The 545,630-nt window shown below is 44.8% G+C and overlaps 7 protein-coding genes, 1 long non-coding RNA gene and 4 other non-coding genes across 18 annotated transcripts; 4 read left to right on the top strand and 8 right to left on the bottom strand.

Annotated features, from left to right (window-relative positions):
- Positions 1–88,497: 88,497 nt before the first annotated feature.
- On the bottom strand, positions 88,498–104,938 carry YBX1 (Y-box binding protein 1). The gene is given in 10 exon segments (XM_068240555.1): positions 88,498–88,859; positions 89,148–89,413; positions 94,527–94,609; positions 95,606–95,656; positions 95,658–95,912; positions 98,904–98,993; positions 99,314–99,347; positions 102,285–102,320; positions 102,322–102,340; positions 104,603–104,938. Coding segments are annotated over 9 exon segments (906 nt in total). The 5' UTR covers positions 104,706–104,938; the 3' UTR covers positions 88,498–88,859; positions 89,148–89,178.
- A 51,177-nt stretch (positions 104,939–156,115) lies between these two features.
- PPIH (peptidylprolyl isomerase H) lies at positions 156,116–199,158 on the bottom strand. Its single transcript, XM_068242748.1, has 10 exons — positions 199,050–199,158; positions 194,766–194,830; positions 188,703–188,726; positions 182,708–182,752; positions 181,710–181,752; positions 180,205–180,297; positions 173,453–173,540; positions 170,779–170,819; positions 159,578–159,652; positions 156,116–156,371 (listed from the first exon to the last, which is right to left on the bottom strand). Exons 1-9 carry the CDS (start codon positions 199,113–199,115, stop codon positions 159,584–159,586), a joined length of 534 nt encoding a protein of 177 aa, XP_068098849.1. The 5' UTR covers positions 199,116–199,158; the 3' UTR covers positions 156,116–156,371; positions 159,578–159,583.
- A 93-nt stretch (positions 199,159–199,251) lies between these two features.
- Positions 199,252–211,447, top strand: LOC137522682 (uncharacterized). The gene is made up of 3 exons (XR_011022402.1): positions 199,252–199,338; positions 206,336–206,380; positions 211,171–211,447. It is a non-coding gene; the product is annotated as an uncharacterized lncRNA (long non-coding RNA).
- Positions 205,960–206,032, bottom strand: TRNAF-GAA (transfer RNA phenylalanine (anticodon GAA)). Its single transcript has one exon. It is a non-coding gene; the product is annotated as a tRNA-Phe (tRNA).
- On the bottom strand, positions 207,447–207,519 carry TRNAF-GAA (transfer RNA phenylalanine (anticodon GAA)). The gene has a single exon. It is a non-coding gene; the product is annotated as a tRNA-Phe (tRNA).
- TRNAL-UAG (transfer RNA leucine (anticodon UAG)) lies at positions 209,862–209,943 on the top strand. Its single transcript has one exon. It is a non-coding gene; the product is annotated as a tRNA-Leu (tRNA).
- TRNAF-GAA (transfer RNA phenylalanine (anticodon GAA)) lies at positions 210,674–210,746 on the bottom strand. The gene has a single exon. It is a non-coding gene; the product is annotated as a tRNA-Phe (tRNA).
- Positions 211,448–218,945: 7,498 nt separating the features above from the next.
- Positions 218,946–332,876, bottom strand: CCDC30 (coiled-coil domain containing 30). Of its 6 annotated transcripts, none has more exons than XM_068240551.1 (26): positions 332,695–332,876; positions 330,905–331,121; positions 309,966–310,148; positions 307,306–307,426; positions 304,901–305,085; positions 303,143–303,232; positions 301,459–301,524; positions 299,205–299,358; positions 297,799–297,870; positions 294,487–294,602; positions 282,674–282,744; positions 279,728–279,920; positions 276,874–276,990; positions 273,543–273,671; positions 271,563–271,690; positions 255,043–255,283; positions 250,524–250,700; positions 247,593–247,802; positions 242,699–242,856; positions 239,098–239,263; positions 238,585–238,706; positions 234,202–234,343; positions 232,400–232,536; positions 229,509–229,623; positions 223,910–223,980; positions 218,946–220,500 (listed from the first exon to the last, which is right to left on the bottom strand). In XM_068240551.1, the coding sequence occupies exons 2-26, from the start codon at positions 330,911–330,913 to the stop codon at positions 220,293–220,295; spliced, it is 3,381 nt and encodes a 1,126-aa protein (XP_068096652.1). In that variant the 5' UTR covers positions 330,914–331,121; positions 332,695–332,876; the 3' UTR covers positions 218,946–220,292. The 6 variants fall into 6 exon arrangements, 5 of the variants coding, with proteins under 5 accessions (XP_068096652.1, XP_068096650.1, XP_068096649.1 ...); XM_068240549.1 differs by lacking the exon at positions 332,695–332,876 and adding an exon at positions 331,862–332,541; XM_068240548.1 differs by lacking the exon at positions 332,695–332,876 and adding an exon at positions 331,896–332,541.
- Positions 332,559–379,615, top strand: UTP3 (UTP3 small subunit processome component). Of its 2 annotated transcripts, none has more exons than XM_068240554.1 (16): positions 332,559–332,660; positions 337,555–337,639; positions 337,731–337,787; positions 341,134–341,190; positions 344,133–344,247; positions 347,340–347,417; positions 349,607–349,731; positions 350,411–350,557; positions 353,363–353,434; positions 353,676–353,716; positions 353,806–353,902; positions 354,931–355,071; positions 355,172–355,287; positions 362,153–362,207; positions 377,915–378,022; positions 379,463–379,615. In XM_068240554.1, the coding sequence occupies exons 4-16, from the start codon at positions 341,140–341,142 to the stop codon at positions 379,550–379,552; spliced, it is 1,236 nt and encodes a 411-aa protein (XP_068096655.1). In that variant the 5' UTR covers positions 332,559–332,660; positions 337,555–337,639; positions 337,731–337,787; positions 341,134–341,139; the 3' UTR covers positions 379,553–379,615. The 2 variants fall into 2 exon arrangements, with proteins under 2 accessions (XP_068096655.1, XP_068096654.1); XM_068240553.1 differs by lacking the exon at positions 332,559–332,660 and adding an exon at positions 332,670–333,031.
- Positions 379,616–385,787: 6,172 nt separating this feature from the next.
- On the bottom strand, positions 385,788–390,914 carry PPCS (phosphopantothenoylcysteine synthetase). Its single transcript, XM_068240547.1, has 3 exons — positions 390,253–390,914; positions 387,963–388,066; positions 385,788–386,610 (listed from the first exon to the last, which is right to left on the bottom strand). The coding sequence occupies exons 1-3, from the start codon at positions 390,764–390,766 to the stop codon at positions 386,281–386,283; spliced, it is 948 nt and encodes a 315-aa protein (XP_068096648.1). The 5' UTR covers positions 390,767–390,914; the 3' UTR covers positions 385,788–386,280.
- ZMYND12 (zinc finger MYND-type containing 12) lies at positions 390,401–415,860 on the top strand. The gene is made up of 8 exons (XM_068240546.1): positions 390,401–391,180; positions 394,603–394,744; positions 400,674–400,845; positions 401,680–401,849; positions 406,160–406,282; positions 406,852–406,960; positions 410,256–410,401; positions 413,932–415,860. Exons 1-8 carry the CDS (start codon positions 391,071–391,073, stop codon positions 414,061–414,063), a joined length of 1,104 nt encoding a protein of 367 aa, XP_068096647.1. The 5' UTR covers positions 390,401–391,070; the 3' UTR covers positions 414,064–415,860.
- A 14,583-nt stretch (positions 415,861–430,443) lies between these two features.
- Positions 430,444–525,113, bottom strand: RIMKLA (ribosomal modification protein rimK like family member A). Its single transcript, XM_068242747.1, has 5 exons — positions 524,292–525,113; positions 456,821–457,051; positions 444,637–444,723; positions 439,389–439,592; positions 430,444–433,688 (listed from the first exon to the last, which is right to left on the bottom strand). Exons 1-5 carry the CDS (start codon positions 524,452–524,454, stop codon positions 433,246–433,248), a joined length of 1,128 nt encoding a protein of 375 aa, XP_068098848.1. The 5' UTR covers positions 524,455–525,113; the 3' UTR covers positions 430,444–433,245.
- Between the last annotated feature and the right edge of the window lie 20,517 nt (positions 525,114–545,630).

Genomic DNA, 545,630 nt, shown 5'->3' with positions numbered 1-545,630 from the left:
AAGAACACTATCAGTTTCTGTGCCTCCCATTTGGCATATGTACGGCCCCGAGGACCTTTACGAAAGTTCTGGTAGAGGTTATTGCCATCCTACGTCTGCAAGGGATTCGCACGTTCCACTATCTGGACGACATACTGTTACTGGGACAGTCAAGACCTCAAATTCTGCTGCACAGACGGATCCTTATCCAAACACTTCAGAAGTTCGGGTGGCTAATAAACTTTCACAAAAGTCAATTAGAACCCACGAAGGACCTAATTTATTTGGGGGCAAGATTTCGAACAGAAATGAACGAAGTGTGTCTCCCGGGGGAAAAGATTCCTATAATACAACACAGGATTGGTCATGTAGCTCTATCCCATCGAATACAGGCGAGAGAATGTCTAAGGGTCTTGGGGATAATGTCCGCAACGATACCCATGGTCCCCTGGTCACACTGGTACCTGAGACATCTGCAAATAGGTTTTCTGAGGCAGTGGGACGGATTCACGTTGAATCAGCCGATTCTAGTGACTCAGCTAATGAAGAAAGATCTGGAATGGTGGCTATCAGAGAGCAACCTCAAGAAGTCGCTTCCGTTAAGACCAGTACACCCGATATTATTCTCGACAGATGCCAGTACAGCAGGGTGGGGGGCGACCTGTGGGAATCAGATTGCTCAGGGTCGATGGCCTCGCTACATGAGAACCTGGTCAGCGAACAGGCTGGAGCTAAGAGCAGCTTACTGCGCTCTCTCTCATTTTCTACATCTAGTGAAGAAGGCTTCAGTGATAATCAGGATGGACAATACGACGGCTGTCGCCTACATATGCAATCAGGGAGGAACACGCAGTTTTTCTTTACTAATGGAAGCGGAAAGTATTTTCAAACTTGCAGAAACAAATCTCCAGGCTCTTACAGCAGTACATATTCCTGGAGTTCAAAATGTAGTACCGGACTTTCTCAGCCGTTCCCTGATATCGAACAACGAGTGGTCATTGAGCCAGAAAGCGTTCAACATGATCTGTTCACACTGGGGGACACCAGAAATAGACCTCATGGCGACACACTCCAACAGGAAATGTATGAGATACATCAGTCGTTACCGGGAGCAGGAGGCGGAGAATGTAGATGCCCTAACAGCAGACTGGAATTTTCACCTGGCTTATGTTTATCCACCAGCCCCGTTAATTTTGAAACTACTGCGGAGACTCAGGATAAAGGATGTCACACTGGTGGCAATACTTCCATCTTGGCCCAAAAGGCCCTGGTACCCTATAGTACGTCAGATGATGACTTGTCAGCCGATAATGTTACCAGTCACCAGAAATCTCCTTACCCAGGGCCCAGTGTGTCACCCCAACCCAGCACGGTTGAGACTAATGGCTTGGAGATTGAGAGGAGGAAGTTAGAAAGTTTAGGTTGTGATACAGCAGTTATAAATACCCTCCTTAAGTCCAGGAAAACCTCCACGAACCTCTCTTATCAAAGAATCTGGAAAGTCTTCACTACCTATGCAAAGGATCATGACTTCGATCCTTCATACCCTCTAATACACCAACTACTAGCCTTCCTACAGACAGGTGTAGATAAGCAACTCTCAAGCTACTCAATTAAAGTACAAGTGTCCGCAATTTCAGCATTGACAGGACACAGATGGGCATTACATCCACTGGTGAAACAGTTTGTCGCGGCAGTTATGAAGATAAGACCGCCGTTAAAACCAATCTTTGCCCAATGGGATTTACCATTGGTTCTTAATGTTTTGTCAAAATCTCCCTTCTATCCGGTAGAAGAATGCTCCATAGACAATCTAACGCTGAGAACGATTTTCCTAGTAGCCATTGCCTCTGCCCGCAGAGTCTCTGAAATTCAAGCCCTTAGTTGCAGAGAGCCATATTTGCAGTTCTTCCAGGATAAGGTGGTATTACGCCCAGTCCAGAGCTTCCTCCCTAAAGTATCGTCAGCATATCATCTTAACCAAGAATGGTTCTTACCATTTTTTAAACAACAGGATAACCTAGACCTACATCCTCTAGATCTGGGGTGCCCACACTTTTTCGGCTCGCGAGCTACTTTGAAAATTATCGAGCCACGGAGATCTACCAACATATTTCCTCCCGCCTTCCCCCTCAATCGCAGCATAATTGGGCAGCTGTAGAATTCCCCTCTCCCCCAATCCTGATTTCTAAAGTTAGCAAGCATCAAGTGTACATAGGATTGAAACTGTACTTATATGTCCAATAATTCAAATCAAATCAATACAGACAAAGGATCAATGTACATGCTAGCTGGCATGCTGTATTAGCATTCCTTTGAACTTGTTTACAATACGTTATCCGAGATCCTTATCAAATAGGATCCATTATTATCTCTTCACACATCAAAGCAGTCCTACAAACAGCACATTTGTGCAAACATCTCAGTGTGCTGCTGGCTTGTAAACTAATTACAGTGAGATCAGCCAGTAGCTGCAGACCTGTATCAACCAGGGTGAGACTTCGGTGTGTGGATTCTCTCACCCTCCAATGCAGGCAGCTCTCACCTCTCGGCTTCTTCTAAAAGCCTGCCTAGTCTCCCTTCATCCCCTTCTGGAGTCCCGTGCACACGCTGTCTCTAGCATTTAATCTTCCCCGCTGATTCCTCTCGCTGTCGCTGTGCATCCTGGAGGGGTCAGACTCTCACTGGCTGTTCCTCTCCCTTCTTCTCCTCCTCTGGCTGTCACGTGCTGCTCTGCATAGCGTAGCAGAGCAGCACAATTAGATAGTAGCCCAGCGCACTATTTTAAAATACCCAGCCGCGATCTACCCAGCAGTCCTTCGCGATCTACCGGTAGATCGCGATCGACGCATTGGGCACCCCTGCTCTAGATGTAGCTACCTCCCTGAAATTATATGTACAAGCAACGGAGACGTTCAGAAAGTCGGACAGGCTTTTTGTCATCCACACGGGTTATAGGAAAGGCCAACCGGCCTCGTCCAGAACCATATCTGCCTGGTTAGTTCGCACTATCCAAAAAGCCTATATAGCCACGGGCAGAGTACCCCCTAAAGAAATTAAAGCACACTCAACCAGGAGTGTGGCAGCCTCATGGGCAGCTCAAGCGAAAGTGGCCCCAGACAAGGTCTGTCAAGCAGCTAACTGGACTAAGATAAACACTTTTATTTCACATTATCGTGTAGATACACATTCAGCTACTGCTGTAGAATTTGGGAAAGCGGTACTGTCTTCTGCTTTCAGAACTGATTAATGTAAAGAATAAAATAAAAAGTTTAATTTGTTTGACGCACCTGCAACAGTCTCCCTCCCATCTTTTTTGTGGTCTAGTTAATTCCCGTAGTGCTGCCATGGAGGCTTGGGGAAAGCAGAAAATTGTATACTTACCTGACGGTAATTTTCCTTTCCGAAATCATCCATGGCAGCATAGGGTTCCCACCCTGTTTCGGTGAGTTACTAGTTACAAAGACACATGTAGGGGGGACGGTCAAACATTTATACATAACATGTCCTATGGGGTATAGGGGGCGTGGCCAATACCCGTAGTGCTGCCATGGATGATTGGGGAAAGGAAAATTACCGTCAGGTAAGTATACAATTTTCTGCTATAGTGTATCATCACTTCTTTTTTCCTCCACTTTTCCTCTCTTTCCTTCCCACTATTCTCACGCGCACACATAGGTACACCATAGACACTTTCCCATCCCTCCCCACGTTTTGGCCCTCTCATCCTCTTTCTCCAACCCATGGCTGTACGGTCCTGAAGCTAATAAGCTTTTGTGTGTGAGAATGCTCCCACACTATACCATAACAGCCTACATTTGTCCCATGCCTGGCGCCTGCCTGGGGTGGGACATTGCAGGTTGCCTTGGTTACTATTATGATACTGCTGCCCTCTACAGCGTACCCAATTCAGTGCAGCTTAAAGCGTATATGCACAGCCATTGGTCACGTTGCTGCGGCGTCATCTATGACGCGCACATGCGACCTTTTTCCATGACTGTGCACTCCACCGCTCACTTCCTTTTGAAGAAAGTCGCTGGGCCAATCAGATGGGGAGGGTGGGTCTAGTACAGCGGACTGGAAGTGTGTCCAAGATGCACATTTATCCCCGCTGCTGATTGCTACACTTTATGCACTCCTCGGAAGAAGCTTAGCGTTTGCCCTGCAAAACGGCGTAAGGCCGTGATCCTATTGGCGCCCACACCTGCTGCCTCCCCCACACCCAGGTATAGCCACGACTGTTTTGCTGTCATTATACCATTTTGACATTTTGCATCAAGCACAATCTTTTTGCTATGCATATTTTTAAGCTGCATCCTGCAATCACTTGTTCACTTTTTGCTACGATTAAAACTATAGTGCCAGACATCTTCTGCCTCTCTGTGACTTTTGTTTAGACTTTGTCTATGGTCCTGAGCACATAGTTTTCCTGGGTGTCATAAGCCAGCCTGCAACAGCATACCTGAGTGCCTGCCAGCAGTGGTGCTCATCCGGATTCCGGATATCCGGGTAACCCAGATATCCGAACATTTTTACGCTATCCGGATCGGATTCTTTAGAAATCCGGATAGCTATCTGCGGATATTTGGCCGCATAAACCGGATATCCGCGGAGATTGTGGATATCCAGATCCGAAATACTGTAACTAAGGAGATGACATCCTGGAGCCAATCAGAGGGCTCCCAGCAGAAGCCCTAGCAACCTATTACAGAGGGGAACCCTGGCCTCATTGCGCCAATCAGATGGCTCCCAGCCTAAACCCTGGCACCCAATCACAGAAAGGAACACTGGCCAACCCCCCTGTATAATAAGGAGGGCTGCCATGATGGGACATATCGTCTTAGCTTGCTGAATGCTCACTGAGAGACATGCTCCAGTGCTAGTTACCTAGCAAGGGGGCTGTACACAGTTATAAACCTAAAGCTGTTCAGTGATTAACCCCTCCACTACTATCACTACACTATTGTTAAATTGTTAATTAGCTTGATCTATGTCATAGTGTGACAGTCAGATTGTGTGCTCCAGTGCTGCTGGGCCAAGGGCTGTACACAGTGATAAGCTGTTCAGTGATTAACCCCTTCACTATCACTACACTATTATTAAATCGTTAATTAGCTTGATTGATGTCATAGTGTGACAGTCAGAGTGTGTGCTCTAGTGCTGCTGGGCCAAGGGCTGTACACAGTGATAAGCTGTTCAGTGATTAACACCTTTACTATGACTACACTATTGTTAAATTGTTCATTAGCTTGATTGATGTCATTATATGACAGTCAGTGTGTGCTGCAGCAGGCAGCTGCTATGTGTCTGTGTGTGTCCTGTGCACAGACCAGGCCAGCTGCTGCCTGCTGGCCAGCTATTAGCCTTAGGTATAGGTTAGGTTAGGGATTAGGCGATAGGAGGATTACTGTGTTATTGTGTAGTTAGTACTGTAGTACTGCAGTCAGTGTGCTAGTAGTTGTTAGAGTAGCAGTACTACTGTGTTAGCTTTCTACAGAACTGCTGTGCTGTGAGCAGTGCCAGTGTGACAGTTAGTGTGCTCTAGTGTCTCCTCTGCTGTCTGACTGTCACTCGGCACTTGCCACATGTCACGTGGCACTTGCCACGTGTCACGTGGTACTTGCCAAGTGTCACGTGGCACTTGCCACGTGTCACATGCCACAAGTGCCGACCGTGTTAGGCGTGACGCGGTCGGCAGGAGGTTAAAGGGCACTTCCGGTTTTTCTATCCGGATGTCCGAATCTGCCCGGACAGCCCGGATAATGCGTTCGGATATCCGCATGAACGCGGATATCTGAACGTTCAGATTCGGATATCTGATCTGGATATCTGGGTATCAGGATCTGGCTCAATTCGGATTTTAAAAAGTGGTATCCGAGCACCCCTGCCTGCCAGCTCTCCCACAAGTATTACTGTAAATTACACCATCCAAGAACGCATTGTGGCCCACGGGTCAAAAAGTTTTGACAATATAATAAGTATAAAGAAAAAATGCATACCGTAGTTTACACAGGTAAAGGAAGTGAAACAAACCCACATGGAACAGAGCCACTACAGACAGAACAAGCCAATTTTAGCACTCCTTAAAGAGAACCCGAGGTGGGTTTGAAGAATATTATCTGCATACAGAGGCTGGATCTGCCTATACAGTCCAGCCTCTGTTGCTATCCCAAACCCCCCTAAGGTCCCCCTGCACTCTGCAATCCCTCATAAATCACAGCCACGCTGCTGACAAACAGCTTGTCAGAGCTGGCTGTGTTTATCTCTATAGTGTCAGTCTGCTGCTCTCCCCGCCTCCTGCAGAACTCCAGTCCCCGCCTGCATCCCTTCCCTCCCTGCTGATTGGAGGGAAGGGACGGGGCAGGGACCGGAGCTATGCAGGAGGCGGGGGAGCAGCTGAGACTGGCACTACAGATGTAAACACAGCCTCACAGCACGGCTGTGATTTATGAGGGATTGCAGAGTGCAGGGGGACCTTAGTGGGGTTTGGGATAGCAACAGAGGCTGGGCTGTATAGGCAGATCCGGCCTCTGTATGCAGATAACATTCTTTAAACACACCTCGGGTTCTCTTTAAGAGAAAATTACAAGCGAGGAAAACTACTTGCCCTTACAGCAGTAATTCCAATAAGAATTCACCTTTAAAAGTGCTGTTTACAGTCTGCACCAAACTGTGTTCAGATTATGGCTCTGTTGGATAACTGACATTTATATTGCACTTAACAGTGAAATCATTTCTAACGATGAATGTTACACTTAAATTCAAGCTGTGCAAAACCAGATGCCACAGAAAAGTAGAAGTTCAGTCACATACTGTTACTGTATTATTAGATGTTAACATCTGTTTAGGTTATTTAGTGAAAAGGAGCATCAGTCGAAGTGGAGGTACCCATAGTAACTACTCATCTTTATTTGATGCTCTGACTCTAAAATGAAAACAGATTGGTTACAGAGATTTAATTATATCCATAGCAGCAGTGGCGTAGCAATAGGGGTTGCAGAGGTAGGGACCGCGTCGGGGCCCTTGGGCCAGAGGGGCCCCGAAGGGCCCTCCCTCAACTGCATTATTAGCTCTCAATTTGTCCTGTGCTCATAATAATCACGTCGATAGATACTTTGAATAGTGGTAATCATTAACAAACTGCTCCCCATCCCCTTCTTGCACCCCTAACACTGTCGTTACCATTGGCAGGTTTTGGTGCGCTGTATAAATTGTTATGTATAGAGTGCATGGGGGCCCCATTGTAATACTTGCATTGGGGCCCACAGCTCCTTAGCTATGCCACTGCATAGCAGCCAGGGCAGTAGTTGTGGGTCCAGGTTTTCACCAAAAGAGCATGGACTCCGAACTTAAAGGGAACCTGAAATGCAAGCGATATGGAGACTGACATACTTATTCAATTTTAAACAATACCAGTTGCCTGGCTATCCTGTGGATCATTTGCTTGTAATACTTTTAGCCATAGACCCTGACCATAGACCCTGAACAAGCATGCAAACTCAGAGGTTTCTGGGGAAAATCTGATTACATTAGCCACATGCTTGTTTCAGGTGTGTGATTCAGACACTACTGCAGCCAAAGAGATTAGCAGGATGCCAGCCAATTGGTGTTGTTTAAAGAGAATCTGAAGCGATTTTCGATCACTTTAAAAATACATTTTTCAATTGTGCTTTTTATGTAAATGTAGATGTCTCCCTTACCATGACCCCTGTATCACTTCCAGGACACAGCCATTCACTCTATTCGTCCCTCTGTGCGGCCTCGCTTGTGCGCGCGCCGCACATCATATTGCGCAATCCTACTTCTATGCTGGTATGTGCACGGAGCTAGGGAGGGTTGCACATACAGGCACCCACTGTGCCTGGCACACGCTGCAGTTGCCAGCTGTTGGTTTCACAAAATTACACACACAAAAACCACAGCCATCTAAAGCTAGCAGTGTGTCCAGGTAGGATAAGAAAAAAATTGCAATATTATTATGTATAAGAAAAAAAAAATCAATAACATTATGTATATGGTCATTGAAAGGGGGCAGATAGGGGGAGGGGAGGCGGAGATCAGAGGTGATTGACTGGAGAGGAGGAAGAGCTACTGTACACAGCTCTGCCTCTTCCTGGAAGCAATGGGAGTTGGGAAGTTATTTAGGGCATTTACGGGGGACTAAATACTCGTTTTCAAGCAGGGATGCGGCAAATCAATCAGTATTTTACTGATAATGATAACTGCAGCATAAAATGAGTTAAAAAAAAACACTTCAGTGTCTCTTTAAAAGGAAATAAACATGGCAGCCTCCATATACCTCTCTCTCGCTTCAGGTTCCCTTTAACCCTAATAAGTCTTCAAACAAGTTCAACCTTTATACTAAAATTACTAATATACAACTTTTTATTTTTTGTTGAAAATGATAGTGTAAGGTTTTTTTAGTGAAAGGTGCTAAAGTTAGAGTTTTGGTTATTTGAGGATAATAAGTTATATGTATTGAAGCTTGGGTGTGAGAAAAAAGATGGAGCAAGTAAGCCCATGCCTCCCATCTTTTTGGGATAAAAAACAGGGAAACTGGAAGACACACCCCTTCCACACCTCTAATTACACCTCTGCCACACCTCTGGTCACGTATACCACATCTGCAATACACCCAATTTTAAAATTCATACTACTTTGGTCCTTTCTATCACCATTAGTTTTCCTTCATTTTAACATTTGAAAATAAGAAATATATCAATTTAAATAATGGGAGTAAGGTTTAGAGTAAACACATTTTACAGCAAAGAACTACATCAATTTATACATAACTATACATCAGTTCTGAAAATAAATGAAGAACAATGAGGAATTTGGTTCCCAAAAAGGGTCTGTCCCTTCAACAAAAAAAAAATCTCTCCCCCAATTTAAGGGCAACTGCATAAATGTACATAATCAATGGTGTTGTTTATATTGTCACTTTAATGAAAATTTTAAACAAAGCAATAAAGTGTAAAAACAGATTACTTTCAAGGCAGAGTATCTAAAATTCTCAAAGGCTTCCTATACAAGGTACATAGGTTTCTTACCCTCCAGCAGTCCATTGTGCTACAGAGAATGAAAGACACAAAGGAGAGGATCCCAAGGACAAGACTAAGGACCTCCACCGAAGTGCTGCCCATCCTACATCCGTCACCAACTGGTCACCTCAGCAGAACCTTCTGGGGAGTAACGGTGAAGACTGGAATGTGCAGAGGATCCATGCTGTGCCTGGCTGCAATCATTACAACTACAGAGAAAACTATTTTATAGCTTGGAAAAATACTGACATTTCTTTTGGCATGCCCTGGTCTAGCACGGATGCTCATTTGTAAGCTACAAGTAACATTGGGTGCTGACTTTATTCTTACTGTAACATGGATGACATCTTCATCAGAACTGTCAATGGCAAAGATCCACCTACTTTGGAACCAGATCGCCCTATTTATAACTGAACAGTCTCTCTTCCTAAACTTTTGTGCGAGCCTGGACATAAGGTGTAATCACAACATCTAAAACAAAATGAATAAAACAAAGTTCTGACCAAAATCAGCCCACACCACTAGTACAGAAACTTGGAGTGTTTGAATAAGGCCCGGTTCACATTAGCGGTCGCCGTCCGGAATCGCCGTGCCGGAGCCGGACCGCATGCAGAACGGACGGAACGGACGCACGGCATAGCAATGAAAGCCTATGCGTCCGTTCACATGCGTCCGTTTCGTCCGGACCGGACCTGGACCGGATCCGGACTCCGGCATAAGACCCAACATGCGCTATTTTTTGGTCCGGCTCCTCCGGCAGCCGTATCCGGAGCGGAGCCGGACTGCACCATCCGGCCAATACAAACCAATGAGAACCGGAGAGCGCACAACACACTGGCTAAAAATCCGGATGTTCTACCCCACTTCCTATGCGTATTGTAGCGGCGATTTTGGATGGGGACACATGGGCAAGCATTTTGGAGTGGAGCAGCAGTGATTTTAAACGTGCTGGAGATGTTGGCAGTATGTCGGAGGTGGAGGTGAGTGCTAAACAGCGGAGGGCCTGATTCCACAGGTCCACCTTCTGCTGACCTCCCAGACCCCAACATTTTTATTCGGTTTCTACTATCTTTTGCCAAACGGATCCGGATCGCATCCTGATGAACACCTGATGCAACCTGACCGGATCCGGATCGGATCCGGATCAGAACCGTACGGTTCCGATCCGGATCCGGTCCGGATCCGGTCAGGTCATCCGGTCCATTTGGCAGGGAACCGCAGGTGTGAACCGGCCCTTACTAGTTAACTTTCACTCCACTATAAATAAATAGGGGGTTCTGAACCCTTATTTTCCATTAAAGGCGGCTCCCATATTTCATCATAAACCTCCCTCCCCTCGCCCCCTAGGCTACCCTCACCTCTCCTGGCATGAGGTAGCCATGTGGTGCCTAACCATATCCTCCTTGGTGGTGCCTAGCCTTAACCCCCCCCCCCAGTTGCGCCTATTCTTAACCCCCCTGATGGTGCCTAACCTTAAAGGGAACCTGAGACGGGGCCCCCACAATAAAATATACATTCGTGGGGCTTTCTCCGGCCTGATCGCTCCCACAGCGTCCTCTTCTCCCTCTCGGTTTGCCCACAATTGGCCCCTGAAAGTCCTCCGGTCCGGGCCCAACTGTGCAGCCCAGCCGAGTTCACATCACCTGGAGAATTCTGCATCTGCACAATACTACTGTTTTCATTCTCAGACAGCACACTTGTCTTGCTTTGTTAGCCGTGCCCGGTCTAGCCCGTTTGGCTAGCACCGACTTGGTAAAGTCCAGAAAAAGAGTGATCACTCTTTTTCTGCACAGTACTACTGCAGGATGCTCCCAGCGATGGGGGCAAAACAGAGAAGCGTGCCTGGCCCAACTGGGCATGCGCCGACTGGCCCCGATTGACATATTTTCCGGTGCCAGTAACGGGCAGGTAAGAGGATGGCGTGGGGGCGATCAGGCCAGAGGAGAAGGTATGTATATTTTATTGCCGGACCCCCATCTCAGGTACACTTTAAGTAGCCCCCTTGCTTAATCCTAAACCTCCCTCCTGCCTAAACCTATCTGCCTGTGGCTCTGGCGCCCTTTTTTTAATGATAATAGCTGCCATCGGAAGCACAGGCAGTAGTTACTGCAGACCTTGCTGAAAAAGTACATGTAAAAAGGCTCCTAGTAAAAGGGTGCCAGATACAGTATACAGTAGCTAGAATATCAGTAAAATTACCAAAATTCTACTAGTAAGTAGTTGATTGCCATGTGTGTTCTTATAATGGAAACAGGGATGAGCATAATTCAGATAACTACAGCCCTACTATTAACACAGACACTACACAGTATGTAACCCCCGCACATGCATAGAACTGAAGCAGCTCAACAATAATGTATTTTTCTACCAGCCACATACCTTAATGGACATTAGCAGAGTGGAATAATAATGCAATTCTTCACATTCCTAAGAGCGTCAGCAAACACTGATATCCCCCATTCTACCCAGCATTCACTGGTACATTATGATTAGTGGCATAATATCTACATGGGTATGTACAAATGTGATTGTGAATAGTGTAAAGTAAGGTACACACACTTCAAGCACTGATCCAATAAGCAGGCAAGATCTGGGACCTCCAGGGGTAGTGCAGTGGGTAAACAGAGGGACACTAATTAAAGGAAACCTGAAGCATATTTTTCGAACTATAAGACTTTCCGGACCATAAGACGCACCTAGGTTTACAGTGCAAAACCAGGGAAAAAAATACTAAACCTGGTGCAGCCATGGTCCAGGAGCGTCTTGTAGATGTTCTCTCCCAAATTACTGTGTCCTCCTCCTTTTGTCCCCCTTGGTGTCCTCCTCTTGTCCCCCAGTGTCCTCCTCCTGTTCCCCAGTGTCCTCCTCCTGTTCCCCAGTATCCTCCTCCTGTTCCCCAGTGTCCTCCTCCTCTATGACCCCCCTTTCAGTTCTCCTCCGTGTCATTGTACTGACACTTGGGGGAAGGAGTGAGCGAGAGAGGAGCCGCTGTTCGCCGTGGGCACCCTCAGGTCAGGTGAGTGATGCAGCTGCAGCTACTTACATCACCTACAGGGAGTAGACACCAGAGAGTGCAGTGAGGAGAAACAGCGGATCGCCGCGGGCACCCTCGGTTCAGATGAGTGATGCATGCTGGCTGCTGTTGATTCCACAGCAGGAGTGAAGAAGGATGCCAGAGATTGCAGGGAGGCCCCTGACATTGTGGCGGGGTCAGCGGTTCTCATCGGTAGGCGATCGTATGTCCGGGACTCCCTGTATTTGGACTATAAGACACAGGAACTTTTTCTCCCCACTTTTGGGGGAGAAAAAGTGCATCTTATAGTCTGAAAAACATGGTATATGGAGGCTGCCATATTTTATTTCTTTTTAAACAATACCACTTGCCTGGCAACCCTACTGGTCTATTTGGCTGCAGTAGTGTCTGAATCACATCAGAAATAAATATGCAGCTAATCTTGTCAGAAATTAATATAGTCTTATTCGTTAAAATCTGCCCAATGTGCTGATATAAAATTCATTTGTCCAGTTATTGGTGTATGACCCTCCTTGGGGACCTGTCAGCCTAACGCACTCATGCAAGATGTCATATTAATCGGTATTTTCTGACAATTATGAATCTGCTTTCCACCTAAATATGACAGGAATAGTTTATGAGTTACAGTATTTTACAATTTAAGCTCAAAATCCTCCTAGGAGGAGGTGGACTGTCATTGGTGGGTAATTCAGAGGGGGCAGGCATTGCCACACCCCCAAACCAGCTTCATCAAAAGCACATTGCCAGCAGGCGGACTTCATCCCTACATTTTAACATCATCTGGATTACAGCTCGACCTGCTGCTGGGCAGAGGACCCCCAGCAGCCATCTTGGAACGGTAACATTTGCTTGGATTACAAACTATACCTAAAGGCCTATGATTCTGAAAAGGAGTTTGTATTTATTTTCCCAGAAGGAAATATCCCCACACAGACTGCATTTCAGCTAAGTAAACTTTTCACAATTATTCCCTTTTATTTTATGCTTTGTGTGTATATGTTAATTAGTATATGTAAATGTGTGTAATGCATTTTTGTTATTAAACGTTTAAAAATCGTTTACTGGTTATGACCTGTTCCTGAACATACACAATCGTACTTACTCCTCTGAAAACGTTACCTTGTGTTCTAGAGTATCTTGTATTTATAACCCGTATGCTTGAATCGGGCACAGATAGACAGATCTGGTGCCGATTCCTGCATACAGCTAAGGGTTAACTTACAGTGTTCGCAGTGTGCTAAATGTCAGGAAAATGGCAGCTAGTTAAGATATTGGGATAATACAGAAGCATATTTTCCATTTTTCTGACTGTATCATTTGTGATGTCGGCTACAGCCATTCTGGCTTTGGGGAAAGCTGTGTTTGTTTGTATGGCAGAATGAAGTACTTTGAGCTTTTGCATTTAGTTCCTCTGGAAGTTGGTTGCTGCTAATTGAATCTCCTGTAGTACATTTGAGGGGGAACAATAGCAGTCAGGTCTTCACCTTGGATCGGCTGTCTCAGATGTGATTGTCTGTGTCTGTTTACAGGTAATTACATGCAAACTGCTACCTGTAACCAAAATACAATCTTTTGATGTATGGACTAGACTATAGTTACCTGTGGAAATTGGATTTTATGGAAGTGTTTTGAAATCTCTGAAAGATTCAAAACTAACACAGGAACGCTTTGAAGTTTGCATCTGAAGGTGACCCATGGTGAATAGGAGCAGGAACTGCTAATTGGTTAACTAGCCTCTGGCCAGGAAATGGCTTATTATGCCAAGAACAGTCAAGTCCCCACCTTTAATCTGCTGTGAAATACACTTTTACATGTGGAAGTTAGATCTCTGGGAATTAAATTATGTCTGAAAAGTTAATTAAAACCCGTTCCTCCCCTTCCCAAGGAGGTTGCAGCCTCCAGGCGTATCTCCCAGCATAAAAAGCAGGGCCAGATGCCTAAAAATTATCTTCTCCCGAGAGTAGCTCATCGCTAGAGATGATCCCGAGGAAATCGGAAAATCCGTGTCTCTCCACGGTTGGACATTTGCGCTGGTAAAAGTTCAATTAGCGTTTATCCCATTTTTATTTTTTATGCAAATTTGTCTTGCTGTGTGTCCTTGTAAACTTTTATTTTGTAACTTTTTTTGACTTTGTTTTTGTAAATCTTTTGTATATATTATTTTCTGCATTGTTCCACTTTTTTCCTGGAATATTAAATCGTTATTTAATAAGTTTGACTTCTGCTGTACTAAACTAACACTCATAGCCTAGAAGAGACTGAAGTGTAACTGTGTATAAGTCCATGCCTGATTGTATGACTGAGCAACACTACCGTATAAGATTGTAATTGCATTGTGTGTATGGGGCACTTCTGCGCTCGACAGCAGAGTGGGAAGTCTCGGAGTGGCTAACAGTATCGTTCGGAACGACTGTTAGTGGTTTTGCTTCACTACAGTGTAAGATTGCACTGTGTGTGTGTGTGGGTGGCGTTCTCGTATTCGGCCTAAAGCGCAAAGCTGACCCGAGTATGAAAATGCGGATTGCGTGCTGAGCACTCGACAGCAGAGTGGACGTGTCTAGCAACAGCTAGTGGTGGCAGTGAGAAGTGTTTGAGGGGTCCCAGCCTTGTTTTTAGCTTGAAGAAGGCTGCTCCCCGCTTGATCTGGTCAAACCCGCAGTCGGGAACCGTATACGCAGGCGTGCCGCGGGCCGGTTCTTGACACTAAAATATTTACAGTCCTGTGCTGACTCACAGGTGGTGGCAAACTTTTGAATTGTACGTGTGTTGTGAATCCTTTGGAGTCAGGACGCTCCTCTCGGCTAGTCGGTTCATAGACTGAGAATCCACATATGGGCATCTATGCGCAAAGCGACAGCGAGACAGAGTTTCTCTGAGTGATTAACCCGATCAACGACCGGCCCGTGCGGTCTATGACAGTAGCTACATCCCCAGCCAGTGCAACGCATGCCAGGAGATGTAGCCCTTCAATGTGAAAATATCTCCCAGCCAGAAGATGTACCTGAAGTACTGCTTTTCCTTGGCATCCATTACAATGGCAAAAGATGCAGCTAGTGCCATGGGCAGTTGAGCTGCGGCACTGGACGGAGGAGATGACAGAACACATGCAGGGGGGGGGGGGGGGGCTGGTGAGCAGTCCCACAAAGGTAAGTAATTCCTGCCAACCTCCCTAAAGCTCACACCATTTAATTGTGGAGACAAAAGAGCACAGGAACACCCAGGAGCCCAATCTGGTGTATTATCATAGGATTTCAGGAGTATAGAGAATATAAGTGAGTAAATATACTCACAAACCTGGGTTACTATGGCAGCAACAACTCATACGAGCATGTGGGGAAGGACCGTCCCCACCCGGCCTTGTGGAACAAATGTGGTGGTCACAGCTCCAAAAAAAAGTTCACTCTCAGAGAATGATTCCCCCATTCATGGGTAACTTGGAGGCAGTTAAAGTATTGCTGGAGGCACCCAAGAGAAATTATATGGATATATAGGAACAGTGTATAGAAAATGGTGGTAAGGAGATCCTACTTTCAATAAGTAGTATTTACATTTAAATATTAAGAAAAATCTTTTTTTTTAATTGTGCACTTATGGACAGTGTGTTTCACAACTTATACTGCTTCCTCAGGTCAAAAAACAAACAGTACCCTCAGGACTAACGTAAAATTACTAAAATATCAAATAGAATAAAACATTAAATGTTTACAGATGAGGAAACTAGCAAAGATGACAACATTTGCCTTGGTGACAGCTCTGCTTGAAACCATGGGTGTAGCCCCAAAGATCAGTGGCTCGTGCACCGGATCTATTCTGGTCATCACTCTTTTTCTGCACAGTACTACTGCACAGGATGCTCCCAGCGATGGGGGCGAAACAGAGAAGCGTGCCTGGCCCAACTGGGCATGCGCCGACTGGCCCCGATTGACATATTTTCCGGGGCCAGTAACGGGCAGGTAAGAGGATGGCGTGGGGGTGATCAGGACAGAGAAGAAGGTATGTATATTTTATTGCCAGACCCCCATCTCAGGTACACTTTAAGTAGCCCCCTTGCTTAATCCTAAACCTTCCCCCTGCCTAAACCTATCTGCCTGTGGCTCTGGCGCCCTTTTTTAATGATAATAGCTGCCATCGGAAGCACAGGCAGTAGTTACTGCAGACCTTGCTGAAAAAGTACATGTAAAAAGGCTCCCAGTAAAAGGGTGCCAGATACAGTATACAGTAGCTAGAATATCAGTAAAATTACCAAAATTCTACTGGTAAGTAGTTGATTGCCATGTGTGTTCTTATAATGGAGACAGGGATGAGCATAATTCAGATAACTACAGCCCTACACAGACACTACACAGTATGTAACCCCCGCACATGCATAGAACTGAAGCAGCTCAACAATAATGTATTTTTCTACCAGCCACATAACTTAATGGACATTAGCAGAGTGGAATAATAATGCAATTCTTCACATTCCTAAGAGCGTCAGCAAACACTGATATCCCCCATTCTACCCAGCATTCACTGGTACATTATGATTAGTGGCATAATATCTACATGGGTATGTACAAATGTGATTGTGAATAGTGTAAAGTAAGGTACACACACTTCAAGCACTGATCCAATAAGCAGGCAAGATCTGGGACCTCCAGTGGTAGTGCAGTGGGTAAACAGAGGGACACTAATTAAAGGAAACCTGAAGCATATTTTTCAAACTATAAGACTTTCCGGACTATAAGACGCACCTAGGTTTACAGTGCAAAACCAGGGAAAAAATACTAAACCTGGTGCAGCTATGGTCCAGGAGCGTCTTGTAGATGTTCTCTCCCCAATTACTGTGTCCTCCTCCTCCTGTCCCCCTTGGTGTTCTCCTCCAGTCCCCCAGTGTCCTCCTCCTGTTCCCCAGTGTCCTCCTCCTGTTCCCCAGTGTCCTCCTCCTCTATGACCCCCCTTTGAGTCCTCCTCCGTGTCATTGTACTGACACTTGGGGGAAGGAGTGAGCGAGAGAGGAGCCGCTGTTCGCCGTGGGCACCCTCAGGTCAGTTGAGTGATGCAGCTGCAGCTACTTACATCACCTACAGGGAGTGGTCACCAGAGAGTGCAGTGAGGAGAAACAGCGGGTCGCCGCGGGCACCCTCGGGTCAGAGGAGTGATGCACGCTGGCTGCTGTTGATTCCACAGCAGGAGTGAAGAAGGATGCCAGAGATTGCAGGGAGGCCTCTGACATTGTGGCGGGGTCAGCGGTTCTCATCGGTGGGCGATCGTATGTCAGGGACTCCCTGTATTTGGACTATAAGACACAGGAACTTTTTCTCCCCACTTTCGGGGGAGAAAAAGTGCATCTTATAGTCTGAAAAACATGGTATATGGAGGCTGCCATATTTTATTTCCTTTTAAACAATACCACTTGCCTGGCAACCCTACTGGTCTATTTGGCTGCAGTAGTGTCTGAATCACACCAGAAATAAATATGCAGCTAATCTTGTCAGAAATTAATATAGTCTTATTTGTTAAAATCTGCCCAATGTGCTGATATAAAATTCATTTGTCCAGTTATTGGTGTACGACCCTCCTTGGGGACTTGTCAGCCTAACGCACTCATGCAAGATGTCATATTAATCGGTATTTTCTGACAATTATGAATCTGCTATCCATCTAAATATGATATGAATAGTTTATGAGTTACAGTATTTTACAATTTAAGCTCAAGATCCTCCTAGGAGGAGGTGGGCTGTCATTGGTGGGTAATTCAGAGGGGGCAGGCATTGCCACACCCCCAAACCAGCTTCATCAAAAGCACATTGCCAGCAGGCGGACTTCAGTCCTCCATTTTAACATCATCTGGATTACAGCTCGACCTGCTGCTGGGCAGAGGACCCCCAGCAGCCATCTTGGAACGGTAACATTTGCTTGGATTACAAACTATACCTAAAGGCCGATGATTCTAAAAAGGACTTTGTATTTATTTTCCCAGAAGGAAATATCCCCACACAGACTGCATTTCAGCTAAGTAAACTTTTCACAATTATTCCCTTTTATTTTAAGCTTTGTGTGTATATGTTAATTAGTGTATGTAAATGTGTGTAATGCATTTTTGTTATTAAACGTTTAAAAATCGTTTAGTGGTTATGACCTGTTCCTGAACATACACAATCGTACTTACTCCTCTGAAAACGTTACCTTGTGTTCTAGAGTATCTTGTATTTATAACCCGTATGCTTGAATCGGGCACAGATAGACAGATCTGGTGCCGATTCCTGCATACAGCTAAGGGTTAACTTACAGTGTTCGCAGTGTGCTAAATGTCAGGAATATGGCAGCTAGTTATGATATCGGGATAATACAGGAGCATACTTTTCATTTTTCTGACTGTATCATTTGTGATGTCGGCTACAGCCATTCTGGCTTTGGGGAAAGCTTTGTTTGTTTGTATGGCAGAATGAAGTACTTTGAGCTTTTGCATTTAGTTCCTCTGGAAGTTGTATGCTGCTAATTGAATCTCCTGTAGTACATTTGCATTTGAGGGGGAACAATAGCAGTCAGGTCGGCTTGGATCGGCTGTCTCAGATGTGATTGTCTGTGTCTGTTTACAGGTAATTACATGCAAACTGCTACCTGTAACCAAAATACAATCTTTTGATGTATGGACTAGACTATAGTTACCTGTGGAAATTGGATTTTATGGAAGTGTTTTGAAATCTCTGAAAGATTCAAAACTAACACAGGAACGCTTTGAAGTTTGCATCTGAAGGTGACCGATGGTAAATAGGAGCAGGAACTGCTAATTGGCTAACTAGCCTCTGGCCAGGAAATGGCTTATTATGCCAAGAGCAGTCAAGTCCCCACCTTTAATCTGCTGTGAAATACACTTTTACATGTGGAAGTTAGATCTCAGGGAATTAAATTATGTCTGAAAAGTTAAATAAAACCCGTCCCTCCCCTTCCCAAGGAAGTTGCAGCCTCCAGGCGTATCTCCCAGTATAAAAAGCAGGGCCAGATGCCTAAAAATTATCTTCTCCCGAGAGTAGCTCATCGCTAGAGATGATCCCGCGGAAATCGGAAAATCCGTGTCTCTCCACGGTTGGACATTTACGCTGGTAAAAGTTCAATTAGCGTTTATCCCATTTTTATTTTTATGCAAATTTGTCTTGCTGTGTATCTTTGTAAACTTTTATTTTGTAACTTTTTTTACTTTGTTTTTGTAAATCTTTTGTATATATTATTTTCTGCATTGTTCCACTTTTTTCCTGGAATATTAAATCGTTATTTAATAAGTTTGACTTCTGCTGTACTAAACTAACACTCATAGCCTAGAAGAGACTGAAGTGTAACTGTGTATAAGTCCATGCCTGATTGTATGACTGAGCAACACTACCGTATAAGATTGTAATTGCATTGTGTGTATGGGGCACTTCTGTGCTCGACAGCAGAGTGGGAAGTCTCGGAGTGGCTAACAGTATCATTCGGAACGACTGTTAGTGGTTTTGCTTCACTACAGTGTAAGATTGCAACTGTGTGTGTGCGTGGCGTTCTCGTATTCGGCCTAAAGCGCAAAGCTGTCCCGAGTATGAAAATGCGGATTGCGGGCTGAGCATTCGACAGCAGAGTGGACGTGTCTAGCAACAGCTAGTGGTGGCAGTGAGAAGTGTTTGAGGGGTCCCAGCCTCGTTTTTAGCTTGAAGAAGGCTGCTCCCCGCTTGATCTGGTCAAACCCGCAGTCGGGAACCGTATACGCAGGCGTGCCGCGGGCCGGTTCTTGACACTAAAATATTTACAGTCCTGTGCTGACTCACAGGTGGTGGCAAACTTTTGAATTGTACGTGTGTTGTGAATCCTTTGGAGTCAGGACGCTCCTCTCGGCTAGTCGGTTCATAGACTGAGAATCCACATATGGGCATCTATGCGCAAAGCGACAGCGAGACAGAGTTTCTCTGAGTGATTGACCCAATCAACGACCGGCCCAAGCGGTCTATGACAGTAGCTACATCCCCAGCCAGTGCAACGCATGCCAGGAGATGTAGTCCTTCAATGTGAAAATATCTCCCAGCCAGAAGATGTATCTGAAGTACTGCTTCTCCTAGGCATCCATTACAATGGTAGAAGATGCAGCTAGTGCCATGGGTAGTTGAGCTGCGGCACTGGATGGAGAAGATGACAGAACACATGCAGAGGCGGGGGGGGGGGGGGCTGGTGAGCAGTCCCACAATGGTAAGTAATTCCTGCCAACCTTCCTAAAGCCCACACCATTTAATTGTGGAGACAAAAGAACACAGGAAGAGGGGGCGGAGCCGGACATGGCGCTGTAAGGACGTGTTTCTGCAGAGCTCCGAGCCGCATGATAGCACTACGCTAAAATGGACCAAAATCCCCAGCCAAATCCTGCTATTGACTCTACAGCAGTAAAGACCTCTAAGAGAGGATTGCGGCAGAATCAACCAGTGACATCGGGAGCACCCACAAACACGGTTGCCAAATACTTTACCGGCCCGTTGACTTGCAACGCCACAGATAAGATGGCGGACCGCCAGGCCTCTGCACCACCACCAGAAGAGTCCACGTCGGAAACCACTTCGGCGAAAAGCCTAGAAGACATATGGGACTTTCTGAGAGGCCTACCAACAAAGGCAGACATGTCGAGCCAGACAGACACAATACTTGCCACCACGAGGCAGGAAATCTCGGCGCTAAAGGAGGACATCATAGGCCTTGGGCATCGCGTTCAATCGACGGAAGCAGCTGTGACAGACCTCCAAAAAGATCTTCAGGATCTCAAAGCTGCAAAAGACCGACAGGCCTCACTGAACGCTGTGTTCCGGTCACATATAGAAGACCTTCAAAATCGCAGCCGCCGCAACAATGTGCGTATCCGCGGCCTACCAGAGGCCACGCGCCAAGAAGACCTCCGAGAGACGGTAAGGGCTATTTTTGATAAACTATTGCACAAAACACAAGGCCCTCCAATCCGCATAGACAGAGTACACCGGGCTCTCCGGCCACTACCGAAAGGGAACGCCCCACCTAGGGACGTGATCTGCCGAGTGCACTATTTCGAAATCAAAGACGCCATCATGGCCGCAGCCAGGCAAGAAGGCTCTGTGGACTTCGATGGCGCGGAGATCACCCTGTACCAGGACCTCGCACCGCATACACTGGTACAACGTAGAGCTCTGCGCCCTCTCCTACAGAAGCTCCGAGACGCCGGGATCGTGTATAAGTGGGGCTTCCCGTTCCATCTACAGGCTAAAAAAGGCACACAAATGGCCATGCTCTGGAACCCTGAAGATCTTGCCGATTTTTGCAAAAAGCTGAATATTACTACAATTGATCTCCCTGAGTGGGACCCGGACTTAATGCTTATCAAAGGCCCACAGCGCCCACGTCGAGATGACCTACCCAAGACAACTGATACGTGAGTACTTCTATACCATCGGTGGTCCGGCAGATCCTGGGAAGCTATGAAGAGCTCTCCCTTCGTCTTCGCTTTGGGTCATATACTATTGCCTATTACTGACTTTTTGTTCGAGCATGATTGGCGCTTACATTTTGAACCTAACTGATTTTTTACCCCATAGACTATCTATCCATAAAAGAAGGGCGATTTAAATCGCAATACTAGTCTAAGCTGTTATTGGGGCTAAAAACTCTTCTACCTGCCTCACATTTGTCAGGGTGCTAACCCAACACGCTTTCACCTGCGTAAAATTTTTCTGAGGGCAATAACCATGTTTAACTGTTATGTTTGATTTCATTCATGCTATGATGTTTAGTTAACCCTATCCCTTTAAGCATGCGTAACACCCTAGCCTCAATGTTATGTAAACCCAGTTTGCTTTGTCCCGTGATCTGAATATAGCAGGTCACCAAGTTTCTATTCTATAACCCCATTTTGTGTTTAAAATAGCAGTCCAAGACTCGCTAGGCTCGTGAGCTCTGCATGCAGTGCCGGTACGACTTTGTTCCCCAGTTATTATGGCCCCCCGGGCTAGAAATAATACCTTAAATGTTTATTTTTGTCATATGATGTTTATATGCCTTATATTATGGTTGCCGAGGAGCAGGCAACAATACATATACTCCTCTTCCGAATTACTCTCTTTTTCTCACTTTCCTACTGATCTATACCTTTTTGGGACATCCCTGCCAGTCCTCCTCCATCCGAACATCAGCTGGTACTATCTAGATCACATTCCTTAAAGTACAATCACTGAACACCAAGGGTCTCAATATTCCTGAAAAACGCAGGGCTCTGCTTAGGCAGCTCCACAAAGATGGGGTTCAAATTGCATTCCTGCAGGAGACACATTTTAAAGGAAACACACATCCCAAACTGACCAACAAACACTTTCCGCAAGTGTTTTATAGCAATAACCCTGACTCCAAATCTAAAGGAGTAGCTATTCTTGTGTCAAAAGATGTCTCACTCACCCTCCTGCAGGAATGCAAAGACTCTACGGGCCGCTTCCTTTTCATAAAAGGGGAATACCTCTCCAGAAAGCTTACATTAGGCACTTTTTACGCCCCCAATGGCGGGCAACCTGCCTTCCTGGTCAGGGCCCTTGAAGCCTTAGATTCTTTTGCTGAAGGTAGCCTGATTTTAGGAGGCGACTTAAATGCAGTACTAGACCCCTCTTGGGACAATTCCACTGGTAAGAGCTCCCTGACCAGCAAGGCAATAAATACTTGCCGAACTGCACTCGCCAAAAGGCAGCTACTAGATATATGGCGAATTCAAAATCCCACTGCCAGGGACTACACTTTTTTTTCTCCTCTTCATAATTCATACACTCGCATTGATTTCATATTCATATCACAAAATCTACTCTCAGAACAGATTCTCACAGACATTGGAGCGGCCTGTCTTTCAGATCACTCATCTGTGACACTGGAGATTGGTATCCGCCCTAAGCAGTGTCTTCCCAGGCAGTGGTGACTGAATAGCTCATTACTACAAAATCCAGAATTCAAAAATAAGATTCACAAAACCATCAGCAATTACTTCAGGGAAAATGATACAACAGAGATAACCCCTCTCACTCTATGGGCAGCTCATAAATGTGTTGTCAGGGGCACTCTCATTCAAGAGACCAGCTTGATTCATAAGCAAAAGATGAAAGAAATGGCTGATTGCCTCTCATTAATAAGGCAACTCGAATCTAAACATAAGAGCACCTTGGCCCAGGCTGATTTGGACATACTGACCCGGGAAAGGGATAAACTGAGGAAACTCCTTTTTCAGAAAGAGAAACACATAGCAATTAAATGCAGAAGAAGTTTTTATGAATATAGCAACAAATGTAGTAGACTTTTAGCAAGAGCACTACGAGAACAACAAGTCCTCACACATGTCACCTGTGTCCAAGATACCAGAGGCAATAAAAAAAAGAGGCACGAATCAATCGCCAGAGTCTTTAGAGACTATTACCACTCCCTATATAATCTTCCTTCTCCTGATACGGGCGCCTCCGGTCTAGGTAGAACTCAGGCAATTAATCAATACCTTTCCAACTCAGGCCTACCCACTCTCTCAGCTGAAGTCCTAGAAGATCTCGAGAAGCCCATCCTAGAAGACGAGATCAGATTAGCAATCAAAGACTCCCCCGCAGGTAAAGCCCCTGGCCCTGATGGCCTCCCTATAGAATACTATAGATCATTTAAAAACGAACTTTCCCCCTTCTTAACAAAAGCCCTTAATAGCTTAGCCCCAGAAGATATAGCACCAGCACAAATGCCCATGGACATGTTGATGGCACAGATCACTGTTATCCCTAAGGTGGGGAAGGACGCCACCTTGTGCTCCAACTATAGGCCCATCTCTTTATTAAACATTGATTTAAAGCTATTTGCCAAAATTCTCGCTAATAGAATATCCCCCTTTATGTGCAATTTAGTTGACCCTGACCAGGCAGGCTTTATACCAGGAAGAGAGGCCAGAGACAATGTCATTCGAGCAATCGATCTTATGGACTGGGCCCACACTGCACACACCCCCACTCTGCTTCTGTCAACAGACGCTGAAAAAGCTTTCGATAGAGTAGACTGGGGGTTCCTCATATGCACTCTTAAACATATTGGATTAGGACCGCATATGCTGCAGTGGATTTTGTCTCTGTACTCCAGACCTACAGCCTGTGTCAGGGTCAATGGATTAGTCTCAGATTCTCTACCTATTGGTAATGGCACTAGACAGGGGTGCCCCCTATCCCCTCTTATTTTTGCACTGACCCTGGAACCCTGCTTACGCACCATTCGTAAAAACCAGGATATCAAAGGGCTACAAGTTAAATCTTCAGAGCACAAGGTGGCGGCCTACGCCGATGATTTACTCTTTTTTCTTACAACTCCCCATATTTCCTTACCGAACCTAATGAAAGAGCTGGGGATTTATCAATCTTTAGCTAACTATAAAATCAACCCTGATAAGTGTCAAGCTATGGGTATAGCGCTACCAGCAACTCTCACTGCCACCATTCAATCCAACTTCCCTTTTAAATGGGCATCTCGTGCCATTACATACTTAGGGACCCAACTTCCTTCTACCACTTCAGCTTTATGCAAAGTAAATTTCCCTCCCTTAATACATACCATTAAACAAGATCTTCAAAGATGGGACCAGCCACATTTCTCTTGGATAGGTCGAATTAACATTATTAAGATGAATGTATTACCCAGGTTATTATATCTATATCAAGCCTTACCCATCACACCACCAATAGAACATTTCAAAGACCTTAAAAAACTTTTTACACAATTTATTTGGCACAAAAAAAAACCTCGTATAAGATATAGTGCACTAACCTTATCTAAACCCCAGGGTGGTTTGGCTGTCCCTGACCTCAAAAAATATCACAGTGCAGCTTCTCTAGTCAGCCTGATTGATTGGCACAGACACGCTGATCACAAACGCTGGGTCCAACTGGAGTCTGACATGATGGGATCCAATCTACTGGCCCTCCCTTGGTCCACACCCAAAGCCTCTGTAAGCTTTATATCCATACAATCTACCCTTCTAGCACTTTCTAAAACTCGTGCTAGTCCAGATATTTCCCCTTGGCCGACTCCACTGGTCCCTCTTTTAAATAATCCTTTGTTTCCTCCAGGGTGCAACCATAGAGGATATCGACACTGGAGAGTGGGCCCTCCTCTGCGAGCCCAAGATCTTATAGCACACTCAAACTGGACACCTTTAACTAACTTATGTTTAGTGAGGAAAACCCCACTCTTAGATCTATGGAGCCTCTTGCAATTCCAACACTTTTTACAATCACTAGGCACAAGGGCTCAGCTGTCTCGGGAACTCACGCCTTTTGAATTAATCTGCCTGGGAAAGAGCGGAGCAGAAAGGTCTCTCTCACAAATCTACCAATTACTGGGTTCCGATGAATCCTGGGCCCTACAATTAAAGAACAAATGGGAGATTGACTTGGGCTACACGTTTTCTGACGCACAATGGCAAAAGATATTATTACTAAACCAGAAATCCTCTATTTCTGCAAAAATCCAGGAATCAAATTACAAAATATTGAGTAGATGGTATATGACCCCAGTAAAGCTTCAGGCAAGATTTCCGACAGCAGACCCATTGTGCTGGAGATGTGGATTAGAACATGGCACGCTCTTACATATTTTTTGGAAATGCTCACTCATAACCCCTTTTTGGGAAGCTGTACAAAAATACATCAAAATACTCACAGACGGAGATCCAAACCCAGACCCTGCCTATTACCTCTTACACCACACCCCAAACTCTTTGAAAAAATTTAAAAGATCCCTCACTAAACACCTTATTCAAGCTGCACGTATACTCATAGCCAGGCACTGGAAAACCACCCTCCCACCCACAATCCCAGAGTGGCTCAATGAGATTCAGCTAATCAGCCAAATGGAAAGCATGACACACGCTATACATGGCAGAGAAGAGGCCCACAATAAGACCTGGGTACACTGGCACATATTTACAGAAACCCAAGAATATAGGGACGCAATACTACTTACCTGAGTCTTTAACCCCTGGATGTTCACTTCTACTGCAATTTTGATAGTTACATAGTCTGATCAGTAAGATGGAGGTATGGCTCTGGCAGGGCGCCCCAAACTCTTCCCTTTCTTTCTCTTCCTCACTATACCCCTCGACTTTTTCCTTTCTTCTCACCCCATCCCCCTTCTCTAGCTTTCTTTTCTTAAATCTTGATCTACAAGCATCAGGATTCCCTAATGATAGCCTTTATATTGTATTAACTAATGGCCCCAGGTTCTGGAGTGATACGGAGGACCCCCCCCCCTGAAATAAACACAACTCCCTCTCCATAAGGAATATTTAAAATTTTTATATGGTCCCTAGCAGAATGATCCCTCTGGGCTCTAGGGACCACTGCCCCCATACTTTCTCTTCCTTTCACTAAGCTCAGAACTTTGAGAAGGTAGCAAAATTGCCCTATCTGGAATTTTGTCCCATAACATTGGGCGCGGGGGGCCCCTCCCTATTACACTCCACACCATGCTGTTATATAATGACCATACCTTATACATGGTGGCGCTGGTTTGCTACCAGGTATTGCACAACTACCTGATTCTATAAGCATCATATATATATATATAGATAATACTAGACTCTTAAACTACTGTTTCCCTTTATACTAATGTAGCACCTAGAACATAGTGTTCATATAAATGCTTGTACGACTTTCTTGTTCAAAAATTTGAAAAATAAAGAATCTTTAAAAAAAAAAAAGAACACAGGAACACCCGGGAGCCCAATCTGGTGTATTATCGTAGGATTTCAGGAGTATAGAGAATATAAGTAAGTAAATATACTCACAAACCTGGGTTACTATGGCAGCAACAACTCATACGAGCATGTGGGGAAGGACCGTCCCCACCCGGCCTTGTGGAACAAATGTGGTGGTCACAGCTCCAAAAAAAAGTTCACTCTCAGGGAATGATTCCGTCATTCATGGGTAACTTGGAGGCAGTTAAAGTATTGCTGGAGGCACCCAAGAGAAATGATATGGATATATAGGAACAGTGTATAGAAAATGGTGGTAAGTAGTATTTACATTTAAATATTAAAAACAATCTTTTTTTTGAATTGTGCACTTATGGACAGTGTGTTTCACAACTTATACTGCTTCCTCAGGTCAAAAAACAAACAGTACCCTCAGGACTAACGTAAAATTACTAAAATATCAAATAGAATAAAACATTTATGTTTACAGATGAGGAAACTAGCAAAGATGACAACATTTGCCCTGGTGACAGCTCTGCTTGAAACCATGGGTGTAGCCCCAAAGATCAGTGGCTCGTGCCCCGGATCTATTCTGGGGTGCCCAAACCATCCCCCAGGCAGAGTCAGCTGTGGTGCCTCAATGGCGGGCACGCTGGGAGCTGTGGTGCATCAATCGGGGGTATGCTGTGTGCTAGGTTATAGTATAGTATAGGCTAGATAGGTAACTTCCTCCAGGGAGGCGGGAGTAAGGAGGCGGTGAGCTGGGCAGAGCGGCGGGGGGGAGCGGGCAGTTACAAAACTCACCTCCGATCGCCGCAGACACAGCCTCCAGCTCCTTCCGACTTCCTCCTCTGGCGTAGCTTGCATTGGAAACAGCGGCCCTTGTGCGTCATCACAGGGGGGCGCTGTAACCAAGGCAATGGACGCCGGATGAGGAAATCGGAAGGAGCTGGAGGCTGTGTCTGCGGCGTTCGGAGGTGAGTTTGTAACTGCCCGCTAACCCCCGCCTGGCCGCAGACACAGTGCTCCCTCCTGCCACTGAATCGATCCAGGGCACCATGGCAACAGGTTCCAGGCCATGGGGGTTGTAAAATTGGTAAATAACTGGCCAATTATAATTGAAAGTATGTGTCAGGCTTTACCCTTCTTCAGTTTGGGGCTTAATTGAAAAGGGGTATAAAGAAGATAGCACAAGAGAGCGTGTGAGTATGAAGCGCTGATTGCATGGGAGGGATTGAGCAGTAACATTTGAGTACTGTTATTGCTGAACACTGATTTGTGCTTGCTTTTTTCTACCTATATTTTCCTCAGCTGCTAGCCTGCCATATTAATGATCTGATCTGTGTCTATATTCCAGCTGTGTGCCTTCCATCTGGATATGTAAACCACTAATCATCGGCAGACTTATCCAGGAATAGCAGTGGGATGTCTAGAAGTCACATGTGTTTACATTACACTTTGCATCTGGTAGTGGAGAAACAATGCCACCTTGAGGCTCCCCTGGGAGACACAAATCCATCCAGTTTTGTCGCTGTCACTCAATGCTTAGCAGCAATCACATCTCTGTTTTATACCTGTATTCTTGTATTTTAGAATTAAAATACTTTTAGTTTCTCTACATTTGGGGCAGATTTATCAAAACCAGTGCAGGGAAAATTGAAGCTAAATTGCTATATAAGTGAGACATCCAAAGGAAGGACTTCCTTCCACAATCCATTCTGCTTTCAGGGCTCTCTCACATTACATAACAGGAGCTGATTTCCTGCAAGCGTTATGATCTGTGACGTGGACGTCGGGATGGTGTGGTGTGACGCCGATCAGCGGCAGTAGTTCTAATTCACTTGATGGGAAAACGCAGGCGCCGGACGATTAAAAGCTCCTGGCTGCATTGTATCGCAACGCGCCAAAATGCAGCGTTGGATGTGAAAGGTAAAATTAATGTATGTGGACTTTCATTTTACCTTGGTTAATGCAAACTATTGAATTTGCGTCAAAACGCAGGAAATCAGCGCAGATGTGAAAGAGCTCTCACCATCCACATCCACTAACAGTAATATACCTTTAAGGCATACATATTTAAAAAGCTGAGTCCCTAAGGTAACAATCTATGCATTCTATTTTAAATTCGGTCACTTTGTTTTCTTTTTAAAGGTTTTTTATTTTGGTACAGAATACAGTGAAGTCCTGATTATCCGGAACTCAGCAAAATGGCAGCCTCAACCGACCAGCACAAATCGCCGGCACTACGCACAGTGGTGAAGACCGAATTCTTAGGCTGTTTGAAATCTGATCAGGAGCAAGCAGGACAAGGTGGAATTTCGACTACTGCTCATGCCCATTTCTAGGGCCGTGTGACCCGTGCGGCCGACCTGAGCGCTGAAGGAGTGGGGGCGCTGTAATGGATGGGGGAGTCAGCCACGGGGAGGGCAGCCCGACCTCTCCCTCCCTTCCTCTCCGCAGACCGCCCTCCGTGCTCCCCCCTCCGAGTCTGACTGCAGAGTGAGTGCAGGGAAGCGCTGTGTACAGAGGGCAACTCACCTCCCTAGTTCCAATCGTCGCTCACTCGCCACTGGTCACCTCCTCTATCTAGCCGCTGATACACACACTGCTTCCTGTTTAGCCGGAAGTAGCGTGTGTATCAGCGGCTGGGCAGAGGAAGAGACCAGCGGCGAGTGAGCGGCGTTTAGAACCAGGGAGATGAGTTGCCCTCTGTACACAGTGCTTCCCTGCGCTTACTCTGCAGTCAGACTCGGGGGGGGGGGAGCACGGAGGGCGGCCCGCGGAGAAAAAGGGAGGGAGAGGTAGGGCTGCCCTCCCTGCGGCTGACTCCCCCCTCCATTATGGGGGGGAGGGGGTGGGTACCTAACTATTCTGGGGGGCACCTACCTACCTAATCTAACCACACTGGGGGGAAGCTACCTATCTAACCTGTACTGGGAGGCAGCTACCAAATCTAACCTACACTGGTGGACAGCTACCTAATCTAACCTATACTGGGGGGCACCTACTTAATCTAACCTATACTGGGGGGCAGCTACCTATCTAACCTATACTGGGGGGCACCTACCTAATCTAACCTATACTGGGGGGCAGCTACCTATCTAACCTATACTGGGAGGCAGCTACCTATCTAACCTATACTTGGGGGGACCTACCTAATCTAACCTATACTGGGGGGCATCTACCTATCTAACCTCTACTGGGGGCACCTACTTATCTAACCTGTATTGGGGGCACCTACCTACCTAGCCTATACTGGTGGCAATTATACTGGCTACCTATATTGGAGGCACCTACCTAACTAACCTAAACTGGGGGCACTTACCTATCTAACCTATGCTGTGGGCTACTAATATAGGGAGTCAGCTCCCTATATTAGAGGCACCCACCTAGCTAACCTGTACTGGGGGCACCTGCCTATCTAACCTATACTGGGGGCAACTATACCAGCTACCTATACTGGAGGCACCTACCTGGCTAACCTATAATGGGGGCAACTATACTAGGGGGACCAATAGCCGGGCACCTATACTGGGGCACCTATGCCTGGCTACCTATACTGGGGGGACCTATAGCTGGCTACTTATACTGAGTGCAACTAGACCTGGCTAACCTATACTGCGGGCACGTATACCTCCACGAGGGGGGGCACAATTTTTACACCCTTGCCCTGGGTGCATTTTGGCCTAGAAACTGCACTGCGTACTGCTTATGGCAACAAAAGACCCATATATTTCTAGCTTTAGAGAGCCTAGAGAGCCTGGAAAAGCAAAATACTTTTGTATTATCTTCATCAAATGATGTCGAAAATAATAGTTTTTGGTTACAATTTTGCCAAAAACATTGAATCCGCATGCTGGAAAGATCTCGCATGCGTGATAGTATCGGCCTTCGATTTTTCCCGACAACTGACAACCCCCTGACCGTTCTCCCCCCATGTCATGTGTACCCCCTTGGCTGTGAAGAGTGTTGCAAGCTCACCTGTCATGCTGAAATTTATGGGAAATCTGTGTGCAGTGTAGGCAGGTAACAGATCCCTCTCTGATCGAATCTATGGCCATCAGGTAATGTATGGCAACCTTAAACTGGACTTGAATTGACCGAAGGAAAACGGAGAAAAATCCACTCTGCATGAATTTAGAGAGTTTAATGTCTAATTCCCCCACATCTGTGACTAATCACAACTGTAATTTGATCTCTCAGCTGTGTCAGCTCAGGAATCTCAGCAGTCATCGGTAGAGAAGCTAATTTGTAAACACAGGATGTGAACCCTATGTCTGCTTGACTGCTTCCATGAAAGAAGGAAGCAGACACACTGCAGATTTATTGCGGGATTTCTATCAACTTTTGTTTATCTTTTAGAACAGAGAAGAAGTTCTGAGTTCAGGTACGCTTTAAGCCTTATTTCCATTCTTTGCAAATGGGAAGGTCATCAAGGGGTTAATCTGATAATGTGAAGCATAAACTCTCACCTTGAACAGAGCCCTAACATATCTTTCACCTGCTAGATGAGATTGCTGGGATGCTTGTCCCACGCACTGCCCTTTTAGTGAATGGTAAGAGCGGTTATACCCTTGGGTGTTCCTGTGTGAATATAGGGAAAGTAGCTTCTGCTCTATGACCACACATTACATGAGCAGTGGAGACGGTGGTAACAGAAGCAATATAGCCTCACTCTAGGATTTCTCCCATATGCTAATGCTGACCACACATGCAACAATCTGATTGCTGGAATGAAAAAAGAGAACTGGAAGGCTGAAACAAATAACCGCCTTAAGGGCTGGTTCGCAGGAGCAACTGGCAGGGCAGCTCATTTAGCCCTTGCTAAAGGGTTTTCTGCTATCGTGCAGAAAAGCCGTCAACATCGGTTCCCATTGTTCCGCCATCTCACCTTGCTTTGAGCCCCCAGGGGGACACGAAGCCATGCAAATGCAACCATCTTGGTTGCTACATACGACAGGATCTACCGCAAAGGCAACTGCTGTCATGTTTGTTTAAAAAACACTTCCATTTATTTGAATAAATTAGTATTGATTTAAAAGATCTAAATCTAACAAAAATCTATTCAAAAAAGTTCTCCCCAATTGAAACTTGACTGAGAAAGACCATTCTTCAGGAGACAAGTCAGACTTGAGCGTGCGATTTATTCACTCGTTCGATCACCAATCCTATTTTAGGGGACAATGAGAAGTAAATTAATGATAATTCACTCTAGATGTTCTTCGAAGCTTACTTGAACTGGCGTGTGCCATAGGGCCGGATGCACAACAGCATAGAAAAGTTGCTGTGTGGGAGCGCACAGCAATTTTATGATAACTAACACTGGGGGAGCACCGCACATTAACCCTTTAGCGCCACAGGCCATAGCAATGTGGCGCTTAAAGAGAATCTGTATTGTTAAAATCGCACAAAAGTAAACATACCAGTGCGTTAGGGGACATCTCCTATTACCCTTTGTCACAATTTCGCTGCTCCTCGCCGCATTAAAAGTGGTTAAAAACAGTTTTAAAAAGTTTGTTTATAAACAAACAAAATGGCCACCAAAACAGGAAGTAGATTGATGTACAGTATGTCCACACATAGAAAATACATTCATACACAAGCAGGCTGTATACACCCTTTCTTTTGAATCTCAAGAGATCATTTGTGTGTTTCTTTCCCCCTGCAGCTATCTTCCACTGAAGTGTCAGGCTGTTTCTTCCTGCAGAGTGCAGACAGCTCTGCCTGTATGTAATTCCTCAGTATGTGAAAGCCCAGCCAGCTCAGAGGAGGATTTATCCAGCTTGTAAAAGATAAGAGAGAAGAGAGAAGCTGCCCTAATCTAAATAATACACAGGCAGTGTGCAGAGAGGGGCCTGGAGGGGGGAGATGCATCACAGAACCACAACACTGAAGAACTTGGCAGCCTTCCAGACACATGCTGGCAAGTCTGACAAGAGAGAGATAAGTTGATTTATTACAGAGATGGTGATAGTAGAACGTGCTGCAGTAAGCCAGAACACATTAGAATAGCTTTTGGAACTTGTAGGATGATAAAAAACAGGATGCAATTTTTGTTACGGAGTCTCTTTAAAGAAACACTATCGATTAACATGTTTTTTTCAATTGAAATAGGAAATGTTTGGGAAGTGCTGCTAAGTACTGGTGTATACATTTGAATTCTTATCTCTTTGTTCACTGTTATCTAATTCCTTTCACACTTTTCTGATGGCATTTCTGACGGCAGACTGAGCTATGAGGGAAGGGGGAACGTCCGAGCCGCGCACGCTGCTCATAGGGCTGGAGGAAGCCCCGGGTAAGTATAGATTAAACCTAGTGTACCCAGGGGCGTATCTGGGTAATATCTGCCTATGGCAAAAACTGAAATTGCGCCCCATATCTATTTGCACCCCATATCTATACTGGAGGTGTCCCTACAGCATGGATATCCAGAGATGTCCACCCCAGTAGAGGTAGCCAGAGGTGCCCCCAGTAAATGTAGTGAGAATTAGCCTCCCCAGTATTATTGATCAGAGGTATCCCCCAGCATAGGTCACCAGAGTCAGCCACCCAGTATAAGAAGCCAGAGGTCCCCCCCTAGTATAGGTAGCCAGAAGTAGCCCTCCCAGTATAGGTAGTCAACCAGTTTAGGGTGCCCTCCCAACATAGGTAATTAGACAATTTCTTCCTCCCCGTATAAGTAGCCCCTCCCCAGTATAGGTTGTTAGAGTTAGCCCCCCCCCCCCCCAAGTATAAGTAACAAGCAGTATCCCTCAGTATGGTGGTGGAGCACAAGGCAGGAGGGGGCAGACATGGTGTCCATGGTGCTGTGGCGCCTATGGCATGATCCATGCCTGCACCCCTCTAGATACGCCTCTGAGTGTACCATCTCTGATACACTTAAAGGAAAAGGAAGCATTTCATGGTGCAGTGCAGACATAGATTGTGCTATATATACCATTACATTCCTGCTTTTACCTATTAGGGATGGTCAGAATGCCAATTTACAATTCCGACAGATTTCCACAGAATTCTGCAAAGATCAGAATTTCTATTTTCCAATGAAATGTTAATTTTTCAATTTTTTGGGCAAAAAAAGTTAGTTAATTGTAAAAATGTATAAATAAATTAGCGAAATCCACTCATTTTTGCTTTTGTACACAATTATGCAGAACCCACATTTCTGATCGGCAACCGCGGTAAACTTCTGCATTTTCTGATTGGCCTAATAACGTATTTTCCGCCGTATAAGACGCTACGGAATATAAGATACACTTAGGTTTAGAGGGCAAAAAATATATATTAAACCTGGTGCGTCCATATTCCAGGAGAGTTTTGTACATGTTATCCCCCAAATGGTGTCCTCCTGTGTGCCCCATGTGTCCTCCATGTCTCCTCCTGTGTGCCCCATGTATCCTCCTGTGTGCCCCATGTCTCCTCCCGTGTGCCCCATGTCTCCTCATGTGTGTCCCATGTCTCCTTCCGTGTGCCCCATGTCTCCTCTTGTGTGCCCCATGTGTCCTCCTGTGTGCCCCATGTCTCCTCCTGTGTGCCCCATGTCTCCTCCTGTGTGCCCCATGTCTCCTCATGTGTGCCCCATGTCTCCTCCTGTGTGCCCCATGTCTCCTCATGTGTGTCCCATGTCTCCTTCTGTGTGCCCCATGTCTCCTCCTGTGTGCCCCATGTCTCCTCCTGTGTGCCCCATGTCTCCTCATGTGTGTCCCATGTCTCCTTCCGTGTGCCCCATGTCTCCTCCTGTGTGCCCCATGTCTCCTCCTGTGTGCCCCATGTCTCCTCATGTGTGTCCCATGTCTCCTTCCGTGTGCCCCATGTCTCCTCCTGTGTGCCCCATGTGTCCTCCTGTGTCACCGATGTGTCCTCCTTTGTGCCCCATGTCTCTTCCTGTGTGCCCCATGTGTGCTCCTGTGTGCCCCATGTCTTCTCCTGTGTGCCCTATGTGTGCTCCTGTGTGCCCCATGTCTTCTCCTGTGTGCCCTATGTGTGCTCCTGTGTGCCCCATGTCTTCTCCTGTGTGCCCCATGTGTCCTCCTGTGTGCCCCATGTCTCCTCATGTGTGTCCCATGTCTCCTTCCGTGTGCCCCATGTCTCCTCCTGTGTGCCCCATGTGTCCTCCTGTGTGCCCCATGTCTCCTCATGTGTTTCCCATGTCTCCTTCCGTGTGCCCCATGTCTCCTCCTGTGTGCCCCATGTGTCCTCCTGTGTCACCCATATGTCCTCCTTTGTGCCCCATGTCTCTTCCTGTGTGCCCCATGTGTGCTCCTGTGTGCCTCATGTCTTCTCCTGTGTGCCCTATGTGTGCTCCTGTGTGCCCCATGTCTTCTCCTGTGTGCCCTATGTGTCCTCCTGTGTGCCCCATGTGTCCTCCTGTGTGCCCCATGTCTCCTTCTATGTGCCCAGTCTCCCCATGTGTCCTTATGTGTGCCCCGTCTCCCCATGTCTCATCCGGTTAGTTAATTGTAAAAATGTATAAATAAATTAGCAAAATCCACTAATTTTTGCTTTTGTACACAAATATGCACAACCCACATTTCCGATCGGCAACCGCGGTAAACTTCTGCATTTTCTGATTGGCCTAATAACGTATTTTCCGCCGTATAAGACGCTACGGAATATAAGATACACCTAGGTTTAGAGGGCAAAAAATATATATTAACCACTTCCCAACTGAGGGGTTTTACCCCCTGACTAGTGTTGGGCGAACATCTAGATGTTCGGGTTCGGGCCGAACAGGCCGAACATGGCCGCGATGTTCGGGTGTTCGACCCGAACTCCGAACATAATGGAAGTCAATGGGGACCCGAACTTTTGTGGTTTGTAAAGCCTCCTTACATGCTACATACCCCAAATTTACAGGGTATGTGCACCTTGGGAGTGGGTACAAGAGGAAAAAAAAATTTAGCAAAAAGAGCTTATAGTTTTTGAGAAAATCGATTTTAAAGTTTCAAAGGGAAAACTGTCTTTTAAATGCGGGAAATGTCTGTTTTCTTTGCACAGGTAACATGCTTTTTGTCGGCATGCAGTCATAAATGTAATACATATAAGAGGTTCCAGGAAAAGGGACCGGTAATGCTAACCCAGCAGCAGCACACGTGATGGAACAGGAGGAGGGTGGCGCAGGAGGAGAAGGCCACGCTTTGAGACACAACAACCCAGGCCTTGCATGAGGACAAGAAGCGTGCGGATAGCATGCTTTGTACCACCATGCAGTCATAAATGTAATAAAGATAAGTGGTTCAATAAACAGGGACCACGCGGCAACGCTAACCCAGCAGCAGCACACGTGATGGAACAGGAGGAGGCGCAGGAGGAGAAGGCCACGCTTTGTGAGACACAACAACCCAGGCCTTGCATGAGGACAAAAAGCGTGCGGATAGCATGCTTTGTACCGCCATGTAGTCATAAATGTAATAAAGATAAGAGGTTCAATAAACAGGGACCACGCGGCAACGCTAACCCAGCAGCAGCAGCAGCAGCAGCACACGTGATGGAACAGGAGGAGGCGCAGGAGGAGAAGGCCACGCTTTGTGAGACACAACAACCCAGGCCTTGCATGAGGACAAAAAGCGTGCGGATAGCATGCTTTGTACCGCCATGTAGTCATAAATGTAATAAAGATAAGAGGTTCCATAAACAGGGACCGGCAACGGTAACCCAGCAGCAGCAGCAGCAGCAGCAGCACACGTGATGGAACAGGAGGAGGCGCAGGAGGAGAAGGCCACGCTTTGTGAGACACAACAACCCAGGCCTTGCATGAGGACAAAAAGCGTGCGGATAGCATGCTTTGTACCGCCATGTAGTCATAAATGTAATAAAGATAAGAGGTTCCATAAACAGGGACCGGCAACGGTAACCCAGCAGCAGCAGCAGCAGCAGCAGCAGCACACGTGATGGAACAGGAGGAGGCGCAGGAGGAGAAGGCCACGCTTTGTGAGACACAACAACCCAGGCCTTGCATGAGGACAAAAAGCGTGCGGATATAGCAGCAATGCTTTTTGCCGCCATGCAGTCATAAATGTAATACAGATGAGAGGTTCAATAAACAGGGACCGGAAACGCTAAACCATCCCAGATGTTCATCGGTCATGTTACTTGGTTGGGGTCCAGGAGTGTTGCGTAGTCGTTTCCAATCCAGGATTGATTCATTTTAATTTGAGTCAGACGGTCTGCATTTTCTGTGGAGAGGCGGATACGCCGATCTGTGATGATGCCTCCGGCAGCACTGAAACAGCGTTCCGACATAACGCTGGCTGCCGGGCAAGCCAGCACCTCTATTGCGTACATTGCCAGTTCGTGCCAGGTGTCTAGCTTCATGCCCGGTTTCAGGTCCAGCGGTGCCAGCCACAAATCCGTCTGTTCCTTTATTCCCCTCCAAATTTCCTCCCCTGTGTGCTGCTTATCCCCAAGTCAGATCAGCTTCAGCAACGCTTGCTGACGCATGCCAACAGCTGTGCTGCACTGCTTCCACGATCCTACTGCTGCTGGTGCTGGGTTAGCATTTCCGGATGAGGTACAGCTTTGAGATGCGTTGGAGGAGAAGGAGTCAGAGAGGTAGGTGCTGCTGTTGTTATCCAGCTGTTTGCGGCGTGGGCAACACCCGCGCCGTAGCAGGTGAGGAATCGCTGCCAGGCTCCACAAGGTTCACCCAGTGCGCGGTAAGGGAGATGTATCGACCCTGGCCGAACGCACTCGTCCAGGTGTCAGTGGTGAGGTGAACCTTGCAGGCAACGGCATTCTTCAAGCTTCGGGTTATTTAGCTGACCACGTGCTCATGCAACTCAGGCACTGCAGAGCGCGCAAAGTGGTAGCGGCTGGGAACCACGTAACGTGGGATGGCCACTGACATCATGCCCTTGAAGCTGTTTGTCTCCACCACTCGATATGGCAGCATTTCGCAGGCCAGAAGCTTGGCTATGCTGGCTGGCTGTTACTGCCACGGCCCGGGGGTCATTTGCTGGCAATTTCCTCTTGTGCTCAAACATCTCAGAGACAGACAACTCAACCGTAGCGCTGCACACCGAAGGGCTGTTGGTTGTTGTGTTTGATGAACACTGGGAGACCTCAAGAGCACTAGTCCGGAAAGTGACAGTGTCAGCATCGTCTGATGTTTGTGAATGTTGTGAACCACGCAATGGCTGGGCTACTGCTGCTGCTGAGGCGGGTCTGGTGGTGAGTCTGGTGAACCCAAGGGAGGCAGTGTTGCTGGTGGTACCCTGTCCTGCCGCGTTTGCCCACAGAGTGGGATGTTTGGATAGAATGTGGCGGCTCATGCTGGTGGTGGAGAGGTTGTTAATACTTTTCCCCCTGCTCAGGCGGGTCTTGCACACCTTGCAAATCGCCATGGTAACATCCTCAGTGCAGTCTTCAAAGAAAGCCCAGACTTTAACTGGCTGAGGACTCGGACCTCGTGCGTGATGTGCTGGTGCTGCTTAACCCACTGCTGGACGCTTGAGAGGTCATCCAAGTAATTATCTGGTCCTGTTCTTTTGGATCTGTGAGGGTTGTTGTCCTGGACAACATGGGCAGTATTGAGTGGGTTTTCTTGGGTGCCCCCCTGTGGCCTGTACGTGAACCGTCAGGGGAAACACCTCTTCCCTTGCCCCTCCCTCTTTCACCGGATTTCTTCCTCATTTCACTTATCCTTAAAGTACACGCTGACTGGCAACAGTACAGTGGCAGTACAGAAATGCTATACAGTGGTGGGTGAGCGGTGTACCACTATTGTCAGCAGTGACACAGAGCACAATGCTATACAGTGGCGGGTGAGCGGTGTACTACTGTTCCCAGCAGACACAGAGTGGAAGTAAACACAATGCTATATAGTGTGGCTGAGCCGTGTACACAGAGTGGCATTAAACACAATGCTATATAGTCTGCTATATAGTCACCCCGAACAGGGTGATGTTCTGCAGAACCCGAACAGTGGCAAACACTGTTCGCCCAACACTACTGGGAGGGAACGCAGATTTTAGTACCTAAACACACGATACAACATGTTTTCCGGGGTCGGACTCTGAGGCACATACAGATGGTCCCGATCATCATCCTCATCATACAACTCTTCTCCTGAGTCTGACCCACCCACCACCTCTGCCACCCCAACATCCCCAGACACAGACCCCTCATCGTCCTCAACATTAACTTGGGATGCTGGCCTGAGCCAGACCTCCTCCTCCACATCAGGCCCCATCATCTCCTCAATGGCAGCCCTCATTAATCGCTCTGGCGACGGACTGATGGACACAACGTTCTCCTCCGGGGAGGGCTGCTGCTGACCACTGGCTGCTGGGGTGGATGTTATAGCTTGCGTGGGGCGTTGGCTGTTGCTGTTGTTGGGAGTGCTGCTCACAGCGGAGGTCTCTGGGGAACTCATGTTGAGCTCATATAGTGGTTGACGGTGAGTGGAGTATTACTGATCCCAGCAATATACACACTGACTGGCAGAGTACGCAATGCTATATAGTGTGGCTGAGCGGTGTACACAGAGTGGCAGTAAACACAATGCTATATAGTCTGGCTGAGCGAGCGGTGTACTACTGTTCCCAGCAGAATCAGAGTGGCAGTAAACAATGGTATATAGTCTGGCTGAGCGGTGTACACAGAGTGTCAGTAAACAATGGTATATAGTCTGGCTGAGCGAGCGGTGTACTACTGTTCCCAGCAGAATCAGAGTGGCAGTAAACAATGGTATATAGTCTGGCTGAGCGGTGTACACAGAGTGTCAGTAAACAATGGTATATAGTCTGGCTGAGCGGTGTACACACAATGCTATATAGTCTGCTATATAGTGTCAGTAAACAATGGTATATAGTCTGGCTGAGCGAGCGGTGTACTACTGTTCCCAGCAGAATCAGAGTGGCAGTAAACAATGGTATATAGTCTGGCTGAGCGGTGTACACAGAGTGTCAGTAAACAATGGTATATAGTCTGGCTGAGCGAGCGGTGTACTACTGTTCCCAGCAGAATCAGAGTGGCAGTAAACAATGGTATATAGTCTGGCTGAGCGGTGTACACAGAGTGTCAGTAAACAATGGTATATAGTCTGGCTGAGCGGTGTACACACAATGCTATATAGTCTGCTATATAGTGTCAGTAAACAATGGTATATAGTCTGGCTGAGCGAGCGGTGTACTACTGTTCCCAGCAGAATCAGAGTGGCAGTAAACAATGGTATATAGTCTGGCTGAGCGGTGTACACAGAGTTTCAGTAAACAATGGTATATAGTCTGGCTGAGCGGTGTACACAGAGTGTCAGTAAACAATGGTATATAGTCTGGCTGAGCGGTGTACACAGAGTGGCAGTAAACACAATGCTATATAGTCTGGCTGAGCGAGCGGTGTACTACTGTTCCCAGCAGAATCAGAGTGGCAGTAAACAATGGTATATAGTCTGGCTGAGCGGTGTACACAGAGTGTCAGTAAACAATGGTATATAGTCTGGCTGAGCGGTGTACACAGAGTGTCAGTAAACAATGGTATATAGTCTGGCTGAGCGGTGTACACAGAGTGGCAGTAAACACAATGCTATATACTCTGGCTGAGCGAGCGGTGTACTACTGTTCCCAGCAGACACAGAACAGTAAACAGAATGCTATATAGTGTGGCTGAGCGAGCGGTGTACCACTATTCCCAGCAGACACAGAACAGTGAACAGAATGCTATATAGTGTGGCTGAGCGAGCGGTGTACCACTATTCCCAGCAGACACAGAACAGTGAACAGAATGCTATATAGTGTGGCTGAGCGAGCGGTGTACCACTATTCCCAGCAGACACAGAACAGTGAACAGAATGCTATATAGTGTGGATGAGCGAGCGGTGTACCACTATTCCCAGCAGACACAGAACAGTAAACAGAATGCTATATAGTGTGGCTGAGCGAGCGGTGTACCACTATTCCCAGCAGACACAGAACAGTGAACAGAATGCTATATAGTGTGGCTGAGCGAGCGGTGTACCACTATTCCCAGCAGACACAGAACAGTGAACAGAATGCTATATAGTGTGGCTGAGCGAGCGGTGTACCACTATTCCCAGCAGACACAGAACAGTAAACAGAATGCTATATAGTGTGGCTGAGCGAGCGGTGTACCACTATTCCCAGCAGACACAGAACAGTAAACAGAATGCTATATAGTGTGGCTGAGCGAGCGGTGTACCACTATTCCAAGCAGACACAGAACAGTGAACAGAATGCTATATAGTGTGGCTGAGCGAGCGGTGTACCACTATTCCCAGCAGACACAGAGTGGCAGTAAACAGAATGCTATATAGTGTGGCTGAGCGAGGTACACAGAGTGGCAGTAAACAGAATGCTATATAGTGTGGCTGAGCAAGCGGTGTACTACTATTCCCAGCAGACACAGAGTGGCAGTAAACAGAATGCTATATAGTGTGGCTGAGCGAGGTACACAGAGTGGCAGTAAACAGAATGCTATATAGTGTGGCTGAGCAAGCGGTGTACTACTGTTCCCAGCAGTGACACAATGACAGGGGGGACCCTGGCTAGCGTGGCTGGAGCGCGAACTACCCTGCCTGCCTACCCAAAGCTAAACCCACAGACAAATGGCGGAGATATGACGTGGTTCGGGTATTTATTTACCCGAACCACGTGACCGTTCGGCCAATCAGAGCGCGTTCGGGTCCGAACCACGTGACCCGTTCGGCCAATCACAGCGCTAGCCGAACGTTCGGGGAACGTTCGGCCATGCGCTCTTAGTTCGGCCATATGGCCGAACGGTTTGGCCGAGCACCGTCAGGTGTTCGGCCGAACTCGAACATCACCCGAACAGGGTGATGTTCTGCAGAACCCGAACAGTGGCGAACACTGTTCGCCCAACACTACCCCTGACCACCAGAGCAATTTTTACCTTTCAGCGCTCCTTCCATTCATTCATCTATAATTTTATCATTACTTATCGCAATGAAATGAACTATATCTTGTTTTTTTCGCCACCAATTAGGCTTTTTTTAGGTGGGACATTATGCCAAGAATAATTTTATTCTAAATGTGTTTTAATGGGAAAATAGAAAAAAATGTGGGAAAAAATGTATTATTTTTCAGTTTTCGGCCTTTATAGTTTTTAAATAATGCATGCTACTGTAATTACAACCCATTAAATGTATATGCCTATTTATCCCGGTTATAAAACCATTTAAATTATGTCCCTATCACAATGTTTGCCGCCAATATTTTAATTGGAAATAAAGGTGCATTTTTTTCAGTTTTGCGTCCATCCCTAATTACAAGCCCATAGTTTATACAATACAATACAATACAATAACATTTCTATAGCGCTTTTCTCCCATAGGACTCAAAGCGCTTAGGCTCTCTCAGATTCAGTAATTAGTAGGATGAAGTATTCACACAACAAAAGTTATATTTCTGCAAATGCCAGATTGAACGGGTGGGTTTTCAGTCTGGATTTAAACACGTCCAGGGATGGGGCTGTCCTGATCTGTTGAGGTAAGGAGTTCCAAAACGTAGGGGCAGCATGACAGAAGGCTCTGGGACCAAAAGTTTCCAGGTGGACTCTGGGTATGACTAGATTATTAGAACCTGTGGATCTGAGAATGCAGGGATTGCTACGCAGCTGTAACATATCTTTCATGTATCCAGGGCCTAGATTATTCAGGGATTTAAATGTCAGTAGGCCGATTTTGAATAGGACCCTCCCTTCTATAGGTAGCCAGTGAAGGGAATGCAGGACTGGCGTTATGTGGCAGTGACGGGGTTGGTTGGTTAGCAGTCTGGCAGCAGTATTCTGTATCAGCTGTAGGCGGTACAAGACCTTTTTTGGAAGGCCAGTGTAGAGAGCATTGCAGTAGTCCAGTTGGGATGTGATGAAGGCATGGACTAAGGTTGGCAGATCTTCTGGGGGTATGAGGTGCTTGATTTTTGCAATGTTCTTCAGGTGAAAATAGGATGATTTCACCACAGCAGAGATTTGAGTTCTGAAGTTTAAATCCCCATCAATTAGAACTCCCAGGCTACGCACATGATCAGAGCTGCGTAGATCCGTGCCTCCTATTCCCAGTGGTGAAGACTGCAAGTTAAGTTGTTTTGTTATCATGCTCTGCCCTCCAATCAGAAGGACTTCAGTTTTGTCCGCATTTAGTTTCAGCCAGTTGTCATTCATCCATTGCTGTAGTTCACGTAAGCAGGCGTTTATAGTTAGGGTTGGGTCTGTCACACCAGGCTTGAAGGAAAGATATAGTTGGGTGTCGTCTGCATAGCAGTGGTATGTCAGGCCATGTTTTTGGATTAGTTTTCCCAATGGTAGCATGTAAATCGTGAAAAGCAGGGGAGAGAGGATTGAGCCCTGGGGCACCCCATACTTAAGTGTTACAGGGGTGGACAGGAAGGGCCCCATAGACACTTTGTGGGTTCTGCCACTCAAGAAGGATTGGAACCACTGAAGTACTATGCCAGTAGTTTATAAAGTAACAGTGTTATACCCTCTTGACATAAATATTTAAAAGTTCAGTCCCTAAGGTAACTATTTATGTATTTTTTTTTTCAAATCGTAAATTATTATTTTTTTTTAATTACAAAAAAAAAAAATTGGGGAGTGTGGGAGGTAAGGAGTTAATTTTTTGTGTAAAACTAGTTTATTTGTGTGTAAAAAATGCTTAGGGTGTAGTTTTACTATTTGGCCACAAGATGGCAACAGTAACTTTTTGTTTCATGCGACCTGCAAGCGTCCTTCCGGACGCTTGCAGGAAGTAGAAAGAGGCTGGGAGTTTGTTATTGCTCACAATGATCGCGCTGCTCAGCCGAGCGGCAGCGGATCATTGCGGGGCTTAGATCAACGAACGGGAATGGATTTTCCTGTTCGTTGATCTCTGGGCGAGCTGGCGGCAGCGTGTTTACGAGCGGGAGCGCGGGCAGCGGCGGGAGTGCGCAAAGTACGGATTTCTCCGTCCCTGGGGGTTAAAGGATGGAAAAAGGGACGGAGAAATCCGTACGGGCGGGGGTAAAGTGGTTAAACCTGGTGCGTCCATATTCCAGGAGAGTTTTGTACATGTTATCCCCCAAATGGTGTCCTCCTGTGTGCCCCATGTGTCCTCCATGTCTCCTCCTGTGTGCCCCATGTATCCTCCTGTGTGCCCCATGTCTCCTCCCGTGTGCCCCGTGTCTCCTCATGTTTGTCCTATGTCTCCTTCTGTGTGCCCCATGTCTCCTCCTGTGTGCTCCATGTGTCCTCCTGTGTGCCCCGTGTGTCCTCCTGTGTGCCCCATGTGTCCTTCTGTGTGCCCCATGTGTCCTCCTGTGTGCCCCATGTGTCCTCCTTTGTGCCCCATGTGTGCTCCTGTGTGCCCCATGTCTCCTTCTGTGTGCCCAGTCTCCCCATGTGTCCTTATGTGTGCCCCGTCTCCCCATGTCTCATCCGGTGCACCCCACCCCCCGCATGCCTCTGCTCCCTGCGCATGCTTCCGCCATCCTCCGTGTATATTTGTATATGCTGGAGCCCCTCCTTGTATGTTGCAGCAGTGGCCTCCCCAATACAAAGCACATGCTGGGAATCCTCGACGTGGCGGCAGGTCACGGTTCATATCGGCAGGCGTTCGTAAGTCTGGGATTCTCTGCCTTTGCCATATACCCCCCCCCCCCCACCCACCCCCAATTTGGGGGAGAAAAAGTGCATCATATACGGCAGGAAATACTGTACTTCTGAATTCTTCTAATTGGTCTAAAAGTTCAGCTGAAAAATTCTGCAATCGTTGATTGGCCTAAAATGTACATGGTATTCCAATTACTGTAGAGAAATTCTGCATTCTCTGATTGGCCTAATTCTTTAGAGTCTCCTGATTGGCATAAAATTTCAGAGTTTCAGAAATGTGGTATTTCTGGGGATTTACGATTAACGATTAGAAATGCAAAAAAAATCAGAATTCCGTGGAATTCGTTAGCTCATCCCTAAATCTTATTAATACATGTGTGACCAAAAGGTTACATCCTAGGCCAAGACAGTGTCCAATGTAGAGGAATAAATTATGTATAAGATTTTTACTTGCAGAACCTCAAGCAATCGAGTAACTTTTGGCTGCTTTGCTTACAGTGTGGATGTTTAGATTTGTGGCTGGAGTTCACAGAGGTGTGTGGTGTCTCCAGTGGTTATAACATAAGATGAAGCCTAGCTCCACCAGTGCTGATTGTGTTGTAAATTTTAACAGATGGCACAATGTCTGGAAAGCAGACATTGACGTACTGTATAATCTCCCTTAACGTTTCAGAAGGCAGATATCCCTATCCTGACTTCCAGCTTAGAAACTCAGGATCTCACAAACCCTATGTGATGTGAGCTTATTGGTCAGAGACGCTCAGAACACCGCAAAGCTGGAGGCTGCCATTCATGACTGTACAAACCTTACTTCAGGGATCCTGGGGTACTCACAATAAACCTGTTACGTTTACAGCGACACATTGTGGTGCATAGTCTGAAATAACAGGATCACAGCACAAAGAAAATGTTGCGTCACACATTGGGCTTGATTCACTAAACCGTTATAACTGATATCACGGTCAAGCCAGCGTTTTGCGTGGATTATAATGTGCATAATGTTTTTTCGTGCAAAACGCTAGCGCTACTGTTATATCAGTTATCACGGTTTAGTGGATCAAGCCCCTTATGTGTATGGTGTGGAGCATGCAGTACACATAAAGTATGCATCACTGCAACTGTGTGTTCACATCCGAAATTGAAATCGCTAACGCCAGTGATTTTTGATTTTTTGCACAATTCCCCCCCCCCCCCCCCCCCCCCCCCTCCCGGCGCTTACTTGCATGTTGCTATTTCGTGTACAGTGCTTTTCTAACTGCTTTTGCAGAGCGATTTGTTTTTTCACTTCCTGATGCAAGTCAGGAAGTGAACTCTTTGACCCGGAAAAGAATAAATACAATATATTTATTCCTAAAAGTGCTGGGAAAATCGCTATACCAAGTGCTTTTTCAAGCGTTTTGCGATTACCCTATCCCTGTCATTATAGGGAAATCGCTCCAAAAATGGTACAGGCAGCGTTTTGGTGAGCAGATCAGAATCAAACCACTAAGATGTGAACACTCTCATAGTAAATCATTGCACAAGCGCTTTTAGGTCGATTTTCAAAATCGCCGGCGCTAAACAAAAGGCTAAAACATCCTAGGTGTGAACAAGCCCTTAAACACTTTCCGACCGCATCACGCCAATGGGCGCAGACGCGGAGGCAGCCCCAGAACCAGAACGCCGATTGCCGTAAGGACCTGGGGCAGTGGTTTGCAGGAGATCGTGCGTGCCAATGCGCATGCATCTCTGCTTGGGAGCTCCGTCTTCAGTCTCCCATCGGCGATCGATCGCCGTCTATTAACATAGTACAGCACAGCGATCTTAGGCAGTGCTGTACTGGGGACAGCCGTGTCTGGGACACAGGAGAGCAATCGTCTCTCATAGGCTGAAGTCTATGACAGCCGATCACTGTTATTGGCTGGTTGGGGGATGGAGGGATTTGAGTAAAAAAATATATACATAAATATTACATTTTATAAAAAAAACTAATGTTTATTTTAAAAAAATAAACACTGGGGGAGCGATCAGACCCCACCAAAGAGAGCTCTGTTGGTGGGGAGAAAAGGTCGGTAAGGGAATCACTTGTGTGCTGAGTTGTGCGGACCTGCAGTGGCCCATTAAGCAAAAAATGGCCTGGTCTTTAGGGGGGTTTATCACTGCAATCCTCAAGAGGTTAATGCGCACATTATGCTATATCATGTTATGCTGACAGATTCCACCTCACCACAATGCTAATGTGCCAATGTAAAATGTACCATTACAATATACTGCTACATGTCACTGTGAATGTAGCCTTGGGATTAAAATACAGCAACTGCCATTGCTACATTTCTTTAAAGCGGTATTGTCACCATAAAAATAAAATTTCAACAGCAACTGGTCTGAGTGTATTAAGTGATAAAGATGCTAATCCTGCATTCAAAACTTGCAAAACCTTTTCTGCTGTTATGGTTTGGAGTTATCACATACTTTAGAAGCACTGGCCCTAGTGCCAAAGAGTTGAATGCTGGGAGTTCTTTTTATCTATAATATATTCCTCCTCTTCCATTTATTTCCCTGCCTAGCTGATTACTTGTGTTTACAAGCAAGGCTGAGGTGACTCAGTGATTGGATGTGTAAATAAAAAAAAATACAGTGCAGTTGTTAGTATACACCTCAGTGGGAGTGTCTGAAGACTCTGGGAGGAGGGCAGTTAATGAATACACAATGAGCAAGAGAAGGGAGGGGGGAGGATATGATGTCAGCATTCGTTTGGCAAAATGGCCACTGCCTAGAATAGGATTTTCTGCTTTTCCTTTATAAAATTCACAGGAATAATTACGTGGATAGCATGATACATCTGTTATGTAAGTAGGAGTAGTATTTATCTACTTATATATGTGTTTTTTATTTCTAGGTTAGCATGGGTGTCGCTTGTTCTTTAAAGGATACCCCAACTGAAATGTGACATAATGAGATAGACATGTGTATGTACAGTGCCTAGCACACAGATAACTATGCTGTGTTCCTTTTTTTATTTTTCTGCCTGAAAGAGTTAAATATAAGGTATGCAAGTGGCTGACTCAGTCCTGACTCAGACAGGAAGTGACTACAGTGTGACCCTCACTGATAAGAAATTCCAACTATAAAACACTTTCCTAGCAGATAATGGCTTCTGAGAGCAAGAAAGTGGTAAAAAAGGGGAATTTCTTATCAGTGAGGGCCACACTGTAGTCACTTCCTGTCTGAGTCAGGACTGAGTCAGCCACTTACATACCTGATATTTAACTCTTTCAGGCAGAGAAAGAAAAAAAGGAACACAGCATAGTTATTTGTGTGCTAGGCACTGTACATACACATGTCTATCTCATTATGTCACATTTCAGTTGGGGTATCCTTTAAGGGTCCTTATGGCTACCACAATGCTTTGCACTGCACCATCACACTCACTTTGTTACTTGCTGTAGACTGCGTCGACAGAAAAACCGTAGGCATCCCGCCCCCAAAAAGCCACACCACCAGTCATGTGCACACTGTCAGATAGGAAATACGCCACCTGATCCACATCTGCGCATGCACACTGCTACCATGAGAAAAATTTGAAATGTTCATGTTACCATTGACTTCCGTACCACCAGGGCTGGTTCTGTCATGAAGCAAGGTGAAACACTTGCATCAGGCACAGAGATTACAGGGACAGCATTTTTGTACTGTGAGCAAGGTGAAGAGGTCATCATTAGGGAAAATCAGCCTGTTGTGCTGTGTGAGGAGTCTGACAGTGAGTGAGGAGGGGGGAGGTAGAAAAGCAGCAGTGTTTCATTTGAATTAAATGAATCAGAGTAAATTGTCGGATGCTGTGCGATCATTCAAAATCGGGAGGGGGGGTCACATCCTCACAAGTTTACCTCAGGCAGCAAAAAGTCTAGGACCAGCCCTGGGTACCACTCACAGTGCATTACAAAGCACTGCAACCTCTGCCTCAGCTGGACCACTTCTGGTGCATCACATTGCAGGAAGTGTAACATGTAGGAGGAGGCAACGAAACGCGACTCAACGCAGTAAGTGTAAAAGGGGCTTAAAAAGGTGTAAGCTACAAGGCTATCCTCTTCATTCTGGCTCATTACTGAGCTTCAAGTGGAATCAGCATGCGAGAAGTGAAATTGGGCTGCACTAGCTGTATGCTTGTTCATCATCTCAAGTCAGGCCTCTTTAATTGTAACTCCTAAAGACTTTCGGTTTTTAGGAGTTACTATTAAAGAGGACCTGACTTGGGGGTCACATATTGAAGTAGTGAAAAAGGCACAGAAGAGGCTATATTTTTTAAGGGTGCTTAGAAAGAATAATATTCCTGAGAAATTGTTGGTGTCTTTTTACCGCAGTACAGTGGAGAGTGTCCTAATCTACTGTCTCTGTGCGTGGTTTTCAGGCTGCACAGTAGCACAGAAAAAGCAGCTTCATAGGGTAATTAAGGTTGCCCAGAGGATAGTTGGCTGTCCTCTCTTTCCATTAGGAGAATTATATACTTCTTATTGTTTCAGGAATATTAAGAAAATTTTAAGCGACGCCTCACATCCAGGACATGTGTTATTTGAACATCTGCCTTCTGGAAAACGTTTTAGACTTATAAAAACTAAGACAAATAGACTAAAGAACAGTTTTTATCCTTCAGCCATTTCTATGTTAAATGCTGCTAAATGGCCATGTTGATAAGGGGTGTGTGCAATGTAATGTATGTAGGAATGGAATGTTATGCTGTCTTTGTTTTTGCTGGAAAATTGCACTTAAGAATTTCGTTGTACAATTTCGGTTGTTACAATGACAATAAAGATTTTCTATTCTATTCTATCATCTAGGGCAGTATCTTCCTCCAACAAGATCATTTCAGATTTTGCACCATTGCAAAGGAAGCTGTATTGCTGTGTTCTCAGAATCTGCAGGCAGGTTTGTCAGTATGCTCCTGTAAATACTGAATGTAAATAAAATCACTGAAGACACAGACTGTACTGTTTTTAAAGTCTCATTGTGTCAATAGCACTAGTATGTACATTAACATAATGGGATTATCCCTTTAAGAATGTAAGCAGGGATCTGGGATCAGGATAATACAGCACATGCTGCAGAGTTTATACTGTGACATAGTCATGGTCATGGACAGATATCAGTAAACATGGTAAAGAAACCAGTCAGAAAACATCACTTGAGTAGCTGGACATACACCAAGCGATATTGTGGGCCCATCAACCAACTTATTCGATAATTTTATTGAATCAGATTAAAATCTGTGCCCAACGCAGAATCGGCGCCGTCATGAGGCCAATTCAAGAGATTTCATGCTGAAATTGATTGAGAATTCACCTGCAGTATATGGACAGCCAACAGATGTCTCTGATATAGAGATGTCTCTTGGTCATTCTGCACATACATCGCTAGATATATGGGCTGCGTTATATGTTGGCGCTTTATAAATACAATAAATAAATAATAAAATAAATAAAAAAAGTGTAAATTCCCCAAACGTTTATAAAAAAAGTATCAGTACTACACAAGTAAATTTAACATTTAGACAGTAATTTGGGAGCCATCAAAAGATTGGGTTCAAATTACTATAAAAACAGCTTCATTCTGGCATCCGAATTCCTTTCTCGAGTCCATGGAGGCCTGGAGGGAGAATAGTAATTAACACCGGGACTTTTGCAGGAGCAAGGTGAGACGTTTTTTGGCTTTGCCCTGTGCCCAAACTTCCCGGTGCCATTTTCTCACGTATGCTTGAAGTTTAAAGGACACCTGAAGTGAGAGGGATATGGAGGCTCCCATAGTTATTTACTTTTAACCAATACCAGTTGCCTGGCTATCCTGCTGATCCTCTGCCTCTAAACCTTTTAGTCATAGACCCTGAACAAGCATGCAGCAGATCAGTTGTGTCTGACATTATTTTCTGACATTATTATCGGATCTGACAAGGTTATAGCTTCATGCATGCTTCTTTGGTGTTATTCAGGCACTATTGCAGCCAAATAGATCAGTAAAACTGCCAGGCAACTGATATTGTTTAAAAGGAAATACATATGGCAGCCTCCATATACTTCTTGCTACAGGTTCCCTTTAAGACACACAAGCATTTAAGACATACAGGGTATTGCAGAGTGGGGGCTAGAGCTCAAGATATGCAGGTAGGGTCCAGGCAGGACAGAGTCTGCAATGCAGAGACATGAGAGGCAGGTGGGGGTAAGCTGGCTAGGTAATTATGCAGAGGTGGAGGCTGGGGGAAGAAAGAGTTCCTGCACCTGGTGGTTATGGTTCTGTAGGGGCGGCCTGACGGAATACAGTTGAAGTAATGACTGCCAGTGTGAGTGGGATCATTCAATATCCTGTTTGCCCTGGACCTCAGTCTGGAGGTGTGTAGACGTACATATAATAGCTAAAAATGTCTCTCCCTGCGCCTGCAAAAGTCCCGCTGGCGTTAATTACTATTCCCCCTCCAGGTCGCCGTGGATAGTGGAGAAAGATGTAATTCGGCTTCCAGCTATTGCTGTCGGACGTATTACAATGTTTTTATAGTAATTTGTGCTCCGTCTTTTGACAGTGCCCAAGTTACTGACTGAGCGCCGCTATAGCTGCAATTCCTGTTACGGCCTATGGCAGCGCAGGCTGCGCCCAAATCTCCGGCACTGTTTTTACAGTGCTCCTGTAGAGGGGCCAGAGGCGGCAGGGGTGATTTGATGATACCCTCCACAGATCTGATGACTCTTTGAAGCTTGTGTCTGTCACCTGCAGTTGCACCTGCATATCAGACGATGGAGAAGCAGAGGATAGACTTGATGGTGCCAGTGTAGAAGCTAGTCAACTTCTTCAGTTGTCATAGGAAAAACAACCTTCGCTGAGCCACCTTCTGGGTTTTGGTGGAGTTCTCCCCAGCCTTAAGTCATTTGTGATGGTAGTGCCTAGAACTAGTGTTGGGCGAACAGTGTTCGCCACTGTTCGGGTTCTGCAGAACATCACCCTGTTCGGGTGATGTTCGAGTCATATGGCCGAACTAAGAGCGCATGGCCGAACGTTCCCCGAACGTTCGGCTAGCGCTGTGATTGGCCGAACGGGTCACGTGAGCACAATGCTATACAGTGGTGGGTGAGCGGTGTACTACTGTTCCCAGCAGCGACACAGAGCACAATGCTATACAGTGGTGGGTGAGCGGTGTACTACTATTCCCAGCAGCGACACAGAGCACAATGCTATACAGTGGTGGGTGAGCGGTGTACTACTGTTCCCAGCAGCGACACAGAGCACAATGCTATACAGTGGTGGGTGAGCGGTGTACTACTATTCCCAGCAGCGACACAGAGCACAATGCTATACAGTGGTAGGTGAGCGGTGTACTATTGTTCCCAGCAGCGACACAGAGCACAGTGCTATACAGTGGCGGGTGAGCGGTGTACTACTGTTCCCAGCAGAGACACAGAGTGGCAGTAAACACAATGCTATACAGTGGTGGGTGAGCGGTGTACACAGAGTGGCAGTAAACACAATGCTATATAGTGTGGGTGAGCGGTGTACTACTGTTCCCAGCAGCGACACAGAGCACAATGCTATACAGTGGTAGGTGAGCGGTGTACTATTGTTCCCAGCAGCGACACAGAGCACAGTGCTATACAGTGGCGGGTGAGCGGTGTTCTACTGTTCCCAGCAGAGACACAGAGTGGCAGTAAACACAATGCTATACAGTGGTGGGTGAGCGGTGTACACAGAGTGGCAGTAAACACAATGCTATATAGTGTGGGTGAGCGGTGTACTACTGTTCCCAGCAGCGACACAATGACTGGGGGACCCTGGCTAGCCTGGCTGGAGAGAGAACTACCCTGCCTGCCTACCCAAAGCTAAACCCACAGACAAATGGCGGAGAAATGACGTGGATCGCGGACCCGAACACGCTCTGATTGGCCGAACAGGTCACGTGGTTTGGGTAAATAAATACCCGATCCACGTCATTTCTCCGCCATTTGTCTGTGGGTTTAGCTTTGGGTAGGCAGGCAGGGTAGTTCTCTCTCCAGCCAGGCTAGCCAGGGTCCCCGGTAGTACACCGCTCACCCACCACTGTATAGCATTGTGCTCTGTGTCGCTGCTGGGAACAGTAGTACACCGCTCACCCACCACTGTATAGCATTGTGCTCTGTGTCGCTGCTGGGAATAGTAGTACACCGCTCACCCACCACTGTATAGCATTGTGCTCTGTGTCGCTGCTGGGAATAGTAGTACACCGCTCACCCACCACTGTATAGCATTGTGCTCTGTGTCGCTGCTGGGAATAGTAGTTCACCGCTCACCCACCACTGTATAGCATTGTGCTCTGTGTCGCTGCTGGGAATAGTAGTACACCGCTCACCCACCACTGTATAGCATTGTGCTCTGTGTCGCTGCTGGGAACAGTAGTACACCGCTCACCCACCACTGTATAGCATTGTGCTCTGTGTCGCTTCTGGGAACAGTAGTACACCGCTCACCCACCACTGTATAGCATTGTGCTCTGTGTCGCTGCTGGGAACAGTAGTACACCGCTCACCCATCACTGTATAGCATTGTGCTCTGTGTCGCTGCTGGGAACAGTAGTACACCGCTCACCCACCACTGTATAGCATTGTGCTCTGTGTCGCTGCTGGGAACAGTAGTACACCGCTCACCCACCACTGTATAGCATTGTGCTCTGTGTCGCTGCAGGGAACAGTAGTACACCGCTCACCCACCACTGTATAGCATTGTGCTCTGTGTCGCTGCTGGGAACAGTAGTACACCGCTCACCCACCACTGTATAGCATTGTGCTCTGTGTCGCTGCTGGGAACAGTAGTACACCGCTCACCCACCACTGTATAGCATTGTGCTCTGTGTCGCTGCTGGGAACAGTAGTACACCGCTCACCCACCACTGTATAGCATTGTGCTCTGTGTCGCTGCTGGGAACAGTAGTACACCGCTCACCCACCACTGTATAGCATTGTGCTCTGTGTCGCTGCTGGGAACAGTAGTACACCGCTCACCCACCACTGTATAGCATTGTGCTCTGTGTCGCTGCTGGGAACAGTAGTACACCGCTCACCCACCACTGTATAGCATTGTGCTCTGTGTCGCTGCTGGGAACAGTAGTACACCGCTCACCCACCACTGTATAGCATTGTGCTCTGTGTCGCTGCTGGGAACAGTAGTACACCGCTCACCCACCACTGTATAGCATTGTGCTCTGTGTCGCTGCTGGGAATAGTAGTACACCGCTCACCCACCACTGTATAGCATTGTGCTCTGTGTCGCTGCTGGGAATAGTAGTACACCGCTCACCCACCACTGTATAGCATTGTGCTCTGTGTCGCTGCTGGGAATAGTAGTACACCGCTCACCCACCACTATATAGCATTTCTGTACTGCCACTGTACTGCTGCCAGTCAGCGTGTACTTTAAGGATAAGTGAAATGAAGAAGAAATCCTGTGAAAGAGGGAGGGGCAAGGGAAGAGGTGTTTCCCCTGACGGTTCACGTACAGGCCACAGTGGAGCACCGAAGAAAACCCACTCAATACCGCCCATGTTGTCCAGGAAATCAACCCTCACAAATCCAAAAGAACAGGACCAGATAATTAATTGGATGACCTCTCAAGCGTCCAGCAGTGGGTTAAGCAGCACCAGCACATCACGCACGAGGTCCGAGTCCTCAGCCAGTTACAAGGAGCCAGTGGGCACAAAGCTGACACAACCGGCAGCGACACCACGCACACAACTGCCAAATAACCAGTCCGAAGAATTTCCTCAGGACACAATGGGGTATTCGCAGGAGCTATTCCCAGCCCAACAAACTTCTACCTTTCAAAGGTCAATGGAACAGCCAGAAATGTTGTGCCCGGATTCACAACCATTTACTGTGGGAAATGCACCGCGCACTGAAATGCAAGGCGAGTCCGAGGACTTTGAAACCCAAATCCCAGAGCAAGTTGGGCAGGAGGGGTTTCAATTGCAGGAGGTCGGCCGAGAAGATCTGGAAGACGACGTTGGAGTGAGCTGCGCAGAGGTTGTTCTGGGGAGCTCTACTCCACGGCGGCGGCCCACAATCACATATGACGAGTTTGAGGAAATGGAAGAGGAGGGTTTGGACAATGTGGACAGAGACCCAGATTTTGTATGTGAAGGAGAACATCGCTGTCGTAGCAGCACAGATGAGTCTGTTGAAGAACCCACTGCTGCACGAGTTTGCCTTGTGCCACAAGGTAGGCGGCGCAAAATTTCAGGCACCACAAGCGTGAAAGTTCAAGTGAGACGCAAAAGAGGCGCAAACAGAAATCGCCAGCAAGGCAGGTGCTCCAAAGTCTGGCCTTTCTTTGAAGACTGCAGTGAGGATGGTACCATGGTGATTTGCAAGGTGTGCAAGACCCGCCTGAGCAGGGGAAAAAATATTAACAACCTCTCCACCACCAGCATGACCCGCCACATGGTATCCAAACATCCCACTCTGTGGGCAAACGCGGCAGGACAGGGTACCAGCAACACTGCCTCCCTTGGGGTCACCAGACTCACCACCAGACCCTCCTCAGCAGCAGCAGTAGCCCAGCCATTGCGTGGTTCACAACAACATTCACAAACATCAGACGACGCTGACACTGTCACTTTCCAGAATAGTGCTCTTGAGGTCTCCCAGTCTTCATTAAACACAACAACCAACAGCCCTTCAGTGTGCAGCCCTACGGTTCAGTTGTCTGTCTCGGAGATGTTTGAGCGCAAGAGGAAATTGCCAGCAAATGACCCCCGGGCCGTGGCACTAACAGCCCGCATAGCCAAGCTTCTGGCCTGCGAAATGCTGCCATATCGAGTGGTGGAGACAAACAGCTTCAAGGGCATGATGTCAGTGCAATCCACGTTGCTTGTGAGCAGTGACAACTCTTCAGTCAGCATTACCATACCACTGCTGTGTTTACTGAAGAAGTCAATGTTGAAAATCAAGGAAACAGCTGTCATGATGCAACTGGGGGAATCTGAAGGAGAAAACGATCAGCGTGATGATACCAACATCAGGCCATCTGCCTCAGGAAACGCTGGCCCCAGCAGCTATGACGAAGAAGAGGAGGAGGAACAGCTGGAGTTGGAGCAGGAATTTCATGCCACCACTGACGAGGGCCAGAGCGGTGCACGTTGGACTTCCACAATTCAGCGCGAATGGTCAGCAGAAGCAGACCAGGAAGAAGGTGACGACTATGATGCATCACAACTATCACAACGCTCACAAGAGGATGATGAGGATTCTGGCAGGACTCTGGCACACATGGCTCAATTCATGCTAGACTGCATTGAACGCGACCCACGCATTGTGCGCATTCTGGACAACACCAATTACTGGGTTTATACCCTTCTGGATCCACGGTACAAACACAATGTTCCAAAACTGCTTGAAGAAAGAGTCAGACAGGTCAAAATGGAAGAATACCAGCAGGCCCTTGTGGAGACTTTAGAGAGGAGATTGACATCCTCCCCCTCCTCTAGCCAGTTGTACGCCGACAGACTGACTTCCGCAAACCCAGGACGACCAGGAGGGCAGCAAACAACACAAGCCGCAGCTAGTGCCCAAAAGGGAATGGTATCGGCAGTGTCCTTGGAGTGGGAAAATTTTCTGACACCCATGCAGCAGTCCACAGAACAGCAAGCGTGCAGATCCACCTCCAACACCGATCGCCTGGAGAAGATGGTCAAGGACTACATGTCAGATGGCGTAGCTGTGTTGAACAATCCATCTGCACCCTTCAACTATTGGGTATCGAAGCTAGACACCTGGCACGAACTGGCAATGTACACAATAGAGGTTCTGGCTTGCCCGGCAGCCAGCGTTATGTCGGAACGCTGTTTCAGTGCTGCCGGAGGCATCGTCACAGATCGGCGTATCCGCCTCTCCACAGAAAATGCAGACCGTCTGACTCAAATTAAAATGAATCAATCCTGGATTGGAAACGACTACGCAACACTCCCGGACCCCAACCAAGTAACATGAACAATGAACATCTGTGATGGGTTAGCGTTTCCGGTCCCTGTTTATTGAACCTCTCATCTGTATTACATTTATGACTGCATGGCGACAAAATGCATTGCTATCCGCACGCTTCTTGTCCTCATGCAAGGCCTGGGTTGCGCCTGAAAGCGTGGCCATCTCCTCCTGCGCCTCCTCCTGTTCCATCACGTGTGCTGCTGCTGGGTTAGCGTTGCTGGTCCCTTTTTACGGAACCTCTTATCTGTATTACATTTATGACTGCATGGCGACAAAATGCATTGCTATCCGCACGCTTCTTGTCCTCATGCAAGGCCTGGGTTGTTGTGTCTCAAAGCATGGCCTTCTCCTCCTGCGCCGCCCTCCTCCTGTTCCATCACGTGTGCTGCTGCTGGGTTAGCGTTACCGGTCCCTTTTCCTGGAACCTCTTATCTGTATTACATTTATGACTGCATGGCGACAAAAAGCATGTTACCTGTGCAAAGAAAAATGACATTTTCTGCATTTAAAAGACATTTTTTCCTTTGAAACTTTACAATCAATTTTCTCAAAAACTATAAGCTCTTTTTCAAATATTTTTTTTCCTCTTGTACCCACTCCCAAGGTGCACATACCCTGCAAATTTGGGGTATGTAGCATGTAGGGAAGCTTTACAAAGCACGAAAGTTCGGGTCCCCATTGACTTCCATTATGTTCGGAGTTCGGCGCGAACACCCGAACATCGCGGCCATGTTCGGCGAACGTTCGCGAACCCGAACATCCAGGTGTTCGCCCAACACTACCTAGAACCTACATACTTGACAGCCTGGAGACGCGTGAGCTCCCAATGGAGCCCGGGTTGAGTGTTGGAAGGAGCCTCCTGAAGTCCACAACTAGTTCCACTGTTGCTGCATTTAGCACAAGCAGTTTTCATTACACAATTTGCAAATACGCTCAATCTTGCTTCAGTATGCTTGCTCTCCGTCACTGCTGACAAGGCCAAGGATGGTGGTGTCGTCTTCAAACTTGATGACTTTGACAGTGTTCACACAATTACTAGCCCCACTGGTGGCTCCACTTGTATCACAGAGCAGGTAGAGATGGCCATTGGTTCCAGGTCCTAACTCCCATGATCAGTACACGGACAGCTGAGGATGAGAGCAGCAAGACTCATCACTTCTGTCCGCTGTGCAGTTAATTGGCCAACTGCCAGGGCCGGCCCGCCCATGAGGCGGGGTGAGGCGGGTTCCTCAGGCGGCAGGAAGTGGAGGGGCGGCACCAGATGACGTGGCTGTGATAGCGGGGGGGAGCCAGAGCCGCGGTGAGGGCAGCCCGACCTCTCCCTCCCTCTCCCCGGGCCGCTCTCCATGCTCCCCCCTCGGACTGTAGGCAGCAGAGTTAGCGCGCAGGGAATCGCTGCTGTACACAGCTGTTACTCACCTCCCTGGATCCGATCGCAGCAGGGCGGGAGCGGCGATCGGATCCAGGGAGGTGAGTAACAGCTGTGTACAGCAGCGCTTCCCTGCGCGCTAACTCTGCTGCCTACAGTCCGAGGGGGGAGCATGGAGAGCGGCCCGGGGAGAGGGAGGGAGAGGTCGGGCTGACCTCACCGCGGCTCCGGCTCCCCCCTCCGCCATTATAAGGGGGCACCTACCTACTTAACCTATACTGGGGGAAGCTACCTAACTATCCTATACTGGGGGGCACCTACCTAATCTAACCTGTACTGGGGGCTGCTACCTATCTATCCTATACTGGGGGGGCACCTACCTAATCTAACCTGTACTGGGGGCAGCTACCTATCTATCCTATACTGGGGGGCACCTACCTATCTAACCTATACTGGGGGCCAGCTACCTATCTATCCTATACTGGGGGGCAGCTACCTATCTAACCTATACTGGGGGGCAGCTACCTATCTAACCTATACTGGGGGGCAGCTACCTATCTAACCTATACTGGGGGGCAGCTACCTATCTAACCTATACTGGGGGGCAGCTACCTATCTAACCTATGCTGGGGGGCAGCTACCTATCTATCCTATACTGGGGGGCAGCTACCTATCTAACCTATACTGGGGGGCAGCTACCTATCTAACCTATGCTGGGGGGCAGCTACCTATCTATCCTATACTGGGGGGCACCTACCTAATCTAACCTGTACTGGGGGGCAGCTACCTATCTAACCTATACTGGGGGGCAGCTACATATCTAACCTATACTGGGGGGCAGCTACCTATCTAACCTATGCTGGGGGGCAGCTACCTGTCTAACCTATGCTGGGGGCAGCTACCTATCTAATCTATACTGGGGGCACCTACCTAATCTAACCTGTACTGGGGGCACCTACCTAATCTAACCTATACTGAAGGGCAGCGACCTAATCTAACCTATACTGGGGGGAAGCTACCTATCTAACCTATACTGGGGGCACTTATCTAACCTGTATTGGGGGCACCTACCTACCTAGCTAGCCTATACAGGTGGCAACTATACTGGCTACCTATACTGGGGGCACCTACCTAACTAACCTATACTGGGGGTACCTACCTATCTAACCTATGCTGGGGGCAACTATACTGGCTACCTATATTGGAGGCACCTACCTAGCTAACCTGTACTGGGGGCACCTACTTATCTAACTTATACCGGGGCGGGGGGGTGCCTGCCTATCTAACATATACTGGGGGCAACTATACTGGCTACCTATACTGGAGGCAACTACCTGGCTAACCTATACTGGGGGCAACTTTACTGGCTCACCCATGCCTGGCCACCTATACTCGGGGGGGACCTATAGCTGGCTACCTATACCGGGGGGGGGGGCGCAATTTTTACACCCTCGCCCTGGGTGCATTTTAGCCTAGAAACTGCACTGTTGCCGCCGGCCTCCGAGTCCGATGACTCCGAGCTCTGCAGCCTCTCCTGTCTCCTCCAAGGCTGCACGCTGGTGACGCTGCCTAGTGCCTAAGCCTGCTGATTTGATGGCGGCGGCTGCCGCCCACTCTGCTGCCCTGGCTGCGGGTGATTGTCATGGTCAGTCACTGAGCAGCGAGCGCCGCCGACGTGACCGTGACGATGATGATGATGAGGCTGGCTGGCTGCCGCCGGCCGCCGCTCACTGGCCCAGCGCGAGATCCCTCAGATCCGAGATGGAGCATGCCCGCCGCAGACCGCAGCTGTCTATCCACCGCCAGTGCAGGATGCATGCTGGATGCGGATGCCCGTCCTTCGCCGCCGCCAGACCCGGAGGGAGACCCAATCCCTGGTGAGTCAGTCACTCACTTTGCTGCGTCACTCAGGCTTTCCTTCACGGACACGGTCGGTTGTGTGGGGGATGTAATGTTATGTAGAAATATTGGGGGGGGGGGGGGGGCGCCTTTACGATCTTTGCCTCAGGCAGCAGAAAGTCCAGGACCAGCCCTGTGGCTACCTATACTGGAGGCAACTACCTGGCTAACCTATACTGGGGGCAACTTTACTGGCTCACCCATGCCTGGCCACCTATACTCGGGGGGGGACCTATAGCTGGCTACCTATACCGGGGGGGGGGCGCAATTTTTACACCCTCGCCCTGGGTGCATTTTAGCCTAGAAACTGCACTGTTGCCGCCGGCCTCCGAGTCCGACGACTCCGAGCTCTGCAGCCTCTCCTGTCTCCTCCAAGGCTGCACGCTGGTGACGCTGCCTAGTGCCTAAGCCTGCTGATTTGATGGCGGCGGCTGCCGCCCACTCTGCTGCCCTGGCTGCGGGTGATTGTCATGGTCAGTCACTGAGCAGCGAGCGCCGCCGACGTGACCGTGACGATGATGATGATGAGGCTGGCTGGCTGCCGCCGGCCGCCGCTCACTGGCCCAGCGCGAGATCCCTCAGATCCGAGATGGAGCATGCCCGCCGCAGACCGCAGCTGTCTATCCACCGCCAGTGCAGGATGCATGCTGGATGCGGATGCCCGTCCTTCGCCGCCGCCAGACCCGGAGGGAGACCCAATCCCTGGTGAGTCAGTCACTCACTTTGCTGCGTCACTCAGGCTTTCCTTCACGGACACGGTCGGTTGTGTGGGGGATGTAATGTTATGTAGAAATATTGGGGGGGGGCGCCTTTACGATCTTTGCCTCAGGCAGCAGAAAGTCCAGGACCAGCCCTGTGGCTACCTATACTGGAGGCAACTACCTGGCTAACCTATACTGGGGGCAACTTTACTGGCTCACCCATGCCTGGCCACCTATACTCGGGGGGGGACCTATAGCTGGCTACCTATACCGGGGGGGCGCAATTTTTACACCCTCGCCCTGGGTGCATTTTAGCCTAGAAACTGCACTGTTGCCGCCGGCCTCCGAGTCCGACGACTCCGAGCTCTGCAGCCTCTCCTGTCTCCTCCAAGGCTGCACGCTGGTGACGCTGCCTAGTGCCTAAGCCTGCTGATTTGATGGCGGCGGCTGCCGCCCACTCTGCTGCCCTGGCTGCGGGTGATTGTCATGGTCAGTCACTGAGCAGCGAGCGCCGCCGACGTGACCGTGACGATGATGATGATGAGGCTGGCTGGCTGGCTGCCGCCGCTCACTGGCCCAGCGCGAGATCCCTCAGATCCGAGATGGAGCATGCCCGCCGCAGACCGCAGCTGTCTATCCACCGCCAGTGCAGGATGCATGCTGGATGCGGATGCCCGTCCTTCGCCGCCGCCAGACCCGGAGGGAGACCCAATCCCTGGTGAGTCAGTCACTCACTTTGCTGCGTCACTCAGGCTTTCCTTCACGGACACGGTCGGTTGTGTGGGGGATGTAATGTTATGTAGAAATATTGGGGGGGGGGGGCGCCTTTACGATCTTTGCCTCAGGCAGCAGAAAGTCCAGGACCAGCCCTGGTCATAACTCACCAAAATATGTCAGAATAAAAGCATGGAAGACATTCTGCATATACAGTAAATAAAAGACTAAAACACAAATTTGTTGAATTGATTAAATTTATGCCCGGCGGATCGCTCAGAAACAGCCGTATCAGTCCGCCGACAGACTGTACACACGCCGGACTGTCGCTGGAACGCCCACCCAGCGGGAGGTGACGACGGACCCATCGTTGCCTCCAGTCCGGTGTGTGTACGGACCTTTAGTCAGTCACTGGATGGAACATGGAGATTAGGCAAATTAGGTTCACTCAAATGCATAGCATGGGTTCACAGTAATGGAGCTGCAAAGGCTTACAATCTAGAGGGAGAGGTAGGGACACGAAAGGTAGCTGACCAGAGTTCATCGCAGACCCCTCTGCTTCTTCGGAGATCACCTGACCTGTATCCCCAGCTATATGCTTTTATTTGCTTTTAAAGGGACAAGTCCCTTAATAAAATGTTTATACCTTACGGTGCTTTTTATATGACTTTTTGAATATTACTTCATTGCTATATGGATGCCTTTCTCTTTAGATTTAGTTTGACATTATATATGCATGGCATTTTTGTATGATATTTGGCTCATTTGCTGTTTTTTGCTCTCCGAAGAAGCAGAGGGGTCTGCGATACATGTGAGATCTAGCGGGGGCACAGGCGAGGTGTCAGCACTGGTTCTGGTGGTAAGCTCTTCCTTCCTTCTTTACTTCAATCTGCCTACCCACTCGGGTGGTGTACATCTTTTCTTAGCAGCTCATGTTCAACAGAACGTTGTTGTGTTTTTTCATGAAGGATTGGTTTCTGTCATTTGTTTATTATAATTTAGCTTGCCATTGTTTCCAGGTCACACATTAGACATTTACAGTGTACATTGTACTTATTTTGCTGTTGACCATTATTGTATGTGTCAATTCATTATGACACCTGACCTGTATCCCCAGCTATATGCTTTTATTTGCTTTTAAAGGGACAAGTCCCTTAATAAAATGTTTATACCTTACGGTGCTTTTTGTATGACTTTTTGAATATTACTTCATTGCTATATGGATGCCTTTCTCTTTAGATTTAGTTTGACATTATATATCCATGGCATTTTTGTATGATATTTGGCTCATTTGCTGTTTTTTGCTCATTGAAGGAGGTTGTGAAGGAGTGGTTGGAGAGATAGGATGAAAGCCAGGTCAGGGCGAGATTGTGAATGCCCATGGACTGGAGGGACTGGAGGAGTAGGGGATGATCTACTGTGTCAAAAGCTGCTAAAAGGTCAAGGAGGAGGAGAATGGAGTATATACCTTCAGCTTTAGCTAAGGCAAGGTCATTGACCACTTTGGTGAGAGCTGTTTCGGTTGAGTGGGCAGACCGAAATCCAGATTGCAGTGGGTCTAGCAGTGAGTTGGCACTGAGGTACTGGGTCAGGCGTTTGTGAACCAGACACTCAAGGAGTTTTGAGGCAAAGGGGAGGAGGGAGATAGGGCAGTAGTTGGAGGGTAGCGAGGGGTCGAGGGAGGGTTTTTTGAGCAGGGGTAGTACAGTGGCCTGCTTTAAGTCTGAGGGGAAGGTGCCTGTGGATAGGGAGAGGTTAAACAGGGTAATGAGGACTGGGGTCAAATCCGTGAAATGAGGCTGGAGAAAATCAGAAGGGATGGGATCAAGGGGGGTGAAGTAGTGGTATGGGAAGTCTGCAGTAGGTGGTTGACTTCCTCAGTGATTGTAGGAGTGAAGGAGGTGAGGGGAGGATAGGGTGGAGAAGGAGCTGGTTGGGAGGGGGTGGGAGGTTAAGATTGAAGATTGGATATTTCCTGACAGATGGAGACAATTTTGTTTCCCTCTGAAGGATGTGAGTATGGGTAGTGCACCAGGGCTGGGGGTTAGGGGGGCGGTTGCGGCGGAATATTGGTGGAGCAGCTTTCTCTAGGGCTGATAAGAGAGTTTGGCGATACTGAGCTGCAGCAAGATTAGGACAGGTTAGGGTGGGGAGAGTGGAGGAGAGGGCATGGGGGGGGGGGGTCAGCAAGGACGCTAGGGTTGAGCTTGCGTAGGTCTCGCTGCCATCGACCAGGTGGGTGGGCGGGTAGTTTGGAGGTGCCTTCCGTGAGGAGGTTGAAGGTGAGAAGGTGATGGTCTGAGGGTGGAAAGGGTGCGATGTCAAGGTCTGCAATGGTGGTGGATTTAGTTAATATAAGGTCGAGAGTGTGACCTGCAGTGTGGTTGGGGGTGTTGGTGTGTTATACTAGGCCAAGTTGAGTTGGCTATGGTGAGTAGCCGGATCACAACGGAGTTCTGGGGTTCATCAATGGGAATATTGAAATCCCCGAGGATGATGGTTGGGAGGTCAGAGGAGAGGATGTGTGGGAGCCAGGAGGCAAGGTTGTTGAGAAATTGTGGAGTGGAGCTCGACGGAGGGCGGCATTAGACCGCAACATATATATATATATATATATATATATATATATATATATATATATACAGTACAGACCAAAAGTAGCCACCTTATGCTTTAATTACTGCTTTGCGCACTCTTGGCATTCTCTTGATGGGCTTCAAGAGGTAGTCACCTGAAATGGTTTTCACTTCACAGGTGTGCCCTGTCAAGTTTAATAAGTGGGATTTCTTGCCTTATAAATGGGGTTGGGACCATCAGTTGCATTGTGGAGAAGTCAGGTGGATACATAGCTGATAGTCCTACTGAATAGACTGTTAGAATTTGTATTATGGCAAGAAAAAAGCAGCTAAGTAAAGAAAAACGAGTAGCCATCATTACTTTAAGAAATGAAGATCAGTCAGGCCAAAAAGTTGGGAAAACTTTGAAAGTGTCCCCAAGTGCAGTCTCAAAAACCATCAAACGCTACAAAGAAATTGGCTCACATGCGGACCGCCCCAGGAAAGGAAGACCAAGAGTCATCTCTGCTGTGGAGGATAAGTTCATCCGAGTCACCAGCCTCAGAAATCGCAGGTTAACAGTAGCTCAGATTAGAGACCAGGTCAATGCCACACAGAGTTCTAGCAGCAGACACATCTCTAGAACAACTGTAAGAGGAGACTGTGTAAATCAGGCCTTCATGGTAGAAATGTTAGGAAACCACTGCTAAGGACAGGCAACAAGCAGAAGAGACTTGTTTGGGCTAAAGAACATTAGACCAGTGGAAATCTGTGCTTTGGTCTGATGAGTCCAAATTTGAGATTTTTGGTTAAACCAACGTGTCTTTGTGCGATGCAGAAAAGGTGAACGGATGGTCTCTACATGCCTGGTTCCCACCGTGAAGCATGGAGGAGGAGGTGTGATGGTGTGGGGGTGCTTTGCTGGTGACACTGTTGGGGATTTATTCAAAATTGAAGGCATACTGAACCAGCATGGCTACCACAGCATCTTGCAGCGGCATGCTATTCAATCCGGTTTGCGTTTATTTGGACCATCATTTATTTTTCAACAAGACAATGACCCCAAACACACCTCCAGGCTGTGTAAGGGCTTTTTCACCAGGAAGGAGAGTGATGGGGTCCTGCGACAGATGACCTGGCCTCCACAGTCATCAGACCTGAACCCAATCGAGATGGTTTGGGGTGAGCTGGACCGCAGACTGAAGGCAAAAGTGCCAACAAGTGCTGAGCATCTCTGGGAACTCATTCAAGACTGTTGGAAGACCATTTCAGGTGACTACCTCTTAAAGCTCATCACGAGAATGCCAAGAGTGTGCAAAGCAGTAATCAAAGCAAAAGGTGGCTACTTTGAAGAACCTAGAATATGACATATTTTCAGTTGTTTCATACTTTTTGATGATGTACTATACTTCCACATGTGGTAATTCATAGTTTGGATGCCTTCAGTGTGAATCTACAATGTTCATAGTCATGAAACTAAAGAAAACTCTTTGAATGAATTTCCCCATACCTCCATGGCAACACACCGGGTATTAGCCCTGCCCCCTAATACCCCATAGGACATATTGAGTATAAGTGTTTCACGAGTAACCCAGCCTGCTGTTTTTTTTCCTGGTCCCTCACCTCACCGGACGGCAGGTTATTTCCTGCAAAACATTTTTATTTTTCCCTCCTTACAGGTCACATCATGCGACCATTACACAGGCTGCCTCCCCTGTGCCTATACCATTACACAAGCTCTAAATGTGCTTATACATGGTGACCCCGTTCTGCTGGTCTTGGGGGTCAAATATGCGCTCGCCTTTATAGTGTCTGACATTTATGGGCTGAAGCTTCGCTCTTTTTTGCTTACCACTCTAAAGGAATGGTTGGGCCGGCATCCTTTCCATTTCCATCTGCCTTGCAGGGCCGGCCCGCTCATGAGGCGGGGTGAAACATTTGCCTCAGGCGGCACATCTGGGGGGGACGGCACCCGCCTGTCCGTGGGTGGGGGGCCGCCCGCCTTACTGGGCGGCGTTGAAGGAAGTGATGTCAGTGGAGCGCTCGCTGGAATGCGGAAAAGGTGAGTGATCCCCGCCCGTTGCCTCTTAATCTATATGCTGCCGCTGGTACTTAACTATTTACAGCTGGAGGGGAGCGCAGATCGGGGGACCCAGGCGAGGGGGGGGGGGGTTCCGACCCTCCTCCCCACCGCTAGGCCCAATACCCCCTTCCTGCCTGCTACCCCTCCAGCTCAGTGCACCCCCCCCCCCCCCACCCGCAGGGGGGGGCTGCGATTTTTTTACATTTTGCCTCAGGCGGCAAAAAGTCTAGGGCCGGCCCTGCTGCCTTGCTGCAGTTTCTGGAGTCTGGGTTGCGTTGCAGCGTGGAGTGGCGTGCGCTCCAATGTCTTATGCCTTAGTGAATGGAACGCACAGGGAAAACCGGAAGAGCAGAGGGCGGAACGTCACTTCCGCCGTGTCTGATTGGTCAGGCAGGCCAGCCGCATCGGAAGCCGGAAGCTTTCCGCGCGCACAGTCTATTTAAATGGGTGACACACTGTTTGTAGTGTCTGGAGACTGTGCGGGCAACAGGAGGGAGCGAAGCAGGATAGCGTGGCAACAGTATATATATATACAGCAACTGCTATATACATAATTCCAGACTCCTGGCAGGTAGGCAGCACTGAGGTTATACTGTTCTATAATGCTTACTAAAATGGATTTGCTCTCTATAGCTTTCTGCTCACTTTTCTTTACTGTATATTTCCTCTTTGCAGCTGCATTGGCTGCCTAATTATGGATGCCTACAGGCCTTACACAGACCAGCACTACAGTCAGAGGTAAGGGGGTCATAAGGTAAGTGTGAAAGGGAAAAGAAGAAAAATGGAGTGCTCACTACTGCATTATTTTTTATTTGCCGTTCAAGGTCACGTAACAAGAGACGTGCATCAAAGTCGCCTCCTCGGAACAGATCAAGAGAGAGGTCTAAGGAAAGATCGCATCACAGGAAGTCGAAACATTCCAAGTCTCATAAGAAAACCAAATCAAGGTCAAGATCTCTGCTTTACCAAAGTCAAGAGAAGTTGTGTTGGGCATGTGCGCAACCTGCAGTCCCGGGGAAGATGGTTTGCGCAGGTTGTCCGCGAAATGGCAAAAGAAAGCACGGCGGAGCCTGTGGATGTCACAGAGATTATACAGAAGGCTGTTCAAGATTCTATGCAGGATTATATGGCAAGATTACTAGCATAAGCAGTTCAATAACAGCTGCCCTATGCCCAGGACCAACCCTCAACGCCAGCTATGGGTCCTTCAGAAAATGAATTACAAATAGGCTTTGACTTCGCTCTTGTAGAGCCGTATGTAAAAGCAGTGAGAGAGGCGATCGGCAGGGAGGACCCAGAGCCGGAATCACATGAAGTTTCAAAGAAACCAAAGAAATACTACGCACATCTAAATAAAACCAAGACTACGTTCCCAATTATGGAGGGAGTACAAAAATTATTATAAATTTTATATATATATATATATATATATATATATATATATATATATATATAATATTATTATAATTAATTCATGAGGAATGGCAGAGGATTGAAAAGAAGACACCTATGGCCAATAGGCTTTCAAAGTCATATCCTTTATCGGAAGAGGGAGTAAAGTCCTTAGAAACAGCTCCTACAGTGGACGCGTCTGTAGTCCATCTCGCAAAGCACGTCACTCTACCAATAGAAGATTCCATTGCATTCAAGGATCCGTTAGACAGAAAGCTTGACTTAGATCTCAAAAAATTCTACACAGGTTGTGGGGGGGCGTGCAAGCCTGCAATTGCCCTCACTTCTGTAGGTAAAGCCATTAGAGCATGGACGGACAATCTGGAACAAAGAATTCGAGACAATGCTGAAGAAGATGAACTAATTGCTGCGCTGGAAGATCTTAAAGTCACGGGAGACTTTGTAGGCGAGGCAGCTATAGACGTTATCCGTTCTTCAGCCAGGTCCATGCTGGTATCTGTGACAGCAAAGATCCGGCTTCCCGGTTACTCTGGTGTAAAATACCGTTTGATGGTAAATCCTTGTTTGGGGATAAAATGGATTCAGCAATCACCAGGGTAACTGGGGGCAAGTCGGGTCTCATTCCACAGGACAGGCGGCCTATGAAACAATTTACGTCTACGCAAAATCATCAACAAGCGCCCAGATATAGGAATGCAAGGAATTATAAGCCTGGGAAGAATTATAGAAGAAACTGGCAAGTGGGTCAAACTAGTTATGGCAAGGCTTACAAAAAAAAATGACTCCGGCAGGAACACCTAAAAAGTCTTTTTGACAATCAGCAAGACCAGGAATGTCCGGTGGGAGCGAGACTGAGAAAATACGCTCAGGTGTGGAAAAGCCATATTCATTCCCCTTGGGCATTAAGAACTACACCAACGGGCCATTTCTAGACATTTTCAAAACCACCACCAGTGAATCACTTCAAAAGAACGAAGATTCCTACCTCAACAGACAAAAGGACAATATTAAACAGTTATCTACACGGGCTAGTTCAAAAGCAGGCAATAGTACCGGTCCTAGATCAACAAAAAGAAGAGGGATTTTACTCGACCTTGTTCTTCGAGATCTAAGACAGGTCTCCAATCTCCCGATTTTTTTTTTTTACAAACACCTAAACTCACACATTCATCTAGAAAAGATCAAGATGGAATCATTAAACACAATAATAGCAGCAGTGAAGCCGGACGATTACTTAAGCAGGCCATACACTGGCTCGATTCGCGGCCGTTTCGACAGCAGAATCGATCCTGGGATCGAATCTGCTGCCAATCGTTCGCGGTAAACGCAGCCGCCGATCCGATTTCCTCCCGAAATCGGATCGGTCCGTCGATCGCGCCGTGCAGGAAATTACCCTCGATCGCCCGCGGGTAAAGTGCGCGTCGCTAGCGGCGGCCGATCCGATCAAGTATACATTACCTGAGGCTGGCTCCCGGGCGTCTTCTCCGCGCTGCACGGCTCTGTTCCGGCTCCATCCATCCCGGCTCTTCATGTGTCACTGCAGTGACCAGGAAGTTCAAATAGAGGGCGCTCTATTTGAACTTCCTGGTCACGGAGTAACACAGGAAGCGCCGGGATGGAGCCGGAACAGAGCCGTGCAATGCGGAGAAGATGCCCGGGAGCCAGCATCAGGTAATGTATACGGGGGGAGGACAGGCGGCAGGAGCAGCTCAGCAGATGGTGAATCGGTTTCAGGCTGAAATCGATTCACAATCTGTTTGCAGTAAAGGCAGCCATACGATCCTTCTCTGATCAGATTCGATCAGATAGGGATCTGTCAGCTGGTCGATCTAATGGCACATCGACCAGTGTATGGCCACCTTTACTGTCCATCGATCTGGAGCAGGGGTCGGGAACCTATGGCTCACGAGCCATATATGGCTCTTTTCATGCCCGCAAATGGCTCTCTGGCTCGCTAAAAGACGTTAAACAGAGCAGCCAGAGAGCCTGTGTTTACTTTTTAAATCTGCGCCGCCGCCACTTCCTCCGTGCCGGGTCTTTATATTTGCATGTGTGCCTCCATCGGCACCGCCTCCCCTCACATTGCGTGCTGAGCGCCGCCTCCTTCAGCCGCCGTGGCCAGCGTCCTGTAGCTCCGCCCCCATGATGCGGCGTGCAGGGACTGGAAGCCTGAGTGAGTGTTGTGGCCAGTGACGTCAGCCGAGCCCACGCTGTGGAACTCCGCGGTGAAGCTGCCTGGCCTGGTGAGGAGCGATTAGCTAGCATTACAAAGCCTGCCACCCAGCGCCTCACCTGTTTCCCCCTCACCACCCTCCAAGCAATATCCCCTACCCACCCAGCACCTCACCTGTTTACCCACCACCAACAACCAAGCAATATCCGTATCGCCTACCCACCCAGCACCTCACCTGTTTCCCCCACCACCACCACCCTCCAAGCAATATCCCCTACCCACCTAGCACCTCACCTGTTTCCCCACCACCACCCACCAAGCAATATCCGTATCGCCTACCCACCCAGCACCTCACCTGTTTCCCCCACCACCACCCACCAAGCAATATCCCCTACCCACCCAGCACCTCACCTGTTTCCCCACCACCACCCACCAAGCAATATCCGTATCGCCTACCCACCCAGCACCTCACCTGTTTCCCCCACCACCACCACCCTACAAGCAATATCCCCTACCCACCCAGCACCTCACCTGTTTCCTTACCACCACCCACCAAGCAATATCCGTATCACCTACCCACCCAGCACCTCACCTGTTTCCCCCACCACCACCCACCAAGCAATATCCCCTACCCACCCAGCACCTCACCTGTTTCCCCCACCACCACCCACCAAGCAATATCCCCTACCCACCCAGCACCTCACCTGTTTCCCCCACCACCACCCACCAAGCAATATCCCCTACCCACCCAGCACCTTACCTGTTTCCCCCACCACCACCCACCAAGCAAAATACCCTACCCACCCAGCACCTCACCTGTTTCCCCCACCAAGCAATATCCGTATCGCCTACCCACCCAGCACCTCACCTGTTTCCCCACCACCACCCACCAAGCAATATCGCCTACCCACCCAGCACCTCACCTGTTTTCCCACCACCACCCACCAACCAATATCACCTTCCCACCCAGCACCTCACCTGTTTCCCCCACCACCACCCACCAAGCAATATCCCCTACCCACCCAGCACCTCACCTGTTTCCCCCACCAATACCCACCAAGCAATATCCCCTACCCACCCAGCACCTCACCTGTTTCCCCCACCACCACCCACCAAGCAATATCCCCTACCCACCCAGCACATCACCTGTTTCCCCCACCAAGCAATATCCGTATCGCCTACCCACCCAGCACCTCACCTGTTTCCCCACCACCAGCCACCAAGCAATATCGCCTACCCAACCAGCACCTCACCTGTTTCCCCCACCACCACCCACCAAGCAATATTGCCTACCCACCCAGCACCTCACCTGTTTTCCCACCACCACCCACCAACCAATATCACCTACCCACCCAGCACCTCACCTGTTTCCCCCACCACCACCCACCAAGCAATATTGCCTACCCACCCAGCACCTCACCTGTTTTCCCACCACCACCCACCAACCAATATCACCTACCCACCCAGCACCTCACCTGTTCCCCCCCCCCCCCCCCCACCACCACCACCCACCAAGCAATATCACCTACCCACTCAGCGCCTCACCTGTTTCCCCACCACCAGCCACCATGCAATATCGCCTACCCAACCAGCACCTCACCTGTTTCCCCCACCACCACCCACCAAGCAATATTGCCTACCCACCCAGCACCTCACCTGTTTTCCCACCACCACCCACCAACCAATATCACCTACCCACCCAGCACCTCACCTGTTTCCCCCACCACCACCCACCAAGCAATATCGCCTACCCACCCAGCACCTCACCTGTTTTCCCACCACCACCCACCAACCAATATCACCTACCCACCCAGCACCTCACCTGTTTCCCCCCCACCACCACCACCACCACCCACCGAGCAATATCACCTACCCACTCAGCGCCTCACCTGTTTCCCCACCACCACCCACCAACCAATATCACCTACCCACCCAGCACCTCACCTGTTTCCCCCACCACCAACACCCAACCAAGCAATATTGCCTACCCACCCAGCACCTCACCTGTTTCCCCACCACCACCCACCAAGCAATATCGCCTACCCACCCAGCACCTCACCTGTTTCCCCACCACCACACACCAACCAATATCCCCTACCCACCCAGCACCTCACCTGTTTCCCTCACCCAACAAGCAATATCACCTGCCCACCCAGCACCTTGACCTACCTCTCCACACTCTGACCTGCCGCTCCCATTATTTTCTGGTGAATGCTGACCACTTTACGATTATTTTCTGGTGAAATGCTCCCCACTTTACAATTATTTTATGGTGAAATGCTCCCCACTGTACGATCATTTTATGGTGAAATGCTCCCAACTTTACGATTATTTTTTGGTGAAATGCTCCCCACTTTACGATTATTTTATGGTGAAATGCTCCCCACTTTGATTATTTTGTGGTGAAATGCTCCCCACTTTACTATTATTTTATGATGAAATGCTTCCCACTGTACGATTATTTTATGGTGAAATCCTCCCCACGTTACGATTATTTTTTGGTGAGATGCTCCCCACTTTACGATTATATTATGGTGAAATGCAGCCCACTTTACGATTAATGTACACATTACCTTGTATTTAGTTTTAAACATATTGTATGGCTCTCACAGAATTTCATTTTAAAATATGTTGTGTTTATGGCTCTCTCGGCCAAAAAGGTTCCCTACCCCTGATCTGGAGGATGCATACTTGCATGTACCAATAGAGGAATCTTTGAAAATGTTGGTTTCCCACGGCAAAGCGGAGGTATTTTTGAAATTTGTGTGTCTCCCTTTCGGGATTTGCACGGCACCACGGACATTCTCAAAAGTCCTCATAGAAATAATTGCACTCTTAAGGTTGGAAGGTCTACGTTGTCACCACTATCTCTACGAGATTTCTGACGGAAGAGAACGCAGTAGGATTGCCACACGAGAAATTACCGATTATCAAACAGAGAGTATTGCAGGTACTACTTGCACATCATGCTCAAGCAGATCTATGTCTGAGAGTCATAGGGACAATGTCTTCAACCATACCTTTGGTACCTTGGGCACATTGGCAATTGAGGAACTTTCAACAAGGATTTCTCCAACAATGGGATGGTCTGAATCTGAAACAGAACATCCTAATAACAAACTTTATGAAGACAGATCTGGACTGGTGGCTAACAGACAGCAATCTACTGAACAGGGTACAACTGAAACAAGAGAGGCCTGTCATAGTACAGACGGACGCAAGTACATCAGGTTGGGGAGTGAAGGATGCAAGGGAGATAGCACAGGGAGTCTGTCCTCAAACCATGAGCAGTTGGCCAGCAAACAGACTGGAGTTAAGAGCAGCTTATTGCGCTCTGAAGACGTTTCACCATCTGATCAAGGGCAAGGTAGTGATACTGAGAATGGACAACACGACGGCGGTTGCATATATCAGGAATCAGGGTGGCACTCGGAGCATGACTTTATTAGAGGAGACGAGGTCGATATTCAAATATGCAATCAGTCACCTAGTCTCTCTTTCAGCGACACATGTTCCGGGCACTTTGAACATTGTTCCGGACTACCTCAGTCGGATTCAGTTTTCCAAAAACGAATGGGAATTACAGAATACAGTGTTCCGCTGGATCTGTTCGCAGATGGGGAGTCCAGAAGTGGACCTAATGGCCACCAGGAACAACAGCAAGTGCAGAAGGTTTTTCAGTCGATATCCAGAGCTTTATGCGGAGGAGGTGGATGCGCTGACGGCCCCTTGGACTTTCCGGTTAGCATATGTGTTCCCTCCAGTTCCACTAATCATGCATCTTCTGAAAAGACTCAGATCTGAACCGGTACCAATAATAGCAATCCTCCCGTTCTGGCCCAAAAGGCCTTGGTTTCCTATAGCTCTTCAGATGACAACGACTTAGCCTCTTCAACTTCCTGTCAGCAGAGAATTGCTATCGAAAGGACCAGTATATCACCCAGATCCAGCTCGGTTGAAACTGATGGCCTGGAGGTTGAGAGGAGGAAATTGAGAAATATGGGATGTTTGGAATCGGTAATCTCAACGCTACAAAAAGCTAGAAAGCTCTCCACTAACACCACCTATCAAAGAGTGTGGAAGATCTTCATGCAATTTTCAAAAACTCACAACTTTAAAAAAAGCTAATATTTCATTCACTAATGGCTTAAGTGGGTCAGACAGGCATGGAGAAGGGCCTAAGTCTCCATACCATTAAGGTCCAAATTTCTGCAATATCTGCTTTAACCAGCCAGAAATGGGCAGATAACCCACCAATAAAACAATTTGTGGAGGCAGTGATGAAGATTCGACCTCCTACAAAGCCGGTATTTGCCTCCTGGGACCTACCACTAGTTTTGGAATACCTTACTAAGTCACCCTTTGAGCCTATAGAACAATGTTCTTTGTCGGACTTAAAGAGACACTGAAGCGAAAAAAAAAATATGATATAATGAATTGGTTGTGTACTATGAATAATTACTAGAAGATTAGCAGCAAAGAAAATATTCTCATACTTTTATTTTCAGGTATGTAGTGTTTTTTCTAACTATTTCTATAATATGTGCAGATTACACAACACTCAGCATTCAAAATGAGTCTTTCAGAGCAGTCTGTGAAGTAATGACATCTCCTCTGGCAGAGGAAAAGTAAATAGTCCAGGAACAGTTGAGATAATAAAAGTCAGATAACAGCCCTCTCAACGACTAACTTAGTCGGAGAGCTTAATGGCTTGTTTGCATAGAGATAACAACTGGAGTTTCTCAACTCTTCCTGTACTGGAAACAATTAGACTGATGTATCTGATCTTAATGTTTTATTTCTTAGCTGTACTACACATACAAATCATAATATCATAATTTTTTTTTCGCTTCAGTGTCTCTTTAACTCTGAAAACAATCTTTCTAGTGGCCATCTCCTCGGCTCGCAGAGTTTCAGAGCTACAGGCCTTAAGTTGTCTAGAGCCTTATCTTATATTCTATCCTGATAGAGTACAGCTCAGGCCAGTACAAGGATTTCTTCCGAAAGTTTCCTCCAGCTATCATCTCAACCAGGAGTGGTCACTTCCTAACTTCACTCAGGTAGATTCGTCCGCTCTCCATTCCTTGGATGTTTCTAGAACGTTGAGAGCTTATATACAAAGTACAAAGGAAATTAGAAAATCAGATAGATTCTTTGTCATACAAGCCGGTTACAGGAAAGGCCAGGCAGCCTCGAGCAGAACAATTGAGTCTTGGCTAGTCAGACTAATACAGAATGCATATAAATCTTTGGGGAAAGAACCACCGAAAGAAATTCGGGCTCATTCAACTCAGGGTGTAGCTACCTCGTGGGCTTCCCTAGTGAAGGTTATGCCTGAAAAGATATGCCAAGCGGCAAAGTGACTAATATAAACACATTTATTAATCATTATAAGGTTGATACTTCAACCGCAACTTCTCTAGAGTTTGGAAGGGCGGTAATATCGTCTGGTTCATCAGCTGTACTGTGTTAAGGCAAAATAAATGTTTTGATTTGTTTGGCACCTGCAACAGTCTCCTTCCCGTCAATTTTTGGCTAGTTAGTTCCTGGTGTGTTGCCATGGAGGCATGGGGAAAAGCGAAAATTGTATACTTACCTACCGGTAATTTTACTTTCCCCATGCATCCATGGCAACACAGCGGACCCTGAAAATACACAAACCTATTTGTCTCACTCACCAGTGTTTGTTCCCAAAACTATATACATAAATCGTATACAGGAGCCGCTCATAGAAATACATAATCCCACTTATAAAAAAAAAACACTATGCTGCAGCTCAGGAAATACAAAATTTATTAACCACCTTTATTTCTGTCACTAAGGGTATCAAAAACACACTACTATACTGCCCTAAAAACACTTAAAATGGTGCGGAGCTCTCCTCACACTTCAACACGCAGCCATCCACAAACACTCCATTCACTCTGGTACCGGTACCAATTGTCCTTGATCTTCAGAGTGTGGAGATAGGTATAGCTGCCTGATGATTCGGAGGCAGACCGTAAGCTGGCTCAGCGCAGACAGACTATTTAAGTTATAACCACCAGATCTAGTGACAGGCTTGCTGCCTCTTGAGTCTTACCACCTCACTAGCACGGACAGGTTCTCCACGTCACAGTCTCTTCCTGGTGTTCCTCGATATCACTCCTCTCCCCTCTCACCTCTATGGCTTCCGGCAGTGCTGTATGAAGCTTGTCTAGCCGTTACCTTGAAAGGATTGCTGGGTTACTCCCCCTCTTGGCTCACAAGTCTCTTCGCCAGCCTGCCTGGCCCGGGGAGAAAGGGACAGTATAGTTTAACTTGTCGCGCGGCCGGCCGGCCTGTATCAGCGCTTAGTACGCACAACGGGGTGTAGCCCCGCCCACCGACGCGTTGCGCCCGCCCACTGCGAGCTTCGTCAGGATGCGTGTCGTGGGGGGCAGTACTGTAATTTATGCATACGTAGACACGCCAAGGAGGCGTGGCTATTGTGTCATCCATAGTCCTTACTGCGGATATCACCGCATGCTTGTCTCCATAGTAACATGATACATTTCTTACAGCTCTATGCAATTCTGCTTGCTCCTTCATCCGGATTAGTTCTCAAAATTCTATTGTTACATGCTCGCTGACCATGTACAATATAATATACTAAAAGTCACTGTTACAGTCTGTTCATAAGAACGGGGTATAGCATAATTCCTGGTTTAACCCATTCGGAGCCAGTGAATCCAATAAATAAATCCATCTACACTCATGTTGCAAAAGTAGTCTCTCCCTATCTCCACCTCTCCTGTTTCCTTGGAGCTTGTATATGCCCTTAAACCTGAATCCAGATGTTGAACCCCCATGGTTCTCACAAAAATGTTCCGCCAGGGAGCTTCTGTATTCACCGTTTAATTTCTTTCCACAATTGATGTTGCTCACATGTTCTGACATTCTCGTTTTTAGTTTTCTTGTGGTCATGCCCACATATATTAGGGGACAGGGACATTGAATGATGTATACCGTCCACTCACTATTACAATTTATGAAGGAGCGAATCTCCCATTGTTTACTTTTATGTGGTGCCTGAAAGTTCTTGCCCACTTCCACATACTCACACATAACACACCCACCACATCTATACATTCCCTTGCCAGAAAATTCTTTCAGCCAGGTTGATTGTGGCACCAGGTCAGAGTGAACCAAGTGAACCAAGTGATCCCTCAGGTTGGATGATCGTCGAGCCACCATCTGAGGACTTTTTCCCACAATTGGCCCTACTAAGGGGTCCACTTGCAAAGTTCCCCAGTGGCGGTTGAGAATGTCACGGATCTGTAACCAGTTTGAATTATATGGGGAGATAAATCTTGAGCGGACCCTCCCACTGTTCGGTGATGCACTAGTTACAAGACAGCGGGCTGGGTTACTCGTGAAACACTTATACTCAATATGTCCTATGGGGTATTAGGGGGCGGGGCTAATACCCGGTGTGTTGCCATGGATGCATGGGGAAAGGAAAATTACCGGTAGGTAAGCATACAATTTTCACTTATATATACACAGGGCACACTTCTGTTTTCCTTCTGCCACTTTACATGTCCACTTTAAATATTTAAAAATCTATTAACCCTTCGCATTCTCGCATGCAAATGTTCAAACAAATGCATTTACAGATTCACTCATCCAGGCACAACTGTTGTCCCTACAGCTAAGTTAAAAGCCGGGGTTTTAGTTCACAGAAGAATGCATTCTTATGCTTAGTCACCTATACTGCGCAGAAGTACCCAGGTAAACATAGGTGTCCTAACTTTCCTTAACTTATTTAATGTCCTAACTAGATGTGATGTGCCTGGATATATGTATTTTGTTCTTGTTACTGACCCCTGTGGCTAGGGTCTAATCCAGTGCACTCCCTCCTCCCCTGTATGTGTTTGTCAGCATGCACACAGCTTATGCTGGTGTATGTGCATGGTGCACATGGATACATTGCGTTAGCTCCCTTGTGCGATTGGTAAGATGCACTATCTGTCCCAGGAGAGGACGTCAGGATGTGTGCACCTAATCCATTGATAGGTTTGATGCAATGAATGTGTTTGCATGTCTGCAGTATGCATGTTACAGGGCTAGAGTTAGGACACCTATGTTTACCTGGGTACTCCTGCGCAGTATAGGTGACTAAGCATAAGAATGCATTCTTCTGTGAACTAAAACCCCGGCTTTTAACTTGGCTGTAGGGACAACAGTTGTGCCTGGATGAGTGAATTCGTAAATGCATTTGTTTGAACATTTGCATGCGAGAATGTGAAGGGTTAATAGATTTTTACTGTTTTCTAGCCACACCCCCTTCAGCACCTCCCTTTCCTTAACTTATTTAATGTCCTAACTAGATGTGATGTGCCTGGATATATGTATTTTGCACTTTAAATATTTGTGCCGGCCCCCAATGATGTCACGCCGCTCCGCCGCACTGATTGGCCTCCAGGACTCTGGAAGAAGAGCAGGGATATGGGGATCCCAGCAGCCAGGGGAGAGAGGCTGTAGCAGCGCCAATAAAGCTACCATACCATCAGAAAATCAAGTCTTTCCTTACCCTGAGCTGAAGTCGGGATTAACGCTCCTAGCGATTTTTTTCCTACCCCAAGCTCAGCTCGGGGTTATCGCTAAGGAGGTTAAAGCGGACCTGAACTCTTGCAAAGGACAGAAGGAAAACATTCAAATGGACACTGTATGTACGTAATCCCCCTCATCTGTGACTAAGCGCAAGTTGTAATTTGATTCCTTAGCTGTGTCAGCTGACTGCCATGGCAGAGAGCTCATTTTTAAACACAGGTTGTTAATATGTCATGAATGCAGGAAGTAGACAAACTGCAGATTTATTGCAGGATTTGTATCAGCTGTAACAAAAATGTTTTTCTTTAAAAATTATGCTATTGTACTGTACTTAGGCCAAATACTAAATAATACACAGGTGGTTTCCTTTACCACCCTACAAACCCAATATTCTACGAACACTAGGAATCCAGCGCTATAGCGGCGCATGCAGTAACTTTGGCGCCGTCAGAAGACAAAGCTGAAGTTACTTTTAAAACAATGTAATTCGTCCGCCAGCAATCGCTGGAAGCTGAATTACGCATTTCCCTACCATCCACATCAACCTGGAGGGGGAATAGTAATTAACGTCACCGGGAGTTGTGCAGGAGCAGGGTTAGCCATATACCGGCTGTATCCTGCGCCCAAGTCTCCTGATGGCTTTTTCATAGGTACGCATATTCTATACCTGATACACATTCCTGTATGTATCTACAATTAAAGCATGCTCTGGGAGCTCAGTTTCCTAAGGCCCTCCCACACACAGGTACTTCCCCAGATCTTGAGCTTCTTATGCTAGGCACACACAATACAATTTTTTGACACATTTACTGTCAGATCGACTATTTCCAACAGGTCCAATATGATTTCTGATCAATTTCCCATAGAGTTGAACATAAAGATCGATCGGAAAACAGATCAGACCTGTTGGAAATAGTCGATCTAACAGTAAATCTGTCAGAAAATTGTATCTTGTGTACCTAGCATTAGACAGTCCAGCCAAAAGACAAATACCATTTATTCCATGTTCATTGAACACTTGTCTGACCCTATCACTACTACTGCCATCTCTAAATGCACACAACTAAACATACCTTTGTATTGTTTATTATCTACACGTAAAGTCCCTGCATAAGCTAACGATTAACCCAGCTTTGTCTTGCGCATCAATCCAATTTGACGCCTGCCTGAATCGTTATACTCCCCCACAAACTCAAACCTAAATGTAATACTTTGAACCCCTACTTTCTTCACCTACTATGGCAGTGCCCTCTCCCCTTGTGGACTTTTGGAAACATGTTCTAGCCCAGGGGTAGGGAACTTATGGCTCAGGAGCCAGATGTGGCTCTTTTGATGGCTACATCTGGCTCACATACAAATAAGTATGGGTTGATTCACTAAGCTACACTGCTCAAGCAGCACAGCTTAGTGTGGCAGCACAAATCCTGTACAATTTTCAAAGTAGGCATGCTATTGCGGTAGTATGCACCACTAACTTACTCACGCTCCCCCAAAACGAACGGGTCCAAAACGAACGGGTCCAGTGACTTTACAGGACAAGATCTCATCCTACAAAGTGATTCAACCCCAAGTCAACTAGCTAATTGCACAAGCTGTTAGGGCTGGTGCACACCAGAGCGGTTCTGAAGCGTTTTTTTAAAACGCTTGCCGGGGGAAATCCCCTTGGCTAATGAAAGTGAATAGGAAGGTTCACACCAGAGCGACTCGCGTTTTACACAAACGCAAACTCGGGGGCTGCAGCATTTTTTAGATTTGTGAGGCGTTTCTGCCTCAATGTTAAAGTATAGGAAAGTGGAAAACCGCTCTGAAAAATGCTAGAGCAGAGCGGTTTTCCAGGCGTTTTGTTACAGTAGCTGTTCAGGAACAGCTTTACAGTAACAATATGACATCTGCTACACAAAAACATTCCAGAAAACGCTAGGCATGTTTAGGAAACATGCCTAGAATCGCTCTGAAATCTGCTTCAAAAACCTGTAGCGTTTTGCAGATCTGCTAGAGGTTTTTGGTGTGCACTGGGCTCTAGTCTGTATTTCTCTTGTCTGGCTCTCGGGGAAATTGCTGATACCCAAGAGAAGCTGAAGACGTGTCTGACACTTCTGCTGCCCGGAAGATCAACTGTATACACATCACCATAACAGGGACGTGAGCCCTTTGCTGTGCATGTGCACTGTCTCAGTTTGAAGCATGTTGTATGGCTCTCACGGAAATAAATTATAAAATATGTGGCGTTTATGGCTCTCTCCGCCAAAAAGGTTCCTGATCCCTGTTCTAACTAGGGATGATCGGAAAGAGGAAATTCTGTTCCGCCGGAATTCCGCCAGAAGTAAATTCCGTAAACGTTACATTTCCGGTGAATTTTGCGGATTTCCGCGGAATTGCGCATTCCGGCGGAAAAATTAGAGTAATCGCAATTGAAACCTTGTTTATGCTAAATGGTAGCCCATGGGACCTAGTGGCTCTTCCACCGGTCTTTTTTAAAAATTATTTTTGGGTAGCAGGAGGTGTTGCTTAAGCCATGGGACCTAGCGGTGGTCTCATGGCAGTGGTTTTGACGCCGCAGGAGGTGTCACGTAAGCCATGGGGTTCGACGGCGGTCATTACAAGTATGGTTTGGAGCCACAGGAGTTGTCGCATAAGCCATAGGACCTAGCGATGGTCCCATGGCGGTCATTTTGGCGCCGCAGGAGGTGTTGCGTAAGCCATGGGGTTCCACGTCGGTCATTTTAAGTGTGGTTTGGAGCCGCAGGAGTTGTCGCATAAGCCATAGGACCTAGCGGTGGTCCCATGGCGGTCGTTTTGGCGCCGCAGGAGGTATCACTTAAGCCATGGGACCTACCGGTGGTCCCATGGCGGTGGTTTTGACGCTGCAGGAGGTGTCGCATAAGTCATGGGGTTCCACTGCGGTCATTATGAGTGTGGTTTGGAGCCGCAGGAGTTCTCGCGTACGCTTTGGGACCTGGCGGTGGTTTTGGCACCGCAGGAGGTGTCGCGTAAGCTTTGGGACCTGGCGGTAGTTCCATGGCGGTCGTTTGGGAGCCCCAGGAGATGTTGCGTAAGCTTTGGGACCTGGCGGTGGTTCCATGGCGGTGGTTTTGGCGCCGCAGGTGTCGCGTAAAATTTGGGACCTGGCGGTGGTTCCATGGCAGTCGTTTAGGCACCGCAGGAGGTGTCGCATAGGCTATGGGACCTATACAAAATGGTTGGGATAGCTGAGATAGCTAGGGAGCTGGTTGCTAACATTGGATTGATTGGTTTTTGTTAAAGTGTACCCAAGGTGACATAATGAGATAAACATGTGTATGTACAGTACTAAACCTATTAATAACCAGGGTGTTTTACTTGTTTTATTTTGCTGCCTGAAATAGTTATTTTTTAAGGTTGGAAATGACAGCTTCTGTCTTGTCAGAACCTTGTCAGGAATATAGTAAACATCACTGATAAGCAAAATTACCACCATAAAAGTTTTTTGTGGCAAAATACATTTTCTACATATTTCTGAGAGCAGATGGAGAGAGAAAGTGTCGATATAGTTCATGTATTTTAATTTAGGATCACTTAATAGACTGAGCAGAGACAACAAAACATTCAATCTACTTTCTAAATGTTTAACTATAAAATAAAATCCTGGGATGTCTTACAAAGTCATTTTTAGGAGTAGGAGGATAAATATAATTGTTTATCTCATCGGTTTATTTTCACCTCGGGTTCACTTTAAGACTGTAATTGTTGCTGAAATAATTCCAATTTTCATGCACAAATCCGTTTGGTTGGTTTTCGTAAGGCTCTAATTGGTGCAGAAATTCCTATTTTCATGCAGAAATCCAGTTGTTTTCACTTTAAGGGGCTTCCTTGTCATTGGCGTACAAAGAGCCACATTCCGACAGAATTACGCATAGCAATTCAGGAATACCGTCGGACCGGTATAGCAATTCCGTTCCGATGTGACAGAACGGAACCACCCGGCCGGAATTGCGGAAAACTGAATTCTGCGGAATGCGGTGAGCATCCCTAGTTCTAACCTTTTTCCACAATGTCAAGTGGTCTCCTGTCCCATAAACATAAAAACTTGTATCTTAAATATTTTAGACAAAACACTCATTACTGAAACCTTGTTTGCTGACAGTGTATTGCTTTTCAGTGGCCGTCACAGATCTGCCCCACAACTGACTGGAAAAAATAAAATCATTTCCTGCCATACAAAAAACTCAGCATAGAGAATGTCCAGGTAAACCATTTCACCTCTAAGGGTTTTTAAAAATAATAAAAATGTATTTCATTTTTCTATGGGAAGGTGTATAATAGGGTATTTGGATGTGGTTTTACTTTTTGGCCACAAGATGGAGATACAGAGTTAGTGTGGTCTAAAAATAGACACAGAACCAAGTGTTTGTATTTGTTTATATTTGTGTAAATACAGGGACGTAGATACTCGTGTTTGGGAACACTGGTTTTCTAAACTTTGACCAATGTTACCGTACGAAGTGTTTCTTCTGTAATATCTTGTGAGCTGCTAATTTGACTTCTTCCCCTGCATTCATACTATTATATCTTGCTAACCCTAGACTGCATTTGTGGACTGTACTGTATTCATATCTTTATACTGTATTTGAATATTTTGCCTCCATTTTGCATTACTTGTACTGTACTATTACTTTAACCTATTTTGGTTCCAGGACGTAGAAACTACGTCCAGGAACCATGCGCGCTACCGCGCGCTCCAACGGCCGATCGCGCGCGGTTCGTTAGCCAGGCAATCAGTGAATCGGGCTATGATGCCCGATCGCAGATTCCTCTCCCCCGCTGAAAAAGCGGCAGCTTCTCTCGGAAGCTGCGCCTTTTTTGGCTGTTCCCTCCCCGATGCATCACTCTAAGCATATGTTACGCTTACAGTGACATCATGTAAAAAAAACTCATGGCCGCCATCTTGTGGCCAAAAAGTAAAACTACAACAAAAAGTGAAAAAAATTTAAATCAACACACAATTACATTAAAAAAAATATGGTTTACATCCCACCCTCCCAAAAATACCCAAATAAAATGTTTAATATAAAAAAAAAAAAAACCCATAAAAAACACACAAAAAAAACATGTAAATATTTACCTAAGGGTCTAAACTTTTTAAATATCAATGTAAAGATGAAATATTTTTTTTATTTTAAACTTGTAAATAATGATAGATGCAAAACGGAAAAAATGCACCTTTATTTCCAAATAAAATATTGTCGCCATACATTGTGATAGGGACATAATTTTAACGGTGTAATAACCGGGACATATGGGCAAATACAATTCGTGAGTTTTAATTATGGAGGCATGTATTATTTTAAAACTATAATGGCTGAAAACTGAGAAATAATGATTTTTTTCCATTTTTTCTTATTCTTCCTGTTAAAATGCATTTACAGTAAAGTGGCTCTTAGCAAAATGTACCCCCCAAAGAAAGCCTAATTGGTGGCGGAAAAAACAAGATATAGATCAGTTCATTGTGATAAGTAGTGATAAAGTTATAGGCTAATGAATGGGAGGTGAACATTGCTCAAGTGAAAACGACGGAACGCGAATGGGTTAATAAACCTTTGGTTGCTGGGAAGAAAAGTTTTGTGCTGTTCAGTGATGGGCTCACAAGTAGTCACATGTCCCTAAGCCTAAGGACTTCCGGGTTGAAGGAGGAAGTGCTTGTAGTGAGGCTTGCAACGTGTCCAATAGGACGTGTGCAAGCTGTTTGGAGCCATTCCAGCGCAGGAGACTTGGGCGCAGCAGTGACTAACTTCAGCACCGTCAGAAGACGGAGCTGAAGTTACTTATAAAATACTATAATTCGGCCTCCAGCAATTGCTGGAAGCCGAATTATTTCATTCCCCAACATCCATGGTGGCCTGGAGGGGGAATAGTATTTAAAATCAATGGGAATTTGTGCAGGAACAGGATAAGCCATACATGCTGTATCCTGTACCCAAGTCTCCTGCGCAGATTCCTCTCGTACGCATTTGGGCGCAGGGAGGATGACAGAATTATGGGTAACTAACCCCTTGTCACCCAGCCGCACAGCTACAGCAATTAAGCCTCATTTAAGTCACAAATTTGAGTTCTTAGGGACTCGTGACTACTCATGAGTCCATCACAGGTGCTTACATTTTTTTTTTTTTTTTTTAAAGGGACTCCGAGCAGTGCAGAAACTATGGAAAGATGCATATCATTTTAAAGCTCTCTTTCTCCTCTTTCCAATGATATATAAACCGCCACCCTACGCCTTTTAGTTTTCGCTATTTTCGCGATTGAAATTGCCGCGGCGGCGATTTCAATCGCGAAAATAAAGAAAACTAAAAGGTGTAGGGCGACGATTTAGGTGTCGCCAGAAAGAGGAGAAAGAGAGCTTTAAAATGATATCCATCTTTCCATAGTTACATTGTATTACACAGGGCGACTTTTTCTGCTGAATGGAGCTGCTGACACTGGGGAAAGTGTCGCCCTGTGTAATACAAGTAACTATGGAAAGATGGATATCATTTTAAAGCTCTTTCTCCTCTTTCTGGCGACACCTAAATCATCGCTCTACGCCTTTTAGTTTTCTTTATTTTCGCGATTGAAATCGTGGCCGCGGCAATTTCAATCGCGAAAATAGCGAAAACTAAAAGGCGTAGGGCGGCGGTTTATATATCATTGGAAAGAGGAGAAAGAGAGCTTTAAAATGATATGCATCTTTCCATAGTTTCTGCACTGCTCGGAGTCCCTTTAAGGCTTAGAGCAAAGAGGAAGTCCTGAGTACAGGCACGCTTTAATGCAAGTCTGGAAAAAAAAAAATGGGTAGTTGGTGTTCTCCCGAGCTATGTTCTATATCTACCCTTTCTTTCTTAACCATTCTACTTCAGTCAGATTCTTTATTTTCATTCATGGGTGAATCTTTTACATTGAGCTAGTTTGTCATTATAACCTCACTATATGTTCTTGATGGTTTATATATTTTGACCAAAAGGTCATATTGTATTCTGTACTACTGATTGTATCATGTTTGGTTGTATATCATTGTATACTTAGGTTTTTGTTTTTTGTTTTTGAATTTTCATGAAACAGGAAAAAAAAAAAAGAGAATCTTAACATAAGGAGAGGGTAGTTTGTCCTAGAGCCTTCCTGTTCCTGTGCTGGCTCCCCATTAACAGTCTCCTACCGATGGGTAGGAGATTGCTCTCTGCCGCTGCAGGGCAAGCTGCAGAAGACCTAATTTTTTTTTTTTCCCCGTTCAGACTCCCTTTTAAGACTAGCAGTCAGCAAAAATATACAGGCAAAAGAACCAGCCAATAGGAGAGGAATCCTTGTCTAACATCTCACTCCATTGCTACCAATATACTGCTGAGCCAGAGGAGTTTCTCTCTCCCAGGCAGCAAAGAGCAGGCACAGGATGTTTCTCCTGTAGCGGTTAACCTTTTAGACTCCCACTACAAATGCCCAGGAGCAACTGGTACTGGGATGTAACTACAGGGGAGAAGCATTTGCAGACGCAGTGGGGCCCAACTACTCACCTTCCCTTCCTCCAATACAGGGGACTATACTTCAGAGAAGGTGGTTTGTGGCTACTCGTGTGTGAAGCGCATGATTGCCACTTATAAGCCTTGTGAGATAGACCCCAAGGCTGTTTCACTGGGGACCTATGACTTGTATTTATGCTACTGAACTAGTAAGATCATCCACAACATGGTATCAGTTTATACAGTATAAATTCATGCATTGTAAACTACCTCTCCAGGTCCCAGCCAATCTCCATTATAAGTCTGGGAGCAATGCCTGGTAAACTTTGATATAACACTTGTTATAGTAAACATGTTTTTTTGGCCCCTACATGACTGACTATAGTAAAAAAAATAAAAAAAAAGTGGGTGGTGCATGCATCATGTCAATGTGAAACCCATGGTCACCTGCTCTCTTTAGGCTGGCTGTACAACATTTGTTTAAGACAAGAATGGCACTTTATAAACAGTACTGCACAAATAAGCAGCCTGGAAGAATAATGTGAACATAGCCAAGATTATGCAGCGTTACCACCTCCACTTTGAAAATTTCCCATGGGCATATACAAACTCCCAGTATCTTTCCTTGTTAGCTATGATGCTTTTGGTAGTGTGGAGTGCAGTACAGGCTACTTTCACTTGTATTGCAGATCAGAGCAGGCTTACTTACTGAAAACGGAGTGTAAAGTCAAAGCCACTTGGATTCCAGATGTGAGTGGCTTATGATTGATTGCAATTTGAAGATGGCTTCATGATTAGCCTAATGCTGAGGATACATGGTATGTTTCTGTACAGTGTATCAACCAGCTGATCATATTCAGCTGGCCCAATCAAGCCGCTCGACTCCCGCCCACTCTATCCCTGCCAGCAGACAATAGCAGGGAATCGAGCACTAAGGAAACGCCGGCGGGGGTCGAGCGACATTCGATCCGCGCGCACCGGCGGGGCTGCAGCTGGATTCAATCCGGCGGCTAATCGGCCGCCATATCAACCTGTGTATTCCCACCATAAGTGTGATCAGAAAGTTTTGCAGGACACATCCTGCAAGTCCCACTGAGGTATTAGAGCCACTCACAGGAAGAACTTGCTCCTTATATTCAGTGACTGCTGCAATTTGAGGAGCCCTGAAAACTGTACGAGCAAATTTTTCCACACTGGCTATATAGCCCTAAAGGTGGCCCATACATGGTACAATTTTTCAATTAGATAATTTAGTTTGATTATTCTGTTAGATCGAATATAAAGATTTTTCCATCATGTCCAATCCATTTTTATTTTTTGAAAAAAAAAATCTGGATAATCATTTGAATTTGATCAAAAAATGTTTATGCGATTTAGATCAACAAAACAGGAAAACTGTTTATTGTATATGGGCACCATAAGGTATACTTTATAGTCCAAATGTGCAAGTGCTTGTACCGTACCTCCAATGGGAGAACAGAGTTGCACATTTGCAGAAGAGATTTTACCAGGGCATGCTGGGCCATTTGACAGTTTGATATAACCACTTTATCTGGTCCCCTGACAAGATTAGACTGTCTAAGCAAGATATTATAATACAGTCAGGGGACTGATCAGCAAACACTGCTTGCTGCCGAGACCTATGCCACAGCTGGTTAGACTTCCACTAGTGAACAGGTCTTAGTGCATACATGTCAAACTCCAGCCAACGGGCCAAGTCTGCCCTCAAGTGGTTTCCCCACTTTGCATTATTTGGCAATCTCTGGACCACCAGGGAAGCTATATTGGAGGTGAAGCCCTAGGTGACCAGGGAACTGTATAGGGTAGAGTTGGAGCCTTTAGGTACCTGTATAGGGGAGGGAAGGACCAATATGCACCAGGGAACATTATAGGGGTTGATGAGGGCCATTAGACACCAGGGAACTTTAAGGGAGGGAAGTCACCCGCCAGTAGACATTGAGGTTGCTCCATGACTAGGTGTCTGATTTTGGCCCACTTTCATTTGAGTTGACGCCCCTGTCTTAGTACATTGAAGCTATGTTGTTCAATTACTGAACCCATTACTGCAGACTGTCTTACTACTGCTACAATCAGGCTGCATTTTAAAAAAAAATTTGCTTTGGTAGGTGACAGGACACTCAACTGCTCAGCAAGCATGCAATTCAACCTCATGTCTGAATGAGGCCCTAGACTGAGTATTCCTGCCAATCAGTTTAGAAAAGTGCTCAGTGTCTCAGGCCTAATGGCCCGTTTCCACTAGGAGTGGTGCAATGTGGCTACATAGCCGCATCGCACGTGTCCTGAATCCTGCACAGCAATGGAATTCCATTGCGCGCATGTTGTGCGGAGCGATGCGAGAATCTGCAGCATGCTGCAGATTCTTGCACGGCCATGTCCCATCTCCCCCAATACACTTCCGCATCGGGAGATGTGGAAGATATGCGGCTAGGCAGCTGCATTCACATCACTTTGTAGTGGAAACTGGCCCTTAGTCAACATAATGCTAAATTGTGTCACTGCAGCATGATGTAAACTTTTGACCCACGTTACACAATTGGGAAGAATTTAGATGAACTTTAACCAAGGATTGATCAATCTAATCAGTATTGTCTAAAATAAGCAATACTTTCATTACTCTACAACTGACATAAGTCAGTACATGACAGTTAAGCGGCGGACACTTCCGGTTTGGCCGTCACGCATGGGAACGCGAGTGATTCTTCGCGTTCCCAGCCTGTGTATCGCCCCCTATGCTGCTAGGCTAGGGGGCGATATACAGGATGGGAACGCGAAGAATGACTCGCGTTCCCATGCGTGACGGCCAAACCGGAAGTGTTCGCCGGCGGGTCCTGGAGCATCAGAGCGGGGCTGCGAGGGCACCGATCGGCTGCTGGGGGCTGAGGGAAGCCCCAGGTGAGCAAATCTCATGTTATAGTTCACTTAAGTTTTCCTTTAAAGGACTCACTCTTTAGGGGACAGACTTTGCAATTTTGTTTAGTCCCTAAAATTCAGAATTAATCTCATGCCAGAGAACTCTCCTCCAGGATCCAGCACTGCATTTCTTACTCCTGTCCTCTGGGGAGAGATATTTCACATGGCACTCTGCAGCAATACTGACAGTTACGGTCACATGTGTCCTCACATATGGCAACCTGAACTAGTAAGACTGACAACAGAAGACATTCAATACTGCTCAGTTTTGCATTCTCCATCTATTAGGAGTGATGCATCAATGCCCTTTCCCTTGAACAAAAAACAGACACAAGATGCATGTTCAGACCTTTTATTAACAGATGCTTGCAATTTGTTGACTTGTTTTGAAGAAAAAAAAAAACAGGTGTACTTTATTACAAATTAAAAATGGAGGTTCTTAAAAATCCTTGGTTTGACCAGATAAGAAACAATTTAAAAACCCTTTTGCAGGTAGATTGCGAAAAATATGTTTTTAAAAAAATTCTTATTTTCAAAAGGAGACCTTTAGATAAAAAAAAAGGCATCACTGCAAGAAGTCCTGCAGGATGAGGTTATCTGGCCAACAGCAAAAAGCAAGCACTTAAGGTCTTCAGTTCCGATTCTTTGTTCAATTTCTTATTGCTGGGATTTTTCAATCTTGACTTTTGATGACAAAACTGAAAGAAAAAACAGGTTGCTTAAAATTCATCCCTTTTCCTAAAAAAAAAAAAAAATTCCTGAAGCCTCAAGTCGAAAAGTGAAACATTTTATTTTTCATAAATAGGAAGTTTTACCAAGAGCAAGCCAAATGACTGAGAATAAGAAATCTTAGCACCTGCCATGCTACAAGTTCTGGAAGAAAAGAAAAATGCCCTATTGAACAAAATTAAAGCTTTACAGCTTGTGTAACAGTTTCCTGCATGCACAATAAATATGAAAAATGCTTGTCAGGACTGTACACTAACCCGGATGGTGGTAGAGGTGGTAAGCCGGCATCTACTCAGCCCCGCCCTGCTCAGCCTCGGGAGCGGACGTGTTTTCTGCTGATGTTTCGGCTGCCTTGGTCTCTTTACCATCTTGTGGTTTAGGGTTTTCTGGGCGTCTGCGTCTGTAGTTGAAGTTACGGCGGTACCGGCGTTGAGGTGGCTGCTGACTCTGGGTTCCGTCCCCCTGGTTCTCTTTGTCTTCCTCATTTCCATCTTCCCTGGGTTCTCTCTGGCGAGGTGGTCCCCTGCAGGAACAGATTTGTCAAGCTGGGTTTGCATAGTGACTAGTAATGGAGGCAGTTTATAAAAATGTGATATCTTAAGGAACAGATCCTCATTTCTACAGTAGAAATGAGGCACAACTTCATGAGGTGGAAGTAGTTTACAGGAAGTGGGTTGTGAGCCAAGAACTCAAATTAAAGAAAGCCAGTGGGCAGATGGGAGTCTTAAACCTGTATGGACTGCTGCAGCATTGAAGAGCCAAACCCATAATGCATTACAGATTTAAAGTGAACCTCCAGACTAAAAACTACTCAGCAGCACTGAAAAGGCTTGGCGTTTAACAGTTTCACTGCATCAGAACTTGTTTAAGCCTCATTTTTAGCTGTACAAAAGCCAAGCTCCACCACATTAAAGAAAATTGCCTGGGCATTTTTCCCCTGATGCTGTGCAAAGCATGATGTGTATAAGAGAAACCAAGCAGGCACTACAAGCGCTAGTGCGTGGTAAGCAACTTAAAGCTGGTAGCTGAAGCTGCCATCGGGATATATATAGAGATAGATAGATAGTGTATGTGCTCAGATCCACAGGAAAAAACCCATCTTGATTCAGTTCCAGCAGAGAAGTAATTAGATCGGCACTGCTATCTTGCATAAAAACAGCTTTGTGGCTGGCTGTATAAACATGTTAAAAAGTCCAGTATAAGCAAAATCTCCTACCCGGTTCAGCATTCAGTGGGGTGGGGTGAAGTGGGAGCGGTGGGTTGCCTGACGCACGTTTTGCTCAAACGAGCATCTGAAGCCCCGCTGTGCAAAACATGATGTGATTTCCCCATGTTCTTGTGCCCAGCAACTGGGAGGGGTGATCAGGACAGTTGTAACTGTCTTATGCTCCCTGTTGCCTCCTTTCACCGAAAAGATAGCTGCACTCACCCCTTAACCGGTTCAACACCGCAGTCTGAAAATCTCATGCATCTGAGCAACGTTCACCTCCCATTCATTCGCCTATAACTTTATTGCTACTTATCACAATGAATTGATCTATATCTTGTTTTTTCTGCCACTAATTAGGCTTTCTTTGGGTAGTACATTTTGCTAATTATTTTTTCTAAATCTATTTTAACAGGAAGATAAATGGAAAAAAATTCATTTCTCAGTTTTGGCCATTATAGTTTGAAATATATGCTACCGTAATTAAAACTAATTTGCCCATCTGTCCCGGTTATTACACCGTTTAAACGATATCCCACGATGTCCCTATCACAATTTATGGTGCCGTATATTTCATTTAGAAATAAAGGTGCATTTGTTCAATTTGCGTCCATCACTATTTATAAGCTTATAATTTTAAATATAATAACACTCTTGACATGCATATTTAAAAGCTCAGACCCCTTGGGTAACTAGGTTTGTTTTTAATTGTATTTTTTTAATAAAAAGTGTATGTGGGTAATTTTTGGTGTGGGAGGGAAACTGCTAATTTTAAATGTAAAATAATGTTTTTTTTTTAATTAAAAATGGTATGTTGGTGCAGTTTACTATTTGGCCACAAGATGGCCACAGTGAAAAAAAAGTCCTGGATGCGAATGATCTCGCATCCAGGAACTAAATGCTGGGGAGAAGTTTCCTGGGGGCAGAAATACCACGCTGAGAGAAAGTCTGTATTTCTGCGGGGAAGTTTAGATCGGTGAATGGGAATTATATTCCCATTCACTGATCGGGCTAGCGGCAGGAGCATGCGGGGGGGGGGGGGGGGGGGGGGGGGGAGGATGAAGCCCGATCACGCACAGCAGCGCCCATCTGGACGAGGAAGCTCGTCCAGATAGGCCGAACTGGTTAAGGACCAGACACTTTCCAATCAGACCACTGTAGCTTAATGGTTTATTGCTCGGTCATACAACCCACCACCTAAATGAATTTTACCTCGTCACTAATACAGCTTTCTTTTGGTGCTTTGATTGCTGATTTGTTTTAGTAATTAAATTTTGGATTTTTTGGAACTTGTCATAAGCAGGGTGGCCCCTTAGGCCCGGTTCACACTTGCGGTGGCCCTCCGGAATCGCCCACCGCCTGCAGAACGGACGGAACGGACGCATGGCATAGCAATTAAAGCCTATGCGTCCATTCACATGGGTCCGTTCTGCAGAACCGGAGCCGGGCCGGATCCGGACTCCGGCCTCCGTTCCAACATGCGCTATTTTTTCATCCGGCCCCTCCGGCAGCCGTACCCGGGGCGGAGCCGGACTGCACCATCCGGCCAATACAAACAAATGGGAACCGGAGGCCGCACAACACACTGGCTGAGAAATCCGGATGTTCTACCCCACTTCCTATGCGGATTTTTGCGGCGATATTGGCTGGGGACACATGGGCAAGCATTTTGGAGTGGAGCAGCACGAGCTGGAGGTGTTGGCAGGATGTTGGCAGCATGTCGGAGGTGGAGTGAGTGCTAACAGCAGAGGGCCTGATTCCACAGGTCCCCTTCTGCTGACCTCCCCAGACCCCAACATTTATTTTTTTTTTTTACGTTAACTTTGCCAAACGGATCCGGATCGCATCCTGATTACCACCTGATGCAACCTGACCGGAATCCGGATCGGATCAGAACCGTACGGTTCCGATCCGGACAGGTCATCCGGTCCGTTTGGCAAACAACCGCTAATGTGAACCGGGCCTTAGATGACAGTTGTATTGGCACTGAAGTGCAGGATGTTCTCAAAATTGGGACCTGACATGGCAGCAGAGAACATGGGCATGTGATGTATTGGGTGTATAAAACCAATACCGCAATACATTTGACTAAACCCATATTAAGGAGTAGGCCCCCCCAAAAATGTTACGTTCGGAAAAGGCTGGGCATGGTAGCTTCTTGGATCTGCAGTTGCGTATTGTGTGGCATAACGGTTGATCTCAGCCACAATTAAGTCGTAGAGACCAGCAGTGAGGTTGGGTGAGGGGTTTGGCTGGTGATCAGAAGCCTGTAGGGGCAGATTAGGGCCTGATCTGATGGATAGGAGTGCAAGAGGGGGGGGGGGGGGGGGGGGGGGAAGAACAGGTGATTAAAGGGTGTCTGGGGGGGGGATTAGAGGGGAGAATAGATGCAATCAATGCACTGGGGAGGTGATCGGGGGGGGGGTCTGAAGGGTGATCTGAGGGTGTGGGTGGGTAATTGGGTGCCTGCAAGGGGCAGATTAGGGTCTGATCTGATGGGTGGCAGTGACAGGTGATCAGTGGGTGATAACTGATGTATACAGTACACGAGGGGGGATCTGAGGGTGTTGGGGGCAATCAGGAGCCCCCAGGGGGCAGTTTAGGACCTAATCTAAAATGGAGCGTTTGACAGATAGTGGACAGGGAGTGATTGATGGGTGGGTGATTAGGTGCAAACAGTGGTCTGAGGGGTGCTGCGGGCAACTGTGTGCTTACTAGGGGGGCTGCCTCCTGCCCTGGTGGTCCCTCGATCACTGGGACCACCAGGGCAGGAGGCAGCCTGTATAATACGCTTTGTATACATTATAATGCGTATTATACACTTACTATGCGGCATAGGTACTTGACGCCCATAGGTAGTGGGCGGTCGGCAAGTGGTTAAAGTGGACCTTAAATACAAGATTTCAGAAATAAAATTTTCTAAAGAGCAGCCTTTTTTCAGCTGCATGACGATATAAAATATTTTACATTTATTGGAGGAACCCCTCCCTTTCCTTCATATTGCCAGGACAGAATCCGGGCAAACTGGTGGAGTAGAAGATGTCTGACAAAGGAGGCATTGCTAATGGCTGCCACCTGTATAACCCTAGTTATGAAAAAAGGGTGGAAAAGCATGCCCTGAAATGCTCATAGGCGTGGAGCGTTTATTTCTGTTTGTATGTGTCGGAGTGGTTCAACTAAATATTTTGAATTAAAAAAAATGTTTGGGTCCGCTTTTAGTCCAGTGGATAATAACAGATGCATGACCTGTAGAGCAAGCTATTAGTCAAAGTGCTCAGTGTGGCTAGAGCCATCAGCGCTCACAGGTTTTAGGGTGGAGGGGAAACCCTAAAAAAAAAAATAAAAAAACTACTATTCCATTAAAAATTGCTGTGATTTTTCAAAAATTGTGATTTTAAAGTAAGTGAATGGGAGAGTTAAACCTCCTTGGCAGTATGGACAAGCTCTGCGAGACCCCGATGCGCAGCCTGGCCAATCAGTGCCAGGTAGCACTGAGGGGGTGGACCGGGACTCCGTGACGTCATTCCGTTCATAGCCAGGGTGACGGGGAAGCCCTAAAGGAAGTCCCATTCAGAACAGGATTTCCTTACGGGCACACGCACTGGTGATTGGAGGGATGCCGCAGGGAGGGCGTATCTTGTAGCTAGCGCTAGGCTAGCTACACAATTAAAAAAAAAATCAAATACTGCGCAGCAGCCACCCTGGCGCATTTAATAGAACGCCAGGATGGTTAAAGCTCAGAAAGGCAACAGTCAAGAGTTCAGTGTGGCTACAGCCCAATTTTGAACAGGCTTATTTTGGGGTACTAAGTATCATGAATTGAGTCATTTATGCACTGATGAAGCTTAACTGCTCTATACCCCTAAAGGCAGTGCGCAGAGCAGCAGGTGTACTTTATGATCTACTGCTGCAACATGCATATGCAATGCCCTCTCCTAGAAACTTACCAGGCCAGTGTTAACATTACTACAGCATGCACCCTTTACAAGAAACGGTCTGCTGAATACACCATAGTGCAAACATGTGAAATACCCTCTTGATACATGTTAATACAATGTTAATTTACTTTTTTTAATTCATCCTTTTTAAATTACTATATGTATACAGGCTCATCAATGTGTTCATTTAGATAAAGTTAAAGTACCCCTAAATCTAGCCCAAGTAAAAGGGTACCAGATGTTGAGAACCTGGATGCTAGACACCATGTCTAAATTTAGCACTCCAGTAGGGTTATAGCAAACAAGCACCATTCAGAAAATGTGCCATTGATACAGCTTTCAATAAAAAGCTTTCAGATGTGAATGCAATACAAGGGCTTGTATTTTAACAGACTGATTAAATTATATATTACATAGCTTTTAGCAAGATTGCCATGTGCTCGGCCAAGTCACCAAGAATCTTAACTTGTTGACTTGAGATTTTTAAATACCTGCGGAATCTGGGTCTAAATCCTCTGTACATGTTCTGTCTCACTGGTCTGCCTTGGTCTCCTGCCCCTTGGCTGTCTGATCCCTAGGAAAGGAGGGGAAGAAAAATTCAAAATGTAAACTCAAGTTGTAAAAAGTATCAGTTCAGATATCAAGCTAGAGATGGTAGATGCGCCAATGTTGGACACAAAAATATAAAAGAAAAAAATTTGAAATTTTAATCAGGAACAATTTTAAATGATAACTTTGCTTGTAAGTGCTGAAAGGCTATTTTTTACCAATTAAGTGATAAGACATGAGAAGCATTGTGAATAGAGCCCAATATGTAACCACCAATTACATACTTACCTTGCCATCAGTTCCTCTCAGAAGCTCACCATTATCTAACAATTCCTTTCAGTTCTGAGGCAACTATCCACACTTCAAAGGATCCGCCTGCATAATGTGCCCTAGGCCACAATATATGCCAGGAGCTGTAGTACATAGGTGTGTATGGACTACAGTCACAGCAAGCAGTGGCTGGGAGCATGCTACACAGGCAGATCCTTTGAAGTGTGACCAGCTGCAGACAGCTGCCCCCCCCCCCCCCCCCCTTACTGAAAGTTAAGACTAGTCAAGTCATATGGGAGGCGTACGAGAGAGAGAACGGCGCAAGAGACTTGGGCACAGGATACAGCCGGTATATGGCTGACCCTGCTAGCGCACAAGTCCCGGCCGTGTTAAATACTATTCCCCCTCCAGGCCGCCATGGATGGTGGGGGAATGAAAAAAAAAAATAGGTTTTAAAAGTAACTTCAGCTCCATTTGATGGCACCGAAGTTACTCCCTGTGCACTGCTATAGCCATAATTGCTATTACACCCTATGGCTGCACCGAAATCTCCATGCGCTGATTTTAGCATGTTTGTATGGGAGTTGATTTTTCACAAAAGCTGAGCAGCAACTGCAGTCTGCCAGTCTAGGATTCATGCAAGCAGCATAGAGCTTTGCCAAGAAGTGCCTGTAAAAAGGATAAGGGCATTTCAACGTAGAGATTGCCCAGTTCAATATGGCTGCAAGAGAAACTTTGCCTAAAGTCTTACCTCAGCTCCTTCTCCTTGTGGTGGCGGGGCATTGTTATACTGCGGTCTGCGTTCCATACGGTCTCCGCAAGTAGTATGGTGGGTAACGACGCCTCCGGAAAGGGCGCTGTTGGTTAGCACCTTCTCCGTCTCCTGCGCTTTCAGGTTCTTCTGGTTTCTCTCCTCCTTCGTTTTGGTAATTCTGTTGGTAATTACGTGGAGGACCTCTGCGACGTGGGTAACGCCTGTAATGGTTGCGATCTGCTGCATATTTACTGCCTTGGACTGGAACACCACCAGGACCAGTTACATTAGCTGCCTCTGCACCCTGCAGGAGGGAAGAAAAAAAAAAATTCAGTCCTTGCCCAGTAAACTTTTAAACACTGCTACTAGCCTAAGTGGGGTCAAATCATTTTCTACCACCCAGGAAACCATTTCATTTACCAGTAAAGAGCAAATTCACCTGGTGAAGTGGCCATACACAAATTTTGATTTCTTCCAGATGTGACTCATCTGCTGGAATGAATTCCCAAAATGTCAAGTGCAGTCAATTGACAAAAGGTAGGACAGGATGGAAATTTTAACACAAGTGGAGTTAGGGCAAGAGCAGACAGAAAGGCTTATAGCTTTGCACAGCATAGAACAATGCAACGCCACAGTTAGATTTACAATCGATTTGGTGTTAGAATATTGGAAAAAAAATTGCAGTTTAATGGTAGGAATCAATTGTTTCCAGAAAGGAATCGTTTTGGAACATTGGGAGGAAATCTGTAAGTGTATAACCAGCATGGCTTTAAAAGGGTTCTGTGGTGGGTGGTTGAAAATAAAGACAGACACTTACCTGGGGCTCCCATCAGCCCCCCATAGCAGTAATGTCCCATGCCGTCCTCTAATCTGCCGGCGACACCGGGCAATTATTTGTGTAAGACGAATAATGCGCGCTCCCGCTTACATCATTGGAAGCTTACTGTGCAGATGCAGTAAGAAGAAGTTTTGTACTGCGCCGTAAGCTTCCAATGACACACGGGAGCAGGATGCTGCAGTTAGATGGCATGCCACGCTAGACCAGGGATAAGAATGGCGTGGGACATTACTGCTATGGGGCTAATAGAAGCCCCAGGTGTTTTTATTTACACCCCCCCCCCCCCCCCCCCCCCCCCCAGAACCACTTTAAAGTTAAGTTAGGCTAAGGAGGAATTGCAACATTTTTAAAGGTACAAATATTTAGCATAAACTGGCCTCAACTCTGAAAATACATCTCCCTGATCACCTCTAATACCATATGTGGATGTACATTAGCCTCATGGGTCACTTGCCCAGGTGGGAGTTTGTAGGGCAAGTTTTACATGCATCTGCACAAACACACAATTCAATGGTCAGTGCAGTTGAATATCTGCACACATCTCATGGGATTACAGAAAGAAATTCATGACATTTTTACTACAAAAGAGATGTCACAGCTCCTTGCTCTAGAGTCATTTGAAAGCATTTCAATGAAGTTTCAAAATCATGGGGTTAAACTTAAAGTAAACCAGAGACAAAGAACCTTTAGTTTTATACATACTTGGGGCTTCCTCCAACCCCATCTGCACAGATCGCTCGCGCACCCCCATCCTCTGTCTTCACCATCTTGGTTAATGGGTCCCACAAGTTCAGCAGTTGGTGCAATTATCTGCTGCAGAAAGTGCACTGCGCTTGCTCAGACTGGCCAAACTTACAGGACCCGTTAAGATGATGAAGACAGGATGGCGATGTGGGAGTGATGTGTGGATGGGGTTGGAAGAAGCCCCAGGTATGGTACATGTTAAAGGGTACCAGAGACGAAGCACCCTCATGTATTTTACCATATATATGTCAGTGGGAACATTAGATAAAACACCTACCTGATCTCGGTTTTTATCCTTCACTGCTCAGCCTGCTTGTTATCAGCCCTGATAAAATCCAACTGAGCATTCAGTATGGCTTTGCTTTAGAATCATAGCAGTCAGAGCCAGAAGGGGCAGGCTTGGGCTTGAAAAGACAGACCATGCTATAATGATTCCTGAGCAAAACCAGACAATGCTCAGTCGGAGATTTTATCATGGCTGATAAGGCTGAGCAGTGAAGAATGAAACTGCAGGGTAGGCGTTTTCTAATGTCCCCACTGATACATATGGTAAAGTGAACCAGAGACGAAGTGCCCTTGTATTTTAAGTCTTAAAGGGGATCTGTGGGAGTTTGGTAAGGATAAAAAAAAAGCCACTTACCATGGGCTTCTATGAGACCCCTGTAACAGTAATTTCCTACACCGGCTGCTGCTCCTGGTCTAGCGTGACACGCTGTCCAACTGCGGCTGGGCGGCCGTGCTCGCTCCTGCCCACATCAGAAGCTTACTGCGCAATACAAGAAAACTTTGTACTGCGCAGTAAGCTTCTGACGATGTGAACGGCAGCGCACATTTGGCGATGCAGACGAATAATGCTTGGTGCCAGCGGCGGAGATCAATCAGATCAGAGGACGGTGTGGGGACATTACTGCTACAGGGGGCTGATAGAAGCCCCAGGTAAGTGGCAGTTTTTTAATCCTTAGAAACCCCCACAGAACCCCTTTAACCCTCCTGGCAGTCTATTAAAAACCACCAGGGGCAAGCACAGCAGTTTTTTCTTCAATCATGTAGCGAGCCTTGGGCTCGCTACATGACAGCCGCTGTGTAGCAGCATCCCCTCACCCTCTGCGATTGCCTCCGGCGTTCAAGCCAGTCTGGAAATCCTGTGGGATTTCCATTAGGGCTTCCCCCGTCAAAGGGAGGTCCAATCCACCCCTCAGTGCTGCTTGGTACCGATTAGCCAGGCAGCGCATATGGGGGGGGGGGGGGGGGGGAGTGAAGGGATCAAATATACCCCTTTATTTCAGAACCCTCCAGCAGTATCAGCCAAGATAATTCACCACATCCCACAGCAGTCTGACTTTAGCCCCATTCAATCACCACCTCTCCCGGTGACTAGACTGAGAGGGGTGGGGAGACGTGGTGATTGGACTGGAGGGCAGAGCTACAGCTCAAAGCCCTGCCTCCCCAAGAGCAGGATTCTGACCAGGGAATATAGACCTGGACGGCCGCAGGGATGTGGCGAATCTTGGCCGAAACAGCTGAAGGGGATTATGAAAGTTATTTTGATCGCTTCAGAGTCTCTAAACAGAATGCAGAGTCTCCAGTTCAGCTTTGTACTCAAGACCCACACAGTAAAATGACAATTAAACTCACAATTTGAATATACAGGCAACATTAGCAATGTTGTCAAGGCTTAAATCCAATGTTTTAGCTGTGCAGACATTTCCTTACCTTTTCTCCCTCCACAACATCAAACTCAACAGTTTCTCCATCTCCCACACTGCGAAGGTACTTCCTAGGGTTGTTCTTCTTAATGGCAGTCTAGAAATAAAGTCACATATTAGAGACAAGCTTACTTACTGCTCATTACACTGTTGTCTACACTGACTAGATAGATATCTATACAGGTACCATGGCCACACATTGTCTGGTAATCAGATTCACACCAAGTGTCTATACTTCTGCAGTTCAGACAATCTCGTCTAAATATTTTATACAATTTCAGAACTGCAGATGGGCCGTTAACTTGGTGTTTTTAGAGTACTTTTAGCCTCATTACACATCTGTTCTGCAGATGCACATTGCACAAACTGACAATTTGTTCCAACATGACTCTTCAGTTTCAAAATTAAAGTTCTCACCTGGTGTACAAACACATCTTCCTTTGTGTCATTCCTAAAAGAAAAAAAAAAAAAAAAAAAGTTGGCTTCAAATGTACAAAGAATTTTACAAATCCACATTTGCCTTTATAAAGTGCTGGTGTCTTCTGCAGTGCTTTCCAGTAAGTCTTGTCACCAACTTTTATTCTATTCCACTAGAATAGTCCTATGATCAGTCTAACGGTGCGTACACTCATGACAGCAGCCAACGACTTGTGTGTCGGCATCTCCCGCTGGGCGGATTTACACACGCACGACAGCAGCCAACGACTGGTCTGTCGGCACCTCCTGCTGGATGGGTTTTCAGCAGACTAGTGCGTGTATGCACTGACGGTGGACTGATAAGGCTGTTCCTGAACAATCCGCCCGGCGGATTGTTCAGGAACAGCCTTATCAGTCCACCGTCAGTGCATACACGCACTAGTCTGCTGAAAACCCATCCAGCAGGAGGTGCCGACAGACCAGTCGTTGGCTGCTGTCGTGCGTGTGTATGCACATTAAAGAGAGTGAAGCGAGAATAAATCTCGCTTCAGACCTCATGGATAGCAGGGGCATGTGTGCCTCTGCTAAAACGCTGCTATCCTGTGGCTTAACGGGGGTCCCTTCACCCCCAAATCCCCTCCATGCAGCCGGGGAGCGCTTCAGCATTGGGGCAGGCTAACCACCGCAGCCCTGCCTCATGCGCATCTATCAGACGCGTACCTCCGCCTCTCCCAGTCTTCCCTTCACTGAGAGGGGCGGGGAGAGGCGGCGATGCGCATCTGATAGATGCAACTAGAGGCAGGGCTGCAGCCGTTAGCCCTGCCTCCAGGAAGAAAAAAAAATTTCACGACCAAGTTTTGTGGGGGTGAAGGGACCCCCGTTTAGCCGTGGGATAGCGGCGTTTTAGCAGGGGCACCATGCCCTGCTAACTATGAGCTCTGAACCGAGATTTATTCTCGCTTAAAGCGGATCCGAGATGAAAAACTAAACATAACAAGTGACTTGTCTATATATCTTATCTAAAGTTTAGATAGTTTACACAGCAAATCTATCTTCAAACAGCTTCAACAGTATATTAATATTTTTTCCTGTGATACAATGGGAGCAGACATGTTTTCTGCTTGTCACTATTACACAATTACACACACAGGCAAGCTTATCTGTATCTAGGCATGCTAATCTGCAAATTCTGTGAAAACTCCACTCTTATCTCCTCCATTACACAGGCAACTGATCTGTATCTGCACTGCAGCTCTCAGATTGTGAAAACTCTGCCTCTGAAATCTATAGCTAGTAACACCTTTTTCACCTGCCCAGACTGAAATCCCACAATCCTTTGCAAGCGCCAAGGCACTCTGGAGAAGCTGTGGGTTTGGCTTATTTAGTTTATAGGAAATTAGGGTATTAAAAACAAAGTATTTGGCTTGAGGAATGCCCTATAAACTATATGAAAGGAACACAATTATGCAATGAGTAAAAGTTCATCTTGGATCCACTTTAAAGAGTCTCTTTAAGCTAATTTTAAGGTACACTATTAGCATTTGTGTTGGTGTGGGAAGAATCCAATCATTCCAAAAACTCATGAAACCATGGAATACAAACTGTGCAGATGACTCCCTAGCCCAGATTTAAAGTGAATCTGAGGGGAAAACCAAACTGATGAAACAATTTATCCTACTTCTAAAAATGACTTTAGACATCCCAGGCTTTTATTTTATAATTTAGAAAGTAGATTTAATGTTAGACTGTCTCTGCTCAGTTGCAGTCTATCAAGTGACCCTAAATGAAAAATATATGAACTATATTGACCATTTCTCCTCCTCTCTCAGAAATATGTAGAAAATGTATTTTGCCAGGAAAACGTATGGCTGTAATTTGCTCATCAGTAATGTTCACTATACTCCTGATTAGGCACTGACAAGAGCTCTCATTTCCAGCCTTAAAAATTAACTCACAGGAAGCAACACAAGTAAACCCTGGTTATAAATATGTTTAGTACTGTACATACACATGTTTATCTCATGTCACCTTGGGTACACTTTAATCCATGGACTAAGTGCAACAATGCTCAAGTGCCATCCACACTATCATCAAGTTTTACTAAAACCAGGTAATGGCAATTCCTCAACTTGTGGAGCGATTAGGTAGGTTGTGGCTCAGAGGAAAAATAAATAAATCTCCATTTATAGAAAACAAGGAGTTTGTTAAATATCACATCTCTGAATTCAGAGCCATGAATTTCCTGGTTAGCATGTGATAAGATATGTAGCTTTAAGGCATGTGCTATATACAGGAACCAAGAGAAGTTTCTACTGAGTAGTCACCATTTTATGGCATCATTACACCTTCAGAAGTCATGACTAACATCTACATCTCGCTAGAAAATTGAAACAAATGACAAGCTATAGCACAAATTATATAGTCACCAATCATTTCCTGCAGCCTAGAATACAAAACCAACATTGCTTACCTGAAATGGCCAGGTAATCCAAAGGTCTTTCAATCTCAATTAGCTTTGACAATAAGGCATTATCCATGCTATTTTTTTTCTACCTACAACTACTAGAGGACCAGTCAACCTCTGTCAACCTGCCCCCCCCCCCCCCACCCCCCCCCCCCCCTTAACAATTGCCTTTATCCAGACACTAGCAAACTCACTAAAGCGGTTTTCACTGTATTCCACATGCATTTCTGCAGTTTGTGTTCTTTGTTTACATGGTGCTAAGGATTTGATAACAGTAATATACAAGTTTCACCATGTTTGCTACGCATTTACTTCTATTCCCATTGATAACCCGACAAGCCAGGGAAAATTTAGAATGCACTGCATGGTGGGAAGCAGTAATTATTTTGGAAGTCTACAATCAGACAAGCATATGTTCTGAAAATCAGAATGCATGCAATGGAAGAGGGCACTTTTTAAACAGGGTCACCTTACACTGTAGCCTTTGAGCAAAATTCCACAACTTACCTGTTTATAAATCCATATCCATTGCGCACGTTAAACAGTGCCCAAAACCTTGGTTGCTGGAAACAAAAATAAAAACATTCAGCCACAATACTTGCATTATAAGGGCTACACAATAGCCATATAACCAAGCAAATGATGGATTGCAGCTAGAAGAACAGATTTATAAGCATTCAACTCAAATCTTTTGTCATTTATGTTTGAACAGTAGGCACAGATTAATGTTTAGGGGTGAGCTAGAGATTAATCTTGGAGACTGCCCTGGACAGGGACAGACTTGTCAAGTGCCTCTAATCATGCCAGCTGCTGAGTTTTTCAGGATTGGACATTTACACTGGCCTGGTTCACACTGGACAGATCAAAATCTGATCTGTGAAACTTATTTGGCATCAGTTTTGGATCCATTGTTAGTACACAGTCAATGTGCCCGTCTGAGTTATCAGCCTCCACAAACTTGCAGTTTGTCTGAACATGCCAAATGAATCTATGCTAACTGAACAATGTTAACAGATCCATTGGTTTTAACCTTTGATCCATTCAGCTAATCAGACCACTTATGTGAAGCAGGCCTATTATAATTTGAATATGCCTGGAATAAAGCAGCAATCTTATAAACACTATGGAAATGAATTTAGTTACAAATAGCAACAATTGAATCCTTACTGAAATGTTCTAATGCAAATCAATGAGATGCTAATTGATTTATAAAGCACCAACATTATGGCACTTTAATCAAATCTAGCAGCTTGGAATCAAGTAAACTCAAAGTCAGTACATTTGGTTATACCCATTGCAAGATGTACACACCTTAAATTAAATGTTGCATACATTCCAAAATTACAAGTACCACCATACATCTAATATTCACTAGAACAAAGTGTTGGAAACCACCCAAATGAGATCCTGGATACCAAGAATGGTTAAAAAAAAAAAAACCCATCTAACCACTCCGTTTATGAAAACCCCATCTACAGGTACCCAAAATTGCTCAGAGCCAAAGCCTTGCAAACACAAACTGTGCCCCCCCCCCCCCCCCCTGCCAGGCCAAATCATGTGATTCCTTCAGTAGACTAACCACCACATTATATAATTTAGAAGATGGCACAGCTCCTGAATTTGTTTGCAACCTGTTGCTCACCTCAAAGGTGGTATTACCCCTGCCCCCCCTTAGACAATTACAAAATATAGAAGAGGGGCACTAGATATAAAGTATTTAAATTTGAATCAAATTTTAATTCTCATCTTCTAACTGCCATATATTGAGGCAATCTTTTTCACTAATGCATTTTCCCATCAGATAGACTTGTCGAATTAATCATTTCCAACAGATCTGATTTTTGGATCCATTTTCCAATCATTATTATAAAAAAAATAAACCTGGGAATCAGATAAAAACTGGCAGAAATAGCCAATCTTAACCCATCTGACAAGAAATTGCATGGTGTTCCAGGCATATGACTAGCCTTGTGTGGAGAGCGTAATTACTGCCCTGTAATACAAACTCCTTTCCTTGAGCTAGAGGCCAAACCTCCCTTTTTTAATCAGATGTGCTCCACTTCACATTTCTGATCAATCCCAATCTTCAAATAGAGTGAAGCAAATATTTGCTTGCCCTACCCCTAAAACTTTACTAGTACACCTACACTGAATACCTTTAACAAGAAATAGGTTCGAAAAAGGCAACTAAATTTCGTGGGGACTGTAAGTTAAAGGTTACTCAGTTTCAACACATCTGTATCTGCATCAACCATAAAGATAGATTGCACAAAGGATTTGTCATGGTATTCTAACTAACACCTTATTAGGTACAGAGGCCTCGTAGTTATCAGATCAGTTTCATAGACGGTGATTACACATGGAATAGTTCCGAGCTGCCTGAGTGTGGCGGGATTGATCGTGGCCTATGGGTGAGGTGGAGCATATTCTTCACTAGAAAGCACTGGTGAGCCACCACGTGGCTGGAGCTGGGCCAGATACGAGACAGCACTACACTAACCACCCTCAGCCAACAACACACCGGCGCCCGCATGCAGACGTGCACCCCCCAGCCTCCGTCCACGTGTGAAGGAAGAGTAAGGCGGGGTCTCAACACAAAAGAAGCGGAATAGCAGGCCGCCAGCGGGCGGACATTTTGAGAGCGAGCCCCAGCGCTGCGAGGACACAGGAAGCGATGACGTCACGGCCGCCAAGCTGGAGAGCAATGAGGGGCGAGGGAGGGGGGTACGCGCCGCTCACTCACACAGCGCGTGGCGATCACAACGGCTCCCCAGTCCAACCGCCATTAACCCGTCCCTCGCCGCCACGTTTTACACACGGCTTACCGATGACCTTCTTTTCCCCCACAGTGGCCGCCGGTTCCGGGCCGGGCTTGTTCTCCAAGGCGGGTGACTGCGGCTGCTGCTGTGTTTCCACGTCGCTGCTCATGATGGTATAATGGGTCGTAGTTGCCTATCAGAGATGGTGACTCGGGCCGGCGGTGGCTCGCTGTTCCTTCCCCGGGTGTTGATGGTAACTCAGGCCGGCGGTGGGGGCTGCTGCCTTTCGAGCTCCCTGCTGTCCGCTCCCGCTACCGATCGAACTGCCCAAAATGACGCGACAGACAGGTTAATCCTCGCAGACGTCCCGCCCTGTGCCTCCGCTCATTGGTCGCGCGCCCTTTCACTCAGCGGCTGGAGCGCGAGGTTGGCCACGAGATCCGCTCGTCGCGCGCCGGCGCGCAGCGATTGGCTGGAGGTTTTCGCGGACAGGCTGAATTGGTCGGCCAGCGCCGTCAGTCAGGGGGATTGGTGGGATTAGTCTCGAGCATGGCCTCAGACGGCTCCAGAGCTGCTCTGAATACTAAAAGGATAGTGGGGGAGGGGAGGGAAGAGATGAAGGCAACGTGCTAAGTTCAAATACATTCTCCATATTCCCTCTCCCCATGTGCAGGCATAGAAGCACGAAAAAATCAAATAAATAGTCAATAAAAAGATCCTAATTTTGTTAATTGTGTTTGATCATGTTGTATTATGCTGGGTACACACGGTACGATTTTCCGTGCGATAGATGGATCCGATTGATAAAATCCCTCATGTCTGATATTACTCCCGATAGATTCTGTGCTCGATTTCTCATAGAAGTGATTGGAAAATGATAAAAAAAAACGAGCGAAGATAAGAGAATCGAGCGCAGAATCGAGCGGAAAAAACATACCGTATGTACACAGCATTAGAGCAGTCCACCATCTGCAATGGTAGGAAGGGGATGTTGGGCTATAGCCAGGTCCTCTGCTAAGGCTACGTTCACAGTGAAGCTTTATCGAATGCAGTGTGATTATATTATAATTGTACCATTCACACTGATGCGTTAGCAGTGCAGTGCAATGGAATCCGTTGCCATAACACAATGCTTTTCGGTGAACGTAGTGTAAAGCTACATACGTGTGCCAGATTTTTTTTGCCAGAAGGGCCTGTTTACACTAGTGCCGAATGCAGTATAAATCTTCAGTATTTCGCAATATGCGAGCTGCATGGAGAAACGCTGCTTATTTCATCAATGGCTTCGTGTCCAGATCGCACTACAATGCAAATCTGAGGGCAGTGGCGTAGCTAATGTGCTGTGGGCCCCGATGCAAGTTTTACAATGGGGCCCCCCATGCACTCTATACATAACAATTATATATGGCGCATCAAAACCTGCCAATCGCAACTACAGTGTCAAAGGTGCAAGAAGGGGATGGGAACAGTTTGTTAATGATTACACTATTCAAAGTATCTATAGAAGTGATTATTATGAGCACAGGATCAATAGAGAGCTAATACTGTAGTTGAGGGGGAGCCCTTCGGGGGCCCCTTTAGCCCAAGGGCCCCGATGCGGTCGCAACTTCTGCAACCCCTATTGCAACGCTCCTGTCTGAGGGGCATGCTGCAGTTTTCTGCAGCCCTCACCCGAATCCACATAGTCATACATGGCATAAGGCCATAAGCAATTCAGGCTGCAGCTTTGCAGCTGTACAGTGCTGCGGCCATGATACCTAGTGGAAACATTTGTAATCGCCTTAAAGTAAACCTGTAAAGCGAAGTAAACACGTGCTAGAATTGTCGCCCATCGGAATTGGGAAATGATTTCTAGGGCAACAATTTGGGGAACGATGCTGTATAGACACATATCTAATCTTGAGGCTAGCGATGTGTTCTGTTGCTATGGAGGAGATGGAGAATGACCAAGTGGCTTCAATCAGTTGGTGGGGCTTTGAAACAGCATTACAATCAATTATGCTTTGGCATCGTGGGTTGTTAAGGATCCAATAGGACGGATCCTTAACAATGCCCGAGCAAGATTAATCGGTGGTTGCTGTATACACATAATGGTTGCTAGCTGAAAGTCGTTTTCGGCTGACGGTGTCACGTGTGTACGTAGCTTAATATTTTTTCTTCAAAAAAGTTATATACTTATTTTAGTAGGGGGAAGCCTCTGGATGAACCAGAGACTTCCCCCGATCCTCCACGACCCCTTCTCTGGCAGCCGTGGCTCTCTTTATCTTTGCGACCGCACTCCCCTACATGTATGAGAGTGGCTGCACTGTGCAGGCGCCAGTGGGTTTGAGCCTGCCCAGCAGCAGGGAGCTGCTCATGTATAGAAAAAAAGCCATGCACAAGCTGCTCTGTGCTACTGCGCAGGCATGGGCCGTACTTTGCATCTGTGCAGTGTGGCTGTGCTCGTTCAGGGAGGGAGCATGGCTGCAAACAATCTTTGACTGTAATGTTAAAGATTGTTCAGAGGGTTGCACCTCAGGAGGGTGGTAGGTAGACGAGGGAAGCCTATGATAAGTATCTAACTTTGGGGGGGGGGGGGGGGGAAGAGACTATAGGCGTACTTTAGGGTGAAAATTTAGCACCACTGCAGGTGTCCCATATTGTCGACAATGTTAGAAATATGCTGGGTCAGATCACAATTGACCATCCACTCTTCTTAAATCTTGTACACATTTTAGATTAATGTCACCCTTATGTTTGTTGTTTGATCGTTAGAGAAACATTGCAAGGAATGTGCACTGCACAGACATGCTGTTCGGATACAGTCGATGAGTGTGTACTGTTCAGTGGTTGGGTAAGGTGGATAGCACACAAGTGTCCCACAGGACAGGTAAGTATAATAACAATGGGCTCACTCCTCACTTGTCGTTCAGTGATCTGCCGTGGTTGATTGCTTAACAACACCATTGGACAACCATACACATACCTAATTATTTGCCAAAGTGGCTTTTATTGTCTAAGTCAAGTGTTATCTAGCATGTGTACTAGATTTTGGCCTACTGTTGCCTCCCTAGGTGGGAGCCTCTTTCCATTTCCTCTCCAACCTCCATAGAACAGAATGTATGGACAAAAATCAAAATAGCCCTCCATTAAAAGGCAAACATTCAATCCAAACTGCGACAAACACGGCATCACAGAAAGTGAGTATGAAGCTCATAAGACATGCACCTGAGGCTGGCTGAAACTGTGTGATATGTAAAAACAGGAGTTAGGGCTGGTGCACACCAAAACCCGCTAGCAGATCCGCAAAATGCTAGCAGATTTTTAAACGCTTTTTTTTATTTTTATGAGGCGTTTTGCTAGCGTTTTGCGGATTGCTGCTGCGGTTTACAGTATAGTAGATTTCATATATTGTTACAGTAAAGCTGTTACTGAACAGCTTCTGTAACAAAAACGCCTGCAAAACCGCTCTGAACAGGCGTTTTTCAGAGCGGTTTGCGTTTTTCCTATACTTAACATTGAGGCAGAAACGCATCCGAAATCCAAAAAATGCCTCACCCAGGCATTTTTCGTTTCTGCAAAACGCCTGCCGCTCTGGTGTGCACCACCCCATTGAGATACATTGACCAAGCAGATCCGCAGCCGCAAGCGGATCTGAAAACGCCCAAAAAGCCGCTCGGTGTGCACCAGCCCTATGTGCAGGGACAACAAAAAAAAAAGAGTATTGGAGGAGCACACCTTAAAACTAATACTTTATTCCAGCAATTTGAAATTTTCAAAAATCATAGCAGCAATATGGGGTAAAGATTTACCAGTGGTGGATACTAAGCATGCAGAGGTCGACAGCTGTTTTGTGCTAAGCACATTTGCGCAAAACAGCTTTGGTCCTTTGCACGCATATCCATGACTGGTGAGTGAGACAATTTTAAATTGTTGGAATAAAGTATTGATTTCACGATCTGCTCCTCCAATCCTCTTTTCTTGTGACACTATTGCATTTCCCATCTGGAAGGAGGCACTCCAGTATACCCAATCTCAGAGAAGTGTTAGTGCACCCTTGTTCCCTTTGAACATGGAAGGAGGTGCAGGGCACAGTCTTTAAACACAAAACGTTCTTATTATGTCCAATAAAAAAGGACAACTCATGTCAGAAGACTCTGGACCAAATGCCTTGGTAGGCTGTCCGCTGTTTAGATCCCCTGTTGCACGTAGGACCCTTCCTCACTTGCGTGTTAGAAGAAGGGTTTTTTAGCAACGCACAGTGATGCAATCTGCAGGGACATCAGAAATGCATAGACACTGTACTGTCAGGGCCAAATTTACCATAAGGCACTATAGGCTCATGACTACAGTCACCTGATAATGGAAGGCAGCTCACTCACCTCCCTTAGTGCCTCCCCCTCTCCTTCCCTATGCAGAGTCCAGTGGGAGATCCCCCTTCAGCCAGGGGCACCTCTAGCTACATAATACTTGGGGGGACCTCTATCTACTTAATACTGAGGGTACCTTTGGCTAACTAATACTAAGGGTCACCTGTGGCAGGGGAAGTAAGGGAGACAGGCAGCCTATTGGGCCAATCAAAGTGCGGGGATCACGTCCTTTAAAGTCACTGGTCCCGAAGGGGCTCAGTGCGGGACAAGTGGAGCGCCCGTTATTGGCAAATAGTGGGTGTAAGTTACTAGCGCTCACTATGCTGCACTACCCGAAGCATTGCGTGCTGTCCTGTGACTAAAGGTAATTATGCACATTACTCGGCCACTAGCGCGTGTAGCGAGCAGGCACTTACATTTAAGGCATGCTGATGAAATAGCGTGAGTAACAGGAGGTTACTCGCGCTATTTTGGGTAGTGAATCAGCCTCTAGTGACACGATTATATGCTCTGTAAAGTGCTGTGGAAGATGCCAGCACAAAGGATGCCATCGTTCCGCTCTGTAAGGAATATGCAAGGAATCTTCAATAAATAACCTGGAAGGGATCTGCAGGAAAGAACCTGCAAGGGATCTGCCAGGAATCTGCAAGAAAGAATCTGCAAGGGATCTACAAGAAATCTGCAAGAAAGAACCTGCAAAGGATCAGCAAGGATTGTTGAAGAAGTAATCTGCCAGGAAACTGCAAAAAAAATACCATGCAGAGAAGCAGCAACAATCAGCAACAAAAATGCAGAATTGATTCTGCCACTTCCTGCCAGCGTTGATCGCGCACTTCCGATTTAGGGGGAGGGGGGTACCAGCTGTGTGGGCATGTAGTCTTAGGGCCCGTTTCCACTAGGGCGGTTTCGCCGGCGATTCGGCAGAGTTTCCCCGCACATCATTCGCACGGGGAAACTCTGCCATAGGGGATGACGGCGCCGCGGCGGAATCGCTTGCGGGAGCGATTTGCCCGGAACCCCCCGCAGATTTCGCCACGGAGGCTGCGAATCCCATAGCCGTGCATGGCACGGCTCATGGGATTCGCCTGCGATCCCGCCCACCGGCTCAGTGCGGTGTGCGTCTGCGAGACGCACGCCGCACTAGTGAAAACGGGCCCGTACATGCCCACTAAACATGGGGACAGAGATCAGGCTTTGCTGGGGGCCAGATGTGCCTGCAAACCGCCGCTGAAATGATGGCCCGCATAGCGGGACATACGACAGGAACGAGAAATTTGCGATGTCCCGCTATGCGGGACATACGAGTGAAAAGGGTTAATGCGTTTTAATATGTTGATTTATGCAAATCACTAGGAAGACAACAAGAAGCGGAAATACATCACCTCACCAAACAATTTTTTTAAAAAACGCATGTAAAATGCAGACCATTGCGTTCCCTTTGACTTTAATTATGTGCGTTTTTCAATATTATGCAACAAAACCAGTGTTTTTAAAAATGCACACATACAAAACGCATATGCGTTTTTTATATGCAGTTTTTTTCCATAGACTTCCATTAGCTGCGAAATCGCAGCGTTTTCCGCAACGCTAGCGTTTCTGCTAAGTGTGCACCAACCCTCAAGGTGGGAAAAGAAAAAGGTCCTAGCGAGATAGGGACAAGTAAGGAATGTGACCCAGGATGTCCATCAGCTGACTCCAGGGATCCAGAATCCTTTCAAACTTCTTATGGGTGTCCTTCAGGATACTAGTCAATTTTTCGTTAATCATAAAGGAGTTTATACTAGACTAGCCAACCCGCGTCGTAGCATACGCCGCATCTATCTATCTAAGGGCTGGTGCACACCGAGCGGCTTTTTGGGCGTTTTCAGATCCGCTTGAGGCTGCGGATCTGCTTGGTCAATGTATCTCAATGGGGTGGTGCACACCAGAGCGGGAGGCATTTTGCAGAAACGAAAAATGCCTGGGTGAGGCATTTTTTGGATTTCGGATGCGTTTCTGCCACGCAAACCGCTCTGAAAAACGCCTGTTCAGAGCGGTTTTGCCGGCGTTTTTGTTACAGAAGCTGTTCAGTAACAGCTTTACTGTAACAATATATGAAATGTACTATACTGAAATCCGCTGCAGCAATCCGCAAAACACTAGCGAAACGCCATAGAAAAATAAGAAAAGACGTTTCAAAATCTGCTAGCATTTTGCGGATCTGCTAGCGGTTTTTGGTGTGCACCGGCCCTAATAGAGTACGTGCCTCAACCTTGAAGCAAGAAGAAGTAGGCTTTCCATGAGAAAATGTATGCGTGCTCAAACACCAAGTTTAACCCTAGCAAGTCTGGCTTTGCAAATCCGGCCTAATTGGCTATTCATGAGGCAATGCTCATGCAAATATGCATTTGCTTTCGCATGCCAAACTATGCAGGGTCAAAAAAACAATACTGCAAAGTGCTCTCTCGCTGCCTGGGAACCACAGCGGCACCCCGGAGTGGGAGGCTGGGTGGCGCAGCCGCCCCCCCCCCCCCCCCCAAGCGTGGCCAGCGCTGGGGAGAGCCGTCCGCACCCACCTCCTAATATTAAAAACAGCCACTTACCTTAACGTCCATTGGGTTCTGCTACATGCGCATTAATTTTCTCATGGAAAGCATTTTGTGCAGTTTGTATCCTTTGGAGGCAGGTGGTGGATGGCTTGCTCCGGTGGTGTGAACCCTGGAGTGAGTGCGCCTGTCTTCCCCTCCCCCCCCCTCTGGAGTGCTGTATGTGAGCCAGCCCTGAGCTCTAAAGCTCGGGGTGACCCATGCTTCTCTCCTTTCTCACGTGGTGCCCCCAAATTAATGCGCATGTAGCAGAACACAATGGACGTTAAAGTAAGTGCCTGTTTTTAATATTGGGAGGTGGGTGCAGACGGCTCTCCCCGGCGCTGGCCACACTTGGGGGGGGTCGTCCACGCCACCCAGCCTCCCCCTCCGGGGTGCCGCTGTGGTTTCCAGGCAGTGAGAGAGCCTGGGACCCTGCGGTCCCCCCAGTTGTATAAAAAGGGGGCATTGGGAATCCTCCCCGTGGCGCTCCTGGAGGCCTGGAGCACACCAAAAACTGCTAGCAGATCCGCAAAATGCTAGCAGATTTTGAAACGCTTTTCCTTATTTTTCTGTAGCATTTCACCTAGCATTTTGCGGTTTTGTAAAGCGTTTTTGGTGTAGTAGATTTCATATATTGTTACAGTAAAGCTGTTACTGAACAGCTTCTGTAACAAAAACGCCTGCAAAACCGCTCTGAACTGCCGTTTTTCAGAGCAGTTTGCGTTTTTCCTATACTTTACATTGGAGGCAGAAACGCCTCCGCAATCCAAAAAATGCCTCACCTCGGGAGTATGCGTTTCAGCAAAACGCCTCCCGCTCTGGTGTGCACCAGCCCATTGAAATACATTACCCAAGCGTATCCGCAGCCGCAAGTGGATCGCAAAACGCTGCCGAACCGCTCTGGTGTGCACTAAGCCGGATAGTGCTAATGTAGCATGTAGCAGGGTGACTGCTTTGTGGTATTGGTTTGTGCATGCATTTGCATGAGCATTGCCTCATGAATAGCCAATTAGGCCAGATTTGCAATGTCAGACTTGCTAGGGTAAGGCCTCTTTTCCATGGACTGTGAATAGGCAGTGAAATGGCTCTCAAACTCTCACAACTGCTCACTGCTGCCTGGTAACTGCTTGCTGCTGCCTGGTAACTGCTTGCTGCTGCCTGGTAACTGCTTGCTGCTGCCTGGTATCTGCTCACTGCTGCCTGGTATCTGCTCACTGCTGCCTGGTATCTGCTCACTGCTGCCTGGTAACTGCTTGTTGCTGCCTGGTAACTGCTTGTTGCTGCCTGGTATCTGCTCACTGCTGCCTGGTAACTGCTTGCTGCTGCCTGGTAACTGCTTGTTGCTGCCTGGTATCTGCTCACTGCTGCCTGGTATCTGCTCACTGCTGCCTGGTATCTGCTCACTGCTGCCTGGTATCTGCTCACTGCTGCCTGGTAACTGCTTGTTGCTGTCTGGTAACTGCTTGATGCTGCCTGGTATCTGCTCACTGCTGCTTGGTAACTGCTTGCTGCTGCCTGGTAACTGCTTGTTGCTGCCTGGTAACTGCTTGTTGCTGCCTGGTAACTGCTTGTTGCTGCCTGGTATCTGCTCACTGCTGCCTGGTAACTGCTTGCTGAGCACACAGCTCAACAGTCCATGGAAAAGAGGCCTTAAACTTGGTGTTTGAGCACGCATAAATTTTCTCATGCAAAGTACTTCTTCTTCTTGTTTGAAGGTTGAGGCACTTAGTCTATTATATATATAGATTTTACTTTGCTGATATTGACAGAAGGTTTTTTCCAGTTCCGCACGAGAAGATCACAGAAGCCAATTTGTTTTGTGACGTGGTCAATGACTCTATTCTCTCGTGCAGGAGCGCCCGCCATGGATCTCTAGGAATTGTTTTGGGGAATAGGGAGGAAAGCAGTTTGTACACCTAACACCAGAATCTGATGAGATGGGGCAGGTTCACCAAGTATGTAGCATATCACCTGGTGCTCTACAACCATGGAAGCAAAATGGATTATGTAATGAAGGTTTTCAAATGGATATATAAGGGCCCACAGTTGACAGTTCATGTCTGCGCACAAACCAAGCATGAAGTCAAAGAAAGTGTCTGTAGACCTCCGAGACAGGATTGTCTCGAGGCACAAATTTGGGGAAGGTTACAGAAAAATGTCTGCTGCTTTGAAGGTTCCAATGAGCACAGTGGCCTACATCATTCATAAGAAGAAGTTCAAAACCATCTGGACTCTTCCTAGAGCTGGCCAGCCATCTAAACTGAGCAATCGGGCCAGACTCAGGGAGGTGACCAAGAACCCGATGTCAGAGCTCCAGAGGTCTTCTGTGGAAAGAGGAGAGCCTTCCAGAAGGACAAATATCTCTGCAGCAATCCACTAATTAGGCCTGTATGGTAGAGTGGCCAGACGGAAGTACATGGCAGCCTGTCTTAAGTTTGCCAAAAGGCACCTGAAGGACTCTCAGACCATGAGAAACAAAATTATCTAGTCTGATGAGACAAAGATTGAACTCTTTGGTGTGAATGCCAGGCATCACGTTTGGCGGAAACCAAGCACCACTCATCACCAGGCAAATACCATCCCTACAGTGAAGCATGGTGGTGGCAGCATCTACCCTCTTTACCTGAAAATAAGACCTACCCTGAAAATAAGACCTAGGGCCCAGTGCACACCGAACGGTTTTTGGAGCGATCCGCCGGCCGCATCCGCCTATAAAAACGCTTGTCTAATGTATTGCAATGGGATGGTGCACACCGGCGGTTTGCGGTTTTTGCCAAGCCGCAAACACGCCTCCTGCTGCGCGTTTGCGGTTTTCGGAAGCGTTTCGTCCTCAATGTAAAGTATAGGAAAAACGCAAACCGCTCTGAAAAACGCTAGTTCAGAGCGGTTTGCCAGGCATTTTTGTTACAGTAGCTGTTCAGTAACAGCTTTTACTGTAACAATATGTGTAATCTGCTACACAAAAACGCACCCAAAACCGCTAGGTATGTTTAGAAAACCTCTCTAAACATACCTAGAATCGCTCTGAAATCAGCTCCCAAAACCGCTAGCGTATTGCGGATCTGCTAGCGGTTTTGGTGTGCACTGGGCCCTAGATGGGATTTTGAGCATGCTTGAAATATAAGCCCTACCCCGAAAATAAGCCCTAGCGAAAGTTAAATAGGAGGACAAGGCAGCAAGCAAGCAAGCGGGGACATAGTGTTGTAGTGCTGACCGGGCACAGGTCCTGTCATCCCAGCACACAGCAAGGCTATCAGCTGTACAAAGGGATGACAGGGCAGGTGCCTGAGTGATCAGTACAGATGTATACCTTGTAATCCAGGAACAACTCAGTACAAAGGAACAGAAAATGTTCTGAGAGACACTTCCTGTTAGAAATGTAATACATCCCCTGAAAATAAGCCCCAGCACATCTTTTGGAGCAAAAATTAATATAAGACACTGTCTTATTTTCGGGGAAAGACGGTAGCTGTGAGGATGTTTTAGCGGCAGGAACTGGGAGACTAGTCAGGATAAAGCGAAAGATGACTGCAGCTATGTGCTTAGACATCCTGAATGAAAACCTGATCCAGAGCGCTCTTGAAATCACACTGGGGCGACAATTCATCTTTCAGCAGGACAACGACCCTAAAGGTGGCCATACATGGTACAATTTTCCTTTTTTTTTTTTTGATTAGATCATTTAGTCCAATTATTTCGTTAGATCGATTTTTGTCGAAAAAATCGTTCAAATTTCTTGATCGAAAAAAAAAATATTTTCAACTTTCATTCGATTTGATCATTTAGATCGAAAAAACGGGAAAATTTAATGTTTTTATTGTATCGTATATGGCCACCATCAGGGCCCTTTAACACTTTGAATACATTGCTTTGCATTGTGTTGCACTTTAACCTCCTCAGCGTTCAATTTTTCCTGGATTTCTGTGCAAAAAGTGTTTGTTAATTTTCATAACCTTTTTTGCTGTAACTTACCAAAATATGTCAAGCAAGGGTCTAGTAAACATTTTGAGTATAATAAAAGCTTGAAACATAAAATCAAATCAAAACTACAATTCAAAATTACTCCCCAAAATAAATCTCTGATCATTTACACTTCCGAGCTGCAGCTGCTCAACCTGCACTAATACAAATGTAAAGGTAGCCATACATCTAGCGATGATGGGCTGATGCGGCCAAGAGACAAATGTCTCTCTGATCGATTTCAGCATGATATCTCTTGGGAATTGGCTGATCCCACCCCCTCACCACTGCCCCCCTAGTGTAAAAATGTACAATGTGTGTGCATTTATATATTACATGTCCTGTGTCCCCCACCGTGTGGTGCCCATCCGTCTTCAGAATCCCACGCAGGTTATTGTATTGAATTAGATACAAAAAAACATAGTTTTCCGTAGGATGTTGATGATGCTGCGTGACCCTGGCGTCATCAACACCGATTGCCGAGGAACATGTAACTATCGGAGGTACAAGACGAGGGATCAGCACGCCAATGGTGAGTGTAAGCCGATTCAATTCTAAGAACCCCCCCATGACTTCCCCATGTGCTTGATGCAGAGTGTGCATTGGAAGCTAAGCTTCAGCTTCCAGTCAGGGCAGTTTCTAGACTAAATTGCACCCAGGGCGAGGGTGTAAAAATTGCAACTCATTTGAGAACATTATTTTTGATGGTATATAGGTGTCTCAGTATAGGTAGCCAGGTATAGGTGCCCCCAATATAGGTAGCCAGGTACAGGTGTCCCCAGTGTATGTAGCCAGGTGTGCCCGGTATAGGTAGCCAGACGCTGAAGGCCGCCACTAACTATAAACCCCAACCCCAACATGCAGCACCTAGCCTGAAACTCGCCGAAGATCTGAGCAGATTCTACTGCAGGTTCGAGAACCAGGAAGCACAGAAGGGGCGTCTGGAATCACCCAACCCCTCTCCATGCCCTGCAGACAACAACCCGAGCCCACACTCCCCTTTGGTGGTAAGCGAGGCCGATGTCCTGCGCCTTCTATCAACGCTAAACGTCAGGAAAGCCTCCGGCCCTGACGGCGTATCTCCAGCCTGCTTGAAAACCGGTTGTCGGCAACTGGCCCCCATCCTCTCTGATATCTTCTCCAAGTCACTGATGGAAGGCAAGGTTCCCACGTGCTTCAAGAGGTCTACCATCATACCTGTCCCTAAAAAGCAGGGGGTCTCAGACCTCAACAACTTTAGGCCAGTGGCCCTGACGTCCGTCATTATGAAAACCCTGGAGCGGGCGGTCCTAGCCTACCTCAAGCTCTACACTTCGCCCCTCCTAGACCCCCACCAGTTCGCCTACAGGGCAAACAGGTCCACCGATGACGCAATTAATATCTGCATGGAGCTCATCAATGACCATCTTGATAGGCCAAACGCGTATGTCAGGATACTACTCCTCGACTTCAGCTCGGCTTTTAACACCATCTGTCCACGCATTCTACAGGAGGACCTTGCCGCACTTGGTGTTCACTCAAGCCTACGCCTTTGGATCACAGACTTTCTCACCAACAGGTCCCAAGTCGTCAGGCTGAGCGACATCTGCTCCAAAGCAGTGACAACAAACACAGGTGCCCCTCAGGGCTGTGTGCTGTCTCCACTACTGTTCTCCCTCTACACGAACAACTGCAGATCGGAGAAGGACTCTGTCAAGGTCATCAAGTTCGCTGATGACACCACCGTTGTCGGCCTTGTCACTAAAGATAACGTCCAGGAGTACTGTCAGCAGGTGGAGAGAATCTGCAACTAGTGCAAGGACAACAGGCTGGTGCTTAACACTGCTAAAACTGTCGAGCTAATCATTGACTTCAGGAGGTCGGCCCCCACCCCTCCCCCAATCTATATTGATGGCACTGAGGTAGCTAGAGTGCCCTGTGCCCGTCTTCTGGGCACTACTATCTCCAGTGATCTAAGTTGGAAGCCCAATATCACTGCCATCCAACGGAAAGCCCAGCAAAGACTCTACTTCCTCCGACAGCTAAGGAAGGTCGGCATGACCCGGGAAATTCTGACCAGCTTCTACTCCGCCACCACTGAGTCGATCCTCTGCTCTTCCATCCTGGTCTGGTACGCTGGAGCCACCGCCAGTGACAAGTTCAAACTACAGAGGGTCATTAGGTCGGCGGAGAGAATCATTGGGTGCCCCCTCCCCTCACTTGCACTACTGTACAACAAAAGACTGAAATCCAGGGCACTGAGGATCGCAAATGACCCCTCACACCCAGGCCACCGATACTTCAGCTTGCTTCCGCTAGGCTGGAGACTTCAGGCCATCCCCACAAAGACTGTTAGACACAGGAACTCTTTTTTCCCATCGGCGGTCAGCTACTTAAACTCCCTCCACATACTCCCATCGGTGCAAGCCCTAACGAATGGTGAAACAAGCCGGGCCACGGCCGAACAGTCGACTGAACCATCCAGCCCACTAGATTAACCGAAGGTCATCTCGGGGTCAATTAATGGACTGGAATGTTAGATATTGTAATGTAATGCAATTGACTGCTTCTGCTGACATCGATCTATCTCTCTATTATATGTCCCTTTTATATGTCTTCTCCCGAGCTATATGTATGTGCCAAAAATAATTCCGGGCATGACCAATCATGCTTGGCGAAATAAACGATTCTGATTCTGATTCTGATTCAGACTTAGGTGTTCCCCAGTATAGGTTAGCAATATATAGGTAACTTAGTATATGTGTCCCCTGATTGCGACCCCCATCGCCCCTGATCTCTGGGACAATCACAGCACCTCTCCGCACAGATCCGATCTTTTCTGTGCAGATGATCGGGACTCGGTGGCATCATGATATTGGTGATGTTATGACGTACTTGATTGGTTTGTGTGTTCCTGTGCCCACCATGTGAACAGCAAGGTATGTTTTCCTTGGCTTCCATGTGAAAAATGTGCTTGTCTGTAGTTATCCCTTTCAGCTGCTGAACTTGCTGTGAAGGCAGAGCTACGTGATGATTTTTGTTACCAGATAATGGGTACTATATGTTTCTGGCCAAGCTCCGAGGAAACAAAACGTAGCGTGCATTTACGCTAATACATGCAAGTTAATGCCTATAGAGTGTCTCTTCACATCGCTCCTGTTAATTGTTGAAAGGTGATAAGTAAACAACTGGCCACATCCTTCTAAATGTCTTTAAAGAACACCTGAACTGAAAATTAAAAGTCAAAATAAACATACACAAGTCATACTTACCTCGTGTGTAGTCTACTCCTCAATCACTTTCTCCTTTCCCGCATCCTGTATGTCCACTGTGATCAAGGGAATTCTCTGTCCTCCATTTTGAAAATGGCCATTACCCCATAACAACTTTCTAGTCAGAACACTGTTAAACTGTAACATCGCCCACTTGAGCCTTAGGGAAACATAGACATTACTTGGCACAGCAGTTGTCCTCTCAGCTATAACTGATAGCAACTGATAAATAACTGACAGCAACTGATATATTTCAGTTCAGACAAAATGTTGTCAGAACTGGAAGGGATCATTGTCAGAAGTAAATGGTGAGCTTCTGAGAGGAACTGATGGCAAGGTAACTATGTAATGTTCATTTGAAGTTACCTTATGTGTTTATTTTAAATAATTTTACTCAGTACAGGTTTCCTTTAAAGACTTATTTTCACTGAGACCAAATCTGTAGCGTTTCCACAAATACGAGAGGGGCTTCCTGCACTTCCTATCTCTTCAATGGCTCTCCGTCCAGATGGCACTGCGGTGTAATTTTGGATGACCTGCTGCAGATTTTTGCCACACAAAACCGAATCACTATAGCCATGCGTGGCACAGCTTAGTGATTCAGGCTACGTCTACACAGCAGAACGGGAGTCGTGACTGAATCGGAAACGGCCGTGGTTCCGAGTGGAAGTCGACCCTGTCACCAAAACTTCTTGTGGTCGATCTCTGGTATCAGTTGACAGCAATAGCAGTATGAGAACCTCATAATCATCATCCTTTGGTGACTACTCAAAAAATCATACAGGGATTTGCCTCTCAGCCCTGGGGTCAGAAAATTTGTCCACTGCTTCCAGGGCAGGTGATACTGACGGCAGTATGTTTCAAGGGAGCAAACATATTATACAGTATCTCCGAAAAAGTGACCTCACATTTTTGTAAATATTTTATTTAGATATGACACTATTTTTTTTAAGATATGACACTTTGATACAATGTAAAGTAGTCAGTGTACAACTTGTATAACAGTGTAAATTTGCTGTCCCATCACAATAATGTAACACACAGCCATTAATGTCTAAACTGCTGGCAAAATGTGAGTATAACCCTAAGTGAAGAATGTCAAAATTGTATCCAAAAGTGTCAATATTTTGTGTGCCCACCATTATTTTCCAGCACTTCCTTAACTCTCTTGGGCATTGGTCATCTCAGAGGTGTGTCTGGGGTCATTATCCTGTTTGAATAATGCCCTGTGACCCAGTTTTCAAACAGAGGGGCTCATGCTCTGCTTCAGTATGTCACAGTACATGTCGACATTCATGGTTTCCTCAGTGCTGGCATGCAGCCCCAAACCATGACACTCCAATCTCCATGCTTGTAGGCAAGGCACACTTGTCTTTGTATTTGTCTTGCTTGACACCATCTGAGCCAAGTAAGTTTTATTTTTGTCTTCAACATCATCTTCATTTGTGGGCTTTCTTGTGCATCATCTTTTCAGAAGAGGCTTCCTTCTGGGGCAACAGACATGCAGACCAATTTGATGCAGGGTGTGGCGTATGGCATGAGCAATGACAGCAGGCTGACACCCCCCACCTCCCCTTCAACCTCTGGAGCAATGCTACCAGCACTCATACTCACTATTTAGTAGAGAAGAGGCACACAGGCCAATATGAATATGCACAAGGAGTGCTGCTTCCAAAGTTAGTGCATCAACATTGAAATCTCAAGAATAGCACACATACACTGCTAAAAACAACTGTTCAATGGTTTCCAATACAAATGAATAAGCATTGGTACATGTTACAGGCAACTCATCCTATTACTAGGAAGGTAGGTATACAGACCAGTGCAGGGTCTGTAAGCACAGCAGAGATCGGCACTTCGTCAGGATCAACAAGGTGTTGGTCTCTGTGGTGCAAAGCGGATGTTGACCCTTCATTGGTCTGTATACTTACCTCCCTAGTAATAGGATGAGTTGCCAGTAACATGTACTATTGCTGGTTCATTTTAATTGGAAACCATTAAACAGTTGCTTTAGCAGTGGATGCGCACTTTCACTCTATTCTTGAGATTTGAAGGTTAGCACTCATATGTCTATTTGCAGAACACAATGTCTGGATAAGACGATGAGCATTTGCACTCCACTCCTTTGGTCGACCATGGTGACTGAAACCTGTCCTAATAAACCACTGTATGGACTTGGCCACCATTCTGCAGTTCAGTTTCAGGGTGTTGGCAATATTCTTATAGCCTAGGACATCTTAAGTGTAGAGCAACAATTCCTTTTTCAAGATTCTCGGAGTGCTTTCTGCTATGAGGTGCCATGTTGAACTTCTAGTGACCAGTAAGAGAGAGCACGAGAACGATAACACACCATATGCAGAGCAATGCACAGTGGCAAATTCACTCACAGGTACGCGCCAGGATTCCTTTTTAGCTTGCCTGTTGCAGTCTCATCTATATGACTGCCTGCAGAGGGGCACGTTACACAATTTGCAGCATCTATATCCAGTCCCAGTCGATTCGATCATAATTCTTTCTATGGCTTGCCATCTGAATCACACTGTGGTGTGATTCAGGAAGGCAAATCCCTAAAGCTGTGCAGGGCATTGCTAAGAAATTTAGGCAGCGGATTCACAGCAGCACAGGTGCCACAGCTGAATCGGTAACGGCCTCAACACCTAGTGGAAATAAGTCCTTAGTGTGGCCCAACAGTTCCCTGAGTCAGTCTTGTCAACAATGTAAACAATAAGTGGGTCCAGATGTATTCAAAGTAGAAAATATCTCGACCTGGATTTAAAGGCTATAAAAGCTAAATTCTTTATTGCATCACAGCATGGGTACACACAGTGTGTTACTATGCTGTGATACAATAAAGAATTAAGCTTTTCTAGCCTTTAAATCCAGGTCGAGACCCGGTAATTTTCTACTTTGAGCTTGTTTGTCTGCACCTCATCTGGGCCCAGGTGCTGACTAGTTGACTTCCTGGTAGAGATGGCCCGAACGGTTCGCCGGCGAACGGGAGAGCTGCTGTAGACTCTCTCATAGGTAAAAATTAGTTAGGCTCTTGTAGGCTTCTTAGCTTGCTCCTTGCTGATTCTTATTGCTAAAATAGCACCCCACAACAGCTCTTTTAGAGCTAATCTTGTTCTTGTGACCTTTTTTTTTTTTTGTGTCCCACTGACACTTGTGTTGCATAGACAGCCTTGATAATCCATACTGTGTGTGTGCCACTGCCAGGCCCAGCACATTCAGTGACTACCTGTGTGTGCGACAGGTGCACATTGTAATACCCATTACTGCATATACCTCCCTGTTGTGTTGAGTGCACCCACCTCATCACTGCATATACCTACCTGTTGTGTTCAGTGCACCCACCTCATCACTGCATATACCTACCTGTTGTGTTGAGTGCACCCACCTCATCACTGCATATACCTACCTGTTGTGTTCAGTGCACCCACCTCATCACTGCACATACCTACCTGTTGTGTTCAGTGCACCCACCTCATCACTGCATATACCTACCTGTTGTGTTGAGTGCACCCACCTCATCACTGCATATACCCACTTGTTGTGTTGAGTGCACCCATCTCATCACTGTATATACCTACCTGTTGTGTTTCTGCCTGCACTGCAGCTCCAAGCCTGCAACAACAAAACAAAAGGCATGTACATGTGCCAATTCCCCTTCGTGATCATTACTTTGCCGCGGTGAAGGGGCTTGCATATCACAATGAAGCAATGGCCGCCGGCTATATGAGTGTCTCGGGGGGGCACACTTATGATAATAAGGTCGTTGCTTCATTGTGGACAGACCAAATTTGATCAGCTGGACAGTCCCTATTCTGTCATTCAGCTACCTCAGCCCAGTGACCATTTGGGCTTGAAAACCGCCATGGCCTGCACTCTCGCCATAGTGCGCACCAGTCCAGCACGGCAGTCACAACACAAACAGCTGTTTGCGGTGTGTTACACATTGAGTTTGGTGTGTCAGTGTGAAGCAGTACTCTAATTACACTCCCTGATTGATGTATACACATGCAAGATGTTTTAAAGCACTTTCGGCCTCCAATTTAGCATGCAATGTGATTTCTGCCCTTAAAACGCTGCTTTGCGTCAAATCCAGATTTGTCCCCGGGACTTTTGGCATCTATCCCCTCCAGGTGTTAGACCCCTTGGAACATCTTTTCCATCACTTTTCTGGCCAGCATAAGTGTTTCTAGTTTTCAAAGTTCGCCTCCCCATTGAAGTCTATTGCGGTTCGCGGAAACCGAACTTTTTGCAGAAAATCGGAGGTTCGAGCCATCTCTACTTCCTGGTGATTTAACTATGGTGAGCAGTTGAGCGATTGGACAACCTATCTTGATTGGGTCCAAATGTATACCAGTCTCCCAGGGGCGTTGCTAGCCCCAAAGATCAGTGGCACGCGCCCCGGATCTATCCTGTGGTGCCCTGGACTTTTTACCACTCTGCAATGGAAAAAGTACCAAAAGTAGGTGAAAAAGTACTATCAAAATTATTTTGAGTATTTATTTGCTTGCTGATGGTTTAAAAGTGATTTCATTGACAAGTCTGAAAATTTCAGCTAGGAGAAAACACAGGTGAAAAAGTGAATTGCATATGGGCCCCAGAGTCTAATTCAGTACAATGACAGATTGCAAATGTACATCCTTCCACTTAAATTGACAGGGGAGATGCAATTGTGGTTGTGATATGCAGAAAACTACAGACTCTGCACAGAATGAGCCATGATTAGTTCCACTGAGATGAATAGAGTATAGAACATACACGCTTCCCATATCATTGTTGGTAACACACTGCCTTTGCTGCAGATGTCATGCCTAGTTTATGAAAATATGTAAATAATGAGGCGATGCTGTGCAGTGCTATGTCTGGGAAACTTTTATTAAACCATGTGCATATGGATAGATTAATGGAAGTTAGTTGACCAGGAGGGAGGGGTCAGTGAGCATGTGACTCTGCTCTGCCCCAATAGCCATAACCAACCCACATAGCTCTCAACATTGGAGAAGTACCTCAAAAGGGATTGGCCTTCCAAAGCCTCAATGATAAAGTAAAAGGGAGCAGGGCTCTTCTTCAGATCCATGGCCCCTAAAAAGGATGGGACCCACTTCTGTGGTAAGGTGCAGAGCAGCTGAAGTTAAAGGATACCCGAAGTGATATATGACATGATGAGATAGACATGGGTATGTACAGTGCCTATCACACAAATAACTATGCTGTGTTCCTTTTTTTCTTTCTCTGTCTGAAAGAGTTAAATATCAGGTATGTAAGTGGCTGACTCAGTCCTGACTCAGACAGGAAGTGACTACAGTGTGACCCTCACTGATAAGAAATTCCAACTAAAAAACACTTCCCTAGCAGAAAATGGCATCTGAGTGCAAGAAAGAGATAAAAAGGAAAATTTCTTATCAGTGAGGGTCACACTGTAGTCACTTCCTGTCTGAGTCAGGACTAAGTCAGCCACTTACATACCTGATATTTAACTCTTTCAGGCAGAGAAAGAAAAAAGGAACACACCATAGTTATTTGTGTGCTAGGCACTGTACATACACATGTCTATCTCATCATGTCACATGTCACTTTGGGTATCCTTTAAGTATCATATATTACCTGCTTCCAGCAGAGTGATATATTCTTTCTCTTTTCTTCGCTGTAGCTACGCCAAACAGCCTCCACTTGCGGCTCCCAATGCATGATGTCACATGACAAGCAGACATGGGAGTTGTAAGGAGATAAACTCTACAGTACGTGGCTACAGTGAAGAGAAAAGATCCTGTCACTCCGCTGGAAGCAGGTAATGTATGATGCTTCACTGCCATGCTCCGCTATATTGGCGTGGTGGTGGGGGAGGGGGACAGCGGAGCCCAGCCAGCGTAGTTTTGTAGAGTTTTTCTGGGGCCCAACCAAGTTTTAGTGATTTTTTAAAAAACTTTTTTTAAATCACAAAAGAAAAACAATAAGATGAGGACTTCCAGTTGTGTGTTTTATTTAGTATGTACATGGCGCCAACGCATCGCCGACAGATCCAGAGTGCAGGACATCTTGACTGAGCCCATTGTTCTCCTCCTGACCCCTTCCACTCAGCCCTGTGCTGGGCCAATCTCCCTACTCTCCCCATCATAGAAACAGAATGAGTCGCTAGTCTATAAGCTAGCGGTACGTTTGAACAGAACATGACCTTGATTGTCACCCAAATGATCAAAAGTCAAGACCTGATCCATGCAGGTGTCAGTAATTGTGCATATGTACACATTTTTAAGTCTAGCCTTCTACAGACAATTGCTTGTGCCGGGTGATATGGTAGTATCTACACTACAGTTAATACGTAGCCTAGGGGCTGGTTCACACAGGTGTCCCGTGTCATTAAACGAGGGCCTTCTTAAGTACAAACACTGCATTTTTATCACTATTTTTCCCATCATCCGGCCAGCACTTAGGCGATCTTGGATCGCTTCTTCGTGTTCCCCTGTGAGGGGGTGAAAAACGCAGTGTGCCGTCAAAAGCTGCTAAATGCTTTTCTGTAAGCATGCAGAAAAGCACACTTGCATGCATGAGGCGAGACGCTGCAGGACGCCTGTCTGAGCCAGGCACAAAGGTCCATGCTAATGAGTCTTGATTGTACAATCTTACCACTTCTAGGTAATATTGGGACTACGTAGGTATCCATTCAGTTTAGCTTTCTACTACATAGATTTGGTAAGATTGTACAATCATGATTGTGTTGATGGGCACCTTTTGTGGACTTTTTCCTGAAGCAGATAGATGAGACAAGACATAGAACATTTACATTGTGCTTTTCTCCTGTCGGACTCAGATGACAGAGCTGCAGCCACTTAAGGCACACTCCACGGGCGACCAGGATCATTGCCCAGAGACTCCTTACTGTTTTCATAAGTCGGGATTAGAACTCTTATCAAAGGGCTTAAATCCAACATCAAATACAACAATCTTAGGGCTGGTTCACACTAGGAACGCAAATCGCAATTGCGCATCGCAAAATTACACAATTTGCGTTTGTGAATCCCGTTGAATAGAATGAGAATCACATCGCAATCTCCCCCAAAATGCAGTATTCAGTACATTTGCGATTTATGCAAATCGCAAACGGTGCAGTGAGAATGATCCCCTAGGGATACATTAGTAACAATGCTTTGCTGATTGCCGCCCATCATCAAAACGCTGAAAAGCGCCTGAGTGTGAATCAGCTCTTAAGACTACACTATCTAGCTGATTCTGCATACAGTGTACATGGCTTGGTAAAGCGGAGCTATTGACTGCGAAAGGAAAACCCAAGCATAATGACTGCCCCTGGACATTATACATTGAATTGAAAAAAAAAACTTTATTGGATAACAACAGGTGTAAAAGAACCCCTGTGACTTTGTGCTTTGTCCTACCTCAAGTATTGTTTATAGTGTGCTATTTCTATAGAAACGTTAATGAATAAGCTATAAGTATGTGTGTTCCTGTGTTTGTAACACTACTACCAGCACCTGAATACAAGCTGCACTGTGGCCGACATTTTCAAAGCAAGGGTCCCATAGTTATTGTATAATAGGTTTTGCTTAGGAAACAGTCTGACTATCCAAAGTTTTAGTAGTAAGAAATTTACAATTCTATATAGTCACCTGCCAGTCATTTGTCTTTACTTTTTATTGCCATGGCAGCAAGACAACAGGCTGACCATTCCTCTGTAAACCCTGATAGGATTGATATCTTCCCTAGTTTAAGGGAACCTGAAGTAAGAGCAATATGGAGGCTGCCATCTTGATTCCCTTTTAACCAATGCCAGTTGCCTGGCTGTCATGCTGAGCTTCAGGCTTTAGTTGTTTTTGAGTCACACACCGGCAACAAGCAAGCAGCCAATGAAGTCAGACCAGAGGGGAAGCACTCTGATCTGACTGGCAGAGCATCAGCACAGAAGTCACGCAACCAGCATTGTTTATTAGAGAATGAAGATGACAGCCTCCATATTCCTCTCACTTCAGGTTCCCTTTATACACACATTAGAGAAAACGAAGTGAATGCTGGATACACACCATACATTTTTCCGCTCGATAGATGGATTCGATAAATAATTCCTGACATGTCTGATATTCCTTCCGATCGATTCTGCGCTTGATTTCTCATAGAAGTGAATGGAAAAAGATAAGAAAAATGAGTGGAAGATCGAGAATCGAGCGCAGAATCGAGTTCAGAATCAAGCGGAGAAAACGATTGGGTGGAAAATCGAGCGGAAAAACGTAACGTGTGTATCCAGCATTAGATAATTATTCTGCTGTGTCCCAGTCAAGAATGTAGCTTGTTAAACGACAAACAACAAACAAGTGCTTCGTCTTCTCATGTTTACCATTCCCTCATTTACCACACTCTGTCCCACCCAGGGGCGTGACAATAGACCCTGCAAGGGATGCAGCTGCAGGGGGGCCCAGAAACCACAAGGGGCCCTGTCCTGAGAGATTGACAACTAAGGGCGAGGAGAGAGAAAAACTTTCTGCTCTCTGCACAATTGCTCTAATGACTGCATCTGCTCAGCCACTGATAAGGAATCATACAAGGTTTTGCAGACAAAGATTTGTAGACAGTCCCTATTCGGTGTTCATCAGGGTCTTGTGTACAGCGCTGTTCTACCCCAAGACTTTCTACCCCTCCCCAATTGCAGTGTCCTGAAGTGATGCTTGGGGAGTCTGGGCACAGAGAGAAAAAGCTTTCTATTCTCTGTACAATTGTTCTAATGAGTGCATCAGTTCAGCCACTGATAACAAATCATACAAAGTTTTGTAGATAAAGATTTGTAGACAGTCCCTATTCAGTGTTTAACAGGGTCTTGTGTACAGAGCCCAGCCCCTAACTTCTCTACCCCTCCCCAAGTGCTGTGTACTGTAGTTATGCTGGAGAAGTCTGCAAAACCAGTTCTGCTCCATCAGTACTGGTCAGAGTGAGTGTAATAAGCTGAGGCTGGGAGCACACTCTTCTATCGGTTTATTGTATGCGTTTTCTGTACACCTTGGGCTTGATTCACTAAACCGTCATAACTCAAATATCACACCTTATCAACAATATCACACCTTATCAAAGTTAACACGCCTTTTCAGAGTAGCATAGAGAGTGCTACAAACTTATGCCTGCTAATTGGCAATGGCACTGTCCTGCGGGTTTGTAGCGTTTACTATGCTACTCTGATAAGGCGTGAGTTATCACGGTTTAGTGAATCAAGCCCCATAATATATTAGTTTATATTAGTATTATTATATTAGTATATATTAGTTTACAGAGCTACCCCAAACCTATGAATGAGTGGCATGATAGTTATACAAATACATAAATAAATAAATAGATATATAAATACATACATAAATAAATACATAAATAGCTATATAAATACATACTTAAATAAAAAAATGTGCTCTGGTGCCCCCAGCATGTTGCTTTGCTGCTACAGCTCTGACTAGGCCTCTCAAGGTGTCAGGCCTGGAACCCACTCCATTTTTGTGATATACAGTATTACTTGACTATAGTGGCAATATCAAGAGAATGAGAGGGGAAACATTGTTCAGCATGAAGGACAGGCAAAGTAATGTCTAATAATATGAGATTCAGACACCAATGTAGGCAAGAAGTGTAGTAGGAGGTGCATGGGCCACCCTATCCTTACAGAGAGGAATGAATGAATATCTGAGGCTTAGATTTATGGGACCTTTCTAAAAAAACAAACAAAAACGAGCTAGGGGTGGGGAGCAATGATGAGGTGTGCTGGGGTGGGGGGGGGCACACTTGGGGGGGGGGGGGGAGAGACACTGGCGAGCTGTGCAGGGATGGGGAGCACTGGTGAGCTGTGTGGTGTGTGTATGGGGGGGACGAGGGGGAGCACTGGTGGTGAGCTGTGCCGGAAGGCGAGTTTTGCAGGGAGGAGGGAACACTGGTGAGCTGTGCTGGGGGAAAGGCGGGTGTGTGTGTGGGGGGGGGGGCACTGGTGGACTGTGCAAGAAAGGGAAACACTGTTGAGCTGTGCACTGAAGGAGAAACACTGGTGAGCTGTGTAGGGAGGAGGGGGGACACTGGTGAGCTGTGCAGGGATGGGGAGCACTGGTGGATGCAGGGATGCAGGGATGGGAAGCACAATAGAGGACATAAAGCATTTGAAAAAGAGACATATAGCGAGAGGAATATGGAGGCGGCCATCTTTTATGCACATTTATGAAATTCCAGTTAAGTGACAGTTGCGCTGATTATTTGACCTTAGTAATATCCAAGACTTGTCTGTAATAGGCATGCAGCCATACTTCAAGGTCAATTTAAAACCCAACTCTAAATACTTGTACTAAGTTTGGCATCTCTGTCACATTTTTCAGTTTGGGTAGCATGGAAAAGGAGTACAATATCTTTTGGATTTCTACTGCCACCTGTGTTCCAATTGGGAACATTTTCACACTTCTCCTGGAAGGATATAGGTTAAGCTCTCCAAAAGGGACAGAGGCAGCAATAGTAAAATAAAGTTTTTATTTTTTATTTATGGTCTGGTAAAAAATTAATCTAATACATTTCAGACTGGTGTTGCTAAAAGCAATCTCTCATGATCACTTCACATGACAGTTTTCCAGCGATCTGTGTTATGGTGGCCACACACCATACAATAAATGTATTTTCTCTGCATTTTCAATCATTGTTTTTCATAATTGGAGAGAAACTGAACAAGATGTGTGTGGTACACTGGTCAGATTTTTTAAATGTTACAATTGATCAGAAAAAATGTATTATAATGCTTGAATTGAAATGAAATGTAAAAGTTACATCACACCGTAGAATTTTTAAATTCAAGAATTACAACCTATCATACAACTTACATTTTTCCCTAATGATGAAAAACATGATTGAAGACTTAGAAATGGGTCTATACATGAAGAAATTGACAACTCGGCCATATTTTTGAATTAATAAAAAAAAAAATTCTGTACAACCGATTCATCCCAAGGAGCAGGGCCGGATTAGTACTTTTCACCGCCCATGGCCACTATCATCAGCATCAGCCACCCCTTGACAAACAGGGAACCCCATACCACATACACACACTTTTATTGGTCCCAGTAATCAATTCATTTAAAGATGCTTATTAACGATGCCATTTTAATGAGCAATTAACCATCCGATTCGATTGAACAGTATTGTTTTGATGATGCTCATTGACTACAAACGAACAATTTGCCAATTATTTTATCAATCTGTTTTGTAGATCAATTCTATCTGAAATTATTGGAATGATTATTATTATTATTATTTATTTATTTATAAAGCCGCAACATATTCTGTGGAGCTGTACAAAGTAGGAAAACAAACAAGGGGTACATAATGATACAGACAATGATATGAATGTCCATAGGGATACATTAGCAGCAGCACTTTGCTGATAGCCAGCGATCAGCAAAGCGCCAAAAAGCACCCAGTGTGTACTAGCCCTCATGCTGGGGATACACGGTACTTTTCTGTACCGTGTATCGAGCAGTTGATCCGGCCAGCTGATAATATTCAGTGAACTTGAGTCCCTGAAGGACTGGACGGGAGATGCCAGAGAGGCTGTGGGGTGGCCAATACCCCAAACATGATATCGGGCCCTGAAGGCTGCACCATCCGGTGAGTCCCCGTCTGATGGGGGGGTGCTGTTTTACCTGCTGATTGTTTTATACTGGAAGAAACACAAGCACAAACAGAAGCGCAGCTATTATCTTTATTTATATATTAGCATTTATTGTTATATCAGGCAGAGAAGTGGACAGAGATGGAGGAAAGACGATTAGTTCTGTTTTCTTCATATTAAGTTTTAAGCAGCAAGAGGACATGAAAGAGAAAAAAAAGCCGACAGTTGGGAACCCGTGTGAGGAGGGAGTTCAGGTCTGGGGCCGAGCGGTACAGTTGTGTATTATTTTTATTCCATTTATAGGCCAAATTGATGCTTTATAATCGTTTCCTCCCAATCACAATTAATTGATCAGAACTTCAGAAGGTTGATCGTTCAGTGAAATTGCATAATTAATGGGCACCTTAAGACATTGATGTTGCTAGTTGTAAATTACTCCTTGTCTCTCTCCTGCCCTCCTGCAGCTCCAATCCAATGTTCTTCTTCTTGCAGGGAGGTCACTCTCTCTGCACCTGCACCCCAGGGTTTCTTTGCCTCCCCAACCATCACTGAGACACATATGATCTGATGATGAACTCCCCCCTCCTCCACAGCTCTGATAGGTTGAAGCTGGGTGGAGGGCGGAGTCAAACTCAAGAGTGGCCGGCGGTGATGGTGAGAGACAGTTCAGGGCACAGACAATAAGCTGCCCGTTTGCTGTTCTTTCATCCCCTGAGTCCCAGACACTTGCCCAACTGCTGCAATGTACATGTTTGTAGCTTGTCTGCTTGAGTGTGTCAGTCGGCTGCACAGCACAGCCCTTGCTTCCTGGTGCCCTAGGCCATGAACGTTGTGGCCTTACTTGAAATCTGGCCATGATAGGAGACAACCTGCTGTCAGCTGCTGCTACAATGAGCGTTTGGGCTAACTAGTTCCACTCAGCATATTGCTGGATCTACAGTGACAGACATCAAGGTACAACTGTATATTCAGTAGGCCACGACCTAAAATCACCACTAAATGTCATTTTGTTTTTTAAAAGTATGCTGTGTTTATCTATAACTCTGCATAGCTTTAGAGCCCTTCTGAGAAATGGGCCCATCAAGTGCACTTTGCATTAAATTTGCATGCAGGCATGAATTACTGGCCTTTCATCCACTATTTCTAACATGCAAAACTGATGTGATGAATCAATATGCTGTACAAGTTTACTAACGGCTGTTTACAGGGCGTACTCTGAAAAATGCCTCTGCATCATAAACTGTATATTCCATCTTTATAGTTCCCTTTATCCCGGGCCTGACAAGCCTCTCACTGCAGCCACCTGCTTGCAGGCTGACGTCACTGTGCCTAGACAAAGAGATGTGCTATGCAAATACGTGTAACAATATCATTACATATTGAGGCATAAGTGAGCTGACACTGATGTGATATATTTGTCACAGCTATACATAATATCTGACAGCAATATCAATAATACTGAGATTCCAAATAGTAATAGGAATACATTTAAAACTGTGTACTGTAATAATGCTGGGAATACAACATGAGTTTTTTTCGCCAGATAGATGGCTCGATAGATAATTTCCAACAGGTCCGATCTGATTTAGATCATTTTTCTGATCGATTTTCTCAAAGAAGTGGATGGAAATTGATCAGAAAAATGATCGGAAAGGAAATCTGCCCCAAAAACTCGTAGTGTATTGCATTATGCTGGGAATACACGGTTCATTTTTTAGCTGATTAGATGGTCTGATAGATAATTTCCGACATGTCCAATCTCCCTTTCGACTCCCTGGCCGCTCGTTTTCTGATAGAAGTGAATGGAAAAAGATAAGAAAAACGAGTGGAAGATAAGAGAATCGTCTGCAGAATCGAGCGGCAAAAACGATCGAGAGCAGAAACGCACAGCAGAAACGAACCGTGTATTCCCAGCATTAGACTTTTGTCACCCAGGGTGATCGATTTGTTTCAGGTGATAATCTAATGTCAGTGTGCAATGCTTGTCATCTGAAAAGATCTGGACTCAATCGCTCAGGTGACAGTTCGAGAGCCCAGCGCAGTACAGATCCCTCGATCTGCTATAACAGAGTGAAGCCTTTGTTGCTAAGGAGACAGGAGGAGGAACAACACGTGGCACACAATGGAATAGCTTCTGGCGGGCTAGGTAAGGAGGAGAACAATGGACCTGGACGCAGATTGTGGTTTCAACATGCAGGATTACCTCAGGGAACATCCCTTCAGATGCTAGATTCTTGGGCAAGGTGGACCTGACCAGCCGCCTTGGCTGAGAAAAGTCTAGCGTGAGCTTTGCTCACAGCTATGACTAAAGCTTTGTACATGTGAAAGACAGTTCTTAGCCACAACGGGTCACACAAATCTACCATGTGTACCAGGCTTGTGCCTGGTACACACTGTGCAATTTTCGATCAGATTGAACCGATAAGAGTCGAACTGAAAAGTTCTGACTGGTCCTATCAGGTTTCTACTTGATTTTCCAATCGATTTTGTACAGAAGTGATCGGAAAAAAATATCGGAAATATGATCGGACCTGTCAGAATGTATTAATTCAACCCATGCAATCTCCCATCAAATAGACGGGTCGACTCAATAATTTATGACAGTTACAATCTGATTTCCGATTGTTTTTCTCATCAATTTTCTGATCACTTGTATACAAAATCGATAAGCAAAAATGATCAGAAATCAGATCAGACCTGCCAGAAATGAGAGATTCGACTCATCCGATAGAAAATTGCATGTTGTGTAGCAGGCATAAAACAGGCATTTTGACCGATCCGCCAAGCGGATCAGTCAAAACCAGCCTTGTCAGCCTGCCAACAGCCTGTACACATGGGGAAACTGTAGTCAGAACAGCCGCCCCGCGGGCGGGTCTGACGACCCGTCGTTTGAAGAGATCAGGCGTGTGTACGCACCTAAAGGCACGTACACACGCCCTATTTCTACAGACGACAGGTCCGCCAGACCCTCCCGTTGCGCGGATGTTCAGCCGACAGTAGCACGTGTGTACGCGCTGTCGGCAGACTGATAAGGCTGTTTCTGAACAATCTTCTCAGCCTTATCAGTCTGCCAACAGCGCGTACACACGTGCTACTGTCGGCTGAGCATCCGCACAGAGGGAGGGTCTGGCGGACCCGTCCTGTGCGGAAATAGGGCGTGTGTACGCGCCTTTAAAGTGGCTGATCTTATCTGCCCTTTCCTCGCTCTATCCAAAATGACCAGTAAATAGGAAACCCTGAAATTGGGCTTTTAATCAAGATTAGGGTTAGCTGAACAATGGCAAACAAAGGACACATAGTTTCAGGGTGTTACTGCAGCAGATAATGAATAAGACAAAAATGTAAATAAGCTGAAACTTTAGTAGTTGTAATGCAAAGAACAGACTTGCGAAAATAAACAAGTACAGACAATACCAACATTTTCTCCTTTTGTGCATTGTACACCAGAGGTCTACAGCAATCACTGACATCTGCAAGTGCTTTATGCGCCTCCCTTTGTTCCCTTGACCACAAAGGGACCAATCACCTGGATCAGCCTTTGCTGGATTAATCAATGCACTGAACTGTGATAGATATTATTTGTCCTAGTACTGATTTGAAAGTTTCCATGCCTCTCTCTGTATTCACTGTAGATATCCATATCTGATCAATCAGTTTTTGAGTAAAATCGACTGCATTGAGCAACTGTACAGGACTTAAGGTGCCCATACACTCGTCAGATTGGCAGCAGATAGATAAGAAATGCATCTGATGATCTATCTGATGCGTTTTTAGAACATTTTTTACCAGGATAGAATTCCAATAGATTTCAGTTTGAAATCTATTGAAATTCGATCTGATGGCATTTTTTTGCCATCAGATTTCCATTAAGGCCAATGCAAACTGATAAGCAATCTCATCAGATCGACCTAAATTTTCCACCCTGCAAGTTCGATGGAAATCCATCGAAATCGATCGAAATCGGCCGTCGATCGGTCGATTGGCCAACCGATTTGCAATCGATTGATCGATCGGGATCGATCGGTCGGCCAGAAAATCGGCTGAGTGTATGGGCTGCTTAAAGATTTTGATAGATCAGCGGTAGGTCAGGAGCGGCGGCAGATGACTGTCCATAGCGTTGCACTGCATCGAACAAAGCAACACTGCAGTGAGATAAAAACATTTTTTTAGATTTCATGCTGCAATCTATTAAAACTCTATATAATATGTGGAGAGATTTGATCAGATTGATCCCTCTCAGATAAGATTATAATCTGAGACCGATCTATCTTTTGGCCACATTGACTAGTGTATGGCCAGCCTAAAGGTGCCCATACACTCGTCAGATTGGCAACAGATAGATAAGAAATGCATCTGATGATCTATCTGATGCGTTTTTAGAACATTTTTTACCAGGATAGAATTCCAATAGATTTCAGTTTGAAATCTATTGAAATTCGATCTGATGGCATTTTTTTGCCATCAGATTTCCATTAAGGCCAATGCAAACTGATAAGCAATCTCATCAGATCGACCTAAATTTTCCACCCTGCAAGTTCGATGGAAATCCATCGAAATCGATCGAAATCGGCCGTCGATCGGTCGATTGGCCAACCGATTTGCAATCGATTGATCGATCGATCGGGATCGATCGGTCGGCCAGAAAATCGGCTGAGTGTATGGGCTGCTTAAGTGTAGGAAACATTCCAAAACCCTAAATCCCAACGCCCACTTTCTGTGACCATAGTGACATATAGTACATTATTCAGGATATCCACTTTTTAATCCTGGCTTCAGCATCAGAAACACTTCCTATATCTATATATTGCTATATACTTGTATATATCCCAGCCCTCCCAGTGATGTCACAGCCTAGGCTGTTTGTGTGGAAATCTCCTTACAGAGCATTCTGGGAGACCAGCTATTATTTCTACTGCCTTCGGGACCGTGCGTAAACAAACATTCCACAGAGCTGCACCTGACAGCATTAAAGATGCTGCCACCTGTGATCATTTTCAGAATGTGAATTATGGTGAAGAAAGTTTTTACAGTGGGCAAAGACTGACTAAATCATGTATAAAGTGATAAAAATAAGCAATTGTATTCATTGTATTATTTTCAGTACAGTTCCTCTCTAGGCCCTATACTACCTAATTTCCTGTCCTACCTCCTCCTACTTCCATCTCAATATTATATCCTAAATATGCCCATTTTACACAGGAGGCTATTAACCCTCCTGACGGTAACCTCGACCTACACTCGGGATAGCTGCCTCAGAGGATTTCTCTGCCCTGGGAGGGTTTGTTTTTTTATAAAAATTGTTTTATTCGTTGTAGCTAGCAGTTCACTAGCTACCATTGCCCCCCAAGTCCCTCCGCTCTCTACCGATCCCCCCCCCCCCCCGATCGCCGCCGTTATACGTACCCCCCAGGGATCCAGCGATGGCTCGGTCTCTCCAATCAGCGCCAGGCTTCGCAATGGGGAGGATCGGGATTGCGCATGACGTCATGACGTCGATGACGTCAGATGTCATGTCCAATCGTCGCCATAGCGCCATAGTACATTGGGGAGGCTGCGGCTCTCGCAGGATAGCGGCTAGGTAAAGTATAGCGGCGGCGATCGGGGGGATCAGAAGGGTGTGGGGGGACTTGGGGAACAATGGTAGCTAGCCTAGTGCTAGCTACAATGGATACAACAAATTTAATTCAAAAAATCCTTCCCGCGGACGCAGCCTCACAAACTGCGTACCGCCAGGAGGGTTAAAAAAGGTTGTGAATGCTCCAATAATTTCCTGACTTGACTCCTCTTTCTCAGTCCCTCCGTAAGCTACCCAGAGGATCCAGTTCACACTTCTAACCCTGTTTTAAAATAACTCTGAAGTCCTAAAAAATAATTCACATACCCACCTACGTAGAGCAAAGGCTTTGGATCTCATAGTGCTTTCCTGCTCCTGTCTTGGTGTCCTCATTTCCCTGCTGTCCACCATTCAAATTTATTGAGAGTTCTCGGAAGACTTCAGTAGCACTTGTTCCACCGTGTGCTTTTGAAAACTGGTGGCCCCTAAACTGCTCGTGTGCTCTATGTTGGTGCTTTACAAATCAGTAATAATAATAATGCACAGTACTGAGCCAACCACCTTTGAAAGCAGTCGTAGACATGAGTGCTTCTGAAGCCTTCTGAGGGTCCCCGAAGGTGAATTCGAACCAGTTGGTGGAATAGGGGGACAGCGGTGAGCTGAGGATGTGGAGAGATGATCGGGAGGGACTATGGGATCCAGAGATTTCCCTTTCCATAGGTTAGTATCTGCCTTTTTTTCCAGAACCCTTCAGTGTTACTTTGTACAAACACTGGATGGTTCTCAGATGACAAGACTGGTCAGCGCCGCCTCTGCAGAGAATCAAGCACGAGTTCAGTGGCTCCCAATCCCCCTTGATGCCTCGGCAAGAGATCAGCCTGGTGGATCATCTTGGCTGAGCGCATTGTGTTTCTACTCATCCCACTCCCTCCATCCTGTTGTCAGCCTTCCTCTCCTTACTGTAGCAACAAAATGAGTTCTGCCATTGTATGTAATGCAATGTACCTATGTAACTGCATGGTGGTGACTTCTTGCAGTATGCATTACATGTATTTATGCATAGAAATCTATATGTAATCTTTATGTCAATTATAATGTGACAATTATTTGTTTAATTGCAGAATATACTGTACGTTGCTATTTTTGTTGAACATCACTACCCTTGGGTGTGTTTTTTCTAGGTATGGGCCTGTCAGCATTGTGACTGTGCTGCATTGTATGTAACCCACATGTAAACTCAGTATTGTGTATAGAATAACCTTTCCAGTGCTTAGTGGTGAGTATTTAGTGGTGAACCACCTTAATTCACGTTATATTTAAATGAATTGATACATAATGTCCCATCCATTTTATTAAAGTATTATTCTTAACTTGAGCAGGTCCAGGTTAATCCCACCAAACTGAAAAAAAAAGGTTATCAATGAACGCCAATGGAAATAATGAATATTTATAACAAGCAAAAAGTTTTTAAAAACACTGATCTGTGTACTTGTGATCTCATAGAGGGTCTTCTTAAATCAATGTTCAGGCCCCTTTAACACTTGCATTGCAAGTGTGAGTTGCATTACCCTGTTTTACCGCAGGGTAACACAACGGCAATGCAGATCAATGGGACCTAGCACACTTAGGGCTTGATTCTCAAAAGCATGATAACTGCAATCACATCAGTTATCACGCGATGTGCCGCTCGCAAAGGTTTACACCCGAACAGCGTGACTTCACGTGATAAGCAGAGGTTTGCGTGCGATCACGTGCGGTTTTCACGTAAAAAGCACATGTGATCGCGCGCAAACCTCTGCTTATCACGTGAAGTCACGCTGTTCGTGACTTTATCCGACCGCAATCCCAATGCACAGCCTGCAGCGTGTCACCGCAAGCACCCCACATGTAACACATGGTGCTTGGGGTAATGGAAGTCAATAAGTGAAGCAGAAAGTGTGAAAGTGGGAGCATGGTGCGTCACCACACTCATGCACTGACCTACGGGAATCCTTGTGACGTACTTCCTGCCCAGCAGGGAATACGTCACTGAGCAGAGACCGTTGCTATGCATAAGACCCTTTCGGCGCACTCTCCCGCAGGGTCAAATGTTTGTCATTTTTTGCATTGCGGTGGGATGCATGACATTGAACCACGCAAAATGCAAAATCAGGTGTATAACAATCAACAAAATCATCCTCATTGATTGAGGGGGCTATATATAGCGGAAAATTGTATACTTAACTTACCTATCGGTAATTTTCCTTTCCTGATGCATCCATGGCAGCACATTGGGTAGTGGCCCCGCCCCTCTACCCCATTGGACCAGTAAATATTTAAATAGAAAGAAAGAGGTGGTGCTCGCTGTCTTTGTAACTATTAACTCACCGAATAGTCGGGTGGGATCCATGTGCTGCCATGGATGCATCAGGAAAGGAAAATTACCGATAGGTAAGTATACAATTTTCCGCTTTCCTTATGCCTCCATGGCAGCACATTGGGATCTAACTAGTAAATAGAAATAAGGGAGGGAATTCCAAGTTTGCTGAGAAAAAATAAAGACATTTATTCAGTGTTTAACACAGAGGAGGAGATAACTGCTCTCCCGAACTGTAAGGAGGTGCCTGAAGACACATCTACTTTATAGTGAGAAATAAAGGTGTTGATTGACAACCAATTTGCCGCCTGACAAATTTTTGATGCCAAGACATTAGAATAGGCTGCCCAGGATGATGATATGCCTCTAGTAGAATGCACTCTAATTCCTCCCGGAGGCTCCACATAGATAGCCCGATAGGCGCCACAGATCGTTTTGACCAGCCAGGAGGAGGCGATAGTTCTGGATGAGGCTTCGTGTCCTTTGCGATATCCTGCTGGAACAAGAAAAAGATGATCCGATTTACGGATTTCCTCTGTGACCGTTAAGTAAGCTTTCAGGGTTCTAGACACGTCCAGAGAATGTAAGGAACTGTTTTCCTCATTCTGGAAGGTTGGTAAAGTCAATTCTTGGTTAATATGAAAGGTTTTTGAAACCTTAGGAAGAAAGAAATCCATAGGACGAAGTTGAACCCTATCATGAAAAAATGATAAAAAAGGTTCTCTGCAACTCAAGGCCTGTAGTTCTGAAACTCTTCGGGCAGAAGTTATAGCCACTAAAAAGCAAGCCTTTAGAGTTAAATGCCATAATGAACAGCTTTTAATTGGCTCAAAGGGTGCAGCGGAGAGATAGCTGAGGACTACGGGTAAGTCCCATTGGGGAAAAATGGCTTTCCTTGGAGGTTTAAGTTTGATGACCGCCAGCATAAATTGCTTGATCAAAGGATGTAGGGCCCAACGACGATCTGTAAGTGCTGAGATGGCTGAAATTTGCACCTTTATAGCATTGTAGCTTAAGCCTTTATCAAGACCTGTCTGCAGAAAGGCGAGAATCTGTTGGGTTGATGGTTGTAGAGGATCAAACGGAAATGTTTGTGCAAATTCTGTAAACTTATCCCATATCCTATAGTAGGAGATATTTGTGGAAGGTTTCCTTGCTTTCAGTAACGTATTAATCACTTCTGAAGTACAACCTAATCCTTGTAATTTCCTCCTTTCAACTTCCATGCCGCTAAGTTCATTCTTGCCGAATTGGGATGTAGTATTGGCCCCTGGGTTAGCAGATGTTTGCTGACAGGTAGGACTAGAGGCTCCTCCGTTGCTAGTTGTAGGAGTAACGGGTACCAGGGACGTCGAGGCCAGACCGGAATCACCGCCAACAATGTAACACATTCCCGACATAGTCTCTTGAGCAGGCTGTATATCAATGGCACTGAGGGAAAGACATACCCCATCGAGAAATTCCATGATGACGTTATGGCGTCTAATGCTTCCGCTTCCTGGAATGAATATCTTGCCATAAATCTGCTGCATTTCCTGTTGAGGTTGGACGCCATGAGGTCTATTTCGGGAAACCCCCATTGGTGACATATTAGATCGAAGGAGGATTGGTTCAGTGACCATTCGTTGTTGTCCAGTAGTTTGTGACTCAGGAAATCCGCTTCTACATTCAACTTCCCCGGTATATAAACTGCTTTCAGGGATAGGAGATTTGTTTCTGCAAATAGGAATATGTCGTCCGCCACACTCATTAGTGATTGACTGCGGGTGCCCCCCTGTTTCTGAATGTAAGAAACCGCTGTGCTGTTGTCGATTCTCACTAGGCAGTTCTTGTTGTAAATGAGTTTCTGGAAGTGATGCAGAGCGCACAGGACTGCTGTTAGTTCCCGAAGATTTGAAGATTGATTGGATATCTTTGAAGTCCAATGACCCTGTGCTACTTGGGATTCGCAAGTTGCACCCCAACCTTTCTCGCTGGCATCCGTTGTAATCATAATCGGAGGTTGTGGAGAAATTTGAACATGCCTTCGTATCTTCTGTGGGGATAGCCACCACTTGAGGGCCGTTTTCATTGCATGAGAGATCTGAATTTGTTAATTCATATCCAACTTGTTCCATTGTGACAAAAAACCTATCTGAAAAGTTTATGTATGATAGTGAGCCCAGGGTAGCATCGGTATCGTTGCTGATAAGGTTCCTATTACTCTCAGGCACTTCCGGGCTGTACAGGAAGATGTGTGAACCATGTCGAATACCCCGTTCTGAATGATTGGTACCTTTTCTGGAGGTATTGATATTGCATTTTTCAAGGTCTGAAAACGAGCTCCAAGAAAGATCAAGTCCTGTGTCGGTTCTAAATGACTTTTTGAGTCGTTGATCAGCCATCCAAATTCCCTCAACGTCTGAAGTAGAATCTCTCTGTGTTGCAGTAGGAGGGGCTTGTTGTTTGCTATCAGTAGCAGGTCGTCGAGGTAGTGGTAAAGACGTAGACCTTGTGTTCTTAGAAGAGCCACGATTGCCACTAGTACTTTTGTAAATGTCCGTGGTGCAGTTGAATATCCTGAAGGGCAGACATGTAAATTGGTAATGTTTGTTCTCTATGCTGAACCTGAGAAACTGTTGCATGTCCTTCTGGATGGGAATATGGAAGTAGGCGTCTTCTAAATCTACTGAAATTAGCCAATCTCCTAATGTGACTGCTTGACTGATTAATTGCAGAGATTCCATTTTGAAACTGTCCAAACGAATACAACGGTTTAACCTCTTCAAGTCGAGAACTGGACGGAGCTTCCCTGATTTTTTTCTCACTAGAAACATCGGGGAATAGAAACCTGATCCTCTTTGATGTAAAGGAACCGGTAATATTGCCCGTTTCTGGATTAGCTCTTCCAGATAAGAGTACAAGATGTTCTTCTTCTCTACAGATTGAGGAATTCTCGTTGGAGTAAAACTGTTCCTTGGCGTCTTGCTGAATGTCCAAGAATGTCCCCTTGATATGGTCTTGACTACCCACTGGGAGCTGATTTTGGATTTCCAAATAGTGCTGAAGGTTTTTAGTCTGGCACCCACAGGAACATCTTGGGCAGGCGTACCATCAAAAAGACTTTTTCTGTGTGTTAGTGGTGTCTGTCGTCCTCTTTTTCAAATTTCTGTTTCCTGAAGACTGATTATTCTGCCAGTTACGCTTGTAATTTTTTCCAGGACGATATGTTTTTGCATTTCTGTATCTGCTTTGTTGTTGGGAAAAAGAAGCATTTGGTTTGGTTGGACGCCTGTCCTTAGGGATTAGACCCGATTTTCCTCCTCTGACTCTACTGATTGCTGAGTCAATTTTCTCTCCGAATAGTGCTGACCCGTCATATGGAATCTTGCACCATGCAAGACGTGAATTAGTGTCTGCTGACCAAGACTTCAGCCATAGCGCACGTTTTGCTGTTACTGAGTGCAGCATGGACCGGGACGAGGATCTTATTATGTCAAATGCAGCCTCTCCTACAAAGTCACCTGATATCTTTAAATCTTCCAAAATTGAAGCGACTTTTTCTGTGTCTCCCGACTTGATTGCATCTTCCAAGTTTTCAGACCATGTTCTAATGGCCTTTCCAACGGATGCTAGGGCAATGGCAGGTCTGCACGCCCCGCCTGACGCGACATAGGCTTTCTTTAAGTCCATATCTGTTTTGCGCAAAAGAACATCTCTGAAGGAAATTGCATCTTCCAAAGGGAGTGTCATATGTTTGGCTAATCGGATTACCGATGCATCGGTGACAGGGCGGTTGTCCAAAGATTTGCACTCGTTTTCTTTTAGGGGATACAGTTTCTGAAGTCTATTCAAAAGCGGCGGTTTCTTCTCTAATTTTTTCCATTCTTCCTTCATGACCTCCTCTATTTCCGTCATGTAAGAAAAAGTTACTTTCCCCTTGTTATCTTGTTTATAATATCTCTTTTTATTTTTGCCTTTGATATCTTCCGTGTCGAAGTCTTCGTCCGACTCCCATTTAATAACTTCCCTGACGGCCGAGACATACGGCTGGACTAGGGAAAAATCAAATCCACTGTGAATTTCATCCATTAGAATATCCTGAGAAGGTGATGACATACTTTGTTGTGGGAAATCACTTGAAGTTGAAGGTACAGGCAGGTTCGCTATATAAGAGTCCATGGACTCCTGGACGGCCTTTTTAATGAGTCCCGACACGTCTAGTGATGTTTGCTCTTGTTCCGACGGCATTTCAGCAAAACATGTGGCGCAGACAAGTTTTCCCTGTAACACTCGATCGCCGCATGCCCAGCACCCAGGCTGGTGTTGCGTGAACTGAGGTGAAGGGTTTCTATTCCCTGATCTTCCTCCCCTATGAGTGGATCGATGCTTAGATGACTGTCGACGTGTCGGTGACCGGCTTCTGGAGCGATGCTTCCGTGAAGACTGATGATGAGAAGGAGATCTCTTTTTGGAGGATTTCTTCTTTTTTGATCGGTCACGATGTTCATGATGGTGATGATGCTGGTCCTGGTGTCGTCTTCTGTGGCTGTAAGACATAGTCATATTATGACTATAAAGTCTTTTAAAGCACTCCCAGGCAGAAATAAAACTTATCTGAATGATCACCTACCTATCAATGTATTGGAGGTCTGTCTTATGCGCATGGGTGTCCATAAAGGCAGCCGACCAACGGTAGCTGAGAAAAAACAGAGGAGAGACAGGTATAGCGAAAAGAGCAATAAATAGGGAATATGACTTTAAGAAAAAAGTGACAGAAAACAGCAGACTGCAAAGAAACAAACCAATAACTTTGAAAAGTAGAAAACACACTAAAGGTGGCCATACACTGGCCCGATTCGCGGCCGTTTCGACAGCAGATTCGATCCTGGGATCGAATCTGCTGCCAATCGTTCGCGCTAAACGCACCCGCCGATCCGATTTCCTCCCGAAATCGGATCGGTCCTTCGATCGCGCCGTGCGGGAAATTACCCTCGATCGCCCGCGGGTAGGGAGCGCTTTGCTAGCGGGCGGCCAATCCGATCAGGTATACATTACCTGATGCTGGCTCCCGGGCGTCTTCTCCGCATCTTCTCCGCATCTTCTCCGCGCTGCACCCGCTCCATCCCGGCGCTTCCTGTCACTGCAGTGACCAGGAAGTTCAAATAGAGGGCGCTTTATTTGAACTTCCTAGTCACGGAGTGACAGGAAGCGCCAGGATGGAGCGGGTGCAGCGCAGAGAAGATGCGGAGAAGATGCCCGGGAGCCAGCGTCAGGTAATGTATGCGCGGAGGGGGACAGGCGGCAGCGGCGGCTCCACAGATTGTGATCGGTTTCAGGCTGAAATCAATTCACAATCTGTTTGCAGTAAAGGCAGCCATACGATCCCTCTCTGATCAGATTCGATCAGATAGGGATCTGTCAGCTGGTCGATCTAATGGCAAATCGAACAGTGTATGGCTACCTTTACTCTTAGATGAAGCTTTTGAAAGGCGAAGAGTAAAGGATAGGGTGAGCCAAACGTAGGATGCCAGAGAGAAACCAGCGGCAGGTATGGCATCTGGTGTATAGCGGCGAGAAAACGCCGCTCTGACTATTTAAATGTCTGATTTCCGTCTGCAGGACCTGGGGGCGGAAGCGGAAGTGAGCAGGACCACGCTGGGACGCAAATTCCTCCTACAGAGCGGGCAGGAGCTCCATACTCAATTATTTCCGGACTGAGCACCCGCCCACCAGGCGACAGCGAACCTCCCCCCGACGTGAGTGCGCTCCACTGATTGAAGAAGTAACCAGCTGGAGTCTTCGATGGATTTCGATGGATCGTTAGGTCGATTCGCATGCAAAGTATGCCGAATCGACCTAACGATCCATCGAAATCCAAATCGGACATGTTGGAAATAAACGAATCGACGGAATTGACGGGAAAATCGAGTGCGCGAACGCACCGTGTGTATCCAGCATTAGAGAGACGCCGGGGTGATAAGGGGAGACAAAGGAAAGCGGACACCCAGCAGCAAACACAGACTCATTTAGAGTCTTTTAGGTGAGAGGACATGCATCACCATTTAGTAATGACCACTCGCACTGTAGATGTCCCTCTAAGACCACCAGAATAGGGGACGCCCCAATTAGCCCAATTTATAGGCTGTTAAAGGGGACCTTCACACAGGGAGGCATGCTGTGTGGCGACTGCAGGAAACAGTCAGGTAGGTGATAAAAATAAAAAAACTTCTGCAGCAAACGCAGGTAGGTCCATATGAGGTGAGGACTGGAGAAAAAAGACAGCGAGCACCGCCTCTTTCTTTCTATTTAAATATTTACTGGTCCAATGGGGTAGATGGGCGGGGCCACTACCCAATGTGCTGCCATGGAGGCATAAGGAAATATATATATATATTATATACATATATATATATTATATATATATATATATATATATTATACATATATATATATATATACTGTATATATATATATATATACAGTGGTTTGCAAAAGTATTCGGCCCCCCTTGAAGTTTTCCACATTTTGTCACATTACTGCTACCAACAACAATCAATTTTATTGGAATTCCACGTGAAAGACCAATACAAAGTGGTGTACATGTGAGAAGTGGAACGAAAATCATACATGATTCCAAACATTTAAAAAAAAAAAAAACTAACAAAGTGAGGTGTGCGTAATTATTCAGCCCTCTGAGTCAATACTTTGTAGATCCACCATTTGCTGCAATTACAGCTGCCAGTCTTTTAGGGTATGTCTTTACTAGCTTTGCACATCTAGAGACTGAAATCCTTGCCCATTCTTCTTTGCAAAACAGCTCCAGCCCAGTCAAAACAGCTCCAGCCCAGTCAGATTAGATGGACAGTGTTTGTGAACAGCAGTTTTCAGATCTTGCCACAGATTCTCGATTGGATTTAGATCTGGACTTTGATTGGGCCATTCTAACACATGGATATGTTTTGTTTTAAACCATTCCATTGTTTCCCTGGCTTTATGTTTAGGGTCATTGTCCTGCTGTAAGGTGAACCTCCGCCCCAGTCTCAAGTCTTTTGCAGACTCCAAGAGGTTTTCTTCCAAGATTGCCCTGTATTTGGCTCCATCCATCTTCCCATCAACTATGTCGATTGTAGTCTTGGGCAAATTTAGAGGGAAGCCAATTAACTTAAAGGGACACTTAAGTCAAACAAAAAAAATGAGTTTTACTCACCTAGGGCTTCCAATAGCCCCCTGCAGCTGTCCGGTGCCCTCGCCGTCTCCCTCCGATCCTCCTGGCCCCGCCGGCAGCCCAGCTTCCTGTTTCGGTGACAGGAGCTGACAGGCTGGGGGACGCGAGTGATTCTTCGCATTCCTGGCCACAATAGCGCCATCTATGCTACTATAGCATAATATCCTATACATATAGCAGCATAGAGGGTGCTAATGTGTCTGGGAAAGCGAAGAATCACTCGCGTCCCCAGCCTGTCAGCTCCTGTCACCGAAACAGGAAGTGGCTGCCGGCGGGGCAGGAGGATCGGAGGGAGACGGCAAGGGTACCGGACAGCTGCAGGGGGCTATTGGAAGCCCTAGGTGAGTAAAACTCATTTTTTGTTTGACTTAAGTGTCCCTTAAGTGTATGTTTTTGGGATGTGGGAAGGAGACCGGAGTGCCTGGAGCAAACCCATGCAGACAGAGGGAGAACATACTCCGGGCAGATAGTGTCCTATTTATAAAATAGGATGCATTCACATTCAGTTTTGTGAAGTTGCAAAATAGACCAAAAAATGTCATTTTTCTGCTGTGTGGACAAGTGGGAACATAGCTAACGCTGGTCCCTAGAACTGTCTCCCTAGCAATCAGGTTCCAGTTCCTAAGGGCATTTTCTTCTGTCCTGTGCAGGCAGTGCAGCAGATCTCAGGGTCCAGATGGGAGATTAGGCAGGCTAAACTCTCTATATACCTACAGGGCGCATTTTTGCTATGTTTTCCTTCTGTCCCGTGCAAAAGTTCAGGTCCACTTTAAAAGTTTGTGCATCCCTGTTGACGTTATGACGTACATGTATGTTGCGTTGCTGCTGATTGGCTGCTGGTTTCTGGAACAACAGTGGAGGTAATAGGGATCCCACCGGCCGAGTGGGGGAGGGGGGGGGGAAGCCTGACCAGCAATAATCGCGCGGGACCCAGGAAATGCACTGGAGCGGCGGTTTGAGCCAGCTTGGGCTTACCGCTCTGAGCATCTAATACCCGAGCTCAGATTGCTGCCAGGGGGATTTAAAGCCATCTCAGGTTCCATACTTACCTGGGGCTTCCTTAAAGCGGATCCAAACCAAACTCTTTTTAATCCAAAATATTTAGTTGCACCACTCTGACACATACAAAGATAAGTAAACAGTCCTACAAGCCTATGAGCATTTCAGTGCATGCTTTTCACCCTTCTCTTTTCATAACTAGGATTATACAGGTGGCAGCCATTAGCAATATGTCCCGGCAATATGAAAGGAAGGGAGGTGTTCCTCCAATAAATGTAAAATATTTTATATTTTATATTTGTCATCATGCAGCTGAAAAAAGGCTGCTATTTGTTATTATAATATAGGAAACAGATTTAATTTCTGAAATCTTGTATTTTTAATTTGAGTCCACTTTAAGCCCCTTGAGGCCACTCCGTCCCTCGCTGTCTCCCCAGGTGGCTCCAGTCACCCGCAATACTGCACGAAAGCCTGGCTGAGTCGCACTTGTGAAAATAACATAAATCGCGGTAGATCAGTAGCACTGTTGTGGTAATGCCCATTACACAAGTAGGTTAATGCGTGTTACCCATGTACTACGGCTTGCACTAATTATGCAACACACAGTACTTTGCTGTCATTAGTACTGGTATGTACTAATGTGGGGATGTGGGGAAACGGAACGGAAGCAGCAGAACGGAAACGGAGTGGCAATGGAGTGAAAACTGATACCATAGACCGGTGATTCGATCAGTCTTTCACGGATCCATTTGCCACATAATTGCCAGTGTGAACCGGGCCTAATGCTACGTACACACATGCGACAACGATCGTTCGTTGTTAACGACGAACGATCTTTTAATTGACGAAAGAACGACCGGAGTAAAGTTAGTTCTAAAAAGTGTGTAACGATCACATCGTTAGAACGAACGTTACACCACGTAAAAGCACTTAATGCGCCTGCGCATAAAATTGTAAAGTTCCCTGGAGAAAAAGTGAAATGCGCATGTCCAGCCTGGTACAAACGATCGTTTCCAACGATGTACTACTTTTGCAAACGATCGTCGTTGGTTAAAATCCGCCGAGACAGAACTTTCTTTTGTAGCGATTTGGCTCGTTCGTCGTTAGACTTAATAGTCGGTGGTTCGTTTTTTGTAACGTTCGTCGTTGGTAAAGATCGGGGAACGATCGTTACAAACGACTATAGTCGCATGTGTGTACGCACCTTAAGAGACAGTTCTCTCTCTGATCGGATCTGATCGGAGAGAGTTCTGGTGGCTGCCCATACATCGCAGGTCGATTCCCAATCAATTCCATCTGGGCTGCTCCAGCGACTCCAGTCTCGTCCGCTGTCTCACCAGTGCGCTTCTGCCCACACACGCCACCATGAGGTGGTGCGTAAAGCATGTGGCACGTTTGTGATGTCCAACACGCGCCTAGTCCACGAAAGGGGTGTCCGAAAGTGAGATTGATTAATCAAGCTGGAAACATTGAGGGGGGGGGGGGGGGGGGGGTGAGGGCTGCCAGAGGCTTACAATCTAAAGAAGGGGGGGGGGGGGTAGAGACAGTAGGGCATGCTTGTTGCAGCAACCCATTTTCGATCGGGCCACAATATCGCTAGATGTGTGGCCGGCGTTATACTTTTATCCATAGACCCAGAACAAGATCAAATGCTTGACTAGTTTGACTGGATTTGCCGCATGCATGTTTCAGGTGTGTGATTCAGACACTACTGATGCATGAAAGATCAGTTCTTTGGCTAAAAGTATTAGAGACACATGATAAGCAGGAGAGTCAGGTAACTAGTATTGTTTAAATGCAAATAAATATGGCAGCCTTCCTATTCCTCTCACTTCAAGCATTAGAAGATGGGGTTAGTCACTAGGAGGGGAGGGTTAGTGTAAGAACGGGGTTTGGTTAGTCCATATCAAAATATCAGTAAATTAAGCTACCAATATTTTTACTATTGGCACCAACTCACAGGGTGGCGCTGCTACTGACTCCCTCGCTATAGTGGCTTTTTAAACCAATCATAGAAAATTGCATTATAAATGACGTCTGGTGTGACCAGGGGGTAGTGTGGTCACAGGAAGTAAGTCCAGTAAACACTAAACCAAATGCTAACTAGACAAATGCCACAAAGCTATCCTGAAAACGCTCTCAATTAAAGGGAACCTAAACAGAGAAGGATATGGATTTTTTTCCTTTTAAAATAATACCAGTTGCCTGACTCTCCTGCTTATCATGTGTCTCTAATACTTTCAGCCAAAGCCCCTCAACAAGCATGCAGATCAGGTGCTCTGACTGAAGTCAGACTGGATTAGCTGTATGCTTGTTTCAGGTATGTGATTCAGCCACTACTGCAGCCAAAGAGATCAGCAGGACTGCCAAGAAACTTGTTTGCTTGTTTAAAAGGCAACATCCATATACCTCTCAGTTAAGGTTCCCTTTAAATGCCTGTGTTTTTACAGTTGTTCAGCTGAGGCAGCAAATTAACTTGGATAAATGGTCATAGGAATGATGCCTTGGGCCGCCTTCAGATAGCCTGCTTTAAATGTTTATATTCATTCATGGATGCGGTAGAGCAGGACCTACAGGTACTGAGAAGGCCTTGATGGGGTCCTGAACATGAAGCTTCCCATATATCAGCAGCAGATGTGATTAGAGGACATCTCTGTTTTTACTTTGAGTTAGATTAGATATTTTTGTTGACTTGGTGGGAGTGAAATGGTGTTCCTTTCAGTTTTGTAACTATCTGGTGTTGATTGTCACACAGTTCTGCAGACAATGAATACTGATCAGTAGTGCAGAGGTTGGAGAGATATCTCAGTACATGAATAATCGCCACACCTCTCACAGTCATGCATAGACAGTACCTTACCCCATATCTCCTGATGAAGTCACCAAACCGGTATTATCCTATGAGGAAAGAGGTGGCACCTGTCAGCCAGTTCTGCACAGTGTAGAGGCACAGACAGGCTATGCACAGCTTATCACACTCTGTTCCTGCACAAATAATCAGAGGAGAGTGTGCAGTTCTGAGAACAGACATTACAGGTCTCTCAGCGGCTGCTGAAGTGTAAATACACACACGGCAAGTGGCTTCTTGACATTGTGCAGGATGACAGGCCTCTGATGACTGGCTGTATAAAAGACACACTACCCTTAATAATACTTTTCTTTTAGGCCTTGTACACACAAGGCAATCTGTAGCCAGACTTTTTGGCAATTAATTGTTCCATTCAATATCCTGATCTGTGACTGATCACTTGGGATCATTAAATCAATCTGCACAAGAACACAGGGGCTTTTTTTTAATCCCAAGAATCTTCCCACAAGTTCCTCATTTGAACAGTATATGGTATGTCATGTGCATCCCTCTGTCCCTATTTTTTCATTATTTGTCCCTCTCTCAAGACTGATGTACAGAACCATGTAAATTTCTACTTGTGTTTAACTGCCTCTAAACTTTATACCCGTTAATTAAATTGATATATTTCTCATTTTCAAGTGTTAAAATGAAGAAAAACTAAGGATCATAGGAAAGACCAGGTTTTAATGATAAAACTAAATATTTTGATTCTGAATTCTTTGTGATATGCATGATGAGGGGTGTGGTGTGGGCATGGTTAGGGTTGTGGAAGGGGCATGTCTTAAAGGACAACCGAGGTGACATGTGACATGATAAGATAGACATGTGTATGTACAGTGCCTAGCACACTGATAACTACGCTGTGTTCCTTTTTTTTCTTTATCTGCCCAAAAGAGTGTGAAATCATGTATGCAAGTGACAGTTTTCTATCTGGGTCGGACTAGGTGAGACTATAGCATAACCCTCATTGATAAGTAATTAAAGCCATAAAATTATTTCCTGTCAGTAAATGGCTTCTAAGAGAAGGTAAGAGATAAAAAGGGTCAATAATTCATAGATTTGAGGTCTGGCATACTTCAATGAAGGTGTCATTGAGCAGAGACTATGAAACAGTAAAAACTTACAAACTAGATTTAAATATAAAATAAAACTGTGGGATATCTTAAAAAGTCATTTTTAGGAGGAGGAGGATAGATACAATTGTTTTTTTAATCAGTTTATTTTCACCTCGGATGTCCTTTAAGGTATCTCAAAAAGTTGGGAGTTTTCCATGTTCATGAACTAATCACACATCTGCTTGCTGCCTGATAATATGATTGATAATTTCAGATTAATCTGCAGAGTAGTCTGCTTTCACCAGTTTTAGCATAGTGATTACATCGGCCGTAACAGGCTACTACTGTATGTGTATACACTATATTACACTCGGCTCATGTGGACACTGGAGACCACCTCTACCAAGAATCGTGTGTGAGTGTGTGTGTGAGTGTGTGTGTGCCCTTGACCCTTACTGATGCATTGGCAAGATCCTGCCAGTCAGATCATATTAGCCAAATGTACACTGCTAGCGGTAGGACTGGTAATATTGCCATGTGCTGTCTTCACACACCGATATTACTGCTGGGTAATGCACCAGGGCCCAAGTGTATACTGCATCAGGGCCCAAGTGTGTACATAGCTTAATGGTCTAACACTGCATCCATTGTGCGGTGCAATGGGCAATATAATGGCATCATAACAAATATTACAATAGCATGTTCAAGGGCGTAACTAAAAACCACTGTGCCCCCCCCCCCCCCCCCCCCCCCAAAAAAAAAAACAAAAAAAAAAACAGAATAGGTAGCCAGTTAAAGGTGCCTCTAGTATAGATAGCCAGTTATAGGTACCTCCAGTACAGGTTAGCTTAGTTATAGCTGCCCCCAGTATAGGTAGCTAGGTCTATAGGTGCCTGGAGTATAGGTTAGCTAGCTATAGGTGCCCCCAGTATATGTAGCCAGGTCTATAGGTGCCCTCAGTATAGGTAGCCTGGGGGGGGGGGGGGAGCAGCAGGCACACAGCGGCGGGGAGAGGGACCTGAATCCCCCCTCCCTCACCTTGGGGACCGCTCTCAGCTCTCCTGGCTTCCACCCTCCAGAAATGATTCCAGTGGGCGGGGGAACTCACCTCTGACTTTCGCGTTCCAAGTGACGGAGCTCTACGTGCCTACATCTTGAATGTCTCAAACGCCACTGACAGAAAGTAGAATTAGTGGCGTGGGAGATATAGAAGTGTAGGCACGCAGAGCTCCGTCGCTTGAAACGTGGAAGTCAGAGGTGAGTTCCCCGCCCACTGGCATCATTTTATACGAACACCAGAATGATGTTAAAGTGTACCTGAGATAAATGGTAGAAAAGGATTTTTACTTACCTGGTGCTTAGTCTGTCCGCTCCCGTGATGTTCTCCTGGTGCCATCAGCTATGCTAATATCAGCACTGTCCACGACTCACGTCAGTCACAGACTACACAGCATGCTGAATCTCGGACTTCACAGATGCACAGCAAATCAGACTGAAAGGACATCAAGGGAGCTAACAGACTACAGGAGGCTGGAGGAAGACCCAGGCAAGTAAAAATCCTTTTCTCCCATTCATCTCAGGTTTACTTTAAAGTGTACCTGTAACAAAACAAAAGTGCCCCAAATGGAAACTTACCTAGGTAGAGGGAAGCCTCTGGATAATCGAGAGGCTTCCCCGCCCCCCTCACCGTTCCAGAACTTGGACGCCCCGAAGCTCGTTGACATGCGGCCATGTTCTCGTACAGGAGCGAGCTTCGGGGATCCCATCGCTGGAATGGTGTGGTGGAAGGAAACGGGAGGAGCCTCAGGAGGATGCAAAGGCTTCCCTCTACTGAGGTAAGTTTGTACATTTTTCTCTTTTTAACCTCACAGGTTTGCTTTAAACATGGCTCAGACTTCAAACTGACATTTCAGTCACTAAAACCAAAATAGGAATATTGGTACTTGAGAAAAGTTTTATTTAGGGTCACTCCTAAAGATACAATTATTTATCTCAAAAGGTTAATTTCACTTCAGGTTTGCATTAATGTTTTAGCTTGATATTGCGCATCTAATGTTGCTGCCCTGAATAGTAACCATCAAAAGCCTTATGTGTAGGAAATTATTTTTTTTTCTCTATGTAAGGAAAGCACCAACACCACACACAAATATGTATGCAAAGCACCAGTATCCATGGAAAGGTCAGGCTACAAGTTATTCAAAAGTGGTTTAAAGACAAGCAGAACTGAGAGGAATATCGTCAATATATATGTCATGATGTGTCTCGCAGACTGCACTGAATTATTCTACTATTTGCCACACAGGAGCACAGTCTAAAGCGAATGCATCCTCTGTACAGTTCCCTGGGGTCTTGTGGCCCTCCTCCCTCACATATACATTTCCCTAGAATCTAGTGGTCCTCCATCCCTCCCCTATACAATTCCCTGGTATCTAGCAGCCCACTCCCTCCCCTATAAAGTTCCCTTGTGGCTAGCGGCCTTCTCCCTCCCCTATTCAGTTCCCTGGTGTCTAGTGCACTCCCCGCCCCCCCCCCCCCATACAGTTCCCTGGTGTCTAGTGCCCCCCCCCCATAATGTTTCCTGATGTCTAGTGCTTTATTCCTCCATATGGTTTCCTTGGTGATCTAGTGCTTCACCTCCAATATAGCTTCTCTGGTGGTAGGAAGTGAGCCAAACAAAATGCAAAGTGGGGAAGCCAAATTTGATAGCTCTGTGGGCCAGACAAAGTTTGACATGTTTGCTCTAGAGCAGGGGTCTCCAACTCAATTTACCTGGGGGCCGCAGGAGGCAAAGTCAGGATGAGGCTGGGCCGCATAAGGCAATCAATCAATCAATCAATCACCAGCTCCCCCCCCCCCCAGTCCCTTGCATTGATTTTTATTTAAAAAACAAATTCACACTGAAGCGAACTATTTTGCCTATTTTACCTTATAGTTCGCTTCAGTGCTCCCATTAAAAGTAATCCGCCGTGTCCCCGCCGCAAAACGAGGGCAATTCAGCTTCAGCTCTGTCCCTCCTGACGTCAATCGCGGCGCATCGCCGCCTCTGCCCGCCCCTCTCACTCTTCCTTCACAGAGAGGAGCAGGCAGAGGCGGCGATGCGCCGCGATTGACGTCAGGAGGAGCAGAGCTGAAGCTGAAAGCTCTACCCCTTCCAGGAAATGGCGGCGGATTTCCCCCCAGGCGATTTGGGGGCTCTGCAGCCCTCGTTTAGCGGCGGGGATGCGGTGGATTACTTGGAAACACTGAAGCGAACTATAAGTAAGCTTTTGCCGGCGCGGGCCACAAAATATTGTATTGAGGGCCGCAAATGGCCCGCGGGTCGTGAGTTTGAGACCCCTGCTCTAGAGGCTTCCCAAGCTGTCTGTTACTGCTGCCCTGGACCCTCAAACTCAGGGTTACAGTCCTTTTCTGGTATGAGCACAGCCGGGCTGCACCAGCACGGAGCCATACTTGCGCAGTAAGGATGGGGATTCAATCTCTTAAGCAACATTTCAGGGCCAAGTGCTGTACAGGTGCGTACTGAGGCAATAGCCATTAGGGTGAGCAGCGCGGCAGTGACATCACACGGCGGCTGGGGCGCTTGAGGAGAACAACGCTCTCGTCCGGTGAACGGGCAGTCTGATCGCTGACTCAGATGTCGGGGGCTGCTGTACACACTCTAGATTTTCAGCAGAAGAGGTCGTTATCGGCCACGTTTCCTCTAGTGTGTGCACAAGGCTTAAAAATCATGCCAGCAAACGGAAGCCACTACCTGCTGATCAATTAGCTGGCAACTGACAGAGGTCTCCATTAGCTAGCATGGCTTCACTCCAATAGTGACTGCCTCTACTTCTATTCTGAATAGCCTCTAGTGGCTGGATGGTGTAATGGTTAAGGGCTCTGCCTCTGACACAGGAGACCAGGGTTCGAATCTCGGCTCTGCCTGTTCAGTAAGCCAGCACCTATTCAGCAGGAGACCTTAGGCAAGTCTCCTAACACTGCTACTGCCTATAGAGCACGCCCTAGCGGCTGCAGCTCTGGCGCTTTGAGTCCGCCAGGAGAAAAGCGCGATATAAATGTTATTTGTCGTCTTGTCTCTACTTAGAAATTAGCGTGTATACAGCGTCCCCCAATGAATAATTCTGGAGGAACTAAATAACTGGATGTTTAAGGCATGTGGAAGGAAACACAAAGGCACAAAGCATACAAACTCCATGCTGATGTGTCTTGGTCTATATTCAAACATGGGACTCTAGCACTGCAAGGTAAGAGTGCCATTCACTACATCACTGTGGCACCCCTTCCCAGCATCTTCCATGGAACTTGTAAACAGGAAAACATCACTTTTTTCCCACATCAGAGCAGTGTAAATACATTTGCTGCTCATCTATTCAACCCCACTCTGCTGATTAATAAACCGGCTTCAGTTATGGCAATTGGCATTGGGAACAGCAGTGGTAGGTAGTGGTTTGATGGATGCACAGTTTAGTACTGCATAATTGGGCTGCTACTGTCTTGTATATGGCTCGCTTCATACCATGCAGCTGGGATTGATGCAATCTTTCAAGTGGGAACTAAAAGCAGTTAGGGAGAAATCACATTTGTGCAGTTAGGCAGTGTTTTCAGGAGGCATCTGCAATTCTGCACAGCGTTGAAAAATAAGATACAACCTACACACTATATTTCCCTGCAAAGCATGCGATTCCTCATTGAAATCCCTAGCTACTGTATACATTTAAAAAAAATATGCATGCATTAACACACAAACAAAATGCACATATCGTGCGGAAAAACTAGTGTGTTAAATTATCTGTGGTTCCCGCAGACACAAGTGTGATCCCTCTCTAAAATCCGATATGCTGAAATCAATTCGGAATCAGCCTCGTGACGCCGCATCCGGCGCCTCGCTGGCCCGCCACTGTCCTCCCCAATGTCCCCTCCCCTATGCATTACCTGCCCGTGTCCGCTGCTGGCTCCGGGCGCTGTCCTCTGTCCATACACGCACCCCGCATGCTTGCCGGAGTAACATGGGCGCATGTATGACGTGACACACATGTATGCTGGCATGTATGGACAGAGCACGGAAACCCGAGCCAGCAGTGGACACGAACAGGTAATGTATAGTGCACGGAGGGGACACATTGAACATTAGGGAGGGCAACGTCGGGGGTTTTGTCGCTTGTCCCGATATCACTTGACGTTCCCGCTGCGTACCCAGCTGACCGCAGCGGCCCGACATCTTGCAGTATGTCCAATCGACATGCTTGGCCCAAAATTGGGCGCATCGATCAGGAACGCACTTTGCTGCACCAATTATCGAATCGGATGGTCGATCAGCTGCCGAGTCACTAGATGTATGGGTACCTTTAAGCCTCATCTACACGGTACAATTTTCCATTAGATAGACGGATCTATTCGATGGATCTAACAAGAAACTGCATCGTGTGTAGACGTCCAATTTGTTTTAGATCAATTTTGCGATAGATTTTGCTTTGATAAGTACCCAAAATCTATTGAAAAATTTAACGCAATCCAACCGGTTGGAAATTATCGAATAGATCCATCTAATAGATCCGATCTGACAGAAAATTGTACCGTGTAACTGAGGCTTAATAGATCCGATCTGAGGGAAAATTGTACCGTGTAGATGAGGCTTAAGGCAAGATTTTCTCATGTGGTTTCTCCTGAACCACATCAGCCCTATTAACCGAATTATTTTCTCCCTTTCCCATGCAAGCATGAAGCACAGACAGGCATACCTAATAAAAATATAACACAAATACAATGTAATACCTAGTACCACATAACCACAGAGCTGATATAATAGTTTTATTAGAAAAACAAAATAAAAATAGTCCAAACACTTTGTAATGAAAATACCATAGCAATAGATGGTTCAGAAAGTTTGCATGAAAGTCCATAACGACACTGCCTGGATTAGACAGAGTGTCTGAAATGCTTGTAGAAAACCAGAGCCAGCTACATACATTGCCATGATACATGTGTACACACACAGCTCTCAGTCTTGTTATGAAGGCGACACACAGAGTACACCACTCTGGGAAAGGACATCTGGAAAATGAAATGACAGGGTGAATAATTACAGCAATGAGACTAGTGACAGAGCATAGACCATTAAACTAAACTGTGCCTTTATTAGAACCTCCAGGGTATGTTTAACTTTACAGCTTTACTGAACACGGTGTATGGCCAATAGTAACCGACATGCAGGTAACACAGGCTACAATTACCATCTGAATATTTAAAGGCTTGGTGAGCCCATAAATGAGCTAAATGAATCCTAACCTGCCCTCTTATCAGCAATAGCCTACAGATTGTGCCCCCTGAAGATACCTGGAGAACTCTCGGGCAGGCTACAGTTATTATAATTTATACAGCGCTGACATCTTCCACAGCGCTGTGCAGAGTATATTGTCTTGTCACTTAACTGTCACCTCAGAGGAGCTCCCAATTAATCCCTACCATAGTCATATATCTATGCATGTATCATGTAGTGTATGTAACGTAGTCTAGGGTAAATTTTAGGGGAAGACACTTTTTTGGGGATGTGGGAGGCAACCAGAGAGCCCGGAGGAAACCTGCACAGACACAGGCAGAACATACAAACTCTGTGCAGATAGTGCCCTGCACGGGGACCCAGCACTGCAAGGCAAGAGCACTAACCACTACACCACCGTGTTGCCCAAGTTGAAAATGGATGGAAAAACGGAACTGAATGGAAACGGATCCGTTGGAATGGAAATTGGATTTGGTTCACAGATCCTTTCACCAGAAAGTGCCAGTGTGAACTGGCCCTTAGGAAGCTGTAAGGCCAGCAGGCAGCAGCTACAAGTAGTTTTATGGGGCCTTATGCACATAACTGAGGTAATACTGCAGTGCACACACAACGCACAGCAATATTACCCTTCCATCCGGCAGCAAGTACCAGGAGTTATGCCATTAGCGTGACCCACAGTACTTGAGTAGTGCAGCCGTTGCTATGGTAATGCTCATTAACATGTTACCATAGCAACAGTTATACATGGAGTTATAAATCGTGATTATTATTATTTTTTATTTATATAGCGCCAACATCTTCCATAGCGCTGTACAAGTGATGGTGCTTTCCTGCCTCTGCTAAGCTGTTCCAATTGGCAAACGGTCACAGTCTTCAATCATGTGATAATTCTGACAGGTTAGGCCAGTTGAGGTTACATAGATCTACTGGCAAGACAGATATGACTGCTGTCCAGGGTCCCATGTGTGGAATGAATTTGTACTTGTTAACCATAGCAACAAGTCATGGTAAAATCACAGTTGGTAGCAAGACAAGAAGGGCTTGGATGCTTTCCTTGCATTGAAGGGCATCCACGGCTAAAATTTTTAGGTAATTCCCCGAAGAGTTGATCCAGGGATTTATCTGAATGCCATCTTGACTCGGGCAGGAATTTTTCCCTTTTAAAGCTAATTGGCCTAGGCCTTGTAAGGTTTTTTGCCTTCCCCTGGATCAACTGGGATATGTGCAGGTTCAGGATGGCGTTTTATATATTTTTGTCTGGTTGGCCAAGATGGACAAATGTCTTTTTTCAATCAAACTACTGTATTTTCCGCCATACAAGACGCTCCGGAATGTAAGACGTACCCAGGTTTAGAGGGCAAAAATCAGGGGGAAAGAAAAATACTAAACCTGGTGCGTCCATGTTCTAGGAACGTCTTGTACATGTCCTCTCCCAGAATGGGTCCTCCTGTGTCTCCCATGGGTCCTCCTGTGCCCCCCATATGTCCTCATGTATCCCCTATGTGTCTTTCTGTGTCTCCCATGGGTCCTCCTCTGTCCCCCATGTGTTGTCCTGCACCCCCCCATGTCTCCTCAGGTGTCCTCAGGTATCCCCTATGTGTCTCCCATGGGTACTCCTGTGTTCCCTTCCTCTCTTCCCCTTGTGACTTCTGGCCCCCCTGGGTGTAATGTTAATAGCAACTCACCTTCGCCATGCTCCCGTGTTGATTAAAGACCTCTAGCGAGCGGCTTGAACTTATGACGCACAGTTCAAGCCGCTCGCTAGGGCGAGAAGTGCAGGAGAGATGGATGTCTGCAGTCATCGCGGGCACATTGCGAAGGTAAGCTGCCGCCACTCACTCCAACACCCGGGGGACCAGAGACACAATGGGTAAGGAGTGCAGGCTAGCGTGGAGAGCGCTGAGGTCTTTAATCAACGCGGGAGCATGGTGAAGGTGAGTTGCTATTAACACTACACCTGGGGTGCCAGGAGTCACAAGGGGGAGGGAGAGAGCAGGCACACAAAGGCAGGGAATCCCCAATTTGGCGCCGGCTTGTATCGGCGGGTGTTCGTAAGTCGGGGATTTCCTGCCATTGCCGTATAAGACGCAGGGACTTTTTTTCCACATTTTTGGGGAGAAAAAGTGCGTTTTATACAGCGAAAAATACGGTAACTAACTAACAAATGTGGTACTCTGAGAGAAGGTGAGGATTGGCACAAGCGATGCTCCTTGTTAAAACACAGCTTTATTGTGTATGGCTGTACATCATAGAAAGACAGGATACATTTCCAATATTGTTAAAAAGGTTCCTACCCAGTCCAATGTCCGGTGGGGTGAGGTGGGAGCGGTGGCTTGCCTGACGCACGTTTCGCTCGTGAGAGCGTCTTCTGAGGCTCTGCGCAGAGCCTCAGAAGACGCTCTCACGAGCGAAACGTGCGTCAGGCAAGCCACCGCTCCCACCTCACCCCACCGGACATTGGACTGGGTAGGAACCTTTTTAACAATATTGGAAATGTATCCTGTCTTTCTATGATGTACAGCCATACACAATAATGCTGTGTTTTAACAAGGAGCATCGCTTGTGCCAATCCTCACCTTCTCTCAGAGTACCATATATGCCTTGTTGCTTTTGTGGATTAGAGCACGCAATCCTTGATTTTAGTGGACCCAGCCAGTGTCGCAGCAGTCCGATTCATGTGATATTGAACTCCTGTTATTGCAGTGCCTGTTGTCCTCTCTTTTTGTATCTAACAAATGTTCTGGGGGAAGCAACAGTTATTTTCACACACCCTGAGAAATGCCAATGCAGGAAACAAAGAGTTCTGTTAATTATGTTCCCAAATGAGAGATTGAAGACATGACGTAGAAATTCTGCATACAACAAATAATAAAACAGATAGTAGGCAAGTCATTTTTATGTCACCCATGATATCTTTACACACATTGATGTTTAAAGACATTTTTAACACAGGTTTGCTTTAATCAAGTAAAACACTCACCCGTAGTTACATTTCCCCACACTGTGCAATAACCACTGGCAGTTTGGGTTTATTATTTGGTCCGGTTGGTACATTCTATGAAAAATAACAGAAGGTTAAAGGTAAGCTACTCAGCACAGGAAGCTAACTTAATAGAGTCACACTCTCTACAACACCATAAAAGGCCAATGGCAATCCTTATCTCTCTCATTACTGCAAAATAAAAGGGAGCGGCCAAACCTCTGCATGTTTCAAAGTCTACAAACTGACAATGCAGTGGGACATGCTTCAACTTCTTCACAAATATATCTTTATTATGCAGCAACATAATAAACTGTACTACTCACAGTAGTGAATGTTCACAGAAGACATGGGTTTTAGATTACATTCTATCATATGTGAAAAAGACAGATACCTGTCATATAAGAGCACTTTTCCCATTTGCGGAGTGATGCAAGTGCAGCTACCCAGCCGCATTGCATCACTTCCGCTTGCAGTCGTGTCATGTCGTGGTGGTTGCCATAACTTCAGAAGACTTTCAGGGGGGAAAAAAAATCCACAGCAACTCTGCCAAGAAGGTGGGTGGAGTTTCTGACATTGATTTATGGGCGAGTTATTAATCCTGAGATCTACCAATCCCGGCAGAATTAAGACAGAGCCTCTGTCTTTTTCATTGGAACTACTCTTTAAATGTTTAATTATTATAATTGAATGAAAATCGGTGCCGCCAAGAACATGCACGACTGACAATGCAACCAATTTCGGGGGTGAAAATTGGTCGTATTGTCGATCGTGCATGCTGCAAGATGTTGGGCCGACTTGCTTTGATCGGGTGCGCGGCGAGAACGGCATGCAATTTGGCGATGAACGTGGCAAACCCCCCTCCCCCGACGCTGTCCCCCCAATGATAAATGTGCCCTGTGCAAGGTATAAATTGCCTGTCCGCGACCTCTGATTGTCCCCATTGTCCCTCCGCTGGCTCCAGGCACACTGTTTGCTCCATACACGCACGCCCCACGTGGATTCCTAGTAAGGGCACGCGTGTGACATCTGACGTCACACACGCATGCCCTTACTAGGAAACCAAGTGGGGTGCGAGTGTATGCAGAGGAGGAATCCCGAAAGCCAGCGGGGGACAAGCGCAGGCCACAGGGAATGTATACTTTGCACTGGGCGACATTTATCTATAGGGGACAGGGGCGGTGAGGTGGACGGATGCGGCGTTACAAGGCCAATTCCAGATCGATTTCATGCTGAAGTTGGTCAGGAAGCGGCCTGCAGTGTATGGGCAGCTGACACTGATCTCTCTCTTATCAGATTCCATCAAAGAGATATGAATGGCTACCTTAATACACCCAACCAGAGGCAAGTGGCGGCTGTTTTTGTTATGCGGGGGGCAGCAGTAGGCAATCAGGGATCTCATAGCTTTGTATGGCATTGTGTAGTTCAAACAAAGCTAGTGGTGATGGTAGCATATCGATATATATTAGACACAATTCCTGATGAAATCTTGCATAGCACCTAGTGGTGCAAAGTGGTAAAACAGGTAAACTATCAATATCAGGAATACATTACACCTGTAACCTGATCCGCCACACATCTCCAAATGTATGGTCAGCATAAGTGTATATTATTCAGGTGACATGCTAGTATCCATGCTAGTATTTCTTCCCACATCATCTTCTCAGAAATACAATTCCTCCACTTTTACTTAAGCTCAAATTTTAAATCATCAAAATATACAGCGTAGACACTGGGCCTTCATTCCTCATCTCGTTAATTCGCCCATGAACAGGTGCACTGACAGCTGTAATTCTATTGACCCAATTGAGCTTTAATACATCTTAACTGCAGAGAATGATAAAAATAGCTTTGAGGTAGGTTATATCTATCTTTCATGTGCTCGAAAGACAAGAACTGGCCATCATCCGCTATATAGAGCATCTGAGAAACGCCTACATTTATCCACCCTGGAATACAGCCGATTGTGGGCATGACAAAGTCTTCCAAAGCAGTGTAACATCTAATAGTGTAGAATCACTTTATAGTAAACTCCAAGGGACCAGGTAGTACTATATCATAAATTGTCATACTCTGGTAGGATAATATAATAACACAGAAGACCTGGGATCAAATCTCTGCTCTTCCTGTTCAGTAAGCCAGCGCCTATTCTGTAAGAAGTTCTTGGGCTACACTCCCTAATACTTCTACTGCCTACTGAGCGCGTCCTAGTGGCTGTAGCTCAAGCGCTTTGAGTCCACCAGGATAAAAGCACTATACCGCCTATTCTGTAAGGAGTTCTTGGGCTACACTCCCTAACACTTCTACTGCCTACTGAGCGCGACCTAGTGGCTGCAGCTCAAGCGCTTTGAGTCCACCAGGATAAAAGCACTATACAAATACTGGAATAATTATCATTATTATGATACTCAAGCACATTAAGTATACTATAGAACTGAATCTTAATTCAGTCAATAATTGGGAGTTATTTTTTTCTTTTCAATGCTTCAGCAAGCGAGTACAGACAGTGTCTAAGCTAGATCAACATGCACAGTGCTCAATATGCAGGGATCTGCATGCAATAATCATGCAACATCTTCCACAGTAAGCATAGATCTCACCAGTTAATGCATGTACAGCACCGATAGTGTGCTTCTCTGCGCACATTTCTGTGCAGCCAGGATGATGCTGTAGTGTTGCAGCCATGCACAGGCAAGTCACAGATGACAGGCAATTTGCTCAGTAATCAGGCAGCAGCACACACAGGAAGCACAGGTCTCAACAGATGGTGCTTTTGAGATAATACGTGCAGACCTGGTTGTGTGTCTGATCGTGCTGCCTGTAAATTTGCGCTGCCCCAGTAGGAGCCTGTGCTGCCACATTACCTGTCAAATTATGCTGCTGTGCTAAACGCCCCAAATATCTCCGCTTCTACACCCCCTACACTCCCCAAACCAAATTGCAGCTCCCGAACCCCGCTGGTTCCCCAGATAGGTTTCTGTTATCTATCTCAGGAATCAGCAGGGCTGCAATTTGGCACAGAGGTCCCTATCCTGAAAATTTGGGGAGTGTAAGAGGTCCGGCTGTGGAGATATTTTGGGGGTATTATAGTAAAGTTCCCACTGAGCATGCATGATACTCAGTGGGGAAAGCAGCTTCCGGGCAACACAATCCGACATTACACCAGAGCAGTGTACAAATAGCAAACATGCTAGAAGTGGATGCAAGCCTGCCCACGGCTAATGTGTCTCTTACTGACGTGTGACGCATGTGTCCACCCACTTGTCACTATAGCCGAATACATACTACCTCAGAACCCAAAAAAATAGGTTTACTACAACAGAAGTTCTACTATATTAGGGCTTACTATACTAGGTGATGTTCCCATATACTTATAATGGTGCTTGGCTGGGACCAGGACATTTCGTTTACTATACCTAAAGTTCTATGATATCAGTTTACAATAGCGAGATTATACTGTGCATGGCAATTCTTTGCCGTTTGCAATTTTCTTTTTGTTTTTAAAGGCTCTTGCCTAGCTGATGTAAAATTAAATGCAAGGTTTTAGTGAGTGCCTAAACAGGACGAGGAAACCATTTGTGCCCGGAGATAAGATGTAATCAAAGGGGCAGCCATGTTCATCAGTGTGCAAAGCAAGGCAGGAATGAGAACAATACGGCTACTTTCAGATTTTACAAATTGCGATCAGATTGTAACGGTGGCAAAAAGTTGCATTGCGCATTAGGAATGTGACGCATACAGTACATTGAAGTATGCTCCACTGCTACTGCAAACGTGTTCCTTGTCTGGAAGACGCACAGCACGCTATTCTGATGGAACCTGCTGAAACGAACAGTGGATGCACCAATGTGAACGCACCATAGAAATATAACTGCATTGTGATTATATTGCTAGTTGCAACGGAACGCAACAGACTCAGTGTGAAAGGAGCCTAAAGCACAGGAGAAAGTCGCTGCCTACAGGCCACTCAACAATGACACAATGAACGGACCTCAGTTCAAGGATAATTATCTTTATCCTCAGAGCCTGCTATTACAGCTGCTGCTGACCAGTAGGGATGGGAAATGAGATGAAAATAATTCCAAGTTGATGCAGGATAACATAAAATGTATGCAAATTTATGCAGCTTGAAGAAAACCAGAGCTGTTAGAATACAAAGAATCGATACTTACCCGGGACTTCCTCCAGCCCCATGAGCACGTCTGAGTCCCTCGCCGTCCTCCCGCGATTTGCCGTTCAGCTGCAATCAGCCCCGGTAACTGGTTCACCCAAGTCAGTCGGGGTCTTCTGAGCATGTGCAGGAGGTCCACGCATGCGCAGAAGCCCCCAAATGACGCGTCTGAACCAGTTAATGGGGCGGATTGCGGCAGATCGTGGGAGGGTGGTGAGGGACTCAGACGTGCTTAAAGGAAACATCCAAGCAAATAAAAAATAAAGATCCACTTACCAGGGGCTTCCTCCAGCCCCTTGCAGCCGTCCTGTGCCCTCGCCGCAGCTCCGGTGGCTCCCGGTCTCCTGCACTGGCAAAGCCGACCTCGCCAGGGCGGGTTACCGGGTCGGCTGATGCTGCTTTCCATGGCACGGGTTACGTGGTCTCGCTGATGTCAATAGGAAGGTACTGCGCCGTGGAACGCAGCAGCAGCCGACCCGGAACTTGACCTGGCGAGGTCGGCTTTGCCAGCGCAGGAGACCGGGAGCCACCAGAGCTGCGGCGAGGGCACAGGACGGCTGCAAAGGGCTGGAGGAAGCCTCAGGTAAGTGGATCTTTATTTTTTTTATTTGCTTGGACCATCACTTTAAGAAGCTGGAGGAAGCCCCAGGTAAGTATTGATTCTTTGTATTCTAACAGCTCTGGTACGCTTTAAAAATGGACCAATCAAATCCCACCGTGTACTCTCACCAGCAGCACTCATTTCCCACAAGTAATGATGTATCCCCAAATTAAGAGAATAATAGCAAAAATGTGAAAGCACTGGCACAGCCAGAGCTCTACATCTACAACAAGCATATGAAATGGAGGGAGAAGAAGCTTCATGTTCTCAGCGCTGAAGCTAAATCTATCATTCTTTTTCTCAGCTAGGCTATCATTAGCGAGTGAGATGGATGCTTGCCAGAGAGCAGGTGACCTGCACTTTCAGGAAAACATGTTGATAAGTTCCAAAGCCCTGTGGAAATGTTCTGTGAGCACTGTAGTCTGGTAATAAAGAAGCTCAAAGTAAAGAACAGCATAGGATCGGAACTCTTTGGATGAACATCTAATGAAGGAAAAGGCATCCTTCTAGACTGCCTAATTTACCAATAGGGATGGTTAATGAGATGCAAATAATACTGAGTGGATGCAGGATTATGCAAATTCTGGATGGAAATTTATACAGCTTGAGAATGGGTCAATTAAATGAAGTCAAAGTAGTATTTGATTTGTCCACTTTCAGGTAGCGACCGTTACCTCCTCTAACCCCCCGCCGCTCTTATCTCCAGGGCTGTGGAGTCCGTACAAAAATCCACCGACTCAGACTCCTCAAGTTAGGATTACACCGACTCCGAATCCTCTAATTTGCATATTACAATATTGTTGAGTGAAAATATGTAACATGAAAAGCATCTCTTAACTGCCAACGCTTAGGAATTTTAAAAGACAACTGAAGTGAGAGGGATATGGAGGCTGCCATATTTATTCCCTTTTAAACAATACCGGTTACCTGGATATCCAGCGGATCTTCTGCCTCTAATACTTTTAGTCATAGACTAAAACTAGTCCTTGGTAAGAGTACTTGTAGAAGATACAGACAGGAACAAAGAACATCTATCAGGCCCTAGGCAATGTAACTGTGGGTACATGTAAGAGTGATGTGCAGGTACTCTGCAGGAGAATGAGGCTATTCTTCCTCTATTACACATTCTTCAGGTACAATCTGAACCAGGTTTATGGGTGATTAAACACAGAGGTGTTTATGTTCACAACATTCTCAGTGGATTCCCTGCAGCTCTGTAGGGAGTGCATATGTATAGTATAGCACTACTGTGTAACAAAGTAAACCTGAGACAGATGAAATTAAAGTTTTATACATACCTGGGGCTTCCTCCAGCGCCCCTTTCAGGCGAATCAGTCCCTCGCTGTCATGATTGTCATGTATAAATCGTTGGTTGTTGCGATAAAAAATGTCAGTTAAATATATCGTGTAGGAGACACACACAGTGATATTTGAGAAGTGAAATGAAGTTTATTGGATTTACAGAAATTGTGCAATAATTGTTTAACCAGTTCGGCCTATCTGGACGAGCTTCCTCGTCCAGATAGGCACTGCTGCTGCCGCCGCCTCGTGCGCGCGATCGCTGCCCGCCGCTAGCCCCCCGATCAGTGAATGGGAATATAATTCCCATTCACCGATCTATCTTCCCCGCAGAAATACCGACGCTTTCTCTCCAGAGAGCGCGGTATTTCTGCCCCCAGGAAACATTTCCCCTGCTTTTAAGTTCCTAGATGCGAAATCGTTCGCATCTAGGACTTTTTTCACTGTGGCCATCTTGTGGCCGAATAGTAAACTGCACCACAATTCATTTTTAATTAAAAATATATATATTTTACATTTAAAATTAACAGTTTCCCTCCCACACCAAAAATTACCCACATACACTTTTTTTTATTAAAAATAAAAAATACAATTAAAAAAAAACAAAAACAACATAAATAGTTACCCAAGGGTCTGAACTTTTTAAATATGCATGTCAAGAGAATATGTTATTATATTATTTAAAATTATAAGCTTATAAATAGTGATGGACGCAAATTGAGAAAATGCACCTTTATTTCTAAATGAAATATCGGCACCATAAATTGTGATAGGGACATCGTTTAAATGGTGTAATAAGCGGGACAGATGGGCAAATAAAATACATGAGTTTTAATTACGCTAGCGTATATTAATTTCAAACTATAATGGCCAAAAACTGAGAAATAATTATTTTTTTTCATTTCTTTCTTAATCTTCCTGTTAAAATAGATTTAGAAAAAAATAATTCTTAGCAAAATGTAGCACCCAAAGAAAGCCTAATTAGTGGCGGAAAAAAAAAAGATATAGATCAATTCATTGTGATAAGTAGCAATAAAGTTATAGGCGAATGAATGGGAGGTGAACGTTGCTCGGATGCATGAGATTTTTGGACTGCGGTGCTGAACCGGTTAAACAAAATTAGACAGGTGCATAAATTTGGACACCTCAAAAAATAAATGAAATCAATATTAAGTAGATCCTCCTTTTGCAGAAATTACAGCCTCTAAACGCTTCCTGTAAGTTCCAATGAGAGTCTGGATTCTGGTTGAAGGTATTTTGGACCTTTCTTCTTTACAAAACATCTGTAGTTCATTCAGGTTTGATGGCTTCCAAGCATGGATAGCTCTCTTTAACTCACACCACAGATTTTGAATTATATTGTGGGGACTGAGATGGCCATTCCAGAACGTTGTACTTGTTTCTCTGCATGAATGCCTTAGTGGATTTTGAACAGGGTTTAGGGTCTTTATCTTGTTGAAAGATCCAGCCCCAGTGCAGCTTCAGCTTTGTCACTGATTCCTGGACATTGGTCTCCAGAATCTGCTGATACTGAGTGAAATCCATGCGTCCCTCAACTTTGACAAGTCCCTGCACTGGCCACGCAGCCCCACAGCATGATGGAACAACCGCCATATTTTACTGTAGGCCGCAGGTGTTTTTCTTGGAATGCTGTGTTCATTTCCTCTATCCATAACGCCATTTGTTATGCCCAAATAACTCAATTTTAGTTTCATCAGTCCACAGCACCTTATTCCAAAATTAAGCTGGCTTGTCCAAATGTGCTTTAGCATACCTCAAGTGGCTCTGTTTGTGCTGTGGGTGGAGAAAAGGCATCCTCTGCATCACTCTTGCATACAGCATCTCCTTGTGTAAAGTGCACCAAATGGTTGAACGATGCACAGTGACTCCATCTGCAGCAAGCTGATGTTGTAGGTGTTTGGTGCTGGTCTGTGGGTTGACTGACTGTTCTCACCATTCGTCTCTTCTGTCTGAGAGTTTTCTTGGTCTGCCACTTCGAGCCTTAACTTGAACTGAGCCTGTGGTCTTCCATTTTCTCAATATGTTCCTATGGAAACAGACAGCTGAAATCTCGGAGACAGCTTTCTGCATCTTTCCCCTAAACCATGATGATGAACAATCCTTGTCTTCAGGTCATTTGAGAGTTGTTTTGATACCCCCATGTTACTACTCTTCAGAGAAAATTAAAAGCGGAGGGAAATTTACATTTGACCCACTTAAATACGCTTTCTCATAATTGGATTCACCTGTGTATGTAGGTCAGGGGTCACTGAGCTTACCAAGCCAATTTGAGTTCTAATAATTAGTTCTAAAGGTTTTGGAATCAATAAAATGACAACAGTGCCCAAATTTATGCACCTGCCTAGTGTTATTTAAACAATTATTGCGCACTTTCCGTAAATCCAATAAACTTCATTTCACCTCTAAAATATCACTGTGTGTGTCCCCTATATGATATATTTAACTGACATTTTTTATTGTAACAACCAACGATTTATACAGGAAAATCATGACGATTAACAAGGTTGCCCAAACTTTCGCATCCCACTGTATATCTGACTTTAAAATTACGGGGACTGCTTTATTGAAGCAGCACACGTAACTATTTTTGATTGGTTTATTTCATTTTTGTGGACTAAGCAGAGCTATTACTATATCTATAAATTATTTATGATGACTATAATATGAGAAATAGAACATTTTATCATATTTTCTATTTTAAATACAGATACTTGCTGCATGCCGTGCAGTATATTCACGGCCCTGCAAAATTGACAGGATGCACCAGGGCCATGAATACAAGTCTGCAGCGGCAAGCAGCCGACGCTCGCTCCCATTCGCGCGCACCGCCGCTTAGAGGGGGAGTTAATGAAGCCATACATTGTACTGGGGACATTTTTTAAATGTTGCAATAACCCGGACAAATGGGCAAATAAAATGTGGCTTTTATCCACAGTAGAATGTTTTATTTTAACACTATAATGGCCAAAAACTGAAATATAATGCATTTTTTTTCTTATTATTCATGTTAAAATGCATTTAGGATAAAATAATTCTTGGCATACTGTAACTTCCAAAGAAAGCCTAATTGGTGGCGAGAAAAACAAGATATAGATCATTACGCTGTGATTAGTAGTAATTAAGTTATTGGCAAAAGAAAGGGAGGAGCGGACAGGTGAAAACTGCTCTGGTCCACAAGGGGAAAAACCCTCAGTCATCAAGTGGTTAAATTAATTAGGAGTCGGTGCATTTTTTCCCGACTCCGACTCCAGGTACCCAAAAATGTTCTGACTCCACAGCCCTGCTTATCTCTTGGAATGCTTTGCTTTTGTGTAGGTGACCTTTGGGGTCACAACACTGGAGAAGCAGCGTCTGTGCTCTCCTCTGACACAGCGCTGATTGACATGAAGGTGGCGGGGAAGAGGCAGGAGCAAGCAGAAGAGAGCCAATTGGAAGGCTCCGATAGACGGAAAGGGGCAATACACTGGCGAAACTATCCTACAGTGGGACGCCCCTTCCACTTTAGGTTGCAGTGAGCATGGCACACAGAGGCATGTCCTGCAAATGGGAACATGCCTCTGTGTTCCTTTTTTAGATTTAGAAATAACCTTACTCTTTAAAGTGTAACTTGAAGTGAAATAAAAGATTACATTAAAATACTTACCTAAGTAGTTATAAGCCTCAGGATTGTGCGGAGGCTTCCCGCATCCTCTTACAGTCCACTGTTCCAGTACTGGGTCCTTCTAAACCTATTTGACAAAGGCTTGTTGAATAGGTTTCTTTTGACCACACTTTCAGTGTGAACAAGCGCATCTGAACTAGACATGCCCAAGTGAGGTCCGCACATGCCAAGTAAATTAAAGCAGTTGTGCTTTGAGGAAAAAAGCCTGGCATGAGAGGCTTCACTTTACTAAGCATGTGCGGACCTTACTCACACATGCCCAGTTGGGATCCGCAGCTGGGAGGGAGACCAGAAGAAGGTCATATACTGGAACAGGGAGCTCCAAAGGAGCCTGGAGGCTTCTGGAAAATCCATAGGCTTCCAACTACTGAGGTAAGTTATCAAATTTTTACTCCCCCCTCTTCATTACAGTTTTTTTTGAGGCTGTACATATTTGCAAAAATTGTAAACTTAGGCGTTTGTTCTTGCTGGGCTTCCCTCTTACAAAAATGTTGTCTTGTTTTCTAATAATCAGTGTGTTCTGCTCTATGGTGCGGGAGGTCTCATAAGAGCAAGGTACTGTTGCCTACAGCAATATATAACAATAATATAGGACAATTATTAGGCATGATTTTCCAGCATGCCTGAGCACTAATCAGCAGATTGCAGACACCTATGCATCTTTGCAAATGACACCAAAAAGTTGACTAAGTTGAAAGTGTATATAAGCCTAAGCTCTGATCCATTTGACACATTCACATGCTGCATCCATCTCCACATCCGAATCTCCCTGCTGTGCCAACGGGTGTCTATGGGGATTTAGATGCAATGTCCTAAAAAATGCAGCAGCTCCCCCACCTACATGCGAATTGCAAGCAGCCTATTGATTTCAATAGTCTAATTCCATATCCGCATTTTGGGAAACAGAGGGTATTCCTTTAGATGGTAACTCTTTAGCCTGAAACCACACACCATACAATGTTTTACATTTCTTTTCAAGATTTACAATCTTTCTGACATTTGAAAAATCTGACCGATGTACCACACCTGTTCAACTTTGCTCCAATTACCAAAAAAAAAAAAAAAAGAAGAAAGATTGAAATCTCTAAATAGAAATTGCTTGCGTCTCTACATTACGATATTGTCAATCTACCACATACCATACAATCTTGCAAAAAAAAACAACCCAAAAAAACAAAAAGGATCAGAAATTTCTCCCACTTCCAATCGAAGAAAAAAAGGGAAATGCAAACAGAATTTTCACGCGAATAAATTTTTTTTTCGATTTTTCTGTAGAAATGATCTTTTTTATCAAACTGCTGTGAAATAGTATACTTTTATTGTGCCGTGTGTGGCCACCTCTATACAGACAACTTATCACATTGGTCATTCGGTGTTCTTACGTAACAGATTCATTTTAAGAGCAAACAATATTTTCTTTCTTGTAGAAAGACTGAGCAATCTCTTACCTCAATTTTCCTCATTATTAAGAGTCCATCAATAATTTTACCTGAAAAATACAGTAGACAAGAAAAATCAAAAAGTGCGCATTAGACTATTTAATTCTGGTAGCTGTATTTTTTTTGTTTGGAGCCACAGAATCAAAGCTGTATTATAGTGCAAGTGCAGGAAGCCGGCTAAACACAGCTGGACTGCTGTGTATGTGACCTGTCCTACCAGCTAGTTAAGTGATTCACATACCTGTGACAGACTTAAAGAGAAACTCCGACCAAGAATTGAACTTTATCCTAATCAGTAGCTGATACCCCCTTTTACATGAGAAATCTATTCCTTTTCACAAACAGACCATCAGGGGGCGCTGTATGGATGATATTGTGGTGAAACCCCTCCCACAAGAAACAAGAAAAGTATGTACTCTTGGCAGTTTCCTGTCTGTGAGCCTTGCTGCATTGTGGGAAATAGCTGTTTACAGCTGTTTCCAACTGCCAAAAAAGCATGCAGCAGCTACATCACCTGCCATCAGTAAAAATGTCACCATGTAATAAATGTCAGAATGTAAATCAGGGATTTAAAAGATTTTAAATGGGCAAACACTGACTAAATCATTTATACATAATTATTGTAAAAATTAAGCAATTTTTTATTACATTATTTTCACTGGAGTTCCACTTTAACACCAAGTCATGTGATTCCACTTTTACAACTCTGTCACCTGTGTACTTATTGGATTATAGATCAAAAGTACCCTACACCCAAAATATATCTGTTGCTAAGCAACTGGCACAACTGGCACTCTTATCTTGCAGAACTACAGTCCTAGATTCCAGGCCTACCAGGAATATTTAAATAGTGTATGTTCTTCCTGTATTTGTGTCCGCATCCCTCCTTTGCTCTAAATGGCAGCTTGGCAGCAATGTGAGGGCAGACATGCTTACACAGCTCTCTCCCAAGCAGCATGTTCTATGTAACAGAAACAGGAGGAATAACAGCAGGAGGTATTCTACTAAAGGCGCGTACACACGTCGGATTCCTGTAAACGACGGGTCGTCAGACCCGCCCGCGAGGCGGACGTTCTGCCGGCAGTTTGTCAGTGTGTACAGGCTGTCGGCAGGCTGATAAGGCTGGTTTTGACTGATCCGCTCGGCCAGTTCTAGACTTTTTGCTGGCTGAGGCAGCCCTCCCCCCCCGATTTGGAATGATCGTACAGCACCTGACAATTTACTCTGCTTCATTAAATGTTTTCACATGATATGCTGCAGCTCAACACAATAGCACACTGGCTGGCTGCGAGTCTGTGACAAAAACTGCTCACCCTCAGCCACTCATTCCTCCTCAGTCAGGACAGCAGTGCCACCTCCTCCCTTCTGCTGTGCAAATCAAATGAAACACTGCTGCTCTCCTCACACAGCACAACAAGCTGCTGTTCCCCATTTATGACCTTTTCACCTCACTCGCTCTCATCTCGCTTCTCCTACTACTCTGACTGCATGCTGTTCATGTAAACACAGTACAAATACGCTACCCCAGTAATATCTGCACCTGATGCAAATGTTTCTCCTTGCTTCATGAGAGATCCGGCCCTGCTAACATGTACTAGTTGACTGGCGTCCTAATCTTTCATGCAACGGTAGTGTCTTAATCACACACCTGAAACAAACATGCAGTAAATCAAAATGATTTGCATGCTTCCTCAGTGTCTGAAAGTATTAAGGATTAGCAGGATAACCAGACAATTTGCACTGTATAAATGGAAATAGTTAACCTCCATATCCCTCTCACTTACACATAAGGCAACAGAAAGCTGAGCCCTGGTTTGAGGGAGTGCAGGAAACGGATATCTAAAGGTGACCATGGATTTATGGATTTTTTGCATCAATATCCTGCGAATCAATCATTTGATCAAATCTTCTAGAAATCAATGCCACAAACGATTCCCGATTGACCAATAAATAGGTCAATTTGGGCTGATCACACAGGATGGAAAATATTGGTTGATTGGCAGCGGGCCAGGAACACATTGCTACCGGCATTCTATTTTGCAATGAATGATGAAGCTACTCTCACCTGTCAGTGGAGCGGTTCCGGTCTCTTCTCTCTCTTCACTCACCAGTCTCGGGGAGCCTGTGTGATGTTAACAACTGCTAGAGGCCAAATACTAGATGCCTCTAGTGGTCACGTAAAGTATGTGCCACTAGTGTTTGCCCTCTATTATTTTTTTTTTTAACATCACATAAGTTCCAAGGGACCTGGGAGTGAAGGGACAAGAACGAGCAGCTGTCAGGTAGATAAGACAAGAACCGTAGAGCGGAAAGGTGAGAGCAATCTGCCCTTACACTCTGCACGTACCACAGATACCAATAAAAACCTATGAGATTCTATACCTTCTCTGCTCAAAAATTAGAAAAAAGGTACCGATTGGCATTTAAATTTAATCCAGACTGTGACAGGTCCTCTTGAAGCCTTTATATTACAACCCATGCACTCCTGACAGCCAACGCAGTGCTGTCATTTTATAGCATTTCCCTCTGTGCAGCTTACATTCTACTGTCTCCACACAGCAAACTGCTGGGACTACAACAGCTGTATTGTAGTGACTGCATTACAACACAAAGCTTTGTTTCAAGTCTCCAGAGAATGTGATGTGTTTGTGTGGTCTGAGCTATTGTGTAATGTAACGCTCACCAAAAACCACGTGCTTCCCATCCAGCCAATCACACTTGGAGCAAGTGATAAAAAATTGGCAGCCGTTGGTTCCAGGGCCGCTGTTGGCCTGTAGAGGAGAACAGAGGACACAGTTACATATACAGCCAGTGCAGAGTGATATATAAACATGCAGCAGAACTTCTGTTAGCTATGACAGTGGATGGACACTTTCCAAGTGTTATCTTCTTCACAAGACAAGTAGAGCAAATCTGACAGAAACTAATCATCTAAATGCCTTTTTCATAGATCAAAACTGCCCCAAATGTGGGCTCAAAAAACCTTCTGTATGGGAGTGTCCTAAATCATCATCAGTATTCCAGACTGTCCTTCTCACTGACTGATGATGCGGCTTTCACCAGGGCTGTGGAGTCGGAGTTGGAGTCGAGGCAATTTAGGGCACCCGGAGTCAGAGTCGTTGATTTCATAAACTAAGGAGTCTGAGTCAGGAGTCGGATTTGGATGATTTTTGTACAAAATCCACAGCCCTGTTAAGTATTAGACCATGGAGTCGGAGCCATTCTGGGTACCCGGAGTCGGAGTTGGAGTCATGGTTTCATAAACTGAGGAGTCGGAAGATTTTTGTACAGACTCCTCAGCCCTGGCTTTCACTGAGCCCTATTTAAAACCTACGTATGTAAACACACTCCGAGCAGACAGAACACTCATGAGATGGATCACATACAAGGTATGAAGCTAGAGATCCTTTCTTTTTTTTTAATGCGGAGTGCAATACTGCAGAAATCAGAGCAAAGTTTGGAGGAGGAACTATAAAGCAGCTTCCGTCGGGGCAGGGAAAGAAGGGGAACAATGCGCTCACACAAGATGAAATGACGCTTCTTTTGGCGACATATCAGCAGCAGCTGCACTCGCGCTAGAGTCTGGAGCGAGATGGCCCTGAACAGCTGCAATAACCAAGTACCACCTAGCATGCATATGAGGCTTTAAAAGAAGAAGCGAGAAGGATATGGAGGCTGCTGTATTGATTTTCTTTTAAGCAATACCAGTTACTTGGCTGCCCGGCTGACCCTCTACCTAATACTTTTAGCCATAGATTGTGAACAAGCATGTAGCAGATCAGGTGTTCTGACAGTATTGTCAGATCTGACTAGATTATCTGCATGCTTGTTTCTGGTGTTATTCAAACACTACTGCAGCCAAATAGATCACCAGGGCTGCCAGGCAACTGGTATTGTTTAAAAGGAAAAAAATATGGCAGCCTCCATATTTTTCTCACTTCAGTTGTCCTTTAATAAAACAGCTTTCTGGATGAAATATGCAGCACTAAGGAGCTGTGTGGCAGATTTATAAAAACCAGCACAAATAAGAATGGTGCAGAACTGGGGCAGAGGAGGAACAGCTGGTCAGAGCGACCAATCACAATCCCTGATATGGGCAGCTACTCTACAATGCAATGGTTTTGATGCATCTTCCTCAGTGACCTAGGAAAGAGAGCTGTTTAGGCCCTGTTCTCAGTGGTGCATTGTAAGAAACACATTGTAACACTACTATGTTAAACATATATTACGTTCACAGTGCATCCTGTGTGGTGCAATTTCACAGTGTGGTATCCCAATGCAGTGTGTTACCGCATAATGGCTGCATTCAAGGGAACCTAAACTGAGAAGGATATAGATTTTTCCTTTTAAAATAATACCAGTTACCTGACTCTCCTGCTGATCCTGTGTCTAATGCTTTCAGCCACAGCCTCTGAACAAGCATGCAGATCAGGTGCTCTGACTGAAGTCAGACTGGATTAGCTGCATGCTTGTTTCAGGTCTGCGATTCAGCCACCACTGCTGTCAAAGAGATCAGTTGGACTGACAAGCAACTGGTATTGTTTAAAAGGAAACCTCTATATCCCTCTCAGTTTAGGTTTCCTTTAAGTGACAGTGAAGAATACTTTTCATTGACTGTATGCGAGGCAACGCGACACACAACTTACCTGTTCTGTTGTCTTCCTGTTTCTGCACTGTGAAGTTAGCACTAAGGTACTTTAACTGTATAGAGATATATTTGATAAGGACGCGTTTTCATTCAGGAGTGTGGAAATACACTTTAATAGAAACGATTTCTAATAAGAGGCATTTTGAGTTCAGCCCCCCCACCCCCAATTTAAAAAGACCCTAATCAGACTAACCAAGGTCAGGAAATGTATGGGGATTTTTCTGCAAGACTAGCGTTCACTTTTAATGACCTACACTGATAAAGGCAAAAGATCACCTCTATTTGGCAAGTAATTTCTTGTAAAAAGAAAGTCAGCAATGCTAATCTCCATATTACTTTCATTACAGCTTTTACAATACAGCAGTGAGAGTGAGAAATACAGTGACCTGCTGCTATAACCTCAAGTGGCCTGGCTACAGTAAACTGCAGCAGGCTTGGTTGATACTGGTTGCTGCACACCTCATTGTTCAGCGCTCTGCTGTAATTCCAAACACATGTGAGCTTGCTATAAGAGGCCTGGTATGAGTGCAGCCAGATGTGGAGTAGGGGTGGAGAGATGTATGCAGCTGCTCGGATAAAATCAGGGATTACACAGTGCAAGCCACATAATCAGCAAAGAAAGGGTGACTACTTTACAAGAAAGTTACAAAAGATGGAGCAGATCTTTTTACATACAATGATCAAAAACATTAAAAATACTGATGTGTTAAGAAGGTATTATTTATCTCATCACCATGGCACAGGACAATTAGGCAGCAGTGAACAGTCAGTTCTTGAAAATTGACCAACTGAATTCCATCTGGACAGGATTTGACTGGTCCATTTTTAAGCTGCAAAAATGTGCATAATCCTGAAACAACTCAGAATTATATGCATCTCACTGACCATCCCTGAGGCCCCTTACACACTTGTGTACTGCATCGTCCTGCAGTGTTTTCCCCCAGAATTTTTTCCCAGCCGGGTGGCATGAAAAAGTAGCCGGGTGGGGCGAGATGAGAGAATGCAGGGCTGGCACTTCTCTGCACAACTCTACTTACAGCAAAGGAGGAAGTGAGCCCATAACAGTCGGGTGCTCACCAAAACTAGCCGGGTGGAGCACCCAGCTAAAAGAGCCAGAGAGAACACTGTCCTGTGTTACGGTTACATGCCGCTTCCCCATCGCAAGGGCCATGCAATTCAATTAAAACTTGCATGGCTCAGGCGATGCAACGTGGTGCAGTGGATGTATCCAGATCGCAAAGGCTGTAGCGTGCTACTGCATGATCCATGGCTACCACACGGATTATGCAGCAATGCAAGTTAATGGGCGATGCAGCAAGCGTGCACGAAAGAAGCGCATGTGGGAACTGGTGGGAATCCCAGTGATGTACTTCCTGCCCAGGAAGTAAGTCACTAGCTGGGGGGGGCGCAGCACTTTGCATATGAACCTGCCATCCGCACCATGCTGCAGGGTCATATAAAGGCTGATTTCTGCAGTGTGATGCGGTGATTGCACTGCACTGCACTGCTATTATAAGGTGTCCAACTAGCCCAAAGAGGATATGCTGAAAGCTGTAAAAATAGCCAGGTGTAAGGACATAAGCAACTTCAGTACTGCAAAAGCCCTAGTGTAGCGTTACATGCTGAAAAAAAAATAACCCAAAATACAATACTGACCATAAGAAAAAGCTTATTATACAGCATATTACAGCTTGATGCATAGCCACAGTCACTCACAGTCACCCACAGGACCCAAGCTAACCCCTGTCCACCAATGAACGTGCCTACAATGGGCATGTGAGCATCCAAATTAAACTATGATATAATGGAAAAAGTGGCAGAGTCTGATTAAACTTTTTTTTTTTTAATCATCATGTGGATAGCCACATGCGTCGTTTAGATGGGAAATAGAAGCAGGAAGTGCTATGAGAGGACGGCCAGCCTGTCAGTTTACAGAACAGCTGTGAATGCCATCAGAGGTTGTGTGCAGGCCATGCCTCACCAGGTCAGAGCTGTTTCGGTGGCACAAGAGCAGCCTACACAAAATTGGGCAGATGGTTAAGGCTATGTGTACAATATACACATTCAAAAATGCATGGAAGAACAGAGAAGTCACAAAAACACAACAACCTCTGTTTCTGTAAATGCTTGGTTTTTCATTTTGTATATTGTTTTGCAGGGGTCCCCAAACGTTTTGGGTCAAGGGCCGGGTCAACATACTTCAGACTGCTGGGGGGGGCGGCGGAGTGTGTGTGGGGGCCGGTAAAAAAGCCTCAGTGGGCCGCATTCTGCCCGCAGGCCCTTAGTCTGAGGACCACTGTTATTTTGTATGTACAGCCCCTTTAAAGGGAAGGTCCAAGCAAAATAGAAAAATAAGTTTAACTTACCTGGGGCTTCCACCAGCCCCATGCAGCCATCCTGTGCCCTCATAGTCACTCTCTGCTGTTCCAGTCCCCCGCTGGCAGCATGCCGACCTGAGAGGTCGGCGGGCCGCATTGCGTACATTTTTACGCATTCCCGCTAGTGCAGGAACATTAACACATACATTTTTATGCGTTAGTGGTTTAATGCAGAAAAATTTACGCATTGAACCACTAACGCGTAAAAATGTATGTGTTAATGTTCCTGTACTAGCGGGAATGCGTAAAAATGTACGCAATGCGGCCCGCCGACCTCCGAGGTCGGCATGCTGCCAGCGGGGGACTGGAGCAGCAGTGAGTGACTACGGGGCCACAGGATGGCTGCATGGGGCTGGTAGAAGCCCCAGGTAAGTTAAACTCATTTTCCTATTTTGCTTGGACCTTCCCTTTAATACAATGATTGTTGCTTTGCAGAAACAGATAAAAATAAATTCACTCCTGCAGAACATTTTAACACAAATCACATGTGCATGACTACGGTAAGTAACCTGGTGCCAGCCTCCATCACTGGTCCAGTTATCTGTATTATGCTAATCTATGCCTGTACCTTCTGTGCACTAAAGGTGCCCCATACATCAGGCGATCTATGGGCAGATCTCTCTCTGATGGAATCTGACCACAGAGAGATCTGTTGGGTACCATAAAGCGCAGGCCGATTCCCGATCAGTTTCATGCTGAAATCATCCGGCAACCGGTCTAGTGATGCCGCTTGGTTACCCCTGTCCACCGTAGTGTAAAATGTGTCCTTCAGTGCCATGTGCATGCATACTTTACCTGTTGGTGTCCACTGCTGGCTCCGTCCTCATACATGCTCCCCACAGGATTGCCGGCATATACACGAGATGTCACACACACACCCACGCATATGCCAGCAACCATATGGGGCGCATGTATGTGGAAAGATCACGGAGCCAGCGGCAGACACCGACAGGTAAAGTATGCATGTACAGGGCACTTTTTACACTGGGGGACAGCGCTGGGGGATTCCATTGGGTTCATGGCTCGTTCCGATATCACACGCCGTTACCACTGCGCACCTGATGGAGCATGTCAGCCTGACATCTTACAGCATGTCCTACAGTTATTGAAAAATAAGATCTTCCTACAATTGTATGCTTCTGACTGCAATAAAACAACCTCTTAAGCCCCTTCTACACCATTCAATTCCAGATGCAATCAATCGAATTTGATTGGATTGAATTTGATTAGATCGATTAAATCGGACATGTTCGATCAGTATTCGATTGATTTGCATTGAAAACTAGCCAAAATCGATCACGCGATCGATCGAAGTCTTTTGCTATTATTGAAAAAGCTGATAAGACTGGTAAGACGTCAATCCAACTGTTGGATTGACGTCTTATCAGCTTTTTGAACAATAGCAAAATACTTTTTTTTTAGCTGTTTCAACACAAAAGCTGTTAACAATTGTGCTGCAAAAAAAAAAAAAATTAAAAAAAAATAAAAATAAAAAAATAAATCGCTGTTGAGCGTGTGTATGGGGCTTAAAGAGAATCTGTATTGTTAAAATCACACAAAAGTAAACATACCAGTGCGTTAGGGGACATCTCCTATTACCCTCTGACACAATTTCGCCGCTCCTCGCCGCATTAAAAGTGGTTAAAAACAGTTTTAAAAAGTTTGTTTATAAACAAACAAAATGGCCACCAAAACAGGAAGTAGGTTGATGCACAGCATGTCCACACATAGAAAATACATCCATACACAAGCAGGCTGTATACAGCCTTGCTTTTGAATCTCAAGAGATCATTTGTGTGTTTCTTTCCCCCTGCATCTCTCATGCACTGAAGTTTCAGGCTGCTCTTTTCTTCCTGCAAACAGCTTTGCCCTTGTCTGTAATTCCTCAGTATGTGAAAGCCCAGCCAGCTCAGAGGACGATTTATCCAGCTTGTAAAAGATAAGAGAGAAGCTGCTCTAATCTAAATAACACACATGCAGTGTGCATAGAGGGGCCTGGAAGGGGGAGTCCATAGCAGAACCACAACACTGAAGAACTTGGCAGCCTTCCAGACACAGGCTGACAAGTCTGACAAGAGAGAGATAAGTTGATTTATTACAGAGACAGTGATAGTACAAAGTGCTGCAGTAAGCCAGAACACATTAGAATAGCTTTTGGAACTTGTAGGATGATAAAAAACAGGATGCAATTTTTGTTACGGAGTCACTTTAAATACCTCATCTTCCAGGAACTCACAATTATCACCAAGGTGAGGCACGCAAAACATTACCATTATATAGCGGATCCGAAATTCAAGAATGGGCTACACAAATACATATGTCCAGCCTGCAAATTCTTAGTAAAATGATGCCCCGTGACTTTAAAAAATGTCACTACCAGATAAGGGCAAGTGGATCTCTTATACATACCATTGACAGCAGGCCAGGAGCTGAATGTTTCAGTTTAAAGTTCTCATCTGCAAAGGGTCCTCTGTAAATACTTGCTACTCCAGTGCCATCTCCCTGCAGTAAAAACAGCTTATCACTACAAAGGAAATGTTTTACAAGACAGTGAATTCTTCTCCAGCACTACATCCGCCCATGAAATGCAAACACAAGACCATCTCCTAGGAAGCAGAGCAACTTATATATCACTAGTGTCCATGAAGCAGAAGATTTATACATTTTTACCTTCCTTAACATGAATCTGTGAGAGGAATATGGAGGCCTACACATTTGTTTCTTTTTAAACAATGCGCATTGCCTGGCTGTCCTGCTGATCATCTGTCTCTAATACATTTAGCTATAGACCCTGGACAAGCAGATCATGCCTCTGACTAAAGTCTGACTGGACTAGCTGCATGTTTGTTCAGGTTTGTGATTCAGACAGTACTGACCAGAAAAATCTGCAGGACTGCCAGGCAGATGGTAGTGTAGTTTTACACATGATGTGGTGCAATTGTACTGTGTGTGTCCTCCACCATTTCCCTTTGCGCATTACCCTGCGGCAGAGTGCACCGACAGGGTAATATGCAAAGCTACCCCCCCCCCCCCCCCCCGAACAGTGACGCGCTCCCTGCTGGAATGGAAGTATGCCACTGTTTTCCCCCGATAGGTGCATGTGTGCCGCACCGTCACTGCAACCTAAAAACATTGTTGTGGTTCCATAGACTCCAGTGCAAATGCCTGCCGGGTGGTATCACTCGGCAATGCACTGCTGAGTCTGCGCCATAACCACTTGCCGTGTCACACTGCAGGTAGTAAGGCCAGTCTCATAAAGACAAATGGTTACTGAGGCGGGGAGCATAAAGGAACATGAAACACTATGTGGGAAAGGGGCCTAAAAGAAAATAAATATGGAAGCCTCCATGTTTCCCACCCTCAGATTCCCTTTAAACATTTTTGAGGAGGATTAGGTTGTTTTTGTTTTTAAATACAGTAGTTTTTAGTTTGAATCTCTTAAAGGCACTTGCCCCCATTCATTGTACATCAATAAACTGTGATCAATAAAGCTGAACAGTGCCTAGTACACAAACTTTGAAGGTTGTTTGTCTTCTTGGTGCTTTAAGCATGTATATTTTGCCTTTACAATGAGGCCTGAGGATGCAAAACCTCTGACTCCCTGCAAAAAAGTACACATCGAGGAAGATGGGAATTCATGGCTGTTTTGTACACCAATAATTTACTGTCCTCAGGGCTACAAAGATGTGAAGTTTGAACTTCCATTCAATGTCACAAAATCATAGCTGGCTACAAAATACAAAGAAAATGTAATTTTTAATAAAATGAACTACAATATGGTTTGTGTGGCACTAATGTACATTTTCTTAACAGTGGTGGAGTTACACTTTAATAACAGTGTCCTCTCTTGCAAACTGCTTTAACCGCCACAATCTAAACCATTTAAATGATGCAGAGTTGTCATGGAAACTCACATTGACAAAGTCTCCTCCTTGGATCATGAAGTCCTTTATTACCCTGCAGAGAACAATAAAGGAAGGATGTAGTAAAAAGTATCAGCTGAACAATTGGCAATAAATGCCTACAGAGTAGAACACAAATCAAACACATTACAGAACAGCAAAACCCAAAAGAAGAGGCTTAATAAGAGCTGCACACAGCGAGCCCAGTAACGTCACTGCATGTGTGATGTTTTTATGTTTCCTTAAATTAAGTGAGCAGCAGGATGTGTGTTATCTTTACATGCGCCCTTTAAAGTGTCTAGTTTAAAGTGCACCTGCTTGAAACTTTATTAGAAGCTCTGACCTCCAACAGTTTGAAACAACCATAAGGTGGCAGCAGTGCCAAATACTTATTCCATTCCCAATAAGCCTCTCTGCAATCTTTTACTCTACATTTATGCAAATCCAGATTTGGAAATTAACCCCCTGAACTTACATGATTATGCTTGGAGTCAATGATTGGTCACTTGAACTTGCACGACACATACCGGAGAAGAGCAGATTCGCCCCCTGGCACTGGAATAGGTATGCACGTTTACGCTGCAGCCACTCTGCTAAGCCATAGGATACAGGGGGGAGAGGGAGAGAGGATGGCGCATTCAGGGGGACACAGATACTGAGACAGCCCCTCCTTAGCTATGACAATGATGACAAAATGAGGGCAGGGTTGTGGAGTCGGTATAAAAATCATCCAACTTCAACTTTTCAGTTTATGAAACCATGGACTCCGACTCCAGGTACCCAAAAATTGCTCTACCTCCACAGCCCTGGTGGTGGGTTGGCAAAAGTGGACAGATACTGGCTGGCTGTGCTACTAAGTTTGGAGGACTAACTCACAATTGCTATTTTAGTAACCAAGCAAATACTATGCAACATTAATGTGCTGACATGCTACCATCAGCAAAACCCAGATCTAAAGTCTGATGTAAAATAAAGCAACACACACTTATGTCAAGCTGGGGAGTACATACCTATGGAACGTGCTTCCTTTATATCCTATAGGAACGCCATCCTTTCTACAGACATATACAAAACAATGCACATTAGTATCCCTGACAAAGCACATAAAGCTACAGTGTGAAATGTGTGCACAATTTGCAATATTCCTTCATAACTAGCAATGGCTACCAAGTATCCCTAGTGACTGTCTTTCTTCCAATACCCATTACCGGCACAAGCCCTTCTCTTTAATAATCTAACAAATTACTTATCTGTGACAATAAACAAGAACACAGATCCCCAGAAACATCACCGAGGCTTTAAAAAGTCTTAGCATCACTTGAATTCACTGACAATAAAAATGAGACATTTGCTATAATATGTGTGTGTGTGCGCGCGTGTGTGTGTGTGCGTGCGTGTGTGTGTGTATATACATACATACATACATACATACATACATACATACATACATACATACATACATATATATATATATATATATATATATACACACACATACACACTAGCTGGACGCTCGTCGCTGCACCGGGTATTTGGCTGGTGTTGGCCCCGCCCCCTTTTCCTAACCCTAACACACAATTACTTAATGACCAAGTTTGTGAGCTTTGCGGCCTTTGGCATCAATAATTTGCATTAAAATAAAATTAATCTGATTGGCTGTGGTTCTACCCCTTTTCTGAATTTGAACCCTAATCACCCAATGGCCAAGTGTACCAGGTACAGGTGATTAACAGTGCAAGAGGCTTGTGCCATTAACAGTGCAAGAATGGCAGCAATTAAATATTTTCCTTAAAAATCAATAGGTGAATTTTGATTGGCTTTTGCATGCTCCACCCACCTTTCTGAATATTAATCCCAGTCACCCAGTGACCAACTGTGCAAAGTTTGAGAACCCTACCATTAACAGTGTAAAAATGGCAGCAGTTTACATTTTCCCAATGAAATTTGTATTTTTCTCCACCCACTGATTTCCTGACATTGTTCGGGTATGTATTTGGCTGGTGTTGGCTCCGTCTATTTTTTCTAACCCTAACACACAGTTACTCAATGACCAAGTTTGTGCGCTTTGCAGTCTTTGGCATCAATAATTTGCATTGAGATTAAACAAATCTGATTGGCTGTTTGTGGCTCCACCCCTTTGTCTGAATTTGAACCCCAGTCACCCAATGACCAACTGTACCAGGTTTAAGGCTTGTGCCATTAACAGTGCAAGAATGGGAGCAATTACATATTCGCCTTGAAAATCAATAGGTGAATTTTGATTGGCTTTTGTAGGCTCCACCCACTTCTCTGAATATTAATCCCAGTCACCCAGTGACCAATTGTGCAAAGTTTGAGAACCCTACCATTAAAAGTGTAAGAATTGCTGCAGTTTACATTTTCCAAGTAAAATTTGCATTTGTCTCCGCCTACTGATGACCCAGCATTGCCTGATAATGTATTTTGCAGGTGCTGGCTGCGCCCACTTTTCCTAACCCTAACACACAATTAATCAATTACTCAATGACCAAGTCTGTGAGCTTTGCGGTCTTTGGCATCAATAATCTGCATTAAAATGAAACAAATCATATTGGCTGTTTGTGGCTCCACCTCCTTTTATGAATTTAAACCCCAGTCACCTAATGATCAACTGTACCAGGTTTGAGGCTTGTGCCATTAACAGTGCAAGAATGGCAGCAATGAAATATTCCCCTGAAAAATCAATAGGTAATTTTTGATTGCCCTTTGTAGGCTCCACCCACTTTTCTGAATATTAACCCCAGTCACCCAGTAACCAACTATGCAAAGTTTGAGAACCCTACCATTAACAGTGTAAGAATGGCTGCTGTTTACATTTTCCCAGTAAAATTTGTATTTGTCTCCGCCCACTTATGACCCAGCGTTGCCCGCTTATGTATTTGGCTGTGCCCACTTTTCTAACCCTAACGCACAATTAATCAATTACTCAATCACCAAGTTTGTGAGCTTTGCGGTGTTTGGCATCAATAATTTGCATTGGAATGAAACAAATCTAATTGGCTGCTTGTGGCTCCATCCCCTTTCTGAAATTGAACCCTAGTCACCCAATGATCAACTGTACCAGGTTTGAGGCTTGTGCCATTAACAGTGCAAGAATGGCAGCAATGTAAATATTCCTCTTGAAAATCAATAGGTTAATTTTGATTGGCTTTTATAGACTCCACCCACCTTTCTGAATATTAATCCCAGTCACCCAACGACCAACTGTGCAAAGTTTCAGAACCCTACCATTAACAGTGTAAGAATGGCTGCAGTTTACAATTTCCAGTGAAATTTGTACCGTATATTCCGGCGTATAAGACGACTGGGCGTATAAGACGACCCCCCAACTTTTCCATATATACACATACATACACACCCCCATACATACCGTGGCTTGGAAATGTATTCGACCCCCTTGAAGTTTTCCACATTTTGTCACAATACTGCCACAAACATGAATCAATTTTATTGGAATTCCACATGAAAGACCAATACAAAGTGGTGTACACATGAGAAGTGGAACGGAAATCATACATGATTCCAAACATTTTTTTTTTTTTACAAATAATAATAATAATAATAATAATGGCAGTATTTGTATAGCGCCTTTCTCCTGTCGGACTCAAAGCGCTTGCGAGGCAGCCACTAGAGCGCACTCAGTAGGCAGTAGCAGTGTTAGGGAGTCTTGCCCAATGAACTCCTTACTGAATTACTGGCTTACTGAACAGGCAGAGCCGAGTTTCGAACCCAGGTCTCCCATGTCAGAGGCAGAGCCCTTAACCAGTACACCATCCAGCCAAATAAATAACTGCAAAGTGGGGTGTGCATAATTATTCAGCCCCCTGAGTCAATACTTTGTAGAACCACCTTTTGCTGCAATTACAGTTGCCGGTCTTTTAGGGTATGTCTCTACCAGCTTTGCACATCTAGAGACTGAAATCCTTGCCCATTCTTCTTTGCAAAACAGCTCCACCTCAGTCAGAGTAGATGGACAGCGTTTGTGAACAGCAGTTTTCAGATCTTGCCACAGATTCTTGATTGGATTTAGATCTGAACTTTGACTGGGCCATTCTAACACATGGATATGTTTTGCTTTAAACCATTCCATTGTTGCCCTGGCTTTATGTTTAGGGTCGTTGTCCTGCTGGAAGGTGAACCTCCGCCCCAGTCTCAAGTCTTTTGCAGACTCCAAGAGGTTTTCTTCCAAGATTGCCCTGTATTTGGCTCCATTCATCTTCCCATCAACTCTGACCAGCGCCCCTGTCCCTGCTGAAGAGAAGCATCCCTAGAGCATGACGCTGCCACCACCATATTTGACAGTGGTAATGGTGTGTTCAGAATGATGTGCAGTGGTAGTTTTCCACCACACATAGCGTTTTGCATTTTGGCCAAAAAGTTCCAATATTTTCTCATCTGACCAGAGCACCTTCTTCCACATGTTTGCTGTGTCCTCCACATGGCTTGTGGCAAACTGCAAATGGGACTTCTTATGCTTTTCTGTTACCAATGGTTTTCTTCTTGCCACTCTTCCATAAAGGCCAACTTTGTGCAGTGCACGACTAATAGTTGTCATATCGACAGATTCCCCCACCTGAGCTGTAGATCTCTGCAGCTCGTCCAGAGTCACCATGGGCCTCTTGACTGCATTTCTGATTAGCGCTCTCCTTGTTCGGCCTGTGAGTTTAGGTGGACGGCCTTGTCTTGGTAGGTTTACAGTCAGAGGCATAGCTACAGTTTTCAGTGCCCAGAGACAAAGACAGTTTTTGTGCACCCCTCCCCCCCCCCGGACAAGATGGGCATGGCCACGAATCAGAATGTGGTCAAGGTGATGGGTGGAGTCAAATGTACAAATGCTGTTTATATTTGCCCCCCTTCCCCAATAGATAGCCAATTGCCCCGCCCCCTTTCTCCCAATCAGATAGCCTGATGTGCAACCTCCCATAGATAGCCAGAGCCAGATGTCCCCCCCCCCCCACTTAGATAGCCAGATGTGCCCCGCTTTTCCAGCTGCTTTTATTGCTTCTGCAATGCTCTGCGGAGGGAGAGAAAGAAGCAGGGGCACTTGGTGCAACCAGTGAGCTGCCTCTTACACATGTGGGGGTGCCCTCACAGTGCTGCGCCTGGGGACATATGCCCCCCCTTGCCCAGCCATAGCTACGCCTCTGTTTACAGTTGTGCCATACTCCTTCCATTTCTGAATGATCATGTGAACAGTGCTCCGTGGGATGTTCAAGGTTTTGGAAATATTTTTGTAGCTTATTTTGTACATTTCTCAATAACTTGATCCCTGACCTCTCTGGTGTGTTCTTTGGACTTCATGGTGTTGTTGCTCCCAATATTCTCTTAGACAACCTCTGAGGCCATCACAGAGCAGCTGTATTTGTACTGACATTAGATTACACACAGGTGCACTCTATTTAATAATTAGCACTCATCAGGCAATGTCTATAGGCAACTGACTGCACTCAGACCAAAAGGGGGCTGAATAATTACGCACACCCCACTTTTCAGTTATTTATTTTAAAAAATGTTTGGAATCATGTATGATTTTCGTTCCACTTCTCACGTGTACACCACTTTGTATTGGTCTTTCATGTGGAATTCCAATAAAAATGATTCATGTTTGTGGCAGCAATATGACAAAATGTGGAAAACTTCAAGGGGGCCGAATACTTTTGCAAATATATATATATCTATATCTCAATCATAGGTGCATGCACGCACAGGCTGCGGCCCTGCACACGAGTGATACAGAGGCACACATCAAACGTGCGCCTGTTATCTCATAAGTTGATTTGCCCAACTCCTGAAAAAAAAAAAAAAAGAGGTATATGTAAGCCCGAGTTTCCACTTAAGATATTTGTGTTCATTACCCCACATGAAAATTTGTATGCACTTTTACAGCCTATTGAAATGGGCTGTATCCGAATTCACATGTGAGGAAAAATAAAATACATAAAATCGGGGCACTCTGCTGCAGCCACTCACTTGATGTACATCACTTTATGTAAGTGATCTGAGGTGTCTTAACCCCCACCTGCTAGCAAAGCAGCTATTGTACGGCGGACAGAGAAGTGCCTTGTGCACATAAAGGAACCTTGTGTGGTCCCGAAACATTGGCTTTGAACTTTTATACATTCTCAATAAAGTACCGCATAGGATGTGCCAGCCTTTGCGTTTAAATATTCCATCACATCTCTGGAACATACAGCTGCGAAAATGTGCAATGAGCTATACCAATTGTAATAGGGGAGCCTCAATATATCTGCTGACTCCCTTTTTCCTAGTGAGCCCTCATCATCCCAGACCAGTAAATAGTCCCTGAGCTGCTATCTGCACTGATCCTTCTGGCATCTCAAATATCGACAACAGCGTGAGGTAAAAATCTCCTGAGCACCATACTCAGCAATGTTGTGAAATATGCTTAGAGGGACCGAGTGCTGTAACAGAAGGTTGTAGGAACATTGGCGAAGCCAATGGACTACGCAAAGGCTTCCCTCTACTTTTTTTTTTTTTTAATCTGAGCTCAGGTATTCTTTAAGACTACTAGCATTATTTATTTGACACTATTATTAAGAAACAGGCATAAGTATCAGCTCTAGTATGTACAGTACAAACTGTTACACTGCGCTTATGCTGATGGTAAACAAGTGTTGCGTTCTACTTAGATAATGTGCTTTACAGCTATACTCAATGCATCTACAGGGATAAAATGACTCTGCAAACGTATTAGCAAAAGTGTACAGTCTCTTGCAGATGTTTTGTAATGTAAACCTTGGCAGAGAGAAGTCTCTATGTTATAAAAAAAAATCAATGATCTGAGCCTCATTTTTTAGCACACTTAACTATAAGCTATCAACGACACTATTTCTGACAATGCATTTGTCATTTTACCAAACTCTTCCCGGGAATTGGGTCTCCAGATCTGTGCTGTCTAATCAGAAATTAGGAAGCTGGATGGTATAAACTGTGAAATATCAAATAATAATGCGAGATTCCACACACCTGAACTCTCCTGTGCAAAACTGCCTGAAAAGAAAAAAACATGCATGTTAAAAAATACAGTAAAAAAAATAAATTGCCACATACTCTGTTAATAAGAAAACATACGTACAAACACATACAGTGATGTGAAAAACTATTTGCCCCCTTCCTGATTTCTTATTCTTTTGCATGTTTGTCACACTTAAATGTTTCTGCTCATCAAAAACCGTTAACTATTAGTCAAAGATAACATAATTGAACACAAAAAACAGAGTTTTAAATGATGGTTTTTATTATTTAGTGAGGAAAAAAACCTCAAAACCTACATGGCCCTGTGTGAAAAAGTGATTGCCCCCCCCCCCCTTGTTAAAAAATAACTTAACTGTGGTTTATCACACCTGGGTTCAATTTCTGTAGTCACCCCCAGGCCTGATTACTGCCATACCTGTTTCAATCAAGAAATCACTGAAATAGGAGCTGACACAGAGAAGTAGACCAAAAGCACCTCAAAAGCTAGACATCATGCCAAGATCCAAAGAAATTCAGGAACAAATGAGAACAAAAGTAATTGAGATCTATCAGTCTGGTGAAGGTTACATAGTTACATAGTTACATAGTTACTTTGGTTGAAAAAAGACATACGTCCATCGAGTTCAACCAGTACAAAGTACAACACCAGCCTGCTCCCTCACATATCCCTGTTGATCCAGAGGAAGGCGAAAAAACCCTTACAAGGTAAAAATTCCTTCCCGACTCCAGATGGCAATCAGATAAAATCCCTGGATCAACATCATTGGCATTACCTAGTAATTGTAGCCATGGATGTCATTCAACGCAAGGAAAGCATCTAAGCCCCCTTTAAATGCAGGTATAGAGTTTGCCATAACGACTTCCTGTGGCAATGCATTCCACATCTTAATCACTCTTACTGTAAAGAACCCTTTCCTAAATAAATGGCTAAAACGTTTTTCCTCCATGCGCAGATCATGTCCTCTAGTCCTTTGAGAAGGCCTAGGGACAAAAAGCTCATCCGCCAAGCTATTATATTGCCCTCTGATGTATTTATACATGTTAATTAGATCTCCTCTAAGGCGTCTTTTCTCTAGACTAAATAAACCCAGTTTATCTAACCTTTCTTGGTAAGTGAGACCTTCCATCCCACGTATCAATTTTGTTGCTCGTCTCTGCACCTGCTCTAGAACTGCAATATCTTTTTTGTAATGTGGTGCCCAGAACTGAATTCCATATTCCAGATGTGGCCTCACCAGAGAGTTAAACAGGGGCAATATTATGCTAGCATCTCGAGTTTTTATTTCCCTTTTAATGCATCCCAAAATTTTGTTAGCTTTAGCTGCAGCGGCTTGGCATTGAGTACGATTATTTAACTTGTTGTCGATGAGTACTCCTAAGTCCTTCTCCAAGTTTGATGTCCCCAACTGTATCCCATTTATTTTGTATGGTGTTAGACCATTGGTACGACCAAAATGCATGACTTTACATTTGTCAACATTGAATTTCATCTGCCATGTATGTGCCCATATAGCCATCCTATCCAGATCCTGTTGCAATATAACACTATCTTCCTTAGAGTTGATGATTCTGCACAATTTTGTATCATCTGCAAAAATAGCAACATTGCTCACTACTGCAGTGTTCTCCCCAGGATTTTTTTCCAGCCGGGTGGCATGAAAAAGTAGCCGGGTGGCGTGCGACGGCGAAGTGCAGGACAAGTGCAACTCTGCTTACAGCATAGGGGGAGGATGAGGAGACGAGCCGATGTACCTGCTAGGTACACACGATGCAATTTTCTGACAGATTTACTGTCGGATGGACTATTTCCAACATGTTTAATCTGATTTTCAATCGATTTTCCGTTTACTTGGACATGTTGGAAATAGTCCATCTGACAGTAAATCTGTCAGAAAATTTAATCGTGTGTACCTAGCATTAGGGGGAAAGTATTTCAGATTATGGTGCTCAGGTTCCTTTAAAGCAGACCAGCACTCAGAACTTTCTCTCTTCTCTAAAAGATAAGCAACAATATAATACATTTTAATGGAAGACATTTCATTGTTACAGCTGATACAAATTCTACAATAAATCTGCACTGTTTCTACTTCCTCCTTTCAAGGAAGCAGACATTGTTAACCTCCTGTGCTTTCAAAATAGTTTATCTGCTATAGCAGTCAGGTGACACAGGGAAAAAAAACTACAAATTGTGATTAGACAAGAGGGGTAATTAGACAGGCCAGGCTCTATAAATACATGCAGGGTACATTTCACTGTTTTCCTTCTATGCAAGAGTTCAGGTCCACTTTGTTCATGCAGAGTGATTGTTGAAGGGGGAGGTGGAGCATTACTGACAGGATGCAAGCTGGGGGGTAGATAACAGACGCAGCAGGAGAGAAGATTGCTTTTTTTTTTTTAAACTTTACGTTTGGGACTCCGGAGCAGAAAAGAGCTGAGTGCAGAGGAGGCTGCCTCGGAAACACCCTGTCACTCTACATGCCCTGTAATGCTCGATCCTCCCCCGAACTGAACATAAAAGAAAAGCAAACGTCTGAGCTCTGAAGTTATATCACCTCTTCTAGCTGATTAGACCAGCAGCTCCTTATCTGAACGGCATTGTTATCTGCTGTCTGCGGGGATGGTGAATGAAGGACTCGCTTCTGACTGACTGTCCGTTTGCAGAACGAACGCACATGGTCTCTCTCCTTGCATAACTTCTGCAGGCTGCTGAGAAAGATGTGTGGGCGTGCTTGCTTGGCTGCCTCTCTTTCCATTGGCCAGAGAGCTGCCAGCATAAAATAATGCCTGTTTCATTGGAGGGCGGGAGGCAGAGACGGAGCAGAGTTTCCAGCTAGATGCATAGTGCCGCCCCTTACAACCCGCCCAGCCAATCCCTGCTCCACTAGACCAGACAGCGTGAGGTGACAGGCAGAGAAGCGCTCCTCAGCTCCTGCAGTGTACAGCGTCAGCTCTCCCTATTGTGCGAGAGCTGGACGCTGATTGCTAGCAGGCAATGGAGCGCTCCTGCCTGGGTTTTTTTGCAGCTGGGTGGGTGATTGACAGCTGGGCGGGGTCTGAAACCAGCCGGGCGGCCCGCCCACTTAAATGGCCCTGGGGAGAACACTGTACTGTATCCACTAGGTCATTAATAAATAAATTGAAGAGCACTGGACCCAGTACAGACCCCTGTGGGACCCCACTGCTAACAGTCTCCCATTTTGAGTATGATCCATTGACCACAACTCTTTGTTTTCTGTCCATTAGCCAGTTCCCTATCCAAGCACACAGACTCTTCCCCAGTCCTTGCATCCTCATCTTTTGCACCAGACTTTTGTGGGGAACAGGTGGGGAAGGTTATAAAGCCATTTCTAAAGCTTTGGGACTCCAGCGAACCACAGTGAGAGCCATTGTCCACAAATGGCAAAAACATGGAACAGTGATGAACCTTCCCAGGAGTGGCCGGCCGACCAAAATTACCCCAAGAACGCAGAGAAAACTCATCCGAGAGGCCACAAAAGACCCCAGGACAACAGCTAAAGAACTGCAGGCCTCAATTGCCTCAATTAAGGTCAGTGTTCACGACTCCACCATAAGAAAGAGACTGGGCAAAAACGGCATGCATGGCAGATATCCAAGGCGCAAACCACCTTTAACCTCCTGAGCGGTATGGACGAGCTCAGCTCGTCCATTACCGCCGGAGGGTGCCGCTCAGGCCCTGCTGGGCCGATTTTTCGCCAAATAAAAAGCAGCACACGCAGCCGGCACTTTGCCAGCCGCGTGTGCTGCCTGATCGCCGCCGCTCTGCGGCGATCCGCCGCGAGCAGCGGCAAAATAGGGTCCCCCCAGCCGCCCGAGCCCTGCGCAGCCGGACCAATCAGTTCCGGCCAGCGCTAAGGGCTGGATCGGAGGCGGCTGACGTCCATGACGTCACTCCGCTCGTCGCTATGGCGACGTGAAAAGCAAAACAAAACAAGCAAAACAAGCTCATCGCGGCCCTGCTTGTTACTTCTGATCGCCGGAGGCGATCAGAAATATGCGGCAGGAGCGCCCTCTAGTGGGCTTTTATGCAGCCAACTTTTAGTTGGCTGCATGAAATAGATTTTTTTTTTATAAAAAAAACCCCTCCCGCAGCCGCCCTGGCGATCTTAATAGAACGCCATGGAGGTTAAGCAAAAAGAACATCAAGGCTTGTCTCAATTTTGCTAAAAAACATCTCAATGATTGCCAAGACTTTTGGGAAAATACCTTGTGGACCGACGAGACAAAAGTTGAACTTTTTGGAAGGTGCGTGTCCCGTTACATCTGGCGTAGAAGTAACACAGCATTTCAGCAAAAGAACATCATACCAACAGTAAAATATGGTGGTGGTAGTGTGACGGTCTGGGGTTGTTTTGCTGCTTCAGGACCTGGAAGGCTTGCTGTGATAGATGGAACCATGAATTCTACTGTCTACCAAAAAAATCCTGAAGGAGAATGTCCGGTCATCTGTTCGTCAACTCAAGCTGAAGCGATCTTGGGTGCTGCAGCAGGACAATGACCCAAAACACACCAGCAAATCCACCTCTGAATGGCTGAAGAAAAACAAAATGAAGACTTTGGAGTGGCCTAGTCAAAGTCCTGGCCTCAATCCTATTGAGATGTTGTGGCATGACCTTAAAAAGGCGGTTCATGCTAGAAAACCCTCAAATAAAGCTGAATTACAACAATTCTGCAAAGATGAGTGGGCCAAAATTCCTCCAGAGCGCTGTAAAAGACTCGTTGCAAGTTATCGCAAACGCTTGATTGCAGTTTTTGCTGTTAAGGGTGGCCCAACCAGTTATTAGGTTCAGGGGGCAATTTTTTTTTCACACAGGACCATGTAGGTTTTTAGTTTTTTTTCTCACTAAATAATAAAAAAAATCATTTAAAACTGCATTTTGTGTTCAATTATGTTATCTTTGACTAATAATAACAAAAGAATAAGAAATCAGGAAGGGGGCAAATAGTTTTTCACATCACTGTAAATACAACCGAATAAACCCTTTGGCTGGTTGCACACCTGAGGTTTGCAATGTGATGAAGTGCAAGCACCACATCACAGAAATGTGTGGCGAAAGGGTCATATGCATAGGCCTGCCCCCTGGCTAGTGAAGTACTCCCTACTGGGCAGGAAGTACGTGACTGGAATTCCTATCTGACTGCGAATGTGTGCCGTTCCAAGCTCCTGTCGTAAACACTTGCTGCATTGCTCATCGACTTGCATTGCAGCATAATCCGTGTGGCAGTCACAGATCAAGCGGTAATGCACTGCAGACTTTGTGTCGGGATTTCAGCAAATTTGCTACCTCTGACGCACCACATGAACTGTGCAAATCTCCATAGACTTGCATGGCCCTTGCGGCAGGGAGGCATGAGGGAAGCATACCGCAGAGTGACCCAGCGCACAAGGGGCCTTAAGAGCTGTGAATGGAGCTTTGTCTTTTCTTGTCATGCACAATACTGGACTGGTTTGCACACCACTGGGGCAGTTAAGATCAGCGTACTACAGGTGCCAGCGCATTGAGTGCCAACGCACTTTTCGTCTTTCACTAGTGGACTATATATGATAAGCGGTATACACGCCACTGCCATGGCACGTGTGTGACTTCACACACGCTATGCAAGTGGTGTGTATACCGCTATGCTGGTGGTGTGTATACCGCTAAGCGGGTGATTCCCGAAGACAGATGGGCACTGCCTGGGAAGCGACAAGGGACAGGTAATGTATAAATGCACACAGGGTACATGTACATTTATACACTCGGAGAACAGCGCAGAGTGTTTCGCCGCTTGTCCCGATATCGCTCACCTTTACTGCCATGCACCTGATCGACCACAACTGGCTGACATCTTGCAGCATGTCTGATCGATACATGTGACCAATTGCGGCCTGAAATTGGTTGAATCATCGATCGGGCAAGCACTTGGCAGCATTTCATCCAATTCGATAATTATCAAATCAGATGGTGGATTGGGCGCCAAGTCAAGAGATGTATGGGCACCTTAAGCAGAGGATACAATCAAGACACAAACATCATATTTAGCTTACAGGACTACCTGAAATTCTCTGCTGTTTTTGGAATAACATCTGCAAAAAGCTCAATCTTCATTCGTCCAACTTCCTAAAAGACAAATGCATCATTTAAAATACAATGTCATGCAGATGTCTAAATATACCAACTGACAACTTAGTAGGTACAGCAGCAAAATAAATGTTTTTATTGGGAGGGAGGGGGGGGGGGGATGGCAAACTGCAGCTGAAAATCTTGTTTGAAAAAAAATACCATGTATATGCATGTTAAATACAGATGTTAGAATATGCATTACATATGATAGTGACGAAATGCCTGCTCTTGAACAAACTATTTTCCATCTACACCAATACACAAATGACAACCAACAACCACCTCATTATGCCTCGTGTTTTTGTGCAAGCAAAAATAAAGTACTGCCAGTTGTGTGGTGCAAAAAAAGTTTGTTGAAAAGCCTACAGTATGGACGAGCCTGACTCATCCAGGGCTAAAAATGGTATGGACGAGTCCAGCAGTTCTAAGGCAGGGTTCCATTTTTTCCACGTGTTCTTCACATTAAAATTTGCATTTGTGTGTGAATTTTAACATGCTCTGAAAACAAATTTTTTTGCAAAACCGCTAATTTTAATGCGAAAAACTGTCAGCAGTTAACATGTGGTGCCTGTACCCAGCAGCAGAGAACCACAACACATTATATGAGCACAGCTGTGGCCGCACTCAGGTATGACTCCATGGGGGCAGGGCGATAGACGCCTGTCCACAGCTGGTATTGAGTGACAAGCACTTCACTGGTGCAAGAGAGCAGCTGACAGGTTGAGAATTCACCACCTTAAGCATTGTAGAGGAGAAAGGCTAGTGTGAGGGAGAGAAGAGGTGGAGGTTAGTGTTAGGCATTGTAGAGGAAAAAGGCTAAGTGTGAGGCAGATGCCATGGGGAATGGGGGTGGGAAAAAAAAAAGGTGGTGCTAGTCTACTTTAGGGGACCCAGCAGGAAACCTCATAGACAACAGTTCTCCAATCACAGTACCCTCTTACAGCACAAAGCATTATGATTGGCCAAACAGTGTGGGCATAATTTACTAAAACCTACTGTAAACCTTGCAGTTTGAGAGGGTGCTGTCCACCCAATCACATTAGCTGAATTTCCCTATGAGATTTCCTGCTGGGTCCCCTAAAGAAGACTAGCACCAAAAAGGCCAGGTTAGTGTGAGGAAGAGAAGAGGTGGAGGTTAGCGTTAGGCAGTGTAGAGAAAGGGTAGAGTAAGGCAGAGGAGAGGTTAGGAATTATGAAAAAACAACAACAAACAAACAAAAAAAACCAAACTTTTTTTGTCACACACCCAGAAGACACTATCCCCTAACCTTAATGCTTGGTGATGACACCAACCTCCAATTCTCCTCTGTCTCATACTTACCTCTTCCTAGCCTCAGTGCTTCATTGGGTCGCCTCAAAGACTAGTAGGGCCGGACGTGTGTGGAGATTTTACCAGGAGGAGCTGCTCTGTGTGGGGAAAGATTTTACTGGGTCCCCTCTAGCACACTATTGGAATAGCAATGGCTAAAATGGAACTATGCACATGGGTTAATAAAATTCACGGTTAAATTAAATGACTGCTTAATTATTAAGCTGTCCGTTAATCACCCCCTCATGAATCTAATGTGTTCTCTGCACAGTTTCAGTTCAGCTTCTTCTAATTCCATAAAAAAAAAAATCTATGAAAAATTCAAAGCTCTGAAGCTACAATAAATAGTTATTTCTTCCTGCTAGTTTGCTTAATGCTGGGAATACACCATACAATTTTCTGTTATGCTGGGCATACATGAGTCGACCCGGCGGCTCGATTAGCCACGGATCGACTCCTGCCGCATCCCCGCGGGCGCCTGGATCAATTCCCGCTCGTCCCCGCCGGCTTTTCTTATCTTCCTTTCGTTTGTCTTCTATTGTCCGCCCGCGGGGATCGAGCGCGGAATCGATCCGCAGCGTGATCGGACACGTCGGAAATTATCAATCGAGCCATCAGCGGCTCGATTGATAAGGGCCCGTCGACCCATGTATGCCCAGCATTAGATTTACCTGCCAGATAGATACATTTCCAACATGTTTGAAATGTATCTATCTTACCATTTATCTGCCGAGCAATTAGGCATTGTTCTACTCTGCAGGAGATAAACAGAAGATTTTGCTGCCTGGGGAGGCAGAGCTTTGAGCTGTAGCTCTGCCTCTCTGAAGTCAATCTGCCCAGGGATCTCTGCCTCTCCCCGCCCCTCTCTGTAAAAGAAGACTGAGAGGGGCAGGGAGAGGCGGCGATCAGCAGCGATTGACTTCATTAGAGGCAGAGCTGCCCACCTGTCTTCTCTTTGAGGAAGCGCTGCCCAGATTTCCCCCTGGTGATTTGGGGGGTCTAAACCCCTCGTTTTGCCGCTGGAATGCGGTGTTTCACCTCTTATACGTCTTAAGAAAACTAGCAGGTAAAAATAATTATTTATTCTTACTTCAGACTCTCTTTAAGACACAAATAAGGTCAAATAATCGGCTCATCTGTAAGGCCTGTTTCAGACGGGCACCTGAACTCAGTGAATTCTCCACCGGTCAGCGGCTCTCTTGCACTGGCTGTGTGCTATTAAGAAAACCTGTATTGAGAAAAACTCCCCTGGGAGGTACTCACCTGGGTTGGGGGAAGCCTCCGGATCCTATTGAGGCTCCACCATCCTCCTCGGTCCCACGGCGGCGGAGATAAAGCTCTCTGAACAGCAGGGATGTAAATATTTACCTTCCCAGCTCTAGCGCAGTATCAGCTCTTCGCCTCGGAGATAGGTGGAAATAGCTGATCGCTGTTGGGCCGCTCTACTGCGCAGGCGCAAGTCTCCTGCGCAGTAGAGCGGACCTGACAGAGATCGGCTATTTTCGCCTATCTCTGTGCGGAAAGCCGCAACTGCGCCCCCGCTGGAGCCAGGAAAGGTAAATAAATCAGAGCTTATTTAGGGAGGATTCTGGGACACTGCGGGGGAGCCAGCGCTGGACTGCCTGCATCTACAGGGGAGGGGGAAGCCTCATTGGGACCCTGAGGCTTCCCCTTCCCTAAGTGAGTACCCCCCATGGGAACTTTTTTTTTATACAGGTTCTCTTTAAACTTGAGGTGATCCAATGGGAAACCTCACAGGGGACAGTTCTCTGAGCAGTGCTTTTCAGCGCTGCTAGATTTGGGCGCAGCCAGCGCCGCCATAGACTGTAATGGGAATCAGCCTATAGCGGAGCTCAGTGAGTAACGTCGGCTCCGTCAGAAGACGGAGCCGAATTTGCTTAAAAAACACAATAATTCGGCCTCCAGCAATCGCTGGAAGCCGAATTATTTCATTCCCCCACTATCGATGGCGGCCTGGAGGGGGTATAGTAATTAAAACGGCCCGGACTTGTGCAGAAGCAGGATCAGCCATATACCGCTGTATCCTGCGCCCAAGTCTACCGGCGCTGATTTCAAATGTACTCACAGTTCTCCAATCACAGCACCGTCTACAGCACAAAGTGTTGTGATTTGCTAAATAGGGTGGGTGTAGTTTACTGCAACCTATTGGAAGCCTAGCAGCTCAAGAGGGTGCTGTCCACCCAATCACATTAGCTTAATTCCACTATGAGGTTTCCTGCACCAAAGTTCTTACTACAAGTTATCCATAACTTAAAAGTTTGAGAGGGTGCTGTCCACCCAACAATGTTAGCAGAATTTCCCTATGAGGTTTCTCGCTGGGTTAGACTGGCTCCATGCTTGGTACCGGTGTCCACGCATGGAGTTACATGGCCATGCTCAGATACCACTAGTAGTCTTCTGCCGCACAGCAACACATGTGGTGTTACAAACACTGGCATTTGGCTACAATGGCACTGGTGGCCATTAGACAGGACACTAAACTTCTCCACAACCATGCAGCAGTCAGTCTGAAAGGGACTATATACTAAACAGCAACTACTAAATAACTAGAATTGTATGATTATGTGTGTGTGTGTGTGTGTGTGTGTGTGTGTGTGTGTACACACACAACCCCCCCTCCGGAGCTGTTCAGCTGTGTGACTTCACACTGATCCCTGTTCCATTCCATTTCATTCAATTCAAAATAAAGCTGGGAAATGGTGCGCCTGTAGGACACACCCGCCTCATGCATGCCTGGCAGTGATGGAGGCTGGGACTGAATGAAGTGTGATGTGTGTGTGCACATGGCCTACATGAGGCTGCAGCTCCTACCCTGCTGGCTTACAGAACACACATATCATTGCAGATCTAAATGCGGTTCAGCCGCTATAAATGAAGGCACGTTACCTGCCCTCCGATACTGACATCGAAGAACACGATGGGATTGTTGGGATTCGAAGCCGGTACCGCCATTTCCGTAGCTGGCAGAATGGACAGCCTAGCCTAGATGCTGCAAAACGTCATTTCCGAGAGCCACCGCTCCCCCAAAAGTGAAGCGCATACGTCACTGGAAGTGTAGCCCGAATAGCAAGGTGTGCAAAACAGCGACGCCGAGTGGTCGAATTGGCTACTACTGTATTTCATATTTTTTTCCCTGGATTTGTATAGGTAGTCGACGCGCCTGTGATGTTGTTAGGTAAGGATATGATTTCATACTATAGTGACATTCTGAGACGTCTCGGATGAATAGGTTACGAGGTAGCAATAGGGAATAAAGAGTTTGTGAATGGAGATCCAGGATCATTAGCTATTCATTGGTGCTGTGCTGGCAACGGTGCTCCAACATTTCAGCATACTTTGTCAAAACAGCATACATTTAAACTTTAAAGTGATATTTTCCTTTTTAATAGAATCAGTGTCCCCTTGCCCGCTCGCTGGGCTGCAGGCTCGGTCTTCGCTTTGCTCGGACAACTTTTTATTCTAAGGGCCCGTTTCCACTACTATGAGGCGAATTCGGCTACCTAGCCGCATCGCATCACTTCCGCCGCCTGCCGCATCCTCCCGATGCGGAAGTGTTTTGGAGGAGATGGGACGCGGCTGCGGGCGGACGTGGCCGTGCGAAAATCTGCAGCATGCTGCAGATTCTCGGATCGCTCTGGACAACATGCACGCAGCGGAAACTGTTCCATTGCCATGCATGTGTTTCAGGACACCCGGGGTGCGATGCGGCTATGTAGCCGCACCGCGCCTAGTGGAAACGGGCCCTAACTCTATGTCCACTTGGATAGTGGACATTGCACACCAGGACCTAGGCTGCTAACTCGGGTTGCAAAGTTAAAGCTGCTGATGGGTATTATGGGGTTAATTTATGACCTGCATGACTTTGCACATGCTCAGTAGCATTTGTATGCTATTCAGTCGGGTATGCTGAAATGTTGGTCACCTTATCTCTGCTCTAAGTAGCAACATTAGCAAACTTCTACTTGCACCTCCCATGCGCTTGTCAGGCTTTGATACCTCCTATTAATAAATATAGAGAGCTTCCCCTGTAAATCTAAGGGGTCCTTCCCATGTCTCTCACCCCCTCCCTCCCTGTATAGTCCGGAGGCTTCCTAAGCCATCTAGAACTCCACCGTTCCTTTGCAGTGTCCCTAAACACATCAGAAGAGCTTGTCAGATATGTTCTAGTGACCGCGCTCCCCTCCATGGTCTGGCCATACAAGCTATTGTGCAGGTGTTTCACGTGTCTATTCTTTATGTATGTATTTATGTGCAGTAATGGCTGAGCTCATACAGTGCTTGCAGGGGAGTGCGGCTGCCAGCAGCAGTGGGCTCGAGGATGTGGGAAGCCTCTGGAGCATCCAGACATTTCCCTCTACTTTGGTAAGTATCACATTTTTTTCCCCTGGGTATTACAGTTTGATTTAAATAATTAGTGGCGTTCATCATGCTGCACGTCATCACACACATGCTCATTGTGATCTCTAAAATAGCTGATGGGCAGCTATATTCGAGCCATGCGCACTAGGGAAAATGTTATCTTAGGCCTAGAGCCCACTAAGAGCGATTTATGCTTTCTGGGAATCGCTGCCGATTCCAAAAATCACTATTGCCAATGAAAGTGAAAGGAGGGGAGCCCACTGGTGCGATTCCAATTTGGCCAAATTGCAATTGTTCTGCCTACAATATCTTGCTAGCAATTGCGAGTTTATTAAAGAGACTCTGAAACCACTTAAAAACGTCTTTTTACCTTTTATTTCGGTTAACCACTTAAGGATCAGGGGATTTTGCTGTGATATGTGCTGTGTGGGCTCTCCAACCCACAGCACAGATCACTTTGCAGCCAGGGCGACCAGACTCCCCCCCCCCCCCCCCTTTTTTTCCCCACTAGGGGGATGTCCTGCTGGGGGAGTCTGATCGCCGCCGGCTATCTGCGTGTTGCGGGAGTGGCTTCTCAAAGCCCCCCTCCACAGCGATTTCCGCCCTCTCTGCCCTTCCCTCCCTCTCGCTATAGGCGGCGCTGGAGATTCGTCCTGCGCCGCCTAGGATAGGCTTCAGCCTATCAGATGCCGGCAATCCCCGGCCAATCAGAGGCCGGGGATCGCCGATCTCCTTTCCGGCGCTGCTGCGCAGCAGCGCCGTATGATGTAAACAGCAGGGATTTGTTCCCCGCGTGTTTACATTTCGCCTGCGAGCCGCGATCGGAGGCTCGCAGGCTATTCACGGGGACACTCTCCGTGAACTGACATGGAAAGGCCTCCATGTAATACCACTTACGACCTGCAGACGCCTATCGGCGTTAGGCGGTCGTTAAGTGGTTAAGCATGTTTGCCCCTGCTAAAACGCCGCTATCCCGCGGCAGAATGAGGGTTTTTTACCCCCCAAATCTCCTGGGGCACATTGCGGGGCTCCTTCCGCATAGAGGCAGAGCTTTGGGCTGTAGCTCTGCCTCCATGTGTGTCAATCGGTGCTGATCGCTGCCTCTCCCCGCCCCTCTCAGTCTTCTTTCACTAACAGGGGCGGGGAGAGGCGGAGATCCGCAGGCAGATTGACGTGCGTGGAGGCAGAGCTACAGCCCAAAGCTCTGCCTCCCCGGGCAGCAAAATCCACAACCAGGAAAGTTGTGGATTTTAGCCCTAGGATTTGTGTGTGGGGGGGGGGTAAAAAAAACTTCGTTCTGCCATGGGATAGCGAGAATTTAGCAGGAGAATTTAGTCTCTTTAAGAAACTCCAGTTGTTATCTATGCAAAAAAGCTTCACTGAACTCTCAGGGCACATTTCCACTTTTGTCGCATGCGTCAGCGAGACGTGCGACAGCAGTTCCGAGTCGGCGGGTACGCAGACGAATCCCATCAGGCGTGCCATGCACGGCTATGGGATTCGCAGCTTCCTGCACAACTTTGGATGGAAAAGCCGGCCGAATCACTAGCGCAAGCAATTCGGCCAGCGGCGCTATCCATCCCTATGGCACAGTTTCCCCGCGCAATTGCGCGGGGAAACTCTGCAGATTCGGCCCGGTTTCCGCGCAAGTGGAAACGAGCCCTCAGACTTTGCAGATAGCTCTGCCTTCTGAAGCTGATGATCTCAACTGTCTGTCACTGTATTTTGTTTTTTCTGCAGAGAAAAGTTCAAAATCCTGCTCTGTGAAATCATTTAGAATGCTGAGTAGTGTGTAAACTGCAAATATTAGAGAATGATGCGGCGGGGGGGGGGGGGGGGGGGGAGGGCTGCCAAATTTGTACCAAGGATCCCTTAACATGCTGTGGCTAGAGCAGTGGGATTTCTCTATGTGGAGGGATCCCAGGAATTCCTAAGGGTCCTGGGGTCTTCAAATCATCTGAGAATGTGTTTAATACCCTACTTTACTAGACCCCTGAAGCTGCAGCCTGTGCTATTTTGGGGGGGAGTGGAGGCTTCAGCAACAATGGAAAGATGGTCCCCAATACATTACATTTTAGCCCCAGTATTTCTGCAACCATGTCTCCTACAGACCCTGAAATTGGAGGGTAGAAAGGGGACCCCGGAGCTGCTTCTGTGCCATATTGGAGACTCATGGCCCTGCTGGTTCCCTAGAGAAGTTCATATATCTTCTCCCTACCCCTAATTTGCGGAGCAGTGCTTTTCAGTGCTGCTAGATTTGGGCGCAGCCGGCGCCTCCATAGACTACAATAGGAATCATTCCTATTGCAGCGCTCAGTGAGTAACGTCGGCTCCGTCAGAAGACGGAGCCGAAGTTGCTTAAAAAACACAATAATTCGGCCTCCAGCAATCACTGGAAGCCGAATTATTTCATTCTCCCACTATCCATGGCGGCCTGGAGGTGGAATTGTAATTAAAACAGCCCGGACTTGTGCAGAAGCAGGATCAGCCATATACCAGCTATATTCTGCGCCCAAGTCTACCGGTGCCGATTTCAAATGTACTCCTAATTTGGTGTCTATAGAAGGCATGGTTGAAAGGTTATTTTTTATCCTCAAATTTAATGAATCGGGTGCATCTTCAATGCACATGCCTAGAGTGAAGAGCAGCACAGTGTGATAAAATAAATGTCCCTATCGTGCAGGTCTCTGAAACAGTTGTTCGTCGATGATTTTAGAGATCACAAACATTATTTGTGGCATGTGCGTGGTGACGCACACCCCAAGATGATAAGAAATTCAATCGGACAGCACAACGGCCTACAGCCAAGGCAATGACCCCTCCATTAAATATAATGCTTGCCTGTGACCTAGACAATTACACCACCCTGACACCTCTATAAAGCCTGCCTGCCTGTAAAATATGCCTCTGGCTCAACCCCTTCACCCAACCCCAGGGCACTTCTCCTAGGCATCTTCTCCAAGGCCTGTGGCCTAGATAATCCAGTGCTAATTCAATTATATGGGTGGATGCGGGGTAGATAGTTACGCATGATCCCAATGTAAAACTCACACTGGGGCCCATCGCTCCTTAGCTACGCTGCTTGAGGTAACATGACAAAAGTTAGAACCAAGGGCTTTTTAAAATAGACTTGAATTTTAAAAATTAGGAGTTTGCCATCAAGAAAGTCTATTATTGGCCCAATTCCAAGTGGCATTTATGTTGCTTTTAACTTCCATGCGAGCCAGATTTATTACAAACTCATTGACAGCCCTTAGTCAGCACTAGACATTGGCCTAAATTCACGAAGGGCAGTGTAACGATAGGTGTAACACAGAGAGAATCTGATTATTGGTGATCTGCAGTATCACCAAAAATGCAGATATATACCCGATTATTGATGATCTGCAGTATCACCGATAATCAGATATATCACTAACCTCTGGATACCTGAGTAATATGAGTGTTTGGTGCAACAGTAATACTTTGAGGAGAATACCTGGGGAACAGGTATCAGGGCAGTAGGCAATACTGTCCTGGAGAACAAGTACCTTCCAGTAACCTGGGACTCTCCCGCAGGGAGGAGCCAGGCTAGGGGTAGGAAGGACCAGAGCGTGAGTGACACCAAGGCAGGATGTCACTGACTGATCAGTGAACTATCTCTTAACTGAGAAGATAGTTTTCGAGGTCGGGCAAGCCAGGTCGGCAACACACGGACAGACAAAGTACAAAGACAGGAGACTGATTCGGTAATCCTAAGGCACGCAGGGTTTGGCAACAGAGTATCAGATATAGCGAGGTACCGAATCAGTGATCAGAAGAGTGGTCAGGAAAGCAGAAAGTCATAACAGATAATAACAATGCCTAGTCTTGGGTGTGAGCTCCGTGATCATCAACACCCTGGAACTAGTCTAGAAGTATATAACAGAATGGTAACACAAATCCCTAGTCTTGGGTGTGAGGTCCTTGATCGTCAACACCCTGGAACTAGTCTGAAGTATAACAGAATGGTAATACAGAATGGTAATACAGATTCCTAGACTTGGGTGTGAGGTCCTTGATCATCAACACCCTGGAACTAGTCTGAAGTATAACAGAATGGTAATGCAAGTCCCTAGGCTTAGGTGTGAGGTCCGTGATCATCAACACCCTGGAACTAGTCTAGAGTATAACAGATTAACAACACAGATTCTGACAAAAGGTCTGAGTGCTTCCACGTAGTGATCGCAACGGCAGACAACCAGTGAATGACCAGCACCCAGTATATATAGTACATCGCTATCCAGCGCCTCCCCTAAGTGCTGGACCAATGGGAACTGGTTGCAACGTCAGCTGACCGGCTTGGTCAGCTGACTCCCTTCTGGCTGTCATAAAAGTTCTGCCTCTCAGCGCGCGTCCTTCTGAACCTGTGTGGACTATCAGTCCCAGCCACACCAGACATGTGTTGTGAACCACCCGCCGCGCTGGACGCGGAAATAGCCGCACCGCTATCAGAGCATGCGGCGGTTTCTCCGCGTTTGGCTAAACTATCAGATGTAGGCCCACGCTTGCAAACCGCCGCGTTGGACGCGGAATTAGCCGCCTTGTTTTGAGCACACGTGGCGGCTTTTCCCCGTTTTCTCACAGGCAGTCTGGTAAAATAATTTAGGTTGGTAAAATGTTTACAATTATTTTCCAAATTCACTAAGATTTATTGCATGTGGTAGAAGTTCGGTAATATACGGAAAAAGCATGCTTCAATTCACTAAGCCCTGCTCAGTAAGGCCTCTTTTCCACAAACTGTTTCTAGGCAGTGAAATGCCTCTCAAACTCTCACAACTGCTCACTGCTGCCTGGTAACTGCTTGTCGCTGCCTGGTAACTGCTCACTGCTGCCTGGCAACTGCTTGCTGAGCACACAACTCAACAGTTCATGGAAAAGAGGCCTTAGTCTCACCAGCCATGGAGCAGGTCAGGCAGGAAGCTGCAAGTCTTTCCACAAGTGGTGTGCATGAGGGTTTTTTCTGTACAGTGCATCCCCAGCATCTCTTTAGTTGTTCTGCAGCCACTAGAGCGCTTCTGTATACCCATATAAAGATATGCAAATCTAAAGGGATACAGAAACGCCTTTTTAAATGATTCCTGCTCTGTCATTCTGAAGTCCAACCCTCCAGAGTTTTGGATCAAATGGGGTGAGAAGCAGGGCTTGTGGCTTTCTGCTACATCTGTCAATGTTACGGCATGGAGATTGTGCGTTATCTTTTTTTTTTTTTTTTTTTTTTTTAATTGATAATTTTACCTCACTAGTTGTTTTTTTTTTTTTCAGTGCAATAATAGATTTAGTGAATTGGCATTTGGCTAGATGATCGGTAAATCAGCTGTTTTCTGCATTATTGAATGTGGTAATGCTTAGTGAATAGAGGCGATTCTGTTCATATTTTTACTGGGGTTGAGACAGGCTTTTAATCCAAAAACAACTATGCCGAAACCCGGGATCGAACCAGGGACCTTTAGATCTTCAGTCTAACGCTCTCCCAACTGAGCTATTTCGGCTGGTGAGAAGTTTCTGTGGTCAACTTCTTGGGGGCCATGGGAGGTCATATGTACAATACATGCACAATTTCTATTTTTTTGTCTTTTGGTAAATATGCTGCATGATATAAAGATAGCCAATAGGGGGAGAATGTTCTTATTTTCTTTAAAATACAGTCAGAAAGAATATGAGCTGATGAAAATGTGGTAAAAGTCGCATCAGTAATTACAACATTAAGATAAGATACTGTAAATTAAATTGATATGAGTGAACATACAATACAGTATAATTGTATACTGGTATTGCACTATCCTTGCTTTTAGGTACTCCAAAAACTCACTCTGGGGCCCATAGCTACGCTGCTGGAGGTAGGTTAGCTATTATCTACATGACAAAAAGGTATGAAGGGCTGTTTAAAATAAACCTGACTTAAGAAATGAGGAGTACTCCAATACAAATAGCAATTGGTGCTTGAAATGAAAATAAATATTTGCAGTGAAATAATAGCCTGAAGGGACCTTTTTTATATTCATGTTTTGATTATTTTTTTTTAGCCTGCTTCCACAAAACAAAACTGATTTTGGGCTGGTGCACACCAAGAGCGGTTCTGAGTGTTTTTTAAAACGCTTTCGGGGAAAAACCGCTTGGCTAATGTTAGTCAATGGACTGGTGCACACCAGAGAGGCTCGTTTTTCCCCCAAATGCAAACGTGGGTCCTGCAGCATTTTTTAGATTTCTGAGGCGTTTCTGCCTCAATGTAAAGTATAGGAAAGTGGAAAATCGCTCTGAAAAACGGTAGATCAGAGTGGTTTTCCAGGCGTTTATGTTACAGAAGCTGTTCAGTTACAACTTTACTGTAACAACATATCAAATCTGCTACACAAAAACGCTCCAAAAAGCGCTAGGCATGTTTAGAAAATTGTTTGCGGATCCGCTAGCGGTTTTTGCTGTACACCAGCCCTTTTTCAACTAGACTATAAAGTAATCAACCAAGCAATCGACTTTATTAAGGAATCAACTTCAGTATGGTTGATTGAAAATCGATCAACTAGTGACCCACACACTACAAACAATATCCTATGCAATTCTCATTTGATCTGACCAATGTTGTGTCTCCATGCTTAGAATGCAAAAATCGATTCAAAGTCAATCGAATGACATGTGAACGGTAGCCAATTCCTGTGCGATTGACCAATGTCTTGCATACTGCTTGATCGACTAAGCTGGTTGATTTGACATAAAATCAGCCACTTTTCATCGATTGAGAAATCTGGAACACACTCTATTCTATAAAATTATCAAATCGAATAGTCGGTCGTACAGCCAAATCGCTAGATGTATTTGACTTTTAGAACAACAGGAATTGTATCGCTTTCATTCCGTTCACAGCCAAAGTAGTATGGCGAACAAATGTAAATGAAAGAGAAAACACATTGCCGAAACCCGGGATCGAACCAGGGACCTTTAGATCTTCAGTCTAACGCTCTCCCAACTGAGCTATTTCGGCTGATAAGAGGTGCTTCCTCTGTCATCTCATGGAGTCACTCGAGGTCATGGTTTCTGAATGGAACAGTATAACAGCATGTGCCTCTTTAGGCCTCTTTTCCAGGGACTGTTGAGCTGTGTGCTCGGCAATGTAACCAGACAGCAGTGAGCAGTTACCAGGCTGTTGTGAGAGTTTGCGATGTATTTCACTGCTTATCAACAGTTCGTGGAAAAGAGGCCTTACGAAAGAGGATGCTTGCCAAGTACTCCTTAGGCTTGGAACCCACTAGAGCGCTTTTTATTTCACTGCTTATCAACAGTTCGTGGAAAAGAGGCCTTACGAAAGAGGATGCTTGCCAAGTACTCCTTAGGCTTGGAACCCACTAGAGTGCTTTTTTGAGCATTTAGGGAGCGCTTTCAATCACTAGCGATTTCCCTAAACGCTCTGCCAATGTAAATGGATAGGACATATTCGATAAGGAAATCGCAATTACAGGACATGCAGCATTTTGGGAGCATTTCCTAATTGTGAATTGCTTCATCTCAAATACCACTTGAGGTGTATATATTTGTCAGGTGTATTCAATATTTATGTAAAAATAAGTTCAAAATATTGCTATATATTTTTAATTAAATAAGGCCTCTTTTTCACGGACAGTTGATATGCAGTAAAATGCTTCTCAAACTCTCACAACTGCTCGATGCTGCCTGGTAAGTGCTCGCTGCTGCCTGGTAAGTGCTCGCTGCTGCCTGGTAAGTGCTCGCTGCTGCCTGATAAGTGCTCGCTGCTGCCTGGTAAGTGCTCACTGCTGCCTGGTAAGTGCTCACTGCTGCCTGGTAAGTGCTCACTGCTGCCTGGTAACTGCTCACTGCTGCCTGGTAACTGCTCACTGCTGCCTGGTAACTGCTCACTGCTGCCTGGTAACTGCTTACTGCAGCCTGGCAACTGCTCACTGCTGCCTGGTAACTGCTCACTGCTGCCTGGTAACTGCTTACTGCAGCCTGGCAACTACTCACTGCAGCCTGGCAACTGCTTGCTGAGCACACAGCTCAACAGTCTGTGGAAAAGCTTTCCATGGACAGTTGAACAGTGTGTTCAGCAAGCAGTAACCAGGCAGCAGCAGTAAGCAGTTATCAGGCAGCAGCAAGTAGTTGTGAGAGTTTGAGAGGCATTTCACTGCTTACCAACAGTCCGAGGAAAAGAGGCCTAAAAGTACTTAAAATTTAGATGTATTTACATATTTACGATTTATCATCTTTTAATTCCCCAAATTGTAATAGCCTATGACAAGCTTCAAATGAGCTAAATTACTTATTAGGTCATACACATGATTACTCATTTAACAAAATTCCACATTTGTGTTGCTTAATTAACTATGTAAAACCCAAGTACCCCCTGAGGTATACTTACCATGTTGCCATTATTAGGCCTCTTTTTCACAGACAGTTGAACTGTGTGCTCAGCAAGCAGATACCGGGCAGCAGCGAGCAGTTATCTGGCAGCAGCAAGCAGTTATCTGGCAGCAGCAAGCAGTTATCTGGCAGCAGCAAGCAGTTATCTGGCAGCAGCAAGCAGTTATCTGGCAGCAGCAAGCAGTTATCAGGCAGCAGCAAGCAGTTGTGAGAGTTTGAGAGGCATTTCACTGCTTATCAACTGTCCATGGAAAAGAGGCCTCACATAGAGAACACAAGTATATTTACACACTGCACCACATACTGACTGCACATGCAGACTGCACTTTGAAATAAAAAATATGTTTGACTTTAGAAGAAATCTAACAATACTAGTAGACCCAAGCCCGTTTAAAAGCGGGCTCTAGGTCTTTTTTTAACGCCCACCGCCAGTCAATCAGAATACGCGCGCACCCACTGCGTGCACCCAACTGCCCGCCCACCAACCTCCCTCCCTGGTCCCTCCAGCTCTACGTTACTGCGCACATGCGCAGTAGCAACAAATTACCAGGGACGCTGCAAACCGCTGGACGCAGCGACACTTAGCTTTTATTAGGTAGGGTATGAATTGCTGCAACAGTTATTTTTATTTTTTTTTATATTGCAAAAGCTACATTTTTACCAAACTCATAAAGTATATGATTTTCTGAGATAAAGGAGGAAGTAGTCTTGTAAGGGCAACCTTTGCACAGATAAACAGAAGGTTTAGCAAACAGAAGGTGTGTTCCCACTACAAAATAAGTTTTTTCTTTCTTTTAAGAATTTGCTTTATATGTTTTCTGAAGCTTTTTTTATTCAATCCTGTGACAATTTTTTGTTAATGTGTTTGTGCTTGCACTCTGTTTCTCTCTTGCATTCTGTGTAGTGTTTGCATGTGAACTGGTTTGCACTTCCATGTAGTAATTTCTATGTGGTAGTGTGGCCGAGCGGTCTAAGGCGCTGGATTTAGGCTCCAGTCTCTCTGGAGGCGTGGGTTCGAATCCCATCACTGCCATTATCTTTATGATTTAATTCCCCATTGTACACACTCAAATAATTGATTAATTGCAATCTGAGTTGTGTCTGATTCCCACGTGTTCATTTCCTCACTATTTTTCTCTTGTTTCCCTACCAAAAAAAAATAAAAAAATTCCTTAAGATGGAATTACAAAAAAAAATATATAGATATAAAACATACATTTATGGACTTATATAATGCAATTAAACTATGTAATTAATCACACACACAAAATACTATACTTTCTGTGTAAACAATACGCACTATTTTTATTTATTTAGCTTTTTGATGAATATGTTGCATGATATAAAGATAGCCACTAGGGGGAGAATGTTGTGCTATGAATTTCTGTCAGGACAGCAAGAAACTACATATTACAATAAATGAAAATATTTACACAGTGAACATACAAAATGCAAATAAAATAAATGATAATACAGATCACTCATATACTGTATTGCACAATCCCTGCTTTTAGGCTTTCTGATAAAAACAACATAAAAACAACAACAAATAGGTACAGGAAATAAAAAATAAATATTTGCAGTGTAATAAAGATTAGGAGTTTTTTTTTTTGTCTTTTATTTTTAACCCTGTTACTCCAAAACAAAACTGATTTGCACAACTAGACTGAAATGTTTTCAGAAGATGTATTGTATTGCTTTTAGAACGCACATCGTCTGTGGAATACAGAACAATGTAAATAGTAATGAAAGAGAAAACAGATTGCCGAAACCCGGGATCGAACCAGGGACCTTTAGATCTTCAGTCTAACGCTCTCCCAACTGAGCTATTTCGGCTGACAGGAAGTAGCTGCTAAGTCATTCCACTGGGGTCATTAGAGGTCATATGTGAGACTTCAAGCAGTTTGTGAATGGCTGAATATTTCCTTTCTGTCCTATAGAGAGCAATCACAGAAGAACATTACACACTGCAAACAGCACAAGGGCAGAGTATGCAGGCTGCAAGGTGTAATCACAAATAGTATGTTTTTATTGGCTATAGGAGAAGTTTATCGCCTCATAGTTTACTTCAAATTCTTCATGTGCCATGATGAGACTTGGGAGCTGGATTACTTGGACAGAAAAGATTAAAAAAAAAAAAGAGAGAAAAATCTAGAAAGAAAAATCAACAAAGGGATGATTTGCATATTCAGCAGTGATGCGTTGTGATACTCATTCCAACCTGAATAATCTCAAACACCTTTTGTTTTAACTCTTGCAGGGCCGAATTTTTTCTGCCGATGGGGTAGTGTGCTTACCCCAGCCTGGCAAGCTCAGCAGGGTATGTGATGGCTGGGTAGAGTGGCTGCACGGAGCTTTCATACATACCTTTCCAGACAGCTGGATCGGTTTCTTCTTCTTCCTCCAAGGAGGTGCCTGGCTCTTCTACTGACCACATATACTATTGCTCCATTGTTATTGCCTGATGAAGCGGGATCAAACCTGCGAAACGCATTGCATATTTGGAGTTCATAAATAAAATATATTGATTGTCTTTACTACAGTCGTTGTGTGTCTACTTGGAGGAGGTAAGTCCACCACTACCTCCTCTATTTACCAAGAATTTGGTTTTTAAGCTCATTTAGCTTCCTGTTATCCTTTTGGCGCCTCTGCTCTCCTGCATAACTCCAAGGCATTGGTGATGTAATCCCGACATGTCTTCCCGCTTCCAATCACATAATCTGCACCTGTTACAGCACCACCCGCTGGTGGAAGAGGGGTGATAGAAGAGTCTTTTCCATGTCTTCCACCATCCTTCTTCCACCACCGGGTGGTGCTTTAACGCTGACACGGTCTTCTGGATCCTGATCACATGTCATATTACATGATTGGGACCCAGAAGATCTGACAGAAGTTCAGAGCCGCCGGAGGAGGAAGAGAAGAAGCCATCCGGAACAGGTAAATAAAACTGCTGCCTGCCACCCGCTCGTTTGGCAGCACTAGGCAGCCAAACAAGATATGGACAAGGATATACAGAGGCTTACAATGCACCAGCAGCTTTCAAACTAAAAATTTAGTTGAAGCTGATAATGGGTTAAGAAGGCAAACTTCTGTTTTAAAAAAGAGTGGCTAGGAGCAGACTTAGAAAACCATGGCCCATATGCAATTCACTTTTTCACCTATGTTATCTCCTAGAAGATAATTTTCATCTTCTCTTTAAACTAAATTTTCTGCTTTTTAAAATCGAAGTACCCAAACGTTGGTGAAAATGTACTATCAAATTTATTTTGAGTATTTTCTTGCTTGCTGGTGGCATAAAAGGCATTTTATGACAAGGTGTGAAAATATCACCTAGGAGAAATCTCAGGAGATAAAGTGAATTGCATATGGGCCCATGAGTTTTCTGCCATGTTAGTTTCTGTGTTTTGAGCTTTTGAAATTGCGTTTTGTATGCATTTGCGTTGCTATTTGTGTTTTTAAAGGGACCCTTAACAGCTCCTAAAATTTAAAATCTGCACTTACCTGGAACTTCCTGTTGCCCCCCGAATCCCACAAGGTCCCTCGGCATCCTCTGGGTCCACTCCGTAGTTCCACTGGTGGCCCCTGTAACTTGGCGACTTCAAGTGAAGTCTTGAGCAACTGCTTATTCGCGGCCCATCCGTGCACCTGACTCGATCACTCGCCCGTCGCCGTAAGCCTCCAGCAACTGCGCGGTTCTTAAAAGACTGAACTGCACATGCGCAGGGGGCTTATGGCGACGGGCAAGTGATCGAGCCTGGTGCTCCTGGTGAACCTGCTGCATCCATAATTTGGGAGTGTCTTGGACATGTCCTCCCCCAAATGGTGTCCTTCTGTGTCCTCCTTTGTATCCCCCATGTCTCCCCATGTGTGTTCCTGCCTCCCCCATGTCTCCTCCGGTCTCCTCATGCCTCCAGTCTTGGGGTGTGGGCAGAGACACAAGGGGGAGGGAGGAGAGGCCCTCGGGGAGGGGGGGAAGCCAGGCACAGCAGGGGACAAGGCAGGGAATCCCCGATGGTGGCAGGTTGGCGGTTCGTATTGGCGGGCGTTTGGAAGTCGTGGATTCCCTGCCTTTGCCATATAAGATGCAGGGACTTTTTCTCCCCATTTTTGGGGAGAAAAAGTGCGTCTTAAACGGTGGAAAATACGTTAATCGGTATGCACAAACATATCGTCTGAAGTTTTTCTGCAGAAAAATCGCACAACATTAGATGCAATGGCATAGCATGGAGCTTAGAAATTTTGACTGGGGTACCTGTCGAATATTAACGAAAAGGAAGAGCCAGGCTTCCTCGCCTGTCCGTGCCCAGTCCTTCCTATTTTCCACAGTCAATACTACAATTTACGTATAAAAAGACATACCTTTTATTATAAAAGCAATCCCATATGGCCTACTCCAAATAACACGTGAACAGATGATAGGCAGTGAAAAGACTGTCAAACTCTCACAACTGCTCGCTGCTGCTTGGTAACGGCTTGCTGCTGCTTGGTAACTGAGCACGCAGTTCAGCTGCTCATGTTAAAAGGGCCCTAACTGTGGCACATTGAATTCCTGTTTTTAGCGGTATCGGAGGGACAGTGATTGCTGGGGGGTATTTGGGGTAGCTCATATGGGATTATTTGTTTAATAAATGTGTGTCCAATTTATATCCCCAAATAATTATTGATATCAGCCAAGCATCTCCTAGAATCTGTAGACAGGGGAACAGAGGCGCCAGCAGGATAAAATATAATAAAACCTTTAAAAATGCTGGGGAGGTAGCGGTGGATTCACCTCCCTAAAGCAGACATGATACAACTTTCTGATAAATATCAATACATTTATTATAAATACCCCAAAAGTGCGACGCAACGCTTCTATCCTACAGCTTCAAAAGGCAACTTTATTGAGACATTCTTCTCTATGGTCCTCAATGACCTACAAACATTACATGACGATCCGCCCTCATACACCTCCAACCTTAACTCATCAGAAACACGAGCCCTCAAAACTCTCTAAAATAACCATAACCTCATTATAAAGCCTGCAGACAAGGGGGGTGGGATAGTTATTTTTAATAAATCAGATTATTTGGAGGAAGCAGCCAGGTTTCTAGGAGATTCCCGACATTATGTCACTTTAGCTACTGACCCCACTCCCACTCTCAATAAGACTGTAAAAGATTTAATTAATAATGCTCTCCTAGATAACATCATCAGCAAAAACGAAAGGAACTTCATAATGAATCCTACACCCAGCAATCCGTTATTCTATTATGTACCAAAAATCCATAAAAATTTACACAAATCACCAGGAAGACCCATCATCAGGAATCAACTCAATCACCAATAACCTGTCAAAATTTCTCGACCAACACTTACAACCACATGTACAAAGCCTAAACTCCTTCCTAAAAGACTCCCAGCATCTCATCTCACTCCTACAACACATCGACTGGCAGCATGATTTCGCTTGGCTCTCTTGTGATATCACATTTCTATATACCAACATCCCCCACTCCTTTGGACTCACAGCTTTGCAACATTTTCTGGCCCTAGATTCCGTTATGCCCAACACACAACACAAATTCCTTATACACTGTGCCGAATTCATCCTAAATAATAACGTCTTTACATTTAACAATAATAGCTATCATCAGATCAGCGGCACAGCAATGGGGAGCTCCTTCTTACGCAAACCTCACCATGGGATACCTTGAGCAATTAAAAATGTCCAGTAACAACCCTTACCTTAACAATATCGTATTTTACAGGAGATATATTGACGATCTCATTTTTATCTGGAAGGGCGACACCACACTCATTCCAAATGTTGTAAGCTACTTAAATTCTAACCCAGCCAGCCTTCAATTTACACATCAGTACAATTAAACTTCCATAGAATTCTTAGATCTTACACTTTACATTGACAATCACCAAATTAAGACCATGACTTACTTTAAACCAGTTGATGCCAATAACTATATACACTTTAACAGCTTTCACCATCATCCATGGATCATGAACACCCCATACAGCCAATACAAAAGAATCTTCAGAAACTGTACAGACCGACACCAATACAACACCCAGTGTAAGATACTTAACCAAAAATTCATATAGCCTGAAAATACCCCAAAAAACTCATTAAGGATGCTAAACACCAAGCCACTATACCACACCCAACCACCAAGACCAGCAGCACCCCTACTGTTTCAGAAGGCTCTCCCAGATTCATTACTCGTTATAATGCTCAACACGCAGACATACGCAACATCATTAAAAACAGATGGGACATTTAATGCAAGACCCACATCTTCGTCCCCTACTACCCCGCACACCAGCTATCACATATAGGAAAGCTCCAAATCTTCGTAAATTACTAGCCCCAAGCCAACTAAAAACACCACGCATCTCCAACAATTCAAATTCATTATCTCGGGAACCTGGTTGCTACACCTGTGGAAAACCCTGTTGTACAGCATGTACTTTCATCCAGCCCGACCAATCCTTCTCTTCCAATGTCACCAATAGTACCCAATTAATGGACATCTCACATTTAAGTTCGACTTTGTCTTCTACCTCATTTCATGCCCTTGCCGTCTCCAGTATGTGGGGCGGACCACTCAAACAGCACGCAGTAGAATTGGACGGCATAAAATAAATATTATTAATAAATTCCCACTACACAGTGTATCACGGCACTTTCACACTCACTATGATAGCAACCCGGATCTATTTTGTATAACACTCATCGACTCAATATGCCCTTTCCTACCGGATGCCGTTGATCGCCTCAAAAAAACAGAAATGTGTTTATTTTGTAAATCCCAATAAAAATATTGTGAAATAAAAACAAAAACAGAAATGTACTGGATAAAGATCTTAAAAACCCTGACTCCAGGGGGGTTTAAATGAACAACTAGAAAACATCCACTAATCCTATTAGTACTCTATCCTGGTCTCATATTTATATTTACTTTTTTGAATATACTACTCATGTGTTTGTGATTTTGATGTTCGTTTTCTATGTGCCAATATTAATTAATATCATCCTCTTCATTATTTTACCTCATCACGTCCAGTCCCACCCCCACACGAGCTCATTGCATCCATGGCACCCATGTGAATTTTTATACTTGATGCGCCGCTATGTTCGCACCCACCGCACCTGCGCCAGTACTTTAGTTTGTTGGATGCGCTCCTACCGTCGCATTCAATATTCCATGCAGCATGGATGCGTCGCAATCGTCGGATCCACCGCGCCTGCGCCAGAACTTCATGTCTGAACGCGACGTTTTTGTCGCACCCAATACGCATGCGCATATATTTCACCCAGTAAGGATGCAACGTAATCATCGCACCCACTTCTTCAGACATGAAGTTCTGTAGTGGAAGTACGTGCGACGATGACGTCGCTTCCAAGTACGGTAATGTGCTGAGAAGTGGGTGTGATGATTATGTTGCATCCTTACTGGGTGAAATATATGCGCATGCGTATTGGGTGCAACAAAAACGTCGCGTTCAGCACATTACCGTACTTGGAAGCGACGTCATCGTCGCACGTACTTCCAGCCATACGGCGCGTGCGTGCGCCGATGCTCTCACACACATTGAATACTTACAAGTGGCCGCTCATGATAGGCCACACACGCCCACGCGACCTGGCCCCACCCTCTCCTCACCGCGTTGTCATTCTCTTATTGGGGGTATCTCCTCTCAATACTAGTATTTAAAGCACTTAACGTCCTCTAGACATTACAAAGGCGCTAAACCCGCATCTCACGAGCTACTGGTAAGAACCTCTCTTGCATTTGCACTTTTGTTACCCATATTGTTTTATTTTTTACACCTTTTATGTTATATTCTGCTATTACTTCACTTGCTCTTATGCCTCATTATTTACCATTTACCCCCTTATAGTGGGTTATATCACTTCAGATGTTCTCACCCCCACATACCAATTTCACATCCCCCGACTCTCCCACTCCCCTATTAATACATATATATATATATATATATACATATATATATATACACATCTTATATTCTCATATGTACCAAATATAGTACATGATACACCCCATAGCCGCAAGGGGATACAAAACCATCCTGGTATATTATATATTGCACTTTATGTTTTCTAAGTTTTTTATGTATTTATATTCTTATAATCACACCTCATGTCCCATACCATACTATCATCATACACATAAAGCTGTTTATGTTTTATTTTTTCCCAAATTTCCAACTGTACGAATGTACTAACATTTTTTCTTGAATTCTTATTTATAAAAATTGTTTAATACCAACTGCGTAGCTCGCTATAGCATGTTATGTTTTTGTCTCTGTCCACAGTTTGTGATCCCCTTCTATTGCCTGAGGAACCAGGCTTAGCATGCGAAACGCGTCACACTTTTGGGGTATTTATAATAAATGTATTGCTATTTATCAGACAGTTGTATCGTGTCTGCTTTCCGGAGGTGAATCCACCGCTACCTCCCCAGCATTTTTAAAGGTTTTATTATATTTTTTCCTGCTGGTGCCTCTGTTCCCTTGTCTCCATACTGTGTCCACCCTTGGTAGAGTGGTGATCGGACCCAACTTTCCTGAACTACAGAGAGTGACTTTTTGTACCTGAGTGAGGACAGGTCTAATCTCCTCACCTGCCTGTGCAGTGGTTGCCTGAGCGGTAACCCATGTTTGTGAGTATATGTATCTCACTTCTTAATTATCCAATTATTTCAGTACATACTACACTATATTGGGCTCTCGGGGCCATATGCAATTAACTTTTTCTCCTGAGTTTTCTCCAAAGTGATATTTTTAAACTTGTCAATAAAATGCATTTTAAGCTACCAGCAAGCTAGAAAATACTCAAAATAATTTTGGTAGTACTTTTTCACCTACCTTTTAGTATTTTTTCAATTACAAAATCCTGAAAATCTATTTTAAAAAGACATTGAAAAATTATCTCCTAGGAGAAAACTCAGGTGAAAAAGTGAATTGCATATGGCCCTCGGTGTCTATTTTTATCTCCTAGAATCTAGACGATTGCTCCTGCATATTTTTTTGCAGTTATTGCGATATATTTAAAGGAGCTGGACAGAGGATGATTGAGGACAGTGGATGATTGAGGCAAGGGAGTGTCAAGAGAGGATGCTGGGATAAATCTGAGGGAGGTAAGCATTTGAAATATGTTTGACTAGTTACATTTGAATTCAGAGATGTTTTAAAGGAACCTTTACAGGCTATGGAAGGTATTGAGTATTTCCTCTTACAAACTGCCCATTTACCTTTTTTTGTTTTGTTTTGTTTTTTTTGTATGGTATTATAGCTTCCGCATTGTTTTGAGTTCTACAACTAGAAAAAGCATGCAGTCAGTGGATATAAATGAAAACATATATGGGCTATAGGTGATTGTGCAGTGATATGATGATCAAGAAAACCTGTTTGAGCTAAAAGCAAGCAGGAACAGCAGTGGAATCAATATTACATCAGGTTCCATTTGGAAAGTAATCTAATATTGAACGGCGCAAGGTGGTAATCTGGTAAATAATTAAAATCCGGCAAATATCAATTGTTTCTGATAACGACCACCTCAGTCGATAATCCAGCATGTGTACAGTGGCCCCCGACCGCCAGGCAAGCGACCCGCCAGGTGGAGCAATTTGCTCAAGCGAAGGGCTGATACCGTTGGTGGTGTTGGCCCTGCCCACCGTCTGACTTTATATCAGCGCTGCTCCATCGGCTGTCCACTCCTCGCATAGCAACAGAACACGTTGTCCGCTGTACAGCTGACTCCGTTTCTGTACAGCCTCAGCTCCACTACATTGTCCGAAGGATGGGGTTCTTATGGGGAGAGCGCCCTGGCAGTGCTCCTGCAGTCCATCCACAGCTGCTGATAAGAACTAATTAGACATTTTGATCAGGGTAAACAAAAAAACAAAGAAAGAGACCTGAATTTCTTCAGCAACAATATGTGGAATAAAGACTTTTCATTGTGTGCTGTGCAAGAGTTTGGTTCCACTTTAAAGAAGACCAAGAAAAATACCAGAGTATTCTTATTTTTTTTAATAAACTAATAAAAATAAAAACATCAGCACTAGTAATATTTTTACACAGTGGAGCCATTTATGTTTTCTTAGCCTCACTGTGCATTTAGCAGCATGAATTGAACACTTTGAGAGAAGGCACCTTAATCAATCTAGAAAGAGCTACACAGTGGTCAGTTTTGCTGTTCTCAGGGCCTGATATAGTAAGGCATTGTAGCTGATCCCTGAGCTACCCTAATGGGGATGTGATAAGTGATACAGCAAACTTGAGAGGGTTGCTAAAAAGAATCTGAATTAGGGTTCTTACACTCATCCAATTTTGATTGGACAATTTTACAACTTTTGTGTAGTATGAGGGTCAATAGATCTAGAATACTATGAAGAGATTATGTAGGTAAGCTCCTGTACTACATGGAGGTGGGAAAATTGGCCATTCGAAATTGGATGTGTGTTCCAGGCTTAAGCCTCATCTACACGCGTAGTTGAGGCTCCGATCCAGCGGCTCGATTAGCCGCCGGATCGCCTCTCCCGCGTCCCCGCTCGCCGCGCCGGATTCGATACCCGCTCGTCCCCGTGCCGCGCATCTTCCGCTTGATTCCCTGCCATTGTCCCCTCGCGGGGAACGAGCAGGGAATCGGCGGTAGCAAGATCCGAAGTGACGGATCTTGTCAATCGAGCCGCATCAGCGGCTCGATTGATAAGTAACATCGGAGCCTCATCTACGCGTGTGGATGAGGCTTAAAAGTAAACAAGAGATCTTGTAATGTAAAGATTTGATACTTACCCGGGGCTTCCTCCCATCCCATAAACACGACTGAGTCCCCCGTGGTCTGCCGTTCAGCTGCGGTAACTGGCTCAGTTGCGTCAGTCTGGGTCTACTGCGCATAAGTGGGAGGTCCGCGCTTGCGCAGTAGACCCAGACTGCACCGACTGAGCCTGTTACCGTGGCTGATCGCAGCTAAATGGCATACTGCGGGAGGACGGCATGGGATTCAGACGTGTTTACGGGGCTGGAGGAAGCCCCGGGTAAGTATCAAATCTTTACAAGATCTCTGCTACACTTTAAAGACAGCCTGGGTTTATCTGAAGAAATGTTTTAAATGTGGGATCAACAATGCAATCACACAACTGCCAATTTACACATTTTCAAGCAAAATACACAATGATTTAATATGACCCAGGTGATGGTTGTAATATGTAACCATCCAGTAGCAGACAATATTTAAAAATTCCACTGCATGTTTGCTGGTTCACTTGTGATATCTCCATAGGAGGTCTTTAGGGATCTATCAAGATGCCTCAGTAAAACATTCCCTATCAGTCCATTTTAGTAGAAGATCACAGGTAGTTTTCACACATCCTGGAAGCTTGGCTCTGGTGCCCCCGAGTCCTCCAATCCTGGGATGGTAACTGTGGGGGAGGTGACATTAAGGTAGCCGAACTCTGATGTGTCAGATCGTGGTACAGGCGTGGATGCAGACACTTCTGACATCAGCTCCAAATTCCCATCATCACTGTCTTTAGTGACAGGCGAACTCTGAGGCTCTCTCTCTGAGTAACTGCAGACAAAAGGAACAGTTGACATTAGCAGACTGGCTTGGTTCACACAGAAATCTGTACATTTTCAGTCCCAACTGTCCCTTTTTTGGAGGGACAGTTCCTCTTTGGGATCCAAATCCCTCTGTCCTTTCTTCCCCATGTGTCCCTCTTTCAGGACTGATGTACAGATCTATGTAAATATATGTATTTTTCTACTGCAAAATGTTTACATGACTAAACTTTATTTCCATAATCTAAATTGATATATTTCTTATTTTCAACTGTTAATATAAAGCAAAACAACTGATAAGAAGGACCAGTGTGGTTTGACGAGGGGTGTGGTGGGGGCGTGGTTAGGGGTGTGGCAGGGGCATGTCTTAAAGGGTCTCTCTTTCTTATCTCAAAATGTTGGGGGGTATGCAGTCCTGTCCTGGACATGTACCATAGAAACACATGCAAACCTAATACAAAACTGACAGGACTGGACTGGAAATGTACAGATTTAAAGGGGCACTATGGTGAAAAATTGTAAAATTTAAAATATGCGCAAACAAACAAAGAAGTACGTTTTTTTCCAGAGTAAAATGAGCCATAAATTACTTTTCTCCTGTGTTGCTGTCACTTACAGTAGGTAGTAGAAATCTGACAGAAGTGACAGGTTTTGGACTAGTCCATCTCTTCATAGGGGATTCCCAGCAAGGCTTTTATTCTTTACAAAGATATTCCCTAAAAAGGATTCAAACAATGATGCTGGCCAGCTTCCCTGCTCGCGATACACTTATTTGGCAGTTGGACGGAGCAACTGCCATTCACTAAGTTCTTTAGAAAATAAATAAATCTCTGAGAATCCCCCATGAAGAGATGGACTAATCCAAAACCTGTTGCTTCTGTCAGATTTCTACCTACTGTAAGTGACAGCAACATAGGAGAAAAGTAATTTATGGCTCATTTTAATCTGGAAAAAACGTACTTCTTATTTGTATATGTTTGCACATATTTTAAATTTTACAATTATTCGCCATAGTGCCCCTTTAAGTGTGAACACATCCATAGAAACACCTACAAAACTGATGCCAACTGTTAAAAACTGACAGTACAGTACTGGACACCTTTTAACCACTTGCCGACCGCTCACTCATACCGCGCGTCGGCAAAGTGGCAGCTGCAGGACCAGCGACGCAGTATTGCGTCGCCAGCTGCAGGCTGATTAATCAGGAAGCAGCCGCTCGCGCGAGCGGCTGCTTCCTGTCAATTCACGGCGGGGGGCTCCGTGAATAGCCTGCGGGCCGCCGATGGCGGCTCGCAGGCTAAATGTAAACACAAGCGGAAATAATCCGCTTTGTTTACATTGTACGGCGCTGCTGCGCAGCAGCGCCGTAAGGCAGATCGGCGATCCCCGGCCAATCAGCGGCCGGGGATCACCGCCATGTGACAGGGGACGTCCTGTCACTGGCTGCACAGGACGGATAGCGTCCTGTGCAGCCCTGATCTCCGGGGGGGAGCAGGTAGGAGAGGGAGGGGGGAATTTCGCCGCGGAGGGGGGCTTTGAGGTGCCCCCCCCGCCAGCCACATGCAGGCAGGAGAGATCGGACCCCCCCAGCACATCATCCCCCTAGTGGGGAAAAAAGGGGGGTGATCTGATCTCTCTGCCTGCTACATGATCTGTGCTGGGGGCTGCAGAGCCCACCCAGCACAGATCACTCAACACAGCGCTGGTCCTTAAGGGGGGGTAAAGGGTGGGTCCTCAAGTGGTTAATGTGTGTAACAACTCTTTAAAGGGGAACTGAAGAGAGAGGTATATGGAGGCTGTCATGTTTGTTTCCTTTTAGACAATACCAGTTGCCTGGCAGCCCTGCTGATCCTCTTCCTCTAATACTATTAGCCATAGCCCCTGAACAAGCATGCAGCAGATCAGGTGTTTCAGTGGTTTAGACTTATAAGTCTGATCTGACAAGACTAGCTGCATGCTTGTTTCTGGTTTTAATCAGATACTACTGCAGAGAAATAGACCAGCAGGGCTGCCAGGCAACTGGTATTGATTAAAAGGAAATAAACATGACAGCCTCCATATACCTCTCTCTTCAGTTCCCCTTTAAAGAGAAACAGTGACCAAGAATTAAACTTCATCCCAATCAGTAGCTGATACCCCCTTTTACATGAGAAATATATTCCTTTTCGCAAACGGGTCATCATGGGAATCTGTATGGCTGATATTGTGGTGAAACCCCTCCCACAGGAAACTCTGAGGACCATGGTACTGACAGTTTGTCTGTGAACCTTGTTGCATTGTGAGAAATAGCTGTTTATCCTGAATTATCCTGCAGGATGTCAGTTTTTTTTTTCTGCATGTGGAAAATGAATGAAGTACTCCATTTGAATCCATTTTTCTGTGCAGAAAACATGCAGAAAGACAGTCAGGTGTGTCCCCTGCCTAACTGTGACTATAACTGCAACATGTGGCTGTGTAATTGTTACTATAACTGCAACATGTGGCTGTGTAACCAGGGCTGTGGAGTTGTAGTCGGAGTCGAGGAGTCGGGGCAATTTTGGGCACCTGGAGTCGGAGTCGTTGATTTTATAAACTGAGGAGTCGGAGTCGGATGATTTTTGTACAAAATCCACAGCCCTGTTAAGTATTAGGCTAAGGAGTCGAGGAGACGGAGTCGGAGCCATTTTGGGTACCCAGAGTCAGAGTTGGAGTCGGAGTCATGGTTTCATAAACTGAGGAGTCGGAGTTGGAAGATTTTTGTCCCGACTCCACAGCCCTGTGTGTAACTATCACTATAGTTAAAACATGTGGCTGTGTAATTGTTACTATAACTGCAACATGTGGCTGTGTAACTAACTATAACTACAACATGTGGCTGCGTAACAATCACTAACTGCAACATGTGGCTGTGTAAGGGCTCATTTCCACTATCACGAATTCGCATGCGTTTTTCGCATGCAAATTCGCATAGCAATACAAGTGAATGGGACTGTTTCCACTTGTCAGGATTCCTTTGCGTTTTTCTGTGCAGAAAAAATTCGCATGGCAGAGCCATCAGAATTCGCATGCCGCATACCGCTATGCGAATCGCATACAATGTATTTAATAGGAAATTCGCATGAGGTTTTGGTATGCGAATTTTCATGCGAATTTTCATGCGAATTCGCATAGAAACAATGGAAAAGCACACCAGCACTGCCATGGTTAAATTCGCATGCATCATCATCCATGCGAATTCGTGTGCGAATTCGCATGAAAATTCGCATGGACCCGCATGCGAATTTCGCATCCGCATGCGAATTTTTCCCGCGGCGATTCGCACCGCACAAGTGGAAATGCAGCCTAACTGTTACTATAACTGCAACATGTGGCTGTGTAACTGTGACTATAACTACAACATGTTGCTGTGTAATTATAATCTTTCAGGCAAAGTCTCTCACCTGTCACTTGGCAGATGTATTATTTCATCCATTCTTAACAGCCACTCGGGTGGTATCATCATTGTGATATCCTAAAACATGAAAACAGAGTAATAAATATCCACTCTCCACATGCAGAATATCTCCTAGACTTGCCACTTCTACCTGCGCAATATCCCAAGAACATGTCCCACCTTTTCCCCAGAGATCATTGTACTCCCAGGTACATCTCTTAACTACTACAACATCCTCTTATCTTCTATGAATGACTTTACGTCTATAACCCATTATTATTTTGTTTTTTTTAAAGTAGATTCAGGTTGTCACGTATCTGACTGCACTTTGCGTATTCCTTGCAGTGATTTACTATGATCCAGGCAACAATTAGAAACATTTGCCCCCTGACAACATTTTTATTAAAAAAAAAAAAAAAATGCAAAAGTTTCAAAAGCAAAAGCCACAAAACAGCGACCTCATCGACTGACTATATCAAATTGTGCAACAACATCCAACCAACCAGTTCAAGTCTTTTAGAGTAATTAAAACATGTTTATTCAATTGCAACTTAAAAGAAAAACAAACAAATCTACATTTTGTAAGAATTTTAAATATTACAGTCACAGTTAGACCCGGGGGGCCCACTTGATCGTTTTCAGCAGAGATTTCGGATGTCAAGGAATTGGCGACACTTGCTTGCTGAAATCACAATCTTGGTGCAGCATTTTCAGAGCGATTTCAGTCAGGGAAATCACATTACCTGAAAATCGCTCTGGGAAGCTCTGGTTCTAAAATAAGTGATCCCAAGCTGAAGCTCGGGATAAAAATGAGATACTTACCTGGAGAGAGGGAAGCCTATTGAGGCTTTCCTCTCGGTGCTCGGATGTCCGTCGCTAAGTGCAACTCCCCTCCAGATTGGGGCCGCAGTCCTCCTCTGTTACAAGCATGGTCGTGCAGTAGCCGCTTGAGCCCACCCGTGCATGCGCAGTAGCACGGACCTGCTCGTACATGCTGCAGGGAGAGGAGCTGCACGGCTCCAATATGATTAGCGACAATGACTTGTCGCTAGTCTTCCGAGGGCCATACTGAATGACGGGGGACTTCAGAATACTGAGGGAAGCCTCAATAGGATCCTGAGGCGTCCCTCTCTTTAGGTAAGTATCTCGTTTTGTACCCGAGCTTCAGCTCAGTTACACCTAAGTACAAAAATTGCTATAAAAATAATGATTTTGATAATGATTTTCAATTTCTAGTGGGTCCCAGCCCTTGGAGTAAACACAGGTGCAATTGGATTTGCATAACCAGCTTGTAATTAATGACCATATTACAAATTGTCTTAAACTGTAACCAAACAGTGGTGAACAAAATGTAGTAAACAGTTCAAAAGGGTGCACAGAATTCTGTCACAGACCACCTGAAGAATATTTTGTGGGTTCTGTGCTTGCTCCTTCAGAGGAAATGGTTAGTGGTCCTAGACTATCAATGCAGACATAAGGTATGGCCTGGGATAGTGCACTGTATATACTAGCCCCACCCCTTTAGATTGTAAGCCTCTGGCAGGGTCCTCCCTTCCCTAGTGTAGTCTACAGGATTGTGTGCTCCTTTCCTATGACAACCTGTATTTTGTACCGTTTACCTTGTATAACTTTGTTCTATGTTTTATAAATATAAGCTTTCATAAGGTATCAATGTGCTGCAAATATAAAGGAAACAAAAGTGACTCCCACTGTAGTAGCAGGTTCTTATAAAGTGCTTTCAGGCTACATTTACACTTTTATTTTAGAGAATTAACCATACCGGTAACATATAGCTCTCATCCCCCAAAACTGAAATACATGAATAGCAAATAAGTGCTAGAGGATTTTTAATAAAGCAAATTGTGTGATAAATTGTACACATACTACAATTGAATTGGCATACAAGAAGAAGAAACCAAGTAAAATCGACATATATTATTACGCTCAACTATAAAAATTGGCTTCTACTGAGGCATGTTTACCCATACTTAAATACCAGCGGTCCATGCCCCCTTAAAAAGAACCTGTATTGAAAATGAAAAAGTCAAAATAACCATACACAGGTCATACTTACCTCCTGTGTAATCTACTCCTCAATCTCTTTCTCCTCTCCTGCGTTCCATTCGTCCACCGAGATCAATAGATTTCTCCTTCCTCCATTTTAAAAAAGGCCATTACTCCCTAACAGCTTCCTGGTCAGCACACTGTTAAAGTACTCCTGACCTCTTATTTTAAATAAAATGTTATTAATACATTTTTATCATCTGTGCTGTGACATAACACAGCACAATCCTTTCCCTTTAGCGCTCCCCCTGTCCCCCGCTCTGCACAGCCACTCGAGGATGGGCTAGGGGAAGGTGTCTGTACTTCCTCCTCTCTGCCAGTCATCAGTAACTCCCCCAGCACTCGCCGCTATTTGTTCCTACTTACACAGCACGCTGCGGAGCGGAGCTGTGTACGGGTAATTTAGCACAATACAGCTATTAGTACACTATCGTTCTGAAGTAAATTACCCCAAGACCGCACACAGCTGTGTAAATAGGAAGGAATAGCGGTGAGTGCAGGCGGAGTTACTGATGACGGGCAGATAGGAGAAAGTACGGACACTTCCTCCTAGCCTATTCGGCTGAGCAGCAAAAGGGGGAGAAAAGCGTTGTGATGCAATTTTACAGCGCAGCAAATTTTTAAAAAAAAGTACGTCTGCTGTTTTAGAGGGGGTTTCAGGGGTACTTTAAACTGTAATATCATCCACTTGAGCTATAGGGTAACATGGACATTACCTTGCACATTCAGTTGTAACTGACAGCTGTTGATATATAACTGACAGCAACTGGTATATTTCAGTTCTGACAAAATATTGTCAGAACTGGATGAGATCACTGTAATAAGAAAATGGTGAGCCTCAGAGGAACTGACAGTGAGGTTAGTATGTAATATTAATTTGCAGCTACGTCATGTGTTTATTTTAAAGACTTTTCCTCGTTTCAGGTTTCCTTTAAAGGACCAGAGACTGCTGGTACCATAAATGGCAGAATAGCGACGAATACCCACACATACCCACCGCATGTCGGGAACCTGTGAGACGGTCAGGAGGTGCTTTCATTGGCTTCTGACCCTGCCTATGAATGTAAGCCAATGGGAGCGGCTTACGTTGATAGACAGGGTCAAGAGCCAATGAAATCGGCTCCTGACCAGGACTCTGCCGTCTTAGAGACAGTAGAGCGAGTGAGCTGCGGCGGGGAGACAGCGGCGAGATCGTCAGGAGCGACGAAAGCGGCGAGAACGCGCGGCGTCGGTGGATTGAAAGCTACGCCCTGGCAGCCATCAAAACAGGGCGTAGATTTCAATCACTAAGGTCCTTAAGTAGTTAAACAATCTTTATTAAGTGAATGACCTGTTGAGAAGAAGATGTTACATATTCCATAGTACGCAGGTATGGCCTGCACCTGTGCAGTGGAAAAAGCTATGCACAAGCGGCTTTATGCTACTGCGCAGGCATAGCTTGCTTAGTGTGCAGTGCAGCCGCTCTTCTGTCTGTGTACAAGCAAGATAGAAGGTCCTTGGACCGGAGAAGCCTCTGACTCATCCAAAGGCTTCTTTCTACTGAGGCAAGTAAGTAACTTTTCTTTTACCACAGGTTTGCTTTAAGGGGTGGTGAAGAGGAGTGAATGGGAGGGTGATAGGAAGGAAAAGTTAATTTTAGCTCGAAGTCAAATGTTACAAAAAGTGGTTGAAAGGGCATAGGGGTTAACGGACAATGCACAGTATAGCATGAACATACCTCTTACCATAGGTAGTTTTATCTCAGGCAGCATAATAACACCTCATTATTTACGCCTTATTTACCTGGCTAAGTTAGAGTTTCTAAAAGGGGGGTTCTAGTAAGCGCCAGTGTTGCCTAAAGATCAGTCAGATGACACAATCTAACTGCTCAGGATAATCTCGCCCCATCTTCCCTTTCTTTAACCCCACCGCTGATCTGCAGGTCATAGTATTGCTTACATTTAGTGCTGGATCTTTGGGGAACGCTGGGGCTTGATAAAGCGAAGTTTAAAAAGTAAACAGACCCCTTAAAATAATGATCTCCTCTAATTCACACACATTAATTTACCATATTAATAGAGGGCAAATTGTGCCCGGAGAATTAAGAGAAGGGTACACAAAGGAGCACATTAAGTAAATTGATTTCACCTTGTAATGGCTACAGAAATATATAATATTAACAGCAGCACTGTCGAAGATTGCCAATAGAGCTTTTCCGGCTTCACATTAATCTAAATGAATTATGAATAAAACACAAAACAAAATGTGTACTCTATGTCCTAGGTTAGGGTACTTCTGATGGTTCCAGGGAGTACTCAGGCTTGATATACGTAACCAAGAGTAACAAATTTAGAGTTTTATAAAATGATAAATCTTATTTAGGCAACACCAAATTAGTTTTTTAGTTAATTTAAAGCAATAGTAAATGCTTGGAAATAGTTTAAAACCAATTATTATGTACTACGATAAAATATATATTAGTCAAGGGGTACTTGTGACAATGTTTATTATGCTAGGGGGTACTTGGCGAGTACAGGGTTTTAAAAGGGTTACATACCAATAAAATGTTGAGAAACACTGCTCAATAGGATACTTTATATTTGCACTAACACTAGTTTCCTGAATGATTATCTTTTAGAAGTACAAATTACATTTCTGGGATCCATGAGCTTAATGACTTTAATTTCATTTAATAAAGACCACAATCTGCCGCTTAATGCAAGTATGTAAGAAATATAATTCAACGTTAAGAGCTTGTAAGGCATTTAAAGGGGGAACTGGAAAGTGAAGTTTGAGGAATGATGTGTCGCTCAAGAGGTGAAAGATGTCCAAATTGTTTTGGATAATGTTTTAACAAGCTTAAAGAGAATCTGTACTCTAGTATTCTTACCATAAAAAGCATACCATTCTATTCCTTATTTTCTCCTGTGCCCCTCTGTGCTGTTTCTGCCACTCCCTGCAGCAATCCTGGCTTGTAATTGCCATTTTTAGGCAGTGTTTACAAACAAAAGACTGGCTTCTAACCACAGTATCATAGGCTGAGAAGTAGCTTACTGTGTGACTCATGCAGAGCTTGGAGGGGGTGTGGAAAGCTTCTACCAATGACAAGCAATGCTGCACATTCCACACATTCCAGCCTCAGCCCGACAGACACGACAGAGGAAAGGAGATAAGATTTATTACAGAGACAGTGCAAGTAGGAAAGGCTGCAGTAAAAAAGGCCACATTAGAACAGGTATAGGAACTTATAGGATAGAAGAAATAAGGCTTAAAATTTTGTTACAGAGTCTCTTTAAGTCAATATTGAGTTCAGTTTGATTTGTGTTGAATAAAATTCTCATTAAGAGTGCATAATGTAGATCAAAAACCATTTCTACACAGATCCAAATGCTGGAGGAAAATTAGAGTGCCGAGAGGAAACTCACACAGACATGGGGAGAGCTTACAAAGTGCCTTAGTTGGGAATTATGATGCCCCACTGCAGTGCATTGAACCACAGTGATAAAGCAATAGACCATTTTCTGAACAAATACAGTATATGACGCTACCTCTGTAGTACTCACAGGAAGATTAAGGGCCTGCAGTTTCTTTAATACTTGCTTGAGTGAATGCATCTGGTTATAGAGCTGAAGGACACTCTCCCGCAGCTGGTGGTTCTCCTCATCTAGGATCTGGGCCCTGGAGGATACACAGGCAGATAACATAAAATCCTTTAAATGACCAGAACACTTGAAGTATAAATTTACTTTTTACATGTTTGTAAAAACCTCTCAAAGATAAGCAGAAACTAGAAGATGTTGTGTGTTCTGAAGAGAGCAAAAAAAAAACAACACCTGGTGTCCCAGAGTGCACTGGGATGAAAAGGCTTAATGACATCATAGCCTAGGCTAAACATCACTGGGAGGGCGGGGTTACATATCAATATACAGGAATATATAGATATAGGATGTGTTTCTGATGCTGGAAAGTAGGTAAATATACTGTCAGATGAACAAGAACACATGGTATTTTACATTGTGACATTATTTACACACAAAGACTAAATCCCTCATTCTCAAGTGAATAAGATCATTCCTAAGTGTAAAACATTCAAAACAGTTGCCAGTCTTCCCAGGAGTGAACATCTTAGCAAATGTTCCCCAAAGGCAGACTGTAATTCTTAGTGAAATTGCAAAAAAAAAAAAAAAAACAAAGAGCAAGAGATACATCTCAGACTCTACAGACCATAGTTAGCAGTGGATAGCACTCACGCCTTGCAGCACTGGGTCCGGTTCAAATACCAACCAAACCACTATCGGCATGGGGTTTGTATGTTCTCCCCATGTCTGTGTGGGTTACCTCTGGGCACTCCGGTTTCCTCCCACATCTCAAAAACATACAGATAATTTAATTGATCTCTCTCCAAAATTGGCTCTTGACTACGATGGTCATAGGACTATGGCAGAGATTAGAAAACACAAGAGCGATATGATTTCTCTTGTATTGGATGAAAATGAGACAAGGTGGGTTACCACTAAGGCAACCAGTGCAACAGCAGGTGGGGAGAATACCTGACTCCACTTGGGATAAAATGTCACTCTCTGTAGAAGTGACACAAATAGGGTAACACCCCTCCACTAAGAATACACCCCTCCACCTAAGAAAACTTGATTATTTCTGAACAGAGGTGCCAAGGTAGATTAAAATAAGTTAAAAACTGTTTAAAAAAGGAGCTAGCAGTGGACTTAAAGCACAGAGTATTTTTGGAGCATATAAATAAATATTTTTTTCTACTGGATACTGACTATCTGACTCTATTTGGGGAATTAGGGTAAGTCCACTGTTACCTCCCCTTTTGAACTGTTTTAACTTATTTTAATGGCCCCTCTATTCGGAAATACCAGTAATCAAGTATTGTGGGATCCTCTGAGGGACAGTTAGTGAAAAGACAATATACTCTGTACAGCACTGCCGAAGATGTTGGCGCTATATCATTACTAAATAATAATGATACTGTTAACATTTTAACCCCCCTGGCGGTCTGATTATTTCTGGATTTTAGGGTCTTTTTTAAAAGGTTTCAGACCCTAAAATCAGGAAAAAAATCATGCTGCCAGAACGCCAGCAGCTGCCCCTTCTCTCACTCACCTCCCTGCACTCCAATTTTACCTCCGTCCTCCGGGTGGCGCTGTAACACTTTTTTGAGATCAATGATGGCAATCTCACCAGATTGATTCAGAGCCTTCAAGGACAGAAAGGAGAACTGCTACCAATGTCTGGATCCCCCAGGAGGCAAGTAAAAGTTCCCGCTGTGCACAATACTCTGCATAGAGCTGGCATAGCTCGGGAATACTGCCAGGGAGGTTAAAGTTCATGACAGTACAATTAGAAAATAGCAAGTATAAGAGGTTAGTCAATCTCGCCTTACCATTATACAAAATTACCTATCAATCGCGCAATCAATTCAAGAAATTCAATAAAGTATGGTATAAATGGGTTGAATCCACAGACCCCTTGATTCCCAATTTAGATATCGACGTCATGGTGCAAGACATACATATGCCTTAAGAATATCTGTTTCTGTTAATTTCGAGATAGAGGCACTGTTGCTAATTTCCTATGTCAAAAGTGTATATTGATACCTGTTGCTCTGTTGTAATACATCTCTGATAAGCTCAAATGTAAGATGTGTGAGGACACTAGACAGCATTATTGTGTAATGTGTTGTTGTGTTTAATGTTTTTATTGAAAAATAAAATAAAAATTCTCTATAAAAAAAAGAAAATAGCAAGTATGATTTGTATAGAAAGACTGCCAGGAAAAAGCCTCTTCTCTAAAAAGAACATAGCAGTATGGCTTAGGTTTGCAGAGTTGCCTCTGATCGAATTATAAGACTTATGGAACAATGTCCTTTGCACAGACGAAAACCAAACACGGCATCATCTGTACAAACACCTCATACCAACTGTTAAGCATGGCGGTGAAGGAATTCTGATTTTGCAGCCATAGGACCCGGGCACCTTGCAGTCACTGATTCAACCAGAGTCCCAGGGAATAACTGAACTTGTCATGGTCAATCCATTACAGTTAGTCTTGAGATGATAAAAAAAATGATAAATAATACATAAATAAGCCTGAATAAGTATTTATAGTTAATCAAACGCATCCTGGAATGCCTGTAAAGCATTTATAAACTATTACGGAGTACTCCTACCAAATAAATATTTGTCAGTTACCAATTGAGATCTCGCCCACAGTAGGGCCAGAAAACACTGATCTAAGGAACTGACTTTTATATGGCCTCCTATAGCATTACAATGTAAAACAACTGTCTCCGCAGAAACTGCTTTTAGTAATGTCCTCGTACACTGGCCTTAAATATCACTTGTCAGCCAGTGACAGACAGGTGATATTGCAGAGTTTGAATCACATTGTACTGCATCATAGAGCAGAAGGATGAAGTGAATTTATATACCTGTTCTTTAGTGAGCGCAGCTTCCACTTGAGGTTGCTCACTGAAGATTCCTGCTCAGCAATGTCCAGCAGCAGCTGTCTCTTCTCTTCATGTAAACGCTCATTCACTGCTGAGATGCTGCTTATCAGCTGCTGTTCCTAGTACAGGAAAAGAACAGTAACATAGAGCTAAAATGCAGCAATTCTATTGTAAAACAAGCAAACAAACAGACAAACCGGTACAGATTCAAATATAGATTAATCCCATCAAAAGGGAGGTATGCATTTATAACAGACTAGTAAAAAGGCCCGTCTGTTGAAAAACTGGCGCTAGGCCAATGTTGCGTCCCGCGCACCCCCGCCCATCCCCCATCACTGTCCGAAGTCTGCACCTGTGCGCCCGCCACAATGGACACAGGGACAAAAGGAGGATGCTGGGACAGGGGTTTTGTTATATAGGACTAGCTATTTAGCCTGCCCGTTAAATAATGGGCGCTAGGGCTGTGACGCAACCCCAGGGTACCCGGCCGCGTTCCATGCCTGTACGCGCCCAGCCGCGTTCCATGCCATGTACGCGCCCGGCGCGCGCACCAACGGCAGCCCGCAGCCCCCTCCTGTCCCAACGGCTACACATGCGTAGTAGCTAGAACAAGCATACACAGAAGGATGACGTAGGGACAGAGAGAGGGGTTTTATTATATAGGACTTGTAAAAAAAAGCCCTCCCATTAAAAAATGGGCGCTAGGCTACGGGCGCTCTCTTCCCCCCAGCAACGCGAGCACAGATGCATCCACTTGCCAGTCCTCCACCGCTGTCTGCAGTATATGCACACAGGGAGATGTTGCTTGTTTGGCAGTTGGAAAAAGCTGTAACTTCCCACACTGCAATGAGGTTCTCAGACAGCAAACTGTGAAGTCTGGAAGCAGGGACACACACACACACACAGGGACGAGACACAGAGACACAGGGGTTTTATTATATAGGACTAGTAGACCTAAGCCCGTTTAAAAACGGGCTCTAGGTCTGTGTTTCTGGGTGCGCGCACGCGCCTGCCGCCCGTGCCCGCCGCCGCATGCGATCCCGCCACCGTGCGCGACCGGTTGTTCGGACGTCAAATCGGGCGTGTATACAGTCTGTCGTTCAGCTGATAAAACCGGACTTGAGCGATCCACCAAGCGGATCGCTTAAGTCCGCATACTTATCACCTCTTCCAAGGGAGCGGTATTCTCTGTCTCAATACCGCCTGCTCTAATCTCTATGAATTGACAGACATGTGTTGAGATAATCACTGCACAAGGCGGTAATTTCCCGCACTGCTCAGTAGTTTGAGCTTTTCATGCGGTAACAGCTTTTAGGAATTAACATTTTGCTAAGTGCTCGGTAAAGTCAGCTGTTTTCAGCATTACCGCATGCGGGAATGCTTTACGAATGATAGCCATTGTCGGTAGAGCTTTTTCAATTACCGTATGTATGAGCTCCTTAATCAGTCGATGTCAAATAAAGCAATTTTAAAGTTTGTGTCTGGGAGCCCACCAGTCTCTTTCAGCAGGATGCACTTCAAGAGTTTCGTTCAGTCTACACTCTCCTCAGAAAGCTTAATCTGTCCTGCAATATGCAGACAGAAAAGAATGAGCCAAGCAGCCAACTTGTCCACAAAGCCTGCTGACACTTCTTTCAGCTGTCTGCTTCAGGTCACGTGACCGCATTTTACAACAGGATCTTTAGTTATCAAGTTGTCAAGTCACAAATGCTACAGTTTGGGCATTCGGTTTACTAAGCTACTCGGGTATACTCAGAGTTGGGCATTGGACAGATTTGACTCACCTTCTCAGTTTGGCTTTTTGACACACTGAGCTCCATCTCTAGCTGTTTGTTGTGCTGATCCTTCTGGTTCACCTCATTTAGGTACCCCTCTTTAGCTCGGCTGAGTTTGGCTTTATGACGTAACTGCATTTCATTGTACTTCCTGTTTACATAGAAATAGGTCAGTATCAGCAAATTTAATGAATGACGATATCAAGAGGATGACCACATCTTAAAGCATCACTATGACTGGTGCTCACTTCTGTTCAGAGTGTAAATTATAGCCAAATTATTTCAGCCTCTCAGGAGATTAAAAACCGCTTGAAAATTGCTGTTTGTTAAAGTTACAGCCACCTAACTGTTGACATTTCCAAGTGTAGAATCAGGCCTCTCCATCAGAGAGAAAAAAAAATCATCAGAATTGGTAAACTACACGCGTACGTTAAAAAGGGGCGCTGGGAAAAAAGGGCGCGGGGTTTTAAACGATAAACATGGATAACGTTTAAAAATATAATGTACTATATTTCGTTTAAAAATAATGTTTTATAAAGTTATAAATCATTAAATAATGTTCATGAAATCGTGAATTGTGAAAACGTTAATCTTCCGTTTAAAAAGTGAAACGTATAATAACGTTTAAAAAAAAATTAGTAAGTAACCCTCCCTGTACCTACCCCTAACCCCTAGACCCCCGTATTGGTGCCTAAACCTAAGACCCCCCTGGTGGTGCCTAAACCTAAGACCCCCCTGGTGGTGCCTAAACCTAAGACCCCCATGGTGGTGCCTAAACCTAAGACCCCCCTGGTGGTGCCTAAACCTAAGACCCCCTGGTGGTGCCTAAACCTAAGACCCCCCTGGTGGTGCCTAAACCTAAGACCCCCCTGGTGGTGCCTAAACCTAAGACCCCCCTGTGATAAGCATTAATAACGTTTCAAAAAAAATTGTACTGTTTTTCGTTTAAAAATAATGTTTGAAAAAAATATTGTACTGTTTTTCGTTTAAAAATAATATTAAAAAATGTATAAATCATTAAATAATGTGTAATCATGAGAAGCAGTTATAAAACATTAAGTCTCCGGGCGCCGCTTTTAAAACGTTATTTTTCTCCGGCGCCCTTTTTTCCTGTCGGGCGCCCATTAAACAATATTTATTATGGGAGTGAATGGCGGCGCCCGATTTGTCCACTAGCCTCCTGCGCCCTTTTTTACTGTTACCAAACTACACACCTATAAACTTACAGAGGATCTGTAGCGAAAATAATGCAATAAATAACGCAACAAATAAAACTGCTTATTTTTTACAATATTGATTTATAAATTATTTTGTCAGTGTTTGCCCATTTTAAAATCTTCCTTCCCCATGTCACGTGATCTCTGTGGAATGTTTGTTTACAGGTAGTCCCCGACTTACGAACGACCCGCCAATACGGCATGGATTATCTGTTTCCATGGGAACAAGTTAAAAAAAATGTTTTCCAAAAGGACTTGGCAGTTTTTGAGAAAATCGATTAAAAAAAAAAAATCAAAGAAAAAATGGCTTTTAAACTTGTATGAACAGGTACCAAGGGCAGAGGTGACACAGAGGGGGACACTGGAGGCACAGGGGGGCACAGAGGAGGTACAGGGGACAGAGATAGCACAGTGTTACGACTTAAGAACAGATTCAGGTTAAGAACGAACCCAGTCCCTATCTCGTTCGTTAACCGAGTACTACCTGCACTGAGAGTTCTAAAGCCAGTAGAAAATATACCTGGTCTCCCAGAATGCTCAAGGGGGATACAGCAATATATAGATATGTGGAACAGTGGGTATCCTGAATAATTCATTACATTCACTATATGCCACTACAGTGCCTCTTTAACATCAGTTGTGTGTAAACTGTTTGAGGGAAACCTATGGGACACTGTACAAAATTGTATAGCAGAGAATAATCTTTATTTCAGTTAATCAGCATGGCTTTACTAAAAACAGCTCGTGTTTGACCAACATGCTCAGCTTTTATGAAGGGGTAAATGCAAATCCAGACATTAGAAATAGCCATTATGCCAAAGCATATGTACCGTAACTCTAAAACCTAGGCTCTCAACGTGTGGTACGCTTACCCCAGGGGGTACTTCTGATGGTTTCAGGGGGTACTTGGGCTTGATATACTTAAACAAGAATAACAAATTTAGTTTTAGAAAATGATAAATCTTATTTAAACAACATCAAATTAGTATTTTAGCTAATTAAAAGCAATAGTAAATGCTTGGAAATTGTTTAGTACCAATTATCATGTACTGAAATTAAATATATATTTGTCAAGGGGTACTTGTGATAATGTTTACTATGCTAGGTGGTACTTGGTGAGTACAGGGTTTTAAAAGGGGTACAGGCCAATAAAATGTTGAGAAACACTGCTCTAAAACACACAATTAGACAGAGTATAGTAATGCTATGTGCATGCCATTAACATGCCCAGGTCACTAGGACACAGGCCAGCAACCATACCATCATCTACAAACTTGAATCTGTGGCAAGTAGCAAAGCTCCATACACTAAAAAACATGTGAAAAAGCTTCACATCCTACCGATTATGTAAATAACTACCAGCAATGGTCACGTGCAATGCCTTTTGTTTATGTTTGCGTGCATGGTTGCACACACGCAGGTGCATAGACTGATGCATGCACAGCATACAATAATGCGCCCCAAATAAATTAGCTTCTGCCTATAAAAGGCAACCTGCCCTGAACACTAGAGCTGATTCCTGTCAGTTTTGGTGATAGTTGCTAGCTCAGCACTGTGGTTGTGTCTGACCTCTGATCCTGACCCAACTTATTTTGATTATTCTCGACCTGCATTCCTTGGTACTGACCCGGACTGATATCATACTCCTGTCTGCTGCCTGACCAGACTCAGATTGTTTCTCAATCAAGATAGTTTTCAACCTGCCTACTGACCCAGACCATCCTTGACTGCGATTTTCTCTCCTCAATGTGGTGTCACCTAATCTCTCCACAACCATTAGGGTTCCCTTGAGTGCGACCTGGTGGGCACTAGGCAGCAAAGCCCATTGTTCCTTGTGGAGCGCTCTGGAGAAGACCTGTGGTCACTTAGACCCCACACTCAGTTTCTGTTTTTTTGCATTACAAATCGCATTCGGAAGATCGTTTTCTGCTAAGAAGCTGAAGAGTGGGAAATTGTGGCCTGCCAGAAAGGGGAAATGAAATGTATTTTTTACTTGATTTTGTGTTTTAAACTTTTGTTATGCTAGACCCTTGCTTGATACATTTTGGTAAATTACAGGCAAAAACTTCATGAAGATTACTTGAACCACTTTTTGCACAGAAATTCAGCAGTAATTGAAAATTGATAAGAAAAAACAACCCTCTGGAGCATAGGCTTAGCAATCACCCCTGCAACCCCTGCCATTGCAGGGGGGGGGGGGGGCCCTGTGGCTTTGTGGGCCCCTCCTCCCTCTCTCCAACTGCAAGTGCAGCCAGTTAGCAAAACAACCTCCCTGTTTGCTCACAAAAACCATGTGCAGGAGAGAGTGTCATTTTTTTCTTGCTTCCAGATGCTGCTTCACAGCAGAAAACTCCCTGCTGCCATTCGCCGACTCCTGATCATATGACCCACATGGGGGCCCCATGCTATCATTTTTGCAGGGGGCGCTAATAAGTCTAGTTATGCCCCTGATCTGGGGTATACTTACCTTGGGAGGGGAAAGACTCTGGATCCTAATGAGGCTTCCCCCGTCCTCCTAAGCCTCGGCGATCTAGCGCAGAAAGCCCCCGAACGTTGGCAAAGTAAATATTTACCTACCCCGTAGATATTTACCTAATGCAAGGCAAGTACCCACTAGAGGAATTATTTTTTTTATTATAGAGAGAGTCTCTTTAAGGCAAGGGAGGTTAAGAGCAGAACCTTCATTTGACACAAATAAACTGATGAGATAAATAATTCCTACTCCTAAAAATGACCTTTTTTTTTTTTTTTTTTTTTAGAAATCAGAGAGTTTTATTTTCTACGGGAAAGCTAAAAAAGTAGGTTTTACTGTTTTGTTTCAAATGGATGATAGAGTCTTTCACACAGCCCAAGTCCTTACCCAAAATATATGAACTATTGACTTATTTATGTCAACCCTGCACTCTGAAGCTGTCGTCTGCCACAATTTTATGGCAGAAATTATTTACAGCTTACGCTATAGTCCAACTAGGTCCCGTCTGGAGAGAGATTGACACTTGCATACCTGATGTTTAACTCTTTCAGGCAGAAAAAGAAGAGAAGGCCTAGTTATTTGTATGCTTGTCACCTCAGGTACACTTTAAACAGAGTTATGAAAATGCAACAGTTCCATGAAACTTCCTGCTCCAGGCCAGTGTCTAGCCCATATACCACCCGCTTTGGACTCTCATCTCACCTGATAGAATCATCCAGCCTTTTCAGGAGAATATCATATTCCTTCAGCAGCTGTTCCTTTTCCTGCTGCATGTCCTGCAGCTTCTCTAAGAGCTTCTGATTGGTGCTCTCACAATTGGTACGCTGTATCATGAGACAAGGTATTACACAGGTTATATGATCCCATAATATGAAAGTAAGATCAACAAAGGGTAGCATAACTGGCATAACCGTGGCTAAAAACAACCATTCATAAAAAGGTGTTTGTAATACCGGTAATATGAATTACCACTACAGTCATGTCTTTACAGCTCTCTATACAGGTGATCTTACATGGTCCAAACATATACAATTAGCATCTTTAGTTGTTATTCATGGTATAAATAAATATGTGAGACCACAGAGGTGTAGCCAGTTCTATTTCTATTACATTAGCAGAATCTCCTGCAGGCACAGCTCATACCAAGCGTCTGGTTTAATTATGTCACCATACAGAAAGGATGGAGAATTAGCATTCTGAATGATGATTACTGACCTCAGAGGTGGCCGACTTCCGTTCATCATCCAGGTGCTGCAGCCTGGACTCCTGCTGGTGCACTTTAATCTGAAGGGCACAGTTGCTCTCAGTCAGGGAAATCTCCTTCTCATGTAGGGATTTGATTTCCTGCTGCAACACCTCCAAGCTCTCATCTAAAACTTTCCTATAGAGGCAAAGGATACAACTCCATCATATCTGTAAAAAATTATACCGTTTCTGTGAAATAACAGTAAAATAATGGGAAATATTCCCATGGCTAGGTCTGGGGGAAATCAAACATTTGTTGCTTTTCTTCATGCTGCTGTTCCTCTTCTGCATGTCACAAGCTGGTCCAAATAGATAAAATGTCAGCACCATGGTTACTGGTACATAGTTTACACTACCAATGCAAGTCAGTGAGCAAAAAAGTTAGATACTTAGGCTCAGTAGTGGGAAGCCTCTAGGTCCTAGGTTCTCAACATGCGGTACACGTACCCCAGAGTTTTAGAAAATGATAAATCCCATTTAAACAACACCAAATTAGTATTTTAGCTAAATAAAAGCAATAGTAAATGCTTGGAAATTGTTTAGAACCAATTGTCATGTAATATGATATATACATACATTTGTCAAGGGGTACTTGCGATAATGTTTACTATGCTAGGGGGTACTTGGCGAGTACAGGGTTTTAAAAGGGGTACATACTAATAAAATGTTGAGAAACACTGCTCTAGGTCACAGGTGTCAAAAGGTCAGTCCTCGAGGGTGACATACATGCCAGTGTTTAGGATAGTCTGCGACATGGAGATAGGTGTTCTACTTGCTGAATCACACCTTTCCTGATTCAGTCTCATCAATTCATTTGAGCCGTGCCAAAAGTGTGTGAAGACCTTGACCCTTGAGGACTGGACATTCCTGCTTGAGATAGTCCAGAGGCTTCCCAGATCCTCCAAAAGCTCACCGTTCCAGTGATGGGTTCCGACAAGTCTATACCTATTTGACTTAGCTAGTCAAATAGGTTCTTTTGTGGCCATGGGCCTGCACAAAGTTTACAGGAGTACAGAAGAAGAAACAGTATACATATGTCATAATAAACTCTGGGTCAATCCTAATACCAGGTCTGTGAGCAATAAAGTAAACTAGGATCCTTATCTTACCCCATTTAGATGGTCTGTGTGTATTAAGGCATCTTAATGATGTATTTATGCTTGAAAAAAATATCTGTTTTTCCTTTTGATGTTGCATGTATATAAGCTGTCTGTACCACCAGCTTGCAAACTAACAGGATATAAACCTGACGAAGGCTGCAAGGCCGAAAGCTTGTTTATTCTTATTCATTTGTAGTTAGCCAATAAATGGTATCAAAGACTGTACAATTGAATGGTTAATCGCTGTGGCGCACACCGCCCCCCCTGGACTAAAATGTACGCCCGCATCCAAACAATGCAATACTGGTCTATGGAGAAATTTTAGCTTCCATCATAGTTTTGCATGCAAAAATATAGATCTACTGGACATCTGCACCAACGTTGAGGTAAATCTCCAGAGCAGATGTCCTAACACTAAACTGACCTAAGTTAAAAGCAAATGTCTTTACCCTGGCAGCAGCTACGCTAAAATGTGTAACTTACATTCAATACAGACAGCAGAAAACAAAGCAAGCGCTCACCAATATGGGCCGCATCTGAATGACTCACCACCTCATATGCACCGCTTAAATAGCTCAAATACACACTCAGCAATCAGACAGATGCAAAACATATGCAAAACTAAACTAAATACTTACCATGCAAAACAGGATAGCACAATGGGTGCTGCTAGCCTGGTAGTTACAGAACTGTGGATACAAAATATAGGTAAAGGCTGCGCATCCCTGACCCAATACTGTACAATTGAAGGCCTCTTGCACACTGCATGCATTTCAGATTCCGATTCCGCTTTTTAATCTGTTTTTACATCCGATTCCGATTCAGATTTTTAATCTTAACTGCATGCTGCGTTTTTTGATCCGTTTTTCTGTTGAATGTATTCAAGGAAAATCGGAAACGGAATCGGAATCGGAAACGGAATCGGAATACGGATTTGCAGTGTGCAGGGAGCCGAATGGTTAATCGCTGTGGCGCACACCGCCCCCCCTGGACTAAAATGTACGCCCGCATCCAAACAATGCAATACTGGTCTATGGAGAAGTTAGGACATCTGCTCTGGAGATTTACCTCAACGTTGGTGCAGATGTCCAGTAGATCTATATTTTTGCATGCAAAACTATGATGGAAGCTAAAATTTCTCCATAGACCAGTATTGCATTGTTTGGATGCGGGCGTACATTTTAGTCCAGGGGGGGCGGTGTGCGCCACAGCGATTAACCATTCAATTGTACAGTATTGGGTCAGGGATGCGCAGCCTTTACCTATATTTTGTATCCACAGTTCTGTAACTACCAGGCTAGCAGCACCCATTGTGCTATCCTGTTTTGCATGGTAAGTATTTAGTTTAGTTTTGCATATGTTTTGCATCTGTCTGATTGCTGAGTGTGTATTTGAGCTATTTAAGCGGTGCATATGAGGTGGTGAGTCATTCAGATGCGGCCCATATTGGTGAGCGCTTGCTTTGTTTTCTGCTGTCAATAAATGGTATCATCCTGATTTAAAACTTCTTGCTTTTACTGATGGCTAACACGGTACAATACCCTACTGCTACTAATATGTCATAATAGACAGAGACACAAAAAAAAGGATACTGACACTTTTTTTTTTTTAAATTTAAGGTGTGCGTTTTAACTTGTTTACTCTTTGTGGTAGATCAGTATCCCCTTTATCCATTTCCTTGTCAGATTTAAGCCTCGTACACACGCCGTACCAGAAGCAACGATGGGTCTGCCGGACCCTCCCGCTGAGCGGATCGTTCATAAACAGCCTTATCCGTCTGCCGACAGCGCGTACAGACGCACATACTGTCGGCTAAACACCGCCCATCGGGAGGGTCCGGAGGACTTGTCATTGCTTCTGGTACGGCGTGTGCACGAGCTTTTAGGATACCTGGGGTTCTCCTTATTAACAGAGCTTTTAGATTATAGCATAAGCCCTGCATACACGTACCCTCACCTCTTACTGGCACCAGATACAACAGGTATAGAAATAACCCCCAATTCAAAATGGAGACACACACAACATATTTCCAACTGTACCGTATTTCCCCTAAATTAAGACATCCCCCGAAAATAAGACCTCTCTAATATTTCAAGCATGCTTGAAATATAAGACATTCCCCAAAAATAAGACACCGCAGTTGGCGTTTTACGTCCCCATGGGGGGACACTAGACGCAGCGGGTTAATCAACCCTGGACTCTACAAACGACGGGAGAAATCGGGATTGGAACACAGCGTTCCCGCAAATGCCGGTAAAAGCCCAGTACAAATGCTCCCATTCACTTGAATGGAAGCGTTTAACGTCAAGTACCGGACGCCAGCGGTAAATTCCCGCCAAGCGTCCGTGTGAACCAGCCCTTGTTCCCCAGTATAATCTTGGAAAGCAGGCTAGATGTGATTTGTGGCCGCGAGACAGCATGCACCAGTTATAACGCAAGAGAAAAGAAAAAGCTGCCGCAGATCCTCTTACCTTTTAAGCTGTTCCTCCTGTAATTCCATTTTCAGCTTGGATTCCCTCTCTCTTGCCTTTTTTAGATCTTCCTCTAGATGGCGCTTGTCTGCTGTTTGGGTTTCCAGGAGTGTAATTTGGTGCTGAAATGCTCTAAGTTGCTGCTGCAGATTGGAGACCTAAAGTTATGACAAATACTATAAATTATTGGGATATAATAATGCAAAAACAAGCATAGCTAAAAAAAATACTGCAAAGATCCCTAGTCTACAAAAGGAACATAAGGTAAAGTACTTGAACACCACAACATGTAGGGATTGGCTTTAGAGGCTCATATGGAAGTTGTTCTGCTCCTTTCATTGTACACCTAGAATTGATTATAACTATTTAGAGTTTATACAGTGTCCATATAGAGCGTTGTTTTTTAGACCCCCAACAACCCTCCCATCAAACACTGCCATTACTGCCACTGACATTCATGCTTTGTCTGTGTTATGATGTAAAGTGAACAAGCCATGATATGGGATGGGGCACTATGGAAGATGTTTGTTTTGTTTTATTTAAAAGTTGATTATTCTTCGTTTTAATCATTCAATTTCCCTGAATATAAGACCTATCCCAAATACAAGCCCTTGCAGGTTTTTTCAGGATTTTTGAGGATGGTGGAAATATAAGCCTTACTCCAAGAATAAGGCCAAGTTACAGTTCATAAAGCGAGTCAGTTTAAATAGTGTCCAGGTAGCAACAGTTTATATGTAAAAAAGTAAAATAAATTGGCAATAGAATGCAGCAGGACAGACAGACTATTCAACAAGGAAAGCAGACACCCCCAAAAGACCCTTCACCCCCAAAACAATTGCATTCAAAAGACCCCACAAGACCCTAAACAACAGGGTTTAGCAAATGTCTGGCTCTCTGTAAATCAAGGGTGTAACTAGACATCACTGGGCCCCCTGCAAAACTTTGGATGGGGCCCTCAGTATAGGCAGGTAGAGGTGCACCCAGTATAGACATGTATACGTGTCCCCAGTATAATTGTTATGCTCACACGGATACCGTTGACATTGTCACTGAGGTGAGGACTTCCCAAAGCACAGAGTCTAAGTGACCACGGATTTTCACCAAACAGCCCACAGGGGTCGAAGGACTTCACTGCCTAGTGCACACCAGGTTGCGCTTCAGGTTGTCCTAACAGTGGCTCGCAGAGCAGGTAACACTGTGATATAGAGTTCAAGGTTTAGCGTGGTACAGAATCATCAAGCAGACTGTAGTCAAACAATCCGTGGTCAGTACAGGCAGAGTTCTTTCATAAACGGTATAACAGGCAATGGGTCAGGGCAGGCGGAGAGCAAGCGTAATCAGGAAACAGGCCGAGGTCAAATAACAGGAGTCAGAGTATAAGTGGGCAGAGTCACAGGAACTACTGCTGGCAAGTTGCACGAACAGACAGCACTGATGTGCTAGAACAGTAAGTTTAATTAGGCAGCTTGGCGCCAAACTTAGGATGCTGCACTTGCGTACAGACATCCGCATCATAGTGCGCACGCGTAACCCTGTCAGCATGAGGTTGCGCAAGCGCACAAACGTCCGCATAGACCCAATTGTTCGCGGACGTATTTCTGTGCACGTCACACAGTACGGGGTGACGCCATGAAATAAACAAATATGTCAGCCCTTCCTGCGGACATATACGCGACCAGGAGCCAGGCGAGGACAATCATGCAGCGGGAACCGGTAAGTATGACAATAGCTAGGTATAGATGTCCCCAGTATAGCCAGCTATAGGTGCCCCCAGTATAGCTAGCCGTGGGGGGGGGGGGGGCAGGCATGGGGGGGAACAATGGCCACTCCCCCCCCCCTCACGATCCCCCATCAGCGCTTCCCCCTCCATTGTTAACTTCAAGGGCCATTGTTCCCCCCTCAAGTGCAGCACCCCCTCCTGCCCCCAAAATACCCTGCCGCAACTACATCCTTTGCAGCCCCTATTGTTACGCCACTGCTGTAAATGGAGATTGTCGTACATGGAAAAAGGAAATAGAGTCAATTATGATAAATTCATGATGGAGTTTAGGGCTGGGAAAGTTATGATGCTGTTCCAGAATGTGATGACATGACTATGTTTGAATGCATTTTTTTTTTTTTCAAAGAACAAATGTATCATCCCCTGAAAATAAGCCCTAATGTGTCCTTTGGAGCAAAAATAAATATACCGGTAAGTCCCTTTTTCACTTTTGGGGAAACGCGGTATTATAACTGAGCTTACTGATGAACATACAGGCGGTACCCTGCTTACAATTAGGTTACGCTCCAAAGAGATTGTAAGTTGAATTTGTTTGCAAGTCGAGTCCTGTGTTATACATGGGCAAATGTGGATAAATGGTTTACTTTCGGACAACTCTGGATTTGGACATATACCGGTAGTATAAACTATGGCTTTTGGTTGTTTTCATTGTGCCATTAAAGTGTTTTAACTTATAACACTTTATTTAATACTGTAACATTTAACAACAAAATATGTAATAAAAATGGTTTACTATGTATATAAATATGTTTGTATCTCTAAAACATAAATTGCATTGTTTGTATGTAGGGGACTATCTGTACAGCTGGTTACATTTTTGATACTCCCCTCCCTCCCCTACACTTAGAAAATAAAGGGCAATACTATAAACCACTTGTCAATTCTAAAACTTTTCACTCTATAAAATATTTTATGTTTTTGCTGACTGTCACTGTTGGATGGAAATTCTCACAGCTGGGGACACTGAAGAGCAATATAAAGCCTTTCCCAATTATCCAAAAGAAAAATAATTAGAACAAAGTTAGTAAAATAAAAAGTCAGGCTTTCATTTCTACCTTTTGGGAAACTCCATTTTATGAAAGAGGTTTGTGAATAAGCATCAAGTGAGATCCTTGCAACACTCATGTCCTATAAAGGTGCCAAACCTCAACATGTAACCTTCCTACTTCCTGTACAATTCCACCACTGTTTACTGCAATAGAACATGATTAGACCAATGAGCAAGGCAATATTAGAAGCAAATGTACAGACAGATTTCTAATATTCACATGAAAGGGTTTGTAATGTAATGGTATAGAGTTTTCCTTAGCAGCAGGATGACAAAGCATGCTGGGACGTGATAAGCGGTGTCCTTCTCTCTGCTTATAGATGGTGTAATAGATGACTAATCAAAGCTGAATAAGGCAGGCAGGCTCCCAGGCCTTTCCTGGAATACAGCCACAAACATTCCACAACAAATTCATACTTGTGTTACAGCATAATGAATGCTTAAAGTAGACCAATAGAGAAAAAAAATGACACTGATTACAATATGCTTATAAATGTCTGGGAAATGCCTCCTTGTCTTACTCACAAGAGGGCTGAATTCCTGCTTCTGGGTGGTCAGCCTACAGCTACTCCTCCTCATATCAGCCAGCTCACCTGCTTATTTAGCCCCCAAAAGTGGCCATGTGACCTATGGCAGGCGTTGCAGAATAAGTGCTCCTGGGGCATGATGTGATTACTGTGGCAAACAGGAATACTGTAGGATGCCAGTGCCTCACTCCACCAGCCTGGACTACTGCAGGGTCAGTCCCCCTGTGTGGGCCAGCAAAGGTAAAAACACCTGCTCACAATAGGATTCAGGTGATAATAGTCAGTTGGGACTAGGTAAAGATAAGTAGGAAGGGGGCACTGACTTACTACAGTACTTAAAGTGGACCTCAACTCTTGCACAAGACAGAAGGAAAACATAAACAAGTGCACCCTGTATGTATTTAGAGAGTTTAGCCTGTTTAATTCCCCCTCATCTGTGTCTAATCACACGTTGTAATTTGATCTATCTCCCATGTCACATGGCTGCCATGGCAGAGATGGCAGATAAGCTCATTTCAAAGCACAGGCTGTTAACAACATGCCTGCTTCCATGAACCAGGAAGTAGAAACACTGCAGATATATTGTAGGATTTGTATCAGCTGTAACAAAGAAAAGTTTTCTTCAAAGGTTATTATGCTGTTGCGCATCTTTTAGAGCAGAGAGGAAGTTCTGAGTTGGGGTCCACTTTAACCTCTAGCCGACCGCGTCACGCCGATGGGCATGGTCGCGGCGGCAGCCCCAGGACTGCCTAACACCGATCAGCACAAAGTTCTCGGGCTCTGTTTTGCAGGAGATCGCGCGCAGGCTGCATGCACATCTCCTGCTTGGTGGGCGGAGCGGAGCGTTCAGTCTCCCGCTCGGGAGACTGTTAGACAGCGAAACCGCCGTCTGATAACCCATACAGCACTGCGATCAATCAGAAAAACAAATGAAAATCAGATCGGACCTGTTGGAAGTTATTGATTCAACCATCAATTGGACGGGATATTGCATGATGTGTACCAGGCATAAGGTCTGCAAAAGCTTGATGGATACATCCAAAGACAATATTTATATAACTCTAGAGACAACATATTGGAGAGGCTGAGATTGGGAGAATTTGCTTTTCATTGTCAACATAGATAAGAGTGGTCGAATGACCCCCTTTATGCTGGGTACACACGATGCAATTTACTGCCCGATGGGACGGGCTGATCGATTATTTCCGACATGTCCGATCGGCTCCCGATCGATAAAGCAATTGATTTTCTAATGCTAAGTGTGCAATTGCTTTATTGATCAGGAGCTGATTGGACATGTTGGAAATAATCGACTGACCTGTCAATCAGGCTGGGAAATTGCATTGTGTCTACCCAGCATAATACACTGTAAACTCACAGTATAAGTTGATTTTAGTGAAGCAGAATACAAGTATGAACAAAAAGTATTTACAAATGGATTGCTATAATTACGATCTCTGATGGAGGGTGAGGGGGGTATATTAGTGCACCACAGGACCCAGTGCATATCTGCTATGGTTACCAGCACTGATCTCATACCATTTTCTCAGCCCCCGCTGCTCGGGACTTTTCATGCTCCAGCTTCTCTTGCCAGTTGTTTTGAACTTTAGAATTTCGAGTCATTTTTAGCAGTTCTAGTTCCATCACTTTAAGCTTCTGCTGCTGCTGCTCCCGCTCCGCTTCCAGACTGGCACATGCAGCTGTGGCTGAGACCAGTTTCTGCTTCACATGGCTTAGCTCCTCGCTGACCTGGAAAGATAACAGAGGGGATCAGAGGCAGAGCTCTCGTATCACAGCAGCAATGTAAAAAGAAGACCCAGAACATATTATTTTCCAGCAACAACAGAACTGTAGCTGTCAGTGGCCTCCCCTTCAGCGCCTGGCAAAGGTGGGAAATCCGTGACTGACACAATTCTAGTTACTGCAGTGTGACACCTTCTGATTGTCCCCCGACCCCCACCCCCTCCACATATAACAGAACACATAGCTCAACTTAGAGCTAAGCAGCATATTGGTCCAGCAATCGAGGATAATCTGTCACCTGCAATGATCATGATCAATAACTTTGGATGGCTAAGATTTAAAGGGTGTAGACGGCTTTACGCCATTAAGGCAGACCTGAAGGCTGTATACACATTTTCCATTTATTCACTAAATATTTCCCCTCATCACAGACATAAATCATATCAGCCCTATAGCCCCATTGTTTGTTTAGAAGACAAGACTGTTATACACAATAAAGGAAAACTGTAGTGAGAAGAATATGGGGGCTGCCAGATTTGTTTCCTTGGAAACAATACCAGTTGCCTGGCAGCCCTGCTGATCTATTTGGCTGCTGCAGTGTCTGAATTACACCAGAAACAAGCATGCAGCTAATCTTGTCAAATCTGACAATAATGTCAGAACACCTGATCTGCTGCAGGCTTGTTCAGGGTATGTGGCTTTAAAGTATTAGAGGCAGAGGATCCGCAGGATAGCCAGGGAACAGGTATTGCCTAAAAGCAGATAAATATGGCAGCCTCTATATCCCTCTCGCTTCAGTGGTCTTTTAAATGTTTTCTCCATGATCACATACAGAGCCATAATGATTTCCATTAGCCCACTGCAGTCAGGGGATCTGGTAACCAGCAGTGTGTGTAAAATTAGTCATCTTAATCGCCCCTCCAACATGTATACAACCTCCATGCAGTTAGTGTTCTGGCAGGGATTCAGACCTGATCTAGCAGTAAGGAGGGGAGAAAAGGTTCCTCCTGGGTCTGCAGCAAGGCCTACAGAGGAGCCCACGGCTTGAGGTTCTCAGAGCATTTACAGTCAAGGTGGCTGGAAAGATTCAGACAGAATTGTTTCCACCACATCCAGAGATTATACATCCACATAATTATCTGATGAAAGCAGATTTGCAATTGGAACCTACCTCTTGGCTAAAGGCCACCATACACCATGCAATGATTTTAATATGGTGTTTGTTATTAATTTAGTATTTATATAGCGCTGTACAGAGTATATAGTCTTGCCACTAACTGCATCTCAGAGAAGCTCACAATCCAATCCATAGTAGTGTGTCCATCGTGGTCTAAAGGCTCGGACACATGTCCAACAAAGTGCACGACCAACACAAAGACAAACCCTTTACATATTTTCTGCACACCAACCAAACGACCAACTCATTTACATACTGCGCGCGCAAGTGAAACGAAGGACTGCACAACATGGCCGCATTTAAAAACGTATGTCTTTCTTTAACTTCATACACACATATCTAACTGTACGATATCAGCCAAACAGTCATGTCAGTTGATTCGCTGGATGGATTGGGCAAACCACCTGTTATCAGTTGTTCGTGTAGTCGTTTGCCATGCGTACACACCCCTGACTGTCATCCAACAGAATACACACACACACACACACACACACACACACACACACACACACACACACACACACACACACACACACACACACACACACACACACATAGGCTCGCAACTTTTCTTGTGAAACACCTAAACAAAAATCTCTTGCTATTGTTCAAGCAGCTGATAAGACTGATAAGAAGTCAATCCAAATGTTGAATTAACTTCTTATCAGTGTTATCAGCTGCTTGAACAATAGCAAGAGATTTTTTTTTTAGGTGTTTCACAAGAAAAGTTGGGAGAGCCTAATGCTGGGAATACACGATGCGTTTTTGCGTTCGTTTTTGTCGTCGTTTTCGCTTTCGATCGATTCTACTCTCCATTCACTGCTCGATTCCCCTCTCGATTCCTTATCTTTTCTTATCAATTACATTCACTTGAATGAGGAAAATCGAAACGAAAGTAGAATCGACCAGATCCAACAGGTTGGAATTTATCTATCGAACCCATCTATCTAAAGTAAAAACTTAACGTGTATTCCCAGCATAAAAGACCGCTGTTGAGTGTGTGTACCGGCGTGACTGGAAGAAAACTCATGCAGACACAAGGAAATATATACATTTTGTGCAGATAGTGCCCTGGCTGGTTAATATAGTAGATGTTCAATTCAATGAAAACACAGAATCAAATGAAAATCTATTATAGACTAGAGTGTCGATATTTGATTGATAATGTGTAGGCCAAGGCTGTAAAGTAATCAGTTTTCCCACACTGGGAATTATCAATCACTCCCTACATCATGCGTCATCATATAATGTATGCCTATGTAGGGATTAATGAACTCAAGTTTAGCAAATAAAGCTGGAGAACAAAAAATGGAGAGGAAAATACTTTGTTCTCAAAACCTACAAGCCGACATTTAACTTGTATTCTTGAGGGATAGGGAAAAAAAGAAATTGGATTTGTTATTGTAGAGGCTGCTGCAGTTTTCTGTTGTCAGAAAAGCCCTGGGTTCAGCCATTGTGAGGCTGTGAGCTCAGCTGTGAGACTGCTGCCCAGTTCTGTATAGTGAGGAGAGAGAGCCTAGTGACAATCCACATCCTGCCTGATGTCACACCTGTGTGTTCTCCTTCTGCAGGAGGATGAGCTGCTTCTTCATGTCCAGGTTTTTATCTCTCTCATATCTCAGTTCTTTCTCTGCCGAGCTGCAGACGTTGTGCACTCTGCTGAGGTCTTGGCGTAGTTGGCGGATTTCCTCAAATTGCTGCTGGATGAGACCCTCCCCTGCCAGATTCTGCCAAAATCAACACAAAAGGAGAAGCAGAGTAAAGGACAGTTCTTATTGATTCCACTTTGAATGCTTTTATGAATAATATACTTTGCTAAATGTCCCAATCCAGATCCCACCCCCTCCCCCATAATCTGTGCCACATTGTTGCTGTCTGTACTGCAGTTACGCTTCCTCCTCTGGCCCTTGTTATATGCAGTGAGCTCCGCTGTAAGCTGAACTGCTCAGTGATCACATCTGTATTGTATTGCTGAATTGTACAGGGCTGTATTGTCATCCTCTGTGTAATGGCCAGCATGATTATAGGAAGCTGCTAAGTGTATGCAGCCTCTGGGCTCTGATAGTCGGGTGTCTGTACATCTCAGTGCACAGCTGTCCATGTCAAATGCTCAGCAAAAGAGGTTCTTCATCTTCAATTTAACCACTTCACAACTGAGGGGTTTTACCCCTTGAGCACCAGAGCAATTTTCACCTTTAAGCGTTCCTTCCATTCATTCGTCTATAACTTATCACAATGAAATGAACTATATCTTGTTTTTTTCGCCACCAATTAGGCTTTCTTTAGGTGGGACATTATGCCAAGAATTATTTTATTCTAAATGTGTTTTAATGGGAAAATAGGAAAAAATGTGGGAAAAAAATGTATTATATTTCAGTTTTCTGCCTTTATAGTTTTTAAATAATGCATGCTACTGTAATTAAAACCCATGAAATTTATTTTCCCATTTGTCCCGGTTATAAAACCATTTAAATTATGTCCCTATCACAATGTTTGTCGTCAATATTTTATTTGGAAATAAAGGTGCATTTTTTTCAGTTTTGCGTCCATCCCTAATTACAAGCCCATAGTTTATAAAGTAACAGTGTTCTACCCTCTTGACATGAATATTAAAAAAAGTTGAGTCCCTAAGGTAACTATTTATGTATTTTTTTTAATTGTAATTTTTTTTCTTTAATTACAAAAAAAAAAAAATAATTGGGGAGTGTGGGAGGTAATGAGTTAATTTTTAGTGTATAACTAATGTATTTGTATATGAAAAATGCTTTAGGGTGTAGTTTTACGATTTGGCCACAAGATGGCCACAGTAACATTTTGTTTATGCGTCCTGCAAGCGTCCGGAAGGACGCTTGCAGGAAGTGTTATAAGGCTGGGAAACTTTTTTTTTTTCACAATGATCGCTGCTTCTCGTAGAAGCAGCTGATCAGATCATTGCGGGGGCTTGGATCAACGAACGGGAACGTTTTTACCCGTTCATGGATCTCCAGGCGGCGCGTGCACGAGCGTGCGCGGACAGCAGTGTCAGGTGCGGATTTCTCCGTCCCTGGTGTTAACAGGGTGGAAAAAGGGACGGAGAAATCCGCACCGCTGGGGGTAAAGTGGTTAAAGGACCACTATTGTGAAAATCATAAAATTTAAAGTACATGTACACATATATAAATAAAAAGTACATTTTTCCCAGAGTGAAATGAGACCTAAATTACTTTTCGTCTCCGTTGCTGTCACTTATGCTGGGAATACACGGCTCGGTTCTGAGCTGAGAAGATGGCTCAATAGATCATTTCCGACATGTCTGATCGCCGTTCGATCATTTTGCCGCTTGATTCGTCATTGAAGTGAATTAAAAAAGATAAGAAAAACGAGCGGAAGATAAGAGAATTGAGCGGGCAAAATGATCGGGCGCAGAATCGACCCGTGTATTCCCAGCATATCAGTAGGTATTAGAAATCTGACAGAACCGACAGGTTTTAAGCCTCATCTACACGATACAATTTACCATCAGATCTATTAGATAATTTCCAACCGGTCCAATTGGATTGCGTTCGATTTTGCAGTAGATGTTGGTTACTTAAAGCAAAATTTATCGCAAAATTGATCTGAAACAATTTGGACGTCTACACACAATGCAGTTTATTAATAGATTTATCTAATAGATCCATCTATCTGATGGAAAATTGTACCGTGTAGATGAGGCTTTAGACCAGCTCATCTTCTCATGGGGGATTCTCAGGGTTTTCTTTATTTTCAAAAGCACTTAGTGAATTGTGAATTGCTCCATCCAACTGCTAGAAAAGTGTGTAGTGAGCAGGGAGGCTGGCCAGCATATTTGTATAAATCCTTTTCAGGGAGTGTCTTTATAAAGAATAAAGGCCAAGATGAGAATCCTCCATGAGGAAATGAGCTGGTCCAAAACCTGTCGGTAATGTCAGATTTCTACTTCCTACTGTGACAGCAATATAGGAGAAAAGTAATTTATGGCTTACTTTACTCTGAAAGAAACATACTTCTTATTTGTATGCATTTACATGTATGTTACATTTTACACTTTTTTGCAATAGTGGTCCTTTAATATATTAACAGATCAGCTCTCCTAGATACAGTATAAGCAGCTACCCTGTGCTTATATGAATCGTAAGCAAGCTACAGTGTGTGCAGATTCATTTAAGAAATATGCTTCTAAAATGTTCCCACTGGTTCTAAAGTGTTTTCTCTCCACACTCCTTATGATCCCTGTGAGGATCTTATCAGCACTTCAGCAAATAGGAGTAAAGATTCCTGTTAAGGTTCATATACACGTCCAACAAAGTGCACAACCATTTTCCATGCACCAACTCATTTACATAATGCACACGCAAGCGAAACGGTGTACTGCATGACATGGCCGCATTCAAAACTATTACATTGCTGAAACACAGATGCCAGATTCATTACGGCTTTGGAAACACATGTTCCCTTTAACCAATCAGTGCTGTTCTAACGGACAGCGTTGGGGACGCGTGTGGAAGGTGATCGCAGTGGAGTACGTATATCTAGGCCCCTGGAGCTAAGATGATGTTTGAAGGGGAGTAGACACACTGTCGCCAATTCAGGAACTGGTTAATGAGAAACTCCAGTGACATATAGTATAATGTAATAAAATATTCAGCATACTAATTTTATGCAAATTATCCTGGTTTCAGCATCAGAAACACTTCCTATATCTATATATTGGTATGTAACCACCCTCCCAGTGATGCGTGGCCTAGGCAAGTTATTATGCAGAACTTCTTCTCCCAGTGCACTCTGTGAGATCAAGTGTTGTTTCCATTTAGTTCGGATCACACAGTAAACAGACATTCCACAGCGATGCACCTACCAGCAGTAAAGTTGTCACTATCTGTGATAACATGCAGGATGAGTAAATATTTTATAATGGGAAGACACTAAAATTAGTAAAGTTCCTCTATAACCTGTTTTACTTCCTGGACGTAGAAACTACGGCCAGGAACCATGCGCGCTACCGCACGCTCCCGCGGCCGATCGCGCGCGTGCACGCGTGCTCCCGGCCCGCGGTTCGTTAGCCAGGCAATCAGTGAATCGGGCTATGGTGCCCGATCACTGATTCCTCGCCCCCGCTGAAAAAGCGACAGCTTCTCTCGGAAGCTGCGCCTTTTCTGGCTGTTACCTCCCCCATGCGTCTCTCTAAGCGTGTGTTACGCTTAGAGTGACGTCATGTAAACAAACTCATGGCCGCCATCTTGTGACCAAAAAGTAATACTACAACTAAAAGTAAAAAAATAAATAAAAATCAACACAGATTTACATTATAAACCAATTGTTTACATCCCACCCTCCCAAAACTATCCAAATAAAATGTTTAATATAAAAAAAAAAAATTACAATAAAAAAAACAAAACATGTAAATATTTACCTAAGGGTCTAAACTTTTTCAATATCAATGTAAAGATGAAATATTTCTATTTTTTTTTTATTTTAAACTTGTAAATAGTGATAGATGCAAAACGGAAAAAATGCACCTTTATTTCCAAATAAAATATTGTCGCCATACATTGTGATAGGGACATTATTTTAACAGTGTTATAACCGGGACATATGGGCAAATACAATACGTGAGTTTTAATTATGGAGGCATGTATTATTTTAAAACTATAATGGCTGAAAACTGAGAAATAATGAATTTTTTTCCGTTTTTTCTTATTCTTCCTGTTAAAATGCATTTACAGTAAAGTGTCTCTTAGCAAAATGTACCCCCCAAAGAAAGCCTAATTGGTGGCGGAAAAAACAAGATATAGATCAGTTAATTGTGAAAAGTAGTGATAAAGTTATAGGTTAATGAATAGGAGGTGAACATTTCTCAAGTGAAAACAACGGACCGCGAATGGGTTAATGTGGAGTAGATCTGGTAAATGAACAATATTTTTCAGATACCCACTCCACCACAGAAATACATGCAGTTCTGTTACTTTCCATACATATATTTTAGCTTGATTTTCTTTTTGTTTCATGACTAGATTAGCCTTAAATAACATTTCTCTCTCTCTCTCTCATCCATAAATTTCTCTGACACACCTGCGTCTCCTCAGCTCCATCGCCACATCTCAGTGGCCGGGGTACTGGGTTCTGCAGATTGAAGAGGTCCTGTCTCAGGCGTGAAATCTCTTCTCTCTTGGTCTGGAGATCCTGTCTGGCGGTGCTGACTTCCTGCCTGAGCTGAAGGTTCTCTTCCCACAGATGCTGTTTCTCCAGCAGCCCCTCTTGAATTTGTCTCTGGAGGGTCTCACATTTCCGCTGGTGCTCAGACAAAGAAGCACTACAAAACCACGAAAAAAAACCAACTGTAAATGTAATTTAATTTGCCTGGCTTTCATTTAGCTGCAGTGTGTCTGAGGAAAGCACTGCAGCTGTTCCAAATATTATGAAGGATCCAGCAGAGCTTCCTGAGTCACACTGCAGAACCCCTTTCCCCAGGGCCAAGGCCTAATCTGTACACACAGTCTCAATCAGTGCCCCATTAAAGGGGAATTCCAGGAATCATAAATTGTTCCCCTAATTATACTAGATATTGCTGTTAATATTTTATTATTGATTTTCCCTCATTTAGAACAATCTATAAATAACAACATTTTCGGCTCCTGTAAACTCTGCATCATACAGTGAGCTTATGTGGACATTCAGAAATCAGTTTTACACATTCTAGTTGTCAGTCACAAGTGCAGATGCTGGTAATTGCCTGCTGCCTGAGCTCTGCATATGTTGGGTGGCCTCTCACAGGGCTGGGACAACGAAGGCAAATTTCATTTTCAAAGGATCAAAATATAAAGTGTGTGGATCCAAAGGGGAAAGAGTCATGACTGATAACAGGAGAGGGCTGTGGGGATGCAGGTGAATATGTTTAAGGTGAGAACATGTAAATGCATAAGAATGAATGGCATTTCAGGGGTGGGGAGGGAGAAGTTAATCACACTGAAACAGTGCCTATACAGGCAGAAAGAATTGCTAAATAAATGGCAGATTGCTGTTGAGGCATGCAGTCACTGACAGTCTGCGCCCACAGTGCGGTCACTGTGACAGCCTGTGCCTAAAGTGTGGTTACAATGACAGTATATGCCCACAGTGTGGTTACAGTGACAGTATATGCCCACAGTGTGGTTACAGTGACAGTATATGCCCACAGTGTGGTTACAGTGACAGTATATGCCCACAGTGTGGCTACAGTGACAGTCTGTGATAACAGTGTGGCCATGGTAAAAGTCTGTGCTCATGGTAAAAGTCTGTGCCCACAACAGTGTGGTCACAGTGACAGCTGGAGCTCACAGTGCGGTCACAGTTAGAGTCTGTGCCCACAGCGCAGTCACAGTGGCAGTCCATGCAGAAGAAAATCTAAAGTGTGTATACTAGGGTTGCAACGGTATGAAATTCCACGGTATGATAACCGTCAAAAAAAATACCACGGTATGACGGTATTACGGTATACGATATTAAACAATTATTTGGACCTGGGCCCCACCCCCTTACATTAAATGTGCCCCCACCCGCCAGTAATAGGTGGCTGCAGCATAGGTAGCCAGGGATAGGTGTAGCCAGTGGTAGGTGGTGCAGCATAGATAGCCAGGGATAGGTGTAGCCAGTGGTAGGTGGTGCAGCATAGGTAGCCAGGGATAGGTGTAGCCAGTGGTAGGTGGCCACAGCATAGGTAGCCAGGGATAGGTGTAGCTAGTGGTAGGTGGCCGCAGCATAGGTAGCCGCAGCATAGGTAGCCAGGGATAGGTGTAGCCAGTGGTAGGTGGCCGCAGCATAGGTAGCCAGGGATAGGTGTAGCCAGTGGTAGGTGGCCGCAGCATAGGTAGCCAGGGATAGGTGTATCCAGTGGTAGGTGGCGCAGCATAGGTAGCCAGGGATAGGTGTAGCCAGTGGTAGGTGGCCGCAGCATAGGTAGCCAGGGATAGGTGTAGCCAGTGGTAGGTGGTGCAGCATAGGCAGCCAGGGATAGGTGTAGCCAGTGGTAGGTGGTGCAGCATAGGCAGCCAGGGATAGGTGTAGCCAGTGGTAGGTGGCCGCAGCATAGGTAGCCAGGGATAGGTGTAGCCAGTGGTAGGTGGCCGCAGCATAGGGATAGGTGTAGCTAGAATTAGGTGGAGAGGGAGGGAGACAAATACTCACTTGTCAGCAGCCAAGTCCTCAGTCCTAAGTGCTTAATCCACTGCAGAGACGCTGGGCGGGAACGAGCGTCATTGATGACGCCAGCCCAGGACTCAGAAGTGCTCTGCATAGTGCGCCGCTGGTGGGAGCCCGGGAGGCAGTCTGTGCGTTCCAGCAGCCGCGCCCTCACTGGACGCGCATCATATCCGGCGCCTGAGAGCCGACTCGCTGAGTGGTGACGGGCGGCAACGGGTGGCGAATGCGGAAGTGGAAAAACCGGTATTTTGACAATGTGCATGGTATGATAACCATGCACATAGAAACCGCGATATATCGCGATACCGGTATATCGCGACAACCCTAGTGTATACGGCTATAGATATGCACATAAAACAGCACCCACACCTTTGGCTACACAAATACAGGGTATCTTGAATGCAACATTCAGCACTGACTGCTCAAGCAGCAATTAATATACTCTGCTACATATAAGATAGACGAGCAATGGATAATAGCGAGCAATTTCTAATAATATCATTCATCCTTTCTGTATTATTATTATTTAGTATTTATACAGCGCTGACATCATCCAAAGCGCTGAACAGAGTATATTGTCTTGTCTCAGAGGGGCTCACAATCTAATCCCTACTATAGTCATATGTTTATGTATGTATTGTGTACTGTATGTATAGTAGTCTAGGGCCAATTTTAGGGGGAAGCCAATTAACTTATCTGTATGTTTTTGGGAAGTGGGGGGAAACCTGAGTGCCTGGAGGAAACCCACGAAGACATGGGGAGAACATAAACTCTTTGCAGATGTTGACCTAGCTGGGATTCGAACCGGGTACCCAGCACTGCAAGGTGAGAGTACTAACCACTACGCAACCGTGCTGCCCCAAAAAAAGAAAGGAGGACCGACATGGGAATCGAACCCGGGCTGTGGTGGTGAGCAGCCACTAGACCACCAGGGAGAGATTTCTTTATTGTATGAGAAGACTGCCTGTTTTAATGTTTGCATAAAGCTATTACTGTACATACAGTGGTTTGCAAAGGTATTTGCCCCCCTTGAAGTTTTCCACATTTTGTCATGGAGTCGGTCCAAAAATCCACCGACTCCGACTCCTCAGTTTAGGATTCCACCGACTCCGACTCCTCTAATTTGCATATTACAATTTTGTTAATTAAAAGTATGTAACATGAAATTCGTCTCTTAACTGCCAACGCTTAGGAATTTTACAAGACAACTGAAGTTAGAAGGATATGTAGACTACTATATTTATTCCCTTTAGACTAAAACTAGTCCTTGGTAAGAGTACTTGTAAAAGGTACAAACCGGAACAAAGAACATCTATCAGGCCCTAGGCAATGTAAGTGTGGGAACATGTAAGAATGATGTGCAGGTACTCTGCAGGGGAATGAGGAGATTGTAAACAGACAACACCTCTGTGTTCAATGTGCACAGCATTCTCAGTGGATTCCCTGCAGCTCTGTGTTGAGTGCATATGTAGAGTATAGTACTACTGTGTAAAAAATTAAACCTGAGACAGAGGAAATTAAAGTTTTATACATACCTCCAGCCGCCTTCAGGATAATCAGTCCCTTGTTGTCCTCCTCCACCACCTGGATCTTCTGCTATGAGTCCAGGTACTTGAGCCAGTCAGGCGTAGTGCGCATGCACACACTCCGGCGCCAGGAGCATACTACACCTGTGCAGCACTATTGCGCAGGTGCAGAATGTTCCTGGCTGTGGGAGCGGCATGCGGCCGGACAGCGCTGACTGGATGAATTACCAGGACTCATAGCAGAAGATCCGGGTGGTGGAAGACAGTGAGGGACTGATTAGCCTGAAGGGGGCTGGAGGAAGCCCCAGGTATGTATAAAACTTTACTTTTCATCCGTCTCAGTTACCCTTTAATTTGTAGTCACCAAACCAAATTTTAACAACATATCAAATTATTTGATTTCATCAGCAAAGGGAGTGCATACATTTGCATAAATCAGCATCAATGCAGAATTATTTCCATCTCGTTGACCATCTCTATTAGTGACACGGCTACACATCAGGCTTAATACTTACAGCATAGATGTTATTTAGTATATATAAGAGATTCCTGTGTACACATCATATATACAGTCACAATCAGATATGTATATCTGACCTTAAAAATACGGGGACTGCTTTATTGAAGCAGCACAAGTAACTAATTTTGATTGGTTTATTTCATTTTTGTGTACTAAGCACAGCTATTACTGTATATACCGTATATACTCGCATATAATCCGACCCGCATATAAGCCGACCCCCCAACTTTTCCAAGAAAAAACAGGGGAAAATGATTGACCCCCATATAAGCCGGGGGTAGGAAATGCTGGATTGGTGCAGGCCGCGTAATCCCCCCAGTGTGTCCCAGTATAGCTAGTATAGTGCCCAGTATGGGTAGGTAGTGCCCCAGTATAGCTAGTATAGTGCCCAGTTTAGCTAGTATAGTGCCCAGTTTAGCCAGTATAGTGCCCAGTATAGGTAGGTAGTGCCCCAGTATAGCTAGTATAGTGCCCAGTTTAGCTAGTATAGTGCCCAGTTTAGCCAGTATAGTGCCCAGTTTAGGTACCGTAGGTAGTGCCCCAGTATAGCTAGTATAGTGCCCAGTATAGCTAGTATAGTGCGCAGTATAGCTAGTAGAGTGCCCCAGTATAGCTAGTAGAGTGCCCCAGTATAGCTAGTAGAGTGCCCCAGTATAGCTAGTAGAGTGCCCCAGTATAGCCAGTATAGTGCCCCAGTATAGCTAGTATAGTGCCCAGTTTAGCTAGTAAAGTGCCCAGTTTAGCTAGTATAGTTCCCAGTATAGCTAGTATAGTGCCCAGTATAGGTAGGTAGTGCCCCAGTATAGGTAGGTAGTGCCCCAGTATAGCTAGTATAGTGCCCCAGTATAGCTAGTAAAGTGCCCAGGTTAGCTAGTATAGTGCCCAGTTTAGCTAGTATAGTACCCAGTATAGTTAGGTAGTGCCCCAGTATAGCTAGTATAGTACCTAGTATAGTGCCCCAGTATAGCTAGTATAGTGCCCAGTTTAGCTAGTATAGTGCCCAGTATAGGTAGGTAGTGCCCCAGTATAGCTAGTATAGTACCCAGTGTAGGTAGGTAGTGGCCGGTATAGTGCCCTGCTCCCTCCGCTGCTATTACCTGCAGCGGCTTCCTGGTCCCCGGCGGCGCTTCCTCTTCCCCGCTCTCATGCCTCTATGAAGAGATCACAGCAGCGCGCCCGGCGCTGCTGCTCTGATGATGCAGGGGGCAGGAAAGAGCGCGGCTCCCTGTAGCGGCGATCTGTATCGCCGTTACCATGGGAACCGCTCTTTCCTGCCCCCTGCATCATCAGAGCAGCAGCGCCAGGCGCGCTGCTGTGATCTCTTCATAGAGGCATGAGAGCGGGGAAGAGGAAGCGCCGCCGGGGACCAGGAAGCCGCTGCGAAACAAGTAATAGCAGCGGCGGCGGGGGAAGCGGGGAGGGGGGAGCGGGGGCCGCGGACCAAGGACCACCAGGGAAGACTCGCATACAAGCCGACCCCCCAACTTTTGACCCCCTTTTTGGGGGTCAAAAATTCGGCTTGTATGCGAGTATATACGGTATACTGTATATATACATTATTTTTAATGCCTATTATCTGAGAAAGACCAACATTACTTACGGTAACGTCTTTTCCAGTAGTCGCGAAGACAGCACCCCTAATGAGACTTGTCTCCCTCCGAGCAACGGACAGGAAGCTGCAAAAGATTAAAAATTTGCATAACAGGCGGACAATAGTATAAATAGGCATAGTCTCTCACTCTACCTTCAGTTCTATACAAACGACACGGACACCAAATGATGCTTAATACTTTTAATATATATATATATATATATATATATATATATATATATATATATATATTCTCTTTCTTTTTTTTTTTCTTTTTTTTTTTGTACCCAGGGTGGGTTGTAGGGGTGCTGTCTTCGCGACTACTGGAAAAGACGTTACCGTAAGTAATGTTGGTCTTTCCCAGTACGTCTGCTCAGACAGCACCCCTAATGAGACGATATACACGATACATATATGTTTAGGGAGGGACCACAGCCTGCAGAACTTTTCTGTCAAAAGACAAATCAGCGTTAGCTAACACATTAAGTCTATAGTGCTTTATAAACGTATTCTGGCTGGACCAGGTTGCTGCCCTGCATATCTGCTCGATGGATGCTCCAGCCCTCTCTGCCCATGAAGTTGAAACCGCTCGCGTTGAATGTGCTTTCACTGGAGAGGATAGCTGTCTGCCCTGAATCTGATAAGCTGTAGCAATAGCCTGCTTTATCCACCTGGCCAGAGTGGCCTTAGATGCTCTTTTTCCTTTAGATTTTCCGGAAAAGATGACAAACATTGCCTCAGTCTGTCTCCATGATTTAGTTCTTTCCAGGTAATAAAGCAAACACCTCCTCACATCCAAGTGATGCAACTCCTTCTCCTTATCATTAGTTGGATTAGCACAAAAGGAAGGAATATACAGCTCCTGAGATTTATGAAATGCTGATACAACCTTGGGAAGGAAGGCAATGTCCAAACGCAATGTGACTCGATCATCAGATATCACACAGTATGGTTCCTTAATAGAAAGAGCTTGTAATTCCCCCAGTCGTCTAGCAATAGTGATGGCTAAAAGAAACACAGTCTTAAAGAGAATCTGTATTGTTAAAATCGCACAAAAGTAAACATACCAGTGCGTTAGGGGACATCTCCTATTACCCTCTGTCACAATTTCGCCGCTCCCCGCCGCATTAAAAGTGGTTAAAAACAGTTTTAAAAAGTTTGTTTATAAACAAACAAAATGACCACCAAAACAGGAAGTAGGTTGATGTACAGCATGTCCACACATAGAAAATACATCCATACACAAGCAGGCTGTATACACCCTTCCTTTTTTAATCTCAAGAGATCATTTGTGTGCTTCTTTCCCCCTGCAGCTATCTTCCACTGAAGTGTCAGGCTGTTTCTTCTTGCAGAGTGCAGACAGCTGTGCCTGTATGTAATTCTTCAGTATGTGAAAGCCCAGCCAGCTCAGAGGACGATTTATCCAGCTTGTAAAAGATAAGAGAGAAGAGAGAAGCTGCCATAATCTAAATAATACACAGGCAGTGTGCAGAGAGGGGCCTGGAGGGGGGAGATGCATCACAGAACCACAACACTGAAGAACTTGGCAGCCTTCCAGACACAGCCTGAGAAGTCTGACAAGAGAGAGATAAGTTGATTTATTACAGAGATGGTGATAGTAGAAAGTGCTGCAGTAAGCCAGAACACATTAGAATAGCTTTTGGAACTTGTAGGATGATAAAAAACAGGATGCAATTTTTGTTACGGAGTCTCTTTAAGGGTTACCATCTTGTCGGATGCCTGTTCTAAGGGCTCAAACGGAGCTTTGCAAAGTCCCTGAAGGACTGTATTCAAGTCCCAAGTAGGTACTCTAGACTTCATAGTAGGCTTAACTCTCTTTAAAGCTTCAAAGAAACGAATTACTAATTCCTCGTGAGCCAGCCTCCTCTCCAGAAATACAGACAAAGCCGAAGTTTGTACTTTAAGGGTGCTTATACTGAGTCCCTTCAGGAAACCATCATGTAGAAACTCCAGCACAGATGTGACAGAGTTGTTGAGCATAGATTTCTCATTGCACCATTCATTAAACACTCTCCAGGCTTTTTGATAAATCTGACGAGTCACCTTTTTCCTACTCTGGATTAGAGTTTCCGTTAACCCATCAGAAAGTCCCTTTGCCTTCAACAAACTCCACTCAGGTTCCATGCTGTAAGATGAAGTAGACATAGATTTTGGTGAAATACAGGTCCCTGAGACAGAAGATCCGGGAGGAGAGGAAGAATGATGGGCTGAGATATCGTTAAAGTCTGTAGTAACGTGAACCAGGGTCTTTTTGGCCAAAATGGTGCTATCAATATCACTCGAGCATGGTCCCGTATGATCTTGTTCAATACCCTGGGTATGAGAGGCAATGGGGGGAATGCATACATCAGATGGTGACTCCAGTCCATGGAGAAGGCATCTATCGCCCAAGGCCTGTCTCGCGGATGGAGCGAACAAAACTTCTGATACTTCGTATTTACTCTCCTGGCGAATAAATCTACCTCCGGACACCCCCATAAGTCCGTAATCTGTTGAAGAACCTCCTGCTTGAGAGTCCACTCGTTCTGGTCCAGGGTCCTTCTGCTCAAGAAGTCGGCCAGCTGGTTCGAGGTTCCTTTTAAATGACTGGCGCTTAGGGAATCCAGGTTTGCTTCTGCCCAGTTTAGTATTCGAGATGACTGGCGCCACAAGAGCTGACTCCTTGTCCCTCCTTGGCGATTTATATATGCCACCACACTGCTGTTGTCTGATCTTATCAGAATATGCTGGCCCCTGATGTGGCTGCTGAAGGACTGTAAGGCCTGCCATACTGCTTCCAGTTCTCTGCTGTTTGAAGAGCGAGACCTCAGCTTGGTTGACCAACGACCTTGGGCTGGAAGAAGATCCAGGTGGGCTCCCCATCCCCACGCACTGGCATCCGTAGTTATAATCGTCTGATTTGGATACTGCCAGAGACGCCCCCTTGACAGATTGTCTCGAATCTGCCACCATAGCAATGACACTTTGACATCGTGTGGGATCATCACCCTCTTGTCCAGGGAAGTTGACTTCCTGTTCCAACTTCTTAAAATCCATAACTGTAAGCTTCTCGAATGAAACTGTCCCCACTGTACCGCAGGGAACGATGCTGTTGATAGTCCCAATATTGACATTGCCTTTCTCAGTGAGATGCTTCTTGATGTCTGAAAAGAGAGAACAGCATTAAGTATGGAAGAGATCTTCCTATCGGGGAGAAAAACTCTTTCATTCAAAGTATCAACATTGAACCCTAGATATTCCATGTTCTGACAGGGAGATAAGGAGGACTTTCCCCAATTTACCAGCCACGCTAATGACTGAAGGAAGGCTATGCATGAGTCGATATGGGAACTCACTAAGCTTGCAGATGAACCCCAAATCAGTAAGTCATCCAGATAGGCTATGATATTAATTGAATCCATTCTTAAGACTGCAAGTACCTCTGCCATGACCTTAGTAAACAACCATGGTGCTGAGGATAGCCCGAAGGGGAGAGCATTAAATTGAAAGTGTCTTACCTCTCCGTCCAGCAGAACTGCAAATCTGAGGAATTGCTGTGAAGACAGGTGGATAGGAATGTGCAGGTAAGCATCTTTCAGGTCCAGGGATGCAAGGAAGCAGTCCTTCTGTAAGAGACGAATCACAGACAGAATGTTGTCCATCCTGAACCCTCTGTATGTTACTGACTTGTTTAGACCTTTCAGATTGATAATGAAGCGAAAGTCCCCTTGAGCCTTCTTGACCAGAAATACTGGCGAATAGTACCCCTGGCCTCTCTGACCTGAGGGAACCTCCCTGACTACCCTCTTGAGGAGTAGAGATTTTACTTCGTTCTGGAGGGCGAGCTGTTTTAGTTTGCTTGAAGGTAAGGGAGTGAGAAGAAATCTCTGAGGGGGCGTGACATTGAATTCTATTCTGTACCCTTCTAATACAACGTGTAGAAGCCATGGATTTGTTATGTGGAGCTGCCATGTTTCGAAAAAGTGGGATAGTCTTCCTCCCACTGGGAGCCTGATGTCATTGTTTACTTGACTTACTAATCGGGGGGTTGTTGGGCTTATTCCTCTGGCTCCTATAAGGGACCCATCTCCTTTTTGTGTTTGTTCTTTCGTTACTTTCTGGCTTTGATGGCCCGCGAAAGGGCCGTTTAAACTGGAAAGATCTCCTCTTAGTGGGAAAGTTCTTTTTTGTGTCAGCTGTTCTGTCTAAGGTCTCATCCAGCTTAGAACCGAACAGAAGGCCCCCTTTCACAAGGAATGCCGCAGAGTTTTGACTTAGATGAGTTGTCGCCTCCCCAAGTTTTAACCCAAACTCCCCTTCTGGCAGAGTTCACTAGTGCAGTGGTTCTTGCTGTTAGCTTAACCGAGTCATCAGCGGCATCAGTAAGGTAATCAGCTGCATTAAATAAGTTGGGGAAATCTTTGAGTATCTCCTCCCTAGGTACGCCTGAAGCAATCTTGGCCTGCATCTCTAAAAGCCATGTTTTCATTGATCTACCCACAGCTGTGGATGCAACTGCAGGCTTGAAGGTCAGAGAGGAAGACTCCCAGGCTCTACGTAGGATGTTGTCCATCTTTGTATCGATGGGATCTTTAAGATTCCCAAAATCTTCAAATAATAGGTCAGTCTTCCTTGACACCCTAGATAATGATGGGTCAAGCTTTGGTGGAGGACCCCAAAACCCCGAATCTTCGGGACTGAAAGGATAACGTTTGGACATAGAACGTGGCCAAAAGGCCCTCTTCTCAGGCGTGTCCCATTCCTTCTTAATCATAGACTTGAGAGAGGAATGGACAAAAATGAAATGTGACTGGGGGTCCGCCAAACTCTCGTACATCTGGTCGAGGGGTGTCAAGGATTTCTGCTCAGTTTTAGTACCCATGGTGCTATGTAAGGCAGAAATAAAGTCTTTCATCAGCTCTGGGGAGAAGGCAAATTTCTGGGACTTATCTCCTTTTTCCCCAATTTCCTCTTCTGAAATTTGTTCAAGAGAAGAAATCTCCCCCTCCGATAAATCGGATTCAATTACATCCTCAGTTCTTTTCCTCTTAGAACCGATAGGGAGAGGTAAACTAACAAGAGAGCCTGCTCAGGAGACTGGTGGGAGAGAGGCAGGAGGTGCATCAGAGACAATTTTAGCAACCGGATTAATTAGAGGCAGAGTGACAGATGAGGCAGCAGCATCGGCTGCAGAAGAGGAAGCCATAGCAGAGTCTTTTATTTCCTTAATAGCTGTGGCCATCTCGGCTCTCATCCACCCCATCAAGTCTTTAAACACAGCAGGAGACTCATTTTTTACTACTTTATCAGTACAGGACTGGCATAATTTCCTAGAGGAGCTGGCGGATACACGATTATTGCAAATAGCACATCTCTTTTCAACTTTGCTGTCTGAGCGTTTGTCTTGACTGGAATGTGACCCCGATTTATCCACTTTGTCAGACTTTTTAGGCTACAATACAAACAAACAAATAAGCCTAGGTTAGCTACATAATCCTCTTGCAAAAAACCACCAACAAAAAACTAGACAATAGCTAAGCAGTATGCCACGCAGACTACTTGCCAGAGAGGATTCAGAGCCAGGTTCCACAGATAATGCAGTAGAGGATCCTGCAGCGTCCTCCATGATCTCAGCCAACATCTGAGATATGGGAAATAGGTGGCTTTTAAAACACGTCGGCAAAGTATTTTGCATAATTACCCCAATCACATGATGCACTCCGTTCAGCTGGCGCTGCTCCCGCCGCGGCCCCTGCCGCTAACTGCTCTGCAGCGCTTCCTGGTCACGTGGGACGCCTCCGCGTGACGACTTCCGGTTTCTCCGAGCGGAAGTTCCTGGAGCGCGCGTCTGCGCGCATAAATCTGCCGCCTTGCTGGGAGAAGCCTCCTCAATGCTGCCAGCCACATCATACCGCTCTCCCCTGGAGCGGACTATGCAGGAGACCAGGCAGCAAGCCCCAGTCGTCTGACCAGATGGCAACCCTGAGACCTCTCCCTCCTTCACGTCCGGACAGGAAACTAGAACTGAAGGTAGAGTGAGAGACTATGCCTATTTATACTATTGTCCGCCTGTTATGCAAATTTTTAATCTTTTGCAGCTTCCTGTCAGTTGCTCGGAGGGAGACAAGTCTCATTAGGGGTGCTGTCTGAGCAGACGTACTGGGAAATAGAACATTTTATCATATTTTCTATTTTAATTACAGTTACAAATTCATTAGGAGTCGGAGTCGGTGCATTTTTTCCCGACTCCGACTCCAGGCACCCAAAATTGCCCGACTCCACGACTCCGACTCCACAGCCCTGCATATTACTGCCACAAACCTGAATCAATTTTATTGGAATTCCATGTGAAAGACCAATACAAAGTTGTGTACACGTGAGAAGTGGAACAGAAATCATACATGATTCCAAACATTTAAAAAAAAACAAAAAAAACTGCAAAGTGGGGTCTGCGTAATTATTCAGCCCCCTTTGGTCTGGGTGCAGTCAGTTGCCCATAGACATTGCCTGATGAGTGCTAATGACTAAACAGAGTGCACCTGTGTGTAATCTAAGAGGTTGTCTAAAGGGGGCCATACACTAGGCGACCAACCAATCATGACTGATAACAGTCATTATAATCGAATTGGATGAAAATTGGTGCTGCCAAGTACATGCCCGACTGACAAAGCGACCAATTTCGGGACAGAAATTGGGCGCACAGTCGATCATGCATGTTGGAAAATGTCGGGCCGAGGTTGGTTGGTTGGTCAGTTGCGCGGCGGTATGGCGGCCGAATTGCGAACGAGCGACGAGACGACGAAACCTTCGCCGCTGCAATGTATAAATGTATGTAGTGTATTTATACATTACCTGTCCGGTGTCAGCCTCCACGCGGTTTCCGTCCATCTCCGGGTTCCGCATACAGGCCGGCGTCGCTATGTCTGACGTCACAAAGGCGCATAGCGGCTGACGTCAGACACACTGCGCCGCTAGCGTGTATGCGGCTTACCCCGCGGGATGGACGGATGGACCAGGAGAGCTGCTACAGGACAGGTAATGTATAAATGCACTACACAACATACATTTATACATTTTGGGGGCAGAGGCGGGGCGGACATGGCGGCTCAGCCGATTCCCTGATGATTTCAGGCCTGTAGTGTATGGGCAGATTTGATTAGAGACAAATTTATCCCTAATCAGATTCGATTAGAGATAAAATTTGTCTCTTGGTCAAATCTGCACATATTTGTTCTAATGTATGGATTAAGAGAATATTGGGAACAACAACACCATGAAGTCCGAAGAAAACACCAGACAGTTCAGGGATAAAGTTATTGAGAAATTTAATGCAGGCTTAGGCTACAAAAAGATTTCCAAAGCCTTGAACATCCCACGAAGCACTGTTCAAGCGATCATTCAGAAATGGAAGGAGTATGGCACAACTGTAAACCTACCAAGACAAGGCCGTCCACCTAAACTCACAGGCCGAACAGGCTGAGCGCTGATCATAAATACAGTCAAGAGGCCCATGGTGACTCTGGATGGGCTGCAGAGATCTACAGCTCAGGTGGGGGAATCTGTCCATAGGACAACTATTAGTTGTGCATTGCACAAAGTTGGCCTTTATGGAAGACTGGCAAGAAGAAAGCCATTGTTAACAGAAAAGCATAATAAGTCCCGTTTGCAGTTTGCCATAAGCCATGTGGGGGACACAGCAAACATGTGGAAGAAGGTGCTCTGTCCGATGAGACCAAAATTGAACTTTTTGGGCAAAATGCAAAACACTATGGGCTTGATGCACTATGCGGTGCTAACCTACTTAGCACGTCTAAAGTCTTTGTGCGCGCTAACCAGGGTGGTAAGTAGGTTAGCACCGGTTTTCTCAATCAGATCGCACGCAAAGTTTTGCGCGCGCTAAGTCCCATAGGCTTTAATGGGCACTTCCTGCGGAGCGCCCTGCGCTCTGTGCAGTGCGCGCGTAAAGTTTTCCGCGCATAAAGTTTTGCGTGCGAAAAGCTCGTTTAGACGTGCTAAGGGGGTTTTCACAGGCATGCTAACAGTTAGCACCGCTTTGTGAATCAAGCCCTATGTGTGGCGGAAAACTAACACTGCACATCACTCTGAACACACCATCCCCACTGTCAAATATAGTGGTGGCAGCATCATGCGCTGGGGGTGCTTCTCTTCAGCAGGGACAGTGAAGTTGGTAAGAGTTGATGGGAAGATGGATGGAGCCAAATACAGGGAAATCTTGGAAGAAAACCTCTTGGAGACTGCATAAGACTTGAGACTGGGGCGGAGGTTAACCTGCCAGCAGGACAATGGCCCGAAACATAAAGCCAGGGCAACATTGGAATGGTTTAAAACAAAACATATTCATGTGTTAGAATGGCCCAGTCAAAGCACAGATCTAAATCCAATCAAGAATCTGCGGCAAGATCTGAAATCTGCTGTTCACAAACGCTGTCTATCTAATCTGACTGAGCTAGAGTTGTTTTGCAAAGAAGAATGGGCAAGGATTTCAGTCTCTAGATGTGCAAAGCTGGTAGAGACATACCCTAAAAGACTTGCAGCTGTAATTGCAGCAAAAAAAGGTGGTTGTACAAGGTATTGACTCAAGGGGTTGAATAATTACGCACCCCCCCCCCCCCCCTCCCACACACACACACACACACACACACACACACACTTTGCAGTTATTTATGTGTAAAAAATGTTTGGAATCATGCACGATTTTCGTTCCACTTCTCACGTGTACACCACTTTGTATTGGTCTGCAAAAGACTTGAGACTGGGACGGAGGTTCACCTTTCAGCAGCACAACGACCCTAAACATAAAGCCAGGGAAACAATGGAATGGTTTAAAACAAAACATATCCATGTGTTAGAATGGCCCAGTCAAAGTCCAAATCTAAATCCAATCGAGAATCATTTGCAAGATTTGAAAACTGCTGTTCACAAACGCTGTCCATCTAATCTGACTGAGCTGGAGCTGTTTTGCAAAGAAGAATGGGCAAGGATTTCAGTCTCTAGATGTGCAAAGCTGGTAGAGACATACCCTAAAAGACTGGCAGCTGTAATTGCAGCAAAAGGTGGTTCTACAAAGTATTGACTCAGGGGGCTGAATAATTACGCACACCCCTCTTTGCAGTTTTTTTTTTTTTTTTAAAGGTTTGGAATCATGTATGATTTTCGTTCCACTTCTCACATGTACACCACTTTGTATTGGTCTTTCATGTGGAATTTCAATAAAATCGATTCATGTTTGTGGCAGTAATATGACAAAACGTGGAAAACTTCAAGGGGGCCAAATACTTTTGAAAATCAATGTAGTTCTGTGTTTCAGCTTAAGTACTGGGATTGGACGCTGCAAAAAGCAGAACACCAACCCCTGTGCAGGAAACAATGATGTTGGGAGATTTCTTGATATTTCTGATGTTGAGGCCGGACTTGCATATGATTCCATGAACTAAATGTTTTGGATACAAATGAGTGCACATTTTCTTTAGACACTTTTAATGACAGCCGTTCAGCTATCAGTTCTGCAATTTGCAGGATTTCAGCTCCAGCAAATATTATGGACTAATCCATGGAGGATGATCACCACAGAGCGTGCACTGGACTCCATACATTTCCAGAACAGTCACTGAATAAGAAATAGTTGTGTCGTACACAAGGCCGGATTTATACTTTTTTGGCCCCTAGGCCAAGTATGTTGCGTGGCTTCCCTTTATTGTGCAGCAGTGCCCCTCCCATGCCCTGTCCTCCCTCTCTTCCATGTGTATCATCCATGTGGGCTCTTTCACATCAGACAACGCGTGCAGGAGCCATTCTTCTGGAGGCGCTGAATAGCCTGCGGCGTGTCCTTGGGATGCTGTGGTGCGAAGCGGCGGTAGCTATTAATTCACCTGACGGGACAACGCCGGCTCCCGACGATTAAAAGCTTCCGGGTGCGTCGTACCGCAACGTCGGGTGTGAAAGGTAAAATGAAAGTCTATGGAGTTTCATTTTACTTTGGCTAATGCACAGTTTCGACTTTGCGTTAAAACGCAGCAAATGGGCTCTGGTGTGAAAGAGCCCTGTACAGCAGCCCCTTTCTTTCATGAACAGCTTCCTTGAGCATCAGTACCCCTTTTCATATGTTGCTTCTCATTTTCAGCCTCCTCTTTTATATGTAGCAGCCCCTCTTTCATATCCAGGTGCCCCCGGGGGCTGTAGACGCCCAAGGCCCGGACCTTTGTGGCCTTTACAGAAATACAGCCCTGGTCATACAAATGGGACAGTACTTCTTTCACTGTGCTTAAAGGATACAGCTGGGGGAAAAAACCTGACTAACAGACTTCTGGGGCTGGAAGAAGCCCAAGGTGAGTGACCCCCCCCCCCCCCATGTATTTGAAGAGAGAAGGATATGGAGGCTGCCATATTTATTTCCTTGTGAACAATGCAAGTTGCCAGGCTTTCCTGCTGATCATTTGCCTCTAATACTTTTAGCCATAGACCCCAAACAAGCATGTAGATCAGATGTTTCTGACAAAAATCTGACAAGATTAGCCGCATGCTTGTTTCAGGTGTATGATTCAGACACTACTGCTGCCAAAGAGATCAGCAGGACTGGCATTGATTTTAACAGGGAATAAGGTTCTAGAAAATTGGAGTGAACTGAGGACTCACCCAAACAGAAGCTTTGCTGAGCTCTGTTGAAGAATCTGGGCAGTGTTTTTGTTATCTGAAATACGCTCTGTACACTTCATTCAGGAAAACACAACTACAGGTATGTGGGCCTATGAACACTTACCTCTGTTTTTCCTTTTCTGAATCCTTGATCACCTCTCTTATGAGTTTATTTGTGTCCACCTCATTGCCAGATTTTCTTTCACTAACTTCCAACTTCAGCTTCTTACACTGCTCTGTCAGCTGTGAGACCTGCAATGAGAAGCATTAATGTTACACATAGCATCAGGGCTGGATTTGTAATTTTTACTGTCCAAGGCCAGCTTTATCGTCTGTACGGTCGTTATCTCTATGTGTGTCACAATAAGAATTTGCCTTAGCTTCCATCACTAAGGTCACAGATCCTAGCATTTTTAGCAATACGCATATAGATTATAAGTTATGTTTCCCTTAAGAACTTTTATGTTATGCTTGCCACTTCATTAATGATGTACCCATCGTGTCACCATTAAAGTTAGGCTGAAGTGTACCTGAAAGAGAGATTACAGGTCTTGTAGGGATGACACAGATACAGGACAGAGTTTAAAGGTTAAAGCTGACCGTGTAGATTGGGATGGCTGCATAGAACAGCTTTACTGCCCCCCCACCAGTGACCCATCTCACGCCCTAAACAAGCCTGAAATTCTGGTGCCCTAGGCCATGGCCTATTTGGCCTTGCCAGAAATCCGGCCCTGCATAGCATTATCCTGAAGATCCACAAGAAATGACTATTGCTGCAATGCAGGGTCTTTCCACAAGCTGCTACCTTTCGTATTCTCAGCATTTGACTGCTGACTGTTATTTCTATGAGAACATACTGTAGTGAGTGATTGTTGCGTACACACGTGAGATTAAAGTCTTTTAAAACAGACTATCAACAACCGAACGGCAGATAATCTTTATAAAGAATGTTCTTAATAACCTAAAAAAGATCATGACGAAAGAGGCTTGTCTCTCAATCTGTTAAATTCATCCCGGCAGATTATGACGATTACCCTTTCCAGAAGGTGAGTATGAGATCATCAGATAGGCCCAGTGCACACCAAAACCGCTAGCAGATCCTCAAACCGCTAGAGGTTTTTGGAGCAGATTTCAGAGCGATTCTAGGCATGTTTAGAGACGTTTTCTAAACATGCTGGGCGTCTTTGTGTAGCAGATTACAAATATTGTTACAGTAAAAGCTGTTACTGAACAGCTTCTGTAACAAAAACGCCTGGCAAAACCGCTCTGATCTAGCGTTTTCCAGAGCGGTTTGAGCTTTTCCTATACTTTACATTGAGGCAGAAATGCTTCTGCAAACTGCAAAAGTACTGCAGGACCCACGTTTGCAATTTGCTAAAAACCTCAAACCGCTGGTGTGCACCATCCCATTGAAATACATTAGCCAAGCGTTTTCACAGGTGGAAGCGGTTTGCAGATCGCTTCAAAAACCGCTCTGTGTGCACCAGGCCATATTTGTGAACGGTTTTCCAAACAGTGCAAGTGTGAAGAAGAGGAAAGTAAATGGACTACAAAAGCATTTCTTGGGTCTTTAGCATGAATTTATTGTTTGCCTGGGTACAACATCGTTCGAATGATGCTTCATTTTCCAAAGATTTTCATCTCCTAAGTAAGCAGCTTTATCCTGATCTATACACTCATTTTTCATTATTTTTTTTTAAGAAAAAGGAGTCATCCTTTAGAAACTGGCATTGCTGGATCGCTGCGGTAGCCTTCGGGGATTACCGCAGTAATGCACGGTAATCTCCCTTCTGTGTGTTGGGTTGCTGTATAATGGCGTGCCACATTGTAACACACTGCATGCAGTGTGTTATCGCAAAACGCATGCATTAACAGTACCAGTGAACCATAATTTTCATTGATTGTATACCTCACTGTATGCGACCCGTTGCATTGTGTTCATCCTGTTACAGGGAACACAATGCCCACTGTGGACCTAGCCTTAATGATAAGAAACTAGTTCACCACTGTGCGTTCACAACCAAAATATCAGTTTTGGGTGGAGTGACTCCCTTAAGTCATGTGACAATGCAGCAAGCATGATGTTTAATAGTGTGCAGGTCACCTTTCTGTCTTGCAAATGTTTTTCTTTCTCCAGTTGGTCATTTCTTGAGCGCAGCATGTTATTCTCCTGCTCTGCCCTCTGCAGGTTGTCCTGCACACCTTTCAGCATTGGCTTTATTTCATTTAGTTCCTGATAGGAAGGAAAAAGCACAACGGTGAAACAGAAATTTACATGAAGGTTCTAAATGGAAGAAATAAGTTCACAAATTCAAAGGACGACAAAAAACAAAACAAACAAAAAAAAGCGGTCACTGAAAATAACGAGTTCATTCAAAAGTAACATAATCCAGTATAAGCAGCTGCATTTCAGGTCACAGATTATTATTTTTTTTATGTACTACCGCTATATGCTTTAGGTGTGACTGTAACTTCAGAAAAATCAACACAAAGACAATGGGAGCCCAGATGGTGTAGAAGGTTAGAGTGTAGTAAAAGGAAAGCAGATCAGGAATTGGTACTCACAAAATAAGGGCAACCAACCAATAAGGCAGATGGAGAGCACAACCGTCTCCACATGGGTATCAGTGTCTCTCTTCGTGTGATCGCACTCTTGATGAAAACAGGGGGAACTCTATGGACGGCACCCAAGTGTGCAAGCAGGGTTGCCGTCCTCCAATGAAGGTGAAAAGATAACAAGAAGAAAGAGGTGCCCAAAGGTAATAAAATGTATTAAACCCAATTAAATAAATAAATGAGAGGTGGCTTACCTCAAAGAAAAGACAAAGAACTTTGTGGAATCTGGAAATTTTAATTTGCACTAGGACAATGCGTTTTGTGTACTCATATAAAGCGTTGCTGAATTAAAATTTCCAGATTTCACAGAGTTCTGTGTGTCATCTCTAAAGTAAGTCACCTCTCATTTATTTAATAGGTTTTAAAACATTTTACTACCTTTGGGTGCCTCTTTTTCACTGTTATTACCGATATACATCTCCTCTCTTACCTTTAGTAATAGATGGCAAACAGTTTTAAAAATAATGATATGAATGTTTGCCAATGCAACCCCTGAAATAGGAGAAGACTGCACCTTGTAATGGTGGACAGCGTCCCACAACCATTACAATACATTAATTATTTTGTGTACAGAATATAAAAAATGCCCCAAAAGACCAAATAAGCACACTACATTTACGACTCCTTGGAGACATGAAATGATCAGTCAGATTTAATTATTTATGATCCGATCATGCAACAGCCCTAACACAGGCGCAGAGCTAATGGCATAAAAATGGACACGTAAATGTGTATTTTGATACCAGGTGTATCAGTGATCCACCAGACAAGAAAACACCTAGACTCCTGACAAGGACATGAATATTGTATACAATGCTTCCTGTTTATCTGATTATTTATAATAATCAAGTCTAATCTTGCTTTTGCATGTCCTGATGAAACATAGGAACAAATACATCTTTAAGGTGTGTTCATGACCTCTGCTGTAATTGTGTACGTGTGTTATAAAGTGACATCTTCTAGTTAGCAGTTAGTCCAGCTCTAGGCACAGATCTCTGTATACTATCAGATAGGGCGGAAAGAATTTTTCAGCCAAACAATGCATCTGCAGCTAAAAATGCTGTTTGAAATATGTGGTCATGTGACCGGACATAGCCCAGATGAAGAATTCCGTCATTCCAAGCTGACTGTGTTACATAAAGAGAACAAATGACTGTATTGTGAACAGAAGGCAGACATGTCAATGACAAATGTCCCGGGGACTTTAGCAGTGGGGTGTTAGCATTATCTAGTAACAATATGGCTCCCGGGCAAAATTAATTCAGCCCCACCCCCACAAGAAACCTGCCCTCTTTCCAGAATTGTGTGGGGGGGTCTTTGTTGCTGCCCAATTCCCCCAAGCACCCCAAGCCAGCTGTCACCCCCCCCCCCCTTCCCCTGGTCACCTTAACTGTGTCCCCCACTACTTGCTTGCCAACTAACCGCATGCTAAACAGGCGATTGTACGCCGTACAATAGACAGACTGGCATATATGTATAAAAATACAGGGAGCTCAACCAAAAGTGCATATGGTCCAATAGCCTTTTGTGTATGATTGGATATGCGTAAAATGACCCAGGTGGCAACTCAGGTTTTAATTGTCTGTGTCTGTGTTAACAGTTTTAATTGTCATGTATATGTGCAATACTCAGTGGTGCTAGAGCACACATGTGTCCCAATTTTTGTGCAATAAAAATCGTGTGTTGGACGTAATTTGCTGTGGTGCTTTATACCAGTATTTTTTCTTTTTTCTATTGTGTCCCCCAGGACCCCTGCAGAGGCTTTGGCAGAGTAACGTCATACCTGTCCAAGCGGGCGCTCTCCTCTATTGATCTGTGGCTACGCGCGCTGCTGTCTTCATCCTCACAGGGGCGCCTCTCCTCTATGACATGCATAATAACATGCCACAGGTGACAGAGAAGATGCAGCCTGTGGTGGATCAGAACAGGAGCACAAGGAGCGCGCCCACCGGGCAGGTAAGTCCCTACTCTGCTGAACACTCTGCGGGGACCCCAAGCAATTGAGGGGTGGTCTGGAGCAATTCCCCAGGTTGCCCATATGGTAGTGCCAGCCCTGGGTGTTAGGAGTCCAGCAGGTTTGTGTCACTGTATTCATAATAATTCTTATAAAGACCCTGTCATAATGCCAACCCTCTGTCAGCATGCTGAAAGGTTTACGTGAACTTGTATTCAGAATCTGTTTGTACATCTGAGATCATCTTTAAGCACATGCATCTTCCTATCTCGCGTGTTGTGGCCTGATTCACTGAAGTGCTAAGGTGTCTGTGATTCTCAATGGTTCCAAATTGGTGCTCAGCTATTCTAATGCACAATGTATCCCTTGTTCCTTATATACATACCTTTGAAGGTCCTCTATGTGTACGGTATTAACTATACAATGTTATATGATACACAAAACAACTGATCTAGTATAGGATGCGGGTTTATAAAATAAATGAATAATAAATAACAAAAATACATTTCCTTTAATTATTCCATAAATGAATGATTGTTGTAGCCAAGAGAACCAATAAACAGTCTTTATATCTCATGTCCTTTTCTTTCCATATTTCTTTTTTGATTGTGAAACATAGAGTTCTATTACAATATCAAGCCTGATACAGTGCATGCATGTAGACCTAAATAAGATTGACAGACATAAAAAACAACCAACCAACCAAAAAGAAAACGCACAAAAAAAAAAACAAAAAACAGAGGAGTATCACTGCAAGTAAAACCCAGCAGAACTTGTGTCACTGTCTCATAGAATTGCACTGTTAGTTTTTGTGGAATGACAGATGACATAATCAGGAGGCTTCATGTAATATGTCACATCTGACCTGCTGCATTGCTGACATCTTGCCTGCATCTTTGCTCGCTCCATCCGTAGCGCTGGCTTCCTCCTTCGCTTCACGCTGCTCCGCAAGTTCCGTCAGCTCCGATTCCAAATACATAATCTGTTAAGTGAAGACAGGGCAAGAAAGTAATCAGTTTGCAGAACTGCATGCTCAGAAAACGTCAAGTTACATACTCATCACCAAATAAACTGACATGATCCCATTTTCTGATTTTTTTCTGAAGACAAAACACAAAGAATGGAAAAACAGGCAGAAAAAAAAACATCAAAAGCTAAACAGCAATGATAAGGAGACAGAAAGTGTCCATGTCTCCTTGCCAGGCTTCCTGCAGAGGCAGTAAACACAATCTTGTCACACTACAGTGTTTGTGTTTGCTAGGTAACCACATTCCTTTCACAAGTCCCCCACCAGCCAGACTCTTTTCTCTCAATTGTCTACTTGTCTGAATCTATGGCAACACACAACTCCATCTAGTGGAGAAATAACTGAATTGCCTTGACTGCATTTAAAACAAAGCAGATCTAAACATTCTGTCACCTGATCTAGAATCTGCCATGTTCTGCATACCCTGGGGAACATTGCTTTGCTAATGCACATTGCCATCTAACCTTACTGACCAGAGCTGCAGAGTGTATTCATGCCATTCAACTATATTGTTTTCCAACAAATTATATGAAAGACAGTACAGCATCTTACTCTTTTTTAACTCTGTAATGCTTTAGAGACACAAATTCATTTTTAAACACGCTTAACATTAGGGTCAGCAGGGCCCGAATGATTAGTAATTGATCATCAGGGTGACAATTTTGGGAATGAGTGTTGTACAGACATGCTGCTCTGTGGAAATTGAAAGAGGGTAAATGTGTGGCAATAGAGTGGGCAGGGAACACAATAAGTCAATGCTTTAGTTCGAGGTCATTTATTCAGCAATAAGTCATGGGGCTGCTGTAAACACTAGATTCTCATCCAAGATGGCCTCAAACGAGCATCTCGGCAGTTTTATCCAGCATGTGCACAAGACTTAAGGCCTTCTTGACACTAGCGCAGATGGGCACGCAAAGGCAACACACGCAATCTGCATTGCCATGCATTGCACTGCTGATCCCGTTCACTACAGTGAATGCATCAGAGTTGCGTTTTAGCAAAAATGTGCAAAAGTGCGATCTTGCATCGTCAAAGACTGTGCAGTTTATGCTCTTGCGTGTTGCACAGCATACGCGTTGCCAAAATACACGTATAGTGTAGATGAGGCCTTAATGACTAACACGGTTTACACAGGAAGGAATGGCTTTTGAAAACTGAGTGTAAAGACACAAAATAAAGAAACCTCAGGATTAGGGTATCACACACTCAAACTAATTATATATAATGATACAGGAGTTTAGTTTCCCTCTAAATAACAAAAAAGTACTTTTATCTAGCATAGTAAAACAGTAGTGCTGCGCTCAACATACAACAGTGTTTCCTTATAATATAGCTCAACAGTCTTTAGTGTCCTCGAGCATTCACATAAATCACTTCACCATCTGCAACAGAACAATAGTCCAGTCTTAAGTGTATATGCGGCTCTTCCTCCAATTATAAGCAATAGAATACGCTCACCAGAACTCGTGGCTGATTAGTTATAGTCAGCAGTAATCATATGTAGTACTTCTGTGCCTCCTGGCTTTTACAGACCTCAGCAGTTAGATACTCGGAAATAAGCAGAAAAAACAGACATAGCGTAATCTCGTTTGTGATCAGATCACCGTGAATTCCACTGCACACTGTGTCAAACACCTCCACCACACTATGCAGTAATTTTCCCCTGTGTAACAAAGGCTATGTAATCTGCTCACCAGATAGCTTGGCTGATCATATAAAACCAGCAATCACGCTTTACAGTGATGTTGCAAAGCGTGATTGCTGGTTTTATATGATCAGCCAAGCTATCTGGTGAGCAGATCACATAGCCTTTGTTACACAGGGGAAAATTACTGCATAGTGTGGTGGAGGTGTTTGACACAGTGTGCAGTGGAATTCACGGTGATCTGATCACAAACGAGATTACGCTATGTCTGTTTTTTCTGCTTATTTCCGAGTATCTAACTGCTGAGGTCTGGGAGGCCAGGAGGCACAGAAGTACTACAAATGATTACTGCTGACTATAACTAATCAGCCACGAGTTCTGGTGAGCGTATTCTATTGCTTATAATTGGAGGAAGAGCTGCATATACACTTAAGACTGGACTATTGTTCTGTTGCAGATGGTGAAGTGATTTATGTGAATGCTCGAGGACACTAAAGACTGTTGAGCTATATTATAAGGAAACACTGTTGTATGTTGAGCGCAGCACTACTGTTTTACTATTTTAGTTATAGGGTGGTGATACCAACCCATAGTGTGGCGAACCATTCTGAACAGTGTGGCGATATTTTGAATTTGTATATTTTGAGTGAAGAGGAGCGCACATACAATATATTAATTACTTTTATCTAGCGTTTTTGATTCTTTTAGAAAACTGGTACTTATACTTATGTTTCAAATCAGCTTCACAGCAGTACAGCAATTTCTTGTATGAACAGATCCTAAAATCTGATTCTGTTTAGTGAAACCAATAGCCCTGCCAAAACCCTAAGGCTTTATAATAAGATAATAAGCAGTATTACTTTCAGTTTAATTATATAACCAATTACAGTCAGATGTGCTTCAACTAAAAGGGCTTGAAATGAGGGCCTGATCAATCCAGAGAAGGGTGTATGCATAGATGTGGTGGAAACTGCCTATGGTTTCTAACATCAAAGCCATATAGAATAGCAGCTGTGATATGGGATGCATATCACAGGGATCACTCACTGTCCTCTGCAGCCCCGCTATCTCACACTCCAAATAGTCTACTTGTTCTTTGGTTCGATTTTGAGTTTCTCCCAATATTGACTCCAGTTCTTCATTGCGTTCCACTATATCATCATACTCTGCCTGCAGCTTCTTCAGCTTGTGTAGCAACTGCTTATTCAGACATTCCTTTTCTTCTATCCCAAGCCTGCATCTGTAACAAAAAAAAAAAAAAGTGTAACCAAACACGTGCAACATTGGTTTATCTACCAAATTCCCTACCAAAGCAACATAAGACAGCAGACACAACATTTACACTCTGATTTGTAGCTGCAGAGAAAAAGGTCCTTTTTGCATACAGTAAATGTTTACACACAAGTACAGATGACTTTTGATCCAGACAAAAGTAGCAGTCATGCGGAGACAGCAAGTTCTTTACTTTTTGGTCGAAGGGCAGAGACAGGACAAGGCCCTCCAGCACCCATGGCTGAGACACCAAAGTGCGCCAACTCCATCCCTCCAACCCCAACCGTCACACACTGATTGCTTTTAGACTAATGCTGCATACACACTTGAGATAAAAGTCTCTGGAAAAGGCAAGATCACAGACCAATTTTACCCCATTCCATGTAGTATGAGAGCCATACTCTACACAGTCTATTCTATGGAGTGAACTCCACATCAGATAAAATCTTTGCAAGATGCTGCACACAAAGATGCCCGTACACATTCAAAAGATCATTATCTACAAAAGATCTCTTCCTGCAATAGATCCATTCCTTCAAAATGCACTCACAGTCTATGAGATCTGCAGATCCTCATACACACCTTGTTTAACAGACTTCATCTGCATATCTGGCAATCATCTGCAGATCTGAAAATCCATCCTGGTGGATGTGATCTGCAGATGATCTGCAGATGATTGCCTGCTAAACAAGGTGTGTATGATGATCTGCAGATCTCATAGACTATGAATGCATTTTGAAGGAATGGATCTATTGCAGGAAGAGATCTTTTGCAGATAATGATCTTTTGAATGTGTACGGGCATCTTTGTGTGCAGCATCTTGCAAAGATTTTATCTGATGGGGAATTCAGCTCCATAGAATAGACTGTGTAGAGTATGGCTCTCATACTACATGGAATGGGGTATAATTGGTCTGTGATCTTGCCTTTTCCAGAGACTTTTATCTCAAGTGTGTATGCAGCATAAGAGGAGGCCGAGGAACCCCCCCTCCAACACCTTAATCTCTAGTTATCTGGCTTGCAGTTACTGCCATGTATCCCCTTTTCTTATGTCTCTCTGCTTCAAACAAAATAGGTAATGATAGCTGAGTGAGTTGTGCGCCTCCTCCTACACTGTGCCCTGAGGCTGGAGCCTCTCTCGCCTCTGCCTCGACCCGGCCCTGTCAAAGGGCACAGTACCAGCAACGTTGTACATGCTCACAGTCACTGCTGCTATAAAGCAGGTCTGAAGCACAAGAGGGATTAGAGTACACACACTGTAAACCGACTCATATTGGAAAGACACAATCACTCTTCCTCCCTTCTAGCTGAATAAACCAGGCCGACTGGTCTAGTTTACTCTGTTATAATAATTCCATTATTGGTATAGCACTTATCTCCTGGTGGACTCAAAGCGCTTGCGTGGCAGCCACTAGAGCGCATTCGATAGGCAGTAGCAGTGTTGGGGAGTCTCGCCCAATAACTCCTTACTGAATAGGTGCAGGTAAACACAGTTTTTGATTAAGTAATTCAAACACAATTTTATACCTATGTTATACCTACTGTATATAGAACATTAAAATTTAGCCTTTGCTTAATACATATTCAAAGAGTACAAAAGTAATAAATAGTAGGCCTTCAATGATTGCTTGCTGGCAGGTTCTGGCAATGCTCCCTGCACAGCTATCCTAGACCACCCACATGTAACAAGTGCACAGTGTAGAGTCAAGTAAGATATTAGCATGCAGGGAAGTATGGTATCACATGACCATCAGATGATGCTCCCTTTCCCTGCAGTCCCTTCTTAATCCAAACTCATGGATGAAACTCATGGATGAGATGCAGCAGCAGAGCAGCTGTTCATGACAATTTTTTAATAAAAAATTTGGATGTTAAAACTCAAAAGTAGATTTCACTTACATTACCACAACAATAGATTAAATGTTCAGTTACATGAAAATCTGGCTGTGGTTTCACATTTTAAAATAATAAGTTTTATTTGTCACAAAGCAAAATATCTTTTTGAAACACTTCAGAAGAAGGCTGACATCTGCAAGCTGCTGAGGTGCATAATGTTCCCGGTGCAGTGATGTCACTGGCAAGCATACTAAAGAGATTCTGCCTCATCTCTCAACAGAAGTACAAGGCCAGGGGAAAAAGCCTGCTTCCATTTCAGGCTTTCCCACAGGCTCATGCTCTATGGCAAAACCTCCCTCTTAAGAAGAACTGTAGTAAAAATGACAATTATTAAAATTGCTTATTATTTACACTATCCATTATTTAGTCGGTGGTTGCCCATTGTGAAATATTTCCTCACCCTGATTTACATTCTGAAATGTATCACAAACTGACATCTTTATTGCTGTCAGGAGCAACTCTGCGGAATGTTCGTTTTTTGAGCATTTCAAACCCAGTGAAAATGGTCTCTCAGAATGCTCTGAGAGAATTCTGCATAGCTAAACAGCCTAGGCTAAGCACTATGAGGGTGGGGTCACATACCAATATACAGCAATATATATAGCTATAGGAACTGTTTCTGATACTGAAACCAGAAAAATTACTGTAAGAAAGCAGGTATCCCAAATAATTTTCTGCATTCTACTATATGTCACTACAGTGCCTTTTTAAGGACCAGTCCTCTTTAAACAGATATTTCTCATTGTGTTGGGGTAAGGTGCCTCCCAACTGCTTATACCTCTCAGTAATATCTCTATATATTTGCATGAAAGAAAATTACAATTACTTTTTATGAAGATCCTGATTGTCCTGCAGGTTGGAATGAGAGGGGCTGGAGTCACTGTCACTCTTTTCACGCTGTAACAAACATAAGAAACATTCTGTCAAAGAATATTCTCTAAGCAAACTCCTAAAGAATTGGGCAAAAACCAGTATGTCACACCAGTACTAATGTTTTCAGAGGCGGCGGTCACAAGGATATTAGAGAAACCTAGACCTTATGTACAGAAATGGTGTCAAAAATGTGTAACGCATGTATAGATATAATGGGCGATAATCAGTGGCGGAGCAATAGGGGGTGCAGAGGTAGCGACCGCATTGGGGCCCTTGGGCTAGAGGGGACCCCCGAGGCCCACCCCTCAACCACAGTATTAGCTTTTTATTGGTACTGTGCTGATGATATTCACTTCTATAAATGATTTGAATAGTAGTGATCAATAACACACTGATCCCCACCCCCTTCTTGCACCTCTGACACTGTGTTTGTCCTTGATTGGTTTTGGTGTGTTGTATCAATTGTTATCTATAGCATGCTGGGGGGGCCCAATGCTAAACTTGCACTGAGGCCCACGGCCTCTTAGCTACGCCACTGGTGATAATAAAGACTTGCCTGCTATCTGTTTTCTTAATTGTGGTATGTAGACTTCATAACTCTGTTCATGGGGAACATGCACATACAGGAAGTCTGTGCCTTGAATTTGCCTTCCTCAGTGTATGTGAGGCACAGAAAATATTTGGCCAGCTTCCAGTTATTTTCCAGTGCGGATTGGCAAATTAAAAATGACACTCTCTCTCTCTCTTTCTCGCTGGCATTTTTGAAGAAAAATGGAATGACATGCACAGTATAGCAATTATAAGGGCACCAAGTATAATGTTTTCGCAGGCTTACTTTATTAACAGAAAATGGACACAGGGTGACTTTGTCAAGCAACCTGTGAAGTCTGTGGTGTTCAGCAGCAACCAATGACATCCCCTTCTGTGGACAAAACTACACACACTAGATTTTCAACGGTGGAATATCACCTAGAATGATTGGAAGCCTAGTGTGCATATAAATGTCCCATGATGAAAGTGAAATAGAACAGGCTTCTAAGTATCTGTACAATGATTATCCCCAGAACACTCACAGTTACAATCAAACAATCTTTTGAGGGCATAGACAATAAAAAGTTGTCTGCCATACAAAGAAAGATCCGCATAGCCCATATCAGTGTGGGCAAAGGTAGCTCTACAAACATACAATATTTTCTCATCTAGGCAACATGGAAACTACACAGGAGGCAGCCCACACCCAATTATATGGCAAGACGTTTTTTTTGTTTTCCTGCATCCGATTAGATGTTTAACCACTTCACCACTGAGGGGTTTTACCCCCTGACCACCAGAGCAATTTTCACCTTTCAGCGCTCCTTCCATTCATTCGTCTATAACTTTATTATTACTTATCCCAATGAAATGAACTATATCTTGTTTTTTTCGCCACCAATTAGGCTTTCTTTAGGTGGGACATTATGCCAAGAATTATTTTATTCTAAATGTGTTTTAATGGGGAAATAGGAAAAAATGTGGGAAAAAATTATTATTTTTCAGTTTTCGGCCATTATAGTTTTTAAATAAAGCATGCTACTGTAATTAAAACCCATGAAATGTATTAACCCATTTGTCCCGGTTATAAAACCATTTAAATTATGTCCCTATCACAATGTTTGGCCACAATATTTTATTTGGAAATAAAGGTGCATTTTTTTCAGTTTTGCATCCATCCCTAATTACAAGCCCGCAGTTTATAAAGTAACAGTGTTATACCCTCTTGACATAAATATTTAAAAAGTTCAGTCCCTAAGGTAACTATTTATGTTTTTTTTTTTTTATTGTATTTTTTTTTTTTTTTAATTACAAAAAAAAAATAAAAATTGGGGAGTGTGGGAGGTAATGAGTTAATTTATTGTGTAAATGTAATGTTTGTGTATGTAAAATGCTTTTAGGGTGTAGTTTACTATTTGGCCACAAGATGGCCACAGAGTGTTTGTTTACATGCGACCTGTAAGCGTCCGGAAGGACGCTTACAGGAAGCAGGAGGAGGCTGGGAGATTCACAATGATCTCGCTGTTTCTGAAAGAAGCAGCAGATCATTGCAGGGGCTAGATCAGCGAACGGGAATGGATTTTCCCGTTCATTGATCCCCGGGCGAGCGGGCGGCGGCGTGCACGAGCGGCGGGTGCGCGCGCACGAGCGGCGGGAGCGCGGACAGCGGAAGTAGCGCGGAAGGTACGGATTTCTCCGTCCCTGGTTTTTTAGGGGGGAAAAAAGGGACGGAGAAATTCGTACCGCCGGGGGTAAAGTGGTTAAAGGAGTACTGTAGAGGGATAGGGGGAAAAAAGAGTTGTACTTAGCCGGGGCTTCTAATGGTCCCCTGCAGACAACCTGTATCGGCACAGCCACTCACCGATGCTCCTGTCCCTGTCTCCGGTTCACTTCTGGAATTTCCGACTTTAAAGTCGGAAAACCACTGCGCCTGCCCGGCCAAGCCCTCACTCAGCCGTACTGGGCCTGCACGATACACGATGAACCGGAGGCGGGGACTGGAGCATCGGTGAGTGGCTGCGTGGGCACAGGATCTCTGCGAGGGACCATTAAAAGCCCCGGGTAAGTTCAACTCTTTTCCCCCCTACAGTAGTCCTTTAAGACTTAATTGTTCCTTGCTGCATACCTGCTTTATTAAATCCCCTCCTTGAGCAGACATTAGGTTTCTGCCTACAGAAATGATCATTAATGACCATTTTGAGTGGCTGGCCGTGGTCTTGATCCAAAACTACTGATAAATAACATCCTATGAGTTACCAATCACACAGTCACACAGTGTGCAATCATTAAAGAGAATCTGTATTGGTAAAATCGCACAAAAGTAAACATACCAGTGCGTTAGGGGACATCTCCTATTCCCCTGTCACAATTTTGCCGCTCCCCGCCGCAATAAAAGTAGTCAAAAACAGTTTTAAAAAGTTTGTTTGTATACAAACAAAATGGCCACCAAAACAGGAAGTAGGTTGATGTACAGTATGTCCACACATAGAAAATACATCCATACACAAGCAGGCTGTATACAGCATTCCTTTTGAATCTCAAGAGATCATTTGTGTGTTTCTTTCCCCCTGCAGCTCTCACCCACTGAAGAATTACAAGCTGATTGTTTCTTCCTGCAGACAGCTCTGCCCGGTGTCTGTAATTCCTCAGTATGTGAATCCTTTCACAACAGAGGAGGATTTATCCAGCTTGTAAAAGATAAGAGAGCAGAGAAAAGCTGGCTAATGTAAATAACACACACAGGAGTGTGCATAGAGGGGGCCTGGAGGGGGGCGTGCATCACAGATCCACAACACTGAAGTTGGCAGCCTTCCAGACACAGGGCGAGAAGTCCGACAGGGGAAAGATAAGTTGATTTATTACAGAGATGGTGATAGTAGAAAGTGCTGTAGTAAGCCAGAGCACATTAGAACAGGTTTAGGAACTTGTAGGGTGGTAGAAAACAGGATGATATTTTTGTTACAGAGTCTCTTTAAGTACGATATGGTTGTATATATTTTATTTATATATTTTTTTATGTCTGTTTTTATCAATTTATATATTTTTATGCTGTTGGTGTAAATATGATCCTAAGGCCACATACACACATCAGACCATTGTCTTTTGAAAATGAAAGATCACAGACCAATCTTACCACACTTCATGTAGTATGAGAGCCATACCTTCACAGTCTTTTCTATGGAGCTGAACTTCCCATCAGAAAAAAATATTTGCAAGATGCTGCACACACAAAAGATCAGTATCTGCAAAATATCCATTCCTGCAAATTGCATTCATAGTCTATGAGATCTGCAGATCATCATACACACCTTGTTTAACTGACTTTCATCTGCAGATCAGACAATCATCTGCAGATCTGAAAATCCATCCTGGTGGATCTGATCTGCAGATGAATGTCTGTTAAACAAGGTGTGTATGATGATGTGCAGATATCATAGACTATGAATGCATTTTGCAGGAACGGATCTTTGGCAGGAACAGATCTTTTGAAGATACTGATCTTTTGAATGTCTACAGCATCTTTGTGTGCAGCATCTTGCAAAGCTTTCTGTCTGATGGGGAGTTCAGCTCCATAGAATAGACTGTGTAGGTATGGCTCTCATACTACATGGAATGGGGTAAAATTGGTCTGTGATCTTTCATTTTCCAAAAGACTATGGTCTGATGTGTGTATGAGCTATCAGACTATAGTCTTTGGAAAATGAAAGATCACAGACCAATCTTACCACCCTTCATGTAGTATGAGAGCCATACTCTACACAGTCTATTCTATGGAGCTGAACTCCCCATCAGAAAAAATCTTTGCAAGATGCTGCACACAAAGATGCTGTACAGACAGAAAAGATCAGTATCTGCAAAAGATCTGTTCCTGCCAAAGATAGGTTCCTGCAAATTGCATTCATAGTCTATGAGATCTGCAGATCATCATACACACCTTGTTTAACCACTTGAGGACCACAGTCTTTTCGCCCCTTAAGGACCAGAGCCTTTTTCTCCATTCAGACCACTGCAGCTTTCACGGTTTATTGCTCGGTCATACAACCTACCACCTAAAGGAATTTACCTCCTTTTCTTGTCACTAATACAGCTTTCTTTTGCTGCTATTTGATTGCTGCTGCGAGTTTTAGTTTTTATTATATTCATCAAAAAAGACATGAATTTTGGCAAAAAAATGACTTTTTTCTGTGCTGACATTTTTCAAAAAAAAGTAACATTTCCTATACATTTGAGCGCGAAAGTTATTTTGCTACATGTCTTTGATTAAAAAAAAAAACATTCAGTGTATATTTATTGGATTGGGTAAAAGTTATAGCGTTTACAAACTATGGTGCCAAAAGTGAATTTTCCCATTTTCAAGCATCTCTGACTTTTCTGCGCACCTGTCAGGTTTCATGAGGGGCTAAAATTCCAGGATAGTACAAATACCCCCCAAATGACCCAATTTTGGAAAGAAGACATCCCAAAGTATTCAGTGAGAGGCATGGTGAGTTCATAGAAGATTTTATTTTTTGTCACAAGTTAGCGGAAAATGACAGTTTGTGACAAAAAAAAAAAAAAAAAAAAAAGTTTCCATTTCTTCTAACTTGTGACAAAAAAAAATTAAATCTGCCACGGACTCACTATGCTCCTCTCTGAATACCTTGAAGTGTCTACTTTCCAAAATGGGGTCATTTGTGGGGTGTGTTCACTGTCCTGGCATTTTGGGGGGTGCCTAATTGTAAGCACCCCTGTAAAGCCTAAAGATGCTCATTGGACTTTGGGCCCCTTAGCGCAGTTAGGCTGCAAAAAAGTGCCACACATGTGGTATTGCCGTACTCAGGAGGAGAAGTAGTATAATGTGTTTTGGGGTGTATTTTTACACATACCCATGCTGGGTGGGAGAAATATCTCCGTAAATGACAATTGTTTTATTTTTTTTACACACAATTGTCTATTTATAGAGATATTTCTCCTACTCAGCATGGGTATGTGGAAAAATACACCCCAAAACACATTATACTACTTCTCCTGAGTACAGGGATACCACATGTGTGGCACTTTTTTGCACCCTAACTGCGCTAAGGGGCCCAAAGTTCAATGAGTACCTTTAGGATTTCACAGGTCATTTTGAGACATTTGGGTTCAAGACTACTCCTCACGGTTTAGGGCCCCTAAAATGCCAGGGCAGTATAGGAACCCCACAAGTGACCCCATTTTAGAAAGAAGACACCCCAAGGTATTCTGTTAGGTGTATGATGAGTTCATAAAAGATTTTTTTTTTGTCACAAGTTAGCGGAAAATGACACTTTGTGAAAAAAAAAAACAATACAAACCAATTTCCGATAACTAGTGACAAAAAATAAAATCTTCTATGAACTCATCATACTCCTAACAGAATACCTTGGGGTGTCTTCTTTCTAAAATGGGGTCACTTGTGGGGTGCCTATACTGCCCTGGCATTTTAGGGGCCCTAAACCGTGAGGAGTAGTCTTGAACCCAAATGTCTCAAAATGACCTGTGAAATCCTAAAGGTACTCATTGGACTTTGGGCCCCTTAGCACAGTTAGGCTGCAAAAAAGTGTCACACATGTGGTATCGCCGTACTCAGAAGAAGTAGTATAATGTGTTTTGTGGTGTATTTTTACATATAACCATGCTGGGTGGGAGAAATATCTCTGTAAATGACACATTTTTGATTTTTTTTTTACACACAATTGTCCATTTACAGAGAGATTTCTCCCACCCAGCATGGGTATGTGTAAAAATACACCACAAAACACATTATACTACTTCTCCTGAGTATGGCGATACCACATGTGTGACACTTTTTTGCAGCCTAGGTGCGCTAAGGGGCCCAACGTCCTATTCACAGGTCATTTTGAGGCATTTGTTTTCTAGACTACTTCTCACGGTTTAGGGCCCCTAAAATGCCAGGGCAGTATAGGAACCCCACAAGTGACCCCATTTTAGAAAGAAGACACCCCAAGGTATTCCGTTAGGGGTATGGTGAGTTCATAGAAGATTTTATTTTTTGTCACAAGTTAGTGAAAAATGACACTTTGTGAAAAAAACAATAAAAATCCAATTTCCGCTAACTTTTGACAAAAAATAAAATCTTCTATGAACTCATCATACACCTAACAGAATACCTTGGGGTGTCTTCTTTCTAAAATGGGGTCACTTGTGGGGTTCCTATACTGCCCTGGCATTTTACGGGCCCAAAACTGTGAGTAGTCTGGAAACCAAATTTCTCAAAATGACTGTTCAGGGGTATAAGCATCTGCAAATTTTGATGACAGGTGGTCTATGAGGGGGCAAATTTTGTGGAACCGGTCATAAGCAGGGTGGCCTCTTAGATGACAGGATGTTTTGGGCCTGATCTGATGGATAGGAGTGCTAGGGGGGTGACAGGAGGTGATTGATGGGTGTCTCAGGGGGCGGTTAGAGGGGAAAATAGATGCAATCAATGCACTGGGGAGGTGATCGAAAGGGGGTCTGAGGGGGATCTGAGGGTTTGGCCGAGTGATCAGGAGCCCACACGGGGCAAATTAGGGCCTGATCTGATGGGTAGGTGTGCTAGGGGGTGACAGGAGGTGATTGATGGGTGTCTCAAGGTGTGATTAGAGGGGGGAAATAGATGCAAGCAATGCACTAGCGAGGTGATCAGGGCTGGGGTCTGAGGGCGTTCTGAGGTGTGGGCGGGTGATTGGGTGCCCGCAAGGGGCAGATTAGGGTCTAATCTGATGGGTAACAGTGACAGGTGGTGATAGGGGGTGATTGATGGGTAATTAGTGGGTGTTAAGAGGAGAGAAGAGATGTAAACACTGCACTTGGGAGGTGATCTGATGTCGGATCTGCGGGCGATCTATTGGTGTGGGTGGGTGATCAGATTGCCCGCAAGGGGCAGGTTAGGGGCTGATTGATGGGTGGCAGTGACAGGGGGTGATTGATGGGTGGCAGTGACAAGGGGTGATTGATAGGTGATTGACAGGTGATCAGTGGGTTATTACAGGGAATAACAGATGTAAATATTGCACTGGCGAATTGATAAGGGGGGGTCTGAGGGCAATCTGAGCGTGTGGGCGGGTGATTGGGTGCCCGCAAGGGGCAGATTAGGGTCTAATCTGATGGGTAACAGTGACAGGTGGTGATAGGGGGTGATTGATGGGTAATTAGTGGGTGTTAAGAGGAGAGAAGAGATGTAAACACTGCACTTGGGAGGTGATCTGATGTCAGATCTGCGGGCGATCTATTGGTGTGGGTGGGTGATCAGATTGCCTGCAAGGGGCAGGTTAGGGGCTGATTGATGGGTGGCAGTGACAGGGGGTGATTGATGGGTGGCAGTGACAGGGGGTGATTGATGGGTGATTGATAGGTGATTGACAGGTGATCAGTGGGTTATTACAGGGAATAACAGATGTAAATATTGCACTGGCGAATTGATAAGGGGGGGTCTGAGGGCAATCTGAGCGTGTGGGCGGGTGATTGGGTGCCCGCAAGGGGCAGATTAGGGTCTAATCTGATGGGTAACAGTGACAGGTGGTGATAGGGGGTGATTGATGGGTGATTGATGAGTAATTAGTGGGTGTTAAGAGGAGAGAAGAGATGTAAACACTGCACTTGGGAGGTGATCTGATGTCGGATCTGCGGGCGATCTATTGGTGTGGGTGGGTGATCAGATTGCCCGCAAGGGGCAGGTTAGGGGCTGATTGATGGGTAGCAGTGACAGGGGGTGATTGACGGGTGATTGACAGGTGATTGACAGGTGATCAGGGGGGATAGATGCATACAGTACATGGGGGGGGGGGGGGCTGGGGAGAATCTGAGGGGTGGGGGGGGGGTGATCAGGAGGGAGTAGGGGGCAGATTAGGGACTAAAAAAAAAAAATAGCGTTGACAGATAGTGACAGGGAGTGATTGATGGGTGATTAGGGGGGTGACTGGGTGCAAACAGTGGTCTGGGGGGTGGGCAGGGGGGAGTCTGAGGAGTGCTGTGGGCGATCAGGGGGCAGGGGGGGGGAAATCAGTGTTCTTGGGTGCAGACTAGGGTGGCTGCAGCCTGCCCTGGTGGTCCCTCGGACACTGGGACCACCAGGGCAGGAGGCAGCCAGTATAATAGGCTTTGTATACATTACAAAGCCTATTATACATACGTGCAGCGGCGATCCGGGTGCTAGTAACCCGCCGGCGCTTCCGAACGGCCGGCGGGTTACAGCGAACGGTGGGCGGAGCCAGTCCCCGGCGGCTGATCGCGTCACGAATGACGCGATCGCCGCATAGCCACTCCCGCAGCCGCCCCCGCCGATGGGCGTATTGCGGTCGTTTGGGCCCGGACTTTGCCGCCGCCCATCGGCTGGGGGCGGTCGGGAAGTGGTTAAGTGACATTCATCTGCAGATCAGACAATCATCTGCAGATCTGAAAATCCATCCTGGTGGATCTGATCTGCAGATGAATGTCTGTTAAACAAGGTGTGTATGATGATCTGCAGATATCAGATTATGAATGCAATTTGCAGACACCTATATTTGGCAGGAACTGATCTTTTGAATGTCTACAGCATCTTTGTGTGCAGCATCTTGCAAAGCTTTCTGTCTGATGGGGAGTTCAGCTCCATAGAATAGACTGTGTAGGTATGGCTCTCATACTACATGAAGGGTGGTAAGATTGGTCTGTGATCTTTCATTTTCCAAAGACTATGGTCTGATGTGTGTATGAGCCTTTACCTGGGGCTTCCTCCAGCCCCATGTGGGCTCCATCGCAGTTCTCCTTGGCCCCTCCCCTCTCCACTGTGAACCCTGGTGTATATCCCAGTCGCGGCCAGTCGTGGTTCACCACTCATGAGCGGCCTGGCTGTGCACGTGGCATGTTCTCGTCGCTGGAAGCGGTCTGCTCCTCTGCAGCTAGTACTACACAGGCGTGAACGGCACGGGCCACAGGAGCACAACAGGGGCACATGCGCAGCTGGGCATGTGCGGTGAACCACAACTGCCCGCCACTAAGATATAGGGGGGACACCGAGGAGGAGCGGATGGGGTGAGGAACGGAGGGGCCCAGGAGAACTGCGATGGAGCCCACAGCCTAGATGGGGCTGGAGGAAGCCCCAGGTAAGTATAAAAGCTGCTTATTTAAACATCTCTGGTACACTGAGTTATAGTGCAAAGTAGATGTCAGTGAGACTCTCTTCATTATAGGCACTTGCGCACAAGGTGGATCAGCGCAACACCAGGCCGCCTCCGAATGGCCTCCATCAGAGATGCGCTGAGCCCCCCCAGGAACTACAAACGCACCCTGAACCCAAACGGAAGCTCTGCATATACACCAAAAGCATGGCTGCCAAGTGGGAGCAGCTGACCAAAAGCGAATTACATTAGTACATAGCAAGGAAATGAGCAGCGCTACTTAAAAACAGATTAGTGCCTACCTGCAAAAGAGTGCAAGCCCCACTTGTGGGGTCGAATACACACCGAGCATACACATGACCTGTCTACCACTAGAGGAGGATGTTGGTTTCCATTAACAGCTTGCATGCAACCTATTAAGTACTCGTCCCTCCCACTGCGAAGAAGTCAATCCTCCATGGGAGGGGCCTAACACTAACTAAATCCTAACCTATGTATATGCATAGCCTGGGTGCGGCCAATCAAATAAAATTGAAAATTGCGCACAAGGTGGATCAGCGCAACACCAGGCCGCCTCCGAATGGCCTCCATCAGAGATGCGCTGAGCCCCCCCAGGAACTACAAAAGCACCCTGAACCCAAACAGAAGCTCTTTTTTGCAAGGAAATGAGCAGCGCTACTTAAAAAGATTAGTGCCTACCTGCAAAAGAGTGCAAGAGTCCTTGCTATGTACTAATGTAATTCGCTTTTGGTCAGCTGCTCCCACTTGGCAGCCATGCTTTTGGTGTATATACAGAGCTTCTGTTTGGGTTCAGGGTGCGTTTGTAGTTCCTGGGGGGGCTATGCATATACATAGGTTAGGATTTAGTTAGTGTTAGGCCCCTCCCATGGAGGATTGACTTCTTCGCAGTGGGAGGGACGAGTACTTAATAGGTTGCATGCAAGCTGTTAATGGAAACCAACATCCTCCTCTAGTGGTAGACAGGTCATGTGTATGCTCGGTGTGTATTCGACCCCACAAGTGGGGCTTGCACTCTTTTGCAGGTAGGCACTAATCTGTTTTTAAGTAGCGCTGCTCATTTCCTTGCTGTGTATCATTATAGGCACTGTCGACTTACCCGAGGAAGTAAAATGAAAGCTCACTAAACACATGGGGCCCTTATTTACTTTCTCCTGAGTTTTTTCCTACATGATATTTTCACACCTTGTCATAAAATGCCTTTAAAGCCACCAGCAAGCAAGATTTTTGTACTTTTTCATCAACCTTTAGGTACTTTTTCAACTGTAAAATGCTTACAAGTTATTTTAAACAGAAGATGAAAAAGGAAAAGCTTGGGAGAAAAGGTGAACTGAATAAGGGTCATGATCTATTGTGCTGAATAAGTAGGTTGTCTTTTGGGGAATACTAGATGTGATTTTATTGGAGGTAGGCCAAGACTTAAGCCTGGTACACACTGTCAATTATGATTGGCCAATCACTAGCCAATTTTATCACCTCCATGTAGTATGAGGGCTTACCTACAAATGCTCTTATTGGTTGACCCTTATATCACATGGAGGTGGTAAAATTGGTCAGTGATTGGCCAATCATAACTGGAAGTGAATACCAGGCTTTATCATCCATTTGTAAGCTGTTTTTAACTCTTTGGCCTGGAACCCACTGAAATCCGCAAACGCAAAAAGCAACCGCTAGCGTTTTGTCTGAGCGGTTTGCAAGCGGATTCATGCGCGTTTTCGGTCGCGTTTTGCAACAGTGTATTTTTTTGCTCAGCGGTTGTGTAGCGTTTTGCGTTTTTATCCCGATTGGTCCTGTGAATTATTTTTAATTTTGTTACAGTGTGCTGAACCGCAAAACGCTAGCAAAACCGCTCAGTTTAGGTGTTTGCTGAGCGTTTCTGCTAGCGTTTCAATACTTTACATTGAAGCGCTAACGCTCCCAAAATGCTGCATGTCCTGCGTTTGCGTTTCTGGGAAACGCAAACGCTCCTGTGGAAGTTGCCCCATCCATTAACATCAGCTGAGCGTTTTGGCAAAACGCTAGCGTATCGCAGCGCTGCCAAAATGCTCAAAAAAAACGCTCTTGTGGGTTCCAGCCCTTTCAGTCTACTCTGTGGCGTCTAAGTGTATTTATTAATTACCTGTTCCATTTGCTTCTTCCATTCAGAGTCCAGTGATCTGACTCGTTGGCGTAAGGCAAGAATCTCCTTGTCTAGTCGCAGGTTATGCTCTTTGGCCTTTTCCAGTTCAGTTGAATCTGCGCAAAAGATAATATTTACACAACACATCTGAAGAAATATGGAGACTGCCACTGCTGACTTCCTTTTTACACAAGCTAATTTGCTGGCTGTCTAGTCAGGGCTGTGTATTTAGTCTTCAATCACCAACCTAAAACCAGGATGTCAGCCTGGTTCACACTGGCACGGACGGAAAACTGATCTGTGTAAAAAGTGATCCGTGGCACGGATCGGTTATTAAAAGGCTCGGCTTTCCATCTGTGACCCTCTCTTCCCTTAGTGCGCGGTCAATGCCACGCATCTGCCAGCTTGGAAAAATTGCTGCTGAACCAAACTTGCGGTCTGTTTGACAGAACAGACTGAATGGATCCATTCAAACGGGGCAATGCCAACAGATCCTATTAATCCTATTAACATAGAATCCGTTCACCTCTGTTAGGGTCTGTTCCATAACGGTCTGCTAAATTGACCGTTTTTTTAGGCCAATGTAAACTGGGCCATAGACCTGTATGTTTTTTTTTTCCAGGGTAGTGGCTGTAAACATTAAATAAAAACATACAGCCAGGCAAACAGAGTTTTCAAGAGGTCAGTGATGGCATGCCATGTATTTTTAATGACATGTTTGCATCAAAGTGTAGTAATTAGTGAAAGAGTAGAATCCCCTAAAACAGTAATATCACCAATATCTGGATGCTGGCAAATTGCAGTGTCCACTGGAAGGTGAACTAGGGACAGCATTGCACAGTGATGTGACTCTAGCTTAGTTACTAAGAAGGAACCTGGGGAGGAAGCTGGTAAGAACTTAAAGAGAGTCTGAAGCTTTCCTAAATCACTGTTTATACTTCATAATCCTGTTAGGCATGATTGCCCTACCTGAAACGCCCCGTGGCTGCAGTCTTAATCAATCCCCCGAAATCCCCTGGTGAAGAGAAGGGGAGCGCTTCCTGTAGAGGCAGAGCTTTGGGCAGTAGTCAATCTGCGCGGATCTCCGCCTCTGCCCACCCCTCTTAGTCTCCTTTCACGGAGAGGGGCGGCGATCATCGCAGATTCTATGCAATTGTCCGTACAGCGCTCACATCCCACAGTCACAGAAAAAAAGTCACAAAAAAGGTTCAAAGGATAGCAGTTCCACTGTCTGCAGCAATCAACTCCACTGTATGACTGTAATATACACTCTCACCAGCGTTTAGTGGCTGATGTGTCACAGATCAGCAATATTCGCTTTTTCAAACAGATTCTCTTCTTATCATCTTTCCTCCATCTATGCTGACACTCAGGGGAAACATAAACAGCCAGACATAGTGTAATCGAGTTTCGAATTTAGGTCTCCTATACCAGTCACCCGATATGTGCCCAGTGTTTAAAATAGATAAATTACAAGATCACCAGATGGCGTGGCTGATTATACCACAAACCAGCATACAGGCTTAGATATAGTTATATCACTGTGCCAGACTCCCGTCTTGCTTCCGTTTGTTCCTCAGGGGAGAAAATTGTGACACAACATAGCGTAAATCTGCATACATCTTAAATTATTCTTTTTTCTATGTGTTCGAAAGTGTGTGCACCCCTGCACCTGTAACTGTGCATATCATGCAACCGACTTGTCACAAACAACTGTGCCTTCACGCTGCCCAGTGTTTTTACAGACCTTCACCAAGCTCTCCACTACATAAATTAGAGTAGAAAAAATGCAGGCTAATGAAATTGCTATGCTGACCGTTCAAAGACCAGCAATCAGCGCTTGAATGTAAATACTATAACTCCAATCAGCAGCCTGGTACTGTACCTAAAGGAACTAACAGACAGCTCCCATAGCGCGATTCTGTATTTATTCCAAGTAAAAAGCTTAAAATTACACTCACATGGTTTAAAATAAAATGCGCATATAAAACTTAAAGTAGGACATCCTCACCGCCACTCCACCAGCGTCTCCTCGTCTGCCGCCTTAGGCCATGCCCTGGCCTAGGTGAAGGGAAGATGACAAGAAGAGAATCTGTTTGAAAAAGCGAATATTGCTGATCTGTGACACATCAGCCACTAAACGCTGGTGAGAGTGTATATTACAGTCATACAGTGGAGTTGATTGCTGCAGACAGTGGAACTGCTATCCTTTGAACCTTTTTTGGGACTTTTTTCTGTGACTGTGGGATGTGAGTGCTGTACGGACAGTTGCATAGATTTTTCAAGGGGAGGAGATGGGATCTGTATAGCGATCCATTCAACAGTTTTTGTTTTAATTGATTAGATAGGGTGGAAGGGCGCCCATACCACTTTTCATATCGTGATCATCGCAAATTGACTGGACTGGAGGCAGAGCTACAGCCCAAAGCTCTGCCTCCTTAGGGCAGCAAAATCCATGACCAAGAAAGTCGTGGATTTTTGCACTGCAGTTTTGGGGGGATTCATTGAGATTTCAGCTGCGAGGATGCAGCGTTTCAGAGGGGGCAATAATGCTTAACAGGATTGTTTAGTAAAAACAGTGATTTAGGGAGGCTTCAGAGTCTCTTTAAAGAGGAACTTTACTGAATACAACTAAATTTGCTTATTCTTTCCGATATTTAACGGTAATGCTAGTTAGTAACGTGCGTTACCATAGCAATAGTCATGCTAGTGAAATACCATGGGTCGCACTAATAGTAATAGTAATATGTCTGTGCACGGCAATATTACCACACTTTTGTGCTTCAGGCCCACATCACACATCACTCACTGTAATCAATATTTGCTCATTGTAATATCTTGACTTGCCTGGATTTACATTCTTAAATGTATCAGTGATGCCAATATACAGCAATATATAGTTATAAGAAGAGTTTCTGATGCTGAAACCAGGATAATTAGTGTAAAAGTAAGTATCCTGAATATTTTTTTTTATGTTCTGCTACAGGTGCTCTTTAACAGTTATCTGCTGTCCTGACTGTCCTGTCAACCAGCTGGCAGAGGGTATTTCTTCACACTGAATTGAATAAATGCAGAGTTGATCCACATGACATGATATGCTGACTGGATGGGCTTCCTACATTGCAGGACTGGCAGGTAAAAAATTTGTATAAAATATATTTAATTTATTTACACTCTCTAGCGTTTTCTCATACGAATCACAATAATTCATTCTGCCTGGCTTTCCTCCTTTACTTAAACAATTATCTTTCTGACAAATGTGACATGACTCATGTACTGCATCTGCAAAAATAACAACAAATCACATTTTACCATTGTCTTTTAGAGCTTTAATTTCTTGCCGGAGTGCATCAGATTCCTGCTGCCTCTTTTCCATAATGTGCTCTGTAAAAATATAAGGAGACTCAGCACATGGCAAGGCATAATCAAGCGGTTTACCTCAATGATATTTTTTGTCATAATATCTAATGGAAGCAATCTGGATAATCCTCAAATTTTATTTCTTGATGGGATCTAATGCCTAGTGCACACCATACAATTTTGTGTTAGATTTCACCATACAATTTTCTGTTAGAGGTTTCTGTTAAGGTAGCCATACACTGGTCGATTTGCCATCAGATCGACCAACAGATAGATCCCTCTCTGATCGAATCTGATCAGAGAGGGATCGTATGGCTGCCTTTACTGCAAACAGATTGTGAATCAATTTCAGCATGAAACCGATCACAATCTGTGATGCTGCCGCTGCCGCCACCGCCCCTGCATACATTACCTGCTCCGGCCGGCGCGAGTCCCCGCTCTTGGCTCCAGCTTCACTGAACTTCCTGTCCGGGGGAAGTTTAAACGGTAGAGGGCGCTCTAGTGTTTAAACTTCCTGCCGGGACAGGAAGTTCAGTGAAGCTAGCCGGACTCGGAGTCCAGCGCGGAGAAGAGGAGAGCTGGGACTCATGCCGGCCGGATCAGGTAATGTAGTGCCGCTGTATTGCGTTGGTCGTGGGGCATTCCAACGCCGCTATCGACACACTCCCAACCCGCCAGCGATCGAGCAAAATCTTCTGCACGGACGGAACGACTGGAATGATTGATTTCGGAAGGAAACTGATCGTACTGTCAGCGTTTGCGCAACGATTTCACAGCAGATTCGATCACAGTGATCGAATCTGCTTTATATCGGCGGGAAAAATCGCTAGGTGTATGGGCCCCTTTATAGGTTTTCTGTTAGATTATTTTCTGTAGAGAATGGTCATTATCTCTGGTGCATTGTCTTCTGGTTATCTCCTGCTGAGTAGAACAACGCCTAATTGCTAGGCAGATAGATGGTTAGATAGATAATTTCCAACATGTTGGAAATTATGTTGCAGGTAAATATAATGCTGGGCATACACGGGTCAATCCGGCGGCCGATTAGCCGCCGGATCGACTCCCGCCGCGTCCTCGCTCGTCCGTGCGTGCACCCGGATCGATTCCCGCTCGTTCCTGCCGGCGCTTCTCGGTGCTATATTGTCTACAGTGGCTATGGGGAAGGTAAGGGTGTGTGATAGTGGCCACACGTAGGGGGTGGGGGAGGTTGGATCCTAGGGCGAGGGACCCATGGTTTGTAGTTCTAACCAAGTATCAATCTGTGAACGTTATATATATTCACCTTGTGTCCTACTAAATCCACGTGCCAGTTGAGGTAAAAAGCTGTAATAAAATGATAAACAATAAGTCTACATTACCAAGCTCATTAATTTCTTTCTTCTTGATCAGCAAGTCATCGGTCAGCTTGCGGATCTCGTCATGCGCCATTTTCAGCCTCTGGGCGGCTTCGTTCAGGTCTCTTTCCACACACTCTCTCATTTTCTTCTCTCTACTCAACTCTTTATCAAAGGTCTGAAGAACAAGGGGAAAACGTTTCACGTTACCACAACTGTCACAACGGTCCGGATGTGCCTCTCTGGAAACAGCCAGCCAGAAACAAGAGAACGGATTCACACATACAGAGACCCATGACTGCTGGCACTAAGCTTTAATGACTGGTGAAACTATATAGAGATGGGTGCAGCCAGCATCTTTGTACAGATCCCTTACAGGAATTGCTTTTGGAAAAAATAAACAAAATACTAAAAATCCCCCATGAGGAGATGGGCTAGTCCAAAACTTGTCAGATCTGTCAGATTTCTACTACCTGCTGTAAGTCACAGCAACATAGGAGTCAAGTAATGTATGGTTCAACTTACTCTGGAAGAAATACACTTCTTATTTATGCATTTACATGTATTTGAAATTTTACAGTTTTTCACAATAGTGGTCCTTTAACAGTAGCTCTTGCTCTGTGCAGCCAACTACCCATGCAACAAAAAGTGGAGTTCCTGGTAAGTCTGTACTCCACACAGAGCGCCGGTGTCTCGATTTCAAATGATAGCAATTTTGCTTACTGTCAATGTTGGAAGCGGATAGTTGCCTACAAAATGAAATTTAATTTTTACCTTTAAATTTCAAATCAATGTATGTAGCACCAGTGTATATCTGTAGCCATTTAGAACAAAGGAGGGTTTCCCTTCAAGCACAGCTGGTCTGTCTTGAAGGGAACACAGGGCTGTATTGGTCAGGACAGTCACATAGATCTGCCATTTCCAGCACTCCAAGTGTGAAGACAAAACAAGCATTACACAAAAGGTGCTTGCTAGGTGAAAAGACATGCAAATAAGCCTTCACGGCATGAATAGATTTCATTTTGCATGACTGCTGCTGTACTTCACACTGTTTAATTAATAACACAAAGACTAGGCAGACATTAAACATCCACCACACACAAGACAGAATAGTTAATAAGCCACCTGTGTGCAGTACAGCTTACTGTATCATCTTACATTTAATAGCAGCCCTGGCATAGCTTCAAAGATGTCTCACCCATCACTTCACAGATCTCCTCTCTACATAATCAGGTTTATAATAAATCATGCACTCCTCACGGATCAAAGAGCTGAGAAAAAAAATTAGGAAAGAAACTGCGCAGGAAAAAAAAAAGCATCTCTTCAGCATTTGCAGTAAAAACGTGTCTGTTATTCCTCTGAAGGCCAATATATTGATGACAATGGATCCACACGCCTTGATAAAGGGGGACCCTGTTTGTCCCCTGAAACAATTGTCGGTTCATACAGTGGAAGCTATAGCACACTAAAGCATGCAGTTTGATTGCAACATTGGTGTGCTGATATTGTTTGCATTTTGCTAGTGTACTTGGCTATGCTTTTTCTAGAAATCTGACCTTAAAATAAAGCAGGGCTGTGGAGTCGGTACAAAAATCATCCAACTCCGTCTCCTCAGTTTATGAAATCACCAACTCCCAAAATTGCTCCGACTCCAACTCCACAGCCCTGAAATAAAGTAGAACTGCACTGTCTGTTTTACTGCAGTGCCCTATTCTGTATTGCAGTCAAGTGATATAATTATAGACAAAGATGCAAATTATTTTTTATTTGCAGTTCTGGAACTGGTAAATTGTAAATTGCATCTCAACTGGCACTTCATGTGAAGAAATGGCTGGAGGTACTGGGTTCCAGAACTGAAAATAGTCTGCATATTTCTAACGTGTACAATTGTGGCATGCCAAACGTGGCTCCTTTGAAAACACGTTTGTTATGTGCTGTAGATCCTACAGTGTCAATTCATATTCTGGAGGATGGGAACAACCCCAGGTTGATCTGACCATCTAAAAAATGATGGGTAAAACCAGAAATGGTAACAAGGCTTTATTGTTGAAAAAAAGAAATGGAAACAAGGCAGGGAGATCTTGCTGCTGGAATCCTGCCAGGTAAATGACCACACCCACCAGAATTCACCCATAACAGATTATTACTTATACATGTGTTGATCCTTTTAGTAGGACTTATTTGTAATATGGTTAGTATTATTAGTGGGTTAGTTAGCTCTACTGGAGAGTAGCAGTATAACTGGGTTAAGTATAACGTAATCTTAGCGGTAACATACTGAATAGTCATTTTTTCGAGCTCCAAACAGCTTCTTCCAGGGATTCTGAGCGGGGGACAGGGGCTCCTTTAAAATAAATAATTCAGGTGATTAATTCTTTAAAACCAAAAAAAAAAGAAAAAAAAGAAATGTATGTTGTGGTTTGTTGGAATCTTACACTGGTAAAGTATAGCTCTGTCTAAAGCTTTGGATAAACCGAGGGAAGGTTACAACCAACTGTCAGATCTTTACTTTTGTTTGGTTCCTGGCTGGGTAGCGTTTGCTCCTCCATTTGAACAATTAGGGACCAAAGTCACAAAGAACAGGAAGTGACTGATATTCTTCACTACTAACACAGGAAGCAATAAAATCCTGATATAAGTTAGAACTCCTACCAGTGGTGCAGCAGCAGGGGATGCAGAGGTTGCGACTGCACCGGGGCCCACCAGGTGGCCTCCATCTATCTCATTAGCTTTTCATTGGTGCCATGCTGTAAATGAACACCTCTATATGTGGACTGCATAGTGGTAACCCTAACAAACTGTTTCCTTACTCTAAATACACCTCTTTGACACTGCAGTTGTGCTTGATAAATTTTGGGGCTCCATATTAATAGAGTGCTTAGGGCCCCATGTAAGACTTGCACCGGGGCCCGAAGCTCCTTAGTTATGCAACTGACTCCTGCTTTCGTAAAATACTAAATATATATTTTTATGGTCTGTGCTGCCACTGAAGAGACTATTGATTACAGGAAGTAAAAGAAGCTTTTCTAACTGGTCTACCGATCGCAAACCAAACCCAACAGAAAATCCAACTTTCCAAACTGGTAATGAAAACTAAAAGACAAAAATTCCTAGATTATGGTATTCAAGAAACAATGTCAGCAAAGTAAATTTCAATACACTGTGAAAAATCTTTTCCCAAAGTAATGTTTTTTCCCCCTCAGTGCATCAGTAAGAATCTGTGATGCTTTGAGACAAAACAAGTAATCTGCCACAAATATCTAGAAGTCCAATCAAGAATGAATTCAACTGTAGCACTTGCTAGCTTTATACTAAAGTGTCCATTTGGGGACTTTTACAGGAAAATCCAGCAAGTGATGACCTGCTGGCATGCTGCTGGTCTGCAGTGTGCAGTTATCACGTCTGCCATTATTACACTTGTTTGGGGTAAAATGGAAGAAAGTGGGGTCACGTTGTTGGCCTTTGCAGGACCATCAGTCACAGGACCAACTTATATACCAGGTATCTGCAGAATACACAGAAAACAGATCTCTGGAGTTTGACCTGATTTAGTCCCCTGTCTGGCTGAGGATTCACAGCTGGTCATCCACATATGCTGTATCCTAAAGGTAACTACACAGTTTTGACTTTACTTCACCGAAACGTTTCACTCCTGATCATCTCAGCAGGAATCTAGAGTACAGTGTTCACTGATGGTACTGACCTTCTTGTCCATATTCTGCCAGGACAGACCACCTTTCCGGATCCCTCTTTTTGCTTACTTCCCTGCCTCTCTCCAGAAAACAGAACACACTACTTGGCCAAAAAACTTGTCTGCACAGTCCTAATGAAAAAAAAACTGCTGCCTTTGCAGATGGCAAAAGACTAATGTGTGTAACTAACCCAACACATGACTGTGGGCAAACTAATCAGGTTCTACAGTTACTAGAAATCATGTAATGGTTCAGCAGAGTATACCACACCTTGCTCAGGGTTTCCTTGGTGCGTCTCATGGTCTCACGTTGCTGTTGGAGTTCCTCCTCTAATGTCCGATGAATTTGTTCCAATTCATCCTGTAAAACACAACGGTAATACTCTGTAAACAAATTTGCTCCAACCTCCAGGGGCCTGCAGCTGCTCTCAGCCCAGCTCACCTTTATTGGGCACAATGCTTCTTCTGGAAGAGGAATACGGAAGGCAACACTGTAGACTTTCCTTTATAAAAAATACTGTGTTTTGACTGCTTGCATGTTGCAGTTGTGTGAATCAGACACCATTGAAGCCCAACGATCAGCATGACAATTGGAACTAGGAATTTTTAAAAGGGGATTAAATATGGCCTAATACTCTCACTACAGTGTTTGTTTAAGGGGTCTGTCTGCCCAAACACAATAAGTGTAGTCATTTTATCCCCATCACCAGGGTTCCTGTGTCCACTTAAAGGACAAATGAAAAGAGAGGAATATGGAGGCTGCCATATTTATTACCTTTCAAACAAACCAGTTGTCTGGCAGTCCTACTGATCTTTCATCCATCCGTAGTGTCTGAATCACACCCCTGAAACAAGCATGCGGTAAATGCAATCAAACATCTGACCTGCATGCTTGTTCAGGGTCTATGATTAAAAGTATTAGAGGCAGAGAATCAGCATGACAGCCAGGCAATTTGCATTGTTTAAAAAAATACATATGGCAGCATCCACATCCCTCTCATTTCAGTTGACCTTAAAAAAAAAAAAAAAAGTTTTTATTTTTCAAAACAAACGTGCAGTAGAATAGTGATCTCAACCACTGAACTGTATCCTATTAACATCTGTAGGATATATAAGAACAAATATATAAGCATAACAACCCCTGAGACCATCAGGGAGAAGAAGAAAAAACTCAAAAAAAAGGTAAATATTCCATGAAGGACTTTTCCTGCAAAGGGGTTGTATAGGTAGTATCACTTGTCACCAGACACCATCAGCCAGGGTCACCGAGGTTAAGAGGGACCTCCAATCTCCGGTCCTTCTAGTGTGCCTGATAGTTGTTGGTAAGCGTACCATTCCAAATATTTGAATAGTTTCATAAATGAGTTCATACAGCTGGCGCAACTGTGTGGAGGATGTAAGGCTGCCATTAATTAAAATAGCGCTTGGTCTTTTTTTCAATATTCAAGGTGACATCCAGCCTGTCAAGCTTCAGGAGGAATGCAAGTTCTTTGGGAAGATCTGAGATGGAGGGGGGAGTAGAGTATATCCATCTATAGAAAATGGCCTTTTGGGCATTCAGTTGTCTTTGACCCAGACAGGCATGCAAAAATTCTCTGCATTCAGCCAAGTTAATAAAAGTGAAGAAGGATCCTGCAAGTAAGTTGGTGTGTACACATCATTTAATCACTCCCACCTCCCCAACAGCTGTCAGTGATACTAGTCAGTTACTGCAGTGAACACATGTTGAGCTCCATCAGTTTCACCAGAGTAGTCATATGTACGTGTGAATGAGTAAATGAATGAATGTGCCAGGAGAAACACATGCAAACACATGCAGATACTGTCCAGTCAAACAAGGGGAGTATAATTAAAAGTGGATTTGTGATCATGGTAGCATTTGCAATATGGCAGGTTTACTCTCAATGCATCTATGCTTATACACATCCAATGGCTGGTAACATCTTACATCGGAGTAGGAACCATGTTACATAGGAACTTTAATAATGGTGTGCTGCTTCCAGCAAATACACCGTAAAAAAACATATACCTGTCGTTTTCCACTGCTCAGATTTTCCGAGCAAGAGTCTGCCTTCAGCTCCAGAGCTTCCAGCTTCTCCAGGAGTGTGGCTCTTTCCACCAGCAGATAGGCAATCTGCTCGCTGGGGCTGCTCTGTGCAATCTCACTCAAGCCTTCCTGATCCAGCATCTCCTCCACTTCCTTCAGCTGGGATTCTGAAAAGACAAATTTTAAACTTCAAAAACTGGATCAAGCAATGACGACATTTCCACTGCGTTTTTTAAGTTATAAGAGTTACCGCTATCAATATCCCATTTGTTTTAAAGCTATTCTTGAGGCACAGGACTATTAGCTTAGAAAACTGAGAATCCAAACGCATGAAATGAAAATTTTAAATCACATGATCGGAGTCTGTTGAGTTCAGTTTTGATCCAGGCTATGTGGGTGGGGCTGCCGCTCGGATTATACCATCCTGCTGTTCAGGTTTTAATGTGGCAGTAAGACTACAGCTCATGGAAGTGACGGTGGTCAGCTGTTGGGCTCCTCACCCAGTAGATATAATATTTGTCATCATCATCAGTATAAAGTAGCTTCATACACAAATACTAAGTACCTTTAGGGCTTGTTAACTCTAAAACCTGTGTTTACCACTATACACTATTCTGCTGCCCATGCTCTCTAATGCAGCACCATTCACAGCGCTTAAGGTACAATAGAGCACTGTAATCAAAATGCATCCAGGTGTATGTTTGCAGGGTAGAATAGACAGCCCTATTCTCATTCTGAATAGGATCAAGTCGCTTAGTCCTTCACCATGGCGAGCAGTTGTGCCAAGCTCTGCGTACTGCTGTCTATGTGGCTGGATAAAGTACTGGGGAAGGGCTCTGCCTTTGACACTGGAGACCAGCGTTCGAATCTCATTCATACTGAATGGGATCGCGGGCTGAATCCCCCCCCCCCAAAATGCAGCAAGCCATGCACAGAGACTCAGCTGAGAATCACCATGAAAAGCGCGCTACATGGAAACAAGCCCTTAGGAACTTGTGGGGTCTTTTTAATGCGTTTTTTGGGGGGTGTCCCGTATTCCTTGGTGAAGTGTCTGTCTGTCCTGCTTCATTCTATTGCCAGTTAATGTAACTTTTTTACGTGTTCCGCAGCTGCCTGGATGCGCTTTATACTTTATACTAACTTTCTATATGAATTGTAACTAGGGCTTATTTTTGGTTAGGCTTATATTTCGTGCATCTTCAAAAATCCTGAAAAAATCATGCTATGGTTGTGGGGCTTGTATTTTAGTCTAGTTCACAAATGGCACAATATATAGCATTCAACCATATCCCTTTCATGGGAACATTCTCTAAACAGACACAGCACACAGGGGGAAATTTATCAATTCATTACCAACAGTTTTCTCTTCTTAATCTGTTCTAACTAGCAGGGAGAACAGTTCTACATGATAATAAGAACTTTCTTAAATCCTAGGTAATAGTGGCAATTTAGTGTGGATTTCCAGAGCTGCACTACAGTTAAGAAAAGTGCAAAACCGTCCCTTAACTGGCGCAGATTAAAGTGGATCCGAGATGAACTTTTAATTATTGCATAATTGTGTTCCTTTCCTATTGTTTATAGGGCATTCCTCGAACCAAATACTTTTTTGTTTTTGTTTTAATATTCTAATTCCCTATAAACTAAACAAGCCACGCCCACATGTTTTCAGAGAGCCAAGGCATTTTCAGACAGTAGCAAGGGCTCATGGGAGCTCAGTCTGGGCAGGAGGAGGGGAAGGTATTACTAGCCAGAGATTTCAGAGGCAGAGGGGAGGAGGGAGGAAAAGGGGGGGATTAGGTTTTTTTTCACAGGCTGAGTGCTCAAGATGCAGATAAGCTTGCTGTGTGTAATGTTTACAAACAACATGGCTGCTGTCATTGTATCACAGGAAGAAATAATCATATTCTATTGAAGCTGTTTGCAGCTAGATTTGCTGTGTAAACTATCTAAACTTTAGATAAGATATATAGACAAGTTACTTGTTATAGTTAGTTTTTCATCTCGGATACGCTTTAAGAAGTGCTTGATAGCAGTTCTACAGATGTAGAATTGCAGGCTAGACATGACTGCAAAGTGCAGGCTACACATGATTTGGGAGGTGCTCCTCCCCCTGCTGAATTTCTCCTCAGAGCCTGCTATCAATACAGCATGTGTGTGGGTTACCTCAGCAACAGCAATTCCCCTCACACACTGCACTGTCAGAGACTCTCCCTAGCTCCTCCTATTTTACAACTATTTAGTCATTTCTTAGGCTGTCTGAGACAGTTCTGCATGGAATTCTTAAAACCTACTAATATTTTGTCTCAGACACTTTTGATAAATGTCCCCCACAGTGACTGGTGAAGGGGTTCCTGACTAGGTAACATTAGAGCAATCATGGAAATCACCTTGTTGGAGCTGCATCTTTTGAAGTTCTATCCTGAGCTGAATGTTTTCCTTTTCAAAGTCTGTGGTGATGGCTTCCCTCTCCTCGGTGAGGCTCCGGATATGAGCCACGTAACTCTCCACCTTGTGCAAAACAAAGAGACTAAACGGTAATGATTATTCAAACAGCCACAGAAAGTAGTTAAATCTCTCCAAAACAGCGAGAATGCAACAAATGGAAGCTTTTTGTAGAATGGTGAAGAGGCAGCACCCCTGAGGGAGTTTACAGCCATGACTCAGGCATTGTTTTGTTTTACTATATGCATTACATAGAACTTTATTATAAATCAATTACTGTATATGTGAAAATGCTGTCGTTTTTGCAAAGCCTAACTAACCTAAAATGTGCTATCCTTCAGTCACATGATCAGGCAGGGGAAGAGTGATTGCTCTGGCATCTGAAGTCATGCCTGTCTACCACTACCCTGTAAGGAAGGCAGGCTTCTGAGTGACTGGGAGGAGAAGAGGGAAGGGGAATGGGTGAGCAGGCAGTTGGAGGCTGACAAGGTGAAAATAAAGTGCTAAGAATTGATACAGCAAGTATTTTCCTTTTTTTTACTTGGCAAAAGTGACTTATTTTTTTTTCAAAATTATTTTTTCATTCATAATTTAGAATAATGTCCTATTACATGCAAATAAAAACCTGTGCCTAAACATGGCATTTAAAGCATACCTAAAAAAAAACAAAAAAAAACCTCAGGGCTAGTTCACACTGGGGTGCTTTTCAGTGCTTTGCTGATGATCAGCAAAAGCGTTATGCAGATGGTTCTCAGACTTATGTGGGTGAGGGCGCCCTTGATGGCTTTGACATTTTTTCAAGGCACCCCTCTGCAAAAACTACTACCAAAATGCTATTATGACCCTTATTAAGCAGACCCCCCCCCCCCCCCCTCCAAGTAGCACTAGCAAGTGATGCTTTTTAGGATGTAACCCCCTCTCCAAGTAGTCAGTGACCACAACGTTCGTTAGAACTACCCCCTCCAAATAGCCAGTGACCCTCCATTATGCAGCATCTCCCTGAATTACCATAACAAGGATAAATAATCAATCTTGTAGAGCCTTTGGGCCTGATTCACAAAGCGGTGCTAACAGTTAGCACGCTGGTGAAAAGCCCTTTATCACGCCTAAACTCAGGTATGATAGGTTTAGGCGTGATAAGTTTAAACACCAACTAGGTTAGCACCGCAGTGCACAGCTGATCAAAAGTTTTGCGCTAGCAAAGTCTGGTGCACTTCGCATAGAGTTTAATGGCGGTGCTTTGCGTGTGGGACTTCATGCGCGATCTAAACTTATCACGCCTAAACTTAGCATGCCTAAACTGGCTTTTCACCAGCATGGTGCAATGGTTATCACGCCTAAAGTCTCTAACTGGGTTAGCACCGCTTTGTGAATCGAGCCCTATGTTCTCAATGTGTGGTACGCGTACCCCAGGGGGTACTTCTGATGGTCTCAGTGGGTACTCAGGTTTGGTTTACTTAACCAAGAATAACAAATGTAGAGTTTTAAAACATGATAAATCTGATTTAAACACCAAATTAGTATTTTAGCTAATTAAAAGCAATAGTAAATGCTTGGAAATTGTTTAGAACCAATTATTTACTACGATTAAATATATATTTGTCAAGGGGTACTTGTGATAATGTTTACTATGCTAGGGGGTACTTGGTGAGTACAGGGTTTTAAAAGGGGTACATATCAATCAAATGTAGAGAAACACTGTTGTAGAGCACATAGACATTTCCCCACATGGGGACTGCAGTCAGTAACACCCACCCCCTTTAATTATGCATCACCACCTCAGCACCCACTACAGATTGTAAGTGACCTCCATTAGCTGCAAAAACATTTCCTTATCTATCCAGGCCAAGCTGCACTGATCTGTCGCTCCACCCAGATTCCTCTGGTGTCCAACTTCAACCACAGCTGCTGGGACTAAGGTTGCAGGCGCATTGTATATCAATGTGAGGTTACATTACCTAATGGCAATGCACAAAGCATGGGGATGAATGCCAAGGCACCCCTGGAAGGGGCTCGAGGCGTGCCCGGGTGCCGTGGCACCCAGTTTGAGAACCCCTGCCCTATGGGATCATTCCCACTGCAGCGTTTGCGATTAGAATTTTGCATAAGTTGCAAACACGCTGCATGCATCATTTCTGGAGGCCATTGCAATGTGATTCTCGTGCTATTGAACAGGAATCACAATCGTGAATTTTGACAAAATTGCTAAATTTTGAGCCGCAAAATCGCCACCGTGATTTGTGATACAGGTATGAACCAGCCCTTAGATACTCACCTAATAGGAAAGGTTCTGGATCCAATTGACCCTTCTCAGTCCTCTCTCCATCTCCTCGTTCCCCCGCTGTCCCCCGTATAAATCCGTACCTTCAGGACTCCTAGGAAGGCTTTGGAAACATTCACCTCCAAGTGCTTCCAAAGACGGGTGCCTCTGCACTGCTCATGCACGACGACGGTTTTGCTATGCCTTCTGTGACTTAGGTTTTATGTTTTTTTTTCTGTGCTTTATACTATAATGCACTTGTATACTTTTATTTTGTCTTTGAAAAAACTCTTTAATAATATACCAGTATACATAATATACTGATATATTAACAAATACACTCACCTCTTTCATTTCTTCTGCCTGCTGGTGCTTCAGCTCCTCCAAGCTGTTATTTGCCGTCAGTAAGTTTCTTTCTGCCACCTGGTACAGATTCCACAGGAAGGCCAAATACTCCTCTACTGAGGTACCAGGATGCAGGCCCTTCTCTTCTAACTTACTGACTATATCCTCCACCTCATAGTGCCCCTAAGAGAAGAAGGAGAAGCAGCTTAACAAGAATGTCTTTTTGCTTTCATATTTTTATGTACCTTATATACTCGCGTATAAGCCTAATTTTTCAGCACAAAAAAAGTGCTGAAAAGTTACCCCCTCGGCTTATATGCCAGTCAATGGAGCAGAGCGGAAGGTGGAGCAGGTTTTGTTACTGGAAAAGGAGAGTAAGGATCATGCACTAGTGACCCTGCTCTTGCCAGCTTGCTCCCTGCTGTGTCCGTGCCACCCATCCTCTGCATCATGGTGTGCAGAGTGCACTGCTCAAAACTACCTGTGTCCTCTGGCTTGTGGAGCGGAGCGTGCAAGCAACATGTCAGTGGTGCACTGATCTGGGATTCTTCCTGTGTGGCAAACGCTGTGTCTCATATCTATGACGCCATCTAGCGGCTTCTTGAGACACAGCTGTATCATCCTTGGGGCATATCTGGCTATGGGGAGGGGGGCTGAATTATACTGGAGGTACATCTTGCTACTGTGGAGGGGGTTATATTGGGTTGGGGGCTTATTCGTGAGTCAATCATTTTTTTCTGGTTTCTGAGGGAAAAGTAGGTACCTTGGCTTATACGCGGGTCAGCTTCTATGCAAGTATATACAGTATTTCAGTGCATCTCTGGGGAGTTTGCTCATCCCTCCACCACCCTAAGAATATCACTCTGCTGTATGTTATAAAAGCCTAACATTCTCCACCTCCTCCAGCGCTTATGTGACCCCGAGTATCTTTCTGTGGTCCCTCATGTCTGGACACTGACCCTTGAGAATGATGCAGAGGGTTACTTGGAACTAATAAGAGGGACATGGTCAAAACTGCCATAGCACCATTAGAAGGGGGTTCTATGGAGGGTGCAAAATGCAACCATGCAGTTGTTTTGAGGCAGATTCCTAGAACTCAACACAACAACATGTGATTGTCAGGTGAAGACAGATTTCTAGAATTTACATCAGTTGATTTAATTACATACAGCATGGGGATATTGCTTGGTGGGGGCTCAAACCCTTTGTCATTCTTAACCTAAAACAATCTCTGTTTTATAAGATAAACTTTCAGGATTTCTATATTTTATCTGTAGTGGATTCTGTAATGTTTACTGGTGGTATATCACGCAGCTTGACTACCTCAGCAGCATTCCCTGCTGTTATCAATATTGTTCTCCTGAGCAGCACATTGAGCTGGACTTTCTGGTACAGACATCCAGGCACAACCCTCCACTCCCCGCTATTTCCCTTACAGCACCAGTCATACCACCTCCTAACACCTTCACTCAAACTCTGGCTGCACCCTAGATTAGTAGCAACAATACAGGGAGAAGGCAATGGCATCATGAGGAGGGGGGGGGGGGGGGGGAGACAAAGTGTCAGATTTTAAAGTCTTGGGAATTTTCTGGGATCAGCAGTGACCGGTTATTGCAAACAGTGGGCAGCACTACTGAGGTGGTTAGACTGTATGGCATGTTTTTACTTACAGATATGGGACTTATTATACAACAAATACAACAAATAAATAAATAAATAAAATATTCATATTACTGTATTGTACTGTCCATTTCAAAAATACACTGTCTGACTTGATGTGCAAAAAAACAGAAAACTGCACCTTCCATATCTAAGCAGATGTCTTTTGTGGTAACCATAAACTGGTCAATATTATTTTATCAAATATCCAGCCCATTCCATCATTTTATCAAATCTGCTAGAAATCGATTACACAAACAATTCCCGGATTATCAACTTTTGGCCAAAATTGATTGATTCAGTTGACAGCGCCAAATGGAAGATTTCGGTCAATTGGCGGCTGGTCAGGAGTGCAGCGCTTGTTGAGTTAAACTTCAGACTGACTGATAGAAAAGAAGAGTTACTCTCACCTGAAATCCAGCGCTTCCTCTCGTGTCTTTTCTCCACCACCGGGGCCTCTCCTTATCTCTTCACTACTGGTGTCTCTATGGGGAGGATCATACATGATGTCATGCGCAGACCCGATCCTCCCCATAGAGAGACAGGAGCTGTGCAGGGAGGCTGCACCAATCGCTGGAACCACGCTGGGTAATGTATAAGTGGCTGGATCGGGGGAAATCGGGGGGTGCTGGCTACCTATACTAGCTAGCCTACTGCTAGCTAAGCCTTTTGCAGCCATGCAATCTGTTAATCCTGGGGGACTCCTGAGGCGAGTGAGCGGTATATACTGCTCAGAAGGTTAAGGCTGGGTTGCATTTAACAAAAACATATATCCCTCCATTCAGTGGCATAGTGAAGGAGCTTTGGGCCCCCTGCAAGTTTTATATTGGGCCCCCCAAGAATTCTATACATATCAATGGATACAGCTCACCAAAACCTGCCCAGGGCAACTACAGTGTCGGAGGTGCAAGAAGGGTATGGGGAGCAGTTTGTTAATGATTACCACTATTGCATCTATAGAAGTGATATTACCAGCACAGGTTCAATAAAGAGCTAATACTGTGATTGAGGGAGAGCCTATCGGGGCCCCTCTGGCTCAAGGGCCCCGATGCAGTTGCAACTTCTGCACCCCTATTGCTACCCATGGTCTCCATTAATGCTAAGAGACTGTGTGACTGTGGATTTTTATAGATTACAACATGTGAAGAGACTACAATTTTACATAGCTCTCTGTAACATGCTCTCTGTAACCCTCAGCGAGAGTCAATAATCAGATTCTTTAAGTGGATTGCAGACTCTTCCTAACATGTGTGGTCTGCCTGCAGATCCCCCTCCCCACCATAACATCCTCCTCTGATGCTAGAGTCTCCTTCCCTTAAATCTTGTCATACTCTAATCCACATCGGAGCTGGAAATAGCAGAGCTGTGACTTCACGTCAGTAATTTATCTTGGCTGTGTTAGCATTATAATGTGGCTCCTGGGAACACAATCTTTCCCATATTAGGGAGTGAAGTACAATAGGACCAAGACTGCATGATCACAGATTAAAATAATGATTTTTAATGTCAACCTCCATGTAGGCAAAATTTTGTATTTCCTATTTGAATTTATTACTTACAGGCCATGAAGAACACTGTTAATGTGAGCTTCTGGCATCTGTACAAAACATACCATGCAATAGGTCCGGGGGTTGGTTAATCTGATGGCGGATAGGGGTACAGGCCGATTATTTCTTGTGAAGGGTGCTAGTGAAGACCAAGGACTCCTTTCACTCTGCACCCTGTGAAAGCCCACATCACATGTGAACAGCTGTCTATAACAACCCCTGGTAGGTAACTAGATGTGTGCAGGCAGCTCTACATGCCTACACCATGGCTGTCATAGTTAAAGTGAAACTTTAGTTTCACTGGATAAAAAATAAAGAGGTGGCTGGTCAGCTGACAGATCCAGAGTGTCGGATCTTCTCGGCTGAGTGCAAGCTGAGGGTTTTTCTCTCCACCCCTCCTGCTGGCAGCCACTCTATTGAGCGCTGTGTTATCAAACCTTTCCCCCCTCATAGCAACAGAACACTTCACTAGTTACAGGCTAGTGACACATCTGTACAGCACTCAGACCTAAACTGTTGCCAGAGGGTTCAAGCCAGGCGAACTGTGCATGTGTACACTCCTTAACCACTTTTGTCTCCTGGACGTAGTAGCTACGTCCAGGAGGCCATGTGCGCGTCCGCACGCTCCCGCGGCCGATCGCATGCGTTTACGCGTGCTCCCGGCCCGCGGTTCGTTAGCCCAGGAATCAATGAATTGGGCTATGGTGCCCGATCACTGATACCTCTCCCCCGCAGAAAAAGCAACAGCTTCTCTCGAAAGCTTCGCTATTTCTGGCTCTTGCGTCCCCATGCGTCCCTCTAAGCGTATGTGTTACGCTTAGAGTGACGTCATGTAAACAAACTCATGGCTGCCATCTTGTGGCCAAAAAGTAAAACTACAACTAAATGCAAAAAAATAAATAAACACATATTTACAGAAAAAATTATTGTTTACATCCCACCCTCCCAAAAATACCCAAATAAAATGTTTAATATAAAATAAAAAAAATTACAATAAAAAAAAACAAAAACGTAAATATTTACCTAAGGGTCTACATTTTTTAAATATCAATGTAAAGATGAAATATTTCAATTTTTTTTGTATTTTAAACTTGTAAATAGTGATGGATGCAAAACGGAAAAAATGCACCTTTATTTCCAAATAAAATATTGTCGCCATACAGTGTGATAGGGACATAATTTAAATGATGTAAAAACCGGGACAAATGGGCAAATACAATACGTGAGTTTTCATTATGGAGGCAAAACTGAGAAATAATGAATTTTCTCAGTTTTTTTCTTATTCTTCCTGTTAAAATGCATTTACAGTAAAGTGGCTCTTAGCAAAATGTACCACCCAAAGAAAGCCTAATTGGTGGCGAAAAAAACAAGATATAGATCAGTTCATTGTGATAAGTAGTGATAAAGTTATAGGCTAATGAATGGGAAGTGAACATTGCTCGGATGCATAAAGTGAAAACGACTGAAGTGGTTAAAGGACAACTGAAGTGAAAGGGATATGGGGGCTGCCATATGTATTTACTTTTATGCAATACCAGCTGCCTGGCTGTCCTGCTGATCCTTTGCCTCTAATACTTTTAGCCATAAACCCTGAACAAGCATGCAGCAGATCAGGTGTTTCTGACATTATTGTCAGATCTGACAAGATTAGCTACATGCTAGTTTCTGGTGTTATTCAGACACTACTGCAGCCAAATAGATTGGCAGCGTAGCTCCTGAGGAGTTGCTAGGCAATGAAATGCATAGGGCAGAGCCACAGAGTGATGTAGGACGCTAGATGCATGCTGGAGACTGGCTTATCGTACCAGCAGTGTTTTTGAACGGAGCGCACGGCGGTGGCATATGAGGAGGTTTGGTCTATGACGGCGTCCATAAGGGAGCTGACTCCACCTATAGTCTCTATGTACACCTTGCTGCGCAAATTCTTTTATGATTTTAATACTTTTATACGAGAAAAAGTGCAGAATTACACTATCGGAAGCTGGTTTTCCGTGTGTTTTTCTCCATATATATACCGCAACCAGTCCCAAGAGGATGGATAAGAGGCAGACACATACAGTGTCCCATCATCTGAAATGTCACAGGAAAAGGAGGTGTGAGCCTGGGAGGCGACAGGGGGCCATACACCCCAAAAGCGCTGACTGGTCTTTTAAGACCCCAACATCCGCTGAGTGGTTTCCTGAAGAGGGACAGGATGGATGTATGAGTATAGCTGCTATATCAAGAGCACAATCACCTGACTACAAGATTGGAAGGGCTGACAGACAATTTGTGTAAAAGGATAAATATGGCAGCCTCCATATTCTTCTCACTTCAGTTGTCCTTGTGGTTTCCCATAGGTTTACAGAGGTTTGTTACTAATGTTTCTGTTATGAATCACTTCACCAGTGCAATAACCTCATTTAAGTGTGGGTTTAAAATAACTTTCTGAATGTGTCTGTTTTAACAGTAAGTGAATTTCTCTCATACATGGCATTGTCATTGTATTATTTTAAAGTATGGCAAGTATTTTGTCTTCAAGCTGTAACACAAAAATTCTGCTACTCTAATTATCTTCTGATTCATTCCAATAGGTGGGTCAGCCAGCTGGCAGGAGAAAGTGTTATCTTCTTCAGCTGGTAACGTTTAAAAAGTATAAAAATTACAATTTTTATTCTCATTGAATGACCAGTATAGTGAAATGTCATAGAGTTCTCCTTTGCTGGATTCTGCTACCAATTTCTTTTTTTTTTGACAGGTGGTTCAGCTTCATTAAATTCAGCCCTAACCCTTAGGCTACTTACACACCAGGACGTTGCGTTTAGGGGACGTTATAGGGCACATAACGTGCCCCTAACGCAACGCCTGGTGGTGTTGGAGCAGGACGCTACCAAGAGCCGCGTTACAAGCAGCTCTTGGTGCGCCTGTTCGGTCGGAGGCGCTGCGGAGACCACGTGAACGGAGCTCTCCGCATCACGTGGTCCCGCCAGCCAATCAGCGGCCGCTCCAAAGCGTAAACACTACAAGTGCAGTGAATGCCAAGTAGCCATGTGCCTGGCTACGTAGCGGCCTCTCCCCGCCTCCTCTCCGCCCCTAAAATTAAAAAAACCACCCGTACTGAGCATGTGCAAACAGTCTAACGCGGCTTAGCCGCTTATAAAGCACTGCATGCAGTACGTTGTCTTGACGTGAAGCGTTACTGTGTAACGCAACGTGGGCACTGTAAACATCCCATTGATTTTTCATTGCTGTGCGGTGGGGGTGCGTTACAGGCTGCTCTAACGTGCGCCTGTAACGTCCCACTGTGAAGCAGCCTTAAAGAGAGGAGCTGTCAGCCATACTATCTCAGAAAAAAACCACATATATATAAGTAGATAAATACTTGCTCTACTTACATAACATATGTATTTCACTGTCCACGTTTTGATTTTAGTGATTTTTCTACAGTAAAAAAAAAAAAAAAAAAAGAGAATCCTTAGCATTTCCCATTTTAACTGTGGCTATTTTGAAGCCAATCCTGATGTAATTTCCTCCCTTACTTTCCTCTGCCTGATTGTGTATGGATTGCCCGCCCTCCACTATAGAAAGTGCATTGACTCAGCATGAGAAATATTGGCCAATCAGAGAGGAACAGGGATGTGGGAGGGGAAACCAGGAGGGAGAGAGGCTTCAGCCAATCAGGCTGCATTAGTTAAGTCTGAGGGGAAAGTAGAGAAGCAAAAAAGGACAACCCAGCATGCCCTGCAACTTCCTTTGTGTGTACCAAATGTTGTGTGTACCAAATAAGTCAGGTGAACTGGGGAAGGATCATGTATCAACAAGAAAAGTAATAGTGATTTTAACTTTTAGATTGCCTGGTTAGCAACCTTATTACTTGTTTACCAGATAAAATTAAAGAATTGATTTTTGAGGTTATGCCCGACAGTTACACTATAAGCAATGCTGGCAGCTGTTTAGGGTTAGGCATTGGTTGGGGGAAGTCAGTTAGGGAGGGATCATGCTTGCATACGCGGAAATTGATTACCTGCAAGTGTTTCGCCGCACAGTTGAGAGTTTTTAACAAGCTTTTTTTTTTTTTACAGTAGCTATTGATTTCCATTGAAAACTGCATGCATTGTGCAGGAGAGTAGTGCAAGTTGTATCTTATTTTTAGGGCTATGCGTAATCGTATATACCTCCGGAAAACACTGTGGCACCATAGACTATATATATATATATATATATATATATATATATATATACGGTATGTTATTTCCCATGCGTTCTTTGTCTGCGGCAAAACGCTGCGGATTTGCTCAAGTGTGACCACTGCCGTACAGTTAGGTATTGAGGTTGGGGGGTGGAGGGTCGGTAGGGTTAGGAAAAGTTGTGGTTTTTGTTCACAAATGAAAATGTGATGTTTATTTGGAGCTCCACTTGCTAGTTGGATCGGCAAGCTTTACGTACAAGTTCAAAGAAAAAGCCCTTGTGTGTATTGCAGTAAGGAGGAGATAGTTTCATAGACAACAGTCTAGTCACTAGTATGGGGACTTTGCTCTTGTAACATTAACATCTCGTTTATTATAGCCACTCAGCAGTCTTCTGCTCACAAAACATGACCAGATGAATCTTCAGGTCAAGCAACAAAAACTGAAATTCTGGTGTATTCGCGGATTTCTAAAGAAAAAAAACATTTTACTTAGCATTTTAGTGCTAATCATATAAATAATTAAATCAAAGAAATATAGCATTCTGTCCAGAGAAGCGATTCTTCTGCTGATCGCTCCGGAATTTAGTGAGAAGAGACAGTGAACAGCTTAACAAGCACGCAGCAAACAAGTAAACAAGAGAGTCTCTGTCTCTGGCAGGGAAGGTCATTAGAAACCACATTCTAGATTCCAATTAACTTTGAGCTTTAATTATCAAGAGGTTCTAGCTGTATTGTGAACATATGAAACACTTCCTGTTCTGACCCAATGCACAAATCCAGGGTGAGGTCATGTCTGGCTGTAGCTGCGCAATGACATCAGATCTCTCTCTGAGCAGAAAGCACTATGTTACATTGGTAGACTGAGCAGGGTGACACAGTGACATCGTACAGCCTGTAGGCTCTGGAACTCTACACCAAAAGACTGAAAAACATTTTCACTCAAAAGCGAAAATTGCAAGCTCTGCATTAAAGAGAATCTGTATTGTTAAAATCGCTCAAAAGTAAACATACCAGTGCGTTAGGGGACATCTCCTATTACCCTCTGTCACAATTTCGCCGCTCCTCGCCGCATTAAAAGTGGTTAAAGAGGACTTCCGGTTCCGGCGCCTGCATGTAAGGAGGACGAGAGCGGAGCTCCGACAAGCCTGACTCACTGCAGCGGGAAAACCAACACGAATCACCCGGTAATTACATCTCTGGGTGGCCCACACTACAGCCCAATCAACGGACCCAGAATGGACCGCTATTTGACCCGCTCCTCATGCAAGGAACAAGAACACGGAGACGCTCGTGTTAAAGACAAGATGGCGCCTACCTCGAGGAAACACGGCCTCCGCTCTGACGACCGCTCCTCGCAAAGGGAATGGGATGATGAGTCAGACGTACCTTCAGAGGACGGTAAGAGCACCTCTCCCCATATAAGCTATAAGAATATAGCACAGGAGGTCATGAAAACCTTAGCGCCCGAGCTCCAAACCGCTGTTGAAACAGCCATCTCTAAGGCTCTTACGGGCATCAACCAAAAGCTACACGACCATACCTCCAGACTCGATGACGCGGAGCAACGTCTCTCACAGTGCGAGGACGACTTAGATAAGGCCTTCCACACCATAGACTTTATTACCAGGCAAAACAGAACATATCATAGCAGGATTGAAGACCTGGAAAACAGGTCGAGGCGGAATAACTTGCGCATCATAGGCCTCCCTGAGGCCTGCGGACCCGACATGCTGGCTGACTTTTGCGAAACAACCTTACCTCAGCTGCTGAAAATGACAGGGGAGTTCAAAACCGAGAGAGCACACAGAGTCGGACCACCTCGTTCTGCCTCATCAAGAGCCCCTCCAAGAGTAGTAATGGCGAGATTCCTAGATTATGGCGCCAAAGCTAAAATACTACGTGCTTTCAAATCTGGCAATGCTACCTTATCGTACATGGAATCCCGTATACGCCTATTCAATTACTATTCTCTAGAAGTCACCGAGAAGAGACAGTCCTTTACTAAAGCATGCTCCTTTTTAGCTCTAAAAAAGATCAAATTTGCCCTCTTATACCCCGCAGTTCTCAGGATCACCGGAGAAGATGGCCAAACTCATTTCTTCAAAAGTGCCAAAGAGGCAGATAAATACTTAATGGCTAATTACTCGTCACCCTCTGCTTCGCGCAAAGCTGTTCCTCCGCAGACCCAGATGTCACCCCCTAAATCTCCCTTCCAGGAAAAGGACAAGGAGTGAATAATCATTATTGGACCATAATCTGTTCAAGGCAATAACCTACAACTCTATTCCTCAATTTCCTCGCCCAATACATGTTCATACCATAACTCTCATACTGCTGTAGTGAGTAAATAGACTACAGGCTTCGGTAGCTAAGATGCATAGATGCAGGGAAGAAGTGAAGTCCAATGTCAGTTTGCATTTTCTATGTTTTTCCTTTCTCTCTCTCCTTCTCTCCTACTTATTCCTCCTCGTTGCTGGCTTCTGCAGCCATGGCTGAGACTGATACTAGTCACATTAACAATCTTTGAACTGGTTGCTAAAATATGTTCCAACCAGATGATAATCTGTTTATATAGTTGGGATTTTTGGTCTTTGCTCTCTCAGGGGTTATATTCTCACATGCAATATGAAGTTCACATGTTTATCTTTTATGCCAGAATTATGTTTAGACATGTACCTATCTGCATGCACACAGCTGAACGCCACCTAATTTATCCATATGGCTAACAAACCAACACTAAAAGTAGTATCCTGGAATATCAAAGGTCTTAGATCTCCAATCAAAAGAGCTCAGGTTCTGCGTCACCTTAAATCCCTTGACACAGACGTAGCATTACTTCAAGAAACTCATTTAAAGCCCCATGAACTTAACTATATGAAAAAAAAATGGGTAGCGCACTGCTCGGGTTCTCCCACCCAAAACAAAAAAGGGGGAGTTCTTATTCTCATAAACAAACAATTACAGTGCCAAGTCGATCCAATATACTGTGACAAACAGGGAAGGTGTTCAGCTGTACGCATCACGATGCCGAGTGATACTATTGTTATTTTCAATGTCTATGGGCCTAATGAGGGTAAAAAAGAATTTTTCCAACAACTGTTACCTATCATTATGCAACACATGCAATCTAATCTCATAATAGGTGGTGACTTTAATGATGTCATGCATCTACTAGAGCCTAGGTTCTCAACATGCGGTACGCGTACCCCAAGGGGTACTTCTGATGGTTCCAGGGGGTACTCATGCTTGATATACTTAACCAAGTATAACAAATTTAGAGTTTTAGAAAATGATAAATCCTACATAAACAACACCAAATTAGTATTTTAGCTAATTAAAAGCAACAGTAAATGCTTGGAAATTGTTTAGAACCAATTATTATGCACTACGTTTAAATATTTATTTGTCAAGGGGTACTTGTGATAATGTTTACCATGCTAGGGGGTACTTGGCGAGTACAAGCTTTTAAAAGGGGTACATGCCAATAAAATGTTGAGAAACACTGTACTAGAGGACAAGTCTAATCCTAAAAAAAACCCCACTCTAACACATACCACACCACTGGCTGAAATGATCGATAATCTTTCCCTACAGGATACCTGGCGATACCTCCATCCCTACGATCGAGAATTTACCTTCTATTCACATCCACACTCATCCTTTTCAAGAATAGACTATCTATTTGTTAATCAGTCCTTAATACATAGACTCTCGAAAGCTACTATATCAGACCTTGTTATCTCGGATCATTCACCAACAATGGCCGAATTCACTTATCAGATCCCCAAGGGTAACGATATCCTCTGGAGATTCCCCACACAGCTCTATGCTGATGAAGAATTCCACCTGCTGCTTCAGAACTGGTGGCTAGAATACCACCATGACAATAAGGGACATATTAACACACCCCAGCTGTTCTGGGATGCAGCAAAAGCGGTTTTGAGAGGCCGTATCATGGCATTTACCTCAGCAAAAAAGAGGAAAACTAATAAGGAATATGATAAATATGTACAAATCTCCAGAGAAGCATATCGTGCCTACAAAAAAACACCTTCCACCCAAAATAGAACACTCTGGCTTAAAGCCAAAACCCAAACGGATCAATGGTTCAAAATGAGAGAAGTATATGTCCAACCATACAAGAAATTGCAATATTTTAAGTATGGCAATAAAGCCGGGCGTTTGTTGGCTATAATAGCTAAAGGAGGATTTGAATCCTCCCCCATATCTGCAATAAGAGATGACTCAGGGGTCTGCCATAGCCATCCAAAAGAAATTAATAGTATCTTTAGGCAATATTTTGCCAAGCTTTACACCTCCCCTTCGACATGTAACAAAACAAAGAGCTCCCATATACTTAACAATCTAACCTTACCTAAATTAAAATCGGATGAACTAGCCTTACTAAATGCCCCAATCACAGCGCAAGAAATAACGGCCACTATTTCAAACTTAGCAAATAACAAAGCTCCTGGCCCAGATGGCCTCTCCTCAGAATTCTACAAAATCCTTAAAATACAAATATCCCCTACACTCGAGACTCTCTATAACGACATACTAACTGGGAAAAAATTCATCCCCTCTGGGAATGAAACCTATATCAAATTAATACATAAAAAAAACAAAGACCCATCTCTACCTGATTCCTATCGCCCCATCTCACTCATAAATCAAGACCTCAAAATCCTCACAAAACTCATATCAGACCGATTAGCTATACTCATGCCCAAATTTATTCACAATAATCAAGTAGGCTTCATTAGGGGCAGATCAGCCATATCTAACATTCGCAAACTCTTAGTAATCATGGAACAGGTGAAGGCCTATCCCATTACTCATCAACACACAGCCATTCTACTCCTCGATGCCCAGAAAGCATTTGATGCAGTCAACTGGGATTGGCTTAAACTTATTCTCGATAAAATGGGTTTTTCAGGTGAATTCCTTAATCTATTCAACTTAATGTATGCCACGCCCAAAGCACGTATTTACACCCCAGGCTTCCTTTCAGCTCCTTTCCCACTGCAACGAGGCACCAGGCAAGGATGCCCCCTTTCGCCCCTACTCTTTAACATAGCTCTCGAGCCCCTCACAAGATTAATAGACTCCATCATCCCAGGAGTTAAAATAGGAGAGTCTCGGGTATCCCAAACACTCTTTGCTGATGACATCCTTATTTTCTTAAACGATCCCATCACACAAGTACCAAAGGTACTTCAAGTAATCTCAGAAGTGGGCACAGAGTCAGGATTTAAAATTAACCAGTCCAAAAGTGAACTTCTTTACCTTTCATCCAAAGCCCACATCCCCTCCCCCAACCCATTAGGAGTAAAAATAACTAAAGGCCCAGTTACATATCTAGGAATACAATTAAACAGAGACCCACATTCCCTTTACCAATTAAACATATCCTCCCTCATCCCCAAACTGATATCCCAGATTCGCTCCTGGCATAATCTTCCTTTAAACGTCTCAGGACGTAGTGCATTGATCAAGATGATCACCTTCGGCAAGCTATTATACCCAATGCAAACATTACCTTTCCTTCTAAAACACAAAGACATTATGACACTCAATAAGGAGATAACCAGGTTCCTGTGGAGAAATAAAAGATCTAGAATCTCAATCCATAAACTGCAGCTACCTAAGGAACTAGGAGGGCTAAACCTACCTAACTTAAGACTATATAATCTCGCATGTATGGCACGACATATCCGAGACTGGGTCTCTCATACATCTGAATTCTCTAACTTAGATCTTGAAAGCTCATTAGCTGAACCCTGGACTCTCCCAGGTTTATTACACTCATCCTGCTCTAATCTCCCCCTTAGACTAAAACACAGCATAGTAATCAGAGACACAATGGTCGCCTGGAAGGAAATAAGAAAACTATTTAAGCTCCCATGGAGAATCTCCAAATATTTACCACTATGGGGCACCCCTGACTTCCCGCCAGGAATGCAACACAACACCTTTATTAGGTGGGAAAATCGAGGGATCAAGAGTCTAAGCCAACTATTTAACATCAGGGATAATCGCTGGTGGGAATTTCCAGAGTTAACCAGGTCAATGGGTATACCGAAGTCAGACTTCCTGGTGTATGGCCAGATACGATCATATGTTCGTAAGCATCTAAGCTCTGTATCTCCAATAGCTCGGGTGACACCATTTGATCGTTTTCTCCAACCAGGAGCCGAGAGACAATCCTTATCCACCCTACATAGATGCCTACAAAGCATCAACTCCAAAAAAACTAGCTCTCTAGCATTCCAAACATGGGCAAAACACTTTTCCCATCCTCAACTTACAGACAAAATTTTAGAGGGTCTGAATATATACAAGAGCATCATAATCAGCGAAACATGGCGAGAATCTCACCTATTCTTCCTACATAAAGCCAAATACGCTTTTAATATTAAATACAAACAGCCTCCTCCTAACTATAAACCAGAATGCCCCAAGTGCGGTCACCCTAATGCTGACATAGCACATTGCACATGGCTCTGCCCTAAAATAGAACTTTTTTGGGAACAAATCTCTCGACTCCTGGGGAGACTGGGATGTGGACACCACATACGAAATCCCATGCTATACCTATTCCATTCTTCTGAAAAGAGCAACATTAGATCTACTAACCCCCCTAAAACCCCAGATATCCTACATCTAACCCTAGCCGCGGCAAAAAAGGTCATCTACAACAGGTGGATATACCCCACTACACCCACCATACGAGATGTCACAGATGAAATGCTAGACTTATTCACTATGGATAAAACTGATACCCTATTACATAAAGAGAAAAATGCAAAAAAATTCTTTAGGAGGTGGAAACCCTTTATCAAACTAACGTTCTCCCGAGAAGTAATAGACAAATTAATGGAACCTTTCAAATATTCCTCCTGGTATTGTAATGAACAATTGATGGGCACTTTAGGCCCCTTGGAAATCTCCTCCTCAAGAATTCCAAGTCCCGACCTTTCAAATCCATCTGATTAATAGACTGGTTAAACCCTATCAAAGAGAGAGTAAAGACCTAACTGTTTAGGGGGGTGGGCGGGTTATCGGGGATGTTATAAAAGTTTATATTTCATTGGTTCACAACTGTTAAATTCATTACTTCCTGACCATGGACGGCCTACCTGTAGAATGGCCTCCCAATGTTCTAGTCAATCAAGCTACTATACCAATCAAACCATATTGATGATCACCTAGGGTGCTGTAACTTGACTAGGCCATTGTATGATGATCTGTTCTTACCTAACATATATGTAAACTGTCTTTTCTGTATTCACATAAAAAATTTCAAATAAAATATGTTTTAAAAAAAAAAAGTGGTTAAAAACAGTTTTAAAAAGTTTGTTTGTAAACAAACAAAATGGCCACCAAAACAGGAAGTAGGTTGATGTACAGTATGTCCACACATAGAAAATACATCCATACACAAGCAGGCTGTATACAGCACTCCTTTTGAATCTCAAGAGATCATTTGTGTGTTTCTTTCCCCCTGTTCTCATGCACTGAAGTTTCAGGCTGCTCTTTTCTTCCTGCAAACAGCTTTGCCCTTGTTTGTAATTCCTCAGTATGTGAAAGCCCAGCCAGCTCAGAGGACGATTTATCCAGCTTGTAAAAGATAAGAGAGAAGAGAGAAGCTGCTCTAATCTAAATAACACACAGGCAGTGTGCAGAGAGGGGCCTGGAAGGGGAGTTCATAGCAGAACCACAACACTGAAGAACTTGGCAGCCTTCCAGACACAGGCCGACAAGTCTGACAAGGGAAAGATACATTGATTTATTACAGAGACAGTGATAGTATAAAGTGCTGCAGTAAGCCAGAACACATTAGAATAGCTTTTGGAACTTGTAGGATGATAAAAAACAGGATGCAATTTTTGTTACGGAGTCTCTTTAAAGAATATAGGGCTCGAATTATGCTTCGGTCTGTTACTGGCACAGTTTATGGGGTGGTCTAGGAAGACCTAGGACTTCAAGTAAATCTGAAATGACGTGTAATATGAGGAGATTCACATATGATACTAGCCCTACAAAGAAATTATGTGAAGTCCCTTTCTGTTTTCCAGTATAGGAAGAGTTAAGAAACGTGTATGCAAAAGAGCTTCTCTGAGATAGTCCCTGAGACTTAGCCGAACTCAGTCCCATTTTATGAAGAGCAAGAAACAGCCAAGATACAGCTTGAGATAAGGTTTTACTGTATGAAATATGAAAATAATTTTTTTCTCCTGAGTTTTCTCCTAGGTGATATTGTCACAGCTTGTCATAAATGCATTTAAAGCCAACAAGCTAAAAAAATACTCAAAATAAATGTAGTGGTACTTTTTCACTAACTTTTGAGTACCTTTTCAATTGTAAAATGTTGAAAAATGTTTAAAGAGTAACTGTTAGCCCCCAAAGTGAAATTTAAATCTGTACAGCAATGTTTTATTTAGTATTAAACTGATCAAAAAAGCCAATGCAGAACTTAAAAATCTATATAATTTTGCTACTATGTAGCCTTTTTCCCAAGCTAACGACGCAAAGCCGCATATCAGATACTATTGACGAGCATGCAGAGCATGCCTATGTCTGCCCTCTCCCCCTCTCCCCCCCCAGGACCAGGTGCCGATCTATTTGCACCACAAACAGCTGACCGCTCTGACAGGGAGACAGAGCGGCAGCACTTCCAGCCGGAGCACCGCAGAGCAGCCAGCGCCGTGCATCTCTCACATGTGATTCTCTCACATGTGACTCGGCGCTGGCTGCTCTGCGGTGCTCCGGCTGGAAGTGCTGCCGCTCTGTCTCCCTGTCAGAGCGGTCAGCTGTTTGTGGTGCAAATAGATCGGCACCTGGTCCTGGGGGGGGAGAGGGGGAGAGGGCAGACATAGGCATGCTCGTCAATAGTATCTGATATGCGGCTTTGCGTCGTTAGCTTGGGAAAAAGGCTACATAGTAGCAAAATTATATAGATTTTTAAGTTCTGCATTGGCTTTTTTGATCAGTTTAATACTAAATAAAACATTGCTGTACAGATTTAAATTTCACTTTGGGGGCTAACAGTTACTCTTTAAAGAGAAGATGAAAATTCTCTCCTACGAGATAACTCCTATGCAATTAAGGCTCATTTGCAATTAACTTTCTCCTGAGTTTTCTCCTAGGAGAGAATTTTTCATTTTCTAATAACTTCCCAGTACTCTGCAATAAAAAAAAATGTATACCAAAAAGTGGGTGAAAAAGTACTATCAAAATTTTGATTATTTTCTTGCTTGCTGGTGGCTTAAAAGGCATTTTATTGACAAGTTGTGAAAATATCACCTAGGAGAAAACTAAGGAAAAAAAGTGAATTGCTGTAGCGATTGCGGAACTTCCTCCGTGACCAGCGCACAACGCGTGCGCTGATACGGCGGAAATCCTCCACAAGCGTGTAATTGCAGGAACCCAGCAAAAGGTGCTAAGCACCTGTAGAGGGAAATTCCTGTCGGCAGATGGCGCTGGGGAGTGCAGAGGAACCAATCCTCTGTAACTCCACAAATGCCAGACAGGAATTGTACGAAGCACAGAACGTAATCGCAAGAGAAGCGATTGCGAATGAGAACAAGCAAAGGGACAGGTTGTATGTGTGTGCGCCAATCTAGTCGCCACCCCGCGACAGCGCACACACAACAGCAGATACGAAACAGAAACGCAACCGCAAGAAAGGCGATTGCCAAATGTGACACAAGGCAGATCAGAACAGAATACGAGGATATCAAAGGCACAGCAAATCATACAATGAGGAGATACAGAAAATAACAAACGCTAACTGAACGCGAACACCGCACTCATTCGCAACTGTGCATGCGTTCATGCGCGGTCTCCACGTGATAAGCACAATAGAGACAAGCACGCCTAACTAACCATCGACAGACAAACATGCAACAGAGGACGCGAGCGCTTGCGTAACGGTTACCTCATCGAGCCTCCAGCAAGCGTTCGTAGCAGACAAGACAGACACTTGTCTAGCAGCACTAGCGAAAGTGGCTAGCGCGATCCAGGAAGACAGAACAGAAGGATCCACAGTACTAGCGCAGGATGCTAGTGCGATCCAGGTACAGAGTAGCAGAACAGAAGGATCCACAGCACTAGCGCTAGGTGAGTGCGATCCAGGCAGACAGAGTAGCAGAACAGAAGGATCCACAGCACTAGCGCAGGATGCAAGTGCGATCCAGGAAGGCAGAACAGAAGGATTCACAGCACTAGCGGAAAGTGGCTAGCGCGATCCAAGGAGACAGAACAGAAGGATCCACAGCGCTAGCGCAAGATGCTAGTGCGATCCAAGTGAGACAGATCAGAAGAGATAGCTGGTAGCAACCGCTGCACCAGCTATACTCCAAGAACAGAGATCAGGACGATTTCCTGTCGACCACCGCTGGGACAGGACAATCGCAACAGAACAAACAAAACAGATAAGCAATCCTAACTGCACTAGGGGAACCTGCCTAGCGCAGTTTCAGAAATTACTCTAAGCTGAACTTCAAACAGAGAGTAAGGCTGACACTCCTCCAGGAGTGTTTCTCAGGAAGGAATCCTTATGACCAGCCAAGCATTGTGGGAAATACATAGTTTTTATAGTACACGTCTCCAATGAATGTGGCCAGGCAATTTGCATGACAACGTATGCAAATTCCTCAGCAAACACAAGATGCAAAACTGACAGAAGCTCTCCTTTCGAGAGTCCTGCAGCATGCAAACCTAAACAATGGTCAAAAAGCTGCCTGCCTGCACAGGCAGCTGAGCAGATCATTACAATTGCATATGGGCCTCTGTGTTAGCATAGAAGGTTAAGTGGTGGGCATGCCCAAACAATAGTTCAGGCTAAACATACCGTGTATACTCGCATATAAGCCTAATTTAGTAGCACAAAAAATGTGCTGAAAAGTTACCTCCTCAGCTTATATGTGAGCCAGTGGAGCAAGTTTTGTTACTGGGAGGAGGAGCGTAAGGATCTCGCACTAGTGATCCTGCTCTTGCCAGTTGGCTCCCTGCTGTGTCTGAGCCCCCCCATCCCCTGCAACATGGTGTGCATGGTGCACTGCTCAAGAATACCTGTGTCCCCTGGCTTGTGGAGCGGTGCGTGCAAGCAACGTGTCAGCGGTGCAGTGATCGGGGATTCCTCCTGTGTGGAAATCACTGTGTCTCATAACTATGACACCATCTAGTGGAGTCTTGAGACACAGCTGTATCATCCTTGAGGCACATGGGGAGAGGGCATGACTTGCACTGGGGCACATCTGGCTACTGGGGAGGGGGCTTATAAGCAAGTCAAATCACTTTTTCCTGATTTCTGACAGAAAAGTGGGTACTTCGGCTTATATGTGAGTATATATGGTATTAGTTATGGTGCAATAGTTTACAGATAAGTCCTCCCCTGAAACCTCACAGTGTACAGGGGGTACATCTCTGGAACATTGAGAGATGACCTAAAGCACTTCAGTCATCAGGAGGCTATGCATGGTCATTAATGTAATACAGATTACGTGGTGTGGTTTTTCCATTTGTCCTAAGTCGAATGGAACTTATTTGTGCACCCCCTATGTGTAGCTATAAGTTAGGCGTAAGACAAGGTGCCTTTCACTCTCATTAACCAGTTTGCAAACAGGCGATCGTGAAGGAGCAAGACATCTACACGCCACCTCATGCCCTGCTATAAACATTTCAGTTAGGAAGGTTCTAAGGATACCAGCCATGTCATCACACACAGAAAATACATAATCATGGCTCTATTTATGGGGCATCCCATCTTATTGTGCAGAAATGTTATTGTCACAATTTAAATCAAATTCATATATGCAGTATATATTTTTGCCACACATAGATCACCTAGCAAGCACAGCACGGTCACATGGGTGATAAAGGGACACAGTAACAATCAGTAAACATTCCACACACAGCAAGCAGTGAGCAACCAGCCAGCCAAGGGGCATTGCCACAATTTAAATCAAACTTATTCATATATTTATTTTTTGGACACACAGAGATCCCCTAGAATGCACTTTACAGTCACACAGTCGGTAAAGGGACACGGTAACAGTCAGTACACATTCCACACACGGTAGGCAGTGGACCAACAAAGGTATATTTTTCACAAAATGTCTGTCACACAGATATTCTGATATTACTGATAACACAGTATGGTCGGTCACACAGGTGTTGCTGTGTGGGGGTAACACAGCAAACGAAGTGTCACAAATGTCAAAACAACAAATTAACTTTTATACAGTGACAGTGGCGTATAACAACGACACGCAACCACACACGGCACGGTCACACAGATGTTGAAGTGAAACGTTAACAGTCAGTCACATTCCACACAAAGCAGGCAGTGACCAGCAAAGGGATATTGTCACAAATGTTTGGCACACATTTTCTGGCACACTGAAATCAGCGATAACACAGATTCAAACCCTGGTCTCCCATGTCAAAGGAGGTGCCCTTAAAGCGGCCCCAAACCAAACATTTTTTTTTTAATTAAAAATATTTAGCTGCACCACTTTGACACATACAAAGATAAATAAACATTTCTTCAAACCTATGAGCATTTCAGTGCATGCTTTTTGCCCTTCTCTTTTCATAACTAGGGTTATACTGGGGGCAGCCATTAGCAATTCCTCCATTGCCGGACACCACCTACTCCACCAGTTTGCCGGATTTTGTCCCGGCAATTTGAAAGGAAGGGAGGGGTTCCTCCAATAAATGTAAAATATTTTATATTTGTCATCATGCAGCTGAAAAAAGGCTGCTATTTATTATTATAATTTAGAAAATAGATTTTATTTCTGAAATCTTGTATTTTTAATTTGGGTCCACTTTAACCAGTACACTATTAATTTACCTTTTCTCCTACTTTTTCACCAAGGTGATATTTTCACACCTTATCAATCATCAATACAATCAGGGGCGTAGCAATAGGGGGTGCAGAGGTAGCGACCGCATCGGGGCCCTTGAGCCAGAGGGGCCCCGGGGGGTCTTACCTCAACTTCAGTATTAGCTCTCTATTGGTCATGTGCTCATAATAATCACATCTATAGATACTTTGAATAGTGGTAATCATTAACAAACTGCTCCCCATTCCCTTCTTGCACCTCTGATACTGTATTTGCCATTGGCAGGTTTTGGTGCGCGTATCAATTGTTATATATAGAATGCTTGGGGGGCCCTACTGTAAAACTTGCATCAGGGCCCACAGCTCCTTAGCTACGCCACTGAATACAATGCATTTTATGCCACCAGCAAGAAAGAAAATACTCAGAATATTTTAATGATAGGATGCAAATCATCCATGAGAAAACATTTATATAACTTGCACGATCAGTGGCTCGAGAGCGTATTCCAGAAACATAAATCAGCCTGTCTGTTGGAACCCCAAGTGTAATTTCAGAAATGTGATTTTAGAAAAGCCTCCATTTATTACAACCTGAAATTCTGTAGCAATGTTACTAATAAAAATAACCAACCATATGAAAACACTTCCAGTCAAGGGGAACATTAAAGCAATTAATTATTTACAATTGCAAAGAACAGGTGGTCAGTGTTACCTTATCCATTGTAACTGTTAACTCCCAGTCTTCATGTCCTCAATGCAAGTTTCATCCATAGCAAATGTATTGGAAGAGCTGACTGGTCTTATCGCAGGCCATATCTTGTGTTCAGAACTATGGAAGAAGCTCCAAAGACAACATGCAAATTCGACATGGGGCAAGATGATGATGGCATCTGGATATCCTTTTCTGACAAGCCAAATCATGAGGGATTCTGCAAGAGATCCAGAACTATGGGTTTCTGTGGGCCAAATTCAGTTTGTCAATATCAAGCATATACCAGCCATAAGAAATTAAGCTTGGGTTATCCAAAAGTTTATATATCACATGTAACATTAATATCACATCAGAAGGTACATTTGCCTCTATGGTCAATCGGTCAATTAGGCCTATCAAGCTCCTCTCCTAGATTATGACTGCCACCCATGTCATTTGCCTTACACAGGATCACTTCCAAACATGTACGCCAATCACAGTTTTTTGGACTTCTTCACTCTGGGTCAAAATTTAGGCCCATGTCCCCCAAACCCTTCTGCAAGGTCAAGGCTAATCACAAGTTCCTGGTCCATACCAAGAATAGGTCTGATTGTGATATATAGATGATTTCTAGCTCACTTAATTATGTCAGCAATGAACCTTGCTTTCAAAGTTCTTCTGTCCAGGTCAACTTCACCCCATCCAAGCCGGTCACCATCAGGTTTCCATACACTGGACATACACAACAGCTTGGGAATAGCTCATATAAGTTCTGCTGCCTATATCCCGATCACATGAAGAAAACCTTATTTCCTGCCCAAGAAACATGAAGAAAACCTTATTTCATGCCCAAGAAACCCATACCCATGCAAATATCACCTTAAACCATTACGGTCCACAGCGTTGCATGTCAAAGTTTTGGAGTTGAGAGACAATAGCACAAACTTGATAACACCTACACAAAGGGTCACTGCTTACGTTCAAGTCATCCCTTCTGTTCAGGAAAACCCACCTTCCAGCCCAGGCTCAACTCGTCACCATACAAGCTCAGCAGCCCCACTGCCAAGCTTCGGGTCATTAAACAGGCTGCTCTCCATCCTCAGCTCTGATCACCACACAATGTACTCTTCTGTAGCCACCTGTCTTCTTCTAGACTGCTTGGTCTATCTCAAGTGTCAATACCAGACCTCCATTATGCCAAGCTAAGAATTCTCAGCTGTTAGAATGATACCAGATCAACAGGTTGGCGAGTATTCAGAATTAGCTGGAGTACCAAAATAGGAGAGGTATACAAGTAGCCATAATAATGTGAAAGCTAAAGAGATGAAAGCAGGAAAGTATGAATTTGCATCCCTCAGAAGGGCATTTCAAGGGATCCTCTTTCTTCCTGCGATAGGCATGGCACTGAGCGCTAGGATGAGAGTAGAACAAGGCATTTCTCTGCCCTCTCTGCTGCTACAAATCAAAGTACTGCTTGTTTGGACTAGTACTTTGTAGAATGCAGATAACAGCCCTCCACAGCAGCCCGGTGTTCCTGGACACGGAGGAGCGCCCTGCTGCTCTGCCAGTGCCTAGATTACAGCAGGGACAATTCTCAGCAGCCCCCAGTCTGGACTTGAGCACCGAGAGCGTTACTCCTCCCTCTTCTTAACCATACATGGAAGGAGGGGGCGTCGCCATGGCAACAGCTGAAAGCCACTGTGCACTTTCTAAATCCTACCGGGTGGAACAAATGGACTAGCTACAATATCAAATCTCAGGACACACTGTAATGAAGGTATTCATACAAATGTCATAAACATGCCACCTACTTTGTTATTACTGTTGATACCCTTATCAAGGCGAGCTAGAAATTCCACATACAGAATTCTATGTATGATCAATTCGAAGACCAGCTCTATACACAGTGCTAGACGCGGGCAATCTACAAATATAAGCACACAGGAGGCAGAAACACTTGCTAGATGGTTATAAGGACAGCGCAAACGTCACCGCTTTATACTGTCTGAAGAATTGTTAGAAGAAAATAGGAACCAAAAGACGTCGATTCTGTTTTCGTTGAGACTGTATACGCGTATGGACAGGAAACAGTGGGCACGTGGGTACTACAGAGGCTGTACAAGAGGGAAGCATGGGGAAGCCTCGCAGGTCAGTGATTTGGGTTTATTTCTGGCTAATGAGATGTGTGTATAAGGGAGCCTGAGCTGTGGTGCGCAGGCATGGAGGAAGAAGCATTCGAGTAGGTTATCGGGATGTCACTGTTTTTGCTACTCCTTCCAGTGATCTGAACGTTCTTGATACTGCTGTGTACTGGAGTTGTGAGTGACCTGCCGTGTGAAGTTTCTTCCACATCATTGTGTCCCACACCTGCTCTCTGATCAGGATTTTAATCATGTCTACGTTTCTGATGGATATGTCATGCTTTTCCTCTCTCTGCCATGGGTGGCAAAGAAGATAAAATGGTTAAGTGCATCCCTCCTTCAGGCATGCAGTGCATTGCCATACCACAACCCCTTACACTGTAACACAATTGCTACACTGTGAATGTTGCATATGTGGTGAATTACAGTGCAGTAAGCTGCATTACAAACCAGCCATTACATTGCGCCACTGAGAATGTGGCCTCATGGACACACAGCAGTAAATAACTTGGCTTTTTGAAGCTAGGAAAAAGTTCTGGGTGGGTTTTGATTTGAAGGAGGAGGTGAGTGTGAGGTTTTTCACACTAGAACGTTTTGATGGAATACACCTAGGATGCGGGAAGGAAAGTAACATGAAAGTCTATTGACTCATGCTACCATTCACATTAGACAAAGCGTTCCAGAGCATTACGTTGTAACACCTCTGGGAGCTTTTAATCGTACGACACAAGGGTTTCCCTGTCGTGTGAATTAGAACTAGTGGCGCTGACAGACGTCGAAACGCCACTTCCTGATGTCATGCTGTGCTCATAACCCATGCACGAAATCGGGTTTGTGCATATGTTAGCTAGTGGCAGGGGCGCCTTAACCTACAGACCACCCAGGCAGCGGCTTGGAACGGCTTTGATAGGGAAAGGCGCAATAAATTACTGTCAGTCCAAGGGGAAATAAAAATTCCAGTCATGAAAGACCGTTGTAAGGGACTGGAGAGAAATAGATTTCCTTCTGTTTTAAGAAGGCACATTACACCAAGCTTTGCTTTTTTAGTAGGAGGGCATTTTGGTTCCTTTTATCCCCCTATACATTCCTAGTAGCTTGGGTCACCCTGAGCTGCTTGGTTACTCTGCTCTTTTCACAAATAGCCTTCTGCTAAGTCACTGATAAAGCATCATTCAGAGTTCAGATTTATAGATACTCCCTAAGAAGAAGGTGTCTGGTTTATAGCTGTTCTCTGCCCCACCACCCTGAGCCTGAGTGGCTGACTGACATTTAAGGGTATATAGAGAAAGTTTTCTACTCTCACAAGTGTTTTTAGGAATGCATCTAATAAGGATTCATAGAAAGATTTGAGACAGTCCCTCACTATTCAGTGTACAGAGGTGACAGCGCCCTACCCCCAAATGTTACTGAGTCTGCAGAGCGAGACAGACAGACAAACAAACAAACAGTAAACTCTGCAGACAGCCCTGTGCTCTGCTAGAATGTCTGGCATATCTAGATGTCAGGATGCTCGCCATGACTAGCTATGGAGCGGTAGGATCATCTGATCCTCTCCCCTCTGGGACACACAGCCTGCACTTCTCCCTGAATTCACAAGGACAGTGTTTGAAGTGTGTAATGTACACATTGGGGGTTGCAGGTTTTGTCTTTCATTGTGAGAGTGAATAGGAGGGCAGCATCTAAAGCTCAAACAATGATAATGGACATGTAAGCAATGTGTGTAATTACATCCATCACTATTTATAATTGAAGCTGGCATAATAATGTATTTCCATTAATGCTGTCTGTTTGCCCTCTCTCTAATGCTATGTACCACCTCACGATTTTTCCAACGATTTTCCCGATGTCCATCAATTTTTTTTTTTTGAGCGACAAGTAGTCATTTACACGATGTCGTGACATCGCTTAGCGTTGTGTGGTGAAAAGTGACCGTCACTCAGGATCGGATCTTTAAGATCCTTGACGACACCCCGTAAAGTACTCCGGTCGCTTGACTTCTCGTTCGCACCCTTCCTGTAATGTCACGTGACAGATGAATCAATGGACGCTTGTCATGAGGGGACACCTCGCTGGATCCATCTTCCTGTGTTGTTGCAGTCACTGTGGTGAGTGTGGAGCTTAACTTTGCTCACCCTCTGCTCATGCTCCCTCTCCCACTGTCTCTCTGACCAAACAACTGCTACTTGGGGAACAATGTGCACAACTATGTACACTAGTCTGAGCGCTCTTCAGGGGAGCCAGTAGCATTTGAAACTATTATTGTGTATTTATGTAGCACTGACATCTTCAGCACTTTAAAGAGTATATAGTCATGTCACTGACTGCTCACTGGAGCTTACAATTTAATCCCTACCATAGTCAAACTGTAATGTCCGACCATATTATTATCATCATGTTTTTATAAAGCACTGACATCTTCTGCAGTACTTTACAGAGTACATAGTCATGTCACTGACTGTCCCCAGAGGAGCTCACAATCTAATCCAACCATATGCTGGATACACACGGTGCGTTCGTGCACTCGATTTTCCCGTCGATTCCCGTTGATTCCCGTCGATTCGTTTATTTCCAACATGTCCGATTTGGATTTCGATGGATCGTTAGGTCGATTCGCATGCAAAGTATGCCGAATCGACCTAACGATCCATCGAAATCCAAATCGGACATGTTGGAAATAAACGAATCGACGGGAATCGACGGGAAAATCGAGTGCACGAACGCACCGTGTGTATCCAGCATAAGTCATAGTCTAATATACTACCATATTATTATGTATTCATATAGCACTGACATATTCTGCAGCACTTTACAGAGTACATAGTCATGTCACTAACTGTCCTCAGAGGAGCTCACAATCTAATCTCTACCACAGTTATAATCTAATATTTTCAATATAGGATTGTTTTGGGGTAAACCAGTTGACTTATTAGTATGTTTTTTAGGATGCAGGAAATGTCTGAAGTGTCTGAAGACAGAAACTCCATGCAGATTTTGCCCTGGCCAATGTTCAAGCCTAGGACTCGGCACTAAAATGCAGTAGTGCTACCCACTGAGCCTCTATTCTACTCATAGATATCTGCTCATACATGTCATCAATTCTGACCCTCTACTACCCTTCCTCCCTCCATTCTACTTCTCTTCTCTTGTATCACTTACACTACAAACACTGTGCTTATCTCCAGAATGGATTATGAATCAAACTATTAGGCCCAGTGCACACCAAAACCGCTAGCAGATCCTCAAAACGCTAGTGGTTTTTGGAGCAGATTTCAGAGCGATTCTAGACATGTTTAGAGACCTTTTCTAAACATGCCGAGCGTTTTTGTGAAGCAGATTACAAATATTGTTACAGTAAAAGCTGTTACTGAACAGCTTCTGTAACAAAAACGTCTGGAAAACTGCTCTGATCTAGCATTTTTCAGAGCGGTTTGCATTTTTCCTATAATTTACATTGCGGCAGAATCACTTCTGCAAACCGCAAATGTGCAGCAGGAGGCACGTTTGCGGTTTGCTAAAAACCTCAAACCGCTGGTGTGCACCATCCCATTGAAATACATTAGCCAAGCATTTTCACAGACAGATGCGGTTGGCGGATCACTGCAAAAACCGCTCGGTGTGCACTGGGCCTTAAACCACCTTACCATATCAGCCCTTCAATGTCATGATATACCCACTCCAGTCCTACCCTAACAGGTGGTAACATATTTGCATACCTCATAATGTTTGTGAAAAATTATTTTGAAAGTAAGAATGTCTTTCTTGATAATCCAATCTTGCAATGTGACTGCCATTGGAACTTGTAGTGTGGATGCTGTATGTATTTGAGGTGCATACTGGCAGCATGTGCTGTATGGCATACAATGCTGATCATCCACAAGGCAAACGTAGGCAACTGCCTAGGGTCTAGAGAGAGTTTAGGGGCCTGGTGGTTGTTAGTCCCCACCAAATCTAACTAAATAAGCCAGGTGGTAACTATCAGTGGAGGGCAAAGTGTTATCTTGCCTAGGGCCCCGTTTTATAGTCATCCTTCTCTGATGGCTTATATCATGTGTGAAGTGTTCTATAATGTATATGATTTTTGTTTTATTTTTTATGGGGGGGGGGGGGGGGGGGCACAGGATTTCTTGCCTGGAGTGACAAGAAGGCTAGAGGCGCCCCTGGCTAGTGGGAAAGGACCCTCAGTAGGTTTCCACTGCTAATTCTTTCCCATAGATTATTTCTGCTGCTCTTTTGTTTTCTTGCATGGAGCTGCCATCTTGCTGATATAAGCAATTTGCTCAAAACCGAGAAAGTACAGCAGTTTCAAACCAGTATAAAGAATTAACTCTTGGGTTATATCACTTTCTAATCGGTGCTTTATTTTTAAGATGTTTACTAACACTTATCCAAAATAGGAAGTGGCCATAAAGAGTAATCGGCCGTTCACATTAGGACAATTAGTAATGTGCCTGTGTGTATTCAGTATACTGTGTATTCTAGAGTACTATTTTTGGTTCAAAGTGTGAAGTTGTGTGCCCTATAATGTTTCAGGAATCAGAAGCCAAAAACAGCAAAGACAGATGGGGATGTGTATGATGAATCTTTGTCCAAGGCTGCCATCCCTTCCACTAAAGAGGTACATCACTTTGCAGTCCAATCCATTGTTTACTAGTTAGGGAAGCATATTCTTTTTGATCTAAGTATGTCTTTTTTCCTCTTGGTTACAGCTCTCATCAGAATACTACAATGATGCAATTGATAACTATCATGAAGGAAAGTTTAAGGTAAGTCCTCATTTGCTAAAGACATTTTGAACTTTGGTCTAAAGTTTATTGCTGATAACTTGATTATATACCTTATTGCTTACAATATGAGCTCATTTTAACATTGTATAATAGGAATGGTCGATGAGATATCTGAGTTGATGAAGGATTATGCAAATTCTGTATAATCCTGCACCTGACTGAACCACACATGGAAATTCTGTATAATCCTGCACCTGGCTGATACACATGTGTAAATTCTGTATAATGCTGCACCTGGCAGATTCACACATATAACTTAAAAATGGAATCAAACTAAACATTTGAGGGATTTGATTGGTCCAGTTTTAAGCAGCATAAATTTACATACAAAATGTACATAATTTTGCATCAACTCGTAATTATTTCCATCTCACTGACTATCCCTATTGTTGGACTATTAACTGTATAGTCAAGCATTTATATATAAGCACCTGCATGGAAGATTCCCAGCAACTGTGCTTACTCCTGAACTCCATTTTATCATCTATACTAATATGTGCTATTTACATTATGACTGCCCTCCCTCCACACGTTATACTGTGAAACTCTGTGGCTCCTTATTGAGATCCCTGATATAGATAAATCTAGAGATATCTATCTATCTATGGGCTGGTGCACACCAAGAGCGGTTCTGAGTTTTTGAAAATGCTTTTGGGCTGAAAAACTCTTGGCTAATGTATTGCAATAGGATGGTGCACACCAGAGTGGTTCGTTTTTGTTTTGTTTTTTTGTTTGTTTGTTTTTTTTCCCCTAAACAAAAACTCTGGTCCTGCAGCATTTTGGCTGATTTCTGAGGTGTTTCTGCCTCAATGTTAAGTATAGGAAAGTGGAAAACCGCTCTGAAAATGCTAGATGAGAGCAGTTTTCCAAGCTTTTTTGTTACAGAAGCTGTTTGGTTACAGCTTTACTGTAACAAAATATAAAATCTGCTACACATAAATGCTCCAAAGAACACGAGGCATGTGTACAAAATCGCTCTAAACATGCCTAGAATCGCTCAGAAAAACTGCTAGCGTTTGCAGATCTTCTAGCGGTTTTTGGTATGCACTGGCCCTATACTTCTATTATTTGACAGTCCTATTCTAGTGGACTTTTTTTTTTTTTTTTAATTGCAACCCTCCCACCAACATCGTGCATCTTCCATGTGGGCTAGAGTGTTCTCACCCAATAAAACAGTTTATGTACTAAACCATCTTTCAAATCGCATGCTAGGCTTATCCCATGTGGGTCTATTGTATAGTGAATGCTTATCTATCTGCCATTTAATGGACATGGCCAGTCCTCACATGTTGGGTAAAGTTTCCATCCTCTTCTCTAAGTACATTTATTTACTGATTTTAAATTTAGTTTGTACAATTTAAATTATAACATTTCGTATGAATTGCCTGCTTTTGATCTTTATAATTGACGATTATTTGCAACCAAATATGTCCATAAGGATATATGTGCTCCATATAAAATTTATATAATGGAGTCCAGTTGTAACTCATTTATTCCAACAAAGCCTGCACATTCCTCTCACTTGTAGGTTAACTTTAAATATGCATCATTTTGGAATAGTTGGCAGAGCAATGCAAATCCTAAAATGGCAAAAAGAATATTATACTGCTCTGTGCATTGTCTTAAAGTGATGCATTCTGGTTTTACTTTTTGGACAAGTGGAAGTGGTAACTTTCAGTTACTGTCTATTTTAAAGTGTACCCAAGGTGACCTGATGAGATAGGCCTGTGTATGTACAGTTCAAAACATATTAATAATCAGGCTGTTTTACTTGTTTTATTTTGCTGCATGAAAGAGTTAATTTTCAGGCATGTAAGTGACCACTTCTGTCTTGTTGGGAATATAGTAAACATCACCATTAACCACTTAACGACCACCTAACGCCGATAGGCGTCGGCAGGTCGCAGTGGTGTTTCCGCTCCATGACAGTTCACGGAGGGAGTCTCCGTGAACAGCCTGCGAGCCTCCGATCGTGGCTCGCAGGCTAATTGTAAACACGCGGGGAAGAAATCCCCGGTGTTTACAGCATACGGCGTTGCTGTCGCAGCAGCGCCGTAAAGGAGATCGGCGTTTCCCGGCCTCTGATTGGCCGGGGATCGCCGGCATCTGATAGGCTGAAGCCTATCAGAGGCGGTACAGGACGGATCGCCATCCTGTACCGCCCGTAGAGAGGAGAGGTAGGGGGGAATAGCGCTGCGGAGGGGGGCTTTGAAGAGCCCCCTCCGCTCGGCCACACAGAGCGGCGGCGATCAGACCCCCCTAGTGGGGAAAAAAAGGGGTGGGGAGTCTGATCGCCCTGCAGCAAACACGATCTGTGCTGGGGGCTGAAGAGCCCACCCAGCACAGCGCAGGGAAAAATCCCCTGGTCCTTAAAGGGAACCAGAGATGAACGTTTCACACAAAATAAACCTATCAGTCGATAGCTTGTAAAGAATAAATGCTCTACCTGATAATTTCGCCGCTCTGGTGTGCCTTTTTTAGTGTTTTTTTTTTTTTTTTTATCCATTATTGCTCCAGGAAAAATCAAATATGGCCGCCGGCTCATATCCCTTCTGCTTCCGGGTTATGAGTTCTGGATGTGCTGTCTAGGCTATATGAGACTATGCTAGGCTAGGCTATATGAGAAAAGGCTGCTGCAGCCTTTCTTCTTTGCGCTTTCATTTTGGTATGATGTGCAGCTGCCTGTAGGAATGAAACTGCAGTCATCATCATTATCTATGCACACAGATCATATTGCAGCCACACTTGTCTGTTTCAGAGATTCTCTCTCAGCAGGAGCAGCCCCTCCCATGTCATCACAGCTCTCAGCATGCAAAGCAGGAAATCTGAGCCAGGAGGTGGCAGGCTTGGGCTTGAAAAGACTCCACAGAAGAGGGACTCAGCTATAATGATTCCAGGTCAAACCTAGACTGAGCCACTCTGGGATTCTTATCACAGCTGATAATAGACTAATTAATCAGATAAGAATGAAACTAAAAGCAGGGTAGGTGTTTACTGTCATGTTCCCACTGATAAATGTAATAGAATACATGAGGGTGCTTCGTCTCTGGTTTAAGTGACACCACAGCCATAAAAGTCTTCCTGACAGAATACAACTTATGAGGGAAAGGGAGAGATAGAAAAGAGTCAATAGTTCATGTATATTAACTCTATTTTTAGGAGTAGGGGATAAATACAGTTGTTTTCTCATCAGTTTATTTTCATCTCTGGTTCACTTTAAGAAAACAGTAGCATGTTGATGTATCACTACTAAGAGGTCACAACAATCTTCTCTGTGTGAATTGTGTATAATTCAGTAATGTGACTTTCTTACGTTTTATTGCAGAGTCTGATGGAAAAAGGAGTGAAATTTGACAGTGATGATGAACAGTATGACAGCGAGGTATGTGAAGAGGAGCCTACTTGTGCATAACTGAAATATTAAACAGGACCAGAGACTGCTAATACAAAAAACGGGGCTTACCGACATCCTGCCGCATCGAACTGTCACTCTTGCTGTTAGCTCTGCTCTCCCGTGGCCGAAGCCCACTCGCTGTGCCGTTACTATGACTGCAGAGCTCCTTGAACCAGTCAGGAGCCAATGAACCCTGTGATATCACTGTGAGCTAATGTGCGGCGTGGAGATTGAGATTTATGCCCTGGCAAGGATAACGTGTCCCAAATAGGGTGTAGATTTCAATCGGACTGGTCCGGAAGCAGTTAAGTGTTTCTCATCTAGTTACATTTCAGAAAAGTTTGCCTGCTTCTTTTGCATACATAAAACACTTATAAACCTTGCAATGGAAACAAAGTTACAATAAACAGATTACCAATTGCACCCCTTCCTACTGTGGGGGTTCTACACTTAGCCCTTGTAGGGTCTAAGTAAAGAAACAAAATGCAACAATAAGCTAAGTGCACACTGTATCTCCTATACCAGTTCAAACCCACTCTGGGTCACTCCTCAAGTAACCACAAGAATGAGCTCCACAAATCGACTCTACTTCTTCAATCAGTGGCCCTGTTTCAGCCTCTAGTATTAAGTGGTGGTATGAAAAAATAGGCACAATCCTCAATTGTAGGGGAAGGGAGGCACCTGGCTGATCCATACATGTAACCAGTGAATGCCTCCACAATACTTGGTCACTTCAAGCAACAGTGCAGCCTCTGTCCAATGCTCCCTTACAATCAATGGATGCCTACTGGTGCAGTTAACACTAAACAGCTACAGCTTACAGTCTCCAGGTTTGTGTGCTCTGCTTCCCTGCAACTCTCACCACCATCCCCTAGTACAGTGCTTCTGACGTGGGTTAAAATAAATATGGCAGCCTCCATATCACTCTCACATCGGGGTATCTTTAAACGGAACCTAAGCTGAGAAGTATGTGGATTTTTCCTTTTAAAATAATACCAGTTGCCTGACTCTCCTGCTGACCCTGTGTCTCTAATGCTTTTAGCCACAGCCCCTCAACAAGCATGAAGATCAGGTGCTGTGACTGAAGTCAGACTGGATTAGCTGCATGCTTGTTTCAGGTGTGAGAGCTAGATACTACTGCAGCAAAGAGATCAGCAGGACTCACAAGCAACTGGTATTTTTTAAAAGGAAACATCCAGATCCCTCTCAGTTTAGGTTCCCTTTAAGGTGAGTGTACACACACTCAAATACTGTTGCCCACAATGCCCGCAAGGATCGGTGATTGATCTGTAGGGCTGACGGTTCAGGGAGGAGAGCTGTACAGCTACATCATTCTTCAGAAGAAACAGAAACATCCGGCACTAGTACAAGGCTCTTCTCAGTTGGTTTAATATCACAGGGTTAGATTACATCAATCCGCACATTCCATGTTCCATATTCTATATACAACAAACTGTCTGCCTAACAGCCGCTTCGCTCAAACGAGCTTCCTCTGAGGCTCCGTGGAGCACGGAGCCTCTGAGGAAGCTCGTTTGAGCGAAGCGGCTGTTAGGCAGACCGCCGCTCCCACATTGCCCCCCAGCAAGGACCACCAGGGTATGTCCGTTTATTGTATATAGGATATGGAACATGGAATGTGTGGATTGCTGTAATCTAACCCTGTGATATTTAATCAACTGAGAAGAGTCTTGTAGAAGTGCCGGATGTTTCTGTTTCTTCTGATGATTGGATATATTGAGAATTTTTTTTTCTGTAATCCAGAGCACACAAAAGTCAATACCCTATTGATCTATCCCTGAAGGTGCTTCCCTCCAATGCTGGAGACCGCAGTGCCGATCACTTTTTTTCATTTCCAGCCACTTCTGCCGAGAACCCCCTGACGTGTACAAGGCTTTAGTGTGAATAGGCCTCAGTATTCACTTGCACGTGGAACACAATGTACATATCTCTCGAAAACATCACTGGCCTAAACTGAGGGCTCCCTACACTGATAACTATACAGAAAGGGTCATTATTCCATTTATTCCTCTTTTGATCTGAGGGATCAAAGGTCTCCCTTAACAAGAAAGTTAGCTTACAGCAGGGGTCTCAAACTCAATTTACCTGGGGGCCGCAGAAGGCAAAGTCAGGATGAGGCTGGGCCGCATAAGGGATTTCACAATCGCGGCGCATCGCCGCCTCTGCCCGCCCCTCTCACTCTTCCTTCACAAAGAAGGGTGGGGAGAGGCGGCGATCCGTGCGCCGATTGATGTCAGGAGGGGCAGAGCTGAAGCTGAAAGCTCTGCCCCTTCCAGGAAATGCTGCCCGGGCGATTTGGGGGCTCTGCAGCAATCGTTTAGCGGCGGGGATGCGGCGGATTACTTGGGAGCACTGAAGCGAACTATAAGGAAGCTTTTGCTGGCGAGGGCCACAAAATATTGTATCGAGGGCCGCAAATGGCCCGCGGGCCACGAGTTTGAGACCCCTGGCTTACAGGGACAACAAAGGATGATTTGCATATTCAGCAGTGATGCATGGTGGAAGACATCATATGCTCACCCCAATCTGAATTATCACAAATACCTTCTGTTTTAAGGCAAACTTGTTTTTCTTAACAAGAAAGGCTAGATAAACTGGGCTCATTTAGTCTGGAGAAAAAACTCCTTAGAGGAGATTAACATGAATAAATACTTCAAAAGGCAATAGATAATTCAGCCAGGCCTTGTAAGGGTTTTCCCCTCCTCAGAATCAACTGAGATATGTGAGGGTGCAGGCTGGTGTTGTATCATATTTTCTGGTTGAACTCAATGGATTTTTGTTTTAGTTTTTATTTTACCCAAATAACTATGTAACCAAGTTAAAGTGGTAGAAATGGGAGTAAAGGACACAAGTTCATGCAACTTCCATAATTGAGTAACGTACCCTACAGATTTCTTTGTATATTGCCACAGGATGAGGTTATGCCCCTTGATATTCCTGAGGAAGATGAGGAGGAGGAGGAAGGTGAAGAGGATGAAGATGACCGTGTTTCAATGGGAAGTGACCTAGAAGATCATGGAAAAGATGGTCAGTTAACATGCCCAAAATACGTTTATACAATTTTGTTTTTTGTCCTAGTAGCTGTAAGTTAGTTAAGACCAATGATTGAGGAAAAAAAAATAGGAGAGGAAAAAAGTACTCCACTGATTTCAACAGAAATATCGTCCAAATATTTAACTAATTTATTCATCATCAAAAAGTATAGAAAGACATTTTGTTACTGTGTCACAATAGTAGAGCAACCATTAAGACATTGAATGAAGCAGGTGGTTTTGGCGCCCCAAAACTTTCGGAGTCCCAAAACTAGGTGCCCTATAGCAGAAATGTTGTACTGTGCGGGGAACGTAACGGTAATTCGGGGTTCTGGCGATCTCTGGACCCTAAATTACATCCCCCTGTGAGTTGCTATGACTCAGATGGGGAATGGTATTTAGTGCCACTGGGAATTTGAGCGGTAGCAGGGGGAGCCGTCATTCTGCTCACCCTGCACCTGGCTCATTGGCGGCATACATGTACGTACACTAAAGACATTACTAGATCAGCCTATCGCCCGCTAGACCCTAGAGCAGGGATGTCAAACCGGTCCTTCGAGGGCCGAGGCCCACACATATTTTCGACACCGCTCAAATTAATTGATGGGTCTGAATCAGGAAAGGTGTGGTCCATTAGGTAGAACACATTCCTCTCTTTCTTTCTTTTTTTTTTTTTTTTTTTAGTCCACCCTAAACACTGGCATGGATCTGGCCCTCCAGGCCTGGAGTTCGACACCTGTGCCCTAGAGCAATGTAATTGCAGACCACAGTTTGTATATTCAAAGTGTAAAATACTTCTGGAGCTCTATGTATAGTATTGTATACAATCCTAGATCTTGAATCATATAATTCCGTTATTATACGAATTGTACAGGTGAATGAGAATTGTGGTTGCAACATAACCTTACAGTCACGATGCAGTGGTAGCGTGCCTTAAAGGGAACCTTAACTGAACGGGGGGTAAAGAGTTTCACTTACCTGGGGCTATTACCAGCCCCCTGCAGCAGTCCTGTGCCCTCGGAGCCGCTCTGGAATCCTCCAGTCCCCCGCTGTCACTTAGTTTCGTTTTTGACGACTCACCAGTCGGCCAGCCGCCATGCGTATTATTAGACGCGCATTCCCTAATGCAATTTGCGGTGTTTCGGACCGCAATGCGTACAAAAACACGCATTGCCGCATATCTACGCGTGCGGAATGCGGCAACGCGCATTTTTGTACGCATTGCGGTCCGCAACAGCGCTAATTGCAGTAGGGAATGCGTCCAATAATACGCATGGCGGCTGGCCGACTGGTGAGTCGTCAAAAACGAAACTAAGTGACAGCGGGGGACCGGAGGATTCCAGAGCGGCTCTGAGGGCACAGGACTTATGCAGGGGGCTGGTAATAGCCCCAGGTAAGTGAAACTCTTTACCCCCATTCAGTTAAGGTTCCCTTTAAATGCAGCACACCGCCTTTATAAAGGCCTTTTCCAGAAGGAAAAAGATCCAGTAGTGGAGTCTCTAATCCATGTCTTCAATACTGGAATTGTAGGATTGTAACAAATTAACAATGTCTTTTTGATTGTGAATACCACTGATCTTTTAATTTTCAGCTGATACTATTTTGTGCTGTTAAAGTCAGTGAACAAGGTTTTTATCACTCCTTTTTTTCCTTTTTTTTTTTTTTCTTTCTTTTTTTTTTTTTTTGAAACTGTTGCAATTGGGCAAAATACTACACTGACTTCTATGTTGATTACAAAGGGTCCCTTCCTGCCACTGGTAATTGTAAGGTGTCTAAAAGGATTTATTCACATTGATTTCGACAATCTACCTACCACTTTGAAGGTGCCTATAAGATCTTTGTGACCTAAACTAGAATTCAGATAAAAGAAAAACTGCATGACCCCTCTCTGGATAAAGCCCATGGACGTTTATGGCTCTTCCTCTAGGCAAAACTGCTCCAGTAACTTCAAGTTAGAAGGGTTGCTTTGCTCTACACTAATCTTTAAGTCATGGCACAGATTCTCATTTGGATTGAGGCCTGGATTTTGACTAAACCATTACAAGTTATTTAAACCTTTTTCTTTTAACCTCTCCTGTGTACCCCTGACATTGTTTATTGGCCATCTAGAAGGTCAATCATTCTCCCACTGTCTACTCTCTGGCAGACAAACTGCCCTGTATTTAATGCCAGCCATCTGTCCTTCAGTCCTGACCAGTCTTCTAGTTCTTGCTGATGGAAAAACATCCTCGCTGCCAGAGCCGTATTTACCATAAGGCACTGTAGGCACATGCCTACAGGTGCCTGATGATGAAAAGATGGCTCACTCGCCTCACCAAGTGGCTCCCTCCCTCCTTCCCTATGAAGAGTCCCGAGCTGAGTGTAAATGAGGGGTTACTCACCTGGGTCTTTTGCATTCCACTGACCAGACTTCCCTTCACCCAGGAGCATCTCTAGACGAGACAAATAACATTTATATCGCGCTTTTCTCCTGGCGGACTCAAAGTGCCAGAGCAGCAGCCACTAGGGCGCGCTCTATAGGCAGTAGCAGTGTTAGCAGGGTCTCCTACTGAATAGGTGCTGGCTTACTGAACAGGCAGAGCCGAGATTCGAACCTTGGGCTCCTGTGTCAGAGGCAGAGCCCTTAACAATTACACTATCCAGCCACCACCATCTCTACCAACCTAATACTTGAGGGCACCTCTAGCTACTTAGTGTTAGGTAGCCAGAGTTATCCTCAGCATTAAGCAACACCTGCTGCTACCTATGATGGGCAAGGGAATTAAAGGAAAGTGACAACGGTTCAGCGGGGGTTTGTACGTTTGTGGAGGGCAAGTCGAGGGTGCCAGGACATCTGTGCCTATAGGCTTCTGTGAGGCAAATCCGGGCACAATGCTGCCGCATTATCGGAATGGTGTTCTCATGCTACTGGGAAGTGTTGGGTTTACACCACATGTGGCATTTCCCATCATGATCGGAAAGTCCAGTTTTGGTCTTGGCCATAGAACCTTCTTCCATGTGTTTGTGCAACATGCTGTTATTATGCATTGTGTTGGATGTTTTTTTTCCTGTTACACTAAAAAATGTTATTTTAATTTTTGTTTTTAGGACTTCCAAATGAGCTGGCCTGGGGACAGAAGAAAAGACTATACTACGACACAGACTACAAGGACTACGGCAAGAAAAGTATGTATGGTAATATTTGCCATTGGCGCGTGTGTTAGGATTCTATGTGTTCCTGTCTTCAGGAGTGCTTATGAAGATGCTATACTTAAATTTCTCTGCATGTATATCATTATCCATCACTCAAGTTATTTGCCATATTTTTATGCATTTATGCAGTGCTTTACAGAGTACATGTATACATCCCCACCTTACCAACTCCCCTGTTTAACCGGTTGTAGTATTTTATACTCCTGTGTCACAAGGCAAGAGTGCTAACCATTTAGTCAGTAGTCTGATCATAGGTTAGCCTTGATTTCTTGAAAAATAATGTGCAGCAGGCTACCTAGTCACTGCCGGTTTTCCTCCTCACCCTGAGCTACATTCCCTGAGCTAAGGTTGTATATACACAACCAATCCTATGTACCTAAACTCCTTTATCTCGCCTTTCTTAAAAATAGGTAATCATTAAGGGCTTGTTCACACTAAGGGCGCTTTTGGGTTTTTTTAAGCGCCGGCAATTTTTTTTTTAATCGCCCTAAAAGCGCTTGTGCAATGTTTCCCTATGAAAGTGTTCACATATGAGCGGTTCGATTCCGATCTGCTCACCAAAATGCTGCCTGTATTATTTTGGGGATGATTTGCCTTAATGGAAGGTATAGGGAAATCACAAAGCGCTTTGTATAGCGATTTTCCCCAGTGCTTTCATGAATAAATACACTATTTATTTCTGGGTGAAAGAGTTCCAAAAACGAATCGCTCTGCAATAGCGCTTAGAAAAGTGCTTTACAAAAGAATTCCTATCGCGTCGGTAAGTGCCGGGAGGCGCTAAAAAATCGCACACAAGTTGCAAACCGCTGGCGTCAGTGATTGCAATTTGATGTGAACAAGGCCTTAGCCTAGATTTTCAACTTCTAAAAGGGAAAAAAAAGAATGTGGGAGAGTCTGATTTATGGTTATTTTTATAGGTGCAGTCTATCGCCCCAGTTTTTCACCACAGAATTTTTTTTTAAAGGCAAAGTTTACCAAAATGGGTTTACTTGTGGATCATAACTGGCTGATTAGGTCACCTTCCTGTATCTCCTGGTGAGTCCAACAATTCGAATTGCTTTCTCCCACAAGACCTCAATATGTCTTGCAGTTGACTTCCTAGAAAGTCTGAATTAAGGTGGCCACTAACGGTCCAATTTCTAGTGAAAAATCGTTCGAGCGATCAAATTCTGATCGGACAAAAAATCGTTCACTACACCATCAACTAACCAATCATTGCTTCCTATCTATCACAACCACCAAGACAATCCAAATTTTCGTTCGACGAAAATTCATTCGGGCGACATTTTTTTCACTCGTTCATAATAGATTGTGTCCGCCAATGGAGATTATTTACAACCAAACCGATCAGAATTTCTGATCGCTCGAACGATTTTTCGCTAGAAATTGGACCGTAAATGGCCAGCTTAAGGTTGGCGCCATCTGAACTGGCAATTTTGGGAACACGAGTTTCCCACTTGCTCCAGTTTAGATACAAGAATGTGATGTTTGGTTCAGGCAGCTAGCAGCTGAAATCCATTTCCATTGGATGATTGTTTAAGCAGGGATGCAGTCTGCCCAGATAGAGATATACAATACTGGCAAGCACAAAACTAACAGTATGATGCATGCAGGGGGCATATGTGTCTCGGCCATTGAAGGAGTCCTCCATTTACATGGTAATGCGGTGGGAGTGGTGATCCTGGATTGTGGGAGGGGACAGAGTTGGGATCTCTCATATGGATCTCTTGCTGCTAAACGGCCTGTGGGCTGTAGAAAGTTGGTAAGTTTCTAGGCTGAGCCCATGCACTAAATTATCAGTGTTGGGTATCCTGATGCCAGTAATAACTTTGAAGTTTCCCTTTCTAGTTCTGGTTGTCTTTTTGTAAAAGGGGCAATAGTCATAATTGTAAATTTTTTGTTTGTGCTGCTAAAGGGCTAGTTCACAGTGCTCAGTTGCATTGCAGAATAATTCTGCATGTCAATTCACTGCCCATACAATTCTATGGGCCTGTTTACAGTACTTTTGTAACTGATCACATTATTTTAACTCTCTGCATGCAAGTTTTGTATTCAATTTTATGTCCAGTCTCCATTGCAGTTCAGTCATTCTAACTCGTGCGTTATGCAACTGACCACTGTGAACCTAAGTGTTTTCATGATTTCCTTTTCTGATTATATAGAAGTGAAGAAGAGCAAAGAAGAGCTGGATGCGGAGGCTGAAGAGGAAGAGGAGGAAGCACAAAACGTACAGAGGCGCTTGGCAAAGACCCTTAATGAGGAAGATTATGGCCTGGATTTCCTACAGGTACTGTAAATACTCTAAACATAGATTTGAGGGGAAATGGCATTGGCTGAGGGGAGTCAGGTGATCTGGAACACAAATAAAATCACCAATTAGCTGTGCTCTTCCTACAGATTCTTTGCACAGGGAAGGGCAGGTGCTGAAGCAAGGCCGTATCCATGTTAGTGTTTAGGATGGACTGAGACATGGAGATGTGATCTGCTTGATGAACCACACTTTTCCTGATTCAGTCCCATCAATTCATTTGAGCGTCGCCAAAAAATGTGTGAGGACCTCAGCCCTTGAGCGCTGGAATTGGACAACCCTGTGGGTGTGGCCAAATTAAATACATACCAGTGTTAACCCATTGCAGATCCATTTAACATATGACATTTCTGTGAAGTTAACTTGAGTGTTTTTGTCATTGCCACTTGGCTTACCTTCTATAGCAGCCATAAAGGGATAGGGGATCTGCTGGGTGGTGATGGATTCGCCCAAAACTGATTTCTGGATGAATAATGCAACCTGTAGTATGTTAAGTGACTAGATATGGTCAATGAGATGTTAGCAATTTTGGCTTCCATGCTAGTTTAATGCATGATAAATCTGCTCACAGGCTGGAATTTTTAGCATCTCATTGAGGGCCCTTTTTGCTTATTTCAAAACTCTTCCTCCTTTTCATTTCTCACTCCCTGCTCTCTAGGAGTTTGCACAGAAGGCCAGTGAAGAGAAGCCATCTGAGCAGAAGATCGTGAAGAACCTGGAACAAATGTCTGATAAGGAGAAACGCAAGTTGCTGAAGAAGGAATCGCCAGAGCTGCTGGAGCTCATTCAAGACTTAAAGCTGAAGGTGAAGCTTTCACCCCCGCTGAATGAATAAAAGCAAATAAAGTGTACCAGTTTGTCTCCAGGAGGCCATCACCATGGCTCGCTCTTGGTAGATTCCACGTTGGCTCCATGGATGACCACTCTTATTCCCAACCTCCAACCCCAAATTGGGGAGATCTTCTCATCTCTTTTGTGTCAGTTATTTTCTATTACTTCTCCTTTTCTTTCTGTTTGATGCAGGGCTGTGGAGTCGGTCCAAAAATCCACCGACTCCGACTCCTCAGTTTAGGATTCCACCGACTCCGACTCCTCGACTCCGACTCCTCTAATTTGCATATTACAATTTTGTTGATTAAAAGTATGTAACATGAAATACGTCTCTTAACTGCCAACGCTTAGGAATTTTACAAGACAACTGAAGTGAGAAGGATATGTAGACTACTATATTTATTCCCTTTAGACTAAAACTAGTCCTTGGTAAGAGTACTTGTAAAAAGGTACAAACCGGAACAAAGAACATCTATCAGGCCCTAGGCAATGTAAGTGTGGGTACATGTAAGAATGATGTGCAGGTACTCTGCAGGGGAATGAGGAGATACTTCCTCTATTACACATTCTTCATGCACAATCTGAACAAGGTTTATGGGTGACAGACAACACCTCTGTGTTCAATGTGCACAGCATTCTCAGTGGATTCCCTGCAGCTCTGTGGGGAGTGCATATGTAGAGTATAATACTACTGTGTAACAAAGTAAATCTGAGACAGATGAAATTAAATTTTTATACATACCTGGGGCTTCCTCCAGCCGCCTTCAGGATAATCAGTCCCTCGTTGTCCTCCTCCACCACCTGGATCTTCTGCTAGGAGTCCAGGTACTTGAGCCAGTCGGGCGTAGTGCGCATGCACACACTCTGCCGCCAGGAGCATACTACACCTGTGCAGCACTATTGCGCAGGTGCAGAATGTCCCTTGCTGTGGGAGCGGCATGCGGCCGGACAGCGCTGACTGGCTGAATTACCAGGACTCATAGCAGAAGATCCAGGTGGTGGAGGACAGCGAGGCACTGATTAGCCTGAAGGGGGCTGGAGGAAGCCCCAGGTATGTATAAAACTTTACTTTTCATCCGTCTCAGGTACCCTTTAATTTGTAGTCACCAAACCAAATTTTAACAACATATCAAATTATTTGATTTCTTCAGCAAAGGGAGTGCATACATTTGCATAAACCAGCATCAATGCAGAATTATTTCCATCTCAGTGACCATCTCTAGTGACACAGCTACACATCAGGCTTTATTCTTACAGCATAGATGTTATTTAGTATATATAAGAGATTCCTGTGTACACATCATATATACAGTCACAATCAGATCTGTATATCGGACCTTAAAAATATGGGACTGCTTTATTGAAGCAGCACAAGTAAGTAATTTTGATTGGTTTATTTCATTTTTGTGGACTAAGCACAGCTATAACTGTATATATACATTATTTTTAATGACTATTATCTGAGAAATAGAACATTTTATCATATTTTCTATTTTAATTACAGTTACAAATTCATTAGGAGTCTGAGTCGGAGTCGGTGCATTTTTTCCCGACTCCGACTCCAGGCACCCAAAATTGCCCGACTCCACGACTCCGACTCCGACTCCACAGCCCTGGTTTGATGACATGCACCTTGCACTCGCTCTGCCTTATGTACACTCCTGAAATAAAGGGACATCTAATTGTTCTGTCCTTTGGAGAGGTGAACAAGCAGGATATGTTTACTGCATATTGTGGAGAGAACTACAATAGAGGTCAACTGTATCTACAGTAGATTGGAATATACCTGAAGGAAAGGCTTTAGAAATCGTGAAGCTTATTGTGCTGGCAGAGGATTTTCACCTAAAACAATCCAAACTGCATCTAGTTTACATTAAACCAAACCTGAACTGAAGATAAACTAAAGTTGTGTTTTTTGTTTTTTTTTAAGTCTAATTAGTTATCATTGACAGTTAATGCTGGGAATACACGGCTCGATAATTTCTGACATGTCTGATCTCCCGCCTGATCGTTTTTTGCGCTCGATTCTGCATGGAGGACAATGGGAAAAGAGAAGAAAAATGAGCGGTAGATAAGAGAATCTCCTGCAGAATCGAGTGTGGAAAACGATCAGGCGCGGAACCGAGCGGCAAAATCGAGCCGTGTATGCCCAGCATAAGTCCTAAAGAGAAACCGTCATTCAGAGAACTGGACTTTCAACCCTTGTAGTGAGAAGGTGAAAAGGATAACTAGTTTTATGTAGGTTCGGAACTGTACATATTATCTAATCACGTCCTCATGTCCAGATACTTTTTCAGTTTTCCTGCATAGCAGAATTATTAGCATCTATATGACCCTCTTCTCAGGATGCAATCTCCTCTCTACCTCCACTTGGGATCTTCCTGTTTTTATAAGTCCCGTCTTACAAGACCAGCAAGTACATGATTCTGACTAGCAGATGTCAGCTGGCTTTTATTTTTACCTATGTTTGCAGTTATTGTGAATTGCTCCAGGCTGAGCTTGTTTGCTGCCATTCTTGGTTGTTGTTGTTGGGTTTTTGTTTTTTTTTGTGGTTGTTTTTTTTTTCCCTGCCCCACCCCCTTACTACACGACAACCTCTAGAAAGGGCTTTTACCTCCAGTCATCCAGTGCGTGGGTTCTTATCCCTATAACTGTTTGGATTGTTGCTTGGAGAGTATCTGAAGACCCAAATGTATTGTGGTGTGCATTTTTATCTCCAGGCTGTACTCAAAATCTAAAAATACCAATCCATTTTTTTATTTTTTTTTATGATTTGTAGTTGGAAGAGGTTAAAACTGAACTGGAACCATTATTGCAGATGGTGAAAGATGGCACCATACCCAAAGGAAAGGTATGAAATGTGTTTTAATGTGAAATAATAACACACAAAGGGACCCACCTTGGGAAAGGAACACTACAGGCATGTTAATAAGACTGATTAGCATGCTGGATTACGGCCAGGTTACATCTTTGTTCCATTCTTGGACAGCTTCCACCAACCTGGCATTAAATGAGCTTTCCCATTTCCCAAGCAATGCATGAATTACTAACTGAGCTGTAACATTTAACATGGACATCATTCTGTTTTCCAGGGCAGTGCCTACTTGGAGACAAAGTACCAGTTGTATATGAAGTATGTGCCATTTGCAGATTGTATGCTGTATTTTATGTATTTACTGTTTATTGCTGCTACAAATAAGTTGTTTGTTTTTTTCCTTGCAGTTATTGCACAAACATCAGCTATTATCTAATTCTGAAAGCCAAGAGACTGCCGATTACTGGCCACCCTGTCATAGAAAGACTGGTCACCTATAGGAATGTGAGTCACTGGGTCTGATGCACACACCCACATACACCAGGACAGACTATTTGGGCGTACGTATTAGTACACCGCCTGGTCAGTTCGGCGAAGGGCAAGCCGAGTGACTGCTCACCTTGCTGCTGCTGAATCACTGGGCGGTGTTAAATACTATTCCTCCTCTAAGTCGTAGCAATTTAGAGGGAGAAGTAATTTGGGGTTCAGCAATTGCCGGAACGCTGAATTACCCTGGCGCAGGACTATAGCATTGCAGCTATAGCCACGCTGCCATCTGGCACTATGCACTTCCGTACATGCGCCCAGATACCTGCTTTCACTATTTGGGGTGAGTGGGATGGAGGGCTAACCTTCCTTACCGATACTTGTGTGTATATAATATATAGACCTTTTTAGGTTAGCATTTACACTTAGTCTGGTTTTCTAGCTGGCAGTAGAAGAGAGGTTCAGTTGAACATTCAGGTATGCAAGTGAGTTCCCCCTAGTACTGTTGGACTACAGCGTAACCCACACTGTTAAGGAATTACAGCCATAAACCTTTCCTGGGAGAGAACAGCTTCTGAATGCAGGAGAATGATAGAATAAGTAATTTTTAGGAGTAGGCAGATAGATAGTATTGTTTGTTTTTCAGCTCGGGGTCACTTATAAACACTAAAGCCTTTATGGGCAGCATATGCATATAGCAAACATGTCTTTATTACGTACCTGAAATATCTACTAGGTGTGCTTCTTGACTGTTTAGAAATACTATTTTCTGTGTGGCACCCTGTTAAGCCAGCATAAGCCACAGGTGTTATCTGAGAGCATGGCATATTGTCGTCATTGTGGTGACCATATAGTCTAACAGGGCGATATTTGGGAAGGGTATGCCAGAAGTTGTTTGGGGGGGGGGGTCTCTGGACAGTGTAGTGGGTGTGGCAGAACAGTGTGCTAACAATTTTTAACCTGGTATAACTTTTCATATATTTCACATCATAGATTCAAGACCTCACCATATACATTGTTGTTGTTTTTGTTTTTTTTCCCTCCAGTTAATAAATGATTTGGCATCTGTGGATGAGCGATTGTCGTCAGAGGTTCGCCTGTTGCTCAGTAAAGAAGTTATAGGAAAGTCTACTGCATCAAAACGGCCGAAAACTCGACCCAAAGCTTCCGTAAAGGAGACTACTGAGGTAGACTGACATTAATTCTAATTTAAAAAAATATTATACTGTTATATCTAAAATTTCAGCTTAATATCTGGCCATATCATGTTTTGTGTGATTGAAACAGCATCCCCTACAGGTGGCTGAAGATTCAGATCTGGATGAAGAAGATGCTCTGAACTATTACAGAATGATGGAACAGAAGTTGCAGGAAAAGAGGAAACGCAGGGTGGAAGAGACTGTGTAAGTATTAGAGGATGAAACTGCTTATTATTATAATATTTTATACCTCTAAGCCACAAATTCTCCATTAGTGTAATATATGCTGCAGGTTGCCTCTCATGGAGTATCTTTGGTTTGCTCTAAAGAAAACCTGTAATGAAAAAACCTCCCCAGGGGGTACTCTCCTCGGGTGGGGAAAGCCACAGGATCCTATTGAGGCTTCCCTCGTCCTCCTCGGTCCCACGGCGGCGGAGATAAAGCTCCCCGAATAGCGGGGATGTAAATATTTACCTTCCCGGCTCCAGCGCAGGTGCTGTATCGGCTCTCCGCTCGGAGATGAGCGGAAATAGCCGATCGCTGTTGGGCAGCTCTACTGCGCAGGCGCAAGTCTCCTGACAGTAGAGCGGTCCCGACAGGGATCGGCTATTTTCACCTATCTCAGTGCGGTGCGGAGAGCCGCAACAGAGCTGCTGGAGCCAGGAAAGGTAAATAAATCAGCGCTTATCAGACACTTCGGGGGAGCCAGCGCTGGACTGCCTGCAGCTGCAAGGGGAGGGGGAAGCCTTATTGGGACCCTGAGGCTTCCCCCTCCTGAGGTGTGTACCCACCCCACTGGAGAATGTAGCTTGGCAATTAAACTATTCAAAAATCTGATCTGAAAAGGATTTCTGATTTAAAGGGACACTCCACCCAAAAGAAAGCAGTTAAAATCTGTCAGAACTGACTCTCCTCATGGGTGATTCTCAGGGTTTTCTTTATTTTTGAAAGCATTTCCTGAACAGTAGTTGCGAAGTCTGACTGACCAAATAGTGTGCAAACATTTAGGGAGGCTGGCTGATATCTTACTATTCATTCAGGGAATGCTTTTGATCTGTGTGGCTTTTTATGTTCTCACTCTGTTGAATTTTCTATGGGCGTTCTAGCCTGGTCCCACAATCCAAAAAAACGTATTAGGGTTTTTTGGCTTCCACCCAAATTGGCCCTAGATAGTGAGTCACTTTGTGTGTTGGTTATTGACCTTAATTGTTCAATGTACTCTATAAAAATCCACTGTAAATCAGCTGCTGATGACTAATGTAGAAATATGCACACAGGTTCACTTTTTGAGTCTTAGTTGACTTTACCCAAACATTTCTGTTGGTTGCAAAGCATTAAGAGACCCAATTGTGGCCACTCGCCATCCTGTATCAGAGGTTAGAAAGGCCAGGGAGGGTTGGGGTAGAGAAGTGTCTGCTAAGGTCTTGTTGGCCATTTCAGCTGTCTCTGCTCAATGGTTGTAGCAATGCAGCATCGATTTCTCATAGAAGTGAATGGAAATAGATAAGAAAAGATAATAGAATCAAATTGGAAATCTATCGGAAAATCGACTGAAAAAATGCATCGTGTGTACCCAGCATTTGGGAAAGGAACTCTGAGTTAGGCAGTCAAGTTGGGTGTAGTAAAGATGCAGGGGCGTGCAGTTTTTAAGATAATAGATTTAACCTCCTTAGTGGTAACCCCGTACTACATACGGGGTAGCCGCTGCGGAGGATCACATGGCCCCAGGACGTTTTTTTTTTTAATTGCGCCATCCGCTTTAGCTAGCGGTTCGCTAGCTAAGCGTATACTCAGTTGCTCCGGTTCCCTCGCGATCGCCCGCAATACCTTCCAGTATACGTACCCCCCCCCCCCCAGCGTTCCCACGTCGGCGCAGCTGCCCAATCGGCTCCAGGCTTCACGATGACTGCGATCGGGATTGCGGATGACGTCATCTCCGATCGTTGCCATAGCAATGCTGGAAGCCAATCGGGAAACTACACTTTTCGTGGGATTGTGGCGAGGTACGTATAGCCGGTGGCGATCGGCGGGCATGGGGCGTTCCGGAGCAACCTTGTACATGCGCTTAGCTAGCGAAATGCTAGCTAAAGCGTGTAAAAAAAATAAATAAATAAATCTCCCGGCGGACGCAGCCTCAGAAACTGTGTACCGCCAAGGGGATTTAGGGGGAACTCCAGTGAAAATGTTATATATTAAAAAAAAAAAAGTGCTTCATTTTTACAATAATTATGTATAAATGATTTAGTCAGTGTTTGCCAATTGTAAAATCTTTTAAATCCCTGATTTACATTCTGACATTTATCACATGGTGACTTTTTTTACTGTTGGCAGGTGATGTAGCTGCTGCTTGCTGTTTTGACAGTTGGAAACAGCTGTAAACCGCTATTTCCCACAATGCAACAAGGTTCACAGACCGGAAACTGCCAGGAGTACCATGGTCCTCAGTTTCTTGTGGGAGGGGTTTCACCACAATATCAGTCATACAGCGCCCCCTGATGGTCTGTTTGTGAAAAGGAAAGATTACTCATGTAAAAGGGGCATCAGCTTCTGATTGGGATGAAGTTCAATTCTTGGTCATGGTTCCCACCTCCCCTGGTGGTCCCAGTGATCGAGCGACCACCAGGGGAGGAGCTCTCTCTTTCTCTCTCACTCACTCACTCACTCACTCACACTCATCTGCCCCCTGCGGGCTTCTGATCACCCGCCCACACCCTCAGATCCCCCTCAGAACCCCCCTGTCACTATCCTAGTGATCTAAAAACAGTGATCAGTGAAAGCTGTCGCTTTTTTAGTATCACTAGTGTTAACAGTTAGGCCAGTTATTTAGCTAGGGCCCTTCGTTGGGTAGTTAGCGTCAGTTAGCACCCAGCCTGCCACACCGCAGTCACTAATTAGTTGCTGATTAACATCAGCATTGCTACTATATAGTATCTGTAAGTGATCATTACTGATCGCAGTCAGATCTATATTCGGGTCACTAGGATACACTAAAAACGCAATGTTTGACCGATCAGGCCTGATCGTTCGCCTGCACTTGCGTTCAGCCAGCCCCACCACAGTGACAGAATTTTTTTTTACTGTTCATTGCAAAAAGCACTGTACAACAGCTGTGGCTCTGTAAAGATCAGTATATATATATATATATATATATATATATATATATATATATATATATATATATATATATATATATATATATATATATATATATATATATATATATATATATATATATATATATATATATATATAATATTAATAATTTTTATTTTATTTTTAATCAAAACTCCGTGACCACAGCTTTCTAATTCACAAATGCTCCCTTTACTAGGTAGGTGCTCTTTCCTGGGTAGTCTCAGAGGAATACCCCCTAAATTTAGTAGTCCACCATGGCAAAAAAGAGGTATTCCGCTGAAGAGGCCGCCGAGATTCTGGCCCAGTGGGGTGAGTGCGATTGGGAAGCCTCATCCGATCAATCATCCGGGTCAATACGAATCGGTGAACAGCAGTGGCTCTCTGACCGATAGCAATGACAAGGTTGAGGTCCCGGCTAGAGCCAGGCGTACCACACTCCATGTCACTGAACCGCAGGTGGCGCAGGATCAGACTCAAGGGCAGCAGAGTGGTGCTAGCGCTGATCCGAGTTTTCTTAGTGAGGCATGCACTAGCAGCGTAGCATCTCCTGGACCTAGCACCAGTACTACCATAGACCCTGGTGAAGTAGCGAGCACCAGCATGGTAGTAGAAACTGGTTCGGTGGCACGTGCATTAAGACCCGAGTCGCAGCCACCAGCAAAACGGGCCCGTACTACCCATAGTCTTCCAGAGGTGCTGGCAAATCCCAATTGGCAATCACCTGGTTCCGCCGCACTCGTACTGCCCCCTTTCACCACCCAGTTTGGAGTCCAGGTGGAGACAGATAATCTAGGATCGGCCCTAGACTTTTTTTTTCATCTGTTCTGCACCGTGGATCTCTACGGTTTAATTGTGGCTGAAACCAACCGTTATGCCACACAATACGCAACCGCCAATTCGAAAAGCTGCCACTCCAAGTTTCCAAACTTAACCTTTTTTGGGTCCTTTAACATGGGTCTAGTCAAAAAGAATGTATTGCGGTCTTATTGGTCTATGCACCCAATACATCACATGCCCATGTTCTCTGCTGCCATGTCCAGGTCACGATTTGAGAACATCCTGTGCTTCCAGCACTTCAGTGCCAATACAACCTGTCATCTAAGAGGCCACCCTGCTTATGACCGATTCCACAAAATTCGGCTCCTCATAGACCACCTGTCATCAAAATTTGCAGATGCTTATACCCCTGAACAGGCATTTTGAGGCATTTGGTTTCCAGACTACTCCTCATGGTTTTGGGCCCCTAAAATGCCAGGGCAGTATAGGAACCCCACAAGTGACCCCATTTTAGAAAGAAGACACCCCAAGGTATTCCGGTTTTTTGTCACATTTACAGAGATATTTCTCCCACCCAGCATGGGTATGTGTAAAAATACACCTCAAAACACATTATACTACTTCTCCTAAGTACGGCTATACCACATGTGTGACACTTTTTTGCAGCTTAGGTGCGCTAAGGGGCCCAACGTCCTATGAGTACCTTTAGGCTTTACAGGGGTGCTTACAATTTAGCACCCCCTAAAATACCAGGACAGTAAACACACCCCACAAATGACCCCACTTTGGAAAGTAGACACCCCAAACTATTCAGAGAGGGGCATGGTGAGTCCATGGCAGATTTCATTTTTTTTTTGTCACAAAGTGTCATTTTCCGCTAACTTGTGACAAAAAATAAAATCTTCTATGAACTCATCATGCCTCTTAGTGAATACTTTGGGATGTCTTCTTTCCAAAATGGGGTCATTTGGGGGGTATTTATACTATCCTGAAATTCTAGCACCTCATGAAACGTGACAGGTGCTCAGAAAAGTCAGAGATGCTTCAAACTGGGGAAATTCACTTTTTGCACCATAGTTTGTAAACGCTATAACTTTTACCCAAACAAAAAAAAAATCCAATAAGTGTCTATTTATTGATCAGACATGTAGCACAATAAATTTAGACAAAAATGTATATAGAAATTTTACTTTATTTGAAAAATGTCAGCACAGAAAGTTTAAATCATTTTTTAATTTTTTTCTTTGACAAAATTCTTTTTTTTTTTTTTGTTTTTTTTTTTTTTTGATGAATATAATAAAAATCACAGCAGCAATCAAATAGCACCAAAAGAAAGCTGTATTAGTGACCAGGAGAAGAGGTAAAATTCATTTAGATAGTAGGTTGTATGACAGAGCAATAAACCGTTAAAACTGCAATGGTCTGAATGGAAAAAAGTGTCTGGTCCTTAAAGGATACCAGAGATGGTTTTTTCTTTCTCTGCCTGAAAGAGTTAAATATCAGGTATGTAAGTGGCTGACTCAGTCGTGACTCTGACACGAAGTGACTACAGTGTGACCCTCACTGATAAGAAATTCCAACTATAAAACACTTTTCTAACAGAAAATTACTTCTGAGAGCAAGAAAGAGGTAAAAAGGGAAATTTCTTAGTGAGGGTCACACTGTAGTCACTTCCTGTCTGAGTCAGGACTGAGTCAGACACTTACATACCTGATATTTAACTCTTTCAGTCAGAGAAAGAAAAAAGAACACAGCATAGTTATTTGTGTTCTAGGCACTGTACATACACATGTCTACCTCATCATGTCACATGTCACTTCGGGTATCCTTTAAGGGGTTTCAAGTCTGCAGTCCTTAAGTGGTTAAGACTCAGTGCTGAGAAGGAAAGCATAATTAGGCTCCCACAACCATGAAGTCTGTGTCTGTTTTGTAACTGGGGAGGTGTTTCACAGCACACAGGTTCATCTTACAGTGAATATGTGCCCAGCTGTTTGGCATGACTAATATAAGGTGACAGTTGGCCAAAAGGAGTAGCTTAGTGAGGGAAGAAGGGGTGGGCACAATTTATAACTTGGGCCTGAATAAACAGTTGCACTCGGGGGGCATATGCAATTCACTATTTCTCCTAGGTGTTTGTTTTTGTTGACCCATATGAAATTAACTTTTTTTTACCTGAGTTCTCTCCTAAGAGATAATTTTCATCTTCTCTTTAACTACCTAACGACCGCGTCACACCAATGGGCGTGACCGCGATGACAGCCCCAGGACCGCCTAACGCCAATTGGCATCAAGTCCGGGGGCCGGCTGCTGCAGGAGATCGCGCGCACATCTCCTGCTTGAGGCAGAGCTCCACACCGCCTTCAATCTATGAGCAGCGATCGGTTACGCCGTCTTTTTACATAGTACAGCGCGCTGTACTGGGGACAGCCGTGTGACACAGCTGTCCCCCTGTGGGACACAGGAGCAATCGGCAGAGATAGGCTGGAGCCTATCACAGCCGATCGCTATGATTTGCTGACGGAGGGAGGGGGAAATTAAAAATTAACTAAAAAATATTTAAAAAATAAAACATTTAACAAAATAAAACAAAACAAATATCTTGGGGACAATCGGGGAAGGGGGGGGGGGGGGGGGGATCACTCATGTGCTGTGTTGTGCGGCCCTGCAGCTTGGCCTTTAAGATGCAGTGGTCATTTTAGTAAAAATTGGCCTGATCTTTAGGGGGGTTTACCACTGTGGTCCTCAAGTGGTTAAACCAGCTTTTTAGCATTTTACAATTAAAAATATGTATCTAAAAGTTGGTAAACAAAAAGTACTATCAAATTTATTTTGAGTATTTCATTACTTGCTGGGGGTTTTAAAATGCATTTTATGATGAGGTGTGAAAATCTCACCTTGGAGAAAACGACCAGCAAGCAAAAAAAAAATACTAAAAATTATTTTGATAGTACTTTTTCACCTAATTTTTAGTACTTTTTTCAGTGCAAAGTGCTGAAAATGTATTTTAAATAGAAGATGAAAAAATATCTCCTGAAAAACAGTTTATTGCATATAGACACAGGCTCACTTAAGAGTACAGTATATGGAAGTTTTTATAAGGGCATATACTCTTATGTTGGAAAATGTTAATCTTCTCCCTTCTGGTTCATTTTCCTAGTGACGAGGAACAAGAAGAAACTGATCCCAATGCAAAGAGAGCCATTACATACCAGGTAACAATGCAATGACAATATGGGAAATAACTGATAATTAGCTATGCCGCAGAGATGGTTCTACAAACCATGGTAGTAATGTAATAAAAGCATCTTACTTCTACCTCGCATTAAAACATAAAAACTGTGCATGGGACCTGAATGTGCTAAAATGAAACTTCCCTTCCATGTAAGTTATCACAGGAGAGCAAATAGAAAATCCCTGCCCTGTATTATATTAGCTGAAATCCAATGTAGCATGTAACAATAGTGCCAAATATGTACACTAGCAGATCAACATGTGTTAGTGTCTCTCAATGGACTTATATAGTTACATAGTTACCGTATATACTCGCAAGCAAGCCAACCCGCATGTAAGCCGACCCCCCAACTTTCACCTGAAAAAACAGGGAAAAATGATTGACCCCCATATAAAGCGGGGGTAGGAAATGCTGGCCGCCTTATTCCCCTAGTGTGTCCCAGTATAGCTAGTATAGTGCCCAGTATAGCTAGTATAGTTAAACCCAAGAGCTCACAGTGACAGCTGAAAAACACCTGTTTGCCTCCTCTTAATCAATCACAAATCTAAACCCAAGAGGTGGCGCTCAAGGTGCATATATAGAGTTAACACATATAGATATACAGGCTAAATTATATCAATACAAAAATCAATGAGTCCTTGATGATATTAAATAGAAGTCCACAATCAGTAGTAGATATTTCCAGTTCAAATGATGACCAGAGTGAGTTCCAGCAAATTCAATATCTCAGGCATTGACCACCACCAGCACCCTTTTGTGTGCCACTCACTGAATTGACTGACCACCAGGTCAGTATGAGCCTTGGGACAATTCCCAGGTCGTCCCCCACCTTTCCGACCACATCAACAATCCACTTTAGTCTCAGAAGGTTTCTTCAGTTTCAATCACCTCAAAGAAAGCTCCACATAGTGTGATCCGCCGGGCTCTCTCCCACCACCGCCGCGCGCTCTGTGTATAGTGGATTCGCGGCGGTGGTGGGAGAGAGCCCGGCGGATCTGCAGCCTGCCAGCCTTGGCCATCCTTACGGGGGAGAGCCCGTTTCAAACTCTATGCGATTTTATTCCTTCTGAACATGTGAGTGCAATATGGTTTTAAAATAAATACATTTTTATACGGTATCACACTATGTGGAGCTTTCTTTGAGGTGATTGAAACTGAAGAAACCTTCTGGGACTAAAGTGGATTGTTGATGTGGTCGGAAAGGTGGGGGACGACCTGGGAATTGTCCCAAGGCTCATACTGACCTGGTGGTCAGTCAATTCGGTGAGTGGCACACAAAAGGGTGCTGGTGGTGGTCAATGCCTGAGATATTGAATTTGCTGGAACTCACTCTGGTCATCATTTGAACTGGAAATATCTACTACTGATTGTGGACTTCTATTTAACCACTTAACGACCGCCCCCAGCCGATGGGCGGCGGCAAAGTCCGGGCCCAAACGACCGCAATACGCCCATCGGCGGGGGCGGCTGCGGGAGTGGCTATGCGGCGATCGCGTCATTTGTGACGCGATCAGCCGCCGGGGACTGGCTCCGCCCACCGCTCGCTGTAACCCGCCGGCCGTTCGGAAGCGCCGGCGGGTTACTAGCTGCCCGATCGCCACACGGAAAGTGTATAATAGGCTTTGTAATGTATACAAAGCCTATTATACTGGCTGCCTCCTGCCCTGGTGGTCCCAGTGTCCGAGGGACCACCAGGGCAGGCTGCAGCCACCCTAGTCTGCACCCAAGCACACTGATTTCCCCCCCCCCCCTGCCCCCTGATCGCCCACAGCACCCCTCAGACCCCCCCCTGCCCACCCCCCAGACCACTGTTTGCACCCAATCACCCCCCTAATCACCCATCAATCACTCCCTGTCACTATCTGTCAACGCTATTTTTTTTTTTGTCCCTAATCTGCCCCCTACTCCCTCCTGATCACCCCCCACCCCTCAGATTCTCCCCAGAACCCCCCCCCCCCCCCCCCGTGTACTGTATGCATCTATCCCCCCTGATCACCTGTCAATCACCCGTCAATCACCCGTCAATCACCCGTCAATCACCCCCTGTCACTGCCACCCATCAATCAGCCCCTAACCTGCCCCTTGCAGGCAATCTGATCACCCACCCACACCAATAGATCGCCCGCAGATCCGACATCAGATCACCTCCCAAATGCAGTGTTTCCATCTCTTCTCTCCTCTAAACACCCACTAATTACCCATCAATCACCCCCTATCACCACCTGTCACTGTTACCCATCAGATTAGACCCTAATCTGCCCCTTGCCGGCACCCAATCACCCGCCCACACGCTCAGATTGCCCTCAGACCCCCCTTTATCAATTCGCCAGTGCAATATTTACATCTGTTATTCCCTGTAATAACCCACTGATCACCTGTCAATCACCTATCAATCACCCCCTGTCACTGCCACCCATCAATTACCCCCTGTCACTGCCACCCATCAATCAGCCCCTAACCTGCCCCTTGCGGGCAATCTGATCACCCACCCACACCAATAGATCGCCCGCAGATCCGACATCAGATCACCTCCCAAGTGCAGTGTTTACATCTCTTCTCTCCTCTAAACACCCACTAATTACCCATCAATCACCTATCAATCACCCCCTATCACCACCTGTCACTGTTACTTATCAGATTAGACCCTAATCTACCCCTTGCGGGCACCCAATCACCCGCCCACACGCTCAGATTGCCCTCAGACCCCCCTTTATCAATTCGCCAGTGCAATATTTACATCTGTTATTCCCTGTAATAACCCACTGATCACCTGTCAATCACCTATCAATCACCTATCAATCACCCCCTGTCACTGCCACCCATCAATCACCCCCTGTCACTGCCACCCATCAATCAGCCCCTAACCTGCCCCTTGCGGGCAATCTGATCACCCACCCACACCAATAGATCGCCCGCAGATCCGACATCAGATCACCTCCCAAGTGCAGTGTTTACATCTCTTCTCTCCTCTAAACACCCACTAATTACCCATCAATCACCCCCTATCACCACCTGTCACGGTTACCCATCAGATTAGACCCTAATCTGCCCCTTGCGGGAACCCAATCACCCGCCCACACCTCAGAACGTCCTCTGACCCCAGCCCTGATCACCTCGCTAGTGCATTGCTTGCATCTATTTCCCCCCTCTAATCACACCTTGAGACACCCATCAATCACCTCCTGTCACCCCCTAGCACACCTTCCCATCAGATCAGGCCCTAATTTGCCCCGTGTGGGCTCCTGATCACTCGGCCAAACCCTCAGGTCCCCCTCAGACCCCCTTCCGATCACCTCCCCAGTGCATTGATTGCATCTATTTTCCCCTCTAACCTCCCCCTGAGACACCCATCAATCACCTCCTGTCACCCCCTAGCACTCCTATCCATCAGATCAGGCCCAAAACATCCTGTCATCTAAGAGGCCACCCTGCTTATGACCGGTTCCACAAAATTTGCCCCCTCATAGACCACCTGTCATCAAAATTTGCAGATGCTTATACCCCTGATCAGTCATTTTGAGAAATTTGGTTTCCAGACTACTCACAGTTTTGGGCCCGTAAAATGCCAGGGCAGTATAGGAACCCCACAAGTGACCCCATTTTAGAAAGAAGACACCCCAAGGTATTCTGTTAGGTGTATGATGAGTTCATAGATTTTATTTTTTGTCAAAAGTTAGCGGAAATTAGATTTTTATTGTTTTTTTCACAAAGTGTCATTTTTCACTAACTAGTGACAAAAAATAAAATCTTCTATGAACTCACCATACCCCTAACGGAATACCTTGGGGTGTCTTCTTTCTAAAATGGGGTCACTTGTGGGGTTCCTATACTGCCCTGGCATTTTAGGGGCCCTAAACCGTGAGGAGTAGTCTAGAAAACAAATGCCTCAAAATGACCTGTGAATAGGACGTTGGGCCCCTTAGCGCACCTAGGCTGCAAAAAAGTGTCACACATGTGGTATCGCCATACTCAGGAGAAGTAGTATAATGTGTTTTGTGGTGTATTTTTACACATACCCATGCTGGGTGGGAGAAATCTCTCTGTAAATGGACAATTGTGTGTAAAAAAAATCAAAAATGTGTCATTTACAGAGATATTTCTCCCACCCAGCATGGTTATATGTAAAAATACATCACAAAACACATTATACTACTTCTTCTGAGTACGGCGATACCACATGTGTGACACTTTTTTGCAGCCTAACTGTGCTAAGGGGCCCAAAGTCCAATGAGTACATTTAGGGTTTCACAGGTCATTTTGAGACATTTGGGTTCAAGACTACTCCTCACGTTTTAGGGCCCCTAAAATGCCAGGGCAGTATAGGAACCCCACAAGTGACCCCATTTTAGAAAGAAGACACCCCAAGGTATTCTGTTAGGTGTATGATGAGTTCATTGAAGATTTTATTTTTTGTCACAAGTTAGCGGAAATTGATATGTATTGTTTTTTTTTTTCACAAAGTGTCATTTTCCGCTAACTTGTGACAAAAAAAAATCTTCTATGAACTCACCATACTCCTAACAGAATACCTTGGGGTGTCTTCTTTCTAAAATGGGGTCACTTGTGGGGTTCCTATACTGCCCTGGCATTTTAGGGGCCCTACACCGTGAGCAGTAGTCTAGAATCCATAGGCCTCAAAATGACCTGTGAATAGGACGTTAGGCCCCTTAGCGCACCTAGGTTGCAAAAAAGTGTCACACATGTGGTATCGCCGTACTCAGAAGAAGTAGTATATTGTGTTTTGGGGTGTATTTTTACACATACCCATGCTGGGTGGGAGAAATATCTCTGTAAAAGGACAATTGTGTGTAAAAAAAATCAAACAATTGTCATTTACAGAGAGATTTCTCCCACCCAGCATGGGTATGTGTAAAAATACACCCCAAAACACATTATACTACTTTTCCTGAGTACGGCGGTACCACATGTGTGGCACTTTTTTGCACCCTAAGTGCGCTAAGAGGCCCAAAGTCCAATGAGTACCTTTAGGATTTCACAGGTCATTTTGCGACATTTGGTTTCAAGACTACTCCTCACGGTTTAGGGCCCCTAAAATGCCAGGGCAGTATAGGAACCCCACAAATGACCCCATTTTAGAAAGAAGACACCCCAAGGTATTCCGTTAGGAGTATGGTGAGTTCATAGAAGATTTTATTTTTTGTCACAAGTTAGCGGAAAATGACACTTTGTGAAAAAAAAACAATTAAAATCAATTTCCGCTAACTTGTGACAAAAAAAAAAAAATCTTCTATGAACTCACCATCCTCCTAACGAAATACCTTGGGGTGTCTTCTTTCTAAAATGGGGTAATTTGTGGGGTTCCTATACTGTCCTGGCATTTTAGGGGCCCTAAACCGTGAGGAGTAGTCTTGAAACGAAATTTCTCAAAATGACCTGTGAAATCCTAAAGGTACTCATTGAACTTTGGGCCCCTTAGCGCAGTTAGGGTGCAAAAAAGTGCCACACATGTGGTATCGCCGTACTCAGGAGAAGTAGTATAATGTGTTTTGGGGTGTATTTTTCCACATACCCATGCTGAGTGGGAGAAATATTTCTATAAATAGACAATTGTGTGTAAAAAAAATAAAACAATTGTCATTTATGGAGATATTTCTCCCACCCAGCATGGGTATGTGTAAAAATACACCCCAAAACACATTATACTACTTCTCCTGAGTACGGCAATACCACATGTGTGGCACTTTTTTGCAGCCTAACTGCGCTAAGGGGCCCAAAGTCCAATGAGCATCTTTAGGCTTTACAGGGGTGCTTACAATTAGGCACCCCCCAAAATGCCAGGACAGTGAACACACCCCACAAATGACCCCATTTTGGAAAGTAGACACTTCAAGGTATTCAGAGAGGAGCATAGTGAGTCCGTGGCAGATTTCATTTTTTTTTTGTCGCAAGTTAGAAGAAATGGAAACTTTTTTTTTTTTCTTTTTTTTGTCAGAAAGTGTCATTTTCCGCTAACTTGTGACAAAAAATAAAATCTTCTATGAACTCACCATGCCTCTCACTGAATACTTTGGGATGTCTTCTTTCCAAAATGGGGTCATTTGGGGGGTATTTGAACTATCCTGGAATTTTAGCCCCTCATGAAACCTGACAGGTGCGCAGAAAAGTCAGAGATGCTTGAAAATGGGAAAATTCACTTTTTGCACCATAGTTTGTAAACGCTATAACTTTTACCCAAACCAATAAATATACACTGAATGGGGTTTTTTTTATCAAAAACATGTTTGTCCACATTTTTCGCGCTGCATGTATACAGAAATTTTACTTTATTTGAAAAATGTCAGCACAGAAAGTTAAAAAAATCATTTTTTTGCCAAAAATTCATGTCTTTTTTGCTGAATATAATAAAAAGTAAAAATCGCAGGAGCAATCAAATAGCACCAAAAGAAAGCTGTATTAGTGACAAGAAAAGGAGGTAAAATTCATTTAGGTGGTAGGTTGTATGAGCGAGCAATAAACCGTGAAAGCTGCAGTGGTCTGAATGGAGAAAAAGGCTCTGGTCCTTAAGGGGCGAAAAGACTGTGGTCCTGAAGTGGTTAATATCAAGGACTCATTGATTTTTGTATTGATATAATTTAGCCTGTATATCTATATGTGTTAACTCTATATATGCACCTTGAGCGCCACCTCTTGGGTTTAGATAGCTAGTATAGTGCCCAGTATAGCTAGTATAGTGCTCAGTAAGGCTAGTATAGTGCCCCAGTTTAGCTAATATAGTGCTCAGTATAGCTAGTATAGTGCCCAGTATCGCTAGTATAGTGCCCCAGTTTAGCTAGTATAGTGCTCAGTATAGCTAGTATAGTGCCCCAGTTTAGCTAGTATAGTGCTCAGTATAGTGCTCAGTATAGCTAGTAAAGTGCCCCAGTTTAGCTAGTATAGTGCTCAGTATAGCTAGTATAGTGCCCCAGTTTAGCTAGTATAGTGCCCCAGTTTAGCTAGTATAGTGCTCAGTATAGTGCTCAGTATAGCTAGTATAGTGCTCTAGTGCTCAGTATAGCTAGTATAGTGCTCAGTATAGCAGGTATAGTGCCCCATTATAGCTAGCATAGTGCCCCAGTATAGCTAGCATAGTGCCCCAGTATGGGTAGGTGGGTGGGTAGGTGCTGCCCCTCCCCGCTCCCCCCGCGGCCGCCGCTGCTATTACCTTAGGCGCCGCTTCCTCTATCCCCGTCCTGCTCCGATAACTAACTCATTCACAGCAGCGCGCCCCTCGCTGCTGTGATGGAGGAAACCATAGAGAGCGGCTTCCTGTAGCGGCGATGCCGTTACTATGGGAACCGCTCTCTATGGTTTCCTCCATCATCACCGCAGCGAGGGGTGTGCTGCTGTGAATGAGTTAGTTATCGGAGCAGGACGGGGATAGAGGAAGCGGCGCCGCCTAAGGTAATAGTAGCGGGGGGAGCGGGGAGGGGCAGCACCTACCCACCCACCTACCAATGACTCGCAAGCAAGCCAACCCCCCAACTTTTGGGCCACTTTTGGGGGATGAAAAATTCGGCTTGCTTGCGAGTATATAAGGTACATAGTTATTTTGGTTGAAAAAAGACATACGTCCATCGAGTTCAACCAGTACAAAGTACAATTCCAGCCCGTCCCCCACATACCCCTGTTGATCCAGAGGAAGGCGAAAAACCCCCACAAGGCACGGTCCAATTAGCCCCAAAAGGGAAAAATTCCTTCCTGACTCCAGATGGCAATCAGATAAAATCCCTGGATCAACATCATTAGGCATAACCTAGTAATTGTAGCCATGGATGTCTTTCAACGCAAGTAAAGCATCTAAGCCCCCTTTAAATGCAGGTATAGAGTTTGCCATAACGACTTCCTGTGGCAATGCATTCCACATCTTAATCACTCTTACTGTAAAGAACCCTTTCCTAAATAAATGGCTAAAACGTTTTTCCTCCATGCGCAGATCATGTCCTCTAGTCCTTTGAGAAGGCCTAGGGACAAAAAGCTCATCCGCCAAGCTATTATATTGCCCTCTGATGTATTTATACAAGTTAATTAGATCTCCTCTAAGGCGTCTTTTCTCTAGACTAAATAAACCCAGTTTATCTAACCTTTCTTGGTAAGCGAGACCTTCCATCCCACGTATCAATTTTGTAGCTCGTCTCTGCACCTGCTCTAAAACTGCAATATATTTTTTTATAATGTGGTGCCCAGAACTGAATTCCATATTCCAGATGTGGCCTTACTAGAGAGTTAAACAGGGGCAATATTATGCTAGCATCTCAAGTTTTTATTTCCCTTTTAATGCATCCCAAAATTTTGTTCTCTTTAGCTGCAGCGGCTTGGCATTGAGTACGATTATTAACTTGTTGTCGATGAGTACTCCTAAGTCCTTCTCCAAGTTTGATGTCCCCAACTGTATCCCATTTATTTTGTATGGTGCTAGACCATTGGTACGACCAAAATGCATGACTTTACATTTGTCAACATTGAACTTCATCTGCCATGTATGTGCCCATATAGCCATCCTATCCAGATCCTGTTGCAATATGACACTATCTTCCTGAGAGTTGATGATTCTGCACAATTTTGTATCATCTGCAAAAATAGCAACATTGCTCACTACTGCATCTACTAGGTCATTAAAGGACTTACGAGGCCAAAATGTCTAAAAAAAGCAAAGTACCTGTAAGCTGTTTAAATGCACGGAGGACGCCGTCCGCGCCCTCCGTGCAGTTCCGCCGGGTCCCCTTCCTGAGATCGCCCCCCGCGCCGACCCCGACCCCCCCCAGGCCAGGTCGGGCTCTCGTGCCGCTCTCAATATGGCCGCTTCCATTGGCCGCGGCTGCGCAGTCCGCCTGGCCGCGAGTGCGGCTGCGCAGCTCTACGGCCAACCCCCCGAACCACGCACTGTAGCGTGGATCGGAGGGGTTGGCCGTAGAGCTGCGCAGCCGCACTCGCGGCCAGGCGGACTGCGCAGCCGCGGCCAATGGAAGCGGCCATATTGAGAGCGGCACGAGAGCCCGACCCGGCCTGGGGGGTCGGGGTCGGCGCGGGGGGCGATCTCAGGAAGGGGACCCGGCGGAACTGCACGGAGGGCGCGGACGGCGTCCTCCGTGCATTTAAACAGCTTACAGGTACTTTGCTTTTTTAGACATTTTGGCCTCGTAAGTCCTTTAATAAATAAATTGAAGAGCACTGGACCCAGTACAGACCCCTGTGGGACCCCACTGCTAACAGTCTCCCATTTTGAGTACGATCCATTGACCACAACTCTTTGTTTTCTGTCCATTAGCTAGTTCCCTATCCATGCACACAAACTCTTCCCCAGTCCTTGCATCCTCAACTTTTGCACAAGACTTCTGTGGGGAACAGTGTCGAAGGCCTTTGCAAAGTCCAAGTATATCACATCTACAGCATTCCCAATATCCATATTAGCATTCACTACCTCATAAAAGCTGAGCATGTTAGTCAAACAGGACCTGTCTTTAGTAAACCCATGTGGATGCTGAGAAATAAGATTATTTTCTACTATGAAGTCATGTATAGTATCTGTTAGTAACTCCTCAAATAGTTTGCATACAACTGATGTTAAGCTTACAGGTCTATAATTTCCTGGATCAGATTTTTTGCCCTTCTTAAATAATGGGAAAACGTGGGCTGTCTGCCAATCCACTGGGACTCTGCCAGTTGCAAGAGAGTCACAAAAGATAAGATAAAGGGGCTTAGCTATAACTGAACTTAATTCTCTTAGGACCCGAGGATGCATGCCATCCGAGCCAGGTGCCTTGTCTATTTTTAATTTATTTAGTCTTGCCTTTACTTCTTCCTGCGTTAAGTATTTAATATTACAGTTAGAAGATTGAAACTCTTCTGCCTCTGTAATTTGCAACAGTGCTGTTTTCCTTTGTGAAGACAGAAGCAAAGAAAGCATTTTATAACTCTGCCTTACCTTTGTCATCCACCATTGAGTTCCCACCCTCATCCTTTAGGAGTCCTATACAGTCAACCTTTCTTTTTTTAGAGTTGATGTACTTGTAAAACTTTTTTGGGTTAGATTTGATATCACTAGCGATTTGATTTTCAGCTTCGATCTTTGCCAGCCTAATTTCTTTTTTTACAATTTTTATTACACTCCTTATAATTGCTTAGTGCAGCCTCGGTCCCCTCCTGTTTTAGGACCTTATAGGCGTTCCTTTTCCTCTTCATTTAATCCCTAACGTTTCTATTCATCCATAGAGGCTTTTTTTTATTCCTAGACATTTTGTTTCCATATGGGATATACATACTACAATATTGATTGAGAATAAGTTTAAAAGCTTGCCATTTCCCTTCAGTGTCTTCCCCTTGTAGTACATTATCCCAGTTCACCAAACTTAGTGCCTGCCTAATTTGATTGAACTTTGCTTTTCTAAAATTCATAGTTTTAGTGGTCCCGCTGCCCCGTGGCCTATCAGTCACCAGATCAAACGTTATGTTGTGATCATTATTTCCCAAATGTTCTTGAACCTGCACATTTGATACATTATCTGGTTTATTAGAAATGATCAGATCCAGTAACGCATTCCCCCTAGTTGGTTCCGTTACCATTTGAGTCAAGTAATTGTCCTGTAGTGCTGCCAGAAATCTGCTGCTTTTACCAGAATGGGTAGCCTCAATACCCCAGTCAATGTCTGGAAAGTTGAAGTCGCCCATAATTATGACCTCATTTTTACTTGCAGCTTTTTCAATCTGCTGTAGTAATCGCAGTTCTGCAGCTTCATTAATAAGGGGTGGTCTGTAGCATACCCCAATAAGCAATTGGCAACTTTTATTTCCACCATGAATATTTACCCAAACGGACTCCACATCTTCGCAATCTTCCTCCATCTCATCGTTGAGGACAGCTGTAAAAGAATTCTTAACAAAGAGACAAACCCCTCCACCTTTTTTCCCTGTTCTATCCCTCCTAAACACATTGTATCCTTTTAAATTAGCTATCCAGTCATGGCTTTCATCCATCCATGTCTCGGTTATTTCCACAATGTCATAGCCTTTGTCATTCAGAATGAACTCTAGTTCGTCTATTTTATTTGCAAGGCTCCGAGCATTGGTTACCATGCACTTTATATTTTTACCACCACATTTACCAATTTTGTTTACACGAAATGGGCTACTTGAAGTTTTACCAACCTCCTTAATCTTTACACTGTCCCCACCCCCCTCTCCACCCCCCATCATGTTAGGCTCCCACTGTCTTTTTACCTTATCTTGTCTACATAGAGACTTTATCCTCCCGCCTCCCCCCAGATCCTAGTTTAAAATCTCCTCCAACCGTTTAGCCATCTTCTCCCCCAATGCAGCTGCACCCTCCCCATTAAGGTGCAGCCCATCCCTGCTGTAGAACCTGTAGCCGACTGCAAAGTCTGCCCAGTTCTCCAGGAACCCAAACCCTTCCTTCCTACACCAATTTCTCAGCCACTTATTTAACTCCCTAAGCTCCCTCTGTCTCTCAGATGTAGCGCGTGGCACTGGCAGTATTTCAGAGAACACCACCTTGGAGGTCCTTGCTTTAAGTTTATCTCCAAGTACCTATAAATCATTTTTGAGGACCTTCCATCTCCCACTAACTTTGTCATTGGTGCCAATGTGTACCATGACAGCTGGGTCTTCCCCAGCCCCACCCAATAATCTGTCAATTCTTTCCGCTACATGCCGAACCCGAGCACCCGGGAGGCAACAGACTGTACGGCATTCACGGTTTCTTCGACAGATTACCCTATCTGTGCGCCTAATAATTGAATCCCCTACCACCAGTACCTGTCTAGCCTTAGCTGCACTCCTATTCCCTTTCTCGTTACAGCAGACTGCCCCTTGGTTGCTAAGGAGCACGTCCTGCTGTAGCATTGCTACTCCTGAATCATCCTCCCCAATATTACGCAAACAAGCATACTTATTAGTGAGGGACAACTCGGGACTAGCCTCCCTGCCACTTTTTCCCCTACCCCTTCTAACTATGACCTAACTAGCGGCTGCCTCTGCTTCTTGCTCCTGCTTTACTTCACCCACCTCATCTTCACAGATTCCATCCAGTGTCTGGATCGTGAGATCCAAGCTCATCTCCATGTTGTGTATGCGTCTCAGTGTTGCGAGATGCTTATTTAGCTCTGCGACTTCCGCCTCTAACTGAGCAACACGCGCACACACCCAGGGCAACAGTAAACACCCTCAATCCGCTGATCAAGGCATGCATACATGTCACAGGATGTACACTGTACAGCATAGTCCAACATGATGACTATTGTGTGGGGAAATTTTATTTAAAGTAAACTGTGGCGGTAAAAGTTGAAACGGGAGAGGGAGTGAAGTTCAGGAGTGAGTGCAGCTGGGGTGGAAGAGGGGGAGGGGTGGAGATGGGGGAGTGAGTGAAGTTGGGGTGGAGTCCTCAAAACCTAAAGACTACACCACAACGTGTTAGCACATCCAATGCACCAATAACCAATGCAAAGAACCGCAATATTGTTTAAAGGTTTTGTTGTTTTTGTTTTTTTTTAAGTCCTTACCTGCTTCCTCTCACCACTCTCTTTGTGCCTGTGTTGTAACGCCTGTTTTTAACGCCTATGCCACTTGTGTCGAAGCCACTTAGTGAGCAAGCCACAGACTGAGCAAGCTCAGTACTGAGTCCTGAAGCTGACCAAATACCTCCTGTTACAGCTAATCCCTCCCCCTAGCTAATTACCTGCCTGTTGCAAGCACACTAGAGAAAAAAAAATACTTTTAAAAACTTTTAAAACTAACACTTGCTGCTAGATATCTGATGAACTGCAATGCACAAGCCTACCAGATATCAAAGCAGCAAAACACAAATTTACAAACAGCAATATAATATAATCAGAGCTTCAAGATTAGCTCACTAAGCTTATCTCCTGTCTTTAATAACTCTTCTAGAGTTGTTACCATGGTGATAAGGCATGTAGTATTCAGGAAACATTTTACCTCAGGCAAACCTAAAGTTAACTCTTCTGTCTTTAAGTTAACGCTTTAATCCTTAAAATAACTCCAGAGTTAAAGACAGGCTGTTCATTAACTGCGTGTGAAAATAACTACAGAGGAGGTAACTTAAGGAATGAAGAGATAAGATAACTCTCTCACTGTGTGAGGTAAGTTTTCTCTTGCCTTATTATCTCCAGCATGATCTTAGTGAATTGAGGCTAATGTCAGTTAATACAATTTCATATGTTAAGGCAATTTTTATAAAAACTGTCAAGGTGAAATCTCTCCTTGAGAAATAAGCTATTCAGTTCAGGTCTATACGATACGAGGATTTTTACAAATTGTATCTTTGCACAGAAAACAAAAGAAAAAAGCTGAAATGTATACAGCCATTCCACGTGGTTTCTAACAGAATGGCAGATAGGTGTGTCAGGCTGCTGACTGCTTCAGGTGTGCAGGAAGGTTTCCGATGCTTCTGTTTCTGCTAATACTTATGAAGGGATATTGAAGTTGCTGGTCAGTCTGTACTTTTCAGAGTACATCAAAGAAGTATTGAATACCTGATTTTGGGGGGAGGGGGGGCGGAGTGCTATTTAAATTTTGTCTGGTTTCAGACACTAATACATGACTGCAGATGGAGATAGAAAATATTTTAGCAGTGTTAAAAATGACTTGTTTTAAGGACCATTTTAAGGACCCATTCACACTAGAGCGATTTTCGGCAAAACGCTTTTTAAAGTGCTAGTGCAGTAATACCCTATGGGCCTGTTCTCACTTGGGCGATTTGTGTTAATCACCAGCAATTAACGCAAATCGCCAAACGCACTGCAGAAAATATATAAACTTTAAAGAGGAACTGTCGCGAAAATTTTAAAATGTAAAACACATACAAATAAGAAGTACATTTCTTCCAGAGTAAAATGTTTAAAGAGAACCCATGGTGAATCTAAAGGAACAAATGAGATCCTTTCCTAAGAAGAGGGAAGCCTCTGGTTTCACCAGAAGCTTTCTAAATCCGCTAGGAGAACACCGCCGCTGCCTGGCACACTCTTGAAGATCGTGGCGGCGCTGCACCCATGCAGTATGGCCTCGCTCCCGCATAGAGGAGAGTGGCCATGTAACATATTTGACAAGCTCTTTTCAGATATGTTCCAGGGGTCTGCACACAGCAATGGTGAGGGCTAGGAGGACATGAGAAGTCTCTGGGGCATCTGGAGGCCCGAGAGGCAAAAATGGCGCTGGACATTTGGGAGCAATAGGCTTAATGTGAATTAAGGCTATAGTGGCGCTCAGGGTAATTTGGGCACCAGCAAAATGTTGAGCCCATTTTACAGGAACAAAAGTTATTCAGCCGCCAGCTACAGCTGGCAGCTGAATTGCATCTTACCCAAGTCCATGGTGGCCTGGAGGGGGAATAATAATTTACACCAGCGGGAAATGTGCAATAGCAGCATGAGCCAATTTTCAGTTTCACCCAGCATTTTGTATGTATGCCTAGAGGCTTCCTTCATCTTGGGTAAGTATCTCCATATTTATTTTTTACCCCGAGTACACATTCAAGAGACATTGAAGCGAAAAAAAAAATTATGATATTATGATTTGTATGTGTAGTACAGCTAAGAAATAAAACATTAAGATCAGATACATTAGTCTAATTGTTTCCTGTACAGGAAGAGTTAAGAAACTCCAGTTATCTCTATACAAAAAAAAGCCATTAATCTCTACGACTTTCAAAGTCGGTGGAGGGCTGTTTTCTGACTTTTATTATCTCAACTGTTAGTTAACTATTTACTTTTTCTCTGCCAGAGGAGAGGTCATTAGTTCACAGACTGCTCTGAAAGAATCATTTTGAATGCTGAGTGTTGTGTAATCTGCACATATTAGAGAATGATGCAATGTTAGAAAAAAACACTATATACCTGAAAATAAAAATGAGAATATTTTCTTTGCTGCTAATCTTCTAGTAATTATTCACAGTACACAACCAATTCATTATATCATATATATTTTTTTGCTTCAGTGTCTCTTTAAGTCATCCTTCTGACACTGAGGTGTTTAGCATACAATTAAATTGTTTCTGCAGACATTGCTCTGTAAGATAGTAGATGGTAAGATAGCTGAAGGTACTTACCTTCCCTCTGCGTACTAAAGTTATAGCTATGACGACCTTTACGTACAGCTCAAAGAGGGGGAACTCTCAATTTAGCCGTTTCCATAAACAAACAAAAAAAACAAAGCTTTTAAACATACAGTAGACTCAGGCTTCATGTGAGGTTAAGCATATCTATGGGACACACAGAGCAGAACTAGTAGTGATTGCACACCGATTGCCTGTGCTAGCCTTTTCAGACAAGGGGAAGCTGCAACAAGGACTTTAGTAATGATACTCTATTGCAAAACGCCACACACATTTTCAGGTGTGACATGACACTTTCTCAAGCCAGAGTAGGTACAGTTACCAGCTGTGGTTTTAGTTTACCACCTCCTGTGACCTGGATGACCAGCAAAGTCAGTTGTTCAGATTACAAGTGGCTGTGAAGTACACACTCCACCACAACGAGATCTCAGGAGAAGGGAGATCGCTTGGATTCAGTCCAGTCTGAGTCACAGACCTTGAGCAAGCATGCGTCAGACCTTCTAATCCTTTGTACTGGTTCTGGCTTGGTGACTTCATGTGCCAAGTATTGTTTGACTGTGTAATGCATTATCAGTTCTGCAGGTTTTTATTCTTTTTGGTATTTTCAGATTGCGAAAAATAAAGGCCTCACACCTAAAAGGAAGAAGATTGACCGCAACCCCCGAGTTAAACACAGAGAGAAGTTCAGACGTGCCAAGATTCGCAGGAAGGGGCAGGTAAGTCATTGTACATTAGTGTCTGCCTATGCTAGCGTGGAAGATGCAGATCCCTGGAGGACACAGATTTTGTATGCTGGAGTGGAGGCAGTCCAGCTAATGGGCATCTTGCTGCGCCTACAAATGCCTTAGCACTCTGTAGCCACGTGGGGCTCATTTACACTACATAGCGCATACACGAACGCAATTTAGTGCATGCGTTGCCATCGCACAGAATACACGTTGTGGTGCGCTAGGAGCACAGACGTTGGCAGCCAACCCATCAGGATACGTGTGCGATTACATGTTGCCATGTAAATCGCACACTATGTGCATTGCGTTAAAACTGACAGCGCAGCACATAGTGCGAATGAGCCCTTAGTGACACCGTTTGTGAAAAAAAAAAAAGAGCCCCTTCAGCAGCCGTTTCCTGCAACATCCATTTCCATAGCTACAGATTTCAAACTTCATTGCAGAAAGATGCTGACATATGCTGTGTGGCCCTCAAGCACTTCAAATCTGCATCTTTGTAAGCATTAAAAAAAAACATGCTGCCTTTCCATCCAGAGGAGCACATTGGTGACACTGTTTCTTGTTGAAACATTGACCATTTGAGCCGAGATGCAGCAACCCATGGGACCTCTCCCAACAAAATTAGCAGGGGGCCCTCCTCACGGGGTCCAAAGCCCCTCGTAGTGTAATATTTGCCTCCTCCAGTGCTACGTCTGGTCTCTTCACTTCTTCCCAGCAGCTGCATGCTCTGTGCTTCCATACCTCCAGATTCTGATCACGTGACATGCATTTGGGGCCAGAGATATGCAGCATAGAGTGTGTGGCTGTCAGGAACATTAGAGGAGTCCCAAAGCAGCACTGGAGCAGGTAAATATTAAACTGCTCCACTGCAATACTCTGCAGAAGGGGGAGGACCTGACTTTCACAGTTGCTATAGTTATGCCACTTTGAGACGATAAATCTTAAAGGTTACCAGAGCCAAGAAAAACCTGGAAAAAGGGGGATCAGGCATATACTGTCACCTGTGCTGATGCCTACTGCTCCCCCCCATTCTCTCTGCCCCCCGCATTGTACCTGAAAGCACCCCAGTATCTTCTAAGTCCCTGGAGTCGAGGTGACTGCGCAGGCTCTGCCTGGGCCGCCCATGGCCAGAAGTGCACTGCGCATGCATAGACATCGGCACAGGTGACAGTATATGCCTGCCCCCCCCCTTTCCATGGATTTTTGGCTCTGGTATCCTTTAATACACAATTTGGCCAGTGACTTTTTTTTTTTTATTTTGGCTTCATATGCGATTAGGACACCCCTGCCTTAGATACTGCAGCAATTGTTCTTTTTTTTATTGGGACTTTTCTCTTCATATTTTAAAATCTATAAAGGTGCCTAGCACACAGAGCTCTGCTATTCCCTATGACTTGTTCTAAATCCCTGTTGCAATCTATCTTCTAGGTCCGTGAGGTCCGCAAGGAGGAGGTCCGATATTCTGGCGAGTCCTCTGGAATCCGTGCTGGGGTTAAGAAGAGTATCAAGCTTAAATAACTGGTTTATGACAGAGACTATAACAGAATATTTTCTATTAAAGCAGCACAGTATTTCTACCAATGCCTGGTTATTGCCGCCTCTTTGTCTGTATATCTTATTTAGCTTAAGGATTGGGAGAAAGCTGAGATGTTTGTGTAATAGATAATTATGTGCAGTATGAGCTTCTGCTGGAGAACACTATGGGTAAAAGGTCAGAAAACAAAGACAGCTGGCATTCAGTGCTACAGTGCACCAAAGCATAAGAATACATAAATGACAAAATCCTAAAGCTGGTCACCAGTATTGCAATGAAGCCACAAACTTTTTAATGGAAGTCCTTGGGGGGGATACAAAACTGAGGGGTAACAAAGACTGACCCGACAGCCATTTTCCAGAAGACCTGTAAACTGGTACTGGTGCTTGGCTCACTACTTCCACACTATGGATCTAGTTGGCATCATCAGTACAGGCTTTTTTTTTTTTTGTGCCTGCTGCTATGATTTTATACAACCACCAATCCCACATTTCAGGATTTCTTTAAGATTACTGTAGAGTCCCTGTATGCCAATTTAGTTTTGTAAAGTACTTTATCTCCCCCTAATCCTCTATGCTGATATTAAAAATATGAATAGCAAAGGTACAGAGGTTCAGAGTTCTTTTGTTCAACCATCTAAGGGCTACAGCCGACTAGCAGTGCTTGCCAATCAGCAAAGCATTGCACCAATGGAACCCAATGACCAATTTTTTGATTGACCATAAGTGATCGCTGTACGAGGCAATGAGGGCCTTTTTCTTGATCACTCTGAGAGTCTGAGAAATTCATGGAACTTCCTTTGGTGATTTCTGAATTGTTCTAGTGGGTGCCTGGCCTTAGACAAATCTAAGTTCTAAGGTGGGACACAGTTTTTCTGGACAAGGGCTGTCCAAATGGTGGCCCACAGGCCACATATGGCCCTCGAGAGCTTTTGCTGTGGCAAGTCTGTTTGCTGCATCTCTCCACTACTTCTACCATGCCCACATCTTTCTCTCCGCCCCACAAACCATGACATTGCTGCTTCACCTCCTTCAGACCAAGACTCCTGGAAGCATATTCATGAAGTTGGATAGCACTGGTCTGGACTACAAAGGAAAATCAAAGATGGCTGTGAGAATCCTATATGACATACGTGTGTGTGTGTGTGTCCCTGCTTCCAGACCTGACCGTTTGCTGTCTGTGAACCTCATTGCATTGTGGGAAATAACAGCTTTTTCCAGCTGCCAAGCAATCAACATCTCCGTGTGCATATACTTTGGACAGCAATGAGGGATGGGCAATTGAGACCCATCTGTACACGCATCGTGGGGTTGGGGGGTTTAGTGCCGTTTGTTTAGCCTTTTTTACTAGCAGCTACATAAATCTTAAAGGAGAACTGAAGAGAGAGGTATATGGAGGCTGTCATGTTTATTTCCTTTTAGACAATACCAGTTGCCTGGCAGCCCTGCTGATCCTCTGCCTCTAATACTATTAGCCATAGCCCCTGAACAAGCATGCAGCAGATAAGGTGTTTCAGTGGTTCAGACTTATAAGTCTGATCTGACAAGACTAGCTGCATGCTTGTTTCTGGTTTTAATCAGATACTACTGCAGAGAAATAGACCAGCAGGGCTGCCAGGCAACTAGTATTGATTAAAAGGAAATAAACAGGACAGCCTCCATATACCTCTCTCTTCAGTTCCCCTTTAAAGAAAACCTGTAATGAGAAAAACCTCCCCTGGGGTGGGGGAAGCCTCCAGATCCTATTGAGGCTTCCCCATCCTCCTCAGTCCGTGGCGGACTTAAAGCTCCCCGAACAGAGGGGATGTAAATATTTACCTTTCCTGGCTCCAGCGGGGTTGCTGTTGCTGCTCTCTGCACAGAGATAGGTGGAAATAGCCAATCGCTGTCGGCCCACTCTACTGCACAGGTGCAAGTCGCCTGCGCAGTAGGGCGGACCCGATGGAGATCGGCTATTTTCGCCTATCTTTGTGCAGAGAGCAGTAACAGCGCCCCCGTTGGAGCTAGGAAAGGTAAATTTATCAGCGCTTGTCGAAGGATTTTGGGGGAGCCATCGCTGGATTGCCTGCATGGGATCCTCCCGAGGTGAGTACCCCCCAGGGGAACTTTTTTTGTTTGTTACAGGTTCTCTTTAAGTGTTAAACTTCAAACCTCAATCAAGATCTGCATGTGAAGGACTGAATCATCGTAAATGCTTCGTTCTGGTGATTTAAAGTAAACCAGAAACGTGTAAGCCTAAAGATTTGATACTTACCCAGGGCTTCCTCCAGCCCCAAAAGCTTGTCTGAGTCCCACGCAGTCCTCCCGCAGTTTGCCATTCAGCTACGATAAGCCCCAAGAGCTGACTCGGTCACATCACGTCTGGGTCTACTGCACATGCGCCGAAGACTTAGACTGGACCCAACTGTGCCAGTTACCGGGTCTGATCGCGGCTGAACAGCGGACTGCAAGAGGATGCCGTTATGGGGTGGGAGAAAGTCCCAGGTAAGTATCAAATCTTTAGTCTCACGTCTCTGATATACTTTAAGGCTAGTTACACACCAGGATGTTGCGTTTAGGGGACGTTATAGGGCACATGACGTGCCCCTAACGCAACGCCTGGTGCTCTCTGGTGTGGACGTCGGAGTGAGCCGCGTTGTGCAGCTCACTCTGGCGTCCGTGATGCGTACTCTTGGACGCATGCGGCATCACGTGGTCCCGCCCGGCCAATCGCCGCACAGAGCGGCCGCTCCAGAAAGTAAACACTGCACGTCACTGAGTGCAGTGAATATTAATAAGCCATGTGCCCAGCCGCTCTCCCCTCCTCCCCAACATGACTGAGCATGTGCAAACAGTCTAACGCGGCTTAGCTGCATAGAACGCACAGCATGCAGCACTTTGCTGCTTTACAATGTCACGCAACGTGGGCAGTGTTAACAGCCCACTTGTGTTACATTGCTGTGCGTTGGGGGAGCATTACAGGCTGCACTAACGTGCGCCTGTAACGTCCCTGTGTGCAAGAAGCCTAAAGGTTGGCAACTTAACCTAATGAACCTGTGAGCTCTTATCTATATTTTATCCATGACTCAGTAGTGAAGCAAGTAATGCTTAAAAGTAGACAGAGGTTCCATGGTAGTCTGAAGGTCTGTACACACCTTTAACTGATGTCCCCCTTCTGAGATCAGGACCCAATCCCTTTGGGTGACTTTGCTGGGCTGGCCTATACAGACTTGTCAGCTGTGTGGTGACATTGGTGCATACATGTCACGCAGAGGAGTGGCGTGGACAAAGGAGTTTGCCGTCGCTCAGCCAAGTTAATGCATCTGACTAATCGCTTGCGGTCAGGTACTACTGTACACATGCCTATTGGCTGAGGCAGTTATCGGCCGACTTTAGCTGCGTGTGTACGAGGCTTACCGCTAGCCATACATTATTCAATGTGGTGAAAAAAAATAAAACCCTCTCAGATCATAATTTGTTCAGGAGGGGAGTTAATCTGATTGAAGCCTTCCATGCAATGCACATGATTTGCACATGGATTGATTAATATCTTCCATCCAGTACAATTGACCAATTTTGGCCAATAATTGATTTAAGGATTGGTTGGGCCAGCATGTTGGTGCATCGATTTTTAGCAGATTTAATGGAATGATCAATATTGATGGGGGAAAAAAATAGCTTGTGATTAGACAGGCTAAGCTCTCTATATACATACAGGATACATCTCTCTCGGTTTTCTTTCTGTCCTGTGCAAGAGTTTAGGTCCACTTTAAGTAACGCATCATTTATACCAGGAATGTCAAACTGGTCCTTCGAGGGCCGAGGTCCTTACACATTTTTGACACAGCTCAAATTAATTGATGGGTATGAATCAGGAAAGGTGTGGTCCATCAAGTAGAACACATTCCTCTATTTCTCAGTCCATCCTAAACACTGGCTTGGATCTGGTGCTCCAGACCTGGAGTTCAACACCTGAGATTTATACTTACCTGGGGTTTCCTCCAGCCACTTGTGGGCTCCCTCACCATCCTCCCCAGCTGCTCCATTTTTTTTTATTTTTTTTTTAATTCTCAGCACAGATAAATTGGCCAGTCGCACTCCAGTGCAAAGTGCAAGACTATGGAGCAGCCAGGAAGGACACTGAGGGAGCCCACACCCCACATGGGGCTGGAGGCTTATAAATGATGGATTAGTTAATACCTCAACTACATTTTAAGGGTCCTGTCACACTGAATCTATTGTGTCGCAATAGAGAATATCACATCCAAACATGATGCAATGATACAGTCACATAAGGTGTGGTGGGTCCCATCAGAGTAACACAGTATGCTGTGCATTTATCAACTAGCGCATTTACAGTGACAGTTCTTTGTACAGTGTGCTTCACTGTATGGTCACACTGTATGACCAAAATGCAATAAGACTCTTGGTGCCACAACATGCAGTGTAAAGGGACCCTTAACACTTGTGAGTTGCAAAAATCCACACATTTTATGTTGTGCACATTTGTATATGTACAAACTTGCAACCACACTACATTAACATGGAAAATCATGTACAGCATCTGGGGGAAAGAACAGGAAGCACAATAAAACAGATTAGATAAAAACAAACTCATTACAGATGGGCTGTCAGTGCTCCCCAATTAAAATGTATGGTTTATGATTTGCAGGGGATGTGCATGTTCCTACTTGTGTGGTATTTCAATAAGTTTTGAATTTCCTTAATAAAGAGTGAGGTACATTAAAATTTGCCCAGGTTGACATTAGGACTTATGCTGGGAATTGATAGTGACTTGTTTTGGGGGAGCAGATTCACTTCCCAATGATCTAAGTCAGATCGGACCTGTCGCTAATTATCTATCAAGCCATCTGCCCAGAAAACTCCCAGTGTATTCCCAGCATTAGCCATCTCCTGAATCTTGCTCTGTTTAGGCTCATACACACATCAGACTATAGTCTTTGGAAAATGAAAGATCACAGACCAATCTTACCACCCTTCATGTAGTATGAGAGCCATACTCTACACAGTCTTTTCTATGGAGCTGAACTCCACATCAGAAAAAAAATCTTTGCAAGATGCTGCACACACAGATGCTGCACAGACACAAAAGATCTGTAGCTGCAAAAGATCTGTTCCTGACAAAAATCCATTCCTGCGAATTGCAATGATAGTCTAAGAGATCTGCAGATCATCATACACACATGATTTAACTGACATTCATCTGCAGATCAAGCAATCATCCGCAGATCTGAAAATCCATCCTGGTGGATCTGATCTGCAGATGAATGTCAGTTAAATCATGTGTGTATGATGATCTGCAGATTTCATAGACTATCATTGCAATTTGCAGGAATGGATTTTTGGCAGGAACAGATCTTTTGCAGCTACAGATCTTTTGTGTCTGTACAGCATCTGTGTGTGCAGCATCTTCCGAAGATTTTTTTTCTGATGGGGAGTTCAGCTCCATAGAATAGACTGTGTAGAGCAGGCTTTCTCAACCAGGGTTCCTTGAGGACTCTGCAGGGGTTCCTTGGAATTTTACCCTATTGTGGGGGGAAGTATAATAGAGCACACAATAGGTGGTACTGTAACAAGAAGCACTAAATTGGGGGGTCAGGAGACAGTATGAGTGGCAGTGTAATAGGAAAAAGTGAAATTAGCAGCCTAACCTACTTAAAGACCATGCCCCCTGAAAAATAAATGTAAGGGTTCCTTCGAGACCAAAATTTTTTTTGCAGGGGTTCCTTGAGATCCAAAAGTTATTTACAGGGTTCCTCCAAGGTAAAATGGTTGAAAAGGGCTGGTGTAGAGTATGGCTCTCATACTACATTAAGGATGGTAAGATTGGTCTGTGATCTTTCATTTTCCAAAGACTATAGTCTGATGTGTGTATGAGCCTTTTGGCAGCCTCAAAAATGTCACCAACTCATGAGTTGGGTTTTATGGATGGTCAATGAGATGCAAATAATTCTAAGTTGATGTAAACTTTGTGACCAATTTTTTCATGTTCAAGTATCCAACCTGAAAATAAACCAGTCAAATCCTGCAGTAGCTTCATTCCATTGTTCTGCTACAAGCTGCATAAATAGAGAATCTGCTTATACTCGGAATATTAGAATTTCATTCATGACCATATTGGGTTTTCTAGGAATAAAATAAAAGGATTAAATGGGAGTCAAGGTTTTGCTGTATGGATGGGTAGTCAGTGCTGCAAAGAGAAATGACAAATGCCATGGGAAACAGTACCAAAAATTAGTCATATTTCCGTGATCTCAATCATTACAGTAAAGGTACATAGATAATTACAGCATAGAGATATGGAAAATACAATCAGATCAGACATGATGGATGCAACAGCGCCCAATGCTACTATGATGTGCCCACTACATTTCAGAGATTAGAAGAGGCATCCAATGCGTTCATTAGCCTATATCGTCTGAACTTGTTTTGTTCCCCCTATCTTTTCACCAGGCCATAGTCCTCTGACAACCCTGCTGCCTTTGCATTACAACGTTGGCAGCACCTTATTACTGCAGCAGAGTACATTTTCTTTGGCTCAGCAGACCAGCCTACATATGCCTAACAGCTAATTAGCTGGTAATGTCCAAGTGAACAGCAGAACCTCAGAGGGTGTTGCGTAAACACAGTATTTTGTGGAGTCCTTATAATGAAGATTATTATAGAACCCCAGTTCGTGCAAGTTGTTAACCCATGGACATTGGGTTGGACGGCTAGTTGGAGTCTGACTGCTCTATAAAATGTTTGTGACGTAATGTCAAGTCTTCTATGATCTTTTCTTCTATCTCTACTCCCGATCTATCTTCCTCATTAGTTATAGAGAGATTTGCCTCATCATTGCTGGTCACAATCACTACGCATGTTCTCAGAGTATCCAGTATGTTGGCCACCACCACCTGATGGCGGTAGGTATCCAGCGCTTTATGAGCTCTCTCAATTAATATCTGTGGATTGGTTTCCAGCTTAAAAGAAATCACAAAGGCTTTAGGGGCCCAATCTTTCACCAGAGGGGACAACATTTTAGGAACCATCTTCATTGTGATCTAAAATAAAAACACATATTGAATTACTGGTTTTACTGATATAATTAAAGCCGCATTTCATATAGCAAACTTGAACAGAAAATAAACTCAGATAATAATTGTAGGTGTAGTAGCAATGGTATATAAAATGCTCCTGAAGTTCCATATTATTTTCATTGTAAGGGGTTCTTTTATACTCAATCATGCACAGCAGCATATCAGTGTTATGCTAAATTTGCTTCATTCAGCTCCCAAAGAAAATAAAAAGCTTATATACTTTTCAGAATTTTCAGTATTGTTTGCATGGTCAAATAAGTGTATTTTGTTTCTATTTACTTTTCAAGTGAGTTGTAGGCTGCATTTGACTGCCTCATTTGCATAGATAAAAATTAAGGTTTTGCAAATTCTAAATACTGTAGGTGTGCTACTATATGTGCCTATGTTTATCACAGCTCATGTCTGTTTGGGTATGCTTTGTTTAAAGTGGAACTACAGTCGGCACAAATGCAAAAAAAACAGGAATATCTTGCATTTCACGCCAATTCTGATGCTGTCCATTTCTACATTTAAAATGGTAAAAATCTTTATGATGCTAAGAGAGGACACATGACCACTGCCTCTCCATCTGCAGTCCTACACTGGAAAGAAGCTGTGTTTTGGATGTAGCATGGAAGAAGGTAGGGAGAGGAATCTGCAATATGATCACTGTTCCTAAACACAAGAGGTATTTCCATGTTGATTGAATAGGCAGTATCCCAATTGAGGAGATTGGGAAGGATCTTCAGGGCCTCGGTATCTACATCATGGAATGGACTATATACCCACCTCCTAAAAATTACTTTTAGATATCCCACGGTTTTATTTTATATTGAAAGCTACTTTTTACTGTTCCATTGTCTTTGCTCAATGATACAATCATTGACGTATGCCAAAGCTAAAATCTATTAACTATTGACCCTTTTTATTTATTTCTTGCTCTTAGAAGCCATTTTCTGCCAGGATATTGTTTTATGGCTGTAATTCCTTATCAGTAAGGGTACTTCAGTGATCTACAATCAGACCAGGTCCCTAATGGACAGAAACTGTCATTTGCATCTTTGACTAACTCTTTCAGGCAGAGAAAGAAAAAAAAAGGAACAGCATAGTCGTGTATTTGGCACTGTACATACACATCTATCGCATCGTGTCAGCTCAGTATTCTTTTAAGGTTGGGAAGAGAAGTAATGTAGAACACCTTTTTTCGCCAAAGGTTTGAAGGGCCTATGAGTTGCTTGGTTTGGGACTGTGGATGGAATATACCACACAAAAGTGTTTTTCGGGAGATGTCGCTGCTGCAGCCATGGATAATAAAAATATGCTGATTTCTGGCATACCTGTAATGGGCCACTAGAAGACTGAATTTTATGTTCTGGCATCTCCGAGGCTGGAATGTAAAAGTCAGACACTGCTGCTGCTAAGTAAAACATGGCACTCGATCCTGAAATGTAAGACAAAAAGCAGTTGTAGGGGGAAGTATTGTGAAAAACAGGAATAGCAAAAAAGCCATACATCATACAATTTTATATCTTTAGATTCATTTTCTTGATTTAATGTATCCATAAAGCAATAACATCCATTAATTTTTCTGGATCACAATTTTACACCATTCCGCAAGATTGAAAATTCAATAGATTTTTCTGATAGTAAATGAAAAATCAATTTTCCATACAATTGTTTTTATAAAATACAGAAATAAGGGAAAATGTCATGTTTAGGGCTGAAGGGACTCGTGAAAGGGAAATTTTGTCTCCCATCTAAATGTGGATAGCTAAAGGGGTGAACCTTAAGGGGGGTTCTCTTACTATGTAAATGAAGGGGGAGGGCTCTCTGGCTACCTGCAGTATGGGCTCCCTGGCTACCCACCTGGAAACCCATCCACAAGCCCTAGGCAGGGGCGCTGCTAGGATCCTAAGAGATCTGGGGCACTTTTGGGCACTCCAGCAGGAAGATGGGTGTGGCCATGCACCAGAATATGGGTGTGGTCATGGGTGGAGCCAAATTTACACAAACTTAAAGAGAATCTGTATTGTTAAAATCACACAAAAGTAAACATACCAGTGCGTTAGGGGACATCTCCTATTACCCTCTGTCACAATTTCGCCGCTCCCCACCGCATTAAAAGTGGTTAAAAACAGTTTTTAAAAGTTTGTTTATAAACAAACAAAATGGCCACCAAAACAGGAAGTAGGTTGATGTACAGTATGTCCACACATAGAAAATACATCCATACACAAGCAGGCTGTATACAGCCTTCCTTTTGATTCTCAAGAGATCATTTGTGTGTTTCTTTCCTCCTGCATCTCTCATGCACTTAGGTTTCAGGCTGCTCTTTTCTTCCTGCAAACAGCTTTGCCCTTGTCTGTAATTCCTCACTATGTGAAAGCCCAGCCAGCTCAGAGGACGATTTATCCAGCTTGTAAAAGATAAGAGAGAAGAGAGAAGCTGCTGTAATCTAAATAACACACAGGCAGTGTGCATAGATGGGCCTGGAAGGGGGAGTTCATAGCAGAACCACAACACTGAAGAACTTGGCAGCCTTCCAGACACAGGCTGACAAGTCTGACAAGAGAGAGATAAGTTGATTTATTACAGAGACTGTGATAGTACAAAGTGCTGCAGTAAGCCAGAACACATTAGAATAGCTTTTGGAACTTGTAGGATGATAAAAAACAGGATGCAATTTTTGTTACGGAGTCTCTTTAACAGCGGTCTAAGTAGGCCTGCCCAGCAAAATGTTGGATGAAGCCCCTTCATTTATAAAAATTAAAAAATGCAACATATCACATAGGCAGCTTCACTTAAACATAACTAGGCAGTTACCTGGCTTCTGTGCTGGCTTTCTGCTGTGAGGGCTGCCCTGCTGCTGTCTGGCAATCCCCCCATAGCATTTCCTGACCTTCTAGTGGACCCCCTCCCATGCTTCCATGCAGGGCCGGGCCGAGGCAGGAGAGGCTCCAGCCTAAGTGCGCTGTGTAGGAGGGGGCGCACAACTCACTCAGCTATTATTCCCCTATTGTGTTTGTAGCAGAGAGAAATAAGAAAAGGGGATACATGGCAGTGAATGCAAGCCAGATAACTAGAGATTAGGGTGTTGGGGCCCCTGGGACGCCTCTTACTGTAATAGTAATCAGTGTGTGATGAATGGGGGGGGGGCACTTTGGTGTCTCAGCCTTAGGTGCTGGAGGACCTTGTCCCGTCTCTACTTCCATGGACCTCCCATTGAGGCACCACAACTCCCAGCATTCCCCCATAAAGGCACCACCGCACCCAACAACATCCAGAGGCGCCACAGCACCCAGCATACCCCCATTAATGCATCACAGCACCCAGCTTGCCCACCATTGAGGCACCTCAGCTAACTCTTCCTGGGGGACATCTGGGGCACCCCAGAATATATCTGGGGCACATGCCACTGATCTTTGGGGCTAGCAACACCTCTGGGCCCTGGTATTGTACCAGAGCACCGCTGCAAATTTTGAGTGTTGCAGCGCTGGGACAGAGCACTGGAGGGGGAAGTACCTACATCTTTGGGCTAATAATCCCCTACAGGTTTGTTTTATGTCCATTTTTCCTTCACCAGACCAGGAAAAAATAGCTCATGCCCCTGTGTGTTGGAGCACCCACCTAGTGGATTGAGTGCCCGTGCAGCAGCCAGCAGTAGGTGCAGGTAGTCGGAAAGGGTGTTGAACTCTATGGGCAGCAGTCTCCCCGACTCCCTCATGCTGTGGTAGTCCTGCAGGACTTGCACGATACCCGGCAGGTGGCGCTGCTCTGCCTCCACCCGGGGCTCCCCCTGGCCGGGAGCAGTGGCGGGCAGCAGGCGCAGAGCGTCCAGCCAGTTGATGGCGCTGTAGCGGCGGCTATATGGATACATGGACCGGTGCCGGTGCAGGAAGATCACGGCGTAGCCGGCCCGCAGGAAATATTCCGCTGAGGCGGCTCCTCTGCGCCCGCTGCTGAAGTTATCCAGGAAGCGCACCGTACGGGATTCCAGAGGCACCTTAGTACCCCCCGAGGTGATCAGCACTACCCGGCGCCCATCAGAGCTGTGGCTGCGGGCAAATGCCTCCATGGCCAGGGCTGCAGCCTCTACATCAGCCTGCGGGGGTGCGAAGTCTTCCCGGAGTTTCTCTGCCATGCTGCTGCTGTCCTTCTGCCACTCGCTCTATATAGCCTGAGCTGTCACCTCACCTTACAACAGTGCACCCAGCTCCCTTGTCAGCCACTTCCTATGCGACTAGACGCCTCGGGCGCCATCTTTGAATGGGGCATATGCCACTACTACTTTGAGGCGGGACCGCTTCTATTGGGCTAATTATCATGTGTGCTGCCGTGCTTCCACCAGAGGGCGCACCGTGCCGCCGCCTGACAACTGTGTCAGCGTCCCTAACAACGGCAGCCCACACGTCTGAGAGCGGTGCTATGATTCCTGCAGCGCAGCCATGTCCAGTGTGAATCCACTTTCCAACTCCAAAGGTGTGAAGCTGGTGTGTGAGCTGTGCCACAGCCCGGCCTATGTCCAGTGCGATGGCTGCAAGGTCACGTACTACTGGTAAGCAGAGAGTGCTGATACACTGACACCAATGCTGCATTGCCCAGCCCTATCCAGTGGCGAGCAGAGGCTTATACCGTGCCATGGCTGAATGATAGACTTCCTTCAGCTGGTTGTGAATTAATTCCTGCCTTGTTGAGAATGGCAAAGGAGATGTTTGATGTCTGATGTTTACCAAAGGACAGGTTGACGGGGTAAGGGGGCGGTAACTGTTAGGGTTCGTTCACACTAGGGGCATTTTCGGCCTTTTTTCAAGCGCAAAAATCGCCTACAAAACGCTTGTGCAATGAATGTCTATGAGAAGGTTCATATGAGCGCGGTTTGTGCCCTGTGTGTGCCGCAAAGCAGTGCCTGAACCATTCTTGGGGTAATTTTGCTTCAATGGAAGGTATAGGAAAATGCAAACACTCACAAAATCGCTTTGTGCAGCGATTGCGTTGGCGTTTTTAAGAATATATACATTGTATTTATTCTTTTTAGGGTCAAAGAGTTCACTTCCTGACTTGCGTCAGGGAGTGAATTACAAAACCGCTCTGGAAAAGCGCTTTTTCCAGAAACGCAGTGCGCAGTGGAGTGTTGGGGGCAAGGGGGGAGTGCACAAAAAATGCAAAAAGTTTGCGTTTTTGTTTTTAGGTGTGAATGAGGCCTTAAGGTGCCCACTAATTATACTATTTTACATTCCAGTCGACCTTCTGATCGATCAGATTGGATGCTGTTGATGGTACCAATCGACAGCAAATTATGGATTTGTTTTTTCGAATAAATCCTATCTGAAATGAACAGATTGGTTATAATTTCTATTCCATTTATGGACCGAATCGTTTCCTTTTGATCACAATCAGGCCTGGATTTACATCTCAGGAGCCTATAGGCACGAATGCTCTGGAACCCTAGACTTCGCCCTCCATGAACCTACAAACACCACAAAACTGCACCACAAGTGTGCTGGCTGTCCCAGCTGTCACTTCTCCCTTACCCGACATAGATAGCTACAGGTTCCCCTTAGTATTAGGTAGCCAGAAGTACCCTCAGTATTAAATAGCTAGTGGTGACCCAAACTGAAGGTAGAACTCATTACTAAAATGCTGATAGCTTGGAGAGTAACCTCTAATTTATGCTGTGCTTAGAACGCTGCATAGGGAAAGAAGGAGGTAGGTACTAAGGGAGGGGAGTGAGACGCCTTTCCATCATCAGGTGCCTGTAGGCACGTGCCTACTGTGCCTTATGGTAAATCCGGCCCTGATCACAATTATCATATAGGCAGGAACAGCCTCTTTAGAAAGGTGCTGCTGCCCTCTGCACTATCCAGACAGGTTAATTTGGAGTAAATCTTTGTCTACAGTATACTTTAGGAATGATGTATGGTTTGACATAACCAGCTGAAGTAGTCAGTTTCTGTGCTGTTGGTAATTGAGATTGTCTCAGTTGGTTACATGGCAGCTTTGCTGTGGACATTAAGGTGGCCATTAACAATATAATCTGCTGCACAATTGTTTAGATCAGCGGTATAATACCGTAGTTTGGAAACCATCAGTTGTGCCCACTAATGGACAAAAACCTGCTGACCATTCAATAAGACTGATGGGATTGATCATTTTTTCAGATTGATCTCACCGCACCATTGGGCTCCCGATCTCTGTATTCTAATCTAGGTGATCCTCTGTACCTCCCTTCTAAGGGTCCTTTCACACGGGCAACTGACAAGCGGTGAAGTCACTTGTAGTGGCTGGATAGTGTAATGGTTAAAGGGAAGGTTCAGGGAAACCTTTAAAAAAATAAAAATCCATATCCACTTACCTGGGGCTTCCTCCAGCCCGTGGCAGGCAGGAGGTGCCCTCGCCGCCGCTCCAGAGGCTTCCGGTCGTCTTCGGTGGCCGACCCGACCTGGCCAGGCCGGCTGCCAGGTCGGGCTCTTCTGCGCTCCAAGTACGGGCTCTTCTGCGTCCCACGCGAGCGCGCTGACGTCATCGGACGTCCTCCGGGCTGTACTGCGCAGGAGCAGTAGTTCTGCGCCTGCGCAGTAAAGCCCGGAGGACGTCCGATGACGTCAGCGCGCCCGCGTGGGACGCAGAAGAGCCCGTACTTGGAGCGCAGAAGAGCCCGACCTGGCAGCCGGCCTGGCCAGGTCGGGTTGGACACCGAAGACGACCGGAAGCCTCTGGAGCTGCGGCGAGGGCACCTCCTGCCTGCCACGGGCTGGAGGAAGCCCCACGTAAGTGGATATGGATTTTTATTTTTTTAAAGGTTTCCCTAAACCTTCCCTTTAAGGGCTCTTCCTCTGACACAAGAGACCATGGTTCGAATCTCGGCTCTTCCTGTTCAGAAAGCCAGCACCTATTCAGTAAGGATCCTTGGGAAAGACTCCCTAACACTGCTACTGCTTATAGAGCGTGTCCTAGTGGCTGCAACTCTGGTGCTTTGAGTCCGCCAAGAGAAAAGCAGGATATAAATGTTCTGTGTCTGTCTGTCTTACTGACTGTCAGCTGCTCTCCTGCACCGGCCAAGAGCTCGGTACCTACCCTATACAGACGCCACCCCCCACGGAGGGCTGTGCTCAGACTCGGCATGTTGTGTTCCTCCACCACCTAGTAACACCACTACTTGACATGCGTGATGTTAGGGCTCATTCACTCTAGCTATCGTGGGTGATTTTACCGCGATTAGCCCAGTAAAATCACTTGTGATTCCTGAGCGATCACAATCAGTGCTTTTTTAAGCACTGTATCGCAATCACTTCAGAATCTCGTTTTGCAATTGCCGCTAATCACGAATCACCCGCGGCAGTGAGATCACTGCCATTTGGTTTGTATTGTTCGCTTTAAAAAGCACTAGCGCTTCGGCGATTAGCAGGAATCACCCGCTAATCGCCCAAATGGGAACGGCCCTAACAACTGCTGCAATTCGGCTATTGCAATGGCAGGCAGCAGATGGGAGGCTGATCTGCTTGGCAAACGTGCAGTTCAGCAGCCAGCCTGAAAGGGGCCTAAAGGAATCACCAATACTTACTCTTGTTTGTAGAAACTGTTTGATTAGCTGATACTACTGTTGCCACCTCCGAGAAAATAGACAAGGCAAGAAGCAAGAAAAGAGGATATCTGATAAATCGGACTACTAAGAGATAGAGAGAAGATTTGTTTATAATCCTGGCTTGAAGGAAATGACAGTATATAAATACCTTTTATTCTCCTCTGTACTGCATTTGAGCCTCAAAGTGCCCCAGGTCTGGCCTTCATGTCCAGACAAACTAACAAAGCTATTCCGATCTTTGCTTTTTGCTACTTTATTTCTTGAGCTTGCTTATTTAGTACTGTATTACAATACGCCTTGTAGTCTATTTTCTATGGACAGTATAACTCCTGCTGTCAGTTTAGAAGGTTTATATTGTATATTCTATACTACACTTGCTGCCATCTCTCCTCTAGTGATGTAGAGCACCAGCGTGCGGACTGGACTAGTATCCATGAGAAGATATGCCAGCTGCTGATATCTGTGCGGGCAGCTGTTCCATTCTTGGCATCAGCAGAAGACAGGGCTCATTCTGCAGAGCAGCTATCTCAGAGGAAGGTAATAGGCGTTGCATGTATATATACTCCCTTCATAATAACAAACTTCTATTGGGGTTTATAGCAGATCCGTTGCTAAAGTCACACTATGTGACACATGATTGCCTGAGAGGCTGTTTCTAATGGGTGCCCTAGCATTTATAATGTATTACGCATTGACACAATGTGAGATCACAAATCCAGAAAATTACTTTTCGTCAAAAATAAACTTTGCTTTAAATACCTTCACTGGGTTACTGCGCGAAGAATTGCCTTTCAAAATTGTAAAACTCTGACATAAGGCAGAACTGGATATTAAAAGCATAAATTTATAGCAGTGGTAGATTAGCAGCTGATTGAAGATACCCCTCCTGGTACCCCCCCCTCTCCCCCCCAATCTACGATAGCGCTCCCCTGGGCCCCTGCAGAGCGTTGGCAGCAGGGTGCACTTACCTGTCCACCGGCATGCTTCCTCCTGTCATGTCTCTGCCCTGCCAGGGTGTCTGTTCCCTGTGGCCTGGCATCATGTACGTTATGAGTCTGCGTACATCCTGCCAGGTCACAGGAGACAAGGGGCCAGCGAGGACGGACATAGGACACAGGAGAAATATGCCAAGGAGCACGTGAGCATGCCCCACTGCCAACACAACAGGGGCCCAGAGGGGCCATCTACTAGTGCAGTGATCTGCAAACTTGGCTCTTCAGCTGTTAAGGAACTACAAGTCCCACAATGCAGTTGCCTTTATGAATCATGACTGTGGCTCTCAGACTCCCACAATGCATTGTGGGACTTGCAGTTCCTTAACCTCCTTAGTGGTAACCCCGAGCTGAGCTCGGGGGAAGCCGCCTCGGAGGATATCTCAGCCCCTGGTGGGGCGATTTAAATTCTGTAAAGTGCTGTACGCGCAGCCAGCAGTTTGCTAGCCACGCGTACAGCTTGATCGGCGCTGCCGCGCGGCGATCTACCGCACGCAGTGGCGGAAGAGGGCCCCCCCCCCCCGCCAGAGCCCTGCGCAGCCTGGACCAATCACTCCCGGGCAGCGCAAAGGGCTGGATCGGGTGCGCCTGACGTCCATGACGTCATTCCGATCGTCGCCATGGCAACAGGAGAAGCCAAACAGGAGATCGCGTTCTATACGCAATCTCCTGTTTGCTGTTGTTGCCGGCGGCAATCGGACTAGCGGGACACATGCGCCCTCTAGTGGTGTTTCATGTAGCTACCACTCCGGTAGCTGCATGAAACAGAAAAAAAAAATTACAAAAAAAGTGTAATGCAGCCTCCTTGGTGAAAAAAATTGAACCGCCAAGGAGGTTAACAGCTAGAGAGCCAAGTTTGCAGATCACTGTACTAGGGTATGGCCACTTTTAAATATCAAAAGGGAACACAGGGATTATTTTTGTATGTTGATAGATGCCATTAGGTACTTAAAGCATTCTGCTAATAATCAATATCAGTTGCATTAGGCCATACTCCCTTTGAAGTGCAATCTAAAACTCTGAAAATAGAAACAATGGTCCTGACACTATAAAGAGACACATTTTCACTTTAAATCTTAATCAGATTTACAAAAAAACAACAACCCCAAAAACATTTTTTAACTCTCCTGAAATTGATTGGGTCTTTGATGTGAAACCAGCAAAGTGCAACTTTCTTTCTGGCATCATGACCAATGTGCTAATGTTCAGTAATGCAAGCCAGTAGACAAGTCGGGTGCATTAACATACCAGGAACCACTAATTAGTTGTAGAGGTAAGAGAAACCCTTGACAAATATATCTGTGGCCCAGTGCACACCAAAACCGCTAGCAGATCCTCAAAACGCTAGAAGTTTTTGGAGCAGAGTTCAGAGCGATTCTAGGCATGTTTAGAGAGGTTTTCTAAACATGCGTAGCTTTTTTTGGAGCGTTTTTGTGTAGCAGATTACAAATATTGTTACAGTAAAAGCTGTTACTGAACAGCTTCTGTAACAAAAACGCCTGGAAAACCGCCCTGATCTAGCGTTTTCCAGAGCGGTTTGAGCTTTTCCTATACTTTACATTGAGGCAGAAACGCTTCTGCAAACCGCAAAAGTGCTGCAGGACCCACGTTTGCGGTTTGCTAAAAACCTCAAATCGTGTGCACCATCCCATTGAAATACATTAGCCAAGCGTTTTCACAGGCGGAAGCAGTTTGGAAAACGCTACAAAAACCGCTCAGTGTGCACCAGGCCTGTGTGCTTCTAGGCATCAGTGCATACATTAGATAGATTATCATGCAAGAATACCATGGAGAGGTGTGAAGAGGGTACAACAGCGAGATGCACTAACATACAAGTCACCGGTGTGTCTGGATAGTTAATAAACTTTAGAAAGTTAACTGATGGGTAGAAAACTGATAAAATACTAAAAATAGAATTTAGGACTCCTCATTCTTCATGAAGGTTCAATAGTTAATCCTTTTTTGGGGCTCTTGAATTATTTAATAAATGCATTCTGAATCTTTTCAAAGCTATGCTTTGTACCTCTATATTACTATAAAGTATGGGTAGTCTCAATATAATATGAGATATAAAAAAATCAAATTACTTTCGTCTGATTGTGAGTGCCTTTAACAAGTCATTTCTACAGTTAAGTCACATTTCTATGAACACCTGCTAATATCTATAATAACTGCTTTTAGAAGCATGGGTGGGAGCCAGATGCTGTAGAAGTGACCCATTAAGATGCTGGAAGGGTGCTAGAGGTATATGTAGGTCTGCAGTGCACCCAACAGTTGATAGTAGGCATGTGGTGATGGATCCAGTCATCAAGCATATTGCTGGAGGTGATCCCAAATGTGCTTGTTGGGTTCTAGCTTTAGGTCAGGGGACTTTATAGACCAGAGTCAGGAAAGTAGCTGGAAGTCTGTGATGATTTCCAAACCACTCGCCAATATTTCTGGCAGTATGACATTGCATTGTCCAGTTGAAAGATCCCATTGGTCATAGGGAACACTGTCAACTTGTGGGGGTGTACTTGATTGGCAAGGATTTAGATATATACATATCAGTTGAGAGACACTTCCAGAGGTATTGAGGCACCCAGACCATACAAACAAAACATTTCCTAGACCAGTGTTGACTAACCTTGGCACGCCAGCTGTGACAAATCTACAAATCCCATCATGCCTCTGCCTCCCCAAGTTATGCTTAGAGCTGTCAGAGTATTGCCTCATGGGACAGTAATGCCTCATGGGACAGCTGGAGTGCCAAGGTTAGCCATCACTGTCCTAGACCATAACTCTGCCAGCACTAGCCTGTATACGCCCAACGTTCAGAACACTATTCATTGGAACGGCAGCGCCTGTTTGTGCAAGTTCAATGTCTTTGCTCCTCTGCAAACTGCAGTCACTTATTGTGGGGAACCCTCATGAGCATGGATGCAGTCACCAACTGTCTGCTCTGGAGCATCATCGCACAGTCGTTTTTGACACATCTGGAAGTCCTTTGGTTCACATGGATTGTGCCACAGTAGTGTGCCAATTAGCCTCACTAACCTGCCCAGCCGACATCCCCTTCTCACACTGTTGGCTGCCCCAGAGTCACCACATTGGGTTGTAAAAAAGGATCCAATCACCCACTCACACTTCAACCACAGCAGTCCATGAATAGTTCACAATGACAGCCAGGGCTGCAATATTGGCAACTTGCAGACATCCCACCTTATACAGTGGCTTGCAAAAGTATTCACCCCCCTTGAAGTTTTCCACATTTTGTCACATTACTGCCACAAACATGAATCAATTTTATTGGAATTCCACGTGAAAGACCAATACAAAGTGGTGTACACGTGAGAAGTGGAACAAAAATCATACATGATTCCAAACATTTTTTACAAATAAATAACTGCAAAGTGGGGTTTGCGTAATTATGCAGCCCCCTGAGTCAATACTTTCTAGAACCAAATTTTCCTGCAATTACAGCTGCCAGTCTTTTAGGGTATGTCTCTACCAGCTTTGCACATCTAGAGACTGAAATCCTTGCACATTCTTCTTTGCAAAACAGCTCCAGCTCAATCAGATTAGATGGACAGCGTTTGTGAACAGCAGTTTTCAGATCTTGCCACAGATTTTCGATTGGCTTTAGATCTGGACTTTGACTTGGCCATTCTAACACATGGATATGTTCTGTTTTAAACCATTCCATTTTTGCCCTGGCTGTATGTTTAGGATCATTGTCCTGCTTTTCTTCCAAGATTGCCCTGTATTTGGCTCCATCTTCCCATCAACTCTGACCCAGCTTCCCTATCCCTGCTAAAGAGAAGCCCCCCCCCCCCCCCCCCCCCGAGCATGATGCTGCCACCACCATATTTGACAGTGGTAATGGTGTGTTCAGAGTGATGTGCAGTGTTAGTTTTGTGCCACACATAGCGTTTTGCATTTTGGCCAAAAAGTTCCATTTTGGTCTCATCTGACCAGAGCACCTTCTTCCACATGGTTGCTGTGTTCCCCCATATTGCTTGTGGCAAACTGCAAACAGGACTTCTTATGCTTTTCTGTTAACAATGGCTTTCTTCTTGCCACTCTTCCATAAAGGCCAACTTTGTGCAGTGTATGACTAATAGTTGTCCGATGGACAGATTCCCCTACCTGAGCTGTAGATCTCTGCAGCTCGTCCAGAGTCACCATGGGCCTCTTGTCTGCATTTCTGATTAGTGCTCTCCTTGTTCGGCCTATGAGTTTAGGTGGACGGCCTTGTCTTGGTCGGTTTACAGTTGTGCCATACTCCTTCCATTTCTGAATGATCGCTTAAACAGGGCTCTGTGGGATGTTCAAGGCTTTGGAAATCTTTTTGTAGCCTAAGCCTGCTTTACATTTCTCAATAACTTTATCCCTGACCTGTCTGGTGTCTTCTTTGGACTTTATGGTGTTGTTGCTCCCAATATTCTCTTTGACCACCTCTGAGGCCGTCACAGAGCAGCTGTATTTGTATTGACAAAAGATTACACACAGGTGCACTCTATTTAGTCATTAGCCCTCATCAGGCAATGTCTATGGGCAACTGACTGCACTCAGACCAAAGGGGGCTGAATAATTACGCACACACCACCTTGCAGTAATTTATTTGTAAAAAATGTTTGGAATGATGTATGATTTTCATTCCACTTCTCACATGAACAACACTTTGTATTGGTCTTTCACGTGGAATTCCAATAAAATTGATCTATGTTTGTGGCAGCAATATGAGAAAATGTGGAAAACTTCAAGGGGGCCGAATACTTTTGCAAGCCACTGTATACCTACAAAGTCTGTGTGTGACACCTTCATGTCGTCACTGCATTCCTGACATCAAAAGGTGGGCTGTCCTCATAATATAATTGGATCTAGCATAATCCAATTTTACAATGTAACAAGAAGAGCAAACGGGGAGAGAGATCAAGAAACCTGTAATCCCTTAACATAACTTTACTGATGCCACTTTGTGGTTGTGGACATCAGTCACCCAGCAAAACATGGTCTGGATCTTTTACAGAATATCTGCTATAAGGAGGCAAAAGTCTGCTTTCATTACTTGGGTAATATTAGAATCAAGCTAGTGAACTGGCGTTTGTGCTATTATATTAGCACACAGCACCCTTAATACGGTAGTTTGGATTTATAAAATTAAAGAACATTGGTTTTCAGTGACTGCAGTTACTTAACCTCTAATTTAGTAACATTTCAGAAATCTTTACTATGTTCTGATATGGCCCAGGTGTGGCCAAACTTTTGCCACATAATAGCTTGTGATTTCAAAAATCCAGCCCATGTTTGCTGGATCACTTGTGAGCTACATGATTCTCTGGCCTTATTAAATCAAACCCTGAGTTTATCAGAGGGCAGAAAAATGTAGAGATGTAGGGTTATGTGTAACCAATAGTGAAGGGGAAAGAGTAACAGAGAGAATTCATCAGGTTAACACACAGTAAATTGAGGAAATCATGTGACTCTTACAGAGACAGTTGATTGATGTGACCAGTAAGGAAGCCCAGAGGTTGCTGTATGAAGGGCGGCATGTAGAAGTTATCCCAGCAGCTACACACGCTCTCACCTTCACTATAGATGTATACGGACTGACATCAGTGGAACTGGTGCCAGTGTACCTTATCCTGGCTGAAGCCAACATTGGTAAGTGAAGGCCACCCCTGCATAATATGTTCAATATACTGTAATAATAATATGGGGGACGGTGGCTGTCCTGATTACTTTTTCCCCTGCATTCCCATGTAACCAAAAGAGAAGTGTTTGACACTGAGAGAGAGCGACTATGCATACTACATGTTCTATATTGTGGAGTCAGACAAAGGTAAAGCCGTTCTTGGCACTTGGATAATGCCTACACATGGGAGAGCTGTCAGGTATTTAGACGAGTCCACCAGGAGACATATAGAGGATGATGATTAAATCAAACTTCTGTGGGTTCTGCGCTTCAGCTCTTTTCTTTTTTCCCTTTCTTTCTCTTTTTTTTTGTTTTATTTATTTGTTTGTTTTCCTTTTAGATTGTTCTCTAATTGTTTTAAAGAACGAGGGTCAGCCATACTGTCGCAGGAAAAAAAAACCCACATACTTTAGTAGATAAATACTTGTTCTACTTACGTAACATATGTATTGTACTGTCCTCATTTTCATGTCAGTTAATTTCACAGTATATAGTAAATAAAGAGAAAACTGTTCCAGGCATTTTCCATCTTTACTGATTCTGACTGAAGCCAATCCTGATGTTGTTTCTTCCCTTACTCCTCTGCCTGAAATGGTGTATGTAGAATTGTACTGTCATATCTAGTTTGCTTTGTAAACACCTGAGCAGAACATAGATCGGATTTCAGCAGCTTCTGTAGAGGGGTGAGGTGATTTATCTTCTATTCCCTTCTGAGCATCGTGTCCACTGAACTGCCCTCAGCCAATCAGCAAGGAGCACGTATGCTCCAATTATCTTCCTTACTGCCTTATCCTGTATTATAGGTCTGGGGAATCTGACACAAGCTGAAGAGTACCTGTCACATGCATACTGGACTGTACTAAAAACATTAGACTGCAGCAACCTCATCCGTTCGAAACTGCACCGAAACCTGGGCCTCCTGTACTCTACCAAGGGGGAGTTTGAGGAATCACTCCGCCACCTATCTAATGATGTAAGTCAGACTGATGCCTTATCTTCAGTAAAGCCTACCAGAAAAGTTATGATGGTGCTTGTATTTATTTAAATCCATCTAATAGCTCAGTAATCGGCATGCTCAAATGTTACCTTTTTATAGGAAATGAGGCTTCAATACTGAAGCAGCTGAGTTGAGGAAGTTAGTAGCAGACTATGTAGGGGGAGGATGTTGCTGCTTTTTACATTGCAATTCAGACTGCAAGTTTCAAGGGACACAAGTAGATCAGTATGCAGAAAAGGCAGGCAGAATGTGAAAGACTGCAAGGATCATGGGGCTATTCCAGTTCAGGGAAGAGTGCATATCTGAAAAGAGTTGGGACAGGTAAGTCCTGGGTCAGGGTAGGATTGACAAAGAACTCATTCAACTCTTTCCCAAATACATACTGCATTTTATGCAGATGCAAACACATATACTCATGGCACACTATAATGTACAACTCTTAGCTAGAGTAATAGTGATTCATCTAAACACTCAAAATTGGGCTGATACCCTCACCTCACAAAACAGGTTACAAAACCCCCAGAATCTGAGCCGTCTGGCCTGAAGCCATCTAGGGATGGTGCCCGAACCAGTGTTCTCCCCTTTGGAAGCACCCGGCTAATTTTGGGTAGCACCCGGCTGTCATGGGCTTGCCTCCTTATCCTTCCCCTATGCTGTAAGCAGCACTGCCTTCCCCCATCGTGTCCCACCTGGCTATTTTTACATGCCACCCAGCTAGAAAAAAATTCTGGGGAAAACACCGCCTGAAGGAAAAAAATTCAAATGCTAGTGCACATTCTATAATGCCTGATGTGGTCTCCATAAAGATCAGTCTTACATCGAAGTATGCTAAGAGGATGACACAAGTTCACTGTGGCCACATATCCTGTAGTGGCATGTCAAGGTATGGACCAAGGCAAGAGTAACAGATCTGCCTCCACATGATATTTGTGAAATAAATCAACCCAAATCTGAGGAAAGAGTGTGCAGTCTCACTGCCAAAACATATACTGTAAGGCAAACAGCCTGAAATGTTGGTTCAGTAGATACACAATCATATAACTAAATTCTCCATCACACATATTAACTTGTCTGAGTAACCGCGTCATGTCAGCCAGGAAGAGAGATCGCTGGGAAAGTCACACCAGCACGTCAAGGTTTATAGAAGTCATTTAAGGTAAATTATTAAAATGTGGCAGAGGTCAAAACAGTCATTTAAGTAAGGTCAGTGGCTGATTTCAGCCATGTGTTCATGCTTCAGTAGGCATGGCATTTAACACCTCACAGTGATCTTTCCTCATTATCCTACAGCCTTGTACACATGCTAGATGATTCTTGGCCAAGATAGCCAGTTGGGGCCACCTCTGCCATCAACCTAGGATGCATACAGCAGACTCACATCCCCTTCAATGTGCTGGGAAGCTAGGCTTGGCAAAATGTCTCGGCCTGAGATCAGGGCCAAGGCCATTGTTATGTTACTTTCTTCACCCACTCTGTACTGCTCCATGGTGCACTGTGCAGTAGGCCCTCCTCCATAGCAACAGAACATGTTCTTAGTCTGCAGGCTAGCAATACACCTGCACAGCCTCAGCCCCAAATCGTCGCCTGAAGGACCCTGTGTGTATGAGTCTATAGATCAGAACATTACGGGGCTGAGCCCACATGCATGTTTCTATGCAATTCCAGCAACACTTCAATGTCATATACTGATACACGTTGCTGAAATCATCACAAAAACTCACAAGTGTGCTCAGGCCCTACAGGTTTTCTTCCATATTACATATTTTCCTTTAGTGATATCATAAGTATGATATGTATATAGCTGAATCATGCTGAACTATTTTAGATAGAGACAATAATGGCCTGAATTCAATAAGCTTTATCAAACACTTTATCGATTTGATAATTTACCTCATGAGTAAAATTTTATTTTGAATTCACTAAGGTGTTATAGATTTATCGAATGTTTTATTGATATAAAGTTCAATAAATCTATAACAACTTAGTGAATTCAAAATTAGATTTTACTCATGAGGTAAATTATCAAGCGTTTGATAAAGTGTTTGATAAAGCTTAGTGAATTGAGGCCTATACAGTGCTGAACATGATCTGTAATGCTTCACCAAGGTGATGATACTGTCACAGAGCAGCACATTGTGGTATCTATAAATACCTCCAACAATCCTCCAATCAATGTGTGTACATCTTCAGAGGCGAGTGCACGCTAATCAAGCCATGAATTTCCAACATTGAGATAAAGCTGTGTACAGATATATTTCTCACACAAGCTGACAGCTTTATATCAGACTGGGTGAAAATGTTATGTCTGTAGAAGCAGCTACTCTTCTCTGTGACCGACAACACTTAGGTGACTGGCAATCCAACACAGTATAGAATAGATAATTTCCGACAGGTCCGATCTGATTTCTGATCGTTTTTCTGATCTATTTGCATAGAAGTGATCAGAAAATCAATCAGAAAAATGTATGGAAATCCGATCGGATCTGTTGGAAATTATCTATTGACCCATCTATCTGATAGGAAATTGCATGGTGTGTACCAGGCTTAAAGTGACCCTTCAGTTGAGACAAAGTTAATAAATTAAGCACAGCCCCATAAAGCACTAGACTGTATTTACAGCGTCATCCATGTTCTGATCCTCACTAGCATAATCCTCACTAGAACAATTCCTCCAGTGTCAAGCTACACACAACCCTGTCAGCACAGGTGTCAGTGCTTGACCTCTTTGTAGTGGCCAGCTCTGTCTCTTTTCCCTCATTTTTAGCCTACACACTTTCCCACTTGCCAGTCTGCATGGAATAGAAGAAGAAAACCGAGAGCCCAATATAGTGTAGTATGTAATGGATTATACGGGGGAAGAAAGTGGTAGGTAAGTATTATACTCACAAACAAGGGTTACCGCTCAGGCAACCACTGTATAGGCAGGTGGGGAGATTAGACCTGTCCCCACTCAGGATTAAGATGTCGCTCTCTGAAGAAGAAAAGGGTTTGGTCACCCTTCCACCAAGGGTGGAGAATCTTGACACAATCGATATACAGAGGCGCCAAAAGAGTAAAAATTCATAAAATGGTTAAAATATTTTGGTGGCGGTGGTGGACCATCCACTCAAAAAAGGACTTGAAACTGTCGCTTGAAGTACAAACAGTTTATTCATATACTCCACGAGTATATGAATAAACCGTGGAGTATATGAATAAACTGTTTGTACTTCAAGCGACAGTTTCAAGTCCTTTTTTGAGTGGATGGTCCACCACCGCCACCAAAATATTTTAACCATTTTATGAATTTTTACTCTTTTGGCGCCTCTGTATATCGATTGTGCCAGTCTGCATGTTCGCACAGCGGAGGGAAGGTGGGTGTGGAGAGATGTGGATAGAGTGGAGCAGAGGCGACCACTACAACAAAGTCAAGCTTCAGTGACTGTGCTGAAAGATGGCTTTGTATGGAAATTGCCATTGGATAATACTTGACTATGCTGACAGTGTTCAGAACCTGCATAACACTGAATCTAAATGCAGGCATAGAATTACTGCATGGGGCTTGTGCTTACATTAGTAATTTTGCTCTAGCTACAGTGAAACCTTAAAACTAGCCACAGATAAGATGCTTTATTGTATGGTATGCCAGCAGACACTTATGGCCAGCCTGCTATCTGTAGAATAGCACATAGACATTGCAAAGAAAAGCCTGCAGGGACAATACTGTGAAAGCTACTGGCCTGTTCAGAGGCATAACTACAAAACTCTGGGATGAAGACACGAGGAAACTGCACCAGCCTGCTGAGGCAGTGCTTTTATTCCATCATAAAACAGTTCACAAGGATAACAGGTGCAAATCCAAGAGGCCCAGGCAAGTGGGTGACTGAAGGTCCTGAACAGCTGTATGCTTGTGAACCGTATTTATGATGGAATAAAAGCACCATTTCAGCAAGCTGGTGCAGCTTTCTCGTCTCTTCATCCCAGGTCTATGCACGCTTTCTTCTTATGAAGGTGCTCAGTCAGCTACTGCCCATCGCTGGGATTCAGACAGTGTTCCAAGTTGGCCTCTCCATAGCTCCCTGTGTCTCCATCTCCCAGCATAGTGTGTTCTGTCCTGAGTTGCAGATCCTTTTCTTTTACTTTATTACATAACTACAAAACTACTGGGTTATGTTCAATGTATCAATCCATGCTGTACTTGCATATAGGAGCTGTCATTTGCTATACATTTTTCACTTTGCACACTACTTTGCCTTGCTTACCATTGCATCACCATGAATATATGTACCGTATTTCCACCATGTCAGATTTACTATGCAAGCACAGTCTCTGGACCCAGCGATATCAGCACGTCAGGGGGATACTTCCATATGGCCAATGTCTTTTTTCGGCAGAATAAGATGGACATTGCTGATTCTCTGTACTCCGAGGTATGTCAGCTTTGTGTAGACCCAGAAGAATGTGTCCCCTATTGTCTTCCAGCTCTCCACTGGCTTTCATATGTGTAGTATTATAACTTACCCCTAAAATCTGTCTGTATTCATGTATGTGGGTGTTTGTTGGTGATGAAGGGGAGTGAGGACAAGGTCAGATCTTTTCACAAGCAGATTATGTACCGTAAATGCAGTCAGAGATAAAGCTAAAGGGCATTCCATTAACACTCTTATTTAACAGCTATGGATGAAGGAGTTGGGGTAAAACAGCAGAATGCTGAGAGTGTATAGAGTAGTGTGTGTACAACATTTCCAGCCTCTAAAGAAAATAATTATCATGTATACTGGAATATAAACCAAAACTCTGGGAGGAGGGGTCAAATTTTGGCACCATGATGATGTATGGGCGGGGGGGGGGGGGGGGGGGCATGTTGAACACACCATGTGTTTGCCAGGAAATGTCTGCCGGCGAACAGTTCGGGCCATTCCTAGTGGTAAGATTGTACAATCACGATTGTATCATTAGTGGGCACCTTTAGGCTCATTCTGGATTGTTTATGTTTCAGGTTGCAGACATATGGCATAGTCACCTGAGCTCGCTGGTTGATGTTCAGATAAAATCCTCACTGAGAAGTGGCCCAGTATGGTTTGATGACACCAATCAAGAAGGCTTAGGTAATAAGGCTTGCTGGGTGCTGAAAATACATTATGTGGATGAGTAGCAGAAAAGATAAGGTGAAAATGTGTCAGTAAAGTTCCATGCATCAGAGCCTGTACAGCAGGTGGCAATACACTGTTAGTTAAAGCGGATCCAAGATGAAAAACTAACTATAACAAGTACAAAAAACTTTAGGATAGGAAATGAGGGAAATTGAGACAGACGACCACACTGGTTTTTGTTATAAAATTATCAAAACGAATTTTTTATTTTAAAAAATGATATACCTATACATATTACAAACACATATATCAAAAAATACATACAAAAGAAGTTACCTGGATGCGCCCTCTAACCTATACCCCCCAAAAACCCGCCTGCCTGAGATACTCGCCTACAGCATACCTAGCTACCGCGTCTTGGTAGGATCTATCAGCTCTAAAATTAAGAATTCCATATACGATATATTGGCTGGGTAATGTCACCTTGCTATAGATCTATGCACAAATACATGTCAGGTGTAACCAACAGATATAACAAAATGAGCCATGCAAAAAATGGAGACCTAAGTGAGCATGCAAAGCATATCCAGCCGCTGTAAATAGAAAAACATAGAGACCAAAACGCCTTCAAAATGCCAGACAGTCCCATACAGGAGCACTCAAAGATAATGCAGCTGACATGTGCACATGTGTGAACTTTCTTAGTTCAAGTTGTTAGTCAAGCAGAGGCACATGCATAAGCAGACAATGGGGATTATCGTTGCAACTGACTGAGACGCTTGCCAGAGACTCATATGCCAAGCCTGGTTTCAAAAGCATGCATGGCATCAAACATTCACAAAGGATGCATCCATAGTTTACCCAGCCAGAGTGGTGATGTGGCCTGATGTCCAGCCAAACGTGGCTACCGTCCAGTTGAGGGGGCTATCCAGTTACCCCACAGATGTAATAGTCCATGGATCGGTGGATCATACAGGATCATGCAAGATCGTTTGTTGTATCAAATATGGAAGGCAAGGCTCTGCTGCTCTGTTGGTAGGAAGCGGCTCGGCAGTGGGAAGAGGGAGAGGAAGAATGGCAGCTCTCAAAAACGCCACGCCGGGAGACCCGACATGTTTCGCTGGCAAGCGGCCAGCTTTCTCAAGGGAGGAGTGGTTTAGCTATAACAAGTAACTTGTCTATATATCTTATCTAAAGTTTAGATAGTTTACACAGCAAATCTAGCTGCAAAAGTTTAAAAAGTGTATGATTATTTATCCCTGTGATACAATGAGGGCAGCCATGTTCTTTTTGTCATATTGTCACAGGCTAATGGCTGGAGATGCTATCAGCTTTCTTGTGTGTAAATTCAGTCCCCTCTCCTTCTCCCTCCTCCCCTCTGCCTTTGAAATCAATGTCTAGTAACACCTCCCCCTCCTCCTGCCCATACTGAGCTCCTGTAAGCCCTTGCTATTGTCTGAAAATGCCTTGGCACTTTGAAAAGCTGTGGGCGAGGCTTGTTTAGTTTATAGGGAATTAAAGTATTTTAAAAAAGTATTTGGCTTGAGGAATGCCCTATAAACTATAGGAAAGGGACACAATTATCCAATGAGTAAAAGTTTATCGCAGAACCACTTTAACATGGTATTAAACTCAGCATTTGCTCTTTGTTCTAAAAGATTATTTACAACATACAATCTACATACAACATACAATCTACTACCACAAAAGAAAATGTAGCAGAACAGCATTCAAACAGTTAAACAGAGCACTTTGTTCTTCAGTTAAAACCTCCTTGAGCTTCTGGACACATCCGAACAGGTGATAACATTATCTTTTGTTTACATTCCTCTGTTGCTACAATTAGTATACAGCTAGCAGCATGTGCTAAAACGGAACTGTACTGAGCTGAGAAGCAGAGAGAGCAGAGAAATGATCACTAGATAGATTTTAATATATAAATACAGCAGCTATGAATAAAATCCAATGGCAGCTTTCAGAGCAGAAAAACTGTACTTTGGGAACTTGTAATTTGTAAACGGCAATATCACTAGCGCACAGACGCAAATAAGGTAACTGAATGGGTAATGACATGTAGGAAAACACATTTTTTTTATTGAATGTTATGTCAGAGTTTTATCCCACTTTAACATAAATGATTGATAGATCCTTGAAATTGACTGGGTGCTAAACCATCCTGGAACTCAATATTAAATCAGATTCCAGCAGCTGGAGCAGAACAAGAAGTATAAATGGTTAGCAGAGATTATTTTGGGGGGTTGTATTGTGCTTTGTGTGTACTTTACCCTCTGGTCATTGTGAATTGATCATTTCTTCCAGAACTTACTGACCACTTGTGACTGACTGTACATAGTAAATGCCCCTGGGTGGTTAGCTCCCTATGGCTCCCCACTATTTCAAGAATATATTTCTTACTGGTTTAGCATATCTAATGTGTTGCTTCATTATTTTTATTATATGGATGTATAAATGAGATTGTATTTATATTTAAATCTATCTGAGACAATTATAGCTTCATGTCTGTGTGTTGAGCTGAGCTGCTGAATTAGCAATCATTTACAGTCCCTTTAGGTGACTATACACTTTTCTCCTTGTTTGAGTATTTGGGTTCAGATGCAACACACTAGTAATTACCTTTAGATGGCTTATGTGGTGTGTACAACTGTACAAAGGAGAGAATAGAGAGGCGTCTGGCACTGTAGCTTTAATTTCAACACAGCAAGTGTACAGTGATGTGGCAGTGAACAATGCAGAGTGTAAAGTTCAAATGATGCCAAAACTGGTACTTATCGTGCTTCTGCTGGAGGTGGGGAGGCAACTGTGGGCGCCAGAGGGTGCACGGCCTTACAGCCGTTTCACATTGGGGTGAGCCTTGCTTCTTCGGAGGCTATTCGTGCACGAATAGCCTCCGAAGAAGCAAGGCTCACCCCAATGTGAAACGGCTGTAAGGCCGTGCACCCTCTGGCGCCCACAGTTGCCTCCCCACCTCCAGCAGAAGCACGATAAGTACCAGTTTTGGCATCATTTGAACTTTACACTCTGCATTGTTCACTGCCACATCACTGTACACTTGCTGTGTTGAAATTAAAGCTACAGTGCCAGACGCCTCTCTATTCTCTCCTTTGTACAAATGGTTATCATGTTTCAACTATCCGCATCTTGAGCACGTAGCTGCTGCTGAGGTCTCCTGCACTATATTCAGCGTAATAATTTTCATCTGCATTGTACTGAGTGCCTACCTACCCCTCTTGAGTTTGCGTGGTGTGTACAACCTAGGCCTTCAGCAAATTTGTCATCTTCTGTGCTGCAGATGAAAACCAGGAGGCAGAAGCTCTGCAGATCCTCAGCGCTATCTGTGATATCAGAGAACAAGCACCAAAGAAAGAGCCAGCCAAGATGAGCAAGGTGCTGCATGCGCTGACTATGCTGCACTACCTCAGCATGGATTATAAGGCGGTATGTACTCCCCTTTCCAGTGGCTGTCATTTACTTGTCTACAGATTACCTTCTACCCATAAATCTGTGTATAAGCCTTTTGTTTGATAAATCTCTCCTGAAGCAGCCCGTTTTATAAAGGTAATGGAAGTCTCTGTGGGAGAAGTCGGTGTTTTGCCCAGTATACTCACATTGTTCCCAGGGAGAGAAGACAGAGCCATGTGAGGAGAACATAGCCTGAATCTCTATGCTACACAATGGTGTAGATTCAAACCTCCTCTTATCCAATCAGGAATAGAAACAATGGTTGTGCCCCAGGAAAAGGAAACACATGTTACTCCACTGAACACTGCAAACTACCCGTATATACTCGCGAGCAAGCCGACTCGCATATAAGCCGACCCCCCAACTTTTACCTAAAAAACAGGAAAAAATGATTGACCCTCATATAAGCCGGGGGTAGGAAATGCTGGCCGCATGATCCCCCCAGTGTGTCCCAGTATAGCTAGTATAGTGCCCAGTATGGGTAGGTAGTGCCCTAGTATAGCTAGTAAAGTATCCAGTATAGCTAGTATAGTGCTCAGTATAGCTAGTATAGTGCCCAGTATACAATACAATACAATAACATTTGTAAAGCGCTTTTCTCCCATAGGACTCAAAGCGCATAGCTGTGTCTCAGATTAATACAGGGTTGCAGGCTGGGTTGTGTTACAGAGGAGATAGTCAGATGTTCATGAATGCCAAACTGAAGAGGTAGGTTTTCAGTTTAGACTTAAATGCTTCCAGGGATGGAGCTGTCCTGATTGGGTGTGTCAGGGAGTTCCAAAGTGTAGGGGCAGCATGACAAAAGGCTCTGTCTCCAAAGGTTTTGAGGTGGACTCTGGGGGTGACCAAGGTGTTACGTCTTTTTGATCTAAGATTGTGGGGGGTGTAGTTGCAACAAGTCCTTCAGGTATCCAGGGCCCAGATTGTGCAAGGATTTGAATGTCAGTAAGCCAATCTTAAACAGAATTCTCCATTTTATCGATAGCCAGTGGAGTGAGCTCAGGGTTGGTGTTATGTGGCAATGGCGGGGTTGGCTCGTTAACAGCCTTGCGGCGGCATTCTGTACTAATTGCAGGCGGCGTAAGTCTTTCTTATGCAGGCCTGTGTAGAGGACGTTGCAGTAGTCTAACCTTGATGTGACGAAGGCATGAACTAGGGTTGGAAGATCCTCTGAAGGAATTAGGTGTTTATTCCTTAGGTGAAAGAAGGAATGTTTCACAACAGCTGAGATTTGATTCCTGAAGCTTAATTTCCCATCACTCAGTACTCCCAGGCTGCGCACACAGTCTGAGTTGTTCAGGTCTGAGCTCCCTATCCTTAGCGGTGTTGGTTGAGACTTGGGCTGCTTTGCTGTTGAGCCCTGGCCCTCGATAACAAGAACCTCAGTTTTGTCAGCATTAAGTTTTAGCCAATTATTATTCATCCACTCCTGAAGCTTAGCTAAGCATAGGTAGGTATAGGTAGGTAGTGCCCAGTATAGCTAGTATAGTGTCCAGTATAGGTAGGTAGTGCCCAGTATAGCTAGTATAGTGTCCAGTATAGGTAGGTAGTGCCCAGTATAGCTAGTATAGTGCCCAGTATAGGTAGGTAGTGCCCAGTATAGCACCCAGTATAGCTAGTATAGTGCCCAGTATAGGTAAGTAGTGCCCAGTATAGTGCCCCAGTATAGCTAGTATAGTGTCCAGTATAGGTAGGTAGTGCCCAGTATAGCGCCCAGTATAGCTAGTAAAGTGCCCAGTATAGCTAGAATAGTGCCCAGTATAGCTAGAATAGTGCCCAGTATAGCTAGTAAAGTGCCCAGTATAGCTAGTATAGTGCCCCAGTATAGCTAGTATAGTGCCCCAGTATAGCTAGTATAGTGCCCCAGTATAGCTAGTATAGTGCCCCAGTATAGCTAGTATAGTGCCCCAGTATAGCTAGTATAGTTCCCCAGTATAGCTAGTATAGTGCCCCAGTATAGCTAGTAAAGTGCCCCAGTATAGCTAGTATAGTGCCCCAGTATAGCTAGTATAGTGCCCAGTATAGCTAGTATAGTGCCCCAGTATAGCTAGTATAGTGCCTAGTATAGGTAGTGCCCAGTATAGCGCCCAGTATAGTGCCCCAGTATAGCTAGTACAGTGCCCAGTAGTGCCCCCTCCTCCCCCCCCCCCCCCCCCCCTGCGGCCGCCGCTATTACCTGAGCCACCGGCGCCGCATCTTCTATTATTCCCCTCTCCGCTCGTAGTCGTAAAAGTAATTCACAGCAGCGCGCCCGTGCTGTGATGACGAGGCAGGAAACCATAGAGAGAGAGAGCGGTTCCCATAGCTACAGGAAGCCGCTCTCTCTCCATAGCTTCCTGCTTCATCATCACAGCAGCCGCCGTGGGGCGCGCTGCTGTGAATTACTTTTACGAGCGGAGAGGGGATTAATAGAAGATGCGGCGCCGGTTCAGGTAATAGCGGCGGCCGCAGGGGGGTGGAGCGGGGGGCGCGGACCACAGGTGACTCGCAAGCAAGCCGACCCCCCAACTTTTGACCCCCTTTTTGGGGGTCAAAAATTCGGCTTGCTTGCGAGTATATACGGTAACTCCTTTACAAGCCTTATTGCCAGGGCTGGATTAACTATAAGGCACTGTAGGCACGTGCCTATAGGTGCCTGATGAGAGAAAGCAAGCTTCCTCTGCTCCTCAAGTGCCTTATTTCCCTTCTTCCCTATGCAACTTAATACTGAGGGTTCCTCTAGCTACCTAATAATAAGGGGCACCTGTAGCTACCCATGACGGGCAAGGGAAGTGAGGGAGAAGTAACAGCTGGGCCAATCAGCACACTTGCGTGTGCGTTTCAGTGGAGGTTTGTAAGCTCATGGGAAGTCTAGGGTGCCAGGAGATCTGTGCCTATAGGCTCCTGTGAGGTAAATCCGGGCCTGCTTATTGCACTTCAATTTTCACTTATAAACAAGGTCAAAACCACTCAAAACTATGTTTTTAAAATAGGCAGCAAAAAATGAATGACCACATTTGGTGGACCATGTTTTGAAGCAATATGAGCAGGATACATAACTACTGGGGTAGCAGCTCCTGCAGTCGCTGGGGGCCCTGAGGTGTGAGGATCCCCAGATTCTTACCTTCCCTCTGCCCCTTCCCCCAATACAAGAGCTGCCCTCCATAGCGGGAGATGTTGTGGGCACACTAGTTATGCATGGAGGAAAATACGCTGACTGCACTTCTATAAAGGGTGGCCATGTTTTGTCGTATAACCCCAGGCAAATATACCACTAGTTCTTGATCACCAAAACAGATAGATGGAGAAGGGGGCCCAGTTATCAAAGTTTTGCTGGGGATGCCCATGATTTGTAGTTTCAGCCCTGGAAAGATGATCATTTATTTTTTGGTTACAAATGAGACATCATGAAATACTCAGCCCATAGCCTAGTACAACAATAGTTACAGTAGTGAAATCCCATTATCACATAGGGGCTTCTAATTAGTTATGTCTTGTGATGTAAGTGTTTCCCTTTCTTCTTACAGGCACATGAATGTGGAAGGAAACTCCTTCAACTTACTCAGCAGCTGCCTAGGGACGATACGTCAGATAGCATTGCTCTACTAATAGACAACATTGAGCGGAAAATCTCTACCAAACAGGATTCTTTCCCCTGAGACCTATAAAGACGGAGTCACTAACAATTTCCAAATAGTGGACCTCCTATTAAACCTCTAGGAAATGAGAACCTATTTCCCACAGACATCCAAAGCTTTCAATTGCTGCAGTGACAAAATAGCAGCTGGTATCTGGAGGATTGCTCTTACGTTACATTTATGAAAGGATGACTTTAGGCTGTCCAGGCACAGATGCAGCATGTCCCTGTAGAGTAGTTACTGGCTATCTAGAAGGCAGGAGGAAGCTGGTTGCACACTATTAAATAGATACATGTGCATATGCTTGCAGACGAATATGCCAGATCAGCCACAAAATTTCCTGTTCATTAATGCAGTTATGACCTTTTATTGATTTGTCCTATAGGAGAGAACTCCCTAGATGTCTATGAACAGCTTTCCATTAACAGCAGGTTTTAAATGTAGACCACCATGCATCAGCTTTGCTGTGGGCCTGCCTACTACTCTTCACAACTTCCCCTGGCCTTTCCCTCATCCTCTGCAAACCCCCAACTGCTGTACTTGGCTATGTATGGCAGGATTACTCACATATCTGTGATGCAAAGCAGGAAAAAAGGGCCCAGGAGCCCTTTTGGAAAAAACAATGCCGCCGTATGTGCCTAATATAAAAGCAGCAATTAGCTGCAAAGGAAATTTGGGGCACAATGGCGGCCACTATCGTGTGCCTCCGGATGCTGAAATGTACCATCTTTGCCGCGAATCGTGGCTTTTATAATGGTCACAAAATACGGCAAGCAAGGTAAATTCCTCCACCTGCAGGCGCCGATTAGCAGCAATTATTGCAAATATTGGCACTCAATAGAGTCTCGGGCACCTGCTCTAGCGGACATTCAAATAGCGGCATTGCATCGCGGCTTTCTGGCAGAGGGGGGAGGAAAGGTTTATGGTTATGTACCACCTGGGGGGTATTAAGGTTGGGCACCACTGGGTGCATCTTAGAGTTAGGTACCACTGGGGGGTTTAGGAACCAGCAGCGGGGGTCTTAGGGTTAGGTATTGGTAGAGGGAGGGTTCTGTGTGCGAGTAGGGTCAGGTTTAGCCATAGTAAAATATCAGAATTCTGTAATAGATTACTAATCTTAGCAATATTCTGCTAGCGGCAAACCCCTGCACCCTTTTTTCCAGGTGCCTTTTTTCTGGTGTGCCTGTGATGTTATCTGCATGCTAGGTCTGGTGTTTAGTGATCTCAGCACATATAGGAGAGAATCATATTGCAGGTAGCACTGATCAGGCTTGTTGAGTACATAATAGTGACAGATAAGGAATGATCCTGCCATGCTCATCCATGGTATGTTCAAAGAGCAGGGACAGGCCAGGGAAGGTGTTAGACAAGCAGGTGTTAACGTAGCAATGCTGGTGTAGAGGTGTATGTGTACAGACCGCTGTCTCATGTTGGAGAATTGGCCCCACTACATATCCTGGCCAAAATCTGTTATGTTTCTACAACATGGAACAAAGACAGCAGCTAATGTAACCTTTTTTTCTATAGTGATAAGGAGCTAGAAATTCTGTCAATTTGTTATTGTTTTCCATCACTTCCTGTCCCCAGGACCACCAGGTTCACATTTTAGACATTAAGTTCTCGGAGAGGAAGTGAGGAAACATTTTCCTTGGTGCAGAAATCTGCTTGCGGTTTCAGGCAGTTCGTTCAGATGCTGGTTATTGAGGTCTGCTGGATGGAAGTCCCACGATTACCAACAGCGTTAAAATTAATGGCTAATCCATACATTTCTACATAACTATAATAACAAGAAATAATAAAAAAAAAACAACAACATTGTATCTTGTACCAGCAAGTTTATTAAGAAATTGTTCTTTTCATTATGTTCAGCGCAAAACAGTCATTTTGGTGCTCAACTGCCATTGTGAATTGGAAAAATAATATAATACAGCAAGAGGGATCATGAGTCACACAGATGACCGCCCCGTTCTTGAAAAAAAATAAAAATATGATACACTAACTTTTCATAAATATAATGTGAACCTATTGCTTCTCAATACATAATGAACATAGCCCAGATTACTGAGGCAATACATTTTTGTGTATACCTGCAAACCACACTGAGCCATTGTCCAGATGGCAAGAACAATGCTGGACCAACCTCTCCACAGCAGTGTGCATATGAACAAAATGGTTTCCCCTGCCCAGTGTTATAATGTCTGACGAGAAAGGGCTGCCCTGTCTGGGGAAAACCGTTGTCTAGGCGTATGCTGGGGTGATGATTAATTTAGTTCCCCACTTGCTTATCAGGGGGTCCATGTCCGGTGTCTAGGCAATGGCTTATTTTCTGACATGAGGTTTGCAACTGTTAAACAAAAATGTGTTTTATAAATTATTGAGATTAAGTTCATGATATGTTGAGGAGCAACAGATATACGTAAACATTTGATTTTCCTTTTCATTGTTTGTTTTTTACATTTATTTACACATATGAACATTTTTATTAACACACTTTTCAGCATTGTGAGATACAAGCAATTAGCACACTTACATTTTACATTACTGCTTACCTACAGCTTAATATTTATATATCTATATCTATTTGTTCCGATTGATTTGCTCATGCCTCGTGATACATACAGTGCACTCATAATGCTAGAATGTGAGGGGACGTCTTCAGTGAAATAAGGCTTGAAGGAGCAAGTTCCCTTATTCGCAGAGTGATTTCCACTTGTGCATAACAATTTCACAGTGTCTGCCATCCAATTGAACAGGTTTTCTTGAACAGTACAAGTGTAGTCACCAAGACTTTGTGGCAGCACAGCCAGGAACTGGAAATGGCTGTAGGTAAGTGGCCGGCCATTTTGTGCAGCACAGTCTTCCATGTTGTTTCATGTGCTAGGCCGCAAGTCCTCTGTGTATAGTGTAGTCACTCATAATACTGTGAAATATCCTTTTTTAAAACGTTAAACTAGAAGAATCATGCACTAGTTTCATGCGAGATCCAGCACTAAGCAACATGGCCATCTACCAATTGTCAGAAAATACATGTTACGTTCTGTGCACACAACTGGTTTGCATATGTGCAGTCAACACAAAACAATTCAAATACTGGTGACGTTTGTGGTCACCTATTACAGTTATATCCAGTGTCTACCTGCTTAATTATTTTTTTTTTCATTAAAGGGAAGGATAAGGGGGTATTTCTTTGGGAATAATTCAGAAAGAAGAATTACTTTTATTAAACATAGCAATGCTTTCTCTATGCCACTTGGAGGTTTGTTAAATTGAAAAAGAACACTTTAAAAACAATTCTATATTTCTAATTTCAGAAACAACAATGTGTTCTTTTTATCCAGGAGGTATACTTAAAGTGTACCAGAGATCTTCTAACCCAGAGTTCCCCAACCCTATCCTCGAGGCCCACCAACAGTACATGTTTTGCAGGAAGCCACAAACATTCACTGGTGAGGTAATTAGTGTCTCAGCAGAGCCAATTAACTCCCTCTGTGGATTTCCACAAAACATTCACTGTTGGTGGGCTCTGAGGACAGGGTTGGGGAACACTGTTCTAACCTAAAGATTTCATACTTACCCGGGGCTTCCTCCTGCCCCGTTAAACACGTCTAAGTCCCACACACCGTCCTCCCGCGGTCTGCTGTTCAGCCGCGATCAGCCCCGGGAACTGGCTCAGTCGCGTCAGTCTTGGTCTACTGCGCATGCATGGGAGGTCCGCGCACGTGCATAAGACTCAGATTGGACGCGACTGAGCCTATTACCAGGGCTGATCGCAGTGGAACGGCAGACTGCGGGTGGACATCATGGGACTTAGAGGTGTTTGTGGGGCGGAAGGAAGCCCCAGGTAAGTATCAAATCTTTAGTTTAGAAGATCTCTGCTACACTTTAAAGTGGAATGAAACTCTGTTTCTCAAATAATAAAAAAATAATTCTTCATTGATTAAAATGTATATAAATCATTGCCCCCAAAGAATCATTACAAAGTCCGAAGAATGCACCTGTTTGATCCTGCAGTCCCTTATTTTCAAAGCCGGGTTTTATCAGTGATTGCAATTTTGAGAGCAAAGTGTGTTTTTCATGCACAAGTGAGCTCAAGATGGACACTCACCCAGGATGAATGTAAAGAAAAGTATTTTCCATGGTGCCAGGCTTCTGACACAGGAAAATATGTTACAGGTGCAGTACATTTTATTGTGGGGGTGCCAAATCATTTTTATTCCTCATGTATAGAGTTTAATACCACTTTAAATGAATTGTAGGGATAGCTGCTTCTGAAGTGACTGTGATGGCATTAAAGGAACTACAAATTCAGAATTTGCAAACTCTTGTGTCTCCTTCTGTGTGAAATTACTACTTCGGCACTGAGATATCAGATATTTCATATGCAGGTGGCTAGGTTAATTCACTAGTGATGTTATTTTAGGAAAGCAAGCCATTTCTCAAACCAAATAAGGCCAACTGGATATGATCTACAGCATTAAAAGCATGAGAGGTTGCCTAGGGCAACCAATCAAACACATTTTCATTTGATAATAAAAACTTGACAGCCTTTTATGCACAAATAGCTCAACTTTTTCTCGGGTTGCTCAAGTTTTTGTTCATCAAACCCACAGTTATCTAAGAGGTTTGCCATTCTTTGCACATTTCCTGAAAGGGTATTGTTAGCCTATTGACTTGCATTCATGGAGCCTTGTAAATCTGCTTTATGCAGGATCATAATACTTGAAAGACTTTGAAATGGCTCTTTATCTAGTATACTTTTGTCTGTCAGATACAATATACTGCATTGTCATACTCTATAAAACGATAGACAGTGCCCTTGTGACAGAACTTTACTTACAGTAAGTAAGTCAAGTACCACAAAATGCTCAGTTAATCGTCAGTATCTCTGGGGTGGTTTAGTCACTGTAAAGACTGGCAGGCAAGCATAAGTAACATTAAATTAAGCTAAATGAATAAGGCAGCCCAGCTAATAGCAAAGATAGTGTAGCATCGCTTAAAGCCCAACCAAACCCAAAACTGAAGTGGAGTGGTACTTATAGAAGAGAGTAAGTTGGTGATGAATAGTTGTAAGACTTTGATCTGATTAGAGATAACTAGCCAGACGATAGAGCTACGAAACCTATATATTTAGGTGCACCACTACAGGCAAGCTCGGCTATGCAGTGGGTTTTTACATTTTAATAATTCAGTACTAAAAGTAATGCTTACAGTTTTCTAATTAACATTATTGTTTTGGGACTTTAAACAGTGTTACTACTGTGACTCTGCCATATGCTGAACTGATTTATTCACTTTGGTTCTGCTATAAGTCATCAATCACTATTTGAGGATATGGTATGAGATGAAACCCAACTCCAGTCAACCATTATTTTACCAGGTTCTATGGGTCCCATCCTCTTAAGTATTTACTGCTGTCTGAAAAGTGACCCAACACTTTACTCCACTATATTCAAAATAAAAGAAATAGAAGTTTTGCCTGGAGTTGGGATCTTATACACACCAAAATTGAGTGAAAAGCAAGGAATTCATTATAAATACTTGATGCCTGTAGAGATATACAGTACTGCCTCATTAGCTTGGTTGGGATATGGAATGGCCAGTTCCAACGCTCAGCCCCAACCAGGCCGCTTCAGAGAAATCACCATTGAAAAAGTTTCAGCTTTAGTATGCATGTGTATTCAATACTTGGTAAGAGCATAGCCCCACCCCTTCCCTCTTCAGTGCCCTCCCCTTCAGTGACCTGTCTCGTGTGTGCCACTGATATTTATACCGGTGAGGCAGTAGGAATCCCCAGTAATAATTGGTCGCAACAGTTGGCCAAAAGGCATGAGTGGCAAATACAACTAAACTGCTATCCTTCAATCATTCAAAACGCAGACGCCATGCCAGAAAATAATGTATTTACCGGTAACTGCTAATTCATTAGCTGACACTCAATACAGCTGCCAGCTAATTGGTCAGTAGCTGTTGGCTTTCATTTGTTAGCATGCTTCCACTTTCTGGGTCAATTAAGTATTGCTTGTTATAAGTATTTTCCACTCATGCTTCTGGCCAATCAGTACTGAGGATTTGCAGATGCATCATGGTTTACATAGAGAGAAGTAGAAGTCATGGGTCATTTGAAGCATTATCACACAAAAGGTGGGGCCACACTTGGTTATTATATTCCTCACCACTATTACCCTATTGTGTTATGACTTATACTAGTCCCCATACCAATACATGCCAAGGGCTTGGAGGTGTTACAACGACTTCCAATCTCCAGAGAAGTTAAGGAAGCAGCACTGCGGACTTCTGTAAAGCTTGAAAAACTTCTATAAAGGTCTGTCATTTTACCAAGAGAGAAAATATAAATGTATTAATTGAGCAAAGAGACAGTTTTAGCTATGAAACTGATTTGCACATAACACTGACCGACCCCTAACACAGAGCTCCATAAAGGAAATACTGAACAGTAGGTGTTTGCAGGAAATCACGTTTCTCTGCAGTAACTATTACAGCTGGTCAGTTTCTCTTACAGAAGAAGTAAAGGATTAATCTGTGTGTCTGGATGATCACAATTATATAATCATGGTGGTCACTATGTCAAGTGATGCATGACCACATGATTGTGACTAGTCAATCAGAAGCTTACAAATGGTTAACCTCATCCAACCTATCGCATGATTCTCCATAACTTCTCCTATAGGACAATAAGTGTAGGAGAAATTGATCATCTCTGTGATCTCCATCTAACAGGCTAACTGCATTTACTCTGCATGAATATGCAAACAATCACTAATGCACTTTTAAATAGGTTCACTTATTACGCTTTCCTGATCTGCTGAATTGTCACTGATCCGTAAATCATGGAGGCAGCCAATGTACACATTAATAAAGTGCTGATAGGTTCAGGTGGACTATTAGGCCATTGCTAGGCAAAAGTGGACTTAACCCAGGAAATAATACAGACATTATTCTCAAAAGTGTCATTTCTATCTACATTGCTAATGTTGATCCTAGAAATACTGCGATCGTAGTTTTCATTCCGTTCAGCATAGATTTATGTGTAAACGTGACATTATGGAATGGCACAGTTTAAAAAATCATAATCAGCACCAGTTTTGGTAAGTTTTACATGCAGCGTATCATCATTCATAATAAATAGGAAGCTGTGCACTATTGGGACTGGGTACTAGGAATCAATAGGTGCATTATGACTTGTGTTAGAATGTCAAGAACAGCTCCTCTACATATGTTTTGTTAATGAATTCTATCTCAAAGGTAACAGATCAAAAATTGCAGCCACAACTGAGCCCCTGGAATAGAGGGCCATTGTAGCTTGGTCACCTCCTCTCACTCCCACATCCAGGGCTTTTCACGTGTGCCACCTCTCCTTTGGAACTCTCTCCCACAGTCTGTCCGTCATGCTCTGAGCCTGGAAACCTTCAAATGTACTCTCAAAACACACCTTTTCACACAAGCCTAACATTTGTGGTAGATAGCATTGGAGGCTTACTGCCTCATCCGCTAACCCGTGTCTCCTCCCCTAGTGTCTCCACACCACTGCCCTCTAGATTGAAAACACACAAGTGGACCTCCTCCTAGTGTTTCTTATTCTGTTGTAAGTTATCATATGAACAGTATTAGTGATGTCTCAAACCACACCTCAACTACTATATGTACAATATTTGTACTTGTATTGCTGGATGTCATTGTTTTGAACTTCTTATGTATCTCTGCCCCCCCCCCCCCCCCCAATATATGTTTTGCAGTCCAGTGCAGTTTCTAGGCTAAAATGCACACAGGGCGAGGGTGTAAAAATTGCGCCCCCCCCGGAGCAAGGTATGGGTGCCCGCAGTATAGGTTAGCCAGGTCTAGTTTCACTTAGTATAGGTCCCCCCAGTATAGGAAGCCAAGAATAGGTACCCCAGTATAGGTAGCCAGGCATAGGTGAGCCAGTATAGTTGCCCTCGCTATAGGTTAGCCAGGTAGGTGCCTCCAGTATAGGTAGCCAGTATAGTTGCCCCCAGTATAGGTTAGATAGGCAGGCGCCCCCGGTATAAGTTAGATAGGTAGGTGCCCCAGTACAGGTTAGCTAGGTGGGTGCCTCTAATATAGGTAGCCAGAATAGTTGCCCCCAGCATAGGTTAGATAGGTAGGTGCCCCCAGTATAAGTCATTTAGGTAGGTGTCTCCAATATAGGTAGCCAGTATAGTTGTCACCTGTATAGGCTAGCTAGGTAGGTAGGTAGGTGCCCCCAATACAGGTTAGATAAGTGCCCCCAGTATAGGTTAGATAAGTAGCTGCCCCCCAGTATAGGTTAGATAGGTAGCTGCCCCCCAGTATAGGTTAGATAGGTAGGTTCCCCTCAGTATACATTAGATAGGTAGGTGCCCCCCCAGTATAGGTTAGATAGGTAGCTGCCCCCCCAGTGTAGGTTAGATAGGTAGCTGCCCCCCAGTGTAGGTTAGATTAGGTAGGTGCCCCCCAGTATAGGTTAGATAGGTAGTTGCCCCCCAGTGTAGGTTAGATTAGGTAAGTGCCCCCCAGTATAGGTTAGATTAGGTAGCTGCCCCCCAGCGTAGGTTAGATTAGGTAGGTGCCCCCCAGGATAGGTAGCTGCCCCCCAGTGTTGGTTAGATAGGTAGCTGCCCCCCAGTGTAGGTTAGATTAGGTAGGTGCCCCCCAGTACAGGTTAGATAGGTAGCTGCACCCCAGTGTAGGTTAGATTAGGTAGCTGCCCCCCAGCGTAGGTTAGATTAGGTAGGTGCCCCCCAGGATAGGTTAGATAGGTAGCTGCCCCCAAGCGTAGGTTAGATTAGGTAGGTGCCCCCCAGGATAGGTTAGATAGGTAGCTGCCCCCCAGGATAGGTTAGATAGGTAGCTGCCCCCCAGCGTAGGTTAGATTAGGTAGGTGCCCCCCAGGATAGGTTAGATAGGTAGCTGCCCCCCAGCGTAGGTTAGATTAGGTAGGTGCCCCCCAGGATAGGTTAGATAGGTAGCTGCCCCCCAGCGTAGGTTAGATTAGGTAGGTGCCCCCCAGGATAGATAGGTTGCTGCCCCCCAGGATAGGTTAGATAGGTAGCTGCCCCCCAGCGTAGGTTAGATTAGGTAGGTGCCCCCCAGGATAGGTTAGATAGGTAGCTGTCCTCCATAATGGAGGGGGGAAGCACCGTAGCCGCGGGGAGGGCAGCCCGAGGGCAGCCCGACCTCTCCCGGGCCGCCCTCCGTGCTCCCCCCTCAGATGTATATTGAGCAGCAGCAGCCAGGGAGGGAGCGCTGTATACAACATACCTCCCTGGCTCCAAGCGCTGTTCTCTCGTCGCCGGTCTTCTCCCATCTGCCTACACGCGTATACATACGCTGCTTCCGGCTAAACAGGAAGCAGCGTGTGTATAAGCGTGTATGCAGAGAGAAGAAGACCGGCGGCGAGAGAGCAGCGCTTGGAGCCAGGGAGGTATGTTGTATACAGCGCTCCCTCCCTGGCTGCTGCTGCTCAATATACATCTGAGGGGGGAGCACGGAGGGCGGCCCGGGAGAGGTCGGGCTGCCCTCCCCGCGGCTACGGAGCTTCCCCCCTCCATTACAGCGCCCCCCTCCCAACAGCGCCCCGGGCGGTGGCACGCCCCGCACGGGGCTAGAAACGGCCATGTTTTGCACTATGTACAGCGCTACGGAAGATATTGGTGCTATATAAGTAAAAAATAAGATATTAGTTCTTCTGTAATAGTAAAGTAGCATTGATTACCAGTTCACCACTATAGTATATGTGTTTTGCATAGTGTCAATCATAATGCTCTTCCCTTCCACTTGCTTAGATGTCTTCCTGCAAAACATTAAACTTTCATAGTGATTATGAATGGCAGGGTCCTTTGGACTCTTTAACTAATTCACAATAAATTGGCATAGTTTTATAATGAACTGGAGAGGTTGTTGAACTGTCTAAGTTGTCCTTGTTCCCTATCTACCTAGACCATAATTGGCCAAAACATACATTGGTTGCTAAGCTCCATGCAAAACGCTAAAAGAGTAAAACAAAATTGCAATCAGTGGGGAGGGATTACAGTATGAATACATTATATCCCAGCTCACATTATGAAATATCTTGTTCAGGGGCGTAACTAGAAATCACTGGGCCCCCCTGCGAATATTTGGATGGGGCCCCCCCCCCATAGGTGCCAAATAATCGTAATGGGGCAGCGTTTTACTGTAAATTAATTGTAAAGTGGGCAGCATTTTACCAGACAATCGTAATGTGGGCCAGAAAATCGTAATGTGGGCAGAGTTCACCAGAAAATCGTAATGTGGGCCTTTAGAAAATCATAATGTGGGCAGAGTTCACCAGAAAATCGTAATGTGGGCACCAGTCACCAGAAAATAGTAACGTGAGCAGCAGTCACCAGAAAATTGTAACGTGGGCAGCATTCACCAGACAATCGTAATGTGGGCAGCGTTCACCAGAATATCGTAATGTGGGACAGAAAATCGTAATGTGGGCAGAGTTCACCAGAAAATTGTAACATGGACAGCATTCACCAGACAATCGTAACTTGGGCAGTGTTCACCAGAAAATCGTAATGTGGGCCAGAAAATCGTAATGTGGGCAGCGTTCACCAGAAAATCGTAACGTGGACAGCATTCACCAGACAATCGTAACGTGGGCAGTGTTCACCAGAAAATCGTAATGTGGGCCAGAAAATCGTAATGTGGGCAGAGTTCACCAGAAAATCGCAATGTGGGCAGCAGTCACCAGAAAATCGCCATGTGGGCAGCAGTCACCAGAAAATTGCAATGTGGGCATCAGTCACCAGAAAATCCTAATGTGGGCAGCAGTCACCAGAATATCGTAATGTGGGCAGCAGTCACCAGAAAATCCTAATGTGGGCAGCAGTCAGTCACCAGAATGTCGTAATGTGGGCAGCAGACACCAGAAAATCCTAATGTGGGCAGCAGTCACCAGAAAATCCTAATGTGGGCAGCAGTCACCAGAAAATCCTTATGTGGGCAGCAGTCACCAGAAAAATCGCAATGTGGGCAGCAGTCACCAGAAAATCGCAATGTGGGCAGCAGTCACCAGAAAATCCTAATGTGGGCAGCATACACCAGAAAATCGTAATGTGGGCAGCAGACACCAGAAAATCGCAATGTGGGCAGCAGACACCTGAAAATCGCAATGTGGGCAGCAGACACCTGAAAATCGTAATGTGGGCAGCAGACACCTGAAAATCGTAATGTGGGCAGCAGACACCTGAAAATCGCAATGTGGGCAGCAGTGACCAGAAAATCGCAATGTGGGCAGCAGTGACCAGAAAATCGTAATGTGGGCAGCAGACACCTGAAAATCGTAATGTGGGCAGCAGACACCAGAAAATCGCAATGTGGGCAGCAGACACCAGAAAATCGCAATGTGGGCAGCAGACACCAGAAAATCCTAATGTGGGCAGCAGACACCTGAAAATCGCAATGTGGGCAGCAGACACCTGAAAATCGTAATGTGGGCAGCAGACACCTGAAAATCGTAATGTGGGCAGCAGACACCAGAAAATCGTAATGTGGGCAGCAGACACCAGAAAATCGCAATGTGGGCAGCAGACACCAGAAAATCGTAATGTGGGCAGCAGACACCAGAAAATCGCAATGTGGGCAGCAGTGACCAGAAAATCGCAATGTGGGCAGCAGTGACCAGAAAATCGTAATGTGGGCAGCAGACACCAGAAAATCGCAATGTGGGCAGCAGACACCAGAAAATCGCAATGTGGGCAGCAGTGACCAGAAAATCGTAATGTGGGCAGCAGACACCAGAAAATCATAATGTGGGCAGCAGACACCAGAAAATCGCAATGTGGGCAGCAGACACCTGAAAATCACAATGTGGGCAGCAGTGACCAGAAAATCATAATGTGGGCAGCAGACACCTGAAAATCACAATGTAGGCAGCAGACACTAGAAAAAAAAATGCACCTGTGAAAAAAAAACCAATTCACTTACCTGACAGAAGTCTTCTCCTCTCCCGGCATCTGGCTCGCAGCTCCCCGAGTCCTCCTGCAGCACATCTCCCGCGCTGACAGGCAGAGTGCAGGGCTACGGCAAGATGGCTGCCGAAGCCCTGTACTAGAGACACAAATAGTCTCCAGTGTAGGGCTTCTTCGGCGGCCATCTTGCCGTAGCCCTGCTCTGCCTGCCGGAGACTATGCAGGCTGCTGGTGGAGCGGGGCTGCGGGGAATGAACTGGCGCAGCGTCTATTTAGACGCTGCGGCCAGTTGAGCACCTTGCTGGGGGGTCCAGAGCAGCGCTCCCCCCACGCACAGTGAGCGGGCCCCAGAGCAGCCCCGGGCGGTCGGGCCCCCCTGCGGCTGAGAGAGTCGCATCCCCGGTAGGTACGCCGGTGGTGACAGCCTTTCCTCCTCCGGGCCCCTGACTTGCTAGGGGCCCCCCTGCAACTGCAGGGGCTGCAGGGTCTATTCCTACGCCCCTGATCTTGTTTAATGGTACCCACATAATGCTGGTTGGTAAATTACCATAAGTATCACAAGCTATTGGGGTCGGGACTTGCAGTCAGGATCATCACTTGGCTATGAATAGGAATCCTAAAGGGAGCCACACAGTGTGGGAGTGTTTATTGGTATTTGCTTAATGCATTTGTTCTGCCTTAATGACACAAATGCTGATTGTCAACAGATTTCAAGGGAGCCGATAAAACAGGAATGAATACAGTGGAATATTTAGATCAAATAGACTGAAATCAATACTTTGGTCCTGCCATAAGATCAATATTGCTACTGGCTGTTGGAATAAACAGTATCAGTGACTCCGCCTATTCATCTCACCACCCCTGGCCACGTCCCCCCAGATGTGGATGTACGTCCCCGATGCCTGTGCCTTAATACTTTACCTGTCTGGTGTCCACCACTGTCTCCGCACTCTTCCTTCTTATTGGCACCCCACGTGGTTGCTGGCATATTGCACGTGGGGTGCATGTGGAATGTCTACACTTGAGGGGACGTGGCTGGAGGTTTCTGTCGCGTTCGTAGTTGCAATAATTGCACATCGTTACCACCGTGCACCCAACAGAGCATGCCAGTCTGAGATTTCCTAGCATGTCCAATCGCTACATGCAACCAATTTCAGTCCGAAATTGGTCAAACTGTCAATCGGGAATGGTGGTGGCCACACTTATGTTCATTAGATAATAATAATTGAATCTGATGGTCGATCACCCGCCAAGTTTACTGATGTATGGCCCATCTAAGTCACTTACTTTAAACAGCAAAGTCCCCAGACTTGTGACTGATATCTCTTATTGACCTTAACTGGTAGAGCTGTAAGTAGGAATCATATATTAATTTGTGATGGTTCATATTTAATGGATTCAAAAATGAAAAACCCACTTAAAAAAATATAAAATGTGTGCATGTGTGTGTTAACGTATAACTATTACCAATCCTGTAATAATTTGACAGTTTTCTTTCTTTTATGTTTTGGTGTATAACAGCAGTTTGAAGCTAATTTAGGATTGGCTAAAAAAGAGATACTGTTTTTTACTTTTAAATATTCCAGCTTTCACAATTGCACATTTAGGTAGTGTCCAAATGTGGACATAAGCTTGTGCAGGCCTATGTCATATATTGTCACTCATATACAAGTATAAAATGTGTGCTACATTAATACAGTGCTTACAGAAGGTGACCTAGGATCACGTACTTTTATGTTATCAACATTATTTGGATCCAACCAGGATCTGTTATGACCATGGCCGCTCACATGGTGGACCCCCTCATTTGTTCTGCACAGAGGCCCACTGTTGGCTCTGCCCACCACTGGTAGGGTGAGTAAACAATCAGTAAAGCTGTTCTTTGCTTGATGACCACATCAAATCATCCAGAAACAACTAACTCTAGTGGCAGTGAAACAAGACAGATTCAGCACCGTGGGACAACAGATAAGCATAAAGAGTAACAACAGTAAAATAAATAAAATGTTTTAAAAACAACAAGCACCCGCACTAAAGGAATGCTCATCTATACGAAATCAGTTATCATTAAAAAGTATGTTCCCCTTTAAATCAGTAGTTAAAGCTCAACTCCAAGAAAAGAAACAGCATCTTGGCTTTTGATAGTGCAAAAGGGTTTCATAACCTCTATTGTTTTTATTGCTGTCTGTTTCCCCATCTGGAGTAATTTTCCATACTGACAGAAGGTTAGTAAGTAGCTTATGACAAATAGAGATAAGTGTGTGTTTTATTTGATTTAGTTTTCTTTTTTCTTTTTGGAGAGTAGGGTAGAATTTGAATTCTTGCCAAGTATTGAAGTTTTTATTGCTGTCTCCTGTTTCCTGTCCCCAGAAACAACAGGATTCACATTAAAGCCTTAGAGGACATTGGAGATTGCATGGACGATAACAAAAAAAGAAATCAGGGGAAGTGGACAGCCCTAAAAACCGTAAATGGGTTCCATTTCCATCCACACACTGCAAACATTTTTTTCTGGAGTTGTGCCACATGTATGTAATGCAATGATCTATCAAATTGTTTAAAAGATATATAATCTTAAATATATATATATATATATTGCAACATCAATCACTCAGATTGTCCCTTTCAGCAACCCATACAGAACAGGAGGATGAAAAGTTAAATCTGTCTGGACAAGAAGATGTGTCTCTTTTTCAGAATGTTTGATAAACAAGGCCCATAGAGTACAGAGCAGTGGTATGTGCTGCCACACAGCAACCAGTCAGGCATGGGGGGCCCCTGAACTGCTAAAACCTTTCTCCTGAGTTGTCTTTTTTATTATTTTCTAAACTTCACTGGTAAAATATGGTTTACAGAGTACTGCAAACAAGAAACTACTTGCTCAGTATAAATGGTGTTCAGTGGCGTAGCTAGAGATCATGAGGCCCAATAGCAAAACTTTCATGGGGCCCTCAGATGCAGGCACTCTTAAAGAGAGTCTGAAGCGAGAATAAATCTCGCTTCAGACCTCATAAATAGCAGGGGTACGTGTGCCCCTGCTAAAACGCCGCTATAGCGCGGCTTAACGGGGGTCCCTTCACCCCCAAATCCCCCTCGATACACCCGGGGAACGCTTCCTGGTTGGGGCAGGGCTAGCCGCCGCAGCCCTGCCCCACGCGCGTCTGTCAGCGCGTATCTCCGCCTCTCCCCCGCCCCTCTCAGGCTTCCTTCACTGAGAGGGGCGGGGGAGAGGCGGCGATGCGCCGCTGACAGACGCGACTGGAGGCAGGGCTGCAGCCGTTAGCCCTGCCTCCAGGAAGCAATAAATCACGACCAAATCTGCGACCAAGTGTCGCAGTGGTCGTTTTGGGGGTGAAGGGACCCCCGTTAAGCGGCGGTTTAGCAGGGGCACACGTGCCCCTGCTATTTATGAGCTCTGAAGCGAGATTTATTCTCGCTTCAGAGTCTCTTTAAGCAATGCCACCTGTCCCTGTGTTATAGATGTGAGTTAATTGGGCAATTTGCTGCACACTGCACATAGTCTATGGGCACTGACACAAAGTCAGAGGGTGGAGAAACACAAGAAAGTTAATGGTGACTACATTAAAGAGACACTGAAGCGAGAAAAAAAAAACACTATGATATTATGATTTGTATGTGTAGTACAGCTAAGAAATAAAACATTAAGATCAGATACATCAGTCTAATTGTTTCCAGTACAGGAAGAGTTAAGAAACTCCAGTTGTTATTTCTATACAAAAACCATTATCTCTACGACTTTCAAGGTGTGGAGAGGGCTGTTTTCTGACTTTTATTATCTCAACTGTTAGTTAACTATTTACTTTTCCTCTGGCAGAGGAGAGGTCATTAGTTCACAGACTGCTCTGAAAGAATAATTTTGAATGCTGAGTGTTGTGTAATCTGCACATATTAGAGAATGATGCAATGTTAGAAAAAACACTATATACCTGAAAATAAAAATATGAGAATATTTTCTTTGCTGCTAATCTTCTAGTAATTATTCATAGTACACAACCAATTCATTATATCATATATATTTTTTCACTTCAGTGTCTCTTTAAGTACCATCTGGGCCCCCTCTGCTCCAGGACCTCATAGTAGCTGCTATGGCTATTGCTATGCCCCTGATGGTGTTGAATTTAATAAAGTATGATATTACCTTATTTTTTTACTACTTTTTGCTTTATGGATGCTAAAAAGGTATTGGAAAAGTAAGATTAGAAAGGCTAACTTATGAGAAACATTTAACACATCAGAGCCCAAATTTTATTATGTAAACCATCTGAAAGCTTATCATCTGGTATGGATTTTTTGCATGCATTGCTCCTGATAGCCTATATAATAATAGGCAACTGTCCCTGCGTACTCAGTGTAGCTGGGTCTGTGCTTTTTGCTACTGAGCATGTGCGCAGCACGGACCCAGCCTCACACAAACAGGAGGACAGGGATGGAGCCAGACGGGTGTGTGAGCGGGCGCCCTGGTGCGCGCGTGTCGGGTGCGCACGCACGTGACGGGTGTGCGCAGTACGTGCGGCGACGAAAAACACAGACCATAGAGCCCGTATTTAAACGGGCTTGGGTCTGCTAGTTATTAAATAATACCCTAATAGGTTTATCTAATAAGGCAGTGCAATAAGCATTTGGATATCACAGCCAATCAATCATCACCTTTCACTGCTGAGTAGGGATGAGCAAAATCGTCACTGCCAAGTTTGCGAGATTTTGTCGAACTTCCAATTGGTCCGTAAGTTTCAGTTTTGCAAACTAGGACAATCGCTTGATAAAACGATCATAAATCAATTTGAGTTGTTGGACACATTATAAGCAATCTATAAATCATGTCTTTCATTTGATATTAAGGGCTAAAATCAATCAAAAGATCGCGCTAACATGGCCGGTCATACATTTCTTACACAATGAAATATAATTTACAGAGAAAATCAGTTTCCACTTAATGCAGCCACATGGCGAACTTGACTGCCAATTTTGTCAGAATCTCCATGAGCAAGGGTTGGGTCCAATTCGACGTGAGACCAAACTTGTACATTTTGCTCACTCATCCCTACTGCGGAGTGGTGGCTTATGATTGTCGTGTCTCACAGCTCCACTTACCTGCCTCTGCCACTACAAGGTGCCTCATTCTACTCTACCGCAGAGACAGGAACAAATGACCCAGCTCGGCCCTCTAACACAGATAAGGAGGCCTTTACTGTGGACGGCATATATGTAGTCAGTGATTCATTCTGCATATTTCAGCTACATTGTGCATATTTTAGTGGAGTCTCATGAGACCTGGGAGGCTGGAGGAGGAATCACGGCAGTGGAACTAATAAGTGACACTCTGCTGTGCCACAGCTCTGCACACAAAACTGATATCTGAGGTCTGCTATTTTATGGGAACTGCTTACTACTATATGAGTAGCCCTTTCTAATACTGCTATCTGAGGGGGCTTCATAATACTGCTATCTGGGGGAAGGAGGGTATTTATAACTAGTATCTGAAGAACCTTACCTTATAATGCTACCTGAGAGGCGTACCTAGCACTGCTATTTGAGGGTTCCTACCTAATACTGTTATCTGAGAGGGAAGTGCGGTAATACTATGATTTTTATCTATTTATTTAGTATTTATATAGCGCTGACAAGCCTGACATATTACGCATTTTGTCTTGTCTATCAACTGTACCTCAGAGGGGCTCTCAATCTAATCCCTGCCATAGTTCTATGTATATGTATGTATGAGTAGTGTATGTATCATAGTCTAGGGCTAATTTTAGAGGGAAGCCAATTAACTTATCTGTATGTTTTTGGGTTGTGGGAGGAAACCGTAGTGCCCAGAGGAAACACACGCAGACACAAGGAGCGCATACAAACTTCTTGTAGATATTGACCTGGCTGGGATTCGAACCGGGGATCCAGTGCTGCAAGGCGAGAGCGCTAACCACTCCACCACCGTGCTGCCCAATCTGATGGGCCCTACCTTATGCTAAAATCTGAGGACCACTATCTGAGTGGGGGCTACCTAATATTGGTTTCTGAGGGGTGGCTTCCCGATACTGCAGTCTGAGGGCTGGCTACCTAATACTGGTTTCTGAGTGGTGGCTACCTAATACTGCTATCTGAGGGGTAGCTACCTAACATTACTATCTGAAGGGTGACTACTTAATACTACTATCCAGGGGACACACATAGCTACCTAATACTATTATCTAGGGGAACAATGGATACCTAAAATTCCTATCTAGGGGGCACTCATGGATATCTTGGGACATGGCTACTTAATTTATGTATCTGGGCATCTGGATCCCTATTCCTTTTATCTGGGGGAACCTGACTACTTAATCTGAGGCACCTGTTAACCTAATACCTTTTATCCGGGGGCACATGATGATGTTATTAATGCAAATGTGTTTTTGAGTGTATGCTATTAATGTAAATGTGTGTGTTGGGGGAGGGGGGGTTGTGTTGCTGAGGTATGGCCCGAGGAGTTGGAGAGCAAAGTTGAAGGATGGGGGGAGTTGTGGAGCAGAGGTCTGTAGCTAGGCCACTGTATGGTGGTTCTCCTTCTCCTCCAGTCTCTATTTATCTTCTCTGCTTATATTAGCCACCTCCTCACTCACTACTCATTTCCTCCTGCTGGAGGTTTGCACAGAGGCTGCTTCTCTGCTTCATGGCTTGGTGTTGGTGTTCAGTTGAAGGGCTAAGCCTCTATCATCCTGTGGAGTTTATAGAACATACGCATTATCAGCCTGAAGTCAGAAACTGTAGTTCAGAAGCCAGGAGTGTATTGAAAAATGGTCCTAATGTAGGCTTGAGAAAAGCCACCAGTTGAAAACAATTGGCACATACCAGTAATTTAGCAATTACAGGTATACTGCAAGCAATATATACATTTGTAGGTGTGAATTCAACACACGCATACTTATATTATTACGGTACCTCCCCATAAACATTTTTTTTCCATGTACAGTACTGAGTTCTGGCTGGTTGCTGTGGGATACATATGTGAATACATTTACTGCACTTTGCACTAGGCCTTCTACAGGTGCAAATAAAAAATAAATGGAATCCCATTAGTAACGCTGTTACTGATGAAACACAAGGAAGCAGCATTGTCATTATACTTTTTCACCTCTATAGTTGCTCAAAAAAATTTACTTCATTTTTTCCTCTGCAAGATCCCTTTTGAGCCTAGCAAGCCACCATGATTGATGATTGCATTCATTTATGCTGGAAGTGATGAGGTAGTTTACTTGGTTGCACCGTCACAGACACTATCTGTCAGTGCTGACTTGCATGGCTTTGGCACATGGTTAGAATCCCTGATTTCCTTGACATCACAGCCACCATGAATACAGCCTGACCCTTCACTTCCCAGGTTGGCACCGGCGGGTGCTTGGGCGTCGTTGACCTCTGGGGGGAGGGATACTGCAGGTGACACAGATGGCTCTCTAGATGACCGGCCAGGGAGGAGGGATATTGCATAATCTGCAATGATGCCACCAAGATCTAACTGGCAGGCCTGGTCGAATTCATTAAAGCCAACATTGGCATTAGCTTCACAAACCACAAAAGAGCCATTCTCATTCAGGAGGAGGTCAATTCCACATATATCCATTCCTAGGATGCTGGACACTTGCATAGCTAAGGTTTTGCCTTGCTCACTGAGCATAAACGGGGCCCCCACACCACCTAGAAGGAGAAATAAACAGCATGAAACAGCTTCATAAAGAAAGTAAACACTAATCACACAATAGGCTATGCTATGAAAATTGCAACACCATCTATACTTCAAGTATTATGGACATTATGCCCATTAAAGCACACCTCTACTTAGGTAAGTATCAAACCTGAAGTGAGTTTCCTCAGAATCCTCACTTCAGGTACCCTTTAAGCATTCAGGGTATATGATATATAGGAGGACCTTTTGACCCCGTCACAACACGTCACCCATATGCTACTTCATCTCCTGAGTTTTTTCCTAGGTGATATTTTTAAACTTGTCAATAAAATGTGTTTTAATCCACCAAAAAGCAAGAAAATACTAAAAATAATTTTGACAGTATCTTTTCACCTACTTTTTAGTACTTTTTCAGTTGCAAAGTGCTGGAAAGTTATTTTAAATAGAAGATTAAAAATGATCTCCTAGGAGAAAACTCAGGAGAAAAAGTTAATTGCATATGGGCCAAAGGATGTGGTGGAACAGATGGAGAATGTGAGCTTTCTCTTTTGTGTTGTAAACAGAGTATTTTGTTAAAGTGCACCTGAGGTGAGAGTGATTTTGAGGCTGCCATATTTATTTCCTTATAAGCAAAACCAGTTGCCTTGCTATCCTGCTGATCCTCTGCCTCTAATCCTTTCAGCCATAGACCCTGAACAAGCATGCAGCAGATCAGGTGTTTCTGACATTATCATCAGAACTGACAAGATTAGCTGCATGCTTGTTTCTGGTGTGATTCAGACACTAGTGAAGTCAAAGAGATCAGCAGGGCTGCAAGGCAAATGGTATTGTTTAACAGGAAATAAATATGGAAGCCTACATATCACTCCCACCTTGGGTTCACTTTAAACTAGAAATGAATTCAAAAGTGTCCTTAGGTCTCTAGTAGTTGCTCATGGAGCAATTCAGTAGCTGAGCAAACAGATTGCAGAGTTGTATCGCATTTGTTCATCTGCTGGGATAGATCAACAAGCTCAGTAGCAATCCCAGCATTCATCTTCTGCACAAAGTTCTCCAACTCCATTTTAGTACTGGCGTTATTCTTTTCTAACCCTAAAAGAAGTCCTTCTTTTATAGATCTCTATAATATATTAGACATTTAATATAAACATTAAATCCAATAAAATCTATTGAAACAATGGCATTTTCAGTCGATTTTAGGATTGAAATATGTATTGTGTATCAGTATACTGGAATCCGCTCTAAGCTGTGGGACGCAGGCTGAAGCTCTGTCATTGAGATTCTGCATAGCTTTGTACTGTTTTACTGCATTTCTAGGGGTTCTGTGGACTGTTTAAATAAACAAAAACCGCCACTTACCTGGGGATTCTATTGGCCCCCTGCAGCTGAAATGTCCCGCGCCGTCCTCCTCCGATCACCCGTTTCCCCGCCGCCGGTCCCGTTGTAATATTCGTTTAACAAGACTGATAATGCTTTCTCCAGTGCGCGTCATCGGGAGCTTACTGCACAGGCGCAGTACAAAGTTTTCTTGTACTGTGCCTGTGCAGTAAGCTCCCAATGACGTGCGCGGGAGTGAGCACACGCGCAGACGCAGTCTAATCAGATGATTAGCCCGGACGGGTGGCGGGGAACGGAGGATCGGAGGAGGACGGCGCGGGATATTTCAGCTGCAGGGGGCCGATAGAAGCCCCAGGTAAGTGGTGGTTTTTGTTTATTTAACTCCTCCTCATCAAGGCTGGATTTATACTTTTTCTGCCCCTACACCAAGTGTGTTGTGACTCCCCTTCCATGCAGCAGCACTCCTCCCATTCCACGTGCAGCCCTCTCTTCCATGTGTATCCATGTTCTCCACCACCTCTCTTTAATGAACTATTCCCAGTGGCGTAGCTAAAGAGCTGTGGGTCCCGATGCAAGTTTTACAATTGGGCCCCCCAAGCACTCTATACATAAGGCCTCGTTCACATCTGCTGCGCTGAAAAACGTGTTAAAGCGCATGGTAAAAAAACGCATGCGCTTGTGCGCGCTTTAGTCCGCGTTTCTGTGCGTTGCGCTGCGCTTCTTTAAAGCACGTTTTGCTTACTGTAGCAGCAGCAGTTGTCAATAAAACTTTGTTTTTGTATGTAAATGTATTTTTTTCTCCAATTAGGGGTAAAAAACGCATGCGCTTCTATGCGCTTGTACGCGCTTCTATGCGCTAAAAAAGCGGACCCATTCACTTGCATTGCTGTGCGCTTTCCAGCTCAACGCACAGAAATGCCTGCAACACTACGTTTCTGTAACGCTGCTCAGCGCAGCGCATAGATGTGAACCAGCTACATTTAGTTACATGGGAAAATCAATACCTTGCTGAACGCACAGGGCAGTGCGCTGTGGAAAGCGCACAGAAACGGCCCTGATGTGAACGAGGCCTAACAATTGAGACGGCGCACCAAAACCTGCCAATGGCAACTACAGTGTCAGAGGTGCAAGAAGGGGGCGGGGAACAGTTTGTTAATGATTACCTCAATTCCAAGTATCTATAGAAGTGATTATTATGAGCCCAGGACAAATAGAGCGCTAACAGGGGCGTAGCAATAGGGGGTGCAGAGGTTGTGACCGCATCGGGGCCCTTGGGCCAGAGGGGTCCCTCCCTCAACTGCAGTATTAGCTCTCTATTGGTCCTGTGCTCATAATAATCACTTTTATAGATACTTTGAATACTGTTAATCATTAACAAGCTGCTCCCAAACCCCTTCTAGCACCTCTGACGCTGTAGTTGTCATTGGCAGGTTGTGGTGCGCCGTATCAATTGTTATGTAGAGAGTGTTTGGGGGGCCCCATTGTAAAACTTGCATTGGGGCCCATGGCTCATTAGCTACGCCACTGAGAGCTAATACTGTAGTTGAGGGAGGGCCCTTCGAGGTCCCTCTGGCCCAAGGGCCCCGATGCGGTCGCAACCTCTGCACCCCCTATTGCTACGCTCCTGACTGTTCCCTTGGACACTAGCTTTCCTTATTTATGGGTTGCTCCTCATTTACAGCCTCCTCTTTCAAATGTATCTACCTCTTTTATGACCAGGTGTCCCTTGGCCTGCAGCCACCCAAGGCCTGGGCCTTTGTGGCCTTTCCCAAAATCCAGCCCTGCTCCTCCCAGGAGCATATAGGCACAGATGCCCTGGCACCTAGACTTTGCCTTCCATGGACCTACAAACCCCCGCCTTACTGTACCACAAGTGTGCTGGCTGGCTGGCCCAGCTGTCACTTCTCCCTTACTTCCCTTGCCTTTCAGAGGCAGCTACAGGTGCCCCTTAGTATTAGGCGGTCAGAAATACCCTCAACAATAAGTGGCTAGAGGTTACCCCAAGTATTAGGTAGTTAGAAGAACCTCAGTATTAAGTAGCTAGAGATGCCCCTGACTGAAGGGAGGTCTCATGAGTGGAAAGACCAAGGCGAGTAACCTCTCACTTACACTCTCATCAGAACTCTGCTTAGGGAAGGAGGAAGGGAGTCACTCAGAGACGGGAGTGAACCCCCTTTCCATCATCAGGCACCTATAGGCATGTGCCTACAGTGCCTAATGATAAATCCGGCCCTGGCTCCTCCCCATCTTGCAGAGTTAGCACAGTGGATCAGTGTATATTTACCTGCTCCGGTGCTATGCCGGTTTTCTCTTCTTCTTGGTATCTGCATGCTCTATGCTGCCATCTGATGTAGGTCACATAATCTGGAGCCAGGTTTGCAGCCCACAGTGAGTAACTGCCAGGAGGAAAAGGAGACCCCACACAGCGCTGGAGCAGGTAAATATTACACTGCTCACGGCATCTATTCTGCCAGCGGTTTAAGCCCGAGCCAGCCACATGCTTATGCTGGAGCATTATAGAGAGGTTGTATGCCTTGTAATCATGTAATAGGAGGCTTCAGCCCTTCCACAGATGAAAGTTATGCTAAGTGGGTGGCATATCTGACTGACTGACTTTGTCGCAGACGCAGTGTTTCCTGGAAAGCACTGCCACTTACTGCGTTCCTTTTTGTATTAGAAGTTGTTTTTTAATTCATGTAGAAGTGCAGAGTTCTTGTAAAGAAACGCTCACAAAAAGGGGAAGCCCTGATGTGAAGCAAAGAGCTGAGTAAGCCAGCAATGAGTCACACTCTGCTAAAGATAACTCTATTTTCATTGCTTCATGGTAATTAGAATATATTTTGTATTTCATAGAAATGGGATTAGATCAGTGTTTCCTCCTTTTACCAAACTTAAGGCTTATATGAGAGCTACATTACTCAGAACACAGAAAGGATTCAGCAAATATACCGGTACTCTTTAGGGAAAAAATGGGTATACAAAAATAATTCATCAACACTTGTGACCTGTACTAAAGTCATGAAGCAACAAAAACATTAATATCAAGCTACAAGATAGCTGTGCAGTCAGAGAGATGTCACAATCGTTAATGCTTAATGACTGTAAAGCTTGACAATGTGGGTCAACATTGGCCCAATATATGCCTCCTTATTGCAACCCCCTCACTGCAGTGCCCTCTTTTATTTCTCATTGCCCTTATAGTGCCTCATAGCACAAAACCCCAATTATAGTCCCAAACAAGAACAGGTGCAGAACATGTGCCCCTTCCTCTTGTGAGGCAGTGCAGATCAGGGAAATACAGTACAGTAGGTTATAACCTGTCCTGGTTGCTTCCATGTTCTTGGACGTTTTGGGTTATTGCATTAGTCGGTCTGTATCCATCACCCATGTGTGATAACATGCATCACATAGTGACTAGGTGATGAATATGGATGGAGGCCTGAAAACCCTGAGCACATGGAAGTTGCCAAGACAGTTATCCTATGATCCCATATATTCCCATGTGTTGTATTAGTTAAAGGCCATGGAGGTGTAACACCTCTTCACACACCTTCCTAATAGATATCTGAGCCTGCCTATGAATCACAAAGCCTTCCACATTCCCATCAGCCTTTACAACTTACAGAGCAGTGCTGTAGCTACTCCCTGCTGGCCCAATGCTGGGTACACACGATGTCATTTTCTGACAGATTTACTGTCAGGTCGATTATTTCCAACATGTCCGATCTGATTTTTCAATAAATTTTCTATTCACTTCAATCAAAAATCATTCGAAAAATCGATCGAAAATCAGATCGGACATGTTGGAAATAACTGATCTGACAGTAAATCTGTCAGAAAATTGCATCGTGTGTACCTAGCATAAAGGCCCGTACCCACTATGTGATTTCTACGATGATTTTTACGATGACCAGCAATTTTTTGAGCAACAAGCAATTGTTTCCATGATCTTGCAAAGTATACGCAAACGCCTGTCGAGGTGACCATCACAGCAGATTTGATTTTAAGATCCCCGATGACTCAGCACAAAGTACCGCGATTGTTTGACTTCACATTTGCGCCCGTCATGTGCCATCGCGTGTACTTGCCAGCAGGCGGATGGATCGGGGAACATTCGTCATCGGGGGACGCCGCTGGGATCCATCTTCCTGCATCGTCTATTTACACCCTGCAAGATCACACCACTGTGTCTGGGCAGCTCTCCCATATCTGCAATCTGTTTATAAAAATAGATGCTTTCTGCAACTCATTCGCTTTTTGTCCATACCTAGATCAGACCTGATGTACAGACTGCATTATTTATCAGTACTCTCCATTCTCCACTTCACAACCACCCGAGGAAGTGTAGGCTCAGTCTCTGCATCGGCACTTACCTAAACAGCAATTACTCTGCATTCTGCCGTCTGTTGAAGAACGGAGCATAGATCCTATCACCTGACCACCAACAATAACCACACGCACATCCTTTCCATGGGACTCTTTCACATACTTCTGGAACAGATATGGAGCATCATGGCGTACCAGGTGCGATATGTCTAATAGGTGATGCTTATCCCGTGCAAGAAACACTGCTTTTCCTGCAAAATGATCCAAATGCACTGTTATAAATACACAATGGATAGACATGCAAGTAAAACAACCATATTGCCAATTTGATAGTACTCAAATAGATACACTCATACATACTGTAGTTCATACAGAAAAACAACAACAACAATAACAATAATATTTTTATAGCGCTTTTCTCCCTGGGGACTCAAAGCGCTGTGACCCTGCATTATGCAGTCTCAAAGGCTCGGGAAAAGAGGTGAGTTTTTAGCCTTTTTTTAAAGCTGTCCAGAGAAGTAGCCTCTCGTACTGATTGTGGAAGTGAGTTCCATAGAGTAGGGGCTGCATAGGAAAAGGCCCGAGCACCAAATGTTAAGTGTATCCTGGGAAAAACCAGCTTCATCTTGTTGGCAGAGCGGAGGGTGCGTGGAGAGGCATAAAGCTAAAAGCAAATGGAATCCAAAACAGATGCTACAAGTGCGTGGAGAGGCATAAAGCTAAAAGCAAATGGAATCCAAAACAGATGCTACAAGTACGCACTAGTGAGTGACTAGTGCGTCTAATTGAACTGGAAATTGACATAAAAGCATAGGTATAACCTGGGAGCAGCTAGCCATAAAAGGGAACTTACATTTTTGTACACAGCAGAGTTCTATTTTATGGCTAGCTGCTTCCAGGTTATACATATGCTTGCATGTTATTTCAATCAGAGGTTAAGGTCCCTTTCAATAGGATGGCCTCACGTGGTGGAAGGGTCTAGTATGAAATATTTTGCATGCAAATTGTTTTGGAAGCTCACATCCTCCATTAGTATGAAGTTGCAGCATCTGTTTTGAATGCAAGGGGTGCAGTCTGCCTATAAGAGGCTCTGCACACCTAAGCTGGTAGTCATTCCGATGTGGCCTGGTTTAGGATACGCTGCCATTTCTCTCTGCTGTCTACAAAAATGTATAGTTATGCATTACCTGTTTCTGGTTGCAGGACAAGTCCTCCATGCAGCTTCATGCCATGCATCCAGTCACTACGCAGCTCCCATATCTGCTTGTCATGTTACAGGCAATGCATGGCTGCTAGGCGTGTGCCAGGTGTGTAGTTACACTGTATAGGAGTAAGGAGGACCTGTCCCGCCGTCGGAAACAGGTATATAACACTCTGCTGCCACAAGTCAAGGGGTATGTGGGGGTGCTGGAGGGCACCTATATACTGTGACTTGTGGGGTGGGGCATGGTTTTGCAGGGTGGGGGGTGTCAGCCGGAAAGATCTTTTGGTTGGCATACCTTGGTGTGTGTTCCCTAGTGGGCCAAAGGTTACCTTTCAATTGCATCTGTTAAATCCAGAGATGCGCTACCCTTTTCATTAACGCTTGGAGGGATATATGTCCACCATGGTTAAAGGGGATCTGAAGTGAAAATAAACTTATGGTATAATGATTTGTATGTGTAGTACAGCTAAGAAATAAAACATTAGGAGCAGAGACATGAGTCTAATATTGTTTCCAGTATAGGAAGAGTTAAGAAACTCCAGTTGTTATCTATGCAAAAGAGCCACTGAGCTCCACGACTTTCAAAGTCACAGAGAGCTCTGTCTTCGCTTATTATCTCGAGTGTCTGTCAATTTCTTTTCTTTTTCTCTGCAGAGAAGGGTTCAAAAGTTCACTAGCCTGCTCTGTAAAATCATTTAGAATGCTGAGTAGTGTGTACACTGCAAATATTATAGAATAATGCAATGTTATTAAAAAAAAAACTATATAACTGAAAATAAAAATATGAGAATATTTTCTTTGCTACTAATGTTCTAGTAATTAACCTTAGTACACAACCAATTCATTATATCATATTTTTTCTTTGCTTCAGTGTCTCTTTAATTACTTGAACATTTTGATATACATATCCCTCTATGTTGGGCTCACCCGGAAGTTCTTTTTGCTGTGCCTTGATCGGACTGCGCTGGTTTGCGACCTGTATTTAGAAGTTTTTATAGCTGTATTAAATGTTGAAGTTGTACCATGTCTTTTATTTACATCTCTGTGCATTGTATTCTGCACAATGGTAAATAATGTTTCTCTTTTTTATTTGCTTGCCTTTTTCTTCTTTTAAAATAAAAAAAAAAGAGCTCTGTACAAAAAAAAATCTACGCCGAGAAGTCCGAGCTGAGATTACACAGTCATGTGCACAGTCTCAGTGACGTTCAGCTGGCAGTGCATGTGGACTTCTTCTGTTTTTCTTGGTGCAAGCCTCTTTTCGTTGCTGACAGATTTATTTGAGTGGAGCAGCCCCAGTACCAAAAAGATGCAGGGAAAACGTATTTGTTCAAAAGAGTCTTCTGCAGCTAAAAATCCAGTTGTAAATATCTGACAACCTGAAGATGCCCAGCTAAAAGATCTAATTACAGCTTGCTTGGTTACAGCTTGGCTTGGCATCAGACGCCAAAAGGGTGGGGAAAAGAGATTTTTTCACAAGATTACAGCCTCAAAGTCTGTAGGTCCATTATGCAGGGGCTTATTGAAAAATCATTTTATAATCTGATAAATCAGAAAGATGGCCTATTTATAAGAGGCCAATATCTTATGGCAATGAAAGAGCAGAGCAGCACACTCCAGTACAATGGCTCTTGCGCCCAATCTTATTTTTACTAAACAAGTTCTGCTAGATTTCCTGCTCCTATCACAATGACTAATAATTATCAGTTAGTCATTTGCACTTCCAGATAGTGTGACACATGCTACTGATCAATGTTTATTGCCATGTCCAGTCTCCTAAGATATCAGGTGAACAAGAAGTACTTTTAGCATTTACTCCCATTGCTCCCATATTAATATGTATAATCATGGGTGTATTTAAAGAGACACTGAAGCGAAAAAAATTATGATATAATGATTTACATGTGTAGTACAGTTAAGAAATAAAACATTAGGAGCAGAGACATGAGTCTAATATTGTTTCCAGTACAGGAAGAGTTAAGAAACTCCAGTTGTTATCTATGCACAAGAGCCATTGAGTTCCACAACTTTCAAAGTCGCAGAGAGCTCTGTCTTCTAAAGCTTATTATCTGAAGTGTCACTGTATTTTCTTTTTCTCTGCAGAAGACAGGTCAAAAGTTCACTAGCCTGCTCTGTAAAATAATTTAGCATGCTGAGTACTGTGTAAACTGCAAATATTAGAGAATGATGCAATGTTATAAAAAAAAAACTATATAACTGAAAATAAAAATATGAGAATATTTTCTTTGCTACTAATGTTCTAGTAATTATCCGTACTACACAACCAATTCATTATATAATATTTTTTTTTCGCTTTAGTGTCTCTTCAAGCTCTTTAAAAAAAATACTACTACTAGTAGGTCCTCATCTTTTCATTCATTAATGTATTTGGCCTCTCCCCTGGAACATGCTGCTGAGGCAAAGTACCAAGTGCAGTGCTAGTCATGCTGGGAGCTGATAAGCCTCTCACTCCCTTTCTGCATGAGTTCCCTGAAAGGGAAGGAAGGAGGGGGTCCCAGGGAAGACACACATGACTCATGTAGTAGTGCCCTGGACTGCTCACAGTGGTATTAACATACCTCGTGAAGCCCCGCTCATGGGTGTTTTTTTTCTTTTATAAAAGACAAAAATGCTCAGTCACACTGTGTCACACACTTGTGTAGGTATACAATCCCAAAGCTAATAAGCATATTCAGGAGGGAGGGTCTGGAGAACAGAGCTGGCTGGCAATTGACACCTGCCAACCTGAACCACCACAACCAGAACCAGCATATGGACATACTCCACCACACAGAAGACAGTAAAATGATGACATCTGAAAAAAAAATACTTTTATTCCTTTATTTTCATTATAGTACTAATATTTATCATATGTTTTATATCACTGGTATAACATTTTTTTAATTCATGTCCACTTTAAACTGGGCCCCTGAGTGCCTAGCCAGACCTAGGAAATCATTTTAGAAACTTACTTTTCCAGTGTTTAAGTTGTAGGCAGAATACGGAATAAAACTGAAGACGTTTTTGAATTGCCAAACTCTTGATTTACACTCCCAGCTCTAGTTAGGTGAATGAATTATTGTGCTGTTGTACTGGGTGGAAAAGGTCCATGTTTTGCCCACTTTATTGGGTTATTTACAGTAAAAGCAGCCATCATACAGGAGCTGAATGAGATATTATCTCATGTTATTGTATGGCTGGTGACTCATCAGTTGAAAATAACCTGCCGGTGACTCATCTCTATGGTATATCCTAAAATAACAAGGTCTAACTTGACACATTTTCAGCAGCTGAAGTTCCCTTTACATTAGTGAACTGATAATACAGGCCTCAAATGAAGCGCTATTAAGAGGAAGGCAACTATCACGTATTATCAATAACCCCTTCAAGGCCACAGAGATTTATGTGTTTGTGACTAGAATCATATTTAGTGTACAAAAAAATCTTTGTTGAAATGTACAAATACAGTAACAAAGTAGTACAAGTAAAAGACGGTGCGGATCAGGTAGCCATCCAAACCGCCACTCCTGTGGGCCACACTGGCTTGGCAGGCATTACTTACATTCGGTGGCTGTATGGGCTCCTACTTCTTTACCAGAAAGACCACAGTTTCAACATCTCACGCATCCCTGACTGTTGCAGTGCATGCCGGGAGATGTAGTCCTCTCATGAGAGTACATCTACCAGCCAGCAGATGTATTTATATCGAAGGACTCGTCTCTCCTCATGCATTGTGGCAATCGGGAATATGCGGCACCGTGCGGACACTTCAAACTGTTGCAGCTGCAGGTCTGCCTAGAGAAGATGGCCCAAACATATGGGGGGCTAGGGAGCAGCTCCCTGAAGATACATAATGCCTGTCACCCCCTTTACCCCCCCCCCCCCAGCTCCCCAATGGTCCACGCTATTTACAAACCTTCCTTATGGGCAATCCTTTGTCCTATGACTACCAGCAATGAATAACAGCAGGAAACTGAGATGACCGGGTCAGAGATCCTTTATCCTGAGCACAGCTCTTAGTAGGGGCTTGCTAACAGCACTGTTAGATCATTCTTGTTCTCCATTCACTTCAAGAAAAAAAAAAAGAGAAGTACCTTGATGCCCTCGTGTATTCTTCACCACCACAGGGTACCCCAAAGGCTCTGCTGCATTTATTATTTTTGCAAATTCATCATGGCCACCTGAAAGTTATAAAGAAGTCATTCATGGAATGTGTATTCAATGTTTAGTGATCCATGGACCACATTAAACCACAATAAACAGAGGCTCAGTGGCTCCTACATCCACCACTTATTCTGTAAACTCTTTTTCCATTGTTCTATCAAATAATACTGAATTACCTTTATGGAAACTACTGAGAATTTTCCCATAGACACAAGACACAGTGGCGAACCCCTGGACCACCTAACACTCATGTGAGGTTTAAAGGAGAACTGTAGAGAGAGGTGTATGGAGGCTGCCATATTGATTTCCTTTTAAGCAATGCCAGTTACCTGGCAGCCCTGCTGAGCTATCTGCCTGCAGAATTACCAGAAACAAGCATTCAGCTAATCTTGTCAGATCTGACAAAAATGTCAGAAACATCTGATCTGCTGCATGCTTGTTCAGGGTCTATGGCTAAAAGTATTAGAGGCAGATGGTAGGCAGGACAGCCAGGCAACTGGTATTGCTTAAAAGGAAATCAATATTACAGCCTCTATATACCTCTCACTACAGTTCTCCTTTAAAACCACTCCCTGGGAGAAACGGTGAATTCACCACCCACCAATTGCTCTTTTGCACCTACCAGGCGCTGGTAAGTTCTCGGCTCTGGTACTGGACAGGTACCCCCCCCCCCCCCATTTGAGCTCGGCCTCAACCATGCAAAGAGGAAACATGTCATGGTTCTCTGCTGCTGGGTAATGCCACTGCATGCCAAGTGCTGATATGTTTTGGGTTACAAGTGCTGCCATTCCGTTGCATTTTAACCTCCTTGCCGGTCTAATTAATCCGGCAAGGAGGCAGCACAGCACTTTTTTTTTATTTATTTTTTTAAATCATGTAGCGAGCCCAGGGCTCGCTACATGATAGCCGCCGAGCGGCGGCATCCCCCCACCCACTCCGATCGCCTTCAGCGATCAGAGTAAGCAGGAAATCCCGTTCAGAACGGGATATCCTGCAGGGCTTCCCCAGTCGCCATGGCGACGGGGCGAGATGACGTCACCGACGTCATGGACGTCACAGGGAATCCCGATCCGCCCCTCAGCGCTGCCTGGCACTGATTGGCCAGGCTGCGCAGGGGTCTGGGGCGGGGGGGGGCGCGGCGCGGCAGGTAGCGGCGAATCGGCGGCGATCGCGTACTACACGCAGCTAGCAAAGTACTAGCTGCGTGTAGGAAAAAAAAAGTTATGCAAATCGGGCCAGCGGGGCCTGAGAAATCCTCCTGCGCTGGTTACCCCGAGCTGAGCTCGGGATAACCGGCAAGGAGGTTAAATTGCGCTTGTGGGCAGCTGATGGGATGCTGAACTGCTTGGCAAGCGCGCAATTCAGCCTCCTGTCTGAAATAGCCCTAATGCAGTATCCATTCCACACCAATATTGCAGTATCAGTCTCACACCAGTGTGCAGTGTGTTATAGGCTTCAATTCACTAAGCATTACCGCATTCGGTAATGCTGAAAACAGCTAATTTTATGGAGCATTTTGTAATCTGTCAATTTATCAAGGCTGTTACCACATGGCAAGCTGAAATTACAGAGCAGTGAGGTAAATTAGCTACTTATGCGGTAAACACCTCAACACATGTCAGTAAATGTCAATTCATGAAGATTAGAGCATGTGGTAAGGCTTACTAACATGTTCGGTGATTACCCACAGCTCTAAGGTGTCGAAAACTAGCTTCAGTATACGATGAGACATGCCTGGCAGGAGCAGAGAGCCAATAGCAACAGCCTCTCTCTCCTGCTACTCCCTCTGATAGGATGCGACATGTTCTCCGGAAGAACAAGCGCCCCTACCCTACAGGCAGCGGAGTACAGAGTGGAGCAAAGAGGTTTCCCCTGCAGCCCTTCAAATATTTAACCCTTTAGGTTCCTGTTTGACGTTGCAGAGGAGCTAGTGTGGAAATCACTAAGCATGGTATGTTTAAGGTTTCTTGGAGGTTTATCTAAACTGTTGCAATAAAATTAAATGTTAAGAAAGACTAATAGACTGATTCAGAGGGAGTATAACAAACAGAATAACAAACATGTACATATAAAGCAATGTGGGGGATGCCTTTTACTATTGCAATGTTGTCACAGCATGTAACAAAACAGAGACAACTCCACACTCTTCTGCTGTTCCCGAACAGGTTTTTGTGAATTGAAGCCATATTCTAAAACCTCTGGGACCCAATGACAATATCCCACTGTCCTCATTATTGTAATGGTCAGGAGTACTAGCACATTGATGACCAATTTAGACAAAGATCTAACTATACTATCTAGTAGTAGACTGCCCAGGTGTTACCTTTTTTGATGATGATGATGATGCTTTGCACTATCAACAATTCTTCTGAGGCATTGTTGCTTCAAATCTATCCTGAAGAAGTGTTCATAGCACAAAATAGCTTTTAGCTCTTTCTGCTCCTGGCAGTTTTTGCTGTAGTAACTAGTAACATTGTTGATACATAGGGGGCCTGGGTGCTCTTTCTTGACTGTTAGTGTGGATTTCTGTGAGCACAGACTGTGGCACACCCTACATGTCGGATGTCAGATAAGTACCATGTGTACCAGCTAAAGATCAAGTGTCTGTGTTTCTACTATTCATTATCCTTTATATCAACAGCTTAAGGGAGGAATACAGAAACAAATAGTTAAAAGATAGAAAAGGAAGGCAGAAAAAAAGCAGGCTCATTTCTGAGAGGAGAATAAAAAAAGACAGCTTGGACATATTTGTGATCTCATATTTTAAAAAAAAAGGCTGTCCTATGGCAGAAGAGGGGGAATTATCTCATTAGTATGCCGACATGCATGTGCTAGGAAATTGTTATCCACAGAAAACACAGGCGGTGAATGAATAAATGAGCCCATGTCTTCTCGCAACGGAGACAAGGCCGGGCAGCTCAGAACAAAGACAGAAGTTGTCATTTCAATACATATATACCCTATATCAGTATTACTGTGCATTTATCTGTTCACTCAGCAACTCTGAAATATTATCTGATGCTTCTCATCGCAAGATCAAAGTGTGAAATAAAATCCAGTTTACCGGCCCCTCTGCCTGCAAGCTATACAACCAGTTTATACAACCTAACCTGTCCCATGATACTCCTATTCTGTCTTTCACTGTCCTCACTAAAAAGTGGACCTGTCATTTGCATGCACACCATAAATTGACAAATATTCAATTTGATGATGAACCATCTTTCTAGTGTACTTTTATACATTTATGGAACCCCCATAAAAAGTGCTGTGTCCTATATATCTCCTACCCAATGTACCAAAATGTCATCTCAGTACCCCTTAAAGCAGACTTGAACTATTGCACAGCACACAATGAAAAGTCTTTATTCTACATATACAGTACTGTAGTTTCTGAAGATAATCACTTATCTGTGTTATGTGTTTTGTTTTTAAGGAGATCAACCTGTCTAATTAGTTCATATCAGCAACTGTGAACACACAGCAGGAGAGCTCTGCAAGGCAACTCTCCATATAGTAAACACTAAGGCTTAACCCTTTCAACGCCTTCTGCACAAGTGAAACCAAGTAAAACTTCAGGTTTTGTTTTAGGATTTCCACAAGTTGTAATGAAGATATTTTTTTCCATAAAGGTTATCATGGTTTTCCGTAAAGGTTATCCTGCTGTGGCTACTCTTTTTCAGCAGAGAGGTAGTTCTGAGTGTGACGAACATTACGGAAAGTCGTGCACAAGCGCCAACGATTTTCGTATAGTCGTGCGCAATTACTGTCAGTCCTGTGTAAATGTACAATAGATGTCCCTTTTCCTCTCTTCTTACTGAGAGCAACAGAAACCTTCCCCCACATCCTGTGTCAGGAAAGAATTTCACAAGTGGCCAACTCCCCTGCCGAGGAGCCATTTGGCTACACAGCTCATCTTCCCCCAAAAGAAAAACTCGATCCAACCAGTAAGATAAGAATTTCCCTCCAAGCTCATAGCTTCAAACAAAGAGAACATTTACTTTATTAATAATTCAAAATAGGTTTGGCACAGCAAGACAAAAATTACATTTCCTGATATCTAGAAATCAGTTCTATCAGTCACCTAAATTGCAATTTTCTAGCTATCAGGAATCTGTAGAGAAACCACTTTATCCGGCCTGTGTAGAACGAATGCGACAGACTAGGCGTGTATAGCCTCGTTTAATACAGGGTCGCAAGCTGCTTATGAATATAGTCTCGGATTTGCGATGCGCCAATCTGGGGCGGAGTTACACAGATTATTAATAATTGGTACATTTCTTGCTCTGAGTCTGTGGGCGGCAACCTGCTGATTAGGAGGTAACCCCGCCTGAAACACACCTACTTTCCAGGTAGTGACAGCCCAAAACTGGTTGCGAGGGACCCCTCCCTCAGTTCTCCAAATTTCATCGACCAGGGAAGTCCAAGCATGCGTTCCACGGAGAACCGCCGCATGCTGTGATTCAAGGACTTTTAACCTGAATGTCTTTACCTGTTGCTGATCATACACAATCATACCTATTCTCCTGAACTCGCTACCCTGTGTTTAATAGAAGTATACCTTTATAACCCGCATGCGAGAACCCGGCCCAGATATAACGATCTGACCCAGGTTCCTGCATACTGCTAGGGGTTACTAAAGCGTTCTCCAAGTCCTAGTAATTACAGTAGCGGGCTGTGTAACTCGCTTGGTGGCAGATCTTTGAATTGTATGTGTGTGGTGAATTCGCTGGTATCCGAACGCTCCCTTCGCGAGTCAGTTCATCAAATTGCGAACGCGGGTTACCCTTCGTGATGAACAAATGACCGTGTGAGAGGATTTCTGACGCTGATCGATTTACCCCATCCGCAGACCGGCCTTGCGGTCTGTGACATTTGTTTGGCAGCTTATTGTGATTTGTGTATGTTCAGAACATCAACGGCAATGTTATTTGAATAACCTGCCAGAACAGATAAAAAATCTGTGGTCGATAACCGGTGCATTACCATTTACCCCCCCCCCCCCCCCCAAGGAAAAGTCCTAGACTATCTTTTCTTTGGCAAAAATGGCTGCAGCAAGATACAAGAAAATGTCAGTGGCAGACCTAGTAAACTTGTGTGAGGAAAAAGGCATTGTGACTTATAGAAAAAAGAAAGCGCAATTGGTCGAGAACTTGTTGCGACTGGATGCCCAGCTGGAGGAGATGCTGGGAGAGCACACTCCTGGTTCAGACGGTGCTGTAACTGGGGCAGAGGGAAGTGAGCGGTTGGAGCAAGGCAGCCCACTTCCAGACCCAGAGGAAAACGAGACCGCGTCTGAACCAATCACTTTAAATGCTGCGGAGCATGGTGGCCGGCAGGAGCCCGTCCATGCAAACCCTTTGTGTGTTCCTGATGCTGGAATGCAACCTGGATTACAAAGGCTGTTGGATACAAATCCTGAGCTGTACCTGCAGATTGTCAGAGAAAACACTGACAGAGCAGAACGAGACGCTGACCGTTTAGAACGCCAGGCGGAACGGGAATCTTCAGAACGCCGGTGGCGGGCTGAGCAAGTAGCGGAAAGCGAGGAGAGAGAAGCCGCACGCAGACATGACGTTGAAATGGCCAAACTGCGAGCGCAAGGACAAAATCCCTCGCAAAGTGCTCCGGAAACCCGGCCCACAGCAGGCACTTTTGGGACTCCAAAGTTTAAATTCCCAGAAATGGAGAAGGAAACCGACCCGGACACTTATTTACACTCCTTTGAAAAGACTTGTCGTCAGCATCATCTGCCCCAGGAGCAGTGGGTGAGATATCTGACACCCAACTTGCGGGGCAAAGCGCTTGAGGCGTTTGTGGACTTACCCGCTGAGAAAGACAATGACTATGAGGCGATAAAAGCTGCAATTATCGCCAAATACCAGCTGACCCCAGAGGTCTATCGCAAAAAGTTTTGCTCCCTGCAGAAAGGCCACACCGACTCTTACACCTGGAGAGTCGCCTGCTGACCGTGTTCAGGCAGTGGTCGCGGGGCCTCAAAAAAGACTCTCACCAAGGTCTGGAGGACCTCATCATGCAGGAGCAGTTGCTGAACTGCTGCACTCCAGATGTCCGGCAGTTTGTCTTGGAGCGGAAGCCTGACTCCGCCAAAGCTGCCGCAGAACTTGCAGACACTTTTATGGCCACGCGTGTGCCGGACAGCCGCAAACCTCCAGCCCAGAGCTGGAAAGGGGGGAGACCTGCGCAACCTAGTTCTCCTCTCCCTGCTAACCGTGGGAATCGGGTCCCATAGCCACAGAAGCCGGATGCTGCACCTGCTACTCATCCACCTGATGCCACATATGTTCCGAAGTGTTACCACTGTGGACAGCGAGGACACCTCAAGTCTGCCTGCCCTGAGGTGAGGACGCCGTCTCCAGAGCCTAGAGCAGAATTGGCTAGCGCATCCTCTACTGCACACGCCTACCTTGTCATGGGAGCAGCAAATCCTCGACTTTCCGGAAATCATCAATTCGTGGAAGTTAACGGCCAGATCGCTGTTGGTTTCCGCGACACAGGCACAGAGCTTACCTTGGTTCGCTCTCATCTTGTAGCCAGGGAGAATTTCCTGCCTAATGAGCGTGTTACCCTTGTGGGAGTTGGTGGCACACACGCACGCATCGCCAAAGCTCGTGTTGTTCTCAATTGGGGAAGGGGACGCCAGACAAAAGTTGTGGGGGTGACAGATGACATCCCAGTGTCTGTGCTGTTGGGCACCGATTTTGGCACCCTACGATCCTTTTATGAACCTGTGATCAACACCCCGGATTGCCAGTCTGGACCCACTCAGGTACTGTACAAGCTTGGGGTGGGACAGAGGGAGGCAGCCAGGGTAATAGTACCTAGCCCTCCTAGGGAAGGAGGCAAGGAAGAGGTACCTGCTTCTAATGGACAGCTGTCTAATCACGGTTTGTCTGATTCTAAACCTGTCACTGTTGTTCCAGATACCTGTGTACATGATGTGAAAAATGAATGTAACTTGTGATGTTAATGTTGTACCACATGTTGCTAATAGATTTCATGCTGAATCTCCTATTACTAAAAATGATTTATGTTTAAGTGTGATTGCCTCTAACCTAAGAGGTAACAGTCTTGTTTTGCCTGGGTCATATCCGTGCAGGGCAGTGGAAGCAGGCCAGGTGTCAGAGCAGGCAGCTGGGGGCCTAGACCTTCCCTCCTGCTATGACAGCCAGAGTGCTCCACCATTGCCTGCTGTTAACAAACAGCTGGAGGAGACAGGCCGCACCTTCCCTGTCTCACCCTTGCCTGTCTTTCCCTTGCAGAAGCAACCCAGTGCAAAACTGCCCAGAGGTCCACCCTCTATCCTCCCTGGAGAAGGGGCAAGCCTCGCCACCCAGGTGAAGGCTAATTCGTTTTTTAAAATGTGCTCTAATGGCCACCTAGGCTGTGCTGACCAAAATGTTGTGCCAAGGTGTAGTCAGTTAGAGCAGGGGTATGCCACGCTGCTTCCAGATTTGCAGGCTGACACCCGAGAGTCAGGAAATGACCCGGATGTCAGCCAACGACTCTCTCCCTTACAGGAAGCGCTACGCAAACCCAGCCAAGCCTTTAGAGGTAAGCCTGTTGGTGTGCATCACACCGTCCGTAAAGCGGACACTGGGACACACCGGACCACGAGGCCTTATGCTTCTGGTGAGTTGTCTAAAGGGCAGCCAGATAACCCGTTCAGTACCTAAGTGGCGCGTAGAGCGGGTCTGGCAGACCCACTCTGTGCGGCCCGACTGGTAGGGGAGAGATGTGATGAACATTACAGAAAGTCGTGCACAAGCGCCAACGATTTTCGTATGGTCGTGCGCAATTACTGTCAGTCCTGTGTAAATGTACAATAGATGTCCCTTTTCCTCTCTTCTTGCTGAGAGCAACAGTAACCTTCCCCCACATCCTGTGTCAGGAAAGAATTTCACAAGTGGCCAACTCCCCTGCCGAGGAGCCATTTGGCTACACAGCTCATCTTCCCCCAAAAGAAAAACTCGATCCAACCAGTAAGATAAGAATTTCCCTCCAAGCTCATAGCTTCAAACAAAGAGAACATTTACTTTATTAATAATTCAAAATAGGTTTGGCACAGCAAGACAAAAATTACATTTCCTGATATCTAGAAATCAGTTCTATCAGTCACCTAGATTGCAATTTTCTAGCTATCAGGAATCTGTAGAGAAACCACTTTATCCGGCCTGTGTAGAACGAATGCGACAGACTAGGCGTGTATAGCCTCGTTTAATACAGGGTCGCAAGCCGCTTATGAATATAGTCTCGGATTTGCAATGCGCCAATCTGGGGCGGAGTTACACAGATTATTAATAATTGGTACATTTCTTGCTCTGAGTCTGTGGGCGGCAACCTGCTAATTAGGAGGTAACCCGGCATGAAACACACCTACTTTCCAGGTAGTGACAGCCCAAAACTCAGGTCAGTCAAAACTGGTTCCGAGGGACCCCTCCCTCAGTTCTCCAAATTTCATCGACCAAGGAAGTCCAAGCATGCGTTCCACGGAGAACCGCCGCATGCTGTGATTCAAGGACTTTTAACCTGAATGTCTACTTTTAAAACTGGACTTTTTTTCTTCATTCTTCAAATGGACTGCTCAGCATAACTAAGTAAGAATTTTCTGATTTTATTCCTTTTTATTTTTAAGCTCTGTGTATATATGTTAATTGGTGTATATAACTGTATGTAATGCATTTTTGTTATTAAACGTTTTAAAAATCGTTTAGCGGTTATGACCTGTTGCTGAACATACACAATCGTACCTATTCTCCTGAACTCGCTACCCTGTGTTTAATAGAAGTATACCTTTATCACCCGCATGCGAGAACCCGGCCCAGATATAACGATCTGACCCAGGGTCCTGCATACTGCTAGGGGTTACTAAAGCGTTCTCCAAGTCCTAGTAATTACAGTAGCGGGCTGTGTAACTCGCTTGGTGGCAGATCTTTGAATTGTATGTGAGTGGTGAATCCGCTGGTATCCGAACTCTCCCTTCTCGAGTCAGTTCATCAAATTGCGAACGCGGGTTACCCTTCGTGATGAACAAATGACCGTGTGAGAGGATTTCTGACGCTGATCGATTTACCCCATCCGCAGACCGGCCTTGTGGTCTGTGACACTGAGTTTAGTTCCACTTTACGTGGAATACCAGTTTTATTACAAAATTGTCATAACCATGTGTTAGATGTCACAATTTCAGATATATCATCCATTTCAGTTTACAGCTAGTTGTGAATTTCCAGAGTTGCCAACACTACAATTTAGTCAGCTAAATCTTTTATTGTCAGGAAAATCTAATCTGCTGTGACGGATTCTTATCAGCCAAGCATTGAGGAAACATTGTGTAACCATGGCAGCTCGCAGTTAATGGATTTTCTTAATTAATTGCTGCATTGGTACCAATAGCTGGAATTTTGCCAGCTGAAACAGGGCCAATGGGATCTACTTCAGCAGACGTTGCTCTAAATTGTCTATGGACTAGTCTGTAGATGTCAGGCCAACTATAGGTGCTTGCAAAACTAGAGTTTGCAGCAGAAGTGTAGCTCAAATGATCAGGCTCCACTATAAGGATATGCTGCCACTCCGACATGTGTGAACAAACATAAGACTAATGAAACGTTTCCTCGCACAGAAACAGTGTACAGCTGAAGATATTGCTATTTCCTCAGATATTGCTTTGGAGGGTTGTGTCCAGCATTGTTCTCACACATATTTAGTAATCCCTGGAAACAGCTCAAGATTTTGACAGGTTTGCAATTGTGCTAAAAGGAAAGTGTAGTATTAGTTCTGGACTTATTTATGTGTCTGGAAAAGACAACTTCGGAGGATCTTTGGGAAAATAACCCAAAAAGCAAAACTCTATGTTTTATCTTATGATGGAGTATGGAAGGGTGAGATTGTTTTTCCATTTATTTATTACTGTTATTTTTGTCCCTATAATCAAAAGCTTTTCCATTATTACCCATCAACATTTCTGCAATTACCTTTCAACAGGAAGGTGGAGGAAAAACTTTCCTGCTGTACACAGACAGCAGGAAATTCACTAAAGGGTACGTAGCAGTGAGGGATGTTACTGTTACGTAGCAGTGAGGGATGTTACTGTTGTGGTACAGTGGTTAGTGTGCTTGCCCACCACACAGTGAGACCCAGGTTCAAATCCCAGCCAATGTGAGTTGGCTTTTATGCTACAAATCATTAAAGGGAACCTAAATGGAGAAGGATATGGATTTTTCCTTTTAAAATAATACCAGTTGCCTGAATCGCCTGCTGATCCTGTGTCTCTAATACTTTTAGCCACAGCCCCTGAACAAGCATGCAGATCAGGTGCTCTGACTGAAGTCAGACTGGATTAGCTGCATGCTTGGTCAGGGTGTGATTCAGCCACTATTGCAGTCACAAAGATCAGCTGGACTGCCAGGCAACTGGTATTGTTTACAGGAAACATCCATATCACTCTCAGTTAAGGTTCCCTTTAAGCAACCTAATGTTTCTATTGCATTGAGCATAAATGGTACATTTTAGGCCAGCTTCAGTTACTACTGTAGTGGTACAGTGGTTAGTGTGCTTGCCCACCACACAGTGAGAGCTGGGTTTGTTTCCCAGCCATGGTATGATGTAAACTGTTTTTTTAAATAGTATAATTCCCTGGCAGATGAGACCCTCCTCCCTCCGGTAGGAGGGAGGAGGGAATAGGTAGAAGGGTAGGTGGGAGGTGGGAGGAGGGAGGGAGGTGACCCACAAGAGGCTAATTAAAATCTTCCTAGCAGAGTGTGTAGCAGCTGTCCCATAACTAATTAGTGTACTGAGTCAAATGAACCTTGCTTGGAGGAGGGAGGGTCCTCCAGCAGTGATGTGTATTTCACTCAATCAGGTGTGCCTCCAGGTATTAGAGCTCTTGAAACATGTTTTCTATAATTTTTCCAGCCGGTAGAAGTTTTTAAAATTTTCAAAGTTCGCCTCCCCATTGAAGTGTATTGCGGTTCGCGAACTTTTTCGCGAACCGAACCTTTCGCGAAAGAGTTCGCGAACCTAAAATCGGAGGTTCGCGACATCTCTAGTCCTCAACTTAGTTTTACACTTCCTGATGCTTGGCTGAAATACAGCGAATAACTAAACTTACCTACAAGGGACATCTGACTGACCTCTCTAAATCTGGGTAGCAGCTTTGTGTTTTGTTTTTTTCATAGAACAGTTGTTTGTTTGCTTCTTCCTTTCTGTTAAGATAAAGCAACTTCTCATTTACAACTGGTACTTTTTGTAGATTATATTTAATGTACAGTTCAATTTTCCATTTTGGCCCATTACTTAGGATGGTCTATCGTTGGGTGCTTCTTCCCACTGATTTCAATAGAGTTATTTAGACCTAGTAACATGGTATCAGTCTTGGAGGCCATGTAAATTGATACCATGCCAGGTTATCTGTATTTGACTAGCTGTGGGTCTCTTTAACTACAATATTCTTAAATTGTTCAAATGCTTTTATGTTCATATGTTATTCTAACACTTTCATGTACTCTCTAGGCAATATATATAAATATTTGTCTACAATGTTTGTTATCATTTTTTTAAAAATATTTTTTCAATAAAAATTAGAATGATGAAAAGAGCTGCTAGGATGTTGCTGTAGACTTTGTCCCTAGTGAGATTTTCTACTTCCCGTCCAAGTAATTCGATTATCCTCAACAGGAAGTGAGCAAAAATCATTCTATTAGGTACAGCTATAAATATATAGAAGACAGCTATAACTATATAAAAAAAGAGGTTATAACTCTACTCATTCTGTCTAAAAGTGTAAAACAAAGTTTCATCTTGAGTTCCACATAATCCAGCAAAAGTACCCCTAGAGATAATCAGAAGTATTCCTTGTGGCATTAGAAGAATAGTAGGATACTATTGTGCACAACTAGGAGGTGGGAAGGGGAGGGGGTAACTACTCTAAATGGCAGCTCAAAGGGTTGATACTACTTTTCAACCACGATTGATACTACTTGTTGCGAATGGATAGGCAGCACGATAAGGATGTTAGTTCGGAGAACACATGGCTGCTTGCAAATGTATAAGTAACAGGTACACTTTGATACTTGTTGAGTAGAGAAGATGCACACTTACCATAAGAGAAGGTATCAGGCAAAGGAATGCCGTGACCCGCTAATTCCTGAAATGTCCAGAATTTGTTAATACAGTTTAGAATGGCTTGGGGACGATTCACTAGGTGGCAGCCAAGCTTCTCCAGGTGTCTCAAAACAGTTATATCGCTGTCGGACTGCACAGTCGGCGTTGGGACCCGGACCAGAATCACCTGAGGGTAAGTGGTCACTGTCTTCTGATCAATCTGCAAGCCTGAAATGGAAAGAAAATATCTAATTTTACCTATAAACAACAAGTAGGATTGTGGGTCACTAACAGTAATAAGCAGATCAACTTGTACAGCAAGAATTTGCAGAGGATGAGGTCACCAGGTAATGGGTAATGAGCAACAAATGTCTGCTCTCTGATGCAAAAAGGAAAAGGGGTTGTTTAGATCACATAACAGTTCATGAATGTCCTGGCATCCAGGATAACATGTAACTAAATATGGTCAATGAGATGCTAGTAATTCAGAGTTGTTACAAATGTTACGCAAATGTATGTAGCTTGACAATGAGCAAGTGGAATACTGCCAAATTCTGTTTCTGCTGTTTTATTCGGAACCCTCTGGATGGTATGTAGCGATTCTCCAGTTACGGCTCCCATTTATAAAGACAGGGTCCCACCCCAGTCCTCCCCACATAGCAGAGCCGGTACAAGAGCCCAGCACCCAAGGCTGTGACACCACAGTGACACCCATCCCTCTCACCCCAGCCATCACACACTGATTGCTATTAGACTTAGAGGCGCCCTAGGGCCCCCAACCCCCCCCCCCCCCCCCAACACCTTAATCTCTCGTTATCTGGCTTGCAGTCACTGTCATGTATCCTTTTTTCTTATTTCTCTCAGCTTCAAACACAATAGGGGAATGATCGCTGAGTGAGTTGTGCGCCCCCTCCTACACTGCGCCCTGAGGCTGGAGCCTCTCTCGCCTCTGCCTTGGCCCTGCCACATATATTCAAGTAGACAAGGATGCAAGGTTGGTGTCCCCACTACGATATACCATCCAAACTTCCCACTTGTCGAAAAAGAGAGAGTAGTTACTTTGTAAAGTTTAGGCTAATTTTTCAGTCAACATAACCTGGTCAAGGCAAGTGCAAGCAGATGCAACATAATGGAATCTGTTTTTCCAATGCAAAGCAGTTAACCAATGCGCCACACTAATGATGGTGAAGATCAAGGACTGAAAGGCCTTAGGCATTGAAGACGTGGAGACCAAAAGCAAGGCCAGGGATTTGGATATTGAGCAAGTTACTGGGAGTAAAGATTTAAGCAATTCCTCTACATGTTTCCAAAGTTTTTGGGCCTTAGCACAGTCCCTGCTGCAAATTTAATGCAAACTGTATTCAGCTTAAATGGACAAAATAATGGGGGAAAAGTAGAAGTTGTAACAGATTTAATCTTCCTGGGATCAAAGATAGAGACATTTGTTGCTTGGAAAGAAAGCTATGGCAAATTTGGATACTAAAGGATAGAGAAACAGGCTGTCTGCAGCCTTGATGTGGCTCTGTAAAATGTAAAGCTATAAATTTGTTATACACCAGCGGTTCTAAATGTTGTCATCTGCAGAGATCTTTGAGCCCAGGAAGATTAAATCTGTTACAACTTCTACTTTTCCCCCATTTATTTCGTCCATTTAAGCTGAATACAGTTTGCATTAAATTTGCAGCAGGGACTGTCCTAAGGCCCCAAAACTTTGGAAACATTTGGAGGAATTGCTTTATGCTGGGAACACATGTTTCGTTTTGCCTTCGATAGATGCCTTCGATTAACAAATTCCGACATGTCCGATTCTCCGCTCAATTTCTCCTAGAAGTGAATGAAAAAAAGATAAGAAAAATGAGCAGAAGATAAGAGGATCGAGCAGGGAATCGAATGGTTAATAGATTGCGCTGAGAATCAACCGCAAAAAATGTATTGTGTGTTCCCAGCATGACTCCATACTCCTAGTAACTTGCTCAATACCCAGATCTCTGGCCTTGCTTTTGATCTCCCCTTCTTCAATATCTGAGGTCTTTCAGTCCTTGAACTTCTCCATCATTGAAGATCTCTGCAGATGGCGACTACAGCCATGAGATTAAGAGACATTTGTTGCTTGAAAATAAAGCTATGGCAAATGTGGATACTAAAGGATAGAGAAACAGGCTGTCTGCATGTTGGATTGATTGAGTTGATTGAGTTTGTATGTTCTCCCCACATCTGCGTGGGTTTACTCTGGGTACTCTAGTTTCATCCCAAAAACATACAGATGAGTTAATTGGCTTCCCCCTAAAATTGGCCCTAGACTATGATACTGTTATGAGGTAGAGAACTGTTGACCTCACCACTGGGATAGGACCACTCCAGCACAGAGTCTAAGTGACCATGGGTCTTTACCAACACCCCCCTAGTGGAGATGCTGGAACACCCCCCTAGTGGGGATGTCGAACTTCGCTGCCTAGTGCCCACCAGGTTGTGCTGGAAGTAGCGCACAGTGATTTGGAGAACAGGAGGACACTACTGAATGGAAGGTCTGTACAGCTGAGAAGGACGTATTCCAGAGACGAGCCAAAGGTCAGGACAGGCGGAGTTCAAGGATGGTCGGGGTCACAAGCCAAAGGTCGGGGCAGGCAGAGATCGAGGATAATCGAGGTCACAAGCCAAAGGTCAGGGCAGGCAGAGATCAAGGATGGTCGGGGTCACAAGCCAGGGATCAAAACAGGAGATCAGGTACTGTAAATAGCAATTTTGCACATTTTGAACTGTGGGTGTGGAGAAAGCTACTAACAGTTCATAGACTGCTAGAAGACCTAACCAGTCAATGCTTACAGAGAAAAGGTCAAGGTGTTCACTAGAAGGGCGGATACTACTATTAAAGCGCAGATACTGGATTCTTTGGAAAAATCTTTGATGCTGTGAAAAACTGAGGGCAAAAGAAGTAGAGGATGGCTGTAACGATCGGTGAGCACAGAGAGGATCTGATTACCGGTGATCTGCAGTATCACGGGGAATACAGATGTATACCAGATTATATGTGATCTGCAGTATCACCGATAATCCGATATACTAGCTAACCTCTGTTCACCTGAGTAGAGTGTAGTGTTTGGTGTAACAATAACACAGAGGACTAAGCCTCAGTGCAGCAAGGAGTACTGCACAGATTCCTTCCGCAGACCTGAGCTCTCCAAGACGGGAGGAGTCAGACTGACAGTAGGAAGGCTGATCTGAAAGTGACACTCTGGAGAAGGTGTCACTGACAGGACGGGGAACCGCCTCCAACAGTGAGGTCGGTTCTCGAGGTCGGACAAGCCAGGTCGTACACACATGGACAGATAACGTACAGTATCGTAAAGCAAAGGCGGAGTCAAGGTACAGGCAGGGTTCGGCAACAGGGTATCAGAAACATCGAGGTACAAGATCAGGAGGCAGAAACAGAGTCTAAGGACGAGCCGGGGTTCGGCAACAGAGTATCAGAAATATCGAGGTACAGGATCAAAGTTTCAGGAGGATAGTCAGGCAGGCAAATAGGTCATAACAGATAATCACAATCAAACTAGTACTTTAGCTATCAAAAGAATCTAGCTAAGTGTAGGATTACAGCTCCAGCTGGTCCCCTCACACTTCCGGATCTGACTACGGATCTGGGTGCTTCCACGTATGTGATCGCAACGCCAGACAAGGAGCAAGTGAACAGCCAGCAGTATATATACACAAGGACCTTTCCAGGACCTCCCTAATTGCTGGACCAATAGGAGCAGTGGAAAATGTCAGCTGACCCGCTGGTCAGCTGACTCCCTTCTGACTGTTATTTAAACTCTGCCTCTGTGCGCGCGCGCGTGTAACTCTGAATCCAGGTGGACTATGAGTCCCAGCCACACCAGAACTGTTTAGCAAAGTCTCGAGTGCGGGAGCCGCCTCTGATGCGGATTCCGCCGTTACCAATGCGGATTCCGCCGTTACTAATGCGGATTCCGCCGTACTGCCTATGCGGCATGCGGCGTTTTTTCCACGTTGTGACGCCATGCTGGACGCGGAAAAAGCCGCCTCACCTTGAGAGACGGCGGCTTTTCCGCGTTTCCTTACAGTACCCCCCCCCCCCCCGCGAGGAGTGGACTCCGGACAACTCCTACCAGGTACTTGAGGACCTAGGGCTTTCTACCCCTTAAGGACCGGCCACTTTTTTCCATTCAGACCACTGCAGCTTTCACGGTTTATTGCTCGCTCATACAACCTGCCACCTAAATGAATTTTGGCTCCTTTTCTTGTCACTAATAAAGCTTTCTTTTGGTGCTATTTGATTGCTCCTGCGATTTTTACTTTTTATTATATTCATCAAAAAAGACATGAATTTTGGCAAAAAAATGATTTTTTTAACTTTCTGTGCTGACATTTTTCAAATAAAGTAAAATTTCTGTATACATGCAGCGCGAAAAATGTGGACAAACATGTTTTGGATAAAAAAAAAACATTCAGTGTATATTTATTGGTTTGGGTAAAAGTTATAGCGTTTACAAACTATGGTGCAAAAAGTGAATTTTCCCATTTTCAAGCATCTCTGACTTTTCTGACCACCTGTCATGTTTCATGAGGGGCTAGAATTCCAGGATAGTATAAATACCCCCCAAATGACCCCATTTTGGAAAGAAGACATCCCAAAGTATTCACTGAGAGGCATAATGAGTTCATAGAAGATATTATTTTTTGTCACAAGTAAGCGGAAAATGACACTTTGTGACCCAAAAAAAAAAAAGTTTCCATTTCTTCTAACTTGCGACAAAAAAAAATGAAATCTGCCACGGACTCACCATGCCCCTCTCTGAATACTTTGAAGGGTCTACTTTCCAAAATGGGTCATTTGTGGGGTGTGTTTACTGTCCTGACATTTTGGGGGGTGCTAAATTGTAAGCACCCCTGTAAAGCCTAAAGGTGCTTATTGAACTTTGGACCCCTTAGCGCAATTAGGCTGCAAAAAAGTGCCACACATGTGGTATTGCCATACTCAGGAGAAGTAGTATAATGTGTTTTGGGGTGTATTTTTACACATACCCATGCTGGGTGGGAGAAATATCTCTGTAAATGACAATTTTTTAATTTTTTTTTACACACAATTGTCCATTTACAGAGATCTTTCTCCCACTCAGCATGGGTATGTGTAAAAATACACCCCAAAACACATTATACTACTTCTCCTGAGTACGGCGATACCACATGTGTGGCACTTTTTTGCACCCTAACTGCACTAAAGGGCCCAAAGTCCAATGAGTACCTTTAGGATTTCACAGGTCATTTTGAGAAATTTCGTTTCAAGACTACTCCTCACGGTTTAGGGCCCCTAAAATGCCAGGGCAGTATAGGAACCCCACAAATGACCCCATTTTAGAAAGAAGACACCCCAAGGTATTCCGTTAGGAGTATGGTGAGTTCATAGAAGATTTATTTTTTGTCACAGGTTGGCGGAAAATGACACTTTGTGAAAAAACACAATTAAAATCAGTTTCCCCTAACTTGTGACAAAAAATAAAATCTTCTATGAACTCGCTATACTACTAACGGAATACCTTGGGGTGTCTTCTTTCTAAAATGGGGTCATTTGTGGGGTTCCTATACTTCCCTGGCATTTTGGGGGCCCTAAACCGTGAGGAGTAGTCTTGAAACGAAATTTCCCAAAATGACCTGTGAAATCCTAAAGGTACTCATTGGACTTTGGACCCTTTAGCGCAGTTAGGGTGCAAAAAAGTGCTACACATGTGGTATCGCCGTACTCGGGAGAAGTAGTACAATGTGTTTTGGGGTGTATTTTTACACATACCCATGCTGAGTGGGAGAAATACCTCTGTAAATGGACAATTGTGTGTAAAAAAATCAAAAGATTGTCATTTACAGAGGTATTTCTCCCACCCAGCATGGGTATGTGTAAAAATACACCCCAAAACACATTATACTACTTCTCCCGAGTACGGCGATACCACATGTGTGGCACTTTTTTGCACTCTAACTGCACTAAGGGGCCCAAAGTCCAATGAGTACCTTTAGGATTTCACAGGTCATTTTTGTTTCAAGACTACTCCTCACGGTTTAGGGCCCCTAAAATGCCAGGGCAGTATAGGAACCCCATTTTAGAAAGAAGACACCCCAAGGTATTCTGTTAGGAGTATGGTGAGTTCATAGAAGTTTTTATTTTTTTGTCACAAGTTAGCGGAAATTGATTTTAATTGGTTTTTTTTCACAAAGTGTCATTTTCCGCTAACTTGTGACAAAAAATAAAATCTTCTATGAACTCACCATACTCCGTACGGAATACCTTTGGGTGTCTTCTTTCTAGAATGGGGTCATTTGTGGGGTTCCTATACTGCCCTGGCATTTTAGGGGCCCTAAACCGTGAGGAGTAGTCTTGAAACCAAATGTCGCAAAATGACCTGTGAAATCCTAAAGGTACTCATTGGACTTTGGGCCCCTTAGCGTACTTAGGGTGTAAAAAAGTGCCACACATGTGGTACCGCCGTACTCAGGAGAAGTAGTATAATGCGTTTTGGGGTGTATTTTTACACATACCCATGCTAAGTGGGAGAAATATCTCTGTAAATGACAATTGTTTGATTTTTTTACACACAATTGTCCATTTCCATAGAAATTTCTCCCACCCAGCATGGGTATGTGTAAAAATACACCCCAAAACACATTATACTACTTTTCCTGAGTACGGCGGTACCACATGTGTGACACTTTTTTGCAGCCTAGGTGCGCTAAGGGGCCCAACGTCCTATTCACAGGTCATTTTGAGGCATTTGTTTTCTAGACTACTCCTCGCGGTTTAGGGCCCCTAAAATGCCAGGGCAGTATAGGAACCCCACAAGTGACCCCATTTTAGAAAGAAGACACCCCAAGGTATTCCGTTAGTTGTATGGCGAGTTCATAGAAGATTTTATTTTTTGTCACAAGTTAGTGAAAAATAGGAACCCCACAAGTGACCCCATTTTAGAAAGAAGACACCCCAAGGTATTCCGTTAGGTGTATGGCGAGTTCATAGAAGATTTTATTTTTTGTCACAAGTTAGTGAAAAATGACACTTTGTGAAAAAAAACCAATAAAAATCAATTTCCGCTAACTTTTGACAAAAAATAAAATCTTCTATGAACTCGTCATACACCTAACAGAATACCTTGGGGTGTCTTTTTTTCTAAAATGGGGTCACTTGTGGGGTTCCTATACCGCCCTGGCATTTTACGGGCCCAAAACCGTGAGTAGTCTGGAAACCAAATGTCTCAAAATGACTGTTCAGGGGTATAAGCATCTGCAAATTTTGATGACAGGTGGTCTATGAGGGGGCGAATTTTGTGGAACCGGTCATAAGCAGGGTGGCCTTTTAGATGACAGGTTGTATTGGGCCTGATCTGATGGATAGGAGTGCTAGGGGGGTGACAGGAGGTGATTGATGGGTGTCTCAGGGGGTGGTTAGAGGGTAAAATAGATGCAATCAATGCACTGGGGAAGTGATCGGAAGGGGGTCTGAGGGGGATCTGAGGGTTTGGCCGAGTGATCAGGAGCCCACACGGGGCAAATTAGGGCCTGATCTGATGGGTAGGTGTGCTAGGGGGTGACAGGAGGTGATTGATGGGTGTCTCAAGGTGTGATTAGAGGGGGGAATAGATGCAAGCAATGCACTGGCGAGGTGATCAGGGCTGGGGTCTGAGGGCATTCTGAGGGTGTGGGCGGGTGATTGAGTGCCCTAGGGGCAGATAGGGGTCTAATCTGATAGGTAGCAGTGACAGGGGGTGATTGATGGGTAATTAGTGGGTGTTTAGGGTAGAGAACAGATGTAAACACTGCACTTGGGAGGTGATCGGACGTCGGATCTGCGGGCGATCTATTGGTGTGGGTGGGTGATCAGATTGCCCGCAAGGGGCAGGTTAGGGGCTGATTGATGGGTGGCAGTGACAGCGGGTGATTGATGGGTGGCAGTGACAGGGGGTGATTGATGGGTGGCAGTGACAGGGGGTGATTGATGGGTGATTGATAGGTGATTGACAGGTAATCAGTGGGTTATTACAGGGGAGAACAGATGTAAATATTGCACTGGCGAATTGATAAGGGGGGGTCTGAGGGCAATCTGAGCGTGTAGGCGGGTGATTGGGTGCCCGCAAGGGGCAGATTAGGGTCTGATCTGATGGGTAACAGTGACAGGTGGTGATAGGGGGTGATTGATGGGTGAATGATGGGTAATTAGTGGGTGTTTAGAGGAGAGAATAGATGGAAACACTGCGCTTGGGTGGTGATCTGATGTCGGATCTGCGGGCGATCTATTGGTGTGGGTGGGTGATCAGTTTGCCCGCAAGGGGCAGGTTAGGGGCTGATTGATGGGTGGCAGTGACAGGGGGTGATTGATGGGTGGCAGTGACAGGGGGTGATTGATGGGTGATTGACAGGTGATCAGTGGGTTATTACAGGGAAGGACAGATGTAAATAATGCCCTGGCGAATTGATAAGGGGGGGTCTGAGGGCAATCTGAGCGTGTAGGCGGGTGATTGGGTGCCCGCAAAGGGGCAGATTAGGGTCTGATCTGATGGGTAACAGTGACAGGTGGTGATAGAGGGTGATTGATGGGTGATTGATGGGTGTTTAGAGGAGAGAATAGATGTAAACGCTGCGCTTGGGTGGTGATCTGATGTCGGATCTGCGGGCGATCTATTGGTGTGGGTGGGTGATCAAATTGCCCGCAAGGGGCAGGTTAGGGGCTGATTGTTGGGTGGCAGTGACAGGGGGTGATTGATGGGTGATAGGTGATTGGCAGGTGATTGACAGGTGATCAGTGGGTTATTACAGGGAAGGACAGATGTAATTAATGCACTGGCGAATTGATAAGGGGGGGGGGGGGTCTGAGGGCAATCTGAGCGTGTGGGCGGGTGATTGGGTGCCCGCAAGGGGCAGATTAGGGTCTGATCTGATAGGTAACAGTGACAGGTGGTGATAGGGGGTGATTGATGGGTGATTGATGGGTAATTAGTGGGTGTTTAGAGAAGATAACAGATGTAAACAATACATTTGGGAGGTAATCTGACGGCGGGTTTGCGGGCGATCTAATGGTGTGGGTGGGTGATCAGATTGCCCGCAAGGGGCAGGTTAGGGGCTGATTGATGGGTGGCAGTGACAGGGGGTGACAGGGGGTGATTGATGGGTGATAGGTGATTGGCAGGTGATTGACAGGTGATCAGTGGGTTATTACAGGGAAGAACAGATGTAATTAATGCACTGGTGAATTGATAAGGGGGGGGTCAGAGGGCAATCTGAGCGTGTGGGCGAGTGATTGGGTGCCCGCAAGGGGCAGATTAGGGTCTGATCTGATAGGTAAAAGTGACAGGTGGTGATTGATGGGTAATTAGTGGGTGTTTAGAGGAGAGAATAGATGTAAACAATGGATTTGGGAGGTGATCTGATGTCGGATCTGCGGGCGATCTATTGGTGTGGGGGGGTGATCAGATTGCCCGCAAGGGGCAGGTTAGGGGCTGATTGATGGGTGGCAGTGACAGGGGGTGATTGACGGGTGATTGACGGGTGATTGACAGGTGATTGACAGGTGATCAGGGGGGATAGATTCATACAGTACATGGGGGGGGGCCTGGGGAGAATCTGAGGGGTGGGGGGGTGATCAGGAGGGAGCAGGGGGGAGGGGGGGAGGGGATAAAAAAAATAGCGTTGACAGATAGTGACAGGGAGTGATTGATGGGTGATTAGGGGGGTGATTGGGTGCAAACCGGGGCCTGGGGGGTGGGCAGGGGGGGGTCTGATGGGTGCTGTAGGCGATCTGGGGCAGGGGGGGGGGGGGAAATCAGTGTGCTTGGTGCAGACTAGGGTGGCTGCAGCCTGCCCTGGTGGTCCCTCGGACACTGGGACCACCAGGTCAGGAGGCAGCCTGTATAATACATTTTGTAAACATTACAAAGTGTATTATACACTTTGTATGCGGCGATCGTCGGGTTAACATCCTGCCGGCGCTTCCGTATGGCCGGCGGGATGTTGCGGCGGGTGAGCGGCGCCAGGCGGAGGCGGAGAATCGCGTCAAGGATGACGCGATCGCTCCGCCCATGCCCCTACAAGGACCGCCGCCATTTGTCTATACGGCGGTCCTTGCGGGGTCCACTTCCCGGCCGCCTCTGTGCGTTAGGCGGTCGGGAAGTGGTTAACTCGTCTGCATGCATGCGTGAGCCCGGTACCCATTGCCTCTCCTCAATGCCGTACCCTTTCCAATGTACGAGGTACTGTACCGAGTTTTGTACCGTGCGTGAATCTAAAATTTTTTCCACTTCATATTCGGGTTGGGCATCTACTAACACAGGAGGAGGAGGAGTGGGGCCCACCTGGACTGCTGGTTTAAGAAGAGACACGTGGAAGGACCTTACCCCCCGCATGCTGGTGGGAAGGTCAACGGTATAAGTAACATCGTTGACCCTCCTGACTACCGGGAATGGACCCACAAACCTGGGACCAAGCTTGTCAGAAGGTTGCCTCAAGGTCAGGTGACGGGTTGACACCCAAACCAAATCTCCTGGTTGAAATTTCCACTCTAACGAGCGTTTTTTGTCAGCCTGACCTTTCTGACTCTGAAATGCTTTTACCAGATTATTCTTAATGGTCCACCACATGTCTTTAAATGATCTTTGCCAAGCCTCCAAGGCTGGAAATGGAGTGGACGCAATTGGCAACGGAGAGAATTTAGGTAGTTTACCGGTTACTATCTGAAATGGACAGAAACCTGAGGAAGAACTCTTTAAGTTGTTGTGGGCAAATTCTGCATAAGGTAAAAATTTAACCCAATCACTTTGCGCCTCGGCAACGTAACATCTCAGAAATTGCTCTAACGATTGGTTGACCCTCTCAGTCTGGCCATTTGTCTGTGGGTGGTAACCCGAGGAAAACGTTTCATGCCCATTTGGTGACAGAATGCCCTCCAAAATTTTGAAACAAACTGGACTCCCCGATCGGATACTATGTCTTCTGGAATGCCATGCAGTCGGAAGACATGGGTGATAAATAAATCGGCCAGTTCCTGGGCCGAGGGGAGTCCCTTCAGGGGCACGAAGTGGGCCATTTTACTGAAACGGTCGACCACCACCCAGATGACCGACATGCCTTCAGACCTAGGAAGCTCTCCCACAAAATCCATGGACAAGTGGGTCCATGGTTCACTCGGGGTGGGCAAAGGCTGCAGTGTACCTACAGATGCCAGCCGGGAGGGCTTGCTTTTTGCGCACACCGCACATTCCCTGACAAACTCTTTGCAGTCAGCTGCTAGCGAAGGCCACCATGCACATCTGGCCACGAGATCTTGCGTTCTAGACGCCCCAGGATGTCCCGCATTTTTATGAGAGTGGACCATCTCCAAGATCTGGAGACGGAATGGTAACGGGATAAACAACACCCCGTCTGGTTTCCCTTCTGGGATATCCTGCTGGAAAGGACTCAAAGTCTCCTTCCAGTCCTCCCAAGTCTCAGTAGCGGCTAACACCACTCTTCGTGGGACAATGGTCTCGGGAACAGAGGGCTGTGCTGTCTCCGGCTCGAAACACCTAGAGAGTGCATCTGCCTTGGTATTCTTACTACCTGGCATGTACGTAATCAAGAATGTAAACCTCGAGAAAAATAGAGACCATCGAGCCTGCCGAGGGCTTAACCTTTTAGCCCCCTCGATGTATTCCAGATTCTTGTGGTCGGTATAAACCGTGATAGTGTGCTCAGCTCCCTCTAGCCAATGACGCCACTCTTCGAAGGCCAATTTGATGGCTAGGAGCTCCCCGTTGCCTATATCGTAGTTTCTCTCTGCCGGAAAAAAAAAAAAAAAAAGAAAAATAGGCACACGGGTGTAATCTACCCTGGAGACCAGAACGCTGAGACAGCACAGCCCCCACCCCGACCCCTGAGGCGTCTACCTCAACAATAAACGGGAAGGAAGTGTCCACGTGTCTCAGTATGGGTGCTGAGCAGAACAACCCTTTTAAAGTAGAAAATGCCTGTAAGGCCTCGGGAGGCCAATGAGTGGTGTCTGCCCCTTTTTTAGTAAGGCTAGTGAGGGGTGCGACTACTGTGGAGTACCCCTTTATAAACCTTCTATAATAGTTCGCAAACCCCAAGAACCGTTGTAACGACTTTAACCCCACCGGCTGCGGCCACTCCAGGACCGCGGAGACCTTGGCAGGGTCCATAGACAGACCTGAGGTGGAGATTATATATCCCAGAAAGGCAACCGACGTAACCTCAAAAATACACTTCTCGAGTTTAGCGTATAACATATTCTGCCTCAGTTTGTCTAATACAATCCTGACATGGGTTCTGTGTTCAGAGAGGTTGTTAGAAAAGATGAGAATGTCGTCTAAGTAGACTAAAACGAACTTCCCTAACACCTCCCTAAAAACCTCATTGATGAGTTCCTGGAAGACGGCCGGGGCATTACATAACCCGAAGGGCATCACCCTGTACTCGTAATGCCCGTCAGGGGTATTGAAGGCCGTCTTCCACTCGTCGCCCTTTCTTATACGCACCAGATTGTATGCCCCCCGTAAATCTAGTTTTGAAAATATCCTAGCCTCCGTGACCTGTGTGAATAAATCGTCTATAAGTGGCAACAGGTAGCGATTCTTCACTGTGATTTTGTTAAGGCCACGATAATCGATACAAGGCCGTAAGCCCCCGTTTTTCTTCTTAACAAAAAAGAAACCTGCCCCAGCGGGTGACCGGGACGGCCGAATGAAGCCCTTGGCCAAGTTCTCTCGGATATACTCCTGCATGGCTAGTTTTTCGGGGCCAGATAAATTATACAAATGGCCTCGAGGAGGCATACAACCAGAACAAAGGTCAATAGGACAGTCAAACGGGCGATGCGGGGGCAATTTATCCGCAGCCTTGGGACAGAACACATCAGCATAATCCGAGTACTGTTCCGGTACACCTTCCACCTGTACCCTGGTTTGACCTAATGTCAGCCTCCCCAAACACTGCTGGAAACAATGAGGTGACCATGCTGTTAACTGCCCTGTGGCCCAGTCTATCTGCGGAGAATGAATTTGTAACCACGGCATGCCTAGGATAATGGTGGAGGTTGACATGTGTAACACAAAAAATTGTAACTGTTCCCCATGCAATACCCCTATGGTGAGCTTCACCAGCGGAGTCTGTGGCAGGGCACGATTCCGTTGCAAAGGGGAATCGTCCACTGCCGTGACCTGAATGGGGGGTCGCACGGGAGTGAGTGGTAGACCCAACTCCTGAGCAAATTCGAAGTTCATAAAATTAGCCGCTGAGCCGGAGTCGATAAAAGCTTCAGTGGCTACAGACTTATCATCCCATGTGACAGTACAAGGGAGAAGCAATTTTCTTTCTTTAAGGGGTGAGGATTGTGTGCCCAGGGTGTCACCCCCCACTACTCCTAGGCAGACCCGTTTCCCGACCTGTTAGGACAGTTTCGCACCCTATGCCCTGCTGCAGCACAGTACAGGCACAACTGTTCCGTCATTCTCCGCCTTCGCTCCACCTGGGTCAGTTTCGATCGACCAATCTGCATTGGTTCGGGCGGAGGCAAGGCCAGAGAGGGTGAGACAGGCGGAGATGGTGCTACTAGGGGTGTAGCAGATGGTGCCGCATAAGATGTCACCCTGACACGGTGACTGCCCCTAGTCTGCCTATGATGGCGTAGCCTACGATCAACTCGAATGGCTGATGATATGGCCTCATCGACTGTCTTAGGCTTGGGTACAGTTAACATTAGGTCGTAAACCTCCTCCGACAACCCGGACAGGAAGTAATCCATCAGGGCAAAATTGTCGAATCTGGCGGTGACTGACCATCTACGAAATTCTGCCGCATAATCCTCGACCGAACCTCTGCCTTGCCGCAAAAGTTTGAGCTTCCGCTCAGAGGACGCAGCAAGGTCAGGGTCGTCGTAAATTACGGCCATGGCCTTAAAGAATTCCTCCACCGAGGTCAGAGCAGTATCGGTAGGAGGCAGGTTGTATGCCCATGACTGGGAGTCACCAGTCAGCAAAGTTTTAATAAAGGTGACCCGTTGGGTCTCAGTCCCCGAGGATCGGGGTCTCAACTCGAAGTACGATAAAACTCTACTCTTAAAATTCCGGAAGTCAGACTTGTGGCCAGAAAATTTATCAGGTACAGGCATGCGAATGTCGTCACTAGGAGGGGATCGCACTGAATCAACTGACGTCTGGAGGGTTCGCACTGAGCCTGATAGGGCATCGATTAAGGCTTTGTGCTGGCCCAGTGCTTGATGGATACTGTCCACCGAAGTGGCAAGCACAGTCAGAGGATCAGCGCGTGTTTCCATCTGTTTTTTGGTCTGGCGTTCTGTAACGATCGGTGAGCACAGAGAGGATCTGATTACCGGTGATCTGCAGTATCACGGGGAATACAGATGTATACCAGATTATATGTGATCTGCAGTATCACCGATAATCCGATATACTAGCTAACCTCTGTTCACCTGAGTAGAGTGTAGTGTTTGGTGTAACAGTAACACAGAGGACTAAGCCTCAGTGCAGCAAGGAGTACTGCACAGATTCCTTCCGCAGACCTGAGCTCTCCAAGACGGGAGGAGTCAGACTGACAGTAGGAAGGCTGATCTGAAAGTGACACTCTGGAGAAGGTGTCACTGACAGGACGGGGAACCGCCTCCAACAGTGAGGTCGGTTCTCGAGGTCGGACAAGCCAGGTCGTACACACACGGACAGATAAGGTACAGTATCGTAAAGCAAAGGCGGAGTCAAGGTACAGGCAGGGTTCGGCAACAGGGTATCAGAAATATCGAGGTACAAGATCAGGAGGCAGAAACAGAGTCTAAGGACGAGCCGGGGTTCGGCAACAGAGTATCAGAAATATCGAGGTACAGGATCAAAGTTTCAGGAGGATAGTCAGGCAGGCAAATAGGTCATAACAGATAATCACAATCAAGCTAGTACTTTAGCTATCAAAAGAATCTAGCTAAGTGTAGGATTACAGCTCCAGCTGGTCCCGGCACACTTGCGGATCTGACTACGGATCTGGGTGCTTCCACGTATGTGATCGCAACGCCAGACAAGGAGCAAGTGAACAGCCAGCAGTATATATACACAAGGACCTTTCCAGGACCTCCCTAATTGCTGGACCAATGGGAGCAGTGGAAAATGTCAGCTGACCCGCTGGTCAGCTGACTCCCTTCTGACTGTTATTTAAACTCTGCCTCTGTGCGCGCGCGCGTGTAACTCTGAATCCAGGTGGACTATGAGTCCCAGCCACACCAGAACTGTTTAGCAAAGTCTCGAGTGCGGGAGCCGCCTCTAAAGCGGATTTCGCCGTTACCAATGCGGATTCCGCCGTTACCGATGCGGATTCCGCCGTACTGCCTATGCGGCATGCGGCGTTTTTTCCGCGTTGTGACGCCATGCTGGATGCGGAAACAGCCGCCTCACCTTGAGAGACGGCGGCTTTTCCGCGTTTCCTTACAATGGCTGAGACTAAGATGGATGGACAGCATATGTGAAGCTATGACCATGCCTATGCAACAGCTGAAAAAAAGTAGTGATTGACAGACATCTGGCATGTAAAGTACATATGATCACAAAGAGTCTGAGTCAACTAAATGAACGAGGAGGCGGTATTTAGCTTAGAAATGACCAGGCAGTGCATTTGGCTCAATTTCAAGCATAACATTTGCATCAAATGTGCACACAGGTTGGATAAAGTACCAACTCACTGACCATTTCCACTCTCTAGTTGGAATAAGCAGCATCCCTTACACTGATAGCACTAATGAACCAATATCACTCCAGCTTTCTGCTGGCCACACACATATTTGATTTGTAAAACAATCACAAAGAGTCTAAAATGATCATTTAATTTCCATAATACTCTGATTGATAAAAATGTTCCAGCTCTCGTACTGGATAAAAACAACTGCATTTGATCACAGCTGCATGCAATAAATCATTCATTCTCAACTTGTCATTTAGATTTTTCATAGATGCAATCAAATCAAATGTGACATGAATGATAGCTGAAACATTTGTAGCCAGAATCAGGTCCCTCTGTAGAAGAAGGATGCAAATTTATAGCAGCAAGAGAAGCTTCTAATTTGTTTCTGACCACCAGGCCCTAATAGCTGTTATCCTAAAACACAAATCAGCCATTTATACCCACTGTGTTCCTGTGCAGAACCAGCAGCAAGTACAGTGCAGGATATTCATTTGAAAAGGGCGCCAGACAAAGACAATAAATGTGAATTTGGTTACAAAAGTGCAGCGCATACATCCGATATATACATTTGGTTATAAATGGACATCGAATATAGGCGATAAACGTGATTTCATTTATAATAGGGCACCAGATGTAGCCGATAAACGCAATTTTGTTTACAAACGTGATTTTTTTTTATAAGGGTGCCTGTTCGTGGCCATCCAGTGTGATTCCATTTACAAAAGGAAGTGGATGTAGCCACTATTAGAATATAACCCTAATTAAATCCCTAACCTTAACCCCCCCCCCTTGTCGGGGCTTAGCATTATCCCCCATGGTGGTGCCAAACCCTAACCCCCCATTGCGGTGTCTAACCTTAACCCCACCATGGTGGTGCCTAACCTTAAACTACTTCCCCCCTTCCCATGGTGGTGCCCAAGCTCAACCCCCCTCCAGCACCTAACCTTAAAAAACTTCATGTACCATAGACACTTTCTTCCATGTACATAAGTCACTTTCCGCACATACTGCTATGTGCAGTAGGCCTCAATGTACAGAATGTGTAACAGCTCCCTCCTATTAGACAGATTGTCCTCTGCACACACTGCCAGCCTCGTATCGCCTGTCCTGGCCGCCGGCATAGACATAATGCTATTATGTCTATAGTGGCACTGCGAAATTGGAAATGTAATGCTTGGTGCTGTCAATAACTAGTCCCCAAATTACTTCTCCCTCCAAGTTGCTACGACTTGGAGCGGGAAGAGTATTTAACGCTGCCCTGAATTTCAGTGGCAGCCGGGTGAGCTGTCATTTGGCTCACCCTGCACCCAACTGACCAGGCGGTGGAACAAGACTCCCCTCCCATGTGCAGCCCCACAGGTGCAACCGTCATCTCTTCCATAAGCACCCTCTCACAGGCAATTTCCCCTTCCATGTACACTGAACAACCTTCCTTCCATCTCTCTTCCAAGAGAAGACCACTCACGGGTTGAAAGCTCACTCTTCCGTATGCAGCTTTCCTATTCCATTTTGGAGTTATTTATTAGTAGTTCTTCATCCAATCGCTGTAGAAAAAAAGTAAAATAATCTATATACTATTGGCTGTGAACCGCTGCAGAGTACAATACTGAAGGGCAGCTCTGCAGTGTATGACATGGAATTAGTTCCTCCTCATGGCACTCCCCTTCTATCATCTTGTAGCTTCCATCAAACTCTACCTCTCAGCGGGTCTGCGCAGTCATCAACAAAGCACTAGAGCTTACATACTATAAATACCAGCGTAAGAGGCGTGCAGAGTGACTGCGGAGACAAGGTATAATCACAGATCCATTTCCACTGAGGAATTTAATGTGCTGCATTTATATTGATGACTGATGTCTTATGAAATGTGCAGAGAGCTGCAAAGGTTTCAAAAACCTGGAGGAAAAGCGCACTGAAGACACAATACAGACTGATGCGCTGAGTCATCCATTCTGACTGACTTACTATCATCTTCAATAAAATAGAAATGCCAAACCGGGCCAGTGTGTCAAACGCTTGACACTATATAGATTTTTATCGGTAAGCAGATTAATTCACTGCTTGAAACGTACTTCAGTATAGACTTTGGGCCTGATGCAATTGTCAGACTCGCTAGTGTTAACCACTGGTGAGTCCAATAATCAGGCGACGATAACGTTGCCTGATCCAATTGCAGTTAGGCTAGCCCCAGGCAGGGTGTTAAACTCGCTTGGGCAGTCTTATGACAGCGAGTTCTCTACACCCTGTCCTGTTCCTCTTTTCCTGCTACCAAGAAGCGATGCTTCCTGCCAGACATGAGCATTAACTTAGACTCGCAAAAAGCAGGTGTAAAGACCCTAATGCATGTCTTCTGTAGCTGCATAAGGGGGTCTCATTTTGCTAAGGAAACCCTCAGAGCTCCCCATCAGCCTACCTCCGCAGTACAAACCCCACCCCCTGCAGCTCAGCTGGGCTACTCACCCCACAGTGCTGCCTATCATCCGCTTCCTCTCGCCGCTCCTTGTCAGGACACCTATCACTGTAAACTACTTCGAGCCCCAGCAAAGCACCTTTGAAAGGTCCACGGTCTGGACCAATGACAATGAAGAAAGAAGTAAAAGAAGAGACAGATGAAAAATATTTTCTCCTTTCCTTCTTCTCCTTTAATTCTTGATTGAGGCAGGGGTCACGCTTGTCTTTCAGTTTTCTACACTTTGCAGAAAACTGAAAGACAAGTGTGACCCCTGCCTTACAGCAGCTAATGTAATTTATAGAGAAAACTGACAAATTGCGCAAGATGTCAGTTTTTTTTCTGCATGCGAAATCTGCATTAAAGTGTGACCTTGCTTATTGATTAACATGAGTTCTCAGTTGAAGTCAGTTTTTCTGTGCAGAAAACGCGTACGAAAGCCGATAAGTGTGACCCCTGCCTGAAGGGTTCTTGCCTGGTGATTCCCGGGTGGTCGTGAGCCTGCTGTCTCTCACGGAGCACGTCAGAGTTTCATCCCTCCCTCACTTCCCAGCAAGACTTTGGTTTGGCTTCACCAAAATATTTTTAAAGAGCAGGAACACCTTAACAAGGTTTGACTGCAATGGCAGAAGATATTTTCACATCTTGTGATTAATGTTCCTTCTAAGCCCACAGCAAGCAAGAAAATACTCAAAATATGTTTGACATTACTTTTTAACTACTTTTTAGTACCTTTTCAATTATCAGGTGTTAACAAGCTATTTTGTAGATAAAATGAAAAACGTTCTACTAGGAGAAAACTCAGGAGAAAGGTTAATTACAGTGGCTTGCAAAAGTATTCGGCCCCCTTGAAGTTTTTTTTACATTTTGTCATATTACTGCCACAAACATGAATCAATTTTATTGGAATTCCACGTGAAAGACCAATACAAAGTGGTGTACACGTGAGAAGTGGAACGAAAATCATACATGATTCCTGTAACGATCGGTGAGCACAGAGAGGATCTGATTACCGGTGATCTGCAGTATCACGGGGAATACAGATGTATACCAGATTATATGTGATCTGCAGTATCACCGATAATCCGATATACTAGCTAACCTCTGTTCACCTGAGTAGAGTGTAGTGTTTGGTGTAACAGTAACACAGAGGACTAAGCCTCAGTGCAGAAAGGAGGACTGCACTGATTCCTTCCGCAGACCTGAGCTCTCCAAGACGGGAGGAGTCAGACTGACAGTAGGAAGGCAGTACTGAAAGTGACACTCTGGAGGAGGTGTCACTGACAGGACGGGGAACCACCTCCAACAGTGAGGTCGGTTCTCGAGGTCGGACAAGCCAGGTCGTATACACACGGACAGATAAGGTACAGTATCGTAAAGCAAAGGCGGAGTCAAGGTACAGGCAGGGTTCGGCAACAGGATATCAGAAATATCGAGGTACAAGATCAGAAGGCAGAAACAGAGTCTAAAGACGAGCCGGGGTTCGGCAACAGAGTATCAGAAATATCGAGGTACAGGATCAAAGTTTCAAGAGGATAGTCAGGCAGGCAAATAGGTCATAACAGATAATCACAATCAAACTAGTACTTTAGCTATCAAAGGAATCTAGCTAAGTGTAGGATTACAGCTCCAGCTGGTCCCGGCACACTTGCGGATCTGACTACGGATCTGGGTGCTTCCACGTATGTGATCGCAACGCCAGACAAAGAGCAAGTGAACAGCCCGCAGTATATATGCACCGAGGCCTCTCCAGCACCTCCCTAAGTGCTGGACCTATCAGGAGTGGAACCAGGGTCAGCTGACCAACCTGGTCAGCTGACTCCCTTCTGGCTGGCATATCTGCTCTGCCTCAGTGCGCGTGCGCGCGTCACTCTTGAACCAGAGGGACTACGTGTCCCAGCCACACCAGCCCCGCTCTGCGGAACTTCCGCGGCGGGGCCATGCGCACTAACCGCCGCGTCTGACGCGGCGGTTTCTCCATGCTCCACAACAGGGACAGTCGCCTCATGCTGGGAGGAGGCGGCTGCCTCCCCGTGTGTGTGGCCGCTGAGCGCGGAAAGAGCCGCCAGCCGCTGACTCATGGCGGCGGCTCTTCCGCGTTTTCTCACAATTCCAAACATTTTTTACAAATCAATAACTGCAAAGTGGGGTGTGCGTAATTATTCAGCCCCCTTTGGTCTGAGTGCAGTCAGTTGCCCATAGACATTGTCTGATAAGTACTAATGACTAAATAGAGTGCACCTGTGTGTTATCTAATGTCAGTACAAATACAGCTGCTCTGTGACAGCCTGAGAGGTTGTCTAAGAGAATCTTGGGAGCAACAACACCATGAAGTCCAAAGAACACACCAGACAGGTCAGGGATAAAGTTATTGAGAAATTTAAAGCAGGCTTAGGCTACAAAAAGATTTCTAAAGCCTTGAACATCCCACGGAGCACTGTTCAAGCGATCATTCAGAAATGAAAGGAGTATGGCACAACTGTAAACCTGCAAGGACAAGGCCGTCGACCTAAACTCACAGGCCGAACAAGGAGAGCGCTGATCAGAAATGCAGTTAAGAGGCCCATGGTGACTCTGGATGAGCTGTAGAGATCTACAGCTCAGGTGGGAGAATCTGTCCATAGGACAACTATTAGTTGTGTAACGCATAAAGTTGGCCTTTATGGAAGAGTGGCAAGAAGAAAGCCATTGTGAACAGAAAAAGCATAGGAAATCCCGTTTGCAGTTTGCCACAAGCCATGTGGGGGACACAGCAAACATGTGAAAGAAGGTGCTCTGGTCAGATGAAACCAAAATGGAACTTTTTGGCCAAAATGCAAAACGCTATGTGTGGAGGTAAAATAACACTGCACATCACTCAGGACACACCATCCCCACTGTCAAATATGGTGGTGGCAGCATCATGCTCTGGGGGTGCTTCTCTTCAGCAGGGACAGGGAAGCTGGTCAGAGTTGATGGGAAGATGGATGGAGCCAAATACAGGGCAATCTTGGAAGAAAACCTCTTAGAGTCTGCAAAAGACTTGAGACTGGGGCGGAGGTTCACCTTCCAGCAGGACAATGACCCTAAACATAAAGCCAGGGCAACAATGGAATGGTTTAAAACAAAACATATCCATGTGTTAGAATGGCCCAGTCAATGGTGGATTACAATTAACTATACCACCTTAAAAAAAGTTATTGATCAAAAATAAACTAACAGATGCTAATACCCTGCGAAGTATTTCTTCTTAGCTCTTTATATTTGGAAAAATTGTTCATTATTTAAAATCTATCATCCCTAAGGAGACTGCTATAACAGCAATTGGTGTTCTTCCTCCTCCTCATTCGTTTAGTCGATTCAGACGCTTTGTGACCACGTGAACTTTTACATGCCAGATGTCTCTGTCAATTACTGCTTACTGCTACTTTCCACAATTGCATAGGCATGCTTATAGCTTCACATATCATGTCTTATTGGTGTTCTTACACAGCCTTAAAAAAATGAATTAATTTCATATTTGTAAAATATTATCAACCAACCTCAACTCTAACTAAATTGATGGCTATTAAGAGATGGGAATTCAATTTCATGGTTTCTATTATAACAGATGGAAACACTGCCTTGTAATAATATATAAAGCCAATTGCTACTATTCATTAACAGAAACTATGTTGACGTTATTACATAGAACATGCTATTTGCCAGTATTAGCTCACAAAAAAATATAAAAATATTATTGCCAAATTGCTTCTGAGGATGTTCTACATCTGGCACAATAGAGCACATTTGTGGGATATTGTCCAGTGGTCAAAAATGACTGAATGAAAATTTGCATACTGATTACTAAGATTTTGAACATTAACCACTTGAGGACCACAGTCTTTTCGCCAGGAGGCCGCAATAGCAGCATAGGGGGCGATGTTATGGCTGGGAACGCGAAGAATCACTCGCGTTCCCATGCCTGTAGGCCGGTGACGGCCAAACCGGAAGTGGTCGCCGGCAAGGAAGGGAGGATCTCTGAAACACGGCGAGGGCACCGATCGGCTGCAGGGGGCTGAGGGAAGCCCCAGGTGAGTAAATGTCATTTTTTTTATCAGACTGAAGGTTCACTTTAAGGACCAGAGCCTTTTTCTCCATTCAGACCACTGCAGCTTTCACGGTTTATTGCTCGATCATACAACCTACCACCTAAATGAATTTTACCTCCTTTTCTTGTCACTAATACAGCTTTCTTTTGGTGCTATTTGATTGCTGCTGCGAGTTTTAGTTTTTATTATATTCATCAAAAAGACATGAATTTTGTCAAAAAAATGATTTTTTTTACTTTCTGTGCTGACATTTTTCAAATAAAGTAAAATTTCTGTATACATTTCTGTCCAAATTTATTCTGCTACATGTCTTTGATAAAAAAAAAATCCATTCAGTGTATATTTATTGGTTTGGGTAAAAGTTATAGCGTTTACAAACTATGGTGCCAAAAGTGAATTTTCCCATTTTGAAGCATCTCTGACTTTTCTGACCACCTGTCATGTTTCATGAGGTGCTAAAATTCCAGGATAGTATAAATACCCATTAGAATTATATATACTTTTTCGCGCCTGATGAAAACATAAATTCCAGATAAAATTATAAAAAGGTTTTATTGTAAAAGGAGGAAACACCATTTGTTGATTTTTCAATTAACAAATTCAAAACTTCACACACTCCGTGTCAGACATCCATACACCCGATTCTGACCGCCAATCTGCACAAAAGCCAGCTCTACTGATAGCCCCTTTAGCAATCATCAGCCGCCCGTATATGAGCAGACAGCAATAAAGATCCGGTGAAGTAACGCTGCACTCACGGAAGTCCGTTTGGAAATGGCGCTGCAGTGTTTGTATTTGTATAAATTCCACAATTCATATAAAATATATTAAAAGCAATTGATTTCTGTCCTTTTCTTTCCAAAAGAACTTAAATGACAGTTAAATTGATTTCACAGGTCTGTACTAGATGATTCGCTTGTGACAGACTCCTGCAATGTCCTTATCTAGGTCACTCACGTATCTTCGTCCGGTGGTGTAGAGGAGGGAGTCCTTCAGATTGTTAATGGGCTTTCAACAGACTTGGCGGTCCCGGCCGTGGACACTTCCCAAGTCTGGAGCCGCTCAAAATCTTTGATCGTAACTCCGGCGTAACCGGAAATCTCCTGGTGACGTCACCACACTGACACCACCAATCAGGCCCTGAAGTGTGTGACACTTTTTTGCAACCTAGGTGCGCTAAGGGGCCTAACGTCCTATTCACAGGTCATTTTGAGGCATTTGGATTCTAGACTACTCCTCACGGTTTAGGGCCCCTAAAATGCCAGGGCAGTATAGGAACCCCACAAGTGACCCCATTTTAGAAAGAAGACACCCCAAGGTATTCTGTTAGGAGTATGGTGAGTTCATAGAAGATTTTATTTTTGTCACAAGTTAGCGGAAATTGACACTTTGTGAAAAAATAACCAATACAAATCAATTTCCGCTAACTTGTGACAAAAAATAAAATCTTCTATGAACTCGTCATACACCTAACAGAATACCTTGGGGTGTCTTCTTTCTAAAATGGGGTCACTTGTGGGGTTCCTATGCTGCCCTGGCATTTTAGGGGCCCTAAACCGTGAGTAGTAGTGCTGAACCCAAATGTCTCAAAATGACCTGTGAAATCCTAAAGGTACTCATTGGACTTTGGGCCCCTTAGCGTAGTTAGGCTGCAAAAAAGTGCCACACATGTAGTACTGCCGTGCTCAGAAGTAGTATAATGTGTTTTGTGGTGTATTTTTACATATACCCATGCTGGGTGGGAGAAATATCTCTGTAAATGACAAATTTTTGATTTTTTTTTACACACAATTGTCCATTTACAAAGAGATTTCTCCCACCCAGTGAAAAATACACTCCAAAACACATTATACTACTTCTTCTGAGTACGGCGATACCACATGTGTGACACTTTTTTGCAGCCTAGGTGCGCTAAGGGGCGCAACGTCCTATTCACAGGTCATTTTGAGGCATTTGTTTTCTAGACTACTCCTCACGGTTTAGGGCCCCTAAAATGCCAGGACAGTATAGGAACCCCACAAGTGACCCTATTTTAGAAAGAAGACACCCCAAGGTATTCCGTTAGGTGTATGGTGAGTTCATAGAAGATTTTATTTTTTGTCACAAGTTAGTGAAAAATGACACTTTGTGAAAAAGACAATAAAAATCAATTTCCACTAAATGGGGGGGGGGGGGGGGGGGGGGGGGAGGGGGTGTGACAGGAGGTGATTGATGGGTGTCTCAGGGGGTGGTTAGAGGGGAAAATAGATGCAATCAATGCACTGGGAGGTGATCGGAAGGGGGTCTGAGGGGGATCTGAGGGTTTGGCCGAGTGATCAGGAGCCCACACGGGGCAAATGAGGGCCTGATCTGATGGGTAGGTGTGCTAGGGGGTGACAGGTGGTGACAGGAGGTGATTGATGGGTGTCTCAAGGTGTGATTAGAGGGGGGAATAGATGCAAACAATGCAGTTGAGAGGTAATCAGGGCTGAGGTCAGAGGGCGTTCTGAGGGTGTGGGCGGGTGATTGGGTGCCCTAGGGGCAGATAGGGGTCTAATTTGATGGGTAGCAGTGACAGGTGGTGACAGGGGGTGATTGATGGGTAATTAGTGGGTGTTTAGAGGAGAGAACAGATGTAAACAATGCACTTGGGAGGTCATCTGACGGCGGGTTTGCAGGCAATCTGATGGTGTGGGTGAGTGATCATATTGCCCGCAAGGGGCAGGTTAGGGGCTAATTGATGGGTGGCAGTGACAGGGGGTGATTGATGGGTGGCAGTGACAGGGGGTGATTGATGGGTGATTGACAGGTGATCAGTGGGTTATTACAGGGAAGAACAGATGTAAATAATGCACTGGCAAATTGATAAGGGGGGGGGTCTGAGGGCAATCTGAGCGTGTGGGCGGGTGATTGGGTTCCCGCAAGGGGCAGATTAGGGGTCTGATCTGATGGGTAACAGTGACAGGTGGTGATAGGGGGTGATTGATAGGTAATTAGTGGATGTTTAGAGGAGAGAACAGATGTAAACAATGCACTTGGGAGGTGATCGGACGGCGGGTCTGCAGGCGATCTGATGGTGTGAGTGGGTGATCAGATTGCCCGCAAGGGACAGGTTAGGGGCTGATTGATGGGTGGCAGTGACAGGGGGTGATTGAAGGGTGGCAGTGACAGGGGGTGATTGATGGGTGATTGATAGGTGATTGATGGGTGATTGACAGGTGATCAGTGGGTTATTACAGGGAAGAACAGATGTAAATAATGCACTGGCGAATTGATAAGGGGGGGGGGGGGGGTCTGAGGGCAATCTGAGCGTGTGGGCGGGTAATTGGGTACCCGCAAGGGGCAGATTAGGGTCTGATCTGATAAGTAACAGTGACAGGTGGTGATAGGGGGTGATTGATGGGTAATTAGTGGGTGTTTAGAGGAGAGAACAGATGTAAACAATGCACTTGGGAGGTGATCTGACGGCGGGTATGCAGGCGATCTTATGGTGTGGGCGGGTGATCAGATTGCCCGCAAGGGGCAGGTTAGGGGCTGATTGATGGGTGGCAGTGACAGGGGGTGATTGATGGGTGATTGACAGGTGATCAGTGGGTTATTACAGGGGGGATAGATGCATACAGTACACGGGGGGGGGGGGGGTCTGGGGAGAATCTGAGGGGTGGGGGGGGTGACAAAGAGCAGCCAGGGGGCAGTTTAGGGCTTTAAAAAAAATAGCATTGACAGATAGTGACAGGGAGTGATTGATGGGTGATTAGGGGGGTGATTGGGTGCAAACAGTGGTCTGGGGGGTGGGCAGGGGGGGTCTGAGGGGTGCTGTGGGCGATCAGGGGGCAGGGGGGGGGAGATCAGTGTGCTTGGGTGCAGACTAGGGCGGCTGCAGTCTGCCCTGGTGGTCCCTCGGACACTGGGATCACCAGGGCAGGAGGCAGCCTGTATAATACACTTTGTATACATTACAAAGTGTATTATACACTTTGTAGTGGCGATCGGGCAGCTAGTAACCCGCCGACGCTTCCGAATGGCCGGCGGGTTACAGCGCGAGGGGGGCGGAGCCTATTGCCACATAACCACGCCCGCCGCCGCCACCGCCAATAGGCGTATTGCGGTCATTTGGGCCCAGCCCTTGCCGCCGCCCATCGGCTGGGGGCAGTCCTCAAGTAGTTAATATACTTAAATGACCCTACAAATTGAATACCTCTTTTTGGAAACAAAAACAGTAAAATCAAATACCTGTATCATGCACTGATCCAACATATTACAGCTGTGGCAAGATCCCACATAGCCAAACAATGGGAATCCAAATCTTTGCTACCATCCAAAAGGTTCATAACATAATACTGTATGAATGAATACATGCCTCTAATCAACACAACATGGACTTAAAGGGAACCTAAACTGAGAAGGGTATGGTGTTTTTTTTTTTTTAAATAATACCAGTTGCCTGACTCTCCTGCTGATCCCGTGTCTCTAATACTTTTAGCCACAGCCCCTCAACAAGCATGCAGATCAGGTACTCTGACTGAAGTCAGACTGGATTAGCTGCATGCTTGTTTCAGGTGTGTGATTCAGCCACCACTGCAACCGAAAAGATCAGCAGGACTGTCAAGCAACTGGTATTGTTTAAAAGGAAACATCCATGTCCCTCTCAGTATAGGTTCCATTCAAAAGGCATGGTTACCCTGGATAGTCTATTCTAACAACATTCTATTCTGTAGCAACTTTTCTACATCATTGTATACCTTTTGCAGTACTTGATAATTTTTTAACGTGTAAAATGTATGTCAAGTATGGTCCAGTGTTAGTCATAGAGCAAATATGCTGACATTTAACCAACAAATGTTGACAAGGGTAATCCCTTTAATGACTAACTGTAAATGATACAGTTAGGCAGTTTTGATCCAGTATGGTTCTGATCCAGTTCTGTATAATGCCTGAAGAAAAATCGTAACATTTAAAAAATGTAATAAACCATGTACAGTTAGTCATTAACTACTTGCGAACCGTGTTGGTTGAAATCTACGTCCTGCAGGTGGCTGTGCGGCTCTGACAGGACGTAGATTTAAATTGCTTTGCCGCGCGCTCCCGCCGCTACCGATGATCGCGCCACTCTGCACCCGCCGCAGGCCAGACAGCAGAGCTCTGTGAGCCAGTCAGAAGCTGATTTCATTGGCTCCTGACCGCGTGATCACTGTGAGCCAATCCCATTGGCTTACTTTGATGGACAGTGTCAGGAGCCAATGAAAACAGCCCCTGAATGGCTCACAGGGCTCTACTGTCACAGAAAAGGCAGAGAGAGGGGCCTGTGGCAATGTGAGAATAGCGTAACTACTGAGAGCGGTGGGTATGTGTGGCGATTTGTCGGGAGGTGGCGTTTTGTGATGCTCACAGTCTCTGGGGCAAGAGACTGCTGGTACGCAAGGGGTTATAGGGATTACCCTAAACAGCGTTTGTTGATTTTATGTCAGGATATAGTTATATTTTTTTTTCCCTTACATGGAATTACTTGATTATTGTCAATTTCGTATTAGTATATTTAGTATAATGTTTTGGGCATATTGCATACACCAATTCAGGGTACTTTATAAGCAATGGAAATGTTAAAAACGTTTAAACTCATCCAATACACGATTTGAAACAAAAAAAAAAAAAATCTAAATGTAGGGAATACTTTCAATTGAACAATTGACTTTCTGAATCAAATGTTTACAATCAAAGAAAATTGGCATGCTTTCAGTTCAAGGTATGATGTCATAATCGCTATTCTTGCATAAAAAAAATGATACTAATCCTGTAAAAGTGGAACAAAACCATTTCAGACACAGCAGGTCCTCCGAAGTGCACACTCTGTCTTCCCAGCCAAGCTGTTCTTACGAGATAGGATAACTGTCTCTGCAGCAACACAGAATGGCAGAACCGTGTCTGATGACAACCGCATCTGACACTTAGACCTCTAGCGTGTCTAAGAGATCAGAGGCAAGATGGCAGCTTGTCACCTACAGGCTAACCACTGTGGTAGGAGTGTATACCCAGCTAGGAGCCGTCTCCACGACATTCATACACAAGGTCGCAGAATCTCTCAGCACACAGGCTTAGGGCAAGAGCAAAATTTGAGGTGACTTGTGAAACTGATTGACCTCAGCTGCTTTAACACCCTTAGGGAGAAATACTCGGTCTGCCATGTTCTCTACTAAAACTCGGACAGCATACATTGTTTCACATTCATTCACAGGACTGCGCTCTGAAGACCCCAGGAGAAAGTGTGAATTGAATCTCAAGCTCTAAGCTATTTGACTGATTGTTTTAAAACAATCAGTCAGATAGCTTACCATCAGACCAGGCAAGAGTTGTACATAGAAACATCTTTCTGCTTGGGGTAGTAGACAATGGTTGCAATGCAGTTTATTTGACTGCTTGCTGATATAGTTGTAGTCAGAGACAGGCCATCGGTTCCTATGCTCCTTCTCGTTTATTACCATTACACAATCTAATAGTGCCAAACTGCCAAAGCATTTTTGAGCAGGTCTTTACAAATAACATGAAATAAGTTTACTTGGGGGGGGGGAGGGAGTTATCTAGGGGAGATAGCGGGAGTTTTCTATTTTCTCATAAAAGTTTACTCAACTGTTGGAATTTTTCTGCTGATGTAGGCACTTTATTGCCTGGCTGTTGTATATAATGAAAAACTAAACAAAATATTTATGAAAATAAATAAATAAGTGACACTGCCGATTGGGCCTTCAATGACTGGAGACATCTACAGATGCCTTCCCATCACAGATGGATCAGAGAACTGTGCCTGCTTGGAGCAATGATAATGGTAGAGTCACTACCATTCCTCTACAGATTTGGAAAATTATACTGCAGATGAGGCAGGCATTGCGTGGTACCTGACAAGCCTCCAAAAATATGTAACAGATCCATTCATCTTATGATAGCTGCATGTGATAAAAATACAAGCCAGCATTTGGGTATACTGGGACCAGATTGTTCTACTGGCCTCATGAAATGTATAATCTCCTATAAATCAAATAAGTTGTTATACTAGCTAAAATTGTGGCCTTGCAGAAGTCGATTAAGCAGTTTGATACACTGTCACTATATGAGATGTTGCATAGTAAGTTGAAGGAAAACAAATTTAATCCACTCCCTGATACTAGAATCAAACAGTAATGTGCCCCTAGGTATCGGCAATGTGCCCCAGAATGACTACTACATAGGATACGATCATTTGGGTGCCGGGGTTAGGTGGTTAGTTTTAGGCAATTAGAAGGGGGGTTATGGTTTGGCATTATAGGGGGGGCGGTCTTGTTAGGCAGTTAGAGGAGGGGTTAGCATTGGGCATTAGGTTGTGGTGGGGTGGGGGGTTCTTCTTAGACACTTTCAGGGGGTTAGCATTCGGGGATGGTGGTGGTGGTGGGGGGGGGGGGGTATTTAAAACTTTATTTCACTTCAAGTACCCAACAGCTATGTGCCCTGATGCAGGAGTGAAGCAGCCATGTGTCCCCAGATAATATGATGTTAATGGAGGGAGTGGAGTGTATCTATTAAGACCCATAGCAGGTATGTTAAACACACGTTGAAGTGAGCTGCAGAGGCAGTTTAGCTTTTGTCTGTGTATTTAAGCAGCCACTAACATCCAGATATCACAATTACACAGCCATGTGGATTGTGCATTACATATGATATAGGGGACCAGGGTTTGAATTTCATTTCAGTAGGTATCACTAGGGTAGAGGGTCAGTGAAGATTATATCTACATTGGGACAGAGGTTTATCTACAGAGCAGTTTAATTGATTATTAATTAGTATTTATATATATATATTATATATATAGTGCCAACATCTTTCGCAGCACTTTACAGAGTATGTATAGTCTTGTCACTAACTGTCCCTCGGAGGAGCTCACAATCTAATCCCTACCATACTTATATGTCTATTGTAGTCACCAATCACAGCCTGGAGTGCTTTATCCATTTGCAGTAAAGCTGGTCTGGTTCTAACCTTTTGCATGGCTGAGTGAGTGCAGTGCCAGTGGCTTTCTATCCCTCCAACACACACCATAACAATCTCCTGCCTTAGCACACATCTTCAGGGACTGCATTGCATATAACTGTATACATACCTTAGACTACACCCAAAATCCATGGAAAAAAATAGGAAGATTGAAGAGGAAATAATGTAATTAATAAAATTGCATTTTGTAAAAAAGTATATAGATTAGCTAGGGCCCGTTTCCACTTGCGCGGTTTCCGCGCCGAATCCGCAGAGTTTCCCTGCAGGCAAATCGCGTGGGGAAACTCTGCCATAGGGACTAATAGAGCCGCCGGCCAACTTGCTTGATTTGGCCCGCATTTCCATCCGAAGTTGTGCGGGAGGCTGCGAATCCCATAGTCGTGCATGGCACAGCTGATGGGATTCGTCTGCATACCCGCAGACCCGGAAGTGCCGCCGTGCGTCTCGCAGACGCGTGCGGCACAAGTGGAAACGGGCCCTTAGTGTTTGCCCATTGTAAAATCTTTCCTGATTTACATTCTGAAATTTATCAGAGGTGGTGACATCTTTAGTCCTACCAGGTGATCTCTGTGGGATGTTGGTAACTGAGAGAATTCTATGCACCGAGGGAGATAATGCAATGAGGCTCACAGACAGCAAACTGTCAGGACCATGGTCATGACATCACACTGTGGGAGGGGTTTCACCACAATACCAGCTATGCAGCCCGCCTGATGATCTATTCGAGAACAGGAAAACATTTCTCATGGAAAAGGCAATATTGGCTACTGAAAACAAAGAAGTTCAATCCTGGGTTAAAGTTCCTCTTTAAAATATTACATCTTGTCAGAGCCATATGCAAGATGGCTGCATGATACACTTTTAGAGCAATCCACAGTGACATTGTTGTATCTCCCTGTATATGCATAGAAGGCTGTAAGGAATTCATAGAGCCTTCATATTATGTGTGTTGCGTTTATGTGCATGTTATGCAATGTGCATAGTGCAAAGCACATTCTTCACATCTAAATGCACAAGTTATTTTGATAGATCGAACAATTTGTTATGTACTTTTTCATACGCCTTATCCAAAAACACATTGTAGAAAGAGCATTAGGATAGCAAGGTCCCTTAAAATGCAGAGATGTGAACATGCCTATAATATGGGCAGTGTGTTCACATGGGACACAGCAGCACACAGTGTGAATCACCCTTAACCTCTTGTGGGAGAAACAGTTACTCAATTTTGTATGTGGAATCTTCGAATCCTAATCCTAATTTAATAAGGCATTACCAGAGATCTTCAAGCATCTCCAGTAGGTGTCATATAACTAATCTAGCAAACTTGGACTGTATTAATGACAATGGTCTGCTCGTAAGTGGTTAGGACAAGGGTTAGTGTTGTTTGAATTCAGGACCTTGTGGTTCAGAACCTGAACACCTGCATTCAACAATTTTAGCACCAAACGGCAGGACGAGGTGTGTTTAATTTATTGTAGGAAAGGTTGACACCGCTACACCCCACAGACAACAGACCGTGCGGGACTAGTTCAGCAAAGCCCATAGGCAATATGAGCACAAAGGAAAAAAGTCTGCACCGATCCGACATTTTATTGTAATATATACAGTATTTTTATTTTTGCTTAAATTAAACAAGAAGTAAAACTGGCACAATCTACTGATCTTGTGCAGGCTGTAGGGTTACTGGTGTTTTGGAGGTGTACTACGGGTTTCATTGACTTGCCTGGAGTTTTTACACCATGTAGTTCAGCCTATTGGACATTAAAATATATATGCCACATTTTCAAACTAACATATCTACAAGCAATCAGGCTACTTGATTTCCAAATGTGTTGGGTTTCTAGCACTGGAAATGTGCAGAATGGCAAAAATGACAGAAAGAATGATCAGAATGCTTTAAATATAATAAAGAGAATGTACAACATGGGAGGAATTATTAAGATTCCATACTGACACAGCTCCATCCCGTCACTGAGACATCAGGAGATGTAACTGACCCACTAATAACCCCAACGACAACAAAAATCAGATTATAAAAGTAAAAAGGGAATTTCTAGCTCTCACAATTCCCCTATTTTGACCATGTGACTGTCCTCAGCTGATGATTACTCCAGACACAGCTGCTTCATCATGTTTATTCAAAAGAAATTTCCCAAATAATGTCACATACAGTACATACAGATAATAAGCTTTAGATTGTAAGCCTCTGGCAGGGTCCTCCATTCCGTAGTGTAATCTACAGGATCATGTGCTCCTGTCTTATGACAGCCTGTATTTGTATTACTGGGCCTACCTAACCAGCCCATATCGCATGATAATGTATTTTGTACAATTTGCATGTATAACCTTGTTATGTTTGTCCAGCGCTGTGTAATATGTTGGCGCTTTATAAATACAATAAATAATAATAAGCTGCTCATAATTATGGTATTTCACAGCTTCTAAATGTATCATTATCACAGGCTTATGTAGGAAGAGACCAAGCAGCCTAGGCCAAATGGAATACACTTCAACTTATAACTGCAACGGTAGAGAGAGGCTGAAAATGGAATAGGAAGGCTGAACATGGAAAAGGGGCAACACACGGGTGGGGGGTTGCTGCATAAATATCCACTTTATGGAATGGAAGTTGATGTTGTACAATGGGGGCTGCTGTAAATGGACTGGGGATGGGCAGAGGTGTGATGCAGATGAAAGCTGGCTGTTGCACAAAGGGGATGCTGTACATGGATGAACACCTCTGATGAAGTGGATCGATTCTGTGCAACGTGTCAGGCCCCCTTGACAGGCCTGGTTGTGTCCCTTCCTCCCTCCTCCTATACACAAGGTGAGTTTCTGTGCCGTATATGCAGCTATTACTGATCCTTTCTCACTATTGACAAGGCAATATATATAATTTTTTATAGCAACTATGTGTATTTATCTTTTCCGCTGGTGCCAGGGTTGCTTTAATTATCACTACAAAGAGTTGTTGTTTGTTTGCACTTTTTCCCAACACTTGTACTTGAGTACAAACAGGGGACTTTATGGAGATTAAATAAAATGACATTATTTTACACAGCTTTTGATGCTGCTCTTTGCCTATTTTCTACCCGTATTTTGTCTGTAGTTTAGCTTGTAGCACAGCAGTTGTATATTTTATTGTAGAAATTGCTTGAAGTGGTGCTGATCCATTATTGGAGAAGAGAATTGTACTGGATAGAGGAGTACCCTGGAGGTGGAGAGTAAGTGAAAGACAAGATTTGTAACACACTTTGCTAAAGATTTGTAATGCACTTTGCTATCTTGCTCTTTAAACTATCCCATTTGTATCTGAAGGACCCACAGAGAGAACTATCTGCGCTACCTTTGTTTTATATTTTTAAAATACGATTCAAAATGACAAGATCAGTTCTGGGAGTTTCAGGATGGGAGCCAGGGTGAAAAAAGGTAGCACGACAGATGGTGAGTTTGGTTAAGTGGGTTACTATGATACAGGGGCTATTCATACAAGTTGGCAAACCCCAGAAATGTCTATACTCCCTTCATGTGTGTATGAGTTGGCCTCTCTAACACAGTGCAAATGTTCTCCAATCCATACAGACCCATACAGATATGTAAAACTGATGAGCTCTAATAACTGGACTGACTCCTTTATAGGCACACTTCTTTATTTGGGGTATAACATGAGTTTGAATGTGTCTCAAGACTTATTTGGTAGGCTTTCTATGTTCTTCTAAAGTTGAGGGAAAATCAGGATGCCGTTCAGATATATCACCATACACAGATAGGGAAAGTCTCTGATGAAACATCGCTGCAGCAGTGAAAAACCAAAAAAGGCATTCAAAGTGTCCAAATCTAGCGCTTTGAGTCCTATGGGAGAAAAGCGCTATAGAAATGTTATTGTATTGTTGTATTGTATAGTACATAAGGCAGTTTTTTTTTCTCAAGCCCATTCTTGCATTCTTGCATGATTATAGGCCTTGTGTAGAAGAGCTAAGCAAACCTCCGTCTGCAGGAGAGCTCAGAGACAGGAGTGGGTAATGATTCTTTATTGTGACCCTGCTGAGATCACAGTAATCTATGAAAGAATGAAGGGTATGACATTTCTTTTCCACAAGAAACATGTCTATGGGAACTGGAGGTGTGAGAGGCTGGATAAACTGTTTCCAAGTTTTCACTACACTTAATCAAGAGGTATCCCGGTTCAAGACAAGAGGTCAACTGCATAATCATAAACACAAAAGGCCTTTTCAATTCACTTTTTCTCCTAAAGGCTTGTACACACATCCAAACAATCTGCCCAACTATCATCTAAACTTGATCTGTTGGAAGGCCATTGGGCATGTGTATGACAGACAACAAGATGACCAACTGATAACAGGTGGTTTGCCATATCCATCGGGTGGATCAACTTACACAACTATGGCTGTGTACACATTCCCAACTGATGTCACCCATTGGAGATCAGGACCCGATCCCCTTGGGTGGCATCGCTGGGCCAGGCATTGCCTCATGATTAGCCAATTGAGCCAGATTTGCAGAGCAGACTTGCTAGGGTTAAAACTTGGTGTTAGAGCACGAATACATTTTCCTCAGGTAAGCATTTTTTGCAGTTTTTGGAGGCAGGTGGAAGATGGCTTGCTCTGGTGGTTAGAGATGTCGCGAACCTCCGATTTTCAGTTCGCGAACCCCGTTCGCAAACCTTCGCGGAAGGTTCGGTTCGCGTAAAAGTTCGCGAACCGCAATAGACTTCAATGGGGATGCGAACTTTGAAAAATAGAAAAAAATATGCTGGCCACAAAAGTGATGGAAAAGATGTTTCAAGGGGTCTAACATCTGGAGGGGGGCATGGCGGAGTGAGATACATGCCCAAAGCCCCAGGGAAAAATCTGGATTTGACGCAAAGCAGCGTTTTAAGGGCAGAAATCACATTGAATGCTAAATTGCAGGCCTAAAGTGCTTTCAAACATCTTGCATGGGTATACATCAATCAGGGAGTGTAATTAGAGTTCTGCTTCACACTGACACACCAAACTCACTGTGTAACGCACCGCAAACAGCTGTTTGCGTAGTGACGGCCGTGCTGGACTGGTGCGCACCGTGGCCAGAGTGTAGGCCGTGGCATTTTTCAAGCCCATATGGTCGCCGGGCTGTGGTAGCTTAATGATAGAACAACAGTGACTGTCCAGCTGATCAAATTTGGTCTGACCGCAATGAAGCAACGACCTTATTATCTTTTGTGTGCCACGCCCACCCGAGACACTCAAATAGCGGGCGGTCATTGCTTCATTGTGATACGCAAGCCCCTTCACCGCGGCAAGGTAATGATCACGAAGGGGGATGGGCACATGTACATGCCTTTTGTTTTTTTGTTGCAGCCGCCCGCAGTGCAGCCAGAAAAATTAGCCAGGCATGTACACGCACCAGAAAAATTAGTGTAGCGGCCACTGCTATTAGTGGCCTTAAAAATTCAGGAATCCGCCTAGAGTCCTGGACCCTGTTGGTGGTGGCGGAGAAGGCAAGCGGCCTGCAGGCAGAGATGCTGTGTGTGGGGACTGACTTAGTCTTCGTTGTGCAGTAGCCCTCTGTGATCCATTCCTCATTCATTTTGATAAAGGTCAGGTACTGAACACTGTCGTGACTTAGGCGACTTCTCTTCTCAGTAACTATGCCTCCAGCTGCACTGAAGGTCCTTTCTGACAGGACGCTTGCGGCAGGGCAAGAGAGAAGTTGTATGGCAAATTGGGACAGCTCTGGCCACAGGTCAAGCCTGCGCAACCAGTAGTCCAAGGGTTAATCGTCGCTTTTCGCAGTGTCTACATCCACACTCAAGGCCAGGTAGTCGGCTACCTGCCGGTCCAGGCATTGGTGGAGGGTGGATCCGGAAGGACTATGGCGAGGAGTTGGACTAAAGAACGTCCGCATGTCCGACATCACCCTGAGATCGCTGGAGCGTCCTGTCCTTGCCTGCGTGGACTTGGGAGGAGGAGGGTTACTGGCAGTGGTACCTTGATTGCGTTGTGCAGCCACATCACCCTTAAACGCATTGTAAAGCATCATCGACAGCTTGTTCTGCAAGTGCTGCATCCTTTCCGCCTTGTGTTGAGTTGGTAACAGGTCCGCCACTTTGTGCCTGTACCGAGGGTCTAGTAGCGTGGCCACCCAGTACAGGTCATTTGCCTTGAGTTTTTTGATACGGGGGTCCCTCAACAGGCTGGACAACATGAAAGAGGACATCTGCACAAAGCTGGATGCAGACCTACTCTCCATCTCCTCTTGCTCTTCCTCAGTGACGGGATGCAACTCCTCTTCCTCCCCCCAGCCACGAACAATACCACGGGAACGTGGAGGAGCAGAAGCCCCCTGTGACGGCTGCCGCGGTTGTTCTTCTTCCGCCGCCTCTTCCTCCTCCACAGAAACACCTTCCTCATCATCACATTCATCAGAGTCTGACTCCTCTCCTTCCCCACACGACTCCTCTTCTTCCTCCTCCTCCTCCTCCCCCCTCTGTGCTGCCGCAGGTGTTGTGGAAACATCGGGTTTGGGTGTAAATGGCTCCCACGACTCCTGCTGCCGTAACTCTTCTCGTTCACGCTCCTCCACAGCTGTATCCACCACTCTATGCATGGCACGCTCCAGGAAGTAGGCGTAGGGGATCAAGTCGCTGATGGCGCCCTCATCGCGTCTCACCAGTTTGGTCACCTCCTCAAAGGGCTCCATGACCCTGCATGCATTTGGCATCAGTGTCCAGTTGTTGGGCCACAACATCCCCATCCTCCCAGATTGTGTCCTTGTACTGTAATGATACAGGTACTGGGTGACGGCTTTCTCCTGGTCTAGCAGGCGAGAGAACATCAGCAGGGTGGAATTCCAGCGAGTCGGGCTATCGCAAATCAGGCGTCGCACCGGCAAGTTGTATCTACGCTGAATGTCCGCAAAGCGTGCCATGGCCTTGTAAGAGCGCCTGAAATGCCAACACAACTTCCTGGCCTGCTTCAGGACCACCTCTAAGCCTGGGTACTTGGACACAAATCTTTGCACGACCAGATTCAGCACATGTGCCATGCAGGGTATGTGTGTCAGCTTTCCCAAATTCAACGCAGCAATGAGATTGCTGCCGTTGTCACACACCACGTTGCCGATCTCAAGCTTGTGAGGAGTCAGCCATTGCTCCACCTGTTTGTTAAGAGCAGCCAGGAGAGCTGCTTCAGTGTGACTCTCGCTTTCAGGCAAGACATGTCTAACACTGCGTGACACCGTCGTACCTGGCATGCAGCATAGGACCTGGGCTGCTGGGGCTGTGTAGCTGGAGAGGAGATCTCGGCACCAGCCAAGGAGGAGGAGGAGGATGACGACAGTGAAGCGGTGGTAGCAGGTGGAGAGGAGGTGGCTGGAGGCCTGCCTGCAAGCCGTGGAGGTGTAAAAAGTCGGTCCGCTGCGCAGCCACGTACTCCCTGCTTGCTGCCATCGGTCACCAGGTTGACCCTATGGGCTGTGTATGTAATGTAGTGGCCCTGCCCGTGCTTGGCAGACCAGGCATCCATGGTCAGGTGGACCCTTGACCCAACGCTGTGTGCCAGAGATGACACCACTTGCCTCTCAACTGCACGGTACAGTTTGGGTATGGCCTTTTGTGAAAAATAATTGCGGCCTGGTATCTTCCACTGCGTTGTACCAATGGCCACAAACTTACGGAAAGCCTCCGACTCCACCAGCTTGTATGGTAATAGCTGGCGAGCTAATAGTTCCGCCACGCCAGCTGTCAGACGCCGGGCAAGAGGGTGACTGGCAGACATTTGCTTCTTACGCTCAAATACTTCCTTCATGGACAGCTGGGTACTGCTGTGGGCAGAGGAGAAGGAGAAGGAACCGCTGAAGGGAAGAGGTGGTGTGGAGGAGGGTGGCTGTGAAGGTGCAAGGGAGAAAGTGGATGAAGACGATGCACCTGAAGGAGGAAGAGGAGAAGGAGGGTGGCTTGTCTTTTGAGGGGTGCTGCTTTTCCTCAGGTGTTCTTGCCATAGCTGTTTGTGCCTTCTCTCCAGGTGCCTTCGTAAGGCAATTGTCCCTACGTGAGAGTTGGCCTTTCCACGGCTCAATTTTTGCTGGCAGAGACAACAGATGGCTTTGCTCCGATCTGAGACACACACGTGAAAAAATTTCCAAACCGCTGAGCCCCCCTGGGGTGATGGCGCTACGGTGGCATCAGCAGCTGACGTTGAAGGGCATGTTGGCTGGCTGGCCATAGCTGGCGATACATGGCGCCGGACACTGCCCCCAGCTGTTTCTGAGGACGAGCTCCCTCTGCTTCTATCATGGAGTCGTCTCCTCCTACTCCTCTCTGACTCCTCCTCTGAACTGTCCCCCTGGTCATCTCCTCTACCGGGAACATATGTGGTATCCGCATAATCGTCATCATAATTGTTAGCTCAATTTCAGCGGAGGCAGCTACAAGATGACTTAGCAGAATAATCTGCAACCCAGGTTAAAGTTCTCCCCCAATCCAAGTGAATACCCTCTCTTCCAGCTGGGAGATACAGAACCACAAACACTTAAATTGGTGGAACAGCATCTGAAATCTTTATTTACAGGTCAATCTTATATACACCCTGATGTTAGGGAAAAACCAGATTAGACCGGAGTGCACATAGAAAATATTTGAAACAATAGCATAGACATGGTACAGACAGCAGAGACAATAGGATTTGTTATTCTGTAAACAACTGGCAGAGGTAGACTTTGTTACATGTGTTAATTTCTCAATAGACCAGGTTTTTTAACAACAATGCATGAATAGGTCTGAGTCTTCAGATCTCTGTCACAGTGGCTTGTATGGTAATATACCAACTGGGTATTGAAATACAGGTTTTGTATTTAGGTGCCTGGAACTTCTAGAGTGTTAATTATTAATGTATCTGTAAAGCACTGTCTGGAGGAATGTGCTGCTGACTAGTTGAAGCAATGATGTCATTTTTAAGAAATTGTGATGTGCTGTATATATTTTAATATCGGGGTGATTTAAGCAGCACATTATTACAACCTTTCAACCCAACCTTTGATCCCAACCTTTTCTAAAGGAAAGGGCGGGATCACTTAGATACTATGCACAGCTCTATGTATGTTAGAGATCAATGAGTTAGTGTTGTCATTGGTACACAAATACAATATACAGTTTAAAGGGTTACACAACTACACGATGAATTAACAGTAGTTAGCTTTGCTAGTATATCATCCTAATCTAGCCCTGCATAACTTAATGGAAAACTGAATGTGGTAAACTGTAACAGGTTGCCTAAAGCCACACCTCACCCATAAGGTTAGAACTCCTTAATGCATTTTGGAAAAAAAAATGATCCTCGAGTGGGTCCAGGAAATGTCAGTTCATTATTGCAGAGTAGAATATTGTTCATTTGAAGGGTGAAGGAGGACGGTGAATTCATCACCACAAGCCCTCATGATGAATGCAGATGTTTTTCTGCCAAGCTCTCACTGTCTCGGGGCAAACAGACAGTGGCGGCTGAGAGCTGGCCGTGTAATCACCGTGGCTACACCCAGTGCCTTTTTGTTAGCAGTTTCATTGTATGGCATTGGGCACCCACAAAAGAAATGGAAACAGATTTATAACAAGGATGTAGCAATTGCAGCCAGGTTGTAGAAGGCAGGGAAGGGCAGACTCAACTTCTCATCCCAGTTGAGAAACCTCACAGTTGCAACAGCAGAGGCGGAGTTCTTCCCAAAGGATGACACAAAAGAAAGGCTTGAAGCAGCCATCACCAACACAGGAGGAGGGCAGGTGCAGGAAGGGCTCATCCTTACAGCAGAGGGTCATCCTTCTAGGGCTGCATCAGTGCAGGAGAATCATATCAGATGATCTCCAAAGTATTCCATAATCAGGTGATATCACAGGCAGGTCTCCAAGTGAACAGGTAATAAAGAACACTTGTGCAGGCAAATTAGTAAAGATGAATCAGACAAGAGTTCAAGGTTTGTCAAACTGCATGAGCCAAGTAATTGATAGCTCAGTCTCAATCAAAGCAGTTATGTAGAGGTCCTCAATGGTAATAAGAAGTTAAACAGCTTAGTGGGTGTGTGCAACCTATTTACCACATGCGTAGCTATGTAACAATATTTTTGACAAAGGTTACTCTCTCTATTCAAATTTCTTTTACTAACATCATACTGTCTGTAAATCCTAGTACTATAGAGTTCTGACACTTAAACACATTTCTCTGACCTTGCTTTATACAGCACAGTATCAATACAAACAGACATATGGAGACAATTACAATCAAATCAACCAATAAGTATTTTACATGACATATTTGTCTCCACCCTCTCCAGGCATGTTAGAACACTGATGTGGGCCGGGTTATGAGGCTGTGTGATTCAGCCACTTGCAGGTTTAGTTGGCCCCCCATCTCACCCTGTGCACAGTAGGTGGTACAGGGGGCCAACGTCTGCTGTTCAAAACCCTCCCCAAATGCACAACACCAGGGCTTGTTTCCCACACCCCTCAGATTGTAACCAGAGACAGACCAGAAACCAACAAAGAAATTGCTGTAAAAGCATTTGTTAGAATTTTACACAATTACAAGTGAAAAAATATAAGTATGTCACTTTGCTTAAGGGACTCATCACCATTAATATTATACACGTACCCAAACATTCACACAATTGTTTGCATTATTCTTGGCAATATGAACAGAAAACCTGGCATGAGCATAACTTCTAGTAATTTGAGCAAGATGATTTTGGACACAATCTCTACATTACATTCATATCGGCATGAGTGCAAGCTCAAGTTAAAATGATTACATTTCATTCACAGCAACTTAATTCCTACTGGAAGATTTACAAACCTAATTCACCCATTGACAGCAAAACTGTTGTGTGCTTTGAATTCTCAGGTATATGCAAAAATACCTGACAAAAAAAAAACCCACATGAAAAACAAAAAACTTCAGATGGAACATGCCTTTCCGTATGTTCATTTTTTATAACCAACTTTAAATTACAAATTTTAAGACATGTTACATCTGGTTCACCCGAAATAAATTGTTTCCTTTGCAAAACACTAAATTCAAAACATCACAATGGCCAGCAACTTTGTGCATGGGTCATTCATTATATGAGGTGAAAACCAATTACACATTCAATCTCACCTGCCTTGCCTCAAGACAATTTACAAACCCTCTCCTATAGTAGACAAAGAAAGACAACACATGCACATTTACATAACCACAGTCCGCATACCTAATGCTGGGAATACACGGTTCGTTTTTGCCTTCGTTTAAACCTTCGATTCGTTCGGTAAACGAATCGAGTGTTGAAAACGTATGTGAAAATAGTCATAATCTCATTATAGTTTCGATTAATAGACCCCAAAAACGAACGACTAGTGATCGAACATGTTTGATATTATCTCTCTTTATCCATCTAATCGAGCCATTGGTAGGCTTGATGGCTGTTCAGATCGATTATATATTCGTTTATGCTAGTCCGTCCCTGTAAAAAGGGATTTTCGTTTCGTTTCTTTGCAGCCTTCGATCATTGGGAAAACGAAACCATCAGAATCGAAAAAAAAAACGAAACCGTGGCTGGTGATATTAACCGTATGATCGATTATTTCGGGATCGAAAAGGACAAAAGGCACAATCGAAACGAAGGTTTAAACGAAGGCAAAAACGAACCGTGTATTCCCAGCATTAGACTCCAACAATAATTTAGCTTTTGACTTTTCTGACTGTAGAAAAAAACGATCAATTAAATTAAGAGGTTTATTCCTAACTCTAAAAAAATATTTGGATACTCTCTGTGCACAGACACATACACAAACAGACAAACAACATATAGCTGGGATCTTCTTTTGTTTCTGTTTCCTGACACTCTCCTCATTGCCCCCAGTCTTTTCAGGGAAGAGGAAAGAGAAAAAACAAAAGCATTAACACAAGTCTCTCCCAATACATGGAGGGAGGGGGTAGAAACCTGCAACAACTCTGAGCAGATGTCCAGAGATGCATATTTAAAGTACAACCTAGCTGAAAAAGTGCAACCAGTCATACACAAGCAATTTAAATCACAGTTCCACAGAAACTACAGTGAGAGGAGATAGACAAACACATTTATAGTAATTAGAAGAAAAGGCTCAGAAACATCTAGTAGCCAGGCCAGAACATTTTGGAGGGACTGATAAAAAAAAAGTTATCCTGCGGCCGCAATGCCCATTCAAAATGTCCTGGTCCAGAGAGACACCTGCAACTGCTGAGTGTCTCAGAGAAAAAAAATGAAACTCCTAAATAGAGTTAGTCAGAAATAAGATTCAAAGCAAATTGTGGAACATGATTCTTTCTAAAACTTACAAATCTATATATCCGCATTAAACAGCATCACAGAATATGATACATCATAAATCAAAAATAACTCTTGGGAGTCCCCTTACCTTTGAGACTTTCCCATTATGCTAAGCTAAAAAAAAAATAGAATGAGGCCAGCTTCGCTTTCCTCAGACACCTCCTCAACTGCACCAACTTCAGGTGGTTCATGTTCCCCCTCCTCACACGTTACGTCCATACTATCGCCACCTAACTCAGACGTATGAGGTGGTGTAACTGCGCCTTCTTCTTGTTGTTGCAGTAGTGGGTGTGAATCAGTGATTTCACCACCACCACCAAATAACTCCTGCAAAGTGTCAAATGCAGCGGATGTGGTGCTTGCTGTAGCGCTGGTGGCTGCGGGAGATGAGGTGTTCTGTGTTAAATAGTCAAGCACGTCCTGAACTTGGTAAGTGATGGCACGTGCCTTCTTCTGAGCACTGTATTTTGGGCCAGGTCCGCACGAAATCACAGTGACACCACCTCGCACAGACCTGCCGGTGCCTGGTGGCCTTCCTCTGGGTCTGCCTCTACCTCTTCCTCTACCTGGTTTGTCCATTTTGTCCATCTCGGGGGGATGCTAAGTATATGCAGTGAGGTGGGTTCACTCAACACAACAGGTAGTTGTATGCAGTGAGCTGGGTTCACTGAATAATAAAAGTACTTAGATGCAGTAAGCTGGGTTCACTCAAAACAACAGGTAGTTGGATGCAGTGAGCTGGGTTCACTGAACAGTAAAGGTACTTAGATGCAGTGAGCTGGGTTTACTGAACACAACAGGTAGTAAGATGCAGTGAGCTGGGTTCACTGAACAGTAAAGGTACTTAGATGCAGTGAGGTGGGTTCACTCAACATAACAGGTAGTTGGATGCAGTGAGCTGGGTTCACTGAACAATAAAGGTACTTAGATGCAGTGAGCTGGGTTCACTCAACACAACAGGTAGTTGGATGCAGAGAGCTGGGTTCACTGAACAATAAAGGTACTTAGATGCAGTGAGCTGGGTTCACTGAACACAACAGGTAGTAAGATGCAGTGAGCTGGGTTCACTGAACAGTAAAGGTACTTATATGCAGTGAGGTAGGTTCACTGAACACAACAGGTAGTTGGATACAGTGAGCTGGGTTCACTGAACAATAAAGGTACTTAGATGCAGTGAGCTGTGTTCACTGAACAGTAAAGGGACTTATATGCAGTGAGGTGGGTTCACTCAACACAACAGGTAGTTGGATGCAGTGAGCTGGGTTCACTGAACAGTAAAGGTACTTATATGCAGTGAGGTGGGTTCACTCAACACAACAGGTAGTTGGATGCAGTGAGCTGGGTTCACTGAGCAATAAAGGTACTTAGATGCAGTGAGCTGGGTTCACTGAACACAACAGGTAGTAAGATGCAGTGAGCTGGGTTCACTGAACAGTAAAGGTACTTATATGCAGTGAGGTGGGTTCACTCAACACAACAGGTAGTTGGATGCAGTGAGCTGGGTTCACTAAACAATAAAGGTACTTAGATGCAGTGAGTTGGGTTCACTGAACACAACAGGTAGTAAAATGCAGTGAGCTGGGTTCACTGAACAGTAAAGGTACTTAGATGCAGTGAGGTGGGTTCACTCAACACAACAGGTAGTTGGATGCAGTGAGCTGGGTTCACTGAACAGTAAAGGTACTTATATGCAGTGAGGTGGGTTCACTCAACACAACAGGTAGTTGGATGCAGTGAGCTGGGTTCACTGAGCAATAAAGGTACTTAGATGCAGTGAGCTGGGTTCACTGAACACAACAGGTAGTAAGATGCAGTGAGCTGGGTTCACTGAACAGTAAAGGTACTTATATGCAGTGAGGTGGGTTCACTCAACACAACAGGTAGTTGGATGCAGTGAGCTGGGTTCACTAAACAATAAAGGTACTTAGATGCAGTGAGCTGGGTTCACTGAACACAACAGGTAGTAAAATGCAGTGAGCTGGGTTCACTGAACAGTAAAGGTACTTAGATGCAGTGAGGTGGGTTCACTCAACACAACAGGTAGTTGGATGCAGTGAGCTGGGTTCACTGAACACAAAGCTAGATATATGCAGTGATGAGGTGGGTTAAGTAAACACAACAGGTACTGGGTATATGCAGTACTGGGCAGTACAATGTGCAGCTCCCTGTCACACACACAGGTAGTCACTGAATGTGCTGAGCTGCTGGCAGTGGCAAACACACTATCAATTAGCAAGGCTGTGCATGCAACAAAAGTGTCAGTTTGACAAACAGAAAAAAAAAAAAGTACAGGATGAGCTCTGAAAAGAGCTATTGAGGGGTGCTATAAAAGCAATAACAATCAGCCAGGAGCAAGCTAAGCAGCCAAGAACCTAACTAATCTGTGCCTAGAAGAACAAGTCTGCAGCAGCTGTCCCTAGTCTGTCTCTACTCTCTAGCAGGCACACGAGTGAGGCTAATGGCCGCTGCAGCCTGCCTTATATAAGGGTGGGGCTCCAGGTCTTAGTGTAGCCTGAATGGCTACATTGTGCCTGCTGACTGTGATGCAGAGGGTCAAAGTTGACCCTCATAGTGCATTATGGAGCGAATCGAACTTCCGCAAAAGTTCGCCTGGTGCAGGCGAACGCGAACCCCCAAAGTTCGCAGGCGAACCGTTCGCTACATCTCTACTGGTGGTGTGAGCCCTGGAGTGAGTTGTTTGCACCTGTCCTCCCCCCCCCCTGGAGTGTTGTGTGTGAACCAGCCCTGAGCTCTAAAGCTTGGGGTGACCCATGCTTCACTCCTTTCTCATGTGGTGCCCCCAAGTTAATGCGCATGTAGCAGAACGCAATGGACGTTAAGGTAAGTGCCTGTTTTTAATATTGGAAGGTTGGAGCGGACGGCTCCCCCCGGCGTGGCCACGCTTGGGGGGGTCGCCTGCGCCACCCAGCCTCCCCCTCCGGGGTGCTGCTGTGGTTCCCAGGCGGTGAGAGTGCCTGGGACCCCGCGGTCCTCCGGTTGTATGGGGGCATTAGGAAGCCTCCCCGTGGCGCTCCTGGATAGTGCTAATGTGGCATGAACTAATTCCCGCAGGGCGACCGCTTTGCGGTATTCGTTTTTTGACCCTGCATAGTTTGGCATGCAAAAGCAAATGCATATTTTCATGAGTATTGCCTCATGAATAGCGAATTGAGCCAGATTTGCAGAGCCAGACTTGCTAGGGTTAAAACTTGGTGTTAGAGCATGCATACATTTTCCTCAGGTAAGCATAATCATAAACACAAAAGGCCTTTTCAATTCACTTTTTCTCGTAAAGGCTTGTACACACATCCAAACAATCTGCCCAACTATCATCTAAACTTGATCTGTTGGAAGGCCATTGGTAATGTGTATGACAGACAACAAGATGACCAACTGATAACAGGTGGTTTGCCAGATCCATCGGGTGGATCAACTTACACAAGTATGGCTGCGTACATATTCCCAACTTATGTCACCCGTCGGAGATCAGGACCCGATCCCCTTCGGTGGCATCGCTGGGCCGGGCTGCAAACGTGCGTGTCAGCTGTGTAGCTGACAATGCGCTGTGTTGCTATGCAGGGACGACGGTGGAGGGATGAAAAGCGGGACGTGTGATTGCTGTTAAAACAAACCCCAAATGAATCAGTATTAACATCAACAATAGCCCCCATAATAGCGAATCAGGTCATATTGGCGGCCACTCTGCACTGCGCAGCGCCTGATTTGGGCGCTGCCATAGGTCATGATGTTAATTATGGCTATATAGATTTGCAGCCTGCATTATGTTTAAATTACAGTAATTCAGGTGCCGGCAATAGCCAGACCCTGAATTACGTGTCCAAAGGAAGGAATTAGGCAATCAGTAGGAGAATATATTTTATATACTCCCAGAGATTACCTAGCGCAGGGAGAGCTGTCTTTTCCTTGTGCCCAAATTACACGGGGCCAGAACATAAGGACGCCATAAAAGTGTGGGCACCATGACCAGAATTATCTACCTGTATACAATAACAAATATGTAGGCTTACAACATATGAAAATGATTAAGAAATTGTATAAAAAGTGTGTAACGATCGGTGAAGCACAGAGAGGTCTGATTTCCGGTGATCTGCAGTATCACGGGGAATACAGATGTATACCAGATTATAAGTGATCTGCAGTCTCACCGATAATCCAATATACTAGCTAACCTCTGTTCACCTGAGTAGAGTGTAGTGTTTTGGTGATACAGTAACAAGCCTCAGCGCAGTCGGAAGTACTGCGCTGATTCCTTCCGCAGATCTGGACTCTCCAAGACGGGAGGAGTCAGACTGATAGTCCACCAGGATTCAGAGTGACACGCGCGCGCGCACAGAGACAGAGCTTATATAACAGCCAGAAGTAGTCAGCTGACATTTTCCACAACTTTCATTGGTGCAGCAATTAGGGAGGTCCTGGAAAGGTCCTTGAGTATATATACTGCTGGCTGTTCACTTGTTCCTTGTCTGGCATGCGATCACATACGTGGGAGCACTCAGATCCGTAGTCAGATCTGCAAGTGTGCCGGGACCAGCTGGAGCTGTAATCCTACACTTAGCTAGATTCTGTTGATAGCTAAAGTACTAGTTTGATTGTGATTATCTGTTATGACCCTTTGCCTGTCTCGACTATCCTCCTGAACTCTGATCTTGTACCTCGATATCTCTGATACTCTGTTGCCGAACCCCGGCTCGTCCTAGACCCTGCTTCTGTCTCCTGATTTTGTACCTTGATATATCTGATACCCTGTTGCCAAACCTTGCCTGTACTTCGACTCTGCTTTTGCCTCCTGATCTTGTACCTTATCTGTCCGTGTGTATCGACCTGGCTTGTCCGACCTCGAGAACCGACCTCACTATTGGAGGCGGTTCCCCGTCCTGTCAGTGGCATCTCCTCCTGAGTGTCACTTTCAGACTAACCTTCCTACTATCAGTCTGACTCCTCCCGTCTTGGAGAGTCCAGATCTGCGGAAGGAGTACTTTCGACTGCGCTGAGGCTTGTTACTGTATCACTAAAACACTACACTCTACTCAGGTGAACAGAGGTTAGCTAGTATATTGGATTATCGGTGAGACTGCAGATCACTTATAATCTGGTATACGTCTGTATTCCCCGTGATACTGCAGATCACCGGAAATCAGACCTCTCTGTGCTTCACCGATCGTTACAGAACGCCAGACCAATAAACTGATGGACGCACGCGCTGACCCTCTAACCGTGCTTGCCACTTCGGTGGATACTATCCATCAAGCACTGGGCCAGCACAAAGCTTTGATTGATGCCCTAACAGGCTCTGTGCAAACCCTTCAGACGTCAGTTGATTCGGTGCGATCCCCTCCTAGTGATGACATACGTATGCCCGTACCAGATAAATTTTCCGGCCATAAGTCTGACTTCCGGAATTTTAAGAGTAGAGTGTTATCGTATTTCGAGTTGAGACCCCGATCCTCGGGGACTGAGACCCAACGTGTCATCTTTATTAAAACTTTGCTGACTGGCGACTCCCAGTCCTGGGCATATAACCTACCTCCCACTGATACAGCTCTGACCTCGGTAGAGGAATTCTTTAAGGCCATGGCCGTAATTTACGACGACCCTGACCTTGCTGCGTCCTCTGAGCGGAAGCTCAAACTTTTGCGGCAAGGCAGAGGCTCGGTCGAGGATTATGCGGCAGAATTCCGTAGGTGGTCAGTCACCGCCAGATTCGACAACTATGCCCTGATGGATTACTTCCTGTCTGGGTTGTCGGAGGAGGTCTCTGACCTAATGCTAACCGTACCCGAGCCCAAAACACTCGATGAGGCCATCTCATCGGCCATTCGAGTTGACCGCAGGCTACGCCATCAGAGGCAGACTAGGGGCAGTCACCGTGTCAGGGTGACATCTTACGCGGCACCGTCCGCTGCACCTCTAGTAGCACCTTCTCCGCCTGTCTCACCCTCTCCGGCCTTGCCTCTGCCCGAACCAATGCAGATTGGTTGATCGAAACTGACCCAGGTGGAGCGAAGGCGGAGAATGACGGAACAGCTGTGCCTGTATTGTGCAGCAGCAGGGCATTGGGTGCGAAACTGCCCTAACAGGTCGGGAAACGAGTTTGCCTAGGAGTAGTGGGGGGTGACACCCTGGGCACACAATTTTCACCCCTTAAAGAAAGAAAATTGCTTCTCCCCTGTACTGTTACATGGGATGATAAATCTGTAGCCACTGAGGCTTTTATTGACTCTGGCTCAGCGGCCAATTTCATGAACTTCGAATTCGCTCAGGAGTTGGGTCTTCCACTCACTCCCGTGAGACCCCCCATACAGGTCACGGCAGTGGACGATTCCCCTCTGCAACGGAATCGTGCCCTGTCACAGACCCCGGTGGTGAAGCTCACCATAGGGGTATTGCATGGGGAACAATTACAATTTTTTGTGTTACATATGTCAACCTCCACTATTATCCTAGGCATGCCGTGGTTGCAAGTCCATTCACCGCATATTGACTGGGCCACGGGTCAGTTAACCACCTGGTCACCGCATTGTTTTCAGCGGTGTTTGGGGAAGTTAACATTGGGGCAAACCAGAGTCCAGGTGGAGGGTGTACCTGACCATTATTCTGAATATTCTGATGTATTTTGTCCCAAAGCAGCCGATAAATTGCCTCCCCATCGCCCTTTTGACTGTCCCATTGATCTCCGTTCCGGTTGTGTACTCCCCCGGGGTCATTTGTACAATTTGTCGGGGCCCGAAAAATTGGCTATGCAGGAGTACATCAGGGAGAATTTGGCCAAGGGGTTTATTCCCCCGTCCCAGTCGCCTGCCGGGGCAGGCTTCTTTTTTGTAAAAAAGAAAGACGGAGGCCTGCGGCCCTGCATTGATTACCGCGTTTCCTTACAAAGTGTCAAAAGGTCAACCCTGGAAGCAGAAACATGGGGTACAGTACAGCTAATCCCACTGGCTCCTGAGTAAGCAGTTTACACTGCAATATTTATAGGGCTGTCAAGATTATTTGGCCATATGTTCCTGATTATTTGTACTGTGCCCCATGTTATTTTTTTTTCCAGAGGTGGCCTTTGTGACACTTTTCTAATACACTTTTGCTATCATTTTGCATTGTTTCCATTTTTGTTTATAGGATACAGGTAAGCAGATTTGGTTCTTTTACCTGCACTTACACGGGACTTATTCTCTATTGCTATCATATTAACACAGTAGGGGTTCATTTGTTTACAGTAATCAGTAGTGATATACTTTTTAAGAACTATTCATATTTATGGTGTTCTTAATATGTTTTATCTTGGTTTCTTATACTTACTACTTAGTAAGTGTTAGTGATTTATAGTTTAGACTTACCACTTGTGTGTCTAGGTTCCTCTCGGATTTACAAGCCCTACTCCATAGAGCCAAATTAATCCATGCCATGCACTGATGAGGATCAAACAATCCGAAACAGTCTGTATGCATGTTGGATTATTATGGCTCTGTACATAATAACAAGCTGACACATCATTGCATTCCAGCGGTTCTGGAGGTGTGTTTAGCTTCTAAGGGTACAATGGTTAATTTGCATATATTCAGCAGTGGTGCCTGGGAGACATCTCGAGCTCACTCCAACCTGAATTATCGCAAATTCTTTCTGTTTTAGGAAAGCAAACTTTTGTTTTTGTGTCTAGGTTTACAGGTTATTTGTGGAACCTGTGTTCATATCACAGGGGATTATAATTACCCCAATATGATAGCAGTAAGATAAGTGCACAAGATTTGGGACACCTCTGAACACCAGTGCAGAAGGCACTATTGTGGGCATACTCAAATAATGTTACTGGTGGGAGATTAAGCAGAAAAATGGTGACATGACATCCCACCCATCCCCCAGCAAAATTGTGAATGTAACTCATTCTTCTTAAAAATGTAATAAACTACCATGTAAAAAGCCATGTGAGACTTAAAGGGGAACTTCAGCCTAAACAAACATACTGTCATCAAGTTACATTAGTTATGTTAATTAGAATAGATAGGTAATATAATCTCTTACCCACCCCATTTTGAATTCATGGGGGCTGCCATCTTTGTCATGGGGCAGCCATCTTTTTGGTTGAAAGGAGGTGACAGGGAGCAGGAGACACAGTTCCAACTGTCCTGTGTCCTGATCACCCCTCCCAGCTGCACACGCTAGGCTTCAAATGTCAAATTCAAAATGTAAAAGAAAAAAAAATGCACCAAAACAGCAGAACGAGAACAACAACATCAGAAATCCCATCATGCTTTGCACAGCATTAGGGGAAAAATGCCCGGGTAGTTTTTTTCTGTGCAGCTAAAAATGAGGCTTGTATAAGAGAAAAAAAAGTTCTGATGCTGTGAAACAGTTAAAGAAACACCATGCCTTTCCAGTGCTGCTGAGTCAATTTTTAGTCTGGAGGTTCACTTTAATAAAGTAGACACTATATACTGATTTCCACCAAAAATACTTTTAGAATCTTAGATCATGATTAACCAGACATATCCACCAGACAAATAGGCACAAATTAGGTCCAACTAACATATATAGGCAGTGTAACAAGGTGTCAGCGAGAGCACAAATATCTGATTAAGATAACATAATCAGTACTTTAATAAGAGTGTGATCACAGGTGATTAATGCACAGTATACAGGAGTACTCCTATGTGATAGCCCCCTGGCTGTAGGGACTATCACTAGTAGAATGGTCGTACAGGCAAAGTCGGTAAGGATCGGTAAGCAGCATTACAAAATTATAAGGCTAATCGTAGTCAAAGAGGAAGCTGAGGTCGGCAACGGGTCGGACAGATAAGGTACAGAATCAGGAGGCACAAATCAGAGTCAAAGGTACAGGCAGGAAATCGGCAACAGATCAGATAGCTAAGTACAGAATCAGGAGGCAGAAATCGGACTCAGAAATACAAGCAGAGGGTCATACACAATAAATCAACAATATATTCAGTTATAATTATAGCTATCAAAGGTCTGAGCGCTAACACGAAGTATTCGCAACAGCAGACACTGAGCAACTGACCTCTCCATGCTTAAATGCAGAAGGCATGTTCAGCCAGCCCGCCCAGGGGGCTGGAACCAAAAGTCAGTGTGTGATTGGCTGGCTGGAGTCAGCTGATCGCCGGATCAGCTGACCCGTCTCCTCAGAAGATAAAGGTCCTGCCGCCGGGTGAGCGCGCGTGTAGCCCTGAGCCTGTGTTTGGCAGAGAGACCTGCGCGCGGCGTCCTGACAGTGTGTGCAGCGGGGATAGCGGCGGCGGTCATGCCTCACGCCTTTTCTGAAGCAGCTGTCAGCTGCGATCGCGTTAGGCATTCTCTGGGGTCCCCCTCTGGATATATACAGGGTAAGTGGAGCCTCTCAATCACAGTGAGAGATAGTCCTTCCTTTATAGCATTTTGCACTGGAGCACGCAGCACTTTTGTATATGGAGAGAGACACTTTTAGGCAGATAGGGAGGAAGGTGGTAGTTTAGATTGTTTGTTGCTGAATTTATTGTTTTTATGTCTTTTCTATGACTGTGCATTTGTTGTTCTTTGTTTCACTATGTTCTTTTGATTGTACACATGCTGTGTGCATGTGGGCACCCAAGTTGTTTGGCGTGGGTGCGGACATGCACACACCATTTTTTGCTGACTAGATAATTGCACGGAAGCACTTTATGGAGATATTGGAATCTTTTGCACAACTGTACACACCATGTGGCACCCGCGCTGTGAATTATATAGACTATTATAGTGTAGATTATTGTATTGTGATCCAGAGGTGGATAGTGTTGATAACTATCGACATGTACCAGGAGATTATATTTTAATTGTTTTTATAATTGTACTTGTTTGCTAAATAAAGTTTTGATATTTTGATTTATCTGGATCTGGAGTGTCCTGGAACATTATTTATGTATGGCCCAGATAGGTCCTCCTTTCCTTCTTTGTGTTATGATGTTTAATTGATGACCTGGGGGCATGATACCAAAATGGGAATACATCTCATGAGGTTCATACTTGTGTTACTGACAGTGTGTGCGGCGGAGATAGCGGCGGCGGTCATGCCGCTGGACCCGCCGCATCCCCGCTGCTCGTTACAGTACCCCCCCCTTGAGGAGTGGACTCCGGACACCCTTTGCGCGGCCTCTCAGGATGTAATTCATGGAATTTTTGTCTTAACTCCTCCGCGTGAAGGCGATGTGCGGGGACCCATGACCTTTCCTCCGGCCCATAGCCTTTCCAATGGACCAGGTACTGCACGGAATTCCGCACCCACCAGGAATCCAAAATCTGCTCAGTCTCAAACTCAGGCTCTCCATCAATCACTACAGGGGGAGGGGAGGAATCAACATGCACAGCAGGTTTTAACAAAGACACATGAAATGACTTTACTCCCTTCATACTGGCCGGTAGGTGCACTCTATAAGTCACATCATTAACTTTTTCAGATACAGGGTATGGACCTATACATTTGGGTCCCAACTTGGTGGAGGGTTGCCTCAAAGCAATGTGTCATTTAGAGATCCAAATCCTGTCACCTGGTTCAAACTGCCATTCAGACGAGCGTCTCTTATCAGCCTGCCTTTTCTGGACTCCAAATGCCCTCTCCAAGTTGGCTTTCCTAACCCCCAAATTCTTTTCAAGCACCCCTGCCAGTCTTCTAAAGCGGGGAACGGAGAGGTCACCACTGGTAAGGGAGAAAACTTTGGTGACCTACCATTGACCACCTGAAAAGGAGTGTATCCGGATGATGCATTCCTCAGGTTATTATGCGCAAATTCTGCGAATGGGAGGAACTTTGCCCATTCATGTTGCAAACCTGACACATAGCACCGAAGGAACTGTTCCAAAGACTGATTAATTCTCTCAGTCTGCCCATTAGTCTGTGGATGGTATCTTGAAGAAAACGACAACTCCATCCCCAGATGTTGGCAAAATGCCCGCCAGAATTTTGACACAAATTGGACCCCTCTGTCCGACACCACATCTTCTGGGATATCATTTAGGCGGAAAATGTGATGTATGAACAAATTGGCCAATTACTGAGCAGAGGGGAACCCTTTCAATGGGACAAAATGAGCCATTTTACTAAAACGGTCTGTCACCACCCAGATGACAGTCATACCTTGGGACTGAGGAAGTTCACCAATGAAGTCCATGGATATATGAGTCCATGGCTCCTCAGGTACACCGTACAGGGAGTGATTGTAAAGTCCCAGCGGGTGCTTGTCGTGACGGCTTGCTTTTAGCACAGACCGTGCATGCCCTCACAAACTCTCTACAATCTTGTCCCATTGAAGGCCACCAAACACATCTTGCCAGCAATTCTTGCGTTCTAGCCACACCAGGATGGCCTGCGGTTTTGTGGCTATGAAACAACTGTAAAATTTGAAGCCTCAAATGCAACGGCACAAATAAAGAGCCTTCAGGTTTACCCGCTGGGGAATCCTGTTGGAAAGATTCTAAAATGTCCATAACATTTTCCTGAATCTTGGTGGCGGCAATCACAACATTTTCTGGCAAGATGTTTTCGGGTTCAGAGGGCTGGACAGATTCAGACTCGTATGACCTGGATAGGGCGTCAGCTTTGATATCCTTGTTCCCTGGCTTATACGTAATTACAAATCGGAACCTGGAGAAAAATAGGGCCCACTGGGCCTGCCTAGGGTTAAGCCTCTTGGCCCCCTCAATGTACTCCAGATTCTTATGGTCAGTATACACAGTGATAACATGTTCAGTCCCCTCCAGCCAGTGCCGCCACTCTTCGAAAGCCAACTTAATGGCCAACAACTCCCTGTTTCCGATATCATAATTCTTTTCTGCCGGAGAGAACTTGCGAGAAAAGAAAGTGCAAGGATGTAAATGACCTTGGTACCCAGAGTGTTGAGACAACACTGCTCCTACTCCTATTTCGGAAGCGTCCACCTCCACAATGAATGGACAACTGACATCCACATGACGCAAAATAGGAGCGGAGCAGAAAAGTCTTTTTAATAAAGAAAAAGCTTCTAGAGCCTCCTTAGACCAATTACAGGTGTCTGCCCCTTTCTTAGTGAGATCAGTGAGAGGGGACACAACAGAAGAAAATCCTTTAATAAATTTTCTATAATAATTGGTGAAACCAAGAAATCTCTGGAGTGCCTTCAGTCCTACAGGCTGAGGCCATTCCTGTACTGCAGAGACCTTTTCTGGGTCCATGATCAGCCCAGAGGTGGAAATAATGTACCCAAGAAAGGGTACTTCAGTCACTTCAAAAATACATTTCTCGAGTTTGGCGTAGAGACTATTCTGACGGAGCTTTTGTAGCACAAACCTGACATGATCACGGTGCTCAGATAGATTTTTAGAGTAGATCAATATATCATCCAGATATACTAGAACAAATCAACCCAGAACTTCTCTAAAAATCTCGTTAACCAATTCTTGGAATACGGCGGGTGCATTGCTCAACCCAAAGGGCATCACGAGATATTCGTAATGCCCGTCGGGCATGTTGAATGCCATCTTCCATTCATCCCCCTCCCGGATGCGAACAAGATTATATGCCCCCCGTAAATCCAGTTTGGAAAAAATACTGGCATTAGTGATCTGGGAAAACAGGTCATCAATCAATGGAAGTGCGTAACAATTTTTTACAGTGATCTTCTTGAGTTCCCTGTAATCTATACGTGGGCGTAACTCACCATCCTTCTTTTGTACAAAAAAGAATCCCGCCCCTGCAGGGGACTTTGGACGGTCGTATAAATCCTTTGGCTTGATTCTCTTTAATGTAATCTTTCATGGCGATTTTTTCAAGACCTGTCTGGTTATAGAGGTGACCTCTGGGGGGCATAGTTCCAGGTCGTAACTCAATTGGACAATCAAAACTCCGATGTGGAGGCAGTTTATCCGCAGTTTAGGGCAAAAGACATCAGAGAAATCTGAAAACTGAGGTGGCATACCCTCTACGCATAACTTGGTGGCACAGACCGCAACTCTCTCTAAACAGTGATGATGACAATAAGGAGACCAGCTTAACAATTGGCCTGAGCTCCAGTCAATCTGAGGAGAGTGCTTGCGTAACCAAGGCATACCGAGAATTATAGTAGAGGTGGCCATTTAAAAAAAAATAAAATTGAATCTCCTTTGTGTAACACCCCCACTGTGCAGGAAAGAGCAGAAGTCTGTGAGAGGGGGTGCCTGTCCTGTAAAGGGGAGTCGTCCACTGCCGTGATAACAATCTGTCTATCCAAGGGTAAGATAGGGATCCCCCATCTTTGAACAAACCCTGAATCAATAAAATTAGCGGCCGAGCCTGAGTCTATAAATGCTTGGGCAGCAAAGTTCTGCTTCCCCCAAGTTATAGAACACGGTAACAATAATTTATTGTCAGATAGAGGTATAACTGGCTCGCCTAGGGTAGTACCTCTAGCTACACCTAGGCGGAGGATTTTTCCGCCTTCTTAGGACAGTTTTGCACCAGATGCACCTTCTCAGCGCAGTACAAGCACAGCCCCTCTTTCCTTCTCCTGGTCTTTTCTACCTCAGACAGTTTTGAGTGACCAATCTGCATCGTTTCGTCTTGAGGAACAGGAGAAGGGACAGAGACAGGAAAGGTTCTAGTAGAGACCCTGGCTCTACTCTGTTTCTGGTAGCGAATTCGGCGATCAATTTTAACTGCCAAAGAGATCGCTTCATCCACTGTTTTAGGCTCAGGGTGACTCAACATTACGTCCGACACAGCATCAGAAAGCCCAGTCAGGAAACAATCCAAAAGCACGAATTGTCCCCATCTGGCTGAGACTGCCCACCTCCTAAACTCTGAGGCATAGGTCTCTACCGAGTTATGACCCTGCCGGAGAGTTTTTAACTTCCGTTCTGCAGTGACCGCGACATCAGGGTCATCGTAAATTATAGCCATAGATTAAAAAAATTCCTGTACCGAGGATAGTGCCTCATGGCCCTCTGGCAGACTGTAAGCCCAGGTCTGCGAGTCCCCAGATAGCAGGGTCTTAATGAAAGTCACCCTCTGGCTCTCAGAACCTGACGATATAGGTCGCATCTCAAAGTATGATAAACAGTGATTCTTAAAATTGCTGAAATCAGACTTGTGACCTGAAAATTTCTCTGGGAGAGGCATTCTAGATTCGACCACTGGAGGGGATTGCCCTGGTAATGTCGGGGCCTGGAGTAAACGCACCGCTTCAGACAATTGATTAATTTGTCCTTGTTGCGTATTGACCGTGGTAGTCAAAGCGTTCACGGCTGCGGTTAAGGCCTCGACTGGTGTACACAGAGCATCCATAGACATCTTGGTCTGCTGTTATGTAACAAGGTGTCAGCAAGAGCACAAATATCTGATTAAGTGGTGATCTGCACTATCACCACCAATGCAGATATATAGGCAATCAGTATCTTTCTGATAGTAGATCAGCGGAAGGCTCACTAACACAATCAGTACTTTAATAAGAGTGTGATCACAGGTGATTAATGCACAGTATACAGGAGTACTCCTATGTGATAGCCCCCTGGCTGTAGGGACTATCACTAGTAGAATGGTCGTACAGGCAAAGTCGGTAAGGATCGGTAAGCAGCGGTACAAAATCATGAGGCTAATCGTAGTCAAAGAGGAAGCTGAGGTCGGCAACGGGTCGGACAGATAAGGTACAGAATCAGGAGGCACAAATCAGAGTCAAAGGTACAGGCAGGAAATCGGCAACAGATCAGATAGCTAAGTACAGAATCAGGAGGCAGAAATCGGACTCAGAAATACAAGCAGAGGGTCATACACAATAAATCAACAATATATTCAGTTATAATTATAGCTATCAAAGGTCTGAGCGCTAACTCAAAGTATTCGCAACAGCAGACACTGAGCAACTGACCTCTCCATGCTTAAATGCAGAAGGCATGTTCAGCCAGCCCACCCAGGGGACTGGAACAAAAGTCAGTGTGTGATTGGCTGGCTGGAGTCAGCTGATCGCCGGATCAGCTGACCCATCTCCTCAGAAGATAAAGGTCCTGCCGCCGGGCGCGCACGCGTGTAGCCCTGAGCCTGTGTTTGGCAGAGAGACCTGCGCGCGGCGTCCTGACAGTGTGTGCAGCGGGGATAGCGGCGGCGGTCATGCCGCTGGACCCCGCCGCATCCCTGCTGCTCGTTACAGGCAGCATATACCACTAGACGACATAATGAGGAAGTGTGTTCACCCAAATGACATAAGCTGGCAGTATGTATACCCAAACAACATTAGACAGCATGTACAACCAACTTAAAGAAAACCTGAACTAAAAATTAAAAGTCAAAATAAACATACACAAGTCATACTTACCTCCCGTGTAGTCTACTCCTCAATCTCTTTCTCCTCTCCTTCGTCCTGTTTGTCCACTGGGATCAAGGGAATTCTCTGTCCTCCATTTTGAAAATGGCCATTACCCCATAACAGCTTTCTAATCAGCACACTGTTAAACTGTAACATCGCCCACTGAAGCCATAGGGAAACATGGACATTACCGGGCAAATCAGTTATCCACTCAGCTATAACTGACAGCAACTGATATATAATTGACAGCAACTGATATATTTCAGTTCTGACAAAATGTTGTCAGAACTGGAAGGAATCATTGTCAGAAGAAAATGGTGAGCTTCTGAGAGGAACTGATGGCAAGGTAACTATTTAATGTTCATTTGAAGTTACCTCATTCGTTTATTTTAAATAATTTTACTCAGTACAGGTTCCCTTTAAATTATGGCAGAGTGTGTTCTCATACATCATATTTAGGTAGCATATAAAATTAAAAACAGCAAAATTAGGCAGCGTCCCTTCAAATATCAAAAATCATAATTAGACCAGCAAACACCCAAAAGTATAACTATAAATCATGCCCCCCCCCCCCCCCCCCAAAAAAAAAACTCTGATGGGCCTCCCCTAGATTCCCATTCCTTCCCCCTCTCTACATGAAGAACCGCATGGCCAGGAACCCCATCTACTGCATGTCATATAACAAGGATGGGCACCATGACCTCATAACAATGTGGGATTTTCTGGAGTTGTACAAGGTCCTCGTACCAATAAATAATAGGCAGGGATTCTGCCATCTACTTAGGAAGCAAAATCCATAGGCAAACACGGGGGGTGGGGGGGGGGAGGGGATTACAGCTGCCCAGAATCCCCCCTAAGAGCCCGTTCTCACCTGAGCGGGAATCGCACGATTCCCGCTCATGGCAAACCGCTAGCGGTTTAGCAAAAACTGCTACACAATGTAGCGAGTGGCAGTGTTCTCACTGCCGCGGTTGCGGTTAGCGATAACCGCAACCGCGATGCATGCAGCGGTTTGCCGGCGACGAGCGTTCCGTGATTAGCGATCGTGATTAGCGTGCAAAGCACGCTAATCGCGATCGCTCCAAAACCGCCACAGTGTCCAGTGATTTTTCCACGCTAATTGCGGGAAAATCACTCCCGCAAAACGCCGGCGGTAATCACGATTACAAGTGTGAACGGGCCCTTAGATCAGGGCCTGTACAGTATCTGGGGACAGGCAAAGGTTGAGCCACCAGAATATCTGCAAGTATCCCTCAGCTCACAGCACTGCCCCCTTCCTTTCCCTGCTACAGTTGACTTTGGATGTAGAAGTGGCAGTGTGTGTACAGAGCATGGAGCAGCAGTGTGTGTACAGAGCATGGAGCAGCAGCATGTGTACAGAGCATGGAGCAGCTCTGGGGAACTTAACAGAGTCAGGTATGAGCACAGCCCTGTGCCCTGCTGTGTGAATGTCTTACTTTCCCCTTCATTAGCAGTGACGGCTGTCCTCATTATTATCAGTATCCAAACTGCTCCTGATCGATCCCACTGTCGATCAGGAGCAGATTGGACATTTAGGGAATAATTGTCAGATCCTGTCAGTCGGACGGGAAATTGCATTATGTGTACCCAGCATGATGTCCTACCATGTTATTATACTGTATTGTGCATGGCTTAGGGAAACCATTCAGGAATCTCCCCCTTGAAAATCCTGGGTTTGCCCCTGGTAATGAATTGTAGTTGTAGTATTAATCTGTGAGCAATGTAAGGCTGATTCAATAGATTTATGAGTACATTACAACAAAGATATTTATCCTTTCACTTTTGTCAGCACTTCCATGAGGCAATTAAGTTAATGGTATTTGCAACATCAATATTTACAGATGCTTCAATATACTGTAGTTTTAGTGCAGCGCACACAAAAAGCGAACCGTGGAAATATAAGAGAAGCACATTGGTTCTCACTAGAGTAATTGATGGACCTCATAAATTATGGGAGTAACTGTAAAGTGGAGGTCTATAGTAAGTCACGCCATGTTCAGTAATGATATAATGCCCTAATGCTTGTACCGGCTCTTGGAGTATCACCTGTGCCCAGGAGAAAATGTGCCATTTACCAGTATATGTGTGGGAATTTGTGTGGGAATTATGGGCATGGGAAACTGAAGCAGAAGTGGAGCAGCTGCCACGATTAGCTGAGCTCTGCACGGAAGATAGTACCATTGATGCATAGACAACCAGAATAGATGCTGTGGTGAAGTTTATTTACAGTGAAGATAAACAGGACATCCAATCCAAGAAGGTGTAAATACAGTTTAATGCACGCTTCTTGAACAGTAAAGTGATTGCAGACTAGACATCCAGTAACAGGATTTGAAACACAGGATTCCGGATTGCATAAGTCATACAACAGGATTTGCAAGACTCGCAAAATGCACATACCAGGTTATGCAGGATTACAAGCAAGACAAGGCTAGGCTAGGCAGGACACAGGATTGGTAATACTTGCAACTGAGATGCAGTTCCAGGCAAGAAAGGACAAACAGGATTCAGAATACATACACCAAGATGCATGCAACTAGAGATGGCCCGAACAGCTCACCAGCGGGCAGTATTCTGCGAACATTGGCCTGTTCGATGCACGATCTGAACACAAATTTTTTTGAAATAAAATGTGCATTTTTCCCATAGACTTTAATGGCAGGCGAACAGACGCCGACTTTAACGGTTAATAGCAAAGCCCCCTTATATGTTAGAAACACCAAATTTTCAGGGTATGTGGATAGGGACAGTGGGTACAAGAGGAAAAAAATTCAAAAACTCCTTATAGTTTTTGAGAAAATGGATTTTAAAGTTTCAATAGGAAGAAAGTATATTGGTAGGTGAACAGAGGCGCCAGAAGGATAAAAGTACATAAAATTTTTAAAAAATTGCTGGGAGGAAGTGGTGGACTCGCCTCCGTTAAAGCAGACACCAAGGACTGTAAATGTATAGATATACACATTTATTGAAAATACCCCAAAGATGCAACGCGTTTCGCGGGCACAGCCCACTTCTTCAGGCAATAAGCAGGGGATAAACAACTGTAAACAAAAGACAGAGGCATAGCTATAAATGTTGCCATAAAAAGATACAAATGGATTATTATTTAGTGTAATAAGAATAGTATTTCAAACATAGTGTTTAGTGATATGTTATAGTAGGGGGGTGATTGCAAGGAATGGGTCAGTGTAAACTACATAATGTGTATAGGGGAATGGACTAGATAACAGTGGTAAAAGGTAGTTAGTAAATCAGATTAAGTTGGTATCAAATTGACCGCTTTAGGTATATTTCTACTGAAATATACCTAAAGCGGTCAATTTGATACCAACTTAATCTGATTTACTAACTACCTTTTACCACTGTTATCTAGTCCATTCCCCTATACACATTATGTAGTTTACACTGACCCATTCCTTGCAATCACCCCCCTACTATAACATATCACTAAACACTATGTTTGAAATACTATTCTTATTACACTAAATAATAATCCATTTGTATCTTTTTATGGCAACATTTATAGCTATGCCTCTGTCTTTTGTTTACAGTTGTTTATCCCCTGCTTATTGCCTGAAGAAGTGGGCTGTGCCCGCGAAACGCGTTGCATCTTTGGGGTATTTTCAATAAATGTGTATATCTATACATTTACAGTCCTTGGTGTCTGCTTTAACGGAGGCGAGTCCACCACTTCCTCCCAGCAATTTTTTAAAAATTTTATGTACTTTTATCCTTCTGGCGCCTCTGTTCACCTACCAATATATTTGAGTCCACCCCAGGTGGAGGGGTGATCTACCCCCTTTCTTCCTATCTACAGAGAGCGACTTCTTAATCCTGAGTGAGGACAGGTCTAATCTCCTCACCTGCCTAATGAGTGGTTACCTAGGTGGTAACCCGTGTTTGTGAGTATTACCATCTCACTGTTTCATTTATCCAATCAATTTTGACATACTACACCATATTGGGCTCTCGATTTCTCTTCAACTTTAATAGGAAGAAAGTATACATCTAAATGCAGTAAATGACAGATAATGTAGCAAACCTAACGATAGTGTAAATTTACATATACGAAAAGAAAGAGCAATGAATTTCATGACGGAGACTTCCAGGGGGTCCATACGCTGGAAACCCCTTTAGAACCGCAATGCTTTGGCCAGGGATCACTATACAGCCGCAATATGGCTGTATAAATATCCCTGGCAACTTTTCCTATTTATGACTTGGGGTCCCCCCTCCCGAGCCTCTTTAACCCCTGGTCCCCCTTGAAGGTTGGGATAACCAGAATGTAGAGCCCTGGCCGAGTGGGGCTTCGCACCCGACATATACCAGCCCGCCTAGTCCATGGCATGGGGGGGGGGGGCTCCGGGGGGAGGGAGGGGCGGCCAAGCCTCCCCCGAGCCCTTGTCCAATCCATGGACAAGGGGCTCTTCCCCACCCCCGGTGCCCCAGGAGGAGGTTCATGGAGGCATCTGGGAGTCCTCTTTAAGAAGGGGACCCTCAGATGCCTGCCCCCCTCCCAGTAGAAATGAGTATAGGTGTACAAAGTAGCCCTTACTCATTTCCACAAAGGGTTAATTGAAATAAAAACACAACGAAAAAAGTCCTTTATAAATCTTAATTAACCAGAAATACTTACCTGTACCTTTAAAAAAAAGTTCCCACGCCAATATCCTCGGAAAGGTCACACACCAATATCTTCTCATTTCTCCGGGGAGGGGGGCAGGCATCTGGGGCTCCCAGATGCCACCATGACAAGGAGTCGTCACCCCCACCTCCTCCTAGGGTGGGGAAGAGCCCCTTGTTCATAGATTGGACAAGGGCTCGAGGGAGGGGAGGGGCAGGCTTGGCCGCCCCATCCCCCCAGAGCCCCCCATACCATGGACCATGTGGGCTGGTATAGCTGGTATAGCCACTCGGCCAGGGCTCCGCATTCTGGCTATCCTAGCCTGCATGGGGGGGGTTAAAGGGGGGGACCCCACATCATTCAGGAGGGGGGGCCCCACGTCATTTTTTTTTTTATTTCCCACATTCTGAACATAAAAAAGTGTAAAAAAAAGTATGAAAAATTGCCAGGGATCTTTATACAGCCATATTGCGGCTGTATAGCAATCCCTGGCCAAAGTGTTGCGGCTCCGGTGGGGTTTCCAGGGGGTCCATACGCACTGCGGGTGGGGGCTTTGCTATTAACCGTTAAAGTCAGCGGCCGTTAGCCTGCCATTAACCACTTGACGCCCACAGCCCTAACCCCCCTACTAAAGACCATGCGTTTTTATGCAGTGCTGGGCTGTGAGCTGCTGCTCGTTGTTTTTTTTCTTTAGCCTCTAGTCTCTCTCTCTCCCCTTTCTTCCCTCCTCCCCTCCGGCGTACCAAATTGGAACAGGACGGCGATCCGTCCTGTTCCGCCTCTCATAGGCATCAGCCTATGAGAGGACGGCGCTCCTCTGCCAATCAGAGGCCGGGGATCGCCGATCTCGTACAGCGCTGCGGCCCCCGGCACCGCTGTACGCTTGTAAACAAAGGGGATTTCTTTCCCCTTACGTTTACAAGCAGCCTGATAGCCGCGATCGGCGGCTAGCAGGCTATTCACGGTGAAGTGGCAAGGAACGATCGCGCATGCGCGCGGCCGTTCCCTGGGAAACTGCAGCCCCAGGACTTGACGCCAATTGGCATTAGGCGGTCCAGGGGCTGCCGCCGCGGTCACTCCCGTTGGTGTGAGGCGGTCTTTAAGTAGTTAAAGTCTATGCAGCCTGTTGCGAATAGATGGTTCGCAATTTTTTTTAGGAAATTCGCTATGCTCGCTACATCTCTACATGCAACCAGGCTTGAAAAAGACAACATAGGATCTAGGATCAGAGTACTGAGCTGTCAGGAAATCAAGGCAGGACTGCCAATGCAAAAGCAGGTGGTTGCTGGGAAATCCAATCTCTAAATGCTCCTTCAATGAAGCAATACCTTCCAGGTGATCAAGAGGGTTGACACCTCATCCCTTTAAATACAGACACATCTAAGTTATACAGGTTCTGGGGCTACTCATACATAATCAGTGCCTAACTGCATCTAACTAGCCACAAGGCATGTATAATTCATATGTATTTAAAGGGATAAGGTGGCAACCCTGGTGATCTCGCACTCACATGCACACACACAGCAATAGAGTAGGTGGCCATTAACAGTACAATTGTTTCACCAAATACGATCTTTTGATGTGGTTTTAATGATCGAATTGCATAGAAAATTCAACTTTTATAAAGGCAATCGATAAGGAACGATTCTCTGGTTTCTTTCACAGTTGTCCTTGTGTAACTGCCTCAGGAAATATTATAAAAATAAGCAAAAACATTTGTCTGACATTGTCTTGCACCAATGTTTCAAACTGTAAGCATCCAAACTCAGCTTTCTGTTTTCACAGAGTACAGTATAACCAACTAATAACACAGCCGTACCCAAAATATTCCTGTGCCAAATCGGTATGCATCGGCATTACACAGCATTTATTATTTAGTATTTATATAGTGCCGTCATCTTACACAGCGCTGTACAGAGAATATAGTCTTGTCACTAACTGTCCCTCAGAGGAGCTCACAATCTAATTCCTACCATAGTCGTATGTCTATGTATGTATCGTGTAGTGTATTTACTGTAGTCTAGGGCCAATTTAGGGGGAAACCAATTAACTTATCTATATGTTTTTAGGGTGTGGGAGGAAACCGGAGTGCCCAGAGGAAACCCATGCAGACACGGGGAGAACATACAAACTCCTTGCAGATGGTGCCCTGGCTGGGATTCGATCCGGGGACCCAGCGTTGCACGGCGAGAGCGCTAACCACTACGCCACTGTGCTACCTATATTTGTTAGCTAGTTTGTTGCTGGATAGTGTACTGGTCAAGGGCTCTGCCTTTCACATGGGAGACCAGGGTTCGAATCCTGGCTAGGTCAAGTACCTATTCAGTAAGGCGTTCAAGGCAAGACTCCCTAACACTGCAGGATGGCCTCTTGAGCGCGTCCCAGTGGCTGCAGTTCTTGAGCGCTTTGAGTCCGACAGGAGAAAATCGCTATTCAAATGTTCGGATTATTTTTATTATTATTCGTTTGCCAATCAGTTTTTTCAGTACAGACTTCCGGAATTCTTGGATACAGTGATTTCAGCACTGAACTTCTTAAATAGGCATCTTTTTTTATTACTTTGGAGCTGGGGAAGTTAGGTGTTTAGTGCTGAAGGGAGGAGATATTGGGAATAAAGGGGGGGCCAGTTTATTTTATTGTTTTATTTTTTTTTTAGATGGAGGTTGTCGCGGAGGTGCAGTTTGATAGAGAGGGAGGAGTGCTAGTGCATAGAAGAGGAACATTTTCTTTTTTTTTTTTTTTTATGTCCGAGGTGATGTATTTAGAGGCTATAGATGGGGGGGGGGGGTACTGTATTTTATGGAGACAGGAGTTTTGTTGAGGAGCGAGCAAGCGCACGGCCACGCAGCCGCAGTCGTGTCAGGAGAATAATTGGACTGGGACCGGCAGCGGGGAACGGAGGATCGTAGGAGGGCGGCGTGGGGCATGACAGCTGCAGGGGGAGGGGGGGGCAATAGAAGCCCCAGGTAAGTGTCAGTTTTTGTTTTTTTAATGCTCCACAGAACCCCTTTAAGTGACCATTTGTTTAATGATTTTATACAGTTTTGCAACAATTAATTAAAGTCAAATATCACTTATACCCTAAAAACAGTTGTCACATGATCTGTATTAAAGTGAACCTGAACTGAGTAAAATTATTTTAAATAAACACATGATGTACCTGTAAATGAATATTACATACTTACCTCACTGATCCCTTTCAGTTCTGACAAGATTTTGTAAGAACTGAAATATATCAGTTGCTGTCTGTCAGTTATATATCAGTTGCTGCACGGTAATGTCCATGTCTCCCTATGGTTCAATCGGGCGACATTACAGCTTAACAGCGTGCTGACCCAGAAGCTGTAGTGGGGTAGTGGCCATTTTCAAAATGGAGGACGGGAGAATTCCATTCAATACAGTGGACAAACAGGGAGCAGGAGAGGGGACCGAGATTGATGAGTAGACTATACGGGAGGTAAGTATGATGTGTATGTGTTTATTATGACTTTTAGTTTTCACTTCAGGTTTGTTTTAAGCTTTGTAACAGCAGTCTAAACTGCTTCCAGGGGAGTGTCCTCATAATACCAGTGCAAAGCGAGACCACAGGAAGCAGCCCTTCTTCTCTGCCAGCTCTCCATTGACATCTGCTGTGTGCCATGAAAATTCCTCCCCAGCTGCATGTGGGCAATCCTGTACAGGCTAGGGAATGTGCAGCAAATTCAGCCTTCTTAAAAAGAAGAGTATGGAAGCACAATTAACGCTAGAGAGTTGTTCTTTTGCCCTACTTAGACAATTGCTATAGAAATTGTGAGGGTCAGAAACCATAGCACAGAACTTATGTACAGCCATTTTTGGACAACAGTTGCAAGATATAATTAAAACAATTACATGCAATAAAAGAATGATAGATTTCAGCCTGTGTACTGTACACCTCTGTAAGTAGAGTTTAACTTTACAGTTACCGCAGGATAAGACACTAAACATGCAGATGTATAATTAGAATTCAACTCTGCAGAGAACGTATTTGTCTTCGTAATGTGGTCAGCTTCAATGAAAACCTCACTGCAGTACATCCAGTAACAGTGGCAGACACTTATCCATAAAGCCAGTAGCAGACACCTTTTCCTGCCATAGTCTGCAATTACTAACCATTAAAGGTTATAATTACACACGATACTCATAACTCACACAACTCTCGTGTTAGTTGATGCTAAGTTGTTCTATAACAGCCAAGAGTAAACAGCTCAGAGTGAAAAATAATAATAATAATCAAGATCAAACATTACATCTAACCTGCCTGTATGACATCTTTATTGAAACTTTGTCCAAGAACAGATTTTTGTTTTCCAATGCATGTATACATTTTGCTGGGAGTCAATTTCATACTCCAGTTTCGTACTGCATCAGTACAAATCTGTATCAAAGCATGACCCTTTTGGTAAAGTGGCTTTAGAAATCTACACAGTTTCAGACCGCTGAGATGACTTACTAAACAAGGATGAAATTATGTTGTGTTCATTCTGGAACATCCAATCATCTGCTGTGCATTGGAAATGTCCTCTATACATGATTGGATGTTTCAAGTGAACTCAGATCCACTTCTCTTTGATCCCCCATCTGAACTCCACAGACAATTTTGGAAACCTGCCCATTCTTTCTCTGACTGTACAATTTTAATTTTAAGTTTAAAATTAAAATGAATGCTCCCATTTTAATTATTCAAATTATTTTTTAAATGTGCATTTAAAGTGTAAAAATAAAAACAGCATGCATAAAAAATCAGTTTAGTGTGCATGAAGTTAGTACACATTTCATCTATTCCCAAGTCACAAGTTTCAGTAGCAAGGAGTCTCTGGAAATGACTTTAAAGTGTTGTTGTGAACTTGTATGTGAGCATCATGAGAGCTAAAGATGTTCTGATACAGGCAATGAAAGGATGCTAACCAGGGGTAAAACAATAAAAGCAAAACTCATATCTTACCCAGCTTGCCATCAATGACAGTAAGGGCAATCTGATCCATTAGCACCAGGGTGAAGTCCACCTTTTGGTCCCTGCATCGCTGCCTCAGCGCCTCTAAGATGCGCATCTGTGGATAATCCTCCAGGATATTCTTGTCTGTCAGTAGCCACAAATGGGAGCACATGGTGAAAACAGTCCTCTTACTGAGCGAAGTGAAGGGGGAAAAAAAAGGAAAAACAAGACTGCACCAAAATAAAAGCAAGGTCAGTGGAGCTTTCCACCCCTCAGGCCTGGGTGCAGCAGGCAGCTAACTACTTGCACTATTATAACAATCAGCTGCATTAAACCAGTATCCAGTAGCCATGCGCCATCAATAGGGGACTGTGATCATCTACTCCCCTCGCACTCTGCAGCATGCAGTGGGCAAACCCCTTGATGCAATCAATATGGGCGGACCCTGCAAAATCCATGTCAAATTTCATTTATTTTACGATTCTTTAGGTTCCCCGCAGCGACGGGGTTACAATGACCCCTGCAGCACATTGATCTAGGTGTTTATTTGCTTTTTTCTAGAGCTTTGTCAGTTTAGTTATTTGCACTTCACGGATCATCGTCCTTCTAACAAGAGTTGAATCATGAGGCTCCGGATCCAGTTACCTGCAGCCTTTCCGAGGAAGCCCAGCGCTGCGTACAAGGGAAAAGGTTATCCCTAATGATGAGCCAAGCAGCGCCGGCCAATCAGCAGCCACAGACTGCGACGACCTATTGGGCGACGGGGTGTCAGCATTGAGACTGATTGTGCGGCCAATCAGAAGACTCGGATGCGAGTGAGCTGGAGATGGGTATGCTCGCTGGGTACCGTTGCTGCCTGACAGAGCGTGGAGCACGCTGCCGATGATGATGCGCTTTTCTGGGAAGCCTTCTGTAGGGAAATCAGTTCAGTGCTACTGAGCTAAATGCTTGCAGATGTGGATTACATAAATCTCAATCTTATTTAAAGAGATTTTGCAATGAAACTAGCAATCAGAGGAAATACACCAGAAACCAGACTCCATCAGTTTCGATGAAGCAAAATGTGGATTCCTATATACAATAACAATACAATACAATAATATTTGTAAAGCGCTTTTCTCCCATAGGACTCAAATATATATGTGTCTTTAAAGCATATTAAAACTGCAGATCAAATGTGCCTTTTCTGATAGCGTAGTCATTAGAGTGCACGTGTATTAGATTTTTTAGGGGGTGAATTTAGTAACTCTGCAGATGAAAACCCGTGTTAAAGGACAACTGAAGTGAGGAATATGGATGTTGACATTTATTTTCTTGTAAACAATACAAGTTGCCTGGCAGTACTGCTAAATAGTATCTGAATCATCACACACCTGAAACAAGCATGCAGCAAATCCAGTCAGACTTCAGTCAGGGACATCTAATCTGCATGTTTGTCTGTCCATGGTTCGAAGTATTAGAGGCAGAGGCTAACCAATGCAGTCAGGCTATTTGCTTTGTTTAAAAGGAAATAAATATGGCAGCCTCCATATTCCTCTCACTTCAGTTGTGAATTTGTTGGCCTGAAGTGAGTGAGTTGAAGGTGATAAGAGCAGGCTTTTCTATCAGTGCTGCTTGGCTTGCTTGATTGTGTGTTCTACCTGTATGGAAGGAGTATTGACACAGACTGAACTCTACTGTATAAAGCTAGGTACACGCACACTGTCACCCACAGGGATTGGGACTCGATCCCTTGGGCGATAGTTTGAGATTGGAGTGCTGTAAGAAGGCATTGCCAGGGCCGGGACAAGGTCTATCACCAACAGAGGCTGAATTGCCCAAGTGCACCCCCCCTCTCCCCTTCATCGGCCACATCTCAGTTATTGTTCCTGTGATGATCGCTGCTGCAGCAGCTGTTGCTGGAAGTAGTAGTGCTGCAGCTCAGGCAGTTCTGATCTATTTCCATGCAAACTGCATAGCTTTGTCTGTCTTTCCCTGCTGTCAGCTTGTGACTGATTATCATTCGCCTGTGTGGGAATCTGCATGTCTGCTCCCATTGGATGACCTCAGTATAAAGATCTGCTTCCTGCAGGGTTTCCTTGGGTTTTCATAGCTTCAGCTTAAGCCTGTCTTGCTGTCGCTTTAGCCCCCGATCGTGTTTCTTGTTAAAGATACTTTGCTGGTCTTTGCATCATATATTGGTTCATTGCCAATATATATGCATACCAGCACGTTTATTATTTTCCTTGTATTTGTGTTACGTTGATATATCAGTGTTGCTGATATATACGTACACGAACTGTTTATTTCCTGTGTTCAGTTAGTCAGTTTTCCAGCACGTTTTGGTAGTTTGCGCGTACCGTGAACACCCGTGCTGAGCTAGTTATCCTGTTCCTGGTCCTGTTTGTGGATTGCGTTCATCTCTGCGAAGAGATAACGAATCCTTCTGAATCCTGTTCTGTTACTGTTTGTGGATTGCGTTCATCTCTGCGAAGAGATAGCGAATCCTTCTGAGTCCTGTTCCCTGTATTACTCCAGTCCTAGTCAGCGTTCCTGCTTATGTCATATATCGGTTCATTGCCGATATATACATATGTTAGTCAGAAGTTACAAATAGTTTCATTGATAGCTGTAATTGTAATACGCTAGGAAAACATACTTATTGTATATTTATCTGTGTTACGTTCATCTATCTTAATCCTGCTATTTTCTGACTGTCCTGTCCTGTCTTTGTGAGGCACGCCATCGCCGCAGCGCATTGGCTGCCTCATTCCAGTCTGTCTGGTTTTGGACGCTTGCTGTCGCTAAGTAGCCGCTAGCTAGCAAGCGTTCATTCTGTCTACCTGTCCTGATCTCCTCAGTTCTGGTTTATGCGCTCAGCGCTACTTTGCGCTGAGACGTTATAACGAAAGCATTGTTTGTGGCTGTCAGATCTGCACCGGCTCTGTGCGCCACAATCTCCTATTGGAGTCAGTCCTCCCCTCCACTATACTAGGGATAGCCTGTTTCGTTGTGCTAGTGTGTGTACCTCCTCCACGTCAGCTCATGCGTTGCATGCTGACTGTGGAGAATACACCACCAAGCCTTACATTATGAAAACCCCCTTACCAATCCCCATTGTGGGGGGGATTCCCAGAAAGTATGACACTGTTAATTATGGTTCCTGTTCCTTTAAGAAATTTGAAGAACTTAGCTCTGAAACAGAAAATGAGTTTTTCTCTGAATGTGCCAGGTTCCTGGCCAATCCCGATCTCCAAGCGACTCCTGTTTCAACCTGGGCACTCCAGCTAGTTTATATTTTGTTTAAAGGGCAATTGCTTCAGTGGGCATGTGATGTTCTCAATCATTCCGATTTGAATGAGAGACCACTGGAATTTCTAGCGTTTGTGATCCATAACTGGTTGCGCATAGATCCATTGCCTTTTCCTCTAAATGAACTCCTGGCAGCAGGCCAATCAGCTGCTCCTTCAATTGCTTGCAAGAATGAGCAGCAAGCAGAAAGTGTTACTGATAATTTTCCTGCAGCTTTGAATAAATCATCAATAACCGCAAGGTCAAAGGCAAAACGCAAACGTTCTAAAAAACGTGTCCAATCTGCAGAGTCGTTATCCTTAGCGACTGAGACCTATAATGAGATTCTGCCATTAACAGATAATGAAATGCAATTGTCTTTCAGGGGAGTTAAATGGACTTATGAAACTACTAATGAACTTTCATCACTGGCTAGGGAAAATAAAGATTTTTGTTTAAAAGAATTATCTGAGTATGATTATGAGGAGATATTACAGAGTATTGAACAAATCAACTTATTTGTGAAGCAAGGAAAGTTTGCATACACTACAGTTAAACACTTGCTACAGGTATTAGAGATTCTTAAGAATAAGGAATCTGCCAATCACCTGCTAATTAACCCAATATATGTCCCTGCCACAATCATATCTGCAAACTGTGATCTGCCTGTTAAGTATGCTTGGAATCCTCCATTTGAGAAAGGAGAGATGGAAGCTCTGGTCAATGAATGGAAGAATGATTCAAGTTCATTTTGTCAATTTTACAGTGCAAAAGGTGAATTAGTATTGAATGCATGCATTAAGTCTGCCTATAACCTAATAAAAACTGGTGTGTGTGGGTATGACTTTGTGGCTCCATTGATCGATGTGTGGAAAATGATTTTGGATGATTTTTATGCGATTCAATCAGTTGATACCAGGGAAGACACACTGTCAATTGGAGACTGTCCCACTTCTCCAGTTACTGAGTCCCTGCCATGTCTTGTGAATGTTCCTGTAACTCCACCCTGTACCATGGATAACTCAGTGTTACTTCCCAGTAAAACAGAAGCCACTGATACTTTCTTAACTTTGCCCTGCACAAATTTCTCAGCAGAGAATCCAGAGGTCCTGCTGACTTCTGAGTCCAGCCTAGCCAGTACTCATGAGTCTTTGTTCAGTGAAACAGACACCAGAAAAATCTTGCCTGTCTCTGCAAACACTTCTGCAGAAATTACCCGTGTTAATAAAGTTCAACTCCTGTCTGATCCAGCAGATGCCAATAGATGCACTACATCAGTTTCCGAGTTCCAGCAATCCTGTCCAGAAATCTCAGAACCCCAGCATCTGAATTTTCCAATTTTACAATTGAATGGTGATTCAGATGCGCAAACATTGTGTCTTGATCTTCCTGTTTCTACACCTCGCTCTAGTTTCGTGAATAGCTCAGAGCATCTGCTCTGTGAACCTGAAATCGCAGAACTATTACCTTGTTCAGAAAATGTTCCAATAAATTTGCCCTGTACCATGAATTGTGCTGTAGATCTCTCCAATGAAACTCAGGTCACAGAATCATTATGCTGTCCAGCAGGTGCTTCCATGGTTTTGCCCTGCAATATGGACTGTTCAGTGATCCTGTCCAGTGAAGCTGTGGTCGCAGAGTCTTATGCTTCACCCAGTACTTTGGATATTTCAAACCCTCTAGCAGAAGGGTCTGAGGCACTGCTTACCTCAGTTGGTGTTGCAGTAATATTCACTTGTCTAGCAGCTGTTTTGGAATTACAGTCTGCTCTGATAAAACTTGATGAATTTCTGCCCAGCAAAGCAGAAGCCATTGAAATATTGTCCTCGTCAGCAAGTGTGTCAGATACCTTGCCCTGTACACAGTCTGATTTAACCAATGTTGTTGAGTCCCTCTCCAGTGTTGTAACAGCCGAGGAACTCCAGCCCTGTCCTCTGCATGTTTCAGAAGTCTTGCCCTGTAACATGGATAATTCTGATTCTCTGGTCAAAATAACAGAAGTCTCAGAATTTCAGTCTGATTTAGTAAGCATTCCTGAAACCCTGCCTTGTATCCTGAAAGATTCTGGTTCTCTGGCCGCTGTGGCAGAGGTTCCAGAGTCCCCTTCCTGTCCAGGGAATTCCTCAGTTTTGCCTAGTCCAGTGGGGGCTGCTGCAATACTGACTTGTTCTGCAGCGCCTCATGAGCTCCAATCCAGTATATTAAATGAGTCTCTGTCCAGTCCAGAGGTAGTTGTGGAGTCCCTATCTGGTTCAGTGCATACATCAGAAGATTTGTCCTGTCTTGTTAGTGCCCCTGAATCTGATTTGTTACTGACTTTGCTGGAATCAGCGACATCTAAGTCTGATCCTGCATTCTCGTGTAAAAATCCAGTAGTTGCGAAGTCTAGTCATGATGATTTTTTTTTGGCCGGTCCTGGTTTTGGTCCCGTCTTGGCTGTCCCTGAGGCTCACAGTTCCTTGACGTGCCCAGAGGTTTCTCTTGTGCCAGTGTGCCCAGATGTTCTTGGTGTGCCAGAATGCCCAAGTGTGTCTAAGGTGTTAGCGTGCTCTGATGCTTCCTTAGTGGGAACATGTTCTGATGTTGCCAGTCTGCCTGCATGCCCAGAGATGGTTCTGTTCCCTGAAAGCCCTGATATTGATGTTTGTCCTTGTGGCCCTGACTCGGGAATTGCCCTAGGTTCCATAGGGGTTCTTGATAGTTCTCCATGTGAGCCTAAGGGGCGTTCTGACCTATGGGGATCTCTTTGGAGCTTCAAGGTGTTCTGGGAAGTCTCTGAGAAAACTTGTCCTGGTGCCTTGGACTGGTTCAACAGTGGGTTTTGTGTTGGTAAAGACAGTACCGGTGGGCATTGCAAAGGCTTTGGCGTTTCTGAACGGTTCCTGGAAGGCATTGGGTATCGCTCAGGGAATTTCGGAGGGCTTTCTTCTGGAAGTCATGGTTCTGATGGGTGTCACATTGGGGCTTGTAGTACTGATGGGCATGGTTCTGTAGGTTCTGGTTCTGATGGGTCCAGTCTTGTGGGGACTGATTCTGGAATTCGTTCTTGCCGGGCTGTCCCGGTCATCATGAATTATCAGTCGGACTGTTTTGTTGGGAATTTCAGTTTTGAAAAGCGTCTGGAATCCGCTTTTAAGGGCGGGGGTACTGTGATGATCGCTGCTGCAGCAGCTGTTGCTGGAAGTAGTAGTGCTGCAGCTCAGGCAGTTCTGATCTATTTCCATGCAAACTGCATAGCTTTGTCTGTCTTTCCCTGCTGTCAGCTTGTGACTGATTATCATTCGCCTGTGTGGGAATCTGCATGTCTGCTCCCATTGGATGACCTCAGTATAAAGATCTGCTTCCTGCAGGGTTTCCTTGGGTTTTCATAGCTTCAGCTTAAGCCTGTCTTGCTGTCGCTTTAGCCCCCGATCGTGTTTCTTGTTAAAGATACTTTGCTGGTCTTTGCATCATATATTGGTTCATTGCCAATATATATGCATACCAGCACGTTTATTATTTTCCTTGTATTTGTGTTACGTTGATATATCAGTGTTGCTGATATATACGTACACGAACTGTTTATTTCCCGTGTTCAGTTAGTCAGTTTTCCAGCACGTTTTGGTAGTTTGCGCGTACCGTGAACACCCGTGCTGAGCTAGTTATCCTGTTCCTGGTCCTGTTTGTGGATTGCGTTCATCTCTGCGAAGAGATAACGAATCCTTCTGAATCCTGTTCTGTTACTGTTTGTGGATTGCGTTCATCTCTGCGAAGAGATAGCGAATCCTTCTGAGTCCTGTTCCCTGTATTACTCCAGTCCTAGTCAGCGTTCCTGCTTATGTCATATATCGGTTCATTGCCGATATATACATATGTTAGTCAGAAGTTACAAATAGTTTCATTGATAGCTGTAATTGTAATACGCTAGGAAAACATACTTATTGTATATTTATCTGTGTTACGTTCATCTATCTTAATCCTGCTATTTTCTGACTGTCCTGTCTTTGTGAGGCACGCCATCGCCGCAGCGCATTGGCTGCCTCATTCCAGTCTGTCTGGTTTTGGACGCTTGCTGTCGCTAAGTAGCCGCTAGCTAGCAAGCGTTCATTCTGTCTACCTGTCCTGATCTCCTCAGTTCTGGTTTATGCGCTCAGCGCTACTTTGCGCTGAGACGTTATAACGAAAGCATTGTTTGTGGCTGTCAGATCTGCACCGGCTCTGTGCCCCACAATCTCCTATTGGAGTCAGTCCTCCCCTCCACTATACTAGGGATAGCCTGTTTCGTTGTGCTAGTGTGTGTACCTCCTCCACGTCAGCTCATGCGTTGCATGCTGACTGTGGAGAATACACCACCAAGCCTTACAGTTCCTCTTTACAGGCTGGTGTATATAGTGAGCTGCTCCACAGGACTGCATTTGGCACACATACAGTAATCATCACAGTACTAGAGATCACTTGAAGTCTTTTTTTTGCTATGAGTTTTAGGTAGCCAGGTATAGGTGTCCCTTGGTTAGGTAGCCAGGTACAGGTATAGGGGCCCCCAGTATCACTCCAGGTATAGGTTCCCCCAATATAGGAAGACAGGTATAAGTTGTAATGATCCGCTCAGCTGGCTGCACAGGCAGACAGCTGTTTGACCATTCCTTGCGTCTGTGGGAAGCAGGTCTCTGGATAATAGACCTGTCTTTGCTTTGCAAGCTTCAGACCTGCTCTGCTGCTGAGGAATTTGCATATACTGATTATACAAATTGCCTAGTCGCCTCCCTTGAAGGCTTGCATCATAAATACCATGTGATCCCACAATCCTTTGCTGGTCATTATGGTTTGTTACTGTTGAAACACTCCTGGAGTGTCAGCCTTGCTATTGTTTGCTAAAGATTATCTTAAGCTGGCCATACACTGGCCCGATTTGCCGCCGATTCGACAGCAGATTCGATAACTGGGATCGAATCTGCTGCCAATTGTTCGCGCTAAACGCACCCGCCGATCCGATTTCCTCCCGAAATCGGATCGGTCCGTCGATCGCGCGGTGCGGGTTTCTTCCGTTGATCGCTACGCTAGCGGCGGCCGATCCAATACAGATATACATTACCTGATTCTGGCTCCCGGGCACCTTCTCCGCATCTTCTCCGCGCTGCACCGCTCTTGCTTCCATCCCAGCGTACATTAACTTCCTGTGTCACTCCAGTGACCAGGAAGTTCAAATAGAGGGCGCTCTATTTGAACTTCCTGGTCACGGAGTGACACAGTGTACGCTGGGATGCGGTGCGGGGTGCAGCGCGGAGAAGAGGATCCGGAGCCAGCTTCAGGTAATGTATGCAGGCGGGTGGGGGGGGGGGGGGGGGGGGGGACAGGCGGCAGCAGCGCCTGTCACAGATTGTGATCGGTTCAGGCTGAAATCGATTCACAATCTGTTTGCAGTAAAGGCAGCCATACGTTCCCTCTCTGATCACATTCGATCAGATAGGGTTCTGTCAGCTGGTCGATCTAATGGCAAATCGACCAGTGTATGGCTACCTTAAGAGTATTCCTGGGGACTGCATTAGGCATCCCTCTAGTACAGTCAGGTTGTATTATTTGTATTGCCTGTTCTGTCTTCTGTTTGTCCTTGCGATTGCACTGTCGCCAGCGGTTGGCGATGGTGAATCGTTTGCTCCAGAACCTGGATCACACTTGCTCTGGCGGAAAGAGCAGTGGATCCTGCTAAGCTCTGTTTCTGTGCTTGGATCGCACTTGCTCTGGCGGAAAGAGCAGTGGATCCTACTAAGCTCTGTTTCTGTACTTGGATCACACTTGCTCTGGCGGAAAGAGCAGTGGATCCTGCTAAGCTCTGTTTCTGTGCTTGGATCACACTTGCTCTGGCGGAAAGAGCAGTGGATCCTACTAAGCTCTGTTTCTGTACTTGGATCACACTTGCTCTGGTGGAAAGAGCAGTGGATCCTGTTAAGCTCTGTTTCTGTACTTGGATCACACTTGCTCTGGCGGAAAGAGCAGTGGATCCTGCTAACTCTGTTTCCCTACTTGGTTCACACTCGCTCTGGCGGAAAGAGCAGTGGATCCTTCTTGTCCTGTCCCTGAACCTAGATCGCACTCGCTCTGTCAGAAGAGCGGTGGATCTTATCTGACCTATTCCTGTTTCTGTTCGTTTGTCTGTCTGGATTGCACTCGCTCTAGCGGTAGCAGCGGTGGTTCCTTTTGTAATCTGTCTGGGAGTGTAGGCCAGAGCTGCGGTTGCTGCTGGCTGCTTCTTCTCTCTGTCTTGTCTGATACGAACGCTTGCTGTAGGCTCGGTGGGGTAACCGTTAAGCAAGCGTTCACGTTTTCTGTTTCGTGTTTGTGTGGCGTTGGTTAGTTAGGGTGGCGTGCTTGTCTCTGTTGCGCTTATCGTGCGGAGACCGCGCCGTAAACGTGTTCGCTGTTGCGAATGAGTGCGGTGTTCGCGTTTAGTTAGCGTTTGTTATTTTCCTTATCTTCTCATTGTTGTTTGCTGTGCCTTTGCTACTCTCGTGCTCTGTCTTGCTCAGTCTTGTGTCACTTCTGGCAATCTCCTCTCTCGCGATTGCGTTCCTACTTTGTTTCTGCGGTTGTGTGTTCATCGTCACTGGATGGCGACTAGATTGGTGGACACACATACACCCTGTCGCTGTGCTCTCTCTCTTTAAGAGCTATATTGCCCTGCATTGCTTTCCCTCATACAATTCCTAGCTGGCATCTGTGGCTGTGCAGAGGATCTGTTCCTCTGCACTCCACGGCTCCATCTGCCGGCAGGAATTCCCTTTACAGGTGCATAGCACCTTTTGCTGGGTTCTCTCAGATTATACGCTTGTGGGGGATTTCCGCAGTGTCAGCACGCATCCTGTGCGCTGACCACGGAGAGAATTCCACAACCATTACAGTATGACCAGCCAAACCAAAATTCCCAGTGTAGAGGGAATTTCCGATTTGTACGAATTGGTCGAATATGGGTCCTGTATCTTTAAGAGGTTTAAGATACTGGACTCTGAAACCAGAGATGATTTCATATCAGAATGTTCCAAATTCTTGGCAAACCTGAATATGAGGCCACCAACATTTCCACTTGGAGTGTTCAGATTGCTTTCTGTGCAGCGTCAAAAGTAATATTAATATGTCCAATAAAGTTTCTCCTGTTGTTGTCGCAACTTCTTCTGCAGATGAATCTTTATCTCACCCTGTTCACACCTGTAAAGGCCCGTTGCCTAATGACAGTTGCTCCAGTGTTTCTGTCCTGAACGCCTTGCAGTCTGGCCCACAGATTGTGGAGGTTTGCGCTATGGAAGCGTCAGTTTCACAACCTAAAGCGATCTTGGATTCGCAAATTTTGCGTTCTGACTCCTCGGATTCGATATTGTTAGCCGAATCTAAGAGTGAGACAGCGCTTTGGTTTTGCAAATTTGATACTGGGGAATCTTTGCCTTGTCCAGAGAGGATCTCTGTGAGCCTGCCCTGTACCATGAATAAAGACATGATGTCCATTCACACTGACATTTGTGAGCCCCTTTCTTGCTCAGCAGATAGTACTGACTCTCCACCCTGTACTCTGGATGAGTCAATATTGCCTTGCATAAAATCTCCTGCAGTGAGCCTGGAGGCTCGTCTAGGTATTGCTACCATTCTCACCTGTTTTTCTGCCATTTTGGAATTACAGTCTAGTTTGACTGTTATGCAGAATTCTGTGTGCAGTGAGATTAGAGTTAGGGGGTCAGTGTGTGTTCCAGTAAATATTCCTGTGCATCCTGTTCATGAAGATAAAATTCAGTCTCAGCGGATTGTAGAACCATCCCTGGGACATTTGCTCGGTCCGCAAAAAGTATTTGATGTTGTGCCCTGTAACATGGATAGTTCAGAATCCTTGATTTCTTTGTCAGAAAACTTGGGAAACAACACTCCTGAGTTTTTGTTTGATGTTCTGGAGGTCTCCGAGTTGCTCCCAAAGGGTGCAGAACTTTTAGGAGGTGCCTCCTGTCTCGCAGGGCCATCTGAAGTGTTGCCCACTTCAGTCGGCATCGCTGCTATATTGACTACTTTTGCAGCTCTTGGGAGCTTCAGTCATGATGAGCAGGGTCGGACTGGGACACCAAGGGCCCACCAAGGAAGTTTCAGCCTGGGGCCCGCCCCCCTCTCCTCCACTCCGCCCCCATTTTGGGCTCACATACACATGTACTCTAGAAATTTTGCATGACTTTATGGTAGGGAATAGATTTTGAGCAATTCTGAGGACAGTCTCCAATAGGGATATGTCTAAATGCGGCGCGCGCAGCGAAACTAAATGGGTGTCACCACGCACTGGAACATCGGCGTGGTCATGATGAGTCATGGGCAGACTTAAAGAGAACCCGAGGTGGGAATTACTTTTACTATTGGGGCACAGAGGCTGGTTGTGCGCACTAAGACCAGCCTCTGTTGCCCCATCGTGTGCCTCCATGTCCCCCCTGCTCGCCGCTATACCCCCCGCATTGCTGGCTGTGTCGCCAGCTCAATGTTTACCTTGCGCTGTCAGTCAGCGCCGCTCCCCCGCCTCCTCCGCATCGGCGCCACCCGCCGCGTCACTTCCCTCCTATCAGCGGGAGGGAAGGGACACGGGCGGGTGCGCCGATGCGGAGGAGGCAGGGGAGCAGCGCTGACTGACAGCGCAAGGTAAACATTGAGCTGGCGACACGCTGCGTGTCGCCAGCAATGCGGGGGGTATAGCAGCGAGCAGGGGAGACATGGAGACACACGATGGGGCAACAGAGGCTGGTCTTAGTGCGCACAACCAGCCTCTGTGCCCCAATAGTAAAAGTAATTCCCACCTCGGGTTCTCTTTAAAAAAAAAAATACAAAACACAAAATAAGTAGCGGTGTTATTCACAGAGATTAGGTCTGACCAGATACATTTTAGATAAAATATTCAAGTAGTTACATGCCTCATGATAATTCATAAAGTAGTCAAATGGCAGCAGATACCTCCACAAAATGCAATCAGGTTGCCGACAGATGCCCCCACAAAATGCAATCATGTTGACGGCAGATGCCCCCACAAAATGCAATTAGGTTGGCGGCAGATACCCCCACAAAATGCAATCAGGTTGGCTGCAGATACTCCCACAAAATGCAATCAGGTTGGCTGCAGATACCCCCACAAAATGCAATCAGGTTGGCTGCAGATACCCCCACACAATGCAATCAGGTTGGCTGCAGGTACCCCCACAAAATGCAATCAGGTTGGCTGCAGATACCCCTACACAATGCAATCAGGTTGGCTGCAGATACCCCCACAAAATGCAATCAGGTTGGCTGCAGATACCCCCACACAATGCAATCAGGTTGGCTGCAGATACCCCCACACAATGCAATCAGGTTGGTGGCAGATACCCCCACAAAATGCAATCAGGTTGGCTGCAGATACCCCCACACAATGCAATCAGGTTGGCTGCAGATACCCCCACAAAATGTAATCAGGTTGACGGCAAATACCCCCACAAAATGCAATCAGGTTGGCTGCAGATACCCCCACACAATGCAATCAGGTTGGTGGCAGATACCCCCACAAAATGCAATCAGGTTGGCTGCAGATACCCCCACAAAATGCAAACAGGTTGGCTGCAGATACCACCACAAAATGCAAACAGGTTGGCTGCAGATATCCCCACAAAATGCAATCAGGTTGGCTGCAGATACCCCCACACAATGCAATCAGGTTGGCTGGAAGATACCCCTACAAAATTCAATCAGGTTGGCTGCAGATACTCCCACACAATGCAATCAGGTTGGTGGCAGATACCCCCACAAAATGCAATCAGGTTGGCTGCAGATACCCCCACAAAATGCAAACAGGTTGGCTGCAGATACCCCCACAAAATGCAAACACGTTGGCTGCAGATACCCCCACAAAATGCAATCAGGTTGGCTGCAGATACCCCCACACAATGCAATCAGGTTGGCTGCAGATACCCCCACAAAATGCAATCAGGTTGGCTGCAGATACCCCCACACAATGCAATCAGGTTGGTGGCAGATACCCCCACAAAATTCAAGTCCCCCCCAGCTTGAAAGGGGCGGCAGTGGGCACAGATCAGCGGGGAAGCCTCCCCCCATCCCTCACCTAGGGGCCCCCCCTTCTGCACACCCCCCTCCTCCAGAAGTGCAGCCAGCAGCGAGCGGAGAATAGCTTAACGAGCTTCAGATGATGCTAGTTCCGCTCCGCATGCCGCTGCCCTGCTGGTCTCTGTCTCCTGTAGTGACGCTGTCCAATCACGCTCTCGCAGGAAGTACTGCGAGAGTGTGATTGGACAGCGTCACTGTAGGAGACAGAGACCAGTAGGGCAGCAGCGGCATGCGGAGCGGAGTAGAGCTAGCATCATCTGAAGCTCTGTAGCTATTCTCGCTCGCTGCTGGCTGCACTTCTGGAGGAGGGGGGTGCGCGGAAGGAGAGGGCCCTAGGTGAGGGAGGGGGGGGGGGAGGCTTCCCCCCCTCCCCGCCGCTCTGTGCCCAATTTCCCCCCTTCCAAGCTGTGCACCTCTGCCTCTCAGCTCTGGGGTCCCCAGGAGGCGGGGCAGTCGGAGCCCACCGATGGGACCATCGGTGGTTAGGTGGCTCAGTCCGAGCCTGATCATGAGAGTTGGTTGGATACCAGTACAGTCACGGAAATTTCTAAGTCTGAGTCCAAGACTTCTTTTGTAAGTCCAGTACTTGTGACCACTACTCGTGATGATTCTCTGCCCGGTTTTGGTTTTGATCTTGTCGTGACGGACTCTGAGGTTGGGAGTTCCTCGACGTGTCCTGAGGTTTCTCTTGTGCTAGTGTACCCCGATGTGCTCTGTGACCCAGAAAGCCCAAGTGTGTCTCGGTTGCCAGCATGCTCAGATGCTTCCTCAGTGGAGACATGTTCTGATATTGCCTGCCTGCCTGCTTGCATGCCCAGAAGTGGTCCATGAAAGCCAGTGGCGTAGCTAAGGAGCTGTGGGCCCCGATGCAAGTTTTACAATGGGGCCCCCCCAAGCACTATATACATAACAATTGATACGGAACACCAAAACCTCCCAATGGCAACTACAGTGTCAGAGGTGCAAGAAGGGGATGGGGAGCTGTTTGTTAATGATCCCTACTATTCAAAGTATCTATAGACGTGATTCTTATGAGCACAGGAGGAATAGAGAGCTAATACTGTAATTGAGGGAGGGCCCTTCGGGGCCCCTTTGGCCCAAGGGCCCCGATGCGGTGGCTACCTCTGCACCCCCTATTGCTACGCCCCTGATGAAAGCCCTGATCTTGATACTTGTCCTGGTAATCCTGAATCCGGAATTGTCATTGGTTCCATAGGGGTTCTTGGTAGTTCTCCATGTGAGCCTGGTGATCGTTCTGCCCTCTTGGGATCTCTGCGGAGCTTCAAAGTGTTCTGGGAGATTCTGGGAGAAATATTTACTGGTACCCTGGAATGAGATCAACAGTGGTTTCTATGTGGAAAGGGATAATTCCAATAGGTATTGTGGCAGGTTTGGTATTTTTGGACGGTCCCTGGAAGGTGGCGGGCATGGCTCAGAGGGTGTCGATGGGTGCTTCTCTGGCATTCACAGTTCCGATGGGTGTTACGCTGAGACTTGTAGTACTGATGGGCATGTTTCGATGGCTTCTGCTTCCGATGAGGTAGCTTTCGGCAGGATTGACTCTGGAAGTGGGCCTAGTCGGGCTGTCCCGACCTTCATGAGTCTTCAGTCAGAGTTTTTTGCTAAGGTCAGTTTTGAGAGACGTCTGGGTGCCGTCTCTAGACGGGGGAGGGGGGTGGAACTGTAATGATCCGCTCAGCTGGCTGCACAGGCAGACAGCTGTTTGACCATTCCTTGAGTCTGTGGGATGCAGGTCTCTGGATAATAGACCTGTCTTTGCTTTGCAAGCTTCAGACCTGCTCTGCTGCTGAGGAATTTGCATATACTGATTATGCAAATTGCCTAGTCGACTCCCTTGAAGGCTTGCAGCATAAATACCATGTGATCCCACAATCCTTTGCTTATCATGGTTTGTTACTGTTGAAACACTCCTGGAGTGTCAGCCTTGCTATTGTTTGCTAAAGGTTATCTTAGAGTATTCCTGGGGACTGCATTAGGCATCCCTCTAGTACAGTCAGGTTGTATTATTTGTATTGCCTGTTCTGTCTTCTGTTCGTCCTTGCGATTGCACTGTCGCCAGCGGTTGGCGATGGTGAATCGTTTGCTCCAGAACCTGGATCACACTTGCTCTGGCGGAAAGAGCATTGGATCCTGTAAAGCTCTGTTTCTGTGCTTGGATCACACTTGCTCTGGCGGAAAGAGCACTGGATCCTACTAAGCTCTGTTTCTGTACTTGGATCACACTTGCTCTGGCGGAAAGAGCAGTGGATCCTGTTAAGCTCTGTTTCTGTGCTTGGATCACACTTGCTCTGGCGGAAAGAGCAGTGGATCCTGCTAAGCTCTGTTTCTGTACTTGGATCACACTTGCTCTGGCGGAAAGAGCAGTGGATCCTGTTAAGCTCTGTTTCCCTACTTGGTTCACACTCGCTCTGGCGGAAAGAGCAGTGGATCCTTCTTGTCCTGTCCCTGAACCTAGATCGCACTCGCTCTGTCGGAAGAGCGGTGGATCTTATCTGACCTATTCCTGTTTCTGTTCGTTTGTCTGTCTGGATCGCACTCGCTCTAGCGGTAGCAGCGGTGGTTCCTTTTGTACTCTGTCTGGGAGTGTAGGCCAGAGCTGCGGTTGCTGCTGGCTGCTCCTTCTCTCTGTCTTGTCTGATACGATCGCTTGCTGTAGGCTCGGTGGGGTAACTGTTAAGCTAGCGTTCGCGTTTTCTGTTTCGTGTTTGTGTGGCATTGGTTAGTTAGGGTGGCGTGCTTGTCTCTGTTGCGCTTATCGTGCGGAGACCGCGCCGTAAACGCGTTCGCTGTTGCAAATGAGTGCAGTGTTCGCGTTTAGTTAGCGTTTGATATTTTCCTTATCTTCTCATTGTTGTTTGCTGTGCCTTTGCTACTCTCGTGCTCTGTCTTGCTCAGTCTTGTGTCACTTCTGGCAATCGCCTCTCTCGCGATTGCGTTCCTACTTTGTTTCTGCGGTTGTGTGTTCATCGTCGCTGGATGGCGACTAGATTGGTGGACACACATACACCCTGTCGCTGTGCTCTCTCTCTTTAAGGGCTATCTTGCCCTGCATTGCTTTCCCTCGTACAATTCCTAGCTGGCATCTGTGGCTGTGCAGAGGATCTGTTCCTCTGCACTCCACAGCTCCATCTGCCGGCAGGATTTCCCCTCTACAGGTGCATTGCACCTTTTGCTGGGTTCTCTCAGATTATACGCTTGTGGAGGATTTCCGCAGTGTCAGCGCAGGGCCGGTTTAAGCAACAATGGGGCCCCAGGGCAAAATAAGCCTGGGGGGCCCCCCCAACATATACCCCGGAACAAAAATCGGCATTAGGGAACCTTTTTTGCAGATGGTATAGTCAGGGTGTGAAGTCCCAATCGGTCGGAGCTCCACATTTTGGCTATCCCAGCCTGCATGGGGGACAAGGGGTTAAAAAGTTTCAGGAGGGGGGACCCCACATGATTTAAAAAAAAATAAAAAAATCCCACACTCTAAACATAAAAAAAAATTTTTTTTGGGAAAATAGGAAAAAATGCCAGGGATCTTCATACAGCCATATTGCGGCTGTATAGCGATCCCTGGCCAAAGCGCTGCGGCTGCGTATGGACCCCCTGGAAACACCGTCAGGAAGTTTATTGCTCTTTCTTTTGATGCATGTAAAATTACACTACCGTTAGGTTTGCTACTAAAAGTGACATTTACCGCATTTAAAAGTATACTTTTTTCCTTCGAAACTTTAAAATCGATTTTCTCAAAAACTATAAGGTCTTTTTAAAAAATTGTTTTTTCCTCTTATTCCTAATGATCTCCTTAACATATCCTGCAAATTTAGGGTTTCTAGCATTTAAGGTGGATTTGGTATTAACCATTAAAGTCGGCAGGTTTTTAAATGTGTATTTTTTTTCCTTTGAAACTTTAAAATCGATTTTCTCAAAAACTATAAGGCCGATTTGAAAAAAATTTTTTTCCTCTTGTAGCTACTGGGGGCCCCTACAAGCTCTGCGGCCCTGGGGCAGCTGCCTCCTTTGCCTTAATGGTAGCGCCGGCCCTGTGTCAGCGCGCATCCTGTGCGCTGATCACGGAGAAAATTCCACAACCGTTACATTAGTTCCCCCAGATTTCATTAAGATACTTGATATCCTCTTACATCTTCAAAACATACTGGTACAAAACCATATAAGTCAACTGGTTTCCCCCAAACAATTCTATAGTGAAAATATTAGTCTATGACTATGGCAGGGATTAGATAGTGAGCTCCTCTGAGGACAGTCAGTGACATGACTATGTACTCTGTACAGTGCTGCAGAAGATGTAAGGGCTATATAAATACATAATAATACAAATATGTTAGGACATTACACTATGACTTTGGCAGGGATTAGATAGTGAGCTCCTCTGAGGACAGTCAGTGACATGACTATGTATTCTGTAATGTGCTGCAGAAGATGTCAGTGCTATATAAATACATAATAATAATATGTTAGGACATTAGACTATGACTATGGCAGGGATTAGATAGTGAGCGCCTCTGAGGACAGTCAGTGACATAACTATGTACCCTGTAAAGTGCTGCAGAAGATGTCAGTGCTATATAAATACATAATATTAATATGGTAGGACATTAGACTATAAGTATGGTAGGATTAGATTGTGAGCTCCTCTGAGGACAGTCAGTGACATGACTGTGTACTCTGTAATGTGCTGCAGAAGATGTCAGTGATTTAAAAATACATAATAATAATATGGTAGAAGATTAGATTATGACTATGGCAGAGAATAGAAAGTGAGCTCATCAGAGGACTGTCACTCAGTGACACGACTATGTACTTTGTAAAGTGGTGCGAGTGATGGATGCGACAAAACCCCTGGTGCTGTTCCCCCAAATGTATAAATGTGCCCCCATGTGTGCATTTATACATTACCTGTCCTGTGTTGTTTATACCACACGGTGCCCATCCGTCTTCAGCTTTTTCTGTTCCATTTGTGGCTCACATGCCACCAGCATATAGTGTGTGACGCATGTGTGATGTCACGTGTGCTAAATGCCAGCGGCGTGTGAAGCGCAAACGGAGGAGCGGAAGACGTATGCAGGGTCGTGCAGAGGGTCCTTAAGTGGGGGGTGCTCAAATTTAAAAAAAAGGGGCCTGGCAATGCCTTCTCCCGCATGCCCCCCCCCCCCCCCTCCTCGTTTCTGGCTAGGGGGGTATTGATTGTCATGCTGCTGAATACAGATGATGGGTGCTATGTGGGTTCTGGGTGTAAGTACTGAGTGTCATGTGGGTTCTGGCTATGGTTGGGTATCGAGTGTCATGCGGGTGTTGATTGCAAGAACTTAGTGCCATGTAAGATCTGGGTGCATGTACTGGATGTCATGTGGGTGCTGGGTGCAGGTACCGGGTGTGACATGGGTGCGAATACTTGGCGCCATGCCTGTACTGGGTGCTGGCTATGGGTGGGCTTTGGGCATCACATGGGTTTTGAATGCAGGTACTTTGGGTGCGGTTACGGGTTAAGTGGATACTTGGTGCAGATAGTGGGTGCCATGTGGAAGCTGTGTGCAGGTGTGAGTACTGGGTGCAATTTTAGGCCTGGGTGCAGATACTTGGTGTCATGTGAGAGTGAGTACTGGGTGCCAGCTATGAGGGGAAGTGGTGGCTGATGGGAAAAGTAGAGGTCAATGTGGGTGCTGCAGGAAGGGGCAGGGTCATGTAGAGAATCCTCAAGGGTGTGGTGCTCAAATTTGAAATCGATAAATCGTGCTAAATAGTGTATGTAATACCCCCTCTCCATAAAGCATAAGGCAGTCTTATCCCCCCCCCACACACACACACACAAACACCTTTATAGCAGTATCAGGCAGACTGGGTGTCTCCTTCCAACTCTTTTGGCACAGTGGAGCCCACTGTAGGCACAGGCTCCAGGCACAGACTCACCTTTCATTACTGGGACCTCTGTCCCTCTTGATCAGCACCCAAGCCTCTTTTTAGGCAAAGAAGTGGTTACCAATATGCAGTGGTTGCTAAGCATTAGTAGATGCAAAACTGCAGTGAGTGCCAAGGTGCAGTGGGTGCACAGATGCAGTGGGTGGTAAGATGCAAAGGTTCACTTTGTGCTAAGTTGCAGTGGGTGCCAACGTAAAGTCTGTGTCAAGCTGCTTTGGGTACCAAGGTCCAGTTTGTATTGGGTGTTTATTTGCAGTGGGTGCTATGCATTATTGGGTGCTGAATGAGTAGCAGATGGTGATAAACAATAGTGGGTGCCATGTGAGTGCTAATTGGTACAGGGAGCCTTGTTAGTGTTGGACATGAGTGAGTAGGGAGTGCCATGCGTGGTCTGGATGTGTGCCATGGGAGAGTACTGTGTCTCATATGGGTTCGGACCAAGGATGGGTACTGGGTGCTATTTGGGTGCTGGCCATAGACGGGTACTAGCAGGGCCGGATTTGTACTTTTTACCGCCCAAGGCCCACTGTCACCAGCCGCCCCCCTGACCAATAGGAGGTCCACGCCCCCCCTCCTTTCCCCCAACTTACATACACTTTTTCTCAAAACATATAATCTTAGGGTCCTGACACACCAAAAAGTGTTTTGCTGTTTTTTTTTTTTCTTCAAAAAATGCTTGTATTGACTTACATTAAAACTGCAGCAAAATAGCCGAGATCGCGATTTTTCAAAAAATCCTGATCGCTGCAATTTAGCCACGATTTTACCGCATTTTCAATGCAAATTTTATGGAAGCATTTTTAAAAAACAACTACCTGCAAAAACGTTTTTTGGTGTGTCAGGGCCCCTAAAGTGAAGAACCTGAAGCAAAAATAAAAATTAGCTTAGATACTTACTATAGTAGATCCTCCTGGTGCCCACTGTTCCAGTTTTGGGACCCTCTGAGCATGTTCAGACCTCACCACTGCTGCTCGGGACCCTCTTCTTCTTTGAGGCCGCATTTCCATCTGTGTTCAAGCACAATTGTACTGGGCATGCGCAAGTATGAGCCGCAAATTTCCAGTAGCACAAAGCCACTTGTATATGGCTTTTTCTTTGTGCACGAGCTGCTTCGTGTTATTGGACTGGGCCAGTACGGTTGTGCTTGTACACAGATAAGAGCACAGCCACAAGGAACAAGTGGGTCCCAGGCAGCAGTATGGGTACCCAGAAGACCACTTTCCCCAGTATAGGTAACCATTCCCCCCCTTAGCAGTATAAGTAGCCAGAAGAACCCCCTCTCACCCCTTATGTAGGAGGACAGAGGCACCAGTACTGGAAGCCACAGTATGGATTAAATGGCCAGGATGGAGAGGGGGTATACTAGAGAAGAACACATGGATGGGACCGTGCATACGCAGTAGGTGCGCCTGCAGTCCCAGTCGCCAAACTTATGGAGCTACCAGTGGGAAACCGGAGGGGGCCCAGAGAATGCCTTGGGACCTCTCAGGGACTATGGGGGGCTAGAAGGGGATAAGTAAAAGTACAGTTTTGTTTGTTTTTAAAATTAAGTAAAACCACCACACAATTCTAGAAAACGTAAAGTAAACAAAACACGATTGACACATTCCTGAGGCTTCCTCCAGCGCCCTCCTCTCCCCCTATAGTGTTTCTGGCCCCTCAGTTCCTTTAGACTCATTCTCCATCTGCTGTTGCTCCACTTAAAAAGCTGCGATTGGCCACAGTCGCAGCTATGGTGCATGTAATGTACTTGATCATGCTTCCGATAAGCTAGGCAAGGCAGTCACGGCCCAGAACGTTCTTCACGTGTGGTTTGGAAAGAATCAGAACCGCGCATGCACAGCATGTTACTGGCTGGGGACGCTGGGCACAGCCGCTGAGGAGCATGATTGAGGAGGCATTGCGCACACAGGACATTACATGCACCAAGCTGCGACTCAGGCCAATTGCAACTTTTTAAGAGGGGTACCAGTTATATAATAGAGTCCAAAGGAACTGAGAGGCAAGAACACTATGGGGGGCAAGAAGAAGCCCCAGGTATGTAAATCATGT

Source organism: Hyperolius riggenbachi, chromosome 6 (assembly GCF_040937935.1).
Source record: "Hyperolius riggenbachi isolate aHypRig1 chromosome 6, aHypRig1.pri, whole genome shotgun sequence".
Lineage (NCBI taxonomy): Eukaryota > Metazoa > Chordata > Amphibia > Anura > Hyperoliidae > Hyperolius > Hyperolius riggenbachi.
This window is presented reverse-complemented; position numbering and strand designations above follow the sequence as displayed.

Bases quoted from the DNA above. Each gene is read 5' to 3' on its own strand.
- PPCS (XM_068240547.1), bottom strand. From the start codon at position 390,766: ATGGCAGAGAAACTCCGGGAAGACTTCGCACCCCCGCAGGCTGATGTA. The intron at 388,067-390,252 runs GTGGGTGCTCCA...CTTACATTTCAG, and splicing joins ACGGGCACTCAATCCACTAG to GATCGAGTGCCATGTTTTAC. The intron at 386,611-387,962 runs GTATGCCAGAAA...TTTTTATTTTAG, and splicing joins CTTCTAGTGGCCCATTACAG to ATCACAATGAAGATGGTTCC.
- PPIH (XM_068242748.1), bottom strand. From the start codon at position 199,115: ATGGCGGTACCGGCTTCGAATCCCAACAATCCCATCGTGTTCTTCGAT. The intron at 194,831-199,049 runs GTAACGTGCCTT...TTTGTCTTTTAG, and splicing joins ATGTCAGTATCGGAGGGCAG to GAAGTTGGACGAATGAAGAT. The intron at 170,820-173,452 runs GTGAGCGTTACA...TGTATTTTTCAG, and splicing joins TGGGAAGCACGTGGTTTTTG to GTAAAATTATTGATGGACTC.
- RIMKLA (XM_068242747.1), bottom strand. From the start codon at position 524,454: ATGTGCTCCCATTTGTGGCTACTGACAGACAAGAATATCCTGGAGGAT. The intron at 444,724-456,820 runs GTAAGTGTGCAT...TATAACTTTCAG, and splicing joins GCCTGATACCTTCTCTTATG to GTGGCCATGATGAATTTGCA. The intron at 433,689-439,388 runs GTAAGTGCCGAT...TTCTCCTTCTAG, and splicing joins GCAGAGTAATTGCTGTTTAG to GTGGTGTGGGGGCCCCGTTT.
- UTP3 (XM_068240553.1), top strand. The intron at 350,558-353,362 runs GTGAAGCTTTCA...TATGATTTGTAG, and splicing joins TTCAAGACTTAAAGCTGAAG to TTGGAAGAGGTTAAAACTGA. The intron at 355,072-355,171 runs GTAGACTGACAT...TGATTGAAACAG, and splicing joins CCGTAAAGGAGACTACTGAG to CATCCCCTACAGGTGGCTGA.
- ZMYND12 (XM_068240546.1), top strand. From the start codon at position 391,071: ATGTCCAGTGTGAATCCACTTTCCAACTCCAAAGGTGTGAAGCTGGTG. The intron at 406,283-406,851 runs GTATGTCAGCTT...TTTATGTTTCAG, and splicing joins CTGATTCTCTGTACTCCGAG to GTTGCAGACATATGGCATAG. The intron at 410,402-413,931 runs GTATGTACTCCC...TTCTTCTTACAG, and splicing joins TCAGCATGGATTATAAGGCG to GCACATGAATGTGGAAGGAA.
- CCDC30 (XM_068240551.1), bottom strand. The intron at 305,086-307,305 runs GTGATTTCCATG...TTGTCTTTTCAG, and splicing joins AAAGATGCAGCTCCAACAAG to AATCCCAGCTGAAGGAAGTG. The intron at 282,745-294,486 runs GTAATTAATAAA...TGTTTGTTACAG, and splicing joins GGAAGAAGCAAATGGAACAG to CGTGAAAAGAGTGACAGTGA.